Raw genomic sequence first — 572,980 nt, 5'->3', positions numbered from 1 at the left:
TCTTCTTCTTCTTCTTCTTCTTCTTCTTCTCCTCCTCCTCCTCCTCTTCCTCCTCCTCCTCCTCCTCCTCCTCCTCCTCCTCCTCCTCCTCCTCCTCCTCCTCCTCCTCTTCCTCCCCCTCCTTTTCTGGTTACAAATATTGTCCATTCATTTTATAGTTGACACTGTAGATGGCATTAGTCCTTAGTGAGAACAGTCAAGTGAATGAGGCAAAAGCCAGAATTATGGTAGTTGAGCAGCAAAAGGGAAGGAAAAAAGCTACTGTCAGAAGAGTCTCAACTTTTTCTTTTTTTTTTCAGGAATATTACCATTTTTAATATTTTCAAGAGTTATAGTATACATATCCTTAAACTGGCCTTTTAAACTGAGCAACAAACTATCTACATCCCTTTAAGATGTAAATATAATTGTGCAACATTTGCTCTATGGATGCATGGTATAGTCCATTGCATGGCTCTACCATAATTTATATAACCAATGTCCTCTTATATGTGTAACTAGGGGCCCGGTGCACGAAATTCGTGCACTGGGTGTGTGTGGGGAGGGGGAGTGTCCCTCAGCCCAGCCTATCCCCTCTCACATACTGGGAGCCCTCAGGCATTGACCCCCATCACCTTCCAATTTCAGGATCGGCCCCTTGCCCAGGCCTGACGCCTCTGACAGAGGCGTCAGGCCTGGGCAGGGGACCCTCATTTCCCCCCAACACTGGTTCTGCCCCCAGCCCAGGCCTGATGCCTCTGGCCCAGGAATAAGGCCTGGGCAGGGGACCCCCAGACCCCTCTGATTGCTGGCTCTGCCCCTTGCCCAGGCCTGATGCCTCGGCCAGAGGCGTAGACCCCCATCACCCTCCGATCGCAGGATTGGCCCCTTGCCCAGGCCTGATGCCTCCGCCAGAGGTGTCAGGCTTGGACAGCGGACCCCCATCTCCCCCCGATCACTGGCTCTAACCCCCGCCCAGGCCTGAGGCCTCTGGCCCAGGAATCATGCCTGGGCAGGGCACCCCCATCTCCCTCTGATCGCTTGCTCCACCCCCCGCCCAAGCCTGACGCCTCTGACCCAGGCTTCAGGCCTGGGCAAGGGGACCATCATATACCCCCAATCCCTGGCTCCGCCCCCTGCTCAGGCCTGATGCCTCAGCCAGAGGAGTTGACCCTCATCACCCTCCGATCACCAATCACTGGATCAACCCCTTGACCAGGCCTGAGGCCTCCGGCAGAGGTGTCAGGCCTAGGCAGGGGAACCCCAGCTCCCCGCGGTTGCAGGCTCTGCCCCTGCCCAGGCCTAAGGCCTCTGGCTGAGGTGTCTGGCCCAGGCAGCGGGGACCTGCAGTGGCAGCGGGGGGCGCCGCGATCGCGCGGGCTCCGCCCCTGCCCCTGCAGGACGCCTCTGGCTGAGGTGTCTGGCCCGGGCAGTGGGGACCCGCAGCTGCAGCGGCCCCGAGATCGTGGGCTTCGCTTTAGGCCCAGGCAAGGGACCCCTAGCTCCTGGGACTGCCAGCTTCGACCGTGCCCAGCTCCCATCGCTGGCTCCACCCCTACTTCCTGCTATCACTGGCCAGGGCGGAAAAGGCACCTGATTCTCCGATCATGGCTGGGGAGCAGGGCAAAGGCAGCTGCCCCTCAGCTCTTAGCTCCCCCCTGGGTTTCTGATCACTGTCAGTGGCAGGGGGCTTCTTCCTGCTTTCTCTTTCACCTCCCTGCATTGTGCCTACATATGCAAATTAACCACCATCTTGTTGGCAGTTAACTGCCAATCTTAGTTGGCAGTTAACTGCCAATCTTAGTTGGCAGTTAACTGCCAATCTTAGTTGGCAGTTAAATTGCATATAGCCCTTATTAGCCAATGAAAAGGGTAGCGCCGTACGCCAATTACCATTTTTCTCTTTTATTAGTGTAGATATTTTCCATTTTTCCTATATAAGCAATATCCTGATGATTATTCTTATAACTATATTTTGTTCACATACTTTATTTTTTCATCCTTTCTTCCCTATTTACAAAGTAAAAACAAAGTAAGTTTCAAAATTTAAGTCTGGGAAATCATTGGATATCATGTTTACTACGCACACAGGAATTTCAATTAATGTAAAGTAAACCTACTGTAGCTCACCCATAAAATTAAAATGTAATATCTTTTCCCCCAGGGTTTTGAAAGTGCATGTAGATACCATCTGAAAGAGAAATGCTATCAAACAGTGAGGCATATTACTAATTTTATTGTTGAGGCAGTTTTATGAAACCACTGCCACCCCAGCATAGCTTTTATGCTTTGTTACCTTTTGACATAAATGACTACTTAGAAAAACTAGAAGATATCAGAACACTCCAGGTTGTACACATGCCTGCCTTTAATACTCCAGCAGATTGTGAGGTTTCAAAGTGTGCTGTCATTAGGAATTCCTAACACATATCTTTTTGGAAAAATACCTGATAACAACTTCTTCAACTATTTCATTTACTGATTATTGTATTCTAAATTATAAATCTAAACATTTACTATGCATATTATTGTGTCCCTAATTATAGTACAATCCCATCAGTTACAGTGATGACATTTTTGTGGACTTAAGAAAAATATTGGTCAGAGGCTATAGATGTTAAAATAATCACTGCTAGCTTGTTAGTTCTTTTTTTAATGTTTCCAAATGATATGCTGAAACACATGACTTTACAAAATAGGTTAAGGTTGGAGGAGTTTATTTTTAAGCATCTACCTGAATATGTGTTTACGTGAAAGGCAAGGGGAGTGCATTAATAATTCAAAATGCTGCCGTTTAAACCTGCCTAATTAAAGAAAGGGCTCTTCACTGAATCTGTCGAGTGGAGTGTGTGTGTGTGTGTGTGCATGCGCGCGTGCGCACGCGTGTGTGTGTGTCTGAAGTCTCTGCACCGTTGGCTTTCCTCTTCTAGTTAGAAGTGTTTAACAGAGAGGCAAATGCTATTGTAAACATGCCATGGCTTTGCAAGGGATAGACAGTTAAACATTATTAAGATCCTACTATAGAGTGGGCACTGTGCTAGGTACTAAAGGCACCCAACTCAATGCTTCATGGTTTTGGTCTTTGATGAGTTTACAGATTAGAGGGAGACACAGACACACTATTAGGACATCTCAATACGAGAGTTTTAAATTAGTATTCAGGAAGAAGCACTCAAGGTATATTAGGGAACAGAGTATGGACCCAGTCTGGTAAGGTAGAGCCAGCCATGTGCTAAAGAAAAGCCCATGCTGCTCTAATTTGCACTCCTAAGCCTTTTTATAATTCATCTGTCCAGATGAGGCAACTTTTTCTCTATTAAGGGTGGTGCCTTTTTATCTTTGATCACTCAGAAGGGGCACTTTTCTGCAACGTTTACAAGGCACTGTGCTTTTAGCCTTGGCCTGTTGGACAGAGGGCTAGGTTCCTCTTCATATCCTCTCTAACTCCCAAGCATCTTTTCTAAGCATCTATAGCACCTTCTTACCTCTCTCTGGAAGCTTTCATGTATCCTGAGCTTTCTATTGTCAATAGCAGGAAGATTGAGCAGTGAGTGGAGAGGGTTGTGTGTACTCTGTGCTGTCTCTCTGTGGTATAGATCAAAGTCAATACAAACCAAAGGAACATGGAAAACTGGCTGGCCACTCAAAGGAGTGAATCTCAAATGGGAAAAATTGCACACTGAGTTAGTGTAGAAGTGCTAGCTTCCAGGGGCTGGTGGTTTTTCCACTGTTTTCTTTCTACCTGGTGCCTCCTCATCGTTTTCACTGGTAGCTTCTATAGATCCTGCCTTGGAAAATTTCCTCTGCTCTAAGCCTCTCATTCTCTCTCTCTCTCTCTCTCTCTCTCTCTCTCTCTCTCTCTCTCTCCACTCAGGCCTGATTTATGTTTCTGCAGGAGGTGATTCACATCTGTCTGTCTCTGTGCAGGCTTGGGAGAGGGAAGAGGTCCCTGAGAGAAATAACGGAAAGAAATCACTAAATTTAGGTGTATGGACAGGGAAAAACGGTGATTAAAATTTAGAAATATTCTACTACCCTGTGTGTATGTGCTAAAAGTCACTTTCAAAAGAGCAATTTGGGAATACCTCAGAAAGCAGATAACGGCCAGCACATGTAGTCATGTAGTATAACTGAATGGAGGATTCATATAGACAAGTCTCTGAGGAATGGATCAGGTGCTGGCAATGAACACGGTGCGAGTCAGATACAGAACTCCAATAAGCAAAGGGATTAGCTTGGTCTCTGAAGTTGTTAGGCAAATATTAACCCCATAGATAATAAAGCACTGATAGCAAGTAGTTTAAATTCCCTTTTCATTCCCCAGGGAGACATAAGGAGGCTGCTAAGCATATTAAAAGCCTTTATGCTTCTGGTTGGGCATTTCTAAGGAGCTCCAAGGAAAAGGTTACACACTGGGAAGCATGTCTTGGAAGAGAAGTTGTGTGATCTTCAGGGAAGTCCCAACCCAGCAAAGTCCTGCTTTTACTTAGAAGTTGGACGCGGCAATATAATCGTTAGCCAAGAAAACCAGCAGTAGTTACTCAGCAGCAATCAACTGGCAAGTAAAATATCCCTTTCCAAGAGGAAAAGTGCTGAGATGGAATTAGCCGGACAAATCCGAAGGTGAGTTCATTGGATCAGGGCTCCTGGAAGAGGCGAATGGGATATCGAGAGGTAAACCTGACCTAGAGAGATTGGGCAAATACTGCTCCTTAGAATAGGCAGGTTCAAAATAATTCCAAAGTCCGCAGACACTCTGCCACGACCCTGTGCACCACCTTAGGGCAGTGCTTCATGGGCGGAGGCGGAGCATTCCTTCTGCAGTCACCTGGGGCACCGTCAAATGTCAGTTTCCTGGATCCCAGCCTGGATTTACAGCCTCACTGTCTCTGAAAGGGAAACTCAAGGATCTGATTTCATAATGATTTTGACTAATTTTCAGGTCCATTACCATCTAGGAATTATTAACTGATAGAATACTATGCACTCGACTTACTACTGATAGGCAAACATAGGGGTCGGTCTACACAAAGAAGCTATAGAAGTAGATACAGAAATTCTTTGGTATGCATATTTCTCTTCATGCCAGGACTATGATATATTACTACTTCAAAATAAGAGCTTAGCTACAAGCCAATGTGGCTTTCATATGAGTTTTTTCTCTTTGTTCTAAACAACATTTTTTTTTTTACAGAAAAGAGAGTTTTATATAGATGAACTGGAATGAACTTGGGGTGGAAAGATGAGGAAGAAGGAAAAAAAGTCATGTTCATATAATAGTCTGTTTAAAATTAAGGCCATAAACATGGGTAAGTAAATTGAACTGACTATTATGGTGGTATGCTGGTAAATGTTTAACTACTTGGTCTTTGGGAAAAAGTCCTGATTTGTAGAATTTCCTGTTTGTTTGTTTTTGTGGTGTTAATATTTCTATATTAGTCATTTTCAAGCTACCAATGATTTAACAACTGGCTAGCAAAGTTCCTAAAATTTTTTAATAAATCAGTTCTTGTGAACCAATACTAGCTATCTCCATTGATTTTATATATGAAATATATTTTACCTATTTTCTCAAAGTTAATTATGTAACTTATTTATTACATTGAACAGTACATAGTTTTTTCTCCATGTCACCGTCAACATTCAAATGTTTATGTATTTTTTCCCCTTTTTGCTGCTCTTTGGGCATTATTATGATTTTGATATGCTAACATGGGCATTATACTTTTCACTCAAATTTTTTTTCTAGAATTATGCATTTTTAGTGTGTTTTGAAAAATAAAAAAGAGACCTTGTAATGGTAATGGAAAAGTAACAGCAACCTTTAGAGGATGTAAAAGTTATTTTTAAAAAGTATTTACAAAACTAAGTGGCATCAGTATATTAGATACTGTCTGGTTCATTAAATTTTTTTCTCTTTTGCAAAATAACTTGGTTTATAGACTTGGAGGATAAAGAGGTATCTGGCTCAATTGCTAGAAAACTTTAACTGCTTGCTATTCACTGGGAAGTGAAGTTGACGTACTCTGGCAGCCAATGGGTTTGGCAGGGAAATATTTGTTGTATAATTTTCTGAAAAGAGAGGAAAGGATGGGAGAAATCCAGGGAGATATTTTAACAGCACCCAAAGATAGCCACATACAACTTGTTAGAGTTGGAGAGATCAGTGAGAAAGGCAGGTATGTTTTGAGGCAGCTCCCCATGATAATGCTGATTTAATTATCATGTATTTATTACTTAATTATCTACAGGTTGTGCTTCTTGTCTCTGCTTGACTCACCCTTCCTTAAGAAGCCTTTGGGTAAGATATAGGCAAAATATTGGATTACAGTTATGATTAATTCAGTTTGACTTAAAAATACTATTTTTAGCGGAAGTTAGGAAGTAAGAATTTAATTTCTCAAAGTGCCATTAAAATTGTTCTTCCAGTGAATAATTCAGCTAAACTTATATGGGTTTATTAGTAGGAAGGAATATAGTGGTGTTTTGTTTAAAGGTGCCTACCATCTGGATTATATGTTATTATGGACTGAATAGTGTCCCCCCCAAAGTTCATAGGTTGAATATTTAACCCCCAATGTATTTGGAGATAGGGCCTTTAAGGAGGCTATTAAGGTTAGGTAAGGTCATACATAACATGGGGCCCTAATCCAATAGGACTATTGTCCTTATAACAAGTGGAAGAGATATCAGAGATATCTCTCTCCTCTTTCTCCAAAGCACTTCCCACCCGCCTCTCTGGTTTGTACATAAAGGAAAGGCCATGTGAGGACATAGGGAAAAGACTGCCGTTTGCGAGCCAAGAAGTAAGACTTCACTAGACTTGGAGGATAAGGAGGTATCTGGCTCACTAGATTCTGTACTTCCTTTCTCTAAAACTATGAGAAAATACATTTCTGTAGTTTAGCTTATTTATTTATTTTTACCATTTTTTAAATCGAACTTATTGTGGTGGTACGAGTTAACAAAATTATACAGGTTTTAGGTGCACAATTCTACAACACATCATCTGTGTACTGTACTGTGTGTTCATCATCCTGAGTCAAATCTCCATCCAACACCATTTTCCCCACTAAACCCTCCTCCACCTCCCTCCCCACCTACCCCCTGGCAATCACTACACTGAATTTTTTCTCCCTTTTTTTGATTAATCCTTTCACCCTCCCACTAAGCCCCACCCATGATATGTCAGCCTACTATCTATGTGTCTTGTCATTATTTTGCTTGTTAGTTCAGTTTTTTTCATTAGATTCTACATATGACTGAAATCATATCATACTTGTCTTTCTCTGACTGGTTTATTTCAGCATAAATTTCTGTTATGGAAGCCTGAGAGTGTGTGTGTGTGTGTGTGTGTGTGTGTGTGTGTGCATGTGCGTATTATTACCTTCAAACACATAAAATTATTAAAAACAGTTCAAGTATTCTTTTAACAACCACTACAATAACAATATCATTAGATTTTAAAATCAATAATGTGGGACCTGAATGAAGTTTGAGCCCAGAAGTCCTGCCTACTTGAGGACACTTACAGTGCTTACGCAGAAACATTAGCTATCACCTGAACAACAACAATGTTTTTGAACATGCAGCATTACCAGGTGGTATGAGTAAATTAGAAAAGTAAATCAAAAGTTGTTTTCATCAAGTTTCTATTATAGTTAGTCAGAAGATTATGATAAACTTTGGGAAAAAATTGTAATATAAAGAAAATATATCTCAAGATAGAGATGGAAATAATTCAAGGCAGGCTCTATTGTTCAATTATTTGTATTATTTTGTTTTAAATATAAATTTTACCCTTCCGAACAATTTAAAGTGGATTTTAAAACAGACATGTAGAAAGTATAATAGGTTCTCATTTACATTCCTATGTATTGGAGCATCAAGGACAAAAAATGAAATTAGAAGTCACATGGTAAAAGGAAAAGTAGTTATTCTGCCCAGCAGGGCTAAGATAGTCTGTAGAAATACACATAAATTGACTACGAGAGTCTTAGTATTTCAAGAAAATAATAATATAATAGCTTGCATAGGTCTAATGTTAGCATCATTCACTTTATAAATTTGTAGTACATTTTATTGTCCAAATTCATTTACATTCTGCTGTAGAAAGGAAATAGTTGATTTCTAAGAATGAGTAATGATGGATCTGTAGGGTTACATCGATTTACTCTGTCTGGTGCAGTTTTCCTTATGGGCTTTATATTGCCCCTATAGCTGAGTGATTACAGTATTCCATATGTTCTAACTTGATAAAAAAGAAGAGAATGATGGCTATTGACCTATTTTTCCCCCGGGTTAAAACAAAGAGTGACTTTGGTGGTTATCGAGATCTTTTCCTGTTTTTTCTATATTTGGTCTCTTCCTGCATTCTTCCTGCTGGCTCCTTAGCGCCTCCAGATCCCCTCTTGCCCATTTGCTTGAACTTTGGACCTTCCATCCGGCAGCCTCTTACAGTCGTCATGCTCTTGTCTCTGAGAGTGTAAGACCTTTGGTATCTTTGAAGAGTCTTCCTTTCTTCCTTTTTTCATAAACTATCCAGAGGCTTATTTTTGAGTCTAATAACTCAAATTCAATTTATAAAGTCACAATTCAAAAACTGAGTTCTTCCTTAAGAGCAAATTTTTATTTTAAACTTACAAATCTTACTGTTGTAAGTTTTAAGTTTCTAACAACTTTTAACCATCATTTTTAAATACTTTGGAATAATATTTGATACCACTCAAAAATTCACAAACACCTTCAAATATACAATTTATAAATTTTTATGTTCAATACTCTTGTTAAATATTTCAATTGTCTGAAAGGAAAGATATCCCATACAAAGATCATTCTTCTGCATAATAAATATTTCTAGTATGACAAACTTATACTTTCAATTTTCATAATATTTACATAAATTGGTATAACTTTAATTGAACTCTGTCTTGTGATACCTTATCCCCAAAGACTGCAGCTTTCTGCTTGGGTTCTACCTGTGTCACCTGCTGCTGAGAATTTCCTTTATGGGAAAAGCCATCTAAATATGAGTATCTTTCAGTGCAGTTCCTTTCCTCAGTTTCTGCCTGTTTTTTGGTTTCTCTCTAATGCTTTCAGGTGGCTGTTTGGTTTTTAAAAAATAATTTGCCCAAGGTTTGAGTTGTTTTCTGTGGAAAAGTTAATCTGATACTAACTGCTTTGTCATTGCCTAAACTGGACCACTTGAACCAGAGGCACTTGATTTGTTAACCAGTGAATTAATATAAGGTAAAGGCTGGAGAAATAAGATACTATAGATAATTACCCAACAACAAATAATGTCTTTTTTCATAAACAAAGCTGGAAACTTTAATTGTACAATTGATACATGCCTTTTCATTTGTGTGAGCAGCATTGCTTTGGAGTGGGCATTGGTCCAAAGTTGGTATTTCAACACTGTAACTCATGTTGTGCTTTATTCATCCTTTAAGTGGCTCAAATACCAGACAAAGAGCAGATTGTTGACTTTTTAGCCTGTAAAAATGAATGGATATGCCTTTTGCATATTGAGATACTTATGCACACTGTAAATTCTGAGTTTAAACCTATGAGAAAATTTGTCAAACTTATATTCTATTTAAATGCCTCATTAAATGCAATAGATAAAAAAATGTTTAAGGAACAAGTACAGAGAAGGATGGTGGAGGAGAAGATAATTTTTAACCAAGCATTACACATAAAAAGTATCTGAGAAAAATAGAAAGGTGAGATAATCATCTTGAATAAAAGAGTAACCCTGTTTGTGAACTAATCTAAGCCAATTTGACTGGCAAACAATGTCACCCTAAATGAATAGAGATATGTGGAAAGCTACATATTCTTTTCCCATCTTCATTTTCCCTGGTGATATTTTATGATGAAAGCAAGTCTTAGCCTAGACCCCTATTCTGCCTCATAGACAAACACTTATTAGCAAACAGGAGCAAATAAAGGTATATGCTTGGCTTTTTTTTTTTTAATCTCTGGGACATCCGTCTCTCTGTCCTCAGCCCCTCTGATAGGTATCTTGCATGAAAGATTCAGTCTGAGGCCAGTGCAACAATATTTGGATGGCAGGGTCAGCCAACATTTGTGGGGGTCAAATAACAGAGTTTTCCTTGAAATGGAGCCGTTCAAGGCCTTTCGAATGCTGAATCTCAAGTGAGTCCCAATTTGGGTTGTTGAATTCTTATGCCTTCCTCATTTAGTCTCATATTCTGTGAGACCAAATATATGGTAGTCAACCATATATTTCTGAAACCATTCATTTTAGCAATGAAAACTTCTTGCTAAGATTTCTTAGAGATTAACAAAGTTTATTGTAAAGACTTTGATGAAATATTTGAAGTGATTAGGTGTACTTCCTTTGTGATCTATTTCATACGCTAACTTAATGCCCTGCCTTGAGGATTACAGTTAACCTACCGCTGTATACATTGCACTGCTTAATGATGGATTTTAAAAACCATCTATTATGCAGATAATATAATATTCTCAATGGCAATCAGATATGTCTAGAATCCCTTCAGCCCAAATGAATAGATTTGAATCACTACCCTTGCAATGAGGGTAGACATTGCTAATGAATATTTAACTGTTTTTCTGATAGACTTAAATATAGATTCGCAATCTTTAGCAGCAAAGACAGTCCCTGCTAATCAGAATTTTCAGTTGAGATATGACATCAGTTTAGCGTTACTCCTTCCTCAGTTTACTATCAAACAGTTATTTTATTTAAACATCTAGTTTTCCATTTTACACATTAAATAGCAGCCGCTTCAGGAAATACACATTTGACATTTGTAGTCTAAGCATTTTTTCCCTAAGGGAGACAAATTGGGAGGTAGCTCAGTCCTGACTGTCACAGCATTAAGAGAAGTCAACATTGCAGATGATTGCTTAGAAGTTGAAGCAGGGAAGGACCACCTATGAGGAAAACAGTGATAATTGCAAACAACAATCACAGCTGTTAACGCGGCACTCATAACACATCCTCAGCATGAAAAGATTGGCACTAATGCATCAGATGTAGCCACATGCAGTCACTGTGATGGACTCAGAGCAGAGACAATCTATAGAGAAGCCAACTCTAATAGCAGGAAAGGTCAGAATTAAAGTCCACAGCTTATCTTGCATGAGAAATTTTTAATCATTTCAGAATTAAGGTCTAAAGGCTTACATTATTTTACATAAGAAATATATTCTCTAAAGGTTACTTATCAATCAACTCTGCAAGGTTTCTTACTATACTTGAACATTTCCTATAGATGGCACTTGAATCATTATGCTTGTTTTTCCCAGCTGCCAAAAGAATCACATCGTGCTCTGCATTCTTCTATGGGTCCAAAGTCTTTTAGGAAAATCCCATTGCTCCTAAACAGGTCCATATAATTTTCAGTAGCCAATGATTAAATTATGTTGGACTCTTTTCCAAAAAAAATATTAATTATAATTTATTCGAGAATATTATTTTTTGGAAGCATTCATTTCATTTCTTGTATAGCATATTTAATATTGGGATTGTTTAGTATTGGGAGGTATTTTTTCTTCTAATTTCTTTTGCATTAATATTTTACTGAGCTCACAAAATAACCAGCAACTACAAGTCAAGTAATACAAAAAAAAAATTAACCATGCAAAAAAAAAATAATAGCATAAGTCCGATACATTATTCAAATTCTGATAAAATCACATATAATTTAAATCTACTTCATTGTACTTTCAAGCAGCATAATTAAAATATATTAAAATTTATAAATAAGGTAGAACAAAATAGAATTGCCATCATTACTTTTCTTTGTGTCCCAAATCTGCATATCCTGTTAACATGAATTATATGCATTTAAATGTTTATTGCCACACACAGAAAAGATATTATGTTTTTGGCAAAGTGTCAGTATATAATGTGTTTGCTTAAGACAATGAAATGCAGAAAATATTAATGGATTCAGTTTTTGTTTGAAGTGAATGCCAAGTTAGCTGGTCTGTAGTGCGATTTAGCTAGAAATATTGATTTGAGAGACAAAAAGCATACAGATTTGTTGCAGCCTTGGCCTGTGATGAACTTGCATGGCATTCTATAGAGAAGCATTTCCTACCCTAACTACCCAGGAAAGCAAAACATGATGTGTGTATACTTAGATAACTTAAAGCGAGGAAGGGATATTAAGAGTATTTCTGCAACATAGCTGCTATTTTCTCTTAGAAGAAAGGTGAGGTCAGTTTCAAAATCCATAGTGACAATTTCTTCTTAGAAGTCTAGAAAGCAGCTCCATTTTTTTTCAAACCTCCCCTCTCCCCCAAATCTGTTTTCCCTCTTGCTAATGAGGGTTTTGAAGGGAACTTAGTAGAAAACTTACTTTTGCCATATATTTGGACTTGTATAAATGTGGAGATCTGGCATGAGTAAAGTGATGCCAGAGGGAAACACTGATTTCATAGGTCCTTTCCCCATCTTCCATCTGTATGAATTTAGCAACTTTTGAGTATATTCAAATGCATTCTACACATAAAGTTAGTGTATTAAGTTTTCTAAGCATTGTCACATAATATTTTACTTGATCTGAAGAGTAATCTGAAAAGTAGACAGAGGAGACATTCTTATTATTAATCTCATGTTTATAGAGCACCTTATAATATGCAAAGTGTTTTCATATAATTTTCCATTTCCAGCCTCAAATTATCAGAGTATCAGGTCAATTTGCAAGAGAATAAATATGAGTAGTTAGTATTCACAGAAGTTGGTCAAGGCCACTTATGACCAATGGATTATAAATTAAAATGACCAGAAAACATTTCCACCTGCCAAATAATTGAAGGAATGATATAGACAGTTTTTGTCAAGGGCATGTCTTGGCAAAAAGGTACTGCTGTATGCTGTTGGTGAAGTTATTTGTTACACCCTTTTCAATCATGTTTTGGCAGTAGAAATTTATTATGAGGAAGAATGGGAGGTATAAACAAGGGTTACATGTAACTGAATTCATTAGAGAAGTTATTTATAATATAGAATATTAGAAACCACATTTATTTGGGCAAATGTAGTTTGAAGCAGTCATCTTGGAACAAGAGGAAATCTTGCATGGAGACCTTATAAAATGAAATAAAAGTTGGAAGAAGCTGCCCTAATTATCCTCACTGCACATTCCTAGAGTTTTATGTGAGAAAAATAAAATGCACTATTCTTTTGGGATTCATTTGTTAACAACTCAACCCAGTTTTAACTGGCATAGGTATACTTGCTGGTTTATATGTGAATGCATTTCTTTTATATCTAAAAATGTGTTTTAGGAAGTCTCTTGGTCCCTTTATTGTAAACAAAGAAACTGTGCTATTAGAGAAATAATAGGAATGAGCCTACATGGGAATAACTAAGTTGGTAACCCATTGCAAAGCCAATAGATATTAAAAACCTAAAGTTATTTTAAAAACTATTGAAATGTGTCTCTGATTACAATGGCTTAGGTAATATCCTTTATTCTGATTCAAAGACTTGATGATCCTGAGATGTATTTTAACTTTATGAGTCTATGGTTGATTTAGCAGTCACATTTATTATTTGAAGAAAAGCGAGAAAGATGGTGTTAAATGTTCCTTAAAGTGGAATTGAAGTTTTAATTATTAAAGGACATATGGGGGAAAGAAACTGAATAGCTCAATTCCACGCCAGAGAATTTTTCAATGAATATTTAAAAATATAACAGTACGCCTATTCAATTAGGAAGCTACTGGTGTTTTGTTTATTTGCTTTAACTGGAAAAAATATGGCAAGTCAAGTCATTACAGCACTTCCAAATTAATAAAGAGAAAACTTTTTATAAAGTACTAATTAATACATTCTTAATTTTCATTTACACAAAATTAATGCTACAAAACTTCATTTTTGCCTAATCTATTGTGGATGTATTTTTAAATTAAATTGCATTAAAGGACATCATAACAATTAATGAAATTTGCAAAGTTCAATTCAATGTATTGAGCTATAAGATATTTTTAAATTTCTTTTTTTTTCTGACTTATTATAGTGAAGATGGAAGACTTAACTGCTAAAACAACTGCTAAAGAATACAGTGTTTCTCATCTTCCCCAGATGCCCTCTCAGAAGACTTGACTTGGTTGTTGTTGTTTTTGCAAGAGACATATTCACATTGTTTAAATTTTCTGTAGCATCTTACATAATTTAATATGTTCTCCTTTTCCCCTCCTTCCTCCCTTCTTCCCCTTTTCCTGCCAGTTATTGAGATAAAAAAGTTGGTACTACCATAGATGAGGACAATGGATAATTGTGGCTTTGTGTGGGCAGCCAAATGTATCTGAAATATTCCCCTGAATGAAGTTATCCACCTGGACACTGGCATAGTTGAGCCTGTACCTGCAAGCTTCCCACAGAGCAGCGAACACCTGAAGTCTCAAGGACACGTGGCTCTAGCGCAGAGCTCTGCCCTTTAGAAAACACCCTTGGCCCTGGGTTTCTGTCACAGCTCACTGTCCTGTTCCTCTCTTTCTTCTCTACAGCTCTTGTCCATCTAGCTTCTTTCTCCATTGCTGCCTCCTCTTCTCCTGCTTGTTATACTGAGACTTGGATATTCATACAGTTCAGTATCTTCCTTATACCCATTCCCTTCTGGGTCTTTTTTTTTTTGCATGTGTTTTTACCTATAACACTGTGAAGGCAGACATCAAACGTATTACTCCAGCGCTAGCCTCTGGGCGGCTCTCTGGACATCATGTTTTCAGAATCAAATTCTTTCCCGTTCCCTCTATGCACAGCATTCCTTTGATGTCCACATTTTGCTTCTGTATCACACGTTTTCAGTCCCCCAGGCGCAGAAGGCTGATATCCTTTCCTCTAATCAGACATTCCTTTGCCATATCTCCCGCATTCATCCTTTCCTTTCCATTCCCACTGACACATGCTGGCTCTGTTCCTGGCAGATCAATTGCACCGAATAGGAAAGGGCCACACAAAGATTAGTGTTATGTTCCTTGTGTTTTCAGCCTCTCCCTCATCCAGTTCCCCCTGCATACATCAATCTTTAAGGTCAGTCTCCCTCACCTTTGGGATTTAATCTCTTTATACTGCATTGGAGGGGTCCCACACAATTTACCTTTTATATACCTTCTGAGCTGGTCTACTTTTCTCAAACAAACCTTCCATTCTAATCCAGCTTAACGAATCACTATTCCTTCATGTCTTTGCTTACTTATTTCTTACCCACCCCCCCCAGAGGATGTCAACATTTCTCTATTAAAATCTTACACTTTTTTTAAGGTCCAGTTAAATTAAATTTTTCCCCTTTTCATGAGCTGCTTTCAATATTGTTGTATATACTGTCTTTTAAACCCAACGATTAGTTTTTTATAAAATTTTTAACTCTTTATCAATTTTATGATGCTTTGTTGTTTTATCTCTTTTAATATGTTTTATCTCTAGTTAGACTATAAGGTATTTGAGGGCAAGGAGTATATTTGCATTTTCCACAATTAATAGGAGGACCTAATATATCAGTTTACTGATTGCTATCTGAAGATTGAAATATATTATAAAAACTTTTCATTTCCCTTCTTTCCCTGAGTGATTCTGAAAGTTAATATTCACAATAGCTACATAACAGAGACTGAATTCTTCTTGATGACATATGCACTTCGTTATTTTCTCCACTTGGCACGCCAATGTGGGTTTCAGTCTATTATTAATTTTATTCCACTCTTGGGGGTTTGGGGGATGTTTAGTGTACTAGGGATCTATTTATCTTTAGTAAATAATATCATTATGCTCAAAAAATCATTCTCAGGAAATTAGCAAAACAAATGTTCTCACTGTATAACCAGATGCAAAATTGCCAGATTTAAATTATTAGAGGACAGGTTCTGTCCCATAAAATGGTTTTTCTGTTACAACTCTTAAAGCTCTGAAGACATTTCCAAGGCTAACAATAACACATAGAAGTTCCCAAGGTCCAAAAAACTAATGAAACGGCTTTTCCCGGCAAGACAGTGTGGTCATCCTCGTCCTGGGAAAGGATCTCCCTCAAAAATGATGTGTTCTGACAACTCATAGCAGATTCCTTTTTGGCTTTTGGGAGCTGGCAGTAAGAAAAGCAGTCCAATGAAAACAACTGCTTAATAAACAAGCCACATTGCTTAAATTTTAGCATGAAATTAAAATATGTTAACTGCATGGAATTCATCTTCTAAAAAGCAGCTCTCATAATACTATTCTTTTGAAAAAGAAAAATGAAAGTGTAGGAGAGCATGACCAGACAATGATGCAGTTGATGACAGAGAAAGCCCTTTGTTCTCACATGTGAAGTAATTTTGACTTTTTTACATATTGAAAGCAGTGTTGAGTTATAGCTACACTGGAGTTGTAAAGATCTATAAAATAATTTCTTTAAAATAATTTCTTACTGATTCATTTATAAACAGAAATATTAGAATCTGGTTTTCTGTAAACTGCTTTCATCAGCTATTTATTACAATAGTCCATGCATACTTTCCATAGTTTCTTTTTTGCTTTCTCTTTTCCAGGTGAACTTAACTACTAAGTGTTCATTTAGTTTAATTCCTCACTTCTAAGTCTCTGCTTTCATTGTCTTTCCATCAGAAATCCCAGGGATTGTAATAAATAGGCAATCCAATCTTATGTCAGTTAAGACATAATTGACAACACCCTATCTTATAGCAGATAAATATGGATTCAAGTTCACCCTTAAAGTATATCACAATCATTTAGTATAAACTCAGTTCCAGCTCCTTGATAAACATTATCTTATAACTAGAAAAATGTAGACCTCCAAAGTAGATGTATCTGGGTTAAAATAGTGTGTGCATAAACCATTCTTGTAGTTCTATTAGCAACTTTAGGAAAAATATCACTGATTGTCTCTAATTTTGGATCTTAAAATATTTTCTTAAAAAGCAAGGACATAGAGTTTTTATTTCTTATTTTTGCTAATCCTCACCTGAGGGTATTTTTCCATTGATATTTAGAGAGAGAGTAGAAGGGAGTGAGGAGAGACAGAGAGAGAGAAACATTGATGTGAGAGTGACACATTGATTGGTTGCCTCCCACTGGAGCCCTCACCAGGGCCAGAGATCATGCCTGCAACCAAGGTATGTGCCCTTGACCAGAATTGAACCCAGGACCCTTCAGTCCACAGGCCAACAAGGGCCAACATATAGTTTTTAATACCTAAGTTTCATTTTCAGGATTTCATACAGCATTTCTATAACACACTAAGTCTGAAATCATTTCTATGGCCCCTGTCTGAGCCAGTTCAATGGAGGTTAAAGGTGACTGTATTTTGAAGTGGGGCGATTTTCTGTTTTTTGGCAGTGTGAGTTTCAGCACTTCAGTGCATTGCTTGCAATCTGTATTTTGATTGCTCAGGTTTTCAGACTTTCTTTTTGAAAAAGGACTTGGAATTATTTATTTGAAAGTCCTAGCTTTATCTGACCACGTTTATCATGTGCGTGTAAATGAAATAGCATCTGATTAAATGTTCAAGAGATTGCTGAGCAAAATGCAAAAATCTAACTTTTAAGTAAATAGGCGAAATATCAGGATTGAAATGGCTTATTTATGTAAGCAAGCTTCTTAAAAAAATCATTACTATAGGTATTGTTTCAAGTAGTTTGCTGAAGTTATCTCAGGTATTTATCACGGTGACAATAAAATAAGGATGGGTAGACCATTTCATGTTTATCTACTACTTTGTAAATTGCCTTCATCTTTTTCTTTCTGAAACAAACCCTCCATGTAATTCTGGTCATGCGAAAACTAATTGTGCCTTCACTTCCATGTGACATAGATCAAAACTGCCGGTCTGTGCTTAATTGCGGTAGTCAGAGTTACTGTTACTGTGCCAAGGGTAATAACACAACTCAACAAAAGCCATCAAGAATCCACGTTGGAGATTCATGTGGCTCTTGGGGGAGCTATTTTATCTGGCTTTTCTAATATCAAGGGTAAATATGCTTGCACTAGCAATGGTCCATCATGCTACTCCATGAGAAGGATCTTCCTGCAAACAAAGTCAACCAGGAGAAAATCAGAGTCAATATATGTATTAGTCAGTATTTTATTATTATTATTATTATTATTATTATTATTATTATTATTAGCTTAAGCCACTTTGAGTAAGGTTTCTGGCATTTACAATAAAAAATACTATTATTCCTTCTCAATTTTACACACAAGCAATTAACTGACTTCCCTAAATAGCCACAACTAGTAGGTGGCAGGCCCAGAATTTGAACTCAAACTCTCTGCTTCTAGAATCACGGGGATAACAGGCCACAGAGAGTAATGTGGGGAATCTTGCAACTAGTCAGTGACCTAAATATCAAGGTGGCTTTGAACTCTGATTCCAAATTGTGCAAATCATTTTCTTCCCAAGAGGTTTTTGTGGGCCCCCAAGTGATAAGGGGAATCGTTTTTGAAGGGCTGATATGATTGTAACACATATTATCTGTGTGTTTTTTTAAGACAATCTGGAAGAATGTTTGCTTATCTTAACTTTGGCAAGTGAGAATGTCTTATGGAAATTGTGTTTTTACCTTTATCAGTGTTGGCTTACATTGTTACAAATCCCGATGTTTACTGTGGTACAAATAGTCAATATAATCCAGTACCAATTGGTTAGAGCTGCTGGGAAACCTCTGTATTTTGTAAGAGGTCTCTGCTTGGAGGGTGTGGGCAACTGCCACAGGGGAACGTTGCTTCTCTGCTCTCTGAGACATTCTGTGAAATCTTACAGCCTGGTAAATATTCATGACACTAAGTATATCCCCTTTGGTTGAGATAAAAACAATTATAGAAATTCTTTTCAAACAACATGATTCTAAAACTTGTTCTAAAATTTCCTTAAATTAATATGGTGAAAAAATAAATTAAAATGTTGAGATAGATGGCACAGTTCTTACTTAGTTGTAAGAAGAATTGCCTTCATTTCTTTATAAAAGTTCAATCTCCTCAAAATTTATGGGGAGAGGGTTGCAAGTATTCAATAATTGAAGTGTTTCTCACCCAGTGAATACAGTGAGAACTTGTGAATGGTAGAAGTTTTTGTCTCTCAGATGTTCAAGTTTTTGTTTTCTCTTTTGGAATCATTTTGTTCATTCCAAAGCAGAAATAAAATCTTCAGTATACTGATTCAAAAAGTTGGTATTCAAATATTTAATATTTATCAGAACACAGCTTCTAAACTCAGTGTACCTAAGTTCCAGGAATTAAATCTTGTCAAAATTACTTTAAAGTAGATTTGTACTGCCTGATATTCATTTATATTTAGTTAAAAAAGACTCTAATTCTGTTGTTAGAAAATCTAATGTTTGGGATTACAATAAATAAGGAGACATGGTTAACTTAGCCTTAATTTTTAAAGTCTTTAAAAATAAAAGTATATTATAAAATGCAAATTGGAAAGTTCAACACAGTGCATTCACCTCTGCTTTCTCCTGAAAAACTGCAATAGCAAGATAGTAAAGGTATTTTGAAGGTTATAAATAAACAAGGACAGAGAGAATGGAAGAGAAAATTTCAGGAACACAATGTTGGAAGCTGAAGAGCAAATGGAAACATGATAACTGACTTAGCAGATCCCAGAAGGCTGAGTCCTAAACACACACCGTGGGGCCTCCAAAAGGTTGGAGAACTGCTTACTGGATAGTCCTGGAAGTGGGGATTGAAGTGGGCTGAAAAAGTTTTGGTAGAAACCTTTTTAAACTTTAATATATATATATATATATATATATATATATATATATATATATATATATATATATATATATATATATATATATATATATATATATATATATATATATATATTGTCTTCAGAGAGGAAAGGAGAGGGAGAGAGAGACAGAAACATCAATGATGAGAAAGACTCATCAATTGGCTGTCCCCTGAATGCCTCCCATTGGGGATCGACCTCGAAACCTTTTTAAAAAATTAGTCCTGGGTTCCCTACTCTGTGCCGCTCATCGCTGTTTCTCCACGTGCTGGCAGGTTTGTTCTCTAAAGAAGGTCTCCAACCTACTTCTGTTCTACAACACAGAATAGAATTCCCTACTGTGCACAGGAGAATGAAGTGAAGATTTATGCACCCTGTATTGACTCTCTAAGTCTGGCTGTTAGGATTCTATCCTCAAACAGGAATTGAAGAAACTGTCTCAGGAATCTGATAGGTCCCCCAAGTAAAAACACTGAGTACCCTCAGTGGGTTAATTAGTGGGTTAATTTAGGCAGACACTACTGAAAAGAACCCACACTTGACACCCATCTGCCTCCACCACCTTGCAGAACTCCTAATCAGGAGTTTGTGGCCGAGCCACAAATTTGAGCCGACAGTCAAGGATCACCAAGTATTTGAGAAAAGTCTCCACTACGAAAGACAGTAACCAAAATAAAGAACAAAATAAATGAAATAAAAGAAAAAGTAACTTGGAAGAAAGTGTTACCATGGAACAAGGAGAAAAACAAAAATGACCAAAACCCAACCACTTTCAAAACAATAAAAGATTAAAACAAATATTTTTGTCCATAAAAATAAAACCAGAATGCCAATAAAACAAAGACTTTTATAGGATATAAAAGAGCTTTTGGAAATTATTTCATAAAAGAACACAAATAAATAAAATAGGTTGAAAATTCCTTCCAGAAAATATAGCAAAAAGAAAGAAAAAGAAGCAAAAAAGGAATACAATATAGAATTAGAGGACCAATATCTAAGAAGTTTAGGGGCCAGAGGGAGTGAGAGATGATAATAAAAGAAATAATGCAATCAAATTCTTAGCATTGAAAGTTATGAGTTTCTAGGTTGGAAAATGTATATGGTATCTGATACAATGAATAGGGAAAAAAGCCTCCTGCCTGGGCATACTATTTTGAAATTTCACAATATTGGGCAAAAAAATGAAAAGTTAAAAACTATGGAAGACAGTATGGAGTTTCCTTAAAAAACTGAAAATGGAACTCCCATTTGACCCTGTGATCCCACTTCTAGGAATATATCCCAAGAAACCAGAAACACCAATCAGAAAGGATACATGCACCCCTATGTTCATAGCAGCACAATTCACCATAGCTAAGATCTGGAAACAGCCTAAGTGTCCATCAGTAGATGAATGGATTAGAAAACTGTGGTACATCTACACGATGGAATACTATGCTGCTGTAAAAAGGAAGGAACTCTTACCATTTGCAACGGCACGATGGAACTGGAGAGCATTATGCTAAGTGAAATAAGCCAGTCAATAAAGGAAAAATACCACATGATCTCACTCATTCATGGACAATAGAGACCATTATAAACTTTTGAACAATAATAGATACAGAGGCAGAGCTGCCTCAAACAGATTGTCAAACTGCAGCGGGAAGGCCGGGGAGGGTTGGGGGGCAGGAGGTAGGGGGGTAAGAGATCAACTAAAGGACTTGTATGCATGCATATAAGCATAACCAATGGACATAAGACACTGGGGGGTAGGGGAGGCTAGGGGACTATCTAGGGCGGGGGGATAAAATGGATACATATGTAACACCTTTTGTAATACTTTAAGCAATAAAAAAAAAACTACTTTCATAAAATACTAATGAAAAATGGTTTCTAATCTAGAAATCTGCTGTCCAGCCAAAATATCATTAAAATTTGGAAATAGATTAAAACCATTTTCAGAAATGTAAGGGCTTAAGATTTTTAGCATCAATGTTTTCTTTCTAGAAGCATCAGGGAAGCATGTGCCTAAAATAAGGGAATAAAGCATGAATCAGAACATATGGTATCCAGAATAGACATCTAATATAAGAAAGAAACAAAAGGAATCTCCTGGGAAAAGTTCAAGAGAATACTTGGTCTTTATTGAAGCATATCAGCAGACTCTAGAAGAAACTTTTTCTAGAATATATATTTGAATATCTAACATGTTTGAATTAATTTACAGATTTAAGTAATGGTGGGGGAACAGTTTAGGAATTGATTAACAATGTTATCAGGAAACAAAGCATACAAAAATAAGATGTTTACAACAGGAATAATAAAATGTTCTGCAGAGAAGGAAAAATAGTCATGGTACACTAAATAGTATACAATAGCAGAAAAATAAACATTGATATAATAAAAATTATGTTATTTTCTTATAAGATTGAGAGATAGCAAATATGAAGAGGTGATGGGGCCATCTTCACAGTGGGAAGTGAATAGTGTCTAAAATTCAAAGGTGAAGAAAAAGCAATTGAAGTAAAATACTCAGAATAATAGAAATTAATAAATTGTTAAAAGAATCAAAAGTGGTTGCCTCTGAAAATCAGGAAGTAGTGGCATGTGGGAAGTCAGAGGCATGATGTTTTTATTAAAACAAGAGCTATTTACTCTAAACTGTGATCATGTATAAAGTTTACAAAATTAAAAAAACAAAATAAAAATATACTACACACTGCAAAAATGTTTCAAAGAATACAAGAATATTTGGAATATAATAATCACAGATACATCACTGTTTTATGTCATAATATGGAGTCATTCATTATATATATATATATATATATATATATATATATATATATATATATATATAGATCCACATTTATTTTTTTCTAAGGAAAATGAAGTTTCCATGAACAACCTTAATCATCTAACTTAATTAATATTTTTTTACATATACATATACACACTCACAAACTGATACATATATCTAAAGACTTATCTTGTGACTTAGAAAAAAAGATCTCCAGAAGGAAAAACAAGAGAGAAAGATTCTGAAATTGCACCAGAGCATTCTGTGTCACACGGAAGGCATGCGTGCTCAGTGCTTCCCATGAGCTAAGGCCCAGCGGACATGGCACCTCCCTGACAAGCCTCCCTGACCCGTCCATCTGAAAGTGAAGTGGACTGTCGGCACCCTTAGCTCTTTCCTACCTTTTGCCTTTTGTCACAAATGATTGTCTTCCTGTTCCTTGCCTCCAATCTTCTATTGCCACCGATAGCTCCCTAGCTTTATGTCTCACAAATTCAGTGTCTTAGAGATACTGCTTGATTATTTCTTTGGTTCCAAGTCCAAGACCAGCTTGGTCAGAAACTTGCTTCTGTGGCTAGGGTTTAGGGAGTATTTTGTTCAACATAGTGGCTCCTCAGATTTCTGTTTTATGTGGAGGAGAGAGGCTCTTTGCATAAGAACATGAAGGTATTGGACAGATGCTCCCTCAGGTGTCCCCACCAGTATTTATTATCATCACTTTGGGAAAAAAAGAATGAGTAATTATTAATACAATGTATTGGGTCAAAACGCTAGAGTAAGAAGAGAAATGTGTCTCAAGATTTGGTAAAGAAGCTGACCCCTTACATCCTAGGCCAGTGAGGGCGAACCTATGGCACGCGTGTCAGAGGTGACACGCGAACTCATCTTTTTGGTTGATTTTTCTTTGTTAAATGGCAGTTTAATATATAAAATAAATATCAAAAATATAAATCTTTGTTTTACTGTGGTTGCAAATATCAAAAAATTTCTATATGTGACACGGCACCAGAGTTAAGTTAGGGTTTTTCAAAATGTTGACACGCCGAGCTCAAAAGGTTCGCCATCACTGTCCTAGGCCAAAGCTGCTCTCTTTATTGATTAACTTATTCCTTTGCTGGGTTTAATTAATATTCCATATCATTATTTTTAACAATTAATTTCCATGTTGTCACATGTAAATATGGTAATAACTTGATGAACTATTAATTCTCTTTACTAATAAAATTTAGCCAGCACTGCAATCTTCAGATGCATGTTCTAAAGTGCTTAATTCTTAATTTCTGTAGAAATTCCAGTGGAAGGTTCAGAAGAATAATTTTGGAAGAATTAGATTAAACCAGAATCTACTTAACAGAGAAAAAATGCGATTGTAGAAAACAGAAAACATCAGGGGAAATTTACTTCCTACCAGTTTAATGTAGCAATAAAATTGTCCAGCACAACTCATTGATTCAGGTATTGTCATTGCACATTCTGTAACTGAGCAATGAAGTATGACAAGAAAGCTTTTAGAAAACCTATGTGGGGTTTAGATTATAAATTGAAATATTGACTTATAAATATCAACTCATTTGAGGGCTACTCATCTCACTAAGAAATGATTCATGTGAGTAGCCATGTTCAGACTTGTTGGCATTTCATGATTCAGTTTTTCAAACTGAAAATACACTGTCCTTTCATCTAAACAAATGTCTGTTTATTTACACTTAGTTCTGAGTAGAAAAAATATAACACAGGAAATACTATGACTTAAATATCATAATTTTCTTTAAAGAAAGTTTTATTCTCTGGCCAGCATTGCATTTTATGCTGGATTCCTTTATAACTAATGGATTAATCTTTAGCTCCTCTTACTTCTGCATAAATGGATATCTGATTGCTGATATATTCAGAGTACATATTCTTAATTTAAAATAGGGAACCTAATCATCCTATTTCCCCTGCTTTGGGAGCCTTGCTCTCCTAGCTAACCATTCATCATCGGCCTTTAAATTGCTGGAGGCAAGCAGAAAAGGATTTATTTTCCTTACATTTTCTTAGTATATTTTAACAGAAAAGAAAATGAATAGAAGTTTAAAAGACTCCCTGAGAACTTTTGCGGCCACTGCAATTTAGCAATGTTACTGAATTGGTAAAAAAAAAAAAAAAAAAAAAAAAAAAAAAAAAAGCATGAAATAAAAGAAACAAACGATTAAGCTAAAGAAATCTGCAGTTTTGCTTTTTAAAATATTTCTGTGATTAGCAGGGAACAACGAACAACTAAGGTTCAGGCTGCCAACCATGGAGCTTCAAAATCTACAGCTAAGAGCTTCATTCTCATACATCATCTCACTAACAAAATTGTTAGAAGATGGTGGCAAGTGCAGACACACCCAATCTCATGCTTAATGAAAGCCAAGTCAATTACAACTGAAATGAAATACTGTTTCCAGCGATCAGACTGGCAAGATAAAAAGGTTTGCTGATGTGTGCATGTGTGAGGAGAACGGCTTTCTACCTTCACACACTATTAGTGGGAATGGAAGTTGGTATGACCTTCATAGAGGGCATTTTGGCAATATTTCCCAAATTTAAAAGTATTCTTAGCCTGTATTTTCACCCCTAAAAATTTACTCTTCAGAAAATATATCTATATGTACAAGGATATTCATTGGGACTTTTCTTTTTGTAAATAAAATAATAAACACCCATCAATAGATTGCTGATTAAATAAATTATGATAAATTTATAAGGAACAGTCTGTACCATATGCAAGAGCTATTATTTAGTGCAGGTCAATTTGTAAAGGTGGAGCATTACTATTAGGGTCTCCTAAGGCGGAACTTCCGAGGCCAAAGTGGTGAGGGATCATGAGTTTATTAGGTCATCTGGATAGCAGATGGGCTGAGCCCTAAAATGAGGCCAGCACCCAGGGACAGGGAATCAGAGATTTTAAAGGATTCTAGGTGGACTTTTTCTGGGTGGAGAATTCTCTGGGTGGGTCTGGTTCCTGGGAAGGTAGGAAGGGGAAGGATAATGGTCTTAGCAAGTGGAATGTGGTCTTAGCATGTGGGATGTGATCTAAGTGAAAGGGAATATCCACTGTGAAGTGGCCTAAAGGTCAGTTCCCAGGGGAGGGGGTATGTATTCAATTATTTGGTCAGACCTAACAACTACAATTTATGGATTTTTTTTCCTTGATTTTTTTTTTGTATTTTAAGGTTTTATAGAAGGCTGGTCACAGAATTTTCTTGGGAAGGGAGGCTTCAGGAGAACTGGGTGGTTGGTTTCTATATATCTTTTATATTGTGAAAAAAAATTTATGTGTACACAACATTTTCTGCTGAGTTTAAAACTTAAAAACAAACTGGCAAGGACAGCTTCATGGACTCATGTTCCTGCTGACTTGTGCAGCTCTAACCTGTCACAGATACCCCTAAATGTCCACCAGCAGGCTCTGGAGCTGAAGGAAAAGTGGGAAACAGTTGGATGGAGCACATATTGTGACAGAGTAACATTAGGATGATGACATGACCTCACATTTTTTGAGTACTTACCAAGTACCAGGCTCTGGTGTAAGCATGTTTTATGCAATAACCTGTTGAGTCTCACATCTTTCCTAGAAAGTATGCATCATCATCACCTTCATTTTACAGATGAGGTAGACCTGAGAAGCTGAGAGGTAGAGGACCCTGCCCAAGACCACATAATTAAAGGAGTGCCTACAATTTCAATGGCCACCTGCACTACACTCAGAAAAACAGAGAGCTCCCTGAATTTCCACCAGAACTACTTTGCTCTTTATGACCATCTAGAGGCTTGGTGCATGAAAATTTGTGCACTGGGCGTGGGGGGGTTAGTCCCTCAGCCTGGCCTGTCCCCTCTCACAGTCTAGGAGCCCTCAGGGGATGTCCTACTGACGGCTTAGGCCCACTCCCTGTGGGGAGCAAGCCTAAGTTGTAGTCTGGCCTCCCTCTGCGGGAGGTGACCAGGATGATCAGAAGAAGGCACCCCCCCCAGCACCCCACTGCTGCTGCCACTACCGGCTGCCGTGGTTGCGAGGCCTGAGCCCCGGGCCTCACAGCCGCCAGGGCTCACGCTGCCTAAGCCCACAGCTTCCTGAACCCTGGGCCTTGCAGCTGCTGCCATGGCTGCCTGTCCTTGCCTTTCACAGCCACTGCCATGGCTACCTGCTCTCAGCCCTCGCAGCCACTACGGCTTTGTTCGGAAGGACGTCTGGAAGATGTCCACTCTAATTAGCATATTACCCTTTTATTAGTATAGTTTGGATCCTTAGGCCAATAAAAGAGGTGTTTTTCTTTGCTCATTCTTAAAAAGGGAGACCAGTTTTGGTTCACTATTTGAATTTGCAAATATTTACAAAGACTGTGTGGACATTATTAAAACCATTTAGTTCCTTGGAAATTGGAAAGCTAAACAAAAAAAAGAATGAGTGGAAGCTATTTCAGGCAAAATGCCAAGAGGATAGTAGGTTGTGGACATTACTATCAGAAGTCACCATGCAAAAGTCATAAAATGGGAGGAAGAGTAAAAAAAATATTGACAAAACATTAAATCTCCATAATAAAATATCACAGTCATGAATATTGAATCATTAAATAAAATATATGAAATATATACAACCAAATATATTGAAAATTCAAGAAGAAATGGACAAAACCATAGTCATGGTGGCAGATTTTTTTTAATATATATATTTTATTGATTTTTTTACAGAGAGGAAGGGAGAAGGATAGAGAGTTAGAAACATCGATGAGAGAGAAACATCGATCAGCTGTTTTCCGCACACTCCCCACCGGGTATGTGCCTGCAACCAAGGTACATGCCCTTGACCAGAATCGAACCTGGGGCCCTTGAGTCCTGAGGCCGACGCTCCATCCACTGAGCCAAACCAGTCAGGGCAATGGTGGCAGATTTTAACACACACCTCCATCTGTCTCTATCACATCAAATGAATCAATACAGCTGCAAAAGGGTTGATTCATGTCCCAGTGGGACAGAGAGGGATGTCGTGATATTTCATCATGCTACTCAGAACAGCTGAATTTAAAACTTATGAATTGATTATTTCTGAAATTTTCTATTTGGCGACTATAGTTGATTTTGGGTAACTGACACCACAGAAAGCAAAACCTAGGCTAAGCTGGAACTACTATAATGTAACGATGATAATGAAAATAAAATAAATGTACTGGCTTAAAATGATTTACAACTCTGTATTTCATAAAGAGAGAAAATTTATTTATCGGAGCTTTTACTAATAGAGGGATTTTGATATTAATGTAACAGGGTGAAATTCCTTCCTTTAAACATGTTCTTAATGATAGAATAGGTTATTTTATAAGGTAAGAAAAATATATGAGCATATCCTAGGAATTGTGCTCAGATGCAAGCAACAGTAGTATTCTGGGTAAGGCAGAGAAAAGAGACTGTGCTAAGAAAGTAACTGGAGTCATGCCATCAGACACTCAGTCATTGATGTAGAAAGATATACTTGTAGTTCTTTCACTCTGATGCTGGAGCCGGAAGAGTAGAATTTCTTTAATATCCTCCTCCTACAAGCAGGGCCTGATGACATCATCAGGGGAGATCGAATGACTGCCAACCAGGGCAGAGCCCACCCTAAAGAAGCAGCCGGATGCTGACAGGAGGACAGAAGGACCACAGAGGAAAGGGCACGTTTCTTATGATGGCTGAGCGGCAGGTTTTCTTCTTCTGTGAATTATCTGGTTCTAGTCTTAAACCGATTTTGAAATTAGGTTATTTCTCTTTTTCTTATTGGTTTACGGAAGCTCTTTATTGATTTATGTTAAAGCTCTAGGCAAGTAGGCCAGCTCCTCTAGGCTGCATTTTTCTCAGTTTTAATATTAACATGCTGGTGTGCTAAAGAAGTCCAGGGGAGGAGAACCAGAGGGCAAGGTGAGCGGCCCCTGGCAGAATGGGAGGTGGGACCACTTGACAGAGGGACTGTGTGTCAGAGTTTGTGGGCTTTTGTTAGCCATTGACATTAAGGGAGATTAACTTGTGTGGAGAATGCCTTTTCAATTAGCCATGCATCTGAAGAGGCATCTTGTAGGGCTCAAGCGCTTGTTGATTGGGTTGTATGAGTTCTAATATTCTCTCATGTAGGTTGCAATCTGATTGATGTCTCTCTAAAGGACTCAGTTTAGTGCTGTATCCATGATGTACATGGTGTATTGAAAAACATTGAGACTATATTAAATAGCCTCAAACTCTTATTTGATATTTTTCTCCATGTTCTGGGGAGAGATGTAATTAACTCATGAAGAAATACAGAATTTCTCCTCTCCTGTTACTGTAGAATTGAGGGAAGACTAAGAAATGAATCCTTGTTTTCATTTCTCTCCAGTTCCCATCTGCGCGTGTGTCTCTGTCTACCTGTCTCTTTCTCTATTTCACACACATACATTCACATGTGCACACACACAGAATTTAGCTTCTCTTTTACCTCCCAAAGACATTCCTGACTCTTAAAGTTAGTCTTGACCTGTCTTGCCTCTTTGAGACCCATGAGAGGAACACTGTGGTATAGTATAAAGAGTCCAGGTTTTGACAGTAAACATAGTTTTGAACCCTGGCTCTGCCACTCAGCTATATGACATGCAAGTTACACAAGCATTTTTGAACTTTGGTTCTCTGAAATTCCAGTATTTGCTACTCCTAACAGTGAGAGAGGACACGTCCCTTCCCACGGCACATGGCGCATGGTGCATCTCCCATGCGAATTGCTTTAACCAATATAATGCAAACAGAAGCTTTAGGAGCCACTTGCGGTGCCACAATTGATCTTTTCCTCTATCATAAGATTGGCATGTTCCAGATAGGGGTTGTTTCTTCAGCTTTGGTCCAGAAAAACAGAGGACATGGAGCACAGACGTCGTTAATCCACAAGGGAGACCTGTAATGTGAGCAGGAAATAAACCTTATTGCTGTAAACCACTGATCACATGCAGTAACTTAGCCTAAAGTGATTTATACATTTCCTCATGTGTAGAAGGGATATAATATCAGCTATTCTGCAAAGCTAATGTAACACACAGTGAGATAATGTATCTGAGAGCTCAGAAATTGGCAGTCAACACAAGCCTTGGAGATGGCAGGTTGAAACATTTCAGGGCTGAAAAGGAGGGATTTCTGGAGCCCCTACTTCACTGTTTTTGAATGTGCTTCTAATCAAATAATGGCACTTATTTCTCAAATAACTACTTTCTTCCCTTCCAGGAAAGTATCTACACGTAATTCAAGTCACAGCTCTAATTTCACATCCTCTCTAAAGTTGTACCCAGCCCTCTGTTCCTATGCAAAATCAATGACATCTCTATAGCCATAACGACATGTTATAAATGTTTACATGCTGAATTTCCCACTAGGCTGTGCAGGCCTTGCGGGTAGAAATTGATTTTTATATTCAAACATCCAAAGGCAATAGGATAGGTGGAAATTATAGTGCTGCTTCATTATGGAAACAATTTTAATTTATGCCAACAAACACAACAAAATTTGGTATGATTCTATTATCTTGTACCATAATAAACACATCCTGTAATACATATTCAAATGATCAGGTTTATGTTATAACAGAATGGAGCAAACACTGCAATAAAAGGATGCCTTAGAATTTTTTACTCTCCTTTACTCTTCATCAGTGGAATTAGGAGCAGAATGGTTTGAATGTTATAATATCTGTACGCACACTTTCCTTTGGTCCTTTTTCAGTCTATTGTAGGGGTTCTCACAGTGTATTCTGTATAAGAATGTCTGTACTGTACCTGTAATATATGTATGTTTATTACAATGTATGGGGCATGTTCATGGGCTTTCAAAGAAAAATTTTAAACAACTTCATTGAGGTAAAATGGACATGCAATAAACTCCACAGACTTAAAATGTATAATTTGAAGAGTTCTGATATCTGGATACATTCATGAGAACATTACCATAATCAAGATAGTGAAATATTTATTATATCCAGAAGTTGTTGTTTTTTTCTGTTCTGTGATAATCTCACCCCAATTCCTCCTCATTGGCCCTTTCATTCCCAGAGAACCATGAACCTGCTTTCTGTTCTATAAATTAGTTTGCTTTTTCTAGAGCTTTATATAAATGGAATCAGACACTGTGTACTCTTGTTTTATTTATTATTATTTTTTGGCTTCTTTCGCTCAGTATAATTATTTTTGAGATGAACATTTGGGTTATTCCTACTTTGGGGCTATAGCAAAAAAAGCTTTGAACATTCATGTACATGTCTTTGTGTAGGCATATGTTTTTATTTATCTTGAGAAAACCACGAAGGAATGGAAGGGCTAAATCATATTACAAGTTTATATTTAACTTTTTAAGAATCTGCCAAAGCATTTCCAAAGTGTTTGATTATTATACATTCTACCAGCAGTGTACAAAAGTGCCAGGTGGTCTACACCCTTGTCAACGCTTATATGTATGATCAGTCTTTTAAAGTCTAGCCATTGGTTGAAGTATGAATCCCATTGTAGTTATAATTTGCCTTTCTCTAATAAATAACAATGTTGAACATCTTTTCATGTGCTTATTTGTTATATATATTTTTTATTTGGAGAAGTGTCTGTTCAAATATTTTTCACATGTTTGTTGTGTTATTTGTTATTTGTCTCTCCACTTATTTAGATCTACTCTATTTTCTCTCAGAAATGTTTTGCAATTTTTGGTGCATAACTTTACAGTTTTTGCTATTATAAACAATATATATTTTTTTTAATTTCAATATCCAATGCCTATTGATAATATATACAGAAATAAAATTATCTCTGGAATATTGATCTTATATTTTGCCACCTGGCTTATCTTATTTATTCATTCTAGTAGCTTTGGGACAGATTTAATTATATTTTCTACATAGAGTGTCATCTATTCTAATAAAAGAGAAACATGCAAACTGACCACACCTCTGCTACACCCCAAGCCACACCCACCAGAGTCCTAAAGTCCATTGTTGCAAATTTTTTGTCTGGTTTTGGGATTGTTTCACTCAAGAGGGTAAATTGTATCTTGGAAGTCCCTTTTCCAAGATGGCAGAAGTCCTTATAAGCTAATTTTTACTATGTGATCTTCTTTTTTTAGCTCATTATATTAAATCTAGAAATGTTAATTGATTTGACTTAGATTGTGCTGCCAGTCAATAAAACCTAGCTAGGAAAATCTAAGCCTAGAAATCACAACTCAGTCATTTGTCCATGCAGTCAATCTCCAACAAACTTTAGTTTACAAAATTTGCATGTAATCATATGTATGTTTCGGCACATATGCAAAATATACCAATTTCTGATACATGGTAACTTAATCCCCTTATATGTCATTAGAAAATAGTGAGTACAGTAGTCAGATTATTGGCAAAGAAGATCTATCCCTGTCTGCATGCCTACTGGTACTTTAGTGCAGATTTACCATTACCTAGTGTGTTAGTAAGCTAACGGATCTAATTTTATGGAGCTTTTCCAACTCAAATCATACAAAGCTGTCAGCTGTCAGCTGTAAACTGTATGTTTATGTTGCATCTGATATATCCTAGAAGGTGAAAACGTATACCCATATACCATGATTTTTATACAGTGATAATGCTTAAATTAACACATAGGGAGATTTCATTTCACTTACATATTTTAACATTATGAGGAATTATGTCTGGCAGATTTTGTGGTGAAAACTATTTTGTAGATTGATCATTCTAAAAGTAAAATTGGCTTATTTTTGCCTGTTATTGAAAAAATACATAATATTAATTGCTTTCATTCTGCGAAAATCTTTAGTGCTGAATGAAATGCACAGGGAAAGGCAAAGCTAGGTTTGCAGTTGTTTGCATGGAAAATAGTATAATAATCCTATATAAGAAAAGGCTAATATGCAAAATGACTGAATGGCGAATGACCGGTCGCTATGATGCACACTGACCACCAGGGGCAGACGCTCAATGCAGGAGCTGCCCTCTGGTGGTCAGTGTGCTCCCACAGGGGGAGTGCCACTCAGCCAGAAGCTGGGCTCATGGCTGGTAAGCGCAGCAGCGGTGGCAGGAGTCTCTCCTGCCTCTGTGGCAGCTAAGGACCTTTGGGGGATATCTGCCTGCTGGCTTAGGTCTCCTCCTGAAACAGGCCTAAGCCAGCAGGCAAACATCCCCAAGGGCTCCTGGACTGCAAGAGGGCACAGGCTGGGCTGAGGAACCCACCCCTAATGCATAAATGTCCTGCACTGGGCCTCTAGTCTACACTAGAAAAGAGAAACATGCAAATTGGTGTCACTCCGCTACGCCCACCAGCCCATCAGAGCAACTATGCAAAGTAAACCAACAAATATGGTGGTTAATTTGCATATGCAGGCACAGAGCGAAGACTGAAGGCTCAGGCCCGAGTGAAGACTGAAGAGTGAAGACTGAAGACTAAAGAGGCTTGGCTTCTCTGCTGCAGCCGGACCAAAGGTCTGGGTCCCGAGTGCCAGAGGAAAATCGATGCCGGCAGCCAGGGGAAGGAAGGCCTATTGTGCGAATCTTTGTGCAACAGGCTCTAGTCTATCCTATCTAATAAAAGAGAAAAATGGTAATTGGCGTACGACGATACCCTTTTCATTGGCTAATCAGGGCTATATGCAAATTAACTGCCAACTATGATTGGCAGTTAACTGCCAACTATGATTGGCAGTTAACTGCCAACTAAGATTGGCAGTTAACTGCCAACAAGATGGCGGTTAATTTGCATATGTAGGCACAATGCAGGGAGGCGAAAGGGAAAGCAGGAAGAAGCCCCCTGCCACTGACAGTGATCAGAAACCCAGGGGGGAGCTAAGAGCTGGGGGGCAGGGCAAAGGCAGCCCTGGGGCCGCCTTTGCCCTGCCCCCCAGCCATGATCAGAGAATCAGGCGCCTTTGCCGCCCTGGCCAGTGATAGCAGGAAGTAGGGGTGGAGCCAGCGATGGGAGCTGGGCACGGTCGAAGCTGGCAGTCCCGGGAGCTAGGGGTCCCTTGCCTGGGCCTAAAGCGGAGCCCACGATCGCGGGGCCGCTGCAGCTGCGGGTCCCTGCTGCCCGGGCCAGACGCCTAGGCCAGAGGCGTTAGGCCTGGGCAGGGGCAGAGCCTGCAACCGCGGGGAGCTGGTGGTCCCCTGCCCAGGCCTGACACCTCTGCTGGAGGCCTCAGGCCTGGTCAAGGGGCCAATCCGGTGATTGGTGATTGGAGGGTGATGAGGGTCAACTCCTCTGGCCGAGGCATCAGGCCTGGGTGGGGGGCGGAGCCAGGGATTGGGGGGATATGATGGTCCCCTTGTCCAGGCCTGAAGCCTGGGTCAGAGGCGTCAGGCTTGGGCGGGGGGTGGAGCAAGCGATCAGAGGGAGATGGGGGTCCCCTGCCCAGGCATGATTCCTGGGCCAGAGGCCTCAGGCCTGGGCGGGGGCCAGAGCCAGTGATCAGGGGGAGATGGGGGTCCCCTGTCCAAGCCTGACACCTCTGGCGGAGGCGTCAGGCCTGGGCAAGGGGCCAATCAGGCGATCGGAGGGTGATGGGGGTCAACGCCTGAGGGTTCCCAGTGTGTGAGAGGGGGCAGGCTGGGCTGAGGGACACTCCCCTCCCCACACACACCCAATGCACGAATTTCGTGCCCCGGGCCCCTAGTATATATATAAAAGGTTAATATGCTAAGTGTCCCTCCTACCTTCCAACTGGTAGCTATGACACACACTGACCACCAGGAGGCAGATGTTCAACTCAGGAGCTGCCATGATGCACACTGGCCTGTGGCAGGGACCTGGCGCCCATAAACCAACACTCGGTTTCCCCCAAGTGGGACACAGGCCCCACCACCACCTCAGAGTGACACCCCACCAAATTGCAGCCAACGCTGCCAAGACCCCATGGCACAAAATACCCGCAGCCCAACCCAGCCTTGAAACGGTCGCTGTGGGCACAAGGTAATGATGTCCAGTTTCCTCTCCCTAGCAACTAGCCTCCTTGGAGTTTCTTCAGCCCAGAACACAGGTGGAAACATTTTACACTTTAACCATATGTTTGTGAAGCATTTTCCCATGCCTCATCTCATTTGATCCTCACAAAAGTCCTGGAGTAGGTAGATAGGAGACTCGGTGGAATCTTATTGTCTTTTCATTAGCTGGAAAACGGAGATTTAGAAAGCTTATAAACTTTACCCAACTGAAAAGAATGAAGAAATGGTGGACCTTGAAAATGACTTTAGATTTTCTCACTGCGCAGAATATAGTCAAATACTGCTGCAGTTAAATATGTTACCCTTTGTTCTCCCTGCATGATCTACAATACTAATCTGCTTCGTGTTGATAGTTACTGCTGTGTTGCTGACAATTACCTGAAAGAGAAGTTGGGGTGCTTCACTGGGCTGGAGAAAGTTTAGTTAAATCAGAAAGCAGGTTTAATTAAGCAAGTTTATTCTATATCTATACAAGGCTAAGTTGGATACATATGAAGCTCTCTCTGGCGCCAATCACACATGTGTTTTCCATCTGTCATTGTTGATCATGAATTTGGTTGACACTTATATTATAGAGAAAGGGTGAATAGCAATATTAAAAAATTTCTTCTAATTAATTTCCTTTCAATGTGTACAAATTTGTGCACCGGGCCACTAATTAATAAATAATAATACAAGAATAAAGCCTGTGTTTTGCATATGAACAGCCTACTTTTACCACACCCTATATTGTTGGAGAGTTTTGGACAACTGATATATATATATGTTTATATATGTGTTTATATATATGTTCAAAAAATATTTACTAAAGGAATGAATACTTAAATGCTTCTTCAAGCCCCTGACTATACTTTTTATTCTTTCATTTTGAATTTTACAAATATTCACTAAGCTATTTTTAAGTACCAGACACTGAAGAAGACACAGCATTTCAGTTGCCATGTTTTAGGAATGGATGACATTAGCCACAGGCACATACTATGGAGTGTAAGGTGGTTTGTGTAGGGTTAATGCATAAAAGTAAACATAAAAATTCCAAAGGGACTGGTCACCTCAAAATTGGGGAGAAATTGTGAAAATAAACAAGACATTAAAGATGGATTTGGAAATATAGATTATGGGTTTTTTTATATTTCTTTATTGATTTCAGAGAGGAAGGAAGAGGGAGAGATAGAAACATCAATGATGAGAGAGAATCATTGATTGGCTGCCTCCAGCACGCCCCTACTGGGGATCAAGCCAGCAACCCAGGCATGTGACCTTGGCTGGAATCAAACCTGGGACTCTTCAGTCCGCAGTCCGACACTCTATCCACTGAGCCAAACTGGCTAAGGCTAGGTTATGTTATTATAGGTAGAAATAGGCATCAAGGAATTCCAAGTAGGAGAATAACATGTACAAAGATAGGCCTGCTTAGCTAATCACAATGTTCCATTTATCTGGTGACTTGGGAAACTGCAGGAAGAGTTGAAGGAAAAGCTGGAGTGGCAGGGGGGATAAAGTGGCGGTTTTATTGTTCGCAGCCATGAAAACCAGCAGGACGAGTTTGCGCTTAATGCCATTAGACAGTTGGAAGCCATTCACTTATTTTAGTAGGGATTTAGTGTGTGACTGAAGCTGCAAATCAGTGTAAACCGACACTGAACATAGGAAAGAAGTGGGCAGTGAGAAGAGGTGTGGAAGCCCAATTAGGGCGTAAGCGAAATAATTCTGGGAATAAGTAGTTGACGTACAAGATGGGGGCAGTTGTAAAGACATTTCAGAGGTAAAAATCTAAAATATTTGGCAACCAGTTAAACACCGGTTATTAAACTGAAAGGGAATGAAGGGTTTTTTTCTACAGAGAAGGAATTTTACAAATGTACTCAATTTGTTTTTAGCTAACGTTTCCAAATAAGAAACCACAGAATACTGAACGTGAAGAAATGTGTGTGAGCACATGGTAGTCTGAATGCAAGCTGTGTTCTTCAAATCTGTACACAGAAACTGAGGCCAGGCAGGTTAAGCTAACACAACAGAGTAAATGAAGTTTTGAAAATTACTCCCTTTAGTAGTTCCTATCTATCTATTTATCTCACAGTAATGATTTTGAACTGGATTAGGCACACTAGTGATGGCTAGTGGAGTAGGCACACTGTTAATGGAATAGTGGAGTAGGCATACTATTAATGGAATCTGGGAATGCAGGGAGAAAGTTAATAAATTGATTACTATCAAGAAAATCCCCTTTGACTCTGATTGCATTTAAACCAACAAAACAAAACAAAGAAAGGCCTTTCTTTTTTAAATTCTCCAAGAATAACATTGTATTCAACTTGTTAGGCCAAAGACATGATAGGGAGTTGCAGATATTTGTAGCAAGACTAACAAGAAATAGTTTAAAGAACAATTTATGTTTCAAAGGTCACATTTAAGTCTATTTAGTGCAAGGTCCAAATAAAACTATGCAAACACCTAGACCTTTGCTGAATTAACATTGAGCTAACAGACATCTGATACTGATGCTCAAACATTTTTTTAATCCCCATCATTGCTTTTGAAGATTGCTTTCTTCTTACATATTTTTGAAGATTGCATAGGCATATGCCTTTCTCATGCTGAATGTGAACCCAACTTTGTCTCTTAGAATTGTTCCTGATTTCAAATGTGTTATCCCATACCCAGGCCTTCTATCACCTGGGTAGATACTGGAATTGAGCCTTTCTTTTTTTGTCGGTCAGCCATGACCTTGTAAATTTAAGGACCTCAAGACTTTTGTTGTTGTTGTTAAGAGAAGAGGCAGGCTCAGTATGATGAATACTTAATTAATGTTTGAACAATATTTGAATTCCCCTATCTGAGAAAAATCACAAGAAACATTCAGGAAAGGATTCTTACTAGGGAACTTCTCAGTGAGAAAATGCATACAGCTCACAGCTCACCAGCCTCTCTTGTGGTATTTTATTCAAGGAGATCCCAGGATTTGGGGCTTTTGCCAGGCACCGGTAGGTGCCATGTGAAGTGGGGTGGGGACTGGCTTCTTATCTCACCATGTCTGTGCCGGGACAGACCTATGCTGCCAGGACACTTCCTACCCAGGGAAAGAATCAGGTATCTCAATATCCTCCTTGATTTGTCTTCCTCTTTGTGAACTCCTTTTATCCACCCTCTGCCCCCCACTACTTAAGCTTGACTTTTATTTAAATTGCACTGGTTCTTGATGTGCAAAGGAAAGGAGAGTTTAGAGGGAACTTCTGGGTCTTAAAAGGCATCGATTGGAATCCTAGAAATTAAATGACAACAACAAAAAACAGGCAAATTGTGAAGCTGGAAATTAAACTCAAAATAAATAAGAGATTAGTCTGAATGCAATGGAGTATTGATTAATTGTCCTTTGTTCTTGCAAGCAAAATTTTACAAAGTTAGTTTTATATTTGGATCAATGGATGTTGCATTGTCCAAGTCTAGTATAATTGATGGTTTCAGAGAATTGGGTGAGACTGAAGATTTAATCAGATTTTATTTTCTCTATTAAGCTAAATAAAACTTGAGAAAATGTTTCTTTTATAAAAACTCAGATAGTTAATACACAAAAAGGGCACTAGGAAGATCTATGTAAAAGATTGGCCCTAGCCAGTTTGGCTCAGTGGATAGAGCATTGGCCTGCAGACTGAAGGGTCCTGATTCAATTCTGGTCAAGGGCATATGCCTGGGTTTTGGGCTCATTCCCCAGCAGGGGGCATGCAAGAGGCAGCCGATCAATGATTCTCTCCCATTATTGATGTTTCTATCTCTCCCTCTCCCTTCCTCTCTGAAATCAATAGAATTATATTTAAAAACATAAAAAATTATCTAGATAAAAATCCATTTCCTAAATCATATCTAATGGGTAAAATTTGGACAACAGGTAACATATTGATAATGGCTAACATCTGCAAGCCAAACAATTATGTGTTGCTGTGGCACTGTTTTGGTTAATACCTGTATTTTTTATTTTTAGAGTTACTAGTAAGTGACTAGTAAACATATGTTCAGGATTTTGTAAAACTGTCTGGATTTGAAACATGAATTCTCAACAGAGGATGATTTTGACCTCCCCTGCTCCCTGCAAGAAACAATATGTTGAAACATTTTTGGTTGTCACAATTGGTGGGTGGAGGTGATGGTGATGGTGATTGCTACTGGCATCTTGTGGGTAAAGGCAAGAGATTCTTGGAAATGCACTACTGTGCACAGGGCATCCCCCCACAACAAATAATTATATGGCCCCAAATGTTAGTTAATTTTTTTAAACTCTCATCTCATTGTCCTTCAGCATGCTTACCAGCTCATGTACTCTGGTATTCTTAATCTGGAGTTCAGTAAGTATTATCCAGTAATTTTATTCTACATTAGGCTACTTTTGCAGTAAAAGTGTAAAAGTACTTTTAAAAAGTTCATCCCTTACATCTAAAATTATTGCCTACTATGGCATAAATGTATCTTTTGTTTTATTTCAGCTCTGCATTAACATTTTAGTACAATTTGTGTAAGCTTAATAGGCCAGTTATCCATAAAAAATACATTCTAAATTGACAACAGAATGCTTCTGCCAAGCATAAGTTAGAATATCAAGTTAATACCTTTTATTAGAAGGAAACCTCAAATATTTAAATGAAGATTCCGAGCTCTAAAATGTGACTTTCTTTCAACAACAGCTCATTTGCTCTGGCTTTCACAACTGTATAGAACAGGTATTAACATCCTTAAACATGGACTGAAGCTGAACTTTTACCCAGTGGTTGCATAATGACTGAACATACTGTTCCTCCTTTCCAGGCCCTCCTGTCTCACAAAGGGGCCATTTTAGGTGTTTCATACCTGGTGGTGGGAGTGCAGCTGGGGCCTATGAGTGGGTGTGAATAATCTTTCTGTGGGTTGAGTTGCACCCAAGAACAAAGTAAGACCTGAGCCTCAGAATGCAGCCTCTGTGCTCTTTTTAAAAGAGTTTTATTTATCTTTAGGTTAAATAACATTCTAGAAATGTAAGCCAAGTCCCGAGGTACATGGTGTAGTAGTCAGAACAGATTGCACAAAAGCAAAGCTTGTGTTAAGCATGTTGTATGCCTGGTAGTCTATGGACATTCCAGTATCATGTGGATTTAAAAAAAAAATTGGTGTTCCAGAAATACTGTAACTTTTTGAGGGATCATAAATGTTATGTATCTAGAAGTATAAATGTAAATTCATATCAAACATTGCTGGTCTGTTAAAAGGTCAACAGAATTACTACCCCCAACTCTGCCACCTCCTTGTCCTCATGATCAAAGATCACTACTGTGTATTGACATTTAAAAAATGAATGCGATAAGAATTTCTTTCTTTACTGTCCTCTGAGTTTCTATTCTATAGGGAAAACTAGTTGTCTAGGTTGCTATCTTTTGATTCATGATGCAGCATTCACACTGCAATTGTATCCCTTTTTGCTCTATTTATTCAGTCAATGAGGAGATCGAAATATATAACCTCAGAGATATCAGATTCACTATACAATGCACTTAAGGCTAAAACATTTCATTGTTATTTGTGGAGAAATAAGGCACATACAATCAAATTTCAAAATATGTGTATAAAATTGAAAATATAATGCAGAAATTGCTTTTCAATTATAGGTCATAGTATTTTTGAAAATCATTCAAGGTATGTTAAGGGCTTTAATAAAACCAAGCCTGACTTATTTGCCTGGTATAAGCATAGATTTAGTCTTAGATATGATTAGTTAGTTTTTTTTATTGTCCTCCTTAAGAACAATAGTTTTAAAATCAAGCTCATTGTCTTTATGAGGTGAAAGAAAGAATCATAAGGAGAGAGGGAGGTACTGAGGAAATAAAGGGCTATGATAGTAACAGAATTTACGATTTCCCGTGGTCCAATATTTTTCTGTTTTTTATTGCCAGTACTTTACACAGTTCCTCTCTCTTTTTCTTTTGTCCTCATTTGGGCTTACACATTTCTTTCTAGTTTGACAAATTATAAAACACATACCTGAAATAAGCTTTTCCACATTTCTTTCTTACGCACTTCATTCCAAGCATTTAAATATTCAGTGTAAGAATGTGTATAAGGCCTCCTGAGGATAGAGATATGTGGTTATGATACTTGTTCCAAAGAGAACTGACATATCTGCAATATTGGCTGACTAGAAATTAGGAAAGTACTATAAGAAAGATTTCCCCTAAAATCTCAGCCTCACTTGCACGCTGCCTTCCCTTCCTAGCCTGACTTTAATTTTCCACCTTAAGAGCCTCACTATTACTCAGGATTGCAAATTTCCCTAAGCCAATTTAGCTGTTTAGTAAATGTCAGGTTGTTTTGGTAAATGTCAGAGTTAGGAGTGGTACTGATTTTCTGCCACCATCTCTAGGAACTAATGACCAGATGGTTAGTTACAATATAAGCAAGTCTGAGACCAAAGTCTGCCAGAGACCCACACTTATCTGTGAGCTGTTGAAAACTATCAGAGACCCTGATCTGGTGATTTGGGGAAACAGCATTTCCATCTTTAAACCCTCTGATGAGTACCATGCATGAAAATTTCTTTGAGGAGGATGCAATGATATTCTTTCTTAGTTTATATTATGTTAAACTAGAGGCCCGATGCACAAAATTCGTGAAAGGGGCTTGGCCTCTGCCGCTGCGGCGGCCTCCTCTGCCTTGGCCCCCACACGCCACAGCTTTGTTGGGAAGGAAGGATGTCTGGAAGGACATCTGGTTTAATTAGCATATTGTCCTTTTATTATTATAGATATATAATTAAAATATAATAAGTCTTAGTTTGTTGAATTTTGATCATTTTATATACCCATGTAACCACTGTCCCAAATAAGATATAGAACATTTCCATCCTGTGCCTTTCCAATCAATTCCCCTCCAACAACTGTTGATTTTTCATCCTCATAAATGCCTGTATTTACATTTCATATAAGCAATTGTATTCTAAAGTAGGTTTGTAGTTGATCAGGACAGAATCCCCATGAAGTGGAGGGATGTGCTGCTGGATGGGCTGGATTCTTACTCTTCGATCACATCAGGGAGGTGGGTCTGCAAAGTCTTTCTAACCAACCACATATCTTAATATCACTTATTTCATGGATGAAGAATTGTTTCTTACACTCCTTATGCCTCTGGCATAGATTTCAATAACAAATGTGAAACAGCTATTTGGAGGAGTGTACTAAATTTTTCCCGCCCATATCACATATTCAAAGACTAGGCGTCAAGAGAGATAAAGGTCTTCTGAAGATCTTACTCCTGCCTTTATCTCCTTTTCTGAATCAATCCTATTCATCCTAAATGTGCAGTTCAAGAGCCCCTTGTCCATGGCAAGGTTTATTGCTGCTTTTATTTCACATGGTTCTTTGTATGAGCTGTTATTACAGCATGCATAAACAGCAATTTTACCACAGAATGTGCTGTCTTTCTTGGCATATTGATTTTCTCTTCAGAGATCATATCTTAGGTATTTCTGTACTTTCCATGTAAATCATAGTGTCCTCTAGCACAGAGTGCTAAACAAATATTTGTTGCAATGATACATGGATGGATGGATGGATGGATGGATGGATGGATGGATGGAAATAGTTAAAATACTCATGTATTATCTCAGTCCTTTTCAAAGAGCAGTTTATCAAGAACTCATGACATTGACTAGTTTTTGGAGATAGAATATTTTCATTGGGGACATTTTGACCACAAATGCTGTTTCAGTGGGTGGGCCAGAATGATGCTACAGAATCAGGAAATATACCTCCCTGGGCACTCAAAAGAGATGGAAGATGATGAAGTCCATAAAAATAGATTTCTTTTCTTTTTCTGATTTTACTTAGGGCTTGCATTACTTCCTTGCCAAGACAATTCTTCTTTCCTTCCATACTTAGTTTTTATTGTATTATAGGAGGATATAAGAGCATAATAATGTTAGTAAATCAGTTAAATTCTTTGCAAGATTTTTAACATTTTATCTCCAAAGATTGAGATGACTGGCTTAGAAAGAAAATGTTACTGGAAAATGATTAGGATATCCATGACCATCTTTTTTCTAACCAGGACTTTTGCTTTCTGCAATGATAAAAACAGCCTTTCTCTGAATAGAAGGGCTTATGTACTAACATATCTTACTGGAAAGAAACTCAGTCTAAATTTACTTTGCCTCATGATCATCAGAAAACATCAAAATTCTCAATTTCTATTGTTAAGTTATTGATTTTAACTTGGCATAATCAAAATTAATTTTTTCTTTTTTTAAAAAAATTTATTTTTATTGATTTCAGAGAGGAAGGGAGGAGAGATAGAAAAGATGAGAATCACCCATTTGCTGCCTTCTGTACCCTCCCCCACCACTGGGGATAGAGTCCGCATCCTTGGCATGTGCCCTGAATGGGAACTGAACCAGGACCTCCTAGTTCATAGGTTGATACTCAACCACTGAGAAGCACTGGCCAGACTGTCCTCTTTATCTAGTCATATGAAAAGTCATGAAACCTGCTTTTTTCAACATCTCTCTCTCTCTCTCTTTTATCATGGACAAATGCAATGTTTTGTTTTATTTTGATCCTCAGCAGAGGACATGTTTCCATGGGGGGGGGGGAGGGAGAGAGAGAGAGAGAGAGAGAGAGAGAGAGAGAGAAACATCAATTGGCTGCCTCCCCCCCATACATGCCTTGACTGGGGATCAAACCCACACCCTAAGTATGGAACAAGGAATTGAACACACAACCTTTTAGTGTATGGGAAGATGCTCCAGCTAACTGACCCACCAGGCCAGCATGGCAAAATGCAATTTTTAACTCTCCAGATATAGCAATCATAGAACCAAATCTTATTTTATTATTTTTCTTGGGCTTACAAACACAGTATTATTTTTAAGATTGTTTTTAAACAGTTCTTTGGAAGAAGTTACTATTCAATATTTGATTCACTTCTCCCATATAATAAAGTACAGCTAAAAAATAAGTCAGACTGAAGCACACAGTAAACAAATTATTTGACCTGTTTAATGTTTTTAATAAAAGTGTTTGACAGATAAATTTACAGCTTTATTTGTACAATGTATTTTTTGAAAGAACCTAGTAAATTGCAATCATTTTCCAGGTTTCTTCTAATAAAAAAGTTTTAAAAACAGTTCTGTTTCTTCTTCATTCTGAAAGAATCAGAATTTTACATGTTGAAAATTACCTGTTTATTTTCCTTTTGAAAAAAAAAATGTCTTTGACTCATCAAAATCTCACAAGACTTCAATTCATTAGCTTTAGCGTCCCTTTGGTAACATATTCACTACTTCCTGAGAGTTGTCAATCTTCCAGGTAGAAATGACTAGATTTCTAGAAATGGTGCCTCAGTGAGTCATCATTTTGGCCTGAAAGTCCCATTTCCAGGGGTACAACAACATGGATAGTGGCACACCCATTATGAGACATATGTTAGCAGAACTGGAGCATTAATGCATTAATTTTTTCCCTGAATTATTTTTTATGTAAAACAGAAATTTAACTACTTTAGGAGTCATTCAGTGGCTGTGGTCCTACTGCTTTGTGGAACAGGATACGTAACTATGAACCAGCAGTGCTTCGGGACTTGGTTCCCTCTGAGGGAATCATCTAGGATCAGAACTGAAAATTGCAAGAGCCAGGTGGATAAATTACAGAATTAGAATTGTGAATGGGCCGTCACAAATGGGAACTAATTGAAGCAAATAAGTCAGTTAGGCACTGGGGAAGTAAATATGACATTCTAATGAAATCTGGCTAATACAGACTAACCAGCTGAGTTTACAAAAAGAAAAGAAAAAAAAAAGACTTACTATGCTCCTCATAAAATTCAAATAATTCTTGTATGAATTTAAAAATCAAAAGGATAATTGACATCGTTGCAATATTACTAGTAAACCTTTGCATCCATAAATAGACCTCTAAGTATTCAAATCTGTTTTTATGCTCTTCAATAAAGAATTATTCCTCCAAAAGTGTTTCTGTCTTTTCTCAGATATTTTTTTTCCTGCTTTCATGGTGATTTTGCTATTGCTGTTGCTTCTATAATGGACAGAAAAAAATTTTGCTACCTTTTCTAATTTATTACTATTGGTATGTAAAAACCTTAATAATTGATGTTGAACTTGTATTCTGTATCCTATCTAATAAAAGAGAAAAATGGTAATTGGCGTACAACGATACCCTTTTCATTGGCTAATCAGGGCTATATGCAAATTAACTGCCAACTAAGATTGGCAGTTAACTGCCAACTAAGATTGGCAGTTAACTGCCAACTAAGATTGGCAGTTAACTGCCAACAAGATGGCGGTTAATTTGCATATGTAGGCACAGTGCAGGGAGGCGAAAGGGAAAGCAGGAAGAAGCCCCCTGCCACTGACAGTGATCGGAAACCCAGGGGGGAGCTAAGAGCTGGGGGGCAGGGCCAAGGCGGCCCTGGGGCCGCCTTTGCCCTGCCCCCCAGCCATGATCGGAGAATCAGGCGCCTTTGCCGCCCTGGCCAGTGATAGCAGGAAGTAGGGGTGGAGACAGCGATGGGAGCTGGGCACGGTCGAAGCTGGCAGTCCCAGGAGCGAGGGGCCCCTTGCCTGGGCCTAAAGCGGAGCCCACGATCGCGGGGCCGCTGCAGCTGCGGGTCCCCGCTGCCCGGGCCGGACGCCTAGGCCAGAGGCGTTAGGCCTGGGCAGGGGCGGAGCCTGCAACCACGGGGAGCTGGTGGTCCCCTGCCCAGGCCTGACACCTCTGCCAGAGGCCTCAGGCCTGGTCAAGGGGCCGATCCGGTGATTGGTGATCGGAGGGTGATGAGGGTCAACTCCTCTGGCCGAGGCATCAGGCCTGGGTGGGGGGCGGAGCCGGGGATTGGGGGGATATGATGGTCCCCTTGCCCAGGCCTGAAGCCTGGGTCAGAGGCGTCAGGCTTGGGCGGGGGTTGGAGCAAGCGATCAGAGGGAGATGGGGGTCCCCTGCCCAGGCATGATTCCTGGGCCAGAGGCCTCAGGCCTGGGCGGGGGCCAGAGCCAGTGATCAGGGGGATATGGGGGTCCCCTGTCCAAGCCTGACACCTCTGGCGGAGGTGTCAGGCCTGGGCAAGGGGCCGATCAGGCGATCGGAGGGTGATGGGGGTCTACGCCTCTGGCCGAGGCATCAGGCCTGGGCTGGGGGCAGAACCAGTGATGGGGGGAAATGAGGGTCCCCTGCCCAGGCCTGATGCCTCTGTCAGAGGCGTCAGGCCTGGGCAAGGGGCCGATCCTGCGATTGGAGGGTGATGGGGGTCAACGCCTGAGGGCTCCCAGTATGTGAGAGGGGGCAGGCTGGGCTGAGGGACACTCCCCCCCCCCAACACACCCAGTGCACGAATTTCGTGCACCGGGCCCCTAGTACTTTATAAAATCTCCGATTAGTGAAAATGCCATGATACTTATATCGATAACCAATACATACTAGTATACTTTTGTTTCTTCCTTTCCGATACATTGCATTGGCTAAGACTTAAAATCCAATAGAGGAATACTCTACATTTGTTTTCTAAGTGTGTTTTTTTTAAAAATCGTAAGTGTTGTATTTCATAAAATGCTTTTATTTCTGCATCTATTGTTAGATCATGGTTTTTTTCCTGTCATCTGTTCATTAATGTGATACTTAATAGTTTGGTTTTTTTTTTATTACTGAACTCTTCATGGTTCCTCAGGGTAAATATAACTAGATCATTATTATTTTATTCACAACTTTACTTATTTAGATAATATATTATGATTTTGGCATTTATGTTTATGTCAGGTTGGTTCCTAAATTTGATTTGGTTTATAAATGTGCTTTATATCAGCAGGTCTTTTTTTATTGCTAATAATGCTTGCATTTTATTGATTAGTCATTTTTATTATGTGTTTTCTTCAGCAAATCAGATTTTGATTTCACTAGTTATTTCTTTTGTTTCTTTGTTTTATAATTCACTAATACCTATTCCTAACTTTATCATTTTGTTGCTTCAACTGTTTTCAGATTTATTTTTTCAGATTTATTTACTTTTACTAGGTTTTTTTTTTTTACTTAAATGATGAACTCATTTATTACAAAACTCACTTTGTTTTAAAGTACTTTCCTTTCTAAATAAATGAATTAAAATGTATGCATTTCCATCCTTAAAACATGAATGATTCAATCCTCTAAAGTTTGCTCTGAAATACTTTCATTGTCATCTGCTCCTAAGTGTTTCATGATTTTCATCATAGTTCCCTCATTGTCCAGTGAGCTACTTAGGAGTGCATTTGAGGTGTGTGTGTCTCTATGTGTGTGTGTGTCTGTGTGTGTGTGTCTGTGTGTGTGTGTGTGTGTGTGTATAGTGTGTAGGTGTGTGTTTTTATACATGTTTACTCCTTCCTATCTCATTTGCTTACATTGTGGGTAGAAAACAAAGTCTGTGTGATATTAATTATTTGAGATATTTTGAGACATCCTCGGTTCTAGTTTCTACCTCTGGCTTGTAGTTTTAAGGTTGCTTCGACTCAGCCTCACAATCCAGAACTAGCTCTTGTAGTTACGGTTTAAAGCTTCTTCCTGGGAGTGATGTCGGAGGTGAGGGAAAAACCTGGAGACTGATCCTAGGTCTCTGGATTCAGTCCTGAACCCCAGCTGTCTCTGTGTTCATTGCCTCCTGTTTGTTGCTCCATAGAGACAGTAACCCTAGGAAACGGGAGTAGATTTTTGTTGTTGTTTTGGAGCATGTTTCGTGCACTTCTTTCCTGTCTGTGGCTTTAAGCAGTGGTCCCTGACTCACCTGGACAATTTTTTGGCTCTCTGCTCCCAGGAACTGAACTCTTGGCTGCTTGCCTGCTCTTGGACACAGAGCTCAGACGTACAACAACTTTGGGACTCACTCAGTGTCTTGCATTTCTTTTCTATTTCTATTTCCAGAGAAGTTTTATTTTGCTTTTGATCCTATTATTCAATTTTGATTTTTCTATATTTGATTCCTATGTATCTGGATCAGAGGGAGTTCATCAAAGCATACACTTCCTGCACTCTATTGACTTAAATGCTTTTCTCTTTAAACATTTGGAATTATTTTTGTATATGGTATGAGGTGAATATCTCACTGCTGTTTTTTCTCCTCTCTTTAAAATGGAATTTATCAGTGATAAATGATAATTCAGTCCATCCTGTGTGATTCTAAATATCACAAGTTGGTGGCCTCTGGTTAAAACTGATTTGGAACTCACAGAGTTTTTTAGTTTCCTATGGCCTACAACTTACTTCACTCATTTGTATAACTTGCCAGGCCCTAAAGGCATCTGGTGCACAAATCTTATGTAAAATGAAAGTATTTTAAATTTCAAGCTTATGATGTTATTATTTTTGACTGATGATTAGAAGGGGATTTGAAAAATTTACTTCACAAAATTTTTTTCCTCCTGATTTTGCTTGCATATAGCATAAATCCTCTAGATTGCAAATGAAGTATCCGCAGAGGAAATGGTCTAGGATTTGGCAGTAAATATTCAGAGCAATTAATGACCTTTTAATCTCATCAGCTAAATGAGAGTAATAGGTTATCTGACCTTTGAGATTCATGTAGGAACATGCCTGTGCCTATATCCTAGATCTGAATGAGTAAAATAATAATAACAAACGGCACTTGGGAGAACCTACCATATGGTGTGTAACTGGCTGTGATGCTATGTCTAATCCTGTAAATTTAAAACCCTTAAAAATCATTAGTGAGTTGGAAGCAGGGTAAAGAACATATTAATTACATGGCTAAACGATGCTATATAAGGAGATAATACAAATATGAAGAAGAGAAATGATAGGCATGGTTTATTACATATGCATGGCCAAGAGAGAGTACAGGACTTGCTGACTGATGCAAACATTATGTTTGTTATTCTAGCAAGAATCTTTCATAATGAGCCAGATTCCCCCATTGTTGAAATTGTTCCCTTAATTCTTGTAGGCGGCTGGAGTACTATGCCCTGGAGTATCAGAACTGCCTTTGATGTTACCCTAATGTCCCAAATGTTATACTTCTCAAAGTGTAGTTTAGGTAGTTGAGAAGATCTGACTCAATTTAATGTTTAGCTTTAGCTACCAGGAGCTTTTGCATGGTATCTTTTCTCCGTGGAGGGTTATATTAATTGCAACAGGAACACCAAAGTGGTAACACACTTAGCATTATTTATCTCTGAATTAGGCACTCGAAGGAACTATTTAGCCAGCGGGAGCTTCAGAAGCATCATTTTCAGTTTCTAAAGAAATCTAGTTTTATCCCCAGTCCTTTGCATTTATAAGCAAGCCTCTCTGTAGACTTAATGAGCTATTCACCTTCTCAAAGGAACACTAAGTATTAATAACAAAATATTCATAAAGCCCAAATGGACCAGCATTTTGTTGAGTTCTAGGCCTCCTAATTTTTCAGATTTGCTGACTTTGGCATAAATTTGTTTACTAATTCTTTCATATTTTTTGTTGTCAGAGTTGCTGATCCTGTTGTTGAACATCAATGGAATTTCATAACTCTGACTTGAATACTACTTGCTGGTGTCCTGAAATGTTTATTTCAGTGTATTTACAAACAGTAGCTATAGCTCAAATTCAAAACTAATATATCGTTATGTTATCAAATATTTGTCCTTCACGTTTCTTGCTCTTCCCAAGGTTTTGTTTTGTTTCATGTTTGACCAACATGAACTGAAGTTACCCCTTGGGACTTTTTGCCTAACCTTCTTCGCCTTTCCCTCTGAAAGGCAAACACACAGGTGCTTTTCATTCCAACATTTTAGAGTTACTCTCTATATATTGGAACTGAAAGAAAACATTGGGAGATAACAAATGAAAGCATTTAAATACGTTCTTATCTGTACTCTTCTCTCAAGGATACAGGAGAGCAGATGTTTTGCATTTCTCTTTTCTTACTTTCCTCCTTGAGAGTGGCCGTCACCAAGCAGCCTGCTTTCCATTTTCATACATTAAGCCAGTATTCATTTTATAAGTCATTTCTTCTTTTTTATTTATCTTATTTTTCAGATGATAAGAGATGCATATGCCTTGAATATATAACATACATTCCTGAATTATGTAAATTTCTAAATATGTAAAAATGCAAATTAAAAGCAATGAAATTTTAAAACAATCCTATTTTCACTACTCTGACGCACCTACTGCACCATTTTGCATCCTTATGTACTGTCTTCTATAAATCTTTTTGCATACAGACAGTGTTCACCATGCTTCTGATCAACTTCGCTATTACCTTTGGAGAACAGTGGCAGGTGTCCACCAGGGCATCTCTACTACTATGAATTCTAAACATGTGAATTTAAATAAAAAGCAAAATGATCCTACACATCATTTGCTGGAAAATCTCAACCAAGGCCAGTGCCATCAGGATAAGGCTTCCAAGAAGGTGAAGCTGCACTAGAGAAGTCTCCCCTAACCATTGCTGCCCACAGGTGGGCAGTCAGAGGACTAACTGCATGTGGACATGAGAATGGCTCAGCCTTCTCTAGTGAAACAAAATATCTGAAAGGAAAATAACCACTTGACAGACAATAAAAATTAATAAAATAGTATTTCACTTCTTTGACATCAAACAGTGCATTTAACTGACCATTATGAATAGTCTTATAATTTATACTAGTGGTTCTGTGCACAAAATTCATGCACTGAGGGGGGGGGGGATCCCTCAGCGCATTATGCAACCCTCTTGCAATCTGGGACCGCTGGCTCCTAATCACTCACCTTCCTGACTTCCTGATCACCCCTAACTGCCTCTGCCTGCCTGCCTGCCTGATCACCCCAACCTGCCCTCCCCTGTGGGCCTGATCTTGCCCCCAAATGCTCTCCCCTGCTGGCCTTATTTCACCCCCAACTTCCTCTGTCTGCCTGGTCTCGCCCCCAACTGCCCTCCCCTACAGGCCTGATCTTGCCCCCAACTGCCCTCCTCTGCCAGCCAATTTGGTTCTGATTGGTCAGTTTCTATGCCAGTCAGGTCAAAAGCTCTGCCTCCTAGGCACCCATTGGCTCCTCACAGTTGACCCAGATTTGGTTTTGATTGGTCAGTTTCTATGCCAGTCAGGTCAAAGGCTCTGCCTCCTAGGCAGCCATTGGCTCCTCATAGTTGACCCATATTTGGTTCTGATTGGTCAGTTTCTATGCCAGTCAGCATCAAAAGCTTTGCCTCCTAGGCAGCCATTGGTTCCTCACACTTCACCCATATTTGGTTCTGATTGGTTGGTTTCTATGCCAGTCAGCATCTCTGGGCCTATCAACCAGGCCTGATCAGAAAGGCGGGGCTGATCAGCAGTCCTGGTGAAGGCCTGGAGAGAAATGGAGGCATGACTGCTGGCCATACTGGGAGAGAAAGAGAGAGGCAAGTGCTGACCAAAAGCTGCCACACAGGCAATGGATCAGTTTCTGCTTCTGTCTTCAGGCCTCTCTCTGGCCCTGATTCACAGCCCCCTCAGCAGTCAGTGCTGGGGCACCTCCCAGCAGCAAAGCAGTTAGCACTGGGCTGCCACGGCAACCCAGCTTATTGCAGGACTGACTTCTGGTTGGTCAGTCTCAGTAGTTACTGGTTGTTATGACCCAGGGTTTTCCTATATTAGGATTTTTAAAAATAATATAATGGCATCAAGTAGTCTCTGGGAAAAAGAATCTTTTTGAAAAATATATTTTTATTGATTTCAGAGAGGAAGGGAGAGGGAGAGAGAGAGAGAAACATCTATGAGAGAGAATCATTAATTGGCTGCTTCCTGCATGCCCGCTACTGGGGATTGAGTCCACAATCTGAACATGTGCCCTTGACTGGAATCCAACCTGGGACTCTTCAGTCCCCATGCCAATGCTCTATCCACTGAGCCAAACTGGCAAGGGCTGGGAAAAATAATCTTGATTTCTTTAGTCTTGTGATTTCTCTCCCAAATATTTCTGGATTAATTGCTGGCATCCTGTTACACCTAAATTTTATTTCACTGTGCAAATATATGGATTATGTACAGTTTCATTAATTTAATCTTTATCTTCTGTCTCCAATCATGTTTTATATGACTAAACCTCTTCATTTCACCGTCAGCAAAATGTCTACTAACATTTTTCTGTGTGCACAGCATTGGATGAGATCAAAGGACATCAAAGAAAAACAATGGGCTGGACCTGGCTCATAGTTACTTCTTTTAGGTATAATTCCTCCCCGCACTCCCCCCCCAAATCAATTATCAGCATTTGAAAATTGGTACAATACACATAGAGATATTGATTCCTTGCTCTTTATAAATTTGTGCACGGAGGGGGTGGGGTGGGTTTTCCCTCAGTCCAATCTGGGACCCCTTGGGAGATGTCCAACTGCCAGACACCCTAAACCAGCAGTCGGACATCCCTCTCACAATCCTGGACTGCTGGCTCCTAATCGCTCACCTGCCTGCCTCCCTGGTTGCCCCTAATTGGCCCCTGCTGCTGGTCAGGTCACCTCCAAATGCTCCCTCTCTGCTGGCCTGGTCGCTTCTAACTGCCTCCCTTCCCCCCCCCCCCCCCCCCCCCCCCGCCCCGCCGGCCTAGTCACGCCTTACTTCCCCCTCTGCCGGCCTGGTCGCCCTCCAGTGCCCCCCTCCCCCACCGGCCTGGTCTCCCAATGCAGCCTGCTTGTTCAGTCATTTGGTCGTCCCTCACTTAGCTCCCTGCTGGCCTGGTTGCCCCATGCAGCCTGCTTGTTCAGTCATTTGGTTGCCCCTCACTAACCCCCCTGCCGGCCTGGTCATAGGCAGCCACCTTGTGAGGGCATGAGGTTTAATTTGCATATTACCTCTTTATTATATAAGGTAGTCTAACCACACCACTTAACCAATTTTACTCACCTTTATTGTTGAAAGCATTACAGATGCCCCCTTTTCCTCCCTATTGATCCACTCTCCCCAGCCCCACCCCTACCTTACTTAGACTGTTTTTCCATGTAGAATGTTCTGTTTTGTTGTTGCTGTTTGTTTCAGCAGGTCCATTCTCTGTCTCTTTTCATAGTCACCTTTTGTCATATTTCCACATTCCAGACACACCATTGCCCTTTTCTGAAGTTTCATATGGTGTTACCCCTCATTGAATTCCTTAAGCCCGTGTTGTTCTATCTTCTCCACATGCACTTGTCCTTCTTATTCTCCCTTGGATATCATCTAGTCATCCTCTAAGAATCAGTACCAATGCTACATTTCCCTGACACTGCCCGTCCCTGTACCAGCAAAGTTAGGGGCCTCTCCCTTTCCGTGCCATTGGAACCTTGGATACAGTTCTATTAAAGCATTTATTCAATTTATGGCCCTAGAGTTCATTTGTTGATTTGTTATTCTATAGCCCTTAAGTGTTTCCACTCCCCACCTTGATCTTTGAGGGCTAGGGTGGTGCATCATGTTCACAATCAACAACATGCTTAGTACATAGTTGGAGATGAACTGTTTGAATAAATGAATGAGAAGTAAAATATGCACTTTTATGTTTCTCTGTTTTATTAAATTGTGCTTCACTTGATAACTTTCATTAAACTAACACTTGTAACCTTTGATGGCACAGGGCTTCTTCTTTTCTCTTCCCTTCCTCCTTCTTTTCTTCCCTGATTTCTATAGGCTGCAAGCATGCACATACACCACCACAACTATCCTCACATAACAGATTAATAATACTTAATAAGTATCCACTAATCTGGAATATTCCAGTTGCACAGAAATATAGATTTGGAATTTGCAATTTAATATCAGATTGTTATATGCCTCTGTATCTTATATAGTTTATTAAAATATATTTTAAGTGCTCTTAACAAATAATAATTTCATATAGAGATAGAATTAGAAGAAAAGGACATTCTGAAGGCTTAAAAGACTCTGCTCTTAGCAAGAGCATGGAGATGTGGCTGTTTTCAGAAAAGAGGTTAGAAACATTTAGATAAGCTGCAAAGGCCCTGACTACAAAAAACTTCATGATTACAGTATCACATCTGCTTGCCAACGTGGGCCATGAATGCCCTCATCTGTGTGCCTACTGCTGAGCTGTTTGTCTTTATGGGACTTGGCACAGCTGACAGCTAATGCGGGCATTTAAATGCAAACTATGATACTGATGTTTCCCCCCAAGTGACATTTCAATTCATAAATTGTATGAATATGGATAGCCCTATTCACTTATAAAATAATGCAGTTATCACTTACTAATGTAATTCAAAACATCTTTCACTTTATTTAGCAATTTCCAGCCCATTACATGTGACTATGAAAAGAATAAAAATTGATTAGACAAGGAGGGAAAAGTGGGCAAAATCATTTCCCAGCTTGTTGCCCATCTCGTGGTAAAATGATGGAACCATAGGATTTTATCTCCTATTGAGGAGATGTTTCTTGCTTAGGTGGCCTCTATCTGATTACAAGCATCTTTGTAATAGTGCATTCACTTCCATAAAAAGGAAAATTTGCTCTGTGCCAGGAAAGAGTCTAGTAATAACTCAAAAAAAAAAAAAAAGATGTTACTGTGGCAAGACAGGCTATTCCTGGTTTCAAAGCCTGTAAGATGGTAGACTTTGAAAATGAAACAAATCATGTCTCTCAGAGTCTAATTTATTTATGTTGTGTCAATGATAAATGAGGAAATAATATTCTCATTACCTGCAGCGAAGGTGACAATAATAGCTATAATTTCGGAGTGCTGTTTCCTTTAAATATATTACCTCTAATTGTGAAAACAGCCTGGAAATGTGGAAATACTGACCTCTTTTACAGAGGTGGACTCGGACACTCAGTGTTAGGTGACTTGCCCAACACTGGCAGTGGGGTCCCAGTACAGACGGCGATGTGAACTCCCTCTCTCCCATCGTCCTCCCTTCCTAACTGGGAGTCTCTAGTGCCTCTGCAGTGAAATGATAGGAGTTTCCCATCGCCTGTCTTTGTGAATGTGGCTCATGGATCTGCATGACAGGGGCACTCCTGCTTGCTTTCTTAATCTTTCTAGACTTCTAATAAAAGCATTTTGCTGTCTTGGATTTTCCTTTGGCATTTTGGGGTCTCTTCTGGATGTGGATCTGCTCTGTTTCAGGAGGGGCAGCGAGAATGCACATCCGTCTCCTGTGGTGCTGGAGTGTCTCCTGGCAGGTCATCTATCTCCCGGGAGCTCAGGACACAGGCCGCTGGACTCATTCTCAGGTGCTGACTGAGGAGCCGCTCAAATTTCAGCTGATGAAGAATAGCCTGCCAAAGGACAGGGAACTATTTCACACGTACTTTCTGATATGTGGTGTTAGGTATGGGGACCTCACATTTTGATCAGAAGACTTCGAATTTCTCAGGAAGTACAAAGCCGGTGAGCAGTGTGTAGCTAGAGCAGTGATTTCCAACTTTTTCATCTCATGGCACACAAAAACTAATTACTAAGATTCTGTGACATGCCCCCCAAGTTATTTTTTCAATCTGACAAAAAAATATAATTTTGATTCATCCACACCTGAGGGCTATTGTTGTGTTGGCTGTTGCCATTTTTTTATTTGACAATCTAAGGGAAAAGAGGTCAGGTCCCTGACTAAGTAGTCAGCTATTGCACGCTTTGAAACTTTGTGCAGCGCGCCGGCTGAAATTGCTGAGCTGGAAGAACATGTCTCAGGAGGGCTGTGAACTGTGAAGCCAGATGGCCTCAGCTCCCCAAGGACCGTTCCAAAATCATATACAGCACTTACTCATTAACGTCAAGTTTTGCCTAACATTTTAATAGGCATTATGCTGTTCTGCAAGGGATAAAAGTCCATTTTAAAGAAAAGGAAAAGAGTAAATTTGGACATCATTCACTTTGCAGGAAAATACAATCCTATTCTTATAAAAAAAAGAGTAAAAGCTAAGACATCTGTGCTCAAAATATATTCATAAAGTGTTTCTGTGCCACATTTATCACAGTATTATCATTATTTCCCTCTTAGTAAGGTCACATACCTTATTAGTGGAAGACAGAGCTCTATAGATTAACTGTATTTATATTCTATTTTAAATATAAAGTGAAACATATTGCACAAAAGTGCTTTATTTCCCCTCTTTTGGTTTATTTCTTTCTGAATCCTATCTGAGACGAATGTTTTATTTTTAGTCCGATAGATTCTTTGCCAGTTTTATAAGGGAAACAGTATTGGGTTGTGATCTCAGGCTGAAAATTCAGTAGCTGGAAATAAAGAAAAGGAATTAAGTTGCAAAGATCAACACCAGAAAAGCTTTATGTCCAATACAGACAAGATTATAAATAAGGGGTTTAATTAGAAAATTTTTTGCAGCCCTATCACCAGCTTGATGCTTGTAACCATAATACAATTTTGGAAGCAACTGTCATGGATACATTACAGAAGGACAGAGTAAAATGAATCATATATCTTTTATATATATATCAACATATTTTTCCTCTTTTGAAAATATTAACACAGCACAGATGGTCTGCTCTAATCAGCCTGGCCTCTTCCCAGTCTGTGCACAGACCATGCTTGTTTCGTCTCCAGGAGGGTCATCTGCTTCTCTCTTCACTTGTCTTTGTTCCTGCTCTCCAGGGTCCAGCACAGGACCCTGTCTCTCAAGAAGTCTTCCCCGGGGAGCCCAGTTCTCCTCTTGCCTCAGAGAAAGTGCAGCTCTTAGTTACACAGTGTTCAGTCCTCAGCTGTGGTGCTCTTTGGCGTGAGTCTCCCTCCACAGCTGGGTCATGGGCCCCCTGCAGATAGGGAACGTGTCCTTTGCAACCCTCAGCACAAAGCAGAGCTTGAGCTCTCAAGAGGAACTCATTGATTGAGAGCCTGTTTTCTGCTACTTTATTTTATTATTTAATTGAGTGAGATTCTGCAGGGCATAAACTATGCCCTTGAAACCAAGGCACCCCTGGGAGCTATACTGGCGTAGAGCACATGGGCCTTATTTATTTACTGTTTCAATATACTGAGTTAGCAGTACTATCAGTCACACCATCTGACAGTCTTTTCAAAATGCTATGTTTCTTCCTGCATCTTTTGGCTTCCCTCTTTCTCGATGACCTTTTGGAAGCAGCGGAGTGGGACCAGGGAAGAGGGGGCTTGTCATGCTCTGTCAACTTCTAGAACCTGAATCAGAAAACTCAAGGAGAACAGGATTTCACATTGTCATTAAAAAAGAAGTAGTACTCTTCCCACAAGTGCAGAAAAGGATAGTATTTCCATTCTCTCTTGAAATTGTAGACATGGAATGAGAAGGTGAGTGCTTCCCTTAGGGTGACATTTGCGGAGGTAGGCTGTGGCTGCATTACCATTTTCTCTTTCATTCCGAAGCCATCTGGTTCTGATATTTCCGAGACAGCATGGATGGGTGTTTGGGGGCCTGTTTCAGGAGAAGCCCCCAGGAGCTCTCAGCCAGCGTACATTTCCAACAGAGTATTCTAAATAGTGCTTCCCTGACCATCAGGTTTTCTGGGAGCGTAGTTAGGGGGATGAATCTAGTGGCGATGAGCTCCAAGTACTAAGAGTGGGAGGGACAGATTAATCTCACGACAGAACTACTGTCTAAACAGCTAACCTAAAGAGGAATAAAAATTCTAAATGTATGCTGGTTAGTGCTGAAATGCCCATTGTTTGAAGGGTATCTGAGCAATCAAAAAAACACAAAAGTCATACCTATGCTGAGCAAGAAATACAGAAAACTGGGCCCAGCCCAATAGAAAGGGCCTGCTAGGAACTTTATGAAGAAAGTAGAATAGTGGCCACTTTGGTCAGAGTAGGCCAGACCCTGGTCCTAGCAGAAATTTTTATTGAAAACCTAAGATTTAGGGAAAAGATTATTAGGTTGGTCAGACACACATGAAGGGACCTGAAGTCGGAAGCTTTCACAAGTATGCACCTTTAAAGCTAAATGTAACCTGAAACTTTTGGGGCTGTTGGCAGACCAGATTCCTGGCACTCCTTGCTGGGGATGGTAGCTCAGGCTACTACCAGACTTGACTCCTTGCTTCAGGCTCCTACACTCAGCACACCTTTGTTACTGGCCTTAGAGCTGGGCAAGTGTTGGTAGAGATTCTCATAAAGACTCCTGAGAAATCAGGTCAGATTTTGGCTTTAACTTGAAATGGTGTCCAGGACTATTGGGCCAAATCTAGTCCTTGTGTCTGGCCTAGGATGAACCCAAACCCTCAGTTCAGTTCTGAATAACTCTGATGAGCCTTCTGGCTTTCAAGACCACAAGGGCCCTCTCCAAGTGAGAGCAGGCTCCAGGAGTAGCCTTAAGCAAATGTATGTCTTCAGAATTCATCTAGCATGGAAATAGCCCTCTCCCGGCTGGCAGCATTGCTCAACATAGCACATCCTCTTTAATGTATGACTTCAGAGGGAAGGTGGGGCTAGGCATGGGGCTGAGGGTAGAGGTTTCTCAGAAATGTCAGTGTCACAAAGCAGCTATTTTTCTCGGTTGACCAACTTTGAGCCTATTACTTTCATTTTCATCAAATATCTATCGGGGCTTTGTAACTTAAGAGCAAACAAATTGAAACAGAAATCCATTTTTTAAGTTAATTTTATATTTGGTTCAGGATTAGAAACTGTGCTCGGTTCACACACCACCTACAGCCCGTAGCAAAGAAACTGTGCCTGCTCTTCCAACACATCACAGCGATTTCTGGTTAGGAGGGGATTGAGAGTAAGGAAAAGGAAAAAGGTCAGTTTCTATGTGTAGGTAATTCTCAATGTCCTCTCTCAGAATCTCAATTACTTCTCTCTTATTTTCTTTTCCATGTGTGTCATGGCCTTAAGACTTGTTGGAAACACTAAAGTCCTACATTCTCATCAACAGCCATGCATCACAGTGCCACTCAGTAACATTTTATTACAGTGTCCTCAGCTGCCCGGGCACCTCCTGCTAAATTTAGGCTTAAATAAACAGAGGATTTGAGCTGCAGCGCTACTAGAAAGCAGTTGGAAATGGGACAAGCAGATCTGTTGCTTTTATATTGCTGTAAGGTGAAGGACAATTTTGAGAGTTATTACTTTTTTCCCCAACCAAGTAAATATATAAAGACACTGATCCTTTTCTTGAGCAATTTCGGCTAAATTAAATGTATATCCAGATCTAGTTTCAAATCCAAAAGTCCCAAGTTGAAACAGCTGTCAGACTCTTAGAGTCTTAAATCCCTAGACTGTTCAATTTCACATTCTGGTGTCATCCTGTAATGATTCATGTGGATGTATCTTGCCTCCCTAATAAGTACCCCGAATGCGGGACTACTGTTAGTCTTCAACAGACTCCTGTGGCAACTGCGGTGGACTCAGACTTAACTCAGTGAAGCCGTTAAGAAATATTTTCTGAAGAGATTTGCTCTTAATATGAATTTGGCGTTATAAGACCAAGACTTATTTTACAAAATATTTTGAACATATATACAATACAAAATATAAAATCTGCCACAGGAAATACACTTAAAAGTTAAGGCTGCTCTTAACCTTTCTCTCCTCATCCTCCAGTTTTCTTCCTGAGAGGCAAACGGAGGCTACCTGTGTAACTTTCCAAAAATACTACATGCATTTACAAACATACACACAGAGGAATACATATGTACATATCAAGTTAGCAAACTAAGTATACAGTCCTTCACTTGATTTGCCCCCCTAAAATATATCCTGGGTAATTTCAATTAACACAGAGAAAACCAATGCATTTTTTTAAAGAGCTGCATGAGATATATTTTTCCAAACTTTCTATAATTGCAAATTGTACAGCAAGAATATCTTTGTTTGTACATCATTTTATGAATGCATTAAGTGTAGCTAAAGAATATATACCTAGAAATAGAATTGCAGTGGGAAGGCATTGATGGATTGCTCTCCACTAACTTTCTCTGTAGCCAACTTACAGTGCATGTGGGGACGATTTTCTTGACATACCCTGTGATTCCCAAGAGAAGAAAGTGGCACTGTTAATGGCAAACACTTACATAGCACTTAGTCTGCACCAGGCACTGATCTATGTGCTTTACAAATACTATCTCCAACAATCCTCACAACTACCTTTCGAGGGAGGTGCTAATTTACTAATGAGATAAGACATTTTGGCTCAGGTCATCCAGCTAGTAAATAGCAGATTGGCCCCTCAGCCCAGGCTGTCTGGCTCCAGAAGCCAGTTCTTGTAGCTATGACTGTGCTAATCCTGACACTTTAAAAAAATATCCTGTATGAGATATAAGAAGAATTTAAGAAATACACATTCTTCTGTTAAATAAGGAAGATTGCATCAGACTCTATCACCATAATACCTTTTGTTAGTCTTCATAGCACCCCGAGTCCCTCCCCATCATTCCTTAGTATTAGCCCCTGATCCACTAGCACTTTCTCCAATTTCACTCTGGTTATCATTAGGCAAAATATTAATGTTCATGTAGATTAGGGGTGGAGAACCATTTTTTCTGCCAAGAGCCACTTGGATACTTATAACATTATTTGAGGGCAATACAAAATTATCAACTTAAAAATTAGCCTGCTATTTTGGTCAAATATTTAATTAACTCATCCCTAATGCCTTGGCAGGGTCAGACCAAAAGATTTCTGGAAACTTATATGGCCCAGTGGTCGGGATGTTCCTCAGCCCTGATATAGATGAACCTTGCATTACCCTCCCTGGTCTATCAATTTCCCAATCTTCTCTCTCTCAATGACCTTAACCTCCACTCTATCTTAGCCCTCTCTCTGCTATAAGAACCAAGCCCACTCTGTCTTCTACCACTACTTCGTCACATCTTTGTGGTCTACATTCTATTGATCCTATCTTTTTTTTTTTTTTTTTTTTTTTACTTTCGATCCCACTTTTCCTTACACAGTCGCTTAGATGTCACAGTCCACAGCTGTAACCCACTTTATCCAGATTACTGCAATAGCCTCCCGGCAAATCTCTCTACTCCTTTGGACCCTTTCAACATGTTCTCAAAACAGCCGTTGGCTCTATTAAAATGTAACTTAGATGAAGTACCTGTCAATTTAAAACCCTTCAAATGTCCTCACACCTCACTCAGGGAAAAGGCTAAGTGTTTTAAATGGTTTATAAGGCCCTACAGTCTCTCTGACTATTTCCTACCACTCTCCCTCTTCCTCATGCTACATAAGCCACACTGACTTTTCTGGGCTTCCTCCAACACTCCACCTAGATTCCCACCTTGAAGTCTTCTTTGTGTTTTGTGCCTTTGTCTGAAATAGTTCCCCTCCAGATATCTACATGGTCCCTCTCTCCTTCCATGATCTCAAGAAAAGTAGAGTTGCTAGTATGAAAATTTCTGTCATAAAAGTCAAGTGTGCAAATATTAACTTTATTCCTTTTTACTAGTGAGCTCAACGTAGTGTATTTTTCTTCATTAACTAAACTCTTAATTAAACTTTACTCACTGTTAAAACTTTGTATAATTTAGCATGTCTCATGTTTTTTCCCATGCTCTTGTCCTCATGGGTAATATAAATGACTCGTTTTGGAGATGAGGGTATACTTATGAGATCTGACATAGTGAATAAGGATACTTTTGTAGCAGGCTCCCTTAACACTGATTTTTACTTGAAATATGTACTTCCTAATTAATAGTTTGAAGCTTTGTTTGTAATAACAAAGAACTGGAAAGAGTTCTAATATCTATAAAAGGAAGATAGTACTTGGCAATTTATGCAATGAAAAGTTATGTAGCCATTAAAAAGTAATAAAATATTATATGAAAATGTTGACATGAAAGAATCATCAAATTAAGTGAAAAAGAAGTATAAGTGAGTAAGGTATAGAGCAATGTATATACAGATTTCTATATATTTTCTCTAAATATAGGTGAATAATAGAGTTCTAGTTAGTATGATGCAAATAAATAAAAATATTTAAGTATACATGAAGAACCACTAAAAGCTTTCATTGTTGTTTTTTAGAGTTTTATTTTAAAAGCATGCACACACTTAAAAACATTGTATTTGAATTTTAAGTTACATTAAAATATGGAGTCATCTAGCGTAAACTTATTTGTTAGTCAGTGAACAATAAATCACTCTTAGACTTACTGTGAGTGTAGCACCATGCCAAGTGCTGGGCAGGACATAAAAGTAGAAGAAACAATCACTGACATAATGGAAATTAGTTAGTAAGAAATAAGTTAGGTCAAAATGTTTTAGTAAGGTGGAATGGCACCAGCATGAGGATTGATAGAAATGGATAGAGAATGGGGAGGAAATAAATTTAAGACTCACATAGAAAGGAAAGCATAGCTATTTCATAATTTAGTCAAAAGAAGAATAAAATTGGGATGGAGAGAAATAGATAAACCCAATATATGCTGAAAAATAAAAGCATTCCTATATAGATCCTGATTGAATGTTAGCACTGCAAAATGATTTCAGGAAAAAAAAAATGTTTCTTCTGTTTTTACTTTGGGCACCTATTAATATAGTGTATATTAACATACTAGTATTTCTATTTAATGCAGAATAGAAACATAGTTTTATAAAAGGTCTATCATAATTACTGATAGAGATAGATATAAGGATGAATCTGTTAAGTAAAACTAAATATAAATTCAAAACTCAAAAGAACAGATAAAATAAAAACTTAATATACTAAGAAAAACTAGGTGCAAAATTTATTTATTTATTAAATATATTTTAATTAATTTCAGAGAGGAAGGAAAAAGAAGAAAGAGAATCATCAATGATGAGAGAAAGTCATTTATTGGCTACCTCTTGCACACTCCCTTAGGGGATGGAGCCCACAACCGGGCATGTGCCCTGACTGGGAATTGAACATGACCTCGCAGTTCATAGGTTGACGCTCAATCACTGAGCCATGCTGACTGGCCCCAAATTTAGATATAATAAAAAATATTGAAAATCTGGGAAGATGGAATAAGAAGAGTAAAACACATGCTAACTCATTGTATCTAAAAGAAGATGAATGGTAATGTGGAACTCTTAATATAATGTCTCAACAAGATTTCAGACATTGGGGAAAAAAGTGTTGTTTCCATGCTATTTCCTCTGTATTGGCCCTACCCTCCAGGACAATCTTAAGAGAAGGGAGTGTAACCCAAGGTTGACTGACAAGGGTAAGAAGTAGAACCCACAGTTGAGACTGATCAAGTTGCCCTGACCCCTACACAGAGCACTAGAAGACTGAGCATCTGCTTTTGCTCAGAGAACATTTCACAATACTAAACAAGGGTCTCTTTAAGGCAGCAATGCCACAATAACTAGATGAGACAACTTGAATGTAAAACTACATAATTTATTACTTAGCACCTAACTCTAACCTGGGTCAGAAGGAGAAGCAGCAAGGGTGCAATGCCCAGATCTGTCTTATACTTCTTTCTTCAGGTGTCATGTTCTTCCCCTATGATGAACCATTCTTGGCCTCTATCACAAAGACCAAAATCCTTCCAAACTCAGCCCAGATTCTCCTCTAATGTGAAACTCTCCAGGCTACATGTGGTCCTACCCCTAATTGCTGTTCTCTTTACTAGTACATGGTTTACTTACTACAATTAATTTTTATAAGGGAGGATCCTATTGTCAGGTCAATACAATGAAGCTTTAACCAGAACTCTTAATTCTATCTGGTCTGATTTCTAAAACTTTCTTGCCTACCCTTCTGTGATAGGCTGAAGAAGGTGCCCCATAAAATGGTGACTCTCACCCTGGCTGGGTAGCTTACCTGGTTAGAGAGTCCTCCCCATATGCCAAAGTTGAGGGTTTGATCCTCAGTAAGGGCATATATAAGAGTCAATCCATGAATGTATAAATAAATGGAACAAGTTAATGTTTCTCTCTCTCTCTCTCCCTCCCCATCTCAAATCAAAATAAAAATTTTTAAAAATTATTTTCACTCTCTAGTCTTTGGAACTGTAAAGATGTTACCTTACATAGCAAAGGGACTGTACAGATGTGATGAAGATTATGGATCTTGAGACAGGGAGATTATCCCTTTAAGCCTAATTTGATCACACAAGCTTTTAAAAGAGTACTCTTCCCAGGGGGAGCCAGTCAGTGAGATGCAATGTGAGGATTCAACCCTCCATTACCAACTTTAGAGATGGAGGAACAGGTGTATGAGCCAATGAATGAAGTTGGCATCTGAAAACTGAGAAAAGCCCTCAGTTAACAGCCAGCAAGGAAACAGAACTCCAGTCTTACAACTAAGAAAGAAAATTCTTTCCCAGAGCCTCAAAAAGTAGTACAGCACTGCTCACACTTGGATTTCAGCTTTTAAGATTCGAAGCAGAGACCTTAGCCCACCGGGCCTCTGACCTACAGAAACTACGAAGTCATAAATCTGTGTTGTTTCTGATCATTTGTTATGGCAGGTAGAAAACTCAGCAATGTCTTTGTTGTGTGCTTAAGAGGACGCAAGTCATTGCCTGGGTTCGACTTTTCTCTGTTCTTGTTCTCCTTTCCTTTTCCCTTCAATGTCTAGCTGGCAGGTATAATTATTCTTCATTTCATATCTAACTCCTTCAATTGCTTCTGGTAAACTCTAATGCTTATCCATGTTTATTACACAATAGATTTGCTCTCTGATCCATGCATCTCACTCAATATATAAATTAAATAATTTTTAAGTACAAAAAATACCAACAAGAGTAGAATTTAAGTTATAATGATTCTGGTCTAAAACAACAGAAGTTATAAAAACAAAGGAGTCCATATGGCAGAAATTGGAAAATAAGAAACAACAAAAAAAGTATCATTTAAGAAATGCTAGCAATCATTTAACAAGTGAAGTAAGATAAAATATTTTCATTATAATAATAATTGTAAATGGAAGATTATACACTAAAACAAAATCCTTTAAAAAAAAGGATTAATCATTAAAGCAGTTACAAAAGCATGTCTAATACATTCAAATTATAAGAAGGCATTGGTTACAATAATAATATTAGTCAGTTAATTAAAAACAAGGTGCACAAAATAGAATAAAGGCATTCTTTTTATATTGTTAAATTATATAATCTATGCAAAAGATTTAGTTGAGCCCTAGCTGGTTTGGCTCAGTGGATAGAGCATCGGCCTGTGGACTAAAGGGTCCCAGGTTTGATTCCAGTCAAGGGCACATGCCCGGGTTGTGGGCTTGGTCCCATGTGGGGTGTGCAGGAGGCAGCTGGTCAGTGATTCGCTCTCATCATTAATGTTCCTATCTCTCTCTCTCTCCCTCTCCCTTCTCTCTGAAATCAATAAAATTATATATTTTTTAAAAAGATTTAGTTGTTATGTGTCATCTATTAAATAAAATTTTGGTGAACTATATAAAGTAAATAAAAGGCTATATAAGGAGAACTTAAAAGATATAAAATATTGAAGATTCTAAAATATGTAATATTTGACAAAAGAGTAACATATAAATGATAACTATGCTTTGAATTAAATAAAATTTATTTAAATAGATTAAAATATATGCCTTATAAAAGAAATGCAACTTTATTATAAGTGTCAATTAATTAGTATGACAATAAATTCATAAAAGAGTCATGTTATGGGTCAGATTCCCCATGAAAACTGCTTTAAGTAATATTAGAACTTTTCAGACATAGATTAAAGTTAAAAATGGAATCATTTAGAAATTTTAAAATAACTTAATATTAATTGGTTCGGAGCATAAGTGAATGTCACTACAATTCAGAATATTTGGAAATCAACAACCATAAGGAAGCTGCATAGAATCTGGCCAAGAGAGTGCTAGGAGGAATATTCATCATTAATAAATGTATAGGATTAAATGGAAACAGTAAATAGTAGCACTAATAAGGACCATATTATAAGCAAATGAGAAAGAGTGATAGATATGTATGCTTTTCTAAGAAAATTACCAAAATTAATTGAAATAATATATGAGTAAGTCAAAACAGATGAAAGCAATTTTTTAAAAATATATTTTTATTTATTTCAGAGAGGAATAGAGAGGGAGAGACAGATAGAAACATCAATGATGAGAGAGAATCATTAATCAGCTGCCTCCTGTATGCCCACACCGGGGATAGAGCCTGCAACCCGGGCATATCCCCTGACTGGGAATCGAACCTGTGACCTCCTGCTTCATAAATCAATGCTCAACCACTGAGCCACTCCCACTGGGTGAAAGCAATTTTTAACTTATCAAAAACTTACCCTTAGGAAAGGTCTCCTGACCCATTCTAAAAACCAGATTTGTTCTACTATTACTGAGTCATAATGCCATTCTAACAAGAGAACCATGAAATGTCATTGCAGATGCAGTAGATGGTTTCCATCATGGTCAGTTCTAGTCAGTACTAAGCATACTGCTCTGATATAAATTTGCCCCTGTATAATGCACAATATTCACCACAAGAGAGACACTGTTCTTTAAAGTTCAGCCACCCCTAAGAGATGTGAACCAGTAAGGCCCTTAAACCTAGACGAGTTTGTCAAATTGCTTTGCTCCACAATGACAAGAGAAATGAGTTCAAGTGCATCATAAATGTGGTTTGGGGGACATGCCCTTCAGTTTGCTTTCACTCCTCCCGTATTTCAGTTTCTCTGACTCTGATTCCTTCTCCTTGGGTCACTTCCCAAGTAATGTACCTCCACTGAAGCCTTTGTTATAGACTCTGCTTTATGGAGGAAAATGCGATGTCCTAAAAGTAAAGGTGAAACTGTGTTTTCCTTAGTGTCTAGCTTTTCCTATAGATGCTAGAAATCACTGACGAGTAAAAATTTAAGGACCTAAAATTCTACCATGTACAATCTGACCTATTTTTGGTGGCTGGAGTGTGTTATAGAGTAGAAAAAATATTCTTCACGTCTTTTGCTTCCACTTGCTTCTATTAAGTAAGAAGGCTGATTTGAAAGCCCCTTTACACCTCCATAATAAGCTTTCCTTGTGAGAAAACACTCCCCTCCAATTTCTAAGAATAAATCCTGTCTGATGCTGTCAATGTACATGAATAGAGAGAGCCTTTAGGTTTAGCAAAAGAGTTTTAAAAAACAAATTTCAGGACACCCAGGAATACAATGATAGACTCTTTGCATGAAAACCCCGTGGCATTCTTTCAAATATCTTAAAACATCATTTAGCAAGAAAAGTCCGTGTTCTCACCTTCTGTGCTTTCAGAGAAATTAACACTTCAGCAGATGTCAATGTAGCTTTTTCCCGTTAAGTGATGTCCTTGTTCAAATTCAAGCTTTAGAGCAAATTTTCTAAATGCACACTTATGGACACTAATGACCTATTGTAGGAAATGTCTAAATTCCCCAGTTTAGGGGAAAAATAAAAAGCAAAAATAATAATAATAATAAAAGCAAGGGGATAAAAAAGATGAATGCCTGTGGTTACCATGGTTCACTGATTTTTTTTTTTTTTACTCCTCAGATTAGGACTTTCTTGACAGCCCGCCATAAATACATATTTCTATTTTATAATGTATGTGCTACTGCACCACGGGTGACCAGAAGAAGGGTTCCTGTTGACTGCTTGCTGTCCATCTCACCGGCAGTGCAGAACAGGGATGCAGACCTGCGACAGGCTATCAATCCTGAGAGAGCCGCCACCTGCTCAGAATTCTGATTTCTTGCCCTTTTTCCTATAGCCAAAATGGAGACTTGCAAATGTATGCTCTACAATTAAAATCTCTCTTCACATTCAAAGAAAGAAAAAAATGAAACCGTTATCTAGGAGATCAGTCAAGCTCAGAGCACACCACTGTTTCTGGTGGTCTGAATTTATCTCCAGGTCTGGGCTTATTTTCCCTCTCCCAGGATCTGGACCTTCTGTCTCATGATTAACCTTCTGGTTGTACAGATCCGGACCACTCTCGGAGACATGGAGACCCTCGCTTCTGCGCAGGATGCTCTCCCCGGGATTGATAGCCTGCCTCAGGCCTGCATCCCTGTTCTGCGCTGCTGGTAAGATGGACGGTAAGCTCAACAGGACTAGAAGTACAACCTATCTTAGGATCCACACTCTACCCTAAATTTCCTTTGTGTTTGAGGGAGGGTGGGAGAGCAAACCCATGACACAGATTCAAATTCTTGTTCCACAAAGGAAAACAATGTCCAGGAACAAAACTGTATTTTCTTTGATCACCAAAAGCAACCAGATCTCCAGCTGGTGGGTTGCCCTCCTAATGCAAAATCTGCCAGAGGGGGAGGTGTTAGCCATACCCTCGGGTAGAGACACCACTACCCTGTTACTACAGTGTGGCGAGGACATGCCGCATCTCCTCTGATTTGCCAGAAAGCACTGTAGGGAGGGATCTAATGGCACTTTCAATTCCCTGCGATCTGCTATGTAGAGGACTTCCTTTTCTTACTGCTGTCTGTTCATAGACCAAAAATCTAAATGGCCTGGCAGTTTTCTGGTTACTCTGATTATTTTGGACAGCCAGATGAAATAATCCAGTTCCCTGCTGGAATAGAATTGACCTGAGTGACCTGGTTTGGCTGTTTGCAGCTATCTAATGGAGACACATAATGTCCATTTTGTGGCACCATTACAATGTCTGAAACCACCCTTTTACATAACAGTCCCATGAGACCTAAGCTGGGTGTTGCTAATGAGTTTAGTTACACAGGTGTTGCCTGCTCAAAACCTCCTTTACAGAAGTAAATACAAGACAGTGGGATTGTTGAAGGCTTTGGCAAGGCCATGCTTTCATGGTGCAGGAGGAACAAGAATATTCCAGGAATTGGGAAACACTGATCATTTTTGTTTTCTCCTTAGCTTTACTGGGGACCTGAGTTAAAGGTGACAGGAGATTAATGTGGCATCAGCAGTGCTTGAGCGTAAGCTCCTTGCAGGGCTCTCTGATTGGGTCTAATGTTTCTCAGGAATCCTCTTAGAGTTTTCACTTGCAGAGTTCTGGGAGACAGCAAGGCTGACCAACAGCCCCACCTCCCTGGCATAGTCTGCTTGGCAAGTTCGCCCAGACTGAAAGCTATCCCAGCTTGGCTGTGGGGAGACAAGCCCAGTCTGAAACTCAGCAAAGCCTTGGTTCCAGCCGTTTTTTTTCATGTGGATTTAATTTCTATTCTTAAAACTGTTCTCGAGGCAAACAGGGAGCCGTCCATGAAAGATCCATATATTTTTTAACTCCTTGTATATTATCCACATTTAATAAGAGGTATTTCCCCCCATAGGCTTAATTTCAAGTAGGACACTGAACAGGGAAGCAAAGTTGCCACACAGAATTGTTGTGAAAACTGAATATGACTCAGAAATCAAGTAACAAGATGAGCTTTGACTTCAAGAATTTTCCTCCTTGCCACCCCTGGTCCTGCAACCGCCAAGGCACACACACCACATAAAGCAGCATGTTTATAAAGAATTTGTCACTCTAACTCAAACATCAAGAGTGAATTGCAGTCCTTAGTACTTTTAATCTCAAAACCAAGGTAAAAAAAAAAACACATCCAAAATTTTCATCTAAAATATAACAAGATATTCATACATATGTATAAGATGAAAAGCAATATTATAACCATGCCTGTCTCTGCTAAGAGGGAAAATAAAGTAAGTGATATAAGAGAATGGTGAAACAATACAAAAACAAAACAAAACACTTATTGCAGCCAAACAAACTTGTGTTATATATTAGAAACTTTCTAATTCCAACTGGAATATTTTATTGAAGAAAACTATGTTATATAGACTTTTAGGTAAGATATTACCAATTTATTTAAAAACTAGAGGCCCGGTGCATGAAATCTGTGCAAGAGTAGGCCTTCCTTCCCCCAGCTGCTGGCACCGGCTTCCCTCTGGCACCTGGGACCTGGACTTCCCTCACAACCCTGGCTTTGTCTGGAAGGTCGTCCAGAAGGATGTCCAGAAGGATGTCCAATCTAATTAGCAGATTATGCTTTTATTATTATAGATTTTCAGAACAACTAGTTTATGTGGAAACAGGTGGGAAGTAAATGATTTTTAGGGCCCCCTGGCAAATCTATGGTTCTATATTCTCTGTCTTGATAGATTCCATGCTTTGTGTAGCTGAGAGACAAATACACAGGGCATACTAGTCTCTTAATACTCTTTATTCAATTTTTAATATTAGAAGGTCCTTCCGGGAGCCTTTTAAGAGGGTTTGGTAGGAAGTAATCACATTCAGAATGATACCAAGAATCAGCAGTTATGGCCACATTATAGTGGCATATTAGGGTTTACAGATCTTGGGCTTCACTATGATTATTTTTTCTTGTTCTTCCCATCCTGCCTCTCCTGCTTTTCAACCCCATCAGAATGAGAATAGTTATTCTTGATAGGAGTTTGGAATTCACCATCTGGAAAGGATTCGTGAGTTATTAACAAAGCTAAGAAGAATGTTTGGTGCAGGAGAAGAGGGACTCCGAAGTGCCTGAAGTTGTCAGGAGGCCAGCAGAGTCTTCCAGACACCCGTGGCGAAAGCCTCTGAGAGTGGGAATCAGCTCCTAAGTAGCACTCAAGTGAAGGGCCTTTGGAGAGATGCTTTAAGTGGGCCCCGACATAATCCTCTTTCTGGTTGAAATAGCTATCTCTTCTGACTGGTTGCCAAACAGGGCTTGGTGTCAGGTATGTATGTATGTATGTATTTATTTACCTATCTCTGTGTTTTCTGCAGATCTCTGGAATGTGGTCAACACAATATCAATTACATACATTTGTAGTGACTCAGAAGCTTCTTGAACTTCTTTTTCATCTTACCCTTCCTTTCCCAGTGATTATGGCAAAAGACAAAGAAAATGAAAGTTCATGAAAGCAAGGAAAAACTAGGCTTGAAGGGTCTTGAGGACAGATATACTGGGAACTAATGTAAGATACAGAACAAAACACGATTATTTAATTTCCGAACTAAAATGTGTCAGAAGACTCCTCAACATACAAAAATTAATTTTCATTGAATTGTTATTTTAGCAAAATCAGACTAAATGCAACTGTCAGAAGCTCTGCATCCTCCTGGTAATTGCATATGCCATCTATACTGTGATCCTTAGCAAAGGTCGCTATTATTAAGTACAGGTTATATGAAGTGCCCGGAGTGCCCCTATATTGCATGAATATTTTTTTAAAGATAGGCTTTCTATTCTTGCTGCTGAATAAATAAGTAAATGAAAATTATAGAAAAACACAGTAAAAAGAAAAAACAAGCCAAAGTTGTTGCATTAACCTTCCTGAACTGTCATTGCACTTCATGTTTTATTTATTTGTATTTACTTATTAAAAAAACATTTTTATTTATTTCAGAGAGGAAGGGGGGGAGAGAGATAGAAACATCAATGATGAGAAAGAATCAGCGATCGGCTGCCTCCTGCACGCCCCCTACTGGAGATCAAGCCCACAACCAGGGCATGTGCCCTTGACCAGAATCGAACCCAGGACCCTTCAGTCTGCAGGCCAATATTCAATTCACTGAGCCAAACCAGCAAAGGCGCTCTTCACACTTTAAATACTGCTGTTCCAATATATCCCATTTGCTGTTTTATAATCAGTTGGGCTCTTATAGGTGTGGTTCCTAGAGCTGAGCACCATTGTTCACCTGGGTAAATGTTCTCAATGTGAACTGGGCCCAAGGTACAACCCTATATGCTAATTTTCTCCTGGGGGTGGAGGTGAGGTGTTTGCTACCAACAGTGTGTGTAACTGTCCTCTCCAAGTTGCTCCCCGGGGCCAGCTCCGGGCAAAGATGTGAAGCTGTGCTATGTGCTTTTGGTGTTCTGAACTTTCTCATTCTTATCTTTCCCAATTCATCAGCAGTTACTCCACTTAGCTTCTGTTAACCCTGTCACAATTTATTCTCAGAAAAAAGAGCTCTTTGAGACCTTCTTAAGTCCTGTATGAAATGAAATTCTTTGTGTCACCTCTCCCAGGGAGATTTGTATTTTAATTTCTAAGGCTAATTACAGAATAAAAAGCTCTGCCCCTTTTGAGGCATTCTCTGCATCATTGGGCAGGTTCGGAAGAGATTCTGGAGGGACACCAGAGAAAACCTTGTCAGCACTCTGAAACACACCTTGAGTTCACACGCATTCTCATTCTCTCTCTCTCTCTCTCTCTCTCTTTCTCTCTCTCTCTCTCTCTCTCTCTCTCTCTCTCTCTCTCTCTCACACACACACACACACACAGCACACACTAAGATGACAGGAAAGAGTCACACTTATCACCGCTCTAGCATCTGTTAGGAGGCACAGTAACAGTCATTTATATGTTTCTCACTAAACTCTGTACTGCAAGTAAGTAAGATTTAATAGAGAGGTCAAGTCATTCCCTCAAAGTCACACAACTATTCAATATCAGACCCAAGATAACAGCTCAGCCAATACCCAGTCTCTTTTCTTTGTACATTCTATTTATTTTTGTTGAATTGAGTTTGTACTGAAAGTGTTAATGGGCATTTTCCAGGCTCAAATCCACATAAAAATATCGAGGAAGCCAAGTGAGAAAACTTAAATGTAAAATCCTCTCAGAAATCCCAGAGGGAAGCCAGACCAATTTTAATGTCTGAAGTCTTCATTCATTTCTTTTCCATTTCTAAAGTGACACTTCATTTATCACTTTTCTGTCATTTCTTGCTTTGGTTAAAGGATGGTGTTACTATTTGATTACTGACTGATCTCTCATAACTTCTGTGCTGTGAGGCATGACACATTTCACATCACAAAGTGTGGTCTTCTTAGTTTGGAGTAACTAAGTAATTATTTCCCTGGAAATGTTCAGCAGGTTCTGGGTACTTGGCTTTCACATTGTCCAACTTTTTCCCTTTTATCAATTTCATTATTATTATCAACATTTTGTTGTATAAATTTTTGAAGATCATAGGCAAAATGAATATAGCATCCTTTCGTGAATACTACTGCATTCTCTAACTCCCTATGGGAATGAATGTTCAAGCATTAGATGGACTTACAGGCATGTAGCACAGGTAAGAAGCACCTAATGTTTTAAGCACCACAAGGACAACAGCTATCTATCTAATGTTGGTATTTCTCAATGTTTGACATTCCTTCTGCATTACTGTTCTTTACTTATGTATATAGGAACAAGGAAAGGCCATACATTATTGCTATATTAAGCAAAGAACATTTTAAAACAATAGTTGACTTCTGTAAGCCAGGGAATTTATGAGTTTGAAAGTTTATCTATTTTCATTTATGTAGCAAGTATTAGTGACCTCCTATTACATATGCCAGGCGCTGTTCTTGACCTAAGAAAACAAAAGATGTATCTCTGCTCTCTAACAGACTCAGGAAGTGAAGGCAAACTTCCAGGGAAAGGGAGCTCAGAGCTGAATCAGAAGGTTGCTTAGTGTTAACATGAGGGAGTGGGATGAAGAGGAAGGAGCCTCATAGACTGAACAGCAGGATCAGAGGCCTGGCATTTGGAAAGCGAATGGAGAGAAGGCACTGAGTTCGTAGACAAAGTGAGAGAGGGATCATTAATGAGGTGAGGGAATAAGCAAGGGCCAAGCTGGGTGGACATTGAAACCATGCTGAGGACGTCGTTCCTCACTTTAAGAGCAACGGGAAGGTCCTGCAGGGTTAAGCATGGCCGTGATTTGATTGATTGGCTTTGCATTTTGAATATATTTTTTTCTGTTCCTGGAAGAGTTTGGACTTGGTGAAAGAGAACTCAATTATAAATTTTGTTCTCTAATGTCCAATTATTTTTAAGGTTTGATGGGAGTGAAAAATGAGGAACATGCTCTGCAATGTTACTTGGGAATTCATTTATCTTCCCTCCCTCCCCCTCCCTCCCTCCCTTGCTCCCTTCCTCCCTTCTTTCCTTCTTTCCTTTCTTCCCTTAATTGATACTATCAAAGCTGGCTTATTCAAATAGAAAAAAAAAAAGGCTTGGATAAGGTATTCACTGAGCTTCACTTAAAAAGATGTATAGAAAGCTTTGACTTCCCAGAGTGTGAAAAAGAGCAATAAATAATAATAGTGACCAAATACAGATTTATAACCTAGAAGCAAATTTCTTCCTTTAATGAATATGGTGCTATACAGGGAAGACATGATAAACTTCCTTATTTACAAAGATATTCTAATCATGTGTGGAATATTCTTCTAAGAAATGTGGATGTTTTTGTAGAAGCAGGAAATCAAAAGGAGCCTCTATTTACCCAGATAGAAGTACACCAAAGCATACTTAACAGGTGTTGAGAATATTTCTCTTAGTGCTAAAAAGAGTTCATTTTTGCTTGATTGATTCATGAATTTATTGAACACATTTTTATGGATGTTAACTGTACAACAGGTACTGGTTCAAGAGATACAATAGAGAAACCAAAGAAATAGTTTAGTTTTTTTAAGAGGCTTATATTTTGGGTGGGGCATATAATAAAGAGATAAGGAAATACATGACATGTTAGATGTTGCAAATAAAAGAGGGTAGTATTTAAAGACTGTATTCAAAGGATGTGACCTATATTTATTTATAAATCATAAGTAATTCATAAATAGATACTTTATAAATAAATAGTGACTTACAATATCACTACCATTAAGGTTCTCTCTCTCTCTCTCTCTCTCTCTCTCTCTCTCTCTCTATATATATATATATATATATATATATATATATATACATATATACATATATATGTATATATATATATACACACACACATACATATACATATATGTATATATATACAGACACACATATGTGTGTGTATATTGAGAGAAAATCTCACTGATAAGGTGGCACTTGAGCAGGTCAGAATGCTGACACACTAAATCAAAGAAAGTCAAAGAGAACCATTTAAAAATTTTTCTTCACCCACTGGCGAAGGACACACAGAGTCACTTTAATTGTTAATTTTTTTAAACATCATTCTGAAATGTTTTCTTCGTAATTGGTATTGGGAGATCAGGCCAGTGTTACACACCTCCAATTGCCACCTCCTCTTCTGCTTTATTCTAAATGTCTGTGGCTGATCTACTTCTGGCTCTGCCTGCAGTACCTACTATTTGGTGGTTATGGAAGCTATGAATAGCATGTTTGGGAAAAGATCCACTTCATTTGCAATACAGTTTAATTATAAAAGAACTTTTAAATCTAATGTTTCCTTGCTAATTTCTTTCCCAAACTTGGTTTTTCTCTTTTATTTAGCAGATGTGTTTTCATTACACACCCATTTGGCAATTTGAAACAAGTTCACAACTCAGCCCGTTTTCTAAACAAAAATGCACAAATATGCAAACTGTGAGCTTGACATTCAGCTTTATAGCTGCAACAATGAAGGATAAATAAATAGTTTTGAAGAATGAAATTTATTTTCAGGGCAGTATCATCAAATACTATTACCTGTCTTGATATCCAGAAACAAAATGATATCATACTTATTTGTAATAGCAGCAATTTCAAAGTACTTATTTAAGAATGAAATTTTAAATTCAATAGTATGAGAATACATCAAGTCAAATCTAAGCACATTTTAGAAATTGCTTTTATGTAAATACTTTAAAGTTAAAGTCTGTCATTTGGCTATAATATCCTATAGAATTCTTTTTAGATGGAACAAATTATTTGAAGTATATATGTAGGTTTGTATTATGAGTTATACCCGCTCTGTTAATAAATACATTCATTGATAAAAACAATGTGAGTGAAATACTAATCTGAAGTTATTTCCATATAGAGTCTCAGAATAAGGAAGCAAAACTACAAAAGAAGAATGTGCCAAGGTCCACACATAACTGGCTTCCAAGTTGTTTGACTGGATATTTCTTTTTTTTTTTTTTTTTTTTTTTTTTTTTTATTGCTTAAAGTATTACAAAGGGTATTACATATGTATCCATTTTATCCCCCCGCCCTAGACAGTCCCCTAGCCTCCCCTATCACCCAGTGTCTTATGTCCATTGGTTATGCTTATATGCATGCATACAAGTCCTTTAGTTGATCTCTTACCCCCCTACCTCCTGCCCCCCAACCCTCCCGGCCTTCCCGCTGCAGCTCGACAATCTGTTTGAGGCAGCTCTGCCTCTGTATCTATTATTGTTCAAAAGTTTATAATGGTCTCTATTGTCCACGAATGAGTGAGATCATGTGGTATTTTTCCTTTATTGACTGGCTTATATTTCTTGAATAAAACAAGTGCACCGAGTTCTTGTTTGTAATCAAGAAAGATCGATACCACAGGACCCCAGATTCTTTCTGCTGAAACTTAAGATTCAGAAATATGTAGCAATAAATAGCCCTCCTTCGAGCTTACCTAGCTTTCAATATGTTGGCTCTATTTGGCAATATATTAAGGACAATTAATGAAGCTGGCATCTCACCATGGCAGTGGTGTTTATCACATTACTATTGAAATTCGACTCTTTTATTTTCAAAGGAGTATAGGGAAGTTTTGAAGTTTTATTTATTTATTTTTGGACCACCATAGAAAGATCCGAGGGGCAATTCAAGAATTTATATAAAATTATCAATGTGATGTAAATGCCTTTTTTCTTTTGTGGAATTCTGAATAGCATGATATAGAAAATTTTATTCAAAGACAATTGTTAAATACAGTATGAGTTAGATTCATAACTAAAATGAAAATAACTCAAGATTCTATAAAAGATAAAGTAGGCAAGATAATTTGCACATCCAAAGCTAATTCACACATACAATTTTTTTTCTCCAGAATGAAAGGTAAGGTCACATTGCAAATATTACTGTTATTCGAAGATTAAGGACATGGGTAGGAGGTGTTGAATTCTGAGTTATATTTACAATTAAGTAGGTATTTGGCTCATGAAAAGCCACTTTCCTTTCTCATTCATAGGGTGCATAGTAATGTTATAACCTACCCCTTAATATCTATTGAATGAGTATTAGGTTTTCCAAATTTTTAAATGGTTAACTATAAGAGATAGTAATTACTAACTTAGCCCTTGGTCATGTTTTCTTTTCATATTAATTTCCATTAAAGTTTAATTCCATCTAAGCTGATATGAACCCCCACTTGGGTATGATATCATTTTCAAAAAAGTCTTAAATTAAAACATAGCACACTCACAACCAAGCAATTAATTGCAGCTGAGAAAACTAAAGCAATACAATTCAGGACACTCTTGCAAGTTACCCTTTGTCAGTTGGACATGTACCTTCAAATGGCTTCAGGTGGTTAATAATGGCACCCTACCAAATTCTGCCCCACAGGTATGCATTAAAACTTTACCAACCTTCATTAGCAAACAGACACTTAAATTCATGCAATCTCTTCTTTAAACTCTCTCTCCTTTCAGGAACTCTAATCATCAATTTGTATAATTTATTACCCACAGAAAACCCTAGTATGAGACAGAATTCTCTTAATCTCGGGATGCACCAGGCAACCAGAAGTCTTTTGAATTCAAATGCTTGGATTGGCTAGGATGGGGTGTGTCTCAGAAACATTTTAGTCAAATTAGGAATATGGTGAATACCTTTAATTAAGCCCATTTCTAAAATTTATGATGGTGACAGAAAAGCCATCATTTTCATCTAGTAAACCTATTTCGAATCTGAAAATATACTAACTAACAAATCCTTGGCTGTTGATATCTTCAAAAATATGATGATTTTTTTCTGGAGTCAACAGTGCTAGTCATAGCCCTTCTACATATTAATGCAGTTTGGATGATTTTTTTTAATGTTTGCTAATTTGCAATTTTGTTTCTACTCTAATACTAAACATTTCTTTTTTATACTTTTTATATCCAGGGCTGAAATTTTATCAGGAAAGCCTCATAGAATCAGCAAACTAAAGATATATGCAATGGAGTCTACATGTTCTAGATCTGTAGTTCTCAAACTTTTTGTTCATGAAATCCCTTAGCACTCTCAAACATCATTGAGGACCTAAATAGCTTTTGTTTATATGGGAGATATTCATCGATTTTATCAGATTGAAAATGAAAATGGGGGAATTTCAAATTATTTATTTAAAAAGTGTTATCATTACATATTTTAAAATAATGTTTTTATAAAATAACTATATTTTATTATTGTTAACAATACTATGAAATGATTTTTATTTATTTTTATTTTCTTGTTTAAATTATTACAAGTAGTAGTACATATGTCTCCTTTTTTTTCCCCCATTGACCTTCCCCAGACCTCCCTTACCCCCCAGCACATGCCCTTACCCCACCCCCCAGTATCTTGTGTCCACTGGTTATGCTTATATGCATGCATATAAGTCCTTCGATTGATCTCTTACCCCCCCTCAACACACCCCAGACTTCCCGCTGTAATTTGATAGTCTGTTCAATGTTTCTCTGCCTCTGTATCTATCTTTTTGTTCAATAGGTTATAATGTTCTTTATTATCCATAAATGAGTGAAATCATGTGGTATTTTTCTTTCACTGCCTGGCTTATTTCACTTAGCCTAATCTCTCCAGTTCCATCCATGCTGCTGCAAATGGTAAGAATTCCTTCTTTCTTTTTTTTTTTTTAATTAAATCTTTATTGTTCAGATTATTACATTTGTTCCTCTTTTTCCCCCCCATAACTCCCCTCCTCCCAGTTCCCGCACCACCCTCCGCCCTCACTCCCCACCCACTGTCCTCATCCATAGGTGCAAGATTTTTGTCCAGTCTCTTCCCGCATCTTCCACACCCGTTTCCCCCCCAAGAATAGTCAGTCCATTCCCTTTCTATGTCCCTGATTCTATTATGATCACCAGATTATTTATTCACTTGATTCTTAGATTCACTTGTTGATAGATGCATGTTTGTTGTTCATAATTTGTATCTTTACCTTTTTCTTCTTCTTCCTCTTCTTAAAGGATACCTTTCAGCATTTCATATAATATTGGTTTGGTGGTGATGAACTCCTTTAGCTTTTCCTTATCTGTGAAGCTCTTAATCTGACCTTCCGTTCTGAATGATAGCTTTGTTGGATAAAGTAATCTTGGTTGTAGGTTCTTGGTATTCATCACTTTGAATATTTCTTGCCATTCCCTTCTGGCCTGCAAAGTTTCTGTTGAGAATTCAGCTGACAGTCGTATGGATATTCCCTTGTAGGTAACTGAGTTTCTTTCTCTTGCTGCTTTTAAGATTCTCTCTTTGTCTTTTGCTCTTGGCATTTTAATTATGATGTGTCTTGGTGTGGTCCTCTTTGGATTCCTTTTGTTTGGGGTTCTCTGCACTTCCTGGACCTGTAAGTCTATTTCTTTCACCAGGTGGGGGAAGTTTTCTGTCATTATTTCTTCAAATAGGTTTTCAATGTCTTGCTCTCTCTCATCTTCTGGCACCCCTATAATTCTTATGTTGGTATGCTTGAAGCTGTCCCAGAGGCTCCTTACACTATCTTCGTATTTTCGGATTCTTTTTTCATTTTGCTTTTCTGGTTGGGTGTTTTTTGCTTCTTCGCATTTCAAATTTTTGCCTTGATTCTTGCGCTCCTCTGGTCTGCTGTTGGGAGTCTGTATAGTATTCGTTATTTCAGTCCGTGTATGCTTAATTTCTAGTTGGTTCTTTATCATAACATCGAGGGTCTCATTAGATTTCTTGAGGATCTCACTACATTTATCGGCGGCTTCTAGACAGTTCTTGAGAGACCTTAAAAGTGTGGTTCTGAACTCAATATCATCCATTGACAGTTTTGTCCTGTTTCTTTGTCTCCGCATTTTTTATGGTTTCTTGGTGCACCCCCTAGTGGTCTTTGTGTGCAGTCTTGTTGTAGTTAAGCTTTGATTGTTGTCGGCAATACCGGGGGTGATTTGACCTCCAAGCTAACTGCTCCTTCTTTCTTATAGCAGCGTAGTATTCCATTGTGTAGATATACCATAGTTTTCTAATCTACTCATCTGCTGATGGGCATTTAGGCTGTTTCCAAATCTTAGCTCTAAAATAACTATATTTTATAAAACAAAAATTAACTTGAAGAGTGGCATTTTGAAAAATTATGCAAGTTTCTTTAATGTCTGATGATTAGAAGATAGCTGGATACTCATACTTTTTCTGCATTCTTGCTGCCATATGTTGCTTTGGTTGAAGTATGTAGAAGAAATCTGGCTTCACACAGCTCTGTAGTTGGTAAAGGAAGGAGTATTGCAGTAGCTTTTCCATATAATTGTAGATATTCTTTTTTGAAACAATACCAACATTTGACATGCCTTAGTTTCTTAAAGATCAGTTGCAATGTAGAATTGAAATCATATTAATACGCTTTTTATGCTTATTTATATTAAATTGCAAAGGTTTATCTTGCACTTTAAGTGGATCTGTTACACATATCTGATTAATTTTGTTAGATCATAACATTGGTCATTTTAAAATATCAGTTCATAAAGTTATGCAGATTTTTCAAATGCTGACGTGTAAACTTTAGAATATCAAAAAATAATATTCACGAATATGCCCACTAATCCCATCAAGAATATTTTTAAGTTTTAGGACACTCTCAAGTTGAGAGTGGTGGATACAGTTTTTTAAAATCTATATTTTATTTGGAAATCATATTTTATCACTTGCAACAAATATTGGGAGTTGTTCTCCTGAAATGACTGGTTCACTTAGTCCATTTAAAAAACAACAACAACATACTCCCCAAACTCCAGTCTGTATAGCCATAATTTGTCATTAGTAATTCTTTCAAATACAAATGAAGTTCCATAAAAAATTGTGTTTCTCCTAGAGACCACCGTCATACTTCTATGTGCAGTAGGGATGCTTTAAGTGCACTTCACATTCAGTTACTATTTAATAAAATATTGAAAAGATGTGAATTCAAGGATAGAACTTTAGGGAATAAAATTAATTTCAATCATGAAGGACTTGAAGTATAACTGACTTTAAAATCAACAACCAGGAGTACAAATAGATGAAGACTGCAATGACTAGTACAGTTTGGTTCTGCTGCCCTGATTGTGCCAATACATCAGAAGGTTTATCTACAATTGCTTTTTTGACATAAGTGCAAATGTCAAAACTATGAAAAACAAAATAACTTTGGAGTATGATAGCAAGAACTTTTACCTTTCACATACCCTAAAGTGGTCTTGGGGATCGAGGGCTCCAGAGAACACACTTTGAGAACTACTATTCTAGATCAATGGTTCTTACCTTTCTTTTTGTTTTTATTGTAAAAACAAACAATGTAATATTAATAAATTTATTTAAAAAAACTATAGAGATAGCAATAGCATCTAAAGCATATGATGTGGCAAGTGTACACTTTTATAACATTACTAGGGGCCCAGTGCACAACATTCTGGGTGTCTGTGTGTGTGTGGGGGGGGTGTCCCTCAGCCCAGCCTGCCCCCTCTCACATACTGGGATCCCTCAGGCGTTGACCCCCATCACCCTCCAATCTCAGGATCGGCCCCTTGCCCAGGCCTGACGCCGTGAGGCCTGGGCAGGGGACCCTCATTTCCCCCCATCACTGGTTCTGCCCCCAGTCCAGGCCTGATGCCTCTGGCCCAGGCATCAGGCCTGGGCAGGGGACCCCCAGACCCCTCCGATTGCTGGCTCTGCCCCTTGCCGAGGCCTGATGCCTCGGCCAGAGGTGTAGACGCCCATCACCCTCCGATCGCCTGATCAGCCCCTTGCCCAGGCCTGACGCCTCCGCCAGAGGTGTCTGGCTTAGACAGGGGACCCCCATCTCCCCCCGATCACTGGCTCTGACCCCCGCCCAGGCCTGAGGCCTCTGGCCCAGGAATCAGGCCTGGGCAGGGGACCCCCATCTCCCTCTGATCGCTTGCTCCACCCCCCGCCCAAGCCTGACGCCTCTGACCCAGGCTTCAGGCCTGAGCAAGGGGACCATCATATCCCCCCAATCCCCGGCTCAGCCCCCCGCCCAGGCCTGATGCCTCTGGCCCAGGCATCAGGCCTGGGCAGGGGACCCCCAGCCCCCCGCCCAGGCCTGATGCCTCCACCAGAGGAGTTGACCCTCATCACCCTCCAATCACCAATCACCAGATCGGCCCCTTGACCAGGCCTGAGGCCTCTGGCTGAGGCGTCTGGCCTGGGCAGAGGGGACCCGCAGCTGCAGCGGCCCCGAGATCGTGGGCTCCGCTTTAGGCCCAGGCAAGGGACCCCTAGCTCCTGGGACTGCCAGCTTCGACTGTGCCCAGCTCCCATCGCTGGCTCCACCCCTACTTCCTGCTATCACTGGCCAGGGTGGAAAAGGCGCCTGATTCTCTGATCATGGCTGGGGGGCAGGGCAAAGGCGGCCCCAGGGCTGCCTTTGCCCTGCCCCCCAGCTCTTAGCTCCCCCCTGGGTTTCTGATCACTGTCAGTGGCAGGGGACTTTTTCCTGCTTTCCCTTTCGCCTCCCTGCATTGTGCCTACATATGCAAATTAACCGCCATCTTGTTGGCAGTTAACTGCCATCTTAGTTGGCAGTTAATTTGCATATAGCCCTGATTAGCCAATGAAAAGGGTATCGTCGTATGCCAATTACCATTTTTCTCTTTTATTAGTGTAGATTTTATATAACCTGTACTGAGAAACAGAGATGAATTCTTGTACTCATTTTATAAATGAGGAAATTAATGAATCTGAAAATGTTGGACTAGTTTTCCAATTTCACCTAACTTGTAATTTGTGAAGTTGAGACTAGAACCCTGGCATCCTATTTAATAAAAGCCTAATATGCAAATTGTCCCCTTAGGAGTTCGATTGCTCCCTATGACGTGCGCTGACCACCAAGGGGAGGCACGGAATGGGGCAAGCATTGGCGATGTGTTGCGACCTCTGGCTGGCTACCTGGGGGTGGGGGTGACTGGGATGGAGGTGCGATGAGAATGCAGGGTGTCTGCCAAGCTCGGTCTCACTTCCCCTGCTACTCTCCCCTGGGACGCCAGGGCTCATGCGCTGAGGAAGCCCCTGCACTCAGGGGCTAGGCACCAGCGAGGAGCCTGCCCTGCACCTGCACGGTGTCTTCCAGGTGAGCTAGGCCACAGTTGCTGAGACTGCAGGGGCCGGTTGGGCTCCCCATGGGTTTGCGCAGGAGCTGGTCTGTGAGGCCAGCCGGGAGAGAGCATGCTGCCCCCCTGGTTTCTGTGCAGTGCCACTGGGCAACCCGGAGGCCCATGCTGCACCCTGGCCAGCAGTGTCTGGCTGTGCTCACTGCATCTCCGTGTGGGGACTTGGGCACTGTGACTCAGACAGAGGGGGGCGCGCAGGGGCCTGGGGGCCTAGGTGCTACCCAGGGCCAGGGGTCAGCTGGGACCTGTCTTTCCATGCCAGACATTTGCACTTTGATTGCTGGCCAGGCCTAAGGACCGCAGCTGTGCACATATTAGGGCACTGGGCTTCTAGTTTCTGATATAAAATTTTACCTACTCTTAACAATTAGATTAATTCACTGCTCAATAAAATATATATTTGAATATATATTTAAGGTGATTCAGAAACCTTGAAAACCAACTTATATAAATAATTATTGTTTTGGTATCTAGATCACTTATAAATATTCCAAGAAAGACTTCCATGAAACACTATCATTTGTGCTTTTTCCTAGAGAAAACATCAATTTTTGTCTTATCCATTGATTCCTATTTATACACCACTTTTCACTCTGAAAATTTAGTTTCTCATCCAATGGAAGTTTACCTTTAAAATTCTGGTGGAGCAGATTGTCAATGTCCCTTTTACAGTCTAGACATATGTTTGAAACTGATGGAATTTCAATGGTTCCATTGACAGGCATGCTCATTTGGGACCCTCATATCATTCCAGATTAATCAGACATAACTTCCTTTCTAGAAGAGAGTTATTTTCTTTCAGATGCCGACACTGTGGGAACAGAAACTTGTTTCATCCCTGTATTGTCTCCTGCATGACATCATTGCTGCTACTCCTGACAAGCAAGACCCTGGAGATGAGGGGGTATCCCTGCCAGGGTTTGATAACCTAACAAAGTCTATTCATTTCCTAGTTGTGTTGACTCTTCCCTCTCAGATAACAAGGTATTAGAATCTATGGGAACTCTGCTCCAAGGGCGATAGCCAGGAGTCGAGTGAGTCACTGCCTACTGGGCTGAGAGAGTTTGGCTGCCTCTACTGAAGCACATGCTAGCTGTGTGCACACTGCATTTTCCTTATGGGTAGGAGGACGTGGAGCCTGACTCTGCATGGCTACCGCTCTCACCTACTTCAGGACTTAAACTTACAGAAGAGTTTTCAGACACTTATTGTAGGTAGAGTTAGGAGCTGAGAAGCAACAGTAAATAGGAGAGCAGGTTCCTGCCCTCAGAAAGGTAGCTCTCGATATAATAAGTCAAATAGAAAATGCATAACTATACACTTGATTGTTGTCTACAAGCAAGCATTTCAGTGGGTTTTGCTTATCCTTGCTTGGTTACAGGAAACATATTACCTCAGCAAAGAGAAAATCTTTCTTTTGGGCTAAGACCTGTTAAAACCCTCTGTCCAATCCAGCGGTCGCCAACCGGTGGTCCATGAGGTCCAAAAAGTTGGTGAACACTGGTTTAGGGAAACCTCTATCTCAGGCCTCTGCGGTGGGCCACCAACTTTCAGCCACACAAAACATCTTCCTGAACATACCATGCTTCCCTTGGCTTGCAATGACTTTGCCCCCATTCCCTTCCAGGAAAACCTCTCATGCTTTCAATCCCAGTTCAACTGCTACCTTCTTTGTGGAGACTTCTTCAACTCTCTATTCAGAGCAAATCAGGCCCTCTGTGTGTTCCCCTGAGCACCGAGGAAGCCAGAAAGCACATGCTTCCCTTGCAGCGTCCGAATTCAGAATGCTTGGGCTGGAAGGACAGCTCTGCTGCATCTTGCGGTGTCATATTGGTCTAGTCAAGGAAGCGCTCCAGGGTTCCATTTCCTCAGCTAAATTATATAACTGGTTGACCATGCACATTTGTGAAGAAACCTGGCACATAGTAAGCACTCAGAGTTTATTAGCAAATAATACTTTAGTGATTGCATTCATTTTTGATAGTGTAATGACTTATTATAGATCAGTTTTCTCCATAAAATTTTAGTGATGAATCTGTGAATGTAAATTTAAAAACCTTGTTAGAGCATTTCTCATGTCTGCTCCAACTTCTACCATGGTTTCCTCTCGAACTCAGAGTAAAAGTCAAAGTCATTGCAATGATCTATGACAAGGTTCTAAGTTATCTGTCCCCTTTTACCTCTATCTTCCCCTCATACTCCTCTTTCTCTCCCTCACTCCACTCCAGCCACTCTGGCTTCCTTGTTATTACACTTCAGAAGTTTTCTGCCTTAAGCCTGTGCACTCATTCACTACCTACCACCCCCCCCCCCACCACCACCGGACAATGATCTTCCCTCAGGCGTCCTTCTGGATTCCTTCTTTATCACTTTCACCATCTTCTTATCGAAGAATCATCCTTGCCAGTCACCTGCAGTTACTATACACCTGACATCACTTCTTATCCCATTTTCTTGCCTTATCTTTCTTCATAGCATTTATTACAGCTGTGCACCTTATTTACTGCCCCAGCCCCCAACACACACAAATCTACATTATGAGGTGAAAATTTGTGTCTCTTTCATTCACCCTACTCCAAATCCCAAACACTTAAAACAATTCCTGGTGTGTAGTAAGTGCTCGGTAATTATTGTTGAAAGAAAAAAGGAACGGTTTTCCTCCCTACCTCAGAGTCACTCTGCAGTTTCATTTACAAGACATAGTCAGTAAATGCTAATTTAGTTAAGGAACACCTTGCAGCAGGTGTTGAGTTAAAAGGTCACCTAATCAATTTTTTTGTCTTTAAAGTGACTATGAAAGATGATTTTCTATGTGAATAAGTATTTCTATTCCATGGAACTATGAATTTTCACTGCTCATATCAGAATCATTTTCAGAAACCCCTTATAAAGACATCATTATTTAATGCTCTCCCCAACCCCCATAGCACTCTATACCTAGCAAGTGTGGAGAATGTGTCCTTGACATTCGTGTATGTATGTTTGTTTCCTGAGTCTGGAAGTTTGAAGGAAGGTAGAACTTACCTTTGCAGTTGTAAATTTTTTATTTGGGCTTCTAACCAGTTTTCACTCCAAGAAGCAGTGTTATTTTTGCAAGGGCTTAAACCAAATAATTAATTACTATAGTGCAGTGTCAGATTACAGCCAGCTTTTATAGGGGTTGGCTTCCCCTGCTATTACTATTCAAGAATTAATCTACAGCTAGGTTGCTGTTTCATTCTTCTCACTTGCTTGATATTTTAAAATATAAATTATGCAATCTATTTAAAATGATATTCACTTGTATTCTTTCAGAACATACCTTTTAGTCTTAAAAACATAAATTTTAATCTTAATTATATTACTGAAAACATTTTTTTTCAGAATACAGAAAATTTACATATATGCACTATAGAACTCCAAAAATATAAATGCCTGGCTAGAAAACATGAAATATGAATACATACAGATATAATGTGACTTCTTTCATAGCAAGAAAATTGAATAAGCAAAATTTTACTAATGCTTAGATAAGTCACTCCAAGAAATTCATGTTATAGGTCTCTAATAATTCATTATTAAAAGGCCACAGATAATAGTGGTAACTTGTGAAGAAACCAACTCAATTCTCTATTATGTTTTCTTATATTTATGAATTTTTATTTGATCACTGAAAAAGAAATACTTCTTTTATGATTTAATGTTATAAGGCTAAATGAAAAGCAAGCTTCTGAATATAAGGGGGTGATGGTTGTGATTTTTCTGGCCAATGAGCTTGCTCTACAATTCAACATCACAAGTAAGGATATTGAGACTGGCAAAATGCTGCAAGTGAACACTTTTTGGAGATCAAATTAATGTCTCTGCTACTCTGCCCAAATCCAGTTCTCTAACTATCTCTGATCACGACTGTCACATTTTAGTGAGCATAGCTAGAATCTAGAGCACATTTCATTATTCATTGGGAGAACTTTAGATATTTCCTATAGATGTGGTTCTCAAACTTCAGTATGCATCATGATCACCTTGAATATCTGTTAAAATACTGATCATTGAGCCCTATACCCAAAGTTCCTGTTTCTAGGGTAATGCTCAAAATTTTGCCTTCTTAACAAGTTCCCAGTTGATGCTGATACTGCTGGTACATGGACCACACTTTGAGAACCAAAATGAAATGGAGAATTTGTTTAGATGCCCAATTCCCTAATCTGTGTGTTGTCTTTACCTGTTTATACCTAGAGCTCTTGGTTTCAGTTTTCAGATTGGAAACTGGTGAAGGTTAGGTCATAGGAAGCATTGAAAGAGAAGCAATGACATACACAAGATCACAAAGACAAAAGAATCATTGACCAAATGGCGTTCTTTACACTTTCAATATTGCATTTTTAAGATCATGTTAAAATTACTTTTTACTTCATAGCTGCTTTGAAAATCATACAGAGGTTTCTTCTTACACCCACCTTGGATTGTAAGGCCGCCATTTCTAGCCTTGTGGGGCAGTACAAAATATCAGTAATAAGAATGACTTACTCTGAGTATTCCCTTCTAAGAAGGTTAAGAAATTCTTTGCTATATTAGTCATCTTTCTCTCGTTTTCATAGAATTTGAGACTCACAAGTCAATTTTGGAATATAATGTGATGTAGCATGTATTAGAACCAGTACAGGAATGCAATTCTGTTTTTAATATCTATTTCTAAAGCTGCTTTGGCATATATGAACATTATTAAGAGAAATGGCAACATCTCAATTGTAAGGGTACCTTTTTTTAACTTTAGCACTCAGGCTGAATACTGTGCAATCACAAAATGAGTTACAATGTTCTTATTTTTTGAAAATTAAAAAAAAACACAACTTTCCAATTGCAGAAATTCATTAAACTTAGGGCCACTTGAAATGAGCAATTGATGGGTTACAGAGGATCTATTCAGCTAACCTTAGGCAGTATCTAGAGACTGTCTCTTCTTACAAATACTTTGCTGTTTTGCGATCTTTTAAGTTGTAGCCATTAATACAAACTACAAACAAAGCCCCTTCAAAGACCAAGGATGAATTTACTCATTTAACATTATAAGCCTTCCCAATATGGGTATGTACACTTTTAATCACACCTGTAACTAACTTTGACCTTGTGTTGGAAATACTTCACCTCATTGCTATATGCATTTAAAAACACTCATTTTAATTTAAAACAGCCAATTTATTATATTTAACCCAACTTAAATACACAGTGACTCAGGAGATACTCTCTTAAACTCCTCAATCAGGAGGACATTTGTAAGACATCCAAAGACAAGTGACCACAGGCATGAGGCTTGGGGAGGGGTTTTGAAATAGCAGCCAAAAAAAACTATATCTTGTGAAATGGGCATGTTATTGAGAAACAAGTTGCCCTTTTGAGAACTGCGCTTTGGGAATGCATCCAACTTTGAGGTGACATTAAGCAAAATAAGAGTTAAAATGGAGTCCTTCAACCCTGTTCTCAAGCGATTTTGGAAGTTAGGCCTCGGGCTCTCTATGGGAGAGCTGCTTTAGGACTGGGACAGAGACGCAGCTGAAGGGAAAGAAAGGCACTTTGCTAAGACAGACTGTGCCCATGTATTCGCTCTCCACAGCTGCATCCTAAGAGGATAAATGAGGGCATAGTCACTCATTGATCAACCAAGAGGGATCATCTGCACACACAAAAAGCTGCAATCAAGTCGCTCAGATGTTTTGGTCCTTACGCGCAATAGCTAATTGCCTGGAAACGTACCTGCCACTATTAGACTTGGCCTTAGGGCCTCTCTTGTGAATCCAGTCAGAACAGCAAGAGCCAGTTCCCCAAATCCTCTCTACAGCCAGAGGGTCGGATTTTGACGCACTCAGCTATCACTTTCTGAATTTGCCAGGAAAAATAGTGGTGACCAGATTTGAGGTGGCTGGAAGAGAGAGGGCTGGGAATGAAGTGGTGGAATCTCGCATCTGTCAGAATTACTTAGTTTGGTTTAGCTGGGTGGCTGTTTGTTCATTTTTTTACATCTCATGTGGGCTTCATTTTGAGAGGAGATATGTTAAGGTTCCACGTTTAACAAATGTCAATGAAACTGCAACTCTGCTTTCCGCTGAGTTCCTTACGAGCCTTAGAGAAGAGCTGTTTCCAGTTCGAAGTGGGTTATCAGAGGAAGCTGTGCCGTGGGATCTAGGCGGCAGCTCTTCCCAGCAAGGCCTTTCTATTTAAAGATGAACGCGAACATACTTTGATTGGGAATGCTGTAAGGGGCCCTAGACTCCGTGTCTGATCTCACTCTTCATTTTCCCTAAGAGTAAACAGGCCTGACGTGGGGTGATAATTTGCAGAGGTTGCTCAGTAGTAGATCTAAGACTGGTTCCCAAGGGTTTTGGTTCTAAACTGCAGTGCTTCAGTTTGAAGTGAATTTCCAGATCATTCATTTTCAAATGTAAGGACCAAATCACATGCTGAAGTGAAAGATAAAGGATTTTCTCCAGAACATTTGCTTGCTTTGTAAGGAATAGCTAAATTTTATTTGCAATGTTTATTTTTAAAAACGGGAAGAGAGATTGAGGCAAGTGCACATATATCCTGTAGGTATAAGGGAGAAGTAACAATACTTCAGAAAGAATTTTTTAAAAAATTCGGAATACATTAGTTATGCTCTGAATTTTATGTTATGCTTAGGCAAGTTGTGGAGAAGATGGGTTTGGTTGGCAACTGAGAAGAGATAAGACTTTATTATTAAAATCTTCTTACCTTTTTTGCATGTATATGCTTCCATTCAGCTCCGTCCACATGACAAAGGTGTTCTTATATCCTGTAGGCAAGTGCCTGGGGTGAGGTTTGGTCAAAACTGGGGAAGCCTCTACCCAGGCACATGTGTTTTGCTGAGTCTTACTTACCGAGACCCTTCCAGGAGAAAGCAAGCCCCCAAATCAAATGGCAAGATGGCAACAAGGTAATGGACGTAAGAGGCACCGCGTGGGTAACAAAAAAGACCTGAGATCGTGCCCTTCTTGGCAATCATACATTTTTTTTCAAGAATGTAATCTTCATATTTTGAGAAGTCCCTGTATGCTGAAAGCAGGCTTACTAGTGCCTCAAAGGAAAGACATTATGAGCCACACAGTGCACACGAATAAACCCAAGGCCATTCTCGTCTGTAGAGATCCATAGACCAATAGTGGGATGAAAGGGTTGAGTGGTTGTCACTGGCAATTCAGCAGCACTCCATTCCACTTTTTAGGGCCCCCTCTCCTGTGCTGGCAGCCATTATTGCTTTGCAAAGATCAGCTTTTGAGATTTCAGTATGGCATGCTGTGGTGAAGCATAGTAACCTCCATCTGGGGTAAAACCTGCTGTTTAAAATTTTAACCCTGCTATTCTGGCTTCTGTAATAGTTTCTTGCTTAAATAATAGGGAAAAATAAGACTACTCCCATTCCAGAGAGGTTATAAACTATGCCCCAGACAGAGTTGTTGGTGCTGGCGCCAGGCCAGGCCTTCAGATATGGTCTCACGGCCCTGTCCCAGCACACAGGACTTTTTCTCAGAAGGTCTGGAAGTCTCGTTCCAAATTTGGGAGACAAAGAGCTGAAAAACTTATAAATAGGAAAAACTTCCACCATGTTGGGCCCCAGAATTTGAAAAGCAATATTTCTTCTGGGCCCACTAGCACTAGTGAAATGAAAAAGACTCCAAATAAATTTGGCTTATTGATTAAGGCATCTTCTGATTTATAATATAGCAGTGGTAAAGTCTGTGGACAAGAAATAAGAATGTTAGGGCCCTGGCCGGGATGGTTCAGTTGGTTGGAGCATCCTCCTGTACACTGGAAGGTCACAGGTTTGATTCTCAGTCAGATCTGGGCACATAGCCAGGTTTTGGGTTAGATCCCCAGTCAAGGCATGTACAGGAGGCAACCGATTAATGTAGCTCTCTCACATCAATGTTTTTTTCTCTCTCCCTCTCCCTTCCTCTTTCTCTAAAATCAATTTGAAATATTTTTTTAAAAAATGTTAGGTGGTTTTGGCAGAAGTATGAAAGTTCTGGGGCGGGCCTAGAGAAGAACTGGAATGTACTATCAAGAAGGGAGATCCCAGCCTGTGTGGCTCAGTGGTTGGGCATTCACCTATAAACCAGGAGGTCATGGTTTATTTCTGGGCAGGGCATATGCCCGAGTTGTGAGCTCCATTCCCAATAGGGGGCATGCAGGACACAACATATTGATGATTCTCTCTCATCATTGTTGTTTCTATTTCCCTCTCCTTCTCCTTTCCTCTCTCTGAAATCAATAAAAACAGATTAAAAAAAAAGAAGAAGGAGGGAGAGAAGTGAATAGGCTGGGCTAGGACCGCTGCTCCTAAAGTACAGGTTCCCCCTGCTATCTGAAAGTAGAGCATCATGAGCCTAAATGGCGTAAAGCAAAGAAGCAATTACCATTAATTTACATGAAAAAAAATGTTGAGGTTCTCAGACCCAAAAGTCAACACATGCACAATGTTAGTATTTTGTTCGCCATAATTGAAAGCTTAATTACATCCAGTTTTACACTAAGGGCAATACTCTTAGGAGCTCTCTTAGGCTTTTCTGAAATCCTAGGACGGATCTTTCTAACCGATGCACAATATAAATCAAGATAAAGCACAGATGCTCACAGACACAGTTCAAAGCTGTGTTGGGTTTATACTGAGATGCTGAGTGTAGTTCTTGAGGAAGGAGCTTGGAGTGCCACTCTCTGCTCAGCATGCACGCTGCCTCTCTAGGGCTCACTGCAAAACTAACACTGAATGATAGTTTTGCTTTCACCGCTTTAATAACAGCAAAAGTCTTGTTCGGATTTCTTTTGGTTAGCAAAACAGGTACTAAGGTAGGTTCTTTGTAAAAGTGAGTAGTGTAATGTGAATTTTTGAAAAGAGGGTGGTAATACCTGTATCACTCAACTCAGTAAGTGGGTCTTGTGCCAAACTGGATTTGGGGGGGAAATATTGTCTTTATGAATTCACATTTTTTTATGCATCTTTGTGGTCAAAACTTTCATAGTAATAACATCTGACTATATTAAAAGTAAAAATAGATATTTATTTTGTTTAAAAATAAATACATGTTCATTGTAAAGTCTTCCTTCCTGCCTGTCAGTCGCATGAATACATTTTCAGAGCCATATATAGGTGGGAATCCATTGTCCGTGGATAATTTAAAAAGCAATAATAAAATATGGGGCACGGCTACAGTGTTTTGGCCAGGTTCAAGCCTCGGACTAATGAAAGGACAGGGTCCTCTCATTGCCACGTGCAAGTCCCAGCTGGAGGGCAGGGCCCTCCCAGCACAATTATAGCCAACGGCTGTGGTTGTAAGCTCGAACCTATGGTCCAAATACGTAGCCCCACATGCCTTGTGATAGAGTTCGGGTGCATGTAGTTGAGTAGGGTTGGAACTCATGAGAATGCTGTAAACAACTTGATCACGCCCCTACTTTGCCTCGTGGCATCTGCTATAAAATAAAGACATGGCTTGTGGGCGCTGGCGCTGTCTCCTCATCAGGGAGCAGCATCCCACCGAGACCCAGCTTTCATTCTCTTGTCTGTCTTTTCTCAATCCTTTCACCCCCCCACTCAGGATCACCTTTGGCCGTAATAATAAAACATTTAGGAGATCTGATTTTTATTTACACCATTTACCCACAATTCTAAACAATGTCAGTAGTAAAATATTTCTTCTCTCCAAAGAGGCCCACTCCCACTGTCTTGTCCTTGGTACACCACTCTATTTTTGCTGTGACAAAATCAGACCATTCTGAAAATGTATATATATATATATATACATATGTATATAGTAGTTATTATTGTTAATTCTGTTACCCAAATTTTTATATTTTTCCTCTGCTCTTCCCTACCATTTCTTAGTTTATTACTAACAATCACTTTCATGTTTGTTGTTTTGATGCCTATTCATGCCTTTATGTGTTGGAACACTTTGTCAAATACCTTTTCTATTTTATAAAAAAGCCAGGGTAGTGTATATGAGATATATTGATCTTTCCATGGTTGTGTTTGTAAATTTCATGTATTTCTGGCAGCTTAACACCATTATGTTGCTATTTTATTGAGTGACATATAAATGTCAATTATTATTATACTAGAGGCCCGATGCACAAAAATTTGTGCACTCGGGGGGGTCCCTCAGCCCGGCCTATGCCCTCTTGCAGTCTGGGACCCCTCAGAGGATGTCCACCGGCTGTCTTAGGCCCGCTCCCCGGGGGATCAGGCCCAAGCTGGCAGTCAGACATCCCTCTGGCAGCCCAGCAGCCCTCGGGGGATGTCCAATTACCAGCAGGGAGCAGACCTAAGCTGCAATTGGACATCCTTAGTGCTGCTGAGGAGGCAGGAGAGGCTCCCGCCACCACCACTGTGCTGGCAGCCATCAGCCTTGCTTGTGGCTGAGCAGAGCTCCCCCTGTGGGAGCACACTGACCACCAGGGGACAGCTTCTGCATTGAGCATCTGCCCCCCTGGTGGTCAGTGTGTGTCATAGTTACCAGTCATTCCCAGTCATTCTGCTGCTAGGGTCAATTTGCATATTACCCTTCTATTATATGGGATAGAGGTCTGGTGCATGAGTGAGGGCCGGCTGATTTGCCCTGAAGGGTGTCCTGGATCAGGGTGGGGGTCCCCACTAGGGTGCCTGGCCAGTCTGGGTGAGGGGCTGATGGCTGTTTTCAGGCTGGCCACACCCCCTTTAGGGTGGGGAGTCCCCACTGGGGTGCCTGGCCAGTCTGGGTGAGGGGCTGAGGGCTGTTTTAAGACTGGCCAAGCCCCTCCAGCAACAGAAGCTCCCAGTCTCTCCTTTTTTACTTTTTTCTTTTTTTATTCTGGGATTTATTTACCTTCTATAATTGTAACTTTGTAGCCTTGAGAGGAGCTCAGAGCCAGCCAGGGTAGGCAGGAGGGAAGCTTGGCTTCCTCCATCGCCAGGGGCAACCTAAGCCTCCTGCTCGCTCCAGCTCCGTGGCCACAGCCAGCTGAAAGCAGGTATCTGGGGTTTATTTACCTTCTATAATTGAAACTTTGTTGCTTTGAGTGGAGCTCAGAGCCGCCATGGCAGGGCTTCCTCCATCATTGGGGCAACCAAGCCTCCTGCTTACTCCAGCTCCGTGGCTGCCAGCTGCCATATTGGTTGGATTAATTTGCATATATTCACTCTGATTGGCTGGTGGGTGTGGCTTAAGGCATAGCAAAGGTATTGTTGATTTGCATTTTTGTCTTTTATTAGTGTAGATATTTACTAGAGTCCTGGTACACGGATTCAGCCTGTGGGGATTGGGATGAAACCAGCTCTCTGACATCCCCTGAGGGGTCCCATATTGCGAGAGGGTATAGGCCAGGCCGAGGGACCCCACCAGTGCACAACCGGGTCCAGTGAGGGACTGTGGGAGGGCTCCAGGGCATGTCCAGCCCATCTCACCCAGTCCCAATCGGCCGGACCCCAGCAGCAAGCTAACCTACCGTTGGAGCGTTTTCCCCCTGGTAGTCAGTGTGCATCATAGTGACTGGTTGAATGGTCGAACAGTCAGACACTCAGCATATTAGGCTTTTATTATATGGGATTGAGAACTGTACCAATTAGCAATATAAAATCATGAATTTGTACCTCATATAATATTTTTCCTTGAGTTTGTTTTTTGAAGGTTGCTTATATGACTTTCTTTTGCATTTTCTTCACAAGTCTTTGCTCACTCTTTTACCTTGAATCTTTTACCTAATTTTATTTTAGATTCATCTTCTATAAATCGCATTTTTTTAAAAATAAATAGTTTAAAATCCAAAGAGACTGAACGAAATATCATCTGTCTTGAGGAACTGAGGGAGACCATGGAAGCAGGTGATGGATAATTTATATTTGTGGGAAAGTGAAATCTCTAGCTCCCTTGCATTCACATAGACTTACAGAAGAGAGAAATTAAATTCTGTGGTAAAATCTCAAAGCCCATTTTCTGGGGTGCTAAAAGGTGAGACCTAAAGTAGAAGGGCTATTTGAGTAGTGATATTAATAAAACTTTGGAAAAGCAAAGACAGGATAGAAGACTGTTTGTGGTTCAAAAGCTAAATAAACTGCTCTGCTTAATAAAGGGAGAGTTATTGAATTTTCTGCAAGCACAGTGGTGAGGGGCTGAGAGGCCTGGAGATATTCAGGAAGCCTTGAGGATGAAAGAAGGATGTGATAGGGTGACATAACACATAACCATGGTCCCAAAGCCACAAGGACATCTGCAACCCACATCACTGCCTATCTAGGGAATTGGGGTTGAAGAAATCCTGGGAAGGAGCAAGAATAAGAGCTGGCTGCCCTAACCGGTTTGGCTCAGAGGATAGAGTGCTGGCCTGCGGACTCAAGGGTCCCAGGTTCAATTCTGGTCAAGGGCATGTACCTTGCTTGCAGGCACATCCCCAGTGGGGGGTGTACAGGAGGCAGCTGATCGATGTTTCTCTCTCATTGATGTTTCTAACTCTCTATCCCTCTCCCTTCCTCTCTGTAAAAAAAATCAATAAAATATATTGAAAATAAAAAAGAGTAAGAGCTGGAGAGGTTGGAGATCACATTCAAGGGAGACTTTGAGTTCAGAAATTAAAAGACCTGGAGTCCAGCAATAACTATAGAAATATACCACCCAGATAAGTAATCCTATAAAATAAAGAGGTAATATGCAAATTAACCCTCACTCCCTCACAAGATGGCTGCCTAATACCAGGCCAGCAGGGGGGTTAGTGAGTGATGACCAACAACTGAACAACAGGCTATGTGGGGCGACCAGGCCAGCAGGGGGGGAAGTTGGGGGTGACCAGGCCAGTGAGGGAGGGGGGGCAATTTGGGACGACCAGGCTGGCAGGGAGGGGTCAGTTGGGGGCAACCTGGCTGGCAGCAGGGGGAAGTTAGGGGCAACCAGGCTGGCAGGTGAGCAATTAGAAGCCAGCAGTCCAGGATTGTAAGAAGGATGTCTAACTGCCGGTTTAGGCCTGATTCCCAGGATCAGGCCTAAACTGGCAGTCGGACATCTCCCAAGGGGTCCAGGATTTGAGAGGGTACAGGCTGGGCTGAGGGGGACCGCCCCCCCCCTCCCCCGTGTATGAATTTCATGCACCGGGCCTCTAGTCTTTCTATAAAATATGAGATAACACAACGAGTGTTGTTTGTTTATCTTAAACTCATAGAGATATATGATCCCATCTGACATCTGGGTTACACATGTTGGAATTTTTGCTTAGCCCAACCTGGCAATCTTTGCCCTTTTATAGGATGCATAATCTACTTATATTAATCATCATTTCTGATGTATTTGAGTTTATACCATCATATCGTTTTGTGCCCCTTTAATCCTTACTTGTTTTTCCATCCTACCTTTCTATTCATACTTAATGAGCATTTCTTTCTTTCTTATCTAAAGTGAGTTTTCTTGCTTTCATGATTTGGAAATTTATATGTGTTGTATTTTGTTTTTACTAGTGGTTATACATGAGAATTTAAAATATTTGAACTTACTGTTTTTCTTTAATATTCAATGTGAAGAGTCAAACAGTAGTTAGGAGTATGTTAGATGAAAATTTAGCCTTTATTTTATCACCTCCTCTTCCATACCACTTCTCAGTTTGTTATTATTAACAACTAGAGGCCCAGTGCACAAAAATTTGTGCACTCGGGTGGGGGGGGGGGAGGGGGGTCTCTCAGCCCGGCCTGTGCCCTCTCGCAGTCTGGGACCCCTCGGGAGATAATGCCCTGCTGGCTTAGGCCTGCTCCCGGGTGGCAGAGGGCAGGCCCAATCCCTAGGTGCAACCCCTGGTCGGGCTCAGAGCAGGGCCAATTGGGGAGTTGGGGCGCTGCCCCGTCATGCACAAAGCAGGGCAGATTGGGAGGTTGTGATGCCACCCTCAGTCATGCTCAGGGTAGGGCCAACTGGGGGGTTGGGGCACCGTCCCCTGTCACACTCAAGGCAGGGTCGATGGGGAGGTTGCGGTGCCACCCCGTCACACACAGAGCAGGGCCCATCAGGGGGTTGGGGCACCGCCCTCTATCACCCACAGAGCAGGGCCGATCAGGGGGTTGGGGCGCCGCCACTCTCACACTCAGGGCAGGGCCGATGGGGAGGTTATGGCTCTACCCCGTCACACACAGAGCAGGGCCCGTGGGGGGGGGGGGGTTGTGGAGCTCCCCCCTATCAGGCACAGAGCAGGGCCGATCAGGGGGTTGGGGCGCCGCCACTCTCACACTCAGGGCAGGGCCCATGGGGAGGTTATGGCTCTACCCCATCACACACAGAGCAGGGCCCGTGGGGGGGGGGGGTTGGGGAGCTCCCCCCTATCAGGCACAGAGCAGGGCTGCTCAGGGGGTTGGGGCCCCGCCCCCTGTCACACACAGAGCTGCAGGGCGATCAGGGGGTTTGGGCGCTGCCCCCTGTCACGCTGATCCTGGTGCTGGGAGGCATATTACCCTTTTACTATATAGGGTAGAGGCCTGGTGCATGGGTGGGGGCCGGCTGGTTTGCCCTGAAGGGTGTCCTGGATCAGGATGGGGGTCCCCACTGGGGTGCCTGGCCAGTCTGGGTGAGGGGCTGAGGGCTGTTTTCAGGCTGAGAGTGACTGAAGTTCCCAACCGCTCCTTTTTTTCTTTCTTTCTTTTTTTTTTTTTTTTTTTTATTCTGGGCCAGCTTTACCTTGAGGCTTGGCTCCAGCTCTTAGGCCTCCGGCTGAAAGTAGGTTTCTGGCCTTTGCGTACAATGTTGCCAATCTTCTGGCTGAAGTATTTGTTACAATGTTTCCTAAACTGCCAGCTCAGAGGCAGCGCAGGCGGGGAACGCTGGTTTCCTCCGTCACTGAGGCAAGCAAGCCTCATGTTAGTTTCAAGCTGCCTGGCTGCCGGGCGCCATCTTGGCTGACAGTTAATTTGCATATCTCGCTGATTAGCCAATGAAAAGGGTAGTGGTCGTACGCCAATTACCATGTTTCTCTTTTATTAGTGTAGATTACTTTCCAATCTTGCTCTGTTTTGATTCCTTTTCATCTCTTCATAAGTTAGAGCATAATATCAAATAAAGGGTATGTGGGTGGTTATTTTTTTTTGACCACTTGAATGATCCAAAATGCTTTACTATAGTTTTTTCACATGAAGAAAATCAAGGATGGATAAATACTTATTGGGTTAATTTTTTGTTGATGATGCTTACTTTTCAAAACCTCTTAAATACCCTCAATTTTCTTGTGGTGTTAGTGTTGGGAAGAAGATATCTAAACCTAGTTTGATTTTTTTTTTGTAGGTTATCTGTTTTCTATATAGTAGTTAAATGTTTCTCATCTCTCTATCTATTTAAAATTAAGAGTCATAGCTAGGATAAATTTCAATATAGTCTCTTTTTATTATTTACATATTATATTTGCCAAATCACTTTGATAAAGATTCAGGCCTTTCAATAGCTTAAACTTTTTTTAATGTATTTTTGTTGATTTCAGAGAGGAAGAGAGAGGGAGATAGAAATAGAAACATCACATCAATGATGACAGAGAATCATTAACTGGCTGCCTCCTGCACACCCCATACTGGGGATGGAGCCTGCAACCTGGGCATGTGCCCTGACTGGGAATCAAACCCTGACCTCCTGGTTCATAGGTCAATGCTCAACCACTGAGGCATGCCAGCCGGGCAATAGCTTAAACTTTAAAAAAAATATTTATTATTGATTTTGTGATTTTGTAAGAAATGTTTTCTCTTTTTATTGGGATAAAAAAAATTTATTCTTTTAAGTGATGGTCATTTAATCTGTAAAATAATGATTATTCCTGATTGCTATACAATTATTATTTTTGTCATGTAGAGGAAAGAGAATTAAAAAGTGATCTGCTCTGGCAAGGCTGGTGTGGCTCAGTAGTTAGTTGAGGGTCAACCAATGAAACAGGAGGTCATGGTTGTTTTCCTGGTTAGAGAATATACCAGGGTTGCAGGCTCAATACCCAATAGAGGGCATGCAAGAGGCAGCCAGTCAATAATTCTTCCTCATCATTGATGTTTCTATCTCTTTCTCCCTCTCCCTTTCTCTCTGAAATCAATAAAAATATATATTAAAAATGATCTTCTCTGGTTATCAAATATGCTAGTCATGTCATTGCCAACTGTGATGACTGTCAGCTTTTTGTAGCTTCTCACTCCATGCAAAAGTTTGATTAATTAGGTTTTCTTTTGGGGATAGTATTCTGTGCTTGAAGAAAGTCCTTGTTTACTGATATTTCTTCCTGTGGCTGCCTGCTCTGGGATAAAAATCCTATTAATATTGACATTCAGCTTGAAGTGGCTATCTGGTCTACCATGACCTTCTTTTTCTCCCTGCACCTCAATCCTTTATAAATTGAACTATGTAGGATATTTTAAGTTCTTTCATTCTTATTTTCTAGACAAACTGATTTTTTGAAGCTCTTCCTGCCTCTCTTGGTCCATTCCTGTCTACACTCCATATTTAAGAAATTCATCAAAGTTTCCAATTTTTGATGGCATCCTTTCTAGTTTCCAGATGGGTAGAAGTTTTCCTCAGTTCTTTTTTTATAGACACCCATGAGGGTGGTAGGAAGACATCTATGCTCATATCGTTGTCTTGGCCAAAATCCTCTGCTTCTTATTGATTTAATCTTCTAAAACTCTTACTTTCATTAAACACATTTCTGAAAGAGGTGTTAATAAGCAAGGGATGGGAGTGTATGGACGTTATATGTGCAATGGTGTGCATATATGTGTGTTTATATTAAATTTAAAGACTTGCAGCTGTTATAAGGAAGCCCTTAAATAATTATAGTTAATGAATCTATGCAGTTCTTTTTTTTTCTTTTAAAGGGATTCAGGTAAGAGTCTGAATAAGGGTACTGTTGTAACAAATTCTTGACTTAGGATTTTCAAGTTTATACGTGATTGCATTCATAAAAGAGGAGACCCAGAAAAAAAGCACTCTGACCAATTCAGGAAATACAGCTGTTATGGTCCCAGAGAGAACACCCACAGTAGTTCACAGAGGTAGTAGAACAGGTTAAGAATTACTGTTTTGAAGCTGAAAGTTCAGAATCGTTTTAGGGAATTGTGATATACCTAGGACTTTAAAACTCTTTATTTCTATCCTATGTATTTCAGAGTTGATGTGTCTCTACTTTTAGATTTATCAATGCCCTGTACTTTTGATAAAACAGATTCTACAGAATGCAACTGAATCCCAGGCTTCTGAGGAAGTACTAGCAAGTCCATAACCTTGGTTGCAAATCCAGCAAGGATGTAAAACTCCTGGGAAACATCATAGGAATGTAAATAATTCAGTACTGAGCTGAGAGCCTCAGACTAATAGGTAGAAGCCAGTTACTGAGTTAGTACAATTTGTCAAGATTAATAGTTGATTTACTTTAAAATTAATATTTATGATATTTAAGATTTCCATAAAGAAGTGAGAAGGAAGGCTATTTCAGAATGGCAAATTTTTGAGCAGAATAGTAGCCCGGGGAACAAAAACAATTCCTTTTTGTGGATGGGGCACAAAAAGACACTTCAGATTCTGTCTCCCTCTGGGGTCTCTCTGGTTTACTTGCTGAGAGTGAGTCTCTCATGCCCACTTCACCACCTTATATGTATATCCTATGGTCTACACTCCAATAAACTGTGGGTCATTTCCAGAACACACTTCTTTTCATAGCACTGTTCCTTCATAGATGCTAAACCCTCTGGTTGGAATGCCTTTCCCATTCTTGTTTACCTTAAAAAACCCCTCCTCATTCATCAGGGCCCAGTTCATATGTCCCCTCTTCTGCCGAATTTTCTCACCAACTGTAAGTAAACAGTAAAAGGTGCTACGGTCCCTGTGCCCTCAACACTCCATCACCTTCACCAAGCCCAACATTTTGTTTCCCAGCACCGACCACATTGTTTGATTTGTCATATCTCTCCCTGCTGGGCTGCAGTCTCCTTGAGGCCCGAAGCCTGTCCCATTCCTCTTTGCATTTACAGTATCTTAAATATGCTTGTTTAAGTAGAAGCTCCAATAGGCTAAATGAATGAAAGACTAAAGAAAGCAATCCTAAAATATTAGATTTACCCCCATAACATAGAACTACTAGTACATTTACTTGTCTAAGAAAGATGAACATATAAAAACTTTAAGAGTGATATACTGGCCAGGTAGCTCAATTGGTTGGAGCATCTTCTCATACACCAAAAGTTGCGGATGCGATTCCTGGTCAGGTCATTGATGCGAGATTGATCCCTGGTTGGGAGGCAACTGATCAATGTTTCTCTCTGGTATCCAAATTCTCTCTTCTCTCTCTCTCTCTCTCTCTCTCTCTCTCTCTCTCTCTCTCTCTCTTTCTCTCTCCTCTCTAAATCAACAAAAACATGACTTCAGGAGAGTATTTAAAACAAAAGTGCTATACTTCCTATGGGAGATGAGCTTTCTAGACCATGTAAAATTAGTGCACCTGGGCATTTGACAATGCTTTCATCTTGTAGATTAAAAAGTCCCGTTTTTGCTAAATTTGTATCAGAAACAAAGTTATTTGTAAGTAGTCCCTTCTAAAAGAGTATATAAATTGCTGGTTTAAGTTTTTCTGGATTGATGATGAAAGACTGAGTGTAAAAGGGGCACTGGCATAACATATTTTGTCACTTTCTTAATACTCACAAGAGCCTAAAAGGCTAACCTGGAGGCCCAGGAGGGGAGACATAAAAACCACACTAAAATATACTTCTCTTGCAGCGTATTCTATAATGCCACTTCTGAGTGCTTCATAGATTAAGAGTCATAGCAGGTGCGCATGTATGATTTTCCCCTGCCATCTGTGATCCCCCTGCAATAATGGTAATTATTTATACTGGATTGCATTGGTCATGCTCATCAGTACTGCACTTATCACAGATTGTCTATACAATGGGGAATGTCTTTGATTTCACAGAGAAATCTTCCAGGTCCCCAGTTAGGTATTAATGAAAATGAACTGAAATGAATATGCACGTAATGGATATCTGTAAATAGACGTCTCCTTTTAAAGTCTTCACAAGCATGTCTATGGGCTACTTAAGATTATATTCTGAGTCAAAGTAACATAGCTGACCCCTACCCTAATTGATTTTATCAGCATGTGAGCTCTTCCTCCTCAGGCTTCCCCCCTTCCTTCTTTGTACTGTATAAGAAGCTCCTTTGCCTAAATTTAGTAGCAATTTATATGGAAAATTTCAGGATCTGTCTCTGCCTTGGAAAATTATACCTCTATAGAGAATTATATCAGAGTTTCTTGACCATTGTGTCAAGGTATATTTGTGTATCTAGAATACCACAGTACTATGCTGACCAGAATTTAATCCTTATGGCAGCCAGAAGAAAGGCCCAGGATAGCTCCTCTGGCAGCAGTCTCATACTTTTATTCCAGTTTGCTGGTCAAACGTGATCATTTTTTGTGTGTGCCATGATGTGAAAATATTCAGGAAGTACTGTTTTGTAGTGTTTTGGTATAAAAACCCATGAGGTGTATCTGCAGGAGAACTACAAGAACACTGAGAGGGTCCCAGTATAATGGCCAGGAGCCTGAACTTGATGATGTGCTGGATGAATTTGAATCCTTAATCTGTCTTTTACTAGATGTATGGCATTAGACAAATGACTTAACTTCCTTATGCCTTCACTTTTCTTATCTGCAATATGGAGATAATAATAGAACCAAGGCTAAAAAATGTAAATAAGATTGAATATATAACTTAATGTAGCCAGAGTCCTGAGAACATACCTGAAATATAAGCTAGGTGATATAAATATTTACTACCATAGTTTATTTTCTTGGTGAGGAGTAAGTTCAAGTATCATACCATTGATAAGAAAATTAGTCTCTACCACTTAATATGCTATCATTAAGATGCATTTATTTCACCCTAGCTGGTTTTGCTCAGTGGATAGAGCATCAGCCTGTGAACTGAAGGGTCCCAGGTTCAATTCTGGTCAAGGACACATTCCCAAGTTGCAGGCTCAATTTCTGGTGGGAGGCATGCAGGAGGCAGCCAATCAATGATTCTCATCATTGCTGTTTCTCTCTCTCCTCCTTTCCTCTCTGAAATCAATAAAAATGTATTTAAATAAAAAGATGCATGAATTTCACTATACTACAAATAAGTACAGTATATTTATAGTTATTTATGTGAAATAGACACCAATAAGAACTTCTCTTAAAATTCTCATTGTCTTGCTGGCATCACACTGCAAGTAAAAATTGCTTATCCAGGATGAGTTGTATAAAAATTCAAATGAATTTTTCTTTGGGCCAGACTTAATGACTTTAATAACTAGATAAATGGCAGGGAGAAAAAATAGACTGGTGAATTACAATAATTTGTTACCCAGGTAATTTGGTTACCCAGGGTGTTTCGCTAGGGAGGATTGGGAGCAAATGGGACACTGGAAGCTCCACCATTCCTACAGGGGCAGTCAGGTTGATGTATTTGGGCACCTGTTTGGGGAAAGAATATGAAAATGCATGCCAGAGCTTTAATATGTTTAAAATGTGGACCAAAGATAGACACAGAATCTACTTAAACAACAAACAAATAAACAAAACAATGAGAACCCCCCCCCCAAATCTGATGTTTTTCTCATCTAACCAGTCTCCAATGTCAACCAACGTTTTTTATGACTTATCTTTGCTAGATTAGGACAAAGTAGAGGTTCCAAATGAATCTAAATCTGTGATTCAATTGACTCATACTATAAAGTTTGATAAAACATGGGCAAAGCATGATGATTACAAGCTTCTTCTTCTTTTTTTTTTTTTTTAACTATAGGTGGTGCATGTGTAATTTTTCCTGATTTGTAGTTAAAGCTAACAAGGATTTAATATTTCAATAGCATCTTGATTAGTGGTACCCAAAGTATAATTTGCTATACAAGTTGATACAGTTCAGGGATTTTTTCTACCTATGCTGTCATGTTTGAGGAATACTAACAGGTTATTTTTTTTTTTTTTCATTTCATGCTATCAACTCAGCGGTCCAGTTCATTTCAACCCAACACACATCTGATAACGGCTTCTTTCCTGAAAATTAAGTCTACCTCTTAACTAACATTACAATCAAGCCATAAAGTAATCACGCAGTTTATTTACCACCCCCTGCTGCAGTCATTCCCCAATAGCAACTTGGATGCCTCAGAGAGTAAGTTGACTATGGAAGTGCACAAAATGGCATCTTAATGACCTGAAAGAGCTAATACACTTCTATAAGTGCCTAGCTAAATATCACAGAGTGACTTGGACACTAGGGACGGCTTGGCTCATTATTCCACTCTGCTGAGCTAAATCATTTGGGTTCTCTTTATTTGCTGTTGGCCTTTCTCTTTTCCTTTCTCTGCTCATGCATAAAGAATATTGATTTAAACAGAAGATACTGTAAACATGCACTTTGTTAGGGAAATCTGACTACGCAAGTATAATTTCAAAGGTCAGAGTTCTGGCAATGCTTGATTTACATTAATTGAGGCAAGTGCTACTTGACTAAATAAAAAAAAAATGATTCATATATTGCTCTGTGCTCTTCTATCATGTTCTCCCAAAGTTGATCAAAGAGGAAAATTATATTTACTGGAAAATGTCATACTTGGGATCACCCAATATAATATAATATAATATATTCAACCTCTGGGGAAATATATAGCCTAAATTTAAGTCAGAAAGAATTTGGACCTCTACCCTAAAATGTTTTGCCATAATGAAACCAACAGTTTTTGTTTTTAAAGATTATGTTATGGCTGTTTCTAGGACAGCACACTTTTTTAATTCCATAAAGAAACTTTAATGATGTATCTTTACTGACATGGAAAAACTGACAAAATAAAAATCGATGATTATATATTCCATGTAGTGCAAAAATGGTAAATAATTTAACTCTCTTGCCTACTCCACTAGAAAATCTGCCTTACAATGCACTTATTTTTACACATAAATTGACTTATCAGTTCTAGTTTGCTTATACCAAAATGTACTTCTATTAATAAGGTTAACAGACATTTTCTTATAGTGCTGCTCCTCCTATGTATTTTCAAAATTGTTTATTTACCATTTCGTTACTGTAATTATTCTGCAGTCAAAAGATAAAAATGAATTAAAACTTTGTAAGTAAATGACCAAATGCAATTGACAATAGTATCATAAGCACAAGAATTATGTGATAATATACATTTTGTTTTTTAAACTTGGACTTTTTCTTCCTTTGCCAAACATACTTAGTATTAATTTCAAAGTTTACTTCTTACTAGCTGAATTGTGAAATGGAAATAATTACTACCTTATAAATTGCTGAGGAAATTACTGATAATAAAAGTGATCATTTAGTAATCATTTTATTGTGTCCACTCTCCCTGCAATGTGTTGAGGATCATGTTATTTTATTTCATCCTTATGACAAACTTTTAAGGTAGGCATCATTATTATTATATTTATAGATACAAAACTGAAGTTAAGAAAGTTATATTATATTCTAGATCATACTTCTGTTGAATTCAGAAAGGATTAAAATTTTGACAAACTAAAAAAAACAAAAACAAAAAAACCATGGAATATTGCCTGGAGCCTGATAAAAACTCATTAATTTACTGCTATAATTAAATATATCATCACTGCTTTGATATTCAATAAGACACTTCTGAATTATCAGAATTTAATACTGGAGTTAATGAGCTTTTGCTTATCTTGATAGTTGAAATTCTAGACCTAGCATTGGCTTAGTTTATTGTTGTATTAGTATCTTTGGTGACATGTATTTTTCTTTGGTTTAATTCTGACTTTAAGTTCAGTACTTTTCTTCATCATCAAATCTTCTGGAGTTACAAATACTTTTGACAGATTTATAACCTTTCAACAGTTAGATGCTAATACAGGGTAGAGAACCAATTTTATTCCTATTTTAAGTATACGTGGGTCATTTACAATTCCAGGCCCATAAAATTTCCTTAGGCATCCTGGGCCTAGTTCATGAAACTTTTCATTGACTTGATTAATTCCCCAAACATCAATTCACATCTCTACACTCCGATACTTCTTTTTTCATTGACTTCATCTCATTTCCCTCCATAAAACTCTTGGAGTGAAGAACATACATAATATAATTTTTATGTTGCTGAGCATATTACTTTACTATTTGCCTCAGTCTCTACATGTTGCTAAAATACACAATAACATTTGCCAGGAAGAGATATGCTAGAGCCCAGATAGTTCATATAAAATGTTTCCTGCATATTCTTAATCATTACTTATGCATTGTAGCAATTTTGTTCCATGGTGAGCATAGCCCTTTGTTATATCATAGTATGGGTCATTTTTTCTTTATAAATGCCCAGAGTATTATACACAGATACAAATCATGATGAGGTTTTGTAAACTTGAGTTGTATTTGATTTGGTGTTTTCAAGTAAATGAAAGTGATTCTGTCCTCGGGATAGTCCTGGTCATGCTTATAAAAATGAAATGAATAGTTGTTGCTGGTTCTGGCACTCTTTGATTATTGTATCTTGACTTTCTAAATTTTATTTTTGGAATAGAGGGCTGGGAGCAGAGATAAAAAGACTACTTGTTTAATTTCTTTAATGACATTGTTCTGGCAATACCCCTTACATATCAAATTTTCATTAAAATACACACATAAATAAGAAACATAATTAGTTAAAATATACATGTGTAAACATATATCTGTTTTATGTTATACATATATGTGTGTATATACTTGTATATACATTTGTGTATCCTAGTATTTTGTGCTATAAATATTTGTGTATATATCATGGGCATGCATATGTGTATATACACACAGTCAAATAAAATGTTGAGGAATTAATATATTACTATATATACTATATATGATAGAATGTTAATACTTATATGTAATTCAGTTGAATATTACCTTCTATTAACAAAACTAGATAAGTAACTATATTTTTATTTAGCTTCAATTATATGGCTAAAAGCTCTAGTTTTCCATATTCCCCTGTGCATTTGTGTCTGTGTGCATCTGTGGAGTAAATTTATTTAATACAATACAACCTTATTATAAAGAGTTTTTCTATACTAACTTTTCAATTATATCAATGCAACAGAATATAATTTTAATATTTATTATAATGCCGAGTAGTTCTCCGATATTTTAAAAGCAAGACCCTGAAAAATGAATCCATGTTCCTTGATATGACATATATGTGCACATATGTATATTTTTAATCCTCACCAGCAGGTATTTTTTTCATTGGTGTTTAGAAAGAGTGAGAAGGAGAGAGGTGGGAGAGAGAGTGAGAGACAGAGAGAGGAACATAGATGTGAGAAAAACACATGGATTGGTTGCACCTGGCATGTGCCCTGACCAGGATGGAGGACTAAACCTGTTACCCAGGTACATGATTTGGCTGGGAATTGAACCCTCGACCCTTCGGTGAGCAGGCGGATGCTTTGATGCTCTGGTGCTCTAAGCACTGAGAAACATTGGCCAGGCATGACATATTACTTAATTACTTATATTGAGCCTTTGAATTTAACTTTATCATTGTCTCCATTGTTTTTTAAAGTATAACAAAGGCCCAGCAAACAGAATCACCAAATTCTAAAGTTTCAGTGAATCCTGTAGGTCAATAAGTCCAGATTTTTCATTTTATATAATATTTTAAAGTTAGGTTTGTAATTATATTTTTTATTAAATAAAAATTAAGACAAAACGCTTGACACCAATGTGTTGGAATTTTTTTTAACTTTCAGAATTTTCTGTAACATTTTAATGAGAAAGAAAAAATTATCCATTCCTTGGTTTTTAGGTTTCTCTTTAAATTTTATAAAAGCATTACTTCCTGAGAAAACCTCCTAAAATGGCCTGAAGTAAGCTTTATAGCAGTGGTTCTCAACCTGTGGGTCGCGAACCCTTTGCGGGGTCGAACGACCCTTTCACAGGGGTCGCCTAAGACCATCGGAAAACACATATATAATTACATATTGTTTTTGTAATTAATCACTATGCTTTAATTATGTTCAATTTGTAACAGGGAAAATACATCCTGCATATCAGATACTTACATTACGATTCATAACAGTAGCAAAATTACAGTTATGAAATAGCAATGAAAATAATTTTATGGTTGAGGGTCACCACAACATGAGGAACTGTATTAAAGGGTTGCAGCATTAGGAAGGTTGAGAACCACTGCTCTATAGAATGGTTTATAAAACATTTTAGTTAGTTAATGGTAATTTGTGATACATGAGTAAAAAACCATATTTTAAGTTAATGGAGACAGAGCTTAGTGAATGAACTTTTGCTTTATAAGAGTCTGTTGGGGGCCATTATGAATTATAATGAGGAAAGAACATGTATTTGCATCTATAGTGGATGCCCCAGGGCTACAGACCTTGCGAACCTGCCGTCCAGGTTCCAGTGCCTGAGTGACATCCCAGACTTCCCTCCCCAGCAGAACAAAGCTGCAATCAGCTTTTCACTGCAAGGATCATTACCTTTTTGACACCACTTTCATTGCTCTTTTCATCCTAAATTTCTCTGAGAATGAGTTTTATTCATTCTATAACTATAATACATCTAGTTTTGACACTTTTTATCAGTAATTACAAAAGAATCAGTAGACTGGAATTTGGAGCAATTCAGATATTGTCTAACTCAACTGTGACTCTTGATTTTGTAGAGCTTCTGATATGAAATATGACAAGCAAACTTTCCTGCTTTGTACAGTTAGGACTAGAAAAAAAGCATCTGCTTAAAATTACCTCATTGGAGGCAAATTTTAGACTCCCTTTCTAAACCAACATCATCCCCATCTTTCTCTATTTCCTTTCCCTGACTTACGTTCTTTCTAGCACACATCACTCCTTGACGTTATAATGTTTAATTATTAAATCACTCTCTGCCTTTCCAGAGGAATGTGAGCACTATGAGAATAGGATTTTGTCTATTTACTCACCTTTGTATTGTTAGTACTAAAACACTGTCTGACACATTTTTATTAGGTAAATGACTGATAGTGATATAGTTGCCATTAACCTAGTTATTAATAACAGGAAGAACAGACATTATAGGCATGTTCCCAGCAAAATATTAGGGGAAGGGGACTGGACGAAGGGAAGGTAGATAGATGCCCAGTAAAGTTGTGGTGACATAGGGAAGGTGCTTACTGTCTGGGAACAGAGGCCATTGGCCACAATGGGCATGGCCACTGCAGGGGTGTGAAGATTTGGGATACATCCTATACAAAGGAGTTCACTCTCTTATCCTCTTGGCTCTCCTGTGACTCTGGGCTTGTGGACTCTTTTGCTTCTGCTTTCCTACATTCACCCATATGGCCCACGGCCATGTGGATCCACACACAATGGATGAATGGATTATAATTAGCTTGCTGTTGTTGAACTTGACCCAGCTCCAACATGGAAAGAAACCTCTGGATACTGGCTTTGTTTCTAGCTTTACTGAAACCTAAGCTACACTTCTTCTATGACTGAACTAAGGGAAATGGGACTTTGGCAACATAGGGTTTAATTCCACACAAATAAAAATTATTCATTCTCCCATTTGAGTCTCAGAGAATTCCTTTCCTCAGGAGATCATAAGAAGTACACCCCAGCAGCACCCAGTGGGGAAGAGGACCCCCCACTTTGCCCAAGATCAATAGGATGATAAGATATTTGAATATATATATATATATATATATATATATATATATATATATATATATCTTATGGGTTGATAATTTGATAATTCCAGGCCAATAGATTTTAGCATTTAACCCACACTAATTAAATTCTGACTAAGTGCTGGGCATTAGGATAAAAGGTGAATAAGACAGAATCCCTGCTCACACAGAACTTACCAACTTATAGAACATTACATTAATCTAATTTTCTGGGGGTGAATTTTAAGGTTGCATAATTAGAAAGAGCTTATTTTACCTACAGAGTATAAGGCTGATTTTGAATGTCATAAAAGATGCCCTCTACAAATCCCAGATTAGTTACTTTTTTTTTTATCTAAGTATGATCACTGAAGACATATATGCCATGCTTTAATATTTTTTTAGTTAATCACAAATATATATATAGATAGATAGATTACATGGAAGTTCATATTAGGTTTTGAATTTGATACTTTTAAGAGTTCTGGAATTTTTTTTTTATTATTTTTTTTATTGTTTAAAGTATTACAAAGAGTATTACATATGTCTCCTTTTTTCCCCCCCGCCCTTGACAATCCCCTGGCCTACCCTACCCCCCAGTGTCTTATGTCCATTGGTTATGCTTATATGCATGCATACAAGTCCTTTGGTTGATCTCTTACCCACCCCCCTCCTGCCCTCCCACCCTCCCCAGCCTTCCTGCTGTAGTTTGACAGTCTGTTCGAGGCAGCTCTGCCTCTGTATCTATTTTTGTTCATAAGTTTATAATGGTCTTTATTATCCAGAAATGAGTGAGATCATGTGGTATTTTTCCTTCATTGACTGGCTTATTTCACTTAGCATAATGCTCTCCAGTTCCATCCATGACGTTGCAAATGGTAAGAGTTCCTTCTTTTTTACAGCAGCATAGTATTCCATCATGTAGATGTACCACAGTTTTCTAATCCATTCATCTACAGATGGGCACTTAGGCTGTTTCCAGATCTTAGCTATGGTGAATTGTGCTGCTATGAACATAGGGGTGCATATATCCTTTCTGACTGGTGTTTCTGGTTTCTTGGGATATATTCCTAGAAGTGGGATCACAGGGTCAAATGGGAGTTCCATTTGTAGTTTTTTGAGGAAACTCCATACTGTCTTCCACAGTGGCTGCACCAGTATGCATTCCCACCAGCAGTGCACAAGTGTTCCTTTTTCTCCACATCCTCTCCAGCACTTGTCGTTTGTTGATTTAAAAATATGGAACGCTTCACGAATTTGCGTGTCATCCTTGCGCAGGGGCCATGCTAATCTTCTCTGTATCGTTCCAATTTTAGTATATGTGCTGCCGAAGCGAGCACCCAGATTAGTTACTTTTATGAGTTAAGCCATTGTTTCTATCAGAAATTACTGAATGTAAAGCTGTTAGCAGGAGTTGGTGATTAATTAATGCAATGACACTTGTAATAATTCATTGTCATTAGAAGTTTTGATTGAATCTACTATGTACTAAGTTTACCTATATCTATATGCACAAAGTAATTAGAAGAGGCATGGGAGAAGACCAGATTTGTGGAAGGCAGAGGCTAAGGACTGAGAGAAGTCTAGATGGAGAATAGTGTTATGTCAGGAGTCTTGGTCTTACCAAGGAGAGGACTTGGGGTAAGCTGGGAAGAACATAAGAGGCCAGAACACGTGGTAGGCAGGCATTGAAGGGAAGCAGAAGTCAGGTACAGGAGTGAAGGTTTGCAAAAAAAAAAAAAAAAAAGCTTATGATTTATAAAATTTTATAGAACTTTAAGGTAAATTCAGATGTTAGGAATTAGGTCAACCCTTCATCTTAGAAATGAAGAAAATGAGGCCTAGAGAAATATTTGGCAACTTGCCTATGGTCAGTTTCTAGAACTGTGTTTAACTACTATGGTTTTATGACCATTCAATGTTAATTATTTTCTTTTGGTAATCAGCTCTGAGTTTTGTTTACGGATCTGCCTTCTTTTTAATCCCCAGCTTTTGTGGCACAGTGGGCTCTGTTCACAGACATCAGGGGCAGAGGATGAGACCTCAGCCTAACCCAACCAGAAGCCAGCTCCCTAGACACACTGATGGTCTCAGCGTGACTCAAGGTAGGCACTCAAGTGACACATTGCTTCTTCCCGTTTTTTTCCCAGTCCAAGGAAGAAGTGTTCTCTATTCCTAGCTTGACACGAGCTTCAAAGGTTGAGAGACTGAAGCTGCTCCAACCATCTTGCTACTTCCAGCTAAGGCAGAGGACTTGGGACCGAGGAGGAACGAGGACTCAGGGCCCGGTGTCACTGTTGGAACCTGAGCAGCAAGCAGTGCCTGAAATGTTACAATGCCTGCTAAGCTTCTGTTTCCTGAGGCATTAAAGTCCTTCCCCTCCCCTCCCCTCCCCTCCCCTCCCCTCCCCTCCCCTCCCCTCCCCTCCCCTCCCCTCCCCTCCCCTCCCCTCCCCTCCCCTCCCCTCCCCTCCCCTCCCCTCTCTTTCTTTTTCTTTAAACTTGTTTGGACTGAAGTTTGTGTTTGTTTGTTTTTGCCACGTAAATATCCTAACTGATACTCTGGTAGGTTCCCAGTTTAGTTCTTACCTGTTTGGTGTTTGGATGTGGTTTTGGACACTGACATAAGGACAATCAAATAGGTGAATGTATCTGTTTGTTATTGTTTGGTAGAACTAGTTTTAGTTCTAATGATAAGGCCACAAAAATTTAGTATGGTGTAGAGATTAATAACATCCAGTTTGGGCTAGGAAACCAGGAGCTCAAGTCCCCTTCCTACTTCTAAGACGTTCAGAAATTTCCTATAACTCTCTTCTAACAGAGCTGAGCATATGGATAACCCCCGAAGGTGGGCAATGGTGATTAATATTATGTTGTCTTGCCCTGGCCAGTTTGGCTCACTGGATAGAGCATCGGCCTGGGGTTCGATTCCGGTCAAGGGCGTGTACCTTGGTTGCAGGCACATCCCCAGTAGGGGGTGTGCAGGAGGCAGCTGATCAATGCTTCTCTCTCATAGATGTTTCTAACTATCTCTCTCCCTTCCTCTCTGTAAAAAATCAATAAAATATATTTTAAAAATATTATGTTGTCTTAACTGTTTAGTATGAGTCCAGCATAGAGTCATTGCTAACTAAATGGTAGGTTAAAAATAGACTGTTTTAATTTGGAATCAGAGACATTAAATCTTAGTATTTGCTTCAAACATTTTAAAAAATATATCATTCTGGTCCTTTTTCAATTTTGTCACGTGTATTTAGGCAATGGTTTTTGTAGGCTTTCCTTTCTTGATGTTGTTTTCAAAAGACCCTTCGGTGATTTAATTTCCAACCCTGATTTCCTTCTGCCAGGCTACTTAATGGGCAACCTGCCTGCTAATAAAATGTGCTCAGAGGAATTGTGATTGATTCATTTATTTTTATTTTTAATTTGTTTTTATACACTCTCTAAAGATGCTTCTTATAAGTTTCATGTTCAGAGATCCCAATCATATTTTGGCTTAATAAATACCATTTATGCTTTTGAAATATGTTAGAACAGGTAGAAAAATAGATAGTTTCTATGTTCTCAATTATGTTATCTTCTTCACAAGGATAAGCCACTTTTGAACTGATAGAACAATTTCATATATATTTTTGTATTTAAAGTTTATCTTTATTTTTGGCAATTACACTATTCACAGAGTTGAAATCCTCTGCTTCTATGTTAACTATATTTCAACACTTTGTGTTAGCGTATACCAAAAGCACACTTGTAAGTTAGAAAGGACCACATGCTGGGGAGAATACGATAAACCAGGCAGTGAGAGTTTAATAAGTATAGTAACTCCAGACTCTCCTTATATTCTCGTTACTGTGTAGTTAATGAGAATCTGTGTAAATAAGGGAATTCTAGGCAAGATTTTCCAATTACTCTTCTTTTGTTCTTATATAATGCAACCTTGTGTGTGTGACTGGTGCTTTTTTATATTTCAGCAAAACTTCAATAATGTGCAATCATTTTGAAGAAAATAATGTTATTTATAATTCTTCAAACAGAACAGCTTCTACTATACATTAGGGTCTGAGCTCCTAGGACCCTGAATAAAAGTCTACAACTGACTCTGAATATGAGAAATATTTTTAGAGCATGGGAAAACCAAGGAACCAGGCAGCACTTCTAACAACTTTTATCCATTTGATCAATTATTCTTACCACTTGGGTAAAAGTCCATTAAATGTTTTTGTCAATGCTACATAAAAATATAATTTTTCTAGAATAGAATACAAGATGACCTAGTAGCTTGAATGATAGGTTTTTATGAACTTAGTGCAATCTAGTATGGGAATTTAAGATGGTGACACCCACAGTTGTATAGATTTATCTGCCCGTAAATTTTTTGCAATCTAGTGTGGGAATTAAGATGGTGACGCCCACAGTTGTATAGATTTATCTGCTAGTAAATTTCTCATTAGCATGAATGGAGTGTCTGAGACAGGAAAGTATATTTAAGTAGTCTGGTTTCTTCCCACATAATCAACTTATTTCTCTTCCCTGTTTCTAGGAACTATTATAAAACAGAGCAAGTTTATCTGTCAGGTTCTCAGCTGCAGAAAAAAATAAATCCATTTTAGCTGGTTTAAACTCAAGGGATTATTATGGCTCCCATAATCACTGGTAGACCTGATGAAACAGAGAAAGGGCATTGCCAGGAATATGCTCCCAAACTGTGTAGCAGAGCTGGACTGCAAAGGGAGCACATGACTTTCAAAAACCTGACAAATCATGAAGTTACTGACACAAGTGTCAACTCCAGTCCCATGTAACCTCTGCCACTTGCTGCACTAGAAAATGGTATGTCATATACCCACTGCTCTCTTTCTATCAAACTCAGTTTAGATGCAGAGTCTCATGGGATTACATCTGATTGACAGAACCTAAATTGTCTGGAATCTTGCCTGCAAAGGAATTTGGGAAATCTAGTCTTTAGCCTTCAAGCCACTGCAGACAGGAAGTCAGGCTAGAAGAGGGCTGGGATGATCGCTGAGCGAGCCAGTCACAGAATCTGTCATGGGGGTCTGAATAGGCACATGTTTTAATAATTTAAGGATCTGATGTGTGACATCCTTAGGGGCAGACATTCAGATTAAATTCCTTAAATGTTTAGGTTGCAAATATCTCATCATTGTCAGGGATGCATAGAGCAAGGGAGAGAGATGAGAAGGAACAGGAGGGGATTAACCAGGAGCGAGAATCCTGGGATCAGACAGATTCCTGTTGGTGAGACATTCTTCAGATTCCCAGGGCTCTTTGTACCCGTATATCTGCTCTGCTTTCTTCATGGGCAGTGGCTTCCATAAATCAGCTCTTTCCCTTGCCTTTTTATCTTGCTCATTCAATCTCTTAGCAGAGGACAGAAACCACTTATCTCCCTGGGCAAGACAGAGAGCTTTTCTCTGTGGGGGAGGAATAAATGATTTTCTACGTGACACTTTCATTTTCTGTATGACTAACATCAAATGCACCACTAAATATATTGGCACCCTCCCACCATCACCACCAGATAAGAAAAGGGTTAAACTGGCTCCTTACCAGAGGGGTGCACTTCATGCACCCGGAGCTTCCTTTGCCGAGCTTGGAGCCACTGCCAGCAGTGCCTGGGGAATGCTCAGAGACTAGTGGGATCTGGCATCGGCACAAGGCACAACTACTGGGATGGAAAGCTGAGATTTTAGCAAACATCTTATGGCCCAGCGTTAAACACCCAGTTCCCCAGCCTTGCCGAATTAGCCACGTCTTTACTCTCCTCAAGTGGCAGCATCTGGATAGAGTCTTCAAGATGTGGAGCATCTGTTCACACCCTTGAATTTTTCAGTTTCTCCCTAAAACTCAGACACAAACCTAGTGCTTTGCTCAGCCAATGGCAAGCGGTGTGTTTAAGTGGCAAATCAGAGCAATTTCCCCCTCTCTGAGGTGCTCTGCGAGCTCTCTCCAATCATGTGTTGTTTGGGGCTGCCTAAGTGGATCCCGCAGGCAGGGCTGTATTTTGGAAAAGACTGTTCTAGAACTTTCTTTTGATTCTGATTATCTTTAAGTATGTGAAACTGAGATATGAGCCAGAATGGAAAGCCCACCCGCTTTCCTCTCCCAATACAAGAAATTACTGGGTGGTAGACCATTAGGCTTCATGGGAGTGTTTGGACATGTATTTTTAAAGAATTACCTAGCAGCAACTCTTAGTAGAGGACTTCCATACATTTTAGTTTCCCTTACAAAAAAACAAACAGGAAACCCTTGCCAACTGTTATTCAAAAATTCGGAACTCTTCTGTGATTTTTTTTTTCTAGATATCTGGCATTATCAAAGGTCTACAAAATTGGCTATTCCCTAACTCACAGAGATGCCCTTGTCCTTTTAAACAATTCAGCAGTTGGCTGGGTGAGTCAATCCTATTAATGTCTGCTATTTGGTAGAAAGTAAATGGTCATTTGAGTCTAGTAAGGAACAGTGGTAATCTTCTAAAAGGGACTAGCAATATTAAATGCTGGATTTATTTGCTAGAAGTGTCAACTGTATGTCAATTGGATGAAAGCTTTTCCAAGTGAAAGAAAAAATCAGATGGTGAGAAATGTCTTCCTTTCAGGCTCAGAGTCCTCAAGTTAATGAAATTTAACTTCAAAAAATATATTGCCACAAGAATGTAATGCTGAAACTGTCTCACACTTTATCATGAACTCTAATGGCATTTGTGACAAGTATCCATTAATTAAAATGTTTTGAAACAATACTTTTTTTTGTCTATTAGTATTAAATGAGTTTCCTATGAAACAGCCTTTGTAGAGGAGAATTGGAGGTTTCATTTACCATAATTAGGATGCCATCAATATAGTAGAAAACCTACATATTTAAAAACTTTTGAATCCCGTTCACTTGCTATTTGGGCAAACATTCTGTATCTGTTTTCTCATAGGAGATCTGAGAATAATGACTTGAAATTAAAATTTTATTGGGGGATAAAACGTAATCATTGATTTACTCAGTAACAATTTATTGGGCACCTATCTATGCAGACAATAAGCTACAATTCTGAAATAAAACCCATTACTGCCATTAAGAAGCTGTGATCTAGAGTATGAAAAAGCACTTTGAAAACATTAAAGATGTTTGTAGTTACTATTAAAAATTGGAAGATGGAGTAATTATCTATCTTATCTTTGAGATCAAATATTCAATGCTCTATTCTCTACTCGCAGGGGTCCTCAAACTTTTTAAACAGGGGGCCAGTTCACTGTCCCTCAGACCATTGGAGGGCCAGACTATAGTTTAAAAAAACAACAACTATGAACAAATTCCTATGCACACTGCACATATCTTATTTTGAAATAAAAAAACAAAATGGGAACAAATACAATATTTGTATTTGCATGTGGCCCGCGGGCCATAGTTTGAGGACCCCTGTTCTACTGTCTCTTAGTGTTTTCTTTCTCAAAACCACAGTGGTAGCCCTAACCGGTTTGGCTCAGTGGATAGAACGTCAGCCTGCAGACTGAAAGGTCCCAGGTTCGATTCCGGTTCAGGGCGTGTACCTTGGTTGCAGGCACATCCCCAGTGGGAGGTGTGCAGGAGGCAGCTGATCAGTGTTTCTCTCTCATTGATGTTTCTAACTCTCTATCTCTCTCCCCTCCTCTCTGTAAAAAAAAAAAAAAATCAATAAAAAATATTAAAAAACACACACAGTGGTAAATTTCTAACATTCTCAAACACCCTCCGACATTCTTTATTTTTAAAATAGATGGAACGATAGGCCACTTCCTACCACCAGTATGCAAATTCCGGCGGCTGTCTCTTCTGCTCCACGTAGCTTTATATAAATGTGTAGAGCCCTGTCCCTTGGCAAAGACTGAAGGACAAAAGCCTTTGAACATTGCTAAAGATCTTGAAATGCTGTCTCATTACTCGGTAACGTTGGACTATGAAAGCACCTCATTTCCTCACGGTTTTGTTTCTATGATTCTCCCATGGTGAAGACATTTTCTTTCATATTCATCTTAGATACAATGGTAATCGCTCGGTGGCTTCTCGTGTGTGAGCTGGTGAAACAGAGATGCTGATTGATAATTCCTGTCAAGTATCACTGTATTTCATTTCTGACAGCCCATCCTGTGGAGAGGCTATTTTGATTTTTGTTAAGATAGTGATTTGTGTGGAATGGTTTTCATGTTATGTGTGTGGCATACAGTTTCTTTTTCTTAAAGAAGAGGATTTCAGTTAAGAATTACACTATTCACCTGAGGGACTGAAAACGTTAGGATGGAAAGAATCCCTCTGCCCTCAAACATCAGAGACCTTGGATGAACCCAATTGGGCATGATTATCCGCTAACTCATTAATATGGAACAAAATAGTAGTATTTTGTGTTTAAAGAAAGTCACAACAATTGTCCTAGCTTTCAATACTATGGGGCTATTGTTTTATTTATAATGAAATGGCTCAATATTGAGTTTTGGAAAGGAATACAGGTGGCTCATAACAAAAGCTCTCCACAGGGCACCTTGAATTAAAGCAATAATCTTGAGGCTTGGAATTTTGAAAACCTCCAAATGCTAACAGGGGAAATGAGGTAAAGGACCCAACTATGCAAAGCACTAAGACCCTGGAAACTCACAAATTTGTAAACATTTTTTTAGGCCCCTCTGATATCAAGTGCAAACACACCTTTTTTCAGAAGCACCTTCTTCTTCATTCATATGTCTCAGCTACTCTTTGGTGAAATATTTTATTTTGTAGGCATTTATTTATTTATTACTTAACATACTCTTTTTTCTTATATTTTATTGATTTTTTACGGAGAGGAAGGGAGAGGGAAAGAGAGTTAGAAACATCGATGAGAGAGAAACATGGATCAGCTGCCTCCTGCACACTCCCTACTGGGGATGTGCCCACAGCCAAGGTACATGCCCTTGACTGGAATAGAACCTGGGACCATTCAGTCCGCAGGCCAGCGCTCTATCCACTGAGCCAAACTGGTTAGGGCTTAACATACTCTTTTGTTGTCCCTAACAATGTTTGAGTAACACACTAAGAGTCCAGAGATGAGCAAAGGTCCTTAGTCCCTGAACTTAAGGAACTCAGTCTAGGAAAACATAACCATGAAAATATGTGTAAGGATTTCTGTCTCATTACTAGGACTTTTGCCCACCCAGAGTGGAGCATATCAAGACATATCACTAAATGGAGAAATAGAGAAGTTTCACGCCTACTACACTGGTATTTTAAAACAGCTTTTCACTCTAGGAACTAGAACACAATCTCTCAGGGATGTGGTTCCACTAGATTACACCTCCAAAGTCTAGAACAGCCCAATTCCAGTAAATGGAAACCTGAGCAAGGAGACCCATTCAAGGAAGAGATTCTTTCCATACCAAGTTGCCTTCAAAGTCAGATTTCCCACGTTTACTAATTGACTTATAGGAAATAAATACTTGATAGTGTTAGTTGATCTTTTCTTCAAGTTATTAACACTTAGTAAATATTGAGATCTAGTATCACATCTGTATAAGCAGAAACAATTCATAATTCAAAACAATAATGTGAAGTTTGCAATACATTCAAAGCTGTGGTGTGCTCACTATGTGATGAATGGCAGTAGAAATTTCAAGAGTGTTTTGAGTTACTTTGAATGAGACTGGACCAGGCTTGAGAATTGTATACAGAGCAGTGACTCTCACTCTTTTTATATCATAGACCCTTTGAGAATATGATGGAAGCATGAATCCTCTTAGAAAAATGCACATAAACAGTTTTAGGCTTTTTATTGAAACCTATAAGCAGACTCTCCATCAGTTTTTTGGACCCTTTCCTTGTCTTGGACTTGCTTGCTAGTGCTTCTTTCATTAACAACCCACATGCCTCATAATTACTGTTGGAATACAAAGAACACTTGAGAGTAAAGGATCACACAGTTGAATATTTCTGCATTTCCTAAAACTTTTGGGTTTGTTCTTAATAAAATCAACTCCTATATTTCCAAAGCTTTTTTCTTCCCATGGCCTGGTCAAGGCTTGGCTTGACTATCTGAATAGCCTTTAGCTATTAAATCTGTCACTATTCCTGTACCTCTCTCTCCTCTGCCACATGAGCTGCTAGAGTGACTGATGCAACACATGCCCTTGTTTATGATTCATTGGCTCCTCAACCCATAGGTTTAAGCCCTGCATCATGGAGTTGAATACCTTCATCCTTATGCCCCTGGATAGCTCTCCAGCTTCATGATCCCAAGCTCCATCTATGACATCTTTATCAGATGCCTAATTGTTACCCTCCATTGGAGCAGAACCTGAACACATCATCATGGTTTATATATTCATACTTTGCCCTTTTGCTTGGAATCTTCTTTCACTTTTGCCCTCCTTGCGAACCATTTCTCGCTCTATAAAATTCAATGCAGAGGTCAATTCCCAAGGGAAACCCTCCCAGACACACTAATCATTTCCCCTCTAATTTATGATATCTTGGACAGGATTCTACTGATGCTTTTATTATATCATATTTAAATATTGTTTACTTATTTGAATCACCAGCTAAATATAAGAATTCTTGTTAATAGAAAAGTTTCTGTCTTTATAGCCAAGGATCATAGCCCGCACACTGCAAATTAGTTGAATTGAGAAGTGCAAAGAAAATTTTTTAAAAATCTATCTTATTTTTAAATAACTAATTTACCTGAAGAAAAATAATAAAGCTTAGTGGTATTTTACATAGTTGCCTATTAGGGCACTAAAATAGTCTTTTAAAATTACCCAAAAGCCAACGTTATATAATGAGTCTTAGAAGAGAAGATCAGGGATATAAGTAATCGTAGAGCCAGACCTAAAATATGGGCAGGAAGAGTAGGAAAAACACATGCAGATGAGTGCCTTGGTACAATAAATTAACAAACATTTCTAAACTAGAGGCCTAGTGCATGAATTCATGCATGGGTAGGGTCCGGCTGGCCCTCCCTGATGGGGGCTCATTGGGCTGGGCCAGTGGGTTGGGGAGAGGCTGCAGGAGGTTGGTTGGCTGGCCCTGCCCTCATTTGGGGTGTTGGGAGCCGATCAGGGGCCAGTACGACCAGGGGAGGGCCAGTTTGGGCTCAGATCAGGCCAGTTGGCTGCCACAGTGTGCGTCATAGCCACTGGTCATTCCGGAAATTCTGGTTGTTCCACCATTCTTGTCACTGGGCTTTTATATATAGATATATCACTGGAGGCTGGCCTCAAACTCTCAAGTGCAGGAAGTTGGGGAATGAACATCATGATTTTATGTCAAAGAATGGCCGATTTGACCTACAAGAGTTGGCAAATATTTCAAAATAACCTTTGAGACATTTTTTAATTTAGTTTTTCTAATGACTAAAAACCAAATATAGAATTAGATAAGCATTGTTACTCTAATTTTAAATGCTATCTTTTATCTTCAAAGTATTTCTTATTTATTTACCCATCCTGTATAATTTATTTCAAGAGGTATTTTTTCCTTGAAATGTAGCAATTACTTAAAAAAAGAAAAAAATTTTTCCACTATGAAAAAAGTAATTCTGATATTGCTGAGTAAATATCTTCATAATGTTATAATTATAGGGCAGATACTATTTTATTTTGTCATTAATTGTAGCTTATTTTGACCTTTTCATCTTTCCTCCAGATACTTTTTGCATTGTTATTTTACAGATAACAATATAGCAGCTCATTAACAATTTTAATTTCAAATAAAAAATAATCAGAGCAGAAGAAGAAATGGTATGCTGATACATGTAAGATACTTGTTTCTATTTTGTTTTTAATATCTATCTTGCTATATTTTCTCAGTATATATGTCAGCTATTTGATTCAAAAACTGCCTAAATATATCAGTAAGTAGAGGAGTAGAATTGACACTCCTTACATTTTGAGTTGCACATACCTGGTGTTTTCATTTTGGAAATAAGGTTAGTAACAACAAATAAAATATGATTATAGAATGAATATGGGGTAGTGAAAGAATAAGACTTGTAGAGTTTCTACCCACTAAGATGCTAAAGAGAGTAGGTTGGCTTTTGGAAAGAGACATCAAATTCAATAGCTGACTTTTCTTCACATGATTTGTATGTGAATATTGTTGACCTATTATACATAAATGTATTGTTGTATAATGATCTTTTTTATGTAATAAAATATATGCAAATGTTATAAATATATTATAATAAACTAACAATGCAATATATAAAAATATTTTAAATTTTTATTATATACTAGAGGCCCAGTGCATGAAAATTCATGCACTTGGAGGGTGTCCCTCAGCCCAGCCTGCCCCCTCTCACAGTCCAGGACCCCTCAGGGGATGTCCACCTGCCAGCTTAGGCCTGCTTCCCCAGGTATCGGGCCTAAGCTAGCAGTCAGATATCCCTCTTGCAGTTTTGAAGCCCTTAGTGATGTCCACCTGCCGGTTTAGGCCTGCTACCTCAGGGGATAAGGCCTAAGCTGGCAGTTAGACAACCCTCTGGCAGCCCGAGAGCCCTCAGGGGATGTTCGACTAATGGCGGGGAGCTGGCCTAAGCCATCAGTCAGACAACCTTAGTGCTGCTGTGGAGGCAGGAGAGGCTCCCGCCACCACCGCTGCGCTGGCCAGCCATGAGCTGGCTTCTGGCTGAGTGGTGCTCGCCCTGTGAAAGCACACTGACCATCAGGGGGCAGCTCTTACATTGAGTATCTGCCCTCCTGGTGGACAGTGCACATCATAGAAACCAGTCGTTCCCTGTCATTCTGCTATTAGGGTCAATTTGCATATTTCCCTTTTATTATATAGAACTAGAAGCCCATTGCACAAAGATTCACGCAATAGGGCTTCTTTCCCCTGGCTGCTGGCACCAGTTTTCCTCTGGCACCCAGGACCCAGGCCTTTGGTCCAGCCGCAGCGAGGCTTGGCTTCTCCACTGTGGCTGCAGTGAGACAGCAGAGAAGTCAAGCCTCTTCAGTCTTCAGTCTTCACTCTGTGCCTGTGTATGCAAATTAATTGCCATCTTTGTTGGGTTAATTTGCATAGTCTCTCTGATTGGCTGGTGGGTGTAGCAGAGTGACACCAATTTGCATGTTTCCCTTTTATTAGTGTAGATATTTATATAAAAATTACATATTTCCAAGATGGCAATCAATGGAGTCATTAAACTTTATGTGAGTAGAAGCTATTTGTAAAAATTAAAGAAATTAAAGCATGCATTTATGTCTTAAGTAATGCAGTTAAACTGTAGTTCTTTGATTTATCAGCTTAAGTAATCCTTATTGATCCCTTGCTATAAATGTGGGCCAATCAGGGCACTAAAGCTTTCTCCTACCTTGTTTCCACCCCTATATTTCCTGCCCTTTGTGAGTGATTTAAATTATCTCTATATCTGAAAATTTCTATTGCTGTGCTTTGATTTGCCTTTGGAAACATTGCCCCAATCAAAAGCTATTTTACTTCATCTGAGTGTTTTTCTCCTGCTGTAAAGTATTATTTTCTTCCAGAGAAGGATAAAAAATCTATGCTTATAGTAAAACTCATGAAACAAAATAAATGAAAATGATAATAATGACAAGGTATTAAATATTGCAACAGTTTTGTAAAAAGCAAGGTTCTTAGAGGCCTCTGGAAACATCAGTGTTACTGACCTATAAAGTATTCATTTACTCCCTGAATGGCAGCAGGTCTTTTGTCCTCTGAGGGTGGGTTGTCAACTGATATATCTTTGAATCGATACCATTTGGAAGGAGTCATCAAGTTAATTTATCCTTTCAGTGTCTCCTCTACATTGATTGACAGATAGGCAGACAGCACGAGTGTAAACCTGTGTTTCGCAAGATGAAATAGTTTGTAGGGAATTCTAGGGCACTCTAATTACTATCACTCTAACTTAAACACAAAGGCAGGCTGCCTTTTGATTCAGAGTCTGACAGTGTAAAGGGATTTGAAAAATGAAACAAGCTTTCACTCCAGTGTTCACAGAGGGTTGAATTGACAGTCACACGTGGTAGAAGCAGGAGTAAATCCCATAGAAAGAAAACACCTGAATTTCCATTTTCCCATAATTATGATTGTCGTGCTGATTAATTATAGGCTATGTCATACCTAGCTCAAGATTTAGGGACAGATATAATTAGAATAGTGCCTTTGATCAAAAATTGTGTGTTAATGGTTGTAAATGAAATTGATCCTCTTGGATCATCCCTTATCACAGGAAAAAGGTTCCCACTGGATTCTCTTGAGCACTGTTTTTTTTAAGCATCTGCTTCCATTGCCTCTGACAGGAGCACTTTCCTAAGGGAGCCCCACTCTTCTCTCTTCACTTCTAATTATTCAGAATGTTTCCTTCATTCCCTTGGCTACCTTCATGGGGATCAAAACTGTGTTCAGTGATTTCTCCAGAGATAGAGCTCAGCTGGCAACTCACCACAGACAACACAGATGTGACAACAAGTTATCTAAGAATGTGAAATTATAAAGATGAAAATATATAAGCAGCTTAAGCAAAGAGTTTATCCATGTTAATATCTTCCTGATGTTTCAAAGATCTTCCAGAAAAGGGGCTTTTATTATCTGTCACACAGTGGGTGCTTAAACTGCTTCTTGAGAATACTGATGATTGTTGTAGCTGTGCTTCTTTAAAAAGAAATACAATGCAATAATAAAAGCTATCTAGCTGCTGAATTGGATGGCCTTGCAAATTTCTTAGCTGGTTGTTCAGTGTTCCTTAACAATAGCTGCACATGGAATAACCTGGGGAGGTTTAAAATATTGATGCCTGAATCCCATCATCAGAGATTTTAGTTTGCATGGGCTAGTGTAGCCTGGGTCTTGGGATTTTTTTTAAAACCCCGTAGGTGATATGTACATGCAGCCCACAGTTGAAAATCGTTGCCTAAATCTTATTAGCTGCATATACTCAGTACTAATTTTGTTCTGGCCTCTGCTAAATGCATTACATATTGCATCTTGTTTGTTCAGCAAAACAACTCTTTGCAGTTGCAGTTGGTACCTCCACTTCACAGATGAGGACACTAAGCTCAGACAAAGTGAATTTCTAAAAGTCACATGGCTGATGAATAGTAGAGAGAGGATTTGAACCAGGTCTGTCCACAATCCTGGTGCTATTGCCCATCCTCATTGGCAGTTATGAGGCCAAGGTAGAACAAGTGGCAGATTACATGTTAAGTATTACTTCAGAGTAGTTTTAGAGGTACAGAAAAGTTGCCAAGATAAAACAGGAATTTCTCACATATACCTTAATGGGACTTTCTAACTCCACAAAAATCAACATATGCTAAAATCAGAGCTCTATCCCTGTCCCCACTCCACAACCACAAGCCCATTTTAAACATTTAGCAGCACACCTCTGCCTAAGCATCCCAAACTGCTTGCACAAGATGTGAATATTTCTGACTAGAAAAGGCAATATTTCACTTAAGAGATATTTTCCAAGTTTTGGTTGAAAGACGGAATGCAATGCTACTTCTTCCTGATTCATTTTAAATGATAGGGAACATAAAGAAAAAAAGAGAAGTGATGTCTGTATTTTATATATCATATATATCCAAAGAGAGGTGCTATGTATATTTGATCTGAAAATTTCACAGAGGGTCTATAAACTCAACCTAGGCTTTTATGTACTAATGTATTGCAATGCATTTATTTGTTTGTTTGTTTGTTTTTATTTTTACTAGAGGCCTGGTGTATGAAATTCGTGCACTGGGGGATGGGGAGGGGTCCCTCAGCCTGGCCTGCACCCTCTCACAGTCCAGGAGCCCTCAGAGGGATGTCCGACTGATGGGTGATGTCCACAGGGTGTGGGCCTAAGCTGTCAGTAGAACATCCTTAGCACTACCACAGAAGCAGGAGAGGCACTGACCACCAGAGGGCAGCTCCTGTATTGAGGTTCTGCCCCCTGGTGGTCAGTGTACATCATAGCAACTGGTTGTTCTGCTGTTTGCTCAATTTGCATATTAGCCTTTTATTATATAGGATTGATTGAAAGAGGAAGGGAGAGGGAGAGATGGAAACATTAGTGATGAGAGAGAATAATTAATTGGCTGCCTCCTGCAAACCCTCCATTAAGGATCAAGCTCCAAACCCCGGCATATGCCCTGACAGGAAAATGAACCATGACCTTCTGGTTCATAGGTTGACACTCAACCACTGAGCCATGCTGGCTGGGCTGCGTTTATTTATTTTTTCTGAAGTTCTTACATAGAATAGAAGTTTTACTGCAACCCCTATGGAAATTACTTTATTTTTATTATTTCATTATTTTATTTTATTTTAATCTTCACCTCAAGATATTTTCCCATTGATTTTAGATAGAGTGGAAGGGAGTGAGAAAGAGAGAGAGAAACATCAATGTGAGAGAGAACAAACTGTAAATCACACCTGCAATCCAGGTACATGCCCTTGACCCACAAACCTTTGGTGCATGGGCCAATGCTCTAACAACTGAATAACTGGCCAGGGCTAGTTCATATTTATTTCATTATAGTTTAATATTTCTAAATTCTATCTTAGACTTTATAACCTAATCAAATAATTTAAAGATTTTAGAATGGGTTTCTATTTAGAAAACGAAACACCAATTATAAAAGTCATATTACATGTGAAGTCAGTGTGAAATTAGCTAAATCTAACTCCTCAGTCAAAGACGAGGCCATTTTTCACCTACTCTAACATCTTCTTCCTACTTCAGTTAAGAATGATCCCTCCTCCTTCTGATTTAAGGCAACTATTTGTGTGGCACTTAAGACCAGGAGACCTGCATTTGCAAGGTTGGTTTTCAGCTTTCTTAAGAGAGCTCCTGTTTGTCTATGAATATCTTTGATATTCATCTTCCTGAACTGTTTTATTTCTGTTTCTCTGAACCTAAAATTTCATAGTATCCAATAGTTTAAAGAGATTTTAAATATTTTTTTTCCAACACCTTTTTGGTGATGTCCTCTCAGAAAGTTTCCTCCTTGTAACTATGTCGTCACTGAACCAGAGTTGACTTAGAAAGGATGTGACACATGCAATTACACGGGATTCCTTGTCAGAAGGGTCTCCCATTTGGATTAATTCTCTGCTGTTGTGTTTTAAAATTCTTATTTTTTAAAAAATACATTTTTATTGATTTCAGAGAAAAAGGGAGAGGGAAAGGGGGATAGAAACATCAGTGATGAGAGAGAATCATTTATAAGCTGCCTCCTACTGGGGATGGAGCCAGCAACCCCAACCCGAGCATATATCTTGACAGGGAATCAATCTGAGACCTCCTGGTTCATAGGTTGATGCTCAACCACTGAACAACACTGACCGGGCTTAAAATTCTTTTTTGAAAAATGGGTCCTGAATTTTATTTGGCACTAGGCCTGTAAATTATGTGGCCAGTTCTGCATCCAGCTGTTGATCACTTGCGTACTTTGATTGCGTCTTTCCTTTCTTTATAGTAATCTACTGCTAGATTGTATTTATTGTTTATTAAATATTTTCTGATTGTATGAAAAACACTCTCTGCCAATCCTTGATGATTCCACCAAGAAAAATAAAGAGTCTAGGGAGTGTGAACAATCTCTTAGAATGCAGATGGTTTTCACAGTGGTAATGGCTTTTATTGTGTAATTAAATGGTTGAGGTTAGCGATAGGAAAAGGAGACTTTGGGAGTAAGTAGACATATTATATTATTTTACAAGGTAACTAACATTGAAGGAAATTCTTCATAACACTAAAGATTAATGTTTTAAGCTGTGTGCATAATGTTAGTAGTAATAATTTACATTAAGAATATAATAACACCAGGAATAATTCAACTGAGATTTCTTGTCTCATTTTCACTTAAGCCTGGAGGTATTAAAAACACCAGTTGGCAAGTGTAGGTTTTGAATAATCAATCAGCAAAGCCTAAATCAATCCTTAATGTTTCATGAAAATAAAAAAGAAAAGAGAAAAGGATTTTTACCAGAGACTCAAACTGAGCTTGCCCTGCTCAGTGGGAAACTTTATTGAGTTCATTATTGTGTTATGTTATTTTCCTTCAGTAGTAAATGAGCAACATTGAAAAATAAAATGAGCAAGAACATGGTCTTAGGTTTATACCTTGAAAAACCAACAAAAGATCCTCCAGCCATTTCAAAGCTAGCAAACTCTTGTATGTAGAAGCTGTGAGCATGTATGATGAAGAAGAGAAGTGCTTACTGCTGTTTAAGGTACTTTCCACAGGCATCAAGGTGTGATCTAAGCAGTTTTTTGTGTGCCATTTACATATTAATAAAACTCTTAATGTGGGTAATAATACTCTTATATTAGAGAATGAATAAGACTAAAATCTTTGCTATCTACTGGTTTAATCTAGCCTGCCCCCAAATCATGTAACTGAAGGAAATAGCACTGCATTAAATTTTGAAAACTATTTTATAAGAGAAAATATTTATTTATTTATTTTTCAATTACAGTTGACACTCAATATTATTTTATATTATTTCAGGTGTACAGCATAGTGGTTAGACATTTTTATTGAATGTGATATGTATATGAGAAAATGAACTGGTTTGCATGCTAGTTATTCTTAAATTAGGAATATTTTCAAGCATGGCATAGACCACTGGTTTTCACCTAGGGGCAATTTTGCCCCCAGGAACATTTGGTGATGTCTAGAGATTGTTTTTGTTTTTTTTTTTATCACACTAGTGAGAGGTAGGGGGAACCTGAGGGGATGGGCATCTAGTGGGTAGAGACAGAGATGGTGCTAAACATCTGCAAATGCACAAGCTATATCCTCACAGTGAATAATTACATGACCCCAAATGCCAATACTGCTCACGGTAAGAAATGCTGGCATCGATCAAAAGCACCCATCTTTTGTCTTCATCTCAAAGATGTTCCCATGTCTTCTCTCACTGAAGAACACTGAGCTTCAGGCTTTACAAAATGTGCATCTAACCAGGAGGTCCAGCATCATTCCAGTGACCCAGATGCACTCTTACTTCCTAGTAACCTTGCACAGAAGGTTTCATATCACCTGAAATCTGGGCTAATGAAAGTGGCTTGCTCTTTGGTGGCTTAAGGATTTCTGTGAGGCCTTAGCTTCATTCTCTTCCTTTTCTCTCTTTTTATTGAATTTATTGGATTACATAGGTTTCAGGCATACAGTTCTATCGTACATCATCTGTATATTGTATTGTGTGTTTACTATCCCAAATCCAGTCTTCTTCCATCACAATTTATCCCCTCTATACCTTCTTCTATCTCCCCTGACACCTTTTCCCTCTGGTAATCACCATACCGTTGTCTGTGTCTATGAGTTTTTGTTTTCTGTTTTGCTTAATTCCTTCATATTTTTTACCCAGTCCTGCAAATCCCTCAGCGCTATCTATACATAATAGTAAACGTTGTAAGGGCAAATAAGGTATTACATGAGCAATGATTACTGTAATATTGAAAACTTGCCTTTTCTGATTGAGCAGGTAGCTTTCTATTCAAAATTCAGTTTACCAAATAGTGGATCAAATTCTCCCTTTGTCATTTTTCTATTCAGGTTGCATGCTGAGAAATATTACAGGATAAGTGTTCAACAGTAAACAATATAATGGTTTCTACCTAGATCTATACTTTGCCTAAAAAGAAACCATTTATTTGGCACTGAAAATAGTGAGATTTTCAAAAGTGATATTGGATGCATTGTTCCTATTGTTAAGTGAATTGAAAGGGGCAGCATATTGAATTTTTAAAAGCATGAGAAATTTATCATATGGAAACATGTAAAGTGTATGGAAAAACAAGCTTTAGAAATAACTTAGTAAGCTTCTAAGCAAGTAAATTTTAATGAAAGCAAAATTGTTTCAATCTAAACAGGAAAAACTTCTAAATAAGCTTTAGCAATAAGCTTCCCAAAGAAATATCATATTGTTTTAAGTAGTTATGATTCATAAATATCAATTTATTTGGTAAACCGTTACTCCCAGTGGACAGTAGTAATGTCTGTACATTTCTCTGCATATATTTGTTAGCCATATATTTGTAAAAGGAATTGTTGAATCATTATAGATGTAATGAAAACTGTGGTAAGCTGATGCGGTAACTGCACAAGCCAGGAAACCATAGGCAACATGAAAAAAAAGATGTGAACAGAAACGTTAAAATGTTCATTTTGGTTTTCTGTATACACATTAGTATATGAAATACATTAAATGAAACTTGGTTACATTTCTCTTAGAAATAAATATATTTTTAAGAATCCTCAGACAAATTCCTTCATACTAGGACCCCGAGAGTGTAGTGATCTCAATAAATTGAATTCCTTGGACCACACCTTTGCTATATGTCAAACATGCTTTTTCATTGTCACACATGTGTAATTTATAGTCTCTGAACATTTTTGGAAGTCTATGGGCTGCTTAATTTCAAATTATGTCTGTAATACCCACAGTTAATTTCCAGAAGTCACACATAATGTTAGGCACAAGAGCAGTAGGTTAGCTGTTTGCGTGCTTCTGTGGGAATCCTGCTAATTCTCAAGAAAAGCGGATCGACACTAAGGCAGCATGGAGGGAATAGTCCTGGGCCCACGCAGGCAGGCACCAAGGCAGGACTCTCCTTCTGGCAGGCTCAGGGGCAAGTATTTCACCCTGCGAAGAAAGAAAGGACAAAACCTGAAGGCCAGATTTTTGGAAATGTTATATGAAATTTGAAAACAGCCTTCCCATGAAATGTAACATTTTCTCATTAAACTAATGACTGAAGAACAGCTGTTGCCTTTAGTTCAGTGAGCTTTGGGGCTTTCTCTTATTGCATTTTTTCATAATGTACAAGTGTTATTGTAAGGATAAAGTCTAGGACTTGCAGTTAGGTGACCTGAATTCAATTCCCTTCCCAGCACTAATAGGCTACGTGATCTTCATCTAGCATTTTCTCTATCATGCTTCATTGCCGCTTATGAAATAGATGGTGCCTTTTAGAGATTTTGTAATTTCTGTTTTAGCTATTCTGTTGAAAGGGAAACAGATCCAATACTTTTTATTAGATGGTTTCTTGTCTTTTTCTTTTAATTCAAATTGTAATAATTTCTTCTTATCTCAAGATGTGTACACACACACACACACACACACACAAACAAACACAAACACACACTACATCTCTGTGGCTAAATTAAAAATATTTGTGACTAACCCTCTAGGCAAAGTTACCTCAGTCTTTAAAAACATCTAAAATGTCTTTGTGCAAGTCTCTTCATGCAAGTTCTTTTCAGTCACAGTGAGTTTATTTGATTTTTCAGTTCATATTCCCTACTCTGTATTTATAGGTACATACTGAACATACTCTTTGGTTAAATCTCAGCTTACAGATTATTTTTTTTCACATCAGAGAGTCCATTAGTTTGCTCTGGTTCATAAAAGTCTGCATTTAGTTTGTAAGAAATATTTAAAGAATGTGACCTTTAGAATTAAATTTACTCTGAGCCAAAGGTAGTGTGTCAACAGATCCTTTTCCTGTGGTTACACAATTTTCTTTTATAAAAAAAATTAGACTACTTAATGCAAAGAATGTAATGATTTTAAACTGCATACACTCCATTTCTGTCAATGATAAGACATTATATGAAAGATACTGTATGTTCAACGATTATTATTTATTAAACCCAATTTGCATTGAAAATGGTGTGGTGAGGTGGAGAAAATTATCAGAATCCATATTTTAGCAGAAGGTAAATATGGAGGCTCTTTAAGCTGCTTGGTTACTGGATTTGAAATCAAGTCTCCTGACTACATTGTGCCGTTTCTATTTGAAGGAGTTCAATGGACTCTATGATTTCAAAAAATGTGTGTGTTTTTTTCTTCTTCATGTAGTGATACAATTGACCTTATTCTATTAACTTGGGATTCACAAAGTTTAGGGCAGTGTTGAGATAGCAAGTGCACTTACCTAACTATATCACTTGCAAACTGAAAAAAAAAATGGTTGTAGCAATACATGAATTACTCCAAAAATGGTATGTATTACCAAAAGCTAGGATGTGGCAATGGATCAAGGCTCCTGGAATTCACTGTTCTTACCATGCCTGTCCCCTGTTATCCTGAAGCAGCTGGTTTGGCATAATGATGAAATGACCTTTTGAAAATTCAGTTCCATCATCAGAGAGGTGGCAGTACCTTGCAGAACTAGGGGAAGGTTTTGCAGAACACTATATAGGCTCTGAATCAGCATTCAATATATGGTGCTGTTTCTCCCATAGCCAGGATTCATGGGTCCAGAAATAGAAGTGGTGGAAACAGGAGTGGTACCACCCACTATTATACTTGGTAACCCAGTAGCAAAATCTTTGCTCTTGTTCCTGGAGCATTTATCATTTGCTATCCCAGCAATCTTAGTTCCAAAGGGAGGAACTTCCACCAGGAGATACAACAACGATTGCATTGAACAGAAATCGGAGACTGACACCTGGCCACTTTGGGTTCCACATTTCTCTGAATCAACAAAGAAAAGGAGTTACTCTGCTGGCTGGGGAGATTAATTTGACTACCAAGGGGAAATCGGATGGCCACTTCAAAAGGGGGGTTAGAAAAAATATATCTAGCATACAGGAGGTCCCATAGGGTGTCTCTTAGTATTACCATATCTTGTGTTTAATGTCAATACAAAACTATAGCATTCTAATTTAAGCAGGCCTGCTAATGGCATAGACCCTTCAAGAATAAAAGTTTGGATCACTTTGCCAGGTACAGAATAATCACTTGCTGAGGGCAAAGGGGATATGAATGAGTCATGAAGAAGATGGTTGTAAATACCAGTGATGACCAGGTGATCAGTTGTAGACACAAAAACTAATTATCATGAGGATTTCTTCCTTATTTTGTTATGAATATGTTTGTGTGTATACATATACACACATATTATGTGAATATCTCAGTTTTCTCTCTTTATCCTTATGTATCATGATATGTATTCAGTTCATCTCATAGTATTTAAGTATTGTTAACTTTATGTCTGAGTACTTAAGTTACAGGATATCAAGGAGAAGTGTAAACATTATCCAAAGACCTTGCATCCTCTTCTGGGGAAAGATTTAGTGCACTTTCAGTTGTATTCAGGATACTTGTGTCATGTTAGGTGGAAGTATGAACTTGTTATTGTCCTTATTTGAAGATTAAGTGTGGATTGAGGAGATGCATTTAGGTGCCAAGTTGACAAAGAGTGGACTTGTGGTGGTTAATTCTATGTGTCAACCTGACTAGGTCACAGTACCTAAACATTCGGTCAAACGTTTTTCTAGATGTTTCTGTGAAAGTATTTTTAGATGAGATTATCATTTAAATCAGTATACACTGAATAAAGCAGATTATTCTTCATAATATGAGTGGGTATCATCCAATCAGTTGAAGTTCTTAACAGAAAAAGACTGACTTCTCTGGAAGAAGAGGGAATTATTCCAATAGACAGCGTTTGAACTTGAACTATAGCATGGACTCTTTCTTGGGACTTCAACCTGCCTGCCTAACATTCTCTCCCTCCCTCTCTCTCTCTCTCTCTCTCTCTCTCTCTCTCTCACACACACACACACACACACACACACACACACACACACTTACTCTGCTGTTTAGCTCTGTTTTTCTGGAGAACTAATACAGATAGATTTTTAAGGCAACTTAACCCCCCCTCCCCCAAATAACAATACGCTGTTATAAGTAATATAGTAGGAATCCACTAGAATTAAGTTCAGTGAAAGCAGGGGTATTTAGCTCTTGATCCTGCTCTCTCTATCACCTAAAACATTTGCCCAACAGAAAGTAGGCACCATATATTGGATGCTGATTCAGAGCATATACAAGATTTTGCAAAACCCTCCTGAAGGAAGGTCTGAATGAGAACAAAGAATAATTATATGAGAGTAAGAAAGTGAGAGATCCTGGCAAGTGGGAGATTATGGCGTGAGAGTGGGATCTTACAGTTTAAAATATCAAAGAATTCAAGTATTTTATTGGTGACGGGTCTTCAAATGAAGTCGCTATCTTTAAAGAAGTGAAGGAAATGCTAGGCATGAGGAATTCAAGGAACTCTAGGCCAGACTTCATATTTATCTGATCCTCCTGGACCTTCCATTTGCCTGACAAAAAGATAAGGTGACTACTGTAGACTGAATATTTGTCTTCCCTCAAAATTCAAATGTTGGAACCCTAACTTCTAAGGTGATGGTATTAGGAGGTGGGGTCTTTGGGATGTAATTAGGTCACGAGAGTGAAGTCCTCATGAATAGGGTCATGACCTTAGAAGAAGAGACTCAAGAGAGCTCGCTTTTCTTTCTGCTCCTGCCATGCCATGTGAGGATGCAATGAGACATTCATTTGCAATGTCTGGTGCTCACTGGACACCAGATCTGCCAGCTCCTTCACCTTGGACTTCCCAGCCTAGCAAATTTTGGGAAATAAATGTTTATTGTTAAGGCAGCAGTTTGGTATATTTGTTAAAGCAGCGTGAGCTGACTAAGACTGACTTTTGGGGTAGACCTTTAAGGATGAGTAGGATGCTTCCAGATGAAAAGGGGAGGGTGGTAATAGTGTCAAGAGGATCAGAGATATGAAAACCCTTGAGCCAAACTAGCTCAGCTGTTGTCTTAGAAATACTGACAATAGGAACTGTTTGCATAAGGGATGAGAGAGTTTAAGCTATGTCCTAGGCAGAAGTTCTCTCTCTCTCTCTCTCTCTCTTAGCTTCTCAATATATTTAGTGATATCAGATGTTTGCATGAGCTCAATCTCTGCTTACAATCACAAAATAACTCACTTAATTGCGAATGTAAGGACACTGGCTATAAAAATAGCCACTCAGGGAAGTTATGTGAAAGCGTTTAACACTTTTAATATAGTTATATTCTAAACTGTTATTTTCATGCACATGTAGAGGAGGAAGGAACTCTTGACTTGTAGCCAAATACTATTAGCAGTGAAACATGAATGCATGTGCTTAATTCAGATCCTGGGGATCATCAGGCAGCTGGACGGAGGCTCTGCTTTTCCCTCCGTACACGGCAGAACATGAACAAATGGCGCTATGAGTTCATGATTCACAGTGTACGTATCAGCCAGTCTGAAAAATAAAAACGTTGGTAACAGTTGGGCTGGAATCACTGTGTAGCGTGAAGTGCCTGAAAGCAGTGAGGCATAATGATCTTACTCCTAATTGCCGCCTCTGTCCAGCACGCTTATCAAGCAAGCCTGAGCCCGTGTGCTGATGGGGCTCAGGAGGGCATGGTGCACTGAGCAAAGGGGGCCTCCACCGAGTTCACAGTGACACAGAGAGCAAAGTGAATGTCGGTCACAAAAGGGGGCTGACTGCAGTGGCTGCTCAGTGGAGTGATTTAATCCGCGATACTTGCCTGGACACCGGATTTGCCAAGTGCCGAGTCCTTCTCATGTGTGGCTTCCATGTTGCCCTTCTTTTGCTACTCCTGCAGCCACCGCTTTAATTCAGCTCATCAGCCGACATCCAGGCTGCTTCATACTCTCCTGATCGCCTGCTTCCTTCCAGACACTCGACTTGCTTTTTAAAAAGATGTTTCTCAAACACAGTTAGGGTAATTTCATTCCTTTGCAAGGAGGATGTCGCTGTTTAGCTGGGAACACATTTCCCTGCTTCCTTTATGGCTGGTGTGGCCATGTGACTAGATTTTGTCCAGGGAAATGCAAAGAATGGGTGGATGTAAGCTCTGGTTTATGGACTTGCAAAGGTTTATGTCCCCTTGTGGCCCTTTCTCCTTCCTTGATGACTTGGTGCAGATGTGATGGAGGGAGCTGGATCAATCATTTTAGGCTCCCTGGGTAAGAGAGCAGAGCAACAAGATTGAAAGAGGACTGGGGATCCAACAGCTTGCTACTGCCTAGCGGCACTGGATTGTGTATACTCAGATGTTTATGGAGGTGAGGAATAAACTTTCCTATTGCTTAAGACACTATTATTTTGGTCTTTATCTCAGCAGTAAAACCTATATTGTAAGGCGATTTATTTAAAAGCCTGTATTAGCTTCCCATTGTTTAAAGGTCAGCTCCCATCTCTAAGGAGGGTATTAAGGTTCTTCCAAATCGAGGCTCAGTTTAGCTTGGCAGCTCCATTCCCTGGCTCTTGCCCAATGGCTACACTTCCCTAGCACATTAGTCCTCCCTTTTCACCAAACCTACCTTCATCTGATTCCTTCACAGATGCTGTTTCCTCTTCTCCTCATTTAACCAAAGCTTTGCAGTCACCCTTCAAGGTCTAAAGCAGTGGTTCTCAACCTGTGGGTCGCAACCATCGGAAAACACATATAGCGTATCAGATATTTACATTACGATTCATAACAGTAGCAAAATTACAGTTATGAAGTAGCAACGAAAATAATTTTATGGTTGGGGGTCACCACAACATGAGGAAGTGTATTAAAGGGTCGCTCATTAGGAAGGCTGAGAACCACTGGAAAGGTTGAGCTCTAATGTCACCACTGTGCTGCCTTCCTAAACTTCATTCAACAATTTTCCCTTCATGGCTGACTTAATGTTTTCTTTCTCAGGGGTTTCAGAGTACTTCCTGGTGTGTGTGTGTGTGTGTGTGTGTGTGTGTGTGTGTGTGTGTGTATCACATTTCCTTGTAATTTTTTGCATTAAAATTTGTATTTATTTCACTTTTCCATTCTATTATATTTGCCAGAAGTAGACTATATTCCAACTCTCTACCCGTAGTCTGGTCACAGGAACAGTGAACAGTGGATAATCAGGTTGAACACAAAACTGAGCTATCTTTCCTTTTCGAGGAGTGGAGCCGTCAATGAAATCCAGGTTATATTAGCAAAGAGGAGTGGAATGAAGGGTTGGAGTTGCTTTATGATCTTTTCAACTAAAATGCCCGAGGAAGGTGGGGAGACCAGGAAATCAAACAGCAGATGCCTTTGGTTACTGGATTCAAGCTGGAAAAACAGTCCCTGACAGGCTACAGTCAATATTGTGTGTTTCTAAAACTTTGAAAGATAAAGGAGGAAGCCTGCAGAGCAGCCCCCTAGGGATAGGAAGGAACTGGGCCAGCGTGTCCCTGAGAACAGGCATGTCTTGTCTCACTGGATGTGGACATATCCGCTGTGAATCTGACATCGACAGCTGCCCTTTGACACTGCTGTTCCTGATGTATCTGACTACCACAGGCCCACTGGGTGCTGAAGGCAAGAAGTCACACCAACGTGTTTGGTTTAAGCTGCTTGTGTCCCATGTGCAGCCTTAAACAAAGAATCCTGTAATCTCCCCACTCTTCAGTATTTAAGAATGAAAATCTCTGTCTTCAGGTTTAAATTTTCTTTGAAAAATACTTCTCTGCTCCATTGTGTATCCTAACATCGAACCCCATGAGGTCTTTGGACTAGACATTTATCAGTTCTAATTCTGTGAAAGCAGGAGGTGTTGGGAAAACAATGCACATATCTAAAGCAAGCAGATTTTAAAAGTAAACTTTGAAATGAAAAACGAAGCTACAACTTCTGTTCTTGTCTTTTCCTCTTTTTCTTAATGTCAGAATAAGCTTAGTAGAATAGAGAAAGCAGAACGTTTAGGAAATGAATGGGACACTGTCTCATAACCATAGTCTTCTGAGGTCTCAGTGTATTGGTTGATGGCCGGGGGTCCATGCTACAACGGCAGGATCTGTAAACCTGCTGTGCTTTGGTTTCCTCACATGTATCCTGGAGATGATCTGACTGTAACCTCACAGACCACTTTGGGGAATTAAATGAGGGTAAAATATGAAATCTTCATTTAGTGCTGGCACACGGTAAGAGCAATAAATATTAGAGCTCTCCATTATTATCACATGTTACATTCGTCAATTAATAGCCCTTGACCTTGACCTCTTACACAGGCCAAGACAACGGACTGTTTCAGAAATCCTATTATATTTCCAGGATTGGTGACCTTATAAAAAGGGAATGTCTAGAATTCATTATCATCTTTTGTGGCCTGCTAGGATATGAATTGGGAGAATAGAACCTGATGTCTAAGTAATGAATCCAGATTGAATTTAGAAAAAGAAAGTGGTTCTCTGATATTGGTTCTTGTGAAAGTGTGGCTCCAACGGGCATAGGGTGAAACTTTGTAGGTAGGTTTTCATGGGTGGTAGTGGATAAAATCATAAATCTGGGAGGAGAAGGGCTCTTAAAATTAACCCACAGAGCATTTTTGGCATATATCTTTATGTTGGCCACCCCTGAGACAGTACAAGGGTTTGAAGTGGATTTCTGCCCAAATTCTTTGTGGCATAATTTAAAAGATTTTAAGCAAAATATGTTGCCACTGTGAACACATGCTCTATGCTTTATGAATGGTCTGTTTATTGCTGTGGTTCAGCACAAGCAGAGCAAACTGGTCTAAACCCATCAAATTCATGCAGATCATGAGGTTGTGCTTTCAGTCCAACCCCGACTTCTAAATCCACTTTCAACCGCATTGAGGAGCAGATACTGCAATGAAATACGCTGGGTTGTGCACCTTGGGGATGACTCCACTTTTGTCACTACTTATTGTGGAGCGTGAAAAATTCAGTGTTCTTCCAGCCTGTGTGGGGCTGACTGCAGGAAATAGCAGCTCAATCTTTGAAGCAAAGACGTTTCCTCTGCCTCTCAGAGTAAATAGCCTGAGAGAGCTTCCTCACACCAAGGAAGTCTAGATAAGCGCGTGTGATAGGAAGGGAGGGGCTGTTTGTGTCTGTCGGCGGGGCACCCGAAGGAAGGCAGCTCCTGCTGAGAGATAACTGGAGGTTACTGAGGCAGAGATAAAACGCTCACTGGGTCAAAATACATTACAAACGGAAAGATCCCCAACAGGAGTTCTTAGCATTGTACCCCAAGCCTTTCTGTGAACAACATGGCAGTCTTTTTTTTTTATTGGAAGAGATATAAGAAATATACTTTACTAAGTGAAGCCGGTGCAGAGCAGGCACGCGCACACACCCTCCCTGGGCACTGGTTTCAGTAGCTGTAGGTGGCTGACTCCCTCCCCAGCAGAACACTTTAAGAGAAGAAATCATTGCAAAGCACCAGCATGGACAGAATAGAGAATTTCATTACTTGAAGCAGAAACTTGTATTGCTCCAGATGCAGGCGTTGGTGGTGGTGCTGGTGGGGGTGTTAGAAGTCAGTCAGGGAGCTTGAGGAATGAAACACCCAGATATACAGGGCAGTGGAAAACCTCATGATATCTATACTGCGGTTGGTTATCTGTCAACCACTGTTAAACTCGCACCATCTTTTGATAAACATACTCTTCTCGGGTACATTCTCCTCACTTAAGGGGATTTCCCTTCCCTCCTCTATTCCCTCTATCCCACCCCAAGGATGCCTCTACCATGAAGATTTTTATGGGGCTTTATTTTCTATGTTTCTATATTCCCCACATTACCTCCTCCTACTCACAAAATACAAAATTATATGATCACTATGATCAAACTATTTTTTATAAAGTAGAACACTCCCTTGTACCCTACTGATGGGGCTACCATCCTAACCTCTCCCTCCCCTATGTATTCTCCCAACCATCTTAAAATGTTTAAGACGTTTTTAACACTTACATAATTTTCCAGGATAAAGCACTGAAATAACTAGTGAAAGGACTAGCCTTGCCTAAAAGATATCTGACTAAATATGGGCTGGAAGAGGGGAGTCTTAAAGGGAGATATTTATTAATTCCACCTTTTAAAGAACAAACAGACCTCTTCTCTCTTGTTAGTTTCTTTCAGATGTCATTTCAACATCTATATGTTTTCTAATCCTCCCAGCAATATCCGTAGTGTAGCAAGAAGTCCTGAACTAAGTCTTGTCCTCTGTTTACCCATTGATGCTTCGGGGCTGACTTAATGAGCAAGGCCGCCAGGGGGAGCTTTTTGAGTGAGCTTCTGTGGTCTCACTCACTGCAGGACATGAGGAGGGTAGCAGATTGCAGGACTAAGTCCCTACATGCGGGAGCCACAAAGCAAGCCCATCTTCCCTCCAAGCTTGCTGGGTAGGCAAAGAAATGGCCCAACAGGAATAAGAAAATGGTCAAAGTTTAAAAGGTGAGCCTGGGAGCAATGCTTGATGATTGGGTGGGAAGAGGACTTTTGAGTACAGCCTAGTAGGCACTCCTGTTAGCTCCAGGCATAGTTTTGAGGAATCTAGACTTGGGAACATGGATGAGAGGGGCCCAGCATGAGCCTGCAGCCTCAGGGGTGGGCTTAGCGCCAGGTGTTGGTCTACTGATGGAGGGAGTCATGCAGGGGAGCAAGACACAAAATATATTTTTGTTGGCCCCAAGGCAGCGTTTGTTGGGGCAGAATCAAGGAGCAGCCACAATGATACTAATGTAAAAGAGGAGATTATTTGTTTCAGAACAATGCAGGAGACATCAGATGCCACACGGTGGAAGGAAAGGAATAAGACGAATATGAACCCTTATATAGACATCTTTGAGCCAGAAAGAAGGGATTTGAAGAGACCCGAGGTTCCAGAGATTTTGCTCAAAGTAGGTGAGTGGGATTTATTGTTCTGATGTCCTATTACAACCCTATCATCTAGGATGATTTGGGAAAGGGTGTCTTAAATGTTTTGTTTGCACAACACATCAGTCTCTATATATCTGTCTCAAAAACAAGATATTGAAAGCTTCAAATGTGATCACGTTGCATTTCTAAAATGTCTAAATCATGACACACTGGAACCATGTTTTCTTTGGTAAAACAAGAGTGAGAAAGGACAAGAGCAAAATACAGGGTGTAGCTTTTTTCTGCCTCAGATCCCTGGGAGAGAATTCCACCCTAAATGCCACATTCACCAGGAGTAACACTGCAGACAATCTCCCACCGAGATGTTTTCCAGAGGACCTTTGCTTGAGACTAAGTGGTGGCCTTCTGTGTGGCAGAGTGATGGCAGGCGCGTCAGTGATGGCTGTGACAGCGGGTTCTGGTTGGCACAGCCCATCACTGCGAACGTTAGAAAGATGCCGCCACAAGGTACACTCCTGCCGCTCCATGAATGGCTCCTTGAAAGCTCAGCTGCTGCCGTTGGAACAGCTGAACTGAAGGAGTTCTGTGTGCAGCAGGCTTCTCCTGACTTGTGGGCTGAGGTAAAAGCTGTATTCAACTTTTTGTTGCCGTTGTTGTTCTCATAGGTTAAACTTTCTATTTGCGTTTTGACATCTTGTTGAGTACAATAGGACAGTTGAGCCACATTAATTTTTCCTTTCAAAACATGTTTTCTACACTAAAAAGGGAGTGAATTCAGAGACAGGTGGTTTTAAATAAATTAGACCTTTACAAATGTTATTTTATTTTATTTTTTTTAATCCTAACCAGGTGTTTCTGGATGTAGGAATGAAAAAAAGTTCCAAGTCAAAAATGAGTCCAGGAGTAAGGAGAGGGAGAGAAAAGGAGGGAGGGAAGAATGGAGAGAGGGGGGAGAAGAGAGAGAGAAGTGGACAATAAAGATAAGAATAGAGACAAATACTACAATTAAAGGAAAATTTATGGAAATACTTTAAAGGTAACTGTTTTTATTTTTTAAATTTATTTTTATTTATTTATCAATTCCCACTGCATTACATTATAATTATAAAATGACAATTTATTTCAGCAAATAAATTATTTCAGAAAATAAATTTTCATATATTTTCCCTACAGAATATAATTACTAAGAATTGTCATATATATTTTCAATACTTAATCTTACATATAGTTCCTACATATACGTTAATAGATTGCCAATTTCATTTAAGATCTTCAAATAAAGAAATAAAAATATATACTATGTCATAATCCATTGTGCTTTAACTTAATAAAATTTCCTGAATGCTTTACCAAACTGCAAGATCCTCAGCCCCTTCATGGGAAGGAAACTGAAGCTCAGAGAGGTTCATTGTCCCCTTGTTTATGCATGTGGCTAAAGATACATGAATTATTAACTGATGTATCCCTTGCCCACGGGACTTCATGCCTCTGGTCATGACCTTCTCCAAGTTTTTAAATTTCAAGTTAAAGTAAAAAAGCCACAGTCTAGGTGTCACACAGAAATATTTTGGGGAGAACTCTGCTTCCTCTATGCTTGACAATCACCAAGATGCTTGGAGCTTGGGAGGGAAGGGGTGGTGAGAGAAGAATGGCTCTTCTGTATTGGTACATGGTCTCCACAGTCCCCACCTTCCACTTGGTGATACAGACGACCTCTATCAAGAGCAGAAGGGACGCTTGACCCACTGTCAATCCAGAATTCAAAGAGTTAGCAGCCTCACACATGTTCTTATGCTATATGGTCTTAGGTGCCTGGAGTGGATGTGGCTGAGTCAGGATAGAGAGAGTTCTGAGAACAGCTTCATGTCTTCCTCCCTACAGAATCTCAGGAGAAGCTGTGTTTGTTCTCATTCATTCATTCATTCATTCATTCAACAAATATTCCAGAGAATGAACTGAGCTTTAGCAATGCACAAAAGCCCTAATGGAGTTTGTATTCACGTGAATTGCCCATCACTTGAAGAAGGGGTCACTGTCATTTTGGACACAGGTCAGCAGCTTAAGGGGTCATGGTAAAGGGCTAAGATGGAGCAGAAAAGGCCATCACTGTGCAAGTAGTACAGATGCCATCAGCAGGGTAGTGTGATTCTATATATCCTAACAGATGCCAGGTAAAATTGAGGCGTGGGCGTCCCCTATCCCACTAACTCACGTGGCCTTCTATATTCCGTGTAGGCTCAACCCCAGGCTGAAAGACTGGCAGGGGAAAAGTAGTGACTCTGAGAAGAAATTAATAATTTCATAAAATTATTTAGAAATCATTGAAGTAACTGAGTTTTCTTATAAATGACTAAATTACTTTTTTTTTGAATAGGTGAAATATAAAGGAAGTACCATTTTGTATACCTAAGCTTGTGATCTATGAAATGTATGCCTGCCACACTGACAAAAATAAAAATTACAACATCAAAACCCTGAAATTCACTAAGCACCTGTACAGTTGGTCCTAGAAAAACACAGGGTTTAGGGGTGCTACCCCTGTGCATAAAAAATTCACACATAATGTGTGACTCCCCCAAGGTGTAATTAAAGTCCCTCGTATCTGCAGGGGATTGGTTCAAATCCATATTGTTCAAAGATCAACTGTGTACATGTTTCCAGGAGAAAAACTTCCAGAGGAAAAACTCCTAGTAAACTTCCCAGAGAGGATTTGGGATTTGAACTCTGATCCCTCTGATTTTTAAATTTGAGATTTATGTATTTATTTTTTATAGTGGAGGTGGGGTGTGGGGCAACCCCTGCTCATTAACTCATGTTATTAACTATTTGCACATGTGGGTGCCTTGGGTATATCAATCTAAAGAAGGTATATCCACCAAATGGAAGAAGGTGGCACTTGTCAATTGATGCCGCAGAACCCTGTATCCTGTTGCTTGCCTAGGGATAAACTGGGAGAAGTAGGTTTGCAAATAGAATTTGCAATTTAAAAAGCCAAACTTAGAATGTGCTAATAATATTCAAGTTTATGTACTTCTACTCCTTGAATAATGTCAATGTTTGAGCCTGTGAATAACTAACTCCTTCTTTAGAAACAAAATAGGTAGCAGATGTAAGAATACAACTCTCAAATGGATTACTATTTTTATTACAAATTAACCCATAATACTGAAACCACTCCATTGGAATGAATCTATTATAATAAATGTTCTCTAAACTAAAGTAAATTTCAGCTGAGCCACAGTTATTGTTTCAGGACTTGATTTTGTGATGAGGCCAATTACATTTTTATTTGGGCAGCATTACAGAAATGCTGAACAGTTGAGGATATGCCAACAGAAAGAAAATGGATTCATATAGGGAAACTCATTGGTTTTATTTTTGTGTGATTGTGAGGGATATATTTACTCATACTAGGAGGTAATTTAAGAGATATGTGTTTTTAATATTTTAATGATCATTTTAGAGTATAAATCAGTGACTCATTAATTTGTGAGAATGTTGTAATGAAAGTTTCTGTGGAATCAGCTATCCAGTCAATTTTGCAAAAGCACAACACTTTGCCTTCCAGTCCATGCTCTTTTTAGTAATATGTAATATAGACCATAAACTATAACAAATGTACAAATATGCAGTTTTGTTTGAATTATTGAATAAATTTTAATGTATTTTTAAACCTCACCTGAGGATATATTTATTAATTTGAGAGAGAGGAAGGGAGAGAGAAACATTGATGTGAGAGAGAAACATTGATCAGTTGCCTCTCCTATGAGCCTAATCAAGGATCAACCTGTACCTTTTCTGTGTTCTGGGCTAAATAAAGTTTTGACAGAAATATTATAATGAGCATGCTTTGAAGGATAATGTAACTCAAGTATTTTGAATATAGTACATAAAACTGTATCTTGGCAAATTCGATATTTCACCAGCTAAAATCATTTTCTTCAGGAGGAGTCAGAAATAAGGTGCTAGCATTTATGTAAAGATGTCAATGCAATAATATGGTGGGAAGCAATTTGCATCAGCTCCTTATTCTTCCTTTTTGTGTCCCAATTCCACGATTATTAACAAGCCCTCTGAGTGCAGGCAGAATGTCAGCTTAATTATGTGAGACCTAAGTCCAAGCAAGCCACAGTGAGTAGCCACTTAGTAGAAACTTATTAAGTGAATAAAAATGATTCTAGGCTTATTGTTTTATTTTTCTGTCTAATATACAACTTGCCCAATACAGCCATAGTATAATTGTTCTAGCCATTTTCAAAGGAAAAAAAATGGAATAGAAAGAGGATGTCTATTCTCATTTTAGGTACAACTTGTGATCTATAGCACCATCAGAGGAGGGGAGATGGAAGCAAAAATCTGGCATTTCCACTTTTATGCTTAGGCTATTTTTAGGGTAGGACATTTTCAGAATATGCTAGATGTATTGCAAAACTCTAAAATATTGATAGTCTCCCATACTGAAAGATTGCCTTATTTAATAAAAACAGTAGACAAACATTGGAACCAGTCAAACCTTCATCCCCCACACATAAGATACTAATTATAATTAACAAAAGCAGCCCCTTGTGAGAATATGATACACACTTTCTGTGCACAAAACCTCCTCAGGATTTCTGCTTGCCAAGTGGAAAGAGGCTGGATTTAAACCTGCATGCATACCCCTTAGCCTGTTTGCTTTGTGCACAGCACAACGTACTCAACCACACACAGGTGCCCTGGACATAAATCGATCCTTGATATGCTCCTGGGTTCCTTTGCTTTGCCTTTAGTAGACATTAAATACATTCTCTAGATGAGAGAGTGCCTGAAGCACAGGTTTCAAATCATTATTTATTGTGAAAATGGTTTTAAAAAATAGGAATACATATAAGACATTATGCTTAAGAAGGAAAAGGATATTGACCAAACCAAGACCCAGAATAACTTACTGTACAGAAATACATTAGAAATAACCAGGTACTCACATTAGACTACAAATAGAATGTCCTTCAAGCTTCTAGGTTCTGCTCTAAAATAAGCCTCCTAAAGGATAAACAAGATAAGGTTTGTAAATGAGCTTTTCGTTACATTCAAAGTGACTTACCAGTCTCTCACCTTACGTTTTCAGAAGATTATTTAACGCATTGAGTAGGTTTAATAAATTAAAAAGAAACGAAAGAGCAAGGATATTTTCTTTTTCCTGGAAAGAAAAGAACAGAATAATTGTAAAAAGATCATAATGCCAGTTTTCTGATTTTAGTAAAATACATGAATTCAGCTTCAGTAAGGATATAATTCAAATATTAGGGGTAAGATTCATTAGCCATTATAATTATAAAGACTTACTTAGGCTCTACTGTCCTTTTTTTGAACATATTTAGATATTATATGACTACAACCTGGAGGACTAACATTTAAACAAATGCATCTCAGAATGGCAGTCCTTTAATTTCAGTTGTCTAAAAATTCTTTCAGCTTTTTCAGGTTCACTGCTGAATAATTGATAGGTAATTGACTATTTAAATCAAGTTATAGAAATTTAATTTACTGATTGCATGAGATTGCACAAAGTTATTTGTCACTGCTTAAACTCGTAATTCTACTAATTGAAAAGTTACTGGGGAATGAAAAGGATAATGCCATCAGTTTCCCAAATTGGAGTACCGAATGCAGGGGGCTTAGCCTTTATCCCCTTAGTTTCTTTGTCTCCCAAATATGGACCAGGCTTCCAGACTTTTCACGGGCTTTTGCAGCCCCCGTGATGGTTGTGAGAAGGCTACAAAGGGCTAATTCCAATGTAACCCTGATGTTTGGGGGGGCGGGGGGGGGGGTAGCAATCAGTCCATGCCAGCAAGCCCAGTGTACATTCCTGATAACCTATAATTAAGTCATTACTTCTTTCCCAGAAACTGGTCTTGCAGAACCTGTTACAGAGGCCATAAAACTGTGGGCAGTGCACTGCCCCGGAGGGAGGGCTATTAACGCTGGCACCAGGCCAGACCATCAGATACGGCCTGGAGACCCCCAACACCTGGGGGCCTTCTTGCAAGGCCTGCGAAAAGGGACCAGAAGCATAATCCATATTTGTGGGACAAAGATCCCAGGGAGATATACTGCATGTTAATGGACCCCAATTTGCAGTTCAGCGATTTGTCATAAGGCATAGTGGTGACTCACTCCCACGTGGAGGTGACCAGGCCCGGGGTTTATACAGGTGCACCTTAGCTAAGACAAATCTAAGCTCCCAAGGGATGCGACCAGGGGGGCATCTGAGTGAGGATTGTGCAAACAGCTCACCCCCTCCCATGCCTGTCTCACGCCACGAAATCATCATGGGGTTGGGACCAAGTAAACCCCCTGTTCTCGATTGCATGTTGAAAATTTTTTTTTAAAAAAAGGGTTTCAATGGAGACTATGGTATTAAAATGAACTCCAAAACACTAGGGAAATTCTGTGAATTAGAATGGCCAGCCTTCGGAGTTGGCTGGCCCTTGGAAGGCTCTTTTCAGTGGTTCTCAACCTGTGGGTCGCAAACAATGAAATACATCCTGCATATCAGGTATTTACATGACGATTCATTACAGTAGCAAAATTACAGTTATGAAGTAACAACGAAAATAATTTTATGGTTGGGGGCCACCACAACATGAGGAACTGTATTAAAGGGTCGCGGCATTAGGGAGGTTGAGAACCACTGCTTGAGATGAAGGACTGGTCAGGGAAGTCTGGAATGTAGTCACGAAGGACACCCAGATCAGTCTCCTTACATAGACAGCTGGTTAGGAATTGCTCAAACCTTGCTGCCTTGGGTCTGGTTCTGCGTGTGTAAGAAGGGACAGAGTACGGTTTTAGTGGCAGCAGAAGAGAAGCAGGCAGGAGAAAAGAAACAGGTCTCTCAGAAGGGAACCCAACCCCCTGTTCTGCCAGGACCTCCTGAGGAAGTCCCGCCAGTTTTAGCACCTCCATATGTGCCACAGGCAGCACCAAGTGCTCCCCTCGCTGGTCTGGAAGGTCCGGAAAGTCTGGAAACACCGACCCCCTACCCGTCCCCCCGCCGTCTCTCCTCAACCGGGCTCTCCAGAGCCAGTTGGGTGGCACCTGCATTCAGCCGATCAAGGCCCCAAGCCACAGCTGGCACGTCAGATGCCTCTCAGGGAGATTCGGGGCGCCCCAGTGCTTGGTGAAGATGGGACCTCGCAGGAGGGAGGGCCAGTCTATTATTATCAGCCCTTTATCACAAGTGACGTCCTGAATTGGAAACATCATACCCAAGCTTATTCTGAAAAACCTCAGGCCATGGTAGACCTCCTAGAAATGATTTTCCAGACCCAGAAGCCCTCCTGGGTGGACTGCAAGCAGCTCCTTTTCACGTTCTTTAACACTGAGGAGCACATGACAGTAGTATCAGAGGCTCAGAAGTGGCTCCAGACCCAGGTCCGACAGGAATATTAGATACAGACAGATGGGCCAAGGAGGCCTTCCCAGATGAGGAACCTGATTGGAACCTGAACTTAGCAGATGGAAGGGCGGGGCTAGAAAGATATCTGCTGGCCTTCCTCCAGGGGGTCTGGGCTAGAGCCAAGAAGCCCACCAATTTGGCTAAAATCTCTTAGGTTTTCCAGAAGCCTGATGAAAGTCCAGCAGCTTTCCATGAGAGACTATGTGAGGCATACCAGATCTATACCCCCTTTAAACCTGAGGCCCCAGAAAATCAAACCGTCGTAAATGCTACTTTTGTAGGCTAAGCCCAGCCTGATATCAGGGGAAAATTACAGAAGCTGGAAGGGTTTGCAGGAAAAATGCCACAGAAGCTGCTAGAAATAGCAAAAAAGTTTTCATTAACCAAGACAGGGTGGCTAAGAAAGAAACAGAGGAGAGACTGAGAAGGAAAAAAAAAAAAAGGAAGCAACCTTTATAGCTACTGCTATCAAGGAATCAAGCTCCCAGACAGATAAGAAAGGGAAGCAAGAATATAGATCAGGGGCAAAGGAAGAGCGAGCCTGACACAGCACCAGTGAGCCTATTGTGAGGAAGCAGGACACTGGAAGAATGAATGTCCCAAACGGCAAAGTAAGAAAACTGGGCCCCCTTTCCCCCCATTTGCTATCAACCAGAGCCACTGAAGCAGATCTCATTGGGCTAGCAATGGCTGATTCTGACTAGGACAGATCGGGCTCTTTTCAGCTGGGCCCCCATGAGCCCATGGTCAGAATGAAAATTAGGGGCCAGACTGTGGACCTCATGGTTGATACAGGAGCTGAGCACTTAGTAGTCACTCTGAAAGTAGCGCCTCTCTCGGGAAAGGAGGTCACCATTATTGGAGCTACTGGGGACCAGACCCATAGACCACTCTGCCGCCCTCACCAATGCCAACTTGGCGGCCATCAAGTAATTCATGAGTCCCTGTACTTGCCAGACTGTCCAGTGCCTCTAATGGGTAGAGACCTTTTAGCCAAGAAGGGGGCATAAATCACTTTTGCTCCAGATGACTCAGCACAGTTTCGCCTAAGTGAGGAGACCTCACCAAGGAACCTGTCCCTAGCAGTGAGAAGGAAGGAAGAATGAAGACTTTATACCCCCCAGTCAAAGGCCTCACCATTAGAAGCCGAATTAGAGAAAGAATTCCGGCTGGTTTGGGTGGAAGGGAATCCTCCAGGCCTGGCTAAGGACCATGCCCTGGTGCTAATTGACTTAAAGCCTGGGGCATAGTCTGTTAAAATCCACCAATATCCAATTCCATGGGAAACGGAGGCTAGGGACTGAAAGAAAGCAGGCAGTATGTGGCATTCCAGTCCCTTGCACCCAGCGGCAGATTCAGGAATTCCTGGGAGCGGCAGGGTTCTGTGGAATTTGGATCCCAGGGTTTTCAGACCTGGCTTAACCTCTCTATGAAGCTTTAAAAGGAGAAGAGAAGGCACCTATCTACTGGGGTCCTGAGCAGGAGAAAGCCTTCATCACCATAAAGGCAAAGCTTACTGAGGCCCCAGCACTAGGGCTACCAGCTGTGACAGGAGACTTTAATCTTTTTATTCACGAGAACGGGGTAGCCCTAGGAGTTCTAACCCAGGAGTTTGGACCTTGGCAAAGACCAGTAGCCTATCTCTCCAAGCAGATTGACACAGTTGCCTCCAGGTGGCTCCTTGTCTCAGGGCCCTTGCAGCCACGGCATTGTTAGTCAAGGAAGCAGATAAGCTTACTTTAGGACAAAATTTAAATGAAAAAGCATCTCATGCTGTTGTCACCCTGATGGAAGCAAGAAGGGGGCTCTTGATGGATGGAGGCACAGGAATCAAAAATCTGAATGAGATTTTAAAGTTACTAGAAGTAATCTGGGAGCCCAAGGAAATAGCTGCCATTCATTGCAAAGGTCACCAGAAGGGGAAAGACTCAGTATCAGAAGGGAACCAAGTGCTGATGCCGCAGCTAAACTGGCTGCTAAAGAACAAGTGGCACCGTCACAGATCACGTTGGCCCCCAAGTTACCCGAACCTCCAAAATACACTCCTCAGGAAGAGGAATGGGCCCAGCAAGAAGGGGGCAAGAGAACAAACGAAGGCTGGTGGATACTCGCAGGTCATAGGGTCTACGTCCCAGAACAGTTAGCCCATAAGGTAGTCTTCCAGCATCATGGACTTACTCATTTAGGGAAGACTGATCTAGAAGCTTTGTTAGGCAGATACTACCTAATTGCCTGTCTTCCCTCCTTGTGTGCCTCAGTCTCTCCAGCGTTGCCTCCTCTGTGCGCAGAACAATGCCAAACAGGGTCCTGTGGGACTGAAAGGAGTTCAGCGTTGTGGGCAAGTTCCCTTTGAGGACTTAGAAGTAGATTTTACAGAAATAAGGCCTAGCAGAGGGAATAAATACCTGCTGGTCTTTGTTTGAACTTTTTCAGGCTGGGTTGAGGCATATCCCACTCGCACTGAAAAAGCAAGAAAAGTCACTAAGGCATTGCTGAAGGATATAATCCCACGGTATGGAATGCCTCTGACCATAGGGTCCGATAATAGCCCAGCCTTTGTAGCAGAAATAGTACAACAGGTAGCCAAGGCTTTAGGAATTAAATGGAACCTACATACAGCTTACAGGCCTCATAGTACAGGGAAAGTGGAGTGCATGAACTGGACTTTCCAGCAGGCTATGGCTAAGCTATGCCAAGAGACAACCTTACCCTGGACAGATATCTTGCCTCTTGTACTCCTGTGGGTATGCTGTGCCCCAAGGGCCAAGGTAGTTTTCTCTGCCTTTGAAATTCTATATGGTAGACCCCCTCCCTTAATTTGGCCAGAGGGAGATTTGGGGGAAATAGGGAACCAGAAGCAACTACAAGGACTTGGAAAAACTGTCTTTGAAGTCCACAGATGGGTTATTGAATGATTATTCATTTCCCTAGGAGCTGCTATACACCCTTATAAACCTGAAGACCAGATTTGGATACAAGACTGAAAAAAGGAGCCCCTCAAGCCTGCCTGGAAGGGACCCCAGCTGAGTGACTCCCAGCCTGAGTGGAAGGTGACCTCTGACCAGAAACACCCCCTGCAGATCACCCTCAAGAGGACGGGGGACCTGGCTCATCAACCTGCTCCAAGGAATTCAGAAATACCCTGCTGAGTTCTCCCTTACACTAATCTTTCGTTCTTGTCTCCTAAGGGTAATATGTTCTGGTATTTCTGAATAATCATTGGCTTTATCTTTCTAATAATTCTTATTTTGTCTTTTTATGAGTGCTGCCAGAACCCGGGACTAGTACTGGGAGAAGAACTCATCTTCTCTTTCTGGGACACAGAAGCACCATAAAATTACTGCTTCCCACCCAGCAAGGAAACAAAGGCCTCATCATGAATTGTTGGACTACACCTTGTCATGCCATCCTTGGCTACATCTGCCTTGCAGGAATAGTCATAATACTACTCTTTGTTCTAGCGGTCCACTGTTGTGGACCCCCACTGAACAGAAATAGAGGGAATAACATGCTCCCACTAATAATATTAGATAGCACATACGTACCTCCCATAGGGGCCACTGCCACATGTCCTTGCTTAGGGACTCGCTACCCAAATATGCTAGACCAGGTAGTTTACAGGAAAACCCAATCAAGCCAGATTTCGTTAGCTATACTTATCAGCCTGCAGCATGTTACGACTCCGCTACCAAATGCACGTGTGTGTGTGTGTGTGGGGGGGGGGGGGCGGGTGGAAATTCTATTGGGCAGAAAAATAATAGGACCTGTCACAGCCAATGTGCAGCTAACTAATGTTGCTCCTATTTGCTTCAGCAGTATGCAGGGCCAACGTCCAACAGGTCGCCTCCCAGATGAACTATGCAACTCTACCCTCAAGGCTGAAAACACCATCTACCCCTGGTGCCTCCCTGCAGGAACATTCTACATGTGTGGGGCCACTGCTTATCTCTGCCTGCCTACAAACTGGACAGGAATGCCTTTAAACTTCAGATGGTCCTACAAGCCAGAAGAATTCCCTACAAACCCCTGAGGGGATACTAACCCCTTGGCCATTACCCCTTTTCAGCAGGAGGCAGTTAAGAGCGGTCATCATCCATGTTCACCCTAACATCCCCTCCCATAGACATTGTACCACAAGGTTAAGAGAAGCTTGTGGGACAAGGGGGGGCGGGGGGATGAGAAGGCTAAAAATGGCTAATTCCAATGTAGCCCTGATATTTGGCGGGGGGCGGGGGGAGGGGTAGCAATAAGAATCCATGCCAGCCAGCCCAGTGTACAGTCTTGATAACCTGTAATTAAATCATTACTTCTTTCCCAGAAGCTGGTCTTGCAGAACCTGTTACACAGGCCATAAAACTGTGAACAGTGCACTGCCTGGGAGGGAAGGTTATTAATGCTGATGCCAGACCAGACCATCAGATATGGCCTAGAGACACCTGGGGGCCTTCTTGAAAAGGACCGGAAACATAATCCATATTTGTGGGACAAAGATCCCAGGAAGATATAAAAGAGAAGCCCCCTGCATGTTACTTTACTCAGATTTGGAAAGTTATTCCCTGACTCTGCTGGCGTAAATAAACAGTGCCCCTCCTTCTCTTTAAAAACGTCGCTTGGTTTTTCTTTGGTCTTCTGCAACAGTTTAAAGGGGAAAGTGAGATAGCGACCAGACCTCATCTTGTGCCGGCAGTCAGACCCTGTCATGGGGCTGTGTATGGTTTATAGCTCCTGTTAAGATAAGCATTAAGAGAAACAGGTTTTGCAAGGCTAGCTAGGACACAAGTGGAAAGAGGATTCGGGCTAGCAGACATATGCATTGAAATGCAGGTTGCGGTTGGGGGGGGGGCGGGGGGGGCTCAGGCTGCCTTCACAACGTTACATTATCACCCATACTATGCTGTGTAAGATATTATTCACTACTCAGGTTCTTTTCTAGGCAAAAGTATATTGACTCTTAAATATTTGAAACTAGAACCCAAGAATGGGTGATTCTTGTTTTCTTTGGGATTTTTTTTTTTTTTAAAGTGGAAACACCTGTGGTTTTTTCTTACCTATACAGGATATTTTAAATTTTTTCTTGAATATAAATATTTGTTATTAATGTTGTTTAAATGCCTTATGCTCTCCACATGGGGATAGCCATTTACTATGTCTAGGGATAGCAGATGCTTTGCTATTTGGAGCATATTACTCACCTTAAAAAATTAATGCATCATATACCTCACAGTAGTCATTAGTTTTGCAGTAATTTGTGGATCTTTCTTCATGTAGTCATATGATGATCAAACTTCACCCATTTATTATTTCAAATATACTATTAGGTAACCATGGAGTATTAAATTACTTAGGACCATAACCATATGAGAAATTGAAGAATAAAGAATGCATTTTTGATTGGAGGCAAATCACTCCTGTTGTTAATGTACTAGAATGCAATGAAACCCAGTTTCAGCACCCTTCAACTGGAAAGAAGTAAAAGAAGATCGAACTGGATGGCAGACGTCATAAGATCTAGGCACAAATGAGAGCTCTGCAATCTGGAAATAGCTCCTAACTGCCTTCAGCTTCTGTTTCTCCTCTTACAAAGAGGACATGCTCATCCATTCTTCCTAGAGTTGTCACAATAGTAAATTGGATGATTCAGGTGTCATGAATGTTAAATTGGTCAGTTTTGGTGTCATTTCAGATGTCCTCTCCCCCAGGGAGTCTTCCCTGACCTACTTCATGTACTGGTGTAAGTGCTTCTGTTTTGTGTCCTCTTTGTACTTTGAGTATATTTTTATCATAGTGCCCTATATAATTGTTACTTTCCTGTCTACCCACCTCCTGCCTCTAGACTGTGAGCTCCTAAAAGCCAGTCTTTTCATATCTGTGTTTTCAGAACCTTGAATAGGGCTTAAATTTTGCTCAAAAAATGACTTTTAAAAAGAAGTTGGTTAATCCTAATATTAATATGGTAGTTGCTACAGTGTTAGTTATAAAATTTTGCTTTTATTTATATCTCCAGTGAAAGTGAAAACATTTTACTATTTTACAGGACCTGAATTACAACTAATGCTGCAATTTAGAGTCATAAGTGATTTTGTTATTAGGTTTACTTAAGAAAACACTCTCAACCAAGAAATTAGTATGAGTTTTTGAAAGATAGGCTTAGAAGATTAGAATGAGGGTGTGCGTGGAATCAGAATATGAATATTTCAACCAGAATTAATGGTAGAAAAATTCATTAAAAACGGACAAGTAACAAAGTGTATTAAAACAAAGAAACAAAACAACACAGGGATCTGCATTATGTTTAACCCCAAGTGGCAGGTACCCTGTAGGCAGCCACTGCTTGCGTTGCAAACTCACCTTAAGGCTGTACTCAATACTTGGATGCATCTTCCCAAGCAGAACATACAATGAAAAACGTATTTCCTTACACATTTTATGGGGAGAAGGGCAAAGAGCTGTATCCACTGCAGAGAAAAAAATTCACACAATTTTTCTTAAAAAGCCTCTCGGGCCTCTAGCCCCACACCCATTTTCTGTCCCCACCAGGCCTTTGAATGCCTTGTATTGACAGGATTCATCTAGTTCTGGCTTTAAATTCACATTGGCCATCAGCAGGCATATCAGGTAGCTAGGAGACCACCCATTTAGAAAGCTGTTCTAAAAATGCCTGTATTGCAGTGATTTTCAAACTTTAATACCTGTGTCCCAGAGTAAGAAAAATAATTTACACTGTAATCTAAAATACATATATACACCAGGATATAATTGAAATAAAAATGTCTTATGAAAGACTTTTACAATGGACTCATTCCTCCTCTCCTTCCCCTCTGCTCCTCTCCGCTCCTCTCTTAGTGTATTTAATTAAAAAAAAAAAGATACTAGTTCTAACCAACAAATTTCTCTTTACTGGAAGTTAAAAAAAAACACACCATTTTACTATTGTTTAAACATGGCCTTTTAAGTCTCAGTCCACAACCCAAGCAGCTTATAAAGTTATTTAAAATACTAAAAACAGGTTCCTTTCAGGGATGTGTCTAAGTCCATTCAGGCTGCTATAACAAAATACCACACTGGGTAACTTAGAAACAACATAGATTAATACATTTCTCACACTTCTGGAGGCTGAGAAGTTCAAGTTCAATGTATCAATATGGTCAGGTGAAAGCTCACTTCCTGGTTCATAGCTAGTGACTTCTTCCTATGTCCTCAGGGCACTAATCCCATTTGTGAGGGTTCCACCCTCATGAACTGAGCACCTCCCAAAGGCCCTATCTACTATATCATCTCCTTTAGCATTAGGATTTCAACATATAAATTTTGGTGGAGGGCACAAACATTCACGCCATAGCAGGATGCTTCTGCTGTTATAAAAAAAAATAGCCTTCTTCCGTATTATTACCTAAAATACTTGAGAACTGAGGACTTTAAATGACTTCAGGTTGATTACTTAGTGCTTCCTTTGTATTATGCCATTTTAAACCTCTCAATTCAATTCCTCTTTCCTGGGTCTACATGGCAAACGTCACTGGCCTTGAGAAGAGCCGCAATGATCATGCCTGTCACAGCTGCTCCCTGCTGTGGTCCTTTTACTAAAAGAGAAGGCCTTATTAATTTTTTTAATTTAAATTTCTGCTACATTCTAAGATGTGAAACAATTATAAACTGTGTAAATTCATGTTTAAAAGTGCATGCCATTTAAGTCTCTTATCACTGAAAACATTCCTTTTCTGTCACATGCATATAGTTTATTCCCAGTTGTCTTGAAATGAATTCTCCTCAGTGTCTTGGCCTGATGCTTATAAAAGTCATCACAAAGCTGTTTCCATATTGGCCATAGGGGATGTCGCGCTTGAACGCACCATCCATCTCATTGCCACCACTTCTTTTCCAGGTGGCAGCAGGTTGAGCTTATGTCGCAATTCATCATTATTATTAACATATCCATGTGTGGGCATATGAATGGTGCTATGGGGATTTTACATAAATATGAAAGTGTAGTCCATGCCTGTGAGGACATTAAAATAAAATTAAATCAGAAGCAGTTACCATATGCAGTGCCTAATCTGGTAATATGGTGACCATTTGCTGATGCACTATCCCGTATCTCCACATTACTGTTTGCAAATGATTTGATCAACTCCTACCAAGATGTGCAAAAACAACTAAATGAAGAGCCTTTTTTCAAAAGTGTTCTCCTATCTCTGCTACCAAGTTCATCTAATAGGAATACCTTTTGGAGTAAGTGGCACTTGCCTGCTGTGGAAAACACTATTGGTGACAGTGTTGAAACATCCCATATGAGTTATAGCCACTCACTACAACAGAGTCAAAGAACCCTATTCCCCTCTTCAAAATCAATAGAAAAAGTGGTACTTGCACTAGGTATTTTCTCTTCGTAAAGAAAAATGACAATACATTTTGTTCCAGGGTAGTTCAGATATTTCTCAACTAGCAATGTGGTTTAATCCTCCATTTATTGGCTCAGGTGAAAGGGTCCTATTGCATCTCAAAGGGAAGAGGCAATATTTTTCACAAATAAATTACCAACTAACTCAGTTGCCAATATTGTTTAAACTATCTTTCAGGAAGGGAGAAATAGAGAGCATTGCATTTCTGACAGTAAACATTCATGTATCTTTACCAAAATCTTTACTTAAAATCATGTATTCAAGGCTGAAGTGTTAGACATTTTAAAATGTTAGGTTATATAAAGAATATTTCCTATTTATGAACTTATCTTAATAGATTTTTTTAAAAAAGTTTTAACATGGTCAGACTTTCCTTCTCAAAATTATGTTTCTATTATTTTTACATCATGCATCAGTAATTTTAAAAGCCTCATAGTTGAAAATTTCCTGTTGAATAATTATTTGTTTATCACAATCAATGTTTACTCTGTATACATGTTGTCATGATTCTTTATTGGTCTTATTAAAAAACAATATATATATAATTGACTTTATTTAGTAAAAGCAATTTCTGTAGGTTTTTGTGTGTGCAAAAATTAGGAAAGCAATGGAACCCCACTGAACCATTCACATTAAATGCCGTAAAGTGGAACATATATGGATACATAAACGCATATAGTAAGTTAGTACTGAGAACTATCAGAGATCTACTGAAGCTCAACTAAGGAGTCAACATTTAATATTTTATGTTATTTTCTTACTAGAGGCCTAGTGCATGAAATTCATGCACTGGGGGGAGAGAGGAGGGTCTGGGACCCCTCGAGGGATGTCCCAGGGATCAGGCCTACACGGGCAGTCAGACATCCCTCTCACAAATCCAGGACTGCTGGTTTCCAAATGCTCGTCTGCCTGCCTGCCTGCCTGCCTGATTGCCCCCTAACCACTCCCTTGCCGGCCTGGTTGCCCCCAACTTCCCTCCCCTGCCAGCCTGGTCTCCCCTAACCGCCCTCCCCTGCCAGCCTGATTGCCCACAACTGCCCCCCCATGGCCATTTTGTGGCCAAATGGGGGCGGCCATCTTGTGTTGGAGTGATTGTTAATTTGCATATTACCTCTTTATTATATAGGATTTTTTTTTGAAATCTAAGAAAATATATAAACTGTGGAAAGTACACAGACTTAATATTTTACAGTGTCTTCCAGAGAGGGTTTATGAAAAAGTCAAGTGTTATGATTCTCCTTAAGCAATGACTGAGTTATATGGGTAAATACATATTAATGTTTGTGTTACTGCTTACTTGACTAGATCTCTTCATTTTACTACTGAGAATCATGTACTTAAAAAACAACCGAAATAATAGCATCTGACTAACAATAAGCAGATCCATACTTTAAATATGTGTTAGGTTAAGAAAGGACTTTGGATGATTAGAATTCCAATAAAATTTCCATAGCTAAAAGGAGCAAAAAGAAATGCACACATTTTAATGATTTTGTTTTTGGATAGGCCAGTTTTGCTGATGTTAATGTATATTTGGAGCCTACTGTAATTTCTATATCTTTCTGTATTTTTCAACTGTCTTGTACAAAAAGGAAAAAAAGTAAACCAAGCAACTAGTTAAAGAGTAATGGGCATTCATATTCAGACAATTTATATATTCTTAAAAATGTGTTTAATTACAACTGCTCCAAAATTATCCCAGATTTTCAAAAGTTTTATTTTAAGTTTGAAGACTAGACAAGGTCATACTGATTTTACAACATCCTACATTATTTTAGTATATATACAAAGAAAAACAACAACATTGGAATATTACACAGCTTGAATGTTTGCAAAGGTTATTTGTGTATTAGTTATTTCTGTACTTACTGACACATCAGATGCCAGCAGTATTATATTTCATAATTTGCTGCCTAGCAAAGGTACAATCTTAGTACCCTAAGTCTTCAAAATTCACAACAGTCCTTATGAAGTCATAAAGAAAGAGAAAGTCAATCCTAATAGTAGAATTAGTGACTGTGATAAATGCTTTTAACAAGACATAAATATAATTGGAGATGTTTAAAATGTTAATTTCATAGATTATAAAATTAGTATACTATGATTACTCAATGTGATGAATACTAGGGAATTCTGTATATTATGCTTATGCAATTTCACTTGTTTTAATGTGAATTTAAATAGAGTAAATTTACTTCACTTTGATGTCACTGATATAAGTGACATCAAAGCTACATGTCACTTCACAATAATTAGTAACATTTCCACCTGTCAAAATCCCATCATTGTCATGAATTTTGAGCATTGTGGACAAATAACTATTCCATTTATTGTGCCGTGTTGGTGAAGAGCATTTAAAGCAGCAGAGAGAAAATGCACAAGCAAGAGAAATCCATTTCGTTGTATTTCTGAAAGGTGACAAATATACTTTTAATTAACGCCCTTTGAAAATATTTGCTTAAAAAGCTATCAATAGAACGAAATCAAAGTATCATAGGAAGCCATGAATAATTTTGAAAAAGTAAGTCATTACAAAGAATTATAAATTTTAAAACATTCGGTAAAGAATGATAATTATTCATCATCTACAAAGGAAAACATCTAGAAATTTGGTCGGACAGTAAAATTTTAAAGAATAATAATTAATTAAGTCCAAAAAATATACACATACTTATGTGTATAATTTTTGGACTTAAGTAATTATTTGCAACATGACTTTAAAATTTAGCAAATTAAAAATATTTAAGTTCCTAACTTTAAAGTTATCACTTAAAAACAATATTGTTTTTGAAAGATTATGAAAACTGATCACTATTTTAGATGCTTCAAATTAATGGTATTAAGAGCCTTAAGTAGAAAGTGTATAGGCATAGGACAAATATGTGGCCAGACAGTCCTAATTTTGCTCTTATTAAAAACACCATTATGATTGACTTTCTCTTTAAATCCTTCACTATAAGACCACTCCATATATACATCATTAAGAAATGCTAATAATACATGGACAGACGAGACAATAACATTCTAGTGGCTTTGTTATGCAGCACAAATTATAAAAGGAAAAAATAAAATTTAGGGTTGTTGCACAGGACCTCAACATTTCGTACACACACTGTACTTTCTTTTCCAGGACCCTTAATTTAAAACTCCAATAATTCTGTGTCTAAGCCTTATAAAAGAAATAATTGTAAAGCTTATAAATTAGATATTGAGGACTTTTATGGAGGCAGTGTGAGCTTTAATTTGAGAAATGTGTCAATGAAACCTCCATTATCAATAACAAATTGTTATGATAATTGCTTATTTTTCAGGACCTTTGAAGAAAAATAAATAGAAATCAATTTTCATCTTGAAAATGGTTTACTACTTTGCCATTAGTAAGTACTTTTCTTCTCACAAATAACTACACAATGTGCTTTCCTGGGAAACCACCACCAGTTTCAAATCGTAATAGAATTCTGGTTTCACAGAAAGTGCAGAGATGAACAAAGAAATAATGAGTATGCTTGGCCAAGCTAAGCAGCACTATGTTAACATTTGTTGAAATATTTTTAATAGAGAAACAAAGGCTTCCGCATTCTATTATGTTAAAGTAAAGATAAGGCTATATAAATACCATGGAAATGAAGATAAAAATTTTGGTTTTAAAGGAACATAATACAACTTTGTTCTTGTTTATTTTCCAAAATGGTAATATTATTTTTTTATAAAGGAAGTATCTGGAATTTACATAGGTATAGTCTCCTTCAGAAATAGATTTCATATTCAGTCGACTGAGATTAATTATGATCAATCTACTCATTTTCAATCATGTTCCATATGTAAACAATGATACTTCTTTTAGGCAAATAATAGAAAAAACTCAATTGGAAAAATGTGAACTCATTTAGGCAATATACAATATAAAGAATATAAAATAGAACCAAAAAAAGATCACATGATGTCTGATTAGAAAAAGTAAAGTGAGAACTATAGTATCAATTAGTACTGCATGTTACAAATTCTTCTTCAAAATTCTGTTATAAACACTGACAGTGTTTGGTAGGCACAGGGAAACAATTAGGATAATGTAGAGTCACTACAGAAAGAAAAAAATCTTATTGCTCACATTGTAGTATCCCTTTGATAAGAACTGGTTGTGCATTGATTATAAAAGCTCTATCAACTCTTGCTTTTACTTGATAACTATGAGATTTTTTAACCTTGCTACTCTCTTTCCCTAATATATTTCAACCATTGTGAATGATTCTGGAAACCGTGAGAAAAGTAATTCACAGTTAATGTGATGTTGCTTAAGAAATTTAAATAATAAAAATCAAATTAAACCTTTGAAAAGGCAGGCTTAGACTTCCTTACAAAGATAGTTAGTGGCCTACCATAATTTGAGCACTTTTTCATGAAAAACCCCATTCAGTTTCCTACAGATTTAGCACAGTTCATTCCATGGAGATAGAGAGGAGGGAGCAGAGAGGAGGGTCGTGGGTGTGGGGCTCCTCACTCCTGCTCTGTGCAGCCCAGCAGCTCCGACCGCAGCGTGATCCTCCCATACCAGGACCAAGGAAGGATCCTTATGTGCCGCGCATAGATGGGAGGGTCGATGACGTTTTTTCTGTGGGTGTCATTGTCAAAATTGCCCTGGAACACCTGGTAAAGGAGAGTGAAGAACATCAATCATACGGCTGCTTCTTCTTGGGAATTATTTTTATTATTTTCTTATTTGGAGTCCCCCCCCCCCCATGTGAGATTTGATAACTAATCATGTTATGTTTTTAAAAACATATTGCAGCTTCTTCCCTTTTCTTTTTAAATCATTATTGTTGAAAGTATTATATGTGTCCCCCTCTTTCCCTCATTCTAGCCCTTTCTAGGCTCCCCCACCCCCAGTCCCAGGCCTTCACCACCCTGTTGTCTGTGTCCATGGGTTATGCATATATGCATACAAGTTCTTTGGTTGATCTCTTCCCACCCACCCACCCCTGCCTCTTAAAGCCCAGCCCAAACGCAGCTTCTTTTTAATAATCATTTTTAAATTAAATTGTCAATCTTTAAAAAGAGTTAAATAAGACAAAACTGTTTTGTGTTATGCAGGAATCTATGTAGATCTACCATTTCATCTGCCTATGCATTTTTAAAAATACAACAAATGTTTATTTTTTGCTTTGGTCACAGAGCACTGCTGGTTAGGCAGAGGGTGCTGAAAGTGCTCTTGTCTAAGAGGTGACGCAGAGATCCAGGTTGCTTGCAAATTTCAGGCACATCTGAAACATGTGGCCCCACACTCACAAAGGACAGGGCGGGAGAGGGTTGCTAGATTGTGCAGGATAGCTGAAAGAGCAAGGTATGGAAACAGCTTGCATCATTTCTGGATACAGCTCACTGGCCTTAATCAATGATAGGAACCTGGCCCAAATGAAAACGGGGAAGTAGAGAGGAGAGTATGGATATCTCGTGAGCATAACAGTCTCTGTCACAGTGTCTTTCTGCTCACTTCTCCCTAGAGAGCAAGATTAGTCCATCTTCAAGAGAGGCAACCTAATCAAAGCCGTTTTTGAACTACATTTTTTTTCTTTGCTTCTCTATTAATTCCTGGATCCATACAATACTGTTGTGATCATTGGGGCCCATATGCTCTTAGGTATTGCCATTACATATCTGTTCTCCCTTTTCTTCATTTGTTTGAGACCTTCATAATAACTTTGAGAAGTGTCTGCCTCACAATAAACGAATCAATACTATGACCCTGCCCTGGCCAGGTAGCTCAGTTGGTTGGAGCATCATCCCATACACCAAAAGGTTGGGAGTTTGATTCCCCGTCAAGGCACATACTGAGGTTGGGGGTTCAATCCTTGGTCAGGGCTTGTACAGGAGGCAATGGATCAATGTTTCTCTCTCACATCAATGTTTCTCTCCATTTTTCTTTAAAAAATCAATAAAAAAACATGTCCTCTGGTGAGGATTTAAAAAAAATTATTAAAAAATGATGACATTGGGATCCTGATAAGAATGGCGTAAAATGATACATTATTTTTGGAGAAATTCATCTATTTATAATACTTAGTCTTAAAGACTTTACTATTTTAAACCATGGATTCTGAACCTTTATTATTTAAGTATTTCTGTTTCATATTTATACTTTTGGATTAGAGCTATTAGGATAGTAAAAATCACTTCAAGGTTTCCCTTGTAACTTTGAGGCATCTTATAATGAGAAGATAATTTCATTTCTTGCTTGAGATCAAAACATAACTATATGGCTAAAGGGAGACCTGAAAATAAAACTTCCTCAAAGCAGTAAAAAAACCCCTCCATTATCAATGACAATATTTAGCCCATATCTTTGAACATCCTAAAACTAAAGGGAATGTTTTAAAAATAGCCTTTTATTTTTAGTTGGTTCAGTCCCACATGATCAAAAAGGTTCCCTGGAAAGAAAAAAAAATAAAGAAATTCTTCTCTGAAGCATTAGACAGCATGACACTGATTAATAGAAGCAACAGACAACATGGGGTAATCTTTCTGCTGGTTTCATGGAAAGATTATGAGGGGAAATACAAGTGCCACTGACATCTGGTGGGGGAATGATTTTTCAACTTGACACCAAATATATCTCAAAAGCTATTATTGAAAAATATTTGCTGAAGAAGAGAATACTGAACTATGCCACATCTAGAATTCATCCTCCTGGCATATCTGAATTCACATTCATATAATAAAAATTTCATCTTCAGCAATGCTCGGGCTTGCTTGACCAAGGAGGAATTAGCTCTGGATTAAAATGTGTTACTAAGTAACAGCGCCTCTGTTAGCACACGTTCACATGTATAGGACATACCCTACAAATGCTTATCAAAATCTTGAGAGGTTGTCATTGCAACAGCAGAAAATAGGAGAGTACACACTATGGTTTCCTGACTTTCTCTCCGACATATGATATTAGATTCAAATGCTTCACTGAGACTGTGGTGTTACAATTTAATATAAAAACTAAAATCCAATTTCATAGCCCTGCTAGAGATCTTAATGTATATCTTTGGGATTAATAGAGTTTAAATTTATTAACTTTCATCACAAGATCTATGACAGTCCAAAATATAGCCTTATGCCACTTGTTGGGAAGGAAATATGGGAAGAAACAATTTTCTTTTACGTTGCTGGTCTTCAGCACACGTTTTCATAAGAAACTATCAACCCATGAAGCAATAGTCCACTTATTACCTATACCCCTCTCTTTATCATGGAGAATACATATAGAGAAATGGCATCAGCTCTGAAAGTGCACACAGCTAGGGCATTTCTGATTTATTGTGTGAAAGTCATAAATATGTGCATGCTCATTAAAAAAATTAAATGAAGTTTCATAAAACAGGCTGATTTACAACAAAAATGTCCACAGAAAAACAGCCAAGATCCACATTGGAATCACCCAAACTGTGATCTAAAAGTTCTGAAAACACAGTCTTATTTTCAGAGTTCTCTCAGTAATGACACAGCACCGAACACAAAGCACACATTTGCAAATTCCAGCATGACATCTTGTACTTGCTGTGCAAACATGTGGCACATATGCTGTTTTCTTATCTCTAGCACTGGGAAGAGCCTGCTTAAGAATGCTATTTCCATGTTTCACCTGGCCAAAAATGCAAACTCAGTGTTTTTAGTTAGCTTCATAAACTCTAAGAATTCTGGAAGAGTGCTCTCACATACACACTTTAGAGATTTAAGCACCTTGATTGAAATCAAGCCTGAAATGGCTGATGGAGAAACTTAAATCTCCATATAGCAGGGAAAACATGAGTTGTGAGAAAGTGGCTTTTATTGAGAAGTTTTTTAAAGGAATCTGCACAAGTTTCAGTTTCAGGAGATTTAATTAGCTGATGACAAGTGTGCTGATATACTCAAACATGATAATGCCCAGGGGTCTCTTAGGCTTCAACCAACATATGGGGCCTCAAGAAAAAAAGCACTCAAGGTATTTTGGAGAGGTTTGCACAATTACAACTTAGGAGTATGTAGGAGAAAATGCAGCTGCCTCAATGTGACTGAGATCTTGGAATTCGTTTTCTAATGTCAACTCTACTAGTTAAAATTCAAATCAGATTCAAGGGAGGATTCAAATCTCAATGCAGAGAGACTACTGGATAAAATTTAATATTCCAGCAACACTTAATATTTTTATAAGATGAGATTTGTCATTCTTTGTTAGAAACAATGGAGTATTAAGGCCAGAGTAGATGTCATCAGTAGGAGGAGCCAAGGAACCTGGAGGGAGGCAGTATCCTCCATAACAAAGTCCTAGAGCTGGGCATAGCTCAGCCTCTCTTGGCAGTCATGTATTATGACTCTGCCTTCCACAAATATCCAGAAATCCTTTGGGGAATTTCTTGCATATACTACTTAATTAGCAACTCATCTGGTTTATGAAGATGTAATTCTTTTTATTTGTCCTAAACTTAAGTCATTAAAAGTTTTAAAGAGGTTCCCATTGTTCTAAGCTTTTGGAATTTACTTCCTATGTCCAAATAGTGAGTAGTTTTAAGCTTTTTTTTTTTTTTTACAGCCTCCCTGAGCTCTGCAAGTCAGTTTTTTAGCAAGGTGTCAAGTGGCCACCAGTTCATCCCTCTGACCTATAGGTCACCCTCTCTACATTTCACTACCTCTTTTCTGATATGTGGAGACTAAAACCATATGTGGGATTCCAGATACTAAGGAAATAAATGGGTTAAAAAAGCTTTCTCAAGTTTTCTGCATTTGCCTTGTTAATAGCTTCAAACGTACCGTACCATTGGCTTTATTGGCTATACATTTATTCTGATCTGATGTCCTTAAGAGAGAGAAAGGACAAAGATAAAAAAATCCATTTCTCTAGGGCAGCATGGTGTATGTGTGTGGGGGCGCGGGGAAGGAGAGAGCAGGGGAGTGTAAAAGCTAGGCATTCTTTATTTAGCATACATAATTTCAATTACGTGTCCTCTTCATCTGGAATGCTTATAAAGAAGTTAGAAGAGAACAGTCTGATTGCTGAGAAACTCTGTTTTTATTTCATTCTACCCATACATGGAAGAAACTGAGACTTGGAAGAGAAGGCACAGCACCAAATTCCCTCTCTATTTTGGCCATGGAACTGTCCACCGATCTGTGGTAAGCCTCAATGTAACAGGGCAGGTATATGTTTACACATTTCAAATGTCTGCCTATCTATTGGCCTGGAATATGTCTCTTCCTAAGTTCCATCTACAGATCTGAGTGCTTTATTCTTAATGGGTATAGAAATCTAGGTATCCAAAAGCAACAAGAACAAAAAGACATACCCAGCATCACTTTTTGCATATTTAATAATAACTAACACAAAGCTTTCAAATTCAAATTCAAGGGTAAACTTCCATGGTTCTTCAAACAATTCCTCAAGTAAGATGCATTTCAAACTTATCTTGATTTCATTCCATTGGTTTCCCTCTGGTTTAACTGTAACTTGATTGGGGTATTTGTTTGGACACAGTATGCAATGGCTCAAAAGAGTACACTTTTGTTGTAGATACAATCTTTCTATAAATGCAGTCTAAGATTTAAAACTATTATACTACATTTTGGGTTATGACTAATTGATTTATGGTTAAATAAACTCTGAACTTTTTCATAAAATTTCTCTAAAGCCAGGATTTTCCCCAATTTTTCACTCTAAAATAGATTTATAGTAGATGTAGAAATTTATATTTATCTCAATTTCATTTCAGTTTATTGAATTTATGACATTTAAAATAGTAATTACTACTTAAAATTATGATGTATTTAAAAAGTAGTGGAAATTTAGTGGACATTAGGATTTAAGTATCTTTTTATAAAGTAACCATTTATGTATTATGTAAGTATAAAATCTGATTTTTATGGTGACATAATGAAGTTATACTTATTAGTTTATAGATCAGCATCATAAAACGCATTTTTATGTACTTAGTATCAACATTCCTTGAATATTTTGGATTGTTAAATATTTCTATTATAGCTTGAATCAATGTTTTAAGTGGCTTAATGCCTTATGGACATTTTCACAGAATAAATATGCACAAATGGTGTTAAACATAATATTTATCTATTTGGATAGGGTTTATAAGAGAGACTTATTTTTTCTGATTTTATGATTAGATTATCAATATATTTTAGGCTAAGCTGCAATTTAATTTATACCTACTTTGCCCTTTCAAGGAGCATTTAAAAAATAAAGATTTTTATTAAAAAATAAAATAAAAATTATTTTTAAATGTTATAAATTATTTTTTAAAAAAGTTTCTGTTAGTTTTATAAAATGGGGAAAAAAGAGGACATATGTAATACTTTCAATAATAAAGATTTTAAAAAATTCTTGTTGGCAGTTTCACGTGTGAAACTTGTTAGTGATTGGATATAAAAAGTTTGAAAACAAAGTTTGATTCTTTTAGCTGACATAGACTCTAGCTATTTTCAGTGAATTCAATTTTCTAGGAAAATTTACCAGCATCCTGAAGCCATTTCATGATTGAATGGCTACTATATCATTCTTGATGGTTTTCTCTACAATCAATTCCACTAAACCAATGAAACTGTAACAAAATTAGTCTAAATATAAGTACATTCTTTCAGATGTAATAAGGAAACAAGAAACCAGTTTTCAGGTAAATTCCAATATTCTAGGAAATGTTCCTTGGAAAATAGTGCCTATCAAGAAGAGAATCCCATTCTAAGACATACCCCCCAATAAACAAACAAATAAACAAACAAAAAATCCTGATAGACTATCATTGGAGATAGTAGATTGTATTAACAAGAGTCTATATTGATCACCAGCCTGCAGAAGAATGAGTTGGGGATGAGTCATCACTATCGGACACCCCAACAATGCTGCAGCAAAAATCCTCAGCAGCACAGAGGGCCAGGGAGCTGCCACAGTGTCTTCCAACCAAAATCATCTTGAGTAGCACTGCTGCCCTGCAAAAGTGCTGATGAGGTGCCCTAACCGGTTTGGCTCAGTGGATAGAGCACCGGCCTGCAGACTGAAGGGTCCCAGGTTCGATTCCGGTCAAGGGCATGTACCTCCGTTGCAAGCACATCCCCAGTGGGGGGGGGGGGGTGCAGGAGGCAGCTGATTGATGTTTCTAACTCTCTATCCCTCTCCCTTCCTCTCTGTTAAAAAAATCAATAAAATATGTTTTTAATAAAGTGTTGATGAAGTAAGGCCACACCCTCCTGAAACTGTGTTAGCAGGTGAAAATTTCTGCATAGTTCAGGATGTGTCAAATCTAGTTTAGTCATAACACCTGTAGATACATGTCATTCCAGTGAGCAGTGTATAGTTCATACAACTTTGTGTAATGAAAGACTAACCTTACCCAAAGGGATGTTTGACCTTTGTCTTCAGCTTCTGGGGAAAAATTAACTCCCTTGGAAAGTCCCGAATGATAAGAGGGTCTCTGTTTATGTGGGGGCTTTAGGCCACACCAAATAGCCCACGCAAACAATGTGAGTTATGGTGGGGCCTTTGGGGCTGGAGACTAAAGTCAGCCATGGAAGCATTGAACCATGTCTATGTGACTGAGCTTCCATAAACATTCTGCCCATCAGGGCTGAGGTGAGTTTCCCTGGTTGGCAGCACCGTCCGGGACAACGCTGAGAGAGAGCGGAAAGCTCACGCCTGGACCTCTTCTGGACTCTGCTCCATATGCTTGGCTAATTTTTATCTGAAACCTGTCACTGTCATGAAGTGTAACTGTGAGTGTAGTTTTAAACAAGCTCTGTGAGTCCTTCTAGTGAATTATCCAACCTGAGGTGGTCTTCGGTACCTCTGAACCTGCAATTGGTGTCAGAAATAAGTGGAATTGTGAACTTCCAAACTTTGCAATGAGCAATTAATGTTGCAAGGTTAGCAGACTTTTTATATTTGTAACATTGATTAGTCTGAAAAGGGACCTCAGTTGTCTGAAAGGATTGTATCTAAAACTTTCTCATATCATGTGCCAGACTTGTGACAGGATTAGTTATTTTCTCAGCCTTTTCAGATTCTTTGATTAAATCCTGACTTGACAACCTATTGTAATGTATTGATTGTAGTCCTGGAGTACACTATCTACATTTTCTACTCTTAGGTTCTATTCCATTTTTACTTGCTCTTGTTTTTATTTTCTGGATAGTATTTATTCTCATGGCCAAAAACTTAATAAATATATCAAACAACTAGCATTACTTGTTCTGTTTCATATTTTAGTAACAAAACAATTCCACATCTTTATTCTTCCATATTTCTTTAATGTCATTTTTTGCAAAGGCTTACACATTCTTTGGGGAATATTACTTTGGCCATCTACTGAGGATTAATTTAAAATCAGAGAAACTGCAGTCAGGTTTTCTGAAAGCTGTAGAGCATGGTGACATATATAAATAATTCTGCATCATATTTCATATTGGATGCCAATTTTTCTGTGTTCCTTTCAAAATGTTGTTTTGTTTCTAAGCCCTTTTAAAAGTCTGGACCCTGGTTGCTTCAGAGATTTCTTTGCTTTCCAAGCTACCTCAATGAAATTAAATAAAGCTTTCAAATTGCCCATCCAAGGATTTAACTTCAAAGGTCCAATTATAGAACATTTTTGTTTGATGGGGGAGTGAAAAGAAAAAACATGGAGACTAGTTCCATGTCTTTCTTCCACCTGCGCATGAATCATTTTCAACCATTGAAATTAATATATGGATTCTCTGAGAACATTATTCCACTCTCATTGTTGCTCTCAGGAGATTTCCGGTGATTCTGAAATGGGCTTTCTTTTGTAATTATGCAAAAATCTAGGTCTTTGGCTTAAGGGAATGCTACATTTCACTGAACTGATCTGGATTTGCTTCATGCTTAGACTGTATATAAATCTCTGATTATATTCCAAAAATTTTTACTTAGCCAGAAATTTTATATTCACTTAGAATTCTTGCAAAACTATTTTGCAATCTATTGTTCTTTCTGTTAGACTTTTTTTTTTCTTTAAAATGCACCAATGGGATATTTTAAATATAATTGGCCCAAAATGCAAATATGTTGTATTTTTTTCTACCCTGGCTGTAAAGGGTCATTTATTACTTTTTAAATTGTCACATGTTCTCTGTCATTTTCCTGTAATTGATGTGAAAGTTGGTTGGCTGATATACAATTCTGGATTGGTAAAGAGCTGAAATCTCTTTCTAAAGTTCATTCTTTCCTGGCACTATGGGGGTTGAAGGTTGGGAAAGAGGAGGAAATGGCACATCTTTGGGAGTATTTTTGAGAACTTATAACTTCTGGCCTCACATAGAAGGGGTCCACTGACCCAAAGAGATATGAGATTAAGTAAGGGCTCTATCTCTCCATGGTCATACCAACTTCTCTATTACTGGAAAGCTGGCATAGGTTATACTTGTAATTTCCTAGTCCAGTGTGAGAGCGACAAATTGAACCAAGGATTTGCTAAGAGACAACCCGGTCAGGGGAAAGTGGAAAGGGTCTGGGGACAGAGCAGCCACTTCCATTCCATCTGTGGTTTTCTTTCATAACCTGGACTCCAGGGAGCTGGAGACCTGGCAGCTTCCTAGAAAGAGCTGGAAGAGCCTCGCTGAAAAATTCACAGGACCTTTGTTACTAGGTGTGACCCTGGAAAATCACCCAGAGAAAAATCAGAAGACACTAACTCGGTCGACTGTTATCTTCCTTCTCCTAAACTAGCGGGCATTTAGAATGCTCAGTCTAAAAGTCAGTAGGTGGGACACACCACCACATTTAACTCCGTTTGTGATGAAAGTTTCCTTAAGTAACAGGACTATCCTAGGAAATATATCACATAGGATGACTGCCTGTAAAGATTTATGGAACATAAAATATGTCATTCTACACTGTGGCTGTATATTTACACTATCTGTCCTCTAGCACTCAGATTTTAACTGCCATAAGAAATATTCCTGCAGAAAAATTAGAACTGGAAAATCGTCTCCTTTTCAAAGATATCTCCACAAGATATTACCAAGTGCTGTCAGAAACTAAGAGCATCTAACCTTTTCTTTTCAGTCTAACATCAGAATTGCAGAAATGACTTTCCTTTTTTTCTAAAAAGGTCAGGTAGCCTGCCTCTCTATTGAAGCCCAGTGCTCATCTCTTAAAATTTCCTAAATCACACCCAGCATTTGCATTTTATCAGAATAATCTATAGTCTGAGTGTATCCCTTCATTGTAGATATGTAGATGATGGGGCAGTAGAGAAATTGGTGGCTGATAACTCTCATCCCACATTAAGAATCTTTTGTCACTCCACATCTCTGAAGGGTTTTATATTGTCTTGGTCAGAAATGACTTAGTACAGACACATGTATGAGCACAGCAGTGATTTAAGCATTCAGCATGGGTCTCATCCAAACTGGCGCTGAGGAGAAAAGAGTATCAGGGAGTGGCAGAAGATAATCCTGGAGATGAGTGATGAAGCCGCAAAGGGGGAGTTCACAGCTGAAACAGAGCGTGTGTGTGTGTGTGTGTGTGTGTGTGTGTGTGTGTGTGTACACCTAGGCGAGAAGGAAGGCTTTCTCCTTTATCTTCTGTTCTTCTGGGCATTCTCAGGAGACTGACTAACCCAGCTGGAAGTTCTAGGGGATCTTTAATGGAAATGGGGTTGTGAGATATAAGTTATGAGATATACACATACTAAAAATTATTCATTGTTTATCTGAAATTCATATTTAATGGGCATCCTTTATTTTATTTCCTAAATCTGACAATCTTATGGGAAAAACATAGGGAATCCTTGCCTGAGCTGAGCAGGTGCAAACTCTGCTTTGGTCTGAGCTAAATTCTGGATGATTTTGTCTCAAAGATCTGAGGGTATATTGATTATTAAAATATACTTGCTATCAGGAGGTAAACATCAACTTTGCTATTACTTATAGCTATTGGTGAACTACCAAAAGTAAGAAACAAAAGTGCTATTTTGCTATGTAAAAGTAATATTATTTTCACTCTTATGAAAAACGTCCTCTTTTAACTATTATTAACTATTTAATATTTCATTTATCTGTGCAAAATTAAGTTTGTTTCTAGCTTTAATGGAGAGCTGGAAGTTAATTCCTGTGTTCAGTCTTCTTAGGTTTGGTCACCAGTTCACAGCTGCAGAAAAACTGGGGGGAGTGTCCCTTCATACAGCTATAATCACTGGATTTATCTTTTATTTTTCAAAGTTATCTTTTAATCAGTTTTGCGTTTCTAGCTACACCAGAAACTTTGTAATGATGAGAAATGTGTTGCCTTTTTTATAAGATCCCCAAGGGGCTTAATACAAATGTGTGTCTCAAGAGCACTCCATGCATCCTAATGCAATTTTACTTTGAGATCCAATAAAAGGAAATACATCAGAATCACTAGCCAGTGGGTCACTTTAGAAGGTGTGGCAGAGTCAGAAATCTTGTTATAGTTTCGCATAAACATGGAACTATAACAAGTATCTTTTAGTGTTTTTTAGATTTAAACTAAAGGAAAGTAGAAAAGACTGGAATATTAATTCATTTAGAAAGTGGTAAAGACTTTTAATTGCTCAATATACTGCAGCTGATGGTGTGATGGTGGATAGTAAAAATGGCATGTGCACCATGTAGAATTAGTGTTCTTGAAAGGTTCTTTTTACCTTCAAAAGAATATTATATTAAAAAGTCAAAATATTAGTTGCTTGGAATTTTATTTAGAAATGAATTGGATTCATTTTTTTCCCTGTATTCTAGCCAATGGTCAATGCATAGTTTCAACCACCAAAATAATGACATGGATTCTGTCTTACTCAGACTGATTGAGTACTTGATTTCATGGCATGACAGATAACTACTAGATTCCCATTAAATAGGACATTCCCATTTTTCTAACAAAAATATTAACAATTTTTCTTAGATAAGTTCCTTATTGGGTTCATTAGGGCCATTTAGTAAATGATAAAATACTTGAATTTTAAATCATTTATTAAAGTTTTATTTTCTTGACCATTCCAAGTCTATCAACAATCAATATATATATTTTTTATGTGTTAACAGTTTGGTCATTGCATAGTGTCCTACTTGTTCTAACACTTGATGGGTCCCTCATAGTAGTAGTACAAGGATGACCTAAATAAGATAATAAGTAATTATTTTCTACTGAGGAATATTGTACTAGAGGCCCAGTGCACGAAATTCTTGCACGGGGGGGAGGCCCTCAGTCTGGCCTGCACCCTCTCGCAATCTGGGACCGCTGGCTCCTAACCACTTGCCTGCCTGCCTGATCACCTTTAACCACTCTGCCTGCTGGACTGATGTTCCTAACTGCTACCCTGCAGGCCTGATCACCCCTAACTTCCCTCCCCTGCCGGCCTGATAGCCCCTAACCGCCTCTGCCTTGGCCCCTGCCACCATGGCTTTGTCTGGAAGGACGTCCAGAAGATGTCTGGCCTAATTAGCATATTACCCTTTTATTAGTATAGATGATTGTGTCTAATAATATGTAAATCAATCATATATGTGAGATATTCAGAATTTTCAGTGCAGATATTTTTATTAATTTCTAATGAGTGATGGCTGATTAGGAAAACAAAAATAAGAAAATTTTAAGGCTTCCAGCATTTAAGCATTGGGAAACAAGGCCCCAAAGCATCTATACTAATAAAAGTGTAATATGCTAATTAAACTGGGTTAATCGGACATCTTCCTGACATCTGACTTCCTTTCAGACAGTTAGGGGGTGACCAGGCCAGGAGGGAGGCAGTTAGGGGGCAGCCAGGCTGGCAGGGGGGCAGTTAGGGGGTGACCAGGCCAGCAGGGGACCAGTTAGGGGGCAATTAGGCTGGCAAGCAGGGGCAGTTAGGGGTGATCAGGCAGGCAGGTAGAGTGGTTAGGGGCGATCAGGCAGGCAGGCAAGCAGTTAGGAGCCAGTGGTCCAGGACTGTGAGAGGGATGTCCGACTGCCCGTTTAGGCCCCATCCCACAGGGCAGCTGGACATCCCCTGAGGGGTCCCGGATTGGAGATGATGCAGGCCAGGCCGAGGGACTCCCTCCCCCTATTCATGAATTTTATGCACCAGGCCTCTAGTATAATAATAAAAATGTTATTTTTTATTTATAAACATTTTACTTTAATAACACTATTATATACACATTTCTTGTGTTTTTCACACGTCTTTTTTTCATTCATGCAGAACATCTGTTAACTTAAAAAAACTACATGTTTTCACATTTTAGGTAGTTTATCATATTTTTTGAAAATAAAGGTGTTCTGGGTTTTTAGGACATAAAATAACACAAAGAAGAAACACATATTCATTACTCATTGTATTTCCTACATTGTTTTCCTCTTTCTCCATAAACTTATTGAGAATGATGTTTCATAGCATCTGTGCTGGGATGTTATCTGTCACTAAATATGAGTCATAAGAGCAATCAACCCCCAAATTATTGAGTTTTATGGATTTTGTGCTTGATATTTACTTGTGTTTTTTTTTTTCTACTACCTGATGGTGTGTCCTTAAACAAGCACTTTAATTTTGTTTTAAATAAAGAAGATTAAAAGAATACAAATACCACCTAAGAAATGTAAAGGCTTCCCTAGCCAAAATTAACCATATATTTCACATTGCTAATCTTTAATATTATAGACTATAAAATAACAAACAAAAAATCTTCTTTGCAACTTTAAATCAATCCTTGAAGAAAGACAACTAGTTTTCTATTGTCTCCAAATAAAACAAGCGACTTCTTAAAATTAATGAGCTCCTTAACATACAATGGCCTCTGATTGTTCCTATAGCTAGTCTGTCACTTTAGGTTACCTTTTATTTCTACCATGTAGCTAGTTACTTGGTTCTTGAATTGTAATTATTTAAGTTACTAACCCTCTCTAACCCATAAACACACTTCCTATTCCTCTCTTCCTCTCCTGCTCCTAAATCCTTCTTTATGCGAGGTTCAGGAACAGACATCTTTAGGTAGGCAGGACACCTGTATTCATGTAAACATGAAAATGGAAAGACAGTCCTGTCTATTTGCCTCTGAAGGTGCACCCAGTTTTTTGCCTTGTTTCTGACCCCAAGCCCCCACTTGACAACTGATTCTGAGAAGAGTCTCCATCATGTTGTTCTCTGTGCACCTTCACAACTGTCACTCTGGTCACTGGTGACAATAGGCTACTTTGCAAATTTAAATTTGTTCAATGTGCTTATCCTTCCCCAATCCAGCAGGCAGATCTAGAACTGCAAACAACTTTCACTTTGCTATATCAATTCTATACTGGAATATTTCATGAGATTGTGGCCTTCTTGCTCAGAGACCTTGGCAAAATTTACAGAGATCCCATTCTATTTTTGGCAAGAGCATGAATTACAAATGCTAAATGAGGACTTATAGGACTTCCTTGAGTTTTGTAATTGGTATACTATATATATATATATATTATGAAAATAACTGAACCTCTTTATTTACATTGTTTCAATAAATATTTTGTCTCTGCATCAGTTAGCAGACCTCCATTCAGTCTTAAAGAACACCATTTTTTAAATCTTTAATTCTATGTAGTTTTTATAGCACTAAAAGTGGAATCGTGACATTAACTATTATTATCTCTCTCTCTCTACTCCTGAGCAGATTTACAGTTGTGAGTATATGAAAAACAGAGTTTATTCTTATGTTATTATTTATTAGTTATTGTATTATTTTCCCTACAAGCAATTATAAACCTACTTTTGCCCCACCCTACAATTCAAAATTAAAAAGGGTGAGCTCATCATTAAACTTTACACTATGTCAAAATAGCAACCTTCTCAAGTAATATCTGGAGTTTGAAAATTCCACCACATTTATGTAACTATAGGCAATTTTGCATTCTTCACACCAGCCATATCTTAGTCGGGTCCCATAATATTGAATTACAACAAGGAAAAAAAGCAGATAAAATTCTAAATAACCATGATACCAGATGGTGGTTATTTAAATAAGACTGTCCTTATTTTTAGAAAACAAACTATATCCTCATCTTTTTAACTTAGTTCTAATTAATTCACTCACCAAAAACCTCAGTAAGCACTCTCCTGTGGCTACATATAAATCTCCATCATGTAAGGGCACAGCTCACTTGCTATTTTTGAAGTTGAGTGTTTTGTGTAGTCCAGTAGTTATTGAAAATTGCTTTCAGAAAAGCAGCTACTTTCCCCCCTCCCTGCCTTATGTAAAGCAGTAACAGAGCTCTGAGTGCGTGAAACTCATGATCTCCATGCGAGACGGAGAGAATCTCTCTTTGCTCCTGCTGCTCAAAAGCTGGGGGCTGCTCCACCTTGCAAGGCCAATTCACCCCTTTCCTTTTCCTCCTGCTGGCATCCTCCTCGGTGGTTGCCATGGGAGATTCCATCTGTTTCCCTCCAAAGGGTTTCTTCAGGTTTTAAATTTCTGAGTCAGGTCAAACTTCAAAAGAAGAGCATGGCTATTGACTACTGGACCCATGTCTCCTTCAGTCTGCCTCACTGATGAGCTGGACTTTCCAGGTTTTAAATATTCAAATTTAATTTCAGCTAATGGAGGGTGCCAGCTTCAGCAGAAAGGAAGGATGCCTTGTAGTTACTCTCAAATTTGAATATATCCTCCAATACACATTATGGAAGCTTTATTAATGAGAACTGTGACTTGCTGCTTGTTTTTCACATTAATGTTGAGAAAACAAAGGAAGTCTCCAAGGACCAGGAAATCTATTTTCCCATTGGAGAATCATGGACTTTTATGAAATGGACATAACCTATGCTCTACTTCTTTCCTAGAGCTGTCTTATCAGATAGTATACTGGGTAGGTTATGTATTGATTCTTCAAAATAAGCTGACTTGAAAACAAAGTTCTTCCACCTGTCTTGAGCTCCTCATTAGATTGGGAGTTCTTAGAGCCACTGTGTCATGCTGAGATTCTTTTCCCCAGGCATCTGCATAGAGTAGACAATAAATGCCTACTGGACACATGAGTGAATGGATAATCTGTGTTCCTAACTAGTTAAATCTATTATTAAAATTTAAAATTTGTTGAAAACTAATACGTGTTTACCTTCTAGTGTTCATAAGATAATTGACAAGCTTATTAAAATCTAAACTTTGGAGACATTGATTCATACTGACTTCTATTGGCAAATTAGAAGTCAACCAAAGTTCTAACAAATTAGAATATATTCCATTTTGACTTGTAAAAATTCAAAATTAACACTTAGTTTCAAAAACTTACTTTTGACTTGGGAGACAATTAGAGTAATCTTTCTCACTTGCTTATTATTCACATTAGCTGGGGCCTCATTTAGATTCCTAGCTCATCCCCAGAGCAGAGGCAGGGCCCAGAAATCTTTATTTCTTCACAAGCTCTCACATGAGTGTTGTGATCAGATACTTTTGGTAACAACTGAATTAGAGAGTTCACTAAAGTATTGTAGACTGTACTTGATAAATATGTGTCATTAAACTTTAAGGTCAAACAAAATCTTATTGGAAATGGGGTTCTGGATTTTCTCTTATAGAGAATTCAGAGTAAAGCTGCAATGTTTTTGACTTATGCTTTTAAAAATCCTGGATGATTTTTCAGGGAGTGAGACAAAATAGGATATTAGAAGCTTCATTTTCCTCCCAAAGATGGAAGCTCCCAAAGTGTGAATTCAGGTTTATTTAAACACTATGATATTATCACTAATATACTGGATGAAAAAATCCATCTTAATTTGTAATGTTTCCATATAAGTACTCTTCCTGAAATTTATTATTGTTTTTACTTTGGCTTATAACCTTAAAAATTAAATACTGAAAGTGTCTGTGAAATTTTGCAATTTTCCTGCTAACTGCAGTAAAAAAACAGCTCCAAAAGTATAAAACAAATGTCACTTTCATGAGAGCAAAGGAACATTTGACTTTCAAATAAAAAAATGTATCTGAATCCATGTTGTAGAGAAATATAAATGTTGGTTAAATGTTAGAAAATACATCTTGTAAACTAGAAAATGTAAGAATGAAGGGACTGTGATGAGACTGTTATCACATGCTCAATTATAAAAGGTTTAATGTGAAATTTTGTAAAAATATAGACTACTGAAGTTAACTATAATTTTTATAAGTGCTCTGAGAGGGTATTGAAAAGCTGACATCTAAATGAAAAGAACAAAGCATCTATTTTTTTTCCAATTGACTTTTGGTGTGCAAATACACACACACACACACACACATACATATGTATTCCTACATATATTTAGACACTCCTATGCACATATGTAATTTTCCTCAGCATTGCTTTCCTGAGGCTTGGTAGTCAGCTATGACTAATGAAAAACAGAAAAGGCATTCATGCATACATTATAAAAAGTTAATTTATGTCACTTACAGTAAATCTAAAATATTACTATTATGTTAATATTGTTTTGCTGAAATAATAAATCTTATTTCTGGATCTACATTAGATTCCATACACAAACTCCAAAAATATATTAGAGCCAGAAGTCTAAAACAGAAAGGCACAAATAAAGGAATTAGAAAACTCTGTAAATATTTCCTTTTGAAATGTGCATCAATAAAACATTTCACAGGCACGTATTTTTCCCTGAAACATTCAGTTCACTTTTTATATTTATTAGGACAAAAGCTTGTAGTTAAATTTGCACTTGTAAAGAATAAGGACATTTTTCCCTTATGGAAAGTAACCATGGAAAACAAGACATAAATAATACGAAGAGTCAACAGAAGTTGGCTTGTTGAAGTTTAGAAAAATTAATTGCTAAGTTGTGTAGGGCCTCTCTAAAGAAGATGAGCACATCTATAAAGGATATATGAAATTATAAGTAAACTAGAGGCCCGGTGCACAAAAATTCATGCACTGGAGGGGTCCCTCAGCTCGGCCTGCCCCCTCTCATAGTCTGAGAGCCCTCAGGGGATGTCCTACTGATGGCTTAGGCCCGCTCCCCATAGGCCAAAGCTGAAGTCTGGCCTCCCTCAGGCAGGAGGCGACAGAGCCAATCAGGGGAAGTCGTCACCCCCATCACCCCACTGCTGTTGCCACTGCTGGCTGCCACAGCTGCTGGCCCTTGGACCTCCCGGCCCTCAGTCCTGGCTTCTTAGCACTGGCCCAACCCCCTGACCACTGGTGGGTGGGGGCGATCTGGGGCCAGGCCAGCTGTGGGAGGGACTGTGGGAGGTTGAGGCACAGCAGGTCGCATCCCGTCCAGCCTCTGCAGAAGCGTGACACTGGGACCGGGCCCGTGCCGCTGCCTCTGTGGAAGAGGCAGCACGGGGACTGGGACTGCTCAGCCCCCACTCCCGCGTTGCCTCTGCAGAAGGGGCCGTGGCGCTGGACCAACCCATGCCAAGGCCTCTCCTGCACCACCTCTGCGAAAGGGGCCATGGTGCTGGACCAGCCCATGCCGCTGCCTCTCCTGCACTGCCACCTTTCCTGTGCCACCAGCCCTCTGCCCTCGCAGCCACTGAGGCTTTTTGTCCAGAAGGACATCTAGAAGGACGTCTGGAAGATGTCCAGTCTATCCAGTCTTATTAGCATATTACCCTTTTATTAGTACAGATACCTAGTAATAATTGTAATGAAAATAAGAAAGCAAAATAGTAATTTTGATATATAAAAGATAAATACATATATTCACAAATGTTCAAAAAACTTATGCAATACATTTTCTCATTTATTTTATAAAATTCCCTTATCTGTGGGAATGGAGCTGTTTATTTCCTGAAGTTTTTTCTTATACATAATGTATTTCTTTATTATAATAGTAAGTGCTGCATTCTTTTTTATAGTTTAGTAGAGGCCTGGTGTACAAAATTCATGCACTGGGGGGGGGGGAAGGGAGGGTGTCCCTCAGCCCAGCCTGCACCCTCTCCAATCTGGGACCCCTTGGGGGGTGTCTGACAGCCAATTTAGGCCCCATCCCATAGGGATGGGGCCTAAACTGGCAGTTGGATATCCCTCTCATAATCCAGGACTGCTGGCTCCTAACCACTCACCTTCCTGGCTGCCTGACTGCCCTTAACCACTCTGCCTGCCAGCCTGATAGCCCCCTAACAGCTCCCCTACTGGCCTGATTGACACCTAACCACTCCCCTGCCGGCATAATTGACATCAAACTGCTCTCCTGCTGGCCCGATTTCCCCTAACTGCCCTTCCCCTGCCAGCCCAATCACCCCCAACTGCCCTACCCTGCAGACCTGCTCCCCCTTAACTGCCCTCCCCTGCAGGCCATCTTGTGACATGAGGTTGTGAGGGTCAATTTGCATATTACCTCTTTATTATATAGGATTGGTGTTAGTTTTCTCAGTAATACATAGTAAACTTATCTAAGTCTTTTCTTCATTATATTGAATTATAATATTATAAACAAATTGGCTAAATTTGATTTCAAAACTACAAGTTACATTACTGAGTTTAGCTAATTGTCCTGTTTATAATATTGAAGTGGCTTAATTTTTCAGGAATTTTGACATTGGATAGATGACACTGTAACATTGTCTCATATGAGAATTCTGTCTTACACCTTTTCCACTGACTGTGTCAATATGCACTCATAATTTTCTAACTTGCCTAATGGGAGCCTAATTATTTTTTAAAATAAGACTTATTTTGGAAATGTCAAAATCAAAATCATGTCTTATAATAAATGCAGCTCCTAAGTACATGAATTTAAAGTTATAATCTATTTTACTTATGCTTATGGAGGTAAGTTTCTGAGGCTTTATATTAATTTGAAGGTAGGATTGATAAGTTTAAAATGGATACTATCACTAAAACAAAAAAAAGTTATAGAAAATAAGTCGACAAAGAAAACATTAAACATTCGATTAATCCAAAGAAGGTAGGAAAAAAGAATGAAATGAAGAAAACATGTGATAAGTAGAAAATAAATAGTAAGATGATGGATGTGAACCCAATTACATCAATACTCATTTCAAATATAAATACCCCAGTAAAAAGCAGAGATAGTTGGATTTAAAAAAGGAGGCCCAGGTATATGCTGCACAGTAGAAATGCATTTCCAATACAATGTACAATTAGGCTGAAAGTAAAGGATGGGAAAAACATATATCAACATATTACTAATCAAAAGAAAGCTGAAGTACCTCTATCAATACCCATAAAGTAGATTTCAGAGTAAAACATATTATCCAGATAAAGAAGGTCATTTTCTAATGATAAAGGAGTTATTTGATCAAGAGAACATTACAATTCTAACTACTCATGCATCTTTTAACAGAGCTTCAAAATACATCAAGCAAACACTGATATAACTGCAAGGAGACATTCTCAATTATAGTTGGAGATTTTCACATTGTTCTCTCCGTAATTGAGAGTATAAGTAGATAAAAAATCAGTAAAGATCTGGAACACCTGAACAACACTATCAAGTAACTTGGCCAACATAGCACAAAAGTTTTACATATATTTCAGACTAAGATAATGAAGTAAAATGTGTTAATATGAAATTTTCTAGTCTACTAAAGAAAAAATTTAAAAGTATTCACATATAATCATTAAATCACATGCTTAATGTAAATGCAAACAAGGAAGTATTTCACACCACAGTGGTTTCACCATATTTTTCTTTATACCTCTTCCCAAATTATCCTATATAATGATTTCACTATTATAAATGTGCTTTCTACTTATTATAAATGTACTTTTTAGACATGGGTTATGGATGAAAATACTTATCTACTTTAAAATTAATTTCAAGAGTTGTATAATTTATGAAGTTTATAAATCTTCACCTTATGGAACATAAATATTTTCTATGCATCAGACTGCCTTCTGTAAAATGTGAAAGACAGGAAATGAAATCATTACTTGCAATAAATGGTGGCAGATATTTGTCTACAGTTCAAAAATAAATTTGAACAGAGTTTTACAAAATACCCAATATTAATTCAATCTAAGATACCACTAATTATAAAACATGGCATTATTTTATATTCTAGAAAATAATAAGTGCTGCCAATTAAATTGTGACATTGCAAGGTACAACAGTTTCTTAGGTGGAAAAATGTGTGTGATCTGAGATATTCAATGAATGTATCAAGAAGATAAGTGAGTTTGCTCTAAGATGTTAAAAGATAAATAGATGTGGCTTTCCTACCTAAACTAAAACATGGTCCTCTAAAACAGAGTTTGTGTGAACTGAATTCAGACTCTGTTGACTCGCTTAAATAGCCATTGCAGGATTAGAATTTCTAGAAAAATTTATAAATGTTCTGCCAGAATACCTGAAGAAAAAAGATATTCTCAACTCTCTATTGGTTAATAACACAGTAGCAGGAAGAGCTATTATATAAAATGAAAAAAAAATCATTATTAACTCAGAAATACTTAATGTGTATAAAATTGTTTTATATGTTCACCCAGATCCTTAAACAAAGATATTTTGTTTCTGTTGATGTTCTCAGAAAGCTAGAGTTATTTGCAAAAAGACTCCAAACAATGAATTAATTTCAATTTCATTAGTCCAGCTGAGGCCATATTTTAATATTTGACTCAACTAATTATTCTTACCCCAGAGCATGTCCATTCTCCAGGGTCCATAAAAATCCAGACCAGTAGTTACCAGAAAAAGTTGTTCAAAATGGTAACAACTTTTAGAAAAACAATTAGATATTATATGGGATAGAATTGTATGGTGCATTAATATGTATCTGTTATTATAATATTAAAATAAATTATACAGGTCAAAAATTAAACAAATATATGAATCAAAACTCAATTTAGGAAGTTGAGCAGAGGAATGTCCTATATTTTAATTTTGATGAACTAGTACAAGAGTTGAAATTTGTATATTTCTAAAATTCCTAATTGTCAACATAATTAATAAAACACATTTAAAAATATTTTAGTTAATGTTTGAAATATTTTTCTTCAAAGAACATTTTTCTAATACCAGTAATGTAGTTTAATAATGAAAATAATAGCATCATGTGTTGGAACAATATTTACATGTGCTTTACGATAAATTAGTTAAGTTTCTATTATGTTTATAAAATATAAGCTGAATCTTACTTAGTTGGATATTAGGTAATTGATAATATAGAAATTGTTATTAGTAAAGTAATTTGTTTTCCTACAGGTTACACCATTACCATATTTGACTATAAACTCCTTTACAGTGCTATTCTTTAAAGCTTTTTATCTAACATACATTTTTCAATGCATGTGGCCATTATTTTCATTACATATATATAAGCAGTTCATTCAATCAAACTTGGATACAATTTGATCCTCCACCTCAGCATATTATAAACCACATGGATGACTTACCTTATCTTTTCTTTGTTTTTCATCCTGGTATACAGTCCAGTGCTCTCCATCATTGCTGTAAGCTAGTTTGTAGGAGCCTACGAACTGTACATGACCAAAATCTTTAGCTCCTTGTGTAATGATGCCAGTCACTTTGGTAGGGACAAGAAGATCTACCTAAAAAAAGGAAAAGACATAATTTAAATGCCACAATAGAGTCCATTTTACATTTGCAAGTCTCTTGAACTCAGGAGATTAAGAAACATATATGCTAAAGGCAAAATTCCATTGATTATATGTAATTTGAAACTAATGACTACGTTTATTAATGGTTTATAATTTGGATTTTGCCACTGGGGTAAACAATTTAAAACTTGAACAACCACTTTGACCATTTTAAAATAAAAAGATGGTCATTTCAGTATAACAATCAATTTTATATTAAACTGATTCATCCAGCTGTGCAGTTTTGTGTAACTCAGACAGTTCTGAACTGGCAAGCTTGACCTTCTTGAGGCTGGTCATTATCCCCCAGAAATTGTATTATAATTCAATTTCCTGACTTTACTGGTAAATTCATAATAATAAAGTTGCTATGTACACATCAGAAACAAAAATTGTCTTAGATGTTTCAAAATTAAACATTAAATAAAATGTCAATCCTGTTTCCATGAATTTTAATCAGTTCATCAGTTCATTAATATATAACAAATTAATATATAACAAATTAATAGTAATCATTGTCTAATGAAAATCCTCTTTCAGAAAACTACAATCCTGAAAATATTGAGGAGAAAGTCAAGTATTGTTCAAAGATGAAAGATGATTAAAATATACATCCATGACTTTTGGAATCTGTGTTTATGATGTGTTTGTTCCTGTAAAATATATACTTAAAGGACAAATATATATAATTAAATACCTATTTAGTAAGCATTAAATTCAGTAAGCATTAAATTCATCAAACTGAAATACAAAAGATAGGGATGATTTTTATCAAAGGATATATAACATTGAATAATTTAGCATTCTCCCTCTTCATTTCCTAATTCATGCATCTTTTCTTACATCATGTGATGCTCATTAAATAAAAAAGGAACAATTTGTTTCCATGTGGACAATTCTTATAAGACCTTTACTTTTTGTTCCTTAATATTTCTTGATCTATGACTTCCTTTCTCCTCTTACAATAGCCACCTACTTCCTCCTACATCCTATGACTAAGTGCCCTGTTACATCCTTGATCTTATCATCTTTAACTGTCATGATCCCATGTGTGACCTTGGTTGCTTTCAACCACTATGTTCTTTTGTTTCTATTTCAGATTCTCCATCCTGAGATGTTCATAGCCACAAATAGACAGTCATGGGTCAGATACAGGTCATGAATGAGAAGAGAGGGCTAGGAGAATGTATTGAATAGAGCATATTTAATGACATAGATGCTCATCAAATAAAAATATGAACAAAGTTCCCAATGTTTCACAGCCTAGAAACATTTTCCTAAAAATTCATATAAACTTTTATTTGCTTTTTAAAACATTCTTTAATTAAAAACACAAGGCTCACATTGAGCTTTAATGATTTATTAAAATACGTTGGAAAGTTTAACAAAAACTACAAAATACTGTGCTTCTGTTTTGCTATTTTCCAAGCATGTATTAAAAACCTTGTGCATCCAATAGCAATGCAAGGTGGCAAAACTGTGGTAAATTGGGAAGGAAACTGCTTTGCCTCACACTATACTAAGTGCTTTCCGGTATGTGTTTATTGAGCCCCCTCAGCAACCCTGTACGATGGGTTATTCTCTTCACTTTAGGGATGAGGGAATAGATGTCTAACGTAACTTGAGTCAAAGATAAACAGTGAGTAAATGAAGGATCCCAGAGTCAAATCCATGTCTTTCTCATTCAAAGTTCTGCCATGCATAGAGATCCTCAGTCCATGATCTTTTCCCATTCTCTGTGACTATTTCAGGAATTTCTGAGGCATCTCAAAGCTTTCTCATCACACTCATCAAATTTACAGCAACTCTAAGCCCTAGACAAAAACAATCCTGGCTTTACAATACTGGGATAGCAGCCCTGTTTTCTAACACGAATTTCCACTCTGTTCTTCAGCTGTTGGAGCTTAAAAATATGGATTGCTTTTGTTGTCCTAATTCCAAATCTAATTGTGCTGAGACATGTAGACATAGCTGCTGGTCTTCAAAGTGTACTTGATGCTGCTAACACTCAATAAATGGAAACAAACACGCTCACACACAGTCTCTCTGTCTCTCTTACAGTGCTCTGAGTCAATGTTTGCCGTCAAGGCTATACACACACAGGAACTCAAACTGCCTCCAAGAATATGAACACCTCCAGGGTGAGATTCCTCACTCCCTAAACTTCCTATATAGTCGTTAGCTGACATGACGCAATGAGGAGACTTATAGCATCTCTTTTTCTGTAGCGTTTCTTAGAGTCAGCGGGGCTTCCTGCCGGGAGGAGATGTTTTCTCTTTCAGTTGTATGTCTTGGCTCTTTCTAACAGACAGGGTTTTCTCCTGCTGTAACTGCTCCCCTTCTCCAGTTTTTTTTTTTTTTAAATTTAGAAATGTTTTTCTTTTTTTTTTTCTTTTGCAGTTAAGTCAACTTCTTGACTTAAATAGTCACCAATCTGTTTCAAGCTGGATCTTGTCCTAAAATTTGTTACATTTAACTTAGATTATCAGGCTTAAGCAAACCCCTTTTCACTATAAAAATAATCAGCACCCCACACATGTCATGAGGTTGCTGCAACAGGGCATATTCAGATCTCACTCTGAGACAGGCTCATGCACATATCACCCTCATGCTCAGCATGCAGGAGGATCCCAGAAAAGCCCGTTCCTCTGGACCGATGCTTACCCCGAGCCCAGGACCACTCTGTGCTCTTGCAGATCCTCTGAGTTAAAGTTGTACTGCAAACATGTTGGACAAAGTGCCTTCTGCTGTTTCAAACCCTCACCTCTCAAGGTTTGGCTCAAGTAGAGCAGGTTATTTAGGGCTCTGAGCTGGCACATGGGTAGACTTGTGGCTTTGGTGCACTGCACTTCCTATACGGATCTGTATTAAATATGCCTTGTAAGTAATGGTTCCTCAGTAAAGGTTTTGCTGGATTGAGAGAGAACTACTTCCTAAGCATGTTCCATGGACAAGAATCAACCTATGGCTAACGGTGCCACAATGTCACATAGCAGACAATACTAATGGCCTTTCTCTCCTTTCTCCACCCAGGATTATATTAATGGTCAAGGAAACACAATGTCATGGTGGTAACAACCAATTTTTAGTGGGAAGGCAACTGGTTAAAACCATCTCTGATCTTCAGGAATGTGATTGTGAGAGGCAGCACATAATAGTGGCGCGGTGGTCTGCTTCCCAATCTGCTCTGCCCTTACTAGCTATCTGCCCCTGGGCAGGTTACCGTACCTCTCTGCACCTCAATTTCTTCATCTGAAAAATGAAGATAATAGTCCACAGGATTTATGTGGATTTGATGAGTTAATATGTATTAAGTGTGTAAAATAATATATAGAATATAGTCAGAGCAATATAAGGCTTTGATAACAAACAGCAAATAAATCTGAGGAAAGAATCTAGTATGAGTTTTTGAACAACTTATTAGAAGCATAAATATAGAAATAGAAAAACTGGTGGCCAGATTGTCCTAAGAGCAACTTCTGGATTGTAGTATGTTTTGGTCACCTTCTCAGGATATATACAAAGACAGTTGTTTTATTTTTACTTAAAGTAGAGAAAATTTGAATCAACTGAAATTCCCATTCATGCATAAAATGCTTAGCTAAACATAATATAATTAATTGTATGGAATGTTGTGCACCCCCACTTGAATATTGATTATATTACAATAGGGAATGGCTCCAAAATAATATTAGAAGAGAAAATTATATTATACATTATAGCGATTTTTTTCTTTTAATTGTAAGTGTGGAAAAATGAGAGAATAGATACATAGAGAAGCTCAGATGATATATGAGTATTGCAAGAGGATTATGTAGGAATATAACTTCTTTTATTGTAAAACGTCCTGTAATTTCCTAGCAAAGCATATTTGTAGAGTCTAACTTAGAAAAACAGTGTAGAATAACTAAGAGCATTTGTTTGAAAAAGGTCAAGATAAGCTACATTTCAAATATCTGCATAACACCCTGACAGATGGCTCCCTGGAAGAAGATAGGGAAGACTAGGAAAGTCATGATTTTCATGGAGCTGTTTCTAAAGGGTGATGAAAATGAAAAGTGCTACAGATCAATAAGTGTGTAGAGAGTGAAGAAAAAGGCCAAAGAGATTTATCACAGAAATATGCCAGCCAATTGCATCTAAAATGCTCTAGTTTTTGCTTTTATGTTGCATCAATTATTTTGGATTATATATTTTATAACTTCATGAAGATTTGCAAAATTAACTCATTAAATAGAAATAACTTCGAATCTAATAGGATAATGTAGTATTTAAAATAGAATTATGGGTAAAATATTTAGGTAGCATTTTGGTTTAAACAAAGAATTTTCACCTCAACATTACATGAAACAATTGTATATAATCCTAGCTATGTTAAGGCACATAATTAATTGTGTTTGGCATTTGAACAATATTGTTAGTTATCAGGGGTTGGTTATACTTTCAGTCCATATTTTCAGGCCTACTAGTTAATGTCATCAATGTATTATGAACTATTTTCCAACCCCTTATCCGATATGCTTTAGTAACTCTAAGGTTATGGGTTCAGAACCTTAATATATTATATGAGGCCTGATAAATCCACTCATTCTAACACTCATCATTTGCATTCCTCCCTTTCTGAAAAAGTTTTAAATTCCAGTAATATTTTAAAACTTTTACTATAGTAATTGCTTTTTCCCTATGGAATTTTAAAACTATGACCACTTTTACAAAAGAAAAAAGATACCATAAAATAACCTTTCAAAGGACAGAGGGAATTTACAGTTTTACTGATGTTTTGCAATGTGGCTTTTACATGTGAAACCATTATAACATGTGTACAGTGTCATAAACAAGCTTTCCAAGCCCAGGTGATCACCCAGGAGTGTGTTTTGTAGGACACCTGGCATATTGTAGACATTCCAAATATCCAGGCATCATCTGCCCTCAATTCAAAATTGAGATTATTCTTTACTTAACAATTACCTGCAATTATAACATGAACAGCGCCATATGTCAGCTGAGCTGCTCCCCATGATTGTTGTCATTTCATAACTATTAACTTTTCCAAAGTTCACTTATACATGTAGTTCAACTGCATATTTTAACTAAGATTGGGAGATAGCATAATAATTATTAATATTTCATACTTTGTAATAATATTTCTCATTATAAAAGTAATACATGATATGAAAAATACTGAGAAATACTAAGAAGAAATATTTTAAAAACCTCTACCTCACTAGCAAATATAATCAATGTTTTTTACTCCCCCATAAACATGGATATTTTTTTTTAGACAAACTTGTTGAACTTGGCATTTGAACAATTTTGGTTACCAGGTGTTGATTGCACCTTTATTCCATATTTGTAGGTTAATTAGTTTATTCTTCTTTTTCACAATATTTCACTGGTAATTCTCTATATAAATAAACTACTTTTAAGATATTTTTGTCCTAACAAGCTGTTTTAAGGATTTACCACAATCATTTATTTACTGTAAAATATTTACTTCTCCCTGTACCCTTAATTTATTTTCTTTTAAAATCAATAGTTTCATGAGTTAATAGTCCTTTCATTTGGTCACCTATCTCACTTACATAGGCTAAATTAATGAAATTAAGATTATTTGGTCAAAGGATATGAAAAATAGATTCATTAAGAAACATAAATGTAATAAACATTCATTGTAGAAATTTCAGGTGATGCAGAGACATAAGAAATCCAGATAAAATAACCTGTACTTCTACTACCCAGGGTCTTATTGACATCTTGATATTCATATTAGACATTTGCTCTTCTCATATGTGTTCATTCAACAAATTCACAATATAAGGTAGTTTTGTAATTTGTGTTTTTTCACTTACTGTATGTTATATCTTATCTAATAATAGACAAACATGGTAATTGACCATACCTTCGCTATGCCTCCCATGGGCTAATCAGCATGATATGCAAATTAACCACCAACAAAGATGGCGGCTAATTCGCATACTACAGGCAGGGCGGGACAGTGCAGCTGCCAGTGAGAGCTGCCATCCTGGGCCGCAGGCCTGCCCCAGAGGCCCCAGAAGCCGGTGATTGGGGAGAGATGGGGGTCCCCTGTCCAGGCCTGACACACTGGCAGAGGCATCAGGCCTGGGCAAGGGACCAATCTGGCGATTGCAGGGTGATGGGGGTTGACGCCTCTGGCTGAGGTGTCAGGCCTGGGCGGGGGGCAGAGCTGGCAATTGAAGGGGTCTGGGGGTCCCGTGCCCAGGCCTGACACCTGGGCCAGAGGCATCAGGCCTGGGTGGGAGGTGGAGCCAGTGATTGCGGAGATATGGGGGTCCCCTGTCCAGGCCTGAAGTTGGGCCAGAGGCTTCAGGCCAGGGCAGGGGCAGAGCTGTAAATCAAAGGGTTCTGGGGGTTCCCTGCCCAGGCCTGTTGCCTCAGTGAGAGGCGTCAAGCCTGCATGGGGGCCATTCTGGCGATCAGAGGGAGATGGGGGTCCCCTGCCCAAGCCTGATGCCTCTGCCTATGCCTTCTCGCAGTCTGGGACACCTCAGGGGATGTCCACCACCTGGCTTAGGCCCAATCCCCGGGGGATCAGGCCTAAGCTGGCAGTCAGACATCCCTCTGGCAGCCCAGGTGCCCTTGGGAGATGTCCACTTGCCAGCGGGGACCAGGCATAAGCTGCAGTCGGACATCCTTAGTGCTGCTGAGGAGGTGGGAGAGGCTCCCACCATCACTGCTGTGCTGACAGCCATCAGCCTGGCTTGTGGCTGAGCAGAGCTCCCCCTGTGGGAGCGCACTGACCACCAGGAGGCAGCTCCTGCATTGAGCATCTGCCCCCTGGTGGTCAGTGTGTGTCATAGTGACCAGTCATTCCCAGTCATTCTGATGTTAGGGTCAATTTTCATATTACCCTTTTATTATATACCTGGTGCATGGGTGGGGGCTGGCTGGTTTGCCCTGAATGGTGTCCCAGGTCAGGGTGGGGGTCCCGCTGGGGTGCCTGGCCAGCCTGGATGAGGGGCTGAGGGCTGTTTTCAGGTTGGCCACACCCCCTTCAGGGTGGGGGTCCCTGCTGGGGTGCCTGGCTAGCCTGGGTGAGGGGCTGAGGGCCGTTTGCAGGCTGGCCAAGCCCCCCAGCAAGGAGCCTCACTCCATGGGGCTGTGGCCATCCTGGATGAGTGGCTGATGGCTGTTTGCAGGCTAGCCAAGCCCCCAGTGGGGACCCTCATCCCTTGAGGGTGTGACCATCTTGGGTGAGGAGGTGATGGCTGTTTGCAGACTGGCCATGGTCCCCAGCCACTCAAGCTCCCAGTGGAGGCTGGCTGGAAGCAGGTATCTGGGATTTATTTATCTTCTATAATTGAAACTTTGTTGCCTTTAGCAGAGGCCACAGCCGGCCAGGGCAGGCGGGAAGCTTGGCTTCCACCATCACCAGGGCAACCAAGTCTCCTGCTTGCTCCAGCTCCATGGCTCCTGGCCACCATCTTGGTTGGGTTAATTTGCATATAGTTGCTCTGATTGGCTGGTGGAAGTGACTTGGGGCATAGCGAAGGTACAGTCAATTTGCATGTTTCTCTTTTATTAGATTAGAAGATAGCTTCCTCATCATCGCAACATTTAGCTCAACTCATAGAGAAACTATCTTTATATACATTAAAGTTATTGTTTCTGTAGACAGTTTTCCATTTTTATATTTTTCTTCATACCTTTAGGATGTCTATTTTTTTGTTATGCTGCATATTTAAATATAAGCCCCACATCATCTTGTTTTCTTTCCCTTAAGTTGAACAGAAAGAGAACAGTCCAGGTGTTTGCCAGCACACTAGTCGTAAGGGTTCCCCTTTGCCTCTTACATGTTTTAGGCAGTTGTGAGAATTTCCTTTCTGACCTTCAGCTATCAACCCTGCCTCCAGCGTTACTAAGAATCAGTAGATATTTAGGCACTACAGCTTAGTTAGTCTGAAGGACAAGCCTCTCCTACTCTTGCTGTTTTTCCTCTTAACATAGGAAGGATAACTTATTTTCTTAATAATAGAGAATCCAAAGTATTCTCTTGTCATGTGCAAAATCATAGAGATAAGCAACTTGGTTTTCATTGTTCACCATGCACCTGGCATACACAAGCTGTTTCAATAAACACATATTGAGTGAATCAGTGATCTAACAGAGAGGCAAACTATATTCTATTCTACTCTGCCAGGTTTGTATTATGGAGAAGTGGGTGGGGTGGGACTCTGGGAGGTAGAGTACCGGTCACAGCACACAGTTTCTGATTGGAGGAAAGTGACTGTCGGGCCCCCCAAGCCACAGGGCAGACTTTGGGTCTTGGCTACCACTGTTCAGAGGTTGGAATCCTCACATGGCAGTTATAGGGGACTCTGTCCAGATAGCTTGGAAAGTCATCGTCTGACATATATTTGAATACATGCTTCATGGACGATATGAAGGAATCAAAGGCTGCAGCAGTCACGACTTCGCAGGTGAATGTGGTAAAAGAAGGTAAGCTCAGCACAGGGACACTTAAAGTCAGGTTTCCTTTCTGGGCTCCAGAGGAACTTTCCAAATGTAGTTCAAAGGAAAAATTTAAAAAAACAAACTAGGTTTCATTAAAGCTCTATGTGTGAAATAGTTCTAAATGAAAGTCTATGTCTCAAGATTTTTTCATTACATCTCAAATATGTTTAAAATATAGAAACAACCAAAAGTATGCACACATTCAGAGTTAATAAATTAAGATTCTAAAGACTAAATCTATTGCCTGACATTGATTAATTCACTTAAATCATGACATATAAAGAGAAAATAATTTGATTTTCTGTTCTTTTCTTAATGAACAGATCTTTGTAATATCCTGTATAAATCCAATTTTTTGAATTGGTTTGAAAAATTATTTTCAAACATTATAGCTAAAATTAACTAAATTTGACATCAAGCTAGCAGGTAAGTTCTTACCCAATTTCTCCAAATTCTATTTTAGAAAGAGTAAAATATGTTTGGGAAAAATATATAAAACTTAGAAAATTTGTAAGGAAAAGAATGATACTATTCTTTTTAATTCATTGAAAGTGACTTTCTACTGAGTTCATAAAAAATAAGATCACCTTGGGAGAGCAGAATTAACATACCTTTTATGTACCTTTTGGGTGTGATTTTGATTTGGCTGGGAACTTTGACATATTTCATGAATAAGAATTCAGATTTAGTCTAATTGAATTAGTCTGAAATTGATAGGGTCATTATTAATTGGTTAATGGAGCCATAATACAAGTCTTTGATCAAAGAGCATGGTGATAGCCAATAAATATTATTAAATATTTATTATAGCAGTACCAAAGCCCAAATGAAGTAGAAAACAAAGAAAATTACTGGTAAATGATTTGCATGTAACTTAGAAAAAAAATGACACAACTATAAGTAGAAATAGAAATAGTTTGTTATTTAGTGTTTTTTAATAGCACAGTGAGAGGACAACCTAGGTAAAAATTATGTCAGAATTTTTTATAAAGCTAAAGAGTCACCTAACTGGTGAACAAACTTGCATGTATTCCAATACTCAGAATTTGGTTGACTATTCACTTGAAAAGCTGTTTGAATATATATCTTTGACAGCTACTTTACTTAATATAATTTTACCAAGGACATTTGTATTTTGTACACCATTATATATTTTAAAGTCTGACATGTACAAACACAACACATCTATACAAAAATAGTGTGCCAATATGTATATTTGCATAAGTCTTCTTGTTCTGTGACAAATAATAAAAACCATAAGAACTCTGAAAATAAAACATCCACAGAGCAAAGTACACTGCCATAATGGCAAAGCACACTGCATATTTTAAATATTAAGAGACCCTTGAAAAATAGGAACACTGACAGGATACACAATGCAATTTTATGCACCGTGCTTGCCAGAGGAACTGCACATTTTATGTTTATATAAAATTTTGCCATTCTCACAATTTGTAAATCACCTATAGAGTCCTATACATCATTTAGTTTCGTTAGACCAAGTAAACCTTAGTTCTAGATTTTCTAGTCTGAACTGGATATGTGTACACTTTGTGATGCTTGATTTTTAGGCTAACATAACAACAAAGAAACAACACGCAAAGAAACCTAGGTGTCACTTTTTTCTCTTCGTCCTTACAAAAGGAAGTGGAAAGGGCCATGGACCCATAGCCTCTGAGGAATCAGGCATGAGGTACCTACTTCAAATTGCTTTGGGAAATTGTCATTGTCAACAGTTGAAAAACAGCCCATGTCAGCATGTTGTTCAGAAGTGACTGGAGGGGAAAGCAGGGGAGATGGCCCGGCAGGAAGAGAAATAAATGCCTTTGGATTACAGGGTTAAGAACCATTGACACAAAGTGGAATGCCCTAAAGGGTGACTTAAGAAAATATTTTATCCAAAGCACAGAATATATATTAGAAAAAGAATAGAAATTATTGCCATTAAAATGCATGGTAACACTGTCAGCATTTTATTTGCAGAAGGAAAGTCAAGTCAGGCTCGGATGGATCTGGAAGGGCTGTCTAGCTCATCAATACTTCAGTCACTACAAATTGTAAGTGTCAGTGAGAGAGCTTCCTTAAAGGCCATGGTTATAGATGTCCTCACTGAATATCCATAAAATCAGCGTGTTTTGTTTATTTATATTAATTTATTTATGGCATAAAAACCTTATCTATATTCTTCCACTGTCATTGATGCTAATTTCCACTTGTTTTGTTCCCAAGTGGAAATAAGGAGCAGCTGTAGTATACAGGAAACTCCAGTCTCATCAAGCTTCTCCTTTAGATGTCAATATTTATTTACATTTATTTACATTTATTTTCCTCAATATAATGTCCAAGGTCATTTGAGCTTATTAAGTGGCAGAATATAAAATGGGTGCTGGATGCTGATAAAAACTGAATACTATCTAATGAACATTTTTAATTAAATTCTACAGTCCAATGTGGCCTTTATCTATAATAATGAAAGGGTAATATGCTAATTAGACTGGACATCATTCCAGATGTCATTCCGGACGTCCTTCTGGATGAAGCCGGGGCTGGAGGGAAGGCCGGGGCTGGAGGGAAGCCCGGGTCTGAGTGCCTGCCGTCAGCAGGAGGGAAGCAAGCCCGGGTTCCGGGTGCCAGAGGGAAGCTGGTGCCAGCAGCCGGGGGAAGGAAGGCCTACTCTTGCATGAATTTCATGCATCGGGCCTCTAGTATATCTATAATAGAGCCGAAAGTAGGAATATACCTACAAGTTATAATGTTATGGTTTGCTTATACAATATGTAACTTTCATAATGTAATGTTGTTCTTGATTTTATGTGAACAATAAAGATGCTCATTCCTTCCTTCTTTGGAGAAGTGACTATATTGAAGGGATTTTTGTATATACTTGTGTCAGAACATGGGCTATTTCTGTGAGCAATCAGCTCTAAACAATCTCATATTTTTAAAATCTCACTCTTAAACTCTAAAACTGTCCATGCACTATATTTTCAATTACTGTAATATAGATTATAAACCATAGTTTTAAATTAGGTATGGAATTAATAAATTACTTGGAACAAACTCATTATATTAAGCTTATTATTTTTTTGCATATGTATTCAAGATTTTAAACACTCCCTAAGTTAGAGCTCACTTCATTGAAGAACCACTTATAGATTTATTTTATTTTGTTCTTTATTTTATGTTTTTCCATCACCATTTATCCCTCCTCTTGCTTCAGCAATCACCACTATTGTCCAGAATTAAAATAAATTTCATGAGACACCCTTCCATGGCTGAACATCTTTGCAATAACTGTCTTCGATATCCCATCTGGAACTTGAGACACAAAGCTGCTGATATTTTAAATATAATTTGCAAAAACACAAGTGACACAAACAGAAAATAGGGACACTAGAAGTACTTAAGGATCCTGGTAGCCAAATATATTTTAATAAAGTTCAAATACTGATTTAAAGAGAAATCATGTAGAAATTATTAGATAGAATGACAATAAAAATATAACTTCAGAAATTTCTTTACAATGAAACTGCTGTCATCACAATTAGCTAGCTAATATTAATAACGGGAGGGAAGAAAAGGGGAGGTCAGACAATATAAGCATGGTCATCTGGGCAGCTGTACAAGGAAGCCATGACTTCACACTCCCCACCAGTCCATTCCCTGTTGATCACTGGGGGAGGAATCAAACAATGGTGGAAATGGACACATGCGCAGTGAAGTTAGCATGACATAGGAAAGGTGCTTGCCTGTCAGTCTAACCTGTGTAAAAGATCATTGGTTAGAGGGGCAGAGCTACTGCAAGTGCAGGGAATCCTGAAGGGTTAGTTGGTTAAATTCCCAGTTATAGTCCCCAAAGACTTATCTCTCTCTGGCATGCTCTTGTACTCCTGTTTCTCACTTGCTCCACGACCTGCACTTGCCCATGCACTAGCGCACTAGTGCACTAGCCTGCCATGTGGACCCCACATGCAATGACCTGTAGCTGGGAAGACAAGCTAACCTAGCCAGATGCTGGACTGGACTGTGCTTTAGTACGGAGTGGGAACTCTGGGCAGTGACTTTAATTCTGGTACTGTGGGAGGCAAGATTAGACTTTTTCCATGGAAGGACTGAGAGAGATGGGACCTTGGAGACCCACACAAATAAATATCATTCATTCTCCCCTGCAAGTCTCAGAAAATTCCTTTTCTTGTGACATTGCAAGAATTCTATTTCTAATAGTAACAGGAGGTAAGAAAAAAAAAGGAACATATGTAATACATTCAACAATAAAGGTAAAGGTTTATTAAAAAAAAAAAGATACCTAATTTTCTCCAGTAATGGACACTGTTGATGTAACAAAAATTCAAACCTGTAAAGAATTTTTGTGAGTTTATTTGAGCTAAACTGTTGACATTTGACAGGAAGCAGAATCACAACGCATTGAGACAATGCTTTGGAGAATGGTGGTTTTTCACCTATTTTTATAAATACCATCAAAGGAGGAGACATAAGTGGTTAAATGAAATCCATTAGTGATCGATTGGGGAGGTGGTAGAAAGCAAAGTGTGTGTGTGTGTGTGTGTGTGTGTGTGTGTGGTGGGGGGGTTATAACCTCTGGGATTGGATAAAAAGTAAAATGATAGACACATGCTTCTTTTAGATAGGTGGGTACAGGATAGTTAACAGTCAACAATGAACATGATAAGAATAACAATGAGGAAATCTGTGGTCTCCCCCTGGCTCATTGGTTGTTCCCTGAGGGGTCCAGGAAAAGGGAATTTACAAGTTACCCTGACATTCCACAGGTATGTTATAGATGCAAAAGGACAATAGATGCAGTTAAGATCAGAGTTGATCTTTATTAGGGATGATACCAGCCTAGGACATGACTACATACCATAGATTGCTTCTTAATGAAAAAGTTTTCATTTCAGACCATCCTTTGTGGTTACTTTTGGTCTCAGAATTTGCAAGGCCACCATGCAGGCCTTTCCTGAACTAGTCAGGTTAGCATGTGTCCCCTTTTCATCCACAACACTGTATATTTAGCTTTGAAATATCACCCCAAAACACATTCAATATTACAATAAAAAATAACATAATTAGACCATTTCTGAATTGTTTTTAAAGAAATTTTGCTTGCCCACAATATTGTAACTCTATGCCTAACAAAAGCAAGAGTACTTAAGTACTTAAAATCTAAGCTCTATCTTATTTTTCAGCATTTCACATAACTTCTTTTTATTATTATAGCTATACCACTAACATTGAGCCATTCATTTTAAAGAATGACTTTTTTCCTGTTAGCTGAATTTATTTTGTATAATTTTGTTTTCGTATTTCTGCATTTTTGCTGCCTTTGGCATAAAATAACTATGGCAGAATCATGTAAACACATAATAACAATGAAATCCGTAATATTTCATAAATAATATTACAAAACTAAGTTTTCATAATGATAGACAGGTAAGGAAGCTAAATATAATAATATTGTCTCCTATAAATGTTATTATTTTCTTATTATGAGTGTTACAAAAACAAAATTTAACCTGTGCAACTTAAAGATTTTTTAAAACCATGCATAAGAGTAACAAAACTTTTTTAAATATATATTTTGTTGATTTTTTACAGAGAGGAAGGGAGAGGGATAGAGAGTCAGAAACATCGATGAGAGAGAAACATCGATCAGCTGCCTCCTGCACACCCTGTACTGGGGATGTGCCTGCAACCTAGGTACATGCCCTTGACCGGAATCAAACCTGGGACCCTTCAGTCCACAAGCCAACGCTCTATCCACTGAGCCAAACCAGTTAGGGCAAGAGTAACAAAACTTAATGAAAATAATTGAAATATATTTATTGCCTTCCCAACATTCTCTACCACCCTCTGCACCTGGCTTTTCTTCTATTGCAAGATAGAATTAGATGCTCAACAAATTTTATTTTTCATTACTGAATGGGACCAAAATTAATATGTCAACTCATATATCAAAATTAATACATCTATATTTTATATTTATCTAAAACTCCAATGTAAAGGGCTTTAAGCCTTTTTTCTCAACTGTCAATCTATGCTCTCTTTAGCATATCCCTCCATTATAGCATTATGTCCCCAGTAATCTGTTTATGAGTGTCTGTCCCCTAGTAGATTTTGAGTTCCTTGAATGTTCTAATCATGTTTTAGATCAAGCATGTCAAACTCGTGGCCAGCAGGCCACATGCCTGCTTGTGATTTTTGCAGCTTCCAAGTTTACTGTAGGGTCTGCACATAGGTGGCATCCAGTCACATGCTTATTAAATAGGTAGACAGAGAAAGTGGAGAGCGATTCGGTCAGGAACACAGGTTGAAGTTTGTTTCTAAAATCTAACAGAGTGAACTTTTTACCATAGATAAATAGAAGGAAAAGTGATGTGCAAATATCTAAAGCACCTTTTAAGTAAAGAACAAGATTTCCCCGAGAAAGCAGTTTTAAGGTGGTGTATTAAGACTTTGTTTATACTCCATGGCACTGTGAATTTGGCAGTATTGTGCAGTACGTATAAACATTGACAAGAAAAGATTGAAGTTAGTGAGAATGGCTTTAATGCTCTGTCAGGAATGCAGGATGGGGTACAGGTCCCTAGATTCAAACGCTGGTAATGAGAGTGGAAAACCCAGGGACAATCTGACAGGTGAAAGGACAGAGACTTTTTTGCACTGTTCTCTTGATTTAATCACAGCTTAACTAAAGATAAAGAGTGCCGAACTGACAGCCAATGCCAGCCTCAGGAATAAGAGTGGGTTACCATGTCCAGGTTAGAAATGATAGATAAGGAGCTGGGGATAAGTAGAAGCTAGTTGCATATCAAGTCCAATGACATTTTGCCAAGTCAGTTTCAGAATTAGGAGGCCAAGGGAAACGGTATGGTTCGGATTTTCTAGGGCTGTAAAGGTGGACTATGCAAATCTGAATCCAACACTGGTGGGAGAGGTCAGCCAGAGGAATGTCTAAAAGGAGCAAGGAAAGGAAGCTAAGTCAGGCCAGTGGGTCCAGAGTGTCTTGGAGGCAGGATATTAAGGTTGGCCAATGGAATTTCAGAGACCGAGAAAGGAGAGCTCCTGCAGAAAGTGGCAGATCTTAGGGATGTCTAGCAAGAAGTGCTGCACAGGAAGCAGAGTATTGCGACAGACAGGGTTTCAAATCGGGACTGCAGGTGGTTTGGGAGGTGTCTGGCAGACAGCAGCAGGTAAAGTCCAAAGCATGCAGACACTAGATCACAGAACAGAGACATGTGACTAGGACTATGTTCCCTCAGTGGTTGGATTCTCTTCTCAGGGAATAGTGGTGAGGTTAAATTTGGGAAGAAATGGAATATCAGGCAGGAATCAACTGGAGAACAAGTAGTGTTGTGGTCTGAAGTGGCATATAGGAACAGAGGGGAATAGCAGCAATTCCAATAATGCCTGATCCAGAGCTCATATGACAGGGCTGCACATATCCACTGTCTTGAACAAGAATAATTCCAAAGTCTGGGAGTCAAGGCATGAATCTACAAGTATGAACAAGGTGCCCAATTGTGGGGGCTCAGGGTACATAGAAGTAAGAAGTCAGAAAGGTCATTATGTTGATGAGTTCCATCCAGATCACTGAAGAGCTGAGGGTGGTGAGTAGTGCTGTAGCAACTGTCCCTGGCATAAAATGCAGCCCATTCATACCCAGTCAGTTTCTACCTATGATAGACTGGCTATGATGTTGAAAGGTCAGCGTGAAGTAGGGCTTACCTGCATGGGTAACACATTATAGCAGTAAGCGAAGATCACACGCACACACACCCTGAACAAGGATAGTATGGTTTCTACAATTGTACAGTTTCCTTGATTTGCTCCACAAACATGCCCTTGATTCTCTCTTTTTCCATTCCAGGCTAACTAAAAGAAAGAATGCAGGAAATGAAGAAGGCTCTTTCTGCTTTGTGTCTGTAGATCCTTTTTGGTGCTAATTATATGCTATCTTTGCTTGCATGCTAATTACTCCCAAGAAAAATAATCAGAAAAAATATAATTAACATATTTACTGATCAATATAGGGCATTGAATTAGTTTTCTGTTTGGCATAATCATTTCTATAGTTTAACAAGTCTCGTTATGTCATACCTGCTAACATTCTTTTGCTTGAACAAAATATTCTTTAAATACCCTCATTTTTTTTCTTCACTCTTGATTGTGAATATGAAGTGTGGGCTTTTAGTGACAAGATTTAATTGGATTTAATTGTGGTGTCTGAATGTTGGTTCAGTGCCCAGAAAGCTTTGGGGATGGAATCTTTTTGTATACTAAAATAATAAATAAGGTCCATGCATGCACTGCTCTAAAATTTCGTGCTTATTCTTGTACCTGAAATCAATTTTTGGTTGAAAAGGTAAAACACACACACACACACACACACACACACACACACACACACACACACCTACCTTTAAAAAATAAGTTAATTGGCTTTGATTTTATGTCTGTGTGAACTCTCTTGCTGATTGTTTTATGTAATTTACCTGTCTAGGTAAAATTATTTTAAAATTCAGTAAATTAATGCATGCAATTTTAAGTATGCTTAAATAAGTTTCTATTATCATTTTTAGTACTAAGATTTGACTCATTTTCGGTCACCCTAGTGTTGGAATTGATGCATTTTTTAATTTTTAAGGTCAACTAAGGTTTACAGTAAAACATAAAATTTCATTTATAAAAGCATATTGTTGCAATGTACAATATAACAATGAGAACTGGAAACAAGATTAATGCTGATTGAAAAACATGAAGGCGAGGCTAAGTGCCTTGATTTAAAAATAAGCATGTAAAATATTTACTACCTCTTCCTTTGAACCAAAAAATAGAGAGCATAATTGGCAAACCACTCTAACAATAAAAAAATAAAACAATGGCTTGTATGAAAGAGTGCAGTCATCAAATACTCCCAAAACTTGAAAATTTTTTTTATAAAATTCCAAATAGAAAGACAATTTATAAAACAGAGTTTCTTCTATCTGATGCTTTATGATATAAAACTAAAACTAGACAATATGGATTTAAATCTTGACTCTGTTGTACCTTAGCTTGGTAACCAAAAATAAGTTAATTAACCTTTCTGAACCTCTCTTGTAAAATGAGAGGCACAGTTTAGAAGATTTTCGAAGTTCTTTCCATTTAAAAATCTCCTTGATTCCCTATGCTGCATGTTAGTCAATAATGACCACCTCTGTTAACTTTTCTCTTATACTCTTACCCAAACATCAACCCCATCTTCACTGAGTGCCTTCTACATGCTAGGCCCCCAGGTTACCATCATCCTCTTGTAAAGGTTTGGTGTCTTGGGAGAAGCACAGATCATCACACAAGGGTGCAGCCCCCTGAGATGTGGGGAAATAGTACTTGTGGGTGCCCAGGTGAGCCTGACTGTTGTAGGATTCCTAGGAACCAGTGAAGAAAGGAGGGAAGAGCGTTCCCAATTAGGAGAAGTGCACTTGCAAATGTATCTTGGAAGAGCTGTCTGTTTGGAGAAAATGCATTTCCTTGTGGGTGGTACAGGACAGAAGAGATGGAGGAGAAGGAGGCTGGAACAGAAGGTTGGAACTAACTTGTTAGGGCTTTTCTTACTCACTAGCCATACTTAGTAAATGAAGGAATTTACTGTCTAAGAAATTAAGATTTTAATTCAAATGTGCTGGTTTAAAAGTATTAGTAATTAGGTTTAATTATGTATTCCACTTGAACAAATCCTTGGACCTCTCTGGATGGTAGGTTCTTTGTAAAATGCCTAGGCCTACCCTTCCACAGCATGTCTCTGTTCTTCAGTCTTATGTTTTAGCTCTGAGTTAGAGTGATCCCTAGATACCCCTAGCTTTTTTTCAGAACACCCCATTTGCGAATGGCCTGGTTTCTTCTTCTTTGTCTCCAATAACATAAAAGTATATTACCAATACATAACGTGTGAGCCCAATGTGCACTTCAGTACCATTTTATGCCTTTTTAAAAAGTAGCAGTTATTCATGTAACTTGATGTAAATTTAAAGTTTTTCACTTAGCCAGACTACCAAATAGTATTCTATCTTTAATTTCTAGTGACATTAGTATGCTGATTTTTTAATGTTTGCTATTTGTCAAAATATGCAGCCAATTTTTCACCGAGATTTTCTGTAGCACCTTTTAAGTGTGCTAGAAAAAAGGAGCTGCTAAAAATCAATTCTCCATTTCTGAAAAGTGCAGATCCTTCGTGTATCTGCAGCTTATATTTCAAAGTGTTTGCTTCTCACAGCTTAATCTTTTTTTAAGGAATATGTTTTTATTGATTTCAGGGAGGAAGGGAGAGGGAGAGAGAGAGATAGAAACATCAATGATGAGAGAGAATCATTGATAGGCTGCCTCCTGCTTGCCCCCATCTAGGGATTGAGCCCGCAACCCAGACATGTGCCCTTGGCCAGAATCGAACCTGGGACCCTTCAGTCTGCAGGCCGATGCTCGACCCACTGAGCCAAACTGGCTAGGGCTCACAGCTTAATCTTTTAAATGGTCACTGCAGCTTGGTCTCATTATCGATAGACACGTTCAGTCTATGCAGCCTCATCACTGTGCCAACCTCCCCATTTTTGTTATAGACTCTGAGGAGGAATCATTACATACGCAACAAAGAGTCTGCATGTAATAACGTAACAAATTGTTTTTTGTATTTCTTTGGCTTAAAATATTTTGTTTGACAGATCATATCAGGGAACACATATCTTGATATCCCTAGGTAGCACATTTATCTTATTATATGTAACATAATAAGTAACTATGTATCATAAAATACATACATAGTTTATTAAGAAAATCTCAAATAGCTTGTGTTATTATTTAAACAGTGTCTGTGAGAAAGACAATGGGAACTGGGCTGAGGTACTGAGCTGGAACACAGTGACTGTCGCCAGAACTCTCTGAGATTTGGTATGGTCTCCTGACTGCACTTCTTTGTCCCACTGAAAATGACTCTACTTGGTTAGAAATTACCATTTCAAATCCACAATAAAATTGTAGGTTGTTTCTCATATTCGAGGAGAAAACTAATGACCACATTAAGGCAGCAAAATCAATACATTTATATATTGTCATTTCAAGTGATTTATGTGCTTATCAGACTGCTCAATAAAATAATGCATAATGACTGAATCTACCAACGCATACAACTAAGTATATTTCTCTGACTCAGGCAACTTCTTTCTTAAAGGTAAATGGCATTCAGTCAGTTTTATATTTATTAAATTTAGATTTATTTTCCTCTGAAATTAAAAAAAATCAATTAAAATTATGCTCCTATAAGAACAAGAGGAAATAGCCCTTTTATAACGTTTCCTTCTAGGTTTAGTGTCTGTCCCATTTTCACAGAGGTCCCACTGTAGAGCTGACAGCTTATACTCAACAGGACCTCAGTCATTTCTTCTTGCCTGTAAATCCCTAGACAATCATTTATCCTTTCTGAAACCATTTCTTCTCCTATAAAGTGGGGTTCATAGCAACTGTCCTTGATCTTCTTATACAACTATTCTCAGGGTCAAATGAGATATGAAAATATTTCTGTAAATAATATGAAAAGTGCAATATCAAGATATATCTATATATATAAAAGGCTAAGCAACCATCCAACAGACCATCCTACTGGCTGGTAGGTATGATGTGCCCTGACCACCAGGGGGCAGATGCTCAATGCAGGAGCTGCAGATCAATAGCAACTTTGCAGAATGCCCTCTCACACTCCAGGACCCCTCTCGCCAAGTCCTGCCCCACCTGTCACCTTCTAAATAATTTCCTTTCAATGTGCACTAATCTGTGCACCAGGCCACTAGTTTTAAAATTATTTGCCTTTACATTTAGTCTAAAACATGTTTGTTCCTAAAGAGCAATATAAGCTGATTTTCTTAGAAACAAAATGACACCAAATTAAAATCCAACATAAAGATGTAATAAAGAACAATAGCAGCTATGTAATCATAAGCAAGGATGACATTTCATAATCCTAGAACAAGTATCACTATTTGTAGAAGTGGTCATCTTTTGGGGCTGAGAATCTTGATAAGGATTATCTTTGTCATTGGAAGATGATTTTAATGAAAAACAAAATTAATGATTAAGGCTTTTATTCACAAATTGATTTAAGGTTACAGAGTAAACTCCAGATTGCTTACTTTTGCTTCCATGGGGTTTCAAATAATTGGATAAATCCCTAGCACTGGAATAGCAGTTCTTCTTTAAGTGCCTAAAGTTTAGAAACTGAGCTTGTGGGGAAATATAATTCCTTTCACATGTTAACAAATGCTAAGCAGTGAGAAGCAGCAGCTCCTCCCTATCTGCTCTTTCAGATACAAGAAAACATTAGTCCCCCCAGATGAGATCTGGACTCTCACTGCCTGCCGTGTGCTCCCCCAGGCAGCCTCCCTTACCACCATGTGCTTGGGTTCCATCCATTCCCACCGTCCAAAGCGAAGCTTTTCCAGCAGCAGCTCTACAGAATGGACGTGCCAGAATCCCGGCCAGAAGAACGTGCTGATTTCTTCCTTGCTGGTGGATCTTAAGCTATGTATTGGTCCTTTGGGAAGGGGCACTGCAGTGTCCCCAGTGGCTCTTTTGGTTCTTTCTAAAATGTATTTTAAGATGAATCCCATGAGTGAAAGGAGACAGATGACAGTGAAGGATACAGAATGTCTAAAGAGATAAATAGATCTTCTAAGAGGTATTTGACTAAAGTGTGGACTTTAGTCGTGAAAGGTGGACTTCAGGGTAGCCCTGTGATTTCCACACTGTTCTCCACACTGTTGTATATTCCCATCCACTGAGTGCAAGCGGGCCCTGTGACTTTCTTCAAACTGACAGAAGGCAAAGATAATGGGATTTCTGCTTCTTGATCACTTTACATTATAGAAGACTCTGTCTTGGCAGGCTGAAGCTAGAGTTTCTTCTGGTTGGCTTGATTAATTCATGCTGAGAAAGTCACATGGCAGGAAACTGTGAGTTGCCTCCAGAAGAAAAATGTGACCCCTGCAACTGAAAGTGTCCTCCCACCCTGAGGGCAGCCTCCATCTGACAGCCAACAAAACAGCTGGGCCCTCATACAGCAACAAATAAATTAATTCTGACAACAATCTGAATTGGCTGGGGAGCAGATTTTCCCCCACTCAAGCTTCCAGATATGAAAACAGCCCAACTGACAACTCAATTGCCTCTTTCTGAGGCCCTGAGCAGAGGATCCAGCTAACCCATGGCTGGATTTCTGACCCACAGAAACAGTGATATCATAAATATGCATTGTTTCAGTTTGTAGTCATTTGTTACACAGCAATAGGAAACTAATATACCAGGTAATAGGAGGAAGTTAGAACATGACTTGGTGAAATGATTAGAAGTTGAGGAATAGGATAAAGGAAGGAGAAAATACACGAAGTGAAGGAAACGGGCTGCATGGGGAATGGATGGCAAAAAGTGTCCTGTATTATTTACAAGAGTAAAGACCTGGATTTGTGAATGGAATATGAAACATTCCTGTACAGCATGTCTTTAGAATGCAAAGTCATTTCAATTTATCCCATATTTTTCTGATTCTAAAGCTTTCCTTTTTATCAAACATTTATGTTGCCTATTTGAGTGTTATCCCTGTAGTGCATATTTCATTTTTCACAGTTTTGTTTAGAATCTCTATAGCAACTGGCCTATGCCCACTTCTTTTCCTTAACTAGTTGAACTGCAAGGAACTCTATTTTTATAATAACATAAACAGTGTGATTTGACATTAAAAGTCTCTTTTATTAAGGGTAAGAGTACAATGAAGTAGTTAAACCTTTTTTAATTAGAAAAATCTAGATGTACTTTCTGGTAACCAATCACTCTATCCTATTGTATCTTGCCTCATCGATTCACCATCTGCTTCCAAATTTCATCCAACAACATGTTTTTCTTTGATCACACCTCTTATTTTCTCACTTGTATTTAAATGCATATGAACCTTATGAAAATTAACATGTTAATACTCTCCACACTGCACACAGTCTCTAGGCCATTCATTACCAATTAATATTGGCCATGAGTTAAGTAGCACAGGGAATGCAATATTTGGACAACTTGATGTTGATATCACTGGGGGGGGGGAGGGGCGGGGAGAAGAAGGGAAGGGGGGAGGGAAAATAGGGTTGTATGGAATGTTACCCAAAGTTATAAACAGCATCTCTTGGGTTTGGCAGGATGCTGGCCAACTTTGACTATCTGCCCCCCTTATCATAGGCAGATTGTGCGTTTTCCCTCACTGCTCTCTTCCCCCGCTGCTGTCTTAATGAAAGGCACCTGTTTCTCCAAAGATTCCTATGTCAAAATGTGAACGTATTCACATCCCCCGCTCCAGCGAACCTATAGGCCAACCACATTTAGCAAATTTGTGGATTCAGATAATTTCCATCTTATGCTCTGCAATCTATTAGTCGGACTTTGGAGGTTCCTTAAAGCTTAGCAGATGCAATAGGGATTCAATGATGAAAGAATGAGTGGGAAAATTAAGAGCTATTGTCACAGTGCTGCATTTTAGATGGCAATTCCTAACACAGACCTATACAAGCACCTGAACACAGCCTTTGTGTAACCCCAAGCCAGTTCAGGCAGCAAATAATTGCAAGGATGTGATAGCTGTGTTCCGAAGGCCATCTTATGAATTCTTTAGATTAAAAAATATATATATATTTATTCCATGGACACCAGTAAAACAAAATACTGACTTGGCTATTATCAGGTTGATTTAGACAATATCATGAGTTTTCATGATTAAGACTCAGTGCACTCTTCATTTGCAAGAGTATCTTCATAATACAGGTCTGACAATGATCATTTCAATAAAATATTCAAAACATTGGCATCTAGACACTGGTTAAAAAAGTAGCAAGAAAAAGATGAAGGCAAGTAAATAAATAGCTGAAAAGGAAATTTTTACAAGCCTCTCAGACTTAAAATGTTTATGTTCAAATTATTAAATTAAGTTTATAGCCAATTCCAGTTTTAAGTTACTTTATCAATGAAGATATTGTGATTTCTACACATATTTCAGTATTTTTACTAATTATTTTAAACAAAGTACAGCATGAGAAATAAAAGATGTTTTACATATAAATATTTTATTTTTAATATTATAAAAATACAATTGTTGACTAATATATTATCATATATTATATTTTGAAAGTTATGACCATAAAATTAAATGAGAGGTAATGATTATTTACTTTAGTTCTCTCTTCTGGATTTGTAGTACACATATAAAGTTTTAAATTTTGGACCAGATGAAGTGTTTACCTAAATCAACTACTGCTTAAGCATCTGTGGAAACACAAGTTGTTGTTTTGGAAGATTCCATTCTAAACAAGAGAAAAGTCTTAAAATAGTGAAACCTCTTAAGATTTAACTACTATGAAACATTATAATGAATAATTCCAGTAAGAAAGAAATAAAAGAGCCCAACTGGTAGTCAACTGCACTGTAAACAAAACTTTTATAAAATTATCTTAAGTCAGCATTTTTTTACTTTATAAAGAAGCATGCCCACCTTTATTGAACATAAAGATTTCACAACCTTCTTAATAATATTTAAACTTTTTAAAAAGAGATAAATTCCATACTTAAAACAAAATCAAAGCAATGTGACAAAATAATGTTTTGCTTATAAACCATACATATGGTCTTCTATTCCTCATTAAAATAAGAAACACACAAACCACTTTTTCTCATCAAAATGCTTACTCTTTCATTCTGCATATGACATTCTTTAATTACAATAAGGGAAGATTGGAGAGAATTTTCAGAGAATAGCTACTGAATTGTCTAGTCTACCTGTCACAAGACCTGGTTCTTAAATTCTAAACCAGTGGTATTCAAGCATGTCAAACTGCAAAGTAATCCCAATGGGAAACCAGTTTCCTTGAAAAACAAAATGAGGAATAATTTTTTTACAGATAATTTAGGTTATACCTGTCTTTGTAAACATAAGGTTCCCTGGAACCTGAATGTGCAAGATGGTGAAAGTTGGATTAGGCAGACTGACTGGGGAAGGGACATGCCCTGGATTCATTTGTTGAGTCTTCCCCCTCTGCCCTCTAGCTCCCACTTTGCACCCAAGACCTCCAAGGCAACCTTGGGTTTCTGAGGAATATAATTGGAAAACCACTAACAAAATACTTCTGACATATCCTATTATTGCTTATATTACACCCATTCCTCTCTGATTCAATTCTTGGCCACTGAACTCCCTAAAGCTAACTATAACTATGTGCAGTTCCCTTAAGGGGACTGTGGTAATAGTATAACAAGATTACTTTAAATTAGGACATAATAGGAAACCCTGCAAATTGTATAGCTTCATCATTTTTGTATTTAAGGATTTTATGCATCCTTTGTGATGCAAAAAGTTCTTAGGTCATCCCACAGAGCTAGGAGTATTTATGATACTTTCAGGTAACCATATTCTTTTCTAATAACTATCTGCTATACTTATACCATTAGTAGACTAAGTTAAATAGAAGAGGTTTTGATTACTTTATCAAGTTACTTTTTGGAAGAGTTCTTGAGACTAAACTTACAGAAATCCACTGGGAACAATTTCACAAGACTTTTTTTCCCCCATCTTAATTATTCTACCACTTCAGGCTATTGTGTAAAAGTTGTTACTTAGCAAAAAATAGCTTGTTTTTAAAGTTCCATTCCCCCCCCCCATACTCAGTCAACAAATGTAAGTTGCATTAAAAGAACCTGTTTAATAACATTTTTTTTTCTTTACTGGATGATTGAAAGAGAAATCTGAATAAAAGTCTTAAATTTGGAGTTTGGTAATTGTTATAGATTTTCTTTTTGGCTGACATTTTATGAGAGAGAAACACTATTTACCAATGCCATATTGTTTAGTTCTTTCCAAATTACTGCTTGCCTGGAGAGAAAAACCTGGATTTACTGGATGTATTTCCACCTAAATTATGTGCAGGGGAAAACACACACACACACACACACAAAATTTCTCATTTTCTTTTCCAAGAAAACTTGTTTCCCTTTGGAATTTTCTAAAATTTAGCCCAAATGAGAAAACATAATTATGTGTGCAAAGCTCTTTACTCCCCAATTTCTAACTCCACATTTATTTCCTTTATATTCTTTTATATCTTATCTGCATCTGACTAGATGGTTGGGAGGTGAAAGATACTGTCTCTTCCATTGCAGGAACAATTGGGATTAACATACATGCAGTTTGGTTGCCCTTTTTCTTTCTTTATAGTAACAGTTTTACTTATGATACCTGTTTATTGATAAAAGATACATGACAAAATAAGTGTTTAAAAATTCAATGACACTTTAAATGCATTTGTACGTAATTCTGAACAGCAGAACCTCTACACATGTATTTATTTTTTATCAAGGAGACAACACTTAGTATGTTAGGAATCTATAATATCCTAGCAAACCCTTCAGCTCTCCCATCTGCTCCCCTGCTCCCAACACCCTGGGTTTGAAGAAATCTGGTTGGGAGTTACTAGTTTGTGTATAAACATATGTTTCAGGGAAGAAGGGTAAGGAGCTAAGGGAAGGCATTTATTCCCCAAAAGTATCTTTCTATAGTGTCCCTTTCTAGCCCTTTATTACTATCTAGCATACAACTCATGAACCATTTGCAAAGTTATTTCTACATCAGTCCAAAGAGTAGACTTATCTGGCAATAATCATTAAAACTGCTGAACTGTTACATGCTGAAAATGAATGTGGAATGTAGGAAGTTGAAATTTTAATTCATTTTCATATACTCTTAAAATTTTAATAAAATTCAAACTCTGTAAGACTTATCACATAATCACTTTAGGGATTAAAAATATCATAATCTTGCCTGATGAGTCCTTTTAATGGTCAGTGAAATTGGTATGCTGCCTGTGATCTTACTTAGTGGATATGTCTCAATTTCTGCTTTATTACTTTCCATTACCATGTTTTATTCATCTGCCTATTTCTCTCTTGCTCAAAATTTCCAAATGAGGACAGAAAATACTTTAACTTTTATGAAGGCTCATTCTCCCTCCTACTCAGTAAGCAAGGCTATGAGTCTGATTATGTTCCTGACAGACATATTTTTATCCATAATGAGCTAAGACAATGTGTACCCTAAATTTACCTCAGCTTCTGTAATTGATCAATTAGGAGGCATAAAGTATAGCCACTATGTTCATATTTCCCCTTGACCTATTTATGAATAATCTTAAGCTTCTTTCATTTCAGTAGTCAAATTTAATGATGCCTGCTAAATCTGAAGATATTTTGAGATGAAAGGAGAGCAAGGTGTTTCTGATTACCTTTAGGTGTTCCTATAAGCATATCAGCCAACATATTATGTAAGTGCCATTGGACAATTACAAACTTTTCTAATAATATTGGACACAGAATGGTTGTATTGTAAAACCTCACCCTCCAGCACTGAACAAGAATTTTCATGATGTCTATATTTCTGGATAATTATAACTATGTTTTCCACTTTGATATTCAAGCAGGAAGAATCTCCTGTGACTGAAAAGAAATACCACCCCGCCCCCATCTCAATGTGTGGAAGAACACAGGACAGCAGAGAAAGCATGGCTGCCAACGCAGCAGAAAACACTGGTGGTGCCAGACAGCAGTCACCACAGAGTGTGTGGGTATTCTCTAACTGGGAGCCGGCTTGTTTGGGGAAGGCTTATTTGTTCTTTGAGCAAGGAGCACACATAGCAGCACTGATGGCAGGGAGCACTATCAGTATGAGACACCAATATCCTATTGGACACATTACAGAGGCTCCAGGGTGTTTCAGGTGTTCTGTGATGTGTGATAATGTCGTCAGTTACAATAAAGGGACAATCACAACATAGGGTCATGAGTGCTCTGATACTGGAAAATGCTCCACGTGTTACAAGAAACACCACTTTCCAGCCGTGGACAGTCAGGGAAGTCTTCCCAGAATGGGTGATATCTGAAATGAGTTCTAGAACCTTCTTAGTTAGAGTGTAATCCACAAGAGCATTGCCATCACTGAGAAGCAATTGCTAGAAATATAGAATCTTGTACCTTGGCATGAACCCACTTGAACAAATCTGTATTTTAACCAGATCTCCAGGTGAACTGTACACACAGTTTGGGAAGTAGTGTTCTGGAAGGCAACTTGTAAGTAGCTAAGTGAACAAGCAGGAAGACAGCCTTCCAGGAAGAGGGAACAACATGGGAAAAGACCTGGAAGTGGCAAGAACTTATCCTGTCCTGGGAACATGGGCACATACATGTTAGTATTGCCAGAAGGTAGAGTTTAATGAGAGAGGTCACCAGGAAGGAGACAGGAGAAATGTGCAGAGTGTAGGTAATGACAGATAGACAGTGCCATATAAAGGAGTTGTACTTTATATAAGATAATGATTGAGAGAATCAGTTTCATATTTTAGTAAGCTGCCTGTAGCTGCTACATGGACACATTTTTGGTGGGTAGCAAGTACTGAAGCAAGGAGATGATTCAGAACTCTACTGTAGTAGTTAAGAAGAAAAAATGATGACTTAAATTAGACAGTGGCCATGAGGGTGTAAAGATGTGCACCAATATAAGGAAGAGCAATGTGAACAATTTGAACAGACTTATTGATTAATTGAATACAGGACATTGAGAGGCTGTGAGTAAGGGAGAAGAAATCACAGATGCTTCTACATCTCTGGTTTGGGCATTTGGGTAGTTTGTGGGACCAATCCATGAATATAAGGATTGAATTTAAATAGAAAAGGTAAGCAACTTGTTGAACACGTTGAGTTTGAAATGTCTGTAAGATGATAATATCTAGTAATAGTTGGGTATATAGGTCAAAAGCTATACATTTGGGAGTATCAACATAGAGTTGTGAACAAAGAAATCAAGAGTAGATTGCATCACCCAGGAAGAGCATGTAATTTGAATGGAAAAGAAGGTAGAAAGAATATTAAGCAATAAGAAAAATAGACTAAAAACATACTAGAAAAGATTAGTCAAAAGATTGGAAAAAAAATAGTGTTACTATTTCCACAACTAGAAGGAACTTTCTAATAATGTCCAATGTAAACTCTATTTCTGATATGATCTTGCTACAAGCAGTTTCAGAGAAGGGATGGGGCAGAAGAGTGAGTAGGAGGGGTGAGGAATGTGAAAAGGAGAAGATAATGAAGTCAGTTTACTGATTATTGATGGAAAGGGAGCGTGGAGCCATCTTAATGGAGTTGCACACTGAAAAGCTGCTTTGGGGATTGCTGAATTTACATAGGTGAACCTGATGCCTCCCACCCTGGTTTATTTGTTTGTTTGTTTTGTTTCATTTCAGTTTTTACTTACCAAAATGGGAAAAAATAAAGACAGCCACATTCTTTTCAAAATTCTGCTTAATGAGGCTTATTTCTATTTGCACTTATTCACATTATTCAAATATCATAACTAGGAAATTATGGAAGTGATCATCATTAACCTGATGACCATCTTGCTATAAGGCCAAGAACAGATGGAGCCAATGGGATCTCCCGACATACTTTCCAAGCTTGGAAGATCCAGACTGCAATATAATGAGATGGCCTTTTCACTCCCTGGGCCTTATTTAGCTTTTGTTTTAAGTAATAAATGTATTTAACACACTGAAGTCACCATCTATCTGTCATATGATCATCTATAGAGATAATCTGAGTTATTGTCAGGCAATTAAGCAATACTCCACGTATAGTAAGGTTTAACTTAATCAGGCTAAAATTTGAATTAGAAACTGGTGGGATTAATTACATTGAGAAATGTCAAGTGTAAAGAACACTGTCACAAACAGGCTGCTGCAAAAACATCAAAGTGAACCTTTATAAAAGTGCAAGGGCTTTATAAAGGGGAATCAGATGGCTGGAAACTTGAAAGTTCTCTAGGAATTGATGAAAACTGACCGTAGCCAGACATTTGAAGTACTGTAGGTGGTGGGAAAGAAGAACGACCAAGTAGGATGGTCATCAAATGCCACATGCAGTCCTTCCCTTTCACTGCATTGTTGCTGCTCCTGGCCCAGATGGCAGACCACGACCACAACCACCTATTCAGGCTCAGGACCAAGTTCTTTGCTAAGTGTTTTATTTCATGAGCAATAATTTGTTAGGGCAGGCATAATTATCCCTATTCAACAAAGGCAGAAACTGAGCTTCATGGGGGTTAGCAAGGCACACAGCTAACAGCTGTCCTAGCTGGGATTCAGAGTCCAGTCAGGCAGATGCCAGGGCTCATGGTTATAACCGCAAGGCACCTGCCTCCCAGGAATCCATGGAGAACTTACTTTTAAGGATTATGGTTGGGGTTGTGTTCAAATATAATGTTTAACAACCAAATTTCCTGTTTCTATCTCTTTCTTATACTAAAGTATGTCTTGCTGAGTAATGTTTGTGTCAAGGTAACCATTTTCTACAATTACCTCACATACAATTCTTAACCAGGAGTCTGGGGACATTACAACAGTAGCTTTTCTACTCATAATCTCATCCTTTGTACCAGTTTGCTTGTATTTTCCACTCATATGTCAGGTTAATTTTCTCCCCTTTGTCTTCTTTGCTGCACTACGTTCTCCTCTCCTTCAAAATCATTAATTTTTCCAGATTACCTTTCAGTACAGGTTCTATTTCCTCCAAATTTTAAACACTTTTTGTAGTTGGTTTTACAAACATAAGGTACATTTTCTTTTATATCTTTGTCTAGTTTCACGGATGATTTTAATGTTAACAATGCTGTGTACTATTTTGTGCTTCTCTGTTTACAAAGCACAGACATGATCTCAAATAATTATTCTTTCTTCACACAGATAATATCCCTCATTGTACTGCCAATTCTATGTTCTTCCTGAACTGAATAAATGTGGGGTCAGGGGGCAATAGCGGTTTTATAAATAGCTATCCAGTAGCCAGTTCACACTTATGTTCAATCACATTCTCACATTCAGGAGAGACTTTCAGATAGGTGTGAAGTCTGGGGCAGTTGAGGGGTATTCTGGGAAACAAACCTGGACTTTGTCCAACCAAAGTAAATCCACCCAGTGAACAGACAACATATGGCAAAAATGTCCAGAACAAGGGGGAGAGGTATCGTATATGTGAGGGCTTCGTATCACATCTCCATTCGGGAGGTAGTGTCAATACTCCAGTGAGAACTCTGGGCCTGTGGCATGCTCTGTCACTGCTTTATGTAACATGTCCTTTAGTTCCCACATCCTTTGCCATTAGTGACACTTCACATCATCCATGCCTTTACACTCCTTCCATCGCTACATCTCTGTTTACTACAAACTCACAGAATTCTGGACCTGCTCTTTCCCTAATAGCCTTTCCTTACTCAGTCATCAGCCAAAAAACTAGAAACTATACTGATTTTTCTTTGTCCTTTCACCCTACACTCATTCTATCAAATCTTTTAAGATCACCTTCAAATTTTAAATGGACTCTTTCCACTTATCTCCATTAATGTCACCCACATTCAAAATCCTGTCTCATTTCTCATGTGAACGTTGTACTATTGTCTTTCCTAATGGATCTCACTGTTTCTACTCTTGCCCTTCTACAGTCAGTTCTCTTAATAGTTGTCAATATAATCTTTTAAAAACATAGACATAGATGGTCAGACTTCTTCCTTGTTTTACATCTCAAATGACTTCTCATCATACACAAAGCAAAGCAAAGCAGGTGTGGCCTGGGCCCTGTCCACCTCAACTTCTACTACTGTGTGTCTCTAACTTGCTCCAACTGCTCTGGCCACAATGTCCTTCGTTTTTCTCTCACACACCAAATTTATCCCTGCCTTTGGGCCTTGGCTTTGCCTTTCTCCCCCAAAACTAATTGGCATGGTTTGCATCCTCACTTCATTGAAGTATCTATTTGAAACTCAAGTTGCTAGAGATGTGGCCCCTCTGATTACCTTATTTAAAATAGCAATCCCGCTTCCATGTATATACACATATACTCAGTTAATTTTATCTGTTTTGCCCTGTTTTAAGGTTTACTAATGCATTTTTCACTACCTGGTGTTACCATTAATTTAAATTCTTTGTTGATTGGCATCTTCTCCACTAGACTATAAGTTCCATGAGGGTGGGGATCTGGTCTACCTTGGTCTTCCCTCGATTCCCAGTGCTCAGCATGATGCCCGCCCAGCACATGGAATATACTCAGTCAATGTTGGTTGAATAAGCTGTTATTATTCATACCATCTTTGCAGGAAGGATTTGAAATAGGAAGGGCCCTAGCCCATTTGTCTCAGCAGAAAGAGCATTGGCTTGGGGGATGAAGGGTCCCTGGTTCAATTTTGGTCAAGGGCATGCACCTAGTTTGCAGGTGTGATCCCTAGCCCTGTTTGAGGCATGTGGGAAGGCAACCAATTGATGTGTCTCTCTCACATCAAAGTTTCTCTCTGTATGTGTCTCTCTCTCCCTTCTACTCTCTCTAAAAACCAATGGAGAAATATCCTCTGGTGAGGAAAAAAGAAAAAGGAAGGCCAATAAGAAGGGTCATTCTAAGAATCAGCCTGATAGATTAAAAAAAAAAGAAGGTATAATTTGGAGTTAGATATACTTGGACTGGATGGAATAGATAACCTGTATGATCTTAGGCAAGTTAATTACTTCTCTAAACTTGTGTTGTTGTTGTTGTTGTTTTTTTTTTTCTTTTTTTGACTCAGATATAACAATGATGGTGTCTATCTTACACAGTTTTTGTAACGATCAAAGATAACTTCTATGGAAATCCTAGTTTTCTGCCTAACATTGCAATTTGTTAATTCCTACAGGACTATCACCAGTCAGGTATATAGTCCTGAGGTCAGGAGGTTGATCTCATTCCCAGTTCTAGTGGCAAGTATCAATTCAATAAAACAAACTGGATTTAAGCAAATGTTCATACTCCCATTAGAAATGCAGAACATACAATGGTATTTGGAATAATGCCTGCTTAATATTGACTGTACGAGGCTTTGTTTTACCTTGCATTTTTTTAAAAAAATCACACAGAGTTTCAGGACAGTGGACTAACTTCCCACTGGGTTAAAAATATTTTATTTGTAACTATAAGCACAGTTTCTCAATTTGCTCTTCTCCATGGTCTGAGCGTATTTTTAAATTATAATTACTCTATCCAAAACTATCGAAAGACATGGTAAAGTAATCAAAGAAAATCCAAATCTTTCTAGATATGATTTAATCTTTCCCCCCTATGACTTTATTACCCTACAAATAGCTTTTATTTTACATGACTCTAATTGGATATATAAAATCTATTAGGTACATTTCCATTTATATGAGGATTTTACTGCGCTCAGATAAAATGTGCACATGCAGTCTCACTAGAGTTTCCTCCTAATTAAAGAACATATACGGCCAATAGATTTAAAGACCCTAAAAATGTTTTAAATTGCTTTATAAATATAATTTTTAAATAATAAGACAAACTTTACATACTCTCAGGAATAATTTTTAATCTATTATGCTTATTTTATTTCTAGGAATAGGGGCTAAAGAAAGTACATTTTCCATTTTTAGATAATCTCATATACAAGTATAATATACATCAAGGCAACTTCAAAATTAAATTTCAAACTTTTAATCAGAAAACAAGAGGAGTATTGTTCATTTAAATTCCATTAGGTAAACTCAGTTGAAGTAATAAGCACGATTTGCGTTTTAGAGTAGGGAGATTAAAAGCTGAAATGGCTAATAGTTTAGTTTTTTTTCTAAAGAGTTCTCTAATCATGAAGTCTGAAATTATTTAATATTAATTAAAAACTTCAAGCATATTATGCTGCCAAGCATAGGAATTCTTTCTTTGTGGAAGGTGAATATATATATATATATATATAGTATATTTCATTGATTTTTTTACAGAGAGGAAGGGAGAGGGATAGAGAGTTAGAAACATCGATGAGAGAGAAACATTGATCAGCTGCCTCCTGCACAGCTCCTACTGGGGATGTGTCCACAACCTAGGTACATGCCCTTGACCAGAATCAAACTTGGGACCTTTCAGTCCACAGGCCAACACTCTATCCACTAAGCCAAACCGGTTAGGCAATTTTTAATATATTAAACGAAGACTTGTTGAGAAATATGAGCTATACACATGATTCACTCATTCATTCATTCTCTCTTCATTTAACACATATTTTCTGATTGTCAACATTGTGGTAAGCATGGTTATGAAGGCTGGGATGCAGGTGAAGAAAGAATAATGTAATACCTGTAAGTACTGTTCAACTCAAGTGTAATGATATAAGATACACAAATATATCTCTGAATATATAACATTTTCATATCTAACCCATTTTCTGGGGAATAACTCCTAAACAGAATTAACAAAATGCTGCAGTACTCAGTCAACAAATTAATTTGGTTGACAAATTGGCCCATGCAATTATAATCCATCGTATAGATTGAATTATAGATAAATTGAAAGCTATTATTTTATTTCTGTTTTGTTTTCACTGGGTCATGGTGTACCTTAGAATTAGCCACACCTACTTATATTGCATTTGACTTTCCGATCTTCAAGTTCTGAAACACGAAGAATTGGACCAGCACTATTAAATTACAATGTATAATAATAATTTAACTGATTCATAAAACTCTTGACTCTATTATGCTTAACAGGATTTTCCAGTGTGTTTACCTTTACTCTTCTTTCTGAGAGCATGGAACTGGCATATATCAGTTGTCTAAAGTTGTGAAGTCATTTTTAAAAAGCCTTTGATCACATTTGTGACTAAACATTTCAGACTCTAATGAAATGTAATGTGAAATGAAACGCCACTTTGACAAGAAATCCAGGAGGAAAGGGAAAAAAAGGAAAACTAACTAATTACTAACTAAGGAAATTAATTTCCTGTGTCTGTGGGTCAGTTGTTTATGGGTCCTGAATAACTGAAGAACAGATAAGTTGCTTTGGATAATCTAACAATATCAGACATTGCTGTGACCTGCATTTTGGCTATAATATGGTTTGCAGCTAAAAAATAAAAAGGGTTGGACAAAGAGAGCACAGTGATCTCTGTACCCATGAGCAGCTTTGTAGATTTGCTTCCCCTGGTGATCATAATATAAACTGTTCTTCTTTTATAAATGAATGAACCAGGACAATCTGATGAGCCAAGGAGTGATTTCAGTATTGGAACACTTGGGACATCGCAGGGTATGACTACTGACTGCTTTGTAAGCATGGCTATCTGAGAAGTAGAAAACACTAGGAGTGAAGCCACATTTGCTCTGAAGGGCAATCTCAAAGCTGAAGTAAAAAGCAGTTACATCTTAATAATATAATGGAACCTTAGAGATGGATAAATGGTACAGCCATCTAGTCCAAAGGGGGAATGAGAAAATTTATTATATAAGAGGTGTAATAGCTTGGACTGAAATGTTTGCAACTCTGGTTCTTAGTCCAGTATTTTAGGTACCTTCATTCTAGAATTTATTCATAAATTTCTTTTTTACTATGTTTTCAAAGATTGCACATAAGAAATTGGTATCAAATACAAATATTTGATTCTTAAAACGGAAATAAAAAAAATAAGATAGTTTTTTATGTAAAAAATGCACATTTTCCTAACCAATTTCTCAGTATTCAATGCAAAAAAATCACTTGGCTAAAAAATCACTTGGCTAGGATAAAGCAAATAAGAATGTATAATATCAATTTATAGTGAGGAATATTACAAGAGTACATAGATGGGAACATGGTTGTTAGGTATTGAAATAGAGTGAGAAAAATAAGGTTTTCATCAGCACTAAAACCTTATGGAACTTCTATCAAAACATGAACTGAGTAGCCTCTAAGAAGTAAAAAAAAATCATATGAATAGCAGAAGCACTCTTGAGAAGTAAATGTTAAAGTTGTGGCAATAGCCCTGAGAATTTTCATTTAGAGTTACAGCTTTTCTTGAGACCACATTTCTTCTATACTTTTGTCATCTTGTAAAGCTGTTTACTGGCATGCGTGTTACAGCTTGTAGAGCAAATCTGCTCTAAGTGGTGTGTGATGAGATTTCTAGCCAAAGAAGAATGTTTGAGCCAATGTTCAGGGTAAGTCTAGTTTATCTTCCTGTATACCAAAACCCTGGTTAGCTCTAATAATTATAGCTTTTCTCTCTTCTTTCTCTTCCTCTGCTTAACTCTTATTCTGATCCCAGTGTTGTGAAATGCATGGGATTGAATGTTCTGCATTTTATATTTCATATTTGACAGATGCTGTAATTCGTGTAGTTCAAAATATATTGAGTATAAAGGCTTTGTATTAACACATATAAGAGATCACAGATGGTTTAAGAATCATATTATTAGAGATAAAAAAGGTCTTAGATTATTTGTCCAACATTCTTATTAAAAAATAAATAAAGAAACAGAAAATTTTGTACTTGTTGGTGGGGCTAAGATTAAAACTGAAGTCCCTTGAATTCTGATCTACTTAATACTACACTTCAGTAGTCCAGAATCGCTGAACTTCTGAAGCTTATAACTTTGTAAAAATTATAAATAAACCATTTTCTACTGGCCTTCAAGGTGAAATGCAAGGTAGTATACTGGGAACAAAGAACAATTAAAACAAACGAACAGGAAGAGCATTGTGGACTTCATTATGGTAAAGGTGTGGTACCTGTAGTCTTTGCTATCTGGACTCTGTATCTGTTTCACTTGGATTGCTACTCCTCTTGCTAAAGGTTACCTGATTGCTGCTATAGGTGCCAGAGTGTGAATCAAGATGAGTGGTGTTTGTAGAAGGAACCAACAACAAGAGGCTTGATACTATGGTAAACACGTTTCATACACACAGCCAGATTTCATTACCTCAAAGACAGATGAGGAAACTTTCTCTCAATGTGATTAATTTGACTATACAGAGTGAAAACTTTTGTGAAAGAATCTGAATTCAGACCTAGACCTTTCTGTTCAAAACTCTACGTCTTTTCTCAACAAAACGTGTGTGTGTGTATGTGCGGGGGGCTTGGTGGGGGGGTCTATGTTCTTTCCACAATGTCACCTTGGTATTCAAGCCTACTTAAAGTTATCAAAAAACTGTCTTTTCAGGGAAACAAGCTGTTTGCGAACCCTGCAGAAATTCAGCTTCTACATAGGTTGGTTATCTGCAGGCAGATTAAATCTTTCTTAGTAGCTCTGTAACCTTGGACCTGGTCCTTAACCATCATGAATCTCAGTTTCCTCATTTTAAAAACAGTAATAATAACCACCCAACATCTTTCACAAAGTTTTATGAGGATCAATGCAGAAAGTGTTCAATAAATCTTCTCTCTATTGCTATTCTTACTCTCACATTCATCCTCACACTCAACTTAGTTTTATATATTGTCAAGATTTACAGTCTTCTTTTTTTATAAATCTAAATTACTATCTATAATAATAAGAGCATAATATGCTAATTAGACTGGACAGCCAGACGACTTTCTGGACGAAGCCAGGGCTGTGAGGGCCAAGGCAAGCCACCACATCAGTGAGGGCCGAGGCAAGCGGCTGTGGCTGCGGCTGCGGCTGCGGCTGCGGCTGCGAGGGTGGAGTCCCTTGCATGAATTTCGTGCATCAGGCCTCCAGTACAAATATAAGGTATTATATTCTGTACCAGGCAGCTATGTCAAGTATGGTCCACAGAAAGAATCAGTGAGAATAATTGTTATTTTAAAAGGCAGTTTCACTTTATAAATGTGTAAACAACACTATGTGATTTCAAGAGAAGCACAATATTCTGAGTTTTTAAATAAATTTGAAGGATCTTTCATAGGCAGCTATATTTATTCTTGTGAAACTGGGGGGGGGATCAAAATAATTTTTTAATCCATGGTTTATTTTAACAGTTTATGAATAGAAACATATTATAGCACACCAGTGAAAATTTTAAGTTTTTTAAAATTATGTGTGTGTTTTTTTTTTAAATAAATGTGTAACACATGTGGGGACTGCATTCACTGGATAATCTGAAGAAGTGTGATGGAAAAATGGCATCATGCACTCACTGGGTAACATGGCATGAATTACAAATAGGACAAAGTAAATTCATTTTGTAGTTTTCTTTTTAATGGTTACTGATTTACTTATTCTGTCATCTGTTAGTATTGATCATATTGTGTCACTTGCCAAAACAAAAAAGTTATCTATAAATCCAGAGGAACAAATTTCTCCAAAAGGCTTGTTTTATTCCACTCTGAGTCATCATGGAGTCACTTTTCTTTGATCATCATATAAAAAGTTGTCCATGGGAGGAAAAATCATTGACTTACTTGTGCATTTATTGTCTCTACTATGCAATATATTGGCCCTACTCTTCTATGTCTATCTAACTAAATTCCTCCTCATCTCTGAAGTCTGGTTACCCAAGTTCATAGTAAACTCTTTTGTGAGCCCTTATAGCATGGTCATTTAAAGTAGGCAATAGGCAATCAGTATATAGAAGCTTGTACTGTTTTGCATCTTTTAAAGTATAAATTCTGACTCTACATCTAGATGGGACTCTCATATCTGATATTTCTATGCAACCTTTGCCTCAACACAGCATCTGCTTTATTAGGCAATCGTACAATCCTTGATGAGATTCATGAAGAATGGATCGTTAAGACACTTCCCTGATGTTTTAACTCCTGTTTCCACAAGCAGACTAATAATGGGAGGGATATTTGTTTCCTCTAATCTCTCTGGGTTTAACAGACTAATAGGTCAAGGGGCATGAAAAACGTGCTCAATGAATGTCTCCACTCTGACCTCTCACATTTGCCCTCTCACTCCGTCTTTGTTCTACTCTCAAGAATCATAAAGTGCCATCAGTCCCTTGCATCCCCTCACTCCTTGTGGCATCATTAGTTTTCAGTTGAAATAATCCTGGAAACATATACATTTCCCCTTTCTAAGGACTTGTGAGGCCTTTGGAAGCTAGCCTTGGTGTTAGAAAGTCATTAACTCTGGAATTACAAAACTTTCCCCCCACCCCTAACACCCCCCCCCACACACACACACACATTACCACCAAAGGCAAAAGAAAACTCTGACCCTGGAGCTAGCTGTAATAATACTTTGCAAAGATTCATTATGCTCTTGAAATACAAAGGAGGGAAATAACACAATAACCTAACACAGGGAACCTGGGCTTTTAAGTAATTATATCTGAGGGATTGGATATGCAAGACCTATTTCCTAGCAACATAAGTTTGAGCAAGAGGTCCAAATTGGGCTAATCATGCTAGTTCTCTTGGTTCTATTCCCGAGTTGTTGAAAGTTGTGTTCTGATTTTGTTACAGCTTTCGGGTAAGGCTGTTCTGGGAGGCACTGGGGCTGCCCCATAGAGCACAGTCTTGCAATGTGCTCTGCAACCGGAGGGTTCCTTTGCCCAATCAGTGTGGAGAACACTGCACAAAATGACCCTTCATAAATATTCATAATGATATTAGTGCATTAAAATGTAAATTTAACTGTGCAAAAAATGCTTTCCTTTTATATCATGTATTCCCTCTAGTTTTAGCCTTCTAAAGGTAAAGTTTTATAGAATGCTTTTAGTACATACAGTATACCATTCACTGTTTTACATATAGAGAGGCATTTCTTAGATGCTGAAAGCAGATTTTACCCACATGTGAGCCTTATACTCAGCTACTAATTTCTTTAATAATTTATGGGACTTGGATGTATTGTGAATGACTCAAATTTATAGTCACCCAAAGGAAATATGGATTAAGAAGATTGCTTTCTTATGGGCCATTTCTCCAGAGATAGTTGCCTGAATTAAGGAATAAAATGTCAAGTCAAACTCATTTCTTATTGCAATCTAGCAATCTAAATGGCAGCCATTGAGGTAAGTCCAGAGGGGTTACATTTACAAGGGAACAGGTTTTTTGACTGCTTAAAATCAATCCTTCTTTGCATCCCTCTAACTTTTAGAGGAATAATTTTTACTGAATTAAAGCTGTCATTCTCTTTTAAAGAAATTTTGATCTTCAATATGGCTAACCTGGCGATGGGATATAAGAAATCAGTTGAGCGCATGTGCATGGATGCGCATGCGGACACACACACACACACACACACACACACACACACAGTATAATATCTGTTCCTGTGGTTGATCTATCTATATAACTAGCTGCATTTATCAGCAAAACAGTAATATTTGTGGGAAAGAACTAAATACATAAATTATTTTTCCCCTACAGAATACAGTTACACAGAGACAAAACTTTCTAAATCTCCTTTACATTTCCTTACTAAAAGACCATGCAAGTACAGCATTAAACAGTTTCTCCATTTACATAGAATAAATAAGGTACTGCCTGCACTTTTAAAAATAATTAAAACTCAAGGAGAAAAAATGTCAAATGAAAAATAAATGCATGAAAACTAAAGATAAACATAAGTGAATTTTTAAATGAGCTAAAGAAATGACTAACAAATTAATTTGTTATATTTTAAGACCCAGTAAATTGTGGAAATTATTTATGTTCTTTATATTGTACAGCAATGTCTGAAGTAGAACACTACCCTTTGCAAAATATTTAAGTTTATTTTAATCTTACACGAATTTAAGAAAAAATACATATGGGAAAGCATGAATTTATTCTTAACAGTTGTAATGGATCATATAATATTTTCTTTTAAATAGTGTAGTATTCAGCAACATTTTGACATAAATATTACCACCGATTTAGCAATTTCAAAATTACACAAAAAGTTTAAGTACAGACTATTTGCCTGCATGTTGCCATATATACCATATAATAATATGCTTAATGTAAATGCGAAAATGTATTTCACTACTTAAATGGCATTTAAATTTCAAGCTAAGACATGTGTTCTTGACAAAAAACCAGCTGTGTGTCAAGGTTCCTATTAACTTGTCTCATTAGGCCTTTCTTCTTTATTGTGTGCTGGGGACCCAATTACTGACTGACATAGAGCAAAATGACAAACCATCCCATTATCAACCACCCAAAACCCCAAAAATTATTTCAATGTTTAAATAACTTGCAAGATTACAATTCAAATGACACAATAGCACTGCTCAATTTAAACTTACATTTTTCCATAGCGTAAAAAGATTAAATTTGAATAATTAATTTTAATGTTTTCATTTATATGCAGTGCATTAAAATTTTACTTGTTTTGAGCCATTAATGATGGACTATAACCCAATTTCCAGGTTTTAGAGATTATTTCTACACAGATTAGCTGTGCTGTTTATACCATGTACACCTCAGAAAAATGCAATATTTGTGACTATACTTCACTCCTAATTGGCCTGACTCAGGCATGCTTTAACTAAGCAGACCCTTTATGTATGTTATTCACAAAGATATCATAGTTATTTTCTGTAAAATACCCTTTGTTATTCTCTGCCACTTTTTTTTTTCTCTTCCACTTTTTAAGTACAATAGAGTCCTTTGATGCTACTCTTAATAGCCTACATAAAATCAAACATTATTTAGCATAGCTAAGAAAGATGTTTTAATAAACCTTCTTTAGCATCAGTGTTACATTTGCTTTTTCCTTCTGTCCTGTTATACCTCGAGTTCTCAATCTTTTATTCATCCATTTAATGACTATGTGCTGAGCACCCACCATATATAAAACCCTAGGCCAGGTACTTTTCAGGATATAGATGTTATGTTCAGAACCGGTCACCTTGTAGTTTACGCTATTGAAAGTGTGACATGATATTAAGAGGCTGGTAAAACCTGGAGTGAAAAGAAAGGAGACTGAACAAGGAGTCAGACTCCATGGAATCTGTTACTTCCTAGCTTTGTGATACTTTGAGCTTAAGTAGCAGAAAAACTTCATCCATAATGGCTTAAATATTTAATGAAATTTATTATTTCACATAACATGAAGTCTTAAAATAGGGTAACTCCAGGGTTGGTTAATTAAGGGGCTAATCAGTATCCTTAAACATAGGTTCTTCCCATTGTTTCACTCTAAAATCTTCAAAATGTTGATTTTATCCCTCCAACTATCTTCCTTCAATATTCCAAGATGGATCCCTCAATTTTATGAAACATGACATACCAACGCAACAACATTCAACACTCAGTATTGAGCAAAACCACATTTAACTGAAGAGGAGGAGTTGTCCCTTCGTTTGTAATTATCCACACAAGACTGGACTTTTGCCCCCATGAGCTTACTATGTGTCCCTTGTACTTTTTGTCACTTCACTCAAACTGGGTTAATCGGATTTTCTCAAAGGAATTGGGCCTGAGCAATGGCTAATGAATTTGGACCCACTGCCTGATGAGGACATAAATTTGATTCCATGAGCAATCCTACTAAAGTGTGGCCGCTGGACCACTCATACTGGTATACCCTGAGAGCTGGTCAGAAATGCAGAATAGCTAGCCTCACTCCAAGACATACTGATTCAAAATCTGCATTTTAACAAGATGCCTAGGTGATTCATATGCATACTAAATTTTGTAAATCATTACTCTTGCAAACAGAATATAAGATTTGTTTTCACTCCACAGATGTTTTCAAACCAAATATTTTATCAAAATTATGCTAACATTGATGCTCTTATACAGAAGCATTTTCTGTGGCAAATTGCATTGAGCCAAGTTAATTCTTTAATCAATTCTCTTATTAGAAAGCTTTTCATTCTTTATTTTCTTGCAATTATTTTATTGGATCAATTACTTTCTAGGTAAATTTTACAACAAAAATTCAATTCACTTATCTTTTATTTTCCATATAAAATTATAGTGTTTAACCTGCTGCCACTATGTCTTCTTTCTTGGGTGGGGAAGGGGGAGGGCATTTCTACTATTCCAATTTACCTGGCTTAAATTGAGCAGTTCTAACTTTTGATTATTGCATTAACATTTAGTCAATAAAAATTTTATTATACTTTGTTTTAGCCACAGCCAATTTTATTTCTACTTGATTATTTATAACTGTAATTGTCATTATGAGTTAGAATAATTCAGCTCCAAATACTTATTTCAAATCAATTAAATACCTGAAGCTGTCTTTATGTGACACAACATGTGGCCACCATTGGAAGGAAAGAGAATTAGGAGTGATGGAAAAGTTACGTAAGTGAATAAAATGAGATTTATCTTTTGATGGTGGGAGGAAAATAAATCTAAGATTATGACTTGAGTTCTGTTTAGTTTTGTTTTTTTCTAGAATTAGGACAGACATAGCCTCTTTCATAGGCAATGAGTAGGAAGAAGTGAGTGACTCTACCTATAGTATAGAAGCATATAACTGAAGCATCAGGTGCGGGAGGAGGATGCATAATCAGAGGATAACATGGCAAGACATGATAAAGGATCTTTGCTTAAAAAAGAAGAAGAAGAATACTTGATAAAGGTAAGCCTGGATAAAGTTAAGTCTTGATAAAAAGGAAGAGTCTTCTATTGAAATAGGAAGAAAGGAAGAGAGAATTTTTGTAGTTGAGATAAATTTTTGGCCCTTAGTGATTTCTAACCTTGTCTGTATATTAGCATGACCCAAAAACTTCTATAAAATGACCAATAACAGTGCACCACCATGAGATTCTGATTGAATACATATGGACAAGGAATGTGCATGGGAATTCTTTGATGTCCCGAGCTGATTTTAATGTGAAGCCAGGGCCGAGGTGCATAGAGTTACTTTGAGATAGAGGAAATAAAGTGGAAGATAAATGACATTAGGGAGTTCACCTTGATCTCAGTAGCTATAAAAAGTACAATATTTTGCAGGATGAGGAAAGTGTTTCTAAGATGGGGGCAGAGAAACTTGAAGGTTATGTAAATGGCTTCCACTTCTCATCACAGTGCTTCTGTTTACATTAATATGTGGGAAGAAGTAGTTAAAGACATCAAGAACACACCCCATAAGGAAGAGAAGCTTCTGGAGCCATCCACCTGCTGTCAAATCCCAAAGGTGATGTTTACTGGAAGCAAGGGTGGCTAAATCAGAAAGAAGAGATTGCTAAAAGAATATAATATGCCTGCTGGCATCTACCTTAGAGAAAAACAAAGAAAAAGGAAAACATGAAAACAAACGAATAAACAGAAAGGGCACTGTAAAGAATGTAAATGTATGTAGCTTTTTCTTTTGGTATGTATTATGAACTTGTAGTTTTATTCAAAACTTGTAATTCTGCTACATAAAACATCTAATACAGGAGAGTACAATTAGGCAAACATGATAGATAAAAACACAGGGTATCCCCCAAAATATATATATACACACTGTAACAGCTGATAGCTCAATTGATGTTTCTTTCTTTTCATATTTAACCCATTGGAATTAATAATCTATCTATCTATCTATCTATCTATCTATCTATCTATCTATCTATCTATCATCTATCTATCTATAACCCTAATATGCAAATAGACCGAACGGCGGAAAAACCAAACAACCAAACAACCGGTCGCTATGATGTGCACTGACCACCAGGGGGCACACACGGAACATGGCAGGCATCAGCAGCAGGTGGCAGAGTGTGCAAAATGGTGGGCATCAGCCACGGCAGGATGGTGGAGCAGGTGAGTAGGGGCACCAGACCAAGGCGAGGCACCGGTCAGTGTCATCAGGGCAAGCCTCTGATGGTTACTGAAAATTCTTTGCTCTCACATGCCACGGTCCTACCCACCACTCGCAACTGCTGCTTGCACTGTCACTCAGCACTGTCAGCAGGTGAGAGTGGTGGCTGCCAGCCCCGATCTCCCCTCAGGGCCTCTCTACCTCCCCCTGCTCCTGAGGGGCGATCAGGGCAGCAGCTGCCACTTGCACCTGCTGACGGTGCCAGCTCCACTTGCACCGCTGCTGGTGCCAGCCCTAATTGTTCTGTGCCATCAGCAGGTGCAAGGGGGGGCTGGTGCTGTCAGTGTGTGGGAGCTGTGGTGACGGTAGTGGGGCTGCCAGCAGAGAGGGGACCAGAGGGCCGCGGCAGGAGAGGCCAGGCGGGGGAGTGGAGAATGGGCTGAGACCTGCCCCTGTGCCCACCACAGCCTTGCGGCCCACAGTTCCTTTCAAAGTGCACGAATTAGTGCACTGGGCTACTAGTCTATATATATATAAGAGCCTAGGCAACCTTAACGATGGAACAACTGGAACGACCAGTCACTATGAGGTGCACTGACCATCAGGGGGCAGACACTCAATGCAGGAGCTGCCTCCAGCTCGCAGGCCCTGATCACTGATGGGGCCTGCAGGCCAACCTCCTATTCCTCTCCCACCGGCTGGCAGGCCCTGATCGCCTGATTGGGGCCAGGCCCCTGGGCTGGGACAGGGAACTGAGGGTGGGTGGCAGTGGACTCCGCCTCTTTCCTGGGGGTGCTGAGGGCTGGCTTCCTCCTCAGGGCTGGCTGGCTTCCTCCTCAGGGCTGGCGGCCAACCTCCCGGGTCCTTCCCTTCATCCAGCATGCCCCAATCACCCCTCCGCCTGCCCTCTGTGTTGGCGGTTGACCCCCCACTTGGCCGGTAGGGGGCTGGTGAACCAGGAGTGGGTGGCGGTGGATGCGGGAAATGAGGGAAGGAGGAGAGGGGAGGTGGGGAACTGCATGGTGGTGGCACACAGACAGTGAGGAAAGGAGAAGGCGGGGAGGCGGGGAGGCAGGGAAGCTGATCAGCCCTGATCATTGGCCAGGCCTAGGGACCCCCTACCCCCCTGCACAGATTTCATGCACTAGGCCTCTAGTGTATAATAAGTGTGTATACATCTTTGGGGGACATACATATATACAACTAATGGGCGATTTATTGGAAATTTTTAAACATTCGTATTATTTTTATTTTCAATTACAGTTGACATACACTATTACATTAGGTTCAGGTGAACACCCAGTGATTAGACATTATATGGCTTAGTAAGTGATCATCCCAATAATTTCACACCAATCTGACACCACACATAGCTATTAGAATAGAGTATTATGGATTAGGTTCCCTATGCTGTACTTTACATCCCTTGACTATTCTGTAACAACCAATTTGTACTTCTTAATCCCTTCACCTTATTTACTCTTCCCCCCAACCCTCTTCCCATCTGGCACCTGTCAAAATGCTCTCTGTATCTACAAATCTGTTTCTGTTCTGCTTGTCCATTTATTTTGTTTTTTATATTCAATTGTTGACAGATATGTATTTACTGCTATTTTATTGTTCCTCTTTCTTGGTGGAGACCGAGGTATGGCTCTCTTGGGAGGTTCTCAGAAAAGGAACAATGACTTCTGCCAGCACTTTCTTCTTGCAGAAAGCTGACACCCCTCCCCCCTGCCAGCTCTCGCCCTGATGCCAGACAATTCAGTTCCTCCCCATATGTCTTTGGTGACTTTCCAGCTGCTGCTCCACTGCTGGAGCTCAGAGGGAGTGAATAGAATAAGTAGGTATGCGGGCCCTTTAAGAGAAATTGCCTGGGACTCCAGCAGCCCCCACCTCACTCAGCCACATCCCTGCTAGTGTTATAGCCAGAAGTTATGGGGTCTTGGTTTCCTGGCACTGGAAACCTGAGCTGGGGTTTCTGGTGTGGGGCTGGGAACCCTTGCTTCTCGGGGTAGACCTCTGTAGCAGAGATATCCCTCCTGATTATTATTTGCTATATCTGGGTGTGAGATCAATCCTTTTGTGTTCCCCCTACCACTCCTGATATGGCTTCTTAAATCCTTAGTTGTAGAACTTTCATTCAGCCAGATTTCAGGCAGTTCCAAATGATGGTTATTCTGTAGTGGAGTTGTAATTTTTATGTGGTTGTGGGAGGATGTGAGTACCTCCTTTACCTATGCCCCCAGCTTCATGGGAAGCTGGGAAATTTTTTAACTTAAAAAAATATTTCCAAAGGTTTCCAATAATCCTATAAATGTGTATATATGTATGTGCACATATAAAGTTACACATATAAATATACATTCACAATCTTTAAATATATATGGCTTCCATACAATTCTAAATTTGAGTAAATGATGGACATCTGTGTTGCCATTCTGAGCATAGTTTATATACTTATGTAAATAAAAACCTCGTTTAGTGATTTTACCAAAAGGAAATATTCACCTTTCCTAAGGCTAAGGTGATCTTTATCACAGGATTCCCTTGAGAGTTGCTTTGGTATCCTGCAGTTAGTTGGAAGAGGAAAAAAATCTTAAGATTTGATGTTGGGGTATACAAACAACATTCAAAAACTTCTTTCATCTCTTTCCAGTGAGAAATGTAATATACTCCAATGGAGTGATAATATTAAAAAACAATAATAAGAAAACCTTCAGCAGTGATAGGCTGCATTAATTAAAATCTATGAACTCAGAAGAAGGTAACACCCTCACAGACCACTCTACCCATCTCACTCCATTCTGATTAGAATATTTTTGAAGCATTGTGTTTATTTATGGGAACCGCTTTTTAAAGGAGCTATTAAAGACTGCACACAGAAAAAGACAAATGAGTTGCTAGAGGTATCATACTCTATTTACAAGGTAAAGGTTAGAAACTCAGGAGAGCCTTTTTTTAAGAAATGAAAATTTAATTATTTGAATAATCCAGCGATGGATTTACTAATCCAGGGATGGAATTCCCTGTAACTGGAATTCTATAGGTATAGGCTCAATGATCATACATCTATGAAGGTTATATTGAAAACATTCTAAACATCAGGTCTGACTCATGGAGTCTGATTTTTTATCAGGATGATCTTAAAGTCCCTTTCTAAATCTATAATGCAATTATTAGGATAAACAATGTTTTCAGTGGGTAAACAGTTGGTGGTATAAAGTTCATGTTTTTCTTTTTTGTTTAAGCATCTAAAAAATCGTATGTGACATACTTTATAATTAACACATATTTGCATATCTAAAGGTAAGTAATAATTTTCTTAAAACACTAATTATATACCTTACAAAGTTCAAACCATCTATCTATTTTTTTTTAACTTTCAATCTTGTAAACTCTACTTCACAAATATCAAAAAAGAGGTTAAATGGCTTTTCTTAAGGAATAGATGCTTCAGGAGTTCTAAATGTAACCTAAGCAAAGCAATTTTGTAATATATAGCTGGCATAAGATAAATAACAGAAGAGCATGCAAACTAGATATTTGTTTATTTTTAGGTCTGTATTTATATATGCATCATATAGAAGGGCTTAAAGAATATTAATTTAAACATATATCTTGAAGCACCTAATAGACTGTTACAATGTTGTGATTTTCAGCTTCCAGGATTTGGTTTCACCATGAACTACGAAGCATTTTCTGATCTCTGCAGGTTACCTCCATAAAGTAACACTAGAATACCACTGTGATTTCTGGAGCAGCAGAATCAGAGGAGAATGAGTGGTGGCAGCCTGCACCTCTCTCCTCCTGACTGTGCCTTCCCGGAGCTTCTCACACCGCCCCAACAGTGCGCTCTCCTTCTCTCAGGTCTTGTCACTTAATAAACACCTGTCACAGACTGACTAGATTCAGTCATTAGATGAGTTTTCTAGAGTGGCCATGACAAAGTACCACAGACTAGTTGGTATCAACAACAGAAAATTATTTTTTCATAGTTCTAGAGGCTGTCAGTCCAAAATCAAGATGTGGGCAGATGGTTGACTGTTCCCTGTATTTTCAAAGTCTTCCCTTTGTATATGTCTGTGTCCTAATTTCCTCACCTTACAAGGACACCAATAGTATCTGATCAGGGCTTACACATGTGGCCTCATTTCACTTCAATACTTCTTCAGATATTCTATCTCCAAATATAGTCACATTCTAAGGTATTGGAGGTTAGAACTTCAACATATGAATTTGAGGGGGGGGGGACTTAATTCAACCCACAACAGTAATTTACAAAGTTATTTGTTTTATATGAAATGCTTTTTTTGACATATTATTGTCAAGTTTTTTTGTTTATTTTTATTAAATTTATTGGAGTGACATTAATTATTAAAATTATACAAGTTTCAGGTATTCAATTCTATAATACACCATCTGTATATTGTATTGTGAGTTTACCACTCCAAGTCAAGTTTTGATTGGCTGTTTTTGCATTACGGCAATTTTGCTAAAGTAGAGAAGATAACTTAATAAACAATTTTTATTTTAGCAAAATGCATTTTTAGGCAAAAGTCTGGAAACTATTTTGGAGTTGTTGTTTAGTTGGTAATTCTACTTATCCATTACTTATTATCAGACAAGTTCTAACTAAGAATGACAAAAAAGCCTTTTCAAAAACTTAAAAATATTACAGGGGAATTTCAGTTATAATTTTAAGTTTGCTGGAATTATTAGCATAAACTCTCATTGAAGTTTGTTCACATGCCCACTGAAACATAATAGAGAGAAATGCAAAGTAGTATTTGAAAAGCATACTGTTCTTTACATATGGAGAAATCAGTGTTTCCTTTTGCTTATGAAAGAGCTTCTCAGAAAATGACTCATGTAAGATTGCTTAAATGGCTTCCCTATTTAATTAAAAATAAAGTTTTATCTGAAATGGATTAAATACAACTACTGTTTAATTAAAACAAAAACCTTTAAGAGGACCACTCCAATAAGATCAATTAACATTTTGTTCCATATTGAACATAATTAGAAAGCCAATTCTTATAATTCACTGGCATAACCTTTAAAATACGTTTGGCCTTCACAACATATCTATATGGCATTCATTAAAAATTCAGACAGTTAAATAGAAAAATTATATACTAAGTTTAACATTAGAACTCATTTTAAATTATAATTATTAAAAAATAGAACTGATATATCTTATTTGACAATTGGTACTTTTGATTAATTTGAGAATTCTGCATGAAATATATATATTCTTATAGGAAAAAAGGCAAATTGAATTTTAGGTTAGGGAACTGGAATATTGAGCAAATATAAGAGGAATTTGAGTCTACATATTCCTTTTTGAAAACTGAATATTATTTAGTCAGAGTTTTTGAAATATTTGCTTTATACGTCTGAGTACACAGCTTATGTAGACATAGAAAAAATTTTACTAATGCCAATAATAATTTGAAAAGAAAGCTTGTATTTTCATGTACTCATGAACTAGCCAGGAAAATTTCCAGGAGAAAGAAGAAAAAATATCAAAATGATCTTTGACTACTGCTAAAGTAGTTTGCAATTTAGTGATTATTAATGGGAATTTTTAAATGCCCTACACTTTAATATATACATATATTTCATATAAACAATATATATACATATAAAATATATGTGACACTGTTTGCTGCCAGATATATGCAGTTCTATTTCTCATCTGAAAAACTATTTTGAAATGTGCCCTAAGAAAACTAGGTGAATGGTTGAGAAGACGTTTACATGTAAGTTTTGAAAATGCTCAGGTGAGCTAAGCAAACCCTCAGAGGGGTCTGGTCTCCAGCATGCTCACTGGAGAAAGCCAAGCCACCAGATGTGGTTGAAGTTCAGAACTCTCTGGTTAAAACAGCTCCTTGGTTCCAAAGGTCATATTTTCAGGTCTTGTAGGGTATTAGTACCAACGTGTGTTCTCATCAGGGACTTGCCAAGACTTTACCCTTAGGCTCTTTTTACATGATTTGCTTCTCTGATCCACTATTCTGGTGTAGGATGCTTCTCTGGAGAGAGAACTCCTAATTTCTATACTTCCTTTTCCATCTTCTTCTCATTGCACCCTTGCTATTTTAGTGACTCATTTAAACTTATTTCCCGACTAAACCCAATTTTGCATATGAAAAATCAAATCACTTGACCAATAGTAGCATTTTTCTTCATCTTTTCCATACTTTCTTTCTTTATATTATTTAAAATGGATCTACAGCAAATTAGAAAATTTATATAATTCAATTATATTGAAATATTAGCAGTTGCCATGCAACAGGTAGGAAAGTAAGGTTTGGGAAAAAATTTTAAAAAGAGATCTAGTGTGTCTAGAGTTCTGGTAGACTTTCCTGTGAACCAGCAGCTGACTCTAGACCACTGTACTCTCTGTGGGATGTACTCACTTAGTGATCTGGACTCTGAGTTGAACTGGAACTACATTTTAACACAGTAGCCAGACAAAGGGGCCTGCTCTCCTAATCACCACAGCTATCTTTCTGACACAAGAGCAAAAGTTCCCTTTCTCCCTGCATGTCCTATCTGGAGGGGAAGCTCTTCCGGGATGGAAGAGGGGGCATCAGCTGGCTGGTATCCACTGTGACCCAGCAGAATGCAGGCCAAGACTCTGAACTCACTGGAAAGATTCCAGGCTCTACTGTGAGACACAAAAGCTGAGTGCAGCTACTGCATTAAAGTAGAAGGCCGGAAATTTGATAGATAGTTAAAAAGACTTCAGCATTTAAATTTAATTTAATTTCATTTTAAAAGAGTAATTGGTTATGCATTTTCTAAATAGTTGAATCAATTTTACTAAAATTAGAAGAGCTGCACATTGCAGGTGCATAATTATGCTTGCCATTAAACACAAACACAGATGCAGGCAACAAAATTAGACGCACTCATTTCATTGAGAAAAGAATGACACTTGTTTCCCATTTCTCATTTTTGGTTAAAAAAATTAAACTAAGCTTTGATTTTTCTCAAAGACCCAAAGATATGTTGTTGTCCTCAGTGTTTTAAATTTTTTTCCACATTTTAGTGGGAATTATTGATCAGGTCATTCTGGACGTGATGGAGAAAATTTGATCAGCCCACAGGCTAGTCCTCCTTTACTACAGTCATAATAACCATCACCACGTCATAATCAACCCTACATGGTAGATTCCACAAAAAGCAAACATGCTTTCAACCTACCTCGAATGGGCTTGCTATAATTTTGCCTCCTGTATTTACATGGGGAAAGGCTCTGCTTATGTACCAGGCAGTATATATAGTAACAACTTTCATGGACGTCCTCTCATTTAACCTTCACAAAAATCCCTTGAGGTAAATTTGGCATCATTTTGAAGATGGGAAGCCCTGGGATGGTGAATTAATTTGCCTCACTAATAAAGATAGTAATAAGCAGAGCTAGATTTTGAACCAGTCATTGGAATCTATTCTGGTATTTCATATTCTCACCAGTCAATAAATTCTCAGAAGACAAAGTCTTCTACAGCTTCAATCAGACCAGCCACATCACTTGTAAGTCTGGCAGGTCTGAGGGAGTGATCCCTCTCACTGCTTGAACTTTTGGAAGACAGATGTTATAATAATTTATTTTTATTTTTCTGTAACATTGATTTTTTTTAAAAAATCATAGACTGTAAGACCATACTGATGTTTCTTACATTGGTCTTACACAATTAGAATAAATTTTTCAAACCATATGACCTTAGGAATGATTAAACAGAATCCCACATGAGAATTCATACTCATATTAGCTATAGGTAAACATAATTCATTTGAGCATCTCTATAAATAAAGCTTTTTTATTCTAGACTTGAAGAAACTTTATGGGCAACAGGGAGCAGAGTTCACCTCATGTGTTGGTATAATGAGCAAATCTCAGCAAAAGTCTTGCTGATCAATCCAGCTTTCTCATTCCTCTTCTTTGTACTCTTATTATAGAAACTTTTCAGTTTTAATATTAAATGTGTTTTCAACTTTTCTTAGCTAGAGAATCAAGAAATAAAACCAGTTAAATAGTGATGATCCCCTAGAATTTAATTCATTATAAATATTTATGTGAATACTTCTTAGAATGGGATCATTCTTTGATAGAACTATTCCATTAAACATCCTAAATTGCATTTTACTATTATGCTATCACTTTATTTAAAATTTTATGCAGAGAGTATATTGAGTAACGTACCTAAAGTTTCAATCATATCACCAGGAACTTAACTTTTTTTCCAGTTTCTCTGTTATGCCATGCATCTTTTTATCTCAAGGACTACACATGCTGTTCTTTCAGAAACATTCTTTTTATTCCACCTCCCTACTCCTATTTGCAGACACTAACTCCTGCTTATATTATAGGTCTCTGCTCAAATATCACTTTCACAGGACACCTTACCTGATGCCTAGATTAGATCTCTACTATATATTCTAATGGAGTCTTCTATTTTCCTAGAATCTTTCTTTTCTTTTATTTCTTGTTTGTAGCTCTGTCTTTATGAGCAATAAACATCATAAGAGCAGGAACCTGTCTTTTTTCTTTACCTCTAAATCCCCAAAATGTGAACCTAGGATTCATTCAATAAATATCTGCTGAACAAGTGGGTGATACTGAGTAATACTGCAAAAAATGTGCATTAAAAAAAAAACAACCTCATAGAATATAGCATGATAAAGATTATCGAAATGAGAACCAATGGTCATTCGTCATTCCCTTCCCTCCTGAGTAACCTGAACTGAAGGTTCTGATGATACTGTGAAATACCCAGCAGCCCTGTCTTTCCAAGGATGGCAAAGAGAAAACAACATGTGGCTCGAGTGTGGGTATGTGTAGATGCAGTGCAGTCGCATCTGTGCTTCAATGAAAAAGAGATTGCATCTAACTTGAAGCAGGAGGCTCCTCTTTCCATTATCCGTCAGGTCGCCTCAGATTTGCAGTGTGTCACTCTATGTACAGTGTGTATCCTGCATAGAGTACTCAGCTGAAAGGGTGAGACCTTCATGGAAAGCTTCCTGGGTTCTGCTCACTAAGGGCCCTGGAATCACTGGTCTACTCAGAGGAGGGCCTTTTCTGCAGACATACACCCTGGGGGATGCGTGCCCAAAACTCACTCTTATTGCTGGTCTGTGATGTTCCCTTGTTTCTCTCCACTGGGCTCTCACACGCCAGCTCCCAGTGTCAGGCTAGCTCAAGTCAGTGAGTAAGCTTCTGTGCCACTCACTCATGATCCTGAACTAGTTCTGCTCCTCAAAGGGTGGCTCCACAGCTGAGGTCCTGTTCAGGATACATCTCTCCTAATGAACACTTACTCCTATTAGACTCAGACTACAAAATTGCCACCAATGGTGTTCTAGCCACTGGGCCCATTCTTGGCTAGCACATGAACTATTGTGTGTGTGTTTGTATTTTCATCACAATTATTTGCCTGATCATTAAGTTTAACTTATTATTCTTTGCTTTTCTCCTTACCTGAGCTACACAGTCACTTTCCATAACTGAGCAAAGCTCTGCAGCAACCCCCAGGCCCAAGCCCTCAGCTTCAGCTCTTTAGCCATTTGGCAACTCTACCTCTTTCTCTGCCCTATGCTTTGAAAGTGGACAGAATGACGGGAGCAAATTATGAATTAATTAAAGAGCTAAATATTCTCTAAGTCACATCTCAAGACTGAACTAAAGCTGGGGGACTATGTCTTCTTTGAAGTTCTGATTTTAAAATTAACTACAATAAAAATACTTTTGCTCATTTTGAACAAACTCAACATCCTCACAGGCCTATAGGCAACATATCAAATAACAAGTTTGGATCAAAAAGGTAAAAGGGGGAGGTGAATTGTGGTGAATGAAAGGACATATGCCGCATTTAGGTCATTCAAGTTAAAAGTTGACATCATCATGTGCTGTCTGAAAGAATCCGGCCTGAGTATGAATGCAGCCCATGGCTACTGGTCTGCAACCTCTGTTGAAGCATTATTTGCAAAGTCAACTAATTCTGTGCAATTGTTATTGTTAATAATATAAAATGTTTGCTTTCTCATCCAGTTCTTATTAATTCTACATTGGGTGAGGTCCAGAGTTGCACTACTAAATTACCACTCTCATCATTCTCCTTCCCATTAGCTATTTAATGAAGGTTCACTATAAACAAGGCATTTTGCTAAGTGCTACACCTGCATTATATAATATGAAGTTTAGAACAGCCCTATAAATTAGTAAATACTATTATTCTTATTTTGTACATTCTCTATGCTCTGTTTCCAGACATTTAAAGAATTTGCTGCTTTTGGCTTCAGGTGTCTGCTGAAGCTGTCAGATTAATATACATGACAGTGACTTGCTCCTGGGCCTGGTTTTATAATGTAAATCAGTTCCAGTTATCTGTTTTTCCTCTTTCCAAAATTTTCCTCTCAGAAGAGGAGCACCATGTTACTCACATTCATTGGCCAACCTAAGTCACATGGCAAAGTGTGAAGTCAGTTGGTGAGAAGGTTTGTCCTCTTTCAGAAGGGAGAACTGTAGGGAGTAGCAGCGGCAAATCTTTTGAACAATAATATAATCTATACTTCATCTCTTCAATACCAATAATGCATCATATACTCATGGGATAGATTCAATACTTTGTAGTCTAAAATGTTGTAATTAAATTCCCATGTAAAAAACAAACTCTAATTTAACATACTGAGATATGTATGTTTCACATTCTTGACACATTAGTATCATAATATCACAATATGATTGAAACTTGAAGATCATGGATAGAGCTATCTTCTAACTAGTATTAATTGGCTAGTATAATGATACTGCTCATTTCCCAATATTCTTTGTGATTCTTTGTGCATTTGGATGTAGCAGAAAAATAATAAGCCTGAATTATTTGACTTTTACCAGAAAATAACTTGCTTCTAGTCTATTTTGGAGATATTGAAAAGTAGGCAAACTTTTCAAAATTGCAAAGGAAATACTAAGAAATAAGATAGATTTCTCTAATATGTTTTGGACTTATTTAAGGCATTAAAAACCTACCTTGGAAATGAATATATTTATGTTCCATATAAAGAGATTTTGGTATATTAAAAAATAACTTGAAGAATAAAACTTCCTAAGGAGATTCTATACTTTCTGTATTTAAACCCAATTCATGGCATTATTTATATTTAGAATTTATCAAGTGTTATATTTACTACTTGCATTTCTTCAAGACCTGAATAATGGGCAGAATGCTGTTTTCTATTACTGTGTTCCCACACATCTCCAGGGACAAAAACAACCCCCAAAATCATCAGTGGATAGCCTTTTATAAAACTTAGCATCTTTTGCTGTTAATTTTTCTTAAATATTTGGCATCCTCCACTTCTTCTCTTATTGGTGAGTGTGACCTGGTACATGGAAAAAATGTGGTCCGTTAGCATGAATGAAGCTTAAATAACTGCAAGGCATGTCGGGACTCTCTTTTTCACATTATGCTCAGGGAGCAGCTCTCTCCATGTGGCTGGCTGTGCCTGTGGAGTGGACATTTACTACATTTCCAAGATGAAGAAACTGATGCTCAGGAGGACAATGCCAACCTCAATGTCAGATAGCTAGTGCATACGGGGAATCAAGGCTGAGTTCAGATCCTAAAGACTGGGTGTTTCCTAGAATATGAATTCAGAGCCAAAAAAAACTTTGAGGATCTTAAATGCCATCTAGTGGCAATTTCTATAAACTGTAGACACAATATCCCAAATGTCATTAAGAGTCACTAGCAACTTCAACCCATTCCCATGATAGAAAATATTATACTGAGTTCCTATTTATTGTAAGAGACTGACCTCTACAGTTTATCACTCAACTTGTGTGTGGATCACAAAGGGTTCATCTTATCTGTAGAAATTCACTATGCACAGATAAGCCAAAAGAATAGCTTCTTTTTCTAAGAACAAAACAGGAATTAACAATATTGAAGTAGATGTCAGTTTAAGCACATTTGTTTGAGAGTTAATAAACTATTGGCTTTCCAATATATTTTTATCTGGAACATAGGTATAATACAGAACAATTACAAATTAAATATATATTAAAACCATTATCTATTGACTAAATCATCATTGGTTACTGGGTTATTTGGATTAATAAGAGTAACTAACAATATGTAGTCAAATGGTACTTCAGAAATTGATAGTGTCTCATGGTGATTGTTAGGAATATCTGTTATGGTGCTACACATATCAAAAGACAAATTAACAAAAACCTTTGATACACAATTTTGTATACTAGAGCTTTATGCTATACACACACACACACACACACACACACACACACACACACACACAATATGGTCCCTAGCCAGCGAACACTGGAGACACAGATCTTCTTTCTCAAATTTTAGATCTGGTTCTACATGTGTATCTTTAATATACCTTATTTCTTACAAAATTAGGAGAAACTAAATATTTGTTATTGGTTTCATTTATTTAATAAAAGATCAAATATATACCTAAAATTTTAAACTCTGCATATATGACATTTCTTTAATTTGAAACATCCTGATACTCTACTCCTAAACTGCAATTAGATTCAGACTCACATCATTTTCAATTCAACATATCTAATCTAGCCCCATTAAATTGGTTGCCTCTAAATGAATATGTCTGTCAGTCAAGCCATAAATTACCAATTTTTCTTCTCTCAAACTTTACCTTGTGCAAGAATCCAAGGCTATCTATCCAAAAAAAAATGCACCTATCCATGTGGATGGGATTGGGGAATCTGCATTTTCAGCCAGCCCATGCCAGCAGAGTCTCATTTGACAACAACATGCAAGAAGTACAAACAGCTGGTGGAGTGCTTTTTCCCACTGAGGGCTTTAAAGCTGCTTTGTTTTTAGAATTTCCCTTATGTCCCATTACAGAGTTTAGAGGCAGCTGTAGAAACATACATAGGTGTAGCATTAGTGTTACATTCTAAGGTACTCTGAGATCCATTTTCTGCTCCTCCCATGTCATCAGGCAGATGCCTAAGGGAACAGATGGGTCCTGGGGTACTCATGAAGGACCGTCAAATCCTATAGCTTGGGTTTAAAATCTGCAGTGCTTGTCATGAAATAAACAAAGGCTGAGCCTCAAATAAGTGGTGAGATGTTGGGAGAGGGAAGACAGGTGACTCAGGGTTCAACTGGAATAACAGTTATTCAATTACCCTTGTTATTTTATTCATTTACTTTAAGCTCGCCTAACCATATTTGGTTTTGCTAATTATGTTGCATATAAAATGTAATAATAATCATACACATTTCCACAATGATAATCAATACAATTTTGAATGCATTCTATAAAACTTTAATCTATTTTTTATTTTAAAACTATAGAACAAAATATCATATATATAGATGCTTATTAATAATGACTATAGGTGAATACCTCTTGCTTTTTCTCTTTCTTATATAGATAACCTTAGAAAAAAATGTTTTTTATATATTTCTAGCAGCATAAATAAAATAGTACAAATGGACACATGAACCCATTCTATTTAATATATATAGATACACATAACGTTGCCTCTTTTAAAGTTTTTTTTCTATCAAAAATCACTGAGCATGTACAATAAGAAATGTCTGGGATCACAGAAATCATACTATCAATAAGATTATAGTCTGTCTGACTTCTTCAGTGAGGAAAACCTGCAAGGAACGTATTTATAAAATAATGATGGTTTCATAGTTCCAAGTTCCTGTGGCTCAACAGCAGGGAATGCTACAAAATGGCTATTCCTCATGTTTAGAGTTCCATTTTACTGTAAAACATCCTAATATTAATTCTACACTCAAATTTACTGCATGTCAATTACAAAATCCTCTCTCAGAATGAATGGAGAGAACTTGACACTACGAACATAGAAAAGGCAAAGCCAAAATGTATAAACAGCCAAAACTGGTTTGGCTCAGTGGATAGAACATTGGCCTGTGGACTGAAAGGTCCCAGGTTCGATTCCGGTTAAGGGCATGTACCTGGGTTGTGGGCACATCCCCAGTAGGAGATGTGCAGGAGGCAGTTGATTGATGTTTCTCTCTCATCGATGTTTCTAACTCTCCATCTCTCTCCCTTCCTCTCTGTAAAAAATCAATAAAATATATTTTAAAAAAAGTGTGTAAACATTTGCAGGACAAACACTTTATAATTATTTGCAGGACAAAACTTTATAATTTAAATATTTAAAAATGTAAGTTTTTTAATGATATCCTCTGTCATTTTAAGGAGAGGAAAACAGTTTTAAAGAAAATTATTAAGTGTATTTTTCAACAAATGAGGACTTTTTTCCCATTAGAGTGATGAATAAATGTTTGTATACTGATGTAAACTTCTTTAGCAAAGTCCTTTAACTCGTAGGAACTATTTTTTAACAGATAAAACTTCACATGTTACTTTCTTTGCTCAGAGATTTCAATGAATAGAGCCCATTTTATTCATGACATGGGTTTACTATTCTTCAGGTACTAACTTCAGCTTATATGCAACATTCTTACTGAAGATAAAATTGAAATAAAACTTTGAACTCATTTAGGCAATTTTAAATGCTTGGCTTGTGCAGATATAGACATAGAATTGATAAAATTGTTTGTAATATCGAATAGGTCTAGCACAAAAATAGGAAATGCAGTGAACTGAAAAAAAGTATTTCCAAATACACATATTTTGCATATATTTTGCTGTACTGAAAAAAATCATAAAAATTTGATTTAAAAAAGACTGTTAAGGTTAGATTCATTCTACATGATGTATACAAGATGTCAGATGCAAAGAGTCATGAAAAGTGGCACTCAGTGGAAAATAGAGAAACAATTTTTGGATGCAGTTCTGATATTTATAGGATTAAGTCATAGGACCTCTGTAGATTGTGTTTTATATGTTTTGAGAGAAAATACTTTACACAAATAATTATATGTAGCCAGATTATTATAAAGATACAGTGAAAATTATCAGAAATCCCTTTGAGAAAAAAATAGTGCTACAGAAATATAATTAGATTAATACAAACTATTCTAAAGTAGTTCCTACGGATATTAAGATAGTTATTTAAAAAAACACACTCTGTGACAAAATAAGTTTGAAAATTATTAAATAAAACAAATCTCTTTCCTATAGGATTCTTTTTTTAAAATATATTTTATTGTTTTTTTTTACAGAGAGGAAGGGAGAGGGATAGAGAGTTAGAAACATCGATGAGAGAGAAACATTGATCAGCTGCCTCCTGCACACCCCCTACCGGGGATGTGCCTGCAACCAAGGTACATGCCCTTGGCCGGAATCGAACCTGGGACCCTTCAGCCCGCAGGCCAATGCTTTATCCACTGAGCCAAACTGGTTAGAGCCCTATAGAATTCTTAATGGAAGAGATGTTCTTCAGGACACATTTTGGGGAATGGTGACAACTTGCTAATTTGAGGAGAAAGGAAACCTAATTTGTTTCAGATTTCTGAATTTTAAGGATGAAAGAGCGATGTCATGCTAACTTTATCATTTCATAATCAAATGAGAAAGAGAGGACCTTTTGGAAACTCTGGCCCTGTAGTCTGGAGGACTGAATTCTGGTAGTAGCAATATCTAAAGGAAATGAGCATCTGAAAAAGTAGAAACTGTGAGTGTCGGGACCAGGAACCAAGAGAGCTGAGGTTTAGTTCAGCTACAGTAACAAGCTAGACATAGGTGTACTGAGAAGCAGGTAGTCATCTGGTGAGCTGATGATAAACAGGTACTTAACTTTCAGAGGGCAGGCTGAGGCTGGAATGCAAGGTCAAAGGGTGAATAAATCAAACAGCAAGGACCCAGGACAGAGAAGAGGGCACAAGAGGACACTCAGAAACTCAGGGAGAGTGAAGTAGGTCACAGGGAGGGAGCAGCATCAGCTATCTTGACAGGCCTGGGCAAGGAGCCTGCACCATGAGTTAAGTGAAAACCCTGTTTGGTTTTGATACTGAGGCCACAGTCCACCCTACCAAAGGAAATTTATATCTATTTTTCTCTAAAATACACACTAATTCCAGAAAGTAATTAATTGGAAGCTGTAGGCAGATATGTCCTTAGGCACATCTTAAAGGATCTCAGAGAAGATTCTAACCAAATGTTAATACAGAAATGGGCATGGTTAAGTGGACCTACACTTTCCAGGAGACATACTATGGCAGTGCACTATAATAGCAGCATAAAATTAAGACACTAGAGATTTGAAATTCACTTCACGAGCCATCTTTTCCCACATAAATGCTATTTTAAAAGTGTAAGAGAAAATAAATGCAATATTTGCGATAAGAACATTTATTTTATGTTGACATTAGCTAGCAAATAAGAGATATCTTAATGATTAAATAAAACCCGGATGATCTACCCATCATATCATTACTGGCTTTAAAGAAAAAATGACACAGTCTCTAGGATACACCAAAGATCTTGGACTAGGTGAGCTTAATTGATCAAGATTATTGGGGAGCCTGGCCAGTGTGGTTCAATGGTTGAATGTTGACCCATGATTCAGGAGGTCACAGTTTGATTCCTGCTCGGGGCACATTCCCAGGTTGTGGGTTCAATCCCCAGTAGGGGACATGCAGCAGGCAGACGATCAATGATTCACTCTCATTATTGATGTTTCTATCTCTCTCTCTCTCTCTCCCTCTCCCCTCCTCTCTCTGAAATAAACAAAAACACATTTTAAAAAATAAAATAAATAAATAAAAAGACTGCAGTGTTCTTTAAAATGTGATATGTGCCCAAGGAACAAGCCATCCAGTTGTAGGAAGAAAAAAATTAGAATTTCCATCCTATCAACTTTTTTTCTTTTTTTTAGAAATTGCATTGTCCAAATATTTAACTTGTGTTCAGTAACAATGAAAGGGTTATACAATGTTTATAGTGGGAACCACAAACCTAGAGGGCAGGCAGGAGCCACAGCTGTACCAGAAGCTCTCCTCCATGACAGGCATGGCCAGTTCTATGCTGGGCAGCACTAGAAGGGCTTCCTAGTCCAATGAACATCTATAAAAAGGGAGTCACCTCACTCACAAATAGTCTACGAAATAGTGCAGTAAAGATCGTCATATGCGCTTCCTGGTGTGTTTCCCCTTCTACTGCTGATTGGCTGTGAAATCTTTATAAATGCGTCAGACTCTTTGCAGCCTCATGAAACGGACATAATTTAGTCACTGAGAGGGCTGCTTTCAAGACAAAATGAGGTCACCGGTGAAAGTTGATTCCCATTTTATCTAAAAGCCTTTACAAATGCTCTTATTTGAAACTGTATTCCTTAGCTCTGAATTTTACCCATTGGCATATTTTCAGCTCATATTTTTAGAGGAGAATGGTTGTCATTCTTATAACTGTATTTCATTAATACAAAGATAACTAATACGTCATAAATTAAAATTTATTTGCAAATAAGGGAATCAGAAGTCACTTAATTCTCATTATCATAAAAAAACATGAATGGATCTGCTGTGCACATACTATTCTTGTAAGTCCTGCTGTTCAGTTTTTCAATGGTTTCAGATACTGCTTCTAAGAAGAAGCATCCATCTTCCCATATTTCTTTTGGAATATTGAATCCATGACAATTAGGGCATCAGTAATCATATATGCAGACAGATAGTGCCAAATATATCTTTCAGTTCCTTGCATTTTGTTACAACAGGTGCCTCAAAAATATTTGTTTTAAAAATTATAAAGTCACTTACATAACCTTTAAACCACAAAGCCTCCATCTAATTTTTATGTACCCTTGAAGCTAGCCTTTCCAAAGCTGCGCCACATGCTTAATTTAATCTATACCAGAAGCTACTGCTTTGTGTATTTTCCACGATGTGCTATATGTAAATTCTAGAGTATTAGTACTTCATAATGGGTTAACATATATTACTAGAGATCTGATGCACGAAATTCATGCAAGAGTAGGCCTTCCTTCCCCTGGCTGCCAGTACCAGCTTCACTCCGGCCACCAGCAGGCACCCGGGACCCAGGCTTCCCTCGCAGCCCCAGCTTTGTCCGGAAAGTCATCCCGAAGGACATCTGTTCCAATTAGCAAATTGTGCTTTTATTATTATAGATGCTTTTTTCTAAGGGAATGGGTTTTTAAAAAGCTATTTATAGAGAGCGCTAACCAAAAAATGACTCAAAATGAGTGAAAAGGGAAGAGCAATATTTGGGGGAGTAAATAAACTACGAATGATATAAAAGTTAACTTTTTAGAAGATTAATTTTGAGGTTAGATGGCTATATCTGTAACACTCATTAAGTTATATGATGCCTTATTTTTGTTTTTGTTAACTTTACCAGAAATTAGCTGGAGATCCTGATAATTTTTTTATTACATTGAATTGGGTCAATCATCCTTTAGATATTAGAATCCTAGTGGTATGAGAGTTTAAAAGAGGAAGGTTGCCTGGGAGGTTATCATCTTTATAATATCCACATTTTAGAGGAAAAAGAGAAAAAACTGAGTCCCAGAATATTAATGTAAGTCGTCAGCCCTCAAAACCAGATTGTTGGACTTTGTCCTGCACTCAGCGTAGTACATTGATCCTGGCTGCAGAGTATACTGATGGTTTGCTCTCCAAGTACTCTCTGTATACATATCCTACTCAATTTTGCTTTGCCCATTAGTGTTTTTGTATTTGGATAGTAGAGATTCCCTTTGATACCATAAAATTATAAAAATTTAAAGATGATTTACAACACAAGCAAGGTATGGACATCCTTTGATTTACTTCATATACTTCAACATATATTAGCATTATGAAGGACGGAAACTGTTCATAATCCGACAAAATAAAGACATTACTTCTCTCTTTCAGATCGGCTTTATAACTGAACCCTTCATGTAGGCTTGCTGTTTACTGTATTTGAAATTTTGGAAGAGTGACCTGGAAATCAGACTATTCCTTCATATTGAGGGACCCTTGATCCTTGAAAATTTTTTTCCTTTAATTCTAGTGTAAATAAATTGTGCAGAAGACAAGATAAGTTAATGTTTTTAAAGAAGTTATGAATTTTATGGCTAAAATATGCCCTGTTAAAAATCTAAAATGAACTAAATACGGCTTATTTAATTAGAAAACTCAAATTCAATTGCTTTTTGCACATTTCCACAAAATTAGTATTGAAATGAAGTTGTGAAGGGTTAGCTGCAATTCTGAAAAAGGTCAACACTAAAATGTGCACTTTAACAACTCAATTAATTTGACTAATTTGGATGACATACTATACAGACTAACTTAAATTAGCAATTGTTTCATGAAATAGACCAAAAGGTCATTTACTAGGTGACATTGTGACATTTTCACTTGTATTGTGCTTCCCTTTTGTGAAATCTGAAAAAAACTTTCAATAGATTCAATTATAGAGGATGAATTACCACTATAATGCAATGAATATACACAGAGCATATTCAATGTAAGATAATTTACAGTCTTTAATCATAAGATTTTTTTTTTAAAGTTGGTTAGTCAATCCAAGTTAATTCTTGCAGATTGTTCATTGTTTACTTGCATCTACTATACCAAAATATTTCTTCACAATTAGTAAGATTATCATCAGTATACTACCCCTGATATAATGCTGTTAAACACCACAATTTTATGCTGCATTTTAATCAGTTTGTATAATATGAGTATAAATACTAAGGGAATTTACTTCAGTGTATTGAAAGCAACTGAACATGGACATAAAACACATAAACTTTCTAATAAGAATATTGTTTCAGTAGAGAACATTAGCAAGTAACATATAAAGCTCATTTTAAGTTATTAATAATATTACTACTATTCCCAGGTAAAGAATTTGAAAAATATAATTTCACCTATATAAAAAATTAAAAATTTTTGTTTGCCAATGCAAATTTATATAATTTATCAACACTTCTCACAGTCTGCGACTGATCTACCAATATATTACTTTATCTTTCATAGTTTTATTAAAAATTCCCTTTTGAAAGAAGCAAAGAATATGTATGCAGATCTTCATTCTTGATTAAAATTGGTGGTGTCAGGTCATATTCTCCTAAGGTTTCACAAGCCATAGGAAAGAGAAAGGTGGGAGGTACCTGTTGCTGGGTACCTTCTATGTGCTTCTTCATTTGTCTTATTTAATTAAACTTAAAATCCAACAAAATGTCAGTTTTTTGTTACTTTAATGTTACTTTATTTTATAACAGGGATTAAAATTTAGTCCAGCCATATGTTAGAAATGTTCAGCTATGAGTCAGGAATAATTGGCTTATGATCTTTCAACTTAGCTGTAAGTTGTTGCTGTTTTTTAAGGCTGAAACTGTAATTTAGCAAAAAACAAACAAAAATCACACACACATACCAAAACATCCTCTGTGTTTTTGAAAAACACATTAGTAGGGCTCCTTGCTCAAAATATTGGAGAACAGCAAACACATCAAAGCGATTAAACAGTTTTTCAGAGGTGTGAAAAAAATGCCTCTTATTTACTGTTGCCTGTGGACTTAACACATTTTTGCCATGTTTATACAGAAATAGCATAATGATTTCATGATAAACAATAGCTCATGGAAGCTACTAATCAGGTAGGTAAGATCACTTATGAAAAGTGATACAAGAACATTGCTTAAGAAGCATCTGATAGTTTGCCCTTATAGAAGCACTGGAAACAACAACAGAGTAATAAGAAGAATAAAATGTTAAAGTGATATTTGAATACATAAGAATTCCTTAAAAATATTTTGGGGTTTTCTTTAGAACAATTGTATTTCCACATTATCTATTGAATAAATTTTGGGAACACCTATAAACTGAAATAAAACTCATCATTAGAGGGTTATATATAGTTAGTATATAAAGGAAAGTTCTTAAACAATCAATAAGCAGAAGATTGATAGTGAAGGAGGGAAATTTAAATGAGAGACATGGTTTCTCTTCAGAAGAGCTATTACCCAGAATTGATGCAGCTTAGGTTAAAAACAGAACTAAACTTCATAAATTCAGAAGCCTCAAATAAGGATAAAAAATTGACTCTATATAAACAATTTAAAAACAAACTCATCCTGTCCAATATCTATAAAAATGTGAATCTTATTTTCAACAAAGACACTAACAGCCATGGCAATATATAGTTGAACAGATTTTATTCTTCTGATGAGAAAATACTAAAAATAGTAATAATTCTTGAGCATTTTTTTGATGTGAAAAAAGAAAAAAAATAAGTATAAGTAAAGATGTCAATTTACCCTGCCTTCAAGATTCTGAATATGTTTTGACACAGCAAAAATTGGAACTGGGCCTTGAGTTGACAGAAAAATTTGTCACCCACAGAATAAATCAATGTCAGCATGCAAGTGACTTTAAGAAGACAGTGGAAAAGCCATCCTAAAAAAATGTGACAGATGGAGGTTTGCATTGAAGAGTACACCCTGATTCATGTAAAAATATTTGTTTAGTTTTATCTTTCTAAAGAAATGTGCCATTGACAACTCCTTCATATGGATATTTCTAGAGCCTACCAGCCTGAGTTAGTTATAGTGTAAAATATTTTGGAATATTCCACATGGCATTATGACTCAAAAAAGATATTTAAACTGAGCCGAAACCAGTTTGGCTCAGTGGATAGAGCGTCGGCCTGCGGACTGAAAGGTCCCAGGTTCGATTCCAGTCAAGGGCATGTACCTCGGTTGCGGGCACATCCCCAGTAGGAGATGTGCAGGAGGCAGCTGATTGATGTTTCTCTCTCATCGATGTTTCTAACTCTCTATCTCTCTCCCTTCCTCTCTGTAAAAAATCAATAAAATATAAAATACATAAATAAACTGAGGCATGACTGGAATATTTCCAATTTAAAAAATATTATACAGCAACAAAGAGCCAGTTTAACTTTACCATTCAATTCTAACAAATCGGGGAAAAAAATGTTTCCATGGATTCCTCAAGTTAAGAACTTAAAAATTCATAAAGGTTATGTACTATAATAATTTAGTTCCTGTATTATAAAGGTCAGATCTTTAGTATGAGCTTTTAGTTTCTTTTTAAATATTATTTTTGAAATTTGAGGATATTAGCAGTTGGCCTCTTAAATTGTGGATCACAATTCTATGATGCATATGCCCAAATCAATAAATTCAATTGTATTTTGAACTATTCATTTATCCATTCATGCATTCAACAAATATTTATTGAATGCCTACCATGTGTCAAGTATTATGACAGGTATTTAGTTAGGGACTGAACAACAAGTTGATAAAGTGAAAAAGACAGATGTGGTCCCATCCCTTCTAGAGCAAACAATGAAGCATGAAAACACAATTTCAATAATAGTGTGATAATGCTCTGAGATGATTATAGATGACCCAGTAGTGTACAGGAGAGAACTTAAGCCAAATCTGGTGTGGGATGGAGTTGGCTTGCTTTGGATGCACCAGAGGAATGTATACCCACATGGTAGCTGAAGGATTATACCAATAAAAGGCTGGGGGTTCTCTGGGCAGAGGTGTTATTTCCCCATTTTTTTCCTCAAGGAAGAGGACATTTATAAAGGAATGGAAAGACAGTGATAGTGTTTGGTCTGAAAAACTGAAGCAAATTTAGAAAAACTAAAAAGGTAATAGGGAATAGGGCCAAATCATGAACTTTTAGATTATATTAAAGAACCCGACTTTATCCTGAGGTAATAGAAATTAAAAAGTTTTCAAAAGAGAGTATGAAAATCACCTTTGTATTTTGGGAAAAATCATAGTTATTATAATTTGGGAAACAGCTTTTTAAAGAGTAGGAACAGAAATTGGAAAGCTGCAAAAACCCAGGGTGAAAGAGGGTGGTAGCCTAGAGCATGAGAGTGGCAGTGGGATGGTGAGAAGTGGAGTAATTTGAGAGTAGTTGAAATAACCAATACTTATTAACTTGTTAATGTGAGTGTGTGGGGTTGGAGAACCTGAAAGAAAAAAGGGCATGTTTCTAACTGTGAGAATAAGGGAAAACAAGGCCAAGTGAAGAAAAGACCGTCTCTGCTTTCCTTCTATAACCTAGCTCTCATCATGAGATGTAATCAAATTGCTCCATTGCTAAGCAACCACAGGGATAGAGCTAATAAGTCATGATTCATGATTCTATGGGAACAATCCACGGGTCAGTGGCTTGATGTCAAGGTGGTTTAGATTCCTGCTGTGACACTTTCAAACCAATATTGACTCCTAGCGTGAGGATAGATGAGAGTTAAAATGCAAATGCTCTCGTAATCAATCCAATTGATCTATAATCGTGTGATCTGGTATAGCCTGCTGCATCCATCTGACAGTAGCATCTGTACATCAACATTGGAAGAAAAATAGCACACAGACATAGCTTCATAGGAATTTTTTTTTTTTTACCAATATAATTAAGACAAAGAGAGAGGCACATTTAAATTAGTATGAAGGTAATCACTCCAACAATCATCTAACCAACAGGAAATCTTGTAAAAGAAGAGGTGCAGTGGGTGGCAAAAGTTTTTGAAAACTGTTACCTGTAACCACTGTGACTGGTCATTGTGGCCGGAGGTCCAGGCATTCACTTTGCCCTGCTTGTCCAGCCGAGCTTTCCTTGGCTCCCAAGTGAACATGTCCATATTGAGAGTCCTGAAGATGCTGGAGGCAGTGATCTGATAGTCCTGTATATGCCCCGATTTCATCCCCAGAGGCTCAGAACAGCCTGAAAGAGATGAGAAGGGCTCCATGAGAAAAAGAATTTATCACCCTGCAAGTTTTATGTCTTCATTTTAGAGAGGCAAGAGCAGATTAAGCCTAATGCTATTCATTCCCCCAAAGAGAGAGCATCTAAATTCAAAAAAGGTTATAATCAGAAATAAATCTGGAACAAAATCGAAAAACAAAATAGCCAATTCAGGTTATTTTGTCTGAATATATTTTGGAAAAATTGAAAACAAGACAGAATTCAAATTACTTTTCTGCGATAGATGATTCTGCAAAATGAAAACAATGCTCCCCTGTCTCATTAATGATAGCCTCATGACTGTGCCCGAGCTTTCAACAGTTTTCATTGCGCCTTTAAAAATGGAACATTTTCTCACAGAGTATATTTGGTTTTCTTTTATTTGCTTCCATAATACTGCAAATGAAAATTCCCTCAGTACGAAGTCATTTTCACAAACTGCTCCAATGGTGTATTTTGAACTGGACAGCATTTTCTTTTCCAAGAAATGTTTGCTAATCTTTATCACGTATTCTTATAGCACCAACATGGCTTCTTCTGGAAGGTGAGAAGCTAATATTTATTCAAAGTATACCATGTGCCGGGCATTGTACAAGTATAGGATTTAAACAAATACATAACAGAAGAAAGTAATTCTAGCAAAAGCCATTATGGGATGAGTCTTTTATACATCCTTATATTTTGATCATACTCAATAGCTTCTGGAATTGGGTAAATTTGGAAGATTCTCAAATTTGCCACACATGGTTTCAGGTTTGACATGGTGCAAATTGTGGGTTTGTCTGTCCTTGAAATATGTGTGTGTGTATGTGCATATGTGTGTGTGTATGCACATGAACTTCCAATCTTGAATTACAATTGTGACAAAATTCCATCCATAAAGCCATCCATAGGAAGCATGATTCTGTTAACATATTATACAGTTGTTGAGGCTTCCACAAAGTAAGTTTTATTATCAAGAAATCCAAAATCAGACTGGCCTGTGTTGCTCAATGGTTGAGTGTCAACCTATGAACCAGGAGGTCACAGTTCGATTCCAGGTTGGGGCACATGGCAGGGTTTGGGGTTCGATTTTCAGAGGGGGGTGTGCAGGAGGCAGCCAATTAATGATTCTCTCTCATCATTGATGTATCTATTTCTCTCTCCGTCTTCCTTCTTCTCTGATATATCTATATATCTCTATCTCTATCTCTATCTCTATCTCTATCTCTATCTCTATCTCTATCTCTATCTCTATCTCTATCTGTGTCTGTATCTATATCTATCTATATCTATCTATATCTATCTATATGACCTAGATCTATGAAGCTGTTAAAAGAAATCCAAGATAAAAGGGAGACTCCTCCAATCAATGCCATTTCCTCATACTCTATTGGTCCCTCACAATCTGTGTACTTATACCCATTATTTAACTACATTGTGCCTCAGTTTTCTCATCTCTAAGATAATGATAAGAAACTACCTTAAAGAAGTGTTTTAAGAAATTAGCTAATAAATTTAAAGTATTTAGAAACAGTGCCAGCATATAGCTAACATTAAGTAAATGTTAGCTCTTTTTATTATTTCCATAAAGCTCATTTCAACAGATAACAATGTTAAGACCTCAAATCAGCATATCAGGGGGTACTAAATAGCTTATGACTGGCTGGAGTTTCTAAAACTAAGCCATTTGAAGTCAAGGCTCTAAGAGAAGTGGCTTAGAATTCTTCAATGATAAATAGTTCTTAACTACAATGAATTGCTTTCTGTCTTAGTCCATGTAGATACTTCTTCCTTTTTTGAGGCTTCTCCATGTCTTCCTTCAACTCCACCTTCTAGGAAATGCCTATCCTATGCAAACATTGCCAAAACGGTGATGGAGGGTTAGCCAATTATGTCTTAGTACAAGTTTTGTTGGGTTTTAGGGATCAGAGACATATACTCTTAAGTCCCATGATAAAAATAACTAGAACTTCTAAATATAAATTCTGGAGGAGAAAAGTTTTATGACCAAATCTCAAGGATTGTAGAAAGTTCTAAAGTCTTAATGACATGTCATTTATCTTCAGGCAGTTCTATGGTAACATGCTTTATCTAAATTACAGATTTCTGACTTGTTCTTCTATTGTTCTCATCAAGTCCTCATCCCCACCCGGCACTGTTACTGGAGCTTTTGTAAAACCGATGGACTTGCAGAAGAGATACAAGGGAAAAAGGAAGGGTTGTTGGTTTCTTCCTTTTGTGACAAACACAGTATTTCAAATATTGCCTAGAAAAGGGATACCTTTACTTTCACCATTTCCGCTCTGTCATTGAATTCATTTCATACCCATCCACTGTCTAGTACTTAGCCCAGAGGAAGTTCTGAATAATATGTTCAAAGAATGAATGAATGAATGACTATTCCTCCTTTAATTATGGTCATGATCCATTTCAATCTAAACATCTTCAATCATATCTCTCTCAGAGAATTTAGGGGTTTTCTTTTTAAGTATCTGGTAAAAGATTAGCTGCTGATCTTCTAGGAAGGCTGAGAGATCTTATAACAGTTTATTGAACACAATAAGGCAGCCTTGGGCTTTATAGTGTTGCACTGGATTGTGGGAAATAATTCCATACATTATATTACTGTTTATTTCCAAATGTAACAGCTAACCTCTTCCAATTTGCCTCACAAATTTTCCTTCTCATCCATATGATTTGATAAGTATAAATGATTTTACCATCATGGAAAGCACCTGTACAAAATGAAATATTAACAATGAAATTGATTATTTTACAGCTTTTAAAAGTATCCATCAAGTGATATTATTCTCTGCATGCAAGTTCAAAATCAATGTGTGGGTGTGGGAGATGGGTATGGCTTCTTTCTGAGAACATAAAAATCTGTGAAGTGTCAGGTGTAACCTCAAGTCAAACTTGAAAGTAAAATATATTTACCCCTTAGGGGTATAACTGTGCCATGTATGAGAGACTGACCCTCACAAATCAAATGGCTGAAAAGTCTGGGAAGGTGATGTAAAGCAACGAAAAACCACGGGGGCTTGTAGCAAACCTCATCATCTGTGGCTTCTTCTTGATTGCTTTATGATGGATGAGATAGGGTTGACACCGGCCTGTGGTGATATAGTGACATGCAATAAAAACACTGTACAACAATTCTGCTCAGATTTACTGGGAGTCAGTAAGCTGGTTTGAATTAAGAAAATAAGGAAAACATCCCTGTTAGGGTAATTAATAGTACTAAAACCATATGTTGGCTGCTTCATAAAAGACACCCATATATAATATGAAATATGATTCTTAAAACAAATTCAGTCATCTAGCTAAATGTCTCTGATTCCTTTAAATATAATGGGTTCATTTAAAGTATGTTGTTGTTTTGAAAATATGTTTTTATTTATTTTAGAGAGAGAGGAAGTGAGAGGGATAGAGATAGGAACATAGACGGGAGAGAAACATCCATCTATTGGATGCCTCTTGCATGCCTCCTACTGGGTCCACAACCCAGACAGATGTCCTGACCAGGAATCGAACCAGTGACCTCCTGATTCATGGGTCAATGCTCAACCACTGAGACATACTGGTGGGGTAAAAGTTTGGTTGTTTTTTAATAGTAACTTTTATTTGCTTAAAAATCATTCCTTTTCTCAACATCACAAATATACCTAAGAAAGGAAATAAATATAAAGTATATATTATAACCAATACACAACCTCTTGAAATACATAAATAGTTCCCAGTTATTCTGTTCTACGGATGTGTCCTCCTATTTTTTTTTTAACTTTCACCCAAGGATATAGTTATTGATTTTAGAGAGAAGAGGAAGGGGGGAGAAAATGAGAGAGGGAGAGAAAGAGAGCGAGAGAGAGAGAGAGAGAGAGAGAGAGAGAGAACACGATAGAAACATCAATGTGGGAGAGAAACATAGGTCAGTTGACTGCAACCTCGGTAAGTGCCCTGACTGGGAATTGAACCTGCAAGCTTTGGTGTACAGGACGATGCTTCAGCCACATGAGCCACCTGGCCAGGGCATGTGTCCTCCCATTTTTAACTAAATAGTATCATTGTACATTTGATAAAAGTCTTTCTTCTTTGAAGGTTATTCTAAAAAGTGAGGTACACATTAATTTTTTATTTTTCAAAACACAGTTGTTTGAACAAAACAATTACATTTCATGTAAATGTTGATGCTAGAATAAGAACCACCACCAAAAAGAAACACAGTGAAATGCCTAGACAAAATTGTCTGTTTAGTTCAGAATCTAGCTATATTGATATGGGATCACTGAGAGAGCTACATATCAAGTCTTCATCTTTATATTTAATACTGATGCCCCTGGAAGATAAGGATTATTTAACCTGAGTCCTTTGATGGATTATCTTTGAGTTAGATAACCACTGTTTATACAATAGGCAGGGTGGTAGATAAGAATGATCCAAGAGTGAATTTATAGTAGCAATCTTGGTATTGAAGTATTGTCTCCTTGGGAGAAATGATAAAATGTACATATTTCATTAAAAAAATCCCAAAAGCCAAGTTCTTACAGTAGATGGACAGAGATAAAGCTTACTTTTCTATTCCATATAGCCTAAATGTAACTGCAATTTACAAAGTCAGGCAGATTTCAGTTTTTACTGAACATTTGTCACAAAACATAAATCATAGTTAATACTAAAAACAGTAAGACATTTAAAGAAACAAAAGTTTCCAGTGAGAATTTGTTGTATTTTCATTGACTACTCAAAGAAATACAGTGCTCCTTCTATGTTAGTTGTCTTCTGTAGCATGTTTTAGATTGTTTATCTCACACACACACACACACACACACACACACACACACACACACACACGAGTTTATCACTGAACCATGCCCTAGACAGGTTATAGCAGGAATGAATATCTATGGGTGTTGAAAAATTACAGGTTAGTAGTAGACTACACACCAATTTTTTTTTCTTTAAAGAAAATAGTAAAATAGACAATATGGGACTCACCTGATAGTTCACATCCAAGAAGTTCCATTCTCAAAGTACAGTGTCTTCGACAAACTTGGGGATAAAGTCTTACATACTGAGCTTTTATGGGGGGTGTGAAAGAGTTAGCATAGGGTGTGTTGTTATCAACATTTCCACGAAACACCTGTGTAAAGAGATGATATAGAGTTGTAATTATTAATTGTAACAGCTCCTTTACCTTTTTTTATGTATTGATCTTATATCCTACCCAACATAATCTTTTCAAAATTAGATTAAATAATTTGGGGGTCTGAAGCATTTAGGAAGCACCTTTCCATCGGCTGCAAATATAAAACCTAGAACTAAAATACTAAGTAATGTTATGAACCAATGTAGCCTACGGTATAATCTATACTCTATTATGAGGGTATTGTCAATTTTAAGGTCAGTCCTTCAAAGCCAGGGGAATGCTTCTTTCTTTTTTTGAAAAATGGGCACTTTAAGCCTTTCAACTTAATCTAGTCTGTTCATTTTACTACTTAGTAATGATATTTTGTTGTTGTTTATAAACTAGTCTTTCCTGTGCTTCCTGTTCACTCAGTCTCTCTAATGGTATGATCAGACTTATGATGCTTTAGGGTCTGATTCCTAAGATTACATCTTATTGGTCAGTCCCAGATCATTGGATAAGAAACTCATAATTCTTTATATATATATATATATATATATATATATATATATATATATATATATTACATTTCCTTCTAAAATTAAGGACTAAACATGTTATTTCAAAATTCTTTTAATCTTATTGTTATTTTACATGACCTGGTAAACAGATAAATTTATTTAAATTTATTTGAGAAGGTAATTTAAAAATTCTTTTATAATTTGTTAAGTCTAGTCTAATGACTTGTCTTTAAATGGAATGAGCTGCAGTGAAATTTAAAAAATTAATATAAGTTCATTAAAATTGGGAATATCATAAGGAAGGCAAAGGAGAAACTGAATATGTATTTTCTCTAAAATGTTTTATTCTATAGCCCTGGCCAGGTAGCTTAATTGGCTAGTGTCATCCCATTATGCCAAAGTTGCGGGTTTAATATCCGGCCAGGGTACATACAAGAATCAACCAATGAATGCATAAATAAGTGGAACAACAAATTGATGTTTTTCCTTTTTCTCTCTCTCTTCCTCTCTCTCAATAAATAAAAATGCATTACTAAAATATTTTGTCCTGCTAAATAAAAATGTTCTCCCAATATGAAATATATAAATATATACATCTTTTCTATATTCGTGCTTTAGTTTTCAAATAATATTTTTCTTTACAGATAACAATTTTGATCTATAGTTATTTGATTATGGAGAGTGCTAATATGTCAAAGCAATACAGTGAAACTATTATTAAAATAAAACAATTGTCATGCCAATATTGTTAACCTTCTGATAAAGTGATTATAAGATCAACAATTAAAATCAGAGAAAGTCTTAAATGGTAGCCAGTGTACATTTATAACTTGGAACTCCTTTTCCTTTTCACCCCACTAGTCTAATATTTATTAAAATACCATAAATTTATTTGCAACAACATAAAGCTTCTGCTGAAGACCCATTATTCATTTGGTAAGCAATGATTATTAATGGAATTTGACTTTTAAATTAACTATGTTAAGTCATTCTTACCACATCTTCATTGGTGCCTTTCACTTTGTACATTGTCCAAGTCTTTCCATCATTACTATAGGCAATTTTGTAGGATTTTATATATTCTGGGCTTCCAATCCTCTTGGCTCCTTGGGTAATTACACCAGTAACTCTCATTTTTCTTTGTAAATTTATCTGAGGAAACAGGAAAATCAATGGTTATCTCATTGCTTTCAGGATAACAATATTGACACTATCCACTTTGGAAATAAAACATTTTTATTAGTATATATTTAAAATAATACAAAAATATAGTAATTTCTTGTAATTTTAAAAGATGAATATTAAGTTTAGGTTCAAAATCTTTCTCGAAAACCTTTTTTCAAGCAAAGCAATATTTGTGAACAAACTTTGAAAAAGGCAATGTGCCCCCAAAATATTATGTATAGAAAACATTGGTTGGTTATGATATGAAGATGCGACTTAGTAAACTGAAAACGGAATATTACCTTGTCAAAATAACCTCAGTGACATTACAATGAAACTCTAAGGTCAACACAATTGTAAATGTGTCTCAAATGCTTTAGGCATCAACAAATTTCTACTTAAAATAAAACATGAAAATCTCCCTGAGATCTTTTGAGTACTAGAATAAGAAAGCTAAAGGCGCCGAAACCGGTTTGGCTCAGTGGATAGAGCGTCGGCTTGCGGACTGAAGGGTCCCAGGTTCGATTCCGGTCAAGGGCATGTACCTGCGTTGCGGGCACATCCCCAGTAGGAGATGTGCAGGAGGCAGCTGATCGATGTTTCTCTCTCATCGATGTTTCTGACTCTCTATCTCTGTCCCTTCCTCTCTGTAAAAAATCAATAAAATATATTTAAAAAAAAAAAAAAAAAGAAAGCTAAAGGCAACAAAATTGACAAAAGCCAAAAACAAACAGAAGTATCTTCAGTTTCTAGATTTTTATATAGTTGTCTCCACTATAAGTTATAGAGGGCTTTTCATCAAATACTTGCTTTCTCTTCATTTCATTATAGGGAGACTTTCTAACTGGTATTTTCTCTTCATATTTTCTCCCCATTATAAATCGCCCAACAATAGTTTGCTGCAGGAGTAACAGCCCTGTAATAACAATTCTAATATTCTTCTCAGAGAGAGCCTGGCTGGTGTGGCTCAGTGGTTGAGTATCAACCTATGAACCAGGAGGTCACGGTTCAATTCCCGGTCAGGGCACATGCCCGGGTTACAGACTCTAATATTCTTCTGATATTTAAATAGGGGAGCTCATTTTGGCACTTATTGTATGCTAATTAAATCATAAAACAAATATTTTCTTCGTATCTGGAAATTATTAAAAATTGTGTCATTCATTTTAAAATGCCTTTAATGCTGCATGCAAAATCTATGTTCTAGAAAAATTGTTGTAAAGTTTCTGTCTTTTACTATATTAATAATTCAGAGACCATTTTCCAGAGAAAACCGGACAATCTTCAGATTCATGTGATTAGGATTTCTCATTTTCTAAGAAGACTCTGAGAGTTAATATTTGAAATGATAGAATGTATATGTGAAGAAACTGCCCCTCTGTAATCAATTTTCTTTCTTCTCTCCCTCCCTCCTTTCTTTTCTTTTTCTTCCTTCCTTCCTTCCTTCCTTCCTTCCTTCCTTCCTTCCTTCCTTCCTTCCTTCCTTCCTTCCTTCCTTCCTTCCTTCCTTCCTCTCTCTCTCTCTCTCTCTCTCTCTCTCTCTCTCTCTCTCTCTCTCTCTCTCTCTCTCTCTCTCTCTATCTATGTATCTATTTACCTACCTATCTTCATGTCATATATTCAAAAAGTTGAAAATTGGAACTGAGAAAGCAATCAACTCCAGACAAACACCATGGCTTATGAAAAGGCTTACAATATTTTATTTCCTTGGATTTATATATTTTAAATATGTTAGTGTCTTGTGGGCAATCCTGAATCCTGCATGTTGGCAGCACCCATTTAGGCTTTTGAAAATTTGCCAACATGGTAAGGTCTGCCTTCTTCTTGATTTTCAGTTTCCTAGTCTCATCTTCCTTCTCTGAATGGCATGAGGTTCCTCACGGTCTGGTGCTCACTCACAGAGCGATCCTCAGTCTTATTTATGTATAAAGAAAACATGGAATTTTGATGAGTTAAAGAACTTGGTCAAGGTAGTCCCCAGCCTCCCACTGGTGAGTATATCCCTCTCTGACTCTTTTAATGCAGACCTTATAAACAATATTTTTGCATTTAAATTCTGGGTCTGTGGTCCCCCTTTTTCACCAATAATACTAAGGGAGTTGATTCTGAAATCCAATTTTGCTTTTCTCACTTCAATACTCAGATATCAAATTTACTTACATAAATACATTTTATGTAAAAATATTATTTGGAGGCTCAAAAAAGCAAATGTCCACCATAAAGGTAAATTTTACTTATTACTCTTAACATGTATACCTATTAGTTTTGTTAAAGATTGACTTTAGAATTTTAACAGTGAAATTTGGAATAGAGAACCTCTGAAAGATACTTCTTTTACTATGTTAGGTAAATTACCACATGGCTATGGAAGAGAAATATTCTCCCAGTATCTTATGTATGACATTCTTTTTACTTTTTATGAGACTCTTCATAATATGAACCTTTATATATATATATATATATATATATATATATATATATATATATATATATATATATGTCATAAATAGTGGACAGTTTTAATAATTTTTCCTCCCATTTTAGAAGTTAAATTACACACGATATTGCTGATCATTCCTTTCTCAATTATCTTTGATCTCATTTTAGTTATCTTGTTTATATCTCTTATGGATGGCTCAATTATCTCTGCCAGAGTTTTAGCTGATGAACCATAGATTAATTTTCTAAAGCTTAAATTATAGATGCATAACAATCAAAAAATAATAATTTTTAAAAGTGATTTCTAGAATACAGGGTTATTAACAGTGACTAGGTGTTGGGACCTCAATATAAAAGGCTAAGATTTCACTGTCATGGTCATACTCAAATTTAATGTGAGAAATCTATATTTCTGTGAGAAATAAATTAAGCCCTGGATGAAGGCTATAGAATGATTTTAGAAACATCTCCACCACAAGACATGCTGCAAGTAATTCCCCTTTATCCTATTCCAACAGTATTTTATGGCAAAATAGCATTGCCTTTTAATCTACTTCAAGATGCTATAAGTCACACTTTACATAATAAAAAAGCAAAAAAAGTTATACAATATTAGAAAAAGTATAGAAAAACAGGAAAGCTTGTCCATTCCTGGTGGGAGTATAAATAACACAATCTTTCATGAAGAACAATTTAGTGACATGAAACAAAATGACCAAAGCACATTTTCCTAAGCTCAGCATTTCATTTTAGAAATGTAGTATACAAGTATAACCACACATAAGCAAATTGATATGGATACAAAGTTGTTTCCCACAGTGTTATATATAATAGGACACAATTTCAAATAGGTTAAAATGTCTATCAGTAGGGGTCTAAGTCATTTCATTAAGGAAAAGTCCAGAAAATAAAATACTAAACAATTGTTAAAAGAACAAGAATGAGAAAGGAAGAAGGGAAAGTAGAGGGAGGAGATGAGAGAAAGAGAGAGAATGAAAGAGTGAGAGATATGTTGGCATAAGATTTTAAGAATTGCTGCTTGTTAATTGATTCCACAATTATCTGGAAATAATGTGGAAAGAGCACTAAGACTTTAGCAACAAAACTGTGTGTATTTCATACTTCTTTTCATACTACTGTACAGGGCAAACAATGCATTGATAATGATGTTATCTATAATAGCAAAAGTAATGATAAAGTATCTAGAAATTAGCCTAATAAATAATTCTTATGGTCTTATGAGAACATTTTTAACTAAAAGACAAAATAGAAGACAGCATAATGAATAAGACAGCATAATAAGTTGGTTCCCTCAATTTTTTTGTAAATTCTGTGCAGTTTTCATCAACATCAAGAGGATATACTATTCTGTCATGATAAATTTATTCTGAAATATATTGTTTTAATTTTAAATTATACATTGAAAAATAAACCTTCACTAATAAATAGCTAAAGGAATAATGGAAAGGTACAATGGAAGGAATTTTGCCACATATTAAAACTACGAGACCATTTAGATGTAAAATGCAGTACTAGCATAAACAGATAAATATCCATGTGGAATTGGAAGGGAGATCCAGAAAGAGGCTATATATTAATATATATCCATACTTGAGGCAGCATTATATGTCAGTGAGGAGAGGGTAGATTACTTAGTAAATGGTGTTAGGAAAACTGACTGTCTACACTGAGAGAAATTAATTTGGATTGGAATGTACTAAAAGCCAAATGTGAAAAGTAACACTATCCATTTAATAGAAAAAAAAATGTAGAAGCATATTTTTGTGACCTTAGAGTTGAAGAAGCTGTTATTCTAAGAAGATCAGAAAAGCACAAAGTGTAAAGGGAATTAGCTCATAAAAATTTAAAGATTTATTTTTAACCAAGTACATCACAGGTAAAATTAATAGAAAGGTGACAGCGTGGGAGAAGATAAGTGTACCGTCAAAAACTGACAGTTTTATTTAATACACTAGTTCTCAAAACTTTAGGTCTCATGATTCCTTTAATAAGAATTATTAAAGGCCCTAAAGAGTAAATACACTCACAGCAGGCATGTAATATACATATACATATACATATACATATACATATATATACATATACATATATTTAATATGTACATAATTAGAAATTAATACTGAAAGATTTTAGAAATATTTATTATTTAATGAAAAATAACAATAACAAACCAGTTACACTTTAACATAAATACCCTATTTTTATAAAATACTAATTCTTTTGTTTAATACCAAAAATTTACCAAGGAGAGGTTGTTTTACAATGTTGAAAATCTTTTATCTGGCTTAAGAGAGGACAAGTAGGCCCTCATATTTGCTTCTGCATTCAATCTACTGTGAAATATTTTTTGGCTGAAGTATATTAAAAAAACAAAACAGCTTCACAGAGTTGGAAAAAGAAGGAGTATTTTAACAACTTATTCAGATAAGTGTGAATACTCTTCTTCAAAACTTGACAAGTACTAGTTTCTTAAAATTTAAATGCAGTGTGGAATCTGAAAAGTTAACAGTGAACTTTTCATATTCATTAAGTTTAAATCCAATGATTTATCTTGCACTTTGTATAGATCTTTTACCAATGCATGGCTTTGTAACATTATTCATTGGGCATTTGAGAAACATAAGCTCACTGAGCTATGCAGATTCTCTAAATGATGACAGATTTTATTATATAATATCAAAAAGTCACATTCATTAATATCACCACCAATGTCATCAGAACAAAATCTTTAAGTATTGCAACTATAGAGCTCACATTGGAGGTTACATTTTTCCAAAATTCTAACTTTCACTTGACATTTCTAATGTTATCACTAGCAACAATTACTACCATCAATTTTCCTTAATATGACAGGATTGCTTTATTCATTTTCAAGAAAATACCTGCCATATGTCCAGGTATGAATAGTCAGTTTGTTGCTGTTCTTTGAACTAAACATGATATTCAAAAAGGGAGAGTATAGGTCAGCTCTTAACGCACACAATCTCCCAAGTGCTCTCCCTTGAAATAATCATCATACTTAGTACTCAGCAGAAGTGCTTTATGTGTAATTTCCATTTTATCACGCTGAATATTAAATATACAGCAAGAGTTGGCATTTAAGAAACACAATAATCATTAGTGCTTCATCAAGGACATTCTTAAATAAGCTAGATTTTTTTTTGTACTATAACATGCGTGTGATGGTAATTAATACAATGACTACTAGTACAGTTTTGTGCTACAGTCTTGATTTGTGCTAAGACACCCACCGTTTTACTAACTTTTGTTTTATGGCATTGGTGCAAATGTTAACATAATAACAATGGCAAAGAAACTCTTAGAATTCTTATGAAAACAGTGTTGACCTGTGAACCTCCTGAATGAGTCTTTGGGCCTCCCTACCTCCACAACAAATATGTGAACTGCACATTCTGTTGACAACTACTGGTCTGAAATATACAGGGGAAATGGTTACATACACACACACACACACACACACACACACACACACACACACACACACACTAAAGAGATACAGAAACCAACAGAAAACAGAGGGAAAGATATTAAAAAGCAATTCAAGAAAATGAAAGGTCAATATGTAAACATTCACTAATTATTAAATACACGTAAATTAAATAAGAAGATAGCTATTTTCAGTCAAAATGGTAAAACAAAAAAATATAAGATAATATCAAGTATTGGTGAAGTATTCCTCTGCTGATGGGAGGGGTATAAACTGGCATACTCACTTCAATTTGTTAGTCCTTAGTAAAATGAAGAAACTTATTCCTGGATATTTTTTAAAAGAAACTTTTGCATAATTCCTCAATGAAGAATGCACATACATACTTTTAATTTTTTAAATTTATTGGTTTTAGAGAGAGAGAGAGAGAGCAGAAGGGAGAAAGAGAGAAACATCAATTAGTTGCTCCACTTATTTATGCATTCATTGGTTGCTTCTTGCATGTGCCCTGACCAGAGCTTGAACCTGCAACCTTGGAGTATCTGGACGATGCTCTAACCAAATGGGCACCTGGCTAGGGCCACACATATATTTAGTGCAGAATGTTTATGTTAGTAAAAAAGAGCAGCATAAGTGAATATCCATAGAAGAATAGAGATTTTAAAATATAAAATGTATATGTGTGTGCATGCATGGGTATACCCTTGAATAATAGATGTAGCATACTTTCTAAGAGTCAGAAGTGATTAACTGAATTTATACGTAACTATCCAAACATAAGAATGTGTGAAAAAAGAATGGAATGAAATACACACAATACCATTTATGTAAATTTAAAACAGCACATGTACAACATAACATCGTGTACTTTCCATTTGTCTACATCAACTTGTCTAAATCACCCTGTTGAAGGTGAAATAAGGGTTACAACTCTAGTAGTTTGGGTGTCTTTATAAGGGAAGAAAAATGGGAAAGAAGGTAGGGAATGAGTAACAATACCATGAAATAAGGAGATTCATCCTCAAATCAGTGCTGGCAAGTAATATCCTATGTGGGGAAGAGATCATTGATTCCTTCCATTTATTCCTCTAATTTCCAGGAAAATTATGTTAAGTGTGGCCATCTAATGTATTGGTGTTACAGGACAGGAGAGGGGTTCGTCTGCCCTGGTTGCTTGTGGGGTACGGGGTTATTGAGGTAACGTTGGAATAAGAATTTCAGGAGGCCCCCAAGGGAGGATGAGGTATAGTAGAAAGCTTTATTTTCATGGGATTATATCCCTGCGTTTCCAAAATCCCATTTCCTTGAGTCCAGCCATTGAAGCAGTGTCGCTGGGGCTTCATTAGAGCCGGTGTCCAGAGTTTCCTTGCATGTTGAAACCTGGTCCAATCCAGTATCCGGCTGGTTTAGCTTGTGTTTCCCCACTGCAGTCCGTTAGTCCATTGTGTGGGGGGTTCACAGGGCCGTGGGCCAGAGTGGTGAATGCAAAGAAGTGGGAGCAAAAGAACCCACAAGCCAAGATTCAAGCACAACAAGAGCAACAAGAGCGAGAGTTCCTTTGTTCAGGGGATTAGGTATTCCCAAAGTTTTGACACTTGCAGTAGCCATGCCCATTTTGGCCAACCATCTGGCATTTGGACATCCCCCAAAGGGTCCAGGATTGAGAGAGGGTGCAGGCCTGGCTGAGGGACCTTCCCGCCCCCCCCTTACCCTATGAATGAATTTTGTGCAACAAGCCTCTAGTCCAGGGGTGGGCAAACTTTTTGACTCGAGGGCCACAATGGGTTCTTAAACTGGACCGGAGGGCCGGAACAAAAGCATGGATGTAGTGTTTGTGTGAACTAATATAAATTCAAAGTAAACATCATTACATAAAAGGGTATGGTCTTTTATTTCAATAGTTTTATTCATTTCAAATGGGCCAGATCCAGCCCGCGGGCCGTACTTTGCCCATGGCTGCTCTAGTCTAATCTAATAAAAGACAAACATGCAAATTGACCGTACCTTCGCTACGCCTTAAGCCACAGCCACCAGCCAATCAGAGCAACTGTATGCAAATTAACGCAACCAAGATGGCGGCCGGCAGCCATGGAGCTGAAGTGAGCAGGAGGCTTAGTTGCTCCAGTGATGGAGGAAGCCAAGCTTCCTGGCTGGCTCTGAGCTCTACTGAAGACAACGAAGTTTCAATTATAGAAGATAAATAAACCCCAGATACCTGCATTCAGCCGGCCGTGGCCACGGAGCTGGAGTGAGCAGGAGCCGGCTCTGAGCTCCACTGAAGGCAACAAAGTTTCAATTATAGAAGGTAAATAAATCCCAGAATAAAAAAAGAAAAAGAAAAAAAGGAGAGGCTGGGAGCTTCTGGCGCCTGGGGGCTTGACCAGCCTGAAAACAGCCCTCAGCCCCTACCCAGACTGGCCAGGCACCCCAGTGGGGACCCCCCTAACCCTAAAGGGGTTGTGGCCAGCCTGAACACAGCCATTAGCCCCTCACCCAGGCTGGCCAATCGCCATGGGGTGAGGGTCCCCACTGTGGGGTGGCTTGACCAGCCAGCAAACAGCCATCTGCCCCTCACCCAGGCTGGCTAGGCACCCCAGTGGGGACCCCCACACTGAAGGGGGTGTGACCAACCTGCAAACACTCATCAACCCCTCCCCAGGCTGGCCAGGCACCCCAGTGGGACCCCCACCCTGATCGGGGACACCCTTCAGGGCAAACCAGCTGGCCCCCACACGTGCACCAGGCTTCTATCCTATATAATAAAAGGGTAATATGCAAACTGACCCTAACAGCAGAAAGACCGGGAATGACTGGTCACTATGACACACACTGACCACCAGGGGGCAGATGATCAATGCAGGAGCTGCCCCCAGGTGTTCAGTGCACTCCCATATGTGGAGTTCTGCTCAGCCACAAGCCAGGCTGACGGCTGCCAGTACAGCAGTGGTGGTAGGAGCCTCTCCCGCCTCCTCAGCAGTGCTAAGGATGTCCGACTGCAGCTTAGGCCTGCTCCCCACTATCAAGTGGACATCCCTCGAGGGCTCCCGGGCTGCCAGAGGGATGTCTGACTGCCAGCTTAGGCCCAATTCCCAAAGGAGCAGGCCTAAACCAGCAGGTGGTCATCCCCCAAGGGGTCCAAGACTGCGAGAGGGCACAGGCCAGGCTGAGGGACCCCCCTCCGAGTGCACAAATTTTTGTGCACTGGGCCTCTAGTATTTATATAAAAAATAAAAGTATTAGATAAAAGATTAAATAATAAAGAACATGCTAGATAATATGAAACTGATATATATATATATATACACACATATATATGTATATATTTATATCTCACTGGAATTGCTAAAAATATATGTTGAAGAATTTGCTGTTCTTGTATATTAGATATGTTCCCACATTCATGCTTAAACTAAAAAAAAGCACATTTCTTAAAGAAAGAACAACCAAGCTATAACCACATTTCAGTTTCAGTAAATGAATATTTCACTTGAACACCAGGACTGTCCTTCTAGAGAATAAAACCAGTATTTTTAATACAATTATTATAAAGAAAATGTGTAATCAGAGAAAATTAAAGTACCTAAAAATTTAAGGTGTGATTTTTCATGATACTTTTATCTTAACAGAAATTTATTTTATATCCTAACATTCTACCTCTGGTGATGATGCCCCAAACATGCATTCAATGAGCTTTTTTTTCCTCACACAAAGGTTCTGAAAGTATATGTGTACAGATATTTGAAATTTCCAGATAATAATTTTACACTGACAGTATTTAAATAAATCTTTAAATTTGTGAATGAGATTTTTCTATCCACAGTATTGTTCTTAGTCAACCTCATTTCAATGATTTTACATGTCACTGTGAAGACAGTCCCCTATAAGGGCTTTGGTAGGCGCTGGCAGTACAAATAAGCCTCAGGCTAAACAAGTAGGTAAGCATCTGTTTCATGTGATACAAGAAGTTACTTGAGCTTCCCAGGCAGTTCTAAATAGTTGGATTGTAAAGATGTCACTTAGGAGTTAAAAAACAAAAAAACAAAACAAAACACCAACAGGAACATTATCGCCAAAAGCTTCTACTTAAAAATGACAGGTAACGGGAACTCCCCAGTTCTTTCACATTATCTAATTAATACCAAATATTTTAGCAAATGCATCTTTTAAAATTTCCTGTGGGGACATGGGTAGTGGGAAGGTATCTAAGGAAGAAGGTCTAGGAAGGTGTCTAAGGCTTCGGAATTAAAGAAGCAACTCAGACCAACTGCACAGCTCATAGTGTTGATATGACCGGTTCTAGTTGCTGTAGTATTTCTCTTAAGCAACCTTCATATCACCAACAACCTAATCAGTGAACATTCTTCATTCTCACTGTTAAACACACTTGCTCTGCCCACCTGGCATGGCTCAATGGTTGAGTGTTGACCTATGAACCAGGAGGTGACAGTTGGATTCTGGGTCGGGGCACATGCCCAGGTTGTGGGCTCAATCCCTAGTAGGAAGCGTGCAGAAGGCAGCCAATCAATTATCCTCTCTCATCATTGATGTTTCTATCTCTCCCTCTTCCTTCCTCTGAAATCAATAAAAAATATATATTTAAAAAAAACAAAACAGAAAAATGCACTTGTTGCTCTCCACGCCCTGGCACTTGGGGCTCTTCTCTGTGAGGCCCACTGTCCTTGTTTTTGCCAAATGAACTGCGCACTCACCGTGAGTCAGTTGTGCTTGTTCCCCAAACCTGTTTTTCTCAAGTTGTGTTTGTTGTTTTAATCATGTAATCTAATTAAACATGATTTCTGAAATGTGACTTCCTTTCTGGGAAAGGAGAGGTTTTTGCTACAGAAACAAAACCAAAAAAAGCTTGAAAAACCTCAAAAAGGCACATTATAGAAGACAATCAATATTGGGGAAAATAATTAATCTCTAGATTCTATGCTTGAATAAGTTCACCAGCATGTGTAAGCAAAGAAATAAGAACTGAAGTATCAATAACACTTTATGGGTGTGGTTCATTCAAGAACCTTGACACAGAATTTAAATGCTTTTTCTTTTTTCTTTTAATCAGTTTTTCTTAACTAGTTCTGAAGCTCCAGACGAGAGGGTTTCTAAATTGTCCTCCACTCATCTGAAAGCTGATCAGCTTGTGCCATGCGTTCAGTTAACTGCCTGCTTTGGGAAAAGATGGAAAAATAGCACATTTGAAAAAAACAAAATCTTTAATCACTTTATGACTCCTTGCACCTGGTAAAACTTCCATTCAAAGTGAAACACCTCATTCACTAAACAGCAGTACCAGAAGCAGCACACCGTCGTGGGTATAATCTGTTGTTTGTTCCAAGGGTCCTGGCCTGGTGTACTAGTTTCCTCTGAACTTCCTCCTGTGTCTGAGGGCTTTCACTGTGTTGTACTCATCTGCCCTGTACTGGTACTTGCAGCGATTCGAGTTTCTTCATGTTTCAATATTCACAGCTTCACATTCAGAAATAAACTAAATTGTGGGTATTCTGTTTAAAGACTTCAACCTGTACAATTAGTGGAAAAGTATATATATTAAGGCAGGCTAAAACCTTCATAGATAAGCTGTTATAGTCTAAGATATAGATTTTAATCCATATGTTCTGAATTTTATACTTTTCTTGTGCTTTTTCTTGGTTACTTTGTACAGCTAGGGCAAGAATTAAAGGAGTCCTTGATTGTATGCAACCTGGCAATTTGAATACATCCAGTAAAAAGATGGAAATAAGAAGGAAGGGAAGAGGGAGGAAGGGAAGGAGAATAGGAGGGAGAGAACAAAGACAAAGACAGAGAAACCATGAACAGATAGAGTCTAGACTAGGGGTCCTCAAACTATGGCCCGCGGGCCACATGCAAATACAAATATTGCATTTGTTCCTATTTTGTTTTTTTACTTCAAAATAAGATATGTGCAGTGTGCATAGGAATTTGTTCATATTTTTTTTAAACTATAGTCCGGCCCTCCAACAGTCTGAGGGACAGTGAACTGGCCCCCTGTTTAAAAAGTTTGAGGACCCCTGGTCTAGACGATACAAAACAAAAGGAATAAAAAGAGAAAATGATGTCAGTACATGAAATGTTAACCCCAATTAAAATACATTAGAAATAATAAAAATAAGGCATCTTTATTAACCTATATTTCTCAACGAAGCCTGATGTGCTACCTAAAAGCACAGAAGTCCTTGATGCACAAGCACAGGTGTGCTATGAAGGGTAGAGGCTGTGGGCAAGGGATCCAGACTTTGCCTAAAATCCCACAGGCGGCCAACATTGACAGGCAATAGCTCTTATGAGGATGTGAGTGAAGTGGGCAATAGAAAGGCACATATCAAAAGAATCATCACAAACCTGTTCTACAGAAAGGAAGAAAGCAAATTAATAATAATAATAATAATAATAATAAAGAGGAAAGAAGAAACAAAGAAAGAGAATAGATGAATAAGTAGTGTTCAAAAATGTTGTTTTATCAATTAAAAAATTTTAAAGACAGAGGTCAGGAGCGGTGCATGCCTCCTAGTAGCTGGCCCAGGAATGTGGAGGAGAAATTTCACCCTAGGGTCCACCCGAATGCTCTGCTCTGCTCCAGTCATCTCCCTGATTGGACTTCAAAGTGTAACTGAGAACAGTGCTGAGTGCACTAGAACCATAAAATTGGGAAATGCAATCACTTTAACTGAATTTCCCTGATGCTTGTATTTCTATCCGGGGCAGTGAAGGGTTACCTGGAGGAGGCGAATGCATTTTGCCCCTGTGGTATCTAATTTTTCTGTATTATTTGTAGTGTGCAAATAACAACAGAACAGTTTCCACATTTTGCTATGAGAACACTTTATACCCGTGGTCGGCAAACCTTGGCTCATGAGCCACATGTGGCTCTTTGGCCCCTTCAGTGTGGCTCTTCCACAAAATACCACGTGCGGGCGCGCATGTACAGTGCGATTGAAACTTCATGGCCCATGCGCAGAAGTCGGTATTTTGTGGAAGAGCCGGTATTTTGTGGAAGAGCCACACTCAAGGGGCCAACGAGCCGCATGTGGTTTGCCGAGCCACAGTTTGCCGACCACTGCTTTATACCTTTACATGTATGAGGATATTATTGGTAGTGGCAACCAGTGTCCTGAAATTTTAAATGCTGACAGGGGTTCAATTAAACATAAAGGCAGAAACAAATAACACATGATAAAAACTTAAAGGTGCTTCTGGGGAGAATTGTGTGACAGTCTTCGTTTTTATGGACTGAAGAAAAAAGGAGTCTGCAAAGCAAACATATGCTCTAGTGCTAACGGTGGCATATTTTCTAGGGTATTATTTCCCAGCATTGTGGGATATGAAAGAATTAATCAAAAAGAGAAATTAGAGGGCTAAATAGAAGGAGTTCAAACCTCTGGGACACAGATGCAATAGCTATTACCCAGTAATAACTTAGCTTTTTATGTTCTTTGTGTACTTTTGGCTTTATTTTAATCTAAGTACAATCTTACATCTGTGTTTCAAAAGTAAAATTAAATAAATATATTGTAGAAATGAAATTGTACTGTCAAATTGGAATATATCAGCATATGCTCTGAAAAGTAACAAAACAAATCTACGTTTTATGGCTTTACTTCATGATTCACAAATTTTGCATAAATAAATAAACTAAATAGTACTTGGTTATTTGTCCTCATTATTAAATTGCTACTCTACACCTAAAGGTAGCTGCTAGGAATGTTATTAACTGGGCTAACCAGATTATCTGAACTAAATTTCTTAATATGACTCCAAAATTGGGTATACACTGGAGAAAATTCCAAGGTCTCTTAAAATGTTACCTGATACAAAAGGTTCATTGCAATCTACACTGAAGTCTCTCTAGAAAAGCAAGTATAATCCTTCCATCTTATATGTTTTTATAGTAAGGATTAATTTGTAATTTGCATTGTATTTTATGGAAATTATCGGTACTACACTTAAATATCTAATTATATTGAATAAAATATGGACGGTACAATTTCCTAGGCTGGCTTAATGTTCTGGATCCCTGTACAAGCAAATAAGTCCTGAAAATTGAAGTCAGCGCTTTTTTCACAACAGACTAACATTTGGGACTAGACTTGTTGCATTTGAGACCATAGAAACAATGAGAGGCAAGAGTCCAAAATTGGGAGTCCTGTAGTGCATTTCTAGGGCGTGCTGACAGGTCCCTCCTTTCCATGTGCTGCTCAGCCATAAGGACCACTAAGGCTCAGAAGTGTCTGCCTCCACCAACGCAGAGTACTAAGAATGACAGCGGTGCTCTGGGTTTTTTGCATTTTTTTATTTATTTGTTTGTTTGTTTGTTTTTTCAGGGAAGGAGTAGGTCCCTGTATTTAGAAGCAAGATGTTTGTTTTCTGAAAACCAGGCTGGAAACCTGGGGTTGCCACTGAACTTCCAAACATGGCCTTGGGCAAGTTCCTTAGCCTTTGTAACCCAAAATTTATTCTTCCCCACAATGGTAATGAGATGCTAACTCTCAGGTGGTCTAAGTGTTAAAGGTGATGTTGCCTACCATCCTTAAACATTCAGTGCCTGTTTGCTCTCATTACCATTCTTTCCAAGGAAGAGGAAAGTTTTAGTTTTCATTTATAAATGTAGAAAAATAACAAAAAGAACAAAATTATCCTTTAATTCACATTTCTTTTTTTTATTTATTCCTCACCCAAGTATATGTTTTTATTGATTTTTAGGAGAGAAGAAGAAGGAGGGAGAGAAGAAAGGAGGGAGGGAGGGAGGGAGGGAGAGGGAGAGGGAGAGGGAGAGGGAGAGGGAGAGGGAGAGGGAGAGGGAGAGGGAGAGAGAGAGAGAGAGAGAGAGAGAGAGAGAGAGAGAGAAACATCCATGTGAGAGAGAAACATCATTGGTTACCTCCCATATGTGCCCTGACTGGGGATGGAACCTTCGGCCTCAGTCCATGCCCTTGTTACTATTGTAACTAGCTAGTTAACATTCATCATAGAAAGAAAGCAAAGGGGAGGCCAGACATTATAAGCGTGGTCACCTGGGCAGTTTTACCAGGAAGCTGCAACTTCATGTTCCATGAAGAACTACCAGTACATTCCCTGTGTATCACTAGAAAAAGAGATCTGACCTAACTGGTTTGGCTCAATGGATAGAGCGTCGGCCTGCGGACTGAAGGGTCCCAGGTTCGATTCCCGTCAGGGCATGTACCTTGGTTGCAGGCACATCCCCAGTGGGAGTGTGCAGGAGGCAGCTGATCGATGTTTCTCTCTCATAGATGTTTCTAACTCTCTATCCCTCTCACCTCCTCTCTGTAAAAAATCAATAAAATATATTTAAAAAAAGAAAAAGGGATCAAACAAAAGGGAAAGTGGGCGCATGTGCAGTGAAGTCGGGGTGATGAGGGAAGGTGCTTGCCTGTCAATCTAGCCTGAGGAAGAAAGATCATTGGCTAGAGCAGTGGTTCTCAACCTTGGCTGCACATTAGAATCACCTGGGAATCTTTTTAAAATCCTGATTTCTGGGCCTCATCCTCCGGAAATTCTGTTTCTTTGTTATGGGGTGAGGCCACAACATTAGGAACAAAGAAACAGAATTTCCGGAGGATGAGGCCCAGAAATCAGGATTTTAAAAAGATTCCCAGGTGATTCTAATGTGCAGCCAAGGTTGAGAACCACTGGGCTAGAGGAAGTGGAGCCACTGCAAGTGCAGGAAATCTTGAAAGATTCCTTGGTTAAGCTCCTAGTTAAAATCCCCAAACAAAGAATTCTCACTATCTTGTTCTTGCTTCCCTCCTGCTTCCTTGCACTTGCTTGTTCTGTGACCTGCGCTAGTCCATCATGTGGCCTAGAAGCCACCACGCAAACTCTACATTCGATGGACTACAGCGGGGAACACAAGCTAAGCTAGACATGCTGGACGGGAATGGACTTTCATATGGAGCAAAGCCTTTGGGCAGTAGCTTTGATTCCCCCCTGCTGAAGACAAAATGGGACTTCCATGGCGGAACGGAGGGAGATGGAACCTTGGAAGGGGATTCCCTTAATATTCCATCATCAATAAAGCTTCCCACAATACATCCTCCTCCTGTGCGGCCCTCAAGAATCCCACCTCCACCAGTAACAGGTGGGGACCTGGAGGACGCCCCCACCATTAACCACCTGGCTGGAACTGAACCCACAACCTTTTGGTGTAAGGGACAAGGCTTCAACCAACTGAGCCACTCCACCAGGGCTAGACTATTACTTAACTTTTACTTTTCAGACGAGATCGGGCGCGTTCAGGGTGGTATGGCCGTAGACAACTTTTACTTTTCAAATTGCTTTTATACACATGATAGATTCTTTCATTTGCTCTTTGTGTTAGCCCTAAGAAATAAATTGGAGAATTCTGGTTTTCTGAATGGGCCAACATCGGAAGATGATGGGGACATTTTGGTTCTCTCTGCTCCCTTAGACGTAAGAAGAAGAATACACAAAAGACCAAAACCAACCATAGAAAAACCTCTCCCCACATGCCCCTCTTGTCCAACTATTTCTTAAACAAGTAGAAAAATAACATTTTTCATGTTTTCAAAGAAACATAATTTCATCATACTAAACCATTTTGAATAGCAAAATTTAAATTATTTAAAATTTATAAGGAAGAAAATAGAATATATAATTTTGCTGACCAGCTGTTAACCATTAGGAATAAGACTATGTCTGAGGCAAAAACATGCTTAGCTAATAATCATCTGGCTACGGGAATAGGAGGAAGGGATGTTGGGAGACAGTTAAAAGTCTTGGCTAAAACACTCAATAAATATTTGTTGAATGAGTAAAAATGTAAAATTTATTAATCACTAGCTGTGACTAAACACCTATCATATAATCTTCACAACAATCCTAAGAAGCCACTCTCTTTTTTTGCCACCTTATATCTAAAGAAGTTATATCTTAGAGCAGTGATTTTTCAACCATTTTCACCTCATGGCGGACATAAACTACTTAGTAAAATTCTGCAGCACACCAAAAACTATCTTTTCCTGATCTGAAAAAAATAGTATAAATTTGATTGATTTACAAAAATTAATAATAGTAATTACCTACACTTTTTGCTCTAAAGTGACTTTAAAAATAAATAATCAGGTGCCTGTACTTGTATGTAAGGTTTTCTGGTACCAATAACTAACCAATCAGACACAAACTTATTATGCAGCATGACCAATAATATGCAATTCTATTAGATGACCTATGTATTTATGGGTCAAGAAAGGGCATTCACACTGGCTGGCTATTGTTGTGTTGGCTGTTGTCATTATTTTATTTGACAATCTCAGGGAAAAGAGGTCAGTGTCCCTGAGTAACAGTCGGGCATTGCATGTTTTAAAAATTCTTGTGGCACAGCAGTGTGTCTCCTGCAGCACACCAGTTGAAAATCGCTGTCTTAGGGTGGTTCAGTACTGCCATTCAAAGAGACAGTGGCCAGTTGAACCCAGACCTACTGATCTTAATCACCATATTGCTTCATTGCAGAATATAACAGCTTATGCAAATGTGTTTTACTTGTATTAAATGTATAGGTAATGTGGTTTATTTATTTTCATGCTATTCATTTAATAAATATTAATAAAGAATGTTCTACATCCTCTGGGGATACCAAAAGAATTATGAAGCATATCTGTTCATATTTATTACCTGTTTACTCTTTGTGGTTGGTGAGAATACAAAGTAAGCCAAGAGACAGTAGCCCTACCGTATACAGCTTTCCTAATAAAATAATCTCCTATATAGTCCTTAATGATAACCCATGAGAAAAGCCACACAAGAAAATAAAAAGCAGCTATAAAAGTATGGGGTGAAGTCAGGAAAGGTTTCCTTGAGAATGTGGCTTCTAGAAGAGCAATTGGCACATTGAAATGCTCAATATATATATATTTAAAAGGGTTAATGAATATATTAACTTGGATAAAGTTGGATGTCATTTTGAAAGATGCTTTTTTTGTTGTTTGTTTGTTTCTAAGCCTGAAGAAGCAGAAGGGAGCAGAAGGTCCAACTAGAACTCACAGCATAAATGCTGTGCTCTTCCCACAGCACATGGTTATGGGCTCAAAGTTCATTGAATTAAATCAAACAGCTTTCCCCCCCACTCACATGTCCACACAATAAAGTAGAAGTGTTCCACATAAAATCATTTAAAATGTTTTCTTTACTTAAACAAGCCTGACGTGGGCACAGAAAACATGTCTATTGCCCAAGTAGCTCTCTGCAAATAGTAACCGCTCAATAAATACTAGTTCATCTATGGCAGATTTGAAACTAAGAAAAACATTCTAAAAAATATTAGATAATGTACTCTTCTTTCAACGTTTATGTACACTTTCCATCTCTTGGTTAATGTGCCTAAGAAAAGAAGAGCTAAGATCCACTGGCAATATTAAAATGTCTTATTTGCTTTTTGTTTTTCAAGATAATCATATTTAAGTTTAAGAGCTTCCTAAAAGCTATCTTTATGTAAAAATACTGGTTTAGGTTGAATTCTTGCTAGGAAAACTGAGATATAAAGAAAAATCACATATAGTTCTGAAATTCAGCACTCTATCTTTTAACAGCACTGATGATGGTAACAAACAAAGGAGACATCAGTTTAAAATAATATTTTTAAATCTGAAAAAATAAAAATATAGCCTATGTATCATGAACTCAGAGAAGAAATACTTCAAAGCTATTGCAGCTTTAAATATATAATAGAAGACAAAATGTGAAAGCCCATTTGTGGGGGGTGGGGCGGTGGGAAGGAAACCTTTATCATTTTTTTCAAGAACCAAAATCAGAACAAAATAAACCAATCTATACTAAGCATACCAATCTTAGGCTGAAACAGCTACTATTTTAATTAAATATATCCATTTTGGAGAAAATTGCAGCGGTTGCAGCAATAACAGCATTAAAAACAAATATGTGGAGCCCTGGCTGGGTAGCTCAGTTGCTTAGAGTGTCATTCTGATACACCAAGGTTTCAGGATTGATCCCTGGTCAGGGCACATAAAAGAATCAACCAAAGAATGCATAAATCACTGGAACTACAAATGGATCCCTCTCTCCCTCCCATCCCCTCTCACTTCCTCTTTTTCTGAAATAAAACAACAAAACAAATAGATGGAGGAAATGTAACCAATGTATGCTACAAAAATAAAATGTCCTGATAGAGGTGTTAGTGTAGAGAGGACTTGTTCGGAAGTTCAAAGTTCAATTCTTTTCTTCCTAAGGGTCCTGCACAATGGTGTTTCTAGGTAAGCTATTGCCTTAAAAACTATTTTGATGGAAATAAAAATGGAAATGAAAATAAAAGAAACACAGCCTAGCTGGCATGGCTCAGTGATCGATCATCTACCTATGAACCAGGAGGTCACAGTTTGATTCCTGGTCAGGGCATATGCCCAGGTTGTGGGCTTGATCCCCAGTGTGGAGCATGCTGGAGGCAGCCGATCAATGATTCTCTCTCATCATTGATGTTTCTCTCTCTCTCTCCCTCTCCCTTCTTCTCTGAAATCAATGAAAAAATATATATTTTTAAAAAGAAATGTTGACCACTATGAGAAGATTCTCTATTTAGCAGTTCCCATCTATCACCTAAATACAGTGAGGCCTTGACTTACGAGTGTCCCGACTAACGAGTTTTTCGAGATACGAGCCGTCTCACGGCCGATTTTTTGCTTTGAGTTGCGAGCTAAAATTCGGGTTACGAGCCAGCTTCAGATACCCCACCGCTAGTTGGCACAGCAAACGTCACAGTGAACGCCACAACATCAGCCCAGCATCACATGTCTCACTCATTCACTTTAATGATTTGACATATGAGTAATTTGAGTTATGAGCTCCATCACAGAACGAATTAAACTCGTAAGTCAAGGCCCCACTGTATCTATTTCAACTCTAAGTCGACACCATTTAGCCCCCCATTCCACTCAGTGTGGCCATGTGACTCACAAATGGCCAATGGCATGACTATAAGTGTCCCATGGTGGGAATATCCACCTAATTCATTTCCACTCTCTATGCAGAATAGCAAACTCACTCTTCCAATTTTCTGCTGGACACTGTTATTAGGATTTCCTCCAAGTAAATCAAACATTAAAATCCAAAATAAATGCATCATTTTCCAGGCAACTCCTTTCCCTGGTTTATATATTTCTATTAATGGTACCAAAACCAGGCTCAAGCTCAAAACCCTGAAATTTAATTTTTCTTTGCCTTTCTCCCCTCTGCTAACACACAATTCAATCAGTTGTCAATGCTTCACCCTCAAGCACTCTTGCAATTTTATTTTCTATTTTGATTTCAACAGCTGCCGTTCTATTTCAGGTCCTCCTCAGGGCCAGTCAGTAATAAACGCCTCCTAACTGGTGTGCCTGCTCCTTGACTCACTTCTGCATTCAGTTCAATACTCATCTAATAACATTTTACTAAATGCCTCATAAGCACTGGGCATTCTGTTGGCTATTCACAATGCATACCACTGGCATGTCATCTTCTCAAACTCTAGTTCTGACAGTGTCCATACCCTCCTGAAAACCTGTCAATAACCATGAAGGACCACTTTTGTCTAGCATTGATGTATTCAATATTCTAGTATCTCCTTATACTCATAGAGTTTTACCCTCCTACTCTTGTTCCATATGCCCAACTTTTCAGTAGAATGACACCAGTCCCTGAGGTACCTGGAGTTCCCTCCATTTCCTTGTGACTTTCTTTATCTTAGTTCCTCTGTCAGGAAAAACGTCCTCAATGTCATCTCAAAAATGGGGAATATGCTAAATTCACCTTTAATAATTAAAATGTAAAATGGCTCTTTTATGTTTTTATTATGTTAAAATTGAATAGAAAATAAGTATTTATTCCTTAAAGATTCCTAAGACCTGGCTGAGGATCTAACAATAAACCATATTTAAAGCCTGGTCTCATAAGGTGGTGGGTATTTTGACAATCCTTTTACTATTTAATTAAGAGAATTATTGAAGGCCTCATGTTACAGACAAAAATCCTTTGGTAACAATTAAGCATTCCTACATCTAGTTCATGGGGGAAGGGAGATCCCACTTAAGGCAGACGCCCATACAGGCAGGTTAATAATAAAATGTCACCAAAGCAGCTGAAGTAGTTAGGTCTTGGACTTGTGAACACTTGATGCCTTCCATTGGTTTGAAATGTTTCACACTGATGGGTCATTTTGAAGAGTGAAATATACTTCTGCAACATCTTAATTTACTTAATTAAGTTGCTTCTTATAATTAGAAGGGCTCAGGCATGATTAAGTATGTCTCTCTCGCTAGACTGAGATCTCCACCAGGGTAGTGACTACTACTCTTTCTCACACCACCAATATCAAAATCCACCTGGGGTACTGCTCATTCTATAGTCCCCTGGGTCCCAACTCTGACCTACTAATTCAGAAACTGAGGATGGGGACCACGTTTATAAAGCTCTCCAGGTAATTTTTATGTAGTTGAGTTTGAGAACCACTGTCTCAGGCTAGAGGTGAAGTGCTTGCTTATGAGCAAATATACATTTTATGAGATAGAGTAGGCACCTTAAAAGCCTTATGAAAATCGGAGACTTCACCATACCAACTACCACCCCCAAATGTATAAGAGAACTTCCAAGAGCTTTCAAAGAAAGGATAGTACAGCTGTTGGGCATTAGCAGATGAGTGGATTAAAAAACTGTGGTACATCTACACAATGGAATACTATGCTTCTATAAAAAAGAAAGAACTCTTTCCTTTTTCAACAGCATGGATGAACCTAGAGAGCATTATGCTAAATGAAATAAGCCAGCCAGAGAAAGATAAATATCACATGATATCACTCATTTGTGGAATATAATGAACAACATAAACTGATGAATAAAAATAGATCCAGAGCCATAGAAGCATCGAACAGACCATCAAACCTCAGAGGGAAGGCAGGGGAGGGTGGGGAGGAGGGTAAGAGATCAACCAAAAGACTTGTATGCATGCATATAAGCATGACCAATGGACATAGACAGTAGGGGGATGAGGGCATATGCTGAGGGAGCCGCTGGGGAGAGGTTAATGGGGCAAAGGAGACATATGTCTCCTTTAAGGCATTTAAATTAAAAACAAAAGGATAATACAGAGGCTACCGATAGTTTAGAGCTGGCCTCTCACACAAGTTGCCTGCATTTGAATCTCAACTGTGCAAATTACTAGTTTACTGTATTTGGACAACTTATCATTCTGTGCCTACATTTCCCCATCTGAATAATTAGAGTTATAACAATACCAATTACATGAAATTATGGAATTAATACACGTGAAGCACTTGAAATAGCACATAGTGATAGCTGTTAAGAGTATCTTAACACTAACATAATACTATGGATAGTGAGATTCACTTGTAACGTATGTACTACTATACGTGAATACAGTAACTTTTACTAACTACCAAAGTAACTTTTACTAGTCAATTTTAAACAACAATAACAAATGCTCCCAAATGGAAAGGGTTTCAAATTAATTACTGTTTCAAGAAAATAAAGCTTTCAGAATCAGGCCAGGTGGCTTGGTACTTGGTCACATTTTCAACACAAGAAGGTTTTCACTTCGGTATTTGAGAAGAACAAGTTCACTCAGTGTCTACGGTGGAAATAAGAGATTCCTTCAGCCCAATCCAAACAGCAACCCCACTAGTTCCCAGAAGATCAACATGAAGATACAATCAAACCTTTAGCTCAGATTCACTTTCCCGCCTGCTTCCCTGCATTTCTCACCTCTAGGGACTCAGGACATGTGGCCAGTGGACCCTCTGCCATGCAGGAGGTAACCCCGCAGTCATATTAGGATGAATTGTTGCATTGGGGCAGTAGCTGGCAGACTAATTCATAAGCAGCATTTCTTTGTAGGGTTGGTCTCATAAGCTGGTTTAGCATCTTTGGTTGAAGCTAAATTCACAGTCACAGGAATACTGAGGAGTGCATTTAACAATATAGAAAAAAGTAACTATAAGAAACTCTGAAAAATGATAGGAAATCCGTGTACTATTTCCTTTAGTCCTTCCAGATATTGGAATATACGGTATAGCCCAGAGGCTGTTTAGGTCATGTGAAGAGATTTGAAGAGGGAACTATGAATTTGATCAAAGTAGATTATGAAAGTAGAGATTCTGAACTCTGAATATTTAATTTTTTTCCATGACAATGCTGACTTGTTACTTTCAGTCAATTCAGATTATTGTCACTTCACTCCACTAGTATTGTAAGTTAAAAAATAACCCTGGTAATTCATGAAAAAAAGCACAAGGCATTTAAAGTCTCAATGTTTGTAAATATAAGAGTTAAAAATGTTTTTCTCATGGCCAAAATGCATAGCAAATATGATAAAAAAGTCTTTTATATAAGGTGTTTTACTGAGTTATCTACTAAGAGTTTAATAGACAGTAAAAATTATGTTAAAGTTATTTCCTGTAACTCTTTATATTTTATATTTTATGAATAATTATAACAAAGATTTCAAACTACGATAGTGTAATTATGATAAAAAATTTATAAAAATATGCAGGAAAGTAAAACAAACTTAATTTTTAACATTTCAGGAATACAACATAATAAAGAAGATGAATATTTTGGTGTTTGGTACTCAGGGTTTTGTTAGCAAACCTCTGGGCAAACACCTTACAAATATCACCCATGCCCAAATAATGTTGCTTATTAAGTGGTTTGCACTGATACAGAGGAAAGTATGGATTGTTCAGATTTGCAGAAAGTGTGAACCTCCTGCTGCCCACATGTAAGGCATTCTCTGCACTGTGGAGAGATGTACCACATATGGCAGCAGTGGAATGGTGCTTAGATGGCATAACCCAAATATCAGTCTGTAACAGCTGAACACAGTGAACTGAGTTTGGACATTTTCAGTGCCACTCAGTGCAGCATAAGGGCCAAGTGAAAATAAACATTACCTCTCCTCCACCTGTTTTGTTCAATATTCTCTCTTCCTCTATTATTCATCTATCCAACACTGTTATTATTTAAATTCAAGGTGCTATGGAAATCCATTTAAATCAGATGTAATTCCTATGCTCAGGTGGGTAAAGCACAAGAAAGAGAAAGGCAAATTGTAACTACCAAGGTATCTTGTTGCTATGATTAAAATAAATATCTGGCAGAGTGGAGAAAAAGGACACTGGAGTCACTTCCATCTTTGGAGATAAAAAGCAGGACTTCCAGGAATCACGTGATAGAGAAGGGGATAAAGGAGCAGAATTTAAAGAAGGTTGGTAGATGGTCCCCATAGATGAACCTTAAAGTGTATATGCCTAAGCGCAGGAGCAGAAAACAGCCAGATGAATTTGAGGATCAGCAAGAAATCCAGGCCAATGAGGCCTTAGGTGCTGGAAGTCAGAGAGGAAGCAGCTTAAAGAAAAGAGATCCCCTGTGCAGCTTATTTTAAATTGGAGAATAATCACTACATGCTTAATCATATATTCCATAGCTCATAGAATCTGAAGTTAAGCCCACAAACACATCCTTTAAAGCTGCTATGTTAGTAAGAATGTGGTAAATGACCAAATAATTAGAGACTAAATATATTATTTTAGTACAGAGGCAAGAAGTCATCTTTACTTAATGTTAAGTGACTTATTTTTAAAACAAAAAGGTAACACATTTTTTAAACACACATGCCTATGTATGAAAGCTTATTTCTAATAAAACAGTAGTTTTCCATCCAGGATTACTGGATGTGTTTTTTTAAAAAAGATATAACTAGAAGAGCAATATATTAATGTCCCGATATAATTGGCTTAGAGAAGTGTTTTAAAAGGACGGGAGTTTAAAGGGAAATGCAGCTTTTATTTTTCCAGGAAAAAACAGGCTAAAATATTTTCTGCTTGATGAAGAAGCAGTAAAGATGGATTAGAATCTATACATATGTATATGCATATATAATACATGCACATATGTAATTTGGGCTCTATAACTAGAAACAATCTGAAAAATAAAATCTACTTCTTAAGTTTGGTGTTTTTAAAAATTGTGTCTGTGTCTCAAGGAACTCCAGGTGTCTATAAGAACCAAGGAACTTTTCATGCATATTATACACAGGCTTTTCAGTGAAATAAATGTTGCTTTATTTTTTGCACCATTTTGAATTCTACTGTTCGCAAAGTTTCAGGAATACTGAAAAGTTTCAGGAATACTGCACTATTTATGAAATTTGTACTCCAGGATGTAAATTTGTAACACAATTTGCACTTGCATAATTATTTTTTGGGCCCATGTTTTCTACACTATTATTTTGATAAAAATGCAAAAGTCAGATGGTCTTGCTTTGGGATATTTTAAATTTTCTAACAATGAAGAATCAAATAGCCATTTGGGAACATTAACGGTTGAAAATACTTAGACATTTTACAATGAATGAATAATGCTTACTTATGAATTGCCACTAAAAGTGGATACACTTCTGACCAGGCTATAGAACATGGTTCTGCCTCCCTATAGGTTAGAGATTTTCTGGGTCACATATTTCCCTCATTTTTCTTCACTGTTCTTTCCTTTCCTCCCACCTGTGAAGTTATCCCTACCTGCAATTCCAACAACAGAGCACCACAGAATCAAGCAAAAGTGTTTTTAAATTTTATTTGTTGATGTTTTAATGTAACTCGAGAGTACAAATCCGGGCTTTATGAGCGGATGAAACACGTTATTACAGTGCAGTCCAGGGACGGCCTGCGGGAGGTCTGGGGGGCAATGCAGAGGTTTCTATTTTCACCCAGTGAGCCATGTGACTCCTGTGCACTTAAAGACTGAGAAACCAGTATCTCTTTTCCCCACAGACTCGGTGGCATATGGGAAAGGAACATATTAAGATCATATTCACATTTTCTAAAAAAGGATAATAAATTATTAAAAGAGAAAGATCAAAAACAATTTTTCTCAGTGATAAAATACTAGTACTGAAACTACTGGTAAATTAACTTTCAAAGGAAATTATGGCTTTGCCTAGGTACACACATCAAATTGACCAGCAGGTAATAATATAGCTATGTAATACATAGTGTAATGGGGATTTCTCTCCTTTCATATTCTATATATTATATTAGTTTTTAGTTTAATAAAAGTTCTTTTAAAATAGGCTATTTGTGCAAACAAAAGGGTTAGCAGATGATGTAAGATCAGGTCACAAAAGTTTGTGGTTAAATTTTTACCCTGTTTGCTTTTCTATATCTTTTAAAAAATGTATTTTTATTGATTTTCTGAGAGAGGAAGGAGAGGGAGAAAGAGAGAGAGAAACATCCATGTGAGAGAGAAACATCTATCCACTGCTTCCTGAACTTCCCCCAGTGAGGATCAAGCCCACAACCCGGCATGTGCCCTGACTTGAAGTCAAATTGGCAACCTTTCCATGCACAGACGACACCTAACCAACAGAGCCACACCAGCCAGGACTGCTTTTCTATATCTTATATTGAGAGCATTTTGAAGGCAAGTGCTGTCTTTTCTCTCGGGCCTAGTAGAACACAGTGGAGATATTTGTTCAGTCCATGTTTGTTGAACGAATGAAAAAGTTAACAGGAAATACATTAAAACAAAATTATCTCAGAACATTTTAAACATATAATATTTTAATACATGTAGCTATAAAAAAGAAAAATAACAGAAAATAATTATCTTTCAAAATAAATGAATAGTTATCCTGACTGACTTAAGTCAGGTAGCCAAGTACCCAGAAGGTTTAAATAAGTTTCTGCACTTTTATATGAGCTAACCCAAGACATCCTATCTAATAATAGACAAAGATTGAAATTAACTGTACCTCCGCTACGCTTCCCATTGGCTAATCAGTGAGATATGCAAATTAACTGCCAAGAAAGATGGCGGTTAACCCTAGGGGCTGCCTTTGCCCTGCCCCCCGGCTCCTGATCGGAGAACTGTGAGAACCAGACCGCCTTTGCCCGCCCCCTGCCAGTGATCAGAGAAGCCAGGCAATTGCGTCTCCCGCAGCAATGCAGGCCAGGACCCAGGAGGCACAGCAGTCGGTCTTGCCTTGAGGCCCGGGAACCGCCCATCAGCGGGTCTGGGGCTGCAAGGCAAGGCCCGCCCCCAGAAGGCCCAGCAGCGGGTCTTGCCTTGAGGCCCGGGAACCACCCATCAGCGAGTCTGGAGCTGCAAGGCAAGGCCCGCCCCCAGAAGGCCCAGCAGTGGGTCTTGCCTTGCGGCCCGGGAACCGCCCATCAGCGGGTCTGGGGCTGCAAGGCAAGGCCCACCTGAGAAGCCCCAGCTACTTTAAAAATACAACGATCTCCTTTTGAACCAATCTGTTTAGATTCAGGATTAGCAAAACAGCATGGAACTAATGAAATACAGTGATAGGAATTAGGAAGTGTGACACTGATGGCTCTGGGCATGTGAAGGGTGAGGGACAGAAGGGTACACACGGTCTTCCCTTCAGTTCTGCTGGAGAGATGAGCTCCGAGGGCCGGAGCTGCTCCATGCCCAGAGAAGGTGGGTGTGGTCAGTGGCTCTGTTTCAGAACTTCCTGCCAAGCAGAGACCTTATCTGACCCACAGGAACCTTTTTACTCCAGAAAACAGAAACAGCCAGTTCCCAATGGGCATGGGAGAACCAGTGTCCCCTCCTGTGCACAGCGTCCTGATGGGGTGACGGGGGAGGTGGGCGAGGGGAGCACTGCAGAGTTGTTAGGCAGCTGGAGTGGGAGTGGAAAGGCCATGAAATGTCCACAGTCCTGGCTGTGCCCACAGCCTGGGCGGCTCCTCCAGGCCCTGGCTGAGGGATTAGGGCTGATTCTCTCAGGAAGGGAATATTCCATAGGTGGAAGATTTACAGGCTCAGGGTGGGCTGTGTGTTAGTTTGGGGCAAATCCCTCAGCATTCCTGCTGCCAAGCCCTCAAAGGAATGAGGCAGAGGCACCCCTCACCCCCAAGACCTCTTTGTGGACATTTTAGCATCTACGTGATTTTTAATCCCTTCAGGGAGACGTCCTCTCCTGCAGTCCCAACCCACCCCACTGTTGCTGTTTTTTTGCCAGCTGGGTCAAGCATCAAGGGGAAGGGGGGTTAATACTCACTGAAAGACTACGGATCCTACCGGGAAACCAACCTATTTACTGTACTGTTGTAAATATCATATCCTTTATATCCTGTATATTGGCTTCTTTTAAATAAAGTGAAAAAAAGCAAAAAAAAAAAAAAAAAAAGGCAAGGCAGGGCGGGACCCAGAAGACCCAGAAGCCGCCTGATATGGCAGTAACTCTATCAGTAAGCACTCTGAAAGTCAGTGGCATAAATGCACCAATTAAAAGACAGATTATGAGGGTGAATCAAAAACAAAACCCACTTTAAATATAAAGACACATATAGTTAAAAGTAAATGAATTAAGCTGCAGCCTGTTTTGCTCAGTGGATAGAGCATTAGCCCATGGACTGAAGGATCCCAGGTTCGATTCCAGTCAAGGGCATGTACCTCAGTTGCTGGCTTGATCCCCAATCCCTATCAGAGCATGTGCAGGAGGCAACCAATCAATGTGTCTCTCCCTTTCCCTTCACTCTCTCTAAAATTCAATGGAAAAATATCCTTAGGTGAAGATTAATAAAAACAAAGTAAATGGATTAAGTAACATTAAAGAGATTATAAGAAAAATATATTCCAAATTCTGTTAGTTGTATAATGGTTATGTTTAAATTATTAACACCTAAGAAATTGGGTGAAGGGTACATATAATATGCTGTAGTATTTTTATAGTTTTTTTTTACATGTATGAGATTATTTCAAATTAAAATATTAAAAAATTAAAAATTAATAAAATATTAATTGAAATGTGTATGCATTACATGAAAAATCTCCTAATTGCTTCTAGCATAATATATTAAATTGTGCTAAAATTTACAAGGGTTCAATTAAAAAATATCCTAATTCTAAATGATATAATAGAAAATATATAATAGTGCAGTTATAAGCACTAATCTGAAAATAAAAATTTAAAGAAGTGAATTTAAAGAAGGTATTAGCTAAAGAAAATATATGCACAACCCATGAACACAGACAACAGTATGGTGATGGCCAGAGAGAAGTGGGGAGCAAGAGCTGGGTAGACGGGGCTAAAGGGGGGAAATAGGGACATCCTATATAATAATAATAAAAGGCTAATATGCACACTGACTGAACGGCAAAATGGCCGGTTGCTATGATGCGCACTGGCCACCAGGGGGCAGTGACTCAATGCAGGAGCTGCCCCCTGGTGGTCAGTGCACTTCCATATGGAGAGTGCCTCTCAGCCAGAGCTGGCTCACGGCTGGCCAGCGCAGTGGTGGTGGCAGGAGCCTCTCCCACCTCGTGGCAGCACTAAGAATGTCCAACTAACTAACGGTTTAGACCTGATCTATTGGGGGCCTAAGCCTTTCTTGGACATCCCCCGAAGGCTCCCTGGCTGCCACAAGGATGTCTGACTGCAAGCTTAGGCCTGATCCCCCAAGGAGTGGGCCTAAGTCGACAGGTGGACATCCCCCAAAGGGTCCTGGACTATGAATGGGCACAGGCCAGGCTGAGAGGCCCCCCGCCCCCCAAGTGCACTGGGCCTCTAGTCCTATATAAAAAAAGCCTAACATGCTAGGTGTCTGGTCGGCCATTCATCCAATCAAAGCATAATATGCTAATGATATGCTAATGATATGCTAATGCAACTCAACCACTCGCTATGAGGTGCACTGACCACCAGCGGGCAGATGCTCCGACCAGTAGTTTAGCTTGCTGCTGGGGTCCGGCCAATTGGGACTGAGTGAGATGGGACGGACATGCCCTGGAGCCCTCCTGTGGTCCCTCCCTGGCTGGCCAACCTACCTCATCCCTCCCCAGCCCCGATCTTGCACTGGTGTTGTCCCTTGGCCTGGCCTGTGCACTCTCGCAATCTGGGCTGAGGGACACCCCCCACCCCCCGAGTGCATGAATTTCATGCACCGTGCCTCTAGTATTTCCATAATTGTGCAAAGTTGCTATTTCTAAGATGTCAGTCAGAAAGAGAAATTGATAATCTAATGAACCAGTTAGTGTTTAAGGTAGTGATTTCTTAGTTGAAAAAAAATCATTTCAGGAAATAAAGATTAGAAAAACTTGAAAACAATAACATATTTCTGTTTAACTTTATTCACTAGACCAGTACTTTACATCCAGAACCAAATATAAACATTATGGTGCCATCAATGATTGCTTTTTGAGTGTGTTAAAATTAAAATGGTAATTTCAATTTTTATTCATCAAGACAAGGAATAAAATGGAATTGAATTCTAATTAGTGCATGTGAGTAATACACCTGAAAAACTAAGGGACTACTATACTCATTTTAAGTGAGTTTAAGCAAAGTGCTCAAATGTTTCATTTGAAGGACTGATTAAAAATTAAATGACATGAAAATTAATAATGTTCAACACAGAAAATTTGGTACATGATCTGTCTTCCCAGAGCCCCTTTAATATGATTATTTTTAAGGGATAACCTTTTATATTTTCAAAAAATAACTTAGAAAGTCAGTTATTAAATAATATGATTATATAATATATACTCTGAACACAATCACAAATATATCCTATCTAATAAAAGAGAAACATGGTAATTGGCGTACGACCGCTACCCTTCCCATTGGCTAATCAGGGTGATATGCAAATTAACTGCCAGCCAAGATGGCGGCCAGCAGCCAGGCAGCTTGAATCTAACATGAGGCTTGCTTGCTTCAGTGACGGAGGAAACCAATGTTCCCCACCTGCCTTGCCGGCCTCTGAGCCTGCAGTTTAAGAAACATTGTAACAAATATAGAAGCTAAACAAAACCCCAGAAACCTGCTTTCAGCGAGTCCGGGATCTCAGAGCTGGAGTTATACAGTGTTTTGATTATAGAACCTAAACAAACCAGATACCTGCTTTCAGCAGCGGAGGCCTCAGAGCTGGAGCCAGAGCTAAAGCTGGCCCAGAATAAAAAAAAAGAAAAAAAGGAGCAGTTGGGAGCTTCAGTCGGCCTGAAAACAGCCCTCAGCCCCTCACCCAGACTGGCCAGGCACCCCAGTGGGGACCCCCACTCTGAAGGGTGTGTGACCAGCTGCAAATAGCCATCATCCCCTCATCTAGGCTGGGCAGGCACCCCAGTGGGGACCCCCACCCTGATCCAGGACACCCTTCAGGGCAAACCAGCCAGCCCCACCCATGCACCAGGCCTCTATCCTATATAGTAAAGGGGTAATATGCCTCCCAGCACCGGGATCCGCGTGAAAGAGGGCAGGCCCAATCCCTAGGTGCAGCCCCTGGTCGGGATCAGAGCAGGACAGATTGGGGAATTGGGGCGCCTTCCCCTGTCATGCACAGAGCAGGGCAGATTGGGAGGTTGTGATGCCACCCTCAGTCACGCTCAGGGTAGGGCCAATTGGGGGGTTGGGGCACCACCCCCTGTCACACTCAAGGCAGGGTCAATGGGGAGGTTGCGGCGCCACCCCCTGTCACACACAGAGCAGGGCCCATCAGGGGGGTTGGGGCTCCATACCCTGTTATGCACAGAGCAGGGCCAATCAGAGGGTTGGGGCGCTGCACCCTGTCACGCACAGAGCAGCACCCATCAGGGGGGTTGGGGCTCCGTACCCTGTCACGCACAGAGCAGGGTCAATGAGGGGGTTGAGGAGCTCGCCCCTGTCACTCACAGAGTAGGGCCGATAGGGGAGTTGGGGCACTGCCCCCTGTCACACTCAGGGCAGGGCGGATCAGGGGGTTGGGGCACCGCCCGCTATCACCCACAGAGCAGGGCCGATCAGGGGGTTGGGGTACTGCCACTCTCACACTCAGGGCAGGGCCGATGGGGAGGTTATGGCTCTACCCCATCACACACAGAGCAGGGCCCGTTGGGGGGCGGGGGGTTGGGGCGCTGCACTGTGTCACACATAGAGCAGGGCCAATCAGGGGGTTGAGGCGCCGCACCCTGTCACACACAGAGCCGCAGGGTGATCTGGGGGTTGGGGAGCTCACCCCTATCAGGCACAGAGCAGGGCTGATCAGGGGGTTGGGGCGCCTTCCCGTCACGAACAGAGCAGGGAGGATAGGGAGGTTGTGGCCCCACACCCTGTCACACACAGAGCTGCAGGGCAATCAGGGCGTTTGGGCGCCACCAAAGGGCAGATGCTTAATGCAGAAGATGCCCCCTGGTGGTCAGTGCGGTCCCACAGCCAACCTCCTGCGGTCCTCCCCCGGCCTGCCAATCCCGATTGGCCTCGATCACCAGCCAGGCCAAGGGACCCCACCTGTGCACGAATTCATGCACCGGGCCTCTAGTTAATGAGTAGCAATGGTGAGCTTTCAATTTTCCTCCCATTATCTGCAAGATATCTTCATTCAATATGAAACCCTTTTTATTTACTTTTACTGTTTTTCTCTAAGACCTCATTATCATCTGCACACTAATAGCAAAATAATTATAATAATAGTATTCATGATAAACTGCCCTTAAAAGTAAAAGAAATATTTAAATATTTTTACATAAATTGACCAAGTTATATTTATCTACCTATTATCATGGGCTTAAAAAATGTTCATTTATACTTTGAAAGGCATAATGATGCATTAGTGTTAAGTAAGCAACGGACTGGAACAAACTAAAATGAAATATGGGAACATCAGAATATCAGAAATTTTAATGCAGGGTTTCTCAGAGAAACCACTGCAAAAATATGTTATTTATAGTTTATCGAAAAGATGGCAGTCACTGAAGCTCACAAACATAATATAAACAGAAACCTTGATAGAAACTGATGATACCATCTGTCAGTTTTCCTGCAATTTCTGTTCTAAATCTTAATTTCTAAAGTTTTATCATGAACTAAATTCCACTAATGCATTTCATAATAGTAAAATAAAAAAAATGGTCTCTGGATTAATTTTTAGCAAGTAGAATGCAAGCACTTTAGGGGGTTGGCGAGGGTCTATTTTAAGCTATGATGGGATATTCATTAGTCTGGGATCGAGACTATAAGGATGTGCCATTTCCCTTATCTGGAATTCTCATTGCATATGTGGCTATAGATTAGAAAAATAATGTGTAATGTAAGAAGGAATTTCTGCAAATGCATGTAAATATAAATTCATAAAACAACAAAAAATATCAGGTAGCCACATAGAGTCATATGGATGAAATAAATGTATATAGGATATGTAAAAATTCACAAGAAACCTGAACAAAGAAATCATCTGAAGGAGATTATGATCCTATTCCTAAAATAAGTTATTTGGCCATAAATCAATTTTCCTTCCTATCAACTGCATGTAAAGCAACCCCTATACATTGCACCTAATAATTTCATATCAAAGCATCCCGTGTTAAAAATTACCTTGGCACAAAATATGCAGTAAATAGATAAAACAGATCAGCTATCTAAACAAATCATAATTCTGTAATAGCTTCCTATTCCAAAGAAACAAGGACACACCTTTTAGTATGTAAAAACCCTAAGGCACACTGAACTCCCACACTACATGTAAACATATTCCTCCAGCAGCCTATACACAAAACATGATTTTCTTTGTGATGTTCCCCAGATTCTCCCCTGACCTCTCTGATCATGCTATTCCCTTGGCTTCTAGTCTCTATTGAAAGCCATTTTTCTAAGGCCAACTTCAAAATCTATCTTTCCCAAGAAGCTTTTCATGATAATTACTCACTTCTTTTTCTGACTCCATTGTGTACTGGATTTTCCTTCTATTTAGCACTCATCAATGACTTGTTAGATATTATTAATGTGCTCACCCTCCCTCCACCAGAGCAATGATCTTTTCACAGAAAACTGGTTTGAGCACCTTTTGTGTCCTCCTAATATGTAATTTACTGTCTCACTTCAGCTAAGTGGCCAAAAAGCATTTAACTGAAATTAATATAAGGAACTGGAATTGCTACCATCTATTCCATCTTTGGAAAATCACTTACTACCTCAGTTGATCATTGTGTTCTCCTGTTTTGAAAAATAGCTGGTTGATGACAATAAATGAAAGTATATATTAAAACACCTTCAGTATTGTAAAAAACAAACAAACCCCAAAAACCTTTCTTTTATATGTACCTTAAAATAGTGAAATTCATAACCCACAAATTTAAAATTTTTAACCCTCTTATCAATGAAATGTAAGTTTTTCACAGTTTGGACATTTAGACTCTTAAGTAAATTATCTTTTCCTCTGTGACCATGAAGAAAAGTCACCCTGGGCTCTCATTGTGTTCTCTCTGAAGTGACTCTAGTCATTCTTTAGCAGTAACCTTATCCCAATCTGTCTGTTACCTGAATCCATGACCATCTGTCATTTTCTGCTGCTGTCCAGGCATTTATAAGCCCCTTCTTATTAAGGCGAGCATAGTAGGGATACCACTTCTGGAGTCCAAAAAGAGCTCGGTGGGTCGATGAAGCTGTGATTTGTTGATTTGATATGATCCCACCTTCAATTCCCAATGGGCCTGAGCATTCTGGAAACAAATCAGAAAAAAAAGGAGAATGTTATTAGAAATAACCCACATTTGAAATGTGGCGGTGAGATTTGATATGAGATATTTTAAAAATGATTTTGAATTGTACCATGGTGCCACTTAGGCCACACATACTTTACAGATGTTACTGATCACTACATGAAAGAAATATGTCTTGTTCCTCAGGACACTCTCTTCTTCCTTTTTTTGAGTATGGCAACTGAACAGATATTTCCCTTCTGCGTTATGACTGCATTCTGTACAATTACCCTTCGGCTGGTGATCATGTCAATAAAAGAATAATGCCCTTAAAAGGCCTATCTCATATTTCATACTCCTAGGGACTGGCATGCATCCTAAATCATAAGTTCTCAATAAATATCTGTTGATCTATTATTTCTTTTCTAGTCTTTCTCTAAGTTTGTATCAGAATTATTTTCACACTGACTTAGCGTTTCGTACTACTATAATTTTTTTAAGTTACATTTTTATAACTAGTGTCAGTTATGATTTCACAAAAAAATAAGCAATGTGTAAATCTGTCAACATTTTAAAACATTACAATAATAACTTGTGCTATGGTATAAATAATAGAAAATACGTTGACACATTGTTTTTATAAAGTAAACACGTAAACTCTCTGACATTATACACAACAGTATGTATACCACTCAGTAAATCCAGATATTAAAATACTTATATTTCTAATTTTTATGTCTAAATTCACAACTACATATTGGGATTCTTATATTTTAACTTTCTTCTCTTATTTTTCTTTAAATTCGTGACTTACAAATTTAGGAGAATTTCCTAAAAAAAATTTAAAATAGTAAGATTAAAGCATTAAATACTCAAATATATGATCTCAGATAACAAATTTGTTTAAATTTTAAAAACAGAACTAGTGATAAATCCATCTTAAACTTACATATTTTTGTATTACATATATTTGACTTTTATAATTATTTCATAATATTTTACCAGAATATACATTTAATTTAAATTCAGTTTTAGAAATTAATTAAGCAATATTATAAATAATTAAAGGTAATATCTTCTTTTCTTAATCTCATTAACATTTTATACAATGTACTCAATTTTGCTAAATTAGATTTTTATAATAAATATAATAACCCTATTATAAAATATACAATTTTTCAGAATTTCTGAAAATATTAAAAGACCACACTGCCATTATTAAATGCCACTCTATAGAAGCCAACTTGGTCAGAAATGGCCACCAGCATATTTTATATATTTTACTTACTATTAAAGTCCAGCATTTGTATGTTATTAAGTGTATACATCAGTTTGAGGTTAAAAATATGAAAGAAAGAAATCTTCAGCTGGATTATCATATTTTTAAAATTTACAAAGATGTTTCCACTGGTAACCATTTTTTCATTAAGCAGAAACATGTCTCTTTTTTCCATCTCATAAGCAGAGAATAAGTAGCTCTAAGCACATCACTAACATTTCTCCCATTAGCCTTTAAACACTGTTTATTTAAAAAAAGGACAAAAGTATGTGGATAAGTAACCACCTTAATCAGACTTTATTTGTAAAATGACATTAATACACCAAAAATTGACTCTCTGTGACTAATGATTAATAAATCATTCAATCGATAAGTTAAATTTAGATACTAAGATCTTTTCTCAAACGTGTAATTAGAGTTGTTTAGCACTTCATGAAGGTGTACTATATCATTTTGAAGTCATTAAATCAAGAAGCCATTCATTTTCAGAATTGCAGTATTAGGAGTTACAGATGATCTGATTTTCACTTTCCAAAATAATTAATGTAGAAAACTCAAATGCCTTTAAATCCTTGCTTTAGTTTCCATTTTGTAAGATTTTTACAGAGTTCATGAAAGTACTGAGACGTTCATGGTGACACTTTGATTTTAAACAACTTCAGGAAGCTGACTTTTTAGGAATATTGCCATGAAAGGCATTTCAAGTATCCTTGTCCTTGATTTGTGCAATGTTTGGGTGGAAAAATGCAGCAGGCAGGAAGGCCATTTATTGCAGGCCAGTCAGTAGAATGGCAGACCTAGGGAGCCAGCTTTGACTAATTAGACTGCATGACAGCCTTAGAAAGAACTCTATACCATTTAGACGTGTACTTGTAAACACCCTATGCTGAATTGGACAACTTCACCGAATTTGTAACCATTTAAAAAGTGATTAATCCTCAAACCACACTATTTAATGCCTACTTTATCAGAACTCTTGACCAACCTCCCTGTATTGGCTGTGAACTGTTGCATTATCATATAAGCCAAAAGCCATAGACTCCAAATCTTTGCCATGTCCTCACTAGTCATTCATTCAAACAAACAAACAAACAAACTATATATATATATATATATATATATATATATATATATATATATATATATATATATGGCTTCACAGTTTACAAAGTGTTTCACATAAGCTGTCTTGTTGTTATGTCAAATTTACAAATATCATATTTCTTTACTCAGTTCTCAATTCCACATGCTTTTTAAAAAGTAAGTACTTACAACATTCACTTATATCCTGTATGTTGCCAATCAATAAAACCCAAAAGAAGAAACCTGACTATGGCAGGTGGGGTGGGGGTCGGGGAGCTGGGGGTCTTGAATGAGGCGTGGGTCCACGAGGCATCAGCTTACTTCCTTACTAGTTAGTTCTCCTCAATTTTCCTCATTTTAAAAACTGAGGTTATGATATCACCTAATTCACCAGTTGTGAGGAAATAAAAGGGAAAAAAAAGTGCTTTGCCTGTATAACTACACATTGTTAAAAAATAATGAGCTTGGGTCTGTAAAGTCACATGCATGTTTCTCTTTAGTATTGAGGAGACCCTGGCCATTAGCTCCAATGGAGGAGATGCTGGGTGTTTACACTGTTACATCCTTAAATGCTCACAATGTCTTGTACACAGGAAGAGCTCAATAAACATGAGCTGAATACCAGTATTGGGGCCTTTATTTTTCTAAAGAGTAAACTAATAAGCAAATCCAAGTTTCATTCTTTACTTCACACCGAAAGTTATCAGGACAGCAGCTTTCCGTCACTAATCATTTGGACTACATCAAATGGATGTCATCATAATAAAAGGTTCAAAATCCAATTTCCTTTTGCCCGTGCTATCCACCTCCCCAATGTCCTATTAAATTCAACAGTTATAGAAACTAATGAAGGAGTTGCAATTCAGAATGCAAATGATCATACACTTAAGATTAAGTGACCTTGAGCAGCAAACAATAAGATGCTTAAAAGAAAGATAATATGGAGCTGTAGATTGCTACCACTATCAAATAAAGGAGGGAAGGGTATGAAATAATGGGGAATTTAATATTACATAAGCATTCTGAAGTTTAAAAGAGTATCCACATGTAATTCCTCACATATCAAAATAATATTTTAAGGAAAAAAGTTATTATGACAATATAATAAATGAGGAATCTTGTGAGGAGGGAAGTTGAACCTCTAAAAGGTGAGTATGGAATTTAAGCCAAAATGCTCTGCTTCATAAACATAAAATAATATCAATTGATGAAGCAAAGAGTTCAGCAATTCTTCACAAGCTGATTCTGGAATGACCTGTTTTTGTCCTACCTGCTATTGCCATGCTGAACCTGGTGGGCTCCAGTCACATCAACCAGGCTGCAGGGACAGAACTGAAAAGTGAAAACCTGCTTCTTTTCTCAAACCATACCCAGAACTTCCCTGCCCCACACCTCATCCATGTGTATCATGTGTGTCCATATGTTGTCCCATAAAATGGGGAGCCCCTTAGTAGTTAGGGATTACATCCTTCATAGTACCTAGCAGCAAGCCTTGATCCTAGCAGACACCTAATAAATACTTACAGAGGAAGTTAATTATGAAATAAATATGAAGGGTAAATAAACAGTAAAAGTTTTAGCTGACATTGTAATACTCTATTTGTGTAATCCTATATAATAAAAGGCTAATATGCAAATTGGCCAAACAGCAGAACAACCAGTCACTGTAATGCACACTGACCACCAGGGGGCAGACACTCAGCGCAGGAGCTGCCACCTGGTGGTCAGTGCGCTCCCACAGGGGGAGCGTCGCTCACCCATAAGCTGGGCTCATAGCTGGCAAGCGCAGCGGTAGTGGGGGGAGCCTATCCCACTCGGAGCCTCTCCCACCTCTGTGGCAGCACTAAGGACGTCTGACTGCCAGCTTAGGCCCGCTCCCCAAGACGAGCGGGCCTAAGCCATCAGTTCGCCATCCCCTGAGGGCTCCCGGACTGCGAAAGGGTGCAGGCCGGGCTGAGGGAGGCCCCCTGCCCCCCAGTGAATTTCGTGCACCGGGCCTCTAGTTCATTTTATAAATTAAAAATATAGTTTTGCCTACTTTCTCAAGAGTATACGGATATAGATGCCTTTAGAAATCATCCATAAGCTAAGTGAAGAGGAAGGACATCTCTTTAGTAATAAAAAACAAACAAACTGACAGTCAAGGGGGTTACTTCTTTCAAATAGATGCCACTCAGCCAGCAGGTGTTTCTGAAATTGCCTACTGTTATCCCCAGAGTGGGCCCAGTGGCAATTTGATCGGCACAAAATATGGCAGGAGGATACAGGAATCAACATTTCTGATCATTAGATCTGTGTTTGTGCATCTTTGGTATTATGCTTGCTTCTGACAGACCTGACAATAATCCTAATTTAAGGATTCCAATCAATAGTGATTACCAGAGGTTTTAAGGCATCATTTATATAATCAGTTAAATAACTGCAGTGCCTGAGTCATCTGAGTGCCTTCTGACCTGAGGCCCTGCTGTTCTGTTCAGACAGACTGAGTAAGTGCGTGATGTCACCTGGCAGGTGGAGCAAGAAGAGCAGCTGGGCCAGCTGGGGCCAAGCCTGCCGTGCCCACCACAGAGCACTCCCCCGCTTTTGCCAAATCCTGGGGAATAAAAGAGCTTCAAAGTGAAGTCCTCACTCTGCAAACTCATCCTCTGGAGTGTGGCAAAGAATGGCGTCTGCATTTTATTGATCTTGTAGCTGACAAGTAAGCAGGGCCTCAAGATGTCTCACATTTTGTTCCTGAGTGCGCCGACTAAGCCTTTCAAATAAGTGAGATGCACGGCTGAATCCGTAACAGGATACTGCTTTCATTTGCTCTATCTCAATCTCCAGACCTCTTCAGAATGAAAGGATTTCAAATTAAAGCCATGTAAGAAACAAATCTCCTTTAAACATCTCCAGTCCTCTCTTTCTCTGAGCATCTCATCTTCTTACAGGAGTGGAGTCCTCTGCTGTGCTTAGCTTAGCACGATAATTGTGCTGAACACAAATGCTGGCGAATGGATTACTGATGATCTCCAATACTGCAGAAATTAATGCTGATTCCAGCATAAACTTCTCTCTGTGCCACTTGGATTGCAGCCTTTCCTTTCTTCCTAATGTTTGTTTTACTTCAGAGTTGTCTTGAGACCAGGCTCTAAATTGATGAGGGTGAGAACAAGGCCACTTTTTCTCACACTGTGGCTCAAGGGTTAAAAGAAACCCTGATGATTTTTTTTTTCTTCTGAGTCTTGTCATTTAAGCCCTCACACATTTGCTATTTCTCTTAGGCTCTTACGTTCTGGTGTTGAGGAAAGGTGTCAGAAGAAAGAGGACAAGGGAGGGAATGAAGACAGGAAAGGTAAGATGGGCTGGTATCAGGTAGAGAGCTTAGATGCACTGCTCTGGCAGTGGGAGGTGGGGAGATGGCGAAGGAGCTCCCTGGACAGTGAGAATGTGAAGGGGGACATGCGCACACAGCCTTCCCCGGCTCACTCACTCACAGATTCCTGTGGAGCACCCCTGGGTGTCAGCCCCCTGTCAAGGCACTGAGAGTGATCACCTTAAAGGGACTTAGAGTGAAAATTCCGTTGGTGATGTTTGTTTCTCTCCACACCTAGAGACTACTTCTATATATGAGTGTATAAACTTCACATATGGCCATACTAATCTTGCTTAGAAAAACTAGTAATCACAAGATCATCACAACAGTTTTCAAAAATTAGTTAAGCTTATTTAGGTTGCACATAAAATGTATGTGTACCTTAGAGAAAAGGCTATTTCTTTGCATCAGATGGACTGCTTAGCCTACATAAATGCTCATTTTCTTTACAGGTTTCAAGACTGATTCTGTGATATGTGGCCACTAAAGAATTTTCCCCATGTGACTAGAAACTGTATTCTATTATTTTCCATATCGTAAAGATTAAAGGTGTCCGAGATAAATGATGAGAAACAACTATTTGGGCATATTTTTCTCTTAGATAATTAACTTCTTTTATTTCATGCCTTTTGCATTATTTATATTTCCTAAGCACTTAACTCAGTGCCTTACATATTTGTCTATTCTTAATATTGTGGATTAAAGTAAATTAAATTAAAATAAATCATTGCTTTTTTGAATTACTTCTCTTCCTTTGTTGAAACTGAATTAATCTTCTGAATATAGATACGATCACTCTAAGGATTCAACATACTGGCTGAGTTTTAAATCTGAAATGCTTTCCTGGTATGCTGGAATGCTTGAACTATATAAGAATTAGCTCTTGGCAGCAAGGCAAATACAAGGTTTTCGATAAAAAACAGCAATCATAAAATTACAAATTCAACTATCATCCATCTAGCTATTTTCCTGTAAAATGTGGTTATGCTTTTTTCTTCACACTGTATTATCTCAAGTCAATTATGATTTATTATCAGTTTTAAATTAATTGTTTTGGATTCAGGAAAAAATTAAACTCATGAATAAGCTAAATTATAATAGAAAACTGCCCAATAGTATTTCCTGAAGCTAATTTTTTAGCATATTGGTGAAGAATGCTGGTGTTTGGTGTTAAACAGTAGAACCTATGGATTCTAGTATTCAAAAACTAAAATTCTTACTGAGATAATTTATGAAAGTAAAAAAAAATCAAATGAGATTATCATCCTATTGCAGTACACAGTGTTGCTACAGGGCAAAAGAAGAGTGCATTTTAATTACTTAAGATTCATTCTTTCCAAAGAGAGCAGCATATGGGATATTCAAGTGCTGTGCGCACTTCTGCAGCCAGGCAAGATTTCAGTGACTTGTACTCAGGCTTCCACTTAGTCTGCACAATTCATCTCCCACCAAATATAAAGATAACAACATGGTTTGATGAAACAGTTGTCTGTGGAGTCAAAAGCCTGCAATTCAAAAACTGCAGACATATTCTGGCTTCCAACAAAAGATCTATCTGAAAGAGCTAAAAGGGGTATAATGCCAAGGTAAATGCTAAAGGTGGGATTCAGTTGCTTCAAGACATGCATTGAATACCAAATGTAAGTATTCAAGCACTTCTATGCAGAGGAAACACCTTTTAAGTTTTTTGTTTTGTTTTGTAAATGCGTATCAGGATAAGCACCACAAAAGACCACTTCTACTGTTTTGTTTTAAGTAATATTATTGGCATGTAAAATACACATTTTATTTGAGAGATAAATCACAGTCCCAAATTCAAGTATCAGCTATGTAGCTATATTTTTCTGTACAATGCAGTTATGCTTTTCTTCACACTGGATGTTATCTCAGGTCAAGTATAAAGACTCAGAGTTCCAGAGAAGGGAATTCAAGAAATTAAATAGGAAGCTGTTGCAGACGGCAAGGTATGGCATAATGGGCTTTCTTTAAGGCTAGAACACTTTGGAAAGTCAGTGAAAGGATAAAGAGCAAGATGGAACCTGGGAATACATAGTAAATGCTTTATTTATTTGAATTCTAGAGACATCTACATTATGCATTCACTCCTAAAAATATAGAGAAATGTTTGTTTTATAGAACATAAATAGGTATACCCATATAGTCAGAGAAGTATTGAAGTTGGGGAAGGGCACTAAAAATTCCTGCAAATAATTTCTAAAAGTCTGCCCTCTAAATGAAAACCTCAGCTACATAGTTTTTTCTCTTTCAAAACAAAACAAAACAAACAAACAAAAAAACACACCAAAAACCAACACAAAACAAAAACATATTTTGCCAGTATTTTCAGGATAGAGCTGAGACAGAAGATGGATTCTTGGCGAGAACACACTTACTAATCAAACATTCCTAAGGAAGAAAGTATCACTAAGGCTTTGTACATAGTATTTGCAATGCCTTTGGTAGTTCTGAAAGGGATGATTCAATACAGAATTTTAAAACAAAACAAATGTAAAGCTTCGAAAACAAAGGATGATTTATCAATTTTTAGAAAAGACATTCTAGGAGAATTTAACAGGGTAACAATTTTATTTTAAGCCTATAGAAGCTAAGCCAACTTTTCATATATTACACCTTATTCATAAGAGTCATACTGGAGCCCTGACCAGTTTGGCTCAGTGGCTAGAGCGTCGGCCTGCGGACTGAAGGGTCCCAGGTTCAATTCCAGTCAAGGGCATATGCCTTGGTTGCGGGCACATCCCCAGTAGGGGTGTGCAGGAGGCAGCTGAATTGATGTTTCCCTCTCATCAATGTTTCTAGCTCTCTATCCCTCTCCCTTCCTCTCTATAAAAAATCAATAAAATATATTTTAAAAAAAGAGTCATACTGGATGTGTTTTATAACACACTGAATATAGGTCAGTCTATTAAAATAGAAAATTTAACTTTTGTTTATTTTCAAATTTATTATATTCAATGACAAACTAGATCCTGATATTATATTTTCTCCAGGTTAAATGTTCATTTTTCATCAGATAGTATTTATACAGCTAACTAATAATGCATACATACATTTCAGAAAAGTAAAGATATTTAAAACTTTTAAACCTCAATTTAAATCTTCAGATGCTAAAATGAGTAGAAAATATTTGCTATGTTCAACAAAATATCTATAATGGGATAAACTGCTATTCCCTGGTCTGCTCAAACAGAATACATTATTGTTATGTAGTTTGGCCTAAGGATTATAAATAAATATGATTCTTATAAACTTATGTTAAAAATATATGATAACTTTAAAGTTTTAAACAACAGATAATCCTATGAGTGCCCATTAGCAACTTGTAAGTTTTGAAAATTGGTCAAAAGGAATTTCATACTTTTCCTTAAGCTTTAATCAAAAGAGAATTTAATGTTTCTATCATTTTGGAACTATGTAAGACTAATTTATTCCATCTTACCATTTTTCTCATTTGGATAGCTCATCACTTTGGTTTTATATTTATAGAATAAACCAGGAGTCAGGTAAAAGCCATCAAGTCACACGCATAAATAATACACAGTATTTAACCTAAAGTAGAGATGGAAGAAGTACTAGCATTTGTAAAAATTCCTGTACAAATAAGGAGAATAGTGACTTGATTTTATTAGGAATTCTTCACTTTAGTCAAGTGTTTCAAAAAATAGTAAAATCAGTTATTTTATAACTTGATAGTCATTAGGATACAGCATCATTCAGCTGTTATTTTTAGTATACAGGAATTATACTAAAAATTGAGAGAACCAAGGATATAAATTTTACCTGGCATTAGTAAGACAATTTTTCATTAATTATAAATTTTTATTCAATTGCCCAAATCCTCTTTAACTACAGAAAAAAGAAATGACTGTGTGAACAATAAATTGTTCAGCCCAGGTGTTGTGATAATATATCATGGGTGGCTTAGTACTTTTAAAAGTTAGCTGCTCAGCTAAAAAAAACTGCATAGGTAAAAAAATAATTAGAAAAAATTGCTTTATATTAATAGATTTACAGGTTCAAAGTATGAGTAGAATATAAAATTTACAAATATAAGTAATTTATTTGGGAAATAATTAAGGTAACAATAAATGTACATGACTGGGTGTTGCTGATGTACACTGAATGGCCAGATTATTATGACTGGCCAGATTATTATGACCACCCCATCAGTACTTCATTGGGCCACCTTTTGCCTTCAATACTGCAACAATTTGTCTTGGCATTGACTCCACAAGATGTTGAAAGGTGATGCGAGCAATCTGACACCATGCCTGATGAATAGCACTGTCCAGTTCTGTGAGATTTGATGGTTGTGGAACCAGCTGCCTGATGGCTCTTTTAACTTCATCCCACAAATGCTCAATTGGATTGAGATCTGGTGATTGTGGGGCCACCTAAGCAAGGTAAAGTCTCCCTCATGTTCTTGAAACCACTCCTGCATAATACGAGCACCGTGGCATGGCACATTGTCTTGTTGGAAGCAGCCATCTCCATTGGGATATGCCATCAACATGGTAGGATGAACTTCATCAGCAATGATACTTAGGTATGTTGTGCTATTTAGACGTTTATAATGAACTGGCCCTCTAGCAACTTCAGTGTGAAATTATAGCTAATTTGCCTACAAACGTCAGGTGGTCATAATAATCTGGCCACTCAGTGTATATAAAGTGACTTAATCAGTCTTGGCAAATTTTCTATTATATCAGTTCATCAACACTGTTTTCATTGTAATTCTGCTAAGGCCATGAAGGAAAATGCTGTACCAGATATGTTCATTTTTTAAAAAAAAATATGGGTGATGCTCATGTATAGCAAAGTATGAAAACCATGAGTTAATCATATGTTTACAGGGTGAGTAATATCCACCGTAAGTTTTCTGCATAGGTCAGAAACAATAGATGGTACACACATGGTAAACAATATGACAATAAATATGCACTTAGTGAGAGGTAGCTCTTTTGTTGTTGTCATCATTGTTGTTTATTACAAAGCAAACGTTAAAAGTCATGGATGTGGGAAATTTATTTCCACGGTGACTACCCGGAGACCCACGGAGTAAACACATGCTCAGCCAGGTTTTACACGCACTCCCTTCTTATTTAGGAAGTAGATATTCTACTCCCCTTTTCTATGCGAAATATTATTCAATAAAAATTAAAATACAAACATAAGTGCAATTATTAATCATGAAAAGTTCCTGAAAATGATTCAAAATGTCATTCACTTGGCAGGTCCTTATTATCATATTCATCATCAGGTAATTCTGTCACCAAAGCATTCAGATTGTCAGATAAATCTCTGCCTGGGGGAAATATAAACTACAGTATATTTCAGACTCACTGGAAATAAAAATCACTAATTAAATAATCTGTTTTTAAAATTGGTCTGTGTCTGGCAGGCACTTTTCCTCATTGTGGCACAAAATAGGGATCTCCTATGGAAAAGTCTCATCTTAACTCTTTGATAAAACCAGATTACAACTCTGAGAAGCGCCTTTATAATCAAGTTTCTTTCCCAATTTAATATCTGAGTAATCCTATCTTTAGGTTAGATAGAGATGAAGTTTTAGCTGGCGGCAATTTCATTGCAATAATCAAAGAAATCTCATTTCCTCAAGTCTATAACTGAGAGTAAAGTAACAAACCATTTCCACCCAAATTGAATAATACCTGCTTCCCATATCTTCAGCATAGCCTTTCTGTTTCATCATGACTTATTTTTTCAATCAATGTGAGAAAAATGTTGATATTCACTCTTTGAGATTTCCAAGGACATAAAGGGGATGTATTGGAAGGAAAATCATGAAATGCCACTTAGCTCCTAGCTGACTCTTTTCCTGATCTGATTTTGAGCTATAAGAAAACCGTGCATAATACTGGTGTCTTACGAAGTGTCATATCCAGAAAGCAAAATAAAGAAACTTCTCTGCTCTGAAGGTATGAATCTTCTTTTCTCTCACAGACATTCCTGAAGAATAAAATTAAAGCCTGCACATATTACAAAGAAAATATGTCAGGCATTTCTGCCTCAAAATAACTCCTAGAATCGTAGGTTTATTTTCACTTGTAATTGAAGCACCTGAGACTCAGAGAGGTTAAGTAATTTCCCTAAAGACACAGAGCCAGGATTTGGCCTAGATATATCTATTACCAAAACGCCCTGATAAATATTGTACTATAATACGTTGGGGGCATTCTGTTTGCTGTGTATGACGTAAGCAGGGTGGGGAACCAGTGAACAATGACAAGAAGGGCATTTGGTCACCATGTTTATAAAGATATGAGTAGTAACGTGAGTCAGGTTGTGCTCATCTTCATGATGTTTCTGCCACAGCTTGTGAATTGAATTAAGAAAATAACACCAACTGTTATTCATTCAACATTTAACAAATATATTTTGAACTTCTCTGTGCAAGGCAGAGGCATAACAAATATTTCAGTCCTTAGTCTTTTCAGGTTCAAAATGATGATCAGCTGGTAGTAGCTTAGCAGAAACTAATTTCAAGTTAGCATCATGTTATAACTAGAGGCCTATAGAAAAGGACTGTGGTGAGTGGCCTTCCTCAATTATTTCTACAGCTTTAATTTTTCTCTATTTGGCTGTTTATTTTCTCTCTACAAAATAAGAACTGGTTTCAAATTTTCACTTTTAAAAATGCCAACTAGGCACAGGCCATCCTTCTCAGTTTAACAAAATGCTTCAGCATAAAGTGTGGAAGCACTAGTTTTCAGTATTAACATTTTCCAACATAAAATTAGCATCTGGGTATGTGTCACATTTGTTAAATTTAGAATACAAAGGTAAAGAGTTTATGGATAATTTCCCAAATGTTTATTATTAATTTATCAAGAACTTTGTATCTAACCCAGGATTGTTCCTGTAGTTGCTGTTAAATTTGTTTCCAATATCATTGTACTATAGGTGCACAGTAATCCTTAAACAAATATGCAAACACAAATTAAGCATTCATGCACATGAACCTGGATTTCCCCAGTATACTTCTCTTTTCTATCAAATTCACATTAATGTAGATTCAAGATAATCGCCTGTGCTAACAGATTAAAAAGTAAACATAAATAAATGTATTGATTATGTTGACTCTACATACCTTACAATCACTTTAAAATTTAGTTTTAACTCCCATTACTCATAAGCCTGACTAATTAATAACATGAGTTATTAACTCAAACATGATATTTGCAAGTTTTAACTTATTTTAATATTCTCTGGTAAAGGTGGAATACTGAAAAAAAAAATCCATTCTACTAGTAATTAAAGTAGCCTTGCAGACAATTTACTTGTTTAGTTAGCTCCTGTTGTTTCAAAACTAGAAGTACCATTACATTGTTGGGAATAGAAAAACTGTGACTAGAATGTAAATCAGTAACTCCATTTTATTTCTATGCTGGTAAGTGTAAGACCAATCCTATTAAATCTTTCTGATATTTTTATTTTTAAATAATTCAGTTTAAAATTGAATTAAATGTATATAGTGGTCTGTTCATGATGTTTAAATAAATGAAAATATGCTTTCCATTGTTTTATGTTAATCAAATTGATGAAGAGGCACACCTCCCAGTTTCTCTCTCTCTCTCTCTCTCTCTCTCTCTCTCTCTCTCTCTCTCTCTCTCTCTCTAAATAATTCTTACTAAACTCAAGTAAATCTTGGCCATTCAAATGCCCAGGGTTGTCAAATGTCCAATTTGTCTAAGCAGATATTTTAGGTATTACAGAGACAAGGAAAAAATACATTGAAGAGAATGTCTATTCTTAAAAAACACTTTAGATCTGAAATTGTATTGGACAACTAGACACACAGAAGACAGACTCTAGAAAGAATAAAGTAACAAGAAATAAATGTTATAAGCATAGCCTTTGGTAGTATGCTACATGTGGTGGAGTTAAACTCCATTTAAAGAAAAAGAAATTAAAACATTAATTTTGTGTTTTCTAAATGTTCTTTTTTAGATATATATTACTTTTGTACTAAGGAAAATGTTTTAAAAAAACAAAGGGTCTTTCAAAGCACGTGAAATGTCAAGAGTTTTCTAAGTGGACAATTAGAGGTGCTGTCACCTGTTGCTAAGTGGCATCGAGATGCTCACTAAGAACTACTTGATAGATAATTGTGCCTAAGATAACTGCGCTCCTTTTAAAATAAGGTAGGTACGGGTGTGTGTTTGTGTGTGTGTGTGTGTGTGTGTGTGTGTGTGTGTGTGTGTAGTTTTCAATTATTCTTAACACATGTCCACATTTGTGTATGATAATCTCTGGGTAAACACATGGGCTTCTACAGATCTGGCCTGACTTAATAATGGTAAAGTATTCGTAACCCCTAAGGAAAATACAACTGGACAACCTGAATTCATGCACCACTTGCTTTAGCATTAATCTGTATTTTTATTCTATATATTTACCACATGATCTCACCCATTCATGGATAATAGAGACCATTATAAACTTTTGAACAATAATAGATACAGAGGCAGAGCTGCCTCAAACAGATTGTCAAACTGCAGCGGGAAGGCCGGGGAGGGTTGGGGGGCAGGAGGGAGGGGGGTAAGAGATCAACCGAAGGACTTGTATGCATGCATGTAAGCATAACCAATGGACATAAGACACTGGGGGGTAGGGGAGGCTAGGGGACTGTCAAGGGCAGGGGGAAAAAAAGGACACATATGTAATACCCTTTGTAATACTTTAAGCAATAAAAAAAATAATTACTTGAATGGCTTAGCCTAGATATAAATGCCTGCTGGCAGTACAATTTTTGGAATGGTCATGTTATGTAAATGTCTGAGTCATTGTTAATAGGTTTCAGTTAGACAAAGGTCCCATTACTGTGTACCATTGTGGAATCATTTTAGGAATTTAAGATGCCTCACACTTTCAGAGACAATCTTATGTTCAAATAAAAGGCAGGTATTTTAGAAATGAGGAAACATATATGATTTATGTTTATTTTTCTCTTAAGGGTGCTTTTGTTCACTTTAACAATGTCTTATTCCCATATTCCTGGTATAACCAAATGCACTACAATTAAGCAACCCTACAGCTGGTACAGTAAACCAGAATGACAAAATCCCTTCTTTTAGGTCATACAAGAAGCAAACATTTGAGGGATTATTACAAGACTGAAAAAATGAATAACGGGAAGTGCTCATGTTGTGTTGAACTTAAAACTATTAACAATGGTACAATTACCTTCCCTGGTCTTTAAATACAGTTTAGTGTCCACTGGTAACTTAGACTATGTCACCTCACTGTATGGTTACAAACTTTCTAAACCTATGCTGTTGGTGGGAAGCAGTAATGGGTTCATGAACACAACCCTGCTAATACTCCTCTGCAAACGCATGACAAAAAAAAATGCAGCTTAAGAGCATCATCTGCAATGGTACTTATACTTGTTACACATGGAGCTAGAGAGCAATATTCAGCAGAAAGGCCAGGAACTGACATTCAGTGAGAATGGCTCATTTATATCTTTAATTTCCAAAGCTTCATCCATATTATACAGAAGGAAAAAAAAATCTTTTGAAACCAATAAGCTATTAACTCCGGTTTCTGAACCTTTTTTATGCTTTGGATCCTTTTATCAGTCTGATGAAGCTTAGAGGCCCTTTTAACAGAAGCAAGACATAATTATCAAAATACTTTAAAATGTATGATATAGTAATATGTGTCCTTTATTAACATATTAAACAATAGAGTTAGTGGCAGTTCTACTACAGTTTCACATTATTGAAAAATGTAAATTATATTTTCAGATATGTATAATGTGGTATGAAAATATCTGTGGTTTCTATTAATGACAGCCATTGGTACTGCTAATACTAATATTCATTTTTGTCCACCTTCGTAATTCTATTTTTTAGGTAGCCATTAGTAAAAATAAGCGTATGATTTTTTTTCATCAAAGGATACAGACTCCTTGATTTCTATCCACCCATCCTTTGAGGTCCTGTACCTTAGGTTAAAATTTTATGTGAAGTATTTACAGGGTGGGACTGAGAAAGTTGTTATATTAATCCCTGTTGCAAAGTGCTCATGTTCTGTTAACAATGGTAGAGTACAGAAATAATTCTAATGGGAAAGAAAATGGCACAATCAAGTTACTGCTGAGAGGATATGTGGTGATATTTATATGCCAAATAGTCATTTTATGGATGGTTAAAAAATTGTGTGCTTGCTGGAGAGAGTGTACCAGAGAGAACATAAAGTGAATTCCATTTTGAAGACACCACCACAGATGTCCTTGGGTTTCCTGGAGCTAAGCGCTGCAGTTACAATTTCTGGGTGTTTTGTAGTTAGATAATAGTGCTGGGTATTTATAGGGTTCCTTATATAACTATAGTTCCATCCACTTCTCCTGTCAGAATAGTTTATTTTCTGGCCCTGCTCCTGTTTTCCTTGAATTTTAGTATCGGATTTACTGACTTTGCTCTGGTTCGACTTCTTTTTATAGAATCATATTCCTCAAGTTCAATTTATTTTTAAGTTGGGCACTTTATGTGTCCATTCCCTTTGGAGCTCTAAAAAGAATGTGTATTATTGACCAGATAAAGCTATTAAGGTAACTATTATGAAATTTATTTTTAGGTCCTTGGCCATTTTAATGGCTCTTTGGGGTTTAAGATACGCTCAAAGTAGAGTGCACCGTAACCTGAGAGGAGCGGTCGCCTGTGATTTCTTCCTCAGAACCTGCTCAGTCTGAAATGGTTGCAATCTGGTATCTCTTCTACCACCCACTGCAATTATTTAGTCTCAACGATTTGAGACTCCAAGTTTCAAAAGTATTCTTCGGGTATCCATTTCCTTGACCAGCTTCTGTTTTGGAAACATTTTTCCCCTTGCTTTAAGTCTTTATTCTCTATTTCTCTGATTACCCTTTTAGTTTCTTGTTGTTGTTTTGGGGGTTTTGTTGTTGTTGTTGTTTGTATCTTTGCAGATAGAATTTCTTTACTTGCCTTAAATTCTATCTTTAATAATCTCGTGCTCGTTACTCTTTTTACTCTCTCCCTTGGCACTAACATTCAACCTTACCACTTCACCATTCTCATCTGATCCCAAAATCTAAATCTCTTACTGCCGGTGCTTTGCTGAGCTATCACCTGCTGTACTAGCTGTACTATCTTAGCAGCACGTGCCAAATGCACATACAATTCAATGTGCCCACGCAGGAAGGAACTTTGTTGTGACCCTGTCCTTCGGTGGAAGAAGATTGCTCTGAAGATGAAACCCTATCCATGCACATGGCTCTCTGTCTCGCATGCAGCTGGAAGCTATCACTTCAAGTCGGTTGCGCAGATTGAAAACTGCAGCAAGGGGCACTGCCCAACTTATCTCCAGCGTGGCCAGTAAAATTTTATTGCAACTATTTGAAATCCTTGGGCTTTCAGGAAATCATAAAAAATTGTGCACATTTACCAAAGGATCAGAAACCATTTATATTCCTTCCTCTCTTGCATTTGAGAAAAGCATTTATCTCTGCTGTGCAGTGGATGAGATAAAGGCAGAAACCACTGTGGTTTGTGCCTATAGTGTCCACATTAGGAAATAAGGAGTTTCAGCCTCGCTTCATATTCAGAACAAAAAGTTCACCTAAACACCCCAAAATGCTACATAAACATGTGCACATAATTAATTACTGACACAGAGAATATATTTTAACCATGTTCCCAATATACCTGTAAAGTCTTAGGGTGACTTCTTTCCTAGTAGTTTCCTTAAAGAGAAATTTTTGTTTTTCTATATTATACATATTTTATTTGGGTTATCTCATCCCCATTTTTAAAGGTTGAGGGATATTTTATCAATCATGCACTACAAATCTAAATTTTATGAGGGTGATATCAAGTTGTCCTATCCTGTTCCCAAACTCTCCTTCTCTCTACCTGCTTCATCTTTCTTTGTCTTTGAAATAGGAAATATGTAGTAGAGTTTGAGAATAAATGCAAGGCTAAATTTTAATCCCTGAACATTTGCAGTTTAACACATAATGGGAATGAATAATTTGGAAATCAAGAAGGTTTTACTGGATGTTTCAGTAATTATTTGCAATCAAATACCAAACTGTCAGGTAATGAGAATCTGATTCAATTTGTTAGAGGCATTTAGCAAGTCCTAAGGGGTCTATTTGAGCATTTTGCTGATTTTTTTCTGTCTTTCATTTATTAGGTTATCACTTTAAGGTATGGTGGGTGAACTTTTAAAGTGTAATATGTCTCTACAAAAGTGCTGGGCAACATTTGGAAAAATATACCCAGAGGCATCTGATTGAAGATGGATCTTCTGTGTCAGATACAGAAAATCCAATTTGGTTTTGTCATTGAGTCAAATTTTTTTGCGTTTATTGTTGCAAAGACCTCATTCTGCTGTAATGCTGAAATCATTTTCTCCCTTGAAGGCTATTGATAAAGTTGCTAAGTATTCTGTTTATTTGCTTTGATAAACTTATTATATCTTTAAAAAGAAGTGGAAAATTATTATAATCAGATCTATTCTCAAATATTTACAATTACGGTTTTATCCATTTATATCTGTGTACATTTGTGGGAAGATTCTAAATATTATGAGCCTTGGATTTAACATTATAGACAATCAATCCTGAATATAAAATTTTCATCAATTCATAGTCTACTTATTTTATATTATGTTCACAAAAGGTGACCGCCTGAGGTAAGCTGTCCCCCTGTCCTATCGGTGTTAGAGATTAATTCTTATTTTATGTGGGTAAGAAAAGTAATCTCACAGTTAAGTTAGGCAATGCTTTCAAAGACAAAAATTATTGTGAAGGCATGCCATTTCAAATTTTTACAACAAAGCAGATATGTTTTATCTCAAATGAAAATAAGATTAGAGTTAAAGATTATTTTTCTGGGATTTCTTGATACATTTACAAAAGTTAGAGTGTATTTTGGTATTTTAAAAGTGTCTGTGGTTGCAGATCAAGGTAGTTTATAAGGTGGACTTTTAATATATAAGTACTCCTTGCCATCCAGTGGTCTTTTTTAACATATGTGCCTTTATTGTGAAACAATTGCCACAATTAGTCTAGTGACACCCATCACTATACATAGTCCATTGACTGATCTTGACCCCACATTGTCAAGGCCTAAAAGGTAAATAAATGATTATCCTAAAAACCTCATCACATTGTGATTATACAATAATCACATCACCCACTAAACATTGAGATTCTACGGACAAAGGGCCCGTTTATCCTGGAGCATGCTGTCCTTCTCCGAAAACCCTCATCTCCCCAGGCTTTCTGTGTTTTTGTTTGATTTTTGTTTTGTACCTGCTATCTATTCTGCTCTTAGCATGACCGTCACTTCCTTAAATCCCCCAAACAGAAGAAGCACCCCTGCCCCAGCTTTCTTCTTTTCATGCATGGTACTCGCCATGTTTTATAATGTGATTCTAAGCAATTCTTGTTTTTCTCTCCCACACTCTATAAACTCCATGAAAGCAGGAACTGAATTTATTTTAATTACCAATGTTGCCCCAGCTGTAGAGGGTGGCTACTCTTTGATGTAATTTGGTGAATGAATTTATTCATTCAGACATGTTCTCAAAACCCCCTACATAATTATGTTAAGAAAATAAATATTTGTGGCTACTTTATTTGATCACATAATTGAATAGATTCACATACTGGACTTATCTATTTTTTCTATTAAATATATCTGGGAAGTACTCCCAATTTTGACTTCCTTATAAATACTTATTTTATATTTAAAACTATTTTATATCAGAATATATTTTTGCTTTTATAACTATGTCATACCTGAATATAGAAGAGTAGGAATTCAGTGCTTTATAGTATAGAACTATATATGATCTTTGACCATCTATATAGAGAATGAAAATACTAGAATTGTCTTTCCATGGTTAGTTTCTGTTCACCATTCATTAAAATACTTGATCAAATAACAGAGATAACTTATGATAATTACAAACATAAAGACATAGATAAAAAAAAATAATATGAGGTCTTCGTGGTTCAGAAGTATGTTGTGATATATTTCTCAAAAACCAAAGCAACTCCTATTTCCTATAATGGTTTTGGTTGGACTAATAATATCTCTTTATTGAAAATTATATTACTATCACAGGATTTCCTTAAGTTATGCCCTTATAAATCATTATAACTGACTTCTACACAAGGTATTCTCAAGTACATAGTCACTATAGATAGGCAAGTTGAGTCTATAATAAAAATGTTTAAATTGTACAAATGTATAACAAAATAAAAGGTGAGATACATTAACATTGGATTTTCAAATAACTCAAATATGTGTTTGTCTATTTTTATTTATGCAATTATTTGCTTATTTACAACATTTATTGGCCTTGGCATATTCCTAGTTCCTTTATATATAGTATTAATTTTAATCTGCCGATCAATGTAAAACAAGTGGTATTACTAATCCATATTCAGATGAGAAATGCGAGGCTCAGAAAGAGCAACTAACTTGTTCACACATATAGTTCCAAAGAGAAAAAGCCCAGAGTTGAAACCCCAGTTCTACATGGATGCAAAGCCTATGCTCTTTTGAAACTCTTACTCTCAGGTGCACGTGTTCTTAAAGCGCACGGTGTAATCAAGTGCTCCTTTCACCTGCATGGGCCAGGGTCATCGCGCAGCTGCAATGCCTGGGCAAGGCCAGGCTCTGCCATTTACTAGCCATGTGGGCTACGCAAATCACTTTACTGCTCGGTGGCAGAGTTTTCTCTGTAAAATGGAGCCAGTGATGAATAAAACCTCATACAAAGAGTGTTGAGAGGATTAAATGGATTAATATTTAAAGCACTTTGGAGAGTGCTTGGCACATGGTAAGTTAAAAGTCTAAATTTACATCAACATTATCATATGACAATTGGTGGCAAAATATTAAGATGTAGTTGAGTGTTTATAGTTATTTGCAAATTTGTCTTTACAAATGCATTAATTGTTGAGCATAGAAAAATACACATCACATAATTTATTTTATCAATTTTCACTAAGCCTGCTGTTATACAAATGTACTTGGCAGTGAACCCTGATATCAAAAGAAAGAGCACATGGACATTTATATAGCATACATTGTATATATTTGTACATATTAGCTCATTTGTAATGAAGGCCTAGTTACAGCGGCTCAAAAGTGAAGACAGGACAATATTTATAGTTTTCAAAATATATTCACATAAATTATTGCCTTTGTTCTTATAACTTTATAGATAGAACTCTTAAAGGAAAAGGTTGTAGAATTATTTAGGTTACTTTATTAAATTTTTTAAAACCTGGATAATTTTGACATTTGGAAACATCATTTTATCCTGAGCTGAAGATTTTAGTTTTCATTTTTTTACTAAAACCCTCTGAAATCATACAAGTCTTACTACTTTCCAGCAAAATAATTTGGGGATGTTGCATTATGAGAGTTCCCTTGGTAACTATCTTAATTTCCACAAATAGCGGCAGCACTGGAATGAATATGAGTACCATTTCTGAAACTTAATCATGTTACATTTAAACACCCAGGAGGGAACTGTAGATATCTACTGTGGGCCACATAGTCCAATAAATGAAAACAATCCCAGTTATTTTTAGATGCGTTAACTAAAGTGCTATCAATTTCCACTGCACGTACTTTAGCTTAAACACCATGTTCTGTTAAATGCACATGGCACAGCATATCTGTTATTGTGAGAATAGGTTTCCATTCCAGTTCATCATCATTTTCCTTGCAAGCTGTTTATGAAAAGGGCTGCCTGAACACTGGAGTGTGTGTCATTTACAAGCAACAAGAAAATATAAATTAAAACTTTAATTAGAAGAATTGCTGGAATAGGGTAATAAATACTATGGGAACAGTAAAATGATTTTCACATATCAATCAAAAGTAACTTTAATTAAAATAAAACGTAGTCAAATGTAATCAAATCCTAAATAACAAATAAAAAATACAAACATAAAAAATAACTGAAATCTGCTCAAGTCAAAGATAGGTTATCTAGAAACCTACATTGAAATTCTTTAAATGATAATATTATTCCCTTCACCAACCTATAAACATATTTATTAAATAATTAGTGTAAAATTATAGGTATAATTTTCCAAGTATGAAAACATTTGTTATTAACATTTGATATAATTATACTAGTATTGAAAATGTTTGATAAGTGATTTACATCATATTATTGTCACATAATTGAGCATCATGTTAATAACAGATAGGGCTAAATTTATTCCTTATAAAGTTCTGAATAGCTATATTAATTAAATATTTACATTACTCTAAAGAAATCACATTGATTTTTATATATTTATTCAAGTAGCAATCAACATAAACATCATGCATTCACATGTCTATTGATTAATTGATATGGATGAGAAATAAATAACTGATCTAAGATCATTTATCAAAATGTCTGCATGCGAAATTGGCATATAAAGAGAAACAGGTTCCTTGTTTATCTCTCTTATTATAAATCCATCTGCATAATCCCATTGCAAAAATAGAATTATAAAAGGTCCTATCAAGTCAAAGGGAAACAATTCAACTTGCAATATTATTTGGTGAGTACCAACTAATATACCAGATTACATATTATTATACTGGCAAAAGCAGCTTTATAATACTACTTAAAAACAGAAAGTCGGGCAAAAAAAGAACTTGATAGTGGTTGAAGGCACTGAAAAGTCAGATACCTCCCCTGTGCGTAATGAACTTGGAGTGCTAGGTTCATTCATTCATTTAGCAAATGTCTGTCGAGCACTTATTATTTGCCAGTTCTATCTAGGCAGTTGTGATTAGAACAGTAAAAATCTTCCCCTCATAGAGCACGTACTCCACTGGAGAATTAGTCAACAACCAATATTTAAAAGTATAAATATATGTTAGTGATTAATGCGAAGGAGAAAAACTACAGCAGAGAAGGGGTTGAGTGTGTGATTTGGGGTGTTTGGTAAGGAAGTGGAGAGGTCAGGGAAAGCCTCATTGAAGAGGTGTCTGTTATGCAAGAACGGGAGGAAGTGTGGGAGTATTCATAGGGAATACTCTAGAAAAAAGGAATAGAAAAGGAAATGCTCTGGGCAAGAATGTGCCAGGTGAGTGCCTGAACCTGCCAGCGGCAGGAGCAGTGCCTGAGAAAGCCAGAGTCCTAGTAGACGGGTCAGGGAGGTGAGTGAGAAGGGTGACCTCAGCAAAAATCTCTGATGGGAGGATGGACAGGCTTTAGCTATTGGTTTCAATGTCTAGTTCACATCCAGGTCTCCTTTCATTTTCAACATGCAAGCAAGGAACTTGGTGTCTATTTGTTCCCTGGTCAGTATGAAGGGAAAGGGGGGGAGGCAAGGCCATATAAATAACTCCAAGTCTTAGGTCTCCTTTCCCAGGACAGGAGGTTGTCTACAACCTCAGACACTACTTCTTAAGGTCACTCAAATAGCGAGGGTTTGACCACCTTGGAGAGGCACTACTTCCTAGGTAGGATTCTCATGACATGTCACTTGAACAATTCTTCCGAAGGTCTCGTCTTCTTCTTTCTCCCCTGCCAGGTCTCCTGTGGGACAGAGGTGGCCTTGCCAAGCCTGGACATTCTCTTATCCAGGCAGAGTTTTAAGATCTGTCAAAGTTCCAGTACTACCTGAAAGCCCTTCATTCTGCCACCAGATCTCTGTTTTTGCTGCATGAAAGTCAAGTAGTCAACTACCATCTATTTTTGTTCCTCATCCTATTAATAAAGTGTTCCTTTTCAGACCCCTTGGGGCAGTGGTCGGCAAACTCATTAGTCAACAGAGCCAAATATCAACAGTACAACGATTGAAATTTCCTTTGAAAGCCAAATTTTTTAAACTTAAACTATATAGGTAGGTACACTGTTACTAACTTAATTAGGGTACTCCTAAGGCTTAGGAAGAGCCACACTCAAGGGGCCAAAGAGCCGCATTTGGCTCGCGAGCCGCAGTTTGCCAACCACGGCCTTAGGGGGATGCTTTTTAGCACAACTTCCAGTGCTGTCTGGGCAGACATCTTCAAGACACATGAATAAAAGTAAAGAAGGGTGCAAGGACTGTGCCTGGGACAGGCCAAGGACCAGTTGAAATTAAACTCACCTAATGGCTGGCTAGTCACATGCTTAGTAGGAAGGTCACAGAGATAGTTGGCTATTCGTCTATGATCAACCTGCTTACTCAGACTGCCCTTTCTTTCCATCTGTCTGTGCCTGCAGTATCTTCATCAACTCATGCTCAATGTCTCTCTCCAATAATTTTAAACTTAGAAAAAATTTTCCCAATCCAAGGTATTTCTTTGATATTCAGATTTTTTTAAAAAAATTTAGAACTAGGGTAATGAGCATCCTTAGATCATAATTTTGATTATATACATAACCCAATGAAACTCTTAAATAATTTTCCTTTTTTATTTTATAAATTACCATTGTCAAAGGGGAGGAAGAGAAGGAAAGAGAGAAATAAAATTGTTACTATGGCTAAAAAAGCAGCAGTATATATGAGTGTGTGGAGGGGTGTGCATAAGAGAGGAGGTGTAGTATGCGTTTGTGTTAATCTTGTTCAACTCCGTCTGAAGAGATATCTCAATTTAGAGGAAAATATTCTGAACTTGGGATCACAAGACCTAATTCTAGATTCTTTCTAGTGCTGTTTCTGTCACTAACTGTGAGAGCCTGGGCAAACCACATAGACTTTGTGCCAGTTTCTGCATCTGAATTCCAATCTGCATTTGCCGTCTGAATATCTATAGTATTGTGATATCTAATAGTATACACATCAAAGCAGTAGCACTATGAAGTGTGTGTGTATATATATATATGTATATATCCAACAATTATTGAGCTGTATCATTATTGTTCTCATTAATAAATATCTGTGCCCGATTATGATCTCCTCCCATGAGACTATAACTCCGTTATTATCTTTTCCTAGTATTTTGTTTGTTTGGGAGAATAAAGGGGTGCTTTGTGCTTCTTTGTTAACACTTCAGATAAATTATTGTTCTAACATTTGATCCATAATCTCAAGACTGACTTAGGCTTCCAAGAAGAAAAATTGTGTGTAAAATTCCTACTAATATATTGTCCAACTCCAATGAATCTTCCTTTATCTCTACCTTTTATTTGTGATAGAGGCTATCTGACCACAGTGTGCTGAATGTATTGTCTAAACCAAAGTAATAACTGTGGTGAAAATTTAGGTCATACACACACTCAAAAGCCAAAATGGTATCCATGAGAGAGATACACTTGGGGTTTGAGGATCTGTTGCCCTACTTTCAGACCACAAGGTGACCACTCTTGTGCCCATCATGCACCGAGACCTATCCTGGAATTTTATAACATTTAAACAACAAATATTAAATATGCCACTTCAATAAATTATGAATTCTGGAAGTAAGCTATATTGATGTCAGCTCAGATCCTATAACAAATGCAGGCTATGCAAATAAAACTTTGTATATACATATATATTAATACTTACTGTATTGACAATTTCTTCCCATGAATTCACCTGGGCACTCACAGGAATAGTTTGCAACAAGGTCTGTACATATTCCACCGTTTTTGCAAGGCTCAGCTTCACATTCATTTATGTCTGAGGAAAACAGAAAAAAACATAAGAAGTGAAGGATTGGTGAAAAAAATGATTAGTTATGTGTATTAATCATGAGTCAACAATACAAATGCTGCTTAAATTTATTAACAATCAAATTAAATCAAGTTCAAGTGGAATTGAGAATCTAAATGAAAGACCAACAGAACTAAACTACTCTTCAATAAAAAATATAAATATGAATAGTGTATGGAAATAGTCAGTATATTCTTAGAATTAAATCAAACAAATTAACTCTGATAGATGGATGAATTGGTATCACTTACAAGATCTAGAAACTTCCCCTGCAGCAACTGCCAATTAACACTGTCTCGTTTCATCTTAATTCATTAAAATTCTAACTGACAGAGATGTTTTAGTTTCTAAATAGTTTGCCTTTGATGAATGCGATGAGAAGCAAATTAGAGTTAAAAGCTAAAGCTCATTAAATGCAAAGTATAATAAATGTAAATGATGATCACTTCCTAATCGCATTCAAGGGTTTCTAAAGTTAGGATAACTAAAGAGACTTACCCCTTGATATACCATTATTATACCTGATGTAAAATCATTGGAAATATAAAACACTTAAATTACACTAATTTCCATGCTAATTTTGGACAACAGAAATAATGAGTATGATTTTAAATGAAAAAGTACTAATGACTAATTCCGTCAAATATCAGTCACTAATATTTACCAATCGTTCCTTCTAAGCACAGCACCACGCTGGGCTCCCTGGGAACCAGTGAAGTAGACAAAAGACACAAACTGCTTCCACGGCTTTCTCTTCCTTTCATCCACTCCAATGAACTCCCTCTCTGCCTTTCCTCCCACCGCTCAGTTTTCCCCAACCTTCTTACCTACCTAAATGGTGTTACTTAGAAATTGCCTATTCACTCGCCTTTCACCCTTTTACCTAGTCAGACGGCGAACTTTACAGATTCAGCTCCTGCTTTGCACTGTTCTTTGTACTTCTGCAAATGCCACACACTATCTGGTGACAACTATTGCCCAATAAATGTTTCCTGATAGTTCTAACAAAAGATTAGAAATAGTGGTGCAGACAATGTAAATGTGGTGTGTTTTTTTGTGTTTTTTTTTTTTAAATTTCAGATGTGTTTTTTGCCTTCTGATACACTACAATGTATCAAAAGGTATTTGTGAAGTCCTGAGTTTTCATAGTACTTAAAGCAATATATACCATCATTAAATTACCCCCTCAAGACCAAACAAGGGCAAAATACTAGAAAAGCCTCTATTTGCACTTTGCTTTATTGTTTTCTCCAAAATAGTATTTCCTCCTGGAAGCAAAGTTGTCCACCTCTCATGATAAGTTTACTGTACAAATGTTGGTCTAAATTTCCTTAGGCAGGTGATGACTGACTCTGAAAAAGCATCCTTTTTGGTTTCTGGTTGATTGTTACAGCTTAAGAGGAAAATCAATTCATGATTGTGTTCAGAAAGATTCAAAATAATTTAAGTATTTTATATAATCAAATAATAAAATAAAACCAGAATCTGATAGTCTCGAAAAATAGCTTGTGCTATAGTGAAATATAATAGACTTCTAGACATTTAACACTAAAACTCTCCAGAAATAAAGAAAGAAAGGAAAGAAGGAAGGAGTCATTTGTTTTCTTATCTGATATAATAGTTAGCTCTTTTTAGTCATATCAACATTTCACTTAGTCTTTATATTAAACTAATGCAAATTATTTTCATTAAATTTTGAAAGTGCACAAGAGTCTTTGTGCTATCTATTTATTTATTTTTGCAAGCTCAGTGTAAAGTAAGATGATGTTTGGCAACTTTGGAACATGCCTGATATATCTTTGCTTGATCATATGTGCTAAAATTTATTTTAGATTAGAATATGTTCACGGCTAAATTAAACTTTCATGTCTTAAAGAGTGCATTGACTTATTTTGTAAATTACACATGTGATTCTTTTATATATTGATAAAGGAGAAATTAAGTATTGCTATCTGAAGATCACATAAAGGAAATATAACTTCATTTTGGACTTGAAAGTTTTACTTGGGATTAGTAAGGGCAGGATGAAAATGGTGGTGTATTTCTGAGCAGGATGAGTTACCACTTTGAAGAGAAATGTCCATGGTGGGATGCCGTGTTAAGGTACAGGAATAGCCCAGCCTGCTTGGAACAGAGAATGGAAGAGGAGTGCTGGTGACCACATCTGAGGATGCAGACAGGGAGCAGATTATGAAGAACCTTGACTGCTAGCTGAGGGAGCTGCTTTTATCTTGTGGCATTGAAGACCTGGGAACAGATGGGGGGTACTCTCCGCACCCTTGTGCTTTAGAAAGACCTAGTTAATCATATGTGGCATGGGCTTAAGAAATGAGTAAAGGAAGGCAGGATGGAGACCTACACAAGATTTGATGTTAATAGAATATATATACATATCATAATAATAAAAGGCTAATATGCAAATGGCCGTCACACCATGACACCGTAATGACCGAACAGCAGGAGGCTTTGTGCAAGGCAAGTAAGGGTGGGCAGGGACTTGCAGCGTCAGTGGGTGGGGACTTGCACTGGCCTGGGATGTGAGGCTGCCTCCCCACCCAGCGCCAGGCGGGGGGACATGATTAGCAATATTAAAATATTTTCTCTAAGTAATTCCCTTTTAATGTGCAGAATTTTGTGCTCCAGGCCACTAGTGTATGTATGTATGTGTGTGTGTGTGTGTGTGAGTGTATATATATATAATTTTCCCCAAAATTCAGCTGATAGCTGAATTTTGAACATGAAATGTATTTTAATAAGCACTGCCTTTATAATTACTCAAAGTGTGTGCATTTTTGGTGGGAAACCCCTATATATATATTTTTAATATTCACTCAAGAATAAGTTGTTTTTCTCCCCATTATTTTTAGAGAGAGAAACATAGAAAGAGAGAGAGAGATGTTGTCAGGGAGAAACATTGATCAGTTGCCTCCCATACACCTGAAGCAGGGATCAAACCCGCAACCTAGGTATGTGCTTTGGCAGGGAATTGAACCCGCAATCTTTTGGTATATGGGACAGTGCTCCAACCAACTAACCAGGGCACAAGATATATTTAATTCTCAAGTAAGAGGCTCTAAGCATTTTCTCATTTTAAGATTGAGTTGAATCATAAGTAAAATAAAACGCAGCTTCTGGTACTTTGATATGTTAATAGAAGGACTTTTTACAGTGCATGACATGAGAACAATCAAGCGTTAAAACACATACATTAGGAATATGCAGGCACTCTTGCTCATAGTTTTCTTGCATCTTCCAAGACTTTACACAATACATTATATTTACACATGTTAATATGAATCTAATCAATTTTTAAACCTTCTGCCTATTCTTCAGGACAGATCTACAATGGCCAACAAAGGAAATTATAATTAATAACATCTGATTCTAAAAAAGCAAACAAGCACAAACAGTTGCATATGTGAACATAGGCAAGATAAACTGGAACTGCATAGCTGAAGTGAAAATGCTTTATAGTCATATTCAATTTGTGATAAAAAGGGACCTTTTATTATTTGGGCATTTTTCCATTTTTCTTTAAATTTAAAGAACTACCTTAAATCTAAATTCATAAAAACATAAATGTCATATTAAGTAAGTTATGTTCTTTAATATAGTAGCAAGATAAGTAACACATTTCTACATATGTACATATTTGGTAATATACAGGCTCAGAGAACAGATGCAAATTACACAGAAGCAGTTATACATTAGTATAATATAGGGATTCTTTCAGTGGCAAAGGCTATTTGCACTGTGATTAACACTGCAAGCAATCTAAGTGGAAACAGATCTCAGTTTGAATAAATCATGTTTAATTAAAGACTAGATATAAATGTTCACAGAACATAATGTAATGAAATGAAAACTAAACATCTTTGTAATAAATCACATATATTTCTCTTTTTCACAGATTAAGGCATTATCATTTCCAGAAAAAAGTTCACATCTAGCACAAATATACTGGACTATACTAGACTATTTTTATAACTAAGAAAAACTTGACACAGCAGTTCCCAAATAAAATAGAAATTTCCATATTTGGTCATATTTCTAGTTCATGTATTATAAAAATAGCTATCATTTTTTGAGGTCTTTGCTTCTATGATTGCCCAATGAAAATTGTTTTTTGTGTTTTTTTTTAAAAAAAACCTAACTGAAAATTGGACTTTATCAATACACCAGCTGAGTCCTGGTTTCTCTCTATCAACACATAAAACATTACTGTTCACAGTCTAGTCTGAGACATAGTAACAAGCTAAATCTGGATTTTCAGATGTAAATGCATATACACCTTTTCTTTGAGAGTGGGGAAGAGGAGAAGGGAAGGAAGAAGAAAATAAGATAAAGAAAGACCAGAAGAGATGAGAGAGTAGACAGATGGTCACAACAGAATGAATTTCGTTGAACCAAAGAGGTACTCCAGGAGGATTTCCATGCCCTTTGCTCTGTTGTAAACTTGCTACACAGATTTGTTATATGTATATGTATATGTATAAGTTAAACTCTGTCTTTATCATTAAGTCTCAGCCTATTTTCTTCAAATTTGTAAAGGCGTGTTTATAGTCTACCCTCTTTGCCTTGAGTTTTTGCTAACGAATAATTGGTCAGATAGTTTCCATTTCTTTTTTTGTGGTGAGGATATTTAAGATAGATGCTCCTAGAAACAGTCAGGTATATAATACAGTATTATTAGCTATAATCACCATAATGGACATTAGATCCCCCAAACTCGCTAATCTGACAACTAGAATTTTGTACACTGACAAATATTTCCTCATTTCTCTACCCGCCACTCTACTCTCTATTTCTCTGAGTTTGTCTTTTTAGATTCCACATATAATTGAGACAATGCTTTGTCTTTCTCTAACTTCACTTCACATAATGTCCCCAAAGTCTATCCAAGTTGTGACAAATGTCAGAATTTCCTTCTTTCTCATGCCTGAACAATATTCCTGCGTGTGTGTGTGTGTGTGTGTGTGTGTGTGTGTGTGTGTGTGTGACATCTTCTTTACCCATTTATCTACTGATGGACAGTTGGTCATTCCATATCTTGTCTATGGAGTATTGCTATGTAAAACAGTATGAACAATACCCCAAAACCAAAATAAAGCTACCGTATGATCCAGCAATCCAAGTTCTGGCTATATAGACTCAAATAAATTGAAAAAAGGATTTCATAGATTTTGGCTTTGAATATTTTGAGCACTGACGAACATTTAGACCAGGACATCCAATCATTCTTGGGACAGAAATCCACCTAATCTTCTGGTTAATGGAGATAAAGACAACTCAATTCAAACATGAACCTATTTCCCTTTCATCCCCAAGTATATCTGGGCCCCAGGAGCATCAAGAAGGAACAACTGATTCTCAGGCTGAGCAACCTCGCTTTTATACATTAAAAGCCTTTTTTTTTTTTTTTTTGATAAAGCCTTTTTTCCCCCTTTGCAAAGAAATAATTTCTCAACTTCCTGATTCCTTTCCCTTGGGCTGTCTTTCCTCCCTGCAATATTGTTATTGACTGTTAATTAGCCAGCAAGAGCTTTTTCAAGAGCCTGCTATATTTGATCCTTAACAACACATCTTCCCTGGGCTCCCCATTAGCTATTAAATATTCTCCAGACCTCCTGTGAGTGATTGCCTTTTAAAATTTGACCTTTTAGTTTTGTTCTTATCTAAAGCCTATTGTTTTTCAATTTCTCTCTTAAGGCTGAACAAATTATGATGAATTTCTAGGAATTTTTTCACCCACTTAGATACTGAATTTAATTATGTCATATGCAGAATTATCTATGGGGTTTCCCAGTCATTTCTGGGACCAGTTCAGTATATTTTTAATATTGTGTGCTTGAACTCCCTTTGGACCTGGCATTCTGCTATATTACTAGTAATTCATTTTAAAGTAGCAAATTAAACTCTGCATTCTTTAATCAGAACATATCACACACAAACTTTTTATAATAATTTACTGATAACTTTCATTTACCAAGAATAACAGCATCAAAAACAAAACAAATCCAAGAGGTATCTATCCATCACAACTTTCTAACAGAGAATATACTCTTCTAATGAATCCTATAATCCTAACATGTAATATCTCAATTTCGATGCAAAAATCTTTTGAGACAAAGAATTGAGACAGAGTCCAATTCTCTAGGATGTTTCTATGTAAAATTACTCTTATAAGAACGTATTTGCCTTAACCAGATATTTGGCTAGTAGGACAAGATAGCTTTTCCAAGGTATGTATAAAGCTAAAACCAGGGGAGATAGAAGAAGGGTTGGGGAGGAGGTAATCAGATAGTGCTTTCACTCAAATATTTAAGGCCTTACCATTTTATAAGTAGAAGCTATATGAAGAACATGCAATAGAAGCCAAAAAGAACTGATGTCTCTGGTGAAAATTTTCATTAAAAGGACATTACCTCAAGAGCATGCAGTATAGTAGCGGCAATAAGTATTTGTCCATTAGTAAGAAAGAACTGGGGGTATTAGAGACCCGTGGAATCATTAACTGTAAAAGTACAATGAATCCCTTGATTGGGGCAGGTGTACCAGACTACTTTTAAAGGGATGCTATTAAGGAAAACGGAGTTAAAACAAAGCTCCTTTTAAAAGTTAGAACTTTAAAACCATACCAATGACTGATAAAAAAAAAATGATTCACTTGAAATATGGTGTTGAAATAAAGCTCTATGGATACCCTGAACTATCAGAAAGGTAAACAAATGGGTCCTGAAACAAATTCAGTCTGAAATATCGCTGGAGGAAAAAATGACAAAACTAAAGCTTCCCTACTTCCAGGCACATCATGGGAAGGCAATAATGCTGAGAAAAATAGAAGGCAGCAGGAAAAGAAGAAGACCAAATATGAGATGTATTAACTCTATAAAAGAACCCATAAGCATGAGTTTTCAGGAGCTGAGTAGGCTGTTGAGGACAGGAAATTATGGACATCACTCATTGGTAGGGTTGCTAGGAGATGGAGCTGATTCAATGGCACATGACAACAATGAAAAGGACCCACACCAGAGCTTCTGATTCAAATGGACTTGGATGGAATGAAGGCAGTGCTATTGTTTATATAGTCCAGGTGATTCTAAGTATAACCAGGATTGATAAACACTGAGTAGAACCTCTGTGTATAAATCCTATCTTCCATCCATCCATCCATCCTTAGTTTATGTGCTAGGTGCTAAGAATGTAAAGATTAATGTGTCAGGGTCCTTTACTTTTCTCAATGCTCTTGCAGTAAATGGACAAGGAAATAATCATGTACAATGCAAAGTGAAAAAAAGCTCTACTAGGAGAATGAATGCACAGTTTCTCAAAGGAACTCAGTTATCAACAACTAAGTCAGTCTAGCAGGCTAGAGAATATTGAGTTTTAGAGGAGGAGTCTTGCAGGCTAGGGGAAATGCTTCAAAGTTACCTGGAGTTACAAATCATTTATAAGGTTATTTTTCTGAATTAATATACATCTCATTATTCTGCAGTTCTGAGAGTGAGACATATGTTTTCTGGTTTCCTACTTTTACTATGGTATGCTATCATTTTATATTTTTGCATAATTATTCATAATACTTTATCCAAAATTAATCACTCTATTCTTTCAACTGCATATTAAATTAGTTCATTTGCACATCTCTCTGTTTTTAGTGGCCAATATTAACGATCAACTACTTTGAATTTTTCCTGTATTGAGTCATCAGACCCAAAACTAAGTGAGATGAGATTCACATTCACATGGGAAGAATAGCTGTGATACATGTGGTTGCCATCTCACTCACTCACTCACTCACTCACTCACTCACTCACTCATTAAAATTTTGATGAGCTTATTCTATGAAGTAGGCTCCAAACTATATGATTGGATAGGTTAGTAAATAGGGATAGGTCCTGTTCTGAGAAATCTCACTTTCTATAATTCTATTCAGGAAAGAGATAATTGTGATACAATATATTGAAGTATGTTCTAAATACCACTATGCACAAGAGCACTGTGATCATAGAAGAGGCAGTGCCTCGCCTAGAGGTGATGTGGAAGATTATTTACAGAAGGTGATATTCCATTGATGCTTAAAGGATTAGCAGGAGTCTTGTAGAGGTGTTAAAAGTAGGAAGGGACATAAAACAACACAATGTTTCCAGAGAAACCTGAGCACTTTTAAATGTCTAGATACTCACAGGGATTATGTGTATAGAACTACTAGGAATGATGGTTACTAGGAAGTCTGGAACTAGATGTTTATGGCCTTACAAACCAAGTTAAGGAGTGTGAACTTTAGTCTTTGGGTACTGGGGAGTGAATAGAGAATTCAAGAAGTGTGAAGGGGAGCGTAGAATTGAATAGATTTGATTTTCAGAAAGTTCATTCACATACTCTAGAATTTCATTACTGGTAACATTTTGGGAAAAACAATTCAAAACATCACAAGAAAAAATTAAGTTGAGTTCATAATACTCAAATCACATAATATTATGACTATAGCCATGTATCTTCAAGCATTTAGCTTAGTTTGAAATGCATACGGATTTCCTAATATTTAGGGTTGGCATATTTAGCAAATAAAAGTGTATGATGCCTATGCAATATTTTGCTCATTATAATACAAAAATAGTTTATCTGAATTCAGATTTACTTGGAAATTCTGTACTTTATCTGGGAATCCCAATTGAATTGTCAACTAGAATCTGTTTTCTCCATATTTTCTTTCTTGCCTTTTATATAAGCACTTTAATTTTCAGCATATGGTCATGTATTTCATTTTTTATTTTCATCAGACCCCAAGGAAAATTACCTGCAGTGAAAATCATTATTGGCAAAGGAGTGCTCCTCAGGCTTTTGCTCAAACTAAAATCCGTTGCTTGCATTCTGCAAATTGGTGCATAATCTTTAGAGTTTACTTCTATGCAAGTTTCAACATACAAGTATGAACAAACAACACCTTGGGAAGATAACATGACAATGATTAGCACATTTACATTCTCGAACATTATTTAATATGTGCCAAACATTGTTCTAAATGTTTTATATATAAGGTTACACCCTCTGAGCTAGTTACTGTTATCATAACTGTTTTACAGATGAGGGAATTCAAAATTTACAAAACTTGCCAAGAGTCATGAAGGTGGTAAAAATGAGATTAAAACTTGGATAATTTTTCTCAAGAAGCTATTCACCAGTACACTAAACCACCACTATGGAAGATTAATACTCCCAATTCATTTTCCCTTCATACTTGCCTTCAAGGTGCCACTCAATGTGCTGGGGACAATAGATAGGGGATAATATATGGTCCTTGATCTCAGAGCATTTATAATGCTCTACAAATACTATCATGCTGCTCTGGGACAGACTAGTTATAAAATCTTAGTTTGTAATACTTTTTGCCTTTATTCCACTTAGTATTTTTTCTCAAACACTTAACTGGTTTAGCTTAATGAGCATCTGTTCATTTATTCCTGAAATCTACAATGGCTTGTTATTTAGAAATAGATTTCTTTGGCTCTTACATTTTGCTATACATGCCTTCTTACTGTACATTCAGATGAAAGGGACACATTTGTTTTTATTTTTATAGAGGACATAAATATATTTTATATCTGTACAATTAAAATTTTTCTTTTTCAGGGGTAACAATTCACATTATTGTAAAATCTTTATATGAAAGATAGCATACATACAAAAAAGGTACACCAAACAATGGAGTAAAGTGAATTATCTTTAAAAGACAAACTTTGTAACAACCACCAAGTTCAAACACAAAATCACTGCCAGCACTCCAACAGCCTTCACATGACCCATCCATACACAACATCCCCTGCGGCCTCACCAAGGTAACAATCTCCTGCTCACAATTGTAATCACAGCCTCACTCTTCGTATAGTTTAGTAGTGTCATTATTTAAATACACATTGTTAAACATTATTGTTTATTCTCTGATGTTTGAACTCTGTAGCAAAAAAATAAATAAATAAACCACAGTCATATCAATTGATGCAGAAAAAGCATTTGACAAAATCCAACACCAATTTTTGATAAAAACTCTCAGCAAGGTGGGAATCAAAGGATCAGACCTCAATAATAAAAGCCACATATGACAAACCCATAGCTAACATCAATGGGCAAAAACTAAAACCATTTCCCTTAAGAACAGGAATAAGACAGGGATGCCCATTCTCACCACTCCTTTTCAACATAGTACTGGAAGTATTAGCCATTGCGATTAGACAAGAAGAAGAAATAAAAGGCATCCAAATTGGAAAAGAAGAAGTAAAACTGTCCTTATTCGCAGATGACATGATATTGTAAATAAAAAACCCTAAAGACTCCACCAAAAAACTATTAGACTTAATAAATGAATTCGGCAATGTATAGGATACAAATTAACGCCAAGAAATCTATGGCATTTATATACACCAATAGTGAACTTACAGAAAGAGAGACTAAAAAAGCTATCCCATTTACCATCACACCAAAAAAATTAAGATACCTAGGAATAACCCTAACTAAAGAGGTAAAAGACCTCTACTCAGAAAACTACAGGACATTGAAAAAAGAAATAGAGGAAGACATAAACAGGTGGAAGAACATACCATATTCATGGATTGGTAGAATCAACATCATTAAAATGTCCATACTACCCAAAGCAATCTATAAATTCAACGCACTTCCCATTAAAATATCAATGGCATATTTCAAAGACCTAAAATGAACTCTCCAAAAATTCATCTGGAATAAAAAAAGACCCCAAATAGCTGTAGCGATCCTGAGAAAGAAGAACAAAGTAGGTGGGATCTCAATACCAGATATCAAGCTGTATTACAAAGCCACTGTTCTCAAAACTGCCTGGTATTGGCACAAGAACAGACATATAGATCAATGGAATAGAATAGAGAACCCAGAAATCGACCCAAACCAATATGCTCAATTAATATTTGACAAAGGAGGCGAGAACATACAATGGAGTCAAGACAGTCTCTTCAATAAATGGTGTTGGGAAAATTGGACAGATATATGCAAAAAAAATGAAACTAGACCACCAACTTACACCATACACAAAAATAAACTCAAAATGGATAAAGGACTTAAATGTATGACGGGAAACCATAAAAATACTAGAGGAATCCAATGGCAACAAAATCTCAGACATATGCCGAAGCAATTTCTTCACTGATACAGCTCCTAGGGCATTGGAAACTCAAGAGAAAATAAACAAATGGGACTACATCAAAATAAAAAGCTTCTGCACAGCAAAAGAAACCATCAACAAAACAACAAGAAAGCCCACTGCGTGGGAAAACATATTTGCAAATGTTATCACTGATAAGGGTTTAATCTCCAACATTTATAGGGAAGTCATACAACTTAACAAAAGGAAGATAAACCAATCAAAAAATGGGCAAAGGACCTAAATAGACACTTGTCAAAAGAGGACATTCAGAAAGCCAAGAGACATATGAAAACATGCTCAAAGTCACTAATCATCTGAGAGATGCAAATCAAAACAACAATGAGGTACCATCTCACACATGTCAGAATGGCTATCATCAACAAATCAACAAACAACAAGTGCTGGAGAGGATGCAGAGAAAAGGGAACACTCGTGCACTTCTGGTGGGATTGCAGACTGATGCAGCCACTGTGGAGAACAGTATGAAGTTTCCTCAAAAAGTTAAAAATGGAACTGCCATTTGACCCAGTGATCCCACTTCTAGGAGTATATCCCAAGAAACCAGAAACACCAATCAGAAAGGACATATGCATCCCTATGTTCATAGCAGCACAATTTACCATAGCTAAGATTTGGAAACAGCCTAAGTGCCCATCAGCAGATGAATGGATTAGAAAACTGTGGTACATCTACACAATGGAATACTATGCTGCTGTAAAAAAGAAGTAATTCTTACCATTTGCAACAGCATGGATGGAACTGGAGAGCATTATGCTAAGTGAAATAAGCCAGTCAGAGAAAGAAAAATACCACATGATCTCACTCATTTATGGATAATAAAGACCATTATAAACTGATGAACAAAAATAGATACAGAGGCAGAGCAGCATCGAACAGAATGTCAAACTACAGCGGGAAGGCCGGGGAGGGTTGCGGGGGGTGGGGGTGGGGGTTAGAGATCAACCGAAGGACTTCTATGCATGCCTATAAGCATAACCAATGGACACTGGGGGGTAGGGGAGGCTGGGGGAAGGTCAAGGGGGGAAAATAAAAGGAGACATATGTAATACTCTTTGTAATACTTTAAGCAATAAAACAAAATTTTAAAAAATCATTTAGTATGGACTCTTAAGTTGTGGTTTCATTCACAATCTTGTTGCAATGAATTTATTTTCATAGTTTTATAGTAATTCACAACAAAGGTTACCACAATGAACTTTATATTTCTATTATTTTTAGAAAACATAGGTTAACATTTCAAGGTTTATTAGTCCTTTAAGGGGCAACAGCTGTATATACAAAGGGTAGAATAAAAATATTAGTATTATCACTGCCTTTTTATCACTAAATTTTGTTGCTAAATAAAAAGTAGTTTTCATTTTTTAAAAACTACTGAAGTTTAACCTTTAAATAATACAAATTAATCTTTGGTTTATAAACTGAATATATTATTTATAATCTATTCTTACAGTGCTGGTGAAAATATTAGATCAGAATTGTGCAAATATGTGCCATGAATTAAAGAGAAGAAGCAAGTATTAGCCCCACATGGGTGAAACTTATTATAAAATCTGTTATATTCGACAGGTTCAGAGAAATTATCTTAGTAGATATAGTTAAAATAAAACTTTTCCTGTGGTAGGTCCCAAACTAAAATCCATAATTTAGGTTTTTCCACCTATGGACACTTTCTCTGAAAAATATACATTTATGCCAAACTGCCAAATTCTGCATTATCTTGGGGTGTTTAGGACCCCCTAAACCTTACCTGTGTCCCTTTATGTTGTTAACTAGAGCCCCAGTGCACAAAAATTTGGGGGGGAGGATTCCTCAGCCCGGCCTGTGCCCTTTCGCAGTCTGGGATCCCTCGGGGGATGACCATCTGCTGGCTTAGGCCTGCTCCCCGGGGGATTGGGCCTAAGATGGCAATCAGACATCTCTCTGGCAGCCCAGCAGCCCTCCGGGGATGTCCACTTGCTAGTGGGGAGCAGACCTAAGCTGCAGTCGGACATCCTTAATGCTGCTGAGGAGGCAGGAGAGGCTCCCACCACCACTGCTGTACTGGCAGCCATCAGCCTGGCTTGTGGTTGAGCAGAGCTTCCCCATGTGGGATCGCACTGACCACCAGAGGGCAGCTCCTGCATTGAGTGCCTGCCCCCTGGTGGTCAGTGTGTGTCATAGTGACCAGTCGTTCCCAGTCGTTCTGCTATTAGGGACAATTTGCATATTACCCTTTTACTATAAGGACTAGGGGCCCGGTGCACGAAATTCGTGCACTGGGTGTGTGTGTGGGGGGGGAGTGTCCCTCAGCCCAGCCAGCCCCCTCTCACATACTGGGAGCCCTCAGGCGTTGACCCCCATCACCCTCCAATCGCAGGATCGGCCCCTTGCCCAAGCCTGACGCCTCTGGCCTAGGCGTTCGGCCCGGGCAGCAGGGACCCGCAGCTGCAGCGGCCCTGCGATCGTGGGCTTCGCTTTAGGCCCAGGCAAGGGACCCCTAGCTCCTGGGACTGCCAGCTTCGACCGTGCCCAGCTCCCATCGCTGGCTCCACCCCTACTTCCTGCTCTCACTGGCCAGGGCGGAAAAGGCACCTGATTCTCCGATCATGGCTGGGGGGCAGGGCAAAGGCGGGCCCAGGGCCGCCTTTGCCCTGGCCCCCAGCTCTTAGCTACCCCCTGGGTTTCCGATCACTATCAGTGGCAGGGGGCTTCTTCCTGCTTTCCCTTTCACCTCCCTGCATTGTGCCTACATATGCAAATTAACCGCCATCTTGTTGGCAGTTAACTGCCATCTCAGTTGGCAGTTAATTTGCATATAGCCCTGATTAGCCAATGAAAAGGGTAGCTCGTACGCCAATTACCATTTTTCTCTTTTATTAGTGTTGATAGAGGCTTGGTGCACGGGTGGGGGCCGGCTGGTTCACCCTGAAGGGTGTCCTGGATCAGGGTGGGGATCCTGCTGGGGTGCCTGGCCCACCTGGGTGAGGGGCTGATGGCTGTTTGCAGCTGGTCACACCCCCTTCAGGATGGGGGTCCCCACTGGGGTGCCTGGCCAGCCTGGATGAGGGGCTGAGGGTTGTTTGCAGCTGGTCACACCCCCTTCAGGGAGGGGGTCCCCACTGGGGTGTCTGGCCAGGCTAGGTGAGGGGCTGAGGGCCGTTTTCAGGCTGGCGGGCGACTGAAACTCCCAGCCTGTCCTCTTTTTCTTTTTCTTTTTATTCTGGGATTTATTTACCTTCTACAGCTGTCACTGGAGCTGAGAGCTGGTTCCAGCTCTGAGGCTTGGTTCCAGCTCTGAGGCCCTGGCTGACTGAAAGCAGGTATCTGGGGTTTGTTTGGCTTCTATAATTGAAACATTGTTGCTTTTGGAGCTGTTGCTTCAGGAGCTCAAAGCCAGGACGTGGCAGGCGGGGAACCTTGGCTTCCTCCATCACTGGAGCAAGCAAACCTTCTGCTCGCTTCAGCTGCGTGGCTGCTGGCCGCCATCTTTGTTGGCAGTTAATTTGCATATCGCCCTGATTAGCCAATGGGAAGCGTAGCAGAGGTATGGTTAATTACCCTATTTGTCTTTTATTAGATAGGATGGCATTGGTGTGATTGCTGGAAATAAAAGTCCAGTGAGTGTGCTTGTACATGTCTCAGTGCATAAGTATATTGCTTTTTTTTCTGGGTATATCTAGGAGTGAAATGGCTGAGTTATTTATGTATTTGGTATATAATGCTAAAATGTTTTCTAAAGCGGTTATACCAATTTGCACTACATCAGCAATTTAATTCCTAATCTTTTTAAAGATAAAAACTGCATTAAACTTGTAGGTAACCACTTATTTCACCTCATATACAAGCTGTAGAGTAGAAGGGCTAAACACCAATATGTCTTTTTATTTTATTGATTTCAGAGAGAAAGGGAGAGGGAGAAAGAGATAGAAACATCAATGATGAGAAAGAATTATTGGTTGACTGCCTTCCACATGCCCCGCACTGGGGATCGAGCCTGCAACCAGGGCATGTGCCCTGACTGGGAATCAAACTGTGACCTCTTGGTTCATAGGTGGACACTCAACAACTGAGCCCCACTGGCCGGGCCAATATGTCTTTTTAAGATACATTTTTACCAAGAAAGGCTTTTAAGGAAATGATTAAAACTTTAAATTCACTAGGTTGAATTATATTTTTTCTTCAATGACCATACTTCAAAAGAGTAGAATGATAACTTATACTAAGAAAGATGAACAACTGAGCATGTAAGCAGTGCCACATTTAACTAACAGGCACTGATCCAGTTAAATTTTGTATATCCTGAGAAAGAATTTCACTTAACTCTAGAATTAATTTCTTAAAAATAACTCTATAAATCAATTATCACATACAGATACACATAGACTCAGATGATAAAATAAGAATACTTTCTGCATCTACATTTTGATATCTTTAAACTTTTATATTTTAAGCATAATTAAAAGTATGTCTACAAAGAATAGATCTTATTATACTTCTATAGCAACTACCAGGATTAAATGAGGTAATTTATGGGAAAAATATCTTGCAAACTCTCAAGAATGTGAAAAATTTTCCACATTATTGGAATATTGGTTAATCCATATTCATATTGTTCTGTAAAATGTTTCTTGGTTATGCAGCTTGAATAAAAATGTATGTAATTTTTAATGAGATTTCCATATGTAGAGAGTTGCACTTTTGGGGCTATCATCAGAGTAAATAAATGGGTAGCATTTTCATAAATATTCTACAGATGAGAAGCCTTGCCTTGGAGAGGCATGAAAGACAGTATTTATTCCCATAACTGCTAAGCCCGTGGAAATTTTGATCCATTGAATGGAGTTATTCAACAGAAACTCCTGAATATATTTCATCCTAAAGTGGTAACATTTACTGTTTTTTAAAAACCAAGGACATCAAGTCTCTATACATTTTGGCTGACAGATCACTGAGACCTAGGACTGACAGATATAAATGGCCTGTAAATACAGAGAATGTGCCTTCTTAATTTCCTAGGCATTTCCCCTCTATGTCCCATCAAGGTGAAAGAGCTGGGTGGCTCCATTCCTGTCAATTCCAGAATCTCATCTACATAATTACAGGAGTGTTCCTGGATGTCTGGCAGAGTTGGAGGCAGCAAACCTCTGCTGCACTCCAGGCCACCCTGGAAGAGCTGCTTCAAGCAACCAACTCACTACTCAGGGCCAAAGAAGTGCTGCCGACATGCCATTTCTTTTCATATTTCATTTTCTTTCCTACATTTCTAAGTATGCCAAGTGGACATATTTTCTTCATTAAAAGTGATAACGTTGGCCTGGCTGGCATGGCTCTGTGGTTGAGTATGGACCTATGAACCAAGAGGTCACAGTTTGATTCCAAGTCAGGGCACGTGCCCAGGGTTGCAGGCTCAATCCCCAGTGTGGGGCATGCAGGAGACAGCCGATCAATGATGATTCTCTCTCATCATGGATGTTTCTATCTCTGCCAACCTGCCCCTTCCTCTCTGAAATCAATATCTATCTATCTATCTATCTATCTATCTATCTATCTATCTATCTATCATCTATCTATCTATCTATCTATCTAACTATCTATCATAACATTGGCATTCAAGGGAATTTCTGTTTTTGGCCAAGGCCTAGTACCAGAGACCAGATTTGCCCTTCTGCCTGAAACAACCCAGTAAAGTAAAACAGCCAAAACATATGAGACAACAGTTTTCAAGACACTAAACAATAAGATAGAAAGGATAATAATAAGCCAGGTGAGCCCTAAAATTGCCCAGGTTTACTGCCTTAAGAGGGATTCCAGGCCCTGGCACAGAGAGGAAGAATCCAGGAGGAGCCTGCAGAACTTTCTGAGTTGAAGAGTGCTGAAAGGAGAGGGTTACGCACAGACAGCCCCCACTGCCATCTGTGCAGCCTGTCCTGAATACTGGAGTGCCCCTCAGGGATTCCACGGAGTCAGGATCAGCTCTGGCAAGTGAGGAAACTACTGAGGAAAGAACCATCTAAATGCACCAGAGGGAGCAATACTTGGAGATCACACCAAGCCAGGAAAACTCCCTTCAGTTAGACTGGAAAATAAACCAAATCATGGGGCTTTGGGCAGAGGACTTGGAAAAGACTTGCCTGCATTGTGGGGAATAATTACGCCTGGACTAAACATCTCATTGTTCCTGCCTGGTAATCTTATAAGCAAGACCCAGAAGGATCAAACTGTTTCAAGTAACTACTGTTAGAGAACTAACCTCAAGAAGACATATAGGACTATAGAGTATCTAGCACTCAACAAGGTAAAATTCATGTCTAGAATCCAGTCGAGATTACTAGTAATAGGGATGGAAAAAAGCAGGAGTAAACCACATATTAGATTTAGCAGACAAAGATATTAAAATGTTTACCATACCTCATTTCTATACATTGAAAATGTTAAGTAGAGACATGAAAATGTAAAAATATATCCAAATTGAACTCCCAAGGATGGAAACTAGAATGCGTGAAATGAAAAATACACTAGGATAAAGCCAATTAGACATCGCAGAAGAAAAAATTAGTGAACATTAAAGACATAATAGAAAGTATACATAATAAAACAGAGAAAAAATTGTACGTTAATGAGTTGTGGAACATGATTACAAATATCCTAAAATTGAGGTGACTGGAGTCCCTGAAAATGAGGGCAGGAAAATATTTGAATAGGTAATGGCCCAAATATTTCCAAATATGATGAAAACTATAGCCAAAGATCCAGGCAACACACTAATTCCCCAGCACCAGAAATATGAAGAAAAGTATACAAAGGCACATTATGGTTACACAAAAAGTAGAAGTAATTCTGCAGATAAATGTAGTCTTTAATAAATACTTTTTAACAAATTAACATCTATATGCAAATAAAAACCTAGATGCATGCTCAATACTATATACAAAAAATTAACTCAAAATCGATTGTAGATCTTAAAGAGAAACCTAAAACCATAAAAAATTTACATTAGAAATTATGGGAGAAAATTGTTCTTGGCTCAATTAAGACAAAGTTTTCTTAGCTATAACCTCAAAAGCATGAGCCATTAAAATTAACAAATTTATACACTTTATCAAAATTATACACTTCTGCTCTTCAAAATCAATTTTAAGATAATGAAAAGGCAAGCCACAATTGGAAAAATAGATTTGCAAATAAAATTTCTGATAAAGCACTTGTATCCAGGATGTATAAAGAATTCTCAAAACTCAATGGGAAATAAACAAATGACAAAAAAAAAATCTTGGCAAAAGATTTGAACAGACACCTCACAAAAGAATATTTGACAAATAAACATGAAAACATGTGACATCTTTGTCTTTAGAGAAATAAAAATTAAAACAAAGAAAAAAGATATCACTGTGGCTAAGGAAAAAAAAATACCATACCAAGTGTTGGTGAGGATGTGCATTAATTAATCTCCCATCACTGTTGGTCAGAATGTAAAATAATACAATCTGCTCAGAAAATAGTTTGGCAGTTTCTCAAATATTTAAACATAAATTTACCATATGATCCAACCATTCAAACCCTAGATATTTACAAAACAGAAATGAAGCTTATGTCCATACAAAGATATGTGTGAGTGTTCATAGCAGCTTTATTTGTAAGGACCCAAAACAACCAAAATATCCAGCAATCAGTAAACAAATAAATTATAGTATACCTGTACAATTGAGTACAACTTAGTAAAAAATGAACTATTGATACAAGCAACAACAAAAAGGGATCTCAAAATATGTTGAGTGAAAGAAACCAGACAAAAGAATATATTTTCTGATTCTATTGATATACATTTCTAGCAATGCAAATGAATCTGTAGACATAGAAAGCAGATCAGTGGTTTTCTGGGATGAAGTTGGTGGACAGATGGGAGGAATTACAATGGAGTAAAAAGAAACTCTGTCAGTAATAAAATATTCAGTATTTTGATTTAAATGATGGCTTCATAAGTGCATGCATCTATCAAAATGTTTCACACTGTACATTTTAAATATGTATCTTTTGTTATATGGTAATTATACCTGAACAGAGATGATGAAGAAAGTGATCATGTAAACATTCTTTTTTAAAAAATATATTTTATTGATGTTTTACAGAGAGAAAGGGAGAGGTATAGAGAGTTAGAAACATCGATGAGAGAGAAACATCGATCAGCTGCCTCCTGCACAACCCCTACTGGGGATGTGCCCGCAACCAAGGTACATGCCCCTGATCAGAATCGAACCCAGGACCTATCAGTCCACAGGCCGACACTCTATCCACTGAGCCAAACTAGTTAGGGCATCAACATTCTTTTTATAACTCATTTATCAATTGTGCTTTTACAACTACACACACACACTATGCACACACATTGCAATACAATCACATAGTTATCCAGCAACATCAGCCTTCTCAAATCCACATCAGAGAGAGTTTTGTTTTTTATACTTAAACCTCAAAGTGAAAACCATGCCGCCCAAATGAAATGAGGCAGGTCTTATTGGAAAGACTGAGTAGTTTAATAAAACATACTAATAGAAGGAGCTGTACTCATAAAAATGACAAAAATACTAATTTTTTCATGGTAGTTCACCTCCTACTTTGCAGGTTATTTTCATCATTCAGGAAAGGCTTTGCAGGAAGCCTTAAATGAAGATGAATGGAAAAATAGTAACACAACTGCAAGATTTTCTATTGCGTATGTTTTTGGTTTCAGATTGGATTTATTTCTGATGTGGCTGACTGTAAGAAGTCTGACGATTATTAAACTATAACTGAGTTTACTCAGACCTCCCCTAATAGTTCTTATTTCTCAGTAATTTTTCTGAGGCTCATAAAGTATATTAATGTGTATGCTTCCTGCATCCATAGCATCTATTTAAGTGACTGCAATTTTCATTTAGGAACTATGAAATAATTCTCTCTAGTTCTCTTTAGTCTTGTGTGAGATGGATGGCTTTAAAGATGTATATATTTAAAGGATAATTTCCTTATTAATTTCTGTTAATATACACTAAAATGGAAGTCTCAATTCCAATAATTATTTCCCATGTAATTTCACATTGTAAAAGTAAGCCTTCAGGGCAACAGTTTCCATCATCTGCAATGAACCTGATGAAAACAGTTGACTATTTCCTAACGAGAGCTTTAACAAATGGTCCTAATCTGTCAGAGAGGAATGGGTCTGATTAGAAACCGCATTGCTGTGTTATGCTATTATAAAATGAATGCTGAAAAAAAAGTTTCGTTCCCTTTAATAAAATTCAATGACTGTAAACTGACTTAATATCTGTAAATAGTAAGTATAAGTGTAACTGCACCCACTTAATTTGGTTATTTAATTTGGCCCTGAGGATAATGATTTGAGTTTATGCAGCAACTTACTTCCCTATACTCACATCTCTGTCCGATGTCTCAGAGGATAAAGGAAAGATTATGTGGTCTCAACCTAATGGATTACAGAGTTTCTTCACAAGTAATATTAATATTTTTCCAAAATAGAATCCATTCACAGGTACTGCAAAATTTAAAATATTTTGCTGAAGTTCTGCAGAGACAAAGGACCAAGATCTATTGATGATCAATTTTCTTTCTAAGTGTGCAAATGTATTTTTGAAATCCATAGAGCTTTTTGTAGGTACTACCACTGAACTATACTACATTTTTATGTTAAGGAAATATAGAGGTTATTGTAATTGTGCATAGTGAAAATGACTGACACCTTATTTTGATTTGCCTGCTATATAATTGCAGAGGTACAGCAACTTAGTCTGTGGCTTTTATTTTATTATTTACAGTAATAGAAAACTCATATTTCTTACATGATAATATGATCTTTCTATGCTCTTCTGAATTCTGTAAGTTATATAATTATTTTAGGTCTTCTACTGATTATTTTTATAATCTTAATCAATATATTTAAACCTACTTTGTTCATCAGCTTTAGACATTCAGGCTATATATCTCTTTTTGTACCTCTTTCCTACCTCTGCTGCCCTACTTCTCTTGTTTACTATTAAAATGCTACTTATTTTTGCAATACATTCTTTCCTGTTGTGGTAAGTGTATCAGTTAATGAAAGTTACAGTTAGTCTGTGTAACAATCACCAGCCTCTCTGGTATCCAATATGCCTATGCTATTTATTTCTGCACCATCTGAGGTCACTGAGGGGGGCTGGTGTCAGGGGACCTCAAGGTGAGCTTCCCGACGTGCTCTGCTTTGAACTCGAGATCCTGACAGGTTTGGCTCCTTGCTGAGGTCTGGGCTCAAGTCTGCTCCCTGTGTGATTATTCTGAAATCCAAGCTGAGGCAGCAGCTACACTGTGCACCTCTGTGGTGAAAACAACAGAAGCTCAAAGGAGCAAGTGAAACATGCAAAGACTCAGAAATGGCTCACTGTCAATCTGATTCATTCAATTGTCAAAATCAAGCAGCATCTGCAAACTCAAAGTTGAAGCGGGATAAGAGAAATATATTCCTCCTTCCCAGAAAGAATTTCAAAGTCACACAATAAAGAGTGAGGATATAGGAAAGGATGAAACATTGGGACAATAATGTCACCTATATATTAATTCTTTAATGTCTTCTACATAACTAATTGAAAAATTGGAAATTAAAGAGTATTTACATGCCGAAGCCGGTTTGGCTCAGTGGATAGAGCGTCGGCCTGCGGACTGAAAGGTCCCGGGTTCGATTCCGGTCAAGGGCATGTACCTGGGTTGCGTGCACATCCCCAGTACGGGATGTGCAGGAGGCAGCTGGTCGATGTTTCTCTCTCATCGATGTTTCTAACTCTCTATCTCTCTCCCTTCCTCTCTGTAAAAAATCAATAAAATATATTTTAAAAAAAAAAGAGTATTTACAGTACCATCCTATATAATAAAAGGGTAATATGCAAATTGACCCTCACAGTGAACAACTGGAAATGACTGATCGCTATGATGCACACTGTTCACCAGGGGGCAGACACTTAATGGAGGAGCTGCCCCCTGGCGGTCAGTGTGCTTCCACAGGGGAGCACCACTCAGCCAGAAGCCAACTCATGGCTGGCCAGCGCAGCAGCGGTGGCGGGAGCCTCTCCTCCTCCGCGGCAGTGCTAAGGTGTCCGACTAATGGCTTAGGCCCATTCCCCATGGCTCCCAGGCTGTCAGAGGGATGTCTGACCCCCAGTTGAGGCCCGATCCTCTGGGGAGCGGGCCTAAGCAGGCAGGTGGACATCCACCAAGGGCTCCCCGGGCTGCCAGTGTGCACCATAGTGACCGGTAGCTCCACCATTAGGGTCAACTTGCATATTACCCTTTTATTATATAGGATATGCTGTGGGAGGGCGCAGGCCAGGCTGAGGGACGTCCCTCCACCACTCCGAGTGCACGAATTTTCCTTCACTGGGCCTCTAGTAATTTTAAAAATATTAGTCACTGTAAAGCCATGTATGAACACTGTAGTTCAGCAAAAAATACACTATGGAGGCTGTTCTAGCAACACAGGCAAATGGATTTCCTTTTGATATATTCTACCAATTGGTCAAAATCATGTCACCTTCATTCAGATGCTTCATATTTATAAGAGCTTCTTTCTCTCTTTCTTATTTTTTCCCCACATTATCATACTGTTTTTTTGTTGATGAAGTAAGAGAAACTTATTTGGCATACGATATGATAACAATCTTCAGTATTTAGATTGAAACGTATTCCTATGCTTCTTGAGAATGTTCTCCTGCCCTCTGATTAGTTATTCTAAGCTTAGCTGATTGTTTTCCAGGCCTGGTGCCAGCTGCATCCTAGGATTTGTGTTTCTTTCTCTCCTAAGTGAGTCTATTCTTTACTGGATCCTATGTTTCTTCTTTTTCATTTGCCATAGGATATCATCAGATGATTTTCACAAAAGAAGTAAGGAAAATATTGTTTTTACCCTTTGTCTTAAAATTGTCCCCACACTTGAATAAAATTTGGCTAGTAACAGAAGCCTAAGTTCAAATTCATGTACCCCTAGAAATATAAAGTACATCCATTTCTTAATTGACTTCCACTATATAGAGTTGCTGTGTCTGAGAAGTCTAAACCAATATCAATTTTGCTTCTTTAGGATTAACTTTAGGGTTAAATTTTGTTTCTCCTAGGGGTTTTGTAATTTTTTCTATACCCGTATTTTATTAGAATTTCCCTGGCTAGATCTTATTTTTTGTTCATTGAGTTGGTATTCATTAATTTATTTCAATATGATGACTCATTTGTTACTACCTCCAATTTTTCTATTCTCCCCAGAACTACAAAACTAGTCCTATGTTGAATTTCATAAGTTGATTCTTCCTGTTTATTAAACATATGTCTCATATTTTTCAGTTTATTATATTTTGATCTAAGTTTTTGAAGATTTCTCTGACTTTATTTTCAAAATTGTATTAAAAAAATTCTTCCAGCCATATTTTTGTTCTCTGTGAACTTTTTGCAAAATGACATATTTTTATGTATATTATGTTTTCTTTATATTTGCAATTTAGATGATTTAAAAAAATCTCTCTGTTCCATGAATCATACTTGCTTCCTCTCATATCAGTTATTCTACACTAGAGGCCCGGTGCACAAAAATTTGTGAACTCGCGGGGAATGGGGGGTCCCTCAGCCCGGCCTGTGCCCTCTCGCAGTCTGGGACCCCTTGGGAGATAATGACCTGCTGGCTTAGGCCTGCTCCCACGTGGCAGAGGGCAGGCCCAATCCCTAGGTGCAGCCCCTGGTCGGGCTCAGAGCAGGGCTGATTGGGGAGTTGAGCCACCGCCCCTGTCATGCACAGAGCAGGGCGGATCGGGAAGTTTCGATGTCACCCTCAGTCACACTCAGGGTAGGGCCGATTGGGGGGTTGGGTCACCACCCCCTGTCACACTCAAGGCAGGGTCAATGGGCAGGTTGCGGTGCCGCCCCCTGTCACACACAGATCAGGGCCCATCAGGGGGTTGGGGAATTCCCCCCTGTCACTCACAGAGTAGGGCCGATAGGGGAGTTGGGGCACCGCCCCTGTCACACACAGAGCAGGGCGGATCAGGGAGTTGGGGCGCCACACGCTGTCACACTCAGGGCCGGGCCGATGGGGAGGTTATGGCTCTACCCCGTCACACACAGAGCAGGGCCCGTGGGGGGCGGCTGGGGTGTCGCCCTCTATCACCCACAGAGCAGGGCCGATCACAGGGTTGGGGCCCGCCACTGTCACACTCAGGGCAGGGCCGATGGGGAGGTTATAGCTCTACCCTGTCACACACAGAGCAGGGCCCTTGGGGGGGAGGTTGGGGCGCCGCACCCTGTCACACACAGAGCAGGGCCAATCAGGGGGTTGGGGCGCCGCACCCTGTCACACACACAGCCGCAGGGCGATCAGGGGGTTGGGGAGCTCCCCCCTATCAGGCACAGACCAGGGCTGACCAAGAAGTTGGGGCGCCTTCTCCACACAAACACACATGGTTTATTTTCAATTCTAAATTTTTGTGGGCAAATTTGCTTTTCCATTAAAAGTTATTATAAAGATGTGTTATACATTAAAAATAATAGCATAGCCCCCGCATACAAAGCTGAATGCATAAGTACCTAAATGCATAAATATTCAGAAATTTTAATTAAAATAAGACAATACTACAGACTTGGAATATTGCATATATTGCTGACAAATAAAAATGGATGTTTCAAAAATTTTCCAGACCATGATAGCTAGAATATATTACTGAACAAAAGAAGTCTTGCTATAATGAAGCAGGATGCTGAATATAATTAAAGTATTACAATAGCATTTAGACAAAATTGTTAGGCACAACAAGCTTCATTACATTGAGGAAAGACTTTTTAAAATGCATTTGAAAAACCAGATGTCCTAGTAAGTAAAAGCAAAAATAAATTGAAATCTGACTGGTTTATAAATCTATCAATTACATTGGACAGAGTCAAGTAATATTTTTACATTCTCATTTCTCTACTTTTATAGAGCAATTCATAAAAATAGGTAACCTTAGGGCTTTCCCAATTTTCCATCGTATCTCTGAAAGTGAACACTACTCTAATATTTAGAAGCATAGTATCTGCACTGGAGGAAATTAAAGTGAATACCGGGAAAATAATTTATCCAAGTCCCACTAGCAAAACACACAAAAAAATTCAACTGCATTCCTACATATCTACATACGTCAGCTTTTCCTCTGTGAGATGCCCAGAATTATGCTACAAAATAGAATACCTGGGAGATAGAAGAACACTCAGAACATCAACATAGAAACACATTGACCACTAAAACATAATTTTAAAATGCTTCCAGCATATTCAAAACACATACATTTCATAGTTGTGTAGTGCACAGTACTACCTTATTATAAAGTAAGTTTTGCATCTATTTGCTATTTATTCTCTAATCACATGGTAAAGTAGGATAGTTAAAAGTGAACAAACACATAAATATAAAAACATTTGGTTTTATGTCCAGAAACCTTTCATCCTAAAATGTGTAGGAAAACTATTACTTTGGAAAAGAGTATTTGTGATAAATTCTCCATTTTTCTGTAACAGGGCGTTTACCTTAATTTTTGCAACCTTCATGTCAAGGAACTCAATTATGTCATTCTATGCTTTTGTGCTTCAGTTTAATTTCAGTATATAGAGTATTGATCTAATAATCATACTCTACTCCCCCAAATATCTACAGTCATTTTCCCCCAAAACTCATTTATTACAAAACATATCAAAACAGCCCCTCTGGTGCCTATAGCAAGGGAACAAACAACAATAAAAAGAAACAATGAACATTTTTATTATATTTTAATAATATTCCAGTTGCCTGTACATGCACAGCCAACTGGAAACATTTTAGCCACAGGCATCTCCAGAGAGCCACTGCCTGCCACTCTGCAATACAAATTAATGGGCAAAAAAGTTCCATTAACAAAAATAGTTAAAAGGCAACTACTATCCAATGTAAATGAACAGTGCGTTTATGAGTAAACTCGTCTTACATCACAGTATGAAAGCCAAGGTGCAGACATTGTCACAAGTATCTCTCCTGGAGATGCATACATCCTTCTTATTGAGGTTTCATATTGTTTCAATAATAATAAGGAGATGTCAATTTATAGGTAAGAAGTGGTGCCTTTGGGTTAGCTAAAAGCAGAGAAAATGGGTTAACATTCATTTTTTGGTTGCTCTTACAAGTTCAAGCTTACATGGGTTATATGTTGTAAGTATATTTCTCCTTTCAAAACATTTCAATACTCTCTAGTCCTTTCTAACCATGATCTCAAAACTCTTCATCTTCTATCTCTATTTGTAAAATTTAAAAAGTGGTATGAACGTCCAATATATGTATAGTTAAGTAGGGTTTTTGGGGGGTTTGTGTTTTTTTTAATCCTCACCTGAGGTTATTTTTTCCCATTGACTTTTAGAGAGAGTGGAAGGGATGGAGGAGGGGGGAATAGAGAAGAGAGAGAGAGAGAGAGAGAGAGAGAGAGAGAGAGAGAGAGAGAGAGAGAGAGAGATGTGAGAGAGACACATCAATAGGTTCCTCCCATTTGTCCCCCAACCATGGATGGGGAACCTGCATGGGCCTTGGAAGTCAGTGGGATACCATTTGGACAGAGTATTCTCGGGTTCTGAGCATTGTCTACTTATAGATCTGCCTCCATGTGGGCATGCTCCTCATTCCCACTGACTTCTTGCCCCTTCGAGAGGGTGAATGCAAGAGCAAGGCCAGAGCCAAGGCTCTAAGGTGAGAGACATAGGGCAGGGGACCCTCCTGGCAGTGTCCAAGGAAACAGCTGGGCAGGGAGTTGGGGTCATAGCTTCCTTCTCGTTCCAGTGCATCCTCTACTTCCTAACCATACTTGGACTTTTCATTATCAGAGTAAATGAGATGAAAGTGTTCACTGATGTTCAGAATGAAATGTGGCACTGGTGACCCCTGCAGGAGGTGCATGTGCAACTGTGGGCTCAGTCCCTCTTGGGGCAATTTTGTCTTTTTTTTTTTTTTTAAGACACTTCATCACTGGAATTCCCTGCCTCCAGCTGCCCTCTCTGATAGGTCACTATACTCTGTCCCCGGTTCCCGTGAACCACCACTCTGGAAGGTCAGGGAACTTCTCTAGGCTTTCCTCTTAGTCTTCATCCCCCTTTTCTTCTTCTTTTTTTTTGAAAATATATTTTAATTGATTTCAGAGAGGAAGGGAGAGGGAGAGAGAGATAGAAACATTAATGATGAGAGAGAATCATTGATCAGCCGTCCTGACCGGGAATTGAACCGTGACCTTCTGGTTCATAGGTTGATGATCAACCATTGAGCGATGCCAGCCTCCATCCCTCTTAAGAATCCCTCTTAAGATAACACAGATGATTGACTTTGGGTCATATCTGACCCCTAGGAAATACCACACACATTCCTTCTCTGCCATCTTCTCTAAGCACAGTCTATACCTCAAACACTTCCCTGCCTGCTCTGTATCAGGAGGGGGCAGATTCAGTCACACCCTCATGTCTTTGGACCTCCCCACACAGGTGTTAAATCACCAGTTTGTATGTAATTGAAAATAAAAAGTCATTACAAATCACAAAAAGAAAGAGAGTGTTTTGTTTCTTCCTGACCTCCTATAGTCTCTTTTTCCTTTCTATTGAGACTTAATATCAATCATGTTTTTTTTAAAATAAACTATTTGGTGGGGTGGGGGAGCAGGGGAGGAGGGGCAGATGAAGAGCGTCTGCTTTTAAAATCCACAAAGGCTCTTGAGTTTTGCACTTGAGAACACTTTAAAAGTAAAAGTTGGGCAAAATTTTTGAACCACAAAGAATGGCTCTACTTTCAAATGATAAAACCGAATCATGTCCAAAGTCTCTGCAAAGGAAAAAATGACCAGGAGGTTCATTTTCAATATATTCTCTGAGCCATTTCAGAAAGACAGACCATAAACCACAGCAGAAAGAGAGCTGGCAATAAATATTTTTCTTCAATTCAATTGCTCTGAAGGGGAAAGAAAAAGACTCTGTTCTCTGATAAAAATGTCATTTTGAGTAAATGTCATTACTGGACTATACTCAAAGATAAATTGAAATAAGTTATTTTACCTATGACTTTGAAATATCAATTAAAAAATAAGCTCATTAAAAGTTAAACTATCCCCAAGGAATTAAGGCAATTTCAAGTTTGTTTAGTTTTTGATATATAAGATCATTAACATAATAATACACTAAATACCTTAGATTACTTTATTAATTAAAAAAGTAATTGATAGTCCAGGAACTTAACTAAATAGGCTTAAAAGATTAAACCGTGTATCTAGAGATAACAATAAGCCATCCTGAGTCAATCAACCCAGTATATAATTTAGGGTAATGTTGGTAGCAACATATTAACATGGACATTGTTATCTTTTAGAGAAAATGCAAAAGATAAGTTTCACACAAACACATCAAAAAAAAAGAGACTATCCACACATGTATATTTGCAGATAGACAATGAATTTAATCCTAAACGAAAACACAGAAAATGATTCTAAAAAATGCTAGCCATATTGTCACCTAAGTGATGCCATCTAAATGGACTCCATTGCTTAAATTATTCAAAGTGGTGACACAGCCCTGACTGGTTTGGCTCAGTGGATAGAGCGTCAGCCTGTGGACTGAAGGGTGCCAGGTTCGATTCCGGTCAAGGGCATGTACCTTGGTTGTGGGCACATCCTCAGTGCAGGGTGTGCAGGAGGCAGCTGATCAATGTTTCTCTCTCATCGATGTTTCTAACTCTCTATCCCTCTCCCTTCCTCTCTGTAAAAAATCAATAAAAATACATTTTAAAAAATGGTGACTCACACATAGCTCCATGGAAATCTGGAGTGACTGCCTGCCTCTGAAAAAGGCTGCCTGGGACCTCCCTCCGGAGCTGACCACAGGATTTATGTTTACTGCTGGGCATGCTGCCCTGTGCTTTGCTGTTCTCATTACATATGCAGAGCCAATTGGGGAGAATTTGGAATAATTATTTATTTTTAATGTATATCCTGCTTATTCCACAAAGTTGTTAAACAGCTTGCAGTAAAATCCCTGCATTTTAAGATAGTTGAGAATAAAAATAGATGATCCAAAACCATATTGCTGAGTGGGAGCAATAGGAACCTACAATAGAATACTGGATTTGAACATTAAGGTTTTCTATGTCAGGCAAGCAAAGGAGCTTTTATAGTTCTCAGTACATGATAATATTGGAGCCTCTTTGCACCTCAGAAAAGAGGTTTTCTTACACTCTCACTACTGAGCACACTGGCCAGGGCTAGTTTAGTGTTTTTATCTCTCCTTCCCTTTCCTGTCCTCTCTGAAGTCAATAAAAATATATTTTTTAAAGAGTGTTTTTAACTTACATACAATTATTTCTAAATGAATATATACAGGGTGGGGCAAAAGTATGCTTTTAATCATGAGTACACAAAATAGAGTTTATTCTTGTATTATTATTATTTATTAACTACAGGCCTGGTGCACAAAATCCATGCAAGAGTAGGCCTTCCTTCTCCAGGCTGCCGTCACCGGCTTCCCTCTGGCACCCGGGACCTGGGCTTCCCTCTCAGCCCCATCTTCATCCAGAAGGTCATCCGGAAGGATGTCCAGTCTAATTAGCATATTATGCTTTTATTATTATAGATTATTGTATTGTTTTCCGTATAAACAGCTGTAAGCCTACTTTTGCCCCACCTTGTATTATAATGTAAAAAAAAATTTTTTTAATGAGAAAAAGTTACAATAAACATTTTTAAAGCATATTCCTAATTGTGATGGCTGGCTTCAGTAATATCTCAAAACTGTCTGGGTGAGTTCATCAATAACAATGGTGGATATAAAAATATGTCATCACCATGTTGATCAATTCAAACTGTGAGCCAAAGTCTGTTAGATATTATGTGCTTCCTTGGATTTATATGAAATGTATAAAACATACTGATAATATAATAAATTCATTCAACAAATATTTATTATGCACTCACTATGTGACAAGCACATTGCTAGATATCCTATATAATCTATATAATAAAAGGATCACCCAGGAACTGAAACCTTGTTTACTTGGCCCGTGTTAGCCTTTGAGTTTGCCTTGCTTGATGTAAAGCAACTACACACTGACACAGTCTGGGAAGGTCACATATTCAGAGCTGTCTGATCTGAATCACCTTCCCCTGTGTTTACCTTTCATGTCTCAGGACCCAATTCTCCCACAAGGGTAACTCCTGTGCTGCAGTCTTCTCCAAGAGCTGTTGGCTCCTGCCTTTCAATGTTGCTCTTTTATAAAAAAAAAAAAAAAATGTTTGTATTGATTTCAGAGAGAGGAAGGGAGAGGGAGAGATATATAGACACATCAATAGTGAGAGAGAATCATCAATTGGCTGCCTTCTACACACCCCTTTCTGGGGACCGAGCCTTAATCTGGGCACGTGCCCTGACCAAGAATTGAACGTTGACCTCCTGGTTCATGGGTGGACACTTAACCACTGACACACCAGTGGGTCCCAATATTGCTCTTGAAGGATCACAGCCTAGGCTGGGTGAATGTAGCTCACAAAGATCCTCAGTCCACTTTAGAGTGATGCACTACGGAGGCACACAGGTAGGAAAGGCAGCAGACAATGGGCCAGGCTGGGAAGAAGGTACATATAGAAAAGCAACTTTAAGAAAAACAGTGTGCTGACTGGAAACCACAAATAACGGCACAGAGCCTAGTAGGAAAAGTGGAACACGGCTTTCTAGATAATCTTGATGCAAAGCATTGCTCATCACTCCTTTATTCCTCAGACGAAGAAGCCACCACAGGCGGTGCAACATTAAACATAATCACTATTTCTGGAGAGAATTGTAAGTGCTGAATCAATGCTTGCAAACAGGAGGCAGGGGTGGACATTCCTCCTTATGTGTATTTGCATTAAAACATATATCTGTGCAGAAAAAGATTCCTGAAGATTAAATCCCTGAATTAACCATAGCCTCCTACATACTGACCATTCATTTGACAATAACTCCCTCACCTCTCGCTTCTCTACCTGACTTTGTTTTCATATGTTCTCTCTCCTTTGCCTCAAGATTAAACTCTCCATCCGAGCTTATGGTGTCACTCCCACTCCCCTGTCTTCCAGATAATTGAGTTAAATGATATGAAACAAGTTTTAAAATGAACTACAATTATTTATCTAGCTTTCTTTATAAACTGCAGGGCTCCCCAGAGCCTTCAAAAGCTAATGAACACTGACAGTCTCCAAAAGGAAGAAAAAAATGTAGTGTTCTTAAACTTATTTGGCCACAGGACTCCTGTTAGATGAAGCAATTATTTTATCTACAGTAATTTCATAAGCTATTGAAGGCATATATCCTTTCCTAGAGGCTTTTTGTTCATTTGTTTTTGTCCTTTGCAGAGCGCAACATCATGGAAGATAAGGTTTTCATAAATGACACATTAACGGGGTAATTGGTTAACCATGGTTGAGTTGTTCACTTACTTATTTAACAAATATTTATCAAGCACCTACTCTGAGCTTTTTAGGCATAGAAAATAGAGCAAAACCTAAAAAAATCAAGTTCTTGCTCTTAGAAAGCTTACTTTCTTGAGGAAAGAATAACAACAAAAAATAAGTATATGGCAGATGATTAAAATAATAAAAGAGAGAGGAATGAAGAGTAAAGAGAGGGTGGAGTAAGGGTTTACAGAATGACATTTTATTTGAGGAAGTTGGAGAAGGGCGCTCTGGAGAATTGTCGCTTGTTCAAAGATCTGACAAAAAGAGTAAGTGAGTGGGCCTGTGGTTATCCAGGAGAGAGAGGTCCGGCAAGTGAACACATAGGCGGAGGCCCCGAGTGGAGGCGGTCTTGGCAAGTTTGAGAACAGTGTGACCAGAGCAGGGTCAGCAGGATGGAGCGGCGGCGGGTGGGGGACAATGTCAGAGATGCCAGAACAGAATGTGTCAGGCTCTTTCAATCACTATAAAACATTGGACTCTCCTCCAAGTGAAGTGGGAAACCATGGAAGGTTTTGCACACAGAATGACCTAATATCTGCTGTATTTGAAGAGGATTACTCTGGCTGTTGTCTTTAAAATAGACTAAGGACAAGTGTAAAGACAGCACAATCATTACGAGTATGTCATAGTGGATAATGGTGCCTTAGGGAAGAAGTGGAGGCTAAGAGGTGATCATAATCCAGATAAGTGTTTAAGTAATCACAGAGCATACAGAAGACACGGAATATAGATGACTCTTCTATGGAGGTTTATTGAAAAGCAGACAGTTAGAATAATAGTCTCTCTTCTTCTCTCTCCCCTTCCCTCATCTCTTCTCCCCTCTCACTGCACCTATTGAGAAGGTGTACATTCCTAATTACAAAACTTTGCTGTTTAAGACAGCTAGTGTACCATCTTCTCTGCTGCAAAATTAGCTCAGGTAAAATGAGTATTTATTTTTGTACCAATTTTTTCTACCATGATTAAAGAAAAAATATTTAGAAAACTAATCATAGAAATAATAATGGTAGTTTATGATGTACAGAACTTCTAATTAAACATAACACTACATATATAAAGTTGCCTGGTCATCATCGACCTGAATCTAAAAGCAGGCAAAGAGCCCAGTTATTTCTATTTTACACATGAGAACACCAAGGCTTAGCATAATCATTAGTTCAAGTTCATAAGCCTTGTTAATAGCACAGAAGGACTTAAAATTTGAGTCTCTTCTACATTTCTGAACTAAACCCACTTCATGCCTTAATTTTCCAAGTAAACTATACTCATTTTATTTAGAAACTGAAGCAATTCCTTTATTTACCACTAAAAGAGTCTTTTTCAATGTTCAGGTGGAAGAATTCTCTTAGAAATGTTCTAGTTTAAGATATATCTAATAAAATTATTAAGAACTCCAAAATATTTAAGAATAATTTGTTTCCAAAGGATATTGCCTTAAATTTCTTAAACTTATAGGTTATGGCATGATTGCAAAATCAATTAGGAATAGTAAGAGCAAAGTCAATCAAGTTACATTCTAAAAGCTGCTATTAGTAAATATCTACTCAATGCAATTGAAATTTCCAGATATCCAATTAAAATGTAAATGATGGTCTCTTTTTCATTATCATTATTGTATTTTAGTATGTAATTATATTAGTTTGATTTACATATCCTTCTATTATAATGTTTTCTTTAAAACATTCTGTATTTTACTATTAAGACTCAGCCAATGTGAAAGATAAAGCAATAGAATATATCTAAAGGCATCCAATCTTGTGGGACATTTAAAAATATCAAAATTTGAAAATTCAGTATCTTAAATAACATCATATATATTTAAGTTATTGATATATATGTATATGTGGGTAAATTACATATTTTTCTTTAAAATTCAAGATGCTATTCTAACAATACTATTAAAAGCAGGAAACAAAAGTCAATAATAAGGCATACTGGAAATTATAATAATATATTTATTGCCCACAAATATGAAATGAAGTAAAAAAATATATAATATTACTGAAATTCATTAACAAAAACCAAATATTTATGGCCCCAGTATAATTCACTTCAAACTATTTTACAATCTGAACATTGTTCAGCTTCTTCCAAGTCCTCATGACCACCTCAGTCCAACCTACCAATATCTCCCAGCTAGTCTCAGGTGTTCTATTCTTAACCCTAACAGAGCCTATTCTTCACCAGTGGCCAGTCATCCTCCAAACAATTAATTCGTGTACTGTCCGGCCTCTAAAGGTGCCCTTCCACAATTATAATCAAACACGAAGTCCTCTCTATTGCTTATGAAGCTCTACATCTTCTGTTCCTTGACTACTGCTCAGGTCTCCTCTTCACCCCTCTCCTCATCATTCTCTGTTCTCCAAGCATATCCGTCTTAGGACTCTAAGTTTGCTACTTCATCTGGTTACCTGCCTGGCCCTCTCACTTCATTCATGTCTCTGCTCAAAGGTCACATGGCAGGAGAGGACTTCGGTGGCCATGCTCTAAAATGGCACTCAAATAACTCTGCTCCATAGTCCCTATCCTTATCCTATATAATAAAAGGGTAACATGCAAATTGACCCTAATGGCAGAATGACCAGAACGACCAGAACGACCACTCCACCAGTCACTATGAGGCGCACTGACCACCTCTCAGTCCCTTTCCCCAGCCAGCAGGCTCTGATCACCTGATGGTGAATGGGGAACCGGGAGTGAGTGGCGGGGGATGCGAGTGGCACCAGGCCAAGGCCCCCGCCCCACCAGTTGCTCCACACACAGAGGGCGACCCATGGGGGGAGTGGGGCCGGCTGACCCCTTGGTCTCTTCTCCCAGCCATCAGGCTCCAATCTCCTGATGGTGAATGAGGAACCGGGGGTGGGTGGTGGTGGGGGGCAGGGCCAGCAGCAGACAGCCTGGGAAGATGGCCCTGATCACAGGCCAGGCCTAGGGACCATACCTGCACATGAATTTCATGCACCAGGCCTCTTGTAATATATATTAGTACTTGATATTATGCAATACTAAGTTATATTTTTAAATTCAACTTTCTATTGAGATAATTTTAGATTCATGTACACTTGTAAAAAAATAACACAGAAGCATGCCATGTACACTTTACCCAGTTCCTCTAATTAGTTACCATTTTGCAAAATTCTGATATAAAGCATAACTAAAATATTGATATTAACAGATCAATCTTATTCATATTTCTCTAGTTTTACTTATGCTTATTTGTGTGACTGTAATGCTATATAATCTTATCATATCTGTAGGTTTGTGTAGGAACTGAATAGCTCCAATTAGGATACCTCATGTTGTCCTTTATAAACACACTCACCTCTGCCTCCTTACTTTCCAACACTTGGAACCCACTATTCTGTCCTCCATTTCTAAAATTTTGTCATTTCAACTATGTTTTATAATTGGAGTTATCTAGTAAATATCCTCTTAGGATTAGCCTTTTTTACTCAGCTTAATTTTCCTGGAGACAGTTCCTTCCTTTTCATTGCTGAGCAGTGAGTATGCCACTAAATACACACACACACACACACCACACACACACACACACACACACACACACACACCACTGTTTATTCACCTGTTGAAGGACACCAGGGTCCATTCCAGTTTTGGGGAATTACCAATAAAACTGCCATGAACATCCATATACAGATTTTTGTGTGAACTTGAGTTTTCACTTCTCTGGGATAAATGCCCAAGAGTGCAATTGCTGGGCTGTATAGTAAACATGCTTGTCATAGTTTTTATTATCCCTTTTCCCTCTTGGAATGGAAGTCCTATGATACCAAGGACTTGGTTACTTTGGTTTAGTGTTACATCCCAATGTCCAGAAGAGTGCTTAGCACAGAGTCAGGTGTAAGCATATGCCTGTTGGATGACTACACCTCAGAGCCGTATAGAGATGCACTCCCATGTGCACAAGTGCTACTGCTCTTATAACTGAATGTGGTGAAATGAGTCTGCAGAAACTCCCCATGGTAGAGACATGGCACCTGTCCCCCAACCTGCCTGAGGGGTCAGTGTGAGCCCCGGATGAAAGGGCAGTTAGGGCAGGAAGCAGGAAGGCTGAGCAGTAAAAGGATGTGTGAGTCTCTAGGACAGTGATGGCGAACCTATGACACGTGTGTCAGAGGTGATACGCGAACTCATTTTTTTGGTTGATTTTTCTTTGTTAAATGGCATTTAAATATATAAAATAAATATCAAAAATATGAGTCTTTGTTTTACTATGGTTGCAAATATCAAAAAATTTCTATATGTGACATGGCACCAGAGTTAAGTTAGGGTTTTTCAAAATGCTGATACGCCGAGCTCAAAAGGTTTGCCATCACTGCTCTAGGAAAAGCCACACAACTTTCAATCCCAAGAAACACAATACAACCCCCTCTCATTAAATTGGCTCAGATTGCCCTGATATCCCTCAGATCATGTGCATCTCGGTTGCCTGGTGGCCACCAGCAGAAGACAGAGTAGCCTGCCCCTGAGCTGTATTTTCAAGGTGGGATCAATAGCAGAGCCAGGGAGTTTGTATTCATTCCTAAGCACTTGTGCCAACCTAGTAATAATAAGTAAGCTCTCACAAAATATGTGTTTCATGTGTGAAAAAATAATTTATTTCCTGACAGGACTTGGAGGACTTCAGAGGAGAATGAGGTTCTACATGGGCAAATGGTATGAAAATGGCAGCTAACAGCAACAGGAATTTGGAAATCAATTTTAACTTCACCACAAGCTGGGAGGCCTAGAAAATTTGGATTACACACAACCATTTTTTACAGATCTGTATTTGTGGTACCATCTCTATTCCTGGAGAGATCCTTTATAAAATCCTAGGTGAATCAGTTCTATTAGTATAAATATAGCAATTCTGTTAGTATAAATACACCACCTTCATGAGTATAACTTTCTGGCAAAATTTGTTTAACATATTTCTGTTCAGAGTCTATGTTTTACTGACAATCAGATTTCTTTCAATAAGTAATAGGGGGGAAAGATTGTCCAGCTGTTATATAAATAGCAATTTTAAAATATTTTGAGTTTGTGACTATCTGAGAATTTTGTTGCAAATATCACAACATCTGCATTTGAATAGCGTCTCTATGTAAACATCCATTCCATACATCTGCCAGGAGGGTGCACTTTGTGAGACTCCCGCAAAGGATTAAAACAGCCAAATAAAAATGCCTTGGAATTCTAAGGGATAATATATTTTAAGGACAGTAAGTTAATATGTTCCTCTGGACTGATTCTTTCAATCATTTAAGGGTTCTTGCTGTAAGATAATTTGCAGTATAGGAAGCAAAGACTGAATGAAAATAAAATTCAATAAGTTTGCATGATTATACATTTAGTCTGGGATTCCATGTGTGTAGCCTAAGCTTGGTTTCTCTTTGAGTATTTCTCTGCTTATCTCCCTTTAATTCCTCACAGCATGGTTCTAGAACACTGACTCCCACCCTTGGCTGCACATTAGAATCATCTGGGGAAGTTTGAAAGCTCCTAATGGCTACACCATACACCAGAACTGTTGAATAAGAATCTCCGGGGTGGGAGCTAGGCATCAGTATTTTTCATTGGTCCCCAGGTGACTCTAATGTGCAGCCAAGGCTGAGAACCAGTGTTCTAGAATCATTGGTGTCAGGTTCACTAGGGTACTTGTTAGTAGTCAGAACTGGGTCCAAATTTAATTTATTAAATTGGAATATCTATGAATGAGCAAGAGAAATCTGAATATTTATCTGCACTGCCAGATGGTTTATATGTACACCAAGTTTAAGAACATCTGCCTTATAGAGCCAGGGGGCTAACATTTACCTGCAAAATCAAAAGTGAACAGGACAATTTGAAATCTCCGTCCACAGTCAGAAAAATCTTTGGGGGTTGGAGATGAGTCCATTTTGAAAGTTTTCTTAGAGGTCTTTATATTTAACCCATGTAAGTTATATAGTTTACAAGTGTCAGTTGTAACTCCAAGTAATTCCATGCAGCTTTGAAGTTAATACTTTATTAGGGCAGTTTTGAAATTTATACTTTGTTAGGGCAAATTCATCCTCTAGTGGAAAAGCGAAAATAAAGAGGCCATCAAGGCAAAATTAGAAAGAGTAATTTAAAAAATAAATAAATAATTACCTATTAGAATGAAGCATGTTAAGATAGGAATTCTTACAGAAAAGCATAAAGCTACAAATGGAGCTTCCTACTATTTTTTTCTAAAAAACTACAATTAAAATTATTTCAAAGTAAGGGAAATATTAAGGACCAATAAGAAGCACCAATAAATTAAGAAATATTAGTCCATTAGGCATAGGGAAGCAGGGCAAAGGATTATTAAATCCAATTTTCATAAACATGTTATTTCCAGAACATGTGAGGTTCTCAGGATTTGTTGAATTGAATTAAATTGAATTTTTTATGAGAAAACTGAAGCTCAGAACCATTAAGTGTTAACTGACTTTCCATCACTTGATCAAAATAGAACAGCATCAAAACCCAGGTCTAATCCAGAATTATCGCCCTTATAGCATATTTCCTCCAGTATAATTTGGAAATGAAAGGTCATTCTTTAAGCCAGTTGTCCTCAGCTTGGTGCATGTAAGGATCATATAGATGCTTTTAACTTGTGCCAGGCCAGCTGCTCCCTACATTAACTATATCCAGGATACTGACCAAAGATATTGATTCAATAAGGCTGAGGTGGGGGGAGAAACCAAGATGGCGGCATAGGTAAACACAGGAGTTTGCTGCCTAGAACAACCACTTCAAAAATACAACTAAAAGACAGAACGGACATCATCCAGAACCACAGGAAGGCTGGCTGAATGGAAATTCTACAACTAGAAGGAAAGAGAAAAGCATACCGAGACTCAGAGGAGGTGCAGTGAGGAAGCAAATTACTAAGGTGCAGAGGTGCATGTGGAGTGGGCTGGTGGCTGAGGGCGAGGTTGTCCTTTTCAATCAGGAGGGAGTCTCAGGCTCTGAGCTCCAGTTCCGGGCAAGTCTCTAGGGACCCAGACTCATACAGAAGAAGCGGGACTGTCTGGCATCGCTCAGAACCCTAGGGCAGCTTTTTCTCCGAGGGGCTTACAGCGATTACCAGGACATTGAGAAGCAGCATCTCTGAGGGCAGGACTGAGAGCAGCCATAACTGCTAGCCCCGCCCTGTTGATCCGGTGGGACCAGCCCCACCCAAGCCCTGCAGGGAGGCTTTTGCTGGATAGCCTGAGGCAAAGGCTAGATTAGCACCTCCCTAGAGATCGAGGAGCCAGGAAACCCAGAGGTCAAAGTGGGACCATCCAGTTTGAAGCCCCCTGGAACCATAAAGGACGAACTCAGGGGGCAGACTCAGTGAGCACCAAAGCCCCATTAAAGCAAGTCTTGCCCCGAGGGGTGTCTCCAGAACAGAAGTTCTCCCACTGCAGACACAGCTGATTCTCACAGCCAATTGGCCTGGAGGTCAATTCCTCCCAGTGATACCTACAGCAAAAAAGGCTTAACTACAACAAGACTGTGCACAAAGACTACAAGGGGGTGCACTAAGAGTGTCCTCCTCAGGTAATTGGGGAGGCTGAACCACTGGGCCCTAGAGGACACTTAGCACAGAAAACCACTTTATGAATACAGGGAAGCATAAAAAATGCAGAGACAAAGAAAAAGGACACAAGTGACAGAAATGGAGGAAAGCAAACTACAGGATATAGAGTTCAAAACCACACTTTTAAGGTTTTTCAAGAATTTTCTAGAAACTGCCGATAAACTTAATGAGATCTACAAGAAATCTAATGAGACCCTCGAGGTTGTGATAAAGGACCAACTAGAAATTAAGCATACACTGACTGAAATAAAGAATATTATACAGACTCCCAACAGCAGACTAGAGGATCACAAGAATCAAGTCAAAGATTTGAAATACGAAGAAGCAAAAAACACCCAACCGGAAAAGCAAAATGAAAAAAGAATCCAAAAATACGAAGATAGGGTAAGGAGCCTCTGGGACAGCTTCAAGCGTACCAACATCCGAATTATAGGGGTGCCAGAAGATGAGAGAGACCAAGATATTGAAAACCTATTTGAAGAAATAATGACAGAAAACTTCCCCCACCTGGTGAAAGAAATAGACCTACAGGTCCAGGAAGCGCAGAGAACCCCAAACAAAAGGAATCCAAAGAGGACCACACCAAGACACATCATCATTAAAATGCCAAGAGCAAAAGACAAAGAGAGAATCTTAAAAGCAGCAAGAGAAAGAAAGTCAGTTACCTACAAGGGAGTACCCATACGACTGTCAGCTGATTTCTCAACAGAAACTTTGCAGGCCAGAAGGGAGTGGCAAGAAATATTCAAAGTGATGAATACCAAGAACCTACAACCAAGATTACTTTATCCAGCAAAGCTATCATTCAGAATTGAAGGTCAGATAAAGAGCTTCACAGATAAGAAAAAGCTAAAGGAGGCCATCACCACCAAACCAGTATTATATGAAATGCTGAAAGTTATCCTTTAAGAAGAGGAAGAAGAAGAAAAAGGTAAAGATACAAATTATGAACAACAAATACACATCTATCAACAAGTGAATCTGAAAATCAAGTGAATAATCTGATGAACAGAATGAACTGGTGATTATAATGGAATCAGGGGCATAGAAAGAGAGTGGACTGGCTATTCTTGGGGGGGAAAGGAGTGAGGGGGATGCGGGAAGAGACTGGACAAAAATTGTGTACCTATGGATGAGGACAGTGGGTGGGGAGTGAGGGAAGAGGGTGGGGTGGGAACTGGGTGGAGGGGAGTTATGGGGGGGGGGAAGAGGAACAAATGTAATAATCTGAATAAAGATTTAATTAATAAAAAAAAAAAGGCTGAGGTGGGACCAGATTCTGTATGTTTAACAAGCACCACCTAACAAATAAAACAAGCAATTGCCAAATATGTTATTAATCCAACTAGCAGTGCTCTTTAAAACAGCAAATCTCATTGGCTAACTCTGAGAAAAGTGAAATAGGTAAGGTACAAGAATAAAATGACTCAGTAAGTATTTGTTAAATGTATAAATCAATTGATCAATAGTATACCATTAAGACCAAATGGTTTGCCCTGACCGGTTTGGCTCAGGGATAGAGCATCGGCCTGTGGACTCAAGGGTCTCGGGTTCGATTCCAGTCAAGGGCATGTACCTTGGTTGCGGGCACATCCCCAGTGGGGAGTGTGCAGGAGGCAGCTGATCAGTGTTTCTCTCTCATTGATGTTTCTAACTCTCTATCCCTCTCCCTTCCTCTCTGTTAAAAAATCAATAAAATATACTTTAAAAAAAAAACCAAATGGTTTTACAATAGTTATTATAATATACAAAGAGGAAAATTTTAGGTTAGATGTTCTTCTGGCCAACTTTCTCAGTGGGAAAGGGGACTAGAGAGCATATTATCTTGAGCTAATCTGATAAAATGGGCCACTTCTGTAGCAGTCCCTTTTTCTTTCTGGGCTTGGTGGGCACCTGGAATAGCTCCTCTTCCTGAAAGAATAGGAACCAAGAAAATGTGCTCTTAAAAGGAATCCAAGGCTGCCAAGCTGTGTAGGTAGGGAAGAAAGCTCAGAATGCCTTCCTTGGTAAGATGGGCAAAGAGTTCTGGGAATAAAGAAATGGTCCCTCCCTAAGGCATTAGATCTGTTACTGGCAACAAATATAATTCGATTACTCTTAGCCATATTATATTTGGCTCCCAACAGAAAACTGATTGCTTAGGAATGCCTTTCAAAAGTCTAAACTCTAGACAATTTTGGTGTTTAATTCATTCTGTAATTTACATTTTATAATTACACCCAGCCACATACGCACACATCTATATACGTATACATACTACATGTTTCATATTATTGTATGGCATTTTAAGAACATGTATAATTTGGTAATTCTATATAAAACAATTATTACTCACTATTAGTCTAATAAAGTTATAACCTCATGCTATTCTCATTACCACAAAAAAAGTATATGTAATGGCTAAAATCCAAAACACTGATAAAAACATGCTATTGAGAATACAGGACAACAGGAACTCTCATTTACCTCTGATAAGTATGCAAAATGACACAGCCACTATGGAAGGCAGTTTGAAGTTTCTTATAAAAATAGATGCACTCTTACCAATTGATCCAGCAGTAACACTCCCAGATATTTATTCAAATGAGTGGAAAATAGGACTAACAAAATCCTGCACCTGAATGTTTGTACCAACTTTATTCATAAATTCCCCAAATGAAAGCAACAAAATGTTCTTCAAATAGGTGAATAAATAAACAAACTGTGGTGCACCCATAAAATGAAATATGATGCAGCATTTTTTTTAAAGCTGTCAGGTCATAAAAAGACACGGAAGAACCTTTAATGCCACTGCTCAGTGAAAAAGTCTGAAAAGTCTACACACTTTATGATTCCAACTACATACTATAGTGTTCCAACTATGTGTGTTCCAACTATGTGACATTCTAGAAAAGGAAAACTATAGAAATAGTAAAAAAAGAAAAATCAGTGGTTGCCCAGGGCAATGGGGTGGGAGAAGGGATGAATAGGTGGAGCACTAAGGTCAGTGACACTATTCTGTATGAAGCTAGGGTGGATACATGATATTATGTATTTTTTAAAAACTAAATAACTCTGTAATATAAACAGTGAACCAAAATATAAACCAAAATATTGAGTAATAATGTAGTAAAATTATTTTATCAATTACAAAAAATATAGCATATCAATACGAGATGTTAATAATAGGGGAAACATGTAGGAGGAGAGATATATAATAATGCTCTGTTCAATATTTCCACAAACCAAAAACCGTTCTAAAAACTAATATTTACTATTTTTTAAAGAATATATAGGTAATATTAATGCTGGTACTAAAGCCTTTTTTCCTAATTTGCAACATATTGACAAATTAATCATTAAAGTATATGTATTGACTATGTATTTGTCATGTCTGTATCATGAAACATAAATTTTTTTAACTACTTAGCTATATTACCAAAGATATTTAATTCACATTCTGTCATATAGAACTAAATTAAATAGTTCCCCCATATGTAAATGTCTGAAGAATTTTTAAAATTCTTTTCTCAAAAGGAATGTCATATTCTAGTGGTTTATCTCTCATTTTCATTGATTTTCAATAAAGTTTTGATTTGCAAAAGCCACACTAAATATTTTGCCTATAATTACTATTCTGTAACTGAATGCAAAGTTGCTACCCTAATTTATGAGATGATTACTTTTAGCTACTGAGAGCCTTGGGCAGTATTTCTCAAACTTCAATATCCTTGGGTGTCGACTGGGGATCATTCTAGTTGGTTTAAGGTGGCACCTGACAGTGTGCATTTCTAACAAGTTTCCAGGCATCGCTAATGCATAACCACACATTGAGTATCAAGGTTTTAGAACATATCTGGGCCATAAAACTATTACCACTGAGGGGAAAACCCAAATGCCTACCAGTTCTTGCAAGGCATTGAAAGTGCTGCTTTGGTTTTCTCCTACCTGGAAAAGCTCTCGGGGCTCCCAGGACTTTTAAATTCTTTCAATTTAATCTATAAAGAGGAAGGCTTGATAACCTTTATACAGTAAGCAAGCTACCCATTTAGTCATAATACTCTCCTAGCTGGTGTGAAACAAAGATAATCTATTTCTAGTTCAATTCCTCAACTTCTATGTCTTCAATTGCAGAAAGGTCAAGTGATTGGCTTGAGGTCACTTATCCAATAACTGTAAAGGTCAGGTGTCAAATCCAGGTCTCTGATTCCAAAACCAGTTCTTTCCCTCCATTCTCTGTTGCTTCTAATAGTGATGCACTTCAGAGAATAGGGATCAACTTGTTTACACCACAATCCCAGTTCTGACTTGAATAGTAAAGCCTAGGGCTTTCCATTGAAATTCCTAACATGGATTTACAGTTGGTGGGAGATCAGCTGCTGTGGGGGGTTTCTTTGTGCTTCACAATAAGCCTTGAAATTCAACATTTTATGTGGATTAATGAGCTTATTTGAGGATGGTGTAATCTATGAGAGAAAGATGTGGATATTCTACTGTAGAGCAGTGGTTCTCAACCTTCCTAATGCCACGACCCTTTATTACAGTTCCTCATGTTGTGGTGACCCCCAACCATAAAATTATTTTCATTGCTACTTCATAACTGTAATTTTGCTACTGTTATGAATCATAATAAATATCTGATGTGCAGGATGTATTTTCATTGTTACAAATTGAACATAATTAAAGCATAGTGATTAATCACAAAAACTATATGTAATTATATATGTGTTTTCCGATGGTCTTAGGCGACCCCTGTGAAAGGGTCATTTGACCCCCAAAGGGTCACGACCCACAGGTTGAGAACTGCTGCTATATAGAATGGGGACGACAATGATTTGTTCTATTTCTCCAAACATGATGGTTCTTTTGAAAGGGCTCATGTCCAGCCAATGTGTGGGAGTCAGAGGCAGGTGGACTGCGCCCCACCTGTGTATGTCACCCATGATGATTGGATGTCTCCAACGGGACTTCTAGGCTATTAGAGATAACTGAAACTAAAACATTTCTTCACAATAAGAAGAAAACAAAGCCCAGAGTTGTGAGAAGAGTTTTGTGTTGTTGTACAGATACTAATTGGAACTTAGATTTGGAGTTTCCCAACCTCTGGTTTAAGGGCTAGGCCCAACTTCTCATTGACATCAGCAGTAGTTTAGGGTGAAGTGGCTCATAAATATGAAATATTTAAGTGACATTAGGATCTACACGTGACTTCCAGACACTGCCTTTTTAATGATACCTAACAGTAAGAATCTGCCTGTGTATTTTTACCCTCTCTCTCTCCTGAGACCCTACAGCACAGAAAAGAGGAAGTTGGGCGGGTATGACCTTTGGGTGCAATTCCTGCCTCTGAGCACTGTTCTAATTCCAAGGGAGGGATCTTCTGTAAGTGTGTGTGCCATGTGCAGGCAGCTCTGAATTAAGGAGCTCAAGTTGGTTAGCCTGACTGTCGCCTTCTGGGCACTACTCTGACACACCTTGTAGTTTTATTAATAAGTGAGTTAGGGATATTGTCTTCATGGGATTGAGTAAATATCAACTAAATGAAGGGCAACCAGGATTCTGGGCTCCCAACTCTGTCTCTCTGGGGAAGCGTGGAGGGATTCATGCGTGGAGGCTGAGCAATGATGCCACCATAGGGGAGAATCAGCCTCAGCAAGTCAGGACCCAGGCTGAGAAAAACAGTAGCTCTCAGTTCCTCTTCGGTGACCTGAGCTCAGAGACAATTACAAATGCCGGTTGTAAGGAGCACAAATGCCCCTTGTCTTCTCACAGGCTTCACAGAATTCCACAAACTCCCAGGGATGGCAAGTCCCCAGAAAAGTATAAAATGCCCCCAAAGTCTCAGAGCCAGGAGACACACTATATTTTTTACTGGTGGTTGGAAATCTGGCTCTGACTGACACACCCACCTTGGGCTTAGGCATTCCTAACACCAAGGTCTTAATGACCACTATTCAGGCTCCTGTCTCCACGAGTCCCACCATGTGTCATGCATCCCCCCATGTTCTCCTCCCTCTGACCAACATCCTATCCCCCATCACTTCTGGGTTCACAGGCCACAGCCTCTGTGAGAGCCTCCCTGACAGGCCAGTGTGGCCGCCCTGCTTGCTGAACCCCTGCAGCAGTTAAGGGCCCACCCGGCTCATTTGGCATTTATGTTGAGCTTTACTTCTGAGAAGAAATCATCACAAGTGGATATATTTTGTTTAACTTCCCAGGATAAATAAGAATGGGGATAAAGGAGAAAAGTGCAAATACCACACTTGTTGAACTTTCAACGATTTTCATGCAAAAATGCCAACATGTTAAGAAGGAGGAAACTGGCTTATAGATAGAGCAGGGGGAGGGAGGGTGTTTTATTTTCTGGGTATCATCTCTCAAGCTAGTCTGCAAAATTATATCTGGAAATCTTGAAGAATGTAGCTTCATGACAAGTATAAAAGAAAGAGACAGGTACCTGTTTAATATAAAGAGCTACATTTTGCAAGTGTGGCTGAACAATAATGAAAAGGGCAACAAAAGACTGACAGTCCCCATGCCACAGAGAGGACAGAACACAGTCTAGGAGGCCTTGCCTGGGGAGGTGGTGTATTCAGTGTGCAAGAAGCAGCATTAGCCAACTGCCAGGGCTCTTCGCTGCTCAGAGATTCTATTATTCCACTCCAAACAAAAATGATAATGACTTGTATACTTTGCAATCAATAACAATAAAAGCACAATGACCATGGATAACTTACTGTGCTGACAATGAATCCCATTAAATCCTCGGGGACATTTACAAACATAGCCTATGAAAGTGTCCCCGCGATACGCTTCACTTATTTCACAGGTTCCTCCATTATGGCATGGATTAGGAATGCAGGGACCTGAAAGACAGAAAAAAAATATTGCTGCATAATGCATATGCTCTAAAGTAGACATTAGGTCAACATTTTACGGTTAACCGTTTTATAGAGAAGTGTTTTGAATATTAATGGTATAGCAAAATATATGAGTTGTGTGAGCTATGAGGATCAATGGGCTTGTATCCCGGTTGAACCACTTCCTAACCCTGTGGTCTTGAAGGATTTATTTAACCTCTCTTTGCCTCAATATCACTTTCTATTAAATGTCAATACTAATAGAATCTACCTCAAAGAGTAATAATACAGATTTTTTAAAAACAGAGCAGTGTCTGACACACATACTAAGCATGCAAAAAATTAGCACTAAGTATAAGTTTTAAGGTCTCAGAATTGTAACATGTCTTTTGCATGTTTACAAACTAATACTGGATGGCAATTCCTGCAGCTATTCAGGCAGCTCTGTACCCTGCTGGTGAGAGAATAAACCTGCAAATTGACTGTAGCCATATAGGCCAAGTGATGTGGATATAGCTGGCTGCAATATTTTATAGACTATGTATTGAGAGTTGGTGGTGGGGCATACTTCTGGAGAATCATAAGTTTTGCCAATCCATAAGAATAGCTCAACAAAAGTTGCAAATATAGAGAAAGGGTAATAGTGAATTATAAGCGTTGAGAAAATGACTTCACTAGAGTGACTGGTTCCTGTGAGGCCAACATGCTGTGGTCAGGCTCTCTTGGAGAGAACCATGCTGGCACTGTGGGGTGTAGAGCTGGGCCAGTCTACCCAGACCTGGAACTCCCCTAATGCACCTTCTTTATTCGGGGTGCTCCTTTGGTATGGTTGAGGCTTTCTCAAATGTCATGCCAAACTAAGGGTTTTCCTATACATTCTGCCTTCCTTCCTTGTCACCCTTTAGAGGTGACAGGCTCCTACTTACTTCTGCTTCCTCTCCCCTTTTGTTCATCACAACCATCTCCCAACAAATCTTTGGCACCTTTAATTGTGTCTCATAGTTGGCTTTTTAGAAGATGCAAATTGACTCAGGGAAGATTCTAGAATGGAGATTCCGAAGAAGGGAAGAGACAAGTTGAAGAAAGAAAAAGCTTATCCTGGGTGATGAAGAAACGCCAAGGGAAACAGTATACTATAATTTTGTTTATTGTTTTTTTTTAATTGGAGAGAGTAAAATGCCTGTATAAGTGAATGAGAAATCACTGAAGAGAAAGTTAAGACGTATGTATCAGAAAAAGAAAGCAGGAGTAACCAAGTGTCTGATTCTGTGTGAAGTGTGAATTCAGAGTCCTGGAGGCTATTAGTTAAGAAAAAGAGCAAATAGTTTCAGAACAGACTAGAGTGAAGGCAAAAGGGTTTGGCACAGGAATAGTGATAACTTGAGACAACCGGTGGGAGCTTCAATAGGCAAGGCTGTTGGAAGTGTGCAATAGTGAATGGTACTCAAGCAAGGGTCAAAGCCACCTAAGGACTTCCGGAGAGAAAGGGAAAGTCACCGTCATCACTCTGAGCAGTGGGACAGGACGTCAGCAACAGGAACCACTCAGGGGCTGGGCAATGTCGTCTTGCATTGAGGCAAGACTTTCTAACTCTACTTCTTTCTCCAGTAGCTGTCTTCGACACTTGGTGTTTTTCGGTTTAAAATATTGTGAAATTTAGTGGTTGAAGGACCAAATAAAGAAATGCATGACATAGGAAACAATGTAGCAACTCTATCGTGGCTGGATCTTTACTTCTTGATAGGGCTGGCTTTACAGAGTGAAAAGAAATCAATGTATCTGTGATCTTTCTCCAGATTTCTCAATACCTGTACATTTTCTTAAGTGGGCAGTTGTGTGCAGGGAAGTACATGTCAATTAAACAAACCAACACCAGCCCATGAGGAAATGCATTGCCAACGATTGAGACAGGAGGAGGGTGCATTACCAATCACCAGTTTGTGGCAATTAGAATCGTTTTCTTCTAATACTAAGAGATACCAATCATGCTTCAGAACATATCTCTCCTCTTCTTTCTCAGTTTCTAGTTGTTGTGTCCTTTCAAATGAATTAACATTTGATGATGACTTATAATTTACAAATTATTTTCACATAAATCATCTCACTGATTCCGCACAGTAACTTGATGAGATAGTTGTCATTACCATTCTCTTTTACATTCTTAAAAAGTGAAGGTCAGAGAGATTAGATAATGTATCTCAAATAAACATCTATGAGTGATACATTTAGGTTGCAAACTAAGAATGTGTGATTCTAAAAGAGACCCTTCCTTAGAGAATCAACTAATTAGGGAAAAGAGAATAAAAACATTATTAGAGTTTTGATTCACCATTTCACTTCAAAATAAAAAAAAATAGATGATGTAGACTTATTTTATTAACTGGAAACATAACTGCTAAACTAAAAATAAATCTAAATAATTATAGTCAAAGAATTACATACTTTCAAACAAATAAGGAGCCTCGGAGATACCTACCCCCATCTTTCCATTTTGCCAATGAGAAAAACAAAGCCTAATCAGCATGCAGTGATTTCCCTCCCCCCGAAAAAGAGCAGTTAATACGAGGAAAATTGGGTTTAAGGAATTGAATCTCAGAGGAAGAAAGTTATTAAAACCAAAAATGATTAAGCTATTCCTGACCCCTCCAGAGAGTGATGCAATTTATATAAGAAAGAAAATAAATATTTTCCATGTTCCCTTCCACAGAGTTGGTGGGATGAGAGAAGGATTAAAAAAAAAAACACAAACGCCACCACCCTCTCAAAAAACAACAGAAGAACTAATAAGGCTCTGCCAGTTCTTGGGAACAGTTAAAGCTGTGTCTCCAAAGCAGGTGGCTGATGGAAGTCACTTTGAAGAAGGGCAAATATGATCCTGGGAGAGATGACACTCTTTTCTCAAACCTGCTGCGTCTGTGGAGAAGTAGAACGTAGCTAGCAGCCGAGGATGAGTTCGTGGGCCTGTGCAATAAAGGCGAGAGCATAGGGGTGGAGGGGGGAGCCCAGGAGAGGAGACCCCAGAGGCAGAGCTGGAAGGAGACTTCAGGAAGAGAGGGGGTCCGGCAGAGAGTTGTGATGTGTAATATGTCAGGAAAAGTAGCTCGTAAGAAATTGTGATGCCTACAATTCAAGTTGACATGGGTCTGCACAGCTCTTATGTGAACTCTCTCTGCTGGAGTACCCAGATATGCACTCACATCTGCTAGGCACAGACCTGTGTGTGGTGTTTGGGGAAACCAAGGGGGAGGGCTGAGCTATTCCTCTGGCTCATCCTGGCAGAAGGAAATAAGTGTTACAGCATATGATGCCAAGGGAGTCAAGAATTCATTGTGTGCAGGAGCCTCAAGACAGAGCTGACAGAGGTGTTTAAAGTCCTAGACCCTCTAGATATTTCCTGAGGGCAGAGGTGAAGCCTGCCCAGCAATCTGGGCACTGCCTCTGGGATCCCCAAAAAACATGAACTAGAGAGTTGGAGCTCATTTTATTTACACACAAAAGACATCATGATTTCAGCTGACAGCTGGGTCTCAGAAAAAGATTACCTATTACAGAGGTTGTGACTACTGTATTTCTCCTATCCCAAGAAATTCAGTGATTTTCATTAAAGGGTGAGGGAGAGGGAAGGCAAATGGGAAAAGGATTTAATGTCTGGAGTGCCTTGTATGCTAGGCAACATGAAAGATACATTATATATATAATATTACAATGTAATAAAATATATAAAAATATATATTTGTTTTAGAGAAAGAAAAAAAAAAACAGCCCGCCAGGATGTTAAGTAACATGTCTAACTAGAAAATCCAAGTTTTAACACAATCCGCCTGACTGCAAATCTACATCTTTTCCAATTAAGCCACACTTCCTGCCATGTTGAAAATCTGTGTATTTATTTATATGTTATCTTGACAGATGCACAGAATCAACATGAATTCACTAAGCACATTCCTATAAATAATGCAGGACTCTAAAGCCTTCCTAAATGGAACTGTTTCAGAGTATTTCCAGCAAAGGGTCAGGGTGTATTTGACATTATGAATACAGATAGGCTCTGCTATGCTAACAGTACTCTAGTTCAGCTATGTTTGAAAACAATTGTCAAAAGTATTTCCCAATACTATTTTGTAATAATGTGTTTTATATACATAGATTGTTGCTTATACCTTGAAAATAAGAAATAAATGGACCCTGCCCAACATGCAGGCTATTTTTCTTTCTTTCTTGTTTTTGTCCCTAATCATTATATAGTGGACTGATATTATATTTCTTATATATACTCTTTGGAGTATTCAGGATAGAGTGTCAAAATGAGTGGTTGCAAGTCTCTTTTTCCCATTGGACCATAAATTCTCTGTAGTAAGGGTCATGGTCAGCACACAGTAGGTATTTGATATATGTTGACTAAGCAAAGGTAAGGCAATAAAGAATTATAGCCACTAATCAGAATGTAGGTTAGTACATAGCCCAAAGTCTCAACTCACAAAATTTGCTTGGTAGACAGAGTTTTATTTTTGATGTTAAATGGAAACCTTTAAAACATATAACAGTTTTCACGTTTCTTTCTCCAAGAGATAAGTGGGCTAATCATATGAGAATCACCGATCCTAGGAAACTCTTGTTTGTTGTTGTGTTTACCCCATCCAATACTCATCTCTCTTCTGATACTCAAAGTATTACTTTAAGGTCTTGGTTCACTAATAAATACTAATCATCACCTATAGCATGTACTGTTGCATGTACTGTGAGGACAGTAGAGAAACTGACCCTGACCCTGTTAGACAAAGAAGTTGTTTTTTATGCTTTCTAATTTCTGGTTAAATATCATTTATTCATTAGGCACCTATTATGGGCTGAGCACTCTGCTAATAAGTCGTGAAAAATAATTTAAATGGAATGAGATTGTTAGCAGATGGAAGAGTAAGCTCACAACACAAGAAAACATTTAGTTATCCAGTTTACGTACCTCATTTTTAAAGGTAATTTAAATGGCTATCCTTTACTATGAATATACTATGCTCAGAATTAATATATATTTTTTGTTTATGTAATAGTTTCTGGAAATTTAGTTCTAGAACTTCCTTAGTTACAGGGTTATTAGCAAATGTTTGTAATACGGCTACATTCTTAACTTTTGTGACCAAAACTTTGCTGTATTTGGGGCAGCTCATGTCTTTTCTATAACATGTCATGTTTGCTATAACATTTCAGCAAAGTTTTATTCATCTATCTATCTATCTATCTATCTATCTATCTATCTATCTATCTATCTCCTATATAATAAAGAGCTAATATACTAATTAGACTGGCCAGCAGAACAATCTTCTGGAACAACCTTCTGGAACGACCTTCTGGAATGATCTTTCCCAACGACCAATGGGTGGGACAGCAGGGTCGTGGGGCCGAGAGGCAGCTGGGCCCGCGAGGGTTGAGCCACAGCCGCTTGCACGAATTCCATGCATCGGGGCCTCTAGTGTGTGTGTGTGTGTGTGTGTGTGTGTGTGTGTGTTGTGTGTGTGTATACACTTTGAAAATAATTTAATACCAGAGCAACATTTAAAAACAAGTTTTATTCAACCACTCAGAGCTTATAGAAACAAGACAGACAAGGGTAATCTCAAATGCTCTGCATTTCAACAATCTCTTTTTAAAAGTCTGTGCCTTTTTGGTGTTCCAGTTATACAAAAGAAGTCTACAGAGTGGTGATCATGAGCTTCAGTTCTAATTAGTATTCATAAAAGTCCAATTATCTGATTAGACAACAACACTTGGTAATAGCACTCTTAACAGGGAAAGTATAAGTGGACTTTCAAGGTACAAGAGGCTTCAGGGAGTTTTAAAATCGATACTGCTGTAATACTTTTGTAGGTAATCTTTAAGTAGCTCCTCACACAATGGGGACAGCATGTGATCAATATTAATGAACAACTGAATTTGACAGCATGCTTTCCAGGCATTTTTATGCAAGCTCATATATGTATGTCAACAAGATGAATTGCTCACCAAAGCAAAAGATCTATATGGTTTGCTCCTTTTCTTCATCCCTTCTCACAATTCCAAAAGTAGAGAATTAAAGTTATTCCCATATGTGTAACATGGTTAGCTTTTCACACATTTAGAGACTGTGCCCCAAATCATGAATTCTTTATAGTGTGTAAACAGATTATTAGGAAGTAAGTAGGTTAAGACTCTCCTGTGATTATGTGTACATAGACTTGGTCAATTTTACAAACCATGCCCCAAAACATTGGTTTTAGATATTAAAAATGAATGCACATTATTATACAATGGCATGCCAATGAGGGAATAGCAAGAACATAATTTGACTAATTGTTCTAGCAGTACAATGAAATAGAAATAGTTATGACCCAAAAGTTCACTCCAAATACCGTTCCTGAAGTTACATTCAACTTCTTATGTTATAGTTTGGCTTTACATTTAATAAGTTTTAAACAGTTTGGCTGTTTCCATTTTGAACCACTGCCACTCAATTTTAAAACCAGTTGGAAATGAAGGAATTATTTTAGGAACATTCATATGATTGATGCTCTCAAAGCAGGTTTTACACTAGTCCTTCCTCTTCCTCCTTCTCTTTCTCCTCCTTCTCTTCCCTATTCCTCCTTCTCCCTTTAAAATGAAAAGGGCAAATTCAGCCATTTGAGGGAGAAAAGTTTCTATGGGTAATATATATATATATATATATATATATATATATATATATATATATATATATATATATATACACATAATGCTAATTAGACTGGACAGCTGGATGACCTTCTGGATGAAGCCGCGGCTGTGAGGGCCGAGCCCCTTGTACGAATTTCGTGTATGGGCCTTTGGGGTGGGGGGGGGGAGAGAGAGAGAGAGAGAGAGAGAGAGAGAGAGAGAGAGAGGTAAACTATAAATAAATTTAAATATTTAATTTTAGGAATCAGCAAATTTGACAAATTGTTCTTTGAATATAAAAATATTTGAAAAGATAATTAAAATTGAAACCTGGGCTAGACAGAGATTTCTTAAAGACTCACCCATAAACTTTCTCTTCCAATTAAGACCAGACTCTGTCTACAGGAAGGCACTGAGGTGACTGGTGGCCAGTAGGTGTTTTATATAGAGCACCTGTATTAGTTCCCCAGATCTGCTCTAATAAATTAACACAAACTTGGTGGTTTCAAACAACCAAAATTTATTCTCTCACAGCTCTGGAAGCTAAAAGTCTGAAATCAAGGTGTCTGAGTTCAAGGAAACCAAAGCCCTCATTTATTATTAGAGTTGACTGACAAAGTACTCCTTTGTATCAACAATTAACATCTTAGCTAAAACTAATTTCACTTGCCTCTCATTACAGAGAGTGGTAAATATATTTCAATGGTTTTGGAGATCAGAGAGCAGTTTAATTTTGAAACAGTGCCTAGGAAGAGTGCCAAGATGCCTTCTTAGGTGGCACCCAGGATGATCAGCACTGCAAGACAGAGGGAAATCGTGAAGAAAGAATATAGATTTCTTGGGGTTGATCTTTAGTTATTTAAAACTTTTGTTTAGAGTAGGGCTTGCGAATGGCAGTGTTTTTGACATACTCGGCCAACATTCTGAACTTGAAAGTCTTTATATAGATTATTTCTATGTACACATGTAATCCTTTTAGTCACAATTAATGGCATGTTTTCTTTACCCAATAAGTAAATGTATTATTAAACATTAGTAGAACTTTAAAATATAGCAAAAGGATCTATTATTTTACAAAGTGACAAGTATTGCTACAGCTGCATCTTATCATGGAGCACAGTTTCCCATCCTCTGCCATGTCTCTTCATCCCGCACATCACCGCAAAACAAGCTTCCCAAACCACCATGTGCAAAATGGGTGTTCCTCTCTGAATGTTGTATTACCCAAATAGCAATCTGTCTCATGACTCTGTAGTTATAATGCATATACATTTTTAATCCTCCAAAACATACTAGGTATTTTGGGGCACCTTTAAGCTAGCCAATATTTGCTGACTGAATGATTGTGGGATATTATTGTTAACCGAGCAATAAATGGTGAACACAAGACAAAAGACAATCTCGCCCTTCGATTTTTTTTCCCCTAAGGCAAAGGAAACTAAAACTGACATAATGTGCCAATGAATATTAAGGATAGTATTAGAGGCCTTGTGGAAATTAATAAATAACATGAAGTTGAGTAATTAATTATTGTTGAAATTAGTAATGTAAGGCCCAGGTGCATCTTGAAAGCTGGGGTCAATGGGCTAAACACTCCCAAAATCTAAGAGAAACATGGATATCAAAAGTGCAAGCTATCATGGTAATCGCTGTCATGCCTTTATTTTTGCAGATGGTCACTAAAGTAAGAGTGATGATTTCCCTGTGAGAATTCCTGATAAATGTCAGAAACCATGAATACAACCCATGCTAAATGATAAAACTAATATTACATATTGTTTTTTATCAATCTAAGAAAAAAATCTCTTTCTGCATCTGGTAATTATAGAAAACCAACTCTGGTTACCTGTATAACTATTTCTCTCTAACTCCTTGAAAAGCCCTCTTTAATCAGGGAGCTGTTTGCAAACAGAACTCAGCAAATCACTTGTTTGAGAGGCGCATCTGTCAGAACTCTCATGCCATGGATGGCAAAATGCTATTCAAGCTTGAGAATACACACCAGCAGGTGGTACAAAGTAATATGATATTCAAGCTTGCCATTAGTGCCATGGATTGTTTCCTCTTCTGCCTATCAGTAGGATGGGGCATAGAAAGACAGATCAGGGACCAGTGTTTTCTATGTATATTATAATAAGCAAATATCTGAGCCTACGTTGCAGGAGTAACAAGCAGTTTTACTGTTTCACACGGTGTCTCTTAACAGCTACAAAATTTGCATGTTCTTCATCAGTCTCTCTCTGACAGTTCTTCACCTTTTTCAGGCTCCCACTGAACCTGCCCCCTGTACTGCGTGATTAGCATCTTAGCATCTCACTGTACACGGCTTTCTTCTCTAATTATTTCATGGGCCTCTTTTGTTCCCTGATGAGATCATACACTCTGTGTGCACAGGAACCTCTCCTCCTTATATTTTTGTGCCCCTATAGATCAGGATGAATTAAAGTGTTAGCTACTTTGATGTTGCTTCATAACTGTATGATGATTGAAATTTCTTATTAATTTTAGGAATATCACCATATAATCCAAAAAAACTAATCATAGTATATAACAAAAACCTGAAGTTTATGCTTCTAATCTGTAGCCTTTCTCATCCACACATAGCAGGTCCAATTTTAAGCCTGGGGCCAAGTCCAATGTTCTTTGCTGAATAGTCTGGCAATTTGTAAAATAGTAGTTTGGGGGTAATCTTATAATTACCAGTAGGTGTTAAAAGTAGGTGCACTGTTTCTACAAAACTACAGCTCTTTCTCTTGACGTTTAGAGTAGTGGTTTTGTTTTGGAAGGCAGTGACAGAAGGTCGGGGAGAGGATTGCTATTTTTACTTTTGGATCTGCCCTCTGTGCCTGCCATCTTAATCACGGAGCTGTGATGTCCGTCTAGAATGTTCCAGCTGTGGTAAGAGTGCCGACCCAGACTTCACAGCTGAGAACAGGGAAGCACAGCTGGACAGCCCAGTCACTGTTTGGATTACCCCCCACCCCCACCCCAGATCTCGCATGTGGCATCTTTGTGGCAGACTTACCAAAGCATAAAACAAAGCAGGCATGGATTCCGGCCAGCTGGCCATCTGTTCCCTCACCCACTGTGATAATTCAGTCATGTAGAATTTTGTTAAGTGAGCATTAAGTAATGACCATGTCAAGCAGAGTACATAATGAATGCTTCTTAATCACCGATGAAAGCTTAGGGGATGCTTGCCTGAACACAGACCAGGTCACCAACACAAACCGATAATTTTAAAAAAGAAGAAAAATGAAGTAGATGTGAAAGAGCAACAATTGACTTCTTTTCCATTTTCACTTTTGATCATTTTCATCTATGTCAAATAGAAAATGTAGGTCTCATAAGGAAGCTATCATGTCTTCTACTATTCCATTATGCACATATCAATTTATATTGACAAAGTAAGAAATAATTTTAAAACTAAGGAAATAGGTGAGGGGCTTTATCATCTTGACCTGAATTGAAACACTTAAGATTACAGCCATTATCATCAAGCTTTTCTAAATATTTCCCCAGAATAACACTAAGTAGTCACAGATTGGTCAAAATACTATGTTTTGTTTTTTGAAAGATCAGTTGAAGTATCCTATTCTATGAAAGCAGAAGCTTTTCCATCAGAAACAATAAATAATTGCTAAACTTTTTAGTCCCCTAAGTGGATATGTAATGATATACTCAATAAACTATATTATTGTGACTGTCTCCTACAGCCTGGAATTCCAAAGTTCATAAATTTGGACTAATCTTATATGGCCAATGTCACCTCCACTGTTTACAAAAAATGAACCAAAATGGTTTGCCTGAAAAGTTATCATTATTCAACCTAAAGAAGAAAATTTCTATTCTTAGTATTTTACTCATATGGTTCCCCAATCTCCCTTCCTTCCAAGACTACCTCAAGTTTCATATCCTCCATTAATTCTTCCCTATCATCTATTCTTATTTCCTTCAACAATTTCCTGTTTTCTCTATCACAGCCACTGCTCATTCATTCATTCACACAATCATTCATCTCACATCTCAAGCTCCTATTCCAGACACGGTGGTAAGTATACTAGAGTTATAATAGTAAGCAAAACAGATATGCTTCCCTCTATCATGTAACTTCAGTCACATGATAACTTCAGTCAAGTGGAAGGACTGACAACAAGCAAATAATCACATATAGAAATGCAACTGTTTAATGAATCATATGTCCCGAGAACCTATTGAGAGGAGGTTCCATAAGAAAATTATGTGTAAGGTAGGGGCTAAAAACCAGGAAGAGCTAAGGTAAAAAGTAAGTGGGTTTTATACTCATAGGCCTGTGGAAGGAAAACCAGGGCAAGAAACAAGGATCTTCATGAAGACCAGCAGAGCTGGAGCAGATAGCAAACGGAGATGGACTGGGCCCAGGACTGGCAGACTGTCACAGGTCGTGCTAAGAAAAAATGGCTTTATGGCATACAAGGTGGGGCAAAAGTACATTTACAGTTGTTCATATAAAAATAATACAATCATTAATAAATTATAATACAATTTAAAAATAAACTCTGTTTTGTGTACTCACAACTATAAACCTACTTCTGGCCCACCCAGCACACTGATGTTTAAGGAATAGGCTAGCGGGGCTGGAATTTCAGTTTTAAAGATCATCCTGTGTGATGTACACACAATGTTATGAAAAGGGTCTGCATAGGTGACCAGCTGAGAGTCGTCACTCCAGCTCAGGCGAAGCGTGATAGGAAGCCTGGATTAGAGTGCTAGGCTCCTACACATTGAGAGACGTAGACAGAATTGAGAAATAAAGGTCAAGAAGAACTATTAGGTTTCCAGATTTCACATCTTAATGGATAAATGCTGGTATCATTCCCTAAGACACAAATACTGGCAGAGGTTCTAAATTGGAAGTGAAGATCATGAGTCAGGTTTTGGGTTTGTTATTCAAGAGGAAGTATTAAGAAGGCAGAAAAGAGTTTGGCCTCGATATATACATGTAGTCACCTTGTTTACGGGCGAAATTTAAGGGGTATGGAGGTAGTCACCTATTGAAAGACTGCAGATGATACAGAGAATCCAAAGCTAAGGCTCAAGACACGCCATCATTTAATGGACATTTGGAAAATGCAACGGTCCAGAGAAAGCAGCCGCCAAAGTGGTTGGTGGGGGGGGGGGGGGGACTTCGCAGGAAAGTGAAATAATTGCAGCATTTAACATATTGCTTTGTATTATTAATGAACTATTTAACACGCATGTATTTTATTATCCTGAATAGACTTCAAGATCCCAAAACATGGAATTTCTGTTTTGTATTACCTTTATAATTCACCCTGTTTTTATATACCTCCGAGTACACAGTAAATACTTGCTGAGTGGATGGAAAATGATTATAACTTCATGAGCTGAATATACTGGCAATGTAGATTAGGGAGGTGTTCTTCTTTATGTGACATTTTATCCTGAAAGGACATTGTGGTGGATCCTTTTACTTTATCTACAGACTCACTTTCACATATCTAAAGGAAAAGCCAAGTTGGAGAAACTACCAATACTTTTGCTTCCAAAAGAAGGCTTATTTGGCCTAAGGAGTAACAAATTGTTCAGCAACCTCAATTCCTTTGGAATCTATGAAAAAAAAGAAAAAACAGAGAAAATAAAAGGGATATTAAAATGAAAAAATATATAAAATGTACCTGTTGAGAAAATATACATGTTTTCAGATTTACTTGAAGTCTTTGGGATGTTTCGGTTTTTTCCATGATTTGTGTCTCTGGTGCTATTCACAATGGTGTACTGTCATTTTACTAACCTTAGAAGTCCTTTTGTTTAATCATGTATCATAAAATGGTTCCTGTATGAACATTCTGACTAGAGATACACAATACGTCAGTGAAAATAACAAAAAGCCATTTAGAAATAGTAACATCCCTTTTTATATAAAGTACTTGTCTGTATGCTTTTTAGTAGACAAGAAAATGTAGTAGGTAGTTAAATATTTGAGAAATCACAAAATCCACTTAAAATGTGTTATACAATTTTTTATCACTGCAAACCCAATTAAAAATGTTGAGTTATTAAACACAATTCACTTCCTAACCCATGAGAGAAAGTATTTAATTCATGCAGCACAGATTTGCATTACTATAAAAACCTTTATTCCTACTTTTCCAGCATTATGCATTTCAATTTGTAAATTCCATGTTACATTAATCACATGAATATAGATGGGCAATTTTTAGTTATGAAGCTCTGTAATCAGTGTATTCCCTAGAAAGGAAATAGTGGTAAAATTGTGGTGAATTTTATTAAAGATTGACTATAGTTCATAAAAAAGGCAAGGTTTCCTTCACAAAAGTCATTAAACCTTCAAGTTTTCCTCCACTCGAGGAAAATAATTTTAAAAATAAATATTATACTTTAAAAAGCACTATCTTAGAACTTTGACACTGTATTTAAAACTACATAGACTATGGTCATACAGTCATTTAAAAAAAAAGTGGCAATAATCCAGGCTTGACTGCATTGTGATTTAATATTTATAGTGTTACCATGATCCAAATAAAGTATGCTGATTAAGTGATAAGTATGCTGATTAACTGATCGGATGTCACCACCCGGATGGACTAGAAAGCTGGGGTTCACATCTTCAGTACAAAATGCCTCAGGTTATTTCTGCCATTACCCTTTCTTATTTCCAACACAATTTCCATTAGATGAAATATTATAGTGCAGAAAAATTATATTCAGTAGAGAAGTCTTAAGTTCATAAATGAAAACTTTAAATAATTAATTAGCGAAGTTATTACCAGCATGCTACTTAAATATAGGTTGACATTAAAGTATAGTAGATCATTCTTTGAGATCAGCTCATCAAGTATAAAATATTTTCAGAGTAACCAATAATTTACTAGAAGTGACAGAATGTGTGGCTGCCACTTGGTCAATATAGCACATCTTTTAGTGTGATTTTTTTTCTTCCTGCAAAAAGCCTTTTAAAATAAATTATGCTTCTAAGTGAAGTAGGTCACAAACAATAAAATAAAAAGATTTATGCTTGGTTATTTAGTGCTAAGAATTCAGTTGTAAGTGTTTAGACATTGTAATTTCCAAAGAAGCCGCTGAACAATGTCTTCACGTCATTGTACAAGACACAGTGGTAATTTGACAGGAAGAATGTGCTGATTTCTGATGAAAGATTGTCAAACAGCTAACTCCTTTCTAATTTGCTTATTCGAGGATAACCATATTGTTCAAGATTAAATATCTTCTTGATATGGTTTACGCCCATAACTGTAGTAGGGATTTTATTACGATTGCTTTGATGCTTTTCTGGATAAAATAATTTGACAATACTTTATGCCATAGAACTTGAGGGCTGCAAATTATCTTTGATATATGTGCTAGCGGGGAACCTGAAAATTTTACAGAGAATCTCAGCTCTTTCCTCAGAAGCTACCTTCGTCCACCTCTGGGTTGGAAAGTGCAGCCTTTGATTCAGACACTTGTGATCATCAGGCCTCTCAATTTTCCTATCTCTGTCTAGGCTGCCCCTTGGAGCATAAGCTTATGTATGCTTTCACCTTGCATCCGACTCATTAGGAAATGCTGTTATCTCTACCTCCAAAATGCTGAGTGGCTCTAAGCCAGGATACATGAATGAATACTCACAAAAATGATTTATTGTTATTAGGCTGCAAAACAATGAAATGATTGAGATCTTACATGGCCCCTACTGCTCAAGATTGCAAACCATACACTCGATCCCAATATTCCTATTTTTTCCTTACAGTGATATTTTTTTCTCAATAGCATTTACCATCTTCTAAAATAACAAATTTATTTGTTTGTTTATTTGTTTTATTTGCCAGCAAGATGCCCTGCTAGAATATAAGCCCCATGAAGACATGGACCTTTGTTTTATTCACTGATATATCCCAAGTGCCGGGCAATAAAGTACTCACTTTGCTGACAGAATATAATTCTGAATTTAAATGGCTGACTTTTCCAAGAATTCTTCAGGCAATGAAACATTAAACTTAGCAAATACTGACTCAAAGCTGTATTTACCCCTGCACTATGTCAGAACAACAGTTACCCAAAAACATAAGATAATTTTGTTAAATACAGAAGTACTTTTATAGAATTATATTTTGCTGTTATCTTATTGACCTACATAAAAAGACTTTAGAAAAAAAAAACACCCTGCTATTATTTACTATTATTTACTATTATTTCCAATTAATAGTTATGTTATCCAGGACACAAGAAGGGGTATCTCTGAAGTTGAGAACAAGGATAGTTTTGCTCATCATGAACAACAGGTCTAGTTTATTCTAATGACCTTTTGAACTTATAACATCAGGCAGTTTTCAGAAACTCATTAAGCAGCTGCTATATGCCAGGCACTGGGTCCAGTGAACATACCAAAATACAATCAATGGTCTCAAGAATCTTACATGCCAGTGAAGATTACAGACAAGTAAATAGAAAACTTCAACATAATGAAATAAGTGCTAATGCAAGGCAAGTGCAGAGGGTTCTGGGCGAATGTAGAACTAACTAATCCAATACTGGGGACTCAGTTATGACATTCTAGAATAATACCATCCAAAGCTGAGGTCTCCAGGATAAACAGAAGTTGGCTAATACAGGGGGTCGGTTATCAGGTATCGCCTCCAGGCAGAGGAGAGTTATATGATGTATGAATACTCAAAGCATGGCTAATTTGTAGAGCTGAAACAAATGCAATATAATTTCAACCTGAAGTGCAAGACAAAAACTGATAGGAGAGAAAGAGAGATTAGCAGAGACTGATATGACAAACCTTACAAGCCAGATTAGGGATTTAGACTTTATCCTGAAGGTAATGGGAAATTAATAGGAGTTCTAAGCAAAGAATGACTGGATGTGTAGGATTAGCTATTTGGTGAAGTTACTGGAGGATGGTTTTTATTTCCAAAGTATATATCTGTTTCCTTAGTAGAAAGGATATCAGGAGGCAGTGTGATAGGAAAGGAAGCAGGAGCATTTTAAGTAGCATTGGAGGGTATAGGAGCTATCTGAGTAGGCAATCAGTGGGTTTCTAGGTAGTGTTGATGTTTGGCTGGGGTTGAAGACAAGGAAATTGTAATGGTCCCAATGTCTGTGTAGTGTGTTATTTCTTCTGCTGTGCTTAGCAGAAAAGGATGATGATACTATTAATCCAAAATTGGGTGTTTTCTATATGTATAAAGCTCAGACACAGTGAGCCAAAGAAAATGACAATGTGTGCAAGAGAGTGGTTTTGATTATGAACTTTGTGGTCTTGGCTTAATAAAAGGCTTCAAGGATCTTAAAGAGAAAGGAATTGAAGGGCTGAGATGAAAGACCAGGTGTCGTTTAAGAAACTAAATGAGTTCTAGATCTGAAAAAAGGTGGTACTACAGTGCGGTCACATACTAAATGCATATATGCAATTTGGATATCCTATATAATAAAGAGGTAATATGCAAATTGACCCTCACACTCTCACAAGGTGGCTTCCTACGACCAGACTGGCGGGGGAGTGGGGGGCAGTTAGGGGAAACCAGGCTGGCAGAGGAGGGCAGTTGGGGGCAACCAGGCTGGCGGGGGAGGCAGTAAGAGGTGACCAGGTCAGCAGAGGGCAGTTAGGGGCAACCAGGCCAGTGGGGGGGTAGCTGTGGGTGACCAGGCTGGAGGGGGGGGACAGTAAGGGGTGATCAGGCCGATGGGGGGGGGGGAGCAGTTAGGAACAACCAGTCTGGCAAGTAGGAGGCAGTTAGGGGCGACCAGGCTGGCAGGTGGGGCAGTTAGGGGTGATCAGACCAGCATGCAGGTGAGCAATTAGGAACCAGCAGTCCAGGATTATGAGAGGGATGTCCAACTGCCGGTTTAGGCCCAATCCCCAGGATTGGGCTTAAACCGCCAGTCGGACATTCCCCGAGGGGGTCTCAGATTAGAGAGGGTGCAGACTGGGCTGAGTGGGACCCCCCCACCCCATGCACAAATTTCATGCATCAGGCCTCTAGTGTATTTATAAAATGTTACTGAAGTGTTAATGATCATCAACACATAGAGCCATTTTTATTGATATGTACAGAATGAATAAAGGAGTATTAGCAAGAAAGTAACATTCTATGCAAGCCTACGGCATTCAAGGTTATTGATGTCTTGTTTGCTCATGACTTAAAATCATCCGCAGTAAGTACTGTCCTTTTAGAGATATTGTGTTAAGACAAAGGAGTTGTTTGGGAAGATGATGAGCATATCATGAAATTTGTGGGTCATGGAATGGGGTCCCTTCCTTTTCAAGAGAAAGGTGAGCAGCAAAAATGTTGAGCTGACCAGACAAGCAGAGCTGAATGAGAACACGGACTAGTGAAGAGCACTAGCCAGACAAGATTCCAGTTCAGTAGTCACAGGAGATATTACAGTTTCCAGGAAGGAATGAGATTGCTGGGCTGTAAGATTTCCAGAATAATTAATTCCCAATAGTGTCCTGCTTGATGGAGAGACTCAGGCCTCTGTCTAAAGAGCAAATTGCAACAAGAGTTAATTTTGCTTCTGAGGAAGTCTTTGTTCAGGTGGACAGTGCTGAGATGGTCCAGCGTCTTTTATAAACAGCCGCAGCCCTAAAGATAGATATTATGCAGGCCTAAGCTATAAGTGTGCAAACATTTTAAACACAGACTTCACCCAGATTTCATCTCAATCTGACTACTTTATTATTTTTCCTTTGTCCTGTTTTCCTTTTCCAGTCACATGCAACCAGAAGAACAACCACCCTTCCTCATCCTTTCTAACAATTTTTGGAAAGAGATGAAAAATCCTTATATTGCATATAATAAAAGTTCAAACATCAGTGAACTAAATGTATTAGGCCCCAAAACGTGATCATATAGTCTAAAGTGAGAACTGCTTAGCGAGGTGGCTTTTTTGGTTGTTTGCCTGGCAAGGTTTTCTAATGAACTTGATCTCTTACTCTTGGATAAATGTCTGCCATCTCCTGAAAGCATGAGATTTGCAATGGGAGAATTAAACAAAGGGTTAGATTTCAGAGCAAGAAAGAAAATGATGGTGACTGAGATAGAGGAGGAAGTCTTGGAATGAGTGTACCAATGGAGAGAAAATAATGTAAAAGGTTCAGCTTTCTGTTTTTCCCCCCTTAATTTGAAGAACAGTCCTATTAAGCATCAAGTTTATTTTTTATTTGTTGTGTCATTTTTACTTCTTCTTGGCAGCCTCAAATCTCTAGTAAAATCTTTGCAATAGGAAGCTATTGTGTCATTGGGATTGAGGTACTTTAGCTGCGAGCAGTAAAAGGAAATACAAGCATCCTCCTAGCACACCTCAGCTCAGCTGAGAGTTCCATTAGCTGGAACATGTGAAGGAGCCCTGGAAATTTATCCTCTAACCAACTACAAAATGAACAGGGGCTGATAGCCAAGCTGAGAGCAACTAAAGCACATGGTGTTGTCATGACAGAAAAACAAGTCCTTTCTAAATCTATGGAGTATACCAAGGGAGAGAAAATAATGTACAAGGTTCAACTTTCTGTTGTTGTTTTTTCCTCTTAATGTCCTGTTAACCATCAAGTTTATTTTTTATTCACTGTTATTTTTATTGGGGGATTTCTAATAGAATATTGGTACAATCCTCTCAGAAGCCTGAAAGATTAGGGAAAACCAGGTGATTGCAATCAGGATTACATTCAGGGATTAATTTTCTTGAATGCATTTATTTAGAATATGAATTATAAATGTTGTATGATTTGTATCTGAGGTTAAAGATGTGTCTGTAAAATCACCCTTAAAAAAAAGGCAGAGTATTAATTAATCATTCCATCTAGTGAGCTCAAATTTTCTCAGGGATTAATCATGATTATAAAGATCTTGATTATAAAGTAAAGATGCATATTTGTTTTCAAAAAACCAAAGTGGACATAGAAATGCACTAATATTTATGAGTAAGCAAAAAATAAGGCATGCATTCTCCCCAGTTGTTAAAAATGTCATTTCAAAACAAGAATCATAGCTATATTATCTTATATATGTAAATATTTGATGAGATATCAGATTTAGAATATTTTATTGAGATATCCAAATTAATAAACTTGCTACACAATTTTTGTGATATATTATACTTGTCTTAACTAAACCAGTGATTAGTCATATAATTATTGTAACAGAAGTCAAGCTGATTTTCAAAGAGACAAAAATAAAATCCTTAAGTCCAAATTAGGCCAATGTAGCAGACAGGCATTCTTATTTATTTACACATTGATAGTAAGAAAACTACTTCTTTTGAAAGTATTGGGATAATAGGAAAGAAACTGGAAATACTTTGTTATATGGAGAAAGACAGTGACAAATCTTTCCGTTTCCATGACTTCCACTAAAATTATTCTTCACAGGTAAACCTAAGATTATTTATCAAGCATAAGGCACTCAGACATTAAGTGAGGTAAAGTTGGATGTTTTATAACATTTAAAAATATATACATATCTGTTTGACTCAGTTGGTTGGAGCATCATCCCATGCACCAAAAGGTTGAAAGCTCAATTCGGGTCAGGACACATGCCTAGGTTTCGGGTTTAATTCCCATCAGTGTGCTTGGGGAGGCAATGGATCAATATTTCCCTCTGACATTGATGTCGCTCTCTCTCTCTCTCCCTTCCTTCCTCTCTCTCTAAAAATCAATAAATACATATCCTCAGGGGAAGGATAAAACATATATATATATATATATATATATATATATATATATATATATATCCTATATAATAAGAGAGGAATAAGCTAATTATCTATTACACCATAACATCACAACCAATCGACAAGTGGTGGAGAGCTACAGGAGGGCTGGGCAGCGAGCTACGAGCAGCAGCGAGCTACGAGCCGCAGAGAGCTACCCGCAGCAGTGGGCGTGTGGCCAGCTGAGGCAAGCGGCAGTTAGCTACTCACGCAGATTCATGTGCAGGGCTACTAGTCCTATATAATAAAAGCCTAATATGCTAAGGATCCAGTTGTTCAGTCGGCTGTTCAACCAATCAAAGCATAATATGCTAATGATATGCTAAGGCCACTCAACCGCTCGCTATAATGTGCACTGACCACCAGGAGGCAGGCAGTTAACCTGTCGACCAGTTGCTCTGATGTGCACTGACCACCACAGGGAAGACGCTCCGACCAGTAGGTGAGTTTGCTGCTGGGGTCCGGCGGATGTGGACTAAGTGGACTGACCAGACATGCCCTGGAGCCCTCCCACAGTTCCTCCCTGGCTGGCCAACATCCTGTGTCCCTCCCTAGCCCCAATTGTGCACTGGTGGGGTCCCTCAGCCTGGCATGCACCCTCTTGCAATCTGGGACCCCTCATGGGGTATTGGAGAGCAAGTTTCTGCCCGATCCCGCAGGCCAGGCCAAGGAACCCCACTGGTTCATGAATTCATTCGCCGGGCCTCTAGTATATATGTATGTATGTATGTATATATGTATATTTGTTTGGGTAATGAAGAAAGCTAATTGCTTGTATCTTAAATCTCAAAGAAATAATCTGGAATATGAACACTAATTCCCAAATATATACCACTTGAGTCTTGTGTAGAAATCAGCTAAACAATTGGTTTATAATCAATTTCTCTCCTTTTATCAGGGGTAAGATCCAAGGGAAAGAAAGGAAGGTAGATGTTTCCGTGCTTTGTAAACATACTGGTAACTAAATCTGTAGCAAATATTTGCTTAGGAGGAGAAACCTTATCTATGAATATTTTTAGCAGGATGTCACTAGTTTATGATTGTTTTTGCTAAACAAATCTACAATCTGTGAATTTATAAGTTGTAGCTCTATGGCAAATGTCGTATAAGCCACACAACTACATAAAGATAAAGTTAGCTGAATATTTCTCCTATATGTGGTAATCCATGTACCATACTTAGAAACCTCATCTCTTTTTCTGGGTTAGAGAGCGTGTATCGAATGCAGGAAAGAAAGACCTGAGGAGCTATTCTCAATATCCTAAAACTCACCTTGTTTCACCTGTGCCTCTTGACTACTTGTATTCTTGAAATCATTAATAAGCTTTGATATTGGATAGGATATCTGATTTGTGTAAGGCTGATTGGAAATCAGTCTTTAAATTAGCTTAACCTTACTTAGTCAGCCTTTTTAAAATGTTGTATAGACTAAAAATAAAATGCCTGAAATAGTCCTAACTCCCACAAGTTGAAGAATGGTTACAGTACCTTTAACATAGCTATGAAGTAGACTAGGATATTGCCAATTAAATTAAAAATATGAAAGCAATTTAGTTTATGCAAAAATCTTCAAGGAATTCTATTAAATGCAAAATGAAAGTGCACAGTTCATGCTACAATTTTGTAAAATGTGGTGTACAAACAATGACAGGCACTAAACAAGTAAATGAAATTTTTTAATAACAGAATTATGATGGAGAGATTTTATTGTAAAGAGTCTGAGGAAGAGGATGTCAATGTAGGCAAGAAAACCAGTGTGGAAGTCCTTATAATTGTCAAAATAGAGTCATTACGATTTCACAAATATTCCAGTTCTCCTCACAGACACATGGCAGGATCGCACTTCTCTATTTTTTTTCAAGTTATTATTGGTCATTTGAATTTCTCTGGCCAATAGCATAACAAGTGATATGTGTCACTTCTGATACATGTTTTAAGATTTAATGAGTGATTTACCATGTTTGTTTCATGCTGCCTTGGTGAGTATAGAAGCAACTGTTGAAATATAGCCTTTGTTAGCTGGGTCCCTAAATGTCTACAATGAGAAGAGATCCCCTGTTCACCTCTGCAGTGCATTAAGTCACTGAGATTTCAATGTGGCTTGTTCCTCAGGCATAACCAAGTTCATCTTGACTAACTGAGCAAGGAAAGGGTAATGGGAGTCCAATGCCTTCATGGAGTAACATTTTTTAAACTATAACGAGCTAAGAAAAGTTTGTGCAAACACAAAACTTTTTTACTACTACAGAATGCCAGTTGGGACACACAGTAGGAATGGGCTTAACAATGTTTCAGAGTAAGAAGCAAATGATTATAGAAGGTAATGCTGAAGAAGAGAGTGGAATTAAAGGTGAGTTGAACGTCTTATGCCTGACAGGGAAATGGGCAATGCCACCAAGAGTGAGATTACATAAGGGCAGAGGGAAAGAAAGTTTAGAATATTGCTTTTTACACACAGGCCATTAAATGTGTGGAGCTGATGCCAGGAATTGGGAATTTGAAATTCAGGAGAGAGGCCAGGACTAGAGAGAAGAGGGAGAAGAGAAACCAAACTGAGTCTTTTACATATAACCTCTGAATAATAATTACAATGTCACCATTTCATCCAGAGAACTGAATCACAAAGAGGTGTAGTTATCCAAATTTGGGAGTACAGGCCATAAAGGAACTAGAAGAAGGTGGGGAGATTATAGAAGGGAGGGTCAAGGATATAATAAAACTTACTAATATACAAAAGAAAGGTAAAGGAAGCAGAACACTAAATAGGAAGAGAGACATTTTTAAAGCTAATTGAGAACAGTCTCACTGAGGTCACAGGGGAAATGTCAAGAAGTAATGAATCTGCAGAGAACACTAACTAGATTCATCATCCTCAAACTACGGAATTTTGCCTCTGGTTAACTGGTGAGACGCAAACTGTGAAAAACACTCAGCTTTTAATATATTAATATTCTGAAGAACATTAAGCTGAACAAATCTCAAGGATGGGGTGTTTTATGAGCATCGCATCTCATGTTTGCCTGAATTAGAATCTAGGGGATTAAATAAATGCTACTACTAGGAATATTTTTTATTTCTTCAGATAAAAATGTCTAGCAAAGATGACCCAGCAGATGTTGAGTGAAGCCATTAACAGGCCTATATCATATAGGTAAATTAATTTCACAAACTGCTCTCAAAAGAAATTTGAATCTCGGTGCTGATTTTGATGTGCCAATAGCACATGTTTCTGGGGGGTTATGATACTTAATGAGATGCATGGGAACCTCTGAATGGGATATATATTCAAAGTGATCTTCAGGGAAATCCTAAATTAGAATGTACTCTAAAAATTTAATTGATGGGTCACATAGGTGAGGAACTATTATAAAAGCTATAACATAATGGAAGTTTTCCCCTCACAAGCGTCAGGTAAGAACTTTAGGTCAAGGGCTCATCGCATTTCTAGACTTATAGCAAGGCAATACTCATTAAAAATGTCAACATTTCTCTAAGGAAAAAAGATACTCTTTATATATAATTAAGGAGAAAATACTTGAATTTCTTATATTAACTATTTCCCTAAAAAGGCAGGATTTGGAGTAATGAAAGTACATATCTGTAGATATATTTTTCAAATTTAGATTGTTATATGCTTTTGCCAATTCCTGAGATATAATCAACAAGTCTTGGAAATATTGGATTCTATCATTAGAAAACAGCTTTGATTTGCCTGTTTTTTTCTTTCCACAGAGATTTCATACTTTTGTTGCTTTGTACTTGTGTTCTAAAAACTAGTGAAAGTAAAACATCAAGTACAGTTTTACCTTATAGAAGAATGCTTGTAGGCAGTTTTATTGTACAAATAGGGATTAAACCTAATTATTGAGATTACAAAATTTATTTAAAATACTTCATGATTCGTTATTAGTTGTCCAAGCAAAACCTACATTTTTACATAGCCCTTTTAGTCAAATTCACTTCCAGATACTTCTGGGAGTAATGCCTGCTGCATGTATGTCCCTTAAAACTAACAATTCAGAACATGATCATTTTTAAAATTAAAACATTTTGAACATTGTCTATCTGAATTATTCCCTTTATTTTCACCAAAATGTAAGTAAAATGAAACTCAATTTTTCCAATCAAGATAACATTTTATAACCAAGCTCCATGTTTTCAATGTTTGGCCATTCTTTAATTAAATTCTGCCCTTTCCTTCAATTCTGTTTTAAAATTTGCATGTCTATTAAACACCTACTTTAATTTATTATCTAATTATTTCCATCTCTTGTAGGTCTACATGTAACTTGTCCTTCCCTTCCCTTCTTGCCTACTTCAATTCTAATTAACTTGGAAATTCAGCAGGCCCCTTATTACTACACTCTTCTGTTCTTCTTTGAAATAACATATTAGTGATCTCAAAATAGCTCTTCTAATTCTCTCTTTTATTTTTTTAAAATATTTTTATTGAGAGGAAGGGAGAGGGAGAGAGAAACATCAATGATGAGAATCATTGATTGGCTGCCTACTGTACGCCCCCTACTGGGGATCAAGCCCGCAACCAGGGCATGTGCCTTTGACCACAATTGAATCCTGGACCCTTCAGTCCACAGGCTGATGCTCTATCCATTGGACCAAACTTGCTAGGGCCTCTCTTTTCTATTGTGATAATTTATAAGAATAAACTAATTGATCCAAGGCCAACTATCAAAAAATAGCTGCATGTCCTAAAAGAGAAATGTTAATTCTGTGTAATTTATTTTTTTTAAGATTTTTTCATTGATTTTTAGAGAGAAGAAGGAAGAGGGAGAGAGAAACATCAATGTGAGAGTGAAACCTCGATTGGCTGCCTCCTGCAGAGCCCCCATACCTGGGATTGAGCTTGCAACACGGGCATGTGACCTGACCAAGAATCGAACCCATAAACTTTTGGTGTGTGGGGCGATGCCCAGCCAACTGAGCCACATGGGCCACGGCAATTTTGTATAATTTTTAATGTAATGTGTCCTATGAGAAGCCTTGATAATTAAAATAGTAACTTTTTACACAGTCATGTATATATGTTTGTACCTATCTGTGTGCCACTTTTTTCCAGTAAGATTTTTAGATAGCTCCAAAGTATGTGAAATAAACAAGAGACATTCAAATAGACTACAAAATAAGGATGGGCAGTAATCTGACAAGGAGCAAGAGAAACCATAAAGTTAGCTGTGTCATTGCAAAAGGCTGCATTTCTTTCACAAAAGAAATATGAAGTGTGAAATAGCCATAACACTTAAAATGTTATAAAGAAGCTGTGTCCACATGAAGAACCTGAAGAGCTTGACTTTTTAATGACAGATGGTGAACAGTAAGGTTATTTTCAACTTCTATCAATCATGGAGTAGAGAAGTTGGCAGTGCTATAACGCTCAGGACAATAAATACATTTATTGAGTATCCAGCTCACTGGTAAATAAAGTGGAAGAAATTCCATTAAAATGCTTCTTGACACATTTTTCACAGCAACCTACTGGTATTTTCTGCTCTATCTCTCAAGTTACTCAACATGATTATTTCCCAGGGGTTCTTTCCGCATCACAGTGAGGCGCTTGCCTTCTGCTACCCGAACCTAGAAAGAGCTCATAGACTGGTGTCTAACCACATTCTCATTCACTGTTTATTGCCATCCCCCTCAAAGAACATTTTCCAGGTACAAGAAATGGATGTAGCAAAGAGATGTATATGTCAAAATGATCAGAAAAGTAAAATTTAAAATAGGAATAGGTTAAACGTTTCTGTATTCATTCATTATAGTAAGGTGAAGCCTTAACTCCCAAGTTGCTAAAACAAACTTGGATAAAAGACTGTTGTCTTTACCACAGTTAATATTTGTGTTTTATTCAAAACAGATCACTCATATCAGCTAATTTTTTCTGCCCACAAATGATAAAATTGAAGTGGAGGTAAGGGGATGCAATAGAAGGATCATCACTGTCAAGAGTGAGCCCCAGTCCAGGAGGAGAAACAATTCCAATGCACAAAATAAAGGATCACAAATCCCTTAAAGGATAGAAAATGTGGGCTCTCCAACCTCTATTCTATCCCTCTTTCATAGTAGACATGATCTATTTGAAAGGCAGTAGGAAACATCCTGTGACCTCACAGAAAATGGACCCCTTGCCCAATCCTGCTGATCTCAATTACCTGCCACAGAGAACATGCCTAACAGATACACAAGTTGGTATTTGGGAAAAGAGAAATAAATGTGAGTTACAGCAGATGAGAGATGTAAGACTTGAGATGAGCGTGAAAAGATGGATAGATGTTAGAGATATAAAGGGAAGGGAATTCCGCCCCCAGACAGACAATGTGAATTAAATCTTGAAGTAAGAATGAGCACAGCATGTATGACTTGGAATAGAGGAGACTGTTCTGCCTTCTAGGGAGAAGAAATGCGGGTGTGATGGATCATAAAACCAGGCACAGGTTTCATGGAGTGAAATGAAAGAATGCCTTCAGGGACTAGCTTATTGGTTTCTTCATTTCCAGAATAAGGAAAAAATTAGTATGATTCAATAGTTTTACCTCTCAACTTTCTACCACCCACCCACGTATGAAGGAGCACAGCCAATCACAGCCAAAACAATCATAGCCAAAAACTTAAGTTACTTAAAAATATGCTAATATCCCACTCCTTCAGCTTTATAAATTCTCAGAAATCTTCACAAAATTGGACAACTTGCTTGAGCACTCTGTTCTAAAGAATATTAGTGAGAACTCAAGATGAATCAGAATTCCCAATGGTTTTTTTCATGATCTTACAAATAAAACTTACTGTAAAACTTAATGGCAAAAGTGAATGTTAAAATATTAAAATTCTAGGGGGAAAATCCCTATGTAGTCAACTTATAATTTATTATTTTAGCTTTGGTTATCGCTGCTTAGTACTTGCTACAATTTTCAACACATTTAAACACTAAGTTAAGGATGCAACTGTTTCAGGGCCTCAGTCTCTGATGAGTACCATCATGTCCTTTGATGAACATCTAAAGCCTCAGCACAAACCCCTGGCTGCTATGTACAGTGGTTTTTATTCTTTGTTTTTATTTTTGAGAATGCTTTTATTCATTCTTTTTCAAAACAATCAGCAATTCTGTAACATAGTATTTAAATTGGATTAGAAATACATACTGAATATTTTCTCATTTAGATTTATGTCTAGTAAAACAAAAAATTAGCTGAATTGATATGAAACGTCTTTTAAATCTTGGTGAAGTCTAGCAGTTGAAAATCTTAAAAAATGTATTCCAAAAATACTATACTCGGGCACACTTTATTTTATTTTAAAACTAGAGGCCCGATGCACAAAATTCATGCAAGGGCCCTGGCTCCAGCCCCCACCGGCAGCCCGGGGCCGCTCCCACCGCCCCCCAACCGCTGTGGCTTTGTCTGGAAGGAAGGACGTCTGGAATGATGTCCAGTCTAATTAGCATATTATGCTTTTATTATTATAGATTTATAGATGCATTACTCTAAGACTTAAACAATATACTATCCATGCAACTTTAAAATAACGTTATTTGGAAAATGCCTATGAGCTTAATGAGATATGCATCGATACTGCAATAAGGAGGAAGATATTGTACAAAAATAAAAAAGCAGGTCCTTTCATTTCCTACTCCTCTTACATGCTCTCAGGAAGCCCAGTGGCCCTGCTGCCTGCCCGGCCCCAGTGAGCGGAGAGCTGCACTCTGTGGGCCTCCCTGCCCGGAGTCAGCCTCCTCCGCACCATGCCCTGCACTACACTGTGATTGAAGCTTCTTAAAATCACTGCTGTGGTTTCCACCCAGTAATTACTAACAACGGCTAAATTAATGACACTGTTATGACACCACATGAAAAGAATCACCAAGCAAAACATGTTTTACTTTACTGCAACAAAAACAGAAAAACAATAAGCAATGCTATAGCATTTTTTTCCGCTGAAGGATTCAAGTAATTTCAAAGCAGCATTATGACTCTCATGCAGTTATTAATATAATCCTACCTATTCATTTATTAAATTAGAAAATATATCTCTCATCACCCCTCTCTTTACATAACCTAATAAGAAATACTGTGTATGTTCTTGTGTTGACAAGGCTTTAAAATCAGCATAGATTCAGTGTGGCTTAATTTACTTATTAATTCAATCATACAACAAATATTTATTAAGTATGTACTATGGGCCAAATGCTTGTTCTACACCTTGGAGATTCAATACTGAATAAAATAAGACCAAACAAACAAACAAAAAACCCAGCCTTCGGGGAGTTTATATTTAACCTGGACAGACAATAAACAAACTGTATATGTAGAGTGCACAGCCAGTGCTGACATTAAAAAATAAAGCAAAGCAGGGGACCGTGGCCAGGTGGAGAAGGCGTGACCTTTTTAGAAATAAAGAGGAGGTTTTTCTAAGAAGGCATCTCTGGGTCAAAACACAGGGATGCGATGAAGTAGCCATGCAGAAACCTGCGAGAAGCCCTCAGACAACAGGTCTGTGAGTGCAAAGCCCAGCCTAAGACAGGAGTGTGCCCAGGGTCTGTGTTGTGCTTGCTTTGAAGAAAAGGAAGGGTGGAGTGGCAATAGTAAGAAATCCAGCCAGGGAGGTAAGGGAGAAGGGTGAAAATTATATCTCATTTCAATCCTAAATCGACTTGTGGGTTAGATGAGAGCTACTGGAGGGCTTGGGGCAGAACAGTGCTAAGATCGCAGGGCCTCCTAGGAGAATCACCCTGGCCTCTCTGCTGAGAAGGGTCTGCTGCGTTACAGCAGCAACACTAGCTGAGAGGCCACTGCACAGTAAGCCAAGTGTGGGAAGATGGAGCCTTGGACTAGGGTGTTGGTAGAGACGATGGAAAGAAGAGATTGAATTTTATGTTTATTTTAAAGAGGTTAAAAGATCTGGTGAGGATGCGATGTAGGGGGTGTCATCAAAATTGACCTGAAGGTTTTAGTTGGAGCAGCTGAGATGGAGAAGCCCATAAGAGCAGCTGGACTGCGGCAGAGTATTTTTTAAAAATGCAAATTTTCAATATGGATGAAGGCAGCAGGGGGGATTTTTCACTTTCTATTTTATCTTTTCAAAGATGTCTGCATGGCCCATAAATTACAACAGTAATCAGATTGTCATTTAAAATAATAGGTAAAATTTTGCATATGTTTTTATGTACAGCTTTCTAACACATGCGTAACAAAATGCTTGAATAACTCTGTAAGTTTTATAATGAAAAGAAATATATTCTATTTAAAACCCTTTTAAAGTGAAGAAAAAGGCAGACTCTGCTGCAGTAGGAAAGCACAAGGTTTCCCCAGAGAAATCTGAATTTGGATCCTGCTTCTGCTACTTTTTATTATGCGTTACATTTGGGCATAATTTATTCATATTTTAAAATTTAGTGTTCTCTTTAAATATTTAAAAAGATAAATATTAATATATATATTTAGTTGTACTGCTTTATTTATTGTGAAGTTAAATAAAATGCAGTACATAGAACACTCAGTACATTGCCTAATAATCATAATCGAAATCACAATAATAATATGACAAAACACATTCATGAAAATGAAAATAAAAACAATAATTTATCTCTGTGTGTAAAGGATAGGCATCATGTGATAAGAACTTTACATGTATCATCATGTTAGATCTTGACAGAAAACTCTAAGGTAGGCATATTATTATCCCATTTTACAAGTAAAGAAAACTTTAAAAAAAAAAACTTCACAGGTAGAAGATAGTTATTTATCTGAAAGTAAAAGCACCTGAAGGCATAGATTCAAGGCTGCAAGTCCATGGAGTTTTAACCTACAGAAAGTTTAATGCCTTCCCTGAACCAACAAATCCCTGGAATATTAAATTAATATTTCTCAGTGCTCTAGTTGTATTAGACTTTCAGTTGAAACTTGGGACAGCAAAAAATTGACCCAGATAATTGGAGATGGCATTAAAGATGAATTCCATCAATTCAGGGAGGACTAGAAATTAAAGAAACCTGGAAGCCAAAGTGCGTACAGAGAGTGGAGCAGCAATTTATTAAACATCGCACATTATTCTTGATCTGTTTGTTTTTTTTTCTCTGAAATAGACTTGTTGAAAAGCAAAACGGTTTGTGTTTACATAATTTTTACTTATTCTCCATGATGGCTAGATATAAAAGTTTTTAAATTTGATATTTAAATGTAAAAATTGTATTTATCAATAATAGCTAGACTATGAGTCCAGTTGCTTGGTCAAATACCACTCTAGAAGTTGCTGTGAAGGTATTTTATAGATGTGATTAACATCTATATTCAGCTGACTTTATTTATCTGTTTTAATCTATCTTTCTTATTGAAAAGTATTACAGATGTCCCCCTTTTCCCCCCCTGACCCCTTCTTGCCCTCACCTGCCCCCCACACCAAGCCTTTATCACATTATGGTCTGTGTCCATGGGTTATGCATATATGAATACAAGTTCTTTGGTTAATAAAGCAGATTACCAGTAACATGAGTGGGCTTCATCTAATCAGCTGAAGGACTTAAGAGCAAAACTGAGGTCTCCTTGAGAAGAAGACTGTAACATACAGATCCTGCCAGAGTTTCCAGCTGCCCGCCCTGCCTTACAGAGTTTGGACTTGCCAGCCCCAATAATCATATGAGCCAAATCCTAAATACAAATCTCTTCACTTAATATATTTGTGGATGTACATGCACCCTTTTGGTTCTGCTTCTCCCTGACTGATATATGTTCTGTTTATGTGCTGCAGTACTACTAAGATGTGCACCAAGTTTATTTCTTCATAGACTTTCAAGATCTCATAAGAATTTTTATAAAATAATATAAAAAACATAAACTGTAGGAGAAAAGCTAAGAAGTTACTAAAAAGTGACAAAGGGGTATGGTAATGGTTATGTTTTGTTGGTTTTACTAATCATCCACTTAGTATGAATTGCAAGCTTTCCTTTCCTATGGCATACCCTGCCCCTCATCCACGTGGCTTCTGATTTTATGAGAGAGCTAAGGGTACAGGGGAATGTCTTGACTGGCTGGGTGTTTCAGGGGTGGCAGATGGGATCTGAGCCTGTCCAATTAGAATGGATTTCAGGACACTTGCTTTGAAGGCAGGGGAACAAATATCATTTCTTTGTCCTCACTGGACACGAATAAAGATGCATACAGCCACAGCAGCTGTTGGCAGATATATCACTACCACAAGGGAAACCAGTTTGAAGATGAAGATAAATTTTACACTACAGTAGACAAAGCAGAAAAATCGGGGGAAAGAAAAAAAACACAGATTTTTAAACATGTGCATTGCTAGATATTTACAAACATTACTGAAGAAATGATAGCTTCAAGCTTGATTACATATTTCTTAAGAATAAGATCTTAAGACTTTTAGCTATTTATTTCAAGTCCAGTTTTATACTTTTGGGTAAAAATGATAGATTATAAATATATATCTATATCCATAGATATGTAAGTAAAGATATTACTTTTCCCTCTTTTATTACTTTAATTCTTAAACCTGTTAAAGAGGAAATCTTTAATCTCTCAAATTCCTACTGTTAACAGAATTCTGTACTATAGTTGAAGTTTATCTTAGTGAACATATGAAAAAAGAAACTATCTACATATAACAGAGATTTAAAAAACTATTTTTCTCACAGTTCAAAATCACTATCACATACCTACCAATAAGGAAGTTTTGTTTCAAAAAAAAAGTAAACACTGTCCAACCTTGTGGCTCAGGGGTTGAACACTGACCTATGAGCCACGAGGTCATGTTTTGATTCCAGGTCAGGGCACATGCCCGGGCTGTGGGCTCGATCCCCAGTATGGGGTGTGTGGGAGGCAATTAATCAATGATTCTCATCTTTGATGTTTCTACCCCTCTCTCCCTCTCCTTTCTTCTCTGAAATCAATAAAAGTATATTTTTTTAAAAAGGTAAGCACTATTTGGTCTTTTCATGAAACTGACCAAAACTTAATCTTAAACAGCAAAGTTTCTTCCCTATTGCACTGAGAATCTACAAATAATGATTTTGTTTTTCAAGAGATTGTAGAAATTGGTCTTTTACATATTAGGTTTTAATATTTAATTCTCTTTAGCATATATTTATAAACAAGAATATACTTGATAAAATAATTAGAAAAGTTAATCCAGGCACTAGAGGGGAAATATTCATTTCCGTATAAAATGGAGAAAATTTTTAACAAATGTAAAAAACAAGAATGCCAAGCTCTATTTCAGACCCCCAAGGAAATAAAGCACTAAGATTAGAATGCAAAAGCAACTCTTATTCATTAGAGAATAATGTGGTAAGATATCATTCCTTTTCAAAATGCATGAACTGTTGAATAATTGAGTATAGTCGGCCATGTAGAATTAAACTCCATACAAAAACAGGAAAAAGATCTGAAAGGAATCTGTAGCAAAGTGGAGAAAATCATAATATTCACTGTAAATACAAATGTTTTGTAGAACTAAAATTTAGTATTTCCAGAGTTAGAGAAGAATATCTAATCTGTCCTGTGTTTAGCTGTATAGATATATGACACATTTGTGTTAAGCCATATATACGGCTTATTTAAACTATAAATAGATATAAAATTATTGTGATAAATATATATTTTTACATAAAACGATACTTTCAAAGCTTCACGACTGCTAGCCAATGTTACATTATATATGCAGATTATTAGTGTTCTTAGTTGTACTTCCTCAATGGCCAAACTGAGCATTTAAAAGATTAAACATCTCAAAAGATTTGGAAGGAGCAAATGAGAATGTTGAAGCTCTGGTCACACCAAATCACTCTTTTCCTCATCTCTGGTGGGCATCGCAGATGTCGAAATGAGTCTACAGTAAACTATTGTATCCAGGAAGTAACCTCTATCATCGTTACCCAATAGTATCAGATGTTAATAGGCCACAAATACAATTTTACATTTAAGTAAATGATAACATTTATAAACATATGAAGAACACTATGACTTTTGTAGTTCACTATTTTTTAATTTAGCTGATTGCTAAAAAGATTTTACCATTTATGTTCATCTGAATATTTAATTTTTCTAATCATAATTTTTCCTAAATGTTAACTCAGTATTAATAGCTAGTTTTATATAAGCCCAAACTCAGTCTCTTTGATATTAAAAAAAGACAATTAAAGCAATACAAAATCTACCCATAGGCAAGAGAGACAGAAAATTAAATATTTGTTTTTAGGTAGTATGAACAAAAACACTAAGTTGTATTTTGACTAATTATTGCCACTGATTTCCATATAGCCACAAGCTTTCCACTGTCAGTTTTGACTGATTTTTATTTCATTCAATAATATTTTCCATTTTTGCCTTTGTTTTTTTTTAAATATATTGGGGTGACATTGGTTAATAAAATTATATAGGTTTCAAATGTACAATGCTATGATAACATAATCTGTATATTTCATTGTGTTTATCATCACCCAAAGTCAAACCTTCCTATTTTTTGCCTTTGTTTTAACTCATAGTAATTTCGTCAATTTGATACTTAAGTCATATATCTAAAAAAGTAAAATAATAGCTAAAAAGATCAAATAAACAGGAATGAGTAAAATTACATATCAATAGGCCTGATTTGATATACCTTATAGTTAATAAATTAAATTATATCTTTATTAGATCATTTCTAGCAGTCAAGTTTCTAATGTAAAAGTCCTAATTTTCTAAAAGACATAGACAAAAGTATTGGTATAATCAGTTTATGAAGCCTCTCACTATTATGAAACTTAAATAAATGAAAATTGGATTTGTGCAACATGGGAGAAGCAGCCACTGACTTAACTTTATTAAAGAGTGTTATTTCATGAAATTTAACCTTAATGTGATTCACCTTTCAAAAGTTGTAAACTGATTTGATTTCAAATTTACAAACTGAGCTGCTTTTCACACCCATAGATACACACACACACACACACACACACACACACACACACACACACACACTCTTACTATTTGCAAATCTTTGGTTTTTGTAGACATATTTATTAGACAAAGTCTTATGAATCAGTAGCACACTTCTGAAACTATAAGGAAATAACTGATGTTGCTATCTCATAAACAAATTCTGTAGAAAATTTCAAAAGGGAGTTTTGAAAAATTATTTGAGTAATAGCAACATAATTGGATTTCATTTAGCACCTCTAAAGGTGATTCATTTGGAGGCACAGTATCTGTTACGGCAGCTTCAAAAAATATGAATCTCATTAGTTTGTAATTAGATATTAGAATGTAACCTAGTTTGAAGGAATTTCTTGTATAGTTCATAAATGTGTTTTTACACCTAATGAAATGAGATGTTTAAATACCTGAACATAATATTCAACTAAGATAAAAGAAGCTTCGGCTAGTTCCAGGTGTTAGGTGAAACTGCCCTAGTAAATTAGTTGCTACAAAAAAATGTTCCTTTGGTTAATGCAACCCATCAGAACATTCAGAGCAGAACATTTCTCCATGAGGAGAAAAGCAGATGTGATGGATTATGTACCTTCTCTACAACACTACACAAAAAAGGCACTTGCTTTTGCAATGGCAATTTAGAGGTTCACATGAGAAGAATAAGGCATGTTCGAAAAAAAATAGCTCAAGACTGAATGAAGCATGAAAATATTCTAAACAGAATCATTGTTTTAATGATGTTGAAAATACCATGCCTTCTCTACCATTTTTATTCTTCATGATACTCAGTTCTCACTTCAGCCTGTGCTTACCAAATAGATGATTAGCTGAATAAGAAACATAGAGGCATGATGCCATAAGTTATACAAAATTTTGTTTTTAAATAAAGTGAATATTTAAGGCAACAACATAATTTTTATCCTTAAACTTAAATGAATATCACTTTCAATGCTGGTTATATATTTTATAATGCAGTATTGTATATAGAATGTCACAGTTTTGACAGTATCTTTTATCATTTTACTTTATCCTATTTTATTATTTTTTCTGCATTTTATCATTTTAGTTTATTTTCCTCATTTTATTGTTTTAGACTTTTTAAAATTATTTTTTACTGATTTCAGAGAGAAAGCGAGAGGGAGAGAAAGATAGAAACATCAATGAGGAGAGAGACTCATTGATGGGCTGCCTCCTGCATTCCCCCCACTGGGGATCGTGCCCACAGCCTGGGCACGTGCCCTGATGGGGGATTGAACCATGACCTCCTGGTTCATAGGTTGACATTCAACCACTGAGCAATACTGGTAGGGCTTATTGTTTTAGGCATTTTATGGAATGTTTTAATTTCCTTTATTGTTTAATGTTGATGTGATATTTTGTGTTATTTTTTCCTCTGTTCTTTCCTATTTTTATTTATAACTCCAACATCATTTAGTCTGGAGTAGAAAGTCCAAGAAATTATAAGAGTAAATAAGTAAACCTATACCAGTTTTCTGGTTGAAACCTTACAGTGGTTCTCAACCTTCCTAATGCTGCGACCCTTTAATATGATCCCATTAAGGTTACGTCTGCAGAGTCCACATTAGACAAACTGTCCTGACAGTTCCTCATGTTGTGGTGACCCCCAACCATAAAATTATTTCTGTTGCTACTTCATAACTGCAATTTTTATACTGTTATGAATTGTAATGTATATATCTGATACGCTATATGTGGTTTCTGATGGTCACGACCCCCAGGTTGAGAACCACTGCTTAGGACATGCACTTCAAAGGATCGTGTCTCCATTATTAATAGCATTAAGTTAAATAAGAATAATCTTTACAGAATAGTAACTTTACCTGCTGAAGTTGGCTCTTCCTCATCTGAGGCTACAGTGTCGGGGGGAGCAGAGGGAGAGAGAGACAGAAAAAGAGAGATTGAGATTTCATATTTCTAAACAATGACCACAAGTTTTTAACTTGAAATTCAGTGTATATATTAGAAATCTGTCATTAGATAATTAGGTAATGACAGATTAATGGGTATTTACATTAAATTAACAATATATACTCGTACTTCAAAATATGTATATATTGGAAAAGACCATTCTGATGTATAAATTTGATTTTTCTTTCCTTTTGCAAATAAGATTGACCTTATTTAGAGTGTAATTATTATAACTAATATTGTTTAAAATATGTTATACATATCATGAAAATAGCCCACTGTCAACCACTTTGTTGGAACTTTTTATTAGCAAAAAAGAATTAAGTTGTTCCATGAGATAGAAATTATAAATAAGATAAAAGTTATTAAACCTTAAGAGTGAGACAGAATCACTTTGGTTGTTGGTTAAGCAGAAATATTCTAGTTCTCCCCGGGGGCCCCTGTCACACATATATACGCACCACACACACAACACACTCACATCTGCCACATATCTCAGGATTCAGTAGTAGTGATTCTTTGCTGAGGCCACAGGAACCTTTATTATAAACTTATCCCATGTGTTTTTGACACAAGAATTCTACAGCCCACTGCAGCAGATAAATATGGATATTATGATAGGAGAGGCCATTAGATGAAAATACAACTTTATGTTAAAGCTGTAGTTCTTGACCGTGAATCTGTATTAGAATGCCAACTCTGGGTTCCCTCTCAAGCCAGTTAAGTCAGAATCTCTTTAGCAGCACCAAATTCTAGCCAGGATTGAGATATGACCAAGTAACATCAGTACAAGGTAACATGAACTGTAACTCAAAGTGTGAATCATTCTGATTTCTGTTTTTAAAGGGAGCAGCAAGACTCCAGGGTAATGATCTATGGCTGGGTGTATGTAGGGGTGGAGCATGGTGATTACAATAGTGAAAAAAGAGTTTATCTGAAGTAGCTTTACAATTTTTCCTAGAATCCACCCCATCGCCTTTATCCTAATAGACACTCTGTGAGTAGGTATTTCTGCTCCGTGTGCAAGTGCAGCTTACCCCGAATATTACTCTTGAAATATGTGACACCAGCCAGCACTATTTCATTTGATTCATGAAGTTTTAAAATATAAATTTACTCAGCTGAATTGCTTATAAAGGAGCTTTGTTCCCAGGTGATTGGTTAATCAAGGTATCCCTGTGCAACCAGGGAGCAGTCTCCACTCTTTCCCGTTAAGGTTACGTCTGCACAGAGTCCACATTAGACAAACTCACTTTGTGTCCTGACAGTATTTTCCTCTCACGCTGCTTGGCTTGTCTCCTTGGCACGTAAACAAATGAAGAGAGCAAGCACAGTTGGCATGCATGGCGTGGAGAACATAAATATTTAAAAAGCTGTAAGCTTCTTTATCACGTCCAAAATATATCATAACATGTTCAAAGAGGAAAATTATTGGTAACTTCCAGGAATTCCTCTTTTAAGAAAAGACCATAGGAGTTTGTGGAAGTACTGACTTAGATGGGTTGTTGTCAGTAAGAGGCTGGAGATTCAAAAGGGGGGCGGGGAGGGCACTTATGACTAATCACTTTATGTGTGGAACTCAATTTATAAAGCAATCAATGAGATGAAAATTACTCTTATTTGAAAGATGAAGATAATGATGTCAGAGTGACTGGGCAATTTGTCTAAGGTCAATTGCGTTTGAGCTCATGTCAGTGTGACTTTAAAACCAAGCTCTTTCCACTCTGCCTTAGTGTCTCAAAAAGTGCTGCTTCCATATCCACTGAGAAAAAGGGAAGGCAGAAATGGTCATGAAACCAGGACTAACTAGAGCTCTGATGATGTTAGTCGAACGTAAGCACATGGGTGAAAACACACACACACACACACACACACACACACAAATAAAACACCTGGATGTAGGGTCTGAGAGAGAAAACCCCTTGACAAATAAAGCATAAAGCTCCCCCTGGGAAACTTCAAGCCCCCTCCCACCCAGAGCTAGATATAGGAACGTGAAATCGTGACTATGGAGTTAAAGAAAATATCCTAAGTTTGTGATGCCTAAGGAAGATTAAGCCTAAGTTTTATTCCTTAATAATTTATGGATATGCAAGGAATTTGAGGAAAGAATGAGCAAGCACTGAAGTAAACACAGTTTCAGTTTTATAGGAGTCCTGGCAATTACAAATGCCTTAAAACTAAAGCTCCTGGGGCAACTAGTATACTAACCTACACCTGAACCAGTAACACCTGAAAGCTTCCTTTTTACAAATTAACACATTAGAGTCAACAGGTATACAAGTCTGCATAAAACTGTATTCCTATGCATCATCCCTATGGTTTTGGTTCCTTATAATATGCAGATGTCAGTAGCCAATATTTATGCTACTATAATACATGTGTATGTGAGTGCGCACACACACACTCACAAAAGCACATAGAAGGGGTAACATTGGTATTAATTCACTGTTTCCATGATCTCTGACAAAGATGGCTTTGTACGCTAACTGAATTGCTAACCAAAGTGTCATGAACTATTAACAGATGGCAGCTAGATCCCCACAAGTACATGTAAGCCTCAAAATGGACACAAGAAGCCTATTTGGTGATATTTAAGTGAAATAAGTATCACAGAAGGTATAAAAGTCAGTTTCATATGCAAGTTCCTCTAATCCTGAAAACTGAAAATACATGCACCAAGCAGAATGAACATAAACAAATGATTCTGTATGTTGGGGTCCAACCCCAGCAGGTCCAGGGATTCCCAAAGATGTGGATGGAGTCGGCGAAGAAGGAATGACACGGAGACAGTGTTCAGTTGATCAACAGCCTAGCCAGGTTCTCTAGCCAGGTTCTAGCCAGACTCAGTCTTTATTGTCCTGTTACATCTGTATTTATATCAGTTGATTTTAATCCTATCCATTCTATTCCAAAGGTTAGGGCATTTGTTATCTCCATTCTAAGGTCACTACTCTATTGTTCTGTTAACCTATAAGGCAGTAACTGAAGGAGATTATCCTAAGTGATTGTTTGTAGTTAAAGTGATTAATTACCCGCCTGGCACTTAGTTAAGGGGTTTTATTCCCTTCCTTAGTCCTGTTAATCCCTAACTCAGGGAAAAAAATCCCCACCTGGGGAAACAACCTTTCTTGGAGGTGACCTTGGTTAAAACACATAGCGCTAAGAAGGGGAACAAACATTTTAAGAACAGTATGCCATATACACCAGGTCCCTTGAAACATATGCTGTGCAGATGTTTCTTCCCTGCAGCGATTGTGTCAAGCAGCAAGGATAGACCGTCTTCTAGCATCTGTATTGCTCTGCCTGGTCCCAATGCAGAAGGATGCATGGAAATTATGGTGATAAAAAAAGGTGATATATACAGAATTTAGCTAAGTCATTCCCCATCACGAATAACCCTGGGTGTTTGTTACAATGCCCCAGATCTACTGAATTTGAATTTGGGGTGTCAGCCCAGGTTTCTGCATTTTTAGAAAGCTCAGCAGGTGACTGTTAGGAACACTAAATGTTCAGAATTATGGCTCTACCCATCCAAGTTTGTTGCAGTGGGAAAGAGCTGCGGTGCAGTTGTTGGAACCGCAGGAGTAAACTACCAGGCATACAGGAAACCTTTTGCAATGTGCACCGTGATTGCTTCACCAGTTTTCAATGCTCCTTCCCATAGAATATCTTCAGGTTTACTGAGGTATCTATGTCAATCCTTGGGGAAAGATGATTCCTCTTTTGAATTCAAGAGAAAGTCTGCATCTCTGAAGTGAGTGAATCTTCCCCCTTTCCTGACCACAGTTACTGGTGTAGGTAGGAATATGATCCACTGGGGACAAGAATGTGTAAGAACAGGTTTGTGTGTGCTTGGGTGAGGACAGGCTCTCAGAAAGGAGGGCTCCTTGTGTTTCTGAGAAAGTGATTGGGAATAACCCTCTTTCTTTCTTCTTTGCATATGGATAAGGAAGTCTGTGACCCCAGAGGTAAGTTGGCTGGTATCCTGCAACCATGATGGATGCCAACTTTAGGGAAAAGCCAATCCTACCCAGAGGCAAAGTGGAGAAACAGAAAGCAATTAGAATATCAATGATATTGTTTGAGCCACTGACTTGGGACTGGAGTTCTACTCTTTATTGTTTATCTAGTTTTAGTGAAGCTTCCTCTTATTTGCAACTAAATAACATTCTGCTACAACCATAAACACTCTTGTTGTTCCCATTTACAATATATTAGAATGCATAAGGAATAAATTCTCTCTGAGACAGGGGAGACCCACATACACACAGCCCTGGGCTGCGCTTTCAGAAGGCAGCTGAGATTTTATTCTCGCCACCATGTTTTGATAAAATAAACCTATTTATCTAATTTTGAAGCCGGTCATTGTTTTCTTCTGGGCAGTCTGGCGTGTACCTGTTCATGAACTGGGTTGGTGCTTGGAGAAAGGAGAAGGCATCCTGTAGGCTTTCTTCAAGCTTATATTGGTATCTACTAACTTTCCTTCCTCCTTCCCTCCCCCCTCCTTTTATTCCTTTCTCTTTCTCCTTTTTCCATAGTATCAAAGGTCAAGTACCAGAACTACTTAAATCCAATGGGCTGAGTATTATCCTAATATACATATGATATTTAAAAACACATACTTAATTATGGATAGGCTCTATTCTCTTAATGTGGTCTCAACAACTCTTATACTTTCCATCTATGTTTATTTCATCCTGGTGCTTTAATAAACTTTAATAATTTAGAAATTCCAACCATTCAAAATAATTCTATGCCCATTGTGGCTCACCATCAAATAGAATAAGCTCATTGTGAAATATATAAAATACTAGAGGCCCGATGCATGAAATTCATGCAAGGGGCTCGGCCCTCACAACCGCAGCAGTTTGCCTTGGCCCTCGCAGCCCTGGCTTCGTCCAGAAGGTCATCTGGAAGGTCGTTTGGCTGTCCGGTCTAATTAGCATATTACACATTTATTATTATAGATATTTCTTAGCATTAATATCTATTTAATATATAGATGTTACTCAACTCATATTGACTTATGGATCATTTTGTTTACTATATCATAAATCAAGTTAATTATATACTGAATATGCTTTGAAAGTATACAATTATCTATGTAATTCATTATCTCCATAAGCAAAGCAACAATAAATATGTATTCTTGTATTCTGACAATATTTTAGAATGTTTTTATTCAACTGCTAGAATGCAAAAATAACAATGATAATATTTATGCATGATTATTCATGCCTGTCCAGATGTTAAAAGCTATAAATGTGTGTGTATTTATTAAGGCAAAGAAGAATACATTATCATTTCAAATTTGTGAATTCAGTCATTTAAGTAGGTTATGGAGTTGCTTCTGGAAGTATTCAAAGAATTATTTAGGGAGAGGTTTTGGTTTATATGCTCAATGTTTTATTGTTTATTTGTTTGTTTTGTTCATTTGTTTCTTGGCCCATGGCTCAATAAAGACATGCCTCAGGACTAAAAATTGCTATTAGCAACTTCTTTTTGAAAGCATAAAGAGAAGTGTAAGTCTCTCCTGGCCAAAGATTTCAGATAGCATATGATGTGGTCAAGTCTACACTCTCTGAATTGCAGATTATCCGAGCAGTAGACAATGTTACTTGCATAAAAAATGTTCAGAGAATCATGACGTCTTCTCTATTTTGTCAGTATTTACATGCATTTTGATTCCTATGTTATATTTATAGGATACCATATATTTGATTACAGTTAATAATATGCATTACATAAAAATGATTATGTAACATGCAATTAATATATAAGTATGTATTTATTTGTATGTTTAGTAGTCTTTCCCCTTAGACCAGGAGTTTCATAAATATAGGGCAGTATCTTTTCTGCTTACCATTATACCTACAGCTTTTAGAATAGTGTCTATAACACTGTATGGCTCAATTAATATTTGTTAAAAGAAATAAAATACAAATAGATATTTAAGCCCAGCTGGTGTTGCTCAATGGTTGAGCATCAACCTATGAACAAGGAGGTCAAGGTTAGATTCCTGGTCAGATCACAGGAATCTGTGGCTCAATCCCCAGTAGGGGGCATGCAGGAGACAGCTAATCAATGATTCTCTTTCATCATTGATGTTTCTATCTCTCCATCTCCCTTCCTTTCTGAAATCAGTAAAAATATATTTAAAAAACAAAAAATAGAAATATAAAAAATAGATATTTAATACAGTCCTCAGAAATTGGTAATAGCAACTTTTAAGTCCTGTTACTCAACAAAATTTAGCTCCTTCACTATGCTACATTACTTGACTTACCAAAAAAGAATGACTATATCTTCATCTATGTTTCAGTAATATAAATCTATATGTACTTTTCTATGTAATAATTTAATAATTGTAAATCAGATTTTCTTTCTTGGGTAGGAGAGAAAAGAAGCAATGGTTAAAAAGACAATGGTGGTTTTAATGACCATTTGATCATCTCAAGAAAAAGGAAATCTGTGATTTTAAACTAATTCAAAATCATCAAAGAATAGTTTATTAATTAAACAGATTCATTAAAGTAGAACTGAAAAATGTGCTTTCTCTGTTTAGTGGTTATATAGCTCACATGGGTTTTATAAGCTACTTATACAGTGAATCATGCTAACAGCAATTACCAATGCGAGTGTGATTTTCTCATTTTAAAAAGAGGTACAAATGGGGAAATAATAAAGAATGAATGGATATTTTAGTTTCATTTTTGCCACTGTGTTAAAAAAAACTACATAGTTTGTAAAACTAGGCCACAATATTGGGAAGCTAAGAAATAATATGACTCAAGCAGCCTATATTCATATAGCTACTATTAAAGATTTCAGGGACATGACTGGGACACATTTTCCTACTAAAGGAAGCACAAAGATTTTTAATTTAGGCGATTTGACATTACAAAGGCCTTATAATTCACATTTCATGTATCTATTCAATTTTCCTCAAATAATTTTGTTCATTTAATGTGCCCTTCCTCACTATCCAAATTCATCCCATCCTTGTGGACTGAATTCAAATCTTAGCACCCTCAATTCCCTAGTATTCATGTCAATCTCTAGATTTATATAGTCATCTTCTTCCAGTTCCCACTGGCTTTTAAACTGTAACTAAAATCCAGTTCCAAAGAAAATGGCAGCAATATTTTCCAGTCTTGTTCCCTAACTGAATATTATCCATTATTCGTCTTTTAAGAGAAATGGTTATATTTTAATTTTGTATAGTGCATATAACTATAGTGCTGAGTAAATTCTTTTGGAAACCTATCCAATTTTACAGATGAGAAAATGAAGTCCAGTAAGTAAACTTAATGACTGGTTTTACGTTATTGTGAGCCATGGAAAGCGAGAATTGGAAGGTAAACCTATAATATATTTTAAAAATTCACAGATAAATAGAAGAAACTTGTGAGGAATAGAGCAGATCAGAAGTTAATATAAATGATTGCTCAGATTTCTCAATTTCAGCAAAATTAATTCATAATCTATCTGAAAATTTAATATAGGAAAGGGAATAATTCTTCAATGAGAATGTTGTTTAATGAGACTAGGAAAGCCATGAAGCTCAGGTTACCTGTTCATCATAGGTGAATATCCACAGCAACTGACAGAAGGACCCTGATACCATCAGGCTTATGTTCAGTGGATTTCTGTTTATGTATGTATGTATGTATGGAGACTGCTCACTCCAACATCAATTCATTCCCATAAAACTGGGCAAATGAGCTAATCTAAAAAGTAAATCGGCTAAAACCAAAAGAACAAATTTCTAAAAGGTAATGGGTAGATCAGCAATATTGGCACAAATCTCAGTGACAGCACCCACTTAAGGAAACCACAGAAAATGTTCATGTCAAAAGAGATCGTGTGATTAAGGATATTGGCAAAAGCAAACAAAAACAAACATTGCTATAATGGGTTAAGACTTGCATTAGAAAATAGAGGTGTGTTTAATAAATCATCTAAATTACCACCTAAAAATTCACCTCAAAGCGCATTTTGAAGTAAAAGTATTAAATATCACACTACATACAGGGTTGGGCAAAAGTAGGTTTACAGTTGTGAGTTTATGAAACAGACTTTATTCTTATATTATTATTGTATTATTTTACATATGAACAATTATAAACCTCCTTTTGCAACACCCTGTGTACATACATAGTATATAATTATTAACATTTATAATAAAATAAAAGAGGATTGTAAAATATATGCTTTTCAATCAATTTATTACACATTCTTCTATGTCAATATAATCAATGACTATGGGCAATATTGGAAAATGTTTTATTTTATTGAAATAATTTATTTAACTCTTTGCTGAGTGCTATTTGGATAGACTTAGGGACTTTTCTCCTATAAATAATATTTCAAACAATAATCAGACTCCATTTGAATATAGGTAGAAACATGAAACAAAAATGGCCAAATAATTTCATTAAATAAATAGGAGCACATAATTCTACACACAATATAAAACATTCACTTTTGCAAATAACTATTTCTAAAATATATTTTTATTGATTTCAGAGAGGAAGAGGGGGAGAGAGAGAAAAACATCAATGATGAGAGGGTATCATTGATTGGCTGCCTCCTACATTCCCCACACTAGGGATTGAGCCCACAACCACTGAGCCACACTGCCCGGACTAAATAAAGCTTTTAAATGATCCTGTTTGTTTTCTATGCCATCAGCCTACCTTTATTAATATTCTTCTGAAATATATTGGACAACTTATATTTGTGTCTGCATCCTATGAAAGTTACTCCCTTGCAATAGTTACCATTAATAGAGATCAAATAAAACTTCCAGTGTCCCAAGTCCACATAGCACAAGACACAGAGACAAATTGCTGAGTTCTTGGGGATGGAAGGTACAGCATGGGGAATATAGTCAATAATATTGTAATAACTCTGTATGGGGTCAGGTGGGGACTAGAAATATTGAGGGGAACACATTGTAAAGCATATGACTGTCTAACCACTATGCTACACCTGAAACCAATAGTAAACAATACTGAAAGTAAACTGTAATTGAAAAAAAAATTAATAAAAATATTTCAACGGAAAAAAAAATTGCTGAGCCCTAACTGGTTTGGCTCAGTGGATAGAGTGTTGGCCTGCGGACTGAAGGGTCCCAAGTTCAATTCCAGTCAAGGGCATGTACTTTGGTTGCGGGCACATCCCTAGTAGGGGATGTGCAGGAGGCAGCTGATTGATGTTTCTCTATCATCGATGTTTCTAACTCTCTATAACTCTCCCTTCCTTTGTGTAAAACATCAATAAAATATATATTTTTTAAAATTGCTGAGTTATGTGTTTGTGCAGATATAGCCTTAGACTAACAGTGCCCTACCCATCACCTGCTACCCCAACTAGGGACATTGAATACTGAATATTCTGTACCTTCTGGGATATAAATATTATAGAACGCTAATGTCTTTTTTTAAAGAAATGGTAAGTAATTGATGACAGAGATTTACCTTCTTAGAAAATATTGGCATCTAATTCATGTGCATGTTTGAATACAGAAGCAAGTATTTAACATGTTATAGTTATTTTAACATGACATTTTTACTACTTTTGAAATCTGTGAAGACTTTTAGTAAAATATCATCCATTTTCACTGTTTACTTTCCAAAGATGAATTCAGAAATTTTATGATGGCTTTGAAATGATGGGTTCCCAGAATATAGATCCGCATATTTGACCTAATTAAAATATAGTATCTTTTGAAAGGTAAACGATGAAGGGAAAAACAACAACAGTGAGCAGGTCTATGTTACAGAGAGCTGAGCTATCCCTGGTGGATCTGTTTCTCTCTGGTCAGGGGAATTATTATTAATTTTTTTCATGTACCTTGAACTCATCCTAGGACATTAACTAAAAGAGAGAAAGCACAGCCTCTGCTTCCCTACATGAACTCCACTAACCTAATGTGCCACTGACTTATTCAGCAATGAGTTGATGACTTCTATAAAGGATTTTTTTCTTGCCTGTTAAAGCAGAAACTAAAATTAAATGCTTTCTTTTCAGACTCATTAGGACCTTCTTTAAAAGAAAGGAGTCAGCATATCTCCACATTCAGGTGTTAATCAAATGACATTGACAATGTAATTTCCCTATCTGCAAAACTTTGTCTCCCTGGGCTAAATTTTTCCATAATTGGAATGTCTTTAAAGAACTCCACTGATAAAAATGTGGACAAGTCTAACTTTAAGACAATGAAATTAAATAAAGGTTCAGGGCTATTTAGGGAGAGCCGAGCCCCATTCTTCTTATCTTTGAGGTTATTTTCAAGTCGTGAATGCACACTATTAACTTCCACTCTTCCAACAATTAAGAACAGTCTAGGAAACAGCCCATTCAGAAAACAGGAGGCAAGCAACTTTAAAAAGTTAAATGTGAGATCCAAACAAAACTTAAATGTCACTTAGTCCGACCTACCAACCAAAAGTCTACAGATATGCCCTGGTTGGGTGGCTCAGCTAGTTGGAGCATTGACCCATATACCAAAAGGTTGCAGGTTCTATCCCAGATTGGGGCATGTAGAAGAGGCAACAAAATTGGTGTTTCTCTTTCTCTCTCCCTTCTTCTCTTTCTAAAAATCATAAAAATCATATCCTCAGTGAGGATTTTTTTAAAAATCTAAATATTGATTCAAAACTTGTAGTGGCAGGGAATTCATAGCCTCAGAAAGAAACATGCCACATCACTCTCCCAGAAAGCCTCTGGAGAACAAGAGAACAATGTTGCTCTTAGACAGACCAGCTATTCAAATACTTGAAGACAATCTATGATATTTCCCATAATTCTCTTGATAACTGAGATAAACATCTCCACTTAATTTCATATATCATAGTATATACTCTGGTCATCATATCTGTTAAACTCCTCATGATAAATTAAATTATGTCACAGTCTTTTAATATAGAAACAAGAAGATCTTACAACAAGAATTAGTTCTCCACCTAAGATCTAACTTCTACAAAACACAATGGCATTGTTGCCTGCCTTCTTTAGGCTACTATGTCACAACTAACAATCCACAATTGTATCAGCTACTGAAAGAATAAAAAATTAATTTCCTTTCCCTCCTTCTTCCAAGCCCCACATTATAGACCAATTTCTAGAACACTGGGGACTGCTAAATCTTCTCTCCTTCCTGTCTCAGGGCAAGACTGGGTAGGTAAAAAAGGGAGACAAGAAATGGGGAGGTCATGCTTAGGGTGGGGTGTCCAGGGAGAATATGACTGGCTTGCAATCAATGTTAAAAGTATGTCAGCCATAGGAAATAATGCAAAATTTCGAAACCAAGCAAAGCCTTAGGACTATTCTTCTAACCTTTCACTTTCTACATGTAAAGAATAGGGTTTGCATGTATTTCATATACAGTTGGTTAAGTCCACAGACAGGAAAACCAAATTTTTGTCTTTATTGCAATTGTTTCCTTAGTGTTCAAGACTAGGTGTACATTCAGGTGAATATAAATATTTTGTTTCTTCTCATGGGATTTTCCACATGTCAACTGACATTTCTAGTCATAGAAGGGTTTCCTGGAAACTCTTTTTAAACCTTATAGCTGTTTTGTTCAGCAACTGATCTCTGGTTAGAAATTCTAGATTAGAAACTAGCACTAATTTCAGTCACTAAATCACACTCAAACTTTCCAAATCAATTCTTACTGAAAACAATCATAATAAATAATGAATTGAAAAACAGACTTATCTGGGAGGCAGAATAAATATGTAATGGAGCCCAGTTGGCATGGCTCAGTGGTTGAGCTTCGACCTATGAATCAGGAGGGCATGATTCGATTCCTGGTCAAGGCACACGCCCGGGTTGCAGGCTCCATCCCCAGTTGAAGAAACTTTTGAAAAATTAAAAGCTGACAGCTAAATTGCCCCCAATTTGCACATTCAAGGACAAGCTGAAAAATCCTGACATAAATATAATAGGTCAGTATTTATTGGACATTTCTATAATGCTATGGCTGAAATGATGGAAAAATATTCAGGGACTACAAAGCTTGATTTCTGCATGTAACTTTTGAATTGTCTAATAACAGTGGTTCTCAACCTTCCTAATGCCACGACCCTTTAATACAGTTCCTCATGTTGTGGTGACCCCCAAACATAAAATTATTTTCATTGCTACTTCATAACAATAATTTTGCTACTGTTATGAATCATAATGTAAATATCTGATATGCAGGATGTATTTTCATTGTGACAAATTGAACATAATTAGATCATAGTGACTAATCACAAAAACAATATGTAATGATATATGTGTTTTCCGATAGTCTTAGGCGACCCCTGTGAAAGGGTCGTTCGACCCCCAAAGGGGTTGCGACCCACAGCTTGAGAACCGCTGGTCTTTAAGATTCATGTATATTTACTATTTTATATCTTCTATATAGTTCTAATTATAGCAAGACTGGTATGTTAAGAGTCTTACATATATTAATTTATTTAATTTGAATAAAACCCATTTGAGGGTGGTACTATTATTATCCCGATTTTACTGGGAAGGAACTAAGGCACTGAGGGGTTAAGCAACTTACTCAAAGTAATCTAGACAGTACACAGAACAACTAGGATTTGAATTCAGTGCGGCTGAGTTCTTAGCCACAACACCAGGATGAAATTCTTTTTTTTATTTTTTTTTATAGATTTTATTGATGTCTTACAGAGAGGAAGGGAGAGGGATAGAGAGTTAGAAACATCAATGAGAGAGTGAGAGAGAAACATCGGTCAGCTGCCTCCTGCACACTCCCTATTGGGTGGGTGCCTGCAACCAAGGTACATGCCCTTGACCGGAATCGAACCTGGGACCCTTGAGTCCACAGGCCGACGCTCTATCCATTGAACCAAACCAGTTAGGGCCAGGATGAAATTCTTTAGAGAATGTGTTTCCATAGAATTTCAAGAGAGCATCTGATGAACACTGGAATTACAGGTATTATTAGTAGTAGAAGTAGTAGCAGTGTAGAAATTTGTGCAAGAGTAGGCCTTCCTTCCCCCGGCTGCTGGCACCAGCTTCCCTCTAGCACCCGGGACCCAGGCTTCCCTCCTGCCACCGGCAGGCACCCAGGACCAGGGCTTCCCATGCAGCACCGGCTTCTCCAGAAGGTCATCTGGAAGAATGTCGGGTCTAATTAGCATATTACACTTTTATTATTATAGATTACCTCAAGTTCTCTCATTGTTTCAAACCACCATCCATTCCTATATGTGTAACCAGCACAGTTAAATTTGAATAAAAACATTGAACTGTGTAAAAGGCATGGGATAAAATTTCAGGCTTCACATCTGTTCTGCCTGCTTTTGAGAAGAAATTTATGACCTTATTCTAATCATTACGATTATCACAGAACCACTTTCCCACTTAACATTGAGATTGGTATGAGCTCAACTGTTTATTTCAAGGTTAATATATGTATTAGCATTTTAATGAATAGAGTACTCTAAAAATGCAAGACACTATTAAAGGGGAAAGCGTGAGGAAGAAAATGTCCTGGGTATCACAGTGATTGGTAAATTGTATTAAAAAAACTATCTTCCCTCCCCCTTCCATGTTCATTACATGTTAGCCTGAAACCAGATTGCCTAGTTGTGAGGTGAGACTTACCACAGAAGTTTTGGGTCAGAAAATCATTGTGGAGAATAATATAGCTTGACTTCCATAATTGAATAATAAATAGAAGCTGACTTTATTGGCCAGAGCATGTTCTGTGGTGCACCCCGATTTATCCATTGCTTGTGGAGCCATAGCCATTGATTGAAGAGAGTTGAGATGATACAAACAACACCTGTCTTTGTGAAAATGTTTGGTAGTTACTGTGTTGACAAGTAACAGAAATCAGTTCTGTACCCATCGCTCTCTACGATTTGGATGAAACAATTTGGGTCTGATTTCTCAATTAAAATCTTACCAGATAAAGACACTGTGGGATTTTTTTCAATATGCTCTATAAAGAAGTTGCCAATTCTTGTTTGAGTTTTGCCCTGTTTCCAAGGATTAGTACTGAAGAAAATACCTTTATCTCGATTCTCTCTTTTGCTGAGGACTAAAATTGGGTTCTCCCTGCTTTACTTGCCAAGCTTTGATTAAAATAAAATAAACTTAATAAATATTGATTATTGCTCATTTTAAATCATAATTTGGTAAATTTTACACATCCAATGGGAAAAACTACATATATTCTGAAAATAATTCTGACCAAATTCTCTCTCATTATGTATTGCCACTGTCCTTTAAATAACACAGATTACAGAATCTGCCTTCACATAAATATTTGGAAATATGTTGGACAATAAATGTCATAGAGCACAAAGTTACCTTGAGGTGTCAACTAGTTTTCCTATGGCTTCAGGGACTGTGGCCAAATAAACCTTCACACATAATGACATCTAATTAAAGGTCCTTGAGAAAAAATTCAGACAATTCAGACATTCCGTTGCATTTTAGTAACCCTTATGTTTTATTAGTAATTCCTCATAGCAAACAAGCATGATTCTAGCACAGAGTAGGTGCCAATAAAATGAATTAATTAGTTTATTTAATATATTTTTATTAAACACTATATAATTACTAATAGTCCAAATAAATTAATTTTAACCTATCAAAATACTTGTTTTCAATAAATTCTTAATGTTTCATCTCTTTCTCTTCATTCTATCTGCTGTGTAATTAATGGTAAGAGGACAGATGATAGCAAAGGCTGTCATTCAACCAATAGGCTTTCATTTTCGATTACAATGATATTAATCATTTTTCTCTTTATTACCTTTATCTAACCTTCTTAGGCTTTCTTTATCCAGTTATCCTAAGTCCGTTCCATACTATAGGTGTTTTAGGGCCAGTATTTAGGATTTCTTCTATTAAATCCCTATTCTTGCCAAAACCGGTTTGGCTCAGTGGATAGAGCATCGGCCTGCGGACTGAAGGGTCCCAGGTTCCATTCCGGTCAAGGGCATGTACCTTGGTTGCGGGCACATCCCCAGTGGGAGGTGTGCAGCAGGCAGCTGATCCATGTTTCTCTCATCAATGTTACTAACTCTCTACGCCTCTCCCTTCCTCTCTGTAAAAAATCAATAAAATATATTTTAAAAAAAACAACAAAAAAAACACAAAAATCCCTACTCACTCTCTCATTAGTTTAATTTTAGAGGATAGCCTTTTCCTCACAGTTTTTACCAATCAGACTGGACTTTATGTATGCCTGTTTTAAGTTTGGCCTCTTAAAATGATGTATAGCCACCTGCTGGTGTAGCTCAGCAGGTGAGCATTCACCCAAGAACCAAGAGGTCACCAGTTCAATTCCAGGTCAGGGTATATATCCGGGAGGCAGCTGATCGGTGATGTTTCTCTCTCATCTATGTTTCTATCTCTCTTATCTCTCTTCCTTCCTCTTTCTCTAAAATATCAATAAAAACATCTTTTAAAAAATTTATTTATTTATTTATTGCCTTATAAATTAAGTGAAAATGAAAGTGGATATAGTCTTCATGTTATTTTATAACTTTGATGCGTTAACAATCTCTTCTTTTGCTCCCTAAGAATATTTTCTCCTCCTGTTATACAAATCGAATAACTATAACACAAATCTACATTACTATAATTAAGTAGATCTAAGCCTATTAGGCTTTTTCATCATAAGTGCATTATGATAAACTATTTAGCCTTTCCTATACAATCCTTATGATATTAACAATTCTCAAATAACTCTTATCCCAACCATTTACTTTTAAGAATTTCGTCTAAAGAGACAATGGTGAATGTACTCAAAATACGGTTACCAGAGTATTTATCAAAATGTTTATAAGAGAGAAAATTTGCATAGCACTTGAATGTCCACATAATAAGGGCTTCTTCAAAGAATAATGGTTAATAATATAATGTTATCCTGACATTTTAAATAATGTCAGGAAAGAATTTATAATCAATGGCAATATTTTAATTTTATAGTGAAAAAAAGTGATCATCAATGGAAAAGAAATATGTGCAGTATAAGTTTTATACACACATGTTTACACATAAATATGGATGTGCACAATTTTATATCAAGGGCTTAACTTAAATTTCTGTCATACTTGATATGACTGTATATGGCTATAGAAACATACATGATAAATCTACAGATCAACAACAGAAAAAAAGAATATATAGCCTAAAATTACATTTTGTCTTATATTTTCTAAATATTCTTCCTTATTGCATTCATAATGAAGAAAATAAATTCTCTACAAAAGATTTATCCATTTCAAGACAAAACCACTGTACACTGTTAAGTTTTCTTCCTATTAATAGTATTCAGCAACTCAACCTAAATTTAACTACTTTCTTCATTTTTTTTGTTTCTATTGTAATCATAAGAAAAACATTTTGCTCAATCTCTAGCAACATATCAGTTTCCCTAAAACAATAAAATTTTAAAACCTTTCACCATTGCTTAAAAATAATATTATTTTTTAGTAACCTGCTCTGTTTGGGATGCCATGGGTTAATATGTAGTTAATGCAATTAAAAGAAAACAAATAATAGGTATAATTATCAGAATAAAAAAAATATTAATGCTGAAAATCAATGAAAAAGATAAACCAAGTAACAGTATGAAAAGTTTTGAAGGTTGTTGGGCATATTTTAACTATTGTATGTCATTTGTGAGTCGCTTATAGACCTCTTTTCCATATAAGTATTTAAACTTGGAAGATAACATTTTTCTAAAGATTAATGCTAAATTTGCCACTTAGCCTATTACTTTAAAACAGTAATTTTCTTTTTCATAAATATGTTAAATTGCACATGTTGACAGCGGCATAACCAACTTCATAACACTTCATTTGAAATCTAAATAAAAGGATAATTTAAGCCCTGGCTGGTTTGACTCAATGGATAGAATACTGGCCTGTGAACTGAAGGGTCCTGGGTTTGATTCCGGTTAAGGGAACATGCCTGGGTTGTGGGCCCATTCCCCAGTGGGGAGTGTGCAGGAGCAAGGAAACAATGATTCTCTCTCATCATTAATGTTTCTATCTTGCTCTTTCTCTCCCTTCCTCTCTGAAAGCAATATATATATATATATATAAAGGAAAATTTAATATCACTTTCCATTTTCACTTTTCTAGTTTTTTAAATGTATTTTCCTAATATGAACAGAATATAATTAAGTTTTTCTTTTTAAGAGTTTTTTACTTTTCCTCCCTTATTAAAAACATGCATTGTATTCATATCTAGAAATTTAGAAATAAAAATCTATTGATATATCTGAATTTTCTGTCAACTTTTTGCATTGCCAATAAAAAGCATTAAAAAATCAATGAAGAAAACTAACATTCCATGGTAGATTGCAAAGCTAGCCACAAACTATTTCTTGCGCCCTTGCCTTTGCAATATGAAGTGGCAGATCCACCCATGAAAGTGCCCTTAGCTAGTGTGATACAACCTGAGATTTGAAAAGTGCTTGTAGTTGGGCCTTGATCTTTTGACTTCTCTTGGGACCTTTCCATCACCACTATGTAAGGGAGCTTGATCTAGTGAAGAAAAGCCATCACAGCTGAGCCATCTTCTGCTACCCAGCACCAATCAACCAGTCACTTACTTAACTTACAGAATTGTGCGGGAAATGTTTGTATAAATCCACTAAATTTGTGATGATTTGTTAAGTAGAAAAATCTTAATGATATACATCCACTATCACTTTATTCACAATAGTATCCATCTCCTAGCAATAGGAAAGGTATACACTCAGAAAAAAAGACAATGGGGCCCTAACTGGTTTGACTCAATGGATAGAGCGTCGGCCTGTGGGCTCAAGGGTCCCAGGTTTGATTCCGGTCAAGGGCATGTACTTGGTTGCAGGCAAATCCCCAGTAGGGGGCGTGCAAGAGGCAGCTGATCAATGTTTTGCTCTCATCAATGTTTCTAACTCTCTGTCCCTCTCCCCTGCTCTCTATAAAAAATCAATAAAATATATATTAAAAAAAGACAATGGGTAAAATGGTATATATCAACTTTTAAAAAATGTGTTACATTGTCTTTTCTTTCAAACTGAAGCTTTACTACAAATTAGCTCCTCCTTCTGAGCAAGAGAGGATTTGTGTATTTTACATTTTCTAAGGTTCTTCGATGTTCTATGTATTTTTTTCTGAAGTTAGTATATAATTGTTAGGAAGTACAAGTTAACACATTCTAATAATTGTAATTAACATTAAAGTACATGTTTAAATTAATAAACTAATAGTTTACTAGCTATGTTATAGTAGAAATATTTACATAAATAAAACAAAATTACTTTTCTGTAATGTATGTAAAGTAAATGGCAAAAATTTTTCCTTAACTCTGTCGTTGTAGCTGTACAATCCTATTTGTTTGTATGAACACATATTTAATCCTTATTATTATGAGAAAGTAGGTAGATATGACTCTGATAATAAATCCCTTTGACTCTAGTTAACTGAGAAATTTCTTAGCAATCATGGCTAGTAGCTTTTGAGAAAGTGTTTTAGACCATTTAGAATAGATTTCATTATGATAATTTCTAGAAGTATGGATTCAATCATGAGTTATTCTTCCAAGAAATATTCTTAAGGGTTCAAACTGGATTATAATTTCATCTAATATATAAATCACTGAAGTGAAATGACCAAATCTCTCATTTGGTAATCAAAATTTAGAAGTCTAAAAATAGTCTCACTCTATCCAAGAGGTCTACTTAAAGCTTGTTAACAATCTGGTATTCCATGATCACTGATAAGAAGTCTTTTAGAAAGTTTCTGCTACACAACCTGATATTCTGACACTGATCATCTTCTAAAAGATAAACACGAACATGGCTATTCATGGGCAAGACGTACAGTGAAAATTGTTTTTTAAATTGTTATGACATACTTTATGTTTATGGCTTCAATTTAACCAATTTTTTATAATGAATTGAAAGCAAGAGGATATTTTAGCAGTGATGAGATTTGAAGAACCTAAATCCATGTAGCAAAGGGATACCAACTATCAAAGGCAAAAGGATGGACTATAATAGATAGAAGAGGACAGGAGAGGACAGAACAGCATAAAGCATCTTCATGTTTATTAATATTTTTCAAATTAAGAAAACCTGGTCAGAAGCCAATGCAGCTACAGAGAGAATAAAGAGAAAGAATTATAAATGAAATGACATGCTGACTTTGTTATCCTGTACTGAATTATTCTCAATAACATCGGTGCTTTGAATTTTCTTGTAAATATGATGCTAGATTTTAAATTACTACCAAATTCCAATGTTTCCGTCCTTTGGCTCCAGACTGATAGTTTTAAGAGGTTAAATTTATTATAAATATTATTGAAACATCTATATGAGTCATCTAACATGGTTTATTCTTAATGAAACACGAGCTCAGTTTTTATGTCATTTTTTTCTGAATCGTAATGAATTTGCAATTCCATCTTAAAGGAAAAACCTTCCTTGTCCCAAATTCCCATTTCAGTTACTGTCCTCTCTCCTGGGTTTGATTCCAGTCAAAGGTACATGCCTGGGTTCGAGCTCAGAAGTTATCTCAGTTCACTCTCTGTTCGAACACTACTCTCTGTCTTTGCTAATATTCCTATCAAAAATATACTTCCTCTTATTATACCTCACACTTGTCTCTATTTTTCTTTTTTTCTTTTTTGTTTAGGGAAGGTAGGATCTACTAGATGGTTCCAAACCACTTGGCATTTATATTTTTTAAATATATTTTATTGATTTTTTACAGAGAGGAAGAGATAGGGATAGAGAGCCAGAAACATCGATGAGAGAGAAACATGGATCAGCTGCCTTACAGGGAATGTGCCAGCAACCAAGGTACATGCCCTTGACTAGAATCGAACCTGGGACCCTTTAGTCCACAGGCCGACGCTCTATCCACTGAGCCAAACCAGTTAGGGCTCTATATTTTCTTTATAGAACTTAGCATAAGTGTGATACTTTATTGTCTTTTCCTTGTTTGATTAGAATATCCATGAAGGCAAAGTCTATTTTTTAATGGTTATATTATCAATGCCAAGAGTGAATATATACTCAATAAGTATTTTATAGATGGATGACTAAACAAATAAATTGATGAATATTTATTATAGCCATTTTAAAATTGATCTTCATTGTTGAAAGTAATACAGATGGCTCCTTTTTAAAAATACATTTTTTATTGATTTCAGAGAGGAAGGGAGAAGAAAAGAGAGAGAAACATCATTGATGAAAGAGAATCATAGAGTGGCTGCCTCCTGCACGTCCCCTCTGGGGATCGAGCCCAAAAATGGGGCATGTGTCCTGATCGGAATCAAACCCTGACCTCCTGTTTCACATAGGTCAATGCTCAACCACTGAGCTACACTGGCCAGGCCAAATGTCCTCCATTGACCCCTCCATCCGTCTAATTCTACCCCCCAGGCCTTCACCACACTACTGCCTGTGTCCATGGGTTATGTATAAATGTATATAAATTCTTTGATTAATCTCTTCCTGTCCCCTCTCCTCTGAGATATTAGAGTCATTTTTAAATTAAATAAATTCTTCAGCACAGTTTTAAGTTCACAGCAAAATAGAGGAAGGTATAGAGATTTCCCACATAGTCCTTCACCCCACATATGCATAACCTTCCCCATTATCAACACTCTCCACCGTTTCTTACAACTGATAAACCTACATTAACACATCAAAATTGTCTAAAATCCATAGTTTACACTAGGGTTCACTCTTGGTGTGTACATTGTATGGGTCTGGACAATATATAATGACCTGGATCCATCATTATAATATCATATAGACTATTTTCAATACCCTAAACTCCTCTATGCTTCTCCTAAGGTATTTTAAAACTCCACTTGTTCATTACTGGTATGAGGAAAATGATTAAGTTTTGTATATCAATTTTGCATCCTAAAACCTTGCTAAAATTGCTTATTCGTTCCCAGAGTTTTTTTGGTTCATACGTCAGGATTTCTTTCCACAGGGATGGTCATGTCATCTGTGAACAGACTATTTTATTTATTCCTTCCCAATCTGTAAACCTTTTATTTCCTTTTCTTATCTTAGTGCATTAGCTAGTACTTCCAGTACAATGTTGAAATAGAGCAGTGAGAGGGAGGATGCTTGTCTTATTTCAGATCCAAGAGGAAAAGCAAGTTTCTTACCATTAAGTATGATTTTAGTCAAAGATTTTTGTAGGCATTCTTTATCAAGTTGATGAATTTCTCCTGTATTCCTAGCCACCTTTTAAAAATCTTACTCCAATTCTTCCATATGCCACAATCAAGTTCTTTCTCCAAAATTCCAACAAAACTGACCTTGGCAATATCGTCCATAAGTCACATGTAATCAATGTAAATGTTATTTTGATTAACTTCATAGTATTTGACACTGCTGACCACTCATATCTGGAAATACTGTTTATCCTTAACTTTTGGGGTACCACACTTTCCTGGTTTCTCTTCTATCTCCCCGACCACTCTATCTCAGTCTCCTCTATAGATTTAACTTTCTCTACCTACTCCTTAATTATTGATGAACCTCTTATCAATTTCCATTTCTGGGTCCTCTCATCTTTTTTAGAAGTTCTTGTGCTTCTGGGAAGATCCATACATTTCCCCAGCACTGATAAATATCTGTATAACTGTAACTTAAAAATCTATGTCTGCCTTCTTACCTAATATCTAGCTAGTTCCTTGAACCCGATATGTGAAATAATCATTTCATTTTCTGGTTCCCAATCCAGTGTATCCTAAATTTGCACTATCTGAGTAAATGGCAGAGTTGCTCAGGTCAGAAACTGATATTGTTTCTTCATTACTTTATACTTTCTCCAAACTCCTTCTACTCAATTAACCCATAAGTTACCAGTAATTATCTATTTCCTTTAGATATCTATTGACTCTTTCCTTTCTATTCCCTTTGTTACAACACTGATCCAGGCCAAGAACATCATGTCTAACTTGTTCTTCCTCAGTAGCCTTTTAATTGTCTCCCTGCCTTAATCTGTTCTATCCACCCCCCCACCCCGCCCCCGCCACCTCCATGTGGCAAAGGAAGTGATCTTCTTAAAGTACATTGTTCTCAGCATAAGTCCAAATTCCTTAAAAACAATTGCAAGGCTACAGAATCTGCCATCATCACCATCTGCAAATTCATTGCTGCCTCCATGTCTCTCCCTTTTAAGCTCTAGCCACACTGAATTTCTTTCAGCTCATGGAATTATGACTTTTCTTATCTCCTGGCTTTTCTAAGAATTATATCCTCTGTCTTGAATATGTTTAGCTTTCTGTCTGTTAGACTGAAATTATCTTTAAGAATTATCTCAAGATATAATTTTTTCAGGTAGGCATGCATTTTCTGACACCTCGCTTAAGATATGACACCTGATTTACATTCTTATGGCTCCATATACTTCTCCTATCACAACACCCATCATCTTTATCTATTTATTTATTTCTCTGTTTTCCTAGCTAGACAGCAATTTCTGTAAAATTGCTTACCGTTGCATTCTACCATTTAGGTAACTCAGTAGGTACTCAATATATATTTAAGAATCAATAAAAGCTAAGATTTTATTTTTTTAAGTCAAATCACTTATTTTGTTCTCTTTGGTTGCATTAATATAATATGTATTTACATTATAAAAGTTTATATTTATCATTAGTTTACTAGACTTACAACCACTTATTTTGTTCTCTTTGGTTACTTTATTATGTATTTGTATTGTAAAATATTATATTTATCATTAGTTTATTAGAGAATTATGTCATGAAACTTGAAAAATTATATGTGTACTCTAGAATATTCACTAGCAATGGAAATTTTTATATGAAATAAATGTGTCAGCATTTGGCTCCAAATTACACAGAATTAACCAGGAATGTGAGGAGGTAATTAGAAAATAATTTGGGGCTTAATCTCATGGTTGTTGTGTACAAGACTCCTAGAGAATGAGTTAGCATCATGTGTACATCTGTGCAAATACTGGTTAATCTAGCCAATGTCTTCAAATCTGAAGATGTGTAATAGGTGTTTTACTTCCCTTTTCTCTGAGACATGTCTTCCTATTGACTTTTATAAATATCAGAAGTGAGTCTTAATAACACTAAGAAGCTGAGAACATTGAGATTGGGAGATAGGTCTGTATAAGGGAGATGTGTGTGGTCAAGAAAGAGACAGAGAGAGGAGAGAAACGGAAACTGAGAGAGGTAAAAGATGGATATTGGAATATACAGACAGATCAAGAATTAGTTCAAAGAAAAGTAATGTTGTCTAGCAAATAAAGTTCACAAATCTGAGCAAGTCAACATTCCCAAACTTCCCCCGTACAATGCGAATGTAAGTGAGGTGAGGATTGATTGGAGATGTGGTTAAGTGTTTTGTACTTATCTGACACTAGATGCTTTGAGAGGGAAGAATTAAAGTACAAAATAGGATGAGAATCTCTTTTGAAGTAAGTAGCATCAAGAACTTAAAACAAGGACACTACAAAATAATGAGGTTTGAGGTAAAATCAAACAGCATTTTTTACCTGTAAGAATAGCATGTATTTAAAGTTCTCCTTTCCAAATGTACAATAATAAAGTAAGTATATGTTTGATTACAGAATGAACAAAGTAAAAATAATTTGAAATTATGATCACAACACAACTTTCCAAACAAATACAGACACATTTATTTCTTTCCTTTAGAAATTAAAAACAAGAAGATTTAGAACTTCATATAATCACAAAATTCATATGGTTTAAAAGGTCAGAAAAACCTTAGATACTCCTCCATCTTTGGGAGATTAATGTGAAAGTAAAAATACAGCAATAGTGACAGCTCTAACTTTTGTCTTTTAATATCTTACATTAAAATACATATAACTTTTGTATTTAAAAGAAATAAAATTCTAGTACACTGTGCTTTCTGCACTGGTGCTACCTAATAGTAGGGAAACAACAACAACAAAAAGAAGTAGATTTTTAAAACTAAAATGACAGGATAATCTTCAATAATCTAAAGTTTCCTTTATTTTGTTTCATTGATTTTTAAGATATGAAAAAAAATATAAAGTTGGTTAGATATCAAAGGCATTGTTGTTGTTTTTATTCAATAAATGTTTAGTATGTCCTTATTCTATGTAAGAAAATATGGAGCTAAGAAAGGGGTATTAGAAATGCAAATAAAGTAACATATCTGTTCCAAAGAACCATCTAACCTAAAAAAAAATAAGCTTTTTTTTTTTTTTTTTTTTTTTTTTACTATTCTCTTGTTCTTTAAAAATATTATTTCACAAAATAGCAAAGTTGTGTTTAAGAAACTATAGACATTTTAAACTTTGAGGGCATTTGTTTTATATTATTTTAATCTTATAAAACCAATTGGCTTAACAAATATACTATGCTAAATGGTAAAGCAAATAAAAGCTGGATGTATTTCTTCCAAGAACTCCTAAGTAGACCTCATGGAAGAATGAGGTTGCTTAAAACATATCACAAAAAAATGTATTGCTTAAGATAATAAAGTATAACTGCCCTATTTCAGAGGTATTTATAATAATAAATCTGAATAAAAATTCTGTAAGCATTTGATTCCCAAACTCTCACTGAAGTATATGGAATAATATAGTGTGTTTAATTTTTAAATTGTTGCTGCTAATACTATCATTCTGCTGATAAAATGGTACATATGGAATTATTGTTTAAAAATATGGCCAAAAGTATTCAAGTATTTATTTTTAAAATTGTATGAAGATACTTGTTTTTAAAATTAATTAAATACATTTGCTTCTTCAACTGTAGATTTGACTCTTTCACAGTAGCAACAAGAGCATTATATACTACAAATCGAAGACACTGCCATATCTGGGGTTAGTGGGCTTAACTAAATAAATTTTTTTATTTTATTTATATATTCCTCTTAGAAATATTTATGTCTATAATTTTCTTCAGAGCTATAGACTTTCCTAAGGATATGATTCTCAGATTAAACTATAAAACTCACTGTATATATTTGGAGACTGGGTTAAAGTGGTTACAACAGTTTAAGTTCTATGGAACTATATCAAACCCTCTTAAATAGGAGCAAGTTCATATAAACCTTGTAAAAGAATTATCTTTGAAATGAATTGTACAAGGTACTTTTCAGCAGTCATATATAATTAACTTTTTTAGATATAATACATTCATACTAATGTAATATAAAAAAGCATTTAAAAAATAAAGCATATTAAAATCTAATAACTAATGGCCAAAAACAGAAGTTAATGGTTTTAATTACTAGAGGCCTGGTGCATGAAAATTCATGCACTGGAGGGGGGTCCCTCAGCGTGGCCTAACCCCCTTTCACAGTCCGGGAGTCCTCATGGGCAGAAGACAACCTGGTGAGCAGTGGAAGGCAACGCCCCCATCACACCTTTGCTGCTGCCACTGCCGGCAGCACAAGCCTCAGCCGGCCCTGGTTACCTGTGCCTCAAGCAGCCCTGGGCGGCTGAGCAGCCACCATCCGAGGCTGGTCTGTACCTTGGGCCAGCCCTGGATGGCTGAGCATCCAACAGCCAAGGATTGCCTGCACCTGATGCCGGCCCTGGGCGGCTGGGGGGCTAAGGGTACGGAGACTCTGGAGGCAGGAGCCCCAGTGGGCTGAAGGGACTAGGAGCCGCCATCTTGTGGCTGTGGGCACTGCCATCTTTGAGGGCATGGCATTCAATTAGCATATTCCCTCCTTATTGGCTGTGGGCGCCACCATCTTTGCAACAGTGTGAGGGTCAATTAGCATTTTCCGTCTTTATTAGATAGGATCCTTTCATTCATTGAAACAATAATGATTGACCTCCTCCTATGCATAAAGATGATTCTTATAGACACTATTACTTTTCTGTTTCAAAACTATTTTTCAGAATTTATAGAAATCTCCAAGTTTCCCAAGGTTTATGCTAGTTGACAGAACTTTAATGAAAAACATGTTTGGTTTTCCTATATAGATCAGATATAGACCCTTCTTATGCTTCTTGGTATTGAGCTGAAAGAAACACATTGCAATATATCAAACTAAATCATGGTATTATCTTTAACCAGAGAGAAAAGTCTCTATACAAGTTTACTTAGTGGTAAATTATTTAAAGCACAGCTATTTTCTTAATGAGGAACTATTTGGAAGTTATGGAAGTTACTCTGAATTCATAATTATACATGTCAATGAAGTACCTCACAGATGAAAAAAACCCACACATTTTGAAATATGATCAATGACTATTTAGTATCTGTAAAGCAATTTTTTGGGAGGACTGTGAAGAAGAATGTAGCTAGAATATTGGCTTCTTTCATATAGTTATAGGGTTAGAAAAGTAAAAATTAGAACAGCTACAAAATACTGATAATATTATCAGTTGCTAAAATAAGTTCTGTTTTATTTAGAGTAACTATTGAATTTGAATAAATTGACTTAAGCATGATTTTCTATTATGAATATAAATGTGAATAAATGTATATTAATATTGGATAGATAAGAAATTTATCATATTCCAGTAGCACTTGTAGTGCCTTTAAAGTATAGCGTTAACCATTAAAATGTACTAAAATTACTTATTAAGAACACCAATAAAATATAATTTAAATATAAAATTGAAATAAAATTGAGAGTCCTAAAGAGGAGTAACTAATTAGCAACATACAGCAATCTTATACAGAACTAGAGTCCCAATGCACGAAATTCGTGCCCAGGGGGAGGGGGAATACCCTCAGCCCAGCTGCACCCCCTCCAATCCGGACCCCTCGGGGGATGTCCAGGAGATCGGGCCTAAACCAGAAGTCGGACATCCCTCTCACCACTGGCTCCTAATCACTCACCTACCTGCCTGTCTGGTCGCCCCTAACTGCCCCGCTGCTGGCCTGGTCACCCCTCACAGACCCCCTGCTGGCCTGGGCACCCCATGCAGCCTGATGCTCAGTCATTTGGTCATCCCTCACTAACCCCCCTGCCAGCCTGGTTATAGGCAGCCATCTTGTGAGAGTGTTATGGTCAGTTTGCATATTACCTCTTTATTATATAGGATACCTACAATGCACCACAGTCAACTTTGTCAGCCACTCATGGAAATAAAGAGAATAACTACTGAAATGCGTAAATCTTGCACTTACCAACCTCCACAACACTAGAACAGTTGGGATCTGTGAAGCCGTCCAGACACTCACAGGTAAAGGAATCTTCAGACAAGCCTGACAAGCAGATGCCCCCATTTTCACATGGATTGGGATCACAAATATCACCTGAGGAATAAAGAAACAAACTTTTACTTTTTTATTTTTGTCTTAGTACTGAAATGCACTATTTCACATACCCCTCTCATCTTCCTCTGATAAAGTCACCATACAATTCAGATCTACACATAATGTATGCAAGACCCATTTGAAACCATGTGCTTTTAAGGAAGATGGTGTGTAACATAGCAAATATTAACATTTATAATTCAAACAACTCATACTGAATTGCACAGTAAAAGCTATTAATTTAGTTTCGAGTTCCTTCATTACATGCAAATGAAATACTATCTAATTTGCTAAAGATTAACTGAAATATGTATGGTAGACTGGTTTATTAATTATACCAATAAATAACCTCTCAATATCCACATACATTGCTCTGTAACTTTGCAATTCCCCTCATTAAATGGGTGGGTTTATTGCTGGATCCTAGACTCTGGGCTTGTTCCTGTGACTTGCCTTGGCTAGCAGAAAGCTAGCAGATTTGAAGCCAGCAGAGTTCAGAAAACGCTCTTGCGTATTTCCACTCCCGCTCTTGGCACCCTACCATGTTTTGAGAATAAATCCAAGCTAGCTTACTGGAAAGAGGTAAGTTAAACGTGTAAGGATAAGAGAGAAGCTACCTAGAAATAAATTGTGCCATAACGAAGACCTAAAATATGTGCCCTTGGCCTGGAACTGGGTAGCAAATACAATGTGGAAAGGCACTGAGAGAACGGCTCTCGGAAGCTAGAAAAATGGCTATCCCTGTTACGTAGAGAGAAGCTGACACCTGAGGAAACATCCGTGGTGGAAAATGCACCTAATGAACTTTTGTATACAAGCAATGAGATTTCCAGGCAGAATGTGGAAGTGTCAGCTGGCTCTTAGTAGTCTCATTTGAGAAGGTACTATAAGAGGCGTGCTAAATAAAGGACTGACGAGTCTGAAAGTACAGAAAAGTAATATGGAGGGACCAGAACTTGTGGTAGAAACTAAAGCTCTTTCTCAAACCCTGGCCTCTCAAACAAGTGAAAAAGCAAGTCCAGGGATCGGTCAGAAAGACATGGCTTCAACATAAGTATCAAATCAAGGCTATGACTATAAGATTCTTTGTGAAAACATTTCAGATAATTCAGATGCAGCTTGAAAGACTCTCTCAGGTAATTCAAAGGGTTTCTAGAAATCTGAAGGATATTATCCCTGAGCTGTCTGGCAGACCCAAGCCAGACAATCTCAAATGAAAACAGGCTTCAGACAGCCATGGGTGTGGCTTTATTGCACAGAGAGGATGTGAATCAGAATCAGAAAAGCCTGTACAGTGTTTAGGGGACCTTGCTAGGTGAAAGTCCCACCTCCTAGATTAAGAGACTAAGGCTTTTTATTTATTTTATTTTATTTTTTAATATATTTTTATTGATTTCAGAGAGGAAGGGAGATGGAGAGATAGAAACATCAATGATGAGAGAGAATCATTGATCGGCTGCCTCCTGCATGCCTCCTACTGGGGAACGAGCCTGCAATGTAGGCATGTGCCCTTGACCATAATCAAACTCAGGATCCTGCAGTCTGCAGACCAATGCTCTATCCACTGAGCCAAACCAGCTAGAGCAGAGAATAAGGCTTTTTAAAAGTTAAAAATGCATCTGGCTCCAACTCCATAACACTTTACATTTGTTAAGAACTTTATTCCCTACTAGAGGCCCGATGCACAAAATTCATGCAAGAGTAGGCTATCCTTCCCCCGGCTGCCGGCACCAGCTTTCCTCTGGCATCCAGGATTCAGGCTTCCCTCCAGCACCCTGGACCTGGAGTTCCCTCCAGCCACTGGCACCTGGGACCCGGGCTTCCCTTGCAGCCTGGCTTTGTCCAGAAGTTCGTCTGGAAGGATGTCCAGTCTAATTAGCATATTATGCTTTCATTATTATAGATAGGAGTTTTCCCTTGAATTACTTCATCTCTTTTCTCAGCTAGCCACTTTAAAATTATAGAAAAATGAAAATGGAGGTTAAGGTTATTGTCAAATTTATAAAGCAAGTCATTAGCTATACTAGATAATATATAAAAATATTACATTAGCACTGAAGCAGATATTAGAAAAGAGTCATGAAATAAGTGAATAAATGAATTAATATGTTTTGAGAACACTGCCAACTGTAGGAGGGCTGGATCATGGAGTATTTGTTTAGGAAAAGCTGAGAAAGTGTAAATAGATCAGATCAGAAAAGATTAAAAAGTGACCAATGTAATTTATAAGATGAAGAACCAATGGATATTGTTACATGTATATTAAAGTTTTGACATGAGCATATCTATATTTTAAGAAGACTATCATGGCAGAATTCTATAGAGTACAGTTGAATGGGAAGGTTGACAACTGGTAAAGATACTTCAATATACTTTCTTTCTACCTTTTATATTTCTAGCTAGCTCAGTCACTCAGCTATCCCTCCTTTGTCCATTCATTTGTCCATCTATTCTTTTGTTCCTTGAGTACCTATTTTACGGTAGGCACTTAGGTAAGTTGGACATACAGAACTAAAGACAGACTTTACCATGAAGAAGTACAGAGCTTACCAGGGGAGATAAAAAAATCAGCAAAGAGTGACAAGAGTTGTGATTAGTGTACATGATCCAAATTGTAGGGTCAATGGAGACTTCTAAAAATATGCAGTGCTATCAGGTGATATGGCAGAGGAGGTGCATGGCCAACATTCCAGGCAACAGGAATTACATACACAAAGGGAAAACATCATGGTTCATTCCAGGACCTTTAGTAGGCCCCCACAATTAGAGGATAGTTTTATGTGAGCAATAGAGAGAAATAAGCTCAAAAGGCTTATTTGGGCCAAAATTTTTAAGTTCACCTTTAAGCAGTGGAAAAATCATAAAAGAACTTAATGCATGACAAAGCAAGTAGTCAAATTTGTGTTTTAGAATGATGACTAAGGCAGCATTGTGTTGGGTCAGATGAAGGAGTCAAGGCTGAGAGCAATTCTCCCAAATCAGTACCATCCCTCCCCCCAGATAATTAATCTAGAGCAAAGAAGTTAGCATTGAAATTTTCTAGAAAGACTGAATTACCCAATTTAAAGTGAAACCATGTCTCTCTGCCTTTGGTGTGAACAAAGCAGCGCAGCTTTGTACAGTCAGACGAATAACACTACCATCTCCTAACTCTGTGCACTGAATGGGGATGACTATGAATGAGGGATCATTTTTTGATGAGACATGAGTCAAAATTTTGTGTATTGTAAATACTACATACTAATAAAGAGGAATTCTACATCGCCCAGACTAGATCTGCTGTTGCACCAGATCGAGGCATGCTGAAGTTGTTTCTATTGCTTCATTTACACTGACAGAGGCAACGTCTCCAGGAGAAAGGCAAGGCATGAACAGAGTCCTAGAGGTTCTCAAGCATACTCTCTGTATGTATCGACTTATCCAAAATCAAGAACCTCTCATTCTGACCCCTCTCACTCCTACAGCCAAGTTCCTGCATAGTGTGTTCACTGATGTGATCTTACAGTCCAGCTATTCCAAGGGCCACGTGAAGCTATACTGACTTGTTCCTTTGATTATCCCATCATTATGGGTAGTTTTGGTGTCCGAAGAAAAGTTTCTTGTTACTCTGTTGCCCTTTCAAGGTGATAATACTTAATCTAACGGGTTTTCTACCAGGTGTGTATGCCAGTCATATAATGCTTCTGTGGTCAAAATGAGACAGGATGATCTGTTTACCTCTAATTATATCTTGTGGATTCCAGCTGCTGTTGAGCTGACCTATTTTTTTCTCATCCTTGTACTTTTTGTTCTTTTTGCTTATGTCCACTTATTTCTAAGAAACTATATACTTGTAAAAATTCATTTATCCTCACTATTGATATTTACCTAGCATCTTTTTGAAAGATAGAAAAGAATAGATTTGACAAAAATGATGTACAAGGTAGAATCAAGATGACATTGTGACCAAATTTATGTGAGGGTTGAGGGAGAGCAAGAAAGCTGGTTTGACTGATTTCTAGAGCTCCTCCCTGGATGACTGAGTGGCCATCTTTTAAAAGAAAATATATTAGGTTTCAGTTTAAAGGAATTATTGTGTTTGAGAAGTTTGTGGGATATCAAAAATAAAAATGTCCATAAAGCTATTAATTAAGCAGATATACAATTGGAAAGGTTTTCAGCACATGAATTGTTAAGTATGAATGTGGAAATTATATTTCAGCGAGAGACTTTGAAGGGAGTGCAGAACAGGAGAGGAGAGGGGAACAGAGAGGTAAAAGGAGGAGGGGAGAGGTCCTTGGGAACACCAATAAATAAGTAAAGAAAAAGAAGGAAGATTCATTTAAAAAAAAAAGAAAGAAAAGAACATAGGGGTGCACCTTTCTGATGGGTGTTTCTGTTTCCTTGGGATATATTCCTAGAAGTGAGTGGTATTACTGGGTCAAATGGCAGTTCCATTTTTAATTTTTTGAGAAAACGCCATACTGTTTTCTACTACATAGCTGTAAAAAAGAAGGAACTCTTACCATTTGCAACAGCATGGATGGAAATGGAGAGCATTATGCTAAGTGAAATAAGCCAGTCAGAGAAAGATAAATATCACATGGTTTCATTTGTGGAATATAAAGAACATCATAAACTGATGAACAAAAATAGATACAGAGACAAAGAATCATCGAACAGACTGTCAAACTACAGCAGGAAGGCAGAGGAGGGTTGGGGGGTGGTAAGAGATCAACCAAAAGACTTGTATGCATGCATATAAGCATAACCAATGGACACAGGCATGGCGGGGGGGGCGGTGAGGGCATGTGCCAGGGGTAGTCAAGGCCGGAGGGAGGTCAATGGGGGGAAAAGGAGACATATGTACTACTATTTGTAATACTTTAAAAGAAGGAAGGAAGGAAGGAAGGAAGGAAGGAAGGAAGGAAGGAAGGAAGGAAGGAAGGAAGGAAGGAAGGAAGGAAGGAAGGAAGGAAGGAAGGAAGGAAGAAAGAAAGAAAGAAAGAAAGAAAGAAAGAAAGAAAGAAAGAAAGAAAGAAAGAAAGAAAGAAAGAAAGAAAGAAAGAAAGACAAAAAAGGAATTCAATGCTAGGCCCTTTTCATTCCAGGATAAATATTTAGTCTATTCACTGAGGGTCTAGTACGCCGAGGTCTGCCTGAAATTAATAAAGGCCCCATGTATACCTGTGTTAGATGGACAATGTCAACAGAAAACCATGTTTTAGCCTTGGATACATAGAGGGTAGACAACAGAAGCCTATCAGACATAATTAGAATTACAGGCATGCTTTAAATCTGCCTCCCTATCCTTCATTATTAATAGTACTGTGTCAGATGGCTTCTCCATGAAGTGCTGAGACAAAGTTGAGAGTACAAGAAGTTAACTGAGAAGCAAGGCCTGTGAAAGATAAAATGAGGTGGAAGCAGAGACGGGCACGCAGTCTTCATCTGGTGACGCAGGTGTGACATCTGTGCAAAGAAATGGGCGTGGGGGTTGTTACAAGGAACACTGAGCGGGTGAGCCGGAGTCCCTAAGGCAGACATGACAAGTCTTAGCCAGTCCACATGGAGAGCTCCTGAGCAAAGATCACAGAGGAATTCCTCCAAGGCAGAAATGGCCAGGCATTAGTGCCCTCCCCATATTCAAACCCTGGCTGGAGGTGGTCCAGGTACAGTGAAGCTCTCCAGCTCAAGTGGGGCCCTGAAAGTGCCACAGGATGACGGGGAGCTAACTGCATTCCTCGTTTTCTGAAAGGGAGATGGGAGCCATGGGTGCCACAGTCGCCCATTCACTCTCAAAATGGCCCTGGTTTGGATAAGTTACACACCGATTATTTTCTCTGCACAGCCATTATGGTACAGAAGAAGGCTGATACCTTAAGTAGAAATAAATCTTCTCTGGCTGGAATTTCAAGTACAATTAACATGCACTGTAGGGACTTCTGATTCCCTGTCACTTCAATGAAACTGAGAATCAGGTAACAATCCTGATCAAATGTAATCAGACTCCTGGACCTCAAATCAGTGTATTTGTTCTGTTTGTTTGTTTGTTTCCCAGTGGATGTCTTGGTAGAGACTTTTAAAACTAAGATGGCAACCAGTAGTATGAGGTGGGCTCAATAAAGAAAAATAGGACAATACAGGATTTCATGATTCTTTATTTTACTGTCAGCAGGCTCCTAAAATACAGCTCTGCACATTATAATCTGTGTGCAGTGTTATATTTGATGCTTCTTGGCTGGCTGGCCTCACCTGCTTTAGATTAGGACAGATGTGTTTAATTTGAATCTAACTATATTTTATGATTCCATCTGCAGTTTATGGCAGACAGGCAAATTAAGCTGATGCCGATTTACCTTTTGGCAATAGAATGGAGCAATTATTTTTCCCAGGGGCAAGAAATCATTGCAGGCTAAATTTAACTTCCTGTTTTGCCTGCTCTCACCACCCCCACCCTCACCCCCCCACCACCACTCTTTAGCTCTGCCTGGACTGGGACCTTCCTGTCTGTGTTCAGTGTCTAATTCACTTTTCTCACTGGCACACCACTTTTTGCCAGTTACCTCCTGTTCAGGGTGATTCAGGGTCTTGTTTCACTTCATTATCAATTTATAATCCATGATCTTTTGGCCTAGACAGCAAAATCTATAATATACCCTGTAGCACTGCAGAAGATCAACAAAACAAAATAATAATAATAATAATAATACCCTCTAAAATCTGTATCCTTATGCTTGACTTTGTGTTTTTTCTGTGAGCTCAGTATACAGCTATGCAACCTCTAATGCCAGGTACAGGAGAAAGTTCTATGTTGTCACAACTCTGGGAATTGGGTGGACAGAAGAGCTATTTCTCTCATCGATATTTCAGCTCTCAATGGTTTATGTGTTCAGTCTTTTTTATATGTTAGTGCCTGTGTCCAATTCCCAGATTAGAGAATCTCTGATCTATTCAGCATGTATTGATACTTTAGGAAGCACATCAGACACCAGGGATACGGCCTGAACAAAGGCACGGAAGGTTCTTGCACTCTTAGAATTTATATTACAATGAAGGGACTGCATAATGAAAAGTTACAAATAAATAAGCAAGGTATTTCCCACTGTAATAAAAGTTTTTGGGAGGCCGGGGATGATGAGAAAAAGCAGTAAATAAAACTAGCTATTTAAGAAAGACAGTCAAGGAAGTCTTCTCTGAGGAGGAGCCACTTGAGCTGAAACCCAAAAGATGAATAGGAGGCAGTTATGTTGAAACCTAAGGAAGAGCCTTCGAGGCAGAGGGAACAGCAAGTGTGTGGCCCTAGCAACAGGCAAGAGAATGGTGAATTCGAGAAACGGAACAGAGCCTAGTGTATCTGGAACACAGTAACAGAAAGTCACTAAAGGTTTTTGTTGGCAACACAATTTTAGTAGAAACCAATTTCTAATTTAAAGCCCCACATTTGATTCTCTGTCCTCCTGATAATCAAGGAGATTTCTGCTAAGCTTATTCTCAATAGGGATCAAACATCTACTGGAGCCGAGACCAGTTTGGCTCAGTGGATAGAGCGTCGGCCTGCGGACTGAAAGGTACCAGGTTCAATTCCGGTCAAGGGCATGTATCTGGGTTGCGGGCACATCCCCAGTAGGAGATGTGCAGGAGGCAGCTGATCGATGTTTCTCTTTCATCGATGTTTCTTACTCTCTATCTCTCTCCCTTCCTCTCTGTAAAAAAATCAATAAAATATATTTAAAAAAATCTACTGGAAATATATTATTATATTTACAGGTTAATGTGCTTGCATAGTTATTTATTGACATCTTTTACATATGAATATATTTAGATGGTACTGCTAACCTATTCATATATTTACATAATAATGTAAATATGTCACTAATTTATTGGGTGGATATATGCCTCCTCACATTCTGTCACTTCAACAATGCTAGAAGTCACCTAAAATATTTCTGCGCCCTCATGTCTGCTCTATCTCCATTTCTGAAAAAAAACTTCATATACCAATGTAAAATTAAAAACAAAAGAAAAGGTGGTAACATGTCAATCAAACATGTATATCACTAACAGAAGATATTATTTAATTCTTCAACATCTCCACAATTAAATGTGAAGGATATTATAATATGTATTTATATGTGGCAAAGAAAAAAACACAGAGGCCATTTAAATTCATGTTCTGCAATCATGGCAATGCAGGTCTGTATATTACAACCTCATTTTCAGTTTAACTGCTCTCCCATTGAACTTGGCAGCTGTATGCCTATCATTTCATTTAAAATCAAAATAAAATAAAAGCTTTGTCTACAACTGCATGAATTAGAATTTGAACCATCCTGTAAACAGAGTTAAGTAGTTGGAAAAATCAGCCAATTCTGATACAAGTGAGCAATAGTAAATTCTAGTTGATATTTCAGACGATCCTGCAATTTGGAGTAGAGAAGGCATTAAATAAAATGCTGATAGTTTCTCTGCATTGACAGGATGGGTCTGCCATTTTATTGTAAAATCACTAGTGATACTTGTAAAAAAGATCATCGAATTCTATACCTTGGTGTTCAAAGGGCCCCCAATGATTATATTCAGGCATGGAAGAAACAAATCTAATGAATGAACAAAGAAACTTTGACTCAGAGTCATGTTAATGCAAACTTAAAGCAGGATGCCTCTCAGCTGTTAGCCAGTGGTTTATCGCACAATTTCTAAAAACATTTTTTCATTTTAAATAAGTTTTTTTACAAAGATAACTTTTTAAATGCTAAGGGAATACTAGGATAAAAAGAATTAGAAGAAAATCAGCAACAATTGTTGAGTGTTGACTATCTGAATTTTACATCTTGAACACCCAGCTCCAATCAAACCTAGTTAACCGCATAAAAAGACAAAACTACTTTGGGCTCTGCATTTTAAAAGAAAATCCTTTGGCATATTTTGTATTTTAAAACACTCTGGAGAGTCCCTTAAAATAATAACATCTAGAGCTTTAAGACTTGAAAGAGATATTAGAGATGATCTAACCCAGTGGTTCTCAAACTTTGCTCTATATTACAACCACAGGGGAGATTTTCAAGTTCCTGATGCCCAATCCAATTAAGCCAGAATCACTGGGGGTGTACTCAGCCCACCACGCTTCCTTAAAGCCCATTTGAAGATTTTAATTTATTAAAGTAGAAGGAAAATGAACAGGAGATGGTGAAGAAGGAAATAAAGGAAGGGCGAAGGAAGAATGACAGGAAGGAAGTTTGTATTTTTCTGCCTTCAATTGACAGGAACGGAAGTGAAGGAAGGTATTTACTTGGCCAGCTTTGTTAGTACACTATGAATTTTGAAAATATAGTTTGCAGGAAGCTGGAATTGGCAAATTGAAAATAAAGGCACCCGGTATATGAGAGAGAATAGAATAGATATTACTTAATACTAACAATATATATTGAATTCCTATAAAATAATTTGATAAAATGTTCTAAATTATCAGAAAATTCAACCATACCTTTTTTTTAAAAAAAATATATTTTATTGATTTTTTACAGAGAGGAAGGGAGAGAGATAGAGAGTTAGAAACATCGATGAGAGTGAAACATCGATCAGCTGCCTCCTGCACATCTCCCATTGGGGATATGCCCGCAACCAAGGTACATGCCCTTGACCGGAATCGAACCCGGGACCCTTCAGTCTGCAGGCCGACGCTCTATCCACTGAGCCAAACCAGTTTCGGCCAACCATACCATTTGACTACAGTATTTCTACCTATGAAGAATATCCCTCTAGTCATTTAGTTAGTATTTACTGAAGCCCATCTATGTGCCATTAAAAGTGATAACTGCTGCACAACTCTGGGGCTCATGATGGACAATCACCTATTCTCTAGACTAGAGTCTAACAAAAGACAAATCACTTGGCAGGAAGTTATCATGCATTTCAAGTCTGCCAAAAAGGAAATGTCGGGTAACAAGGGAGAGCCTGAGTCGGGCACCAAATTCAGAACTGTGTGTCAGAAATCTGCCTCGAAGCAAGTAACTTCCAATTTAGGACTAGTGGAACCAACCAGGCAGTGAGGTGGGACAAGAGATCCAGCATTTCCAGGAAAGTGTGTGCAGATGCAAGGAACAGAGCCAGAGCATGTGTTTAAGAAACAGGATGATACTCATGTTGGCTAGAGAGACGAAAGGAAACATAAATGGCAAAAGATAAGACTGAAGAGTAGGCAGAGGCCAGGATATTAAGTGCCTCTAATAAACTCATAAGGAGTCTGGGCATTCCTGAGTATAAAGGACAGCCATTTAAGGGTGTTTATCAAGAGAGAGTGATATGATTTGGACAATTGGGAACGTCACCTTTGCTGCAGTGAAGAGTGGATTACAAGGAGGCAAATCTCAGTGTAACGGACCAGTTAGGAAGTGGCAAAGGTTTTTCTGAAGTTGCTAACAATGGAAATGGAAAGTAGTGAACTCCAAAAGGAATACTGAGAGACAAATGTATAGGTCTGATGGGATGTTTGGAAGGAAAGAGAAAAACTAAAGGTATCACTCATAAATCAAACTTCAATGAAAAGCTCTGCCTTTCATTTGGAAAGAAAACATGGTCTGAGAAACAATTTAGGGGATGGTGGGGATGGTGGTAAATGGCGGTGACGAAAATGCTTGGAATGAAGTGCCTACAGACATCCACATGGAGATAGTCAGTGAGAAGTTAGTTTTATGGAACTGAACTTGGGGAGGAAGATTCAGGATGGAGATGGGGGAATTAACATAGAGTTGGGTTCTTTTTAATCAAAGAACAAAACAAAAAAATTCTGAGACGAGTGTTTGGAAAGGTGATTTAGAAACAGACAGTAACACTCCCTAAAGTTTGGAATCATTTTAACTTACTTTCTGCCCTGTGCCAAAGATAAGTGCCTGGCACATAGGCATCCTTATCCAAATAAAACGTTACCTGAATAAAAAGCGCCTAGCAGACAGGTTGGAAATGCATTTAAAATGGCAGAAGCCTGATATAGAGTGTTGGAGCTGATGGGAAGCAGCTACTGAAAGAAAGGGTTAAAGATACAGTGCAGAGGGTCTGCTCAGAGGGCAAGGCGTGTGAAAAACTAGGACAGATGGGCTTCAGGGTCCATATGGAAGGATCGCCTTTGGGGTGAGCAGGAAGACCATCATATGTGGAAGTGTGAGCCTGGATGCCCGTGTGTGTAGATGCTGTTACACACATCAGGGATTCCCACCTGGTGCTTTCTCTGTGTAATAGGCTGCTACAAATATGATGGGAACAGAGGCTTGAGAAGATGGAAGGTAACATGCACCATCAGTGAAAGAAAGGGTGCTGCCTGAAAAAGAACAGAAAAAAAAATGGAGGGAAAGCATAAAGGCACGGCTGCATTTGCAGATGAGCATTAATAGTGGCAACATATACCCAACTAGGTGTTTGGTTAGAAGGCAGCAGGCGGGGTCCTGCGGAAGCAGAAGGCAGGGTTCAGGATTGCTGTTTTACCAGATAGGTATGGTGAGGGTCAACACAGCAAAGGAGAGACGCCTGAAAGCTTCAGCATTCTTGAAAAATGCATCAGCTAGCTCACTTAATTTTATGCTGTAAAATTGTGCATTTTTATAATTATGAGAAAACTATAAGCCCAGTGAAGACTTCTTTCAGAGAATCATGCAATTCTGCAGTAGACAGGAAGGACAAGCTCAGATAGAATTTGGCTGCTGTATGTAAGTAATGCAGCAGATCAGGATAGTAACACTTAGTCCATCAATTCTTGTCAAGAACACAAACTCACTATTATTTCATAAACACAATCAGGTGACACAAAGAAAAGAAAATCCGGTGCCATGTCCCACTGTGGGAGTGTCATGCTACCTTATTTAGATCGTACATTGTGAATTCTGCCTTTTCTAAATGTGAAGCTGCTCGGCCGCAGTATAAAAATAACCTGCAAAGAAAACTAGTCAAAAACAAGTTGGCTAACTTGATTTCTTTTCTTTTTTTTTAAAAAAATATATTTTATTGATTTTTTTACAGAGAGGGAGGGAGAGAGATAGAGAGTTAGAAACATCGATGAGAGAGAAACATCAATCAGCTGCCTCCTGCACATCCTCTACTGGGGATGTGCCCGCAACCCAGGTACATGCCCTTGACCAGAATCGAACCTGGGACCTTTCAGTCCGCAGGCCGAGAATCTATCCACTGAGCCAAACCGGTTTCGGCTAACTTGATTTCTTGATAAACATAATAACCAAAAGAAAGGTCTCTTTGTTAATCCCTCCCTAACCCATTTTATCAAATAATTTTTTCAGGTAGAAAGGCTATGGCATGTAAAAATTACCAAAAAAAGAAAAATGGCAAAGTCTAACTTTGTGTTTTATTTTGAATCTTGTTTAAAATGTTTATAATTTAAAGCAGCAGAATGACAGTTGTACACTTCAGCATGCAGAAACTGAAGGGATATCTTTTACTGATTTAAGTGCAGCTTCAATTGCTTATTGCCAGGATATTTAAAGTTGGCAATCATTGCACTGCATAACACATATATAAACTGTGCCACTGAACCTGACTGTATCTGTTTATCCATTTGGTGGGTGGATAAAAAAAAAATCACAAAAATTAAAAATAGTTCTTTTTTATAGCCAAGTAGTACTCCATTGTGTAAAGGTACCAAAGCTTTTTTTTTTAATCTACACATCCACTGCTTCCAAATCTTGGCTATTGCAAATAACACAGATATGCATATATTCTTTCAAATTTGTGTTTTGGGTTTATTTGGATATATTTCCAGAAGTGGAATTGCTGAGTTATAAGGCAGTTCAATTTTTTAATATTTTTTAGGAACCTCCATACTGTTTTCCACAGTGGCTACACCAATCTGCATTTCCACCTACAATGTACAAGAGTCCTCTTTTCTCCACATTTTTTGGGGAGCACTTTTTGTTGATTTATTGATGATAGCCATTCTGACAAGTGTGAGGTGATATCTCATTGTGGCTCTAATTTGCATTTCTCTGATTATCAGTGATGTTGATCATCTTTTCATAAATCTGTTGGCCATCTATATGTCCTCTTTGGAGAAGTGTCTATTCCGGTCCTTTGCCCATTTTTTAATTGGATAGTGTATTTTCATGGTGTTGTTATGAGTTCTTTATAAATTTTGGATATTAATCTCTTATCAGATGTATCATTGGCAAATATGTTTTCGCATTCAGTGGGTTATCTTTTCATGTGCACTTGAAACCTGTATAATTTCATTAACTAATATCACTTTAAAAAGTTCAATTTAATAAAAATATTAACCACAGAATTATACCCAAAAGAATTGATAATAAGTATTCAAATACTTGTACCCAAATACTTATATCAGCATTATTTGCACTACTCAAAGGTAGAAATAACTCAAATGTTCATCAAAAGATGAGTGAAGCCGAAACCGGTTTGGTTCAGTGGATAGAGCGTCGGCCTGCGGACTGAAGGGTCCTGGGTTCGATTCCGGTCAGAGGCATGTGCCTGGGTTGCAGGCACATGCCCAGTGGGAGATGTGCAGGAGGCGGCTGATTGATGTTTCTCTCTCATCAATGTTTCTGACTCTCTTTCTCTCTCCCTTCCTCTCTGTAAAAAATCAATAAAATATATATTTTTTTAAAAAAGATGAATGAATAGGCAAAAGATGGTATATCCATACAAAGAGATATCATAAGCAGCCATAAAAAGAAATGAAATACTGTTACATGCTCCAAGTGAATGGACCTTGAAAATATGCTAAGTGAAAGAAGTCAAACAGATCACATCTATGATTCTATTTCTATGTAATATCCAGTATAGGTAAATCCACAGAGGCAGACAGCAGAATAGTGGTTGCCAGAGGCTGGGGGTGGGGAGAAAGAAGTAGGCAGCGTAAGAGGGAATGGGGAGTGACTGCTTAATGTGCACGAGGTCTTCTTTGGGAGGGTGAAAATGTTTTAGAGCTAGATAGGGGGATGGTTGTGCCATATTTTAATATACTAAATGCCACCAAGGTGTACACTTATAAAAAAATAGGCCTCTTCCAGTGAGAAAAAACTAATAGACACCTGTCTAATTTATGGAATGGAATTCATATTTCAAAAAATATGATTTAGATCTTGATTAAATTTTGAAAAAAGTGAATGATTTCTTATTCATTTTTTCACAGCAATGTTTTCACATAAAAGAAACACTTTATAAACTTGCTGTGGAATGCTCTAATTGCGATAATCTCTAACATTTCAGAATGTATATATTTATAGCAAAAAAGTCTTAGAAAGCAGAAATATGTCTGCATCTATATCCCTCTCTCTCTCTCTCTCATTTCAGTAATAATTTGGTTAGAAATAGTTCATTGTCCTTTCCAATGAATCACTAATATAGAGCTACAAGTAGGGGTAATGAGCAACTTCTGGACTAAGTGGCTTATGACTATGTGTTGTTGTGGGTTTCTTTCCCGTTGTTAAATACACTTTAAGAAAACAGTCAGTTATGTATTTTCTCTGTGTAAATATCAATCCCCTCTAAATCCATGCTATTTCTACAAAGATGAGATTATAGCATATTTAAATGTGAGACTAAAATGGTTTATTGGAAACTTAAGTATAAGATCATGCAGATTTTAAAATAACAGAGTGAGCATTTCAGACATTGATATGACTGAAATCTAATGATGCAATCTGTATTGTACATAAAGCTGCTCTGAATATAGTTTTATTTTTTTAAGTTTTGAGATAACACCTCTGTTTTACTGAGCATCTACTATGATCCAAGCACTTTTATTCTTGTCTTGGCAAAGGCCAAAAACAAAAATAAACCAGTGAAACTATGTCAAATTTAAAAGCTTCTGCACAGCAAAGGAAACCATAAACAAAATGAAAAGGCAGCGTACAGAATGGGAGAAAATACTTGCAAGTCATCTGCCTCATAAGGGGCTAATATATAAAAAAAACTCAAGCAACTCAATAGCAAAAAGCAAAAACTCCAATTAAAAATGAGGCCCAGCTAGCATTGCTCGGTGGTTGAGTGTCAACCTGCGAATCAGGAAGTCATGGTTCGATTCCTGGTCAGGGCATATACCTGGGTTGCTGGCAGCCGATCTGTTCAACGATTCTCTCTTATCACTGATGTTTCTCTCTCTCTTTCCCTCTCCCTTCCTCTCTGAAATCAATAAAAATATGTTTTTTAAAAAAATGAGCAGAGGAACTGAATAGACATTTTTATAAAGAGGACATACAAAAGCCAACAGGTACATAAAAAGGTGCTCCACATCACTAATCATCAGGTACGTGCAAATCAAAACCAAGATGCGATATCATCTCACACCTGTTAGAATGGCTATCATCAAAAGACAAGAGATAAAAAGTTTAAAAAGTAATAAAATTAAAAGAATAGAAAAGACAAAAAGCACCAGTTGGTAAGGATGTAGAGCAAAGAAAGACTTCTGCACTGTTGGTGGGAATGTAATGTGTAGTACATTCACTGAAAAATAGTATGGAGGCTCCTTGAAAATTTAAAAACATAATTACCATATGATCCAGTAATCCTACTTCTAAATATAGATCCAAAGGAAATGAAACAGGACTGAAAGAGATATCTGCACTCCCATGTTCACTGCAGCTTTATTCACAATAGCCATGACATGTAAGCTACCTAAATGTCCTTCAATCCATCAATGAATGAACAGATAAAGATGTGGCATATATATGAATATTATTCCACTCTGAGAAAAACATACTTCCATTTGCAACAAGGATAAAACTTGAAGGGCATTATGCTAAGTGAAATAAGTCAGTGAAATATAATCACTGCGTAATGTTATTGTATGTGGAATCTAAAAAAATCCCAATGCATAAAAACAGTCTAGAATAGTGGCTATCAGGGACTGGGAGTGAGGGAAATAGGGAAATGTTTGTCAAAGAGTACAAACTCCCGGTTATCAGATGAATAAGATCTGGGAATCTAACATAAAGCATAGTAATTATAGTTCATACTACTCTGTTATATACTTGAAAGTTGCTAAAAGAGTAGATCTTAAATGTTCTCACCAAAATAAATAAATAGATTAAATAAATAAATAAATAAATAAATAAATAAAATGGTAATGGTGTGACATGATGTAGGTATTAGCTAAAGCTATGGTGGTAATCATTTTGCAGTACATAAGGGCATCAAATAAAAACATTGTAAAGCTTAAACTTATACAATGTCATATGTCAATTATACCTCAATAAAGCTGAAAATACTATAAACAAAAATAGGGTATGGTCACTGCAAAAAGTTCAGATAATCCTATATAATAAAAGGCTAATATGCAAATAGACCAAACTGTGGAACAACAGAACAACCAAACAACTGGTCACTATGACATGCACTGACCACCAGGAGGTACACGCGGAACATGGCAGGTGTTGGCAGCAGGCAGCAGAGCGTGGAACATGGCGGGCGTTGGGGGACAGGATGATGGAGCAGCTGAGCAGGGGCGCCAGACCAAGGCGTGTGCAGGTCACTGTCATCAGGGCAAGCCTCTGGTGGTTACTAAAAATTCTTTGCTCCCATGCATCGCGGTCCCACACGGCCCTCACACATGCTGCTGGCGCCAGCCCCACTCGCACCCGCTGCCGGCGCCCAGCACCTGCCCCGATCACTCGGTGCCATCAATGTATGCAAGTGACGGCTACCAACCCTGATCGCCCTTCAGGGCTTTTCCACCTTCCCCTGCTCCTGAGGGGCGATCGGGGTCAGAAGCCATCTCTTACACCTGCTGCTGGCGATGGCCCTGCTTGCACGCGCAGCCGGCACCAGAGCCACCACTTCCACCTGCTGCCGGCACCCAGCGCTAGCCCCAATCACTTGGCGCTGTTAACAGGTACAAGCAGCAGTTGCTGGTCCAGATCACCCCTAAGAACTTCTCCACCTCCCCCTGTTCCTGAGCAGCAATTGGGGCAGCAGCCGCCAATCACACCTGCTGCTGGCGCAGGCCCCAATCGCTCTGCGCCATCAGCAGTTGCCAGCATGACCAGCACCATCAGTGCGCGGGAGCAGTGGCAGCAGGAGCAGGGCTTCTGGCAGACAGGGGGCTGAAGGCTGCGGTGGGAGGGCCCGGATGGGGGCATGGAGAATGGGCCAAGACCAACCCCTGTGCCCACCACAGCCTCACAGCCCACAGTTCCTTTCAAGTCATGCACTGGGCCCCAAGTATGGTAATAAAGTAGAAAACACATTACTATAATCCTGTGCCATTACCACTTTGAATTACATCCCTGAAAACTTTACTCTGTTTAGCTCTACATTTTAATCAAATATTTAACACTGAAAGAAACAAAGGCACATTATAAAAAAAGATTTTAAGAGTTATTACATGGATTTTAAATACCCCTATTCTCTGCTTTTTATTCTCAAATTCTAGAAGTAGCCACTGTTAGCTTTTCTTTTTTTTTTTGGTATTCTTTCTGAAAAGCTATACACAAATACTGCTTTATGTTTGTTTCATACACAAACTGGGAGAAACAGCACATTGTTCCATCAGTTGTCTGTTTTGCTTCGCAGTATTTCAGAGATTGTCAGCAAAGACACTGCATTCTTATTAGCAAATACGTGGACTCTAAATATTCAAGTACACCATAATTCATATGCAATTAGGAGTTTTCAATTGTTTCCTATTACAAATTATTATTAATTGATCACTTCTGTATACACATCTTTTTTTTAAAATATATTTTATTGATTTCTTACAGAGAGGAAGGGAGAGAGATAGAGAGTTAGAAACATCGATGAGAGAGAAACATCGATCAGCTGCCTCCTGCACACCCCCTGGGGATGTGCCCGCAACCCAGGTACATGCCCTTGACCAGAATCGAACCTGGGACCTTTCAGTCCGCAGGCCGATGCTCTATCCACTGAGCCAAACCGGTTTCGGCTGTATACACATCTTTATGAACTTTTACTCGTACTGGAAATATAACTTTAGAAGTGGACATATCCTTCCACAAATTATATTAGTGCTGTCTAAAAATATTATCTCAATCACTATGAGTATACCATTCTTCTTTTTTTAAAATATATTTTTAATGATTTCAGAGCGAAAGGGAAAGGGAGAGATAGAAACACCAATGATGAGAGAGAATCATTGATCAGTTGCCTCCTGCATGCCCCCCTCCTGGGGATGGAGCCCACAACCCGGGCATGTGCCCTTGACGGGAATGGAACCTGGGACCCTTCAGTCCGCAGGCCGATGCTCTATCCACTGAGCCAAACTGGTTAGGGCTACCATTCTTCTTTATGATTGGTGGCATTGAGGTTGGACTGTTACCAAACTAATTTACTATTGTAAGCAATATGTATATATGAGTTCTGTTCCTCATTAGCAGGAGCAGACTACAACGTTGGTTTCAACAATTAAAACTCTGAGTTCTCGTCACCTGGGAAGAACTCAGTGTTTAACTGCATAACTAATCCAAAAGATATACAAATTTGGGGACTCTTAAAGCTTTCATTCTATTCTGAATGTGGGCTGCAAAGTTAGTGTGATTGTTGTTGGCAAATTTCCCAGACCTCAGGTTAAAGAACCTATGGGACATATCAGTAGACACTACGTGTCTCCAAAGGACCTGCTGCCCTCCTTTCCGCTCTCTGCCCCCACCCTGGAGCTTGGACCATCTCTGAGCAGGAGGCCATTAGAATTTGTAAGCATGGAATCCATATAGGAATGCTGCTGGATCTTGTCAAAATACTTGGTTAAATGAAAAAAACACACAACACAAAACAAAAATAAAAACCAGGACATACTCTATGAGGGGAGAAAGATCTAGAAAGATAAATGTAAAGAGACCAGGCTATCTCTAGATAGGAAGGTTATGGGAGTATTTAAATATTATTCATTGTGTTTATTTTAGAATGTTTTATGGAATTATATGCACTGCTCTTTTAGAATAAGAAAAAAAAACTTAATTAAAAAAACTCACAACATTTAAAAATCCAATTAGCAGCTAGGGGGAAACAGAAAAGATAAGTATCAAGGTTAAATTAGAAGAAACAGAGGTTAGTGAGCATTATGAAAGGCCATGAATGTTTAATGTATACTTAATGCAGGGAATACGAAGAATGCGATCTTAGGAACCAACCTGTTCTCATTACAGACACGTAAGACACTCTCAAGGTTTATCGTGGCTGTTAAACTCATGAGCCTGAGGATATACAGGTATGTGTCAGTAACTGTGCTGATACTGTTTGCTTACTTATGTGTTGTTATTTGTCAACTTACAATATTGCTATGATAAAATTAATGTTGAACTGAATTACAAATCACTTTTATTTTAGTTGAAATATACCCTGAGAGTTTAAAATCTTTATTTTCGTATTAGTTAATTTTCAAAACAATAATAATGCTCACACCAACAACTATAAAAGCTAACTATTAAGCACTAATGATATACCAAGCATTATTCTAAGAACTTTATAGATATTGTCTCATATAAACTTCACGATAACCATATGACATGAATACTACTATTATCACTATTTTGGTAATTAAAAAAAAAGTTAATAAAAAGCAAGGTTAAATAAATCACGATTCCACATCTAATAAGTACTGCCATCTATATGCAACTTCACATGAAATGGTTTCTTATTCTCTGACTTAAAACCTGACAGAGGAATGAAATGATATCCATGAAGTAGACAGAAATAAAAATAAAAATATTATGCAAACATAAGTAATGGTTTGTATTATTTATACAGCCCAATCTTAAAAAAAAAAGTCATAGTCATTCATCCATCCCTTGATTCATTTGAAAATAATTTATTGAGCTTCTACTAGATTCAAGGCACAGGGTGAATTACCATGAAAGTTAAACTACAAAGTTATGACAGAGTACTGATCTACCTAATTTATTCTTCAAATTTTATCTAGACACTTAAAATCTACCTTTCCTGGGTATTTCTAAAAGAAGAGAAATAGACAAAATTTACTATATTTTAAAATATTGCATTATTGATATGAACTTTAATGTAGAATTATAATGCCCCTTTAACTGTCATTTAGAATTAAAAAGGGACTTAGTTTATTATAAAAGGAAAACCTATGCTGATGTTCAAGGATTTTTCATGAATGATTTATGTGCCTTTGATTTTCCCCATGAAGCCACTAGTTACTAATATGTTGTAAGCTTGTAAGCTAGTGAGATTTAGTTTACCTCTGGAAAGAGAATCTATTTTATGTTCATTTCAAATCCCTTATCAGGTTCTTCACTTTAATAAAATTACGTCTCATGCCTTTTAAAGCAATTACTTAATTACTAAATCAGCTACATTCTAATACCATGGGGAACAGAATTCAATTTCAGTAACTTTATTGGCATGATACGGCCTAGAAGCATTTCCAGAGTCAATACAGAAACTCTTCAGGCAGCATGGCATAATCCACAGCAGTCAGAGGAAGCCCGCGCCTCATCCTCAACTGGGAAGTGATTCAGATGTGCATACTCCGCCATCCCTGTTTCCTCGGAAGACCTTCTTGGAGCTTTTCTTCTTGGTTTATTATTTTTAATTTAGTTTTATTCTTTAACCCAAAGAAAGAAAATCTAAAGGGACTTACAATTCATGTAGTGTAAGGGCATGGAGTTAAAAGCTCAAGAAGCATCCTTGTCTGTGTCTATAATAACATGTCACAGGGTGGCTCGAGTGGCCAAAGGCGCTCTCTCTCTCTCTCTCTCTCTCTCTCTCTCTCTCTCTCTCTCTCTCTCTCTCTCTCTCTCTCTCTCTCCAGTTCTCCTGGTTTTGCTTGTCTCTGGTATCTGGTTAGGTATTAGATGGTTTTCTCACATAGGACCCAAAAGGCCAAAGCAGTGACAGGTCTGAAGCCACACACTATGATAATCTAGAAGAAGAAAGAGTCTCTGTAAAATGATTTTTATTAAGAGCAAGAGGATTTCTTTCCAAGAGGACTTGGGGATTTCCCCCATTACTTATTGGTCCTAACTGTGTACGTGCAGTGCACATTTTTTCATCCAAATTTTATCTTTAGGCAAATGTCTTGTGCTAATAACCTTAAGCCTGAGTTCCTGAATCAATCAGCTAAAAAGGAGGAATTTGTCTTTAGAACAATCATGCCCACTTGTGCGACAGGCAGAACAACATGAATCTGTGAATGATGAACCCAGGCTGACTTCTGGGTTCTAATCTAGCTTTTTGCATACGGGGGCAAGTCACTTAACCTCTCTGTGCTACATTTTCCACATATATAAAGTGGGGATGATAATGGTACCTATCTGATAAGGCTGTGTGAGAATTAAATGTTATTATTCCTAAAACACTTATAAAAATAGCAAGCACATAATAAACAATACTTGAGTATTAAATATACCCATAAAATCTATTGAAATAGTGGAAGATGCAACATTGCCAGTGTCTAGAAACTTCTCAAACCACATGTTTGTGTTTTAGTTACCTCCTAATGCAAACTGCAAGATTTGCCTTGCTTTCATTTCTATTTTTACTTCATCAAGGTTATCACAATCCTTACATATAGTGGTTTCTCATGGTAGTAGTACCATGGCACTACTTCCTTTCATGCCTCTAAAAAGTTCTACACAACCAGCTCCTTATAAATTTCCAGGTCTTTAAAATATGGGAAGAGGTTAGGGCACCTCATTTCATACCTGTGCAATCATTTTGCTTGATTATAACATTAATAGAGTTAATATTCATCCCATAAAAGGATGCTTTATGATCAAAATAAAGCCAAGAGCTTGACAACAGGTAGAAATGAACTGACCCATTTTTCCATTTTCGTATACCATGCCTTTTGTCTTTGATGCACATCTGCTTTTCCTCAGGATGCTATATTTCTGACTTTAAAAGTAGCATTTGAGTTTGAACATTCTAAAATAGTTTAGTATCATTTTCAGTCCTCAAAATTTAACCCCTCTACTTCACCATTTTCCAGTTACATTCTAGCCATTTTCACAAATATTGAGAGATTATTTTAAGCATTAAAAACTTACGTATCTATTTTACTATGCATTATAACAAATAAAACCAACATATAAAATATACTTTATGGATATTATTGATAGCTTTATTTAAGTAAAATCTGTGATGATTGAAAGAAAATATCAATTTTTACATACAAATGGTGGAAAAAGCCTGGTTATACACCAGTGAAATGATAAATAACAGCAGGAACAACTATAGACACACATACACACACACACTCATCAGAGCACAATAGTCATCAGAGTGGTAATAATACCTAATTGCATTTTATCGCAATTTAATTATTTCAGCATATACTCAAAAATATTTATTTTTAATCTCACATAACAACCTTTTGCCTTAATATGGAATAGATCCATAAATTTTTTAGAGTTAGAGAGTACTCCAGAGGCTGTATAATCCACCTCCTTTGAACTTGAAATTAGTAAAGAGAGGTCTAAAAATGTCATGAAATGCCAGCCAGCCAACTAGTGGCACATGTTGGGCTGGAATCTTAATCTCCTGATCCCTTGACCAATGTCTATTTTTTTTTAATTGTCCCTGCCATCTAATCCTTAGTTATTATTTGAGGGGAGGAAAAATTGAAGTTTTACTGCTAATAAGTGACAAGAACATAGTTTTAATGAGTCAAGCTCCACACTATTTCTACTATCTGCTAAGCCACAAAGATGAGACAATAACAAAATACACTTTCCACTTTGCATTCAGTAGAGATTTCCTTGTGTTTAATGTGCAAAATAATTAATTATTACAGAAGTCTCAGGTTTTTTATTTCCTACCTTAATTGCTCATCTAAATACAGTAAGTTCATTTAACAGCACAGGAAGGAAATCAGAGAGATCTACAGAAAATGTATTAACATACTCTTAGCAGTCACTCTCAATTATGTGTAACATAATTTGTTGGTTTCATTTACAAATTGAATTCCCATTGAATATTTTTTTCTCTGATTCTTCACTAAATTGGTTTTAGTGTGTAATATCTGTTAGACATGAAAAGAAGACTCTGGAATTCTTCAGTTTTATTCCTAAGGCAATCTAAAGAGAGATGATAATCTAGAATACTTGCAGCTCAAATCAGTGATTAAAGAAGTATCATTATTCACAGACAATGGCTATGAGAGAACTGTAACAACTAGGCACATATATTAACTAATTTCTTAGAGGGAGGTAGTGAATGATTTTGACTAATGCATGCTCACAAAGATATGATAGGAAAAATGCAAAAGTAAATCTTAAATATCAACAATTTTGTCAAAAGGAACTATTAATACTAGCTCAGGATTTCATTATGAAGAAGGTAAACTACTTTTTATTCATTGGATTTATATATTTTCTGCAAGAAGATTGCCTAGTTTGCATTTTTCATGCATGCATACTCTTATGTTTCCCCCTTGTATTGGTGGGATCTCACTTTCTTACCACTCTGAATCTTTTAAAGCCAGTGAGGAGTGACCCACTCTTTTTATTTTTAAACACATGTTTGGGCCTTTATAGGCTGGTTCTTTTCCTTCTCATCCTATTGCAAATCATCTCTTTTGTTGGCTGCTCATTCATATGCATTTATACATACAGCTTTTAGTTTGCTTAATGGGATACTGGGAATCCCAAAATAAAAAGATAGCCTGGCTGGTGTGGCTGAGTAATTGAGCATTGACTATGAACCAGTAGGTCAAGGTTCGATTCCCAGTCAGAGCACATGACGCCCAGTAGAGGGTGTACAGGAGGCAGCTGATACTCTATCATTGATGTTTCTATCTCAATCTCCCTCTCTCTTCCTCTTTGAAATCAATAAAAATATACTAAAAAACAAAATAATATAAAATAAGTAAAAAGATGGCTCTCTAGCTCTAATTCAGTTTTTAAAGGATATAGTGTGAAGATGTACCTAAATTTAAAGTCAGATGAATATTAGAAAATATTCCCATTTTCTTGCTGATGAACTTTCAAAATGAATTCAAGATATATTTTCAGCTTTGGTTGTTAATTCTCCCTTTACTTAATCTCAATGGGTGCTTTTCTGTAACTTTTTAATCCTTTCCTTCATAATCTGTCAACACTCATATATTTGCTTCTTGATCTGTTTATTTTGTTTACCAATGTATTTATTTCCTCCTTGGCATCACTTTGCTGATATACCTCTTGACTTTATGTTCAAGTCAAGTACTATTGGTTTTATATAGCACATACTAAGAATAAATAAATTGAATCAGGCAGCTTTCTAAACATTTAAACTTTTTAAACGTGTTACCTTTTATAGTCACAATGTTGTTATTCTTTAACCTTGGTATATTAACACTAGTAGTCTATAAAATACTACCTGTTATATAAAGTAAAGCTCTGTTTTTCTTTTATTTTTTTAAATATATTTTGTTGATTTTTTACAGAGAGGAAGGGAGAGAGATAGAGAGTTAGAAACATCGATGAGAGAGAAACATCGATCAGTTGCCTCCTGCACATCTCCTACTGGGGATGTGCCCGCAACCCAGGTACATGCCCTTGACCGGAATCAAACCTGGGACCTTTCAGTCCGCAGGCCGACGCTCTATCCATTGAGCCAAAGCGGTTTTGGCTAAAGCTCTGTTTTTAAATTAAAAGGTTGATGTCATTTTTGCTTAATTAAATTTTTAATTATTATTTGCTATTTTGTTACATAAAAATTGCATTTGTTTGTAAAATACTACCATTCATTTAATTCACCTTTATATATTTACTTACTAAAGTAATGATCAGAATTTGAAATATCTCTTATATGTGTACTTCTTACATTTCATTAAACATAGTTCAGCATCAGCATATACACTCTTAAACACTTACATGTGCCTTTTGTAATGAAATAGCATTTATAACATCACAGGTATAGTTTCTATCATTTACAGGGAGATCTTGTGATATATTTGATCACTCTTTGAAAACACTGGAAAATAAAATTAGAACTGATTATTTTAATGTAGAACTCAGTTTCAAAGCATAAAATTTGACCCCTTACTTTGAAAGTTAATTCATACCATAATGCAGTTACTGAAAATAATGTGTGCCTTTCTATTGGGGCTAACCCCCTGAAGTAGTATCCGTGAAGACTCAACCTTGTAATGTTTCCATCAGTGTGACTAGAATTCTAGTAATACATATTTGCGTGTAGCATATGTCCCCCCAATAACTCAAAGAAGTTATACAAATGTATTTTTCCCAATAGCCCTTATCAATCACATACTCTAGAGGTTGTTGTCTAGGTCAAAAAGCTATATGCACATTGACATAAAAGGAAACAACTGAGAATGATCTTAAGAATGAATAATACTTTATAAAATAAGAGCACATGGAAAGGGGGGGATTTCAAGCAATAAGTACAAATCAATGAAAACAATTGCATTTGGGTCCCTCTCATGTATTCTCTCAACGTATTGCAATCATCTATTTAAATAACTGCCTCTGTTTCTAGAGTACATGCACTGGAGCATACCTAGGCATGAAATAGGAACTCAAAAAGTACCTGGACTTCTACAGAACCAGATGGGTAAAATTACTTCCTCAAAGTCACAGACAGGCGGTAATGGCTGAAAACAGTGATCATCTAATTTTCATTCTTTCAACACAAACCGGCATATTGAAAACCTACTGTGTGCCACATATTATGTCACATACAGGGGACAAGACCAGTGTCCAAACCAGTGGTCCAGCATTGAGGAAATGAACCACTGACATATCTGTGAGTCCACAGTTACTTCTCAGTGTCTAACCATATCGGGAAGAGAACGAAATTCTTCATGGAATGAAAAAGAACAGTGCAGACTGTCAGTTCATGCTTGCTGAAGTGCCTTTGCATAAGTAAATGCAGATCTGCTGACTCCTAATCTGCAGGAGCAGGGATTCCCCATCCTTCTCCTGGTGTTCTCCTTGACATCTCTGACAGAAAGTGGCTAATCACTCCTTCCCCGGGTTCCCTGCTCTTCTGGAGAGCATGTGAAGGATAGTATTGCATAACTCAAGGGCTACAGGATGTAGGAGCCAGGTCAACCTCTTCACATCGCAGCTCTACTACTTGTAGCCTTATCACCTAGGGAAAACCCTCTCTACCTCAGTTTCTTTTCCATCCATAAATTGGGAAGCTTAAATTGAGTAACAAAATAATGCCTGTATTGCAACTAGCACAATGCCTGATGCATAATCGGTATTCTTCCTTTCTCCTTTTTGTGAAATAAATTATTTAAATCCTGCTCAAGAATAAAGGTTATTAAGTCCAACTCCCTCCAGTGAGAAGAAATAATTTAAATGTATGTGGAGTAATCACATCAAAACATTGTCTTAACTATTAGTCAATCCTATCAAGAAAATGAAAACCTACACTCTCCTTAGAGGAGTTCCCTCAGCTTCCTGCTGACATGCTAAAACTTGTTTTCTTCGACTTTCCTTAGGAATCCTGCCATATAGATTAGCATAAAGGCTGCAATCTGCACTCTTCATATGCATTCTTTACTTGTATGCAAAGGTATTTACAAGGATTACTATCACTTTGTGCTGCTAAACCTGCAATGGCTGATGCTTTATGAATAGATTATGATATACTGTGCATATCTTAACGCTGTTCCTTTTCTTTTTAATTTGTAGTCAAAGTCATTATTTGCAGAGCACTTTGCTGTTTCTAACAGGGCCTCTCAGGTCTAATTTGGATGGATGCACTGGTCAGAAAAAAGCTTTGACCTTCCCTATCGGTCCACTTTGTTCTTGCTATTCTCGTGACCCCCTACGCATAGTGAAATCACAGGCTGAAGTTCTGTCAGGTATTTTTCCTGCCCTCTCTGCTGACATCTTCTCTTTTCCAGCTCCAATTCCAAAATTGTTTGAATACTCTGCTGCGGTACAGTCTCCTGACCCTTGGGAATTCTGTACTAAAATTAGTACTCCGTTATTGCCAGTGGACTGATATAGGCCAATACTTACTCCCCAGGGACTCTTCCTTGCTATTCAATGTGCCACTGCTCCAGATTTGATGCTGCCCAGCTTTCCCAGAAGACAGAAAGCCACACTTTTCCTTCGGCTTATGGTGCTTGACCCTTTGGCCACATTGCTTTTCATTCTTCCCACATGACTTGTATCACTGAAGGGCAATGGCTGAGTGAGGGAAAGGCAAAATGCAACGTTTCTGTGTCTTCACGGAGTCTACACAATGCCCAGCAATGACTTGTTTTCTTGTGGAGTCCAGGACTCATGTGCCTCTTTGCAGTTCCCTTTACTTCACCTTTACTGAGTAGTAAGGGGTTTCATTGTGAAATGTAATAAGGGATAAAAACAGCAGCTCACAATATTCCTACCAGACAGAATGAGAACATGAATGCCCAAAGAGAGTGTGGTGTGGTACAAAGACATGAAACTGGGGTCCACAGACCTATGTTCAAATGTCAGCTATACCAAGTATGAGATGTGTGTCCTTGCACCAATTCATAAATTTCTTTAGGGTTCAGTTTCATCTCCTTGATGTTATTAAATACTAGAGGCCCGGTGTACAAAAATTTGTGCACTCAGGGGGGGTCCCTCAGCCCGGCCTGTGCCCTCTTGCAGTCTGGAACTCCTCGGGGAATGACCACCTCCTGGCTTAGGCCCGCTCCCTGGGGGATTGGGCCTAAGCTGGAAGTCATACATCCCTCTGGCAGCCCGGCAGCCCTCCGGGGATGTCCACTTGCCAGCGGGGAGCAGGCCTAAGCTGCAGTCGGACATCCTTAGCACTGCTGAGGAGGCGGGAGAGCCTCCCACCACCACCACTGTACTGGCAGCCATCAGCCTGGCTTGTGGCTGAGCAGAGCTCCCCATGTGGGAGCGCACTGACCACCAGGGGGCAGCTCCTGCATTGAGGGTCTGCCCATTGGTGGTCAGTGTGTGTCATAGTGACCAGTCATTCCCAGTCGTTCTGCTGTTAGGGTCAGTTTGCATATTACCCTTTTATTATATAGGATAGAGGCCTGGTGCATGGGTGGGGGTTGGCTGGTTTGCCCTGAAGGGTGTCCCAGATCAGGGTGGGGGTCCCGCTGGGGTGCCTGGCCAGCCTGGGTGAGGGGCAGCTGATGGCTGTTTGCAGGCTGGTCAAGTCCCCCCTAGTGGGGACTCTTGCCCCATGGAGGTTTGGCCAGCCTGGGTGAGGGGCTGATGGTTGTTTCAGGCTGGCCACACCCCCTTTAGGGTGGGGGGTCCCCACTGGGGTGCCTGGCCAGTCTGGGTGAGGGGCTAAAGGCCATTTTCAAGCTGGCCAAGACCCCTGGCAATGGAAGCTCCTAGCCTCTCCTTTTTTTTCTTTTTTATTCTGGCATTTATTTACCTTCTATAATTGAAACTTTATAGCCTTGAGAGGAGCTCAGAGCCTGCCAGGGTAGGCAGGAGGGAAGCTTGGCTTCCTCCATCGCCAGGGGCAACCTAAGCCTCCTGCTCGCTCCAGCTCAGTGGCCACGCCGGCTGAAAGCAGGTATCTGGGGTTTATTTACCTTCTATAATTGAAACTTTGTTGCTTTGATTGGAGCTCAGAGCTGGCATGGCAGGCGGGAAGCTTGGCTTCCTCCATCATTGGGGCAACCAAGCCTCCTGCTTGCTCCAGCTCCGTGGCTGCCAACCGTCATCTTGTTTGGGTTAATTTGCATACCCTTGATTGGCTGGTAGGTGTGGCTTAAGGCATAGCAAAGGTATGGTCAATTTGCATGTTTGTCTTTTATTAGTGTAGAAGATAATGACCATTCAGCAGGCTTTCATTCAATGATGGCTATTATTTCACTAGTACATTTTCTTACTAGTTGTCTATATGGGTTTTTCTTGGTAGACTATATTCTTAAGGCTATTAAATGATGATATTGTCTTTTCTTCACTTGTGAGGAGTATATTTTTTTGTTATCACTTTCACAAACCATGACTGTCAGCATTTTGCACTGTGGATAATAATTTAAGCCCTGGAATTCTGACCTCATTACAAACAATTTCTGTTAACATGGAAAAATCACTTAAAATCTGTGTAAGGATTTTTCTCCTCACTCACAGGGTCTTTGTGAAAGATAAATGAATTAATATTTTTAAGCTCTTAGAACAGTGGCTGGCACACAGTAAGTGTTCATTCAGTAAATGACCATTATCATCATTAACTACAAACTTTCCATGATCTTTTAAAGGGATTTGATATACATTCTTAAGTGTAATAGGTTACTTTCTTCTTATCAGTTTATTCTCATTCTAATCCTTTCCTTTACTGTGATCAACAGACTTTAAATCTGACTTTCAAGAGCTTTGATATTTTATACAAAGGCTACCATCTAAATCAGACTAAATTGGAAAAAGAATTTGACTACAAATAGAGTAGAATGGTGTCTGTTCTTCTGGCATCATTTCATCTCAAGCACATTATGCATTGGCCTTTTCAAAGCCTTTGCAACCCACACTCCCTTTCAGGAATGTGCAGTCCACTGGGAAAGCACTTTAGGTCTCACTTAAATATGACTCTTATTTCATCTTATCCATTTCAAGGCAGTGCTATAATCCACATAAAAAACCAGCAAAATACCTAATCAGTGCTTAAAAATGTTAGCTATTAACATGGTTTGTGGGTGACATCTGTGACCACAGCGTGGAAATGGCAAACGCACACTTGGTCTCTTTCTGCTCGGGCAGTTGTGCACGCCTGCACACTTGACTCCTGCCTGTTCCCTTCTGGGGATGACAGCCAGACGCTCCCTAACCCTGGCTGTGCTAACAGCAAACTGTCACCTCAGGCATTTCAAGTGCTTTCTTCAAGTTATAAATTATTTCAATAAAACAGAGATGTCTGAGAATTCGTATAATAAAAAACATATGTCTACCACATAACTATGCCAAATTTTTGAATTTCCCTCTGTTTCAAAGAATCAAAGCATTAAAGTAATAGTGGCAAGTCTGTGTTCACCCCACCTTGTTTCCATCCCTGTCTCTTGCTCATCCTGCAGAGGAAACAACTAGTACATTTTTATATTTATACTTTTAATACATGATTTACATTTTTACTATATAAGTAGGGATCCATATAAATCTGGAGTTTTATTTTACTCTCTCAACTTTACATATAGTATTATACCAAATGTATCCTTCTACATTTTTTTTTATAATTATGGTTTTGAAAGTCATTCATATTTACTCACAAAACTCCAATTTGTACATTTAATTGCTTTATACCATTCTATTGTATACCATAGTTTATTCACTGTCCTATTGGTGGATATTTGGAATATAAGTTTTTCCTGTTTTGTTTTTTATTTGTTTGATTTATTAATTTTGCCCTTACATTGTACTGTGTTTCTCCTTATACACTGTGCAATAATGACTTTAGGATATATACCTAGAAGTACAGTTCCTAGGTAAATGATATACACTTACTAAACTATTTTTGAGTCGTTCTTTAAAGCAGTGGCATCTACTTATCTTTTCCCCATCAATGTGAGTCTCCCTGTTCCACAGTGCACCAACACTTTTTATTCTCTGTAAACTGATAGGTATAACATTGTATGACTATTGTTTTAGTTTTAATTTCCCCAATTATTGTTTTCTTCTACTTAAACTGAGAAAACTGCCATCTACTTAAGTATCCAATATTGATATACGATGGCTGATTCTCCATTATGTAATTATTAATCTGTTTTATATACTTTTTGAAAAACCAGTGAATATTGATTATATTTGATCAATGAATTTGTTTTTGAGATTACCTAATCAAATGTTACATAAGAAAAATAAAAGAGTACAAATAAATCATGCCTGTTTCTTTTCCTTTCTTCTTTTTAAAACCAACATTTAAAGAGATAAACATTATCTTCTATGAAAGAAGATAAGCTGGTAAAATTCCATATTGGGCTGTATGTTCAGTATTCATTTATAAGAGCAAATATGGCATTTAAGAAACACATTAAATAACTGACTATAAATCTCCATTGAGCAAGGCTACAGTTCTTTCAAATTATGCCATCTCGTGTGAATAGTTAAGAAATGGCTGCTGATGATACAATAATAATAATATCAGTTATAATCATTAAAATAATTATATGATCAGTTAACTATTCATATATATATTCTAAGAGTTAGAAACTGTTTTAATTATGGTTGACTGCTCTCTTTTTAAATAAACCATTTTCTTCACCCTAACTCCACTTTTATTTCATAAGGCCAAACTAAGGTTATTCTGGTTTTGCAGTGTTATCTTTAAATACTCTTATTTTCAAAGCTAAATATAACCCCAGGTTTACCTTCAAAAGCCATTTTTATTTTTTTCCTTTTTATTGAATTTATTGTAGTGATATTGGTTCACAAAATTATAGCAGTTTCAGATGCACAATTCTATAACACATCATCTGTATACTGTATTGTGTGTTTACCACTCCAAGTCAAGTCTCCATCCATCAAAAAGGCCATTTTAGCCAAGACCGGTTTGGCTCAGTGGATGGAGCGTCGGCCTGCGGACTGAGGGGTCCGGTGTTCGGTTCCGGTCAAGGGCATGTGCCTCGGTTGCGGGCACATCCCCAGTGGGATGTGTGCAGGAGGCGGCTGATCGATGTTTCTGGCTCTCTATCTTTCTCCCTTCCTCTCTGTAGAAAATCAATAAAGTATTAAAAAAAAAAAGGCCATTTTAAACTAAACCAGGTTGCAACTTAAAATCTATAAAAGGTATGCCATTTACTTTAAAATAAAAATCATGATTATTTACAATTAAACACAAATTATTATCCACATTCCTGACCACGTTGAACAACTACTTGCAATTCAAAAATCTTTTTCAGTCTCTAATCATCATACAGCAACATAGAATATGGTCTCTTAAGGAGAACCATTTACATACATTCCTAGTTTCCTAACATATACATATATTCCTAGGTACATGTTTTTTTCCTACTTCTCTGGCCATCGTTTCTGCCTTTTTTCCCAACTGTTTATTTCAATTCATATGTCTCTATAGTACCCCAATTTTATTATATTCAAAATTGAACATCCCCGTAACTACTCCCTAAAACCTGGCTCTTCAGTGAAGATCATGACCATTCATCCAGTTGCACAAGACAGGACCACGTACAGGAGCCCTTTCCTCCCTGATCCTCAGCATTAAATCTACTACCACCAAGTACCTTTCACATTCTACCTCCTAAGTCACCCAGAAATCTACTCCCTTCTCTCCAACTCCACTCCCAGTATCATCATCACACCTCTGCCCTTTGATACTCTGCCAAGAATCCTCATCTCCACCCTGGTCAGTCTTCATCTCTTAACCATGAGCTGATTTTCCCGAGTCCAAGCTGCCTTCCCTGCCCTCCCTGCACACCCATTTCTGGTGAGAAAACTCCTCTCAGAAACACCATGGTATATCTCCTATGGAATTGCTACTCAATCCATGCATCCATTCTGTTTACTGGTTCTTTCCCCTGGGCCATGAAGTCTTCAAGTACAAAGGCCTATCCTTCATCACTTTATCATCAGCACCTAGTATGGTACAGTGCCATTCTCATGTTCAAGAACTATCCTATATAATAAAAACCTAATATGCTAAGTGTCCAGTCGTCCGGTTGGCCATTCAACCAATCAAAGAATATGCTAATGCTATGCTAAGGCTGCTCAACTGCTTTCTATGATGTGCACTGACCACCAGGGGGGCAGATGCTCCAACCAGTAGGTTAGCTTGCTGCTGGGGTCCCTCAGCTGATCAGAACTGAGTGAGACGAGCCAGACATGCCCTGGATCCCTCCCGTGGTCCCTCCCCGGCTGGACAACCTCCCGCGTCCCTCCCCAGCCCCAATCCTGCACTGGTGGGGTCCCTCAACCTGGCCAGCACCCTCTCACAATCTGGGTGAGGGACACCCCCTGAGTGCACGAATTCATGCACCGGGCCTCTGGTTTTCTATAAGATTTGATTAGAATAAACAATGAGATGGACATTATTAAGAAATGTAGTCTTAGAGTTACTTGGTTGCTTGTCCTCTTTTGTTGCATTTGACTAAGAAATGTTTCTGACTGATATAACAATAAATTTAACTTCTAGAAGTCTTTAAATGATTTTGTTCTCAAATCCTAATTAATAGCAATTTAATAAAAACAAGTCTTGAGAAATTCAGACCAAAAAGCATAATTAGAGATAGATGCTACAGTTTATTGCTTTAATGCCACCTTTGTTTCTAGTACAACAAAGAAAATGCTGTCCCATTCCTTCCTGAAAGATACATATTTTTTGATTTTTAGCTAAGCACCAATTACCATTTAGAAGACAATGGGGAAAATCTATAAAAACTATTATTTTCCGTGACATTCTGTGTACCAGAGAAAGCACTGTGATGGGTTGAAATTTAATTTAACAAACAAACCAAACAACTGTCACAAGAAGTCAATATCTACAAGAATGTTTCTAAAGGCACATGTAAGTGGATATGTGTTAAACAGCACTATGGTGAGGAAGTATAGATAGACAATATATATAAACCTCTATAACAGTAAATTTGAACATTTCTGAATAAGCAGGCTCATTTTAATGTAAAAAAAATCATGAACTCTCATATAATCTGAGTGGCAATTCTGAAGCTCATTGATTAAGAAAAAGCTTAATGACAAAATGTTACCGTTAATTAACCTAAATTTAATTGTTCTAATCCCAACAGAGCCCACACTTCTCTCAAAAATTGTATATATGTGTGTGAGTGTGTGAGTGAACTACATTTATTTAGCCTTCAAATGCTACTTTGCCTACACATAAATGTGCTAATCTGAAGTTAATTGAGAGCAACCAGTACCTCTTAGATAAGAATTACTGGTTAGAAAGCAGGGACCATGTCTTGAGAGCTTTGCATCCCTCATGCCTGGTGCAATGTCTGACATGCAGTAGGTATGCAATTCATGGCCAATTGAATGAACCAAATAAAATGCTTTATCTTTACTATAGTAAAAAAATTAATGTTGTTAATATCACCTAAGAAAAAATACATCCACCAAGGAAAACCACAGTAAAAAGATCTCATGTTAGACTGAGGCTCCCAGGTTGCTGAAATAAATTCCACATGAAGCTACTAAGATGTTTGAACCCACTTGGTATGCATTGCTGCACTTGCATGGATGGCTGCTGCTTTCGCCATGGATTTAATGAAGGGAAGTGATGGACTGTGGAGGGCCTCTGATAGAAGCCCTTACAGGAAAAGTGTCAGGGTGACTGCTCTCTCAGTGGCATGAGGGGCCCAGTGGCACTGATTAATTTCAGTAGCAGTACTTTATATGGAAATGGGAGACACACAGAGCTCAAAATTGAAAATGTATTATACATGGAGTTCTTTTTTACCTGTTTGAACATAATTGCTGGCAGCCAGAATCTCAACCTGTATTAATTCCATGGGAATTTTTGCCATGGATTTACCTAAGATGAAACTCTTTGCCTATCTCTTTAAATTCTTGCTTTATCTTTAGGCTTACCGTGCACTCTATAGTCGGCCTGCATAAATATTCTTGAGCTTTGCTTTGTGCGCCAAGCTCTCTTGAGGTTCGCGTAGGCAGTAGATTGCAGTTTAGGATACTGAAAGTGTTTTTAATTCTGGGATATCATGTATTTCCACAAAAACTGATGTGTGTTTTAGCTCGTTGTACTCCTTCCATTCTATACGTCCAGAGGGAAGGGATGGTAAAGGAGTAATAGTATGCCCCTGATTTAAAAATATAAAAAAAAAGGCATAGATAACCCCAAGAAAGAACAGAATACGTATTCATGGAAATGGAATAAATAAAATCCTCTTTAAGCATAGAAAAGGGGACAACAATAAGTCTTGCAGTATAGGCTGATATGCAGCGCTTAAGGTCTTCTCAAGCTCCTATTGAAAGAATTCAGCAGACAGTCACTCTATGAATCAAGACAATATATTTAGCATCTATTCTTGGTGTGTTTGCTTGTTTAGATAAACTTAACCCAGAAATCCACAGCATACATTTACGAGGATTATTTATATAAGGGACTCTTGATTGCCTTCCTTGTATATTTTATAACTTATCAGGTTAAATTGGGCAACAGAATATATAAAATAGTGTAGAATCTATTTGTTCTTTTAAAGATTTGAGATACAATGCTCTCTTTATTCATGTCTTTTTTTCTCCTGCCTTCATAAAATGGCCCTGTGCTTCAGGTTAGAATCAATTAGGCTGATCCTCAGCTGCTCAGCCTTAGGGGCTCCCAGCAGAGCATCTGTAATGAACGGTGCCTGTTCTCCCCATGGGGTTTTAAGCTGAACTTTGGGAACTCTGCCCACTCTTTAGACCCCTCACAGTGCCTCAGTCAGGTTAGTACAGAAGGCTAGGGAGGATTGTACTAATCCTACTTCATGTTTTACGTAATATTTTATTAGTGCTCTTCTGAAAACAGCACCCTACCTAAGATGTCCCTGACCAAAGGCTAATCCAGGTAATGAGAGGGGAAGGCAGCCCCATAACAGGAAACACAGGCAGCCTCTTTTGGCTGGTGATAGTTTATGTACTATGGTTAGATGATGCTATATCTGCAAATACAGGGGTTGGCAAAGGTAGGTTTACAGTCGTGAGTACGCAAAACCCAGGATTAACAAAACTACTGCAATAATTATAACTTGTAGGTCTTTTGCCATATGAACAACTGTAAACCTCATTTTGCCAGCACCATATTTTATAAATTGTGGAGTTCTATTGATTTAAGCCTGTGTTAATCAAGTTGCCTTTCTATAAGATATATATTTTCCAAAAAACCCTGCTATTTTGATCCTTTATACAAGATTGAGAGATGAGTTTTGTATGTAAAATGATATGTGAGATTATTTCAAAAGGAAAACCTTTTATTAAGCACCTCAGATGTTGGCATTTGGCTTCCAAGGGTGTTAGTGTTCTCTGTGGCATCTCTTTAGATGATCTTTAGCAGAACTGAGTTAAAAAAAGAAGAAAATAATAACACTTCTTTTCAAATTATGAATATTTGGTATACTAAATTTGGAGGTGAGGTCACCGCCTAAATATCTGTCAAAATAATTTTCAACACTGTCTGGAATTCAGGGTGGATTTCTATAATAATCTACAAAGTTACACACAAGCTTAATGAACAATGGTGGTTAATGTGCAAGCATTTCTGTTTCCTAGCAGTGATACTGTTGTAAATAAACTAGTTATTAATAACGAAAGGAGCAAAGGGAAGGCCAGGTACTATAGGCATGTCATTTAGACAGCTTTGCCAGGAAGCCACAGCTTTACATTCCCCAGGGAGCCACCGGTCTATTCCCTGCAGATCTCTAGGGGAAGGGACTCTGGACAAAGGGAAGGTAGACATATGCCCAGTAAGGCTAGGCTGATGTTGGGAGGTACCTGTCAGTCACACTGGTAACAGGTCATTGGCCAGAATGGGCATGGCTACTGCAAGGGCATGAAATTTGGAATATTTCATCCCCTAAACAAAGGAGTTCCCTCTTGTGTGCTCCTGTGCTCTTGGCTCTCCTGGGACTCTTGTTGCTTGGGACTCGCTGTCTTTGCTCCTCTACACTCACCGGCATGACCCACGGCCATATGGACCCGCACACAATGGACAAATGGACTGCAACTAGCCTGATGTCGCACTGGACCCAGCTGCCACATGAAACAGAAACTCGGGACACTAGTTTTACTTCTAGCTCTACCTAAACCCCAGCTACACTTCTCTTATAACTGGACTACAGGAAATTGGACTTTGGGAACCCAGGGATATAATGCCATGCAAATAAAAATCACTCATTCTCCCGTGGGAGTCTTAGAAAAATCCTTTTTCTTGAGATATCAAAGGCACTCTCCCCCAGCACTTAGTGGGGAAGGGGATATCCCAATTTCCCTGATAACAGAAGGACACAGTCACAGGCCTGCTGTGTATATGGTCATACGGGAAAATGCACTGAACCCTTTGAAATTGATAACATTGCTTAATGCAGTTCTTAGTCCTCATCTTGCTTGCCCAGTTAGCAGCACTTGACACAGTTGAGCACCACCTCTCATGTAAGCTACTTTCTTTGCTTAGCTTCCAAGCACTTCCTCCCCCCTCCCCTCTGCCCCAGTTATCCTCCTACTTCTCTGGTCATTCCTTCTTTGCAGGCCCTTCCTTTTCCTCCCTAACACTTAATTTTAGTGTGCTCGGGGGCTCAGTTTTTGGACTTCTTTTCTATCTATATACTCCCTGTGTGATTTCATCTTTAAAGTACCACCTATAGAATGATGACTCAACATTTTTACCTCCAGCCTATATCCCCTCAAACTCCAGACCTCTAATTACAAACTCACTTGGATGACTAATGGGCATTTTAAATTTAACATGTCCAACCTTCTGATCATCTCCCTCAACCTCCTTTCACTGCTATCCTTCTCACTTCAGTTAATGTCAACTTCATTCTTCCAGTTGCTCAAGCCAAAAGCCTCAGAGGCAGTCATGACTCCTTACTTTCTCTCATACCTCTCTGTCAGCAGTTCCTGTTGGCTCTGACTTCACACTGTATCTAGAATTTGACCATGTCTCACCCCTCCTTTGCTGACACTCGAGTTCAATCCACAATCATCTTTTGCCTCCATTAATTTGATAACCTCCTAACTGGTTTCTTTACTTTAACCCTTCCCCCTTTCAGTATTTTACCACATGTCAGAAGAGAGATTTTGTCAAAACATGTCAGATCATGTTACCCCTCTGCTCAGAATTCTCACTGTATGGATGATATTCGAAAACTTTAACATGAAGTATAACTTAGCCCTGACAGTTGAAATAGAATCTGGCATTAACCTGGTAAGACTGGACCAGTACCCACGAAAACGATTCTAATAATTCCAGTGTGGGGGAGTGAGAAGGGGGAAGTGGAGTTCCCATACCAACAAGCAATTTTGGGGCAGCAGCTGAGTGTCCCATAATTAATTTTTAAGTTAAAGTTGATTAAATGAATGAATGAAATGTAGAATGTAGAGAGCTAAGAAATGCAGACCAAGACTTGGGGATTGTGACTGAAACCTCCCTGCCTATCCTGGACTGCCACATTTCAACATTGTGAAAATAAATAAGAGAAACCTCATTTAATATGGAGTTAGGAAGCCCTATAGGGGATCTCTTATGCTCTACCACTCATCATATCTTGGCAAACATAACAGGAAGAACCGTCTTTTGTACTCCCAGCACAAGTACAAAAGATGGTTCTTCTTGCCTAGCAACAAGCACAGCCCCGAGAGCTGCTGTGAGTCAGCCAATGAGAAGTCATCACCATTCCACAGGCACTTTCCTCCAATGGACTGTCATTCAAAATCACCCCTCCTAACCCTCTCCTTCCCTCTCTAAAGCAAGCCCTACTCCTTGTTCTTCAGAATTGCCTATGGCTGCCATTGCTTGCTTATCCTAAATTGCAGTTCTCTGCTATTCCCGAATAAACTCAACTTTGCTATTATAAAGTAATTATTTTTTTTGAGGTTGACACAATGTCTTTATTTTGTGTGTTGTTGTTTGTTTTTTCCCCAGGAAAACAGTTAAATTCAGCAATCTACATCCTCTAGATTTCTAAATAAAGCTGGGCATATAAAATAAGCAAACAAGCAAAAGAATAAATAGAGTATGTTCCACAATGTAAGCTTGGCTTTTGGTTTTAATGTTACACACTTCACATTGTTACTTTATCTAAATAAGTTTACTTAAACTTAGCCATTAATATAATTGTTTCTTTACTTTTTTCCCTTAAATCAACAAAAGAGCTCAATTACGTAAACACATGGCTGTTTGAGTTTTGCGCACTATGTCTTCTTTCTGGAACATTCTCTTCCCCGCCTCCTCAATGGTGGGAGATGTTACCCCTACTTCCCTGTTCTGTTTATTTTTCTTTTCAGAAGCTCTTTCTGGTCAGCACTGACACATGCTCAAATTGTCATATATACTTCCTCCACTGTGACTCATTCAATCACTTATTCACTCCTTGCAAGCTGTTGTCTGTCCCTAGTTCCTCACCTAAAAAAGAACCAAGGACGGCTAGGTGTGAATGTAGTGGGCATTCTTCCGTCATTATCTTACCTGACTCACTGTCAGTAGTTGACATGGCTGGCACTCTGACTCTGAGAATACGACTTTCCTTCTGATAGCATTCACTCCCTTTCATCCTTCCATCCCTCAGACTAATCTCTCTAGGTATTCTTTCTCATGTTATTTCTTTACCGGAAACAAATGGATATACTGAAGCTATCAATAACACTACCTGATAGTATTATTATCAGACACCTCTAACTGTTAAGAAACTGCTTAAGCACTAAAGTGTATTGAGGAAATAAAAACTTTAATAAATTTTATATTCTTCCACAGAAACATCTCGACAGCCCACTATAAGTAATGTCATTTTAATACCGCAGTGACTAATAAAAGAATTAAAAACAAACTCTTCCTGCCTTCTAGGTAATACTCTATGGAGGATATATTAGTGGGCATCTCAGATCCCCTGTCGGGAACAAAACATTCATTTTTTAACAGCTGGGAGCATTGTCTCCTAAAAGTTCAAATGTTAGTTCCTGCCAGTAACTGTCCCGGCCAAGGGAACTGCTTCATTGAAGACTACATCCCTTCCCTGGGGACAGCCCACATCCAGGGAGTGGTCAATGGTCAATGCTGTTAAAAGAGAAACAATTGGCCCAAAATAGAGTCACCTGTGCTCCATGTCAGCAAGCCAAGGGTTAAAAAATTGCAGTTTCAACCTCTCCCAGGTTTGTGACCTTTAGCCAGTTAATTTTGGAATTACCGGATCACTATCAGCAAGGTAATCTGTACTATAGCCTCCCTTTCCCAGCCTTCACCCAAAGAAAGGTGATTTTATCTTAAATAATCCATGCTTTATTAGAAACTTGCTTTTTCCACCCCCTTCTGCCTAAAAAAGCCTTCCATTTTTACAGCTCCTAGGAGCTCCTTTCCACCTGCAAGATGTCCAATTTATGAATCTTTGAATAAAGTCAATTAGATCTTCAAATTTACTCAGTTGAATTTTGTTTGTTTCTGTTTGTTTGTTTTTTAACAGTGCAAAAACACAGACCTGGCTTCAATGCAAGACAGCTTGGAAGGGCCGTTCCAGCTTCAGAGCTGCCGTGATAACTCTCTGAGACCTCTTTCACAAGCTCATCGTGATCAACTTATCTTTTTGCCCATTACTGCTTCCCTTACTCCCTGCAAGTGTTCTTCCTACATGCAAAGCTCCATTTCAGTGTTTGCTGTATGGGGAGTCCCATCTGAACACACATCATCTCTAATACGTAAGATATTGAATATACTAGTATGTGCTATTTCTTGTAGCTGTGTTTCTATCCTTAAACAGACTGCTCACTAAACACTTGCTTTACTCTTGATACCATTGTAATTAGCTAGTTACTAATAATAGGAAAGGAGCAAAAGGGAGGCCAGATATTATAAGCATGACCATTTGGGCAGCTTTACCAAGAAGCTGCAATTTTGCACTCCCCAGGGAGTCACTGGTCGATTCACTGCAGTACACTGGGTGGGAAGAGTTCAAACAGAGGGGATATAGATGCATGCACAGTGAAGTTAGAGTGACTAGGGAAGGTAGTTGCCTGTCTGTCAAGTCTGGGGAACCAGGGATTGGCAAGAATGGGTGGAGCCAATGCAAGCCCATGAAACTTTGGCAATAAATTCCCTAAACAAGGAATTCACTCTCTTTTTGTATTGGAGATAGGGTCTTCAGAAAGGAAAATGTGTTAAAATGAGGTCATTAGGATGGGCTCTACTCCAGTGACTAGTGTTCTTATTGGAAGAGGAAATTTGGACACAGAAATGTGCAGAGGAAGGACCATGTGAAGACAAAGGGAGAACATGGACATCTACCAGCCTCAGAAGAAACAAACCCTCTGGACACTTTGATCTTTGATTTCTACCCTCGAGACGTAAGAGAAAAAAGCTCTCACTCTTATACCCATCTACCAGCAATGATTGTGAATATCAATGTGCTGATCACGTCATTTTTTAAAAACCCTCAAAATTATAACATTCAAAACTTAGACCTTGTTTTCAGAATCAAATTTTAAAGGAAACTCAGAATTTCAGAATCTATCTTATGCTGAATAGAATGTAGTGTTCTGGGGCCAAATAAGTATTCACTCTTTATTAGTGCTTTTTTGTTTAGTTCTCTCAGCTGTGCGCAGAAGAAACAAGATCAGAGCATGGCACAGACTTGTGCAACATACTGTCACACCATCCTCTATTATATAAACTCTCCATGGCAGATGAGAGAATGTGTTTATCATTCATGGCTGAAGATAAAAAAGATAGAGTATGATGTTACAATTGCATCCTCACTATTTTAAAGTACTTTTAAAAAATAAACTACTGTTATAATAATTGGCTCTTATAGTATATACTCATAGTGATTTCACAGACTGATGAATGCATTAGATACTAGAAACTCGTGGGTTCATGAGTGAACCAAGGGTTATTGCTAACAACACAATTACAGCTCTTGCCACTTGGCTTGCCGTTGCATAGGTGAGTGTGGTCGGGGAGCCAAGCTAGCTCGAATAAAGACTCTTTGCTTTTGCATTGGACTCGGCTGGCTCCCTGGTGGGCATTTGGGGATCTTGAAATCTGGGCATAACAAACAGTAGCAAAATTACAGTTATGAAGTAGCAACGAAAATAATTTTATGGTTGGGGGTCACCACAACATGAGGAACTGTATTAAAGGGTCACGGCATTAGGAAGGTTGAGAACCACTGCTCTAGTCACTCAAGAACAAGTATTGACTGACCATTGTAATAAACTGGATGTAAAACTAATTCCAATTCTCTGCCCTTTTCTATGCCCTTTGTAACGAGACATTCAGCTCCTCCCATTAAGGAATGGAATCTCCCCACCCCAGTGAATCTGGGTGGGCCTGTGACTTGACTGGCTTTGGTCTGGCTGAAGTGAGAGTATGTCCATTCTTAGTCTGAGTTCCACTCACTCTCTTGGCTCCTCTGCCATGCCCCCAAAACAGCCTGGGTTAGACTGCTGGCTGATGAAAAAAAATGCTTCAGCCCATAACCAGCCCAGAAGAACTGCCCTCTCTGCCAAACTCAGCCCAAATCAGCAGAGCTGTATAGAGGACCTGCTTTTTCACAGGAGTGAGATAGGGAAAAACAGAAGAACCAGACGGCTAAACCAGAATTGTGAATTAAATAAAGCTGATGTCATTTATTTAAAAAACAAAAAACAAACAAAACAAAAACAATTACAACTGTTGTTATATTTTCTTAACAAATTCATAGGAGTTTACAAAGTTGATTAAATTAATTTTCCTAGTAACTCTATGAGTTAACACTATTATTGCCTAATTTTGTAGTTGAGAAACCTGAGTTACAGGGAGGCTGAGCAACTTTCTCAAGGCTATTAAAGCTGATCGAGGGGCTGAGCCCAGACTCTCTGGCTCTAGTATCCAAGCTCTTAGACATTGTGTTAGTTTCATCACAAGCATCTCTTATTAACAAGCATGGACTAACCCATAAATAGTGGAAAATGAACCATGTCAGGTTCAATCCACATGTGTCCCAGTTAAATCTTTCCAAGAATGAAAAATTTTAAAACTGGCAAATCTATATCCTTTAGGGATATATTTTCAGGTTGTAATGTAGCATGGTAAAACAATCAAGGGAGCAATTACCATACAAATGAAGATGATGTTTCCTTTGCCAAATGTGGAAAAGATGGATGGCAGAGAAGGCTGTGGTAAGAAAGGGAAACCAGATATAACCCATTTGGCTTAGAGCTTCTTAGACCAGGTGATGGTTGCATACATTTTCTCTTTTAAATAATTCATTCATTCCAATATATATTTGTTTTTATTCACTATTCTATGTACACATTATTTTTCACAACAAATTCTTAATATATTTATATGGACATGTAAATACATCTTCTTTTGGATTTTCTGGAAACAGAAAAATGTTCTATATCCCATCTGCAAGTGTTTATATAAAATACGTGAAGTATGACAGCATTCAAAATGTAGGTCCAAATTATGTGCTTTAAAAATAACTTTTAAAAATTGTATGTGCCATAATAACCATAATGCAAGTTATCATCCAGATGGAAGTGCTGTGAAAAGTTTCAACTGGCCATATATGCTCCACAAATATTCATAAGAAATAAAATGATTTATAACTAAGTCATCAAAGTTTAGTCTTTTGGCAGATGTATATATCTATCCATCCATCTATCCTTTCGTGCATCCATCCATCTATATCTCACTCAAGTACTACACCAACTAAAGGGATTCTTATATTAAAACACACACACACACACACACACACACACATGCCCTGTAAACAAGAATACATTAATCTGAAAGCATTTTAAAGCATTTCACTGTGGATTTTTCAGTTAGAAAATATATCAGTCAATATTTATTGCCTAATTTTTAGTGAGTACCCCCTAGGTTTCTGATGCTGTGGTAACACATTTTGTGCATTACTTCCCTAATCGCCAACAATAAACTTAGCACCATCGTCATCCTCATTTAACCACATCTTGAGGTTAATAACCTGCCTAGGTGCCCTAGCCAGTTTGGCTCAGTAGAGCGTCGGCCTGCGGGCTGAAGGGTCCTGGGTTCAATTTCAGTCAAGAGCACATGCCCAGATTGCGGTCTCAATCCTCAGTAGGGGGTATGCAGGAGGCAGCTGATCAATGATCCTCTCTCATCATTTCAATCTCTCTCTCTCCCTCTCCCTTCCTTTATGAAAGCAATAAAACTATATTAAAAAATAAAAAATAACCTGCCCAGGTTACACTGCTGCTACATATTGACTCTAGAATCTACACCGAAGAACCCCCACTTTCAAGCATTATGTCACTAAACAGACGCAATGGCAAAATTGAGATGTGCCAGAAAATGCAATGCAACATACATTACAGTGCCATCTACTTCAATATTTATTTATACATGTCTATGAAGTGTAAGTTTATATGGAATAACTTTTTAGTTCCCATAGATGTTGCACGGAGAATTCAATGCAAGAATCATGGCCAGAACAGGAAATGGCAGAGGACTCAACAGTCATGAGAAAATGGAAAATTTTAGTACTTTTTCTCTTCCTCTGCCATACATAATAATAGAGGAAATTAAAAGAAAATATCATTGTATATACAACTTTAAAAATAACAACTCTATAAGTGTGAATATGTAGGTGTGTCAATTTTAACCCATATATTTGATTAGTGTGTCATTTGAAGGAAGGATGTTACTCCACCCTAAACTAATGTTAGACCTCATTCAAGCTCTCAGACCATGAACCACTAATAGAAACCATCTAAAGTAATTCAGAAAATGATGTTTACACATAACAAATGTAGGCATTATTACTAAAGCAACAGGAACATTTGTCATTATAGCAGTGGTATTAAAGCATGCCTATCATAAAGATTAACTAAGTTAACTTAAAGCTTTAAATATTCTTTTGAATATTCAAAAACATTTCATGTATAAAGTGGGGAAAAAACAGACCTATTAACTTTCCCTAATGTAATTACTAATTTCTGAAAGTTAACGGCTTTATTTTAAAAATAGTGGTTAGAGTTATGATTAAGGATATGGATCTTTAAATATATCACTCTTTAAAGACAGCTATACAAATTTCTTAAATTACTTATAACACAATAAGGCAGACTGATATTCACTGCCATTGTTTATTGCACAAAAACTTGGGTTGATTTATTTCTCTGTGTTTCTTAGCTGCTACACAAATACCATTAATTATATGGTAATAGAAACAGTTTGTCCCAAGACTATCTCCAGGTGAACACTGACTCAAGCTATCAGCAATCACATAGGGAGGGAACACTAATTGTCTACAGGGGACAGAAGTTAATGTGTCTTTACTTTAGAGTTGGTTTTTACCACTTTGTATCAGGTCGACATTTATTTTATTCTAGTTTTGGTTTCCTCATTTATAAAATTTGCCTCAGTTTGCTGTAAGGATTAATTTATACTACACAAAAGCAACAACCTTAGTATTGGACACACAGTGGGCAATTTATACCTGTCAGTTACTTTCTTTTTCTTTTTTATTCCTCCCAACTCTAACAAGCATTAGGTAGTTACAGAAAAGATATTAAACTCCTTCCCTCCTTCCTTGCTCCGGGGCGTTCATCTTCCTTTCCAGCTCTACATCCTGGGAGCTCCAGGCAGTGAAGTTCAGACAGCTAAGTAGGCACCCTATTACTATTGTACCAATGTTCCCCTTTAGTAGGGTATTTTAGTGATTTTTATGGATATAATTTATATTCCAGAATTACTTTGTTTTATTCTGCATTTCCCCCAGGATCTAAGAGAGTGGCACATACTCAATGAACAGTAAATGCCTATTTTGAAATTAAAATGAAACTATTTCTATATCTGAACAGCAAGTGTTTATTTTGAGTTAAAACTAATGCAAGCTAATTTTTATATCATCTAAACAGGAAACAAAGTGAAGTGTAGGTTGATGTTGTAGATCAGTGGTTCTCAACCTTCTGGCCCTTTAAATTCAGTTCCTCCTGTTGTGACCCAACCATAAAATTATTTTCATTGCTACTTCATAACTGTAATGTTGCTACTGTTATGAATCATAATGTAAATATCTGATATGCAGGATGGTCTTAGGCGACCCCGGTGAAAGGGTCGTTCGACCTCCAAAGGGGTCGCGACCCACAGGTTGAGAACCACTGTTTTAGATAGAGGCATCTGAAGGAACCCTGTCACCACCATGTGATGCCTGCCCTAACTCACTCAAATGGGCCAACTGCCTACCGACTCCACAAAAACTGCTCTTTCCTGCTCTTGCTGACTTCATAGTGATTTCTGCATTGTGAAAGCAATGGTGGCAGCCTTGTTCTCCACTCAAATGGAGCATAATTGACCTCTTCATTCTCTTTAAAACCACTCTCTCTTATGGTTACCACCACCTACTGGTTCCTGTCTTGTCTCACTAAGTATTGATTCTCAGACTTTCTGTTTGGGGTGCTGTAGGATTCAGCTCTGTGGCTGCTACACTCATCTACTACTTCCCCGCTAGGCCACCTCATGGCCTCCTTTGCAAGCTGCCTACTTTTCACTATAACACTTAAATTTCCAACAGAGAGGCAGAACCAGCAGATGAAATATTTAACAAATGCTTGGAAAACCTATGAGCTGGTGCTGAGAAATTAAATACTGAGAAGGACAACTTAGTTGAGAATAATCTATTAACAAGTGGCAGTGGAGGTAAGCAGGACCTGCCTCTGGAATTTATGAACAGGTAGTAAATAGAAAAGCAAGTACAATCCTTGCCACATGTGGTGGGACTCCAAATCTCAAGTTGTTGAACTAAGAGAGAGTAGTAGGCCTACATTTTAAAAAATGTTCTGGGCTAACACCAGAAGAAGGAGCTAAAGTGGGTGATATCTAGAGCTGGGTGACAGGGGACTTCTGTTTCTTCTGTTATGCATTATTAACTGAAAAAATATATATATAGATATAGATTAGATATAGATATATAGATAGATATAGATATAGAGATAGAGATAGAGATAGATAAATATAGATATAGATATTAGAGGCCTGTTGCATAAAGATTCGTGCAATAGGCCTTCTTTCCTCTGGTTGTCAGCACATTTTCCTCTGGCACCCAGGACCCAGACCTACACTCTGGCCACCACCTTCTATCTTCGCTCTGGACAGTCTTCACTGCGGCTGGAGCCTTCAGTCTTTGCTCCTCACTCCAGCGGGAGTCTTCAGTCTCCAGCCAGAGCTGCTCCTGTAGCTCCTTCTGCCCCCCACCCTCCCCCTCATAGCTTGATTGTTGCTTTGCCTGCAGACCTTGCTGACGGGCTCCTGGGTTCCAGGGGGCCGCCTTGCCTACAGCCCGGCTTTCTGATCACAATCACAATCACAATCACAATCCCGGGCCACAGGCAAGGCGGCTCCTGGGTCCCGGGGTGCCGCCTTGCCTGTGGCATGGCTTTTCGATCACCATCAGGATCATGGCCGCCCAGGGGGGTCCCAGCTGGCAGCAGGGCTTAGGCAGCACAAGGGGGCCCGGATGGCGGCTCACGCTGGCCTGCCCTGCCTTCAGTATGCAAATTAGCTGCCACCTTTGTTGGCAGTTAATTTGCATATCATGCTGATTAGCCAATGGGAGGCGTAGCGAAGGTATGGTCAATTACCATCTTTGTCTATTATTAGATAGGATATGACTTTTTCAAATATATGGAAAAAAATTAATCTACATATGATATTCTTTGAATATGTTATCTCCTCAAGACCCCTATTACCTATAGGTAGATACTCATAAAAATTTATATTACCATTAAGGGGGTAGCCCAATAATTCTAATTCCTTAAATTGATGTTTCCCCAAAGCAGATAATCATTTCTCTATCTTTTGAATCTATCCTCCATTCTCCCAAAATAAATTTAACTAAATTTATATGGAATTGTTTCATTTTTATTACTGTACTCATTATTTTCTGCTGTTCTTAGTAACCTCTATTGATCATATTTCCTTTTATGTACAGAAATCAGGTTTTCTTCATATGCACAGTGATTTTTGTATACTATTTCAATTACTTCTAAGAAGAGATAGGAGGTGCACATATATAATCAGTAATGGCCTTGATCCCTATAAGGACAGAAAAAAAGGCCTTTCTTTTTCTTTGCTGTAGCCTTCCATAATTTATGAAAAGCACCTGGTAATTAAAGCCCAAGATTGTTAGCTCCTCTGTTTCAAACAGCCCCTCTGTTCAAACTGAGGGACAAGATAAGCTACACTCAAGGCTACATTCTTACATACCCCTCCTCCCTGCTGTTTTTACAACTAGGGGATATTTCACACCAAGGGGTCTCTAGTTAGTATAAAGTTCCCTTTCCCCTTCCCCTTTAAACAAGACTCTTTTGAACTCTTCATAACTTTTGCATGTTCTACAGGCTTGGGAAAAATACTGATAAGACACTTCCCTGGGACATCTGCCTGGACTGTCTCCTGAAAAAACAAGCAAAACTATTACTTTCCAAGACAACCTGCCTGATGTCTGCTCAACTTCAATCCAAAATCCTCCTCCCTTCCTTGTCACCTAGCAACAGCCTCTGCTTAAAAGAGCAGCACTTGTTTCTTGCCCAGTATTGATTAGCAATGCACCAGCCCTTTCCCTTCATGGAAAGTGAAAGAAACTCCCTCTCTCTGCATCTATCTCTTATTCTAGTTGTGAATTCTTTCACAGCTCACATCACCAGCCAAACCTAAGAACCCCAAAGTACCTAATATTTATGTTTGTCTATAGAACAGTCATTATTAATACATTTGGAACATGATGTATATCATAAAATATTGGAAATTTATATATATATATATATATATATATATATATATATATATATATATATATATATATATATATATTCTATTCTTTTAGGTCTAAATTTATCAACATTTTCCAGTGTATTAGATTTTTATTGTTGCCATGACAAATTAGCAGAAATTTAATGCTCAAAACAACACAAATTTATTATCTTACAGCTCTATAGATTCAAAGTTTGACATAGTTATTGGATTAAAATCAAGGTGTTAACAGGGTTGCAATCTCATCTGGAGGCTCAAAGAAAGAATCTGTTTGGATGCCTTTTCCTGTTTCTACAGGAAGTATACCTGCATTTATCTTATTTATTTATTTAATTATTATTATTATTATTTGCTCTTGGTCCCCTTCCTCTATCTTCAAAGTCAGCAACATTGCACCTCTCTGACCATTCTTTATAGTCATATCATCCTCTCTTCTGAACTCTCTAGGAAAGATTCTGATTTTGAGGGTCCATAAATATTCCAGGACAGATTCTGATTCCTCATCACAAGAGCCTTAACCTTAATCACATATGCAAAGTGCCCAGAAAAGTAACATATTCACAGGTGCCATGGTTTAGAAAGGATATAGGTAGATGTCTAAGGGAGGTCATTATTTTGGCTTCACACCCTCTATTATGAATGTAATCTTATCAATAAAAACTTTTAACAACAATGATTATGTTTTATGAGCTAAGGAAATTATTTTTTTTCCTGAGACAAATGTCTATAATACATAATGAACTATAATTATATAGAAAATAAAGTTATATTTTAAGAAATAGTATAGAGAGAAATCCATCTTTAAGAAATATTTGTTAATTAAAAATTAATTTAAATAATAATTCCATAATGAATATATTTACAAAGAAACTTAATGTGCCACCTCAAACAAAATTACATTCTCAGGTAAAGTATTGTATGTATTCATAGACAAGGAAATAGGTTATATAGCACACTTATAATCATACAATTATTTGATGGCAATATTTTGGTGCCATCCCCTAGACCAGCGGTTCTCAACCTGTGGGTCGCGACCCCTTTGGGGGTCGAATGACCCTTTCACAGGGGTCACTTAAGACCATCGGAAAACACATATTTTTGATGGTCTTAGGAACCGAGACACCGCTCCTCTATCCGTCTCCAGGCCGGTCTGCCCACATGCAGATACACCCACATACGAGTACCCGGCATGATGACATCATCACGCCAACCCCATCACATACACCCCGTGCAAATACAGGTGTATGTGACAGGGTGGGCGCCATAATGTACTTATGCAGACCAGTCACACATGTGTAGAGAGCAGCTACTGTGTAGAAAGCAGCTGCTGTGTTGAAAGCAGCTACTCTGTTAAAAGCAGCTACTGGGTTGAAAGCAGCAGTATTGGAGGTAAAACGACACTTCATGAATTATAATTACTGGGTAAATGTAAAATCATGTACTGTAAAATCATCAACTGCTGCAAAAAAAAAATATCTGTACCATGGGAACTTAATCTGGATGCTGATCGGTCTTTTTACAGTCAGCTGTGGTTGATGTGAATACTGCCCCCTTGTGATAGTAACAGGTATGTAAAAAAAACAACACAGAGAATGGTAACTCATAGGAAACTTTAATGAATTGTATTGACTGAACTATGCCATGGATCATCTTTTGTATTATTAAAGCTATTGTTATATATTATTTTCATTAGCAAACCATCCCATGACAGTGGATTGTGTAGAGAAGAACGTTAAGAAAAGAAAATATAGTGAGGATTTTTACAGTTTGGTTTTACCTCAATAATTACAGCAGGAATTGAGAAACCGCAATGTGTTATTTGTTGTGAAGTTCTATCAGCCGAATCTATGAAGCCAAACAAACTAAAACGCCATTTTGATAGCAAACATCCGAGCTTTGCCGGCAAGGGTACCAACTATTTTAGAAGCAAAGCTGATGGACTCAAGAAAGCCAGACTTGACAGTGGTGGCAAGTACCACAAACAAAACATAGCAGCCATTGAAGCTTCATATTTGGTGGCACTCAGAATCGCCAGAGCTATGAAACCTCACACCATTGCTGAGGATTTAGTGTTGCCAGCGGCCAAAGACATTGTTCGAGTTATGATCGCAGATGAATTTGTTATGAAATTGAGGGCAATTTCCTTATCTAACGACACTGTCCGCAGAAGAATAGATGACATGTCTGCTGATATTCTTGATCAGGTAATCCAGGAAATTAAATCTGCTCCACTTCCAATATTTAGTATCCAGCTTGATGAATCTACAGATATTGCAAACTGTTCATAGTTACTGGTTTACGTGAGGTATATTAATGATGGCAAATTTAAAGATGAGTTTCTTTTTTGCAAACCTCTTGAAACAACAACTACTGCACATGATGTATTTGATACAGTTGGTTCATTTCTGAAAGAGCATAAGATCTCTTGGGAAAAGGTTTGTGGTGTTTGCACAGATGGTGCTCCAGCTATGCTAGGATGTTGATCTGGATTTCAACGTTTGGTACTGAATGAGTCACCAAAAGTCATCAGAACTCACTGTATGATTCATCAGCAAATATTAGCAATGAAGACGCTGCCACAAGAGTTACAAGAAGTAATGAAAAGCATCATAAGTTGTGTCAATTTTGTAAAGGCGAGCACTTTAAACTGTCGACTGTTTTCGCAACTGTGCAACGCCGAACAATGCTCTTCTATTTCACACTGAAGTGAGATGGTTGTTGAGAGGGAAAATTTTAAAATGTGTTTTTGAGCTTCGTGATGAACTCAAAATGTTTTTTAATCAGTAAGCAAGACTGCAGTTTGAAGCACTTTTCAGCAATAAAAGTGAACTGCAGAAAATAGCTTACTTGGTTGACATCTTTGCCATCTTGAATGAGTTCAATTTATCACTGCAAGGACCAAATGCAATATGCCTCAATTTGTCTGAAAAGATCCGATAATTCCAAATGAAACTTCAGCTTTGGCAAAAAAAATTGGATGAAAATAAAATTTACATGTTGCCTACCTTATCTGTTTTCTTTGAGGAACATGACATTGAACCAGACCAAAGGATTACGAAGATAATTTCTGTGATAGAACACTTGCACATGCTTGCAGACGAAATTTCATCATACTTTCCAAATCTACCTGACACCCCATTTGCACTTGCCAGAAGCCCATTCACAGTCAAAGTTGAAGATGTTCCTGAGACAGCACAAGAGGGTTCATTGAACTTATTAACTACGATAGAACGAGAACTGATTACTCTACAATGCCAGTTACAAAATTCTGGATCAAGTGTTTGCAGTCATATCCTGTTCTGTCTGAGACTGGGTTGTGCCTTCTTATTCCATTTCCAACAACATATCTTTGTGAAACAGGGTTTTCCACTTGTTGGTTTTCAAGTCTAAAATCAGAAGTAGACTTGTTGTGGAAAATGATCCTCGTTGTGTTCTTCCAAAGACTGCCCCGAGAATTTCTGATCTGGTGAGAAAGAAGCAATCTCAACCTTCACACTGACGTTGGCTTTTTACACATACTGCTGCAAAATGTAGCAATGTAGTTTACTGTTGTTATATTAAGACTGTTACCCATGCTACACCATGCTTCAAGACAAAATTTCATTTATTTGTAATTAGAAATAAATATTTCACAATATATAATTACATATTGTTTTTGTGATTAATCACTATGCTTTAATTAATTTGTAACAATGAAAATACATCCTGCATATCAGATATTTACATTACGATTCATAACAGTAGCAAAATTACAGTTATGAAGTAGCAATGAAAATAATATTATGGTTGGGGGTCATCACAACATGAGGAACTGTATTAAAGGGTCGCGGCATTAGGATGGTTGAGAACCACTGCCCTAGACTAAGACTAGAATCCAGATGATGCTGACTCAAAGTCAATCATATATGATCACAGGTGCATGTATGCATGAGCATACACATACATACATACACATAACCTCATAATATTTTAGAAATTTTCCAAAGAATCATATAGGATCAGAAGAAAAAATCAAATGCAAACTCATGAAGGAAAATTAGTCCACTATTATGAACCACAAATGATAGCTATTATGACAGAGCAAATTTTAGACTTGCCAATCTCAAAGTAATCCTGTTAAATCAAGTCATATGTAATACAGTATGCTATTATTCTTGTAAGCCTTAGTATTTGCTTGCTGTAGTGAACCAAATACAGAAATAGAATGGTCAAATCCTTCTCTGCTAAAAGTGTCAGCCTCCATCTTGTCATGTAAATCACAATGATCATTATTTTAACAAAATCCTGTCAAACTTGTACTAAAGAATGAGACTACAGCTTCAAATCATCACGTTGCAGGCCACTGTGACTTATGATGACTCTGTGAAGCAATCATTAATCAGATAAATTCTACATTAAAAAAGAAAAACATAACAAGACCAAATTCTTCCTTTTGTGATACTCTTTATTGATCCTTTCAAGGCCTCTCGGGAATTCCTTATGGGTCCAAAGCAGATAAAGAGGACATGAAAAAGATAAAAAAGAAACAGGAATTTGGGGCTTTTTTTTTTAACTAGGTTCCAAATGTGTTTTTTTCTTTTTTTCTTTTTTGACTAGAGATTCCATAGTTTTCATCATATTATCAAAAGTGTGAGACACAGGAAGTTGTGTCTTCTACTGACTAAAAATAGTTGCAGAGGTGAACATTACATTCATTTTAAACATTGGTAAATATTTTGTCTCTATAAAGAGTACTGACTATATAGAGAATATATTTGTATAACATTTGTCTCAAAAATCAGTGTTTTACAGCAATCATAAATCTGGTATCTTCCTGAGAGTTTAGTATTAATTATAGAACCTTGATTTTACTCTTTTATCAGTTCCATTTTAATGTTTTATTAGTTTTTTTTCCTGTAGCTTATATTAGCACATTAATAACTCTACATGATTTAATAAAACAAACTTGAAATCTCAAGTACTTTATTTGAAAAGAAATCTTTACATCCCATAGAAGGTTCAGTGTGAATTTATCCTTTTTATCCTCCAAAAAATGTCACTTTCTAAAGTCTTTTCTGTGTTATCTATCTCTATTACATGTCTTCTATTCTAGGCAATATCGTCATCTTACCTGCTGGAAATTTTGAGCCCACAGGGATAATAGTATAAGCTAGTTCAATCAAAATAGAAGATGGCCAATCCCCCAAATTTATGGAGAGAACAGATTGTCTAGCAGAAACCCAATGAATGCCATTTATTTTTAGTCAGGGTAAAAATTGTTCACTCAATGCCTCCTATGTGTTTTGCACTGTGCCACCATGATGCTCACACTGTAGTTAAGAAATTTCTAATTGAGACATCTCAGAGAGGTAGAGGGGTTTTTCTCTAGAAACCCTCCATCTGAAATCTGGGTCTCATTCCTTGCTATACCTGCCAGACTTTTATTTCTGCAGTCATCATCTTCAGCATCTTTAATTAGTTTCTTATCATGAACTTTTTCTTTTGATGTTCCCAGGTCTTTCTTAACCATAAAACTGAAATATTTGACTTAAGCCTCATATCTCATCAAATTCTCTATTGATGCCTTCAAAACAGAGGCCTTTGTAACCTCCATTTCAATGCCCTATCTCAACCCTTTGAATGAAGCAAAATCACTTAAACGTCCTTTATTTTACTGTATTCAGTAAACATGCAAGACATGGTGCTTATCAGAGCTATGTCTATCATAGTTTGTGATGTGTCACAGTGTCTCTAAAAGCAAGTGAATAATACTGATACTTTTCACGAAGCAATTCTCTGATCACATCAAGAAGAGTCTTTCAGGACAGTGTGCACCTCTGGGTAGGCTGAGTACTGTGCTGCTCCAGGGGTGCCACACATAAGCATGGGAACTGTGCTCCCTGCAGTTTTATAATGTAGTGACTCTGCTCTCCTTAATCTTCTGGCTGTTTTGTAAATTCTCCCTCTGCATTCTTGAGTGCTTTTTGGAATAGTCTGTGTGTTAGGTAAGCTGTGTCTCTCCCTCAGTATCAGCACAGTCCTGTCTCTCACAATTGAGCAACAAAACATGGCCTCTAGCACTTCTCTTTGAGTCCTTGTGAAACCAAAGTGCTGTGATCAGATCCAGGTTTTCGGTCTTGCAATATCATCACTGACACAGAGGGTAAGCAGAAGCAAAACAAAGTTTATTGAGAGATGGATGGACTCCCTCTAGCAAGGAGGGGACCCAAATCAGTTGCCACTGAAGCTCTTTGTCTAGGGGTAGAAATATGCGTTGCTAGCTCAAGAATTCTGCCTGTGAGCTCCTGATTGGCCCCTTCAAAGAATTCTGCCTTAGCAACATCCATACATTTTAAAGCTCAAGTCTCCTGCATGTGCTCTTCCTTCTAGCCCAGCTGGTTGCCTTGTCTGGGTCCTTTTGTTTGTCTCTGGTTTTTCCCAGAACAGGCCAGTCAGCAGGCTGCATCTTATTATTCCACAAGATCGTGTTACTCTTGTATTTCCCTGTGCTACTTTCCATCCCATGGTCCCATCCCTGACTGCCTAGCCCTTTTCTACCTCTCCACTTGGCTCTACTGTTCCTGTAACATCACAGTAAACCTGTGCATTTGTGCTCTGTCTGAGCTGACATTTTCCTTCTTTCTGGTATCTACTCTCTGCTCTCTCTTAGCTGTTTGGCCAGATTCCTCCCCACCCTATTTATTTTCATTATTTATGATATCTAAGAAATGGCTGCAATATATTTGAAGTATTCTTTCTACCACTTCAGTCCTGACTCTACAGTAATAGCATCCCACTAACAGAACTAGAGAACTGAGTATCACTGTCAGGCTAACCACACCACTCATCCTGGCTTTGCTATCCTAATGAACACAATGATCACAACTTTTGAAGTACTCCAGACTTCTCTGTTTTCTCCATTTTCTGAACTGCTAGTCTGCTAACATTCTAAACTACATACATGAACTAGTAATTTATTGCATTCCAATTTTATTTGTGATAGTCTGCTCTCCCCAACTAGTTTAGTGATTAACATGGGTATGTATGGGCATATGGTACACAGTCAATAATTTAACTAATTTTTACAGTTCATTAAATAGATTTTATTCCTAAAGTTAATAGTTAAGAAGTTATAGTTAAGTTTTTAATAGGTATAATTAAACTATTTTTAATAGTTATAATTATAGTACAAGAAAATATACAATGACAATTTTAAATTCCCTCTTCTATTCTTCCAACTCTTAAGTCCTCCCTCCCTGAGGCAACCACATAGATATGTGTGTGTTTGTGCGTGTGTCTATGTGTATCTGTTCAGGATAAAGTGGATGGTGCCATATATACTTTTTGCACCTAGCTTTTCCACTCAACAACATATCTTGGGCATCTTTTTATGAAAACCCCAAAATGTCTATTACTTTAATTTTAATGGGTACAGAGTCATGTATTCATTGGTGTGGACAAACCATAATTTATTTAGACTCTAAATGCTTTTGGAAAAATCTGCTATAATAGTAAATATATGAAGATACACAGATGTAAATGGTCCAGTAAACTCTATAGCTCATCCTTACTGGTTTTCACCATTGAGTAACAAGGATGTTTTCTAGGTAAAAACTGAATTGATAACAGAATATCTGGCTTTAACGTAATGCAACAAGCATGACTATATTCTGTGGTATATGTTAATGGACTGACAAGAATGTCAAACTTAGGGTTTTCAAAGTTTTCTAGGGTGTGCCAAAGTTATCTAGGGTGTGTCAAAATTGTGTTAGTTGGAATATAGAGTTTTTTCAATGTGATACAGAACATCTGGGGCATTTCTGTCATTTAACTGTCCTGCATGACAGGCCACAAAATTCAGAATGCCAGCTTGCATTTTGTCATTGTGAACATGTAGCCGCAATTCCACTCTTCTTGCTTAGTGGAGTTGACACAAGAATGCCAGAAAAAGAAAAACACATATATCTTATTTTATGTATCATAATAATCATTTGAAGCCAAACCTTAGAATTTTTGTTATAAAGATTAAGTGTTCAAGGTGAAATTATGTTTTGAATATCATATTGAAAATCTGATGGATGATAAATATTATATTGGGATAAGCCTTATTGAAATCCATTAGCTTTATATCTTTATGATTGAATCCTTAAAAAGTTATTTCATTGTTAACAAATCTAAGCAGCCCTGAAATACAACCAATGGATATGAGCCAAGGAATATTAGGAATGATAAAATCTATGACCCTTTAAAACACAAAAATAGAGCCCTCACTTTGTATATGGTGACACATTTTAGAAATGTGTCAGAGGAAGAATCACTCTCATTAAAAATGAAAACAGTCATCATCAATATAATCCAGAGATGGGGAAAATTCTAATGTAACTTCAATGTAGCTAAAAATAAATATAAGGTCCTTAGGAGTTCAGAACATGGTATTAGATAGTAACTTGAAATATTTAGGATAAACTAACAAAATAAAACTCAGTATTAAATTTTTTTTGTTGTTAATCCTCACCTGAGGATATCTTCCCATTGATCTTTTAGAGAGAGTGGAAGAGAGAGGGAATGACAGAAACATTGATGTGGGGGAACCACATCGACCGGTTGCCTCCTGCATGAGCCCAGACCAGCGCCCGGGCAGGGGAGGAGCCTGCAACCAAGGACCCTTGACCTGAACCCAAACCCAGGACCTTTGGACCATAGGCCAACGCTCTATCCACTGAGCCAAACCAGCTAGGGCAACAATTCAGTATTTAAGAAGTAAATAAAATTAAGCAAACATAAAATAAATCTAGAATTAACAAATCCGGGGCTTAAGTATTAACTAAATAATCCTGACTTCATAAATCTTTAAGAATAGAAAACATGCATTTAAATGCTATCAACATATATTTTAATTCTAGCAATTTCCCTATGGGGACATATGTGAACAATTATATTAATTACTTCCTCCCTCTCATAAGGTAAAACTGTTTCTTTAGGCCACCTTGAAACTATTTTCTATGCCTACCTTATATATGATTTGTTCTACAAAATTTAGCTCCTACCAGTTGTTATGTAATCACTCCCAAAGTTCAAATTAGCTCTGTTGCCCTTGGTCCCTGGAGCCTTTTTAGATATAGGCTGTAATCCACTAGCTAAATGAAGCAAGGGCTCTCTAAGGCTCTCAACAGAGCTTGATTTGGTGCTCTGTTGTACAATTCCAAGCTGTGAGTCCTCTTACTCATTAGTCAAAAAATAACTTCAGATACACGGTGTTCCTGTTTTCTTTGCATTCATCTCATGTCCTCCAAAGTCTTTGACCAGCAAATTTAAGCACATTCCTCTTCAGATTTATTTAAGGAATAGAATTTCCTTCTCTTTTGTGATAAGGGTTGTTGTTTTCTAACTTTCTTCTTTTTTGGACAAAAGTATCAAAGCAAGATCAATAAATTATCCTAGTAATAATCACCAGGCACAATGAGCCCCTTTCTCCTTACATTTCTTTCACTGTTGGCAGCAAAGTATTAGAATCCACTGCCATGTAAAAAGGTCATTGACGTAGGCAGAGCGCTGGCTTGAGAAAAGGAAGACCAATCACAACAGCAACCATCCTGATGATGCAGTTGGGACTGTATTCCTTTAAATTCATACCGTTGGTCAATATCCAAAATGTGCCCTGAACTAATTGAAATCTAATGGTCATAATACATTTCTAAAATTATGCCACACTTTATTGATAACATCATACTAATAAATATTATTGTTATACTAGAGGCCTGGTGCACGAATTCACGCACAGGTGGGGTCAGGCCAGCCCTCCCCAATGGGGGCCGATTGGGGCAGGACCGGCCAAGGGGAGGGGCCGTGGGCAGTTGGCCAGCCGGCCCCACCCCCAATCAGGGTGTGAGAGGGCCAATCGGGGAAAGGGGGCAGCTGGGGGGAGGGGACGCAGAAGTTTGGGGGGGCCGATCGGGGTCCCCAATGGGCTGGTTGGCCACCGCATTGCACATCATAGCAAACAGTCATTCTGGTCGTTCCACCATTCCAGTCACTTGGCTTTTATATATATAGATAATATTATTTTACTATCATCTCCCATCTTCTATGAACTAAATACGATCTTCCTTGAGATCTGAGATTATGGCAAATAGATAAATTCTGTTCTTCAGTCAAATTATCTGCAAGTCTCTCTTGACCAATACTGTTCAGATGGCATCAGAATAATTTTAGAGCTTAGTAAGTTAGTCCTAAATCCTGTGTCAAGTGTAAACACAAATCTATTTCTAATGAAAGTATTTTCCCCAATGCCTCTGTTTTATTGTTTTTTTCTTATAATTATTTTATTTAAATCTGCAGAAGATAAAACGATACATTTAAAGTAATATGTGATCATATCCTATAATGGCTTTCCTCATAATTTGGTTTTAATGGTATTTTTAATTCCTTATATATTTTCAGAGAAGATAAATAATATTTAAAGATCATAATATAAATAAATATTGAAATGTGTCAAGTCTCCAATGAATTAATGCTCTCCTATTAACTAGATAATTAAATGCATCCAAATAAACAATGTGATGACAACACATGTGTCAAAGTGTAATAATAATACATAGTATGGCTTTTTTTGTTTTGTTTTTAAATAAAATCTTTATTGTTCAGATTATTACAGTTGTTCCTCTTTTTTTTTTTTGTGGCAAAACTTTGAGTTGTAAGACATGTTCTCTGAACAAGTAATTTCCTGAGATTTCCTCAGCAGAAGCATCTTATGAAGCTCTTGTTTTCCAAAGTGAGTTAGTGATTATTTGTGAACACAAATTTCAAACCCCAGCTTCACTACTCACCAGCCATAGACTTTAGACAAACCATTTTACCTCCTGTGCCTTAGTTTCCCTATCTGCAAAATGAGAGATATAATAGTACCAATCAGAGGAGCTTTATGGAAAACATATGAGCTGACTCATGTAAAATGTTTGATATAATACTTGATATATAGTGATTACTCAATAAGAGTTATTATTCATAAACTTCCACTTAGCACCAACTAAGTATTCATCTCTTATGTATTAGGTGATAGAGATACAAAAGACATAAATGGTATGATTATAAAAATATGTAATATAGTTAGTGAGGTACAATTAAAGAACAAAAAGAAATATAAGAACACATTTAAAAAACAAAAAGATAACAAATCATTCCAAATTTTAGTGATAGGAGAGAAGTAGGATTCATGGAATAAGTGAATCCAATCTTCATCTTGAGGTTAAATGATGTCTGTTAATGAATGGAAAATTTGGAAGGATATTCTAGGTAGAGATACTAATTTTAAAAAAAGTAACATGGAAAAACAACATGGTTTGGGTAAGATCAGTCCTGAAAAATTTGAATAATGAAAAATAAGGAGGTTCAACAAAAACAAAATGGGCATTTGTGGTAATGTCATATAAGCTATAGTTATTTTTTAAAAAAGGTGTTTAGATCAGCTTTATTTGTTTATACACATGAGCAATAAAAAAAATCACTATAGGTTCTTGAAGAGGAAATAACTTGTCAAAAATTATGTTTTAGACAGGTTATGCCAACAGCTGTAGGCTACATGCTCTGGGTTGAAGAAACACTGGGAGCACAGAGTTGGCAGCTGAAACTTTGAGAACAAATGAACTCTCTCTGAGGGAGTTATTAGAGGGGGAAAAAGCAGAGGGCAAGGCCAAACTTGACGAAAGTTCACCATTAGAGCCTGTATAGGAGAGATATAAAAATACAGGAGAAATGAGAAGGTGCAACATATAAAAAAGTTTGGTCTCACCTTGACTAGTGTTACTCAGTTGGTTGGAGCATTGTCCCATGCACTAAAAGGTTGCTGGTTTGACTCCTGGTCAGGGCACATACCTAGGTTGTGGATTTGATCCCCGATGGGGGTGCATTTGGGAGACAACTGATCAATGTTTCTCTCCTACGTCAATGTTCCTTCCCTCCCATTTCTCTCTCTCTAATATATAAAACAAATCTTGGAGTGAGGGAGTGAGGATTTAAAAATAATCGGTCTCTAGTGAAGTGGTAGAGGATGTGAAGGGGGAGGAGCAAATTTTGAAAGGAATGGCTAGGGCGGCAAGTGAAACCAGAAATGTAGTTTGAGGCCAGAACCTTGTAGGATTCTTGCATTTCCTTTTACCTACAACAAGATTGGAAACAATGATGATTAGATCTGTATTTTTGAAAAATGATTCTGACTAACAGTGTAAATGAAATACTGGAGGACAGAGGAGGTTGAAGGCAGGGAGACCAAAGAAGGGTCACCTACAATATTCAATGTGAGAGAGGTGGACAAAGGAATGAAGAGGAAAGAAATGTAAGACAATTGGGATGCAGAGTCAATATGGCCTATTGGCCCCCTAGCATTCTGGTCTTTATTACCAATAAATGATCCAGCTTGGACAGACGGAGGAGAGATTACAAAGTATGTATTGGGAATGCTGAGTGTGAAGGGTCTGTAAGACATGCTGTAGGCAGGTACCTGAAACTGGAATTTGAAGAGAACAGCAGTGGCTATTTGTACACAGGACTGCAAAGCTAAGGGTGATTTGTGCATATGAATATTCCTAGCGTTTCTTGTGCTGGCTTCCCAAATGAACTCTTCTCCTAATTGTCTGCTGAGCAGCCTAATTTGTGGCACCTTAATTGTAATTGATTTTTATATGATGAGTACATGCCCTCTATTGTATTTTAATTTGATTCAATTTCATTGAGAAGGATTATTATTTTCTTGTCCGTGTAGAAAGGTAAATTTAGAACTATTTTGGCTAGCAATTTTTAGAAATACTGAAATCAGATAAAAAGTAAACTATTAATTTAGAATTAAGATTTTATAAGAGAAATATTGATATTCTAATAGGACAAGATAATTCATAATATTAGATACAAGGCCAAAATAGATCTTTTAAAAAATAATATCATTTGTATAAAGAGATCAATTTATTGTTCTGACATTACTTGATAGGACTTTAAAAAATTAAATTGATACTTCATTTTCAAGTTATATTTCATATTTTTCAAATAAAGATTCCTTAGGGTAAATAATACAACCTTTTGTTCATGCAGTTGGATGAAATTATATTATCAATCATTCAGTTTCTTATTTTGGAACCATAAAAATAAGTTAACAATAATTTATGTAGGCTGAGTGATTTTTATAGTACTTATAAAAGGAGATATATTCACAGCTTTGTCAAATACATTTTTCATAATTTAAATAAAGGTATAGGACTTAATACAACATATTTACATTCCCTTTCATGAGCTATACAACCAGAGATACATATTGAGAAGACAATTTTATCTTAGTTCAAACTAATGATTATGTTGAAGATGAGTATGTTCAACAGATTTTCCCTATGTGCCCTCTCCTGTCCATTTATATGAAACCTTTTTAAAAAAATGTTGCTGGTTGATCTGTTTGTTGTTTTCTCAAGCTAGCGATTGTGTACTTATTTCCCCGCGGTCCCTTAAGCCCACACTGTCACCACATGCTATTATTGCTTCCCCTAAGTTCCAGAGATGTCTCACAAATTTGAAATAAGAAACCTCTGTTAGGAGAGAAAGATTTTCATGGAAAATGTTGCTTTTTAATTTTTTTAGGTGACTATTCACTTAACAAAATTCCAATATATTAAGAAAAGAGACCACAGCTTTGCTAAGAATCTGGGTATACACCATAAAGTTAGGGCTACTTCTAACATAAAGAGAAGGAGCAAGCCTGCCAACGAGGCCAGAATCCTGCAGCTACCATGTTGGTGATATCAACGTTAGGCAAGGAAAGAGTAGCAGAATATGCTACTGCAAAATATGACTGTAGGAGTTCAGGATATGCCACTGCAAAACACGCCACTTTGTTATACTGATTATTCTGAGCAGTTAGGCACTTGAAAAATAGCAAATGCTAGGAGAAACTTTCTCTAAACTCCCCTTATCTGCGTAAAGACAGATCCTCCAAAAAAAATTGTCATAAATCCCTTCCCAGGGAGTTTCATCAAGCAGGGAGGATGACTCCTATCACAAGAGGGAGACTAGAAGTTGACACCACATCCAAACAACTGTCACAAACTGTCACACCTCCTAAGGACCATTCATCTTTCCTAAAAATCGTTTACTCTTCCCAAGGAGGCCTACATCACCCCACACACTCCTTCCTGTTAAGATTGTATTTAAGTCTGAATTCTAAAGCCATCACTTTGAGTTATCCCCCCGGCCCCACCCCATTTGGGTATCGCTTATGTATACATGAGGTACACATAGTAGTAAACTTCTGTTTGTTTTTCTCTTGTTAATCTATCTTTTATTATAGAGATTTCAACTAAGATGTCAAAAAGTGAGGACATTATTTTTCCTTGTCGGTAATAGCCATTTAATCTTTCTGAAATTCTTTTTCCTATAAAGTATATAATATCAACCTAGAAGGATAATTTAAACATTAAGTAGATGGTGATTTCGGAGAGACAGATAGATTTCCTGGTACATTTTGGTAGTTCTCAAATTACACTTTAGTCACCTGGAAAGCTTTTAAAAATCCCAATGCCCTAGCCACACCTCAGACCAATTAAGTCAGAATCCCTGGGAGTAGGACCCAGGCACCAATATTTTTTATAGCTCCTCGGTAATTCCAAATTTGCAACAGAATTATAGATACTTACAAAGGATCCATATTCTAAAGATATATCTTAGGGCAGGTGCCATTTAGTGGGGTCCAGTAGGTGAGAAAGGAATGGAACACCACAGTGTGAACCAGGAGGGAGTCTGCATTAGGACAAAGCAATTTGAGAGGCATAGGTCATGGGGAACAGGGTAGGGCAGTGACTCCAATGACAATCTCTGGCATCATAGCTGTGACTCTCAGCTAGGTCTTTCCAGAGTCAGGGAAACATCTGCTTTATCTTCATGCCCAATTTGCTTTACTCTTCTTCCTTTTTAATTTAGTGTTTGACTTTTATATAATAAATGCATGCAAAGGAAAGTCTATTTTAGGCTACAGAGAGAATTTTTTATCAATACAGATGTATAGAAATATAAGTTAAAAGGTTTCTTAGATTTCATAAATTCACCATGTTAAAATTATTGGGCCAATTTTCCTTTGCAGGAAAGAACATCAATCTTCCTTCCAAAACCCTTACTATAGTAGAAGATAAAATGCCGTCATTTAATTTTTTCCACTATATCTCTCCTGTTCTATGTGTATTTAAAACCTACAAAATATAATTTTTCTATAATGTCCCAAATAAGACACTATAGAATATATATTTTTGAAGTCTTCAAGATACTACACTTTAAAATCCACTTTTGATTTAATGACTATGTATGCTTATTCATTTTTTTTAAAATCAATGTTTCAAGAATCAAGGACATCTCAAGAAAATTATTATGTTAACCCCATTATTTCAAGTAGTTCAAACAACTTAATTGAAAATATAAATATCTTTTTATTTTTATTCTTTTAATTATAGTCATAAAAATTGAATAATGAGGAGTGTGATGTGAGGTTTTCAAATATTCACAATACATGACTGCTTTTCTATTGCAATTTTTCACTTTATTTAACTCTGGTTTAGCAGAATTTATGGCTATGACTACAAAGATAAAAGGTGAACTGATCTATTTCCAGTGAATTTGATCATCTAATGCTAATGACCCAACTGAAAATACTCATTATGTTTCTCAATGATTGAAATAATTGCTTGGACTCAACTCTGCATTTTGATGCTTAGCTCATATATAAATGATTTGAAATTTCATATGTGAGCTACCTCAAAATGCTTGAAATTATGAAAGTTTTATGATCATCTCAGTTTTGAGTTTCAGCAATCCGGATAAATCATGTAGCTCATTCAACTCCTAGTTCTTCACATTAAGAAACTGAGATTTGGATCATTTAATTATAACCAAGTAGTTACAGAGCTGACATTAGAATCTAGGTCTTATGGTTATCAAATCCAAGGTTTTTTATTTGTGAATTTTCTGTTATACCATGACGTTTCCTTTTATGTTAGAATTTTTAAAAAGATAAAACACTTCATTGATTTCAATGTATTTCTGATATGAACTATATCAAACAGCTGATTAAACAAATTTAATGTAGTACTTCTGAAAATGTTGTCTATACATCATTTTCTTGTAATTGAATCTCTTTGTAAGTTCGATGCAATATGCTGATTGAAAGAATTATTCTAAGAATACTTCTAAAATACTTTGCTATCTGAAATGCATTACTTGAAAATGTAGCAGCTTTGTCTTTGTACTAGAGAATCGATTTATATTGACTGAGATCACTGATATGTTTGGACTCAATTCTACCATCTTACCTTGTGCTTTTCATGCATCTTGCTTCTGCTGAGAAGTATATTTTCCTCTCTTATATTGACCAAGACCCCCACCACCCCATCACCCTCATTCCATTCATTTCCATATTTAGTAAGTTGCCACTTTCTAAGTTTTTTTTCTAAGTTCTTACTGTTTGGTTGTTGCTTTAGATTAGTTGATTACAAATTTGAAAATCCATAACTTCCCCAATGTGTTAGGTTAATCAGTATCTTTGTCCTTTTCCAAAATAATACAATCATCTTTAAATCTTTATTGATCATCATCTACCTCACAAGCAATCACTTTCCAAAGCTTTGCTTGTAACTTGATTTTTCTAACCGGAAAGAGATTGCATATTTTATTATGATTTTATAGATTTTCCTCCATGTTTGATTACCTGTTTACTTGCTCACTGTTCCTTTGTGCAAACTGTCCTAACATGATGTTTTTTCATCTGGAAGTACATAATTTAGAAGTTTCTCTCCTGTACATTTGGTTGTTTTAAACTCTCTCAATTTCTATTTTCCTGGGAATAGCTTTCTTTTGCCTTCATGTTTGAATGGTAAGTTTATAGGATATAATTCTAGATTGGAAGAACTTTTAGTTCTTAGAAATATAATCCATTATATTCTGACTTTAATTGTTGCCATCAAAAGTTAGAAATAAATCTAATCTTTTTTGTTGTTGTTGGTCCTCTGTATTTTCTCGGTAGCTACCTATAAGATCTCTTTGTGAAGCATTTTGTAGTTTCATTATGGTGTATTTAAACATGGATTTTTCTTCTTTTTTTTCTTTTGTTTCCTGTGTGTCCCAAATCTTTCATAATTTATTTTTCACTCTTCTTTCAATTTTTTCATCTCATTTTCTTACTGTCTGTACTCTAGAAAATTTATTTAGTTATATCTAACTGTTCCTCAAATATATTTTCAATTGTGTCTACTGAGTTCATCAGTTTAATAATCCCATTTATTATAAAGAATTCTAGTTATTATTTTTTTCATTTCTTTAAGTTCATTTTAGTTCTGTTTCAAATATGACTAATCAGGTTTTAGTCACTTGTCATAGTTTATAGTCATATATAGGCATATACTTTTATAGCCACTTATATTGCCTTTGTCACACTTTCAACTTCATCATTTTTGGTTTATTTGTTTAAAGAGATTAAAGATATAGTCCTCGTATAATAATTTTACTTTGTACAGTCTTGCAAACTTGATTCTGCACTTTTAAAACATTTTTCATAGTGATTTATTTCTCTATATGTTTTGTTTATTTGGTTTAATTCATGTTCTTTGGAACGGTTTCTGTGAGAACACTTAGCATTATATACTTAATATTCATTTTTTCATACAGAGAAGTTTTGCATTTGGTTCAGTTACACACTTGAGACAACAATTCTTCCCAAGACCATTTTATATTAAAGTTTAGGGGTAGAGGTTTGGGAGTCATACCGCTGGTATGAATGGCAGTCCTGATGCACAATGAAGGAGGGCCCACAATTAGGATTTCTCAAGGAGATGCTTTCTTTTTCTTATTTTACCTCTTTCCACTGACTGGCAAGATTAAGAGGGCCGGGTTTCTTTCTATTTTTCCTATCGAGAGAATAGCCTTAATTCATCTCAGTTTTCTGTGGGGATAGGGCGTGGAGGCCTTGCAGCACAGGAGAGCACTACAAGGAAGCTTGGACGTAGTCTAAGTCATTTCAGAAGGAAGAACGCTTTTCAAAGAGAATTTATTTCCAATATTAAATTAGTACTTAAATAATGTTGATTAATGTTGTTTTTAGAACTAAAATTTCCTTTTGCTTCATTAGAGTAAGAAAGGAGCCAACAATGAACAATATTTTTTCAAAAAGATGGGTAACATGGAAACTTTTCTAAAACGAATTTGTAGAAGCATGTCATGTACAACTAAATATTTCAGCCTTTCTCAGCAATCCTCTACCATAGAACTAGAAGTTCTATTTATAGAACTTGCTTCTTAAAGCTGTGTCTTAAAATGGGATCAGTCCAAGCATATAAGACCTTATGAACATTTCTACCAGGTGATATTGGTTATGCAGAAAATCCTTCCCAGCACCACGGCCAAGCTCTCCTCCATCTCTGTGCTGCAACTTTCTCTAGAAAGGTGTGGTTATTACCATAATGGAATGAGCTCTAGTATCCTCAAGGGAATAAACCTTTGTATATCCACACTGAACGGTGCCCTTCATCTAAAAACAAATGTGTTAGGTGATTTTTGATCTCTGAAACCTGAATCACATATTTCTGAAATGGATAAATAATTCCTATATGCCTGGTCACCCCATCTATAATAATAAAAGGGTAATATGCTAATTAGACCAGATGTCCTTCTAGACATCATTCTAGACACAAAGCCAGGGCCAGAGCGAAGACCTGGTCCCAGGTGCCTGCCGGGTCCTGGGTGCTGGCAGCCGGGGGAAAGAAGGCCTACTCTTGCACGAATTTTTGTGCATTTGGCCTCTAGTGTATATTATAAATGGCTCTAAAGCAGTGGTTCTCAACCTTGGCTGCACATTAGAATCACCTGGGAATCTTTTTAAAATCCTGATTTCTGGACCTCATCCTCCGGAAATTCTGTTTCTTTGTTACTAATGTTGTGGCCCCACCGCATAACAAAGAAACAGAATTTCCGGAGGATGAGGCCCAGAAATCAGGATTTTAAAAAGATTCCCAGGTGATTCTAATGTGCAGCCAAGGTTGAGAACCACTGCTCTATAGAGATACAAAGTTCACCCCACAATCTCCTTATCATGCCTCTGCTTCAGTGCAGAAAATGGCAAATTCCTTCAGCTCCAAGAACACCAGAATTTAGCTGAGGTGAAATGCCTCCTATCATCCCATCAGTTAAAGAAATGCAGTATTTGAATGAAGTAAAATTCAAGGAATTGTCAGGGGTTCATATTATCTTTCACTGCATCTGTGAGATGGTTTCAGTTGGGAAAAGGAGAAGAGGCAGATACTTGTAAAGTTTCCTACGAATACTTAAAATTTTCCTCAGGGAACTTTCAACTTGGATGTCTGACCCTTCAGAGAGAGATCAGCTTCTGAAAGAACTACAGTTCCTTCCTGCACAACCCTCAGTCCTGCCCCGGCTACAAAGCTGTCAGCACGAACCTCTCTCACCACTTATGAAACTTCACTATCTGCATACTAAATGATTTATGCTAAGCATCCCTATTCTGCACATTTCCTTCTTATAGTAAATGCAAAACAGCATATCTGCACTGAGAACAGAAAAATTGCTATTAAGTTTCTTTCTTTTTTCTTGATAATAAGATAGAGAGGCATGAAAAGGAAAATGGCCATTAGAGTTTCTTTTCCATGGCAAGTACACTTTGTTGGAAAACCTAAATGTCATAAAACCTAAATGCTAGCTGAATGTTATCAGCATCTTATACTACAAGGAAATAAGTAAAAGCGAAGTAAAAACCAGGCGATTTCCATTAAGTGAATACTGATGCTTTTCTGCAATACTGATTTCTCCTGAATACTCAAGATAAATATGCTAACTCTATTTTCTAATGCTGTGGATGTAAGTTCTATGTGCTTCAGATGCCTCCTATGAAGACTACATCAGTTCCTGTTACAGGGTGCTTGCTAAGTCGGGCTCCCAGAGATGTGCAGCTCATCTGACTGCATTCTACGCCACTGTGCCACATTATTAATTTATGTGAGTGACTTAGAAGTTAGCATAATGATTATGCCACCTGTTGTGTACACTGCTTGCCTCTATTTCTGTGTTTGATATCCTGTTGCTACTTCAAAATTCATAAATTATTATTGCTATTATTTTGCTTCTTCATTCCACTGTATAAATTATTCACCAACTTCTTCTAATAATCACCACTTATCAGTATTTTTTAAATAATGGAAAAGATAATGTTGAAAATAATAATTATAAACCTATAATAATTAGCATTTGCCAAGGCATTCTTATGTATCCTATTTATAACAATATTGTCAAATGTGAAGAGAAGGCTACTATTGCCTTAGCACAAAAGAAAAAACACAGACTTAGAATTATCTGTCCAAATTTACATAATTTGTAATTTTTCATATACCTACTTATAGATTTTTAAGAAGAAACTCCACTTCAGAGAGTACACACTTACCAGCAGATTGATTTCCAAATATCCAATTTAAATATCAAAATACTTAGAGATCTAGTTACCTACAGTGATTTGTTAGAAAGTGAGTACATAGTTTTCCAGAGTCATATTTTAAAGAAGATTAAGTTCTAACATTAACTTGCAAATAACTAATTCATGCCAAACAGATGAAATACGAGTGAGTATGATGAGCAGAGAGCCTGAGATTCCTAGAAAACCACCAGTTTCTCCGGGAGTAATGAGTTCCTTTTTCCTTTCAATGCAAAGAGAAAAGGTTTAGTTCTAAAACTAGTCTGTAATGCTTGGAACTCAGAAATGTAGAAGAGTGCATTTTTGCCATTATCTAGATGACAACAAATAAGCAAGAGTAAGACAGGTAACAGGTATAGCAGGAGACAGTGCTCACAACCCTGTATTGCCAACTGAGTGTAAGTACTCAGATGATTTAGAAAATAAAGCCTTAACATGGTTTTAATTTCAATGTTTAAATGAACACAATCTACATTTTTATGTATTTTATTTTCTTTAAAGTCAGAAAACTCTTTATGAAAAAAAATGAAATTCAATTAGTCTGTACAATTGGTATGACAGATTTAGCAAATTTTAGCTCTCAAATTTATCTGCAGCAGTTTATTTTTAAATAAACTGAAGATATGTATTTTACATATCGTCAACCCCCCGCAGGACAAACTGAAAAGCACAGATTTTTAAAAAATATTATCCTTGCCCTAATTGGTTTGGCTCAATGGATAGAACATTGCCTTGCGGACCGAGAGGTCCCAGGTTAGATTCCGGTCAAGGGCATGTACCTGGGTTGCGGGCACATACCCAGTGGGAGGTGTGCAGGAGGCAGCTGATTGATATTTCTCTCTCATCAATGTTTCTGACTCTCTATCACTCTCCCTTCCTCTCTGTAAAAAATCAATAAAATATATTTTAAAAAATATTATCCTTAGTAATAGTATGCTTCCTCACATTCAACTAACTTTATCTGTGTTAAATGATAAAGTCAATAAAAATATCATTTAGATGAAGGTATATGCTTATAATAAAACTAGAGGCCTGCCGGGAGCCGGTCCATCCTTGCTGTTTCAAGGGACCTGGCATATATAGCATACAGTTCTTAATATGTTTGCTCACCTTCTTGGCGCTGTGTTTTAAACAAGGTCACCTCTCCGAGAAAGGTTGAATCCCCAGGTAGGGATTTTCCCCTGAAGTTAGGGAGGGGATGAAACTCCTTAACTAAGTGCCAGGCGGGTAGTTAATCAATTTAACTACAAACAATCATGCTTAAGCTACATAATCTTTACTCCCTGGAATGGAGATAAGAAACGCCCTAACCTTTGTAATAGAAATTGACAGGATTAGAATCAACTGGTATAAATACAGATGTAACAAGACAGCAAGAGACAGAACTTATAAGACAGAATTTAGAACACAGAACTGAGAACACAGGGCTTGGAAGACAGGACCAAGAGAGACGGAGCCTAGGCACAGAACGTTCTCTAGAGACAGAAGAACTTCGCTGGAGAGAGCATGCCGGAGGATCCTGGACAGGGACTGGCCTCGGAGCTTGGAGGCAAAGCCTGGCGAGAGAGCATGGCAGGGGATCCTGGACTGAACCTGACTGCGAAGATTGGCAGGAGAGCCTGACTAGAACCTGGTGACTGAACCTGACTGGAGAACCTGGACAGAACCTCTCTGGAGATCCTGAGCAGAACCTCTCTGGAGATCCAGACCAGAACTTGCCTGGAGATCCAGACCAAACCTGGCTGGAGAAGTCCCTGTGTCATTCCTTCTTCGCCGACTCTGTCCACACCTTTGGGGACCTCTGGACCCGCTGGGGTTGGACCCTGGCATATGGCGCCCGAACAGGGACCCCTTAGGTAAGCCCCCCCACACTCGGGACGGATCAGACTCCACCATAGGAAGAGGGTGGATAGTCTTCGCCGACTCCGTCCACACCTTTGGGAACCCCTGGAAAAGGATTCCCCTAGGTAAGCCCCCCCCATTGAGAACCCCCACACTCGGGACGGATAGGACTCCACCAGGGTGCTGCAAACCCCCCTACAGAGGATAAGTAGGGTAAGAAGGTGGATAGTACAGAACTTAGATTGAGAAGATGTGCCATACTGAGTCCAAAGAAAGAAGACTCTGTATTGATCTTTAGATTAAGAAGATGTGCCATACTGAGTCTAAAGAAATAAGACTCTGTATTGATCTTTTAACACATATGCTTGCTAGCAGAGGAATTAAGGTTACTCCCAGTCAGACAGAACGTTTTGTACAACAAATATGTCCATGCTTTTCTGAGGAAGGAAAGGTAAATGTAATGGCATGGGAAAAGGTAGGCCCAAGGAGCCTTATCCTTAACCCCACTGCAGCCTTTCCACCCCGGGAAAGTGCAGGATTGGCAAGCTCTCCCTGAGGTGATAGATCAGGACTCAGGTAATAGCGGAAAGCGCCAATCCTACTCTTAAAATGGATATAAGAGAGCATTTGAGGTTTTTCTTTTTAATGCCTGCTTTTAAAAAATAAAAAAGGGGGAATTTGCCGGGAGCCGGTCCATCCTTGCTGTTTCAAGGGACCTGGCATATATAGCATACAGTTCTTAATATGTTCGCTCACCTTCTTGGCGCTGTGTTTTAAACAAGGTCACCTCTCCGAGAAAGGTTGAATCCCCAGGTAGGGATTTTCCCCTGAAGTTAGGGAGGGGATGAAACTCCTTAACTAAGTGCCAGGCGGGTAGTTAATCAATTTAACTACAAACAATCATGCTTAAGCTACATAATCTTTACTCCCTGGAATGGAGATAAGAAACGCCCTAACCTTTGTAATAGAAATTGACAGGATTAGAATCAACTGGTATAAATACAGATGTAACAAGACAGCAAGAGACAGAACTTATAAGACAGAATTTAGAACACAGAACTGAGAACACAGGGCTTGGAAGACAGGACCAAGAGAGACAGAGCCTAGGCACAGAACGTTCTCTAGAGACAGAAGAACTTCGCTGGAGAGAGCATGCCGGAGGATCCTGGACAGGGACTGGCCTTGGAGCTTGGAGGCAAAGCCTGGCGAGAGAGCATGGCAGGGGATCCTGGACTGAACCTGACTGCGAAGATTGGCAGGAGAGCCTGACTAGAACCTGGTGACTGAACCTGACTGGAGAACCTGGACAGAACCTCTCTGGAGATCCTGAGCAGAACCTCTCTGGAGATCCAGACCAGAACTTGCCTGGAGATCCAGACCAAACCTGGCTGGAGAAGTCCCTGTGTCATTCCTTCTTCGCCGACTCTGTCCACACCTTTGGGGACCTCTGGACCCGCTGGGGTTGGACCCCGGCAGAGTCCCAGGGCTGATTGGGGTGGGGAGGTTGGCAGGCCACAGGAGGTTGGCTGTGGGAGTGCACTGACCACCAGGGGGCAGCTCCTGCTTTGAGCGTCTGCCCCCCTGGTAGTCAGTGCACAGCACAGCAACCAGTCATTCAGTCAAGTCATAATGGTTATATATATATATATATATATATATATATATATATATATATATATACATACACACACACACACACATATATATGTGTATATATATATATATTAGAGGCCCCGTTGCACAAAAATTTGTGCACTGGGGGAGTGGTCCCTCAGCCCGGCCTGTGCCCTCTCATAGTCTGGCACCCCTGGGGGGATGACCACCTGCTGGCTTAGGCCTGCTCCCCAGGGAATTGGGCCTAAGATGGCAATCAGACATCCCTCTGGCAGCCCAGGAGCCCTCAGGGGATGTCCACTTGCCAGCGGGGAGCAGGCCTAAGCTGCAAGCGGACATCCTTAGTGCTGCTGAGGAGGCGGGAGAGGCTCCCACCACCACCACTGTGCTGGCAGCCATCAGCCTTGCTTGTGGCTGAGCAGAGCTCCCCCTGTGGGAGCGCACTCACCACCAGGGCGCAGCTCCTGCATTGAGCAACTGGTCCCTGGTTTTCAGTGTGTGTCGTAGTGACCAGTCATTCCCAGTCGTTCTGCTGTTAGGGTCAATTTGCACATTACCCTTTTATTATATAGGATAGAGGTCTGGTGCACGGGTGAGGGCCAGCTGGTTTGCCCTTTAGGGTGTCCCGGATCAGAGTGGGGGTCCTGCTGGGGTGCCTAGACAGCCTGGGTGAGGGGCTGCTGGCTGTTTGCAGGCTGGTCAATCCCCCCCAGTGGGGACCCTCACGCCATGGAAGTTTGGCCAGCCTGGGTGAGGGGATGATGGCTGTTTTCAGGCTAGCCACACCCCCTTTGGTGGGGGTCCCCACTGGGGTGCCTCGCCAGTCTGGGTGAGGGGCTGAGGGCCATTTTCAGGCTGGCCAAGCCCCCCAGGCGACGGAAGCTCCCAGCCTCTCTTTTTTTTAATTCTGGGATTTATTTACCTTCTATAATTGAAACTTTGTAGCCTGGAGTGTAGCTCAGAGCTGGCCAGGGTGGGTGGGAGGGAAGCTTGGCTTCCTCCATTGCCAGGGGCAACCCAAGGCTCCAGGTATCTGGGGTTTATTTACCTTCTATAATTGAAACTTTGTTGCTTTGAGTGGAGCTCAGAGCCGGCTGCGGCAGGTGGGAAGCTTGGCTTCCTCCATCATTGGGGCAACAAAGCCTCTTGCTCTAATTCCGTGGCTGCCAGCCGCCATCTTCGTTGGGTTAATTTGTATATAGTTGCTCTGATTGGCTGGTGGGCATGGCTTAAGGCATAGTGAAGGTACGGTCAATTTGCATGTTTGTCTTTTATTAGTGTAGATAGATGTGACCAACATTTACAACAGAGAGATCAATTATCAGTAAAATCTCATAGTCCTTTTTATGTAATTTACAATCTAGCCTCTCAGCTCTGCTTATCTTTTACGTAGACAGGGCTATGGAGGATGCTCCCCGAGGGCTGCATGCCTGTGGTCAAATCACCCTTCCTGCAGAGCAGGGCTGCCCACAGTGAAACCAATACAGAGGGCACCTGTTCCTGTGCCCTTAGAATATTGTGAAGCAAAGTAAAATGGATCAGGAAGGGGTTGACATTCCAGCCCTTACAGCACCTTTCTCTGTTTTTTTATTTCATTTTGTTTCCTCACTGATATTTATCAACAAAATATTCTTTATAAGAACTATTAAATAAATGTTTTTCTGTATACTATCTTTCTTTAACAGTAGGATTCTGCCTGGATATAGCAGTTATCCATTTATATATATTTTCAGTAGCCCCTTACATATATTCAGACCTGGAACAATGACTTCTCAGTCAATACTTAATGAATAAAGAAGTAAACTTATATGGGCTCAAAGAAATCAAATTATTCACCTCTGGAGTTTGGGGCAAACTGGCAAATATGTTATAAGGTTGGATACGTGCTCCCATTAGAAAACTCCATGAAAGCCTCTCCATCCAAGAGGCAATCTAATATCAGACTCATTCTAGGAAAATAAAGTGAACAGAACACTGCAGTAATTGATTTCCTACCTCGGGTTAAAGTTGAAAGCCGTTACAGAGTTCAAGATAAAGTACTGATTATAGAATTGTGCACTGATTCTGTTTTCAGTGCACGATTTCATAAGCTCAAAGGGGCTGCTTTCCTTACTGGAGTTAACAGGACCCTCTCCTTGGAAGCATGTGGAAGATAGGCTGGGATCTCAACTGGCAGATACATGAGGTCATATATGAGGAGGGTCTAGGGACAGTGTTGCTATAATAGCAGTATTGGTGTTTGCCATTGATTCAATAAAAACATTTAATGGCAGAGGTACAGCTTCAGAAATAAATCCATGGTTTCTCAAAAGGCTATAATGAACACAAAGAGCTTCTATGGCAAAGATCACTTTGAAACTCCCATCTGCACGTTGCAGAATGAGGGTGAAACTGACAGTGTGCTTCTTTCTTATTGCATTGAGGAAAGAAACAGGCTATTTTAAGTGGGTGTATGCATATTCATAAACAGATAATATACTGTTATGTAGGTAGGCAATAGATAGATGTAACTAAATAGGTAGATAGATGGATAGATAGATAGAAAGATACATATATGAAGATAATTAGGAGAATTGAGAAGTATAGAGGGAAAAGAAAGTGGCCAGTAAGAAAACAGAAAGTTTAAAAAAAAAAAGACTTATGAAAAGAGGACACAAAATTATAAAGTTTAGGGCTAAACTCCCTGCTGACATACGATTATGTAGCTTGATATGTCTTACTTCATATTGTGAATTATTAGTAATTATAATGAATTTCTTATATGTAAGTTGTAAACAGTATGGCTGATCACCCAGAGCTGAAGCTATAATAAGAACCTAACAGCAACTGAAGCTATCTATACACATCACTTGCTTAAACACCATAATTTATCCCCGCTTGACAAGTAACATAATTTGGCGTTTGAGATTGAAGTTGAGAGGAGTTCAGGTTTTGATAGAGAAAATTAAGAATAAAAAGTGACTTGAGTAAAAAATTAATGAATATTTCTAACAAATAAATGCATTAACACATATTCTACTTGCTTAATTTCAAAGGAACAAGCTAATAATATAACTACATACATATAAGAAAAAATCTGTGCAATATTCTTAAATTTTCATCCTTTTCTAAATGAACATTATGAGATTAGTGTATTTTTTTAGTCAGACCACTAACAACTATTTCTAAAGTGACTTTTGAAGATAAATTATATGCATTCTCAAACCATTAAAATTCAATAGTGAAATAATTATAAACATTAAAATATCACCAAATAATATATTACTTGTGTATGCAAATTGAAATTTATTATAATGAAGTAGATAATAAAAAGACAATTCATAGCTTCCTAAATGGGAACAAAAAAGGTTTTTACGGGCATAAAATTAATATTTCATTGAGAAATCATTTTAAAAAATAGTCCAGAGAAGCTGAAATATTCACAATAAAGTAATTAGTTATAATTCCTTAAAAACACATACACACACACACACACACACAAAGATCAAGCATAAACTTAATGAATGAGTTACTTCATATTGAAAGATAAATTTCTGTGTCAAAAAATAAATAAATAATTTTAGAGCATAAAATTCTCTCATGCTAAAATTTTGGTTTTTTTGTCTTATGTTTTTCAATATTTGAAGGATATACATTTCATTAATCAATATTTGAAGGATATACATTTCATTAATCAAAAAGCCTTGTTATACTGTTATACAAATATTCAAGAAAAGTATTAATAAATATTAAACCAATATGTCCCATTTCCTATTGTAATTTACTAAATAGGAAAATGATATTGATATAAACTTTTCTCTCAAAAACTAATCAATACATATCAGAAATGTATTAAGATTCAGAGCTCATATTTAGAAAAATTTCTTAATGCTGCCTGATGGAAGATAAAGAAACCAAAGATACCCAGGATGTAACCTTTCAGGTGCCTGGGGAAACGGAGCAAGGCCATGATTTAAAAAGTGCAATAACTCTGCAATATGTTTCTTCTTGCCCAGAAGAACAGAAGTAGACATCAGTAGTCACTGAATGTCTTTCATCCTGAATCTTTTCTTGTAAGAGCAGTGCCCTTGCACATGGGCCATGTGAGAAGAAGGAAACAGTTTATTCTTCAAATAGTGCAACTTAAAAAAGAGGGAAGATTTTTCTTCAAGGATAAGAAACCAAGTTCTATTACCTCCTTCATTTTAAACTCTATCCAAGCATTCCATTCAGAGTTTGTTGCCAATGTGCCCTGATTCATTGTGCCTTTTCAATCTTTAGCTTTCATTTTCCTACCTGTTATTCAGAGACACATACCTATTTGATTAATTTGTGAAATACGCATTTTATGAGCTGCAAGGGCATGAGCAAATATGGGGAAAACAAACCTGGCTCTTAAATTCATTTACCTTAACATGTCACTATCATGAAATCCCATTACTTTTTAATGATACCCTTAAAGGTTTTAAAGGTGTGTTTTTTTTTTTTTTTGCCTCAACCGTCACCTTCTACACATCTTCATAAAATTATCTGGTCTTTTAAATCCTTCCTTAAGAGACACTGGTTGTTTTCTCATTTTCTTTGTTAAGATTCTAACTAACCACTGAAAAACATTTGATTCACATGACTTCTTGTGCAATAACATTTTAAATTAAATATAGGTCAAAGGAGTCAAAAATGAAAGGAGAGCAGCCTGGCCTATCCATTGGTGACGTTGCAAAGAAGCTGGGAGAGATGTGGAACAACACTGCTGCAGATGACAAGCAGCCTTATGAAAAGATGGCTGCTAAGCTGAAGGAGAAATATGAAAAGGATATTGCTGCAGACCGAGCTAAAGGAAAGCCTGATGCTGCCAAAACGGGAGTTGTCAAGGCTGAAAAAAGCAAGAAAAAGAAGGAAGAGGAAGAAGATGAGGAAGATGAGGAGGGAGAGGAGGATGAAGACGAGGAAGATGATGATGATGAATAAGTTGGTTCTAGTGCAGTTTTTTTTTCCTTGTCTATAAAGCATTTAACCTCCCTGTACACAACTCACTCCTTTTAAAGAAAATAACTGAAATGTAAGGCTGAGTAAGATTTGTCTGTAAACTGTACAGTGTCTTTTTTTGTACACTACCGAATGTGTCTTTAGATAGCCCTGTCCTGGTGGTATTTTCAATAGCCACTAACCTTGCCTGGTACACTATGGGGGTTGTAAATTGGCATGGAAATTTAAAGCAGGTTCTTGTTGGTGCACAGCACAATTAGTTATATGGGGATGGTAGTTTTTTCATCTTCAGTTGTCTCTGATGCAGCTTATATGAAATAATTGTTGTTCTGTTAACTGAATACCACTCTGTAATTGCAAAAACAAGTTGCAGCTGTTTTGTTGACATTCTGAATGCTTCTAAGTAAATACAATTTTTTAATTAGTATTGTTGTCCTTTTCATAGGTCTGACATTTTTCTTCTTGAGGGGGAGCTAGTCTTACTTTTACCCATTTTGGATCATATAATTATTACAGTGTTTATCTTTTCCTATAGTTAGCTGATAAAAAGCTTTTGTCTACACACCCTGCATAATTGTGATGAGGGTAATGAGAGTTGAATTGAGACAGTTTTCATCCATAACAAACTCAAAGTCTTGGTCAGTTGATAATTTTCACATAGCGCAGTTACAAAGTGAAAAGTAACCACTCTACTCACAGCATGGGATTATTAGAATCAAACGTTTGAAAGTCTGTCCTTGAAGGACTAATAGAAAAGTATGTTCTAATCTTTACATGAGGACTTGACATTTTTTTTAACTCCCATTACCATGTAATAGCAGTTATGTTTGCAGTTCCCACATTAAAGAAGGCCTGAGAATGCATCCCCAAAAGTGTGAACTTAAAATACAAGACTGCTATATGAAGTTTTTTGTTGACGTTAGTCCTGGCAAAGGCTCTGAAGAAAAAAAATTCTGACTAAATGTCTTTTATTTATCTAAATATGGATTGCTTAGGAAACTTGAGACTCCATTAAAGGTATTTTTAATTAATTGGGCCAGCTTTTAAAATTGTATGCCACATTTAAGATCGAGTATATTTTCCAAATTATAGTTTGCCCCTTTATAAAATCAAATAGACATGAGGAAAGTAAACTTTGTATCACAGATTGAATTGTCTAATTTTTTAGAATTTGATTTTTATAAGACTCAAAACTCATTAGGGTCATGTTTACCCGCTTAGCTGTTTAGGAAACAATTTGGCAATTTTTTGGTTTTTGACATTCTCTTAACGGTGCCAGTGTTTTAAAATAGCGTTCTTGTAATTTTATAGGCTTTTGTGAAGGAGTGCTGTTTTATGTAATTTTGACTTGGATACTTTCATTTGCATTTGTTTATGTAATTTCAGGAGGAATACTGAAGATCTGAGTCCTGGATGATACTAATAAACTAATAATTGCAGAAGTTTAAAAAAACAAAAAAATTAAAAACAATTTTATTTATTTTGGCCTCAACTGTCACCTTCTACACATCTTCGTAAAATCATCTCATTTTTTAAATCCTTCCTGAAGAGACACTGGTTGTTTGCTCTTTTTCTTTGTTAACAATCTAACTTACCACTGAAAACCATTTGATTCACATGACTTTTTGTGCAATAACATTTTAAATTAAAATTGGGTCAAAGGAGTCTTAAATCTCTTCCGGCTCTTTCTCCAGATTAGAGAACATGCAATAGCTGGGAGATAAATAACAATTTTAAGTAAAGTAATTCTCATTACTTTTCATTGTAATTCTCACTCATGATTGTCTCAGTTATTCCAAAATTGAGGAGAGGTCTTATAATCTCCCAGCCAATGGAGTCCACAGCTGGTCCTCCCTAATTCTAACAGCAGCGGATATTAGTCCTGGGAGGTGGTCCGGGAAAGAAGCTGTGACTGAGAGAGGCCCTGCAGGCAGAGTGCCTCCAGGGAAAGTCCACTTGTAATCACAGCCTGATCCTTGGCGGTTGCTGACACTGTACCCAATGCCATCAGCGCTGGGAGTGTCAACGTAAAAGGACTTTCCTCACAACAAGCATCTTTGTGGCTTAACAGAAAATCAAGCAGTCATGTCATTCACTGGCGTATGGATTTCTAGTAAAGCCCGTTGGTGAACAGTCTGGGCTCACCATGTTCTACCACATATTGCCTGGTTGGGAATTAATGGTTTATCTTGTTTAAACTTCAGCTTCTTCTTCAGGAAAATGGGAGCAATAAACCTTAACAACCGTGGAGAGGTGTGAGAATTAATGAGAAGATTCCTGTAAATATCTAAATGCAACTTCTAACATGTAAGTCCCTGGAAACTGCCAGCCCTTATCATTGTAACACGACTCTTTCCAGTGATTTTAGTGGCAAGTGATTTGTTTGGGGACATTTTTCCTCCAGAATCTGTTAAACTGGACATTTTCAGATATAGCTATACAAAAAATAGTAACTATTTTACAGTTCACAAACTATATAAACATGTGCAATATCATTTCACTGCAAGAACAGTAATGGCGACCGGCACTCAGGTGTTGACCTTCCCGAATCTGCAGGTATTAAAAGGAAACTGTGGCCTGTCCTCTAACTCAAAGTCTGCACAATTCAATGGAGACTACAACTTGTACCTAAAAAATTACAGTGCAAGTGACATTAATTGTTATACACAAGAAAGGGGTATGCCTCAGGAAGGAAGTGGAAAATAGAAGCAAGGGTTAGGGGATATTTGAACTGATCCTTGATATAGAAATAAAAATGTAATGAATGGTGAAGGCACAGGAACTGAGAGTGCAGCTTTTGATACAGTGACACTAGCATGTTCAAAGGCACAGAAGTATAAAAGCTTCATGTATCTGGTCTACAATTGAGAACAGGAGGGCGGAAGATGAGACTGGAATAGCAAACAGGGATCAGCGCATGAAAAGCACACATGTGAAGCTCTGGCTGAGATTTCCTATTGTGCACTACAGTCTGTCACTGAAGGATTCAGCCAGTGTAAAGGTAATTATTGGGACGGTATGGAGAGCAGACTAGGAAAAACAGAAATTGATTCAAAATTACTGGGAAGTAATCACAATAATCCAGGGGAGGAATGATGAGAGCCTGGACCAAGACTGTGAGTGTGGTGAGAGAAGAGATTAAAATATAAATAATTGTTTAAGAAAGGGCATCAATAGGCTAGGTAACTATGACTGGAGGGGAAAGAGAGTGTGGAAGGTGTTTCATACAGAAGCTTTAGATTCAGGCATGGTCCACACAGTGGATGGTGGTGTCTTTAACTTAGATATGTTAAATCCATAATATAGTTGAGAGAACGCCAAATATCACTATAAAAATAACCACATTCTGTAGCTTTTTCTTACATAATGCAAATATAGTTTCAAACAAAAATGTCAAGGGCATTTCCCCTAAAAACAGGAACAAGACAGGGATGCCCACTTTCATCACTCCTGTTTGATACACTACTGGAAGTGTACCCTTTCTTGATAAAAACTCTCAGCAAAGTGGGAATAGAGGGATCATACCTCAACATAATCAAAGTCTTATACAACAAACCTATAGCCAACATCATACTTAATGGGCAAAAACTAAACTCATTTCCCTTAAGAACATGAACAAGACAGGGATGTCTACTCTCACACTCCTGTTCGACAGTACTGGAAGTGCTAGCCATAGTGATCAGACAAGAAGAAGAAATAAAAGGTATCCAAATTAGAAAAGAAGTAAAACTGTCCTTATTCATAGATGACATGATACTGTACAAAGAAAATTCCAAAGACTCCATCAAAAAACTACTAGACTTAATAAATGAATTCGGCCATGTAGCAGGATACAAAATTAACACCCAGAAATATATGGCCTTTTTATACACCAACTAGAGGCCCAGTGTACGAAATTTGTGCACTCGGGAGGGTCCCTCAGCCCGGAATGTGAGAGGGTGCAGGCCAGGCCAAGAGACCTCACCAGTGCACAATCGGCCTGGGAAGGGATGCGGGAGGTTGGCCAGCCAGGGAGGGACTGTGGGAGGGCACCAGGGCAGGTCTGGCTCATCCTGCTCAGTCCCGATCTGCCAGACCCCAGCAGCAAGCTAACCTACCAGTCAAAATATCTGCTTCCTCGTGGTCAGTGCACGTCATAGCAAGTGGTTGAGCGGCCTTAGCATATCATTCGCCTATTATGCTTTGATTGGTTGATGAGACAACTGGATACTTGGCATATTAGGCTTTTATTATATAGGATAATGAACTCAAAGAAAGAAACCAAAAAAAAAAAAAAATCCCATTTACCATTGAACCAAAAAAATTAGCACATTGTATGTGGGAAACGTGTTTACACGTTTTACGTATTTATACGTTCTACCAGTGTAGTAGAGCGCGGACACGTATTAATACGTTTTTTATAGACTAGCGGTAGAATGCGGGTAACGTATAAATACATAAACTAAAGTTATCGTAATTTTACTGAACGCTGCCATTTGCACAAAAAATTAGCAAAAATGGCCTGCGCCATCTGTTAGCGCGCGATAAAAACTACCCGCAAACAATGTGTTAAGATACCTAGGAATAAACTTAACTAAGGAGATAAAAGACCTGTAGTTGGAAAACTACAGAATATTGAAAAAGAGATAGAGGAAGACATAAATAAATGGAAGAACATACCATGTTCATGGATTGGTAGAATCAACATCATTAAAATGTCCATAATGCCAAAACCGGTTTGGCTCAGTGGATAGAGCGTCGGCCTGCGGACTGAAAGGTCCCAGGTTCAATTCCGGTCAAGGGCATGTACCTGGGTTGCGGGCACATCCCCAGTAGGAGATGTGCAGGAGGCGGCTGATCGATGTTTCTCTCCCATTGATGTTTCTAACTCTCTATCTCTCTCTCCCTTCCTCTCTGTAAAAAAATCAATAAAATATATATTTTTAAAAAATGTCCATACTACCCAAAGCAATCTACAGATTCAATGCAATCCCCATTGAAATACCAACGGCATATTTCAAAGATCTAGAACAAAGTCTCCAAAAATTCATCTGGAATAAAAAAGACCCCAAATAGCTGCAGCAATCCTGAGAAAGAACAAAGTTGGAGGGATCACAATACCAGCTATTAAGCTATATTACCAAGCCCTGGTTCTCAAAACTGCCTGGTACTGGCACAAGAACAGACATATAGACCAATAGAACGGAACAGAGAACCCAGAAATCTACCCAAGCTATTATGCTCAATTAATATTTGACAAAGTAGGCAAGAGCATGCAATGGAGTCAAGACAGTCTCTTCAATAAATGGTGTTGGGAAATTTGGTCAGATACATGCAAAAAAATGAAACTAGATCACCAACTTACATCATACACAAAAACAAACTCAAAATGGCTAAAGGACTTAAATGTAAGACGGGAAACCATAAAAATCCTACAAGACTTCAAAGGCAGCAAAATACCAGACATATGTTGTAGCAATATCTTTACTGACACAGTCCCTAGGGCAATGGAGACTAAGGAGAAAATAAATAAATGGGACTACATCATAATAAAAAGCTTCTGCACAGCAAAAGAAACCATCAACAAGACAACAAGAAAGCCCACCACATAGGAGGACATATTTGCCAATGTTATATCTCCTAAGGGTGTAATCTGCAAAATTTACAGAGAACTCATACAACTTAACAAAAAAAGATAAACCATTGGTTCTCAACCTTCTGGCCCTTTAAATGCAGTTCCTCATGTTGTGACCCAACCATAAAATTATTTTCATTGCTACTTCATAACTGTAATGTTGTTACTATTATGAATCGTAATGTAAATATCTGATATGCAGGATGGTCTTAGGCGACCCCTGTGAAAGGGTCATTCGACTGCCAAAGGGGTTGTGACCCACAGGTTGAGAACTGCTGAGATAAACAATCCAATCAAAAAATGGGCAAAGGACCTAAGTAAACACTTTTTGAACGAGGACATACAGAAGGCCAATAGGCATATGAAAACATGATCAAAGTCACTATTCATCTGAGAGATGCACATTAAAACAATAATGAGATACCATCTCACACCTGTCAGAACGGCTATCATCAACAAATCAACAAACAAGTGCTGGTGAGGATGTGGAGTAAAAGGAACCCTCATGCACTACTGGTGGGATGTAGACTGGTGCAGCCACTGTGGAAGACAGCATGAAGTTTCCTCAAAAAGTTAAAAATGGAACTCCCATTTGACCCAGTAATCCCACTTCTAGCACTATATCCCAAGAAACCAGAAACACCAATCAGAAAGGATATATGCACCTATGTTCATAGCAGCAAAATTTGCAATAGCTATGATTTGGAAACAACCTAAGTGCCCATCAGCAGATGAGTGGATTAGAAAACTGGTAGATCTACACAATGGAATACTATGCCGCTATAAAAAAGAAGGAATTTTACCATTTGCAACAGCATGGATGGAACTGGAGAGCATTATGCTAAGTGTAATAAACCAGTCGGAGAAAGATAAATATCACATGATCTCACTCATATGTGGGATATAATGAGCAACATAAACTGATGAACAAAAATAGATCCAGAGACAAATGGCAGGGTAGTTGGGGGGTTTAGACATCAACCAAAGGACTTGTATGCATGCATATTAGCATAAACAATGGACACAGACACTGTGTGATGGGGGCTTGCCCTCAGGGGTGGGAATGGCGGGGAGGGGGTTCCAATCTGGGAAAAAGGAGACATATATAAAACTTTAGACAAAAAAAATGTCAAGGACATATCTCCAGTTCCTCTTTGAAGTAATATCTTATGTCCCAACCCTAAGATAAAAACAAACAAACAAATAACAATCTTTGAAGCTTAAGGGACTTACATAATGTCACTTTCCTAGTAAGTGGCAGAGCTGGAAAGCCAACCTAATTCTCGCCTAGATGGGGATAGTTTTTAATCATAGGAACTCCACACAGTTGCACAAGTTGCTTATCACACAAGGGTGCCAGGACAAGTGACTAAGTCCTGGTTTTCGGAGGACTGGATTCCAGACTTCGCCCTGTACACTGACCTAAGCCTGCATATAAACTTTGAAGAAGGGCCTTTTCCCAATTCATAGAAAAGTGCGCCCTCAGAGCTCTATCATTTTTAGAGGAATAAATTATTGGTATTTGCACAGAGGTACCAAAGTCACCTTGTCTTGATGTGACTGACTCTCTTTGCCCTTTATACCTTAAGAACTTTATCTAGGGTAAACATTGATCTGCTTTGGAAAACAGTTAACTGGAAACCAAAGTTGAAGGAAAGAGGTTGGAGTAATGCTAAATTTACACGTAAGAAACTATTGAGTTGGAAATTTCCTGTACTCAATTCCAAATGGTAACTGCATCCCCAAATTAGAGAACATGAACAACTAATAAAAACTGTAGTTATTCTAGCATGACTAAAATGAAGTACAATATGTATGTTGCAATATAATATATATAGTGCTCCTCCAGGGCACAACTGCTCTGAAAGCAGAGCAAGAAAAACATCCACACCAAGGGCACGGCTCTAAAGCAAATTCACATTGAATAGGATTCAGATATAACAAAGAATGAAACCCTTTTCTGATACCATTTAGGTCTTATTTTATATTGCCTACAAATTTATGACTAAATGACTATATTCAGGCTGACCTTCAATATTTTCCACAACTATTTTTGGCAATGGTAAATAATGAATCACAATCAGAAAAGTGATTTCTTCTATAATGATGCAAATATTTCATTTTTATTACAGAACTATAATCTCCAATTTCACACTGAACAAGAAATCATAATCATATGCAAGACCATGCAAAAGCTATGAGGTTGCCCTTTTGTGTACCATAATAAAATACAAGGCTATCGATCATCCACTTTATAAGAACGTGCATTTTCTTTTCTCTTTTGCAGCATGCCTCCATGCTTCTCTGTTGTTCAATACTTACTCACATACATATAATCATCAAAAACTTGGATACAAAAACGTATTTAGAAATCTAACTCTAGATTTATGTTAATTAAAATTAATCTTATTTTCTTTTCTGATATTGTCCAGGCTGGAATCTCCATAACCATCACCACTGGGTGTTATACTAATTCTGGGGAGGACAGGAAGGACTAAAGACATGCTTCCTTAATTAGCCCATTTCTGACTGAATATGGCTGGGTCTGTAACCTCCTTTGACCAACAGAATACAAGCAGGTTTGATATAAACAGAAACTAGCAAATGTGCTGTGCTGTTTAACTGGCTTCATGAACTCCTGCTATTTGCCATGGGAAGACCATTCCATGAAAGATAAAAGCACATGAAGTAAATATGAATTGAAATTGTAGCCTGTGGTCAAGCCCAGACAACCTATAAGCTGGAAGAGGAGCCCCCCAACTAAGCCCAGTGTAGATCTGAACACCAGTTGATCTGCAGACATGTGAGCAAAAAACTAATGTTTCTTTGTTTACGCTGCTGAGTTTGTTATGCAGTTAAGTTTGGCAATAGCTGACTGTTACAATAGCCATATAACCTTGATCAACAAATTTAACTTTTCTGGATCTCACTTTCCTTATTTGTACAAAAGAAAAATGATCGATTCATGATGATGATACCAAAACCAAATGAGATAAAATATGTAAAATTGCTAGCACAGTGCCTTAAATGTCTTACCTCCCATAAGCAATTGAATAGGCAGATTGGCCCTGGCTCTGCTCCATGGTGAAGCTATTGAAGCAGTACTTTTATCCAAATACCTCCCAACTCTTTGCTGGTATGCAATTATTGGAGGCAGTCAAATTTGATTACCATATCCCCCAACTTTTGTAACTTCAGAAGCACCTTAGATAGGAAGTGCTAGATGGGAGGGCTGCTCCCAGGCTAACTGACCTGGGAGATTTTGCTTTTCTTCTCTCTTGCTTCCTACTTGGCTTATTACATTTAATAGAGAAAACTGACGTGATTAACCGTTTGAGTCAGTTTTTCTTCTCACATTACTCTCAACTCCATTATACATTTTTTTTGTTACTTATTTGATACTTATTTCATGTAAGGCACTGTTGCTAGCTACAAGGGTGTGTCTTATTTTCCATTGCAAGAAGAACACCTCACACTTCTTCATACGAGATGCACTGTCCAGCCCAGTGCTCAGCACTACAGTAGATACACAATAAAATTCAGCTCTAATTTCAGCCACATTTACTTTCAGTAGATTAGTCTCCCAGATGACATCACCCACAATTCATCCAGTTTTTCTCCCACCATCAATATCACAGCTACATTTTCATCCACTATTGACATAACACTAACAAAAATCAAACTAAAATTCATTGGCTTAATATTGCTGTGGGTTTTTTTCGCCGTCTCTTTTGGGACTGCAGGTTGCTCTGACTAGGCTGGAGAAAGTCCCAGGCCTTTGGCTTTAGACTGTAAGCTGGAGATTAGGTTCAGGTTGATCTATGTGCTTTGAAGTTCTTAGACCAGTTGCTATCAGAACTATCAGAGCTTGTTCCTCTCATGGTGGACCAAGACAGGGCCATATGAAACTTGCCCTGTCTTTGGGTTTTAGCTAGGAACCAGCACACTGTCACTTTTAGCCTTTGGCTAAATAAGTCTCATGACAAAACCCAGCATCCCTGGGGTGGGGACGTATAAATTCTCACTCTCAGGCATTGTAAGGTCATATAACAGGAGAGAGTGCAGATTGAGAACAATAATCCAATCTACCAAAACCTTTCTCTAGGAAAAGAAATAACTTTATTTTCAAAGTTAATGCAATTCCCCAAATCCGTCTACATGGGCATGTGACCTGTTTAGTCACACTTTAAAGTGCTTCTCACATGGTTTGATGTTTTTCTATTGCTGTATTAAAAGTCTTTATCATTTGTAAACAGAGTGCCATATTTTAATTTTGCATTGGGCCCCACACATTATGTGACTGGACCTACAGTTCTCTACTCCTCCCTACCCCTCTTTTTTCTCTCTTGCTCTTCCAACTGCTGGGAACTGTGGTAGGTACTGGGGAGACAGTAGAAATGATTGACAAAGTTCTACCCTATCTCCCCATCTACACTAATAAAAGAGAAACATGCAAATTGGTGTCACTCTGCTATGTCCACCAGCCAATCAGAATGACTATGCAAATTAAACCAACAAAGATGGCAGTTAATTTGCATACGCAGGCACCGAGCAAAGACTGAAGGCTCCAGGGATTGAAGACTGAAGACTGAAGACTAAAGAGGCTTGGCTTCTCCGATGCGGCCACAGCAGAGAAGCGAAGCCTTGCTGTGGCTGGACCAAAGGCCTGGGTCCCGGGTGCTGGAGGAAAACCGGTGCCAGCAGCCAGGGGAAGGAAGGCCTATTGCATGAATCTTCATGCAACAGACTTCTAGTATTGTATAAGAGGCTACTTATTATCAGACACATTTATCTTTTATTTCCCACATAGCTCAATATTTTACACATAGCATGACTTCCACATTTTTCAGCAAACACTGAATCTCCTCTTACTATGTGCAATATACTAGATTACAGTCAATAAAACACACAACAATCCTTGCTCTGATGAACTTATATTCTAGTGAGTAGCTGTTTGGCCACTATGCCTGCTTATATAAAAGAAAAGATTTACAATAATCAAAACAGAGCTGCGTCTCATAGAAACCAAAGGAATGTATAAGGAAAAATTCAGATTAACAAAGAAAGATAAGTGCTCCTGATATTTCTACAAGGTTTTGTTATATACTTCTATGGTTTTTTAAAAGTAAGCTTGAACAGCTTCCTTTGTCATGTTATTGTACAGGTCAGAAGTCTCACACAATGACCTCAAATCCTACAGAGACTAGACCCTAAAAATACATTTCCTGATAAGAGAAAACTAATATAATCTGAAATAGGATCAACTAGGAAATCCATCCCTTTTCAATTAATTACTTTTAAAATCATGTTAATTATCTAGTAGATGAAGGAGTTTGGGAACTGTCCTTCTTTTTGCTACTGGCAAATAGTCACATTTCATATGGAAAACCCGACTGAGCATAGCATAAAATACTTTCTTTGTATCCATATGTCCCACTGTCATAAAGAGGACTTTAATGCAAATATTACAGTTCATTTGTATACAGCTTCTTTGTCCCTAGAAACCCAATATGCATCAAATGCATTATCAATGCCTGTGTTTTCCCTTATACCAGCCTTTATCCCCTTTTTCTATATAAAGAAGGATTACAACCCTTCTTTAGGCCCTGCAGGGTGAATTGATTTCTTCCCTTTGAAAGAAATGTTATCAAAGAATTTATGGGCCACCATTATTCAGTTTCCTCAAAAATAAGCATTTCCTTTTTTGAACACAGAACAGCAAGCCAATCTTTGTATGATGAATTCTCTACCCTTCATGATTGTTCAGTATTACATTTCAGTTTTAAGTTCAAATACTGATTAGGATCAAGCTGTTGGCCAGAATGTTATTCCTCATATTTCACTGTTTCCCCTCTTATTTCAGAGACTTTCAAACTTCTAGAGCTAAAACTAAATGTAGAAATCATCTACCCATACAACTGTAATCAAATTTCCTTCAAATTTTAATAGTGCTTTCTATAGCAAAAAAAGAATATTTGCCTTGAACTTCTCAGCTGTTAAGTAGCCATGAATTCTTTCTACAATTTTCTCTACTCAAGGTGTTGAAAGCAAACTCAGGACTAAAATTCCCTGTCCAAATTATTTCCACTCTCATAAGTTACTTTAAATCTTCATGATTCCTAATCCTATCTTTCTACATTTTCAATATTCAGATTCATTGTAAATATATGCTTGAAATTTTCAATGACTAAAATGTAATGAACAAAGTATTTCCCTGTCTTCTGTTTTCTTTAGAGAGAAACTGAACGGGAGAAGTCATTTACATTTGGCCCATTTAAAATGTCATGTGTACCTTCCTTGCCTGCTGGTACTTTTTTTCCTAAGTTAAAAACTTTCATCTGACAAAATTCATCACTAGGAAATTACTTGTTTTTCTTTTATTTAACATGAGCTGAGTTCTCAGTACATTTAAAATGAGAAAGAAAATGTGGTGGCATAATTTCTATTCTTGGCTATCTTCCTGAACTGCTTTGCTGTACAATGGGTCAGGTCTTTAAGTCCTTTCAACCTGAAGTAAAAATAGTTTCTTGACATTCATGTTCTGTTGTTAATAAATTGCCTTTTTTTTTAGAGGAACAAAATTGTCCAGCTTATCTATATTCAGATGAGCCAGCTCATCTATATTGGAGCAGGAAATATACTCAGATTCACTTTAATTTGAGACAACTGTGAGAAATACCAAGTGATGTAATATTCCCATAAGAACTGTTTTTCTATTTAATGACTTTAGAATGTCAACCTGAAACCAGCACTCATTAAAGTCTATTCCATATATACTGCATGAGTAGCTATAAATTTATTTATACGTATACGTCCATAGGAGATGCAGAATCAAGGCTGCTCTCTGTGGACCCTGGTTTCACGCTCACTCACATTCTCTAGCAGGACCCTTCTCTCCTATAGGAGATGCTCTAGGGTCGATCCTAAAGACCCAGGCCTTCTCCCTCTGTTACCGAGGAGTCACTCTATGGCCAAAGCTAAGGAAAACTTTCAGATTGAGGTCCCACCAAGATTTTAACATGAAAATTGTTATATCTTTAATATTCGGAAAATATTCAGTGAAGTAATTCTATATTTTTTGGGGGGGAGGGAATGTAGTCCACCTATCTCTGAAACTTGTGCTAGCAGAGGTTCTACAAATGTGGACAAGAAGCTACTGTGTGGAGAAAAAGGTGACCTGGTACAGATCCAGCATTAGGAAAATCCAAAATGCCCACAGAACATGTGCCAGTCAATTCTGAGGGTGGAGATTCACTTTTACGTATTTTGCTAAAAGTGGCACATTGTAGCCATTCTGAGGAGTGTTTCACTATTATAAGCAAACAAATCACAAGTATTTGAAAACTCTGACCTGGGTGACCGAGTAATGACCTACATTTGCACTGTCCAATGGTAGCCACTAGCTATATGTGGCCATTGAGCACTTGAAATGTGGCTAGTGAGGTAGCAGAACTAATTTTTTACTTTATTGATAATTTTATAAATTTTAACTTAAATAAAAATCAAATATTTAATGTAGCTATTAGAAAAAAATTAAATATGTTGACAACAGCTTAGGCATGTGATTCTGCATTTTCAAATGTAAATTTTATGAAATCTAAACACAAGGTACACTATTAATGTAAAGCATACCAGATTATAAACACTAAGAATAAAACATAGAATGCAATATATCAATAATTTTATACTATTAAGTTTTTAAATGAGTATATTTTTTTTACATACTGGGTTAAGTAAAAAAAATACATTATTTTCTCAGCTTTTTTTGAGGTGTAATTGCATAATGTGGTGATTTGATTTACATATACATTTGAAAGTGATCCTGTTGTAACTAACCCAGTTACTAATTAATAGGAAAGGAGCAAGGGGAAGGCCAAGTAATATAGGCATGCCATTTGTGTACCTTTGTTTGCCAGGAAGCTTCAGTTTAACATTCCCCAGGCAGGGACTGGACAGGAGAAAGACAGACGCATGGCCAGTAAAGTCACGGTGAAATAGAGAAGGTATTTGTCTGCCAGACATACCTGGGAGCAGGTCACTCGCCACAGTAGGCGTGGCCACTGCAAACATGGGGACATTTGAGATACTTAAGCTCCTAAAACAAAGGAGTTCTCTCTCTTGGTTCCTGTGGCGCTCTTGAGACACTTGTTGCAGCAGGTGTACTCTCCTGGCTCCCCTGCATTAGTCGATATGGCTCACAGCCATGGGGCCCACACAATGGACTGATGGACTCTAACGAGCCGAATGCTGCACTAGACCCAGCTCCACCATGGAAAGCAAACTCTGGATGCAGACTTTGCTTCTAGCTCTAATGAATCTCCAGCTGCATATCTCCCAGGACTGGATTAAGGGAAATGGACTTTAGAATCCCAAGGATACAATTCTATGAAAACAAAGCTTTCTACCACATTTCATCCTCCAGGGGGCACCTCCAGAAATGCTTATTCAGCAGCACCCCCAAAACTCCACTCCCACTAAAAACAGAGAAAGACCATCCACACATTTATCTGATAACAAAAGGATCCCTACCCGCATGGAGTCTGCCACCTTGTATAGTTACCTAAAGTTTTGTTTCTGTGAGAACACTTCAGTTCTACTTCTTAGCAAATTGGGTTATACAATAAAATATTATCAACTATAGTTGCCATTAAAATATATTATTAAAAATAATATAACATTTTTTATGTTCTTAAGGTAGCTACTAAACGATTTAAATTATACATTTCTATTAAATAGAGCTGCCTTGCCCTAACTTGTTTGGCTCAGTGGATAAAACACTGGCCTGTGGATTGAAGGGTCCCGGGTTCGATTCCGGTCAAGGGCATGTACCTTGGTTGCGGGCACATACCCAGTAGGGAGTGTGCAGGAGGCAGCTGATCGATGTTTCTCTCTCATCGATGTTTCTAACTCTGTATCCCTTCCCTTCCTCTCTGTCAAAAATCAATAAAATATATTTAAATAAATAAATAAATAAATAGATCTGCCTTCGACAATAATAAATCATGTACTGTGTCAAAGACTACGGCTCTTGATTTAAACAGTCTATGTTGCTTCAAAATTATAATAGCATTTTCAAAAAATCAGTCTTATCTTACACTTAAAGCAAGCTGGTGGTACCATTCTAAAAACTCTCTCAATTGCTTACAAAGTATTTTAAAAGGATTATCTATTTTCACATAAACATTTGAAAGATCAAGATGCTATTCTCTCATCTTTTCCTGTGGCTCATTTTCTTGGCTCACACAGATAAAATTCTACAGGACAGTATAAATCTCTTTTGTAATAGCTCACATTTCACCGCAGAGGAAATACCTAACCATTTAAATCCTTCTGTAATTATAATATTGGGTAACACATGCCACTAATTTTGTTGCCATAGAAAGACAGAACCCAAATGATTAGAGACCTCTGAAACACATTCTGCCAAGGAAATGTCCTCTTGAGTTCTCCTACTTACAAAAAGAAAAAATAAAGAGGAATTACTCAAATATTCTTTTCAAAATATCTATTATTCTTAGGGTGGTTTGTTGTGGGGAAAAATAAACGGCAATAATAAAATATAAGTTATCAAAAAAAGCCAAATACTCTTCCAACTTAAATCTATCAATTAGGTTCTGTTTAAGACATGAATTAAAGTAGAACTATGGCTCTCAGACTATAATGTTGACTTTGAGTCACGATGTAACAAAATATCAATCATCTGATCATCTCCTATAGACAGCCCCACTTTTTAAAAAATGATCATAACATTATTAATTGCTCCCTAATTATGTGGGACTCAGGGTGGTAGAGAAAGAGGTAATGTGTTTATGTTCCATTTTTTAAAAACATTTTTTATTGATTTTTAGAGAAAGAGCTAGAGTGGAAGAGAGAGAGAAACATACATGTGAGAATGAAGCATTGATTGGCCACCTCCTGTATGGCCTGCTCCAGGGATTGAGCCCACAACCCAGGCATGTGACCTGACCTGGAAGAGAACCTGCAAACCTGTGGTACACAGGATGATGTCCAACCAAATGAGCCACATTAGCCAGGGCTATGTTCCGTTTTTTCATTTATATTATAGATGAATAGAGGCCAGAAAAAGTATCTTTTTGTGTGTTGTAATAATTTATATATTGCCATATATAAATATATGGTAAAATTAACCAAGCATTTTGCAAAACTTTCAAAAAATAAAATGTAGTCAAATGCAACTACAAAGAAAGAGATAAATTTGAAGCTAGTAAAAGCTGGTTCAAAAACCACTAAAAATAGGTACAGATTGAATAACCTCAAATGTATGGGAGAATCTCACTCAGCAAATCCCTATGCAACCACAGCATATTTCCTGAACTACAGAAGAGGATGATTTAAAAAGACTGTCTCCTGGAATAGGTTCAAAAACACTGTCTATTTTGTTGTTTATAGATGCATGGAACAGAATAACAAAACTGGGAGGTGGGGAGGTTAAGGGGAGGGAAAGGAAGAATTTTACCAAAGAACGCATATGTATATATGCATAACCCATGGACACAGACAATAGCATGGGGAAGGCCTGGGGTGGGGCAGTGGTTGGGGGGGAGGGCAAAAAGGGAGAAAACGGGAGACACTTTATAACAACAATAAAATTAAATTTAAAAAAATAACTGATGCTTGTACAAATCTTATTTACTCTATTAAGTGGATCCACTGAATTCTATCATTTTTCTCTTAAATATTTATTTCAGAGTCACCAAACTTTTCCTATAAAAGGCCAGATAAAAAATATTTTAGACTAGAGGGTCACACTGTCTCTGTAGGTATTACCTAACCCTGCTCTTCAGTACAAAAACAGCCTGAAATGATTCATAAACCAATGGGCTCGACTGTGTTCCAAAAAAACTTTATTTATAGGAACAGGCTGTGAAAGCTGATTTGGCTCAAGGGTCATAGTTGGCTGATTCCTGCACTGTCTTTGAACTACTGATTTTGCTAATTTAATTTTGCTAATCATGGTACTTTCATGAGTATTCCCATTAAGTAGATAGTAAAACTGTGAATCTATTCAAATCACATGAAATGCAAAGTCCTATTTTTATCTGTTCTCTTATTGGAAAAGTTTCTCATCCCACACTGCTCTAAAAAATTTACAGCTCTTATATCATAATGCAGAGGACAAATATTGAGTATGCATAAGAGGAAAGAAATGCTATGCTCCATTTGGGAATAGCTAATTGACATTTGCAATAATATTTGCCTTTAATTTTATTATAATGCACTGTGCCCACCTCATTAATTATAGTAACTACAACTAAATGCAGGTGACTTTTTACTGATCTTCCTTACCTAAAGGTACATAACTATATTTAGTTTTTTTCCTTATAATCTCAGATGCAATCTATTAACTTTTAAACACAGGATTGGATTAATTTTTGAGGAAAAGTCTAGCCATATAATAGGAGTAACTGTTTCACTTGATTCCTCATATCACACTTATGGTCATCTTCATATTCACCTTCTTGCCCAATATTAAACTTCGGTTTTCTTGCCGGTAGATAATGTATCACAAGTGTTAGCCCTTGCAGATTTACCATAGTTCCTTCCATTTAGAAAGGAGTCAATATCTACTTAACTGAATTACTTTTCTTTTTGAGATACATTCAGATACATTTGCCCAGGTCTATATTATAAAGACTTGAAAGGCAGGCACTACCATTTTGAAAGAATGAGATAAAAATCTCCTGCCACTACGATATTGTCCCTCAGGTTCCCCAGAGATAGAACTTGATAATAGGTCCAAACCCAGGTACAAGAATCAATGGTGAAGGCGTGGGGGAATAATTCATGGAAGAAAGAGCAGCCAGTAAAGAGTGATTACTAAGCCACAGCACAAGGTGACTTGGACTTAATGTCATGGAGGGAGGAGGGCAGGGGGAGATAAGCTCTGCAAAAGGCGGACAACACACTTCAGAGATGTATACTACTTGGAGCAGGGGCGCGGGGGCATTCATACACCAAGCCCTACAGTCGCTGTGGAACTGATCTATAGAGGCGTTAATTATCTGCCATTTCCACTCTCACTGTCCCAGAAAACGTCTTTAGGCACAGAAATGGCCCAGAAGCTGGACATCATCCCCGAGCACCAAAATGCAGGCAAGGGACTGACAGTGTCTGCTATTGTTCTATCCACCCATCTTTCTTCTTTTTCCTTTCTCTGTGCAATATTCTAAACAACAACAAAAACACCTATTTTATCAGCATTTCTTATTCAACGTTGAACTTTTTTATCCAATTAACCTTCAATGAGTCTCTCTCTTCCATTTAACAAAATTTAACCCCCCACCCCCACCTGATTTTCTTTTTTTCATTGTTTATGTTCTTCTGTGGCAAAGCAAACAAAACCAAAAAGGAAAAGGAAACAAAACAAAAACTATTCACACACAAAACAACTGTGAATTTGAGATGCATGGCTAGTTGAATTAAAGATGCATAAATTAAAATATATTAATAACCCCCCACGTGTAACCTGTGTCTGACTCTATTGCCTTATTGAGGAAGTCTCCCCCAATAAATCTGGCATTGTGGACAGAAAATAAATAAAAAAATAAAATAAAATAAAATAAAATAAAATAAAATAAATTAATAATTTTGCAATGTATTAAGCTTTTTCTTTAGCCACAATAACCAGAAAACTCACCAACACAGAGAATGCCCTTAATGTCTATTGAAGGTATAAGTATCTTAATGTTTTCAAAATATTTAAGGTACTACTTCAACTCTTACAAAATTAAAATTTCTAGCTAGTGTTTGTGTAGCAACATTACACTTGAAATATATTTTATGTTTATTACATAAAAATCATATTGCAGCCCTAGCTGGTTTGCCTCAGTGTATAGAGTAGTGATGGTGAACCTTTTGAGCTCGGCGTGTCCGCATTTTGAAATACCCTAACTTAACTCTGGTGCCGTGTCACATATAGAAATTTTTTGATATTTGCAACCATAGTAAAACAAAGATTTATATTTTTGATATTTATTTTATATATTTAAATGCCATTTAACAAAGAAAAATCAATCAAAAAATGAGTTCGTGTGTCACCTCTGGCACGTGTGTCACCTCTGGCACGCGTGTCATAGGTTCACCATCACTGGTATAGAGCATCGGCCTGCAGACTGAAAGGTACCGGTTTCGATTCTGGTCAAGGGCATGGTCAAGGGCATGAACCTTGGGTGCAGGCTCCACCCAGCCCTGGTCAGGGTGTGTGCAGGAGGCAACCAATCGAGGTGTCTCTTTCACATTGATGTTTCTCTTTCCCTCTGTCTCTCCCCATCCCTTCCACTATCTCTAAAAAAAAAAAAAAAAAAAAAAAAAAAAAAAAAATCAATGAAAAAATATCCTCAGGTGAGGATTAACAACAAAATAATATTGCATTACATCTTAGATTATGAAAATTAAAACATTTAGTCAATCATTATTTTAACAAATAAAAACATTCATCCTACTTATATATATTGCCCTGTCCAAAATCCTGATGACTCTTGCACATTGTACCTCAAAATTTCATCTAAAATACAGCTTCCTTTTTCTTCTCTCTGAACTATGTAACATTCCAGCCTTTTTAAGAGCTAAATAATATTTTTGTTAATGTCTATGACCACATTCAGAAACATGTTCTACTATTGTTATTTATAAAGAGAAAAGCACAGCTTGCTTTCCTAAGCATGGGTCTCAGTGCAACAATGCACCAGACATTTCTGCAGCCTGTGTTGTGGAAAATTCGTGGTCTAGAAGGGTCTAATTAGTGATAGCCCTTCCACCGGTGTTCTCTAGCCCTGCTCGACCTGCAGAAGCTTGTTCCTTCCTCCTAGAGCTACAGGTTAGGGAGGGTTAGAATGAATTGATCTACTTAGTAGATCAACCAGCTATCCCTCTTATTCTAAGAGGTAACTAACAATAGTCATGTACTTAACCATTTGCTGACTCTACAGTACACAATTCATTATTGAAGAAAAGAATTAATGTTTCATGACTTCCATTTGAAAATATACTGTGGTAATAAAAATAATTCAGGATCATTTTGAAAAATAAAAACATGCAAATTTTATAAAGCTAAATTCTATTTTCAAAGGAATCATGTTCACACATTTCCCGTCATTTTTCATTAAAAACATAGAATAGGATGAAACTACACATTAAGTTGTTAAGTGACCACCTTATTTTTTTGACACCATCAACGCTCTTCCATGTCAATAAATACAGCTCACATCACTGTAATGACTGCATATTATTTTATAGCAAGGATAAAGCAATCATTTAAATGCCTACTCTCAATTATCATATTATATGCAATATTATAGATGTTTATGTGCACATATCATCACAAATATGTTTGACTAACTTAAAAATATTGATCCAATTTACTGGGCATCAGGAACTGTTCCAAAACTTTAGCACTATTAACTAATTTAATCCTGATAACAGCTGTACAGGTAGTTATTATTATTGCTTTGCTTTTACAGATAAGGAAACTGAGGTGCAGAGGGAGCAAGTACATAACTTAATGTCACACAGATATTAAGTGAAAAATCCTGCTGTCTTACTGGAAGCCTAGCTGTAGGATTTCTGTTCTTACCCACAGCAGTAAGTTATCATAGTGTGTCTATCTCTCAATATTATGCAATTAGTGATTAGCAGCTATTTCTCTCTCAATACTATGTCTCACCTTTGGTTGGTATAACAAATTCTTTAAACTCTTGTGTCTAATGTCAATTTCCCACCAAAAAATTTGAACCCATTTATATCGACCTAGAAGAACAACCATGACCAGCAGAACATTAGATATTATCAAACTTTTAATTTTTACTTTACTGACAGATACCAAAAGATATATTATACAAACTGAATTGCTACTTACTTACTAGTGAAATTAAATATTTTTTAATATGTCTTTTAAAGTCCCTTGAGATGGATGACTTGTTGTGGGAAATGAGCCCCTAACCTAAATGAGTTTTGTTTTGGATTTAATTAAAACATTTAGGACAACTGTATGTATATTTAAAATTCTCAAACTTGTATATACTTAATCCATAGGCCACCATTTATCTGACAATCCACAAGAGATTAATAAAACTTAGTCTTGAAATAACATTACTAAAATAATAGTATGCGATTATCTAGCATTTTACATAATGATGATCCAGAATTGTCTTTAAAGGACAGCTATACTATGTATCCTTTAAACTTACAAACAAAAGAAGTCCTGGGCAGATATTCCACTTCTGATTTGGATATTCACCCAGCTATCTCTCATTCTAGCCCAGCACTGTTCAATAGAAATAGAAAATGAGCTACAAATGCAAAACATGAGTACTTCTTCCATCCAGCCTGAGTGAGATCCTTCCATTGCAGGTCAGATGCTACCTACCACTCCTCTGCTCCCAATCCTCCAATGGCTTTCCATCTTACCTATTAACAAGACTAGGCCCTAGCTGGTTTGGCTCAGTGGATAGAGTGTCGGCCTACAAGCTAAAGGGTCCTGGGTTCGATACCTGCCAAGGGCACAAGCCTGGGTTGCAGGCTTGATCCCCAGTAGGGAGTGTGCAGGAGGCAGCCAATCAGTGATTCTTTCTCATCTTTGATGCTTCCATCTCTCTCTCCCTCTCCCTTCCTCTCTGAAATCAATAAAAATATATTTAAAAACAAACAACAATAACAACAAAAACCAAGGCTAGTACAGTGACCCATGCCACGTGGCCACCTCAGGTCCTACTGACTCCTCCCATTGCTCCTCTTTTCAGTGGTCCAGCTGCCTCAGCACTCTGAAGGTCAGGCACACTCCTGTCTCAGGGATTTGCCATGTCTGCTGCTTGGGGCTTCCTCCCAGATCTCTGTGTGGGCCACTTTGTATCTTCTCAGTAAGCCAATCTGCTGCTGCCCTATCTAAAATGAGAGTGTTGCCATTTGTACATTTCCCTGAGTTGTTTTACTTTTAGCACATAATGCCACACAGCACAATATTTACTTACTAGAGGCCTGATGAACAAAATTTGTGCACTAGAGGAAGAGGGTGTCCCTCAGCCTGGATTGTGAGAGGGCGCAGGCCAGGCCAAGGGATCCCACCGGTACATGATTGGGGCTGGGGAGGGACACGGGAGGTTGGCCAGCTGGGGAGGGACTGCAGGAGGGCTCAGAGCATGTCCAACCTATCTCACTCAGTCCAGATCAGCTGGACCCCAGAAGCAAGCTAACTTGCCAGTTGGAGCGTCTGCCCCCTGGTGGTCAATTCATGTTATAGCAACTGGTCGACCAGTCAACTGCACCCTGGTGGTCAGTGCACATCATAACAAGTGGTTGAGTGGCCTTAGCATATCATTAGCATATTACGCTTTGATTAGTTGAATGGCCAACCGCACGACTGGACACTTAGCATATTAGGCTTTTATTATATAGGACTAGAGGCCCGGTGCATGGATTTGTGCATGGGTGGGGTCCGGCCGGATGGAGGGCCATTGCGCTGGGCCAGTGGGGGACAGGGGCCGCAGGCAGTTGACTGGCCTGCCCCATCCCTGATCAGGGAGGCCAATCGGGGCCCAGATCAGGCTGGTTAGCTGCCGCAGTGTACATCATAGCCACCAGTCATTCTGGTCGTTCTGCTGTTCCGGTCGCTGGGCTTTTATATATATAGATATTCTTTATATTGCTTACTGTTGTCTGTCCCCTCCTGCAGAATGCAAACTACCTAGAGGCAGGGATTTACCTTTACTTTGATTGTTTGTATCCTGAGCACCTAAAACAATGCCTGGCCCAAGTAGTGCTCAGTAAATTATAAATATAAATGAAAAAATAAACAAAAATAAATTTTATATTTTCTGAGGCTTACATGTTACAATTCCCCACATATGTATATAAAACCGAAATATGTTGAAGACATAATTTACGATGGAATTCTATTTTATATCTTATATAATTTTCATATCTTAATACTTTTCTTCATTTCCTTATGAGAATTTTTCTATCATAGTACTAACGCTAGGTTCAGGTTTGCCTCATATTTTTTAAGCACTGCATTAAAAATCACATATCAAATTCTGTTAAAGTGATATTCTGGATAGATAGATCTCTGCATGAAATAAAAAGCTCCAAATCTGAGCACATGGCCCATTTATCTCTAAGTATAATAAACATATTCTATTTTAGTACTGTTAAATTATATAGGCAATTTTCAAGATAATTTTAATGAAGTTACAGAAGTATTAGAAAGAATAATTTCACATCAAAATTAAGAAAAAGAATCACTTTTGGGTGAAAATTGTAATGCAGTACACCACCACTATTACATCTCTTAAATAAATTGATAAACATATTTTAAACATATTGTCCTCTAAATTAGTTTTTAATTCAGATGAACTCACTCTTTGAGTGTTTTTTAAAAATCTTAACCAGCTGCATAAAAATCATGTGAAAATAAACTATCTCCTAATTTAGTATGCCAAAGCAAGGATGCTGATAAGAAGGAATGGCTAGGATTACATAACTGGGAGAGAAGTTCTTGCATCAGTATATTAGTTTCGATTGTTGCTGTTTCAAGTTAGCACAAATGTAATGGCTTAAGAAAGCATAAATTTATTATTTTGTAATCTATAATACTGAAATATGAAAGGGCAGCACTAGACTAACATTAAGGTGTCATCAGGACAGCATGTCTTTCTGGGAATCTAGGGGCAAATCTGTTGTCTTATCTTTTTCAGCTGCTAGAGCAGGGATGGGCAACCCCTGGCATGCATGCCAAACATGGCATGCCAGTAACTTTTGCTGGCACGCAAAACCCTCTCTTATAATCTTCCATTTACATTTTTTTTCTCAATATTGACTTTTTTATTTTTCAGATAAATTCATTGTAGGTGCATCTTAGATAAATAAATAATTTTACATAACAAGCTATCTTAAAGACCATAGGCATGGATTGACGAGAAAGGGAAAGAGCAATTTCTATGCCTCTGGCCTTAACTCTCCCTGCCTTCCTATATCCGACCAGTGTTTTGGTTTCATCCACATACGCTTGTGAATCTTTGTTCTCAGTGATGAATTTTGTTAAGACTTGTAATAGGAGTAGCCTGACAGATGAAAGTAGTAGCTCGTGCATATCTCTGAAGGTCACGAAATATAAACCTGATGTAAATCTCTGTCATCAGTGATGCAGCAGCAAAAGTCCCACTGATAATACAAACGGAATCATAAAGTTTTCTGTCAGACTATCAGTGTACATGTATACATTAAAAAATAAATGTATTTTCATCATCATATACCGTGTTTTTGTCGCTCGAATGAATTTTATTATTTCTTCAAGGTTCTTCACATACGTACACCTTAAAAGATATCAAGTAGGTGTAACATGTTCTCAAAAAAATGAGGGTTGGCATGCAGAAGAATTTTGAGTCAGAGATTTTGCTGGTTTGGGCACGCACTCACAAAAAGGTTGCCCACCCCTGTGCTAGAGGCTACCTGCACTCCTTGCTTCCTGTTTCCCTACCTCCTTCCATCTTCAAAGTCACAATCTTCACTCTGACTCTGACTCAGCCATCACATCTTCTTCTCTGAATGTCCTGCCTCTCTCTTTCACTTTAAGAACCCTGGTGCCTACAAGATAATCCAGAAAAATCTCCCCACCTCAAGATTCTTAAATTACATCTGCAAGATTTCTTTTTCACAGGTTTAAGGTATTTCACTTGCTATCTTTGGGGGGCTATTCTGCCTAACACATTAGATAAATGCAGTGCTGTTATTTCCTCTCCCTTATAATCTAGATCTAACCCATCGTGCTCATTTTCTTCTACCGTCCACTATATCAATAATTCAGGGATTGATTCTTCAAGTATCAAGCTCTTTGAGCCTCATGAGAACTTTCTGACGTATGCTCCCATTTCTTGTTGTAGCCTTCCATCCCTATCCCAGGACTCCCATCAGGTTCTTATTTTTGGTGAATAAAATGGAAATATAGAATCACTAGGAATACTGACAAAGTATTCGCCCATTTATTTCTCTCCAGGGCTGGATCAGTGACAGTAGCCACAAGAAAAGCAGAATTCACACAGAAACCCTGGAATAACCACAAAAATCCTCCACAAAGCCAAAAAATGTTCTACACAAGCAATACTTAGCTCTGGTATACCCTGGAACCGCATAATATAGGGGTTTAGAGGGCAGTACCAGTGAATGCATTACAAATGATACTGCATTCTGGAAGTACACCTGATCTTAGCTAATTTTTCATTCATCTTCTCTTCTCCTTAGACCTAAATGGGCCAGTTTCCTATAATCATATATAAGTCAAAAGGCTACAGCCAAGTGTTAGTCAAAATTGTAAATATCTGCAACAATGTGATGTGAGCAGGTGACAAGAAGTTCCCTTTTGAAATTGTTTTCACAGCTTGGGCTATAATCCATGAAAAAATGTACACAGTTATAGATTTTGGCCATTTGATATTATATCCAATTTTTAAAAGAAGTAAAACATCTCTCAATATCAAATCTAGTAAACTACTTAAAGATAAGCAGTTTTGGGATAGAAGCTAACTGTCTTCTATCATGAAGACATGAGAAATATGGAACCCATTTTTACCCTATGGCTATGTAGGCAGTTTCAAAAGGAGTTTAATATACCAACTGAACAATCATGGTATAGCTTTAAAAAGGGGGGCGGGGAATAAACCTCTCAAGGCAATTACTTTGAAGGAGAATACTTATGTAGGTATGGGAATTTGAGTTTCTTTATTAAAAACGGCAATTTTAATATTATTCCTGTTCTACCCCATATAAATTAACATTTATATTTTAAAGTTGTTGTTTTAATCTAAGATGACTTAAACATGAAAAATAAAATTTTTAAATCAACCATTTGATTGAATAAAACATTGCCCAGCATGTCTGCCTCTATAGCATTATCATAAAACATGCAAGGCAGCTATACTCAACACAGCAAGGATTTGGATAAATGTCCTCTCTAATACCCAACTTTTACTAAAAATGTGATCAGATAGGCATTTAATTAGATAAATTATTTATTGTAACACATTGCTAATCATTACACATAAAAGTACAAAATACATTTCTAAAATATGCAATTTTATTTCTGAAATAAATAAACCCTAGACTTAAATCCTACGATTTAAGTCTTCGTTATATAGCTCATGAACACCGAAGTTACGATTTTGAACAGGTTGGGAATCCCCTATGAACTTGGCCATCTGAAAAAAATCAAGCTGCCATCTGATGGTTACATTATAAAATCCCAACAGATAGAAAAGATTGACTTTTTAGGACTGCAAGAGTTGACTTGAAATTAAGGGAATGTATTATCATGTCCAAAGAAAGTATATGTTAGTCAGAAGTGCTTCAGTAGATGAACAGGATTGGGGAGAAGAGCCAGTAGTTTGGACACTCAAACAAGAGAGGTAGAGGCTAAACTTGTCCCTCCGAGCACTGGCCACTGACTGGGAGAATGGGGACTGCAGCTCAGACTGTGGGACAGATGTGTCCCTGTTGTCTACAGACCATTTTGGTCTCTAACCATTAAACATTCAAATTGTTCAAGTAAGTAATGCCTCTCTTCTAATTCCATGATCAACAAGGAGTGAATGAACTGACCAGAAATCTCATGTGTCTTTTTGTATCGTCTATGTTTCTAGGATTATGTTTCTAGAACACCTGAACAACGACCAACAAGGAGAAGCTCAAGACCAATCAATTGGAGAAGCTGAAGAGCCACAAGACAGTGGTTAATATAAGGGGCAAAGTGATAGAAGCTGAACAGAAAAGTAAGGGAAGGCGACCAAAGGTTCCTAGAGAGAAAACGTGGAAATTTTTCTGAGGTCAAAGAACAGGTGTTGTAAGGATAACCGAGTAATTCAGCATCTAATTGCTTTCCAATTGTTTGAACCTTACAGAAATGTGTGAGAAAATTTAGGAACAGCTATTTGTACAGCCTTCTCTGAATTCAATTACTTCAGTCAGAACCCAGCTAATTCACTTAAAGACTGAAGTTTGACAACTTAAAGGCCAAGGTGTTTGAAACCTGGGAATAAATTCACTGCCCCCAGAAACATCTCCTAATATAAAATGAGTAGATAAATTGAATGTCCTTTATCAGTCATTTCCTATTAGACTCTTAAGAAGAAATAAATAATGTCATCACCTGTGTAGGTTATAACCTCCAGAATGGTAATTATCTCAATGAAAATCTCAGTAAACACTGACGGGAAAAGAAACCTAAGCACATTTCAAAGTAGCAGGTGGTACAGAGCTAAGAAATCCTACCAGAATGGCATGGCAAAAAGTGATCCTTTAGAAGATTTTTATTTCAATTCACTGTAATCATGTATGGTGTATCTAAGTCATGGATGAGGCAGTGAATATAATTATGCTGCTAATTATGGCCTCTCAAGTGCAAAGAATGCTCTCCCTTTTTCAATGACCCAATCTAATATTCTAAATTGTCTTATAAAATAGCAAAAATAATATACTTGGGGAGTGGCTTAGAGTTTTACAGCAAGATTCTTCTAAAATATATTTTCCTAAAATGTTGTAGGTACCATATAAACATATTACATATTTTTTAATGTGCTAGCAAAATGCCAGCAGTGAATAGCTCAAAAGCATATATCTTGCTCTTTGGTATAGCTTTAGTCCACTTTCCTAAGTCAATTCTGCAACATAAGTAGTAATAAAAAGATAGCTAATCACTGGATTTTGCTTAACCCATTTAAAAGAAAATCTCATTAGTTTGGACTTGCTTCAGATGTGAACCTAAAAAGATTTAGTTGAACCAAAAACTTTCTGATAACACCTTTCTGGGATATAGTCATCAAAATGCATGCGTGTGCGTGCGCGCGCACACTCACACCACATTATTTAAGCTTTAAAGCAAGATAAAGCCTCTGCACAATGTCTTCCTGTCTCATGAGCCTGATTAGTCTATGAAAAGCTAGGAATAACAATAACTACCAATCCTATCCTATATAATAAAGGGCTAATATGCAAATAGACTGAATGGCGGAACGACTAAATGGCGGAACTGGTCACTATGACGTACACTGACCACCAGTGGGCTTGTGTGGAACATGGAAGGTGTTGGCCGCGGCAGGATGGTAGAGCAGGTGAGCAGGGACGCCAGACAAAGGCAGGGAGCCAGTCACTGTCATTGGGGCAAGCCTCTGGTGGTTACTGAAAATTCTTTGCTCCCATGTGCTGTGGTTCCACCCGGCGCTTACACCTGCTGCCAGCACCGGCCCCGCTTGCACCCACAGCTGGCACCAAAGCCACTGCTAGCACCCGCTGTCAGTGCCCAGCGCCAGTCCCCGATCACTCAGTGCCATCAGCGGGTACGAGAGGTGGCTGCAGACCCTGATTGCCCCTGAGGGCTTCTCCACCATCGCCTGCTCCTGAGGGGTGATTGGGGCAGCAGCCTCAGCTCGCACCTGCTGATGGCGCTGGCCCCGCTTGCACCCATGGCTGGCACTGGCCCCAATGCTTTGCGCCATCAGCGGGTGCAAGTGGGGCCAGCGCCGTCAGCGCATGGGAGCGGTGGTGGTGGGAGTGGGGCTGCTAAAAGACAAGGGGCTGAGGACCATGGTGGGAGGGGCTGGGCGGGGGCATGAAGAATGGTCTAAGACCCGCCCGTGTGCCTACTGCAGCCTCATGGCCCACAGCTCCTTTCAAGAAACTGGGTCCCTAGTCCTATATAATAAAAGAGTAATATGCAAATCAACCAAATGGCAGAAGTATTGGTCGCTATGACAGGCAATGACCACCAGGGGGCAGATGCTCAATGCAGAAGTTGCCCACTGGTGGTCAGTGTGCTCCCACAGGGGGAGTGCCTCTCAGGCACAAGCTGAGCCCAGCAGTGGTAGCAGGAGCCTCTCTTACCTCCTACCTCTGCAGCAGTGCTAAGGATGTCTGACTGTGGCTTAGGCCCACGCTCCAGGGCCTAAGCTATCTATCAGACTTCCCCCGAGGGCTCCCAGACTGCTAAAGGGCATAGGCCGGACTGAGGGACACCCTCCCCTCCCCCCAGTGCACAAATGCCGTGCACCGGGCCTCTAGTATCTTTATAAATAGAAGAGTTACTTATCTAATCAAAGTGACTAAAGTTAAGTACAATCTTTACTTCTAGGAGAATAAAGTGGTCATAGGCATTTTAAACATATCTGATTCTGTAATCTACTTCCAGTGATTTAAAGGTTTTGTTATTCCAGCCTTTAATGGGTCTGACGCTAATTTTATTTTTCTGGAAACGAATATTTATATATTTATTTTAGTTTTAAAATATTCACATCTTAAATGCTGATCTTTTTTTCTGACAGCAATGTCTATCATGTTATAAAAATATTAATAAGAGGTTTTCTTGGAACTCGAGTTGCCTATCAAATATAACCTATGTGCACAGGGCTTTTGTAAGCACTGTGAAACATATTAAGGTTCTGAATGACCTTAACTTTTTACACTCAATTCCTGTTTTAAAATAAGGGAAAGTATGAACAATGAGATAATCAATGTGGAAGTACTTTATATTTTATAAAATCATGTAAAAATTAAAAAGCATTTGTACTTATTATTAAATATAGATAGATACAGATACATAAATCACTAGATATAAGATCTTAGCCCAAAGGGCATGGCTCAGTGGTTGAGCTTTGACCTATGTACCAGAAGGTCATGGTTTGATTCTCGGTCAGGGCACAAGCCTGGATTGCCGGCTCAATCCCCAGTGTGGGGTGTGTAGGAGGCAGCCCATCAATGGTTCTCTCTCATGATTGATGTTTCTATCTCCCTCTCCCTTCCTCCCTGAAATCAATAAAAATATAAAAAAATAAAATTAAAAATGATCTAATCTATTATAAGATATAATTGTTAATATGTCCATTCCCCTCCTAGTGACCTATAAACTTAATGCTATTTTAATCAAAATACCAGCAAGCTTTTTGAAGAAATTGACAATTCTAAAATTTAAACAAAAATACAAAAGATATAGAATAAATTTAGAATTAATACATTACCCAAGTTAAAGTAATCAAGACACCCTGGTATTAGTATAAAGACAAAGAAACAGATTAAAGATGTGAAATAGATACAACTAAGGTAGCAAGTCAATGCAATGGAAAAAGCATTTTTTCCAAAAATGGTAGAAAGAAGTGATTCACCCTATTAGAAAAATAAACCACAAATTATCCCTTGTGATATATACAAAAAATTGACTCAGGAAGGATCATATCCTAAATATAAAAACCAGAAATATGAGAGTTCTAGAAGAAAAAAAAGAATATATTTGTGACACTGGACTGACAAAGACTTTGTATGATATCAAACACTGTAATTGAAAAAAATGTCAATAAAATGCACTTAATTAAAATTAGATACCATCAAAAGTCACCATTAAGAAAATGAATATCAAGCCACAGACCAGGAATTATGTCTGTAATAAATATCTGGCAAAGTAGCCATATTCAGGATGTATACAGGATAAATCACCTGTAATATACCCAAACAATAACAAAAAAGTAATATTTGCAAACAATTAAGCACTTCACAAAAGAATAGATATGGTCAATAAACTCATGATAATATTCTCAACATCCTTAATCATTAAGAAAAACAAGTTAAAAATACAGTGAGTTGCCATTTCATATCAAGTATAACAGCTAAAATCAAAATACTAATAATGACAAATTTTGGTGAAGATATGGAACAGAGTCTTTCATACATAGCTGAAAAGGGGACAAAATTACACAAGCATTTTGTGGACTGGCTGAATAGTTTTTCACCAAGTTTACATATATCTACCTATGACTCAGGAACTCCATTCCTAGGTTTTTACCAAAGAGAAATAAAATTACATATATTTAATATAAATTAAATTATATTAAAATATTTTCTATAAGATTTTTCAGATTATACTCATTCATAATAACTAAGAAGTGGAAACAACTCCATCATCCATCAACTAGAGAACAGATAAACAAATTGTGGTGTATTTATAGGAAACACTTTTCAGGAATAAAGAAATGTACTTTAATAACAAGGGAGAATTTTCTAGTATTATGGAAACATTCTATAGTGCTGAGATACAATTTTTAAAACTCGTTGAACTAAACAAGTAGAAAGTGTGTTTTGCATATCAATAATGCCTCTTAAATTTTATAATACCATTTTGTCATTGTAGATGTATCAGTGATTTTCATAAACCAAAAGAACCAATATTGAGCATCTCAACATAATAGTCTAATAACCTAAAATGGAAGTCATAAATATTCTGGTTACACAAGTTTCCTGTATGTTATTTCATAGCTGCAGTTTGACTAGCACCGTGTAGTAAAAGCTTATATAGATATATAACAAAATGAATTTAATGTAGAATACATAAAAACTAAATTCCCAAATGAGCAGCAATGCCAAAGAAACCAAGTTTTAATTATACACATTTATTAATAAAGTGTTCTGAAGTGGTTTCCACTTCATTTTCTGAATTGCCCGCTTGGAAAGAACATAACAGTATCTTTTTGCTTTACTGCACACCTCTGTTACTACTCCAACAAAAAAAAAACCCAATAGTGTTTAAGTTCTTGGAGTGCAACCAAATTATACAGCAATTCATTTTGCTTTAATTTTCTCTTTTTTTGGAGTCAGGGAACCATTGAACCATCTGAATAAGCTTTAAATTGTTAAATTCTAACTTCCTCATAGTTGTATCTTCCTACAATTCCTTGAATTTAAAAAAAATGGTTGATCCAAGCTATACTGCATAAGTATGATTTCCTTCTATTAAATGTTATGGAGTGATGGTTTGCATTTTTAATATTGCCAAATTACCTAAATATTAAGTTTTCTATAATGCAGTTGCATATTAAAATGCATACTTTCAGATTGATATACCAAGGTAAACGAGCCTGAGAAGTCACTGCTAAAATTTGTATGCTCCAATTGCCTGGGCTCAGATTCTAGGCTTTGCTCATAGTAATTGCTTTCACAAACAATTAATCCTGGAAGAGTTCTTCATGCCTCTCATTATTCCAAAGTCAATTGACTTAATTTATAACATATTCCCAATTAAAGTTAAATCAGCAACCCAAAACCTTCAACCTTAGATTGGTTTACTATACAGCTGCTATCAGCAGTAACATTTTAAATACTTTGAGGCACTCTTGAATTATGGGAAATACAAAGTAAAATAAATTAACCCCTTTAGAAATAATCAAGAAAGTTTTCTTCAAATTGATCTCTGCCACTTCCCAAAGAACATGCAGAAATTATTTTTTGCAATAATTTTGCTACTATTTTTGTTTTATTAGTAAATTTGGTTTCCAAAAAATGTTATTTTTAAAGCAATCACCATATGAATTCTATTACTAACTATAACTAAAGAGATCATTTAATTAAGCTATTTATTCTTCTAATTTATCTAAATATTTTTATCCTATATAATAAAAGACTAATATGCAAATTGTCCGGGGTAGATGCTCAATGCAGGAGCTGCCCCCAGGCAAGGCAGGTGCCAACAGGGGGGACCCCCAATTGCCCCACCAGTTGCCCCGCACAGGGAGGTGACTGGCAGAGGCGGCAGGGTGTGGGGCTGGCGAGCAGGTGGTGCCAGGCTGGCCAAAGCGGGTGCCAGTGGGGGCTCCCTGATTCCCCTGCAGAAGGAGGTGACCAGCTGTGGCAGTGGCCGGCACAGCCAGCAAGCTAGCGGCACCATGCTGGCCAAGGCAGGTGCCAGCAGGGGCACCCCCATTGCCCCGCTGGTCACCCCACATTGGCCCTGATCACCGTCCAGGCCTGGGGACCCTACCTGTGCACAAATTTTGTGCACCGGGCCTCTAGTTTATAATAAAGCATTAGAAATTTATAACTGCATATACATTACAGTTACTAGAGGAGGAGGGGGGAGATCCCAATAATGTGATTGCATTTTGGTGTTGGAATCTGAAAGCTAAGTTTTGCACTGAGAGGTACCAAGAAATTGCTAATTCAAAAGTAAGTGATAGTCCATAAATGATTTTGAAATTGAGCTTTACAGAAACAAAATAAGGCATGCTTCTCTAGAAGTAATTAAGTAATACTAGTTAAATATTTTAAATAGTGTTATATTTAACACTATGATGGCATAGTTATATTTAAGGAAATTTGTATTAATCTCATACTGTGGACTGGCATTGGGATTAGAAGTTGAAGTTTTTGATTGCAGGAACATAACAGAAAAGAAGATGACCCTCTAGAGAGAGAAATTTTGTCAGTGGGGATAAAATAATAACTTAAGTTTCTACATTTGTATGAACAAAAAAAATTTTTCTAAGCCAGTCACTTTATTTCTCAATTTGGGTTTAAAAGGGGGAGTGAAATCATGGACACTGAGGGACATTGGATACGAATACGCCCATTTTAACATATGAGAGCTGCCCATAGTCGGATCTTCACCAGTTAAACTCTCACATTGCAGTGACTACCTATGTGTCAGATTTGTCATCATGTTTTAAGTGTGGTTATGCTCCTTTTCTAAATAATTGTAATCAAGAGTTTTTTAAGGAGGAGCTGGCAAGGTAGCTCAGTTGGTTAGAATATCATCCCAATATGCCAAGGTTGCCTAATGTAAAATAGTGGAGAAGTTTCTATTACAGCTTATAAATCAGGACACACCTATAGCCTATATTCAGAGTAGAGAATCGGTGCAGATAGTGTGGGAAGAATATGAAGGAAGCAAGGGCCTCCTGGTGAGTTAGGAGACACTGAAGGATTTTCCATTAAAGACAAAACTATGGACCTCTTTGCACTACATTCACCAATGTGGTGGCTTTTGGAGGTGGGCCTTTGGGGGGTGATTACATCGGGAGGCTGATGGCCTCAGAAATGAGATTAGTGGCTTATAAAAGAAGCCTCAGAGAACTCCCTTGGCTCATGAACCATGTGAAGACACACAGCAGGCAGGCTCTCACCAGACACTGAATTTGCCAGCACACTGATCTTGCATTTCTTAGCCTTCAGCACGATGAGAAACAAATTTCTGTTTTTTATAATCTACCCAGTCTATGGCATTTTTTTTATTAAAACCCTAATGTACTATAGCAACCAAATATCCCAAAATTAAATATTTTGAAGCCAGAACCTAAACAAAATATATTTCAGGTAAATTCAAGGATTGCTCAACTTTGATGATCTGCCAATTTGTCAACCGGATCCAAGTTCCCACCCTCTCCTTACTAGTATATCACTCTCCTCTTAATGTGTCCTATGGTAACTGTCCTCTTTACAGTAATAGCCACAACCACAATTAAGAAAATAATACCTGGTGTTTATTGAGGGTTTATGTTGTGCCAGGATCTATAAGCATATTATATGGGTTAGATCTAATCATTATAATGGCCCATCTTGGGCTACAGACATTGTTCTAAGCACTTAACCTGTATTAAATCCTCACAATAACACTAAGAGTCAGGCCCTATTATTATAATCCTCGCTTTTTTCTCCTTTTTCAAAAACCAAGGTCAGTTATCTGTTGAAATTGAAACCCTAACTCCTGAGCCTATGAGCTTTATCTTGTTTTACCCTTACTTTTTTTTTGCTTTGTAATGATCAGATCATATATAGATTACTGCATTATGTTTTGTTTTTATAAATATGAAACTCTTCACAAACATTTTAATGCTGTATATAACATACGCTAATCAACTAGAAGGTATCCTTAAAGTATTCTATTGTATCAGAAATTACAAATCATCAAACATGGAAAATAGATAACAAGCGAGTGCTCTATTGATTAAGAAAGACCCTAGAAGCAGTGTTCACAAAAATACCCAGAAAGCAGATCAGATTGGTTAATATCTGAGTCACTTCAAAACTTCAGGAAACATAAAAACTCTTATAATATTTAAATCTTCCAGGGAACTGAATTTCCCAATTAATTCTACCAACTTAGCATTTCCTTTATAGCGAGCCTGATACACATAGCTTAAAATATCATTTATGAAAATATATGCAAGCACCCCAATTAAAATATTTAGCAAAGCATATTAAGATATATTTTTAAATAACTGTATATGATGGCACAAATATATTACAAATTTAGAATAATTAAAACTATATGCTCCTGTCACAATAATAGAGAAGCACCCTGGTAAGTCTCTGAACTGATGCAAATGTATCATAGAATTTAATATATGATACACGCCTCATTTCCTAACATTTGATGTAATTTGTGTTGGGGCACATAGCTAACCATTTGGTGGGAAAAACAAAGAGCAATTCCTATGCACTTAAATATGATGCCAAAGGCAAATCATAATGAAAAATATTAATATATCTTACAAAATAAATTTATTTTAACACCACATAAAATAATAAATACAATATAAAGACAAATGAAGCTTAAGACAACATACTTGCAACATATACCGCACTTCCTTAACTTTTTTAATAGTGAGGCTTGACTTGAGCACAACTACATGAGTTAAATCCACTCCTGAAACCCCTACCCTTTCCTTGTAACCTACTAACTCCCTTTGTTTATTCTCTGCTCCCCTTCATTAGAGTGTGAGCTCTCTCTCTGGGAAAAAGAACCTAGGTCTGCTTGTTTATTGTTGTAATTTCAACACCCAGAACAGTCTTTGGCATCAATCTCTGCACAATAAAAGTTGTCAGGTAAATAAATTATACAACTATGTGGCATGATCCATCCAAGATATTTATTACTTGAAGCAGTCTCTATAAATAGAGATACCAAAATGTTACCATTAAAACTTTTCTTCAATGAGTATATATTTATAGGTTTAAAAATAATTAAAGCTTTAGAACAAGAATAAGAAATTAACTGCTCCTCAAAATAAATTGCCAACAGTTCTTTCCTATCACATAAAAAAGGAGCAATGCATTCGATTTTACAATTTTTACTCGACACAATCCCTGGCTGTATCGGCTGTTTTAAAGAGAGACATGTAGTTTTCAGAGCTTTCAGGCTGGGAGTAGAAATCACACAATTACTGGGGTCAGAAGCATACAAACTGTTTTAGAACCACTGAGGCATTTAAGAGCGGTAGATGTGTAGTAGCCCAAAGCGGAATAAACAGCAGTTTGCCATGACATAGACACTGTCATTACACTGCTCTGGAGGCTCCCAAGCAGACCCAGCTCCCAGGTGCTGTCTTTGCCCCTCTGCCAAGTACATCTGGGTTCAGCAGGTGTGAATGCACGGTGGGAGGAGGGTAAGAAGTTACGGTTGGAGGGCAGTTATTGCTGGTAGAGCGTATAGGATTGATCACGAGTGCACTGGGGAAATTAGCTGATCAAAGGGCTACCTGCAGGTCCCCCACCTGACAATTAAAAATACCAAGTGTTTTGAATTTGTTGCACATATTTTTCTTGTCAACCCTTGATAATAAAATGACAGTTTAAAGCAGTGGTTCTCAACCTTGGCCGCACATTAGAATCACCTGGGAATCTCTTTAAAATCCTGATTTCTGGGCCTCATCCTCTGGAAATTCTGTTTCTTTGTTATGGAGTGGGGCCACAACATTAGTAACAAAGAAACAGAATTTCCGGAGGATGAGGCCCAGAAATCAGGATTTTAAAGAGATTCCCAGGTGATTCTAATGTGCAGCCAAGGTTGAGAACCACTGCTTTAAACCTTACTATCTTCTATATACAATTGCAACTATTTTGTTGAATTTGCTCATTTAACCTGAATCTTGCTTATAAGGTGTTTATAAATTAGACAGCTATGGAAACAGGTAGGTCATTATTCAGTCAGCTCTTAGAGTTTGCCACTACTAAAGTATTTATTGCTTTCTCAAAGTGTATCGCTTGTGCCATAAATCACAGGTCAGTGCATCAGTGCATCAAACAGATAAGAAGGTACTAAATAAGTTAATGGATCTATCAAAGGAACATATTTTTTAACCAGGGAAAGATTTATATACCAGCATTGTTGTTTCCATTCATGGTTTTCATTCATTGATACATGTATAAATTCAGTCAACAAATATAATTTGAGTACCTACCCTGTGCACAACACCACGTTTGGAGTTGACTACATATTAAGAAACAAAATGGATGTCCGTTCTGCCCACGTGGAGTTTACAAAACATTGGAAACAGGACAGAAAATAAAGAAGCTAATACAAAAGTGGTTATATCACTGTGATTTTTGAAGAAAATACTATAATTAAAAGATAAAGAGTTATAGAGAATAAAGGGTATATGGTGTGTATATGTATATGTGTTGGAGCATTGATTACTTGGAGAAGGTGATCAGAGGTATTAGATTGTATGGAGGTGTGTAGTTTCAACTGAGAAAGAAGCTACGGGCAGAAAATGACAACATACAGAAGGAGATAGCTAGAAATAAATATAGAAGGAGGAAAAAATAAAAATAGAGATAGAAGATAGATTCAAGAAAATAAGTACTTAAAGACCTCAAAAGGAATAAATGTAAAACAGGGAACTAAGGGGAGGAATGTGTGCATTGCAACTGGGTGCGCTGGGGAAATGAGCTGATCAAAGGGCTACCTGCAGGTCCCCCACCAACAATTAAAAATTATTATCAAGCATTTATGTACATGATACAAAAATAGCAATAAATAGCATTTATAATAATAAAAGCATAATATGCAAATCGATTGGACGGCCAAACAGCAGAACGACCACCCAAACAACCATTCTATGACACACACTGGTGCCAGGCCAGCCAAGGCAGGTGCGATACAATTGGTCGGGGGCCACGCCACCACCCCACAACTGCCCTGCAGAGAGAGGCCCAGGCCACCAGGCGGCGGGGCGATCAACTGGGGGGGCTTCTGTGATTGCCCCAAAGAGGGAGGCCCAGGCCTCTGGCCAGCACTGCTGCAGCGGTGGGCGGGGCCTCCCTCTGCTGGGCGATCGATCACGGGTCTCCTGGACTGAGAGAGGGTGCAGACCAGGCTGAGGAAGCCTTCCCCCCAAGTGCATGAATTTTTTGCACTGGGCTTCTAGAATTAGTATAATTGTCAGCAAATGAAGTTAAATTATTCTGAGATTCTGTGGGCAGAGCATTCACCATGTAATAGCAACAACTATTATACTAAATACAGAATCAAAAAATTAAAGTAAAATTCCAGTGAAAGAAATGCAAAATAAAGTCATAAAAAAAGACATGGACAAGTATTATTTGGAAAAATGTGTTCTGATAGAAAGACATAATTATAGCAAAGCAACAGATTAAAAATTAAGAATATATTTGCAAAATAAAACAGACTAATGTGTGTGGCATTATTTAGGGAAACACATCCCTGGAATTCTTTGTTGAGATTTTCCCAAGCCTCTTGAATAAATATGTAGGCTACTTGGACAGATTGCAAATGAAACAACTAAAATATTGAAAGGAATGGCTTACAAGGCCAGATTAAAGGGAAAAAAATATGTATGACTTAGCATGTCAGACACCAAAGAAGAAACATCATGGTTTATAAGTATTTGAAACATGTAAATTAGAGGAAAAAGAATTCTTTGTGTAATAGGTTGCACAATTATGAGTATGTTAAAACTGGAAAAGAAATATTCCCCTAGTAATAATGTTGTTTTTCAATCAGGACCACAGCAATTCAAACATGGGCAGGATGAAGGCCGCCAAGCAGACATTGACATTCCCAGTAACTAAACTATGCCGACCTCAACATACCTAGAGGCCTGTCTGAATAGGGCAAAGTAGGTCAGGGCACAACTGCAGAAATCTCCCTAGCCCAGCTGAGCTCTAGAAGGGATCCTCCCATAGCTGTGTCATAGTAAAGAGTCCTGGACTTCGGTCTGTGAGACATACACCTAGTTTTTAGTGTGTGTGTGTGTGTGTGTGTGTGTGTGTGTGTGTGTGTGTTTTAGTGCAGATCACTTATTCTATTCTCTGTCTTTTTCCTTATCTGTAAAGTAGGGGGAAAATAATGACCCCTGAGTTAGTTATGAGGTTTAAAAGAGCTGTTGTATACGAAAACATATTTTATGTGCTGAAATGTGTTACTCTTAGTGGGACATATCAATTATTATAATGAGCTCAATGTGCTAAACGCTGTAGAATGAGGACCTTCAAAGAGCCTGATGCCTGGGACTGGGCTATTATATGTGTTCCTGCTCTAGAGGAATTCAGCTCTCCCCTGGGTCACTTCTTACCCTGTAGCCCTCTTAACTAAATACCAGTTTCTCTCCCATAGCTTTTAGACCTGAGATGTGGCATAGGTCCCTCTTGCTCCTCAATGAGACTTCCTGAAGGTTCTGTCACACAGTTTTAATCTCACACCATATACCTCTATTCTCCAAACCTACCACCGTATAATAGTTATCTCCTGATTTCTGTACCATATGCCCTCATTCCTTGAAGATTTCTGTTCCCAATTCACTGCCATTCTCTCCAACATTTCTCCTGGCATAATTTTTGGGAATTTCAATACCCACATAGATGATTTTTTCCAAAACCTGGCCATTTGTGTCTTGACTCTTTTCTTCCAATGATCTTCTACCCTCCCTCAATCATAACTCCTATGATCATACTCCAAAATATAGTTATTAATAATTGTAACTACAGTGTAATTACTTCAATCCCCCATAATCTTACTCCTCATACCATTACTTTCTATCTTTATTGCTTGTTTCCTTTATGAGCCCAACTTAACCTTTCAGCTCCACCAGGGTTTCCAATGGATCCTACTACCTTTTGACAGCACTCCACTTTTCTGGTGCCAGAAATGGGAAAGTTTCTTTGGAAACTACCTTAGTTTGGAACTTAATGAAGCAGAAATGGTTAAAGCATCACAGCTGAGAAATTCATAAATAGTTGAATATCTCCTGAAATGGATTGCCACAGAGACTAGGTTGGAAAAGAAGAGGGATACGGAGGACTGAAAATTAGAGCAGTGACAAGATGGGTTCAATAGAAATGAAGGTAAGAAGAGGTAGGAAGAAGATTCTGTTAAGAGATGGAAAGTCTGAGGAATTTAAAGTACTGGTACCTGCACAACTCCCATGATATGAAAATCTAAGAAATTGCATTTCCAGTAAGTACCTAAAAATGAAGATGGGGATCATTAGTGTTGGGAACTTCCATGAAGTTTAACACCAGGATGTTATAAGGGTCACAAGTTTATGTGTTAAGAATTTTAAGGGAACAAATATTAGAGAAGAAATAAAGTTTTGAAGTCACTGAGGAAGTTCAAGATATCATGATGGTTACTTGGGCTCCCAAGAGGCAAGGAAGTGGTATAAGCTGATGGCAAAAAAAAAGTGCTAATGTTGGGCTGAGGAGCAGTTTGAAATATTTTTCTAAAAGGCAAATAGCAGTACACCAACTCCTCCTTCTCGTTTTGTGAGTCCAAGAACTGAGAAAAAAACACAACTATAATTTACACAAGCAAAGTGGTATAACAGAAAAGAATAAATAAATTGGAATGGGAACATTTAGAGTCAAGTTCAAATTGTCATTGGTTGCTTGAATTACAGGTCATGCTGAATTATAGGTCATGTGACTTTTTGAAGGTCAGTCTCCTTGTTAGTTAAATGAGATTAAGAATGCCTTCTCTACCTGGCCAGTGAGGCTCAGTTGGTTGGAGTGACCTCCTGTACACCAAGAGGTCATGGGTTTAATTCCCACTCAGGGCATACACCTAGTTTGTAGGTTTAATCCCTGGTAGACGCAGGCAGGGGGCATGTACAGGAGGCAACACAATGATGTTTTTATCTCTCTCTTCCCCTTTCTCTAAAAGTCAATGAACATGTCTTCAGGTGAGGATTTAAAAAAGAAAAAAGACAAAAAAAAAGAATGCCTTCTCTGTTTATGTTTTCTAGAATAACAATATGAAATGCTTAAGAAATGTTAACTATTGTATTATTATTATTATTATTATTACTACTACTACTACTACTATTGGGAAATAAATATAACAAAACATTGGAAGTCCATTTCAACTATTAAATATTGTACCAACTATACAAAAGATATTAATAAGGTGATCTATTATTAGATGATATAATTTTCATTATTTTATAAAATGTTCCAAGTTAATCCAATTCTAGTTTTTAAAAAATAAACCAAATTTTGGATAAGTAATTATGAAAATAAACTAGAAAATGTAATTTTCTAGCTGATGTGGTTTGAGACTCTTTGGTGCTTTTGTTTGGCTAAAACTTCATAATAAATTATATAGAAATCAAATTAAATGAGGATGGGATGTGAGGCAAATTAAAAGCTTTCATTAAATCAGCAGAAATAAAAACCTTGTTAACCTTTAAGATCATTTTGGCCTACATTATGTATCTGAAAACCACAGCGAAAGCAAGCTCTACACGTCTTATTGAATAACAACACAATGCCGAGGAGCACTGGCAGCCCAGAAGTCTAAACAAATCATAAAGTCCATGTTGACATAAAACTGAGTAGCAAGGTTTTGAAGACAATGTGCTTTGAATCACTTCCGAAGCGCTCGTATCTCTCCCATCTTCATATTCTTACTAGTGTTACATTATTGTGAAAGACACATTACCTTATTTCTGAATGTGAAAAGTTTGGCATTTTACCAACTTAAATTTGAAAAATTACGAAACATTGTCCCAAGAGAATAAATATAATTTACCCCTCCCAAAATAATCTACCATAGTTATTAGACATAATGTGTGCTTTATAAGTCATAAAATTATTTAACAAAATATACCCATGACACACAGGTTGTGTCACTCAGAGTGGTTTAGTAGTTAAGAGAATAGGCTTAGATTTAAACTGGATTCTAATCCTAACAGGATCCTTAGTAGTTATGTTCTCTTAGGAAATTATTTAACCTCTCCGTCCCTTCATTATACCATTCATATGTAAATAATAATACCTGCCTCAGAATTATTGTGAGAATCAAAGATGAAACACACAGCATGCACTCAATAAATACTATCCTTATTCACTGTACTTATAAATATATCAGAATGAATGCCCCTTGTTAACTTGTCTAGCAAGATATTTAACCTGATATAATGGGAGTCCCCAAGTAAAGAGAAGAAAGGAAAAGGGAAAATGATACCAGAAAAATTTCTAATTCAAAATTAAAGTTAGCTGAAATGTCAGAACTTTGTATCTAACAAAGTAATCTATCACTTAGCGGTAGCTTTTCTTTAATTGATGATGCATCAGGAACATAAAAAGCACTCCATATCATGCCTGAATGTTAACACTGTATCTTAAACAAGCTCTCGCAGGAGCACTGAGCAGCATTTTCAAAGTAGGTTCATCTACAACACAGGTTGTAAAAACTGAAAAACAAAGTTCTTGAAACTACTTTTGGCTTTTTTTTAATATAAAAAATATACTTCTGTTTAAAATGTATATATATTTACGGAACACTGATTTGGGGGCGATAGGGTAGCTCCATTCATTTCAATATATAGACTGTATCTTTTGGGTTTTGTTGTCATTGTTTAGTTGTGTTGTTTGTTTTGCCTGATACTGTTCTAAGCCCTGGCTCTGTAGGAAGCACAAAATATAAAATAAGAACTTGGCAAATAAATATTAAAGCATTTTTGAATGGCAATTTGCTTTTTGTTTGTCTGTAGACAACATTTCAAAAAAGCTTGTGTCTACAATACAAAAGTTAAACTATGGGAAGGAAAAAGGTGGCTAAACAAACAAGAAAAGTAGTGTGGATAAAATCTGAGTTCAATGCACACTTGGATAGAAAAATGTGAGGACAGAACGGCACCAAAGGTGTGAGAGCACAGATAGAAGACACATAGGTGGGAGACTGCTTGCCATTGCCAAGAGAGATTTGTCACCTTGTTTCAAATACAAACATCCTCTAATGTTCATTTGACTATTCCAGTCTTCTCTGCGCAAGAGTCATGAGCCATTTTACCCTGGTTGTCTTCATATAATCTCCAGCATCAGTAGGATGTAAATGTTCATCCTGACCTCAGTACAAGAAGAGATTTAAGAGGATTATTTTGCATTACCAAATAAATGACTTTATCAAATACCAAGTATAAACCTTAAAGAGATTACCTTCAAATTAAGCACAATATCACCTAACAAGAGATTAAAACCTTGGCCTTCCAATCTATTCACTGGTATACTATATTAAATTATTTTTAAAGAAACCAATCAGTTTGATACAAGCTTCTTTTAAAAAAATTGAAAAAGTAAAGCTAAGATATAGAGTCAATCTTTCTCCATATTAATAATCACATTCAAAAGTGCTTTAGTACTTTAAAAAACCCTTACTTAAATTCTTGTACACAAAATCTCCCATTCCTCTTCATGCAATGTTAAATGTTCCGTTGAACAAATCCTATGCAGTTATTATCAATATAATAATGCATATTTCACAACAAAATAACAGTACATTTACTTGTAAAATATCACAAAATAAGTGTGGGACATTTTATCTGCATTCTGAGGTCCACTTCTTCTCTACAAAATTGAGTAATATGTTTTGTGATACCTTTATTCATTACTGTAGGGGGGAAATCAATACAAAATATATAATAACATTTTCTCTGGCATGATGGTAAAACAAAGTTTTCAAACATCCAAATTCTTCAGAGTTCTGTCTCTTTCACCATTAGGCAGGTTTTCAAGCTTAAATACTTTTTACAAAATCTCTTCAATGATGCATACATTTTACTGCCTTTGTACTGCAAAATATTAAACACACTGCAGTGAGTCTGTGTCTAGAATGCAAGACCAATACCGGCCCCAAATGCTATGATATTCTTACACAGTGATGCCTTTCGGCCTTTAAATTTAGCCAAACCCACTCCCAAACAAATGTCCCCAGTTTTTTACCCTGCAAGCTATCACTGCTTTTGCATATACTTTTTCAGTCTCCTGTATCAGCTGCCACCTTTTATTGCTCTGATTAAGTCTGACCTGTTACTTCATATGCCCTTCATTCTCTGGATCTGGTTGAAAGAGAGCCCAGGAACTTAAAAACCAAGAGCTACAGTCTTTTCTATATGATCTAAGGCCTAAATATTGTAACTATTTGAGGTGATCAGAATTTTTTCATATTTTCTTCTAGGTTCTTGGCTATGTGCTAAGCATCAAAGCTACAGGCAAAGCAGGAAAACTTCACTACGAGTACAGTGAATATAAATATTTGCCCAGCTGATAAATGTAGGCAGGTCACTGTGATCAAATTGAAACAGGAATTTTTAGGGGTGAAAAGGACAGATTTAGAGATTTTAGAAATTAAGAGGACCAATGGAAGAAGCACAGGGCTGCAGAGCAGCAGAAGGTATATTTCCATAGAATAGGGCAGCGGTTGCCAATCTGTGGCTCACAGACAACTGGTGGTCCCCGAGGTCCCAAAGGTTGGTGGAAGCTGGAATAAGGAAGTTGAAAAGCCGCAACAGGTACATTTCCATTGAATGAGGGAGCTGGAAACAGCAAAAGGTCTATATTTACAAAATAAAGGGAAGGAAGCCCTTCATCCAAAAGGAAAAGAAGAAACCCCAAAGGAAATAGGAAAACAATAAGGAAAGAGGGGGGGGGAACCTCACATGTCCCATGTGAGGTTCAACCTTTGAGCTCAGAAGTTACTATAGCAGTGGTTCTCAACCTTTCTAATGCCACGACCCTTTAATATAGTTCCTCATGTTATGGTGACCCCCAATTTCATTGTTACGAACTGAACATAATTAAAGCATAGTGATTAATCACAAAAACAATATGTAATTATATATGTGTTTTCCAATGGTCTTAGGTGACCCTTGTGAAAAGGGTCGTTCGACCCCCAAAGGGTTGCGACCCACAGGTTGAGAACCATTGTACTATAGTAACCAGTCCAAGGAAATAGTGACCAATCAGAGGGAATATCAAGGCACCAAGCTCTACAGCCTTTATAAACCAAAGAAACAGGGACTCAGTGGGACTCTTCCCCCTCCCCATGTGAGAACCTGTACTTGTTCTTTAATAAATATCCACCTTTGCTATACCACCTTCTGTCTTTGCTAATCCACCTTGGATTCCCATGGAGAAAGAACCCAGGAACCAGTCTGCCCAGGGGGACACCGCATGTTCCAGTCCAAAAATTCCGTTTCAAAATCAAGGTGTGAAATCCTAAGTTGCTCTGTAATTCAGATCCTAATTTATTTCCATTTATGTTTTAAACCTCAGGATTTAGTAGTAGAGGCTTCATCTTGTCATTTTTTCCCCCCTCACAAGAGAATAAATTGCAAATTCTAGTCTGGGAGATTTGCGACCTTTTAAGAATGATGACAGAATTTTATAGTGAATACTATGCCCTAGAGATGCTATCGAGCAAGGAAATATTGGGGGTGTGACGGGGGTGGGGAGGGAAAAGATGGAGAGGGAGAGAAAGAATTTTTATTTTAGGAGGACTCTGACAGAAAAGATGCCACTGGAGACAGACTGTTTGCATGGTGTCAGCAATGTATAAAAAACTGAGAAAACTTGTAGAAATGGTGTTCTGGTGAATCTGTAACCTGGTTTTAAGGGCTGTATCAGCAGATGCCAGAAGAAAAGGTTATCAGGCAAGGATCCATTAAAAACAAATAAATGATGTCAACTGACTGACAACTTGATACACAATAGGCACATCTGTAAGGTTTCATATGGGCCAAAATGGGTAATAAAACTTTTTCATGTCCTTTAGTCTCCTTTGGGCACATGACTTACGTTATTTAGAAACTTACAAACTCTAAGAAAACATATACTTCATCATTGTGATAGAAAAGGATATGCAGGTATCTCTTGCCAGGACTATAGGTATGTATAATATATAGCTAGAAGTCATTATAGCAGAATTTTTATTTATAATACATTCAGTTGGTATGAAGAACAAGCTTAAAAGCATGCCAAACATTTCAATAATAGTTGTTTTGCTGTAAGCACCTCATAAAATCTATGAGCATTTCCTCTGAACGTACTCAGGAAGACCCCTGAGATATAGCAGTTCAACCTAGACATGGGCTTGTCTGTGGCACTAACAGCAACCCTGTTTCCAAGTTAAAGTCCCGTGGTACAAGCAGCGGGTCCTCTTTTTCAGGGGAGCACGAATAACATAAGTTTCATACAATTAAGTTTGACCTATTACTTCATATGCCCTTATATAACAAAATAAGTGTGGGACATTTTATCTTTATGTGGATTTGCAGATTAGCATTTACTAGTTTACCTCTTTTATTTTCTCCAGCTTCGCTTTAAAAGATCTTCACTGATTATTCTGACACCTGCTGGCAAGGGCAGACTTTATCCCAATCTACTTTTCCTTCGACAACTCTCTCAAATCAGACTTCTTGGAGGTATTTTAATTGACAATTAAGTGGTGATTCATTCAGTTTAAGTATTTACTTAATTTCTAGCATTATCGCCTAACTATGAGAAAATACTCAACATGGGTAACCATTTGATTTTTTGTAGATAAATACTTGCTTGCTTTGATTAACCAACAGATATTAAAGCCATCACATGGACAATGATTTAAAAAAAGGAAAACATACTAGGCATCTTCATTAAAAATGCAAATGAGAACTGAATAATAGGAATGGTTTGGCTTTGATTTTCTACTCTTTCCCCTGCCACAAACATACAATGCCAGTTTGCAAACTACTTTGGAAATAAACTCAACTGTATAAAGAGTAAATTTATTAGCTGTGATGGAAGCCATACCATTGATTACGTATTTGCAAAATTTATTTGTTACTCACTACCTATTCATTCTGATTTACTCTGGTTTGAACTGTGCTCTGAATCCTGCATTTTTGTTGTTGGTTTGTTTTGTTTTGGCCAGGATACAGTACAATGAACCTACTACATCATAAATCATACTCAATGCTATTGCACCTACAAGTGTGTTCAGTGAAGACCAAATATCAGAATTAGTTTCTTGGGCTTTAGAAACTTGAATTTAGCACATTTTTAAAACAGTACACAAATGATAACATATACAGTCCATCCCATTCAAAACCCTGCAAAAGATAAAAAGTTTAAAAATAAATTACCTAATTAACATTTTTATCTTAATATCAGTGAAATTAGGAGTATGGGCTACAAATGTAGGCTGTCAAAACTATTAACTTATATGCTGTAATGGTTGTGAGTAACCAAGCCATTTTAGTCATGTATACTTTATCCCTTTATGCTGCTATAATTTTGTGAGGAGAAATCATATGTATCCAGCAATGAAAGCAAATGTTATTAGTAACATTAAAAATATCCTAAATCCTGAACACATGTTTTATATCAATAATGATCTTAAGATATTTGAGAAAAATACAACAGAGTTTTAATTTAGAGAAGTGCTATACATTTGCCTGGTTTTGAAGATCTTTGTTACTTCAAGACCCTAGAGAGAAGAATAGGCTATTTTAATTTTTAACCATTAGTTTGTATTATTATCAATGTTTTCCCAAAATCATATAAATTTAAAACAAAATGCATTTCAATTCTAAGGAAATATTTCAACAATAATGTTCAGGAAAAAAATGTTCATGCGCGGAAGGGGGGGAAATGTACGTTGCACCATGACAGTGGATGACATGGCCAAGATTTTGCATTAGTGTGAAATAGTCACAGCAGGATACTTAATATTCCCTTAATTATTACTTCAACTTCTCAAAATTATTTTTAAAGGTTTCAACAGGAATCTAAAGTTAGCATGTACCTTTAAAGTATAAAATTAATGGTCATGTAAATTAGGTAATGAAGATACTAATATGTAATAATTTTAAACACATAAAAAACTGTTATTTCAGCATTAATATTACTATACTAGTATAATCATAGAAGCATAGTGTTGTTATCTCCAGTGAGATTGCTCAGCTACTAATTTATTTTCACGTAGAATTAACTAAAAATCACCATTCATTTAAAAAGGAAATGTAAATACCGATGATTCAGAGTATTTAGGAAGTGTCTAGACATCTTTAGACAGTGCCATTTGCTAAAGACTTCAAGCACAAACTGCAGGCAAAGGGACAGATTGCATAAGATGTCACGTGCTTGCTGCAACTGTATGCATGTTATTGGATTTTTTAGAGCAACCCATAACGATGAATAATTTAAGAGTTAATAAAATATTCAATCTGACTGATCCATTGGTTTAATTTTAAAATAAAATAACTAGTAAAAGGAATTACACGTCCTTATCAAATCCCAGGCATTAATGCATGGAAATTGCAACCCACACAGGGAAACTCCAATTTCTAAAAGGCACACATTGGATAAATGATATGGGGGGGGGGGGGGCAGGGAAGGTGCAGGGAAATTCTAAGTGTTAGCACCAGCTTTAATAACTTTGCTCAAAGTTTAATCGTTTGGAGCTGTCAGGCAAGCTGCACTCTGCCTTCTGCAGGGCTGAAGGAGAATAAAGTGGAAATGTGCAAGTTTAACATAAATTGTTCATGGAAAATGGTGTTTTTCCTAAATCCCTCTCCCTACAGGCTGGCTGACAAAAGAGAACCCTACTGAAGATTCTGGAGTGCACAGCTGCTGGCATTGTCTAGGAGCCTGATGGGAGGCCAGGCAACCTCACGAGCAAGGTGTGTTGTCTGGCGGGGTAAACTGTGCCCTAACCCTGCTACCTAGGAGGCAGCGCTCTGGGCTGCAGCGAGCTGGGACTCATCCTGCCAAGGGCTCCTCACCCCGACCAAACCAGGCGACAGTAGCCACACACGCTAAAGGCGCTGTCGCCTCCACCTCGGATCTGGGACAGAGGGTGGCACCTTGTAGGTGCGTGTGAGTGGGTGAATGTGTGTGTTTTCGTGTTTGGAGCAGGAACGGAGGTGGGGAAGGGAGGAGGAAAGACGGAGTGCCTGCAGCTCCCCCTTTCTCCCTCCAGCTAAAGGATCAAAGTACAAAAGCAATTCAGACGGGAAATGAGAGAAAGGGAAAATATTGGTGGTGGGAACACAATCTTTTTCGTATCGCTGGGGACTCCACCGAGCAACTATGGAGCCATTACCGTTCCGCAACCTTCAGCGGAGTGGCTGCCTCTGCCTGATCCCTGGAAGGGCACTTGGTAAATGCAGGCGAGGTTCATACCTACACACACGCCTACCCGCGGGGGAAAGAGCCTCATCCCCGGAAAGGGAGGGAGGAGGCCGAGGAAGGAGAGGCAGCAGACAGCTACTGGCGGGGCGGGGAGGGCATGTGGCCAGGAACGCGGGCGAACAGTAGCCCGAGAGCACACAATTGTCCTGCGAAACAAATGGAAGGACGGGTGCGTGGACGGGTGGTGCAGAATATTCATTCAGTATGCAACCTCACATGAATTCTAGTCAACACATTTTCCATCCAACTCTCCCTTCTTAGAGGCAGAGTATTTTAAACCAGGCAGTGCACTCAGATCTCCGCGAAGCAGCCTGCGAGCTCTTCAGAAGGGGCTGCCGGCACCCGGGAGTGCAGAGGGGGCAACCCCTCCCTCGGCCTCCCCAGAGCCCCAGGCTCCCCCTGCCCTTTTCCCACGCCCCCGTCAGCCCCCACCGCTGCAGAGATAGGGGGCCGCCCAGGGCTTGTGTTGATAAGCCAGCCCTCGCAAGGGACCTGGAAGTCACAACTCAGCAGGAGGCTCGTCCTGGTCCTCTTTTTGTTTTCTCCCCAACAGGCTGGTTTATTTCACACAAATCATGGAAAGCACCGGCAGGCCAGCTCTTACAACTTTTCCGCTCTTGGGCGGAACACGAGGGTCATCTCGCACCGCATGATTTTCCATTTCCAAGAGTGAAGCTTGCACAGAAGGGAGGGCTGAGCAAAGCCTGAGGCCCCTAGGATTAGAGGAGAGGTTTTCTGGAGCCGAGGCTGCCTCCGAGGATGGAGAGGAGGAAGAAAGCAGAACTGACTTGTCCGACAGTTCTCCATCTCACTCTCAGCCCAAACTCCCGGTGTGAGGTTTGGGTTGCAAAAGGCTCAGCCCAGCCTCGTGCCAAAGCTCTGCACCCCCGGGGCAGACAGTCCCGCGCCTCTCCAGCCACTTCCCTTTTCAACTAGATGAGCTGAGCCCAGCCCCAGCCTAGGGATGCCCACCCGGGGTCCCTAGCGGGCTCCGGACAGCACTGCTCAGGGAGGGCTCCAGCGGGCCGAGTGAGAATCTGTGGTGCCCAAGAGCGCCGTTCCTTCCCTCCTGCCTCCCTTCTTCCCTCAATCTCACCTCCGTACCGCACCCTCTTTCCTGCTCAACCCCACGCACTTGCTCTGACTTTAAGGGCACTTTTCGGGAGAACCCAGGGCGTGCTGCCTCCTCCGCGCAGCCCGCCACCCCTGGCAAGTCCAGGGGAGCACCTCCAGCGCCAGGGATAGCATTCCCCTGTGTCCTGCACCCAGTAGAGGCGGCGCGGGTGGGGTGGGGTGGGGGGGGGGGAGACTCCTCACCTTTGCAGAACTGGGGGACCCAGAAGCTGAGCCCGACCAAGAGCCAAGCGGCCACGGAGTGCTTCATGATCCCTTCTCCGGGACTTGACCCCGGCTGGGCAGGCGATGGAGCAGGGGGGCCACGTGCCCGAGGTAGCACCGCAGGGCAGCAGCAACCCCGCCCCTGACCGTGAATTCAGGAAGATGTCTTCTTCCTGCAGCGCTTCCTCAAACAAATTCTTGGAGAGGGCGAGGAAGAGTGGGTGCCCGAAGGGAGGGCTGTCTCTCCTGCTCTCGCCTGCGCTCTGGCGCAGAGGTGGGCGAGCTTTGGCAGCGGCGGGTCTCAGCCTCCGCTGCGGGTGGGTCCCGGCTGGGGCTGGGCGGCCGGGGTGGGGCGCGGGAGCCCGGGGTTCCAGGTCACCCGCTCCGGCGATCGCAGGCTAGCCGCTCCGCCGGCGCAGCTGGGGCCGCTCTCCCGGTCTGGGCTGCGGGGCTGGCGACTTGGAGAACAATGAAGCGTGAGGGCGGGGAGCCAGCGAGCTGGCCCCGAGCGCACTGTGTACAAACAGAGGCGGCGTGCGTGCGAGCCGAGCCTCCCCGGCTTCCCCAGCGCCCCCGCCCCCGGCCGCCCTCTTATCCCTCCCTCCCTCCCTCCGTCTCCCGCCCCCACCCCCACCCAGCCCCCCCTCCCTCTCTGACTCTGTGGGTCTGTCTCTCTCACTCGGAGGTGGCTCCTTCTGCTGGAAAAGGGAGACAACCGCAGCCACACCCCGGCACCTGCCGCCTCCTCTGAAGTTCCTACCTTCCTGGGCGGCTGGTACCCTGTCCTCACGCCCCAGAGGCGCGGGGTTAAGGGAGGCACCTTTGGTGTCTGAGATTCTCCTGGTTTCCAGCACCGACTTTATCATGAACCACGTTAAGGATTCCCCCGAAGCCCCTTTCTCAGTACAGCCAGGAGAAGAAGTTAAGAGGTTCTGAAAAGTAGCTCTTGGGGCACCAAGCTGCTGGAGAGACAGAACCCTGAAAGTCACTTGTCCTGGATTCTCGGGAAATGCGGCCGATTGAGCAGCGAGACTCCATCCAGCTAAGACGGGGCTGCTTCACTGTCTGTCTGCACTTCTGTTAGCTCTGGGGCTGGGGCAGAGGGTTGAGGGCTCATCTCTTCAAGGGGACCGAACGGTGAAGGCTGGGGCTAGGGAATGGGAGACCTGCATCTGTTTCAAGATGAGAAACATTGGGGTGAATTGGGGGCCGGGCAATGACAGGTTCTTGAAGCTTCACTAAAGTGGATCAAATCACCCTATTACCCACAAAAACAGTATAAATGAACTGGTTTGGGCAGTGGAAATAGCTGAACCAAAATATAGCCCTTGGCTTACAATAGTGTTCTCTATTTTTCTGATTAGAATGACCGCTTAGTGTACATGGATTCCGTTTTGGCATTTGCAGGCACCAAAATGAAACACTTGCTTTGTTTTCTTCTTTCCTTCCAGAGAGGGTGGTAGGAAGAGAGAGAGAAACACAGACACAGAAAAATTGAAGGGAACATTCTTGAAGGCAAGGATGTGAAAGGAGACTGTATGTACTAAGAAAAGGATAACAGGATCTTTGGCCATGCAAACTCCATCTCCTTTTGCCTGCTTGGGTTCCTTAAACTTGAATTTCTACCTTCCTTTTGGAATTTGAAGTGAGATCAAGGATAAAAGACTGGTGGAAAAGTATTATTATTTATTGCTATGGAGGAATTAAGGTATTGTACCGCTGGCAAATAAAACACAATGGCATTTCAAAATTATTTCAAAACAAGGTTTGTTCAGATCATATGTTTGGTGGGAGGGTAAAAGAATAGGGTTTACAGTTTATATTCAATATTATTCTGTGTTAATTTCAGGTGTACAGCATATTGATTAGACAATCATAAATACTTTACAAAGTGTTCTCTCTGATATTTCCAATACTCAACTGGAACCATACATAATTACAGTGTTATTGACCATATTTCATATGCTGTACTTTACATCCCATGACTATTTTATAATTACCAATCTGTGCATCTCAATGCCTGCTCCTTTTTCACTCAGTTGGTGAAAGGAATCGTTTTTTAAAATGACTTTGCTACGGGAAAGCGGGAGAATCATTTATTCACTATTTTCATGCTTCAAGCCACTGATGTTAGAATAAGACATCATTGTCCAGAGTTGCAGCAAAGAAGTTTTAAACAGTGATATTCCAACCTTCTAGCACATCATTATTACTGAATTTTGAAAGTGGGCTTTCAGTCATGCTATGGCATGTCTACCATAGGGACCTTTTTATTCTTTTGAAATGAGATGTTTAGTATTAGTGTGAAGGTATTATTTCAAAGGTTAGTGCTAAATCTCAAAAATATAAAATGAAAAACAGTGTCTCTGTGATGAGGTATTATTTTCCTATTTAATTTCCATTTATTTCAACTTTTTTGATAATATATGATCTTAATAAGCATGTTAGGAAGTTAATTTTTTTGCTACAGTGTATGTTACTAAAAGTTTTTCTTGTTTTATGTTTTAAATATATTTTTTATTGATTTCAAAGAGGAAGGGAGAGGGAGAGATAGAAACATCAATGATGGGAGATAATCATTGCACAGGTACCTCTTCCATGCCCCCTACTGGTGATCAAGTGTACAACCTGAGCATGAGCCCTGACCAAAATCAAACTGTGACCGCCTGGTTCACAGGTCTACACTCAACCACTGAACCACACCAGCTGGGCAAGTTTTCTCATTCTAATTTAAATTCTTAAAAAAAAAAAACTCCAAGAGAGCATAAAACTACATTAAATGCATATTATGTGACCAAATACCTGGAATTGTGACTATAAATGCCATTCTGTTTAACCTGGTAGACAACTTGTAATATATGTTGCCAGTTTAATACCTCTACTTCCACAAGTCCCATTTCCAATATCATTCTGATACATAGCCTTAGATCCATAGCTTCCTGTGCTTAGTTACCCCCCTTTTTCTCACTTGTTGATAATGATCATGTACCAATCAGCTTTTCATTTTGAAGGTTCCAGGCACTTTATCTAATTTACATTGATAGCACTCATTTCACTCTTACTAAATTCATATCTAGCCTCTTCAGAAGTGGAATAGAAGAAATGTTAGAAGACCAAAAGATATAGATTTTAAAAAGAAGAAAAAATAAAAGGATAAAATTCTGTTATGAATCTTTTAGCTCACATAAAATGCTAAGGGTCCTTTACTAAGCATATATGATCCAGGCTACATTTTATAGCTTCTGCAAATATGTGCCCAAAATACCAAAAATGAATCTATACATCATTTGAAAACAGCACTTCCCAAATATTTTCTGCAAGCTTACTTCCCCCAAGATATTAATAGGTTTCTGAGGGAAAAAACAAAGTTTGCCATGGTCCAATAATTTGGGTAACATTGCATATCAAAGCAGCATCTTGAGGATTCATGGTGAACACTAGCATATGAAACTCTGAAAGGTCCTGTGGTTATGAAACTTTTCCAGACATGTGTAATTCAGAACTTTGTAAACTTCTTTTTTCACTAGGACAAGTTTTTTCTCAGAACACCTGTCAACATATTGTACACTTAGTGCTACAAGGAAAAGAACTTGGAAAACATTGCCAGAAAATAAAGCAGAATACTAGTAAAGTATCAGCAAAACTAATAAAAATGGAAGTGTGTAAAGTTTACTGATTTTCAAGAATTGTTCTTATTTGCTTATAGTTTGGATTCTGGAGCAGAACATATATGAATTGAAATACTGTCTCTACCACTATAACTTTTAACGTAGGCAAGTCCATTAATTGCCAAGCCTTACTATTCTCATTTGTAAAATGGAGTTAATAAAAGTACTAAACACATACTAGTAGTGATAGGTTATTGTCCCAAAAGGGCCTAGTCCATTAGTGGCTTCACAGTGATGATTATGATGATGATAACAATAGTGACGATGGTGATGATGGAGATAATGATGAAGAAGGAGGGGGAGGAGAAGGAGGAGGAGAAAATGAGTAAGACAATAATCACTTATGGAATTTTAAAAAAATTATCTCAATAACTAATTACCTTCATTCCCCATCCACCACCTCCATTAAATTATCGAAAAATTTTAAACTCAACTTTTAATTTGTCAAACAGTAAATAACACTAAATGTATTATTTCTCATTATTTCTGTAATTAATGAATAATATAAATAAATAAACTAAGTACATGAAGATTCTTAAATTATTTTATCAAATGGTACTTGGCACTATGATTTTTTTTATCATTTTGCATTTAAAATCTTTGTTTTGCATTTCAAAAACTTTATTTTCTTTAACATCCAAAATGTCCTTGGATTAAACTTTGGATTTCAGCTTTGTGTGACCCAAAGAAGAAAATCCAGTCAAGTCCTGACCTGGACTTCTGACATACGTAACTGTGAGCTAATAAATTGGTGGTGTTTAAATCTGGTGAATTTGCAGTAACCTGGTAAGCAGAAAGGAAAAAATAATACAATAGATCACTATTATTACCCCTTTTTAGAGGGAAGGAATAAGGCACAGATCGGTTGGGTAAAGTGCCCATGGTCTCAACTTAGTAAGTGTTGGAGCCAGTAATTGAACCTAAACAGTCTGAATTCAGAGCCAGCCACACTCCACTGGCAGCAATCATGGAGGCTCAACTGTATATTAAACACTAAGCATTTTCACATGTAATATTGCTTCACTAAATCATTCCAACAAGCATTATGAGGTAACCATTATTTTTATCTCCATTTAACTGTTGAGGAAATCAAGAATCAAAACTTGCCCAAGATTAAGGCATTACTGAGGGATGGAGCCAGTAGTCAGGATCTGAGCCCTGATTTGATTCCAGGGGTGATTTTCACAACCATTATGTTGTAGGGTATATTTGCAAGTCATCTAACTTACTGTACTAGTATGTATTTATATTTTCAATTAAAGAAAGTATATGTAATTGTCATTTTTTAGTGTAGTCTGCCTTCTCTCTGACCTTCTTCATCTATCATTTTAGAGTATACTTTGCTTGAATGTAGGATTCCAAGAACATTTTAAAATTATCCAAAATATTTGCATAACTCAAAATACTTTTTGCATTGCTCTCCATAACACCAAGCTACGGAGAGCAATGCATTCATTTCTCCAACCCTCCACTCATGCTGCTATGACTCCCTGAAAAGGCCGCTCCCAAATTTTAATATCTGTATTTGAATGTTCCCATAAGACCTCCCCAAATTATTTCAGTACAACAGAACCATCATTTCCTAAAACTAACACTTTTTATTTCTCTCTAGTTGTTTTGCTTGCATTGTGAATAGTTCTTGCCACGAAGATAATTGAGCACCATAGACTTAGCAGAGTGTTAACATTTTGAATTTCTTTAGTCTTCCCACCATGCGCACGAAGGAAAGTTAGTTGTTAAGACTACACATTTTGTGGTAAATTCCCAGTTCCCAGTATTCCAAGCTTGATTCCCTGACAGATGCTGTCTCCAGAAAATATGCAGGTCATTACACAAGAATAAGCCTTTGCCTTCAGAGTCTGACCCCCGTAAGAGAAACTTCTGGTGCCTCTCATTCCTGCCCTCTGGTTTCCCAACCATTTCAGTGACTTAATTTTTAGGTCCCTAAACTATTTTTAAATAATTAATACATGCATATAATGAAAGTTCAAAGGCACAAGTCTACAGAGAAATAAAAGTTTTCCTCTTAGTGTCATTTCCTCCTTACAACAGGGTTGTCTCCCCAGAATAACTGCTGATAGTTAGCAGCTATTGCTGTGTAACCTTCTGAAGATATATACACACACACATAAACACATATATACATATATATATGCATGTATATATATGGTGTAGGTGTGTATATATATACACATTGTTCATAACAATTACTAAATTATATAAACATCATGCTCTTGCTTTTTTCACAAAAGTATTTCTGAAATTATATCACGGGTGAAACATAAATCTTTTTTAGTGGACATTTAAGTTGTTTCCAATCTTTTGCTATTGCAAACAATGTTCAATGAACACATATTTTGCACACATGAGCAAAATACAGTTGCTAGAATAGAATGCTTAAAGTGGCATTGTTGGTTGAGGGTATGCACATTTAAAATTGTGGTGGCTCTTGCCATATAAAGATGTAAGAAGTCATTCTTCTATCTGTAATGCATCAGGGAGCTTGTCTCCCTACATCCTAGCCAATGCAGTGTGTTTGCAATTTTGGGGCTTGTCAATCTTGTAGTTGAAAATTGACATCACATAGTTTTGAATATCTCTTATTATGATTGGATGTTAGTGACTTTTCACATTTAGAAATAATTTATAGATTATTTATATTACCTTTATGTCGTGACATCTCATGCCATTTGCTCTTTTATATACTGGATTGCAGATGTATTTCTTGATCGGTAGGAATTCTGTATATATTTAAGAAATTAGCCCATTGGGTATCATGTTTATATTAAAATTTTCCCAGCTTGTTTACAGCTGTTTTGCTTGACTTTATTGTCCTAAAAGTTTCATATTTGGAATGATAAAATTTATCCATCTTTGCTTATGATTTCTAGGTTTTATATTTTACTACGCTCTTACTATTCTGCATTTATATTCTCTTACATTTTCTCTTAGTACTTCTATGGTTATTATGGTTTCTTGTGTTTTTGTGTAAGGGGGAGTATAGATGTTACTTGTTTTCCAGAAAACCAGTTACATAAAAAAAAGCATGTCTTCTTTACTGATACAGCATGCCAATTAAATCACTCAGTGAACATATATTTGGTTCTACTGATTGCTTTTATAGACTCACCTATTGGGTTATCTATTCATGTGCCAGTGCCATACTCTTAATTATTGTTGTTTTAAAATGTTTTTAATAACTTCTAAGATAATATGCCCTTATTTACTTGTCTTAAAAATATTTTCTCACTACTGTTGTATACTTATTTTCCCCATGCGAACTTTAGAATGAATTTGTCTAGCTGAAATTGTAATAAACATGTTTATAATATTAGGATTCCTATCTATATATCCAAGTTTTTCTTTATATCCCTCTTATTGGTCTCTACTTTGGTATTTTATCTTTTTATGTACCCATCTAAGTACAGTTTTTTTCCATTATATTTTATGACTGTTTTATATTTATATGAAGACTATTTGGATGTGTGTGTACATGTGTCCCAAATATTATACCTAGTCACTTTATCAAAAACTTTACTGTTGATATTAGATTTTTAGTTCATTTTGAGTTTTCTAGATATACAATTATATCACCTAAAAATAATATTAGTTTTATCCCTCTTTCCAGATTTTCATACCTACTTCTTTTCCTAATCACATTCTCATAACTGCTGCCAAATAAATGCTAATCGAATGGACACACCTGTACTGTTCCTGACTAACATGACCAGTCTAGTGACCTTTTGCAGACGCAGCACATGTCCTCTAGTCTTCAGATTCCAGTGCAGACATTACAGTAATTTCCTATATACTAGTGCTTGCTTGAAAAATAATGAAAAATAAATTTAAGGAGCCAAGCCATTACTGTCAGTGTAGAGAGGAAATAAGTGCTCATGAATGTACAGGGCAGGATAAGAGAAAAACAATTTTCTTTACAGCAAAGACAAAGACACTCGTGAAGATCTGTCAGGATTGGATGCTGTAAACTTGGAGGTTGCTTCTGACTGAACCCTGGAACTCAGTGTCTTTGGACTTAAAATGAGAAAAACTCGCTTTGTGTCCATCACAGCCACAGCTATTTAAATATGTGATTAACTGGGGAAAGAAGATGTTGCAACTGTCCAAAGGACAATCTTGGACTATCTCCCCTTTTATTGTTTTCACTGACATTTCCCTCTCTCTTTCCCCTTTTTGAGCTTTGCTAAAAATTTAGTCAGAGATTTGTTTATTTAAAATATACAAGATTTCTGGTTTGCTACATCAAGCAAAGTAATTGGTCCAAAGCTAGTAAAACATAGAGAAAAATATTTATCCATAAACACATGGTAAAGATTATGAATACATTAGATCCTCTGATTTTCCTGGTTCCAAAATGGACTACAATTTAATGAGAAAACCTGTCAATAAAAATTTGTTTTCACAATTATTGTTTTATTTTAAAAAATGGAAAATGCAAATAGAATATATTTAAATATATAGTATTTTGGCAATTGCAATTTAAAATATGGTTTGTTTCTTCTACCAAGGGGAGAATAACATTTAATTTTGTGTTTCATGCTGACATTGATTCTGTTACTTCTGTTTATAGATAAAATACTCCTAGAACAATTTTCCTTCCATGGTAATTTTAAATACTACACTAAAATATCATGCATGCCTCATAATATAGTAGTAATTTGTCTTAAATTGTTATTGAATTAGTTCATATTGTTAATATGAACTATTTATTTAAATGTTTTAAACTCATATTTTCCATAAAAAAAATAATGCAAACCCATAGTGCCTGTATTACAATTCGAAGGATGAAAGAAACATCATGGTCCTCACTATGAAGAAAATTATAGTATCTTGATCTTATGCTTTTGAGAGCAACCCAATCAAAATAAAAATTTAAACCAAGACATTTTCTTTCACTTTATTAAAACTAAAATTTTCCCTGCAAAATACAATGCTTAAGAAAATAAAAAGACAAACTATAGACTGAGAAAATATATTTGAAACCATGTATTTAATAAAGGAGTTATTTTCAAAATATATAAAGAACTTAAGAGTCAATTCAAAAAATGAAATAGACAATGAATCTGAATAGACACTTCACCAAAGAAGACACGCAAACAGCAAACAGCATTTAGGAAGATGCTCAACATGATTCATTAGGGAAATGCAAATTAAAGCCACAAAGTAACAGCACTAAACACCTATTAGAATGGTCAAAAATACAAACAAACAAACAATAGGAGACTATCTCTTCCACAAAGCCTAAAATATTTATGATCTGACCCTTTATAGAAAAAATTTGGAGGCCTCTGGTATATGGGAACATTAGTACCTATTTTTTTGTATCTTCCATAAGTCTAAAATAATCCTATCTAATAAAGCAGGAATATGCTAATTGACCCTCACACCATCGCAAATATGGCAGTGCCCACAACCAATAAGGAGAAAATATGCTAATTGACTGTCACGCCCTCAAAGATGGCGGTGCCCACAGCCACAAGATGGCTGGCAGAGGAGGACAGTTGTGGGTGATCAGGCCAGCAGGGGAGGCCAGCAGGGGAGGGCATTGGGATGACTGGGCCAGCAGGGGAGGGCAGTTGTGGGCAACCGGGCTGGCAGGGGAGCAGTTAGGTGTTGATCAGGCTAGCAGGGGAGTGGTTAGGGGGTGATCAGGCAGGCAGAAGTGGTTAGGGGCAATCACACAGGTAGATAGGCGAGTGGTTGGGAGCCATCAGTCCCAGATTGTGAGAGGGATGTCCCAGATTGGAGAGGGTGCAGGTTGGGCTGAGGGACACTTCCCTCCCCCCATACCCCTTGCACAAATTTTGTGCACCAGGCCTCTAGTTTCAATATAAAATAATTTAAAGTACACTACCCTAATTAGCCTCTCAGCAGTGCTTTATAGCTAATCCTATTGCTTTCCTAATTTTTCACCTAAGGAAAGCAATATTAGTTAAGTCAAGTGACTTGCTGAAAGGCAGAGTTCACATGTAAACCAAGAGATGTTAAATAAGGTTTCCACAGCACAATGACAAACATGCCTCCTTTGCTTTATTTGGTGATCCTGGGAACTTTGATTCATAGATAAGCTTTCATTTTCAAAAACAAAATTATGAAATATATATTAAAGAGACTATGAAAGAAAATTACATTATTGCATCAATACATCCTTAGAGAATTCAAAGATTTCTAGTTTAATTTCTTTTTTAAAACATATTTTTACTAGAGGCCTGATGCATGAAATTTGTGCAAGGGACTTGGCCCCGCCCGCTGCGGCTTCGTCAGGAGGGACGTCGGCCTAATTAGCATATTACACTTTTATTATTATAGATTGATTTCAGAGAGGAAGGGAGAGGGAGAGATAAAAACATCAATGATGAGAGAGAACCATTGATTGGCTGCCTCCTGCACGCCCCTAATGGGGATTAAGACTACAACCTGGGCCTGTGCCCTTGACCAGAATCAAACCCGGGACCCTTCAGTCCGCAGGCTGACACTCTATCGATTAAGCCAAACTAGCTAGGGCTCTAGTTTGATTTCAATATTTTTTTTTTCTTAAAGTATATATAGCGATGCAAACTTGCTTTGTACTGCAATGTGTGATCTGAAATATAATAATATAGGTATTTTGAACTGGGAAGTTGTAGCTTATATATAAAAACCTATGGCAATGTGAGACTTCATTTATTCAACCAGCAGATAAAATTGGGAAAAAATTTATTTAACTGAATTATTATTTACCAATTTATTATAAGGAATACATTTCTGAATGTCTACTATAAAATAATGTAATGACAAAAATTAACATGAATTTGAAAGTGCATATTATAAAATCAATCAACATTTATTTTTAAAAATAAAATGATGACTTTAGAGGATCTCTTAAAATGACAACTGGACATGAGTGAATTAAAAGTGCTTCCAAATGGAAGACAGGTACTCTTGCCAAAAAGTTTTTAAATTTCATTTTCCTACTTGTTAAAATACAATTAACAGTGATATTAACATGAAAACTATTTTTTAGTTCTATTCATGAGAAGACATCATAATAGTGGAAGAGAAGTGTTTCCAGTATTGCCTAGGATCTGACTCAGCATCAGCTGAAAACACCCTTGTACTATTTTAACATTTTCCTTTCCTCTATTAAATAATGTGTCACTCTGGGCTATGACTCAAGCTGGTGACTCATTTCTGTCCAAGACTCTGCCTGGGGATCTTGAGTGATGACTGAAACTACCAGAAAGTCTTCCCCTTTGAAGAGAGTTGGTTTTGATAACAAGTGCATAGACTATTGATCCACAACTTTTAGCTGGTTTATTTAAATATTGGGAGTTGGTTGGCCCTTTAACTTTTCTATTTTTTTTAACCACAGCAAAATCTTTTATTGTTTTATCTGCCTTTTAGTCTTCTGTACTTACATTTTTATTATTACTATATTTCTTTCAGCTTTTTAATTTTTAATTTTAATTTTTTAAGATGCAGAAGAATAATCTTACGAATTCTCTGAATAGCTTACATTCCCAGCAAGGGAGATGGACAACTCTTTGCTTCTAATTAGTTCTGTAAAATACCTTTTAATGCTATAAAACAGATCTGCTTTTCCAGTCCCAGATGGCACCTTTGCCCTAAAAGGCAGTCTTGTGGAGGAAGTGGTTAGTGCAGAGCTTAAATCACTGTTCCTGGCAGTCACTGAGACTGCTGGCTGAGGACTCATTCCCACGAGAGCAATAAGCATCAACTCAGACAGCCCAGGGTAATGACTAGAGTATTGTTGCTTTCTAATTTCTAGGATCATTCTGTCCTTAATAGTCAAATCCATGAATTTAAGATAATTTTCTGACAGTGGACAAGCCTTCCATTCGGTCTACAGCATGGGATGAAAAGGAAGTTGAACATTATTGTACTTCCTTTGTTTTATTTACTTTTCTAGGTGCATTGTCTAGCACTTCTAAAACAAATATAAATAACTCTTCAATGGTTCAAACTTCTGGTGGCTTGCTAGCCCAACTACAATGCCAGAGGTGTGCAAGCATGAGTAACTTATAGAAAGCTGGCTGGTTTCTGCCTCCTGCAGGACTCTCCTAAGTATCTGAAGCTGAGAGGGAGATATACCTCTTCATGTAGATCTTTACAAAGAATAGTGAGTCTGTCTCTAAGACCATTTAAACGATTTTGTGGTAAAGTGATGTAACAACAGACATTAATTTCTAGGTTGATTTTTGTCTCTTCTTTAGAAACAGGCAAAATAGAAAAGGAAGGAGGGGTAGAGGAGGAGTGGGGGAGAACACTTTGGTGTCTTCCCAGGAGAGAGAAGGAGTATTCCAACATCATGTTAGGCCAGTCTGCTGGATGGATGCTGATATCTGGATAACTGGCTCTCAGAGCATACATACTGGATGGAGTGGAAGAATGGAGCTGGGGAAGGGGAGGGAGGGTGCCACAGTCCTAGAAGGGCCTGAATGAAATGCTCAGGGATGTTAGGGAGCCAAACACCTGGGTAGCATATTACAGGAAGCAAAGGCCTTAGTGTCCATAACACTCCTTCAACCATCAGGGAACTTAAAATAGTGAAAGTGGGTATTGCCTGCTTTTCACTTGAATTCTGAAAATTTCATATTGTATGAATCATTTTGTGTTTATTAAACATCACTGTAGACAATACATCTCTATTAAAATTATTACAAAGAGGACTGTTGGTTTTCTAGTATAATCGTTTTCCTAAAATTTACTTCATTGTTGACATGTCAAGAGAAGTTTGATTCTCTCAAATAAATGGTCAAATGTACTATGACTGTACCTCTTAGGGTGAGCAGGGAGCTGGTTTTGCATTGATGAGCTTCCTCACAAAATTAGATCAGCATAAGGGATCTAAACATCATATCTTATATTACTTTTTTTGGAATGGCACTTAATAACATTTGTATCAATAACATTTCCTGATCAATTTGTTTCTTCAGTCACTCTGCAGAGTTAAACGCACAATAAGCATTGCCAGCTCCTCTGTCACTTTGCACTATTTTCCTCCTCACTTACTGAGTTCTATTTATATTTTCTCAGGCAGTTCACATTGATTCTCACACTCAATAACCTTCCTCTCACCAGTCATAAATTCTAATCATGGGACATTCAGTCATTCATTTACTCATTCGTGCATCCCCAAAATATTACCTTATCACATGCTATCTATATATATAAAAGCCAAGTGACTGGAACGCCAAAATGACCAGAACAACCGGAACGACCTATTGCTATGAGACGCAATGTGGCCAGCCAACTGGCCTGATGGGGGCGGGGGGGAAGCAACACCTCCCCCTGACCAGCCCCAGTCAGATCGGGGGCGGGGCTGGCCGACCAACGTCCCGCATCCCCTCACCCCCACCCCCCGCCAGCCTGGCCTGATGGGCCCCCATGGGGGCGGGCCGGCCAGACCCCACCCATGTACAAATTCATGCACCGGGCCTCTAGAAATACTATATCAGATACTATACTAAGAAGTTCCTTTTATTTTATTTTTAAAGACTGTGAAATACTAAGATTTTTTTCACTAGTAATCTTGTACATCTCCAATATTCCAGTAACTTCTTCGTCTTGACTAAATTCACCAGCATACAGCTCCACATATATATCTATAACAATGGTCTGCCAAGACTATATATCCACTTGAATGCAACAGATATTGGAACCCATTTAGCTCTAGACACCATGGACAACACAATTTCACAAGGAAACCAAAGCTCAGGTCAATCCTGGTAAGTCTTCTCTATGAATATATTTTTAATTTATTATTAAAAATGAAAATTTACAGTAAATAATTACTGTATTGAGGCAAGCCACATATAGAAGTGAAATGGACCTAGTAGAATACAATAAGGTGGTAAATTGGAAAATGCATGCCCAATCTAAAGAGTATAGAGCAGCTACCCAACTACAGTCAACTGTTGCCTTGTGCAGATATGGGCCCAGCAGGGCCAGACTCCAAATTTTTCAACCCCTGAAATTTAATGCAAATTTTTCCAATTTTTATATGCAGGTATAACTCAACATTTCTGCAAATCAAATAAAGTAAGCATACTTTTAGTGATTAGATATTTTTGGAAATTAAAAAATTTACATTTGAATAATTAAAATAAGTTAAATATACATTACCAATCTAATTAGCTTTACTGTTAAACAACATCAAATAGAAAAATTTAGTCGATATTTAAATCTAATTTCTGGACAAGTAAAACCATGAAAATAACCGAACACTACTTCTTTTTTTAATATATTTTATTGATTTTTTTACAGAGAGGAAGGGAGAGGAATAGAGAGTTAGAATCATCAATGAGAGAGAAACATGGATCAGCTGCCTCCTGCACGGCCCCTACTGGGGATGTGCCCGCAACCCAGGTACATGCCCTTGATTGGAATTGAACCTGGGACCCTTGAGTCCGCAAGCTGACGCTCTATCCACTGAGCCAAACCAGTTGTGGTCCCAACACTACTTCTTAATGACTGCTAACACTTTGCATATTAGGCTTTTACATATATAGATTAAAAGGAAACAGAGTATATACATATATGCTTTCTTTTGTATACATTCAGTATTTAAACCCACTTAAGAGAGCCTATATTACTTTTATATTTAAAAGAAACACTGATACATATTTTCTGCATTTAGAAGTTGACAGCTGTCCAGACATTATCATTTTGTCATATGTTCCTGCACTTTTCAACCCTAACAAAACTTCTGAAAGCCTTTTACTTTCCATGGAGACTGACAATGCCAGTTTATCTAAAAAGTACTGTAATTCTTAGCTACACTCTTGAGCTGTGCATTGTAGCACTTAATCATTTTTCCTTCATACATGTAATAAAGGAATGAAGGAGGGCAAGAGTATATGCTGTTATTTTTAGTCATTTTTTTCCTCTTCCTTGCACGAATGGGAGAGTGCCAGAAGGAGATTCAGATTTTGTGGGACTTACAATCTTGTATGACGTAGCCGTCCCTCTCTACAAAACATAATACAAAGCTATAAAAAAATTTACATAGGTAAGTGATTGTTCCTTTAGAGTGACCAAGATTATTTTTAAATCTTAAAAAGCTGAGATATATCTCAAAGTTTCAACTATCACAAAATGAAACATTTTAATTTATTAATAGCTTGGCATGTGTCTGCTATTCTCTAACTTTTTTTGAATTTATACTTTGGATCACTTGTTTATTTAAGTACAATTTTTAAATATGAGTTTCCATAGAGACAAGAGAAAGATAATTTGATCTTTTCTCTAGCATGAGTGATCAAATATTTTTGATTTTTTAATCCTCACCTGAGGATATTTTTCTATTGATTTTTAGAGAGAGTGGAAGCGAGAAAGAAATATCGATGTGTTGGTTGTCTCCTGCATGACCCTGAAAAGGGCCTGGACCTGGGAGGAGCCTGTAACAGAGGTACATGACCTTGACCAGAATCAAACCCCGGACCCTTCAGTCTGCAGGCCAATGCTGTATCCACCAAACCAAACTGGCTAGGCCTGAGTGATCAAAATTTTTAAATTCATAATTCTCGTTTTTATAATGTGCCGCAACTCATAGTCAGTAACATCAAAAAAACTTTTAAAATTAGTATTAAGGTTAATAAAACTTTGTAAACTTTCTTTTATAAACAAGGTATAACAATTCAAGAAATATTCCAGACTGAATCTCTGGCTCTATAGTTGTCAAACTGGGTTTCTTTCACTACCACACAGAAGGGATGCTGGTTACCTCCAGACGGTCCAGCCCTCTACCTTTCTGCCACAGCCCTGGGTCAGTCGGCCTTGTCCCTGGTGATAATGGTCATGGAGTCATGGCTACATGTCAACAGTGAGCAGTTGCTATAGGGCAGTGATGGTGAACCTTTTGAGCTCGGCGTGTCAGCATTTTGAAAAACCCTAACTTAACTCTGGTGCCGTGTCACGTATAGAAATTTTTTGACCTTTGCAACCATAGTAAAACAAAGACTTATATTTTTGATATTTATTTTATATATTTAAATGCCATTTAACAAAGAAAAATCAACCAAAAAAAAATGAGTTCATGTGTCACCTCTGACACGCATGTCATAGGTTTGCCATCACTGCTATAGGTAAAAGTGATTACAAATCATAGAAATATGTGCCCCTGAACCCAAAATAAGTGTATCTTTGACTTAACTTTTTCATAATCATATCTCCAAAATTCTCATCATCCCTCCAATGCCACCCTAAAGGAGGGTGCTGACAAAGGGAGAGTTGTATGGAAAGAAATAGCAGTTACAAGCCTTCTTTTTTCAAAATTGTAGGTAGCATAGACATATGAACACAGTGCCAGGTCCCTCCCTGGACCTTAGAAAGAGCTGGTATAAATGAGAATCCTAAAACGTAACCTTCACTGGCATCAAGGCAAATCTGCCTCTAGTAAGAACTGTGATCAACCTATAATAGGCTCTGTCCTTCCTGGAATAAATCCGCCAGCTGCTCAGTAACTGGTGGAGTAACTAACCTGAAACTACTGCTACCATTCGGGAAGAAAAAGTAGAGCAAGTGACAAACTGATTGCAGAAATTCTGCTTCGTGGTGGCCACCAACCACACCACTTAACACAGGTAAACAAAAGCAAGTCTCAGTAATGAGAGATGGAAACGTTTATCCTTTTATTCATCAAAGTTTTGTTTCTAATAGTTAATAAATGTTAACAGGCTAATTATAGGTAAATATTTCCTTGATTCAGTAAATAATAGCACTCCCACTATTGGGATATATGTGACCCATAATACTGTATAATAGAAAAATATTCATTAATAAAAAGAAATAATGATTCAGGGAGCCAAAGGGCAAGTTTCAAAATTATCTACAATATGACACAATTTTGTCAAAATATGCTCATAGTTGCATGGGAAACACTTTGGAAAATTTTCATTAAAGTATTAGCAAAGATTATCTCTAAAACATGTCATTATGAATATTTTGAAATTGAATTTTAAAATATTGTAATTAAAAAATGTTTAACAGTACATAGATTGCTTTTTGAAATGCGTTGTAAAATTATAAAACTGGTTTTATTTTTAATAAAATATATGATGCTCAGTACATAAGCTACACACAATAATATGAAGGTTTTGTATAATAGGAATCCATTTTAGTTCATATAAACCTCCTGTCATTCAGGGCTTATTTTCATACCAGTTATTTGACTCCAGCATCAGTCATAAAGCACTTCTGTACGTCTTGATAAGCCCCTGGGTTTTCTACTTTTTTTGAACTAAGTCTTGATAAAACAGATGATAATCTGAGGCTTGCCTGCTATATTGTGAAAACCCCACTGTGCTTGTAATAAAGGCTTCATCTCTCCTTTACCAAAAATATGTGTTTAGAGTAGCTAAATGGAACTCTTTTTAAGCACAGACTAACATTTATTAACTAATTACTTATATAAATTATTAATATGACTATATACATATTATTTATAAATAATATCTTTATAACATATTGGGTTTATTTATATGAAGTACTCACTTATTTTAATGTAAAGAATACACCAAGGCAGGCTTCCAGTAAAATTTGTTTTTTTCTATTTTCAAAGATAAGAAAAAGCAATACACTTTGAAATTAAAAGACAAGTGAATAAAATAACATACCCCAAATAGAATTGGGCTAGCGTAATTCTCTGATTCTATTTTTTACTAGAGGCCCGGTGCATGGAATTCATGCACTGGGTGGGGGGAGGGGAGGTCCCTCAGCCGGGCCTGTACCCTCTCACAGTCCACAACTCCTCGGGGTTTGTCCACAGTCAGACATTCCTCTGGCAGTCTGGGGCTCTCGCAATCCAGGACCCCTCGCTCCTTACTGCCCACCTGCAGCAGAGGGAGGAGAGGCTCCTGCCACCACTGCTGCACTCACCAACCATGAGCCTGGCCTCTGGCTGAGCGGCATTCCCCCTATGGGAGCGCACTAACTACCAGGGGGCAGCTCCCGCATTGAGCATCTGCCCCCTGGTGGTCAGTGCATGTCATAGCAACTGGGTGTTTTGCGGTTCAGCTGATTTGCATATTAGGGTTTTATTATAAAGGATGGTTTATATTATGTGTGACTATTTAGAAACATGATGTTACTCATCTTTGATATACTGTATAGCCAGTGTGGCCTACAGACTTTGGTTGGTCAATTTATCTTATCTTTAATATGGATTTGTGCGCTTTTAGGGCTCTCTGCTATCCTATGGAAAAAACCCTCTTTTGCTACTTCCCTTTGTCATTAAATTCTTGTTTCCAATCCATCAGCACATTTTGTATTGAGTTCCTATTTTGCTAAAAGCAAAACGCTGAGGAAAGAAATATATGGATCACAACCTATTCTTTAAAAGCTCATAGTCTGTGTGCCAGTGGAGGAGCTATAACATTTTGAGATAATTAGAAGAATTTATAAATGTAGTTCAGCAATAAATATTGAGCGCTTTGTTGTTGTCATTTTGTTGCTGTTTGTTTATGTGTTTTTACCAAGAATGAAATATAACTGTTTTAGTATCCAGAGATGAGAGAGGAGATAGGGCAGTGAGTAACACTACGTGTATCTTTAATATGGTTGGGAGCGCAAATTGTATAAAGAAAGAAACAAGAAGGAAACACCACGTTTTTGAAGATTTAGAAATAAACCTATTGCTGAAAATGTTTAGTGAAAACTGAGCTATTAAAGACTCAAAAATTGTCCAGCTGGCATGGCTCAGTGGTTGAGCATCAACCTATGGACCAGGAGGTCACAGTTCTATTCCTGGTCAGGGCACATGCCCAAGTTGTGGGCTCAGTCCCCAGTGTGGGGTGTGCAGGAAGCAGCTGATCAATGATTCTCTCTCATCATTGATGTTTCTATCTCTCTCTCCCTCTACCTTCCTCTCTGAAATAAAAAAAGTATATATATTAATTTAAAGATTCAAAACTTTATTTGAACATATTTCAGTTGGCATTGGTGTCCTTAACTTGTAGGCAACCAAAAACTCAACTCAAATGATAATTTCTTTTTTAGTGATTAAAGTCCAGGGATCTTACACAACCCAGGCATGGGTTATACGCCCTGACTTTTCCCATTATTTTGATTTTGGCTGCCACTCTACTGGCTTTAGTCAGACAAGCATATCCATGTGCTGAAAGATGGCTACAGAACTTTCAGCCTTGCGTTAGGCAGTTAAAGTATACTCAAACTATTTCTCTTCTTCCATCGATTTGAACAAAATCCCAATCCTCATGGTCAGTGTTCTAAGTCAAGGAGTGTGCCCATTCCTGAACCAATCTCTAGTGAAAGGTAAATGAAATGCATTGATTGGCTGAGGCCTGGGTCACATACACAGCCTGAAACAAGGGATGAACTAGCCCCACCAAGGCCCCTGAACTAAAAGTTGGGGTGGGTCAGTCCCCATAAGAAAAATGAAAGAGGGTAAAATGGTTTTTAGATAATTAAAAAAAAAAATAGTGTGCTTTTGTCATGACCAGCTGCATTGGATAATGACCCGCCTGCCCTGGTGCTGGCCAATCAATCAGTGCAGACCACAGCTCTGAATGGACATACCTGAAACTACTGAATATTCTACTGAGATCTCCTGGGACCCCCTCTAAAATCTCTACTCTCAAAACCCTCTGACAGGGACCCAGTGCGCTCTCCCTTCAGGGAGTATGCCCATGCCTCTCCCTTTCCCTCCCCCTCCTCCTCCCTGCCCCAGGCGCCTTACCCTTTGTCTCCTCACTCACAAGCTCCAAGGGCCCTGCCTTTACCTCTACAGCCTATTTCTTCCAGGAATTACCTTTTCTACCTCTGTAATTTACCCAATAAATGTCCTCTTACAAAAATAATAAATAAATAAATAAATAAATAAATAAATAAATAAATAAATAGTAGGCTTTCATTTCATGGGGCAAAATAATTATCAATGGAGGCATTGAGGGGCTTTGTCTTTAATACTTGTATAATTCATATAGTTGTATGTTTTATATGAACTTATGGAAATATGTTAAGGTAGTCAAAGTATTTAAAGAAGTGGGTTTCATTGTTTGGAAGAGTGTTGGAAAAAAATGTAAAGTGATTTTTTAAAAAATCTGTAGGGAAATTCAACAGTAAGTATAAAACCTTTTAATACTGCTTCACCATTTTGTCTAATAAATTCATGTCTTAAAATTAATTTAAAGGGAAAAATTACTCAAACACAGATGGATATATTCATAATTATTGTACATTTTTAATAATATAAAAATGAAAAAATCATTAAATGAATAATAAAGAATTAATAAATTTTCTTATAGTCATACTGTCAAATGCTTTAAAGACATTTACTATTTTAATTTGTATTTATTTGTTCATATGAAATAGGCACAAAATTAATCAGGTTTAAAAAACAGTAATTGCATTTATATATATAAATGCTTAGAGAAAATTTGGAAATACAGGCATATGAATCAAGAGATTAAAACTTGGTTATATCTATAAATAACATATGCATATATATATGCATAACCCATAGGCACAGACAATAGTGTGGTGAAGGCCTGGGAGTACAGGTGCAGGATAGAGGGGGGAAAAGGGGACATCTGTAATACTTTCAACAATAAAGATTAAAAATCAAACAAACAAGAAACAACAAAATTGGTTATATTTATATTAGGGGGTTAAAGGCAGCTTTCTTTCTGTTTAGGTATATTTTCTATTTTGTAAAATTAAAAATTTATAATTTTAAAATAAATAATCATAGGAAGAGGGACTGGAAAATTACTTTTTAGTTACAAAGTAAAAATTAATTTTAATGACATAAAAATATTAGTGTTAGAACAGTTTGTGTAATTAGTTTTACTTCTTTAAAATTTATGAGAAATATGGCATTTCAGACCCCAAAAAAGGGAGATGGCCTACCTGTGTGTGCTTGTGTATATACATGTATACACATGTATTTATGCATATACGTGTGCACAATCTCCCCTTTCAAAAAAGTTTAAGATTCCATGTTATATTATTAATTTTAACCAAATGTCAGCTTTTTCTTCCAATGACCAAATCACTAAATTTTATAAAATGTATAAAATGGATCACTGCCATTCGACTTCAGATATTTAACCATATATATAAGCCAAAGGGCCTTGCAATTGCCAAATAAAATGAGAATTACTAACATCAAAAGACCTTCAGTCAGGCATCGCTCAGCTTGATATCAAACACCTGGTATCAGCATAAGACGATGTTAAAAGGTTTATTGCAGTCCAATGCCAATATCTTGCAGAGTAAAACCTTCATCACATTTACAAATATTTCTAGTATCTGACATGTAAAGTAAATACAGTAAATGCAGATAAGTCTTGTTTTAAAAGGAAAATATAACTTTAAAAGTGTGTGAGAATTATAGAACTTCTAATCTGGGATAAGTCTTAGAAACATCTAATTTAAACATTGTATTTCATAAATATAAAAAACTAGATTCCCTGATGCAAAATGACTCATGGAA

General features: G+C 37.8%; 1 protein-coding gene and 1 non-coding gene across 3 annotated transcripts; both read right to left on the bottom strand.

Annotated features, from left to right (window-relative positions):
* Positions 1–110,211: 110,211 nt before the first annotated feature.
* Positions 110,212–110,318, bottom strand: LOC132234046 (U6 spliceosomal RNA). Its single transcript, XR_009452859.1, has one exon. It is a non-coding gene; the product is annotated as a U6 spliceosomal RNA (small nuclear RNA).
* Positions 110,319–156,932: 46,614 nt separating this feature from the next.
* EDIL3 (EGF like repeats and discoidin domains 3) lies at positions 156,933–552,392 on the bottom strand. 2 transcript variants are annotated; one of them, XM_059694158.1, is made up of 11 exons: positions 551,819–552,392; positions 424,578–424,706; positions 397,358–397,387; positions 362,059–362,187; positions 315,907–316,020; positions 290,516–290,697; positions 256,131–256,286; positions 254,484–254,628; positions 249,301–249,485; positions 181,574–181,729; positions 156,933–159,927 (listed from the first exon to the last, which is right to left on the bottom strand). In XM_059694158.1, exons 1-11 carry the CDS (start codon positions 551,883–551,885, stop codon positions 159,778–159,780), a joined length of 1,443 nt encoding a protein of 480 aa, XP_059550141.1. In that variant the 5' UTR covers positions 551,886–552,392; the 3' UTR covers positions 156,933–159,777. The 2 variants fall into 2 exon arrangements, with proteins under 2 accessions (XP_059550141.1, XP_059550142.1); XM_059694159.1 differs by lacking the exon at positions 397,358–397,387.
* Between the last annotated feature and the right edge of the window lie 20,588 nt (positions 552,393–572,980).

The sequence above is a fragment of the Myotis daubentonii genome, chromosome 4, assembly GCF_963259705.1.
Source record: "Myotis daubentonii chromosome 4, mMyoDau2.1, whole genome shotgun sequence".
NCBI lineage: Eukaryota > Metazoa > Chordata > Mammalia > Chiroptera > Vespertilionidae > Myotis > Myotis daubentonii.
This window is presented reverse-complemented; position numbering and strand designations above follow the sequence as displayed.

Excerpts from the sequence above, each read along its gene's own strand:
- EDIL3 (XM_059694158.1), bottom strand. The coding sequence starts at position 551,885 with ATGAAGCACTCCGTGGCCGCTTGGCTCTTGGTCGGGCTCAGCTTCTGG. Across the intron at positions 362,188-397,357 it reads GGAAGAGCCAACTTCAGCAG|GTCCCTGCATTCCTAATCCA; the intron begins GTAAAGTTACTA and ends TCTGTCTTTCAG. Across the intron at positions 159,928-181,573 it reads AAAAACAAAGAAAAGATAAG|GTGTTCCAGGGCAATTTTGA; the intron begins GTAAGTCATCCA and ends CTCCTTTACCAG.